The sequence below is a fragment of the Canis lupus genome, chromosome 10, assembly GCF_003254725.2.
Source record: "Canis lupus dingo isolate Sandy chromosome 10, ASM325472v2, whole genome shotgun sequence".
In the NCBI taxonomy this organism is placed as follows: Eukaryota; Metazoa; Chordata; class Mammalia; order Carnivora; family Canidae; genus Canis; species Canis lupus.
In genome coordinates, this window is record NC_064252.1 from 61695902 (window position 1) to 62183488 (window position 487587).

At 39.6% G+C, this 487587-nt stretch overlaps 6 protein-coding genes, 7 long non-coding RNA genes and 3 pseudogenes across 40 annotated transcripts; 11 read left to right on the top strand and 5 right to left on the bottom strand.

Annotated features, from left to right (window-relative positions):
- Positions 1-18917: 18917 nt before the first annotated feature.
- Positions 18918-20531, bottom strand: LOC125755963 (uncharacterized). The gene is made up of 2 exons (XR_007413640.1): positions 19957-20531; positions 18918-19253 (listed from the first exon to the last, which is right to left on the bottom strand). It is a non-coding gene; the product is annotated as an uncharacterized LOC125755963 (long non-coding RNA).
- LOC112672963 (uncharacterized) lies at positions 20309-24567 on the top strand. Its single transcript, XR_003144628.3, has 3 exons — positions 20309-20534; positions 23658-23785; positions 24382-24567. It is a non-coding gene; the product is annotated as an uncharacterized LOC112672963 (long non-coding RNA).
- Positions 24568-47957: 23390 nt separating this feature from the next.
- LOC112675624 (uncharacterized) lies at positions 47958-61284 on the top strand. The gene is made up of 3 exons (XR_003145959.3): positions 47958-49364; positions 54436-54585; positions 61121-61284. It is a non-coding gene; the product is annotated as an uncharacterized LOC112675624 (long non-coding RNA).
- A 45489-nt stretch (positions 61285-106773) lies between these two features.
- On the top strand, positions 106774-107417 carry LOC112675629 (claudin-6-like; annotated as a pseudogene).
- Positions 107418-132043: 24626 nt separating this feature from the next.
- Positions 132044-163945, top strand: PAPOLG (poly(A) polymerase gamma). 2 transcript variants are annotated; one of them, XM_049115563.1, is made up of 23 exons: positions 132044-132341; positions 135300-135461; positions 137138-137204; positions 140830-140911; positions 141113-141222; positions 142132-142185; positions 143971-144082; positions 146211-146300; positions 148710-148848; positions 149670-149742; positions 150704-150824; positions 151069-151153; positions 151541-151594; positions 153698-153817; positions 154242-154351; positions 156289-156410; positions 156630-156805; positions 157175-157263; positions 157341-157555; positions 158077-158157; positions 158326-158379; positions 159905-159999; positions 160170-163945. In XM_049115563.1, exons 1-23 carry the CDS (start codon positions 132325-132327, stop codon positions 160396-160398), a joined length of 2457 nt encoding a protein of 818 aa, XP_048971520.1. In that variant the 5' UTR covers positions 132044-132324; the 3' UTR covers positions 160399-163945. The 2 variants fall into 2 exon arrangements, with proteins under 2 accessions (XP_048971520.1, XP_025324175.1); XM_025468390.3 differs by having other exon boundaries at positions 132082-132341; positions 158077-158142.
- A 5948-nt stretch (positions 163946-169893) lies between these two features.
- LOC112672974 (uncharacterized) lies at positions 169894-179094 on the top strand. Its single transcript, XR_003144632.3, has 4 exons — positions 169894-170063; positions 174253-174430; positions 177134-177398; positions 178882-179094. It is a non-coding gene; the product is annotated as an uncharacterized LOC112672974 (long non-coding RNA).
- A 56863-nt stretch (positions 179095-235957) lies between these two features.
- LOC118350066 (uncharacterized) lies at positions 235958-240077 on the bottom strand. The gene is made up of 2 exons (XR_004803198.2): positions 236794-240077; positions 235958-236200 (listed from the first exon to the last, which is right to left on the bottom strand). It is a non-coding gene; the product is annotated as an uncharacterized LOC118350066 (long non-coding RNA).
- A 3607-nt stretch (positions 240078-243684) lies between these two features.
- Positions 243685-286356, top strand: REL (REL proto-oncogene, NF-kB subunit). Of its 7 annotated transcripts, XM_049115899.1 has the most exons (13): positions 244279-244697; positions 253463-253510; positions 253659-253801; positions 254296-254444; positions 259221-259312; positions 271622-271762; positions 273069-273173; positions 273743-273955; positions 274516-274584; positions 274702-274773; positions 276131-276382; positions 284824-284859; positions 286213-286356. In XM_049115899.1, the coding sequence occupies exons 1-13, from the start codon at positions 244676-244678 to the stop codon at positions 286308-286310; spliced, it is 1440 nt and encodes a 479-aa protein (XP_048971856.1). In that variant the 5' UTR covers positions 244279-244675; the 3' UTR covers positions 286311-286356. The 7 variants fall into 7 exon arrangements, with proteins under 7 accessions (XP_025324200.1, XP_025324225.1, XP_048971855.1 ...); XM_049115898.1 differs by lacking the exons at positions 284824-284859; positions 286213-286356 and having other exon boundaries at positions 244278-244697; positions 274705-274773; positions 276131-284538; XM_049115897.1 differs by lacking the exons at positions 284824-284859; positions 286213-286356 and having other exon boundaries at positions 276131-284538.
- Positions 286357-287452: 1096 nt separating this feature from the next.
- Positions 287453-358286, bottom strand: PUS10 (pseudouridine synthase 10). 13 transcript variants are annotated; one of them, XM_025468486.3, is made up of 20 exons: positions 357697-358074; positions 357359-357594; positions 356894-357183; positions 353199-353339; positions 350027-350290; positions 349203-349289; positions 317728-317762; positions 313276-313387; positions 311122-311183; positions 310794-310839; positions 308588-308652; positions 307170-307255; positions 305961-306086; positions 300032-300088; positions 299086-299162; positions 298937-298992; positions 297775-297892; positions 293797-293939; positions 291105-291204; positions 287453-288965 (listed from the first exon to the last, which is right to left on the bottom strand). In XM_025468486.3, the coding sequence occupies exons 4-20, from the start codon at positions 353322-353324 to the stop codon at positions 288927-288929; spliced, it is 1599 nt and encodes a 532-aa protein (XP_025324271.1). In that variant the 5' UTR covers positions 353325-353339; positions 356894-357183; positions 357359-357594; positions 357697-358074; the 3' UTR covers positions 287453-288926. The 13 variants fall into 13 exon arrangements, 12 of the variants coding, with proteins under 12 accessions (XP_025324271.1, XP_025324268.1, XP_025324279.1 ...); XM_025468483.3 differs by having other exon boundaries at positions 356894-357220; XM_025468494.3 differs by lacking the exons at positions 356894-357183; positions 357697-358074 and adding an exon at positions 358151-358286.
- LOC112674658 (annexin A2-like) lies at positions 333567-345832 on the top strand (annotated as a pseudogene).
- On the top strand, positions 358271-392055 carry PEX13 (peroxisomal biogenesis factor 13). Of its 3 annotated transcripts, XR_007413806.1 has the most exons (6): positions 358271-358408; positions 368053-368155; positions 378469-379163; positions 379676-379801; positions 382098-391772; positions 391848-392055. XR_007413806.1 is itself a non-coding variant. In XM_025468534.3 (4 exons), exons 1-4 carry the CDS (start codon positions 358317-358319, stop codon positions 382394-382396), a joined length of 1212 nt encoding a protein of 403 aa, XP_025324319.1. In that variant the 5' UTR covers positions 358274-358316; the 3' UTR covers positions 382397-392055. The 3 variants fall into 3 exon arrangements, 1 of the variants encoding a protein (XP_025324319.1); XR_007413805.1 differs by lacking the exon at positions 368053-368155 and having other exon boundaries at positions 358274-358408; XM_025468534.3 differs by lacking the exon at positions 368053-368155 and having other exon boundaries at positions 358274-358408; positions 382098-392055.
- LOC125756007 (uncharacterized) lies at positions 378933-381703 on the bottom strand. Its single transcript, XR_007413807.1, has 2 exons — positions 381409-381703; positions 378933-379955 (listed from the first exon to the last, which is right to left on the bottom strand). It is a non-coding gene; the product is annotated as an uncharacterized LOC125756007 (long non-coding RNA).
- A 3251-nt stretch (positions 392056-395306) lies between the features above and the next one.
- Positions 395307-449659, top strand: SANBR (SANT and BTB domain regulator of CSR). Of its 4 annotated transcripts, none has more exons than XM_025468555.3 (21): positions 395307-395444; positions 398807-398965; positions 403377-403563; positions 404375-404468; positions 406404-406642; positions 410400-410458; positions 412662-412822; positions 415501-415587; positions 415698-415808; positions 417935-418058; positions 422073-422225; positions 428657-428802; positions 429795-429894; positions 431123-431155; positions 432023-432122; positions 442052-442143; positions 443780-443808; positions 443887-443960; positions 444630-444718; positions 446608-446699; positions 447806-449659. In XM_025468555.3, the coding sequence occupies exons 2-21, from the start codon at positions 398816-398818 to the stop codon at positions 447840-447842; spliced, it is 2157 nt and encodes a 718-aa protein (XP_025324340.1). In that variant the 5' UTR covers positions 395307-395444; positions 398807-398815; the 3' UTR covers positions 447843-449659. The 4 variants fall into 4 exon arrangements, with proteins under 4 accessions (XP_025324340.1, XP_048971861.1, XP_025324349.1 ...); XM_025468564.3 differs by lacking the exon at positions 395307-395444 and adding an exon at positions 402644-402701 and having other exon boundaries at positions 398829-398965; XM_049115905.1 differs by lacking the exons at positions 395307-395444; positions 404375-404468 and adding an exon at positions 402644-402701 and having other exon boundaries at positions 398829-398965.
- On the bottom strand, positions 448255-484306 carry LOC125756008 (uncharacterized). Its single transcript, XR_007413809.1, has 2 exons — positions 483637-484306; positions 448255-450244 (listed from the first exon to the last, which is right to left on the bottom strand). It is a non-coding gene; the product is annotated as an uncharacterized LOC125756008 (long non-coding RNA).
- Positions 454327-486698, top strand: C10H2orf74 (chromosome 10 C2orf74 homolog). Of its 4 annotated transcripts, none has more exons than XM_025468617.3 (5): positions 484343-484506; positions 484602-484795; positions 485050-485163; positions 485260-485437; positions 485708-486152. In XM_025468617.3, the coding sequence occupies exons 2-5, from the start codon at positions 484701-484703 to the stop codon at positions 485750-485752; spliced, it is 432 nt and encodes a 143-aa protein (XP_025324402.1). In that variant the 5' UTR covers positions 484343-484506; positions 484602-484700; the 3' UTR covers positions 485753-486152. The 4 variants fall into 4 exon arrangements, with proteins under 4 accessions (XP_025324394.3, XP_025324402.1, XP_025324393.3 ...); XM_025468608.3 differs by lacking the exon at positions 485708-486152 and adding an exon at positions 486206-486698 and having other exon boundaries at positions 484345-484506; positions 484580-484795; XM_025468599.3 differs by lacking the exon at positions 485708-486152 and adding an exon at positions 486206-486698 and having other exon boundaries at positions 484346-484506.
- Positions 471061-471160, top strand: LOC112675818 (U6 spliceosomal RNA; annotated as a pseudogene).
- Positions 486699-487587: the final 889 nt, after the last annotated feature.

The window sequence follows — 487587 nt, forward strand, 5'->3', positions numbered from 1 at the left end:
ATATAAAGAAATTTGTTCTCATCAGGCCATGTGGTTTCACTGACTAAAAATACATAGTTCAGATTTTCAATTAATGGTAAATTTCTTCATTCTATGAATGGCAAGAAACACATCTGGTATAAAACTTCTCTCCAAACTGACATGAAAATTCCCTGACTCACCTGCTCATCACTTGTGATGATCAAGAAATTGTCCATCTTTCAGAGAGATGTGACCACAGAGGATGGCAAACTTTCTGTTCTCTTGCATTCATATTCCAGGGGATAAGAGATAGACCTTAGAGACTTTCTAGAAAGGTTCGAGTTCAGCTCCATCATTATACCGTGGCTTCCCTTTTGAGAAGGGAGACTTAAAACAGCCACAATTTGATGCCCTTTTAGGGGTGCCATGATTGTCTTTTGCTTATGTGCCTTTGGGTAAAGGAACTCATCTTCATTAGGGGGAAGACAAAAGTGACACTTTCTTTGTAGGCATATCTCACCCAGCCTCAAACCCAGTCATAGACTCTGTAACCTACGGAGATGTTGGTGATAAGAGAGGATGCAATTAAAACAAAAAAATTGGATGCAATTCACGATGTCGCTCACACACATTGTAGTTGAAGACAGCTCCAACTTGGCCCTGTCTGTTTTGGGTCGACTGTATTTTCTGTGCATCTAACTTCACAGAAGTGGAACCCTCTGGTTGGGGTTCTCCTCCCTCTGGCCTTTAAGCTAAATTCAATTCCTGCTTCCATCTTCCTTTCACAACTACTCTTTCCCCTGTGTATTCATCATTGGACTCCTCTTCACCGTATCTTTTGCCACCATCTAAAGGAAAATAGGAACATGAGAGGTTGTGCTCTGAAAGGACTCAGGCCAGGAAACAAAACATCTCTTAGACTTGATGTTGAAAAGCTGTTGTCGCCGGGGACTCTCCCAGGCCCCTCCCAATAGAACAAGTGCAGATGCCTCTGGTGAGACCTGTGAGACATGGATTCTGATCTGGAAGTCAAAATCACCCAGAAGGTTATAAAGAGAGCCCACGTTAAACAAAAGGAGCCTTATTTTTGATGGACATGTGTAGAAAGCTTGGGTTTACGCCTTATTCCAGGAAGCTGGCACTCACTTTCTTGCCTGCCTCATCAAGTCTGGCCCTAGGGTTACTCACCAACCTGTCTCTGTCCCTCAACATTCTAGGAACATATACCATGTCGTTTCCATCATTAAATATTTGTATTATAGGTCAAATGCTAAACAGAATCGGTGTGCTACTCCCCAGAGTATATTTGTTTAGTAGTTGTAGTATTTGTTCCCTAGAAGAAATTTCAGGGCTTAATTAGAGCAGATAAAGAAGTGTGAACAGTGGTTAATGTGACCATCCAACAGTCAAGATTTCATTAAAGGAGCTTCATACAAATGCAGCTTTGTTGCCTGCTGCAGAGTACAGGAGTCTATAATTCAGACTACTACCTAGCATTAGTAAGTGTAGGATGCAGAGGTGGTTAAGCAACCGATATTACCTTTACTCCCTTCCTTTTTTGCCAGGGCTTATGATATTCATTCATTCAACAAATAGGTACTGAGTACCTGCTATGTGCTAGGCACCGGTTAGCACTAAGCATTAGCACTGAAAAGACAGACAAATCCCTGCTGTCCTGGAGGGATATATGCTATTGACCGTGAAAGCTAGTTATTACATGTAAGAGAAAAGAGGAAGAGGTAAATTTTAGAAAGGAAATCCCTCACTGTCTTTCCGTTTAAAAACTGGCCTTCTGAGACCATGCCCAGGCTTTGGGAGTCCAGTGGTCATTCATTCTATGCAAATGACTCAAACCTCACTCATCTTTTTGAAATACTCTTTTCTATACTGGTCAATTGAAGGCCAGGATTTAAGAGCTTTTGGTTTCTTATTTTTCTGGCTGTCTCATCCTGTCTTTTAAAGTATGACAGAAAAGGATTAATAGCCAGGAGAACAGAGGGCCTGACAACTCAATTCTGTCACCAAGAGTACTTATTAAGCTGCCACCTGTACATAGCCCTGTGCTAGATGCTCTTGCTAATAACACGTGTGTGTGTCCCTTCTCCCTGCAGGACCTTGGCACACACCAAACTTAACAGGAAACTGCAGCTCAAAGGCCCATGGTGAGTGTGGGGTCAGGGCCTTGGATGAAGCTTCAATGTGTGAAAAAGAGGCAGATACGGGTCTAAGGTTAATTACATCCCAGGGAGCTTGGACTCAGGGACAGTGTAGGGAGGAACCACATGAAGGTTAACGACACTATGATATATTGAAAAAGTCTACGTTGTATCAATAAAGAGATAGATGGTTTGTTTTTTTTAACAATGACAAAATTGACCGTCACCACTCCTTGGGTACACAGAGATACAGCAGTGGAAAGGGGTAGAAGCCATATACATGCATATACCCATGAATATGTGCACACCCCAAGCACTTTGCCGAGCAGACTCATTCCACTGTCTTTGGGTTTTCAAATGGCCGTGGCATCAGCTAAAATCGGGAGAACTTAACTTTTGATTGTTGGGTGAAACCCATTTGAAGATGCCAAAATGCTGCAGCCCAGCATGGAGAGGGTTTAGGATTTTCTGTCAGGGGGATTTTAAAGCAAGATCATAGTTTCTGCATCAGAACTGAAGAAGGCATGGCAAGAAGTCAACAGGGCAAGTTTGAAAACTGCGTCTACCTCAGTACGTCCCAGGCGTGGAATGCATGCTCTGTGAATACTTGGGAAGACTTCAAATCCAAGAAAAATGGGCAAGGCTGCCCTCCCATCGCCCAAGGGCAGGATGAGAGTGGTCGTGGGAAACTGACTATTGTTTTCAGTCTCAACTTTCTTTTCTCTAAAATGTGGCTATTTTCTTAAGTTTGAGGATTACATGAGACAATAGCTATGAAAATATTTTTCAATTATTAACAGGAGCATGGGTGAAAACAACAATCTTTATTCATAGGTTAGCTATCTGTTTAAATGTTTCAACTTTAAAAAAATAAAAAATAAAAAAAAATAAATGTTTTAACTTCCTGAGGGTAAGGAGCGGAATGCTTTAAAAGGAGATGCCCTCAGTTTGGGTACATAATGTTTAAAATGCAAGTGACTCAGCTCTGCAGGTTGTTTACATGGAGTTTAAGGAGGACAAAAGCAGAAGAGTTTTGGGGGTCACCCTTCATGCTGGTCTGCCTAGGCCTGCGGGCCGTCCCCAGATGCAGGACTTCCCGAGCTAAAACCTGGATGAGCTTGTTCACTGTCTTTCTGATCAACCATCTTCATTCCATGACCTCTGATTTTAAGTCCTCTCATTTCTAACAAAATTCTAATAAACCTATGAAAGTCAGGGCAAGCTCCTTTAAGTGACTGGCAGCAGAGCTATCCCTGTGGTTCTGGGTGAGATTTTAGGGGTGCCACGAGAGCAGAGGGGAAAATATTCTATCGCATTCCATTTATCCTCCCAGCCTCCTGTTATCCATCTTTGAAAAGAGCTGTGAGTTAAACAATGCACACCCAACACTGCCCACCTGAAATCAGTCACCGTGTGACTCCCAGGCTTCTCCAACCACAAATATGCAAGAATAATGTTTCCAGAGTGTCAGTGGATAACATAAGTTCTACTGAGCTCAAACTTGGAAGGCAAGTAATCAAGGTGTTTACCTGATGAATGAAGAGGGGGGAGAAGGCAGTATCATTTCAAATATATCTAACATTTTCCCATTAAGCCACGAAACTTGCAGGTATTAATCATCAAAATAAATGTGCCCTGCCCTTAGGTGCGTGCAGCCTTGCATGAGAGAAAGCGCCAGTACAGAGCTTCGTTTCATCAAATTACTGAAGATGAAATGAATTTCGAAACAATATCCCAGGTGAATTAGACATTTAGCTACTTAACAAGAGGCTTTGCTAGGACCCTCGTTTATTATTTTGAGACGTTAAGTCAGTTCCTGCCAATAATTCAGTACCGTCCTGTTCACATCTCCATTATTTCACGGGCAGGAGATTCCAGGGCTAATGGCCAGACCCTATTGTATCTTGAGTTTGGCACTGGGAATGGTTCTGAGAGCTTCCCACTGAGCCAAGAGTCAAGTTAGAGATCTCCTGTGCAGAAAAGGGGTGGGCATTCCATTATTCTGCAATATAGCAGAGTAAAATAAGTAGGATTTCATGTAAGCTGTGTTTCTCTTTTAGATTAGGTTAAATGGCCAAGATGCTAAAAGCTTCCTATCGTCCAGAAATCGAGTGCCTCTGTCTGCTGATTCTGACCATGCTGGCTGTAAGTCATATTCTGAAAAGCTTTTGATAAGTGTCTTAAGTGTAGGGAGACATCTCATGTGTCTTGCTAAGAACGGGCACATTTTCATATCGAAAAGGTACTGCTGCTCCTTCTATAAGTGTCTTTCTTCCTTCAGGGGTATTTTCAAGGCAAGGCTGAGAGTTTTAAACCAAACTGTAATTTTGAGTTTCAAATGTTAGTCCTCAGTTTGGGGAGGAAGAATGTTTAGAGAACAAGTCAGAATATCAATATTTCAAAGTGTGCCCCCTAGAAAGATACCTAAGTTTAGGAAAGAAGTTCTTGAAACAGAGTTCGTTTCCCAGTTATAAAAAAAAAAAAAAAAAAAAAAAGGCACAACGTGGAAGAGGATAAAGTGGTATTAGTCTACCGACCACCAGATTTCCCTCCACCCATCTCTGGTCTGACCTTGCCCACTGTGGTCTGCCCTTCTCTCTCATCAAGGCCAGAAGGAGGGTTCCTCCAGCAACAGAAAATCCTCTTCCACCCACCGGTTGATGCTTAAAATTCTACTATTAGGACTTAATCCCTTTAGTTTCAGCTTTGATCCCAGTTAAAATGCAAATACCTCTGGGTGGGGTGACACTTTTAAACTGTTATCAGCCCTTCCCAGTCCACTGAGAAGGAAGGAGCCAGGCAAATTTCAGTAGGGTTGTGAGGAGAGGTCTGGAGGCCAGAGAACTCTGGAGGAAATGAAGTGTGAGCACAGAAGGAGGGCTCCCAGGGGCAGAAAACAAGCCGCCTCTCCCAGCTGCCGAATCAGGACAGGATCTGAAAACAGGACAGCATGGATTTATGGAGAAATCCCTCCACCAAAGGATCTGAGAAAAGCATTTGCTGAACAATGGGACAAGCTACCGTTCTACTAAAAGATCATTTAAATGTTGGGGCCCATTCTATGATAAAACGTAATGGCTAATCCTCAGGGTTCAGCCTTTCTGTTCTAACTTTAACTAAGAGAAGAAGTTTAGCCTTGTTAAAGCTATTATCTGTTCCTAAACTGCATAGTATATAAAATGTAAATGTGATCACACCACTCTTAAATTATTATAACAATACGCCATTCTGTTTTCTTCCCCTTGACATTTACAAAATTCATTTGGAAGAGTGGGATCTACCTCACAGAGATTAGTGATAAATCATGTATTTTTAATGAATATCAATAGGAGAAACCCCATGACATAGCCCACCATCTAATTTGATTAAACTGTGCTTAAGGCAACACTACCTCTCTGGCTAGGGAATAGCTCCATAATGACTTTGTGAGCATTATTGCAGGCTGTTTTAATGATTTAATGAACTGCCTCTATATTTAGTTCAATAGCCTTAAAATGATTAGTGTTTAAGAAAAATTAGCTCACTTTGATTTGATTCTATTTGATGGTAAGTTTAAATAACCTAACCCTTCAAAACACAGTGGAAAAAAAAAATCCTAGAATCACAGCCAGCTAACTGCTAGAAAACATTATGCCCATCATTAATAACCGTTCATTTATGTTTAGCTACAGTATCCAGGCTGACATGCTCATCCGAGGAGCTGGGCTGTAGGAACAGGGCTAATGCTGCATTTCATCTTCCCTTTCTACCGTGGGGCAGGGGCGGGGGAGGGGCGGAGATGGGCAAAGCATGAAAGAGTCTTCAATTTCATACGTTGGGCTATAAGGAATTTTCTGTAGTTCAGATCCAAAGTGGGTATCTGTCTACACTTGGGAGAAGTTCCAGGTTTCTAAAGGAGGAGGAGGGGAAAATTGGTGTGAGGTTTTGAGCCAACCCCTCCTGCTGTGATGTGGGCAGCCAGCATGGTTAGGCTTGAGCAGTGTGGTCAGGAGCTCCCTGGGACACCCTGATGGGAGTCAGGGAAGCTTTCTGCAAAGAGGACTGAGGCAGATGGCACTTTTTAACAAGGGTAAGTGATCTGAGAGTTGGTGTGACACACCAGGGACCAGAGCCAGCTCCTTATTCCGAGGTAAAGAGGGTCACAGCACACAAACAGATGTCTGTTCTATAACATCCCCATGGGTCACTACCGCATGTCCACACCCCAAAACAGAAAGTAATTGCAGTATTGGGGAACCAGCTACTGCACTTTGTCTGAAAACATCCAGGCCAATTGTCCTCCAATTGTGCAGGACAGTGTTAAATCATCTTAGAGGAAAGTCGGAGATTACAAAGTCCACTCAGCTTTGAACTTTAGAATAATAAGAGGGAATATTTACTGAGCACTCGCCAAATCGCAGGCACTGTTTCCTCTTCACATCAACTCCAAGAGGTAAATAGTGTGATTCTCCTCACTTTCTGCAAAGAAGCCAAAGCGGAGCTATTAAGCGGCTTGCCTGTGGCCACACAGCGAAGGTGTGGAGGGGAGGGGGAGGCGTGGGGCACACTTGAACCCAGGGCTGGTTGGCTTCAAGTCCACTGTTCTTGGACCCACTCTGCCCATTACCTTTCACTCCCCCCTCTGGGCCACGTGATGGGCTGACAGTATTCGGAATTAGAAACAGGGACAGATTTAAAGAAAATGAATGTCAGAGGAGGGTTGGTGAATATCCAGTGATTCACTAAATGAGGCCGCTCACCCCAGCCTTCATTACTCAGAGCTGTCACTGTGCGTTCCTGGGCCTTAGGGGCAAGAATGCAATCCACTAACCGTCACCACTCCTTGTCCTTAGGAACGGAGGAGAAATATTTCTCAATGAACCATTGTCATCTTGATGACAAAGCCCTGTATTTCTTGGCACATGTTATATATTCCCAAGACGCTTCTCCTCTTTCCCTCTCTGTCTCTGTAAATGTCTCCCCTTCACCTACTGCTCCAACCTGCCCCTTCCCACATGCAGATATGTGCATGCATGTGCACACAACTTGCACACACACGCATGTGCACACATGCTCGGGCACAAGTTTCAGTCCCATTTGAAAGCCACTTACTGAGCCTCTAGGGTAGATGCCATAACACAGGAATGGTGAAACAGGGCTTCGGCCCATGGCTCTGGACTTGAGGGAATACACAGCCTCCTGAGCAGAAACTATTTCAAATAATGATGCCCAACATCCCATGGTCAGAACCTCTTCCTTGGCATAATCGCAGACAACCCAATGCTTTTTCAGAGTCCTCTTTGCAAAAGTGTCTGTTTTCCTTCTCCCTTCTGGTATGACCCTCCCTAGGTCTCAGAGCCACCTCTTTTCTTTCCCACCCTTACTCCAGACCTCAATCTTCCTCCCCATCACTTCACCAAAAAACCTACCGTATAATTCGTGACTCATTTTCTCAAGGCCTACTGTTCTGACATACTCCTTCTGGACTTACATGGAAATAACTGAGAATAACTTGTATCTTCTGCACCAGCGGGGGCTCTGAGCATCTATCTTACTCTGTTGAAGAGTATCAGGCCACTGGTGTAGGACATTGCTTGATGGTGGAGTGGCGGATTCTTCTATGTAGCAGAAAATGTAAATGAATGAAGTAAGCCATATGGGAATTGGCAAACTGGAGATACACACTCCATCCGAAGTGGGCAGCACCACTCAGCAATAGCCCAAGCAGGGATACCAGTGTGGCCAGAGCACCCAAATTTTCAAAAAAAATACAAATGATGATTTTTTAAATTGAAACATTCTAATTTTTTTAAGTTAGCTCATTTTTTTTTAAAAGAATGAATACTATATAGGCCAAACAAGACACACCTGCAGTCCAAATACAGCCCACAGCTGCTAGTTTTCAACCTAGGACCCAAAGTAACACAGCGGCATCGACAGACCAGCTATGTAAGGACCAACATATGCAGGAATTTTAGCACAGTGGCCACAGCTCAGCGTGGAAAGATGCTCTCCCTGGATGTTCACCAACCATTCTCCGGACACTAAAATAAGCATATAGCATCAGACGAGACTAACATGTGCCTCTTGGGGTAAACCAAAGACTCTAGATGTTGCTGCTAATAACTTTTCCTGTAACCCACCCAAATCTCTAACTCTTGATGGAAGAAAGAAAAAAAAAAAAAGCTCCCGGCTGTGCATTTGCAATATCCAATCGGAATTTAAAATTACTTGACCTACATTTAGATCTTCTGACTCTGGTTTTGAGTACTGTGTTCTTGAAACAGCTCTGTGGAGTTGAAGATTCTAACCTTGCTTGTTATTTGCCTCCCCCACCCCCACCCCCATCTCTGAGAGCTTCCTATAATCACAAATCCAGTTATTTTAATAGAAAATAGCAAGTTTCACGCAGAAAACATATCTCAAAATTTGGGAAGTATTATAGGAAAGCGGAAGCCATGATTTTCATAGGTTGGGGAATCCCATTAATTTCCCACTTGAAATTCCATCCTTTCCTGGCGAGCGGAAAACTTACCCTGAAAACTAGGATAAAGGGATAGATCAGTGGGTTTGGACTCAAAAGGGAAAATCTCAACAGGTTTCCTGTATGTGCAAAGCCACTTGAAATTGAGTATGTGTCAACACAGATTTAATTAACTCCCAGCCAGGACATATTGGAAATGATCCCAGAAAGTTGGGACAAAAGAGAAGGTGTTAATTTCTCAGCAGGAGAAAAAGTGCCTTTTAACTGCATTGGATTATGGCTCAGGACTGGGTGAATTTTCAGATGATCCATTTCAGGTGGGCTGAAAACAGGTGGCAATAAAAATCAACAAGTCGGTCCCTGCCAATGAGTCTGGAAGACAGGACAGAGTCCAGCGATCAACACCTCAAACATTATTCAATTATCCCATGTACAAGTAGTCCCAGAATCCCTGATTTCAGAAGGGACGGCAGTGAGGTATCCTCATGAACTTAAAATCAGGCTTCTCTGCAAGAGTTAAAATTGTTAAAACAATTTTTTTAAGTCGCACATATTGGGTATGATTACTCATTTGTGGGAGAAAGCCACGAGACTGAGAAGTTTGGGACTCTCAAACCCCAACTGATAACTGATATGGATTAAATGTTTGTAAGCCCTTCCTTCCTGCCAAATTCAGATATTGCAGCCCTAACTCCCCAATGTGATGGTGTTTAGGAGGTGAGGTCTTTGGGAGGTAGTTAGTAGATGAGGTCCTGAGAGGGGAGCCCCCATGTGGGATTAATGTCCTTATAAGAAGAGAAAGAAACCCAGGGTTCTCTCCCTCTCTACCACGTGAGGGTACCTTGATTTTGAACTCCCAGGCTCAAGAGCTACAAGAAATAAATTTCTGTTAAGCCACCCAGCCTATGATATTTTGTTGTAGCAGCCCGAGTTGACTGAGACACTTGAGGAAGCAGAACTGAATACAATTGTGATTTAATAAGCAGACACAAAATCAATGACACTGTACCTAGTTCGGAGAAAGTCTGGAACATAGAGAAATCTTTAGAGTGGGAAATGGACTCTGTTTATTCATTGTTGTTCAGGTGGGAGAGGCATTAAGTCCAGGGAATGTGGACTTTCTGTTCTCTGGAAAAGTGGACTCTGTTGTGGGGCAGAGGTGACTCATGAAACCACATAGTGGGCATGACTGGATATTCCCCAGAACAGTCCACTTCTCCACACCATCATTCCAGGCTTACCAAACAGCCTTTTCAAGACAAATATCTGGCCTCCCAAGCACAGATGCCAGGAAAGGGCAAGGCAGGGATCTTGAATATTTCAGTGATCAAAAAACACTTCTTTATTTTAAATTATTAAGAAGACATCTGGCTGCTATACATCAGTCTCCTATGAGCTTTTTTGATGTGAATTTTCCTCCCCAAGTCCAGTCAGCTCCCAATAATAACACAGCAAAGAGCCAGGCCTAAGACAACAGTACATTTGCCAACAAATTATCTTTTGGTTAGATAGAACTCTGACTCCCTCTATGCCCCCTTTTGTATCTAAAATGTTTTCCACATGCCTAGCCTGACTCTAGGTGCCCAGAGGTTATAAAGCATTGTCCTTGACTTCTAGAACATGCCAATCTACTTGAAAAAATTAAATTGGACACACAAAACAATTAGAGAACAATATACAATAGTAGGTGATTGAGTGTCTGTATGGCTCATCAGATACCATTAAAGTTAAAAGAAGAGCACAACCCTTGAGGATTAGTGTTGTGATACTAGTAATAATAATATGTTTGATTTTATCACACTTCATCATCAATCAAGCAGTTACACATATTTTATCTAATTTAATCCTCTGGCTGACTAGTTGAAGCAAATGCTATCTCCTCTCAGTAAAGATGAAAAACCTGAAGCCCAGAGAGCCCGTTTCTTGGTTGAAGTCTTAGGTCTAGTTAGAAGTCAGGCCAGGCCTCAAATCCAGATCTTCTGCTCCCAAGGTCAGGGCTCTTTCTGCAATACCCGGGTGAGAACAGAAAAGGAAATGAGGCGAATCCTGAGGAGCTTTAGTTGGGGGTGAAAAAGACACAAGCTGGTTTTGACATTCAGGGATGGCTTCCCAAAGGAGACAAGATTTGTGGGGAGAACCTATAGGATGGACAGGAGTAAGACAGAGGGAATGGGAGGTCTTTACAAATTTTTTTTTTTTTTTTTTATGATAGTCACAGAGAGAGAGAGAGGCAGAGACACAGGCAGAGGGAGAAGCAGGCTCCATGCACCGGGAGCCTGATGTGGGATTCGATCCCGGGTCTCCAGGATCACGCCCTGGGCCAAAGGCAGGCGCCAAGCCGCTGCGCCACCCAGGGATCCCGGGAATGGGAGGTCTTAAGCACAAGGTCAGACCTTCCTCCTGAGATGACCTGAAGTGTTCCTGAATCCTTTCCTTGCAAGTCAACACAGAAACAACCGCCTGTGCCTTCAGTAGATCCAGGTTTTTGGAGTGTGAAATTTGAAATACTGAAGAAAAACAGTACAAATTATAAATACAAAAATACCCTAGGCCCTCTGAGATAGGCCTTTAAAATCTTTAGCATCACATAAACCCACCCCTGGTCAGTCATTGACATTCACAAGGCCCCAGACTCTTTTCAGGGACCATCTGCTGATCTGTCTCCAAAGCTGTGAGAGGCTCCTATCCTCCCTAGGATCTGACTTATAGAAAAGGCCTATATTAGTTAGGATTTGGTTCAGCTGCCAGTAGTGACGACAACAACAACAACAACAACAACAACGCCACCAAACCAGTGGCATAAATGAAAGAAGAGGTTATTTCTCCCCATATAAATGTAGATAGCTTGGGTTTTACGTGGCAACTTAATGATCATCTAGGACCCAAGCTTCTTCTATCTCATTGCTCCGCCATCCTTAACACATGGCTTCTACCTCATGGCCCAAGATGGCTTCTTGGGTCCAGCAATCATCTATAACCAACATAAAGGATCAACTGCTGGAGGACATGCCTATTTTTCTCCTTGAGGATAGTGCCTAGCAGTTGCACAAAGCTCTTATGTTTGCATCTTATTGGTTAGGACTTAGTCACATGGCCACACCAAGAACAATGGTCTTTATTCGGAGAACCACTGCAAACAGCTAAATGTGAAGGGTTCAACTACTAAGGAAAGAGGGGAGATGTATATTAAGAATCAACTAGCTGCCGAACTCAAGTTCCTCTGAGGAAGACTATGGAGCTCCCAGTGAGGCCATTAAAAATAGACGTGATAGTTATTACTCCACCGCTTGGAAGCAAGATCACACCCAGGAAAGAAACAGCCCATTTCATGCAACCTGCTTCAGGCCCTAATGGAAGCCACTGGGGAGGAATGCTGAACGTGTGCAGCTTTCACAACCATTAGTATCCTCAGGTCCTAGCTCCGGTTTCTCAAGCAAACCTGGGGTCAACTTGCAGCTCCACCAATTACCAGATGTATGATGCTAAAGTTACTTATTTATGTTTGCAAACGATGGAAACTCAACTCACCTTAGCTTTAATTAGAAAAGGAATTTACTGCCCTACCTCAACCCAGAAGTTTAAGATGTCGACTAGCTTCCAGAATGACTGCATGCAATCACACGGCTGTCTCAGTCTTTGACTCTGCTTCCCGCCAGAGTTGGCATCAATCCCAGGCAGAGTCTCATCAGGAGCAGCAAGTTCACCAGCAGGGCTTATAGTCTCCCTATTTAGCACCTCCCCCGCAAGATGGAGAGCTCTTTATCTGATTATCCTGACCAAAGACCTAGAGTTAACTCTGATTGGTCCAACATAGGTGATTTGCACATGTCTGAGCCAGTCACAGTGTCTCTAACTGGCCAGGAAGCTGGCTGGGGTTGGCATCACCTGAATCACAAGAGCTGAGAGTGAGGGAGGAATGGTTTCCCAAAGGAAACTGGGAGCACTATTAGCAGAAAAGCGGGAAATTATGCTGGTCAGGAAGAAGCAACAGAAGCTCGGTTTTTTTCATCTCTTAGTATAATACTAACTACATCCGATAATTATGAGGATTAAATGAGATAACATGTATAAATGCATTTAGTATAATGCCAGGCATAGCAGGAGCCTAATAGATATATTTGATCTACTCTAAGGAATTAGAGTCAGGAGCCAGGGCAGAAACTGCAGAGCAGAGAGCCAGCAAAGTTGGGGATGGCTGGGGACAGATGGAACTGTGTGGCAGGGCAGAGGAGAGAAGGCCCAGGATAAGAGTGTGAGTGTTCCCCAGGAGAGCACCAGCAGCCAGAAGCAGGCCAAGAAGCTCCTGCAGATCAGGGATCAGATCTGGAGCTGTGACAACTGTGGTAGAAGGGGCAAGGACCAGATACTGCCCTGGAAGGAATCAGAAGCCACTCAGAAGGGTTTGACTGAAGAGTCTAATGAAGGGCCTCTTTAGGGAGGTGTAATCAGAGTTAAGTGAACCTTAAAAAGCGTGAAGGCCCCAGCTGGCTGCAAGAGAGGGCAGGGGTTTCCATCCCTCCCCTCAATGGGTCAGGAGAGGAATTGCTGAAAGCCAGTGAGAACAGAGGCCCTGCATAAGGAGAGGCCCCTCTGGCTGGAGCGGACCTCGCAGAGGGATCCAACTCCTGCCAGAACCAGCCCTCTTGCCTCTGCCTTTCTGACTGCCTGCCAGTGACTCCTCTTGGCCAACCCAGAGCATGAAAGAACCAGGGTGACCAGTCTGCCAAGGCCGCCTTCCCAGGTCACAGAGGAAGGCAAAGATCTGGAGAAAAGGATTAAATATCTAGCCCTGGGTAGGGAATGGGGAGGGGGGAGTGAAATAGTGAAGGGGATTAAGAGTATACTTATTTTGATGCGCACTGAATAATATATGGAACTGTTGAATCACTATATTGTACACCTGAAACAAATGTAACACTGAATGTTAACTACACCTGAATTTTTTTAAAGTTTATTTTATATGTAATATATAGAATTGCTAACATTGGATCAGAAAATGCGTGTGTGTTGATAAGCCATAACAGATAAATACATTTCAATCTACAGTAAAATGTATTTTGTCGTCAAACTAGACAGTGCTTCGGATGTCATATTTAAAATGTATGTTTACAAAGTGTGTTTTTTTCCGTTATCAATTTAAATGAAACTAATGCTAACTTGGTTAAAAAAAAAAAAAAAAAAAAAGAGTATCCGAGCCCAGCCACATCAATGGCTCCTAGAAGGGACCTTAATCCCTGGAATCTTCAGCCCTTGACACAAAGCTGCAGGGAAAGGAGTGATGCTGACTTTTCCTCCTACTCATGATGTCCCAGCAGTGGAAGAATGACATGAACTCCAGAAAGTCAAGAAGGCATGGGGGCCCAGGAAATCTGGGCAACCTAATTTCTCCTGGGCAGAAAACTGGCCCTGCCTATCCTAGCATGGCAAGCTGACCTTACCAAGACCTTCACCTCACGGCCTCCTCCCCAAGGCCTGAGCCAATGAGATGGTGATCAGCAGCAGAGGTGGGGGCAGTCTTGATCTACAGAGAGCTAGGGTGCATCCATGCCTTACTCCTGGAGAGAGCCTCTGAAGACCTGCAAGTCCGTGGAGCCATGACCTCTCCCAACTATCTCCAGTCTCCTATGCCCGGGCCACACGACTGGGCTTCTGTGTCCACTCCTGGTGTGTCTTCTAGCTCCTGGCATACTTGGGACACTGACCTAAACTCTGGCCTGTTTGGTCTGACACTCTGAAGGCTGTCTTCTCAGCGTGGTCCTGGTCCATTGTACAATGGTGCTGACTAAATATTTTTTGAGAGGGTCTATAGCATAGGGATTCAGAGTACAAACCCTGAAGCCAGGGGCTGCAGCACTTACTGTGTGCCTTTGCGTAAGTTACTTGACCTCTCTTTTCCCTGTTTTCTTATCCATAAAATAGGGACAATAATAGGACCTACTTCATAAAGTTGTTGTGATAATTAAATTAATTAATAGATATAAAGTGCTTAGAACATGTTTGACATAGTCAGGAGCTGATGACTTTTACTAGTATTACTACATTTCGTTTCTTTTTTTTTTTTTTAAGATTTTATGTATTTATTCATGAGAGGCACAGGGAGAGGCAGAGACATAGGCAGAGGGAGAAGCATGCTCCCTGCAGGGAGCCTGATGCAGGACTCGATCCCAGGACCCCAGGATCATGACCTGAGCCAAAGGCAGACCCTCAACCACTGAGCCACCCAGGTTCCCTGTATTACTACATTTTGAATGAATGAAAGTTGAGCTTGTTGGGGCAGAAACAAGGGCTAAATTCAGAAAGCCCGTCTTGAATTATTAAGCTCCTCCTCCATGGGTGAAAAAGATGACCAATATATCTTCTCAATTATATTCTACTTGGGTTTGAGGGTATCTCCCTGGGAGGTTCCTCCCTCGATGATGCAAAGCCATGCTCCACGTGCTTTTGTGATTATGCTCATTAACAGGATGAGAAGTGAAGTTATTTTTGGTGTGTCTGGGGAGAAATCAGAAAGTCCATAAGAACTAAATTAATCTTTCAAAAGTATCTATTGGTGATCAGTGTGTGTTTACATAGACTCTTTGAGCGTGATGAAGGCGCAGTATGTGCTGCACGCTCTGCTGAAACCAGCTTTCTGGAAGCTGAGGAATGTGTAGAGAAGTTGTCGCAATAGCTCTTTTAAGCCCATAAGCAATGCCCTCCCTGTCCTTCTTTCCAGGCTCTGCCCTCACTCCTGATGGTGCCACATGGATGGCTCCGCCCTAGATGGCAGTCAGGAAAGCCAACGATGGGAGAAATGGAGTCCCTTACCATGACTTCATATATAAAGCAAAGAATAAGACCAATCCCCTCTCCTTCAGATCATGGTGAAATTTGGTAATTAAACCTAATTCATGTAAAGAACTCAACCTCTAGGGCCCCCCCATCTCTTTTTTACTTTAAAAGATAAAGCAACAAAGATTCGTGTATGCAAAGTTGTGAGTATGCTTTCCCGGTTCCCCTCTTGTCACTTCCTGTTCCCATGTTCAGGCCTCCTTGCCATCAGCTAGCAGAGTGGGGGTTCTCCACATCAAGTTCTGGGGGTCTTTCCACCACCTCCATGTCTGTAGGTCTCTGACACCAGAGCTGAAGCCCAGAGCCCCTCCTCATATTTGTCTAACCAATGAGAGGATAAGGGCTGAGTCCTAGAGGTGTCGGATCTGGAAGGAATCTCACACACCACGTAGAACCATCACTTCAACTTACTTGATAAGGAAGCTGCGGTCCAGGGTGGAGACAGGACTTCTGTCTACACAATGGCTGTTTTAGATCCAAGAATGCAATTTATACCTCAAGAACTTTTGTCTATGTTTGCATACATTCATTCCTCAACTGGGATATTCAATGAATACTTTTGTGTATCTACCATGTGGCGAGCGGTAGGTAAGTAAGATAGAGCCCTGCCCTCAGAGCTTTTATTCTCTCCGGTCACATAGGCAATAGGTGGACCATTTCCACAAAGATTTACAGCCCAGAGCTCTGTCCCCTGAATCTCACAGCTGGTATTTGGACAACAAAGTTGACTCTCCTCGTCTATATAAGATGGTACATCTGCAGTTGCGATACACATCACCTACAGTCATTCTGACAAGAATGACAATAGCACCACCACTCACTTTAATCTGTCTGATCTGTGATGACAAAAACAAAAACGAAAATTACACACCTAAACACCATGTGATCTGTCCCCAGAAAGGTTGTGTGAGTAAAGAAAGAGCATGGCTATAGGAATCAGAAACTGGATTTAAAACTCCGATCTATCATTAATATGTCATGCTGTGGAGCACCTGGGTGGCTCAGTCGGTTAAGCATCTCCCTTCTGCTCAGGTCATGGTCCCAGGGCCCAGGGATCGAACCCTGCATCGGGCTCCCTGCTTCTCCCTCCCTCTCCACCACTTGCTCTCTCATGCGCAATCTCTCTCTCTCTCTCTCTCTCTCTCTCTCAAATAAATATATAAAATCCTTTCAAAAACTATGTTGTGGCTGCATAAGGCTGTGTAGGTAACTTTGCCCTTCTAGCCTCAACCATTCATAAAAAATTTCCTCATCTATAAAAAGGAAGCGATGCTGTTGCTTCATAGGGTTCTGTAGGATTAAATGAGATAATGGATGCAATGCCCTCAACACGGTGCCTGGCACACCAGAGAGCTCAAAATACATCCACAGCTTTTCTTTTCCTGCCAGTCAGTCCCTTTTTCATAGTTGGAACCGGCAGTTCCATGACTGGTGCCTTTGAAGTAATCATGGCAGTTAGAAGACTTCGTAAAATGAGGCACCTAAGGGCAGGATCTGACCACAAAGAAAAACTCAGACCACTTTTCCTTTTGTTTCTTGGAGGGTTTTTTTGGTTTTCGTTTTTTTCTTAGAAGCTTTCTTTGCACACCTACCAATAAGTGTGAGAGTCTGCCCTCTAGTGGTTGTGGCCCTCGGTGCCAGTTTCGCTAACGACCCTTCAGCCCACCGGACTTGGCCCATCCGATTAACCTTCAGCGATGCCTCTTGGCCTGGTCACAACAGATTTTTATCTCAACAGAAAAATTAAACAGGAACAGCTGTGACTAAAGTTAATCAGATTGATTCTGTAACATAGAGATTAATCCTGACTGCACAATCAAATCACACACTCTCCCAAAGATACAAAATCAATGCCTGGGCCCCATCCCAAACCAGCTGAATCTGAACCTTTTGGGAGAGGGTCCGAGCAGAGAGTTTTTTTAAGGCTCCCCAGGTGATTCTGACGAGTAGCCAGGATTCAGAATCAGAACTTTCAAAACCCTATTAGAACTTGACAAATGACAGCGAAGACTATCCCCCCGACGGCAGCCCTCCCAATAGCTCTCCACCCTGTCCTTGCTGAAACTGGTTTTGGTCTCTTCCTGGGGAATTGCTTTCAGACCACATGGCATATATTTTGGAATGATCTCAGTACTGGCAAATTTTTGTCTTTTGACAGTGGATTTGAGTTTGAATAAAAATCCTAAAGTGATTCTAAAATCAAGCCAGCTGAATATGCAGGGCCATTTTGCAAGATAAGCTGGGTAAGACCATTTTTGGTCAAAACAACATATGGCCGAGGGGATGGATTTATCTCATGCACCTCAAAACCGACACAGCGGCAATCCTAAGAGAGGGCCCCAACATTTTGATTAGTAACAGCTGTATTGGGACCTGGGTGCTGCTCCCCAAGTTCCACCTTCAGTGTTGGTCTGGACACATGAGGTCTAGTGGAATTGTTATAAATCTGCCTTCTTCCGTCAAGGGCGTTCAGAACCAAAAGGGGGAAAACTGGTAGGAGGGTCAGAACAGGACAGCCCCTGCGTTTTATGGAACTCTGATCACCATCCAACACCATCAGAATCAGGTTTGCCACATCTGAGGGGGACCCCACTTCAGGCTGGCAAGGCAGTGGCCTGCACAGAGGAACTACGGAGGGTCTCTCTTCAGCAGCACCAGGACTTGGCTTCTCAGGAACCTCGGCGGCTAAGGCAGATGGCTAAATACCGCATCGTGATTTTTTTTTTTAAGATTTTATTTATTGATTCATGAGTGACACAGAGAGAGGCAGAGACACAGGCAGAGGGAGAAGCAGGCTCCATGCAGGGAGCCCGATGTGGGACTCGATCCCGGGACCCTGGGATCTTGACCTGAGCCGAAGACAGGCGCTCAGCCACTGAGCCACTCAGGTGCCCCCACATCGTGATTTTTGTGGCCCTCTAAGGCCTCATAATGAAATCCTCTAACATCATATCAGATAAATCCTAACTGGTGAGAACACAGGACACCGATAAGCCCTTGTCATCTATCGTAGATCAATTGGACTTCATTTCCAGCTCTAATATTTTGCAGTTATTTCCTTGCCCAGGTAAGACTATTCCTGTCTCATTACCTCCCCGATCTGATGTCAACATTAACCATTGGGTCCTCTTGCCGTAGTCTCGTGTCTCTAAGAAGGTGTTGCCCAATGTGTATTCCAAGGAATGCTGGTTTTATGGTATCCAGTCATTTATTCCACAGTGATTTATGGAGCACCTCATGTGTTCCAGGCAAGGGTACATCTAGGTTTTGTGGGACCCGAAGCTGTTAACAATCATGGAAGTCCCTTCTAACAGAAAGAATGCAAAATTATGAATCCAAAAGTAGGTTCCAGGCCTTGGAAGGGTCTTAAGCTCCATTACTTCATCGGGCTTTTGTGAATGGTTCCAGGCTGTGGGGTTATAAGGATGAATAAAACAGACAGAGACCTGCTCACATGAAGCTGATATTCCAAAAAGGTAGAAATAAGGCTGAAGATTAATTGAATATAGAGGAGGAAAAAAATCCATGACTTTATGTTTGGGAACTAAGGAGCTAAACAAAATTAAATAGATTTCTTCACTGAAGAGTCTCTCAGGGCCACTAAAAGGCTGATGTGCCCTGTGACCCTCCAAGAGGGGGACTGTGCTTGCATCATTCCCCGGCATCATTTATCAGAGAACCGTTCTCTTGTGAGGCATCCCTGGAGACTCAATTCTGTGGAACCCACTTTGGAGAAATCCTGCTCTGTAATGTACTGGAAGCTCAGCACGTGACATCTTCTGTCTGTCATTGGCCATGAAACTGGGTCCCCTTCTTGTTTGGGGAAAGTTTTGGTTCCTGCACTAATGAAATAATTTAAATCATTCCTCATTATTGTGGTTTTCAAACTCCCCCTCTACCGTTTTAGGCATTTGGAACCCTCCTCAGCTTCCAATATTTCAGACTATAAATCTCAAAATACGTGTTTCAAAACTTTTCCAATCAGGCCTTGGATTTTACACAGCATGGGTTCCACTTAAGGTAACATGAATTCACCTTATGAGGGATTCTCAAATTTAGAAATGCAAAATACCAGGATGCCTCGTGGCTTTAAAATCATCTGTTATCCTGAAGAATCACAGAAGAGTCAGCATTTGGGGTCATAAATCTGCCTTCGCACCTCCCTCCAACCCCTCCACCAGGGCGAGAAGGCTCTTGTGTGAGGCCTTGCTTTCCAGTGGTAAGAATTATATTTGTCTCGGGTGCTGGTTCCAGAGACATCTGTGATGGCAGCCCATCCAGCTCTGTTCTCAGGGAGCTAACTTTAGCAGCAGATTCTGCATCTGCTGGCGGAGTTTGACACAGCATATGTTTTCCAAAGCAGCCCTTCCCAATAGCTGACTCCCTTCTCATGTGAGGACATTTAATATATCCTGAGAACTAATCAGCTCCCCCCTCTTCCCAAACGTTTAAGCTATTTTTAATTTCATCCAATTTAACAAGCAGTCATGTCTGGAGCCCATCTTTTGATTTCAAAATAAATAAAAAAGAATGTCTATGACTCACAATAGATTTCACCTCTGGGCAGGCCAGCAAATTTATCCACACCTTGCTCCAAATAAAGTCCTTCTCTCACAGGCTTCCTGACATTCTTGTTAACCCTTTAACCTCTTGAGGGGATTTAATACAAGCGAACCACCATTGTGGTGGTTTAAAAACATGTCTACAATTTTTTCAGTGCTTCTCTCTTCAAAAGGTGGAGCTTGACACCCTTCTCCTTGTGTGTGGTCTGGATTCAGTGACACACTTCTAACAAAGGGAAGTGTGTGACTTCCAAGGTGGGGTGATAAAAGGCCCTGTGGCCTTCCTCTTGGATCACTCGCTCTGAGAAAAGCCAGCTGCCATTATGACGTCATTCAGGCGGCGGACCTATGGAAGATTCTCAGGTTGAGGAACTCAGACCTCCTACCAATAGCTAACCAGGTTGCCCCCAGCCTTGTGAGGGAGCATCTTGGAAGTGGATCCTCCTGCCCATCAAGGCTTCAGAAGACTGCAGCCTCAGCCAACTTCTTGGCTTGCACCACATGAGAGCCTCTGAGGCAGAGTCACCCAACTAAGCTACTCCCAAGTTTGTGACCTACTGAGTGAGATACGTATTATTGTTTTAAGCCATTAAGATCTGGGGTAATTTGTTACACGGCAATGAGTAACTAATACATCTGTCTTATGGGTTTTTATATGATGTCCCAACTGCACTCCCTGAGGTTGTTGTCTGTTTATCTGCAACAGTGGACTGGATTGGTCAGGAGCATAATTACCTATGTAATGGGTGGGACGTCATGGCCTTTTCCCTGTGAGTAAAATTAAGTTCTACTAATATACTAGAGCCAGCTTCCATTGGCCCCAAGGCCCACTTTCAAGATTCCCAACCCCCCTGGGAGGATGGAGGAGAGCCCACAGCACTCCCAATTTAATTAATCCTGTCTGCTTCCCACATGCCATATAGCTGCCACTGCATATCTCCGAGGCCCATCTTCACGCTCCTCCAGACCACCGCCCAAGCCACCATCATCATCCACCTCTTGGATACTGACTGAATCACACTCCCCGGGGTCCTGGTATTGTCACTATATGCTGGGCTATCAAACAGCTGTCCTCTCCTCCATTAGCATCTTAAGAGAGGCATCCCAAAGCAGAGTCAGAGCTGCTTGAACTTCACACACAGCCATCCTTCTGCAGGGAGACTGCCACCACTAGGGTGCTGCGCGCAGGTAACAGCCAGGGTTCCAGTGAAGGACCCCCCTCCCCAAACAACCCTGTTGTTGAATTTGGCTAATTACTCTTAACACTTGTTTTTCAGAGTAAATTCTCCTCCAGGCCCAGTAGGCCCCTCCTTGTATTTTTTTTCTCTAAGACTTTGTTTTTTTAGAGAAGTTTTAGGTTCATAGCAAAATTGAGGGAAAGTACAGAGATTTCCCACCTACCCCCCCCACCACACACATCACATGCAAGGCCTCCCCTCATTACCAACACCTCCCACCAGAATGGTACATTTGTTACAACTGATGAACCTACACTGACACATCATTATCACCCCCAAGACCAAAGTTTACTTTAGGACCGTTCTTAGGGCCGCATATTTTATTGGTTTGGGCAAATGTATAATGACATATCTATCATTATAATATCATATAGAGTACTTTTGCTGCCCTAAACATCCTGTGTGCATCTCCTTTTCATCCCATGCCCCACCCCACTCCTGGCAACCACTGATTTTTTACTGTCTTCATAGTTTTTCCAGAATGTTACATAGAATCATATACATGTAGCCTTTTCAGTGTAGCTTCTTTCCTGTAGTAACATGCATTTAAGTTTCTTCTATGTCTTTTCCTGGCTTGATAGCTCTATTTCACTATGGTGCTAAATAATATTTCGCGGTCTGGATGTACCACAGTGTGTTTATCCATTCATCTACTGAAGGACATCATAGTTGATTCTAGGTTTTGGTAATTACGAATAAAGCTGCTATCAACATCCATGTGCAGGTTTTTGTGTGGAAGTAAGTTTTCAACTCCTTTGGGTAAATACCAAGGAGCATGATTGCTAGATCATATGGTAAGAGTATGTTTAGTTTGTAGGAAATGCCAAACTGTCTTCCAAAGTGGCTGTACTACTGTTTTGTATTCCCACCAGCAGCGTATGAGAATTCCTGTTGCCCCAAGTACCCGCCAGCAATTGGTGTTATCAGTGTTCCAGATTCTGGCCATTCTGATGGATGCATAGTGATATCTCATTGTTTTAATTTGCACTTCCTTGATGACATGTGATGTGGAGCATCTTTCTATACGCTTATTTGCTATCTGTATATTTTGTTGGTGAGGTGTCTGTCAAGGTCTTTGGCTCAATTTTTAGTTGAGTTGTTTTCCTCCTGTTGAGTTTTATTTTTTTATTTTTTTAAAGACTTTATTGGGATCCCTGGGTGGCGCAGCGGTTTGGCGCCTGCCTTTGGCCCAGGGCGCGATCCTGGAGACCCGGGATCAAATCCCACGTCGGGCTCCCGGTGCATGGAGCCTGCTTCTCCCTCTGCCTGTGTCTCTGCCTCTCTCTCTCTCTCTGTGTGACTATCAAATAAAAATTAAAAAAAAAAAAAATTAAAAAAAAAAAAAAAGACTTTATTTATTTATTCATGAGAGAGAGAGAGAGACAGAGAGAGAGAGAGAGAGAGGCAGAGAGACACAGACAGAGGGAGAAGCAGGCTCCATACGGGAGCCCGATGTGGGACTTGATCCTGGGTCTCCAGGACCAGGCCCTGGACCGAAGGTGGCGCTAAACCGCTGGGCCACCTGGGCTGCCCTCCTGTTGAGTTTTAAGAGTTCTTTGTATATTTTAGATACCAGCCCTTACATCTTCCTTGCATCTTTAGTAGCCACCATCAGCTGCAAGCACAAATAAGTCCATCAAACCTTCTTACACAAATATAAATCCTAGTCATTTTTCTTATTTATTTTCCTAAAAAGCTCTTTGGCGCACATAATAGTAAAATAACATGTGAGGAAGCTCTCAGTTTTTTAATCTTCATAGCCCTATTAAAAAACAACAACAGTACTTTTAAGACAAGTACATATATGTATATGTTGGTAGGAGAAGAGAGGTTGCTTAGCAGTGATTGGCGTCCTGATGGTTTCTTTCTGGAAAAAATGATGGCTATGTTTATAAATCACCAAAACCTCAGTTTGTTTTAAATTCCCCCAAAAAACATTGTGCGGCACACTAGTTCCGCAGGGTGTTGGGGGTGAGGTGGGATTCTGTGGTCATCTTTGGGAACTGCTAGGGTTAAGGTGCTTCTCTACAACTGGACTTCCTTGAGCCTTTTGTATGTTAATTTTCATCATGTGGCACTAAAATAGGGGTTTATATTAATTAGGTATGCTATGTTTCCCAAAGTCATTCCACCACAGAGCATCTCAGGAAACTAGTATTTAACACACTTTGTAAAATGCTGGGTGAGACCCAGCCCCAAAGAAAACGGAATGTGGCAAAATCAAGCATTTTTTAATGTGTCAAAAGCTCAGCCAGGTCACCCAAGCTTTGATTTGCTCCTAATAAGTCCTAAGAATGTGAGGGGAAGATTGTTGATTAAAGACATAGATCTGAGGTCCAAAGACTATTTAAACCAAAATAACGGACAGAAGGAATACAAGGACAGAAAGAATACGAAGGTGCTCCACAGATATTTGTTGGTAAGTGAAATCCAAATTCCCTCTCAGTCATTAAGCTACAACTACAGTCTCCCACCTCAAGCCCTAAATTGGAAGCCGGGGACGCCAAGGCAGAGAACTATCATCTTCAAGGCCTAGATCCCATCCTTCCCTTTCAAAACACCTCCATAAAGAAGGTAAGAGATGGGGGCAGGGGGAGAGAAAAAAACTTTATTCTTTCAACATTGACCCATTTTGTTCAGGTCTAACAACTCAAAAGCAGCAGAGTCATTGAAACATGGATTGTAAAACTATAACACTCCTCAATTACTTCTTGTTGGCCAGACAAGCAAACCTATTATTTGACAATGCATCATGCTCCAAGATAGTAAACTTTATCATACAGAGGTCATGAGAAAAAGACCACAGGTACAGTTTGCTAACCTCCACTAGATAATTTTTCACAGTTATCATCCAAGCACTGTAAAAGCACAAAAGATATGTTATCTTCGGGCTCAGTTTATTATAACGTGTGGGTGAAACTCCCTATAAAACCACTTACTAGGTAACTGTTGCACGTTCTCCTGCACAGAAAGTCAAATCAGTAAAACATCTTTTTGACAGTGTCTTTTTAAGTGTCAGGAATAAAAGGACGTGCTCTTAAAGGAGAGGTAGCACACTATTTATCATCCCGCCTCACTTTCCCACACGTACACACACAGATCCCCATCGCCTCTCTGCATGCCAGAGACACTCAAAGGAATCCTTCTCAGTACTCTCGTTTCTTTTACAGCTGAGTATTTCACGGCGGAATTGTTCGTGGATAAAGCTGCAAGTAACATTAACTCGAGATACTATAGGTGCCAGCATTTCAAGTACTAGTCATGGTATTTTTTCTCCTGGAGTCATAATATTGAGTAAGACCCAGCAAATGCAAAATAAAAGGATGATGGATTCCCTCAGTAAATGCTCTCAAGAGTCTCAGATTTAAAATCAGAGCCTAAGAGAGGTCGTCTAACTATCATTTGAAACTGGGATTCTTTTCTTAAGATGCTATCTCTCTCCACGGTAACATCTTCATGGTCCCCAGGGTCCCTTGAGCAGGGTGGGGCAGGTCTTGGATGATTAAACCCCAGGAAACTCTGGGTTCACAATCCTATCCCCGCAAGGGAAGACAAGTTCAACAATGTGAGATGGAGGATTCCTCCCAGAATGCAGTTCTCCTTAGAATTCGCTTCTTCCAAGAGTCCAAGTCTAGGAGCCTCATTATCCATTCAAGGCAAGGAAGCAGCTTCGTAGATTGGTATGCACAAGAGCAGTAATTTTCAAAGGAAACCATCAGTAATTTGGGGGGCTAGTTATATCTCCCCACAAAAATCTGCTGAATAAATATTGAGGAGCTTATGCGTTCCCAATACAAAATAGGGGCTGTGGGAGAACCAAAAGAAATAGAACATGCAGTTCCTAAGCTTGAAAAATTTATAGTTTTGTCAAAGAGATAAGACTTTTACACAGAGGACAAAGAACAATTAGCAAAATGCTAAATTGAACGTCCTCCAGTTAAAATGTTTCTTCATTACCAAAATATGCTTGGGCACCAATGAAGGGGTGTGTATAGAGTTCCTTTACCTGCAGCTGAGCTCAAAAATCAACTCAACGAACCCGAAATACAGCCATGAACACTTAATGGCTAAGCAAAGCCTCATTTCCAAATCCTTTTCCCATAACCAGCCATGTTGAAAGGTCGTTGAGATTTTTCTAGCAAGTTCCCCAGGTATTCAATATTCTGTCATTCAATAAATATTTATGGTGTACTCTCTGTGGGCTGGGTACGTGGGATACAGGAATAAAAGACCCCCAGTCCATGCCCTCCCAGGCCACAGAGATAGACATAGGGTCCATTTCAGGCCTAGGTTAATCATACATCAGCACACCTAGGCCAGACCAAGCTAATTACAGAAAATTTCTCAAAATAAAATGATATCTGAGTTGAGGTACAAAGGTTAGTTAGTGGGGGTTTGCTAGGTGGAAAAGAGTGAAGGAAAACGTGCAGCATGTACAAGAGCCAAGAAGCTTGGGAAAAATTGGGAAGTCAGAGAGCTACAAGTCATTTGGTTTGATTGGTGAACAAGAGGTAGGAAGAATTCAGAGGAAAACAAAGATCATTTTAGCTAAGACATCTGGGGAGGCTTCACGGAGGAGGTGAGGTTTGGAGCCGAGCCTTGGAAAATGGATAGAATTTCAGATAGATGAACGGAGAAGATGGAGGGTGTGTACCAGTATTCCTGTTTCCTGTGCTCTGCCTGGCATGAATAGGTGCTCAGAACATATTATTAGATGCCATAAAGGTAAACCAAGTTATGGAGGCAGAACAGTGAGCTCAAGGTGTGCTTGGAAGAGTGAGTGGTCTGTCTGGTTTGTTGGGAGCCTAAAAAGACAGTGGAGGTATAAGAGATAAGGCAGCAAAGGTAAACCGAGACCAGATTATAGAAGTCTCATCTCTCAATTAATGACTGTGGGGAAAGGCTCTAAGCAATGGAGAAGCACTGAATTTTGAGGACAGTGACCAGACCAAAAGTGGGACGGAAATCACTTAGTAGGATGGAGAAAGTGGGCACCAACGTCCAGAGACCAGTTAGGACACTAAGGATGCAATCTGGAGTGAAAAAATAAGGTGCCCAGTGAGGCGAGGGCAGGAGGGAGGAAGAAACATGAGGTTAACAAGTTGGAGATAGAAAGAACGGCATTGAGGAGAGGAGTGACCAGGCTCCATATTCCGAATATGTAGCACTGCACGCAAAACCCTGCCAAACGCAGTGGCTTTTTTTTTTTTTTAAGATTTTATTTATTTATTCATGAGAGACAGAGAGAGAGAGAGAAAGAGAGAAGCAGAGACACAGGCTGAGGGAGAAGCAGGCTCCATGCAGGGAGCCCCATGTGGGACTCGATCCTGGAACTCCAGGATCACGTCCTGAGCCAAAGGCAGATGCCCAATCGCTGAGCCACCCAGGCGTCCCAAACATAGTGGTTTAAAACAACAACCTTAAAAAAATAAAAAAATAAAACAACAACCTTTAGAGCACCTGGGGGGCTCAGTCGGTTAAGCATCTGCCTTCAGCTCAGGTCATATCCCAGGGTCCTGGGATTGAGTCCCACATCCAGCTCCCTGCCCTGCAGGGAGTCTGCTTCTCCCTCTCTCTGCCCCTTCCCCAGCTTGGGCATGCTCTCTCTCTGTCAAACAAATAAATAAAATCTTTGAAAGATAATAATAATAAAACAACCACCTTTATTCTGCTTATAAATTATGCAATTTGGGCAAGGCTTGGTAGGGAAGGTTTGTCTGTGCTCCAAGAAGGGTCAACAGGGGCAGCTGCCTGAGGGCTGGAGGACACTCTTCCCAGGTGGCCCTCTCAGGTGCCTAGCACCTGAGGGAGCTGGCAGTTGCTGGGAGCTCAGCCGGGGTGGAGGGGTGGTCTCCTCCGTGTGACTGGGCTTCCTCACAGCCGGGCGGTTCATTCTGAGACAGAGGCAGGCGGGGCTGTATGTCTCCTGTGACCTGGCCTCAGAGGCCACACAATCTCACTCCTCCCATTCTCTGTTGGTTGAAGACAAACACAAAGGCCCACCCGGTTCAAGGGGAGGGGGCATAGACTTCACCTCCTAATAAGAGAATGACAAGGTTTTGGAAGCAGAAATGGAGCAGGAAAGGTTGCTGTGGCCTGCAGTGGGTTGAATGGTGTCAGTCCACAATTCACATCTACCCAGAACCTCAGAACGTGACCTTATTTAGAAATAGAGCCCTTGCAAAGGTAATTAAGTTGAGGTCATAGTGAATTAGGGTAGGCCCTAAATCCAACGACTGCTGTCCTTATGCAAAGAGATGATCCGCAGACACGGAAGAGACGGGGACAGGGGAGAAGGCCACACGAGGACAGACACAGAGACCAGGGTTATGCTGGCCCGCGCCAAGGACTTCCAGGAGCCTCCAGAAGCTGGAAGAGAAGCGGGAGCACACTCTGGAGGGAGCACGGCCCTGCCAACACCTTGATTTCCGACTGCCGGCCTCCAGGACTGTGAGAGACCACATCTCTGCAGCGGGTGGGGATATGTTAGGGCAGCGTGCTGGGAAACTAATAGGTGGCCCTTTTCGGAGCATACCACCTGCCATACTCGGTGGCTTGAAGGTTGGAGCTAGAGTCCTGAAATGTCACGTTAGGAGGCAAAACCAACCTAGGAGAGTAGGTTCCAATCTCAGGATTCGCTCAGGGGGTGGGGGTGGGGGGTTCTCAGGTGCAGCAAATGCCAGGATGGTGCTTGTTGGATGCGGGGCTGCTGCTCCTGGGACTGGGCTGAAACCAGAGGCACGGTTTGCGAATCCTGGCCTTCGGCAGGAAGCTCGGCACTAAGTCAAACGTCCTCTGCATTACCCACTTCCTCCTGGGACTGAATCAGGTGACCGCACATGTTTGTACGCTTTAATTATTTATAGTGCACAGTCTAAAGTGCTGTTCAACCAGCCTAATGAGTCAGGGTGATTGAATCAAAGGGGAAGGGGATTTGAGCCCCACATGGAGAGTTTCTAATAGACTTCTCTCGAGTTTACAGCTGAAGGGAAGAACGGTTCCCTCTGCCTTCTAATAGACTAACAAACCTCTCTAAATCTTCTTCCAAGACCCCAGAGGTACCCGCCAGTTGCTCTTTCATTCGAGAGCCAAAATGAGCACAATAAGTTTTGTGGCTGGCACAGATGAAATTAGGAATTTGTTAGTGAAATGTTCTATACGCTGATTTTCCTGACAACCCTCTCATGGTCGTAGATAGCAGTCCCTGATCAACCGGATGCCAATTAAAAGAGAGCAGCCGTTTCCCTCATCCAAATATTTCCACTTTACTCAAAATGGATTCCAAACAGTCCTGGGGTTCTCGGGGATGCTTTAAATCCTTTTTCCTAGCTAGATGGCACTTTAGGTTTTCTGTTGGAGACTCTCACCATGGCAGAGCTCAAAAAGAAATTATATCTTGGTTTGGTTGGCCTCCCTGCCCACCCCCCTCCACACCTCTTGGTAGGGCATTTATTAATTTAGATTTCCTGGGAACTCGGGTCCCTCCTGGCTGGGGCTGGTAATAAAATCTATTAAAGATAATGAATTTTTTTTTCCTAAACTTTTTGGGCTGATCATTTTCCTGAAAGGTGCAGAGGGACAGAATTTTCTTTGCAAGGCACTAAGCCGAGACCATGGTGGATGAGGCCTTGGAGGACTCTGGGGACGAGGAGAAGATGGAGAGAGGAACAGAAGGTGCTCCCTGGGGAGGAAGGTGGTGGGGGGCGGGGGAGGAGGGAGAGAAAATGGTGACGGGGAAAGGAAAGACGTGAAGATCGCTTGCTGCCTCAAGACCATGGAAGATGCTCCAAGTGCTCCATAGGTTTTGAGGGTTAGGTAAGCCGGAGGGCTACACACAGTCGAGGCCTTGGGGGACAGAGACGGGCATCTGTGAACTCCAAAAAAGGCAGGGCCGGACCAGATCACCAGGCAGCCTGGAAAGACTTGCCGCAGAACCCAAAAAAAAACCTCCCATTCTCGTCTTCATCCTCCCAAGGGACGGCAACAGTCTTGTAAGAACTTGGGGTATGGGGGGTGGGTTTCGACAATTTCCTATACCAGTCTCTAAATGAAGACTAATTTTTTTTTTTTTGATGGGGCGAATGGTTTGCTGGGTATAGGTGTAATGGAAATTTAGGTCCAAATTTTTCCACATTATAGAGAATAATGAAATTAATAACTCGGTTAACATGGTATTTACCATGAATTCTCTCAAGTAGTATATGCACATTTGCTTATTTAAACCTCACAAGTTCTCTGTGAGGTCAGTACTATTATGAGATGAGAGAGCTAAGGTGTAGACGGGTCACAAACTTTGCCCAAGGTCACTCAGAGCCAGGCAGTTCAACACCAGAGCCCACTTTTTTTGTTCTTTTAAAGATTTTATTTATTTATTCATGAGAGACACAGAGAGAGAGGTAGAGACAGTAGAGGGAGAAGCAAGCTCCCTGTGGGGAGCCCGATGCGGGACTAGATCCCGGGACCCCCGGATCACGCCCTGAGCCACAGGCAGACGCTCAGCCGCTGAGCCACCCAGGCGTCCCTAGAGCCCACCCTTTTGACACTTACTTTCTACCACACCATTGTCTGGACAGTTGTCACACACATCAGAAGGCATAACGTACTGAGCACGAGAGAGCTATGAGATTCTTCATCGGAGGCCTCTGCATGTTTGGAGCAGAGGCTGCAGGATCACATTTAAAGCCCCAAGGGCTTTAACAGCATGAGTCCCACTGGGGGAAACTGAGGCAATAGGGATGCCTTGCTCAAGGTCACGCAGCTACTCTGTGGCAGAGCTGGGTTAGAATCAGAGCCTCCGAACTCCCGGCCTGAGGCAAGGAGGACTCATGTGCCAGCAAGGACTCCACTCCCAGAACTGATCGGTGCTGCCATCAACCCAGAAGCGTGTGTGGAAACAACCAGGTGTGCTGCCCCGGAGGGAGGAGGAGCCCAAGAGAAAGAGCGGATGCCAGAGGCCCACAGAGGAGACACTGGGGGAGGGAAAGAGAGAAAGAGAGAGAGCAAGAGAGAGCATCTTTGCTTTACCTTCACCTCCTGTGAACACAGACCCCAGATCCCAGGTCAGCTGTTGGCAGCACAGAGGGAAAGAAGGTGTTGATGGACCAACCCTCCAAGGGCTGGAAAGTTTATCTGAACAAATGGTAAAGGAACTGGAGCCGCAAAGAGAGCCGAGCTGTAGAAGGGCTTCTTATTTGTGTTAACAAAACAATCAAACCTTTCCTTAGATCCCTTTATGGCACAATAAGAAGGCTTTGGGGGATCCCAGCATACCTGTCACCGAGCATTTGCATTTCACACCGCAGAAAGCCTTTAGATTAACGACCTCCCTATCTGCAAGATTTTCTTGTCTTAATAGCCGAGTTATGTGTAATACCAATCCCGCCAAGATTAAAGAGCAAAGAATTTCTGGTACGAATTTTTGCTAATGACCGACTGAGACATAAAATCTTGCCGCAATAAATTAACACACGTCTCCTAATATGGACCTCCTGATTTACTGGAGGCAAAATTGCTCCGGAACCACACACCTGGGTGTTGTGGGGACCCCCCTTCGAAATGCTGGGCTTTATATTTATGCTCAGCTGCAGTGAACCCTGAGGACAGCCATCTGGCGCCGCAAGTGCCAACAGCCCTGAAGTGGGGAGCGGCCCGCGAGTGAGGGGCTCCGGGCAGGGCCAGGGACACCTCCTCGGGCTCATCGTTGCCACCCAGGCCCCCCCCCATGCCCCTTGCCTGCCTTCTGTGCCCTCAACAGTCTTTTTTTTTTTTTTTTCATTAATAGTGGGGTTTATTTCACCGGTGGGCTTGAAACTCTCGCCTTAGGCAAGCACACCAGGGTAATGGTACCGGGAGTAGACAATTTCCTACACTGTCAAACACGGGAGAGTTCCTCTTGCACTTTCCTCAACACCGGTCAACAGGCAGCCCTGGACAGGGTCCCCGGCTGGTATCCCTGCCTGGGAAAGCGGCCCGTGTCGAGGGCAGCAGGGGCACCCTCAGGCCCCTGAGCACAGGGCTCTGCGCCCACACCCACCTGGTTCAAATCCCACATCTGCCCCCCATTGCTCATCAAGGCCTCGAGCAGTTGGCCTGCCTACGCCTCACCTCCCCACCTGTACCGCAGGGACAGACGAGCCCCCCCCACCCCCCATCGCCGGCAGACAGCAAGGCACTTGGGCCAGGCTGAGGCTGGGCCCCGGCTTCCTTCTGATCTCCAGCCCGGGGCCCATGCACAGAAGGGAACCCCCCTTTTCCTTCTCTGTTCGCACCACCCAAGGAGGGTGCTAACAGCTCCGATGGGTGAGCCCCACCACCGGCCCCGCGGTAGGTCGCACCCGTAGCAGGTGTCTCCGCTGCTCCACCGTCTCTAAGTCCCCAGGTCGGCTGCTTTGGGCTCTGCAGACTCCGGTGTTGCAGTTTTGCTGCTTTTGCCAGGCGGAATCATTCCATCTCTTGTGATGCTGATGGCATTGGGTAAACGGAAGGCTGTCTGGGGCTTTGCGATCCTGAGCTTACCCAGTTCAACCCACAGCACAGGACGGTGGCGACCCGGACAGGGGGTTCAGAGGCTGGGCCCCCCAGTGTGGTTAACTCAAAGCCCAAGTCTTTACACCAGGACTTATCTGAGTGGTTCCCATGATGACGAGGGTGTCTGCTCCCCTCCCTGCCCCTTTCCCCTGCTCCAGTCCGGTTAAGCAGGGCATCCCTTCAGAATCAGAACAACCTGACCCCCCCCCACCTCCCCTCTCCCTCAGTTTTGGCCACTGAAGGAATGTCGGAGTTTGCCGTGGTGGAGCACTTAGCAGCTTGAGGTCTGGGAGAGAAAACGTCGTCTCGTGTACTGGGGTGACCGATACTCTTAAGGCTTCCACAATGGCACTTCACTGGTCCATCCACGGGAACCTCTGGCAGGTGAGAGGGACCAGGTCAGTGAAGAGCTGGGTGCCCCTGTCAGTGGCCTTTTCATCTGCAGCATCTCTGATGTCTGCCCATTAAGAGTGAGTGTGGAGGTTAAAGGTGGGCACCCCTGTCTTGGCTACGGAAAGTTCAGTTGAACATTTTCCATGTCTCCCCATCGCCTGCACTCCCGTATGCACCTGCATAGCCCCAGAAACCACACACCATCCTGACCACCCTCTGCTAGGAGCTCACTTCCTGAAGACCTCCTCTTAGGGTCCTGGGCATTGCCGGTGGTCTTTCACCTGGATGGTTCCTCAGGACTAAACTGGTACAACTTAGATAATGAGCTCACTGGGCCCCAGCAGAAAGAACTGGAATGCTGTCTCCACTCAAACCCTGCCACTTTCCCCATCCTTGACTGCCCTGCTCAACCTGGCGCTTTACCCAAGGGGATGGCCCAGTGACATGGTTCCTAGAGATCTTCAGTGTGCTGTTCAGAGGTTTGTAGTTGCGATCACCAGAACATCACATGCGTTGTGTTTACCACATTCCTGTGTTAAGAACCCAAGTGACTTTAAGGTCTACAATAAGAATGCTTTTTCTAGTAGTTTCCGTCATCTCATTGAGGTAGGTGGACTGCTAAGACTCCCCCTGAGGTCCCTGCCCCCTGGTGTACATGCCCCATAGTAACATCCTTCCCTTGAACGTAGGCCAGGCCCAGGAATAGGATGGTACTTCACATGACACAAGGGATTTTGCAGATGTAATTAAGGTCCTTAAGCAGTTGACGGATTTTGAGTTAATCAAGAGGGATATTATCTTGGATGGACCAGATCTGATTCACTGGGCCCGGAAAAGAGACAAGAAGCAGCAAGAGACACTCCCCTTTGACCTGGCAGAGAAGCAACCAAATGGCCATGTTGTGAACTGCCTGTGGAGTGGCTCACGTCGTTCACACATGAGAGCAACCCCTGCCAAGACCCAGCAAGAAAACGGGTTCAATCCTACAGCTGGGAGCTCACTCTGGGGCTTCTTCATATCACATCAGTTTTAAGGTCGGGCTTAATATAGGCCTATTTCTGTTTAGCTTGTTCATCTTTAGTCTTTTTCCCCGAATACTTCTGACGCATCTCTCCATTTTTTTGGCTTGGAGCTCTCTGCCTTTTATGCTCCCGAGTCTTGGCTCACTATCCTGCTTTGAAGCAATTCCTAAATATTCTCAGTCCACAGAAATCCTCAGTATCCCACGCTCCTGCGACCTGCTAGGTTGGGTTTGATAGCACAGCATCTGCATCTCAGCACAGCCTTGTTTTCCTCTCTCGTTTTCATCTTAACAGCACTCCAAGAAGCACCATTACAGACTTTGCAGATTTGGAGGTGGCAAACTTTCACTTGGCGATGTCCAGAGGCTGGTGTGCCTCGGAGCTCCACACGGGGTACAACTGGCAGAAAGGGTAACCGGTATTCTCAATTAAAGTGAAGTATTTGAATGAATGACACCAAATATAATTACAGCAAAAGTTCTTTGATGAACCAGTGGAAACCACACAAATGAGGTTTTGCCGTATTTGATTTAGATTGCAGAAAGCTTCTTTCTCTATTCTATGACTGGCATAAGAACATGGCTAACAGTTTTTAAATGAATGAATCTATGAATGAATGAATGAATGAATGAATGAAGCACAGTGTTCCAGCAGCAATAGAATTAAGAGCCTGTAAGAATGGTACCTAATTAAACATCAATGTTTAGAGTTTCTTGACTAAATGGCATGTCACCCCTTTAAATACAAATGTCAGTGATATTACTCTCTGTGCTTCTGTGCTTGATTGCTTTAATAAAAAAGGTTATATTTAAAAATCCCATTTAAGGGGCACCTGAGTGGCTCAGTGGTTGAGTGTCTGCCGTAGGCTCAGGTCGTGATCCCGAGGTCCTGGGATGGAGTCCTGCATCGGGCTCTGCACGGAGCCTGCTTCTCCCTCTGCCTCTCTCTGTGTCTCTCATGAATAAATAAATAAAATCTTCTAAAAAATAGAAATAAATAAAAATCCCATTTAATTGAGGGGGAGGATACACTGGCCTCTGCATATGCCAGTCCAAAGATCATAACTAAGCCCTGGAGGTAACAGACACGGCCACCACGAGGGCAAAGCACCATAGGAAAAATTATGAGCCGCCTAGATATCGTCCCTGCAAAATTTCAACCCACGGAGTAATAATGAGCAACTGGAAATTTCTTTATAAATTGTTTATAATCCTCGAAAAATCAGAAATAATCCATCAGTGCAGGATGAGTTAAATTATGGTACCTCTGAATGGAATAGTATGCAGCCATTAAAAATATAAGGAGCTATATGAAAGGATTTCAGGACATACTGTAAATAAAAGCAGGCTGGAAAATAGCATTTAAAACACAAGTATATGGGGGAAAAAACCTAGCAAATATGCTATCCATGGCCATCTTTGGGGGGTGGAGTTTATAGGTAGGGTGTCCATATTCCCTGCTGTGCCTGGAATAGAAGAACACACCTGCTCACTCCCATTCAATTTACCATATAAACAGTGTTCTTGTTTATATGATAAATTATATGGCCACCATATGGTCACCTATGTGGTAGTTTTACTTTAAACTCTTGTATCTTTGCATTTTAGCAAGTTCTTACCATCAAGAAAATAGTTGTTTTAATGGGGGGGGATGGTGAGGGGAAGGCATTTTGTAATGTTCACGTCTCAGTTATTTAAGTTGATTATCTGCAAGTTAATCCAAAGTATACATTTTGGCTAATTCAGTGATGCCTCCTAAAGAGCAGGCAGTACAGTAGGCCCAGGGATCCACCACTGACACACTAGTTCTTCAGGCTGCGGAGCTCAGGGTCCCCGAGCACCTTCCAAGTACCTGTTAAGCACTTGACATGTGTTATCTCCTTTAACAAGGATAGCACGACCCTGTGAGATAAGCACAATCCTTATTCCCCCTTTATAAGTGAGGAAGTATCAGAGAGGTTGTGCTCGAGGTTGCACAACCGGAACTTAGAGCGGTCTGTTCTGGTGCCATGTCCCTAACTCCCAGCTGGAGTGGATGACCTGGGCAGATAGCAGGCAATACTGGGTAAATACGATGCCATGTGGAAAGTCCTATGATAAAATCACGCCAAGTGCTATGAGAACATGAGGCTGGACAGATAACCCAGCCCAGCAGGGGGGAATGGGGTTTCTTAAAGGTGGAGAGTGGGAATAGAGGAACATTCCAGGCAGAGGCAATAGAGTGAGCGCTTGGTATTGGTGGGCTCATTTTTTGTTTTGTTTCGTTTTAAGATTTTTATTTTTCTATTCATACACAGAGAGGCGGGGGGGAGAGACATAGGCAGAGGGAGAAGCAGGCTCCCCACGAGGAGCCTGATGCAGGACTCGATCCTGGGACCCCGAGATCACAACCTGAGCCAAAAGCAAATGGCTTTTTGGGGGGTGTTGGAGAAGGAAGCAGAAAAGTACCAATACCCCAGTATTGGTGGTCTCTTGGGGGAGTGGCAGGTAATGTGAGGTTGGTGACCTGCAATGTACAAAGGGGAAGGGGAGGAGGGACCAGGCTGGTCCCCGGAGGTGGTAGGGTGTTGGGGGGACTGGCGTGCCCACTAAGGAGCTTCAGCAGTGCCCAGGAGACAATGGGTGCGTGTGAAGCAAGGGGGCCGAGGTCTTTTGCAGATGGCCCTGGAGGGCGTGTGAAATGGGGGCCAGTGGGGGTAAGGTGGTTGGCGCTGGGGGATGGGCAAGCCCCAACCACAGCAGGGGAGGATTCCCCACGAGGCTACTGAAGTTTAAGCTCAGGGCCCACCCCCAGCAGAGGCCCCTTCCAAGGCCTCTTTTGAATTTTGCGTTTATAATTTTGCCATCTTTGTCTTATGAAGCCCCCTCTCAAAACTGTTGAGGCTTCTGGCACCCCCCAAACCTGGATCTGCCCCCCGTGAATAGTAATTATTTTCTTATGCCAGCTTCCAATTCCTAGGGCTTTAACAAAATGCATCTTCTTTAAATTCCTCTTTTGAGTTTAGTTTCCCTTCCTCTTTTTTAAAAAAGAAATACCTTGTTTTTCTTAATATCCTAATCTATTCTTATCTCCTTGTTTTCATTTTGCCACCTAGTTATATTTGTTACTGTCAAACTTCTGCTGTATTTCATAGCATTCCTCTCTCTCTGCTGCACCTCATAATATTTTAAAGTGTAAACAACAACAGAGTCTGGTGAACTGCAAATAGAAGAAGGCTGTGCAGACCTCTTCCCTCACACACCGGGGCCTTCTGCTGGCGGAGAGTCCCGCAAGGCCCCCCTCTCTCCCTGCAGCCCAGCCTCTGACCAGCGTATCCTCACCCTTTGCCCCTGTCTCCAACTCTCTGCTAATTTGCCTTCCCCCCAGCTCTTTTCTCTTAGCCTCCGACAGGCCCGAAGTCACTGCCCCACGTCCTGTCTTTCCTCAAAAATCAAGTTTTGTGTTCTTTTCACCCATTATGCACCTCAAGCAGATCGGGTGATTATTACAGGGTGCCCCCAACAAGGTGACTTTTTGGGGGTGTTGGAGAAGGAAGCAGAAAAGTATAATCCGTATGCGATATGCAATATGCATTTGACTGCAAGCCCACCTGTCAATCTCACCCCCAGATTCTGCGGCTCAAGCCTGCCCTGGATGCTCATCCTCAGTGTTGAAGCACACACGTTTTATCATCATCTGTTTCCTTCCCACTGTCTCCAGATCCATATCTTCTGAACCTCCTGGTGGCACCCTGACTTCAGTATTTAGCACCAATGTGCCCAAAAATGCTATATCAATTAGATGTCTCCACTGGCAGCTTCGTTAATACGGTCACCTTACCCATAGTTCAGAATATAAACCCCTTGGGGGAAGTGGTTTGTCTTCTTTGCTGTCTAGTGTTGGAGCTAAGCCAGTATTTGTTGTATAAAGGAAAATCCCCGAAGTGACAGTACAACCTCCAGATGCGCCTTTCGACGTCCGTGCTCACACAGGTCGGCCCACCTCCTGGACGGTCCACTCATCTCCCTCATTGCTGGCTTGGGGTTGTGCCGTCCTGTGCCTACCACTCCCCACTCTCACCAGCCGAGAGGGCAGGGCAGAGAGAAGAGACATGCACAAAATTGCCTCAGTAACAAGCTCTAGGCCATTGAGCCTCCCAGCAGGGTCAAAGGCGATTCCATTTCTGAGTGCCTTTTTCACTTGTTCAAGTCAAAGCAGCCAAACAAATGACCACAGGTCCACACCCGCGGTGTCAGGTCAGTCGATAGCAATTAAGGGTCCTGCTTAGAAACTTGGCTGGTTGGTCCACAGTGCCGGCCTCATTCTTGCTTGGGCTACCGAGGACCTGCGTCAGCCAATGTGACATGATGCCACATTGGTTATAGTTAGAAAGATGTGTGAGCAGAAAGGTCATAAGTGGTAAACGGGGAAAGCCCGCTGCTGGGCCTTCAAGGACCCGCATGGCCTGCATGGCCTTCGTGAATATATCACTGCCCAGTGTCAGACTCTCAACTGTGCAGTATTTGAAAATGGGCTTGATCAACAAACCCACAGAGGATCAGACTTTCCACGGTAAACTCCAGCAACAAACCCACAGAGGATCAGACTTTCCACGGTAAACTCCAGCTAACGAAACTCACAGGAGACTGAAATATAAGTCTGAATACCGGCTTATTCTTTTCACATGGATTGTCTCTTTCCAAAAGCCCGAAAGTTCCAGTCCCCCTACCCAAGTTCTACCCTTTCCCTGTGTCAGGCTGAATTAATTTTTAAAAGATTTTTATTTATTTATTCATGAGATTCAGAGAGAGAGAGAGAGAGAGAGAGACAGGCAGAGGGAGAAGCAGGCCTCCTGCAAGGAGCCCAATGTGGGACTCGATCCCAGATGCCGGGATTGCACCCTGAGTGGAAGGCAGACCTTAACCGCTCAGCCACCCAGGTGTCCCTTGTCATGCTGAATTAATAATGTGAGGTTTGTTTGGGACGATAGAAGCAGATTTGGGTCAAATGGTAACTTTATGTTTAACTTCTTGAGGAACTACCTGCCTGTTTTCCACAGTAGCTGTGCCATTTTAGATTTCCACCAACTGGGGGTGAGAGTTCTGATTTTTCCACATCTTCACCAACACTCGTTATTATCTGACTTTCTGATTATAGCCATCCTGCTGGGTACGCAGCAGGATCTCACGGCCTTGTTTTGCATTTCTCTAATGTTGAATGCCTTTTCATGTGCTTATTAGTCATTTCTACATCTTCTTTGGGGAAATGTCTATTTAGATAATTTTTTTAAGTGAGCTATTTGTGCTTTTACTGTTGAGTTATAAGAGTTCTTTATATGTTCTGGATAAAATCCACTTATCAGATATACATTCTTTTTTTTATAGGTGTTAATGGAACTGTCTAAAATTATTAAGGTATTCAGTCTCCTTCCCCTTGCACCATATATCCTTGGTTCTAAAACTTCAGTTTTTTTCTACTTCAATATTTCTGGCATTGAAATAATTTTGTGAAAAAAAATATGTGTATGTATGTCTTTCTCCACCCCACCTAAAAGCTAGAATTAAATCAATGGTGTATCTCAATCACCAATGACTTGTTAAAGGGTATCTCAAAGTCACCCACAGTCGCCTGTAGGTAATTAAAGTTTTGGGCAGAAGGGAGAAGAACAAATGCATAAAAATGCACACAACAAGGGACGAGGTGGGAAATGTAAATGAATCTATATTTGTCCTCACCTTAGATTTTTAAAGCTGAGCAGGATTTTCAAGATGATCTAATCTAGTGGTTCTCAAAGTGAACTCCACAGACCCACAACTTTTTCAGGGGCACCTGAGATGTCAAAGATTAGTTCATAATAATACAAAGACACAATTTGTCTCTCACCATGATGACACTTAACACAAATGATACCAAACTGGCAGTGGAGAAAACTGCTGATGCCTTAGCATGAATCGAATGGACTAATGATCATTGTATTCTTCACTGCTACATGGTACAAATTAAAAAGAAAAAAGCCAGAGTTGCTTAAGAAGGTCCTTGATGAAGCAGTAAAAATTATTAATTTTGTTAAATCTCAACACTTGAATTAAGAAGCAATGGGATGAAACGGGAAATGCATAAAGGAATCGGTGGCATTCCCAGCACAGTGATCCTGAGCAACGCACTTGTGTGATTGTTGAGTGGTAAGCTGAACCAGACGATTTTACCGTGCAACATCACTTTTATTTGAAAGAATAACTGGCAAGTCATGATTCTTCAGACGTGGATAGGAGACAGACATCTCAAAAATAACTAAATGAGCTTCTTAAGTTGTAGGAAACAATTGACAGCATTTGTTGCCAATGACAAAATTCAAGCTCTCAAATACAAGTTTGAAATTTGGAAAACCTGTACCCACTGCAGTGTGCTTGATGGCTTCTTAATATTTAAAAACTCTTCCAGGAGTGCCTGGGTGGCTCAGTCGGTTAAGTGTCTGCTCTTAATTTCAGCTCATGTCATGATCTCAGCGTTGTGAGATCAAGCCCTATATGGGGCTCCATGCCCAGCATGGAGCTTGTTTAAGATTCTCTCCCTGTCCCTCTCCACTTCTCTAAAAAAAAAAATCCTTTTTTAAAAATTAAAGACCCTTCTGATAGATTGGTGGTGATATTAACAAATGTGATTTTTTTTATATTCTATATTTTGTATCATATATTTGGTATTGTGTAATGGGATGTGTCAATAATTGGAAGATCTGCCTAACTCTATAAACCAATATTTTCCAAATGACAAACACATGATGTTGTAAAATCCTGCATGAGTAAATAATCCATTCAAAATATAAGATAGAGGGATCCCTGGGTGGCGCAGCGGTTTAGCGCCTGCCTTTGGCCCAGGGCGCGATCCTGGAGACCCGGGATTGAATCCCACGTCGGGCTCCCGGTGCATGGAGCCTGCTTCTCCCTCTGCCTGTGTCTCTGCCTCTCTCTCTCTCTCTGTGACTATCATAAATAAATTAAAAAATATATATATAAGATAGATTGATGGGTTTTAATGGAACAGAGCCTGAAAAGTTCATTGATATTGCTTTATAATCCACATTTATTAGAATTCTCCTCCCTTTCCCAATTACATGTCTCTATAAAGCTGGATTTTCTTTTTAAAAAAATTTTTAAGTAATTTTTTTTTAAGATTTTATTTATCTATTTGAGAGAAAGAGAGTAAGCATGAAAGAGAGAGCATAAGCAGGGGGGAGGGGCAGAGGGAGAAACAGACTCCCCACCTAGCAGAGAGCACAATTTGGGGCTTGATGTGGGGCTCAATCCAATGACCCTGGGATCATGACCTGAGCCGAAGGCAGACACTTAACGGACTGAGCCACGCACGTGCCCCTGGATTTTCTTTACACAGTGCAGCAAAACAATGTATCACAACAGACTGAATGCAGAAGGAGATAAAAGAATCTGGATGTCCTCTACCAAACCAGACATTGAAACAATGCCACCTGTCTCAATATTTTTGGGTTTTGAAAATATAGTCACTTTTAAAAATATATTATTTATATTAACATGCAATGTGTTTATTACTGTATTTTTACTAAATTAATAAGTAAATATTTGGGCAGCCCGAGTGGCTCAGCGGTTTAGCGCCGCCTTCAGCACAGGCCTGATCCTGGAGACCCGGGATCGAGTCCCACGTCGGGCTCCCTGCATGGAGCCTGCTTCTCCCTCTGCCTGTGTCTCTGCCTCTCTCTCTCTCTGTGTGTCTCTCATGAATAAATAAATAAAATCTTTAAATAAAAAAAATAAGTAAATATTTTAAATGTAGCCTTTTTAAAGTCTAATATGATAAATAACTATGAAATATCATAAATAAAAGCTCTTTGGAGTCTTCAACAATTTTTTAAAATCTTGAGAAAAAAAGTTTTCGAACCTCTGATCTAACCCCGACATTTGCCAACCGTATTCCAGAAGTTAATAAATCTTCTTTAGAAAAAAAGATAATGGCCAAAATAAATTGACAACTTCTGCATTTAAAAATATATGTATAGGGGCACCTGGGTGGCTCAGTCTGTTAAGCTTTCAATTCTTGATTTCAGCTCACGATTTCAGGGGTTGTGAGATCAAGTCGCTTGTCAGGCTCAGCGCTCAGTGAGATGTCTGCTGGAGATTTTCTCTCTCCTCCTTCTGCCCCTCCTCACCCTCATTTTCTTGAGCTCACTCGCTCACTCTCTCTCTCTCAAATAAATAAATAAATAAATAAATAAATAAATAAATGATTTTTTAAAAAATACATGTATATATGAGTATGCTTATCTGGATGAGCACCGAGTGATGTATGAAACTGCTGAATCACTATACGGTAGTCCTGAAACTAATGTAACACTGCCTGTTAACTACACTGGAATTAAACCTTTTTAAAGAGAAAAAAATATAGAGCACATTTTTAGAAAAAAATACATGTCTATATAATATATGTAAAATATATGATACATACATAAAAGCATTTCTTTATTGCAGGACTCACAAGAATCATGTTATATTCTAAGGGACGTGGTGATGCTCTCGAGGGAGGGGATGTATGCAGATTTCCCCAAATACGCTTGACCTCCAATTCTCCATTCATGGAAATAACATTTTGAAGCACCAGTGTTCCTTAGACCACATTTTGAGAAATGTTGATCTAGTACTCTCATTTTCATATTTCAGAGAAAGTGACTTGCCACACATCACACTACTAATTGACGATACTGAGATTAGGACTCAGGTGCTCAGACTCCTAATCCAGCATCCTTTCATTCACTCTAACCGGGAGGCCTCCCTGGGCCTCATCTTCACTGCGAGGGATTACAGCACCAACTTCAGTTTATTTGCACCAACTAGTGCTTCTAATCTGTTGCCTTGGAGAGATAATCCTACAAAATGTAGCAGAATGTAGATTCCAAAACCTGCAGAGATTACTTTTTATGGGAGGGGGATTATCTCTGTAATCCAATTAACTCAGCAAGCCAAGGAAAAAAACACAGGCTTTAGATTAGCACTGGGGGAGGAGGAGTTGGGAAAGAAGTTAATTCATATTAACAGGTTCACGAAACTTTGAAGTGCTTTCCTAAATCCTAATCGTGAATCTGCAAGGTGAACCAGTACCTTCTGGAAAAAATAGTTCAGCCATGAATCAAATAGTATTAATGTTTAGAATGCATCCTTATGAACGTCCCAGTTTCCTTTGAGAGCTGAGTACGCTTCTCCCTGACCCAAGTGACCAACCTCGTAACTTCCTACATTTATTTCCCTTTTCATCTTGGCTGCCAGGAAGCTTTAAGTCGGGTAACGTACGGATCCAGATACCAAATCAACATTATGATCCCACAGGTAGTTCCCAAATGCCTGGAGATGGGAGATTATTTCTGTCATCTGGGATGAACTAAATAATCTTTCACCCCCCAGTGGGCCATTCTTGCCATCTGTTGAGCCAAAAAGAAATTGTGGGGCACTACCAAACTCCCTGAACAATCTTCCCGGGGCCCCAAGCAACTTCCTATCTAACCTTAGGGTGGTCGCCGCTGAGAATCTAAGTGGTCATCAGGTGGCTATACTGCCTTCCGTTTCAGTATCTCCTATGCTAATAGGACCAATAATTATGCAGAGGGCAATAATATTAAACTGCTTTTATCCCCTGAAGGAAATGCTTATGTGCTCAGGATAGCCTGCATTTTCTGAGTATATTCCAAAATCTCTGAAGATTTTATTCATGCAAGGTAAGTTTGACCTTCAACGAAACTCAAATCTATAATTTAAAGTGGCCTCTTTGACTCAAAATCCTCTCCATTTCAATGCCAAATGGATCACCAGCTACTCTCCAAGTAATATTCGCTCCAAAGGAAGGTTCCTGCTACTGATCAACGCACATTTTTGCATTTCTACTCACAGACTTAAGTTCTGCTCTCCAATATGTGACTGTAGCTTAATTGACGGCGGGATGCAAAAAGAGATTCGCAGGCGTCCGACTACTGTCGACTCATTGACTTCCCTCAGAGAATTCTTTCACTTGTCTTTTAAATTTTCCTTTCTTGTCAAAATTGCAGGTGCAGATAAATGCTGGAATCTTATTTCAATCAGAAAGTGCCAAGAACAAGAAAAGATGGAGAATTTTGATTGTCGTTGAGGACAGAGCCTCAAACAGCTGGAGGCCTTCCATTCTCTTTTAGCTTCCATCCATCTAAGAAAAAAAAAAATGCACTAAGGATTTCACTCAATTTGTGTGGAAAGATGAGGAAATTCACGCCGAAATGAAGCACCGCACTCCCCAAATAGCATTAACCTAGAACAGCACTACTGGGGGAACAAGAGACCTTGAACGTGGTGGGTCCAACCTTGGGCGAAAGGTTAGAGGGACGCCCCCGGCGGCTTCCGCCTGGCACTCGGCTGGCGAGGCCCTTGCTTTCCTCTCAGGGAGCATTAGAGCAGCTCCGGGATTTTCACCTCAGTCAGATTTTCTTTCTCAAGACGAAACAAATGTGTGTTTCAAACAATTTCTGAGTAAACCTGGAAATGATTATGAGAAAGAAGGAAAAAGAAAAACCAATTCTGACTGACTTTGCTGTCATTCGGAGCTTCTCCTCTGAGGCGGGTCAAAATGGTCGGCCTCAGGGTCCGCCCAGTGCCAGCTCAGAACTGGGCCGCAGGCAGGCCACGGGGCTCTGACAGACCTGACGGGCCGTCCCCCCACGAGTCTGCTTCGGGTCCTCAGAGTCAGGGACTGTGTTTGTGTCCCCAGCCTCCAGCCCAGCTCCTGGCATGAAAGGCCGCCCCTCTGTGAACGGTTGTTACTGCCTGAGAAACACCACGATCTGCCCCCCCGGGGCCCAATCTCAATTCTTCTGCTTTGGGTCCCCATCTTTTCCTCACTCTGAGCCTTTTCATTTTCCCTCGGCTCTTCAACGACTCAGACCTGCACCGTCCAATGTGGGAGCCACTGCCACACGTGGCCGCTGAGCACTTTGAAATGTGGCCCATTCAACCTGCTATGTGCTGTGCTGCGTGTGTGAGATGCACACTGGGTTTCTTTCTCTCTCTCTCTTCTTTTAAAGACTTTTATTTATTCATGAGAAACACAGAGAGAAGCAGAGACACAGGCAGAGGGAGCAGCAGGCCCCTTGCTGGGAGCCCAGTGCAAGACTTGATCCCAGGAGACCCGGGGATCATGCCCTGAGCCAAAGGCACATGCTCAACCGCTGAGCCACCCAGGTCCCCTGCACACTCAGTCATTTTTATATTGATGACACGTTGAAATGATCATGTTTGGGTATGTTGGGTTAAACAAGTTACCAAAGTTGATGTCACCTGTGTCTTTTTCTTTTTCAATGTAGTGTCTAGAAAAGTTAAAAATTAATCTGCGTGACTCCTGCTTCTATTTGACAGCACTGATTCAGACCTTACGTGGCTCCCCTTCAGACCCAGCTAGAGTCTCCCACGACCCGCCCTGATCCACATGGTGTCAGGCCAGCCAGACCTGCGTGCCCACCGACGGTTCCAGAAAGCCCCAGAAGCAAGCCCCAGCAGGTCAGTCCCGCTTCTCCATCTGCTGGGCTCGGGCGCTGGGGCAGCGGGGCCCACAACAGCGTGCTCTGCTGCCCCCTGCTGACAGGTCCCGTTCCTGCAGCCTCACGGGCCACCCAGAGCCCGGCCCGCCGCCCCCGCTGCGGGCAAGGGCAGGCATCCGCCCTGGCCCTCCTGGGCCTCCCGCTTCCCCATCCTTAGCATTCTATTTTCAAGAGGAGGAATAAGCAGGAAAAAGGAGACTGCCCCTTCTAAAAGGAGAATGCATTTTTTTCCCAAAGGAAAGCAAGTCTTTTTTTTTTAAAGATTCTTTATTTATTTATTCATGAGAGACACAGAGGCAGAGAGAGAAGCAGGCTCCATGCGGGGAGCCCGATGTGGGACTCGATCCAGGGACCCCAGGATCACGCCCTGGGCTGAAGGCAGGTGCTAAACCGCTGAGCCACCCAGGGATCCCCTAAAAGGAGAATGCATTCTGCAGAAAGCAGTTGCTTTTTAAGATCACAATGTACATCTTTCAAAAATTAGGGATGTAGCTCGTCGTGGTCCTCACACTTCACTCTTGCCCAATATCACCTGGAGCCTTTTCCCACGTGCACATTGCCAGGCCTCTCCGCTGGAAATCCTGGGTCAGTCGGTTGGCGTTGGAAGCCCAGGAATCTGTTTTTCACCAGCACCCCAGGTGCTTCTTGTTCCCCTAGAAGTGTGAGAACCATGGCTATTGAGCAGAGCTGCTCAAACTTGAAGGTGCTCACTGACCACCTGGGACCTTATTAAATACAAATCCTGATCCAGTAAGCCTGGGCTGGGGCCCTGGAATCCACACTTGCAGCAGGCCCCCCGGTGATGCTGCTGCCGCTGGCCCATGGCCATGCTTTGAGGAGTGAGTTTGTAGCTACGCAGGCTGCGTGCCCCCAGGTGGATCCTTAATAGCACACCTGTTCTGTTTAGAATCACTACAAGCTCTGCTACAGCCTACCACTCCCACTGAGGCTTCTCTGAAAAGCAAACTCAAATGGTTCTTTCTTTTGTCTGGAAAAGCAAGGATGCCCCCTTTTGACGGCTCAAAATATTTCCTGTCAAATGCCAGGAGAGGAACAGTAAGTATATTTCCTTCCAAAACATTTTAAAAATTACTATTAGTTAGAAAGGATTCCTTTCCCTAATGGACTAGCTATTAAGCCCCATGTACTGAAACCATATAGGGATGCTGGCCATTTAAGATGACCCTATAGGGGGGATGCCCTTATGGCGGACTGTCCTCTCTGGACAATCATCCCCCAGGGTGAGCCACACCGGGGCATCTGGGGCTTTCGAAATGAGCAGTTGCCTTTGAGGACCATCCACAGCCTACCATCTTTAAATTCAGTTTCTGCCTATATTTCTTAACCTTTTTCTCCTCGGAATCTGGCAGGCTTGCTGAGTGCGGTTAGATCTGGCGCTCCTCCTGGTCAGGCTGTTACCCCTCCCAGCCATTCCCAGTGATTCTGGAAGGTTTGCAGGGGTGGCAGTGGGCAGTGGATGGGGAGTGACTTTATTGTACCAGCTTTGGTTACACTGCGTTTTAGAAACTTATTCTTCCTGATGGTGAACTTTGGATTTACCCAATGTTATGTCTTAATTGCCCAAGGCATCGTGACACTGCATCATAAACTGCGCAATTTCTGCAATTTCCAGACATTAATGAAATTGCATTTATTTAAGGCAGAAGCCCTTTTGGAGGGGGAACCTTACATGATCAAAACATAACATACACACATCAGGAGATGGAAATTATCTGACCATTCTGTTCCTGGCTTAACTTTCAAGCCTTGGAATATGAGCCTACTAGCATCTATCCACATAGTTTACAGATTGGTGGTAGTCGAGGGGGTCTGTTTTGTTTTGTTTTGTTTCAAGGCCAAGAAAATAATCTATCTTAACATTTAATCCCTTCCCATCCCCACTCCCACATTTTCAAAAGACTCCTTCCATAGTTACCAACATAGCTCCCATTAAAGTCAAATTTCCTTAGACGAGGAAGTCACTGAATGCCTAATTACACATGCAATGCTGGAAAAAAAATATTAAGATTGCATTTCCATTGCCAGCTTTCTTTTCCCATTACACAACAGAAGATTTATCCTTTCATCTAGTGCGTGAGCATTGCTCTTGCAAGCTTGTGGTTCCATATAACATATATTAGTATATCATTCACTATTAGCGCCAACCTTGACAATCCAGAAGTTATGCCTCTCTCAATGTTATATATAGTCTTTCTTCTGAGCTAGAAACAAACCAAACCAAAAATAATCACCCAAATCCCACATCCTGGCTGTCACTTACCCAGACAGAGTGACATTGCAACACCCCAGGGCCCCACAGATCTCCTGTGAGCTGTGTGGAGTCCTGCCATGGGCTGCACCCACACAAGTATCAAATGCCATTCGCTGGCAGGAAGCCCATTTAAACCTTTATCCAGTGGCATGTTCCGGGGCTTTTTTCTGGACAGGTTGCTTCTGCCTGTGGAACTCAGCGATCAGTCATTGTCCAGGAACCACTGTTGGGTCTACTGAGAGTGACCCAGCGGAACGTGTACCACACGCTTATGCACATTCACCTGTGCAAACTTCCCAGCGCTTAGACCCCCGAACAGCCGTATGGTTTGATCAGAAGCAAAGCCCCAATACCCATACTCTCAGACTCCCAGGTCAGAAAGTAGCTAGAGAAAAACTGCAACCTTTAATTGGGCCGCTGCCGGAGGAGCCTCAGGTGTGTGGGTGTCACCTAGTTTTTGCAGATGTCAGTAGAGACGGGATTTGATAGATAGATAGATAACTTGGCCCTCAGCCCTGGGGAGCTACTGCTTCAGCGCCTAGATCTCCTACCGCTTCACCTTGCTAGCGGGTTCCCAGGAAATGCAGCTGACAGCTCCACGGAGGAGCAGTTTGCTGAGTGGCACGCCGGGCGTCATCATGTCACATAGAGCCTCAGCAGCTCACCTAGGGAGCCATCCAGTTCCCGGGCTCCTTGTCCCGTGCCCCCAGAGAGTCTGCCAAGATAAACCACGTCCTAAAAATCCAGTGCCCTCTAGACCCTGGCCTGTGGGACTGGGCCTGGATGCTGAGGCCTTGGGATTCTCTGCTTCTGGTAGCTGCTCTCAGGAGTGCTCCCAACGGTAACTTCCCAGGCTCCTCATGTGAATCTTTTATTTGTGAGAGTGGGAGTAAGAGGTGAAGTTCCCAGAAAAGTCTTCCTGGGGTTCAAAGGATAAGAAGAAATGTTTTGTCGATTGGTGGCACCGACCAACAATGCCCCCCTTAGAGCCTTGGGACATGTCTCAGAGTTGAAATCCTTAAGTCTCTGGGTTCTTTTCAAGCTCAGGGCTTGTGCCTCTCTGGAGTGAAGGTCATGATCTCTGCCCAGAAGGCCAGCTCCCACCTTGGTGCCCACAAGCACACCCAATCAACAGCACTGATTTTGTGTGTGCATGTGTATGTGTGTGCGTGCACAGATCCCCCAATATATAAATTCTCCCACCACCCCAGTCTCTATCACGGTGGTTCTCAAACTATTTGGTCCCAGGACCCCTTTATACTCTTAAAAACTATTGAGGACCCCCAAAAGCCTTTGTTTATTTGGCCTATATTTAGGTGGGCTGTCGATATTTACCATATTACACACATTCCAGTACATACCAGAAAAGACATCATCACGTGTCACGTAGCCTTTGGAAAACACCACTGTGTATTCACGAGAGATTGAGAGTGACGATGGCAGGTAAGATCTTAAGATTTTTGTGAAAATAGTTTTGACCTCCCAGGCCTCCTGTGTCTCAGAAACCCCCAATTGTCTATGGATCACACTTAGACCATCACTGACCTAACAAATGACTATATTTATTATCTTGTCTGGCATCAGGTTTACCCCTCTATTCATTTGTTTACTTGGTCTCCTCCACCTGAATGTAAGTTCCGTGAGAGCAACAATTGGGTCTTTTTCACGCTACCAGCCACAGTTTCTATGACAATGCCTGGGATATAATGTGTGTACAAAACAATCCTGGCTATTCCTCAGGCACTGATAATGATCTCAAAACAAGAGCGTGGCAGAAATTTCTCCTTCCCGCGGCTGGTCTCACTGATTGAACTCAACCAGGGTCCAAGCCATTCAGTGCTGACTAGGGTTGACTAGAATCGATCATTACTTAATCTCAACCCCAGTGTGAAACCAAGAAGAGAATTACTAGAGCCAGAAGATGAACTCACTAAGATCTATTTTTTTAGAAGCTTTTTAAAAAGCCAATTTTATAGGATATTTCCTGGCTGGCATATCCTTCCTACCCTACATACATTCCTCCCTCCAGAATGTCCCTCTGTCCCCTGCCCCCCGCAGATCTACAATACAGGCAGGTCACCCTGCCTCTGTCTTGTCTCCTTCTTGTCAACCAACATTGTACAATGTTGATTTTTTTTTTTTAATTCAGGAAGGACATGTACTTTCATCACTGTGCTCCATGAATCAGCACATGTGAGTTTTGCTCCATACACTCAGGATGCAAGAAATGCCACATTGATTTTCTAGCCACTCTCCTTCCTGTCTGGTGGGATATTCTGCACCACGTGTTTCTGTCACTTGTTCCCCCAAGGCAAGCCCACCAGTGGTCATCGCCGAGAAGAGCCGTGTCTCCAGGGGTGCAGGGACACTAGGAAGCAGGTGACTTTCTAAAGGGATAGAACTGACAGTGGATGGAACTGCCAGAGAAGGCTGGTTTGACCACAGTAGAATGAGAATGAGGTCAAAAGGGAGGTAGAAACCGGTTTGTGTTGGCCTCCTAGGCCCTGGTAAAGAGGGGTCTTCATCCAAGGTGTGATGGACACGACTGGATGGTTGTAAGTAGGGCGTGACATCGCTGACTTGCTCTTTATAGAGAACATTCTCACTGCTATGCAGAAAATAGGCTGTAGGTGTTGAAGGAAAGCAAGAATGATGACAGAAACACCAGGAAGATAGAAGGCTGTTGCAGGGGTCCAAATGAGATATGAGGTGACTCGGACCAGCAGGTGATACGGGTATAAGGGAAATGGAATAATCAGTGATGATTCCTAGATGTTCAACCTGAGTAAAATCTAGACAAATACATTGAGATGGAGAAGATGAAGGTAGGAGCAGGTTTGAGGGATAAAATCAAGTTCCATGTTGAAGAAGTCCAATTTGACGTGTCTATTGGACTTTCAATTGGAAATGTCAGATAGATGGACTTATGCAAGTATGGAGCTCCAGGGTGTTGCAGAGATTGGAGCTGAGGATATATATTTGGAAGATGTTGGCACATAGATGGTATTTAAACTCACAGGACTGCATGTCACCCAAGAGAATATAAATAGACAAGAGGAGAGAAGGGGTAGAGGACAGAGCCCTAGGACACTGCAACATTTTGAGGTGAGAAAGAGGAGAAACCAGAAAAGAGGACTGAGAGCAGCATAAACAGGAGGGTATGCAGCAAAAAGAGGCAATTAATTTGATCCATCCTGTTGAGAATTCAGGTAAGAAAAGATTGAGAACTGACCACTGGGTAGGCAAGATTTCGATCTGGTAAGTACAATTTCAGCAACATGATGGGGATAAAAGTCTGATGGGAATGGGTTGAGAGTATGGAGATTTCTAGGCTGAATGGAGGACCGAAGAGCTGGATTTACTTCTGTTCCCTCTTGGATTCCCACTAAAAATGGCAATAGGGGGTTTAAATGCATAAACCTATGTAACAGAGAATAAGAGAGGTGATGAGAGCATATGAGAGATGTTAATAACATTTTGAAATCTGGAGGGCAGATGGATGAGTGGTAACTGACCTAGAGGCCTGAAGAAAATGGAAAGTTAGGTACCTATAGTCTGGAAGTACAAGAAATGGTCTAATTCACACTGAAAAAAAACTCAGGAAGGCTCACCAGGTACTTATAAAGGTGGCGGTGCTAGAGGGGACTGTAAGCAGGAATGAGTGAAAGCTTCCATGAGAAGAAAAAGTCTCCTACACTCTCTTCCCACCCCACACAGCAAATGACTGCTCCTCCACCACTCAATCAAAAGACTAGAAACCCAGAGAGAATGAACTACAGGGACTCTGGACAGGGAGAACCAAAGCAAACATGAGAGTGAAATAAAGGTTGTTTCCAATGTGCCAAGTCTTAATTGCATTCTGTCTTAGAGAAAATTGGAGAGTGTATGACATTAAAACAAGAGGGTAAACCAAGAAAGAGGGACCCGAGAGTCAGGAGACCCAACATAGGAAGTGGTAAGAGGGAAAGCCCAGGAGAACAGCAAAGGGACTTCCAGGATGATGTCCATACAGCAGGCCTGGAGAGCAGAAAGTCCAGATTGGAGAATGAGGGTGGAGGACTCCAAGAAGAATGTCTCCAAGAAAAAGAAACAAAAAGAAACCTATATGAGCTGCTTTATACTTCTAGGGGAGAGGGTGGGAATAAATTGTAATAAACATAGGAAAAAATAAGCAAAAGACAAAATAAGGAAGTAACTCCAAAGAAAGTGTACCAGAAAGAAAGTACAATCATAGTATATGAAAAGGCTCAGTTAGGACTATGTATTAGTCATAATAACAGTGAATATTGATTTAACCAAAACTGTCATAGACATATTGAAAGGATGATAGGAAGAGAAAGAAGGTAAAAAGACTAATTCTTCGTCTCCCACAATAGGTAGTCAATATATAATACATAAAACTGAAAAATCAGAATATCTATATCCAGATATCTGGATTTCCTCCATATCGTGGCACACTTGTTCCTGCTGTTCCTGTGGTAATTCCCTGGCATCCCTCCACTTCCTGCCCTTCTATTAGGTCACCTTGAAGTTAGGCTAATGGTCTCTGCCATCTCACAGGTATGCCTGCCTCAGTTCCTCTGATGTGAGATTCATATGTCTCCAGACCTACTCCACTTTCACTAGATATAGGAAAACATAGTTCCTTTTGCTCATGATTATTTTTCTTCCCCTTTCTTAGTTCCCACCCTGCCTTATATCCACTCCTCTCTCCATGGGCCACCCCAAGGCCTAGTAGAAACTTTTTCCCTCTGACTGATCCGCTAAGTTTTTCCCTATCATGCCTGCCATACCACAGTTATATCCTATATCCTGGATATCCTATCCATATCAATTTTCTGTTGACTGCATTTCTATGGATCAGATTCAAATGGTGAGTAGGTACAGAGGATAAAGTTTATAGGGGAAGGATATGGCTGCCATCCTCTTCACAGGAAGCAATTGGCAGTAGCATAGAACGAATCCATCTGCAATAGTATGCAGTCAGAGGGAGAGCCTTGTCCCGTGTGTGTCTCTTACATACAATAGAGTCATTATTTGGGAGCCTGTCTTGCTTGGGAGGATCGCAAATGAAGGGCAATAGCTGGCTCCGGTTATGTACTTAACTGCCTCAAATTCATAAGGAGGAATGAATTGCTAATATGTCATGAGAATGGGAGGGATTCTATAATCCTATTCCCAAACCCAAGATCTCCTCTGGCTCCAAATTTTTCAAATTTGCTTTAAAGTAATTTTTCTATTTTCTATAATAACCACAATTTTTTGGTAAAGATTATTTTTTGCAAAGATTATTCATTGTATCTCAAAATCCACTCTTTCCTTTTTAATATTACCCTTAATTTTTACCTGGATGCATGGCCATCAGAAAAAACTATATTTCCAGACCCCCTTGCAGTGAGGTGTGGCCGTATGTCTAAATTCTAGGCACAATAGGGTGTGATTTCTGGTCATGCCCTTAAATATAAGAGATGTGCCATCCCTTCCCCCTTCCCAGCTCCCTCCCTGATGTTTGGAATGACAAATAAACAGGAGAGAAGGAGTCAAGGCCCCTGGATGATCCTATGGAGTAGAGACACTAAAACTACCCTGTACCACCTTCACAAGACAGAAATAAACTATCTTGTTCAACCCACTGATATTTCGGGACTCTGTTACACACCCGAAAGTGTATCCCAACAGCCTCATTCTTCTCTTTCTTTAGCTATGTGTGTATCAGACATGTACAAAATACCTAATTAATCCTTTGATCTTCCCATCCTTCATTCCATTCTTAAACCCACCATTGATAAGATTGTCACCACAGTGATTTCTCCCTTAATAATGGAAATTTTAAAATTATATCTAAGATAAAGATGAGTCTTTTTTCTGAATGTCTAGTGTCTACAAATGCTTTGGCTAGATCCTAGTCCCAAGCTTCAGATGATAAATGACTGTCTTTAGGTAAGTTAAATAGCAAGTGTAGGAGTAATTGAACAATAATCTTTGAATAGTAATCTTTAAACAGAACTAGTTGTGTTTAGTTCTGAGCATTCTAATAGAAATGATTTCCTTTTTAAGATGCCATCTTGCTCCTTCCCCATTTATATTGTTATTGCTAAACCACCCAATTTTAATTATCATTTAATTATCTTTATCTACAGTTGAGTGCCCCCCTTCTGTTGGAAAGCCTATTTTATATAAACCAAACCATGGGTAATTACCTATCAAAAGCAGATTTATCTAAATTCCCACTGAAACTACATGAGACAGTTCCTTTAAGTTAGGAAATCATTCAAAAGTAGATCCAGGAAAGGACAGCATTGCATTTGAATTTATAGAATACCAATAACACTATAGTCACTATAGGGAATCAGTTCTTATCTATACTGCCTGCTGTGGGGATATGGAATCTCAGTTCTAGATTCAACTTCTAGGATGCATATTGTGACAAATACTTTAAGTGGGTTCACTCATCATTTTTTTTCCAACCCACATTTTCATGTCCTCTTTGACTATGGAGGTTGGGAACAACAACAACAACAAAAAATGTAAACCTCATGTTCTAGTCCCATCTTAACCCCTTTCAGTAAGAAAACACCATGTGACATAGTTCTGGTCAATGAGACATATGTAGAAACATATTTAAAAACACAAATTATCAGTTTTCCTACTCTTGGGTATGTACCCATGAGAATTGAAAGCAGGGACTCAAATAGATACTTGTACACCCATGTTCATAGCATTATTCACAATAGCCAATAGGTGGAAACAATCCAAGTATCCATCAACAGATGAGTAGATCAACAAAATTTGGTGTATATCTATACACACCCAATGGAATATTATTCAACTGTAAAAAGGAATACTCGGACACATGTTACCACAGGGATGAATCTTGGAAATTTTATACTAAGAAAAATTAGCCAGAAACAGAAGGACAAATATTGTACGATTCCTCTTTTATGAGGTACCTAGAATAGGCAAATGCATAAGGACAGAAGTAAAATAGAGATGACTAGGGGTTGAAGGCAAGAGGGGTGGGGGTTGTTGTTTAATGGGGACAGAGTTTACATTGGGAATGATTAACAAGTTGTGGAGGTGGATCATGGTTGTGATTGTACAACATTGTGAATGTACTTAATGCCACTGAACTGTACACTTTAAAAATGGTTAAAGTGTTGAATTTTAGGTTTATATATTTTACCACAATAAAAATATGAATTAAAAATCTTTGTACCTATTTTTAATTAACAAATCATACATCTGGACCTCTCAATTCTGCATTTTTTAAAGATTTCAATATACCAAAAAAAAATTGAATATACTACTGAGTAAATGAAATGTTAATTCCTACTCAAGGTGCCTATAAGGCAGCTCATTTTTACCCAAGGGTAACGAGATAAAACCAACAATAAACAAAGACAGAAGATTGTGGCTCCCTAATATTCTGTTTTGCTTCTCTACTTTGAAGATTTGAAGGACAGATGGGGTTTGAGAGGAAAACGGAAGAAAGATGTACAACCTGCCCCTTCGTAATGAAGAAAAAGGAGTCTCTTCATGAGGCAGGACATGCCCATGGCAGATGATCAGGAAGGAGGGATATTCTTCACAGGAGTTTAAGGTAATTCTCCATTTGGGGTATCTTGCCACAACATTTTCTGCCCAGTATGGAAGCTTGTCAGTGAGGAGGGGTGCTAATCTCAAGACCAAGCATTTTCCTGGCCTCTCTACCCAAAGAGGCCTCTCCCCTCATCTCCTTTGGGTTCTGACACATGGTTCATACTTGGTAATTATATTAAGCTAACATTTGTTGAGTGCCTATTTTGCCAGGCACTACAGAAGCATTGTATGTGTATTAATCATTTAAATCTTACATAGTCCCTGCGAGATACATATGTGCTATTATTTCCATTTCACAGATGAGGAAATTAGAGAAAAGAAAATTTAGACCATCTGTCTAAGGTCACACGGATCACAAATGGCAGAGCCAGGATTGGAATCTAGGAGGTTTGCCCCTGGTCCCTCCTACTTAACCACTATTCTATGCTGCTTCTTAAATCCTATAGATAATTGTTTTCTGGGTAGCATATCAGTCCCCAAACTGTGCTTTAACTTTAAAATATTTTTAGCTAGTAGTGTCTCTGCTATCATCATGGTTTGTTTACAGAGGAACAAAAATAATGTATGTCTGTGTATGCGATTATACAAATCAAATAACTTCCTATTCATAATTATATTAATTAGGGTAACATTAGCAGCTGTTCTGGATACAACCCCAAAGTCTCATTTGCCTAACACAATGGAAGTCTAATTCTTACTAAAAAGTACAAAATAGCTGTTCCTAATCAGATGGTCCCTCTCACAAACTGGCTTCCAGTATTATGGTTCCACCATCTTGGAAACTCATGGCATCTAAGGTCAGTCATGCTCTTCAGCATGAAGCAGGAAAGAAAAGAACACAGAAGCTCATCTGTTACAGATTGTTATTTGCCAGGCCTGGAAGTGACACATATTACATGGGTTCATAGGCCATTGGCTAAAACACAGTCACAGTGGCCACATCTAACCACAAAGGAGACTGGGAAATAGCACCCAGCTGTGTGCCTGTGAAAACGTGAAAATGAGTTTTGGGTGAACACATAGAAATCTCTGCCATAACAGCTTTCCTACCCAATAATGCATGTGCATAGTCAATGTTTTCACAGCCCTTCTGAGCCACAGATTTGAGTCTTTGCAAAGAATCCTGAAGAGATAGGATGGACTACCAATAAATTTTCCCCAATCCTCTTCTCAACTACATCTATTATTGCTACCCTTATTATTTTTTTAGCCTTACAGATTAAAAACCAGTAAGTGATGTAGGTCGATTTGAAGCTTTCACTGATTGCTCCCTTAGAGAGGTATCAGCTAAGGTCTGACAATATGACCAAAGATTCCCCAACTATTAATGCTTTTGTAAAGCTTATATTTTAACATCGTTATGGCAAACACTATGTTCCAACAGATCATAATCTCAAGGAGCAGGAAATAGGGCTCTGATTTTAGCACCTTTTCTGTTTAATTTATACTTTAATAGTCTGATATAATTCTAGGTTGACTTAATTCATGCTTACATGTCATACCTGATATAAAAAAAGGGTGGTGGTGGTAATGGGGTCCTTCTATCAAAACTAGGAATGATCCCAAAACACTATCATATTAATATATATATTCCCTTAATATAACTATTAAAGTAATAGTTAAGCTGTAAGATAACTTATGGCATGGGCTTTTTTTTTAAGATTTATTTATGTATTTGAGAGAGTGTGCATGCATGAGTGGGAAGAGGGGCATAGGGAGAGAACCCCCAAGCAGATTACCTGCTAAGCATGGAACCCGATGTGGGGCTTGATTTCGTGACCCATGAGACCATGACCTGAGCCAAAACCAAGAGTCAGATGCTTAACCAGCTGAGCCACCCAGGCACCCCAAGGCATGTCTTTTAAGACACATTGGTAGCATTTGATGATTTTTAAAGAAAAACCCCATTCCTTAAAAATTTAGCATGATATATTCATAAATTGAGTTGGTGGTTGCCATTAACACCTCTTGCAACTGTGCCAAAAATTTGTATGTATTTAAATAAGGACAAACAGGTAATGTTAAAAAATGAAAAGAGTAAAAGCTATATTCAGGCAATATGGTTATGAGTGACTTTTTTTCTCCTTTCAAAATTTTCTCCAATATTTTTACATCATACCAATGATTTTCTCACAATTGATTGCAAAAAATGAAGAAAAGGACATTCCTTCCCTGTTTTTATTTTTTATTTAGTTATTTTTTTAAAAGATTTTACTATTTTACAGAGGGAGAGAAAGAGTTCATTTTATAGAGGGTGAGAAAGAGTCCAAGCAGGGGGAGTGGCAGGTAGAAGCAAAGTGAGAAGCAGGTTCCCCGCTGAGCAGGGCTCGTTCTGGGGTCCTGGGATCATGACCTGAGCCAAAGGCAGGTGCTTAACCGACTGAGCCACCCAGGCGCCCCCTCTTTCCTGTTTTTAATACACCTGTAACAAGCCTTCTGTTCTTTTGGTGAGAAAGAGTTATCACATCTATCTCGTTTGGCAGAGTGAGTAGTTCTCAAGTGATGTGCAGGATTTTAAAAAATTATAGTTCTCTGATAAGGACTGAGGGAAATTAATTTTTTAAAGGGTGAGGAAAGAACTCTTTCCTAAAGGATACACACGTACTGGTCAGTCTTTTCTGAACGCTGAGAATGACTGAAGCCTGCTACCCTGACCAGCATGTTCATTATTAAGAAGCAGGGAGGTGAAGGTATTCTTTGACTTAGAGAATATTTTATTGGCAGAGGCTCCGAAAAGATCCTTTCTTTAAATATTCACTGTGATCAGCGTTCCCTATCACCTCAGGGATTTACTGAGAACTCCAAGAAAGTCTGCTTTGCATCCTTACGCAAAGGTTAGCCATTTCAGGGGGCTGGTGTATGTGATTTGTTTTCTTATGGACAACATAATTCTGTCCCTGAAAAAATTGCTTTTTTTCTTCAAGGTCTTTTTCAAACTGTCTGAATGTCTTTGAGATCCTTAAGCTCATTGCTGAGTATCAAAAAGTGCTACTAAAACCAAGCCCACAATTTTCCAAGTTCATTAAAACTCCTGTCCTTGTGGCCCTATTAGGTCCTGGGACTTCCTGGCCTCACCTACTTGGATGTAACTTAAGATCCAAGAAGACTCCGGTATTTGAAGCTTCCCCATGAGGCAAATTTAGGCACTCAAGGATCTCTCCTTCATTTTATTCTGATAATTTGGCCTGAGACTTATGCAGAGAATTATTATAGCTCTCTATATCCTGTGTTCATAACCTAGCATCTATTTCCAACCTAACCCTTTACATATATGAAAGTTATCCACTAGTAGAAGATACTACTTAGGATGCAGAACTGTGTCTTGGCTATAGAAAACATCATGAAAGAAAGAAAGAAGAAAGAAAGAAAGAAAGAAAGAAAGAAAGAAAGAAAGAAAGAAAGAAAGAAAGAAAAGAAGAAGAAGAAGAAAGGAAGGGAAGGAAGGAAGGAAGGAAGGAAGGAAGGAAGGAAGGAAGGAAGGAAGGAAGGAAGGAAGGAAGGAAGGAAGGAAGGAAACATCATGCATAAGAAAAAATAGGAATCTAGATCTGATAATGGATCAAGAAAATGCCCTTCCTTCTTGTTTTCCGACAATTTTCCGTGGGTCCCTTGGGTTTCTTCTCCACCCAGGGCAGTTTTTATTCCAAATTACCTGCTCCAGTGGACAGTATTAGAAGACAGAGGTAGTGTCTGCCTCCAGGACAGAGGGCAGATTTGTTTGCTATCCAGGTAATAAAGAATGTTTCTCTTCAGGGCAAAGTCTAGGCAGGTCTGCAAGAAACCCCCTTGTAAAATTGGGCTCATGGTGCAAACCCAATGTATGTGCAGCATTCCCTTGGGCCACCTCCACATTGTCCCTGTGCAGTCAGGGGGGTTAAGGGGCATGGGTAAGAGTGTGAAGATCCTAGTGCCTACTGTACTGTGAGTAACGCAGTCTGGGATCCAGGAAGTTCATGCCTTTCCCAACATGCAGGAAATTGGCAAACTAACTTGTTAGCTTGAATGTAGGGTAAAATCTCAAACTCGTCACCATTTTTTACTTTTCTAACAATAGGTAGCCCACCATCAGGATAAGGACTCTCCTTAACCAGAGTAGAAGAGAATCTTGATTTCACAGGCAGAACAAATAGGTGTATATGATGGTTGAGTATTAATGTGTGCCTTCCACTCATGTGCACTTATCTCCTACACTTACCAGAGGACCTAATTAATATCAGTTTCGCACAGACTCATCAACTGTGTTCCCAGGATGTCTTTAACAAACGTAATGCCACTATAAACACCAATGATGTGGACTGGCTACACACTTAGTTTTGAAAGGAGCTTTCCCAGGAGGAAGCTGGTCTTGTTTGCACCAAGTAGATCAGAGTTCCTCCAGGAAAAATCAGCACTTCAGAGAATGAAAGCTGAGATGCTGGTATATCCTGCTAAATCAAATAACCTTCAACTAGGAAACAATAAAATACCTAAGTGCCGCATGCGGATATCTGAGTTATAAGGTGAACATTAATACCATGCCAGCCAGACCAAAGATAATCCTATAATTTTTTTTAAAATGAAATACTTTCCATTTAAAGTATTTAATCGTTTTCTAATGATGAAAGAACTAAGAAAGAAACACAGTAGAATCCAGCCATCTCCAAAAGTCATAGCTTTATGGTACTGAAAAACTTGTGTTAGAAACTTTGATCTACAAGGAACACCTAAGATGTAGATATAGTTAATATTTGGCTGTTAATGATCATCCAAGGATAGCTGAGGAGAGAAATTTGTTTCCAGTATCTGTGCCTTGTATCTCAGGCTAATAGAACCCTAGGGATGTAGATTGTAATATATCGGATACATAGAAGACATTGTTCTCATTTAATCCTATGTATAGTATGTTTCTGCTAAAAAGCAGGTTTAGCAACTTCTAGTTTGGACTTTACCCTTGCTTTCTACTAAAAGGATGGAACCTTACAGTCTACTACTCCTCATCAGTGATATCATTTGCTGCCAGTGAGAGGTTCTTTAACATCCAATTTGTTTTGGAAGAGGAGGGTCCAGTATTTTAATAAACATAACTTTTTAAATGGACATTGAATCCAACCCAAGTTTCTAAAACTTTTTAAACTTTAGAAGCTTTTTCTTTCCTTTCCTTTTCAGAAATATCCCCAAGAGATCAAAACCAATCATAGTAATAAAAGTGCAAATTACAATCATACTACCATGCTGAAACACATTTTTCTTACCTATAATATTTGCAAAGACAAACATTTGAAGAGACACTGTTACAAGAATATGAGAAAATAGGCACGACTACAGTCGTAGTTAGGAGTCAAATTGCTATGTCCATAGAGAGCAATATATATATCAGAGTTTTATTTTATAAGATTTTTTACTTATTCATTTGAGAGAGAGAGAGAGAGAACATACAAGCAGAGGGGAGAGGCAGAGGGAGAGGGAGAAGCAGACTTCCCATTGAGCACCCAGGCAGACTCTGGGCTCAATCCCAAGACCCTGAGATCATGACCTGAGCTGAAGGCAGATGCTTAACCATCTAAGCTACTCAGGCACCCTAACATATTGGAATTTTATTTATTTTTTTAAAGTTTTTTCTTAAGATTTTATTTATTTATTCATGAGAGATACACACAGAAAGAGAGGCAGAGACATAGGCAGAGGGAGAAGCAGAGATAGAAGGGAGTTCCCCCGATGTGGGACTCCATCCCAGGATTCCAGGATCATGCCCTGAGTTGAAGGCAGACGCTTAACCGCTGAGCCACCCAGGTGTCCCTATATTGGAATTTTAAACACAGAAACCCATCAGCCCAGAAATTGAACTTCTAGGAGCTTAGCATACAGGCACACTTGCACACAGGCAAAAGGACATCTGTATAAGATTATTTATTGCTTCATTGTTTGAAGTAGCAAAAATTGGAACCCAAACAGAATGCAAGACTGTACTACTGCTGAAAAAAATGGCATCAATCTAATTATATGACAGGGCCTCTAAAAAAAGTACAAAGGAGTATACATAGTGTGGTAGCATTTGTGTAGAAATTTTAAAAAATGGTGCCCATACTATGTATACTTTGTAATGTGTTGAGTCCATTGGCCTGGACCACATTTCCCAAAATTCCTTTCTCTGTATGTTTCCAGGAAGGGTGGGCCTCAAGAGACATTTTTGCAGGAGGTCTGGAAAGCAGAAGTCAAGCAGCAGCATTTTGATTCTTATGCTTACAAGGTAGAAGCAGGCACTTTTGAAGTTCACACACAGCATTGTTTATCTGCGGGCACCTTTGGTGAGGCCAGCCCGCAAATGCTTCACCTTCCCCTGGGTTCTCCTTCAGTTTCTCCCACCCTGTGCTTGGTTAGCTCTGTGAAGGGTGCTGGCTTCTTCAGCAGGATACCCCTACCAAGTCAGGGCAGAGAGAATTGACAGAGGCTCTAATCCATCCTCATGGATTCCAGCCTGTGCTCCTGGGTTCTGACTTGCTCCCCTCCTGTTTTTTCTCCCTCTTCCCTCTCCAACTGCCTGTCCTGTCGACTTCAAGCTCCAGCCTCACAGTCTTACATGGACGGTTTAGCTGCCTTCTGCAAGTATATCAGATAAAATCCCTACGACAAGTCTGTATATAACATCTGGACACACAAGAAATGGGGGATAGTAATCGAACCCAGAGAAGGGCAGAAGCAGGGTGACTCAGAGGGGAAAGAAAGGAACATCACTTGTGCTTCTGATTGTTACACCATGTGAATCTTGTACCTGTTTTAAAAATAAACATTTGAAATGTTTGAAAATTCCTTAAATTATCTTTCTCATATTTGCATGTGGGGGTACAGAAATACTTACCATTTGTTTCTATTCCTTTAAATAGAGTCAGATTTGCTTTCTATATTTATAAAAGGTTTTGCATGTCACAAGGGACTGAAAAGGGGAAAGGGAACTAATATGGTTTCCCTTTCTAGAATCAGCCCTAAGTGAAAGAGAACAATGCTAGGACATTGGGCCTCATGTGCTCTTTGTCTCTTGCTCTAATATCCTCCATCAAAGGATGCCATTTGTGGGGACACCTAAGACTTCTAGTATTGGAAAGCACTTAAAGTGCCCTAAGATAACTAGTCCCTCTTAAAACTTATATGTAATCAGTTTAGATAAGGTAATCAATCAGTTATGTAACCAGCATCAAATAGACTCTACAAAAGGTCGATCACTTCTGAATGGTTTGTTCAGTACACGTCGGACCAACCATACTGCCTCAGGTCACAGTTCTTGGAGGGATCTTTTACTCAGGACTTTGGAAATAGTAGAATCTATCTAAAGAAACAATATAACATGTAATAAAGATGTTAATCATAATAACTGCATCACTTTATAGTTTTTAAAGTGTTTCTACACACATTGACTCATTTCTCAATTATATAAGAATAGCAAATAATAATTACCACATATCAGGCATTATGCAAAAACCTCAGCATACTCTGGTGAATCCTGAGGGTACCATCATTAACTTCATTTTACAAACAAATACACTAAAGCTTAAAAACATTGAAACTTACCCAATGTACCCAGGTAAGTCTTGCAATTAACATTTGAACACAGACCCACCCGACTCTAGAGCCCATGCTCTCCACTAGTTCACTAGTGGTGTTGGTCTCTGTAGCCCCATGACGGAGCTAGGTTGAGTTATTAGTATCTCTGTTTTACAAAAAAACTAAGGATCCAGAGGGTATGTGATTGATCAAGGCCACATAGAGAAGACAAAGTGGAAATCAAAATAAGAAGGCCTGATTCCATATATTTACTTAACCCCAGCTGATTATATGTGTACATGAATGCATTCTTGTTTGACCGTGTATTCCTTACAGAAGATTAGCAAATTCTTCTGATTGTGGATGACTAGAAGAATAATCTGTTAGCTATAGTAATCCTGGATAACGTTTTGTTTGTTTTTGTTTTGTTGTGTTTTGTTTTTTTGTCTATTTCTTGGACATTTCAGTGGGTCTCTGAGTTGGCACAGAAGTTCTCAGACTTTTGCAATTTCCTGGAATCTAATTATTATAACCGTCCTCTGCTCCTACTGCTGCTTCTTTTCTTTTTTTAAATTTTTTAAAATTTCAACTTAGTTAACATATACTGTATTATCAGTTTCAGGGGTAGAATTTAGTGATTAATTAGTTGCATCTAACACCCAGTGCTCGTTTCATCACGTGCCCTCCTTCATGCCCATCACCCAGTTGCCCCATCGCCCACCCACCTCCCCTCCAGGAACCCTCAGTTTGTTTCCTAGGGTTAAGCGTCTCTTACCTACAGCTGTTTCTACAGACAAATCCTCATAGCAGTTTCCTCTCCCCTTTTCTGTACCTGTAGACCTTATCACCTTTGGCAAGACTTGCTTTCTTTAAAGTGTCCCTTCTTTGTGCTACTTCCACATTCATATTAGCCTTTAAGATGTATCTCAAGCTTCTGAATTTCAGACAGTAATTCCCAGATTTGTTCATGAGTAGAACACCTAAAAATCCTATTATTAAAGAAGTGAACTAGGAAATCAAAATGGCAAGCCAGGAATTCAAGAGTGAAGAGCAACTTTTTTTTTTTTTAAGATTTTATTTATTTATCTGTGAGAGATACAAAGAGAGAGAGGCAGAGACACAGGCAGAGGGAGAAGCAGGCTCCTGCAGGGAGCCTGCTGTGGGACTCGACCCCAGGTTGAAGAGCAACTTCTAAGCAAATAAGCAGGAGTAGGGATATAGGTGAATACCCCAGGCAGGACCTGTCATTTTTGTTTTTAAAACATTTTTGAAATATTTGAAACTAATAATAAAGCACACAGAATAACATACTAAACACCCAGGTACTTACCCCCTGCCCCCAAATTTTCCAAAACTAGTGAAAGTATCAATTAATAGATTCAAGAACAGTCCAAATAGAATAAACATACATTTTTAAAAAATAAAATTTAAAGTTCACACTTCACCATATCAGAGTAACATTGTTAAAATCTGAAGAAAAGGAAAGAAAGAAATATTCCTAGCACAAAGCAATTAGAAAGAAAAGAAACACTTTCAAAATTGCAATGATAAAAAAATTTAAAAAAAAACAAAAATGTATTAAAAAATACAATAAACAAATGAATAAATAAATAAATATGAAGTTGCAATAATAATACTGATGGACAACCTCTCAACAGAAACAAGAGAAACCAGAGAGCATTAGAAAGATATCTTTCTAAGTGCTGATAGAATATATCTGCCAACCCAGACATCTTCACCCAAGAAAAATATTCTTCAAGAACAAAAAGCCATATAAACACCTTTTACAGAAAAACAAGGAATGGAGAAATTAGTCACCAGCATACCTGCACTTAAAAAAGGAAAATAAGCCCTGACAGCTGCACAAACATGCAGGAAGGAATGTAATTCACTAGAAAGGGTCAGCGTATGGGTAAATGTATATGAAAATTAGCTATTATCAAACAACACTGCATGTGGTCTGGAATATAGAGAGAATTCAAATGCATGACAGCAACAGCACAGGAGGGGGAGCTAAAAGAAATTTAAGTGTTTTAATTAAAATAAGTGTGTTAATACATATTTTAAGGAATATCAGACAGTAGATTATTAGAAATTATTGAACACATATTTATAATAAATTAATGAAAGTCATCAAGACAAGATGAAAATTATATGGCTCTAATATAATTATTTTATAATAAAAATTACTTAAAACATGAGTAAATATGCTATTTCTCATGTTTAACTTAAAATAATGCAGGGCAAAGATGTAGTTAAAATAATGGAGTTTTTAGAGCAAGGAGTAAAATAAAAGGCATGATTTTCTTTCAGTAAAGAGGTGCATATATAGGTACTCTAGTGCTCACCTTTTGGAAATGTTTTGTAAATTACGAATAAAATTCAGAAAAATTCTGTATACATTCTGTGGAACTCAGTGTACTTCATGGAAAAGAAAAGCACCTTTGAGAAACTGAAACAACATAGGATGATGACACTGACCCGGGCCGTTGCGATGTAAAGAAGTACGCCTTTTATTACTTTTGAGGAGTGGAGAAAGAGCAATTATGAAAGAGGAGGTGAGAAAGAAACACACGGGAGTTGCTAGAGGGAAAATATGCCTAGAAGTTGAAGTTTTAGACAAACTACTTCCTAAGCAGTTGAATCGGCTTAGGTTTGATAGTAGTGCCTCCACGTTATTCTGATTTTTCACTGGCATCAGACTTTTGTTTTATCTTTCCCTGATTATTAAAAATGTTGAGTATCTTTTCATATGTGTATAGGCCATTTAAGTTTCTTATGTGAATCTGATCTTCTTTTGGAAGCTTTTTGTCTTTTGGTTTTTTTAACAAAATATATTTACACATTCTGGATACTCATGCTTTGTCACTTGCATGCATTGCAGCTAATTTCTGCCAGTCCATAGGCAGATTTCCTGAACTTTTGGATGTCTTGGTTTCTTTATATGAAAAAAAATGAGCATAATAATACCTTCTCCAAAAGGTGTCAAGCCACTGAATCCTCAAAACAACTCTGTGGGGTAGGTTTCATAATTAGGCCTATTTTTCAGATGAGAAGAGTTTTCTAGATTACGCCAAACTGTTTGTTGGTTGTACCGATGTTTAGTCTATCTTTAGAATATATGTGTCCTTTTGCTCCACTTGAAATGTCAGATTTTAAAAATTTTGGCCATATGGTATATGTGAAATAGGATCTTGTTTTTTATTTTGCATTTCCCTGGTAACTAACGAGGTTGAACGTCTTTTCATACATGTGTTCTCTATTCTTGGTTCCTCTTCTCTAAAATGCCTGTACATGTCTTTTGCTCATCTTTATTGGGTTATTTGTCTCTTTCTGGTTAGTTTAAAAGTTTTCTTTATATATTCTGGATACTTGTGACTGGTAGCTTCTCCTAGTTTGTGACTCCTTTTTTTATTCTCTCTATGCTGACGCTTGAAGAAAACAAGTTCTTAATTTGAATATAATGTACATTGTTTACCTTTTCCTTTTTGGTTATGCTTTTCTTTAGTTTATTGCTTTCCTTTCATTAAATCTTTCCTTTTTTAAAACATTTTATTTATTTATTCATAAGAGATGCACAGAGAGAGGTAGAGACATAGGCAAAGGGAAAAGCGGGCTTCCTGAGGGGAGCCTGATGCAGGACTCGATCCCAGAGCCAAAGGCAGATGCTCAACCACTGAGCCACCCAGGCGTCTCTCATTAAACCTTTCTATGTCATTCTGTTGTAGGTGTATCTCTTGCAAGTATCATAATCAAATCTGATACCTTATCTTTCCATATATGAATTGACTGTTTACCTTTAATATCATTGATATATTTAGACTCATTTTTACTGTCTTACTTTTTTAAAAATTTACTTCTTGCAATCCTTTTTACCAGCTTTTCTCCTCTCCTTCCCTGTCTTTTGTTGGATTGATGAATTTGCATATATTCACTATAATTTTAGAATCTACAGTTTGCTTATCTACCCATTTGCCTAGGCTATCTTAAATATTCAGAATATATTCTTTTTTTTAAAAAAAAGATTTTATTTATTTATTTGAGAGAGAGAGAGAGAGTGTGTGTGTGTGTATGTGGAAAACAAGTGGAGGGAGGGGCAGAAGGAGAAGGAGAGGGAGAAGCAGACTCCCCATTGACCAGGGACCCCAACTGGGGCTCGATTTCAGGACCTTGAGATCATGACCTGAGGCAAAGGCAGATGTTTAACTGACTAAGCCACCCAGGCACCACACCACATATTCTTAATCATAAATTTTTTAATACACTCTAAAATTATTCCATATTTGTATGCTTTAGCAGTATACAAAACAAAATTGCCAAAATATTGATTATTGCTAAAACTGGGTGATGGGTAAACTGTCTTAAAGGATTTAGTATATTTAACTACCCATTGAATACACACACACACAGATACACACACAAATAATACTATTAAGGAAGAGTTTTAGTTTTTATCTTTTTTATAAAAACATGCAAAAATTGTTTTAGGGGGGATTTTTTAGTCACAAAAATGCATGTCCAGAAACATTTGATTTGTTCCTGTGGTTTCCTGTGGTCACTGTTTTTTGGTTGTTGTTTTTATGTGCCATGCTTTTCCTCTGGATTCAGATTTCTTCTTGATGGAGAAGAATCTTAATAGTCTCTTCAATAAGAATATTCTCCCTTTTTAAAGACATAGTTTAACTGGGTATAAAACTCTAGATTGGTGGTTACTTTTTTCTCAACATAATATTTGAGAAATATTACTCTTTTGTCTTCACCATAGATAAGAAACCAGCTGTCTTTTTAATTGTAATTCTTTTGTGGATAATATGTCTTTTTCCTCTGGCTACTTTCAAGATTTTCTCTTTCTCTAATGATGCCATGTCACCATAATGTTCCTGCTATGTGGATTTATTTCCATCTATAATGTGTATTTTTTAAAAGATTTTACTTATTTGAGAGAGAAAGAGCATGAGGAGAGGAGCAGAGGAGGAGGGAGAGAGAACCCCAGCAGACCCCTTGCTGAGCACAGAAATCTATGTAGGGCTTGATCTCACAATCCTGAGATCTTGACCTGAGCTGAAACCAAGAGTCAGAAACTCAACTGGCTGAGCCACCCAGGCACTCCTATACTGCATATTTCATTTTTCTTCTGGAACTCCTATTAGAAATGCCTTAAACCCTCCAGAATGTGTCCTTCATACCTGTAACTTGTTGCTTATATTTTATTTGGGTGCTGGGTGAACCTCCTCAGCATTCTTCCAACTTACTAATTCTCCAATTCTTTCTGAATAAGCATTTTTCCCAGCTATTGACTTCTCTTTCAAGAACTGTTTTTATTTCTGCCTATTTTTGTTTCTTTTATAAATATTATCCCTTAACTTACACATTTAATTTGAAGAGGTGACATTAGTTGAGAAAGTTGAAACCATGTGAATTGACACATGTAGAACATTCTAGGCAGAAAGAATAGCTTTGGGAACTGGACATTTATCCCCAGAACTGTCTGATCCTTAACCAGCATTTATTTTCAATTTGAGCTATCAGAGAAGCTGATTGTAACTCAGCATGTTGATTGAATTTAGAGTCTTTTGCTGTGAAACTTTTGAGTGATTGACTGGGTTTGGGCATCATTTGGTACATACTCCGACATGCATGAGCTCCACTTCTGGTAGGTCAATTCAGCCATCGTATATCCAGACTTAAACATGGCCATGAACTGACTGAGCAACAGAATGCATGGTTTTATTTGGAGTAAATAACAAAATGCAAGATTTGTTTCTATATTAATCATGTGCTTTATGGAAATCAATACAGTAATTCTCTAAATATACAACAAAATGGTTAAATGTCACCACTTGGCACCATCTTGATTATATATAAAAATGAGAACTTGAGTACTACAATCATGCAGCAATACTCACAAAAGTGTCATATAGATGATCCAGTTACTCCAAACTATGCTTAAACTAATATTTTTTAGAATATGATTTAATTTGCAATGACAAAAATTTAACCATGGTTAGAACTTGAATATCCCCAGTTGTAAAACTCTTGCTTTCAGTCCCTGCAGATGGGGGAGATATTTTGGGTGGGGGTGGTAGGAGACAGCCCTGATGTTCTTTTCCTCGTGCCACATTACCTTTAATAATACAGTTATATGCCTCTTTTCTTCCTCTTGCCTTCCTCCTTCTAGCCAAGGACCATTCTTACAGCTGTCTGTTTGGAACCTGAGTCTAGTATTGCATTTTCTGACTAGAAGACTAACACGTTCACATCCCTTGCATTATCTAATGCAGTGAGCTTTACCATCATCCTGTTAGATTGTCATTTCTCTAGGGTTCAGGGTACTGATGCACAAGCAGGTGAGGCAATGTCCTTGACACAACCACACAGTGTGTCTACACATAGCACAGCACAGTGGTCCCACTGGCTGGGTACATGCCCTCTGCCAACTATGGAATCACACTGAACATTTTCCTGCTATAAACTTCATAGTGTTGTCTTTGTGTAGCATTTGTCTTCCTCATTTCTCACAGTGCTTCTTCTAAAGTAAAAAATATTTAGATCAAAAAAGGCTGACTACCCTGAGCTTTAAATTTTTAACTCTCTTCTGAAATTCCTTGACAAAGTGTAAGCAATGTTAAGTTTTTCATATTCTCCCTCTGCAGAAGAAGAACTATCATACTTTGGGGCTTGGCTAGTTTTGGTAAGTCTTTTTGAATGAAATAATTCAGATACAGAACTTATTGTCATGAAAAGAGAAAGCTCTCCGATTTCTCCTCAGGAGGAAGTTAGTGCCTTGAATGTAATGTTCACTTTCTTCTGCGAGTGGAAATGTTTTTCAACAAAGAACCTGCTGTTTCCATCAATATCCTGTTTCAATTCATTACCAAAAGCCATATAGAAAGAATGTTGAGTGCCAAGGGAATCTAGGGTCTGATGAACCATTATATCAAGTCAGCTGTGATAAAATCAAATTCACATTTAAAAATATTTCTTCTATTTGCTTAGACATAAAGTAGAGGTATAAATAAGTTCGACAAAACTAACGTTTAAAATAAATACAACCAAAAAAAAACAAAAAAAAATAAAAAATAAAAAATAAAATAAAATAAAATAAAATAAATACAACCTGCAAAGGTAAGATGAAAGATGTCATTAGTGAACCTCTCATGGCTTTTGAGGTTTCCACACGGCCTGAAGGGCTGGTAAGATGTGGTTCCTGCTACCTCCTCCAAATACAAATTGTGCCTTATGCCAACTTGTTAATTTTGTTCTACTTGTTCCAGCCTTCTGTTAGCAACTAAAGCAGGTCAAGCTCTTTCCTATCACAGAGCCTGCCTAGTTAATCCTTCTGCCTCTTCTAATCCTAATGATCTTCTCAAAGAAGTCTTCCTTGACCACTCTATCCAAAGTAGGTTAGACACCTTAACCCCTGTCACAGCTCCCTGTGTATTTCTTGCATAGCGCTAATTAGAGGCTTCAAGTTTCTTATTTCTTGGTTATTGATGGTCTTTTCCCTACACTAGAATGCAAGCCCCATGAGGGTAGGAATCTAATTTGTCTTAGGCTTCATCCCCAAACCTTATGTGCCTGGTACAGAAGTCTACTAGCCAATGGTATCTTCCTGATACAGCCACCTCAGATTTAGAAAAATAATCAATGTTACTCAAACAATAAAAGCATAGATACCTATCTGAACTTCATGCAGAGTAACATGGAACTTAGAATATTCTGAAAGCCACAAACCCTACCTAGCCTTTGGGTTTGAAACGCTAAATTCATTTTTGTTAATTCTGAATAATGACCACTAGAGGGAGACATAGGCAAATACTATGCTCTTAAATTCCAAGATTTTTTTTGTTTGTTTCCAATTAGGATTTTTGAAGTCCTGCAGGCCAATTGTCTTCCTACCTTCCCTGAAAGATGTCCATCTAACTTGTAAAACAAACTGAAAATATATTATGTATATTTTGCAACCCTGTGGGACAGACTATTCTACAGCTGGGCACCACTCATTTAAAAAGTCCTCTTGTCCTGGCATCAGGGTGACTCTGGTTGAACGTCTGCCTTTGGCTCAGGTCATGATCCTGGGGTCCTGGGATTGAGTCCCACATGGGGCTTCCTGCAGGGAGCCTACTTCTCCCTCTGCCTATGTCTCTACCTCTGTATGTGTGTGTGTGTCTCACAAATAAATAAATAAATAAATAAATCTATCTTAACAACAACAAAAAAAGTCCTCTTGTTAAAGATGGCCAGGTAGTAGGAGGACCTTAGGTTTACCTAAGGCCTCGAACACAGCTAGATAAGAGTTAAATCATTCTGAATACCCAAGATACTGACCTGAGAACTCATAGAACAGACTGCACAACTAGAGAGAGAGAAGGGACCACCTTGAGTAAGGTAGGAAGTGTAGAGACATGGTTTGAGGGAGAAGCAGACTATGGATGCTGGGGAGTGGAGGGGAGAGGAGGGAGCCCTGGTCACAGAGACAGGTGAGAGGCTGAGGAATGTGCAGGGATCAGCACAGGAATACTTCCTCAGAGCCAATGGTATCTGTGAAAATGAGAAGGGCTTTCATTGGCTTTTGAAACCAGTGGGATTCAAAGACTGGAGTTTTGAGGGTCCACAGGCTTGGCTGGGATAGAGACCTGAGGGCTCTGCTTACTCTTGGAGAGAAGGCAGGTGAACGATTACAGGGCAGACTGTGTGCAATCTGAGGATTCCCTGGGGCACATGGGGAGACTGTTCATACTTTTGGGAGCACATCTGTGAGAGGTGGCATTGCCTCTCTGTAGACAAAAGAACTGGTGGGTACATTTCCCACCACCCCACTCCCCCCACCAGCATAGGTGCAGAGACATCTGCTGAGGGCAGCTCACTGGGACCTGGCTGTTCAGCCTGCATTGCTCCAAATCTCACACCCCTGCACTCTGGCACGACTGCCCTTCTGGGTCAAACCTGCATCAGTCCCAACTCTGCGAAACCCTTTCCCAGAGGACCAGTGCAGGTCCCTGACACACTAGGTCGTCCCTGAAGTTTGGAATGATAACAGGCAGCAGACCTGGGTTGGGTAGAGCCCAAGTGCACTTTGCTGCTATAGGCAGGCAGCCAACCCCGAGACAGACACTGAAAAACACCTGTGACACCTGAGAGGAAATTACTTGCTACTCGGAAAGAGAATCCCCAAGAGCAGCAAGCACTGACTCCCTTCTCTGGGGAAAAAAGGACTGGTCAGGCATCAGTTCCCTCTGCTGCCCCTCAGCATAAACAACTTCATTAAGCAGTATGGGCAAAGCACTGACTGCCTAACCTGCTTACACAAAGACCCGCTCCCCATGCTCTGCTGTTTCTGCTTTTCTCAGACAGATGTGCCTAAGGACCAGGGCAGTGGGCCCCTTCCCAAGAAGACCAGCACAAATCCCTTCACAGAGCATGTCTACTGACCATAGAGTTCTGCAAAGCTCCAATTCTAGTGGAAATATCATCAGGTCTCCTTTAACAAGCAGACCAGAGCACACCTAATTAAAACTCTCCAGTCTGTCCAATGACCAAGCGCTGCCCACTGAAGGCAAGGAGGACCTCTGCAGGTGACTGGCCTGAGGGACTGAGCAGCCAAAACACAGCAGCAGGGAGCATGCAGTACACACGAAGGACCCAGCCCTGAACACTATGTGATCTCTTCTTCATAAAGCCATTACTCTCAGGAGCAGGAAACATAATGGACTCTTCTAACATACAGAAGAAGACAGAGACTTAGACAAAATACCAAGATGGAGGAATTCATCACAAATGAAAGAACAAGGTCACAGCCAGAAATTTAACTGAATCAAAAATAAGTAACATGCCTGATCCAGAATTTAAAGCAACAATCATAATGATACTATCTGGGATTGAGAAGAGCATGGAAGATATCAGCGATGTGCTTACCACAAATATAAAAGACTTAAAAAGAATCCATTGGAAACAAAATATACAATAACCAAAATGTGAAACCAACTGGATGTAATGACCACAAGGATGAAAGAAGTAGAGGAATGAATAAGTGATATAGAAGATAAAATAATGGAAAATGATGAAGCTGAGCAAAGGAGAGAATTATGGAACATGAGATTAGATTTAGGGAACTCAGTGACTCCATCAAACTTAATAACATTCATATCATAAGAGTCCCAGAAGAGAGAGAGAGGGGAGCACAGGGTTGTTTGAGGAAATTATAGATGATACATTCCCTGATCTGGAGAAGGAAACAGACATCTGGATCCAAGAGGCACAGAAAACTCCCATCAAAATCAACAAAAGCAGGCCAACAGCCAAAATGTAGTGATAAGAAAAAATTCTAAAAGCAGCAAGACAACAGAAGTCCTTAACTTACAAGGGAAGACCTATTAGGCTAGCTGCAGATTTCTCAACAGAAACTTGGCAAGCCAGAAGGGAGTGGCAGGATATATCCAACATGCAGAATGGGAAAAATCTGCAGCCAAGGACACTCTATCCAGCAAGGCTATCATTCAGAATGGAAGGACAGATAAAGAGTTTCCCAGACAAACAAGCTAAAGGAGTTTATGACCACTAAATCAGCCCTGCAAGAAATAGTAAAGGGGCCTCCTTGAGCAAAAGGAAAGACCAAAAGCAACAAAGACTAGAAAGGCACAGAGAAAACCTCCAGAAACAACAACAAAACAAGAAATGCAAGGGCACTAAATATGCATCTATTGATAATTACTCTGAATGTGAATGAACTAAATGCTGCAATCAAAAGACATACGGTGTCAGAATGGATTAAAAAAAAACAGGACCCATCCCTATGCTGTCTACAAGAGACTCAGGTTAGACCTAAAGGCACCTGCAGACTGAAAGGGAGGGGCGGAGAAACGGTTATCATGCACATGGACATTAAAAGAAAGCCAGAGTAGCCATCCTCAGATCAGACTAACTAGATTTTAAACCAAAGAAAGTAACAAGAGATGAGGAAGGGCACTGCGTCATAACAAAAGGGTCTGTCCAACAAGAAGATGTAACAATTGTAAATATTTATGCCCCAACCTGGGAGCACCAGATATATAAAGCAACTAATAACAAACACAAAGGAACTCATCGATCATGAGACGATAAGAAGAGGGGACTTGAACACCCCACCCACAGCAATGGACAGACCACCTAGGCAGAAAATCAACAGGAAACAATGGCTTTGAATGACACACTGGACCAGATGGGCTTCACAGATATATTCAGAACATTCCATCCCGAAGCAGCAGAATACACATTCTTTTCCAGTGCACATGGGACCTTCTCCAGAATAGTCACAAATCAGGTCTCGACAAGTACAAAAAGATTGAGATCATACCATGCATATTTTCTGACCACAGAGGTATGAAACTGACGTCAACCAAGGGGGAAAAACAGCACAAATACATGGAGGTCAAACAACATGCTACTGAACAATGAATGGGTCAATCAGAACAGGAAAAACTACATGGGAGCAAATGAAAATGAAAACACGACGGTCCAAAACCTTTGGGATGCAGCACAAGCAGTCAAAAGAGGAAAGTATGTAGCAATACAGGCCTGCCTCCAGAAGCTAGAGAAATCTCAAATAAACAACCTAACCTTACACCTGAAGGAGCTAACCTTACACCTAAAGAAGCCTAATGCCAGCAGAAGAAGGGAAATAATAAGGTGAGAACAGAAATAAATGCTATAGAAATTGGGACGCCTGGGTGGCTCAGCAGTTGAGCGTCTGCCTTCAGCTTAGGGTGTGCTCCCAGAGTTCTGGGATCGAGTCCCACATCGCGCTCCTTGCATGGAGCCTGCGTCTCTGCCTCTCTCTCTCTGTCTCTCTGTCTCTCTCTCTGTCTTTCTCTCTCTCATGAATAAATAAATAAAATCTTTTTTTAATGATACAGAAATAACTAATAACCATAGGACAGATCAGTGAAATTGTCCTTTGAAAAAAATTAATACAATTGAAAAACCCATAGCCAGGCTAATCAAAGAGAAAAGAGAAAGGACCCAAAGGAATAAAATCAGAAATGAAAGGGGTGCCTAGATACCCCAACTCTTGATTTGGGCTCAGATCATGACCTCAGGGTCCCAAGATCAGGTCCCACGTTGGACTCCACACTTAGTGTGGAGTCCGCTTGAGGATTCCATCTCTCCTCCCTCTCCCCTACCCCACTCTCTTGTGTGCTCTCTCTCTGTAAATAAACAGATAAATCCTTTTTAAAAAAACACAAGTGAGAAAAGAGAAATAACCAGCACCACAGAAATACAAGCAATTATAAGAGAATATTATGAAACACAATATGCCAACAAATTGGACATTCTGGAAGAAATGGATAAATTCCTAGAAACATTTAAACTATCAAAACTGGGGATCCCTGGGTGGCGCAGCGGTTTGGCGCCTGCCTTTGGCCCAGGGCAGGATCCTGGAGACCCGGGATCCAATCCCACCTCGGGCTCCCGGTGCATGGAGCCTGCTTCTCCCTCTGCCTATGTCTCTGCCTCTCTCTCCCTCTCTGTGACTATCATAAATAAATTTTAAAAAATTAAAAGTTTTAAAAAAAATAAAAAATAAACTATCAAAACTGAACCGGGAAGAAATCAAAGTGTGAACAGACCAATAACCAGCAAAGAAATGGAATCAATAATCAAAAATCTCCCAACAAACAAAGTCCAGAGTCAGATTGCTTCACAGAAGAAATATTTCAAGAAGAATTAATACCTATTCTTCTCACACTAGTCCAAGAAATAGAAATGGAAGGAAAACCTCAAACCCATTCTGTGACCACCATTACCTTCATTCCAAACCCGACAAAGACCCCACTAAAAAGAACTACAGGCCAGTATCTCTGATGAACATGCAAAACTCCTCAAGAAAATACTAGCAAATTGAATCCAACAGTATGTTAAAAGAATCATTCACCACCATCAAGTGGGACTTAATCCCAGCTGCAAAGGTGGTTCAATATTTACAAATCAACCAACCTGATACACCACATTAATAAAAGAAAGGATAAGCACCGTATGATCCTCTCCATAGACGAAGAAAGAGCATTTGACAAAGTTCAACATCCATTCATGATAAAAAAAAAAAACTCAACAAAGTAGGGAAGGATGAACATATCTCAACATCCTAAAGGCCATGGAGGAAAGACCCACAGCTAATATCATCCTCAATGGGGAAAAGCTGAGAGCTTTTCCTCTACTGTCAGGAACAAGTCGTGTACTCTCACCATTACTATTTAACATAGTACTGGAAGCCTTAACCTCAGGAATCAAACAACAAAAGGAATAAAAGGCATCCAAATCAGCAAGAAAGAAATCAAACATTTACTCTGCAGATGACATGATGGTCTATGTATTAAACCCAAAAAGACTCTGCCAAAAAAATTCCTAGAACTGATACACGAATTCTGTAAAGTCACAGGATACAAAATCTTTGTGCAGAAATCTGTTGCATTGCTATACACCAATAATGAAGTAGTAGAGAAATGAAGGAATTTATTCTATTAACAACTGCACCAAAAACAATTAGATACCTACAGATAAACCTAACCAAAGGAATAAAAGCTCTGTACTCTGAAAACAAAAACTGTGAAAGAAAATATAGATGACACAAAGAAATGGAGAAACCATTCGAAGAACATGGATTCGAAGAACAAACATTGTTATAATGTCTATACTACCCAAAACAATCTACACATTTAATGCAATCTCATCAAAATATTACCAGCATTTTTCATGGAGCTAGAACAAGCAATCCTATGGAAAGCAATCAATTTGTATGGAACCACAAATGACCCCGAATACCCAAAGCAACCTTGAAAAGGATAAGCACACCTGGAGGCATCACGATTTGATGCCAGATCTCAAGTTATATTACAGAGCCTTAGTGATCAAGATGATGTGGTGCTGGCACAGAAACAGACACAGATCCATGGAACAGAACAGAAAACCCAGAAATGGACCCACAAGGATATGGTCAACTAATCTTTAACAAAGCAGGAAAGAATATGCAATGGAAAAAAGGCATTCTCTTCAACAAATGGTGGTGGGAAAACTGGACTACTCTCTTCATCCCAGGGTCCTGGGATCAAGCCCCTTGGGCTCCCTGCTCACCAGGGAGCCTGCTTCTCCCTCTCCCTCTGCTGTTCTCCCTGCTTGCACCCTCTTGCTGTCTCTGTTAGATATATAAAATCTTCTTAAAAATTATATTCAACATCACTCATCATCAGGGAAATACAAAACAAAACTACAATGAGATATCATCTCACGCTTATCAGAATGGCTAAAATTAACATGAAACAACAGATGTTGGTGAGGATGTGGAGAAAGGGGAACCCTCTTACACTGCTGGTAGGAATGCAGACTGGGGCAGCCACTCTGGAAAACAGTGTGGATGTCCTCAAAGAGTTGAAAATAGAATTACCCTGTGATTGCACTTCTAGGTATTCACCCAAAGAACACAAAAATACAGATTTTTGGATACATACAGGTGCATGGATACATGCACCCCAGTGTTTATAGCAGCATTATCTACAATAGCCAAACTATGGAAAGAGCCCAAGTGTCCACTGACTGATGAATGAATAAAGAAGATGTGTTATAAATACAATAGTGCATTACTCAGCCATAAAAATGAATGAAATTTTGCTATTTGCAGTGATGTGGATGGAGCTAGAGAATATTCTGCTAAGTAAAATCAGTCAAAGACAAATGCCATATGATTTCATCCATACGTGGAATTTAAGAAACAAAACAGATGAACATGGGGTGGGGGGCAAAGAAAGAGGCAAACCAGAAAACAGACTCTTTTTTTTTTTTTTTTAAAGATTTTATTGATTTACTCATGAGAGACACACAGAGAGAGGCAGAGACACAAGCAGGCTCCATGCAGGGAGCCCCATGCGGGACTGGATCCAGGGTTTCCAGGATCACACCCTGGGCTGAAGGTGGCGCTAAACTGCTGAGCCACCTGGGCTGCCCAGAAAACAGACTTAACTTAGTGAACAAACCAAGGGTTCCTGGAAGGGAGGGGGGGTTGGGTTATGTGGGTGATGGGTATTAAGGAGGGCACTTGCTGTGATGAGCACTGGGTGTTGAATATAAGTAATGAACCACTAAATTCTACAGCTGAAATTAATATTATACTCCATGTTAACTAACTAGAATTTAAGTTAAAACTTGAAAAAAATAATTTAAAAATTTTTTAAAAAGTCCCCCTGTCAGTCTATCTGTAACTTCCCTCCTTGCCCTCCTCCTTTCCTGAATCGTGAAGAAACTGATACTACCTTGGGCCCTGTTCTGGGCCTCATTGCCTAGAATGTTGTTTGGAGCTTTGCGGATGGCCAATGCCAGCATGCCTCACACCTTTCTCATCCTTGGCCAAGATGAAAACTCCTGCATTTTCTCTCCTTTGACCCCCTGGCCCTCTGCTCTCTCCCCCAAGCTCTATAGTTCACCCTGTTCCACAGTGAATGCACTCCCCAACGTTGTCAGCTCCCCACCACTCCATGCAGCCCCTTCAGCCTCCTGCCCTGAGAGCTTGCTCTCCTGGAAGTGATTACCTTGCATGTGCCTCTAGTGAGGGGGCTCATTCTCCCAAGGCCCCAGTACCACATGCGAACTGGCATTCCCCTCTGCTGCTAGTGTCACTCTCAACGCACCCCTTTTCCTGTGTGTGCCATCCTGCTTCTCCACCGTCACGGATATAGAAGACTCTAGGTTCTCATTTCCATCCAATACCATCCCTGCTCCATGTGGTTTTAGCAACCAAGTAGACCACCAGTCCAGTCCTAATCCCTTCCTTGTGCTCAACCCACACCTCACATCACACCTCAAATTTACACTAGGAATTGTCTCACCAGTTCCCTCTGTACCCCTTTCACATACTTGTCCTTCAGTCTCATTAAGATGTCCAGGGCACCTTGCCCACATAGCTCAGGCTTGTCACCTCTCTTCTTAGCCAGCCCACACACCCCACTATTATTTTTCCACCTTTCTATCCTTATTCATTTATGTTTCTTCCCCCAACCTTTCCTCTGGCCAGAAGTGCAACTGAATAAATCCAACTATTCTTTTCTGTTCCCACACTAATCATTGCTAGTAAAGATATCAATAGCAAGTATTTACTGCCAACAACTGTAGGAGGTAGTACCATTATTATCCACATATTACAAATGAGAAAAATAAAGCCCAGAGGGTATAAGTAAATTGTCCTAGATCACATAGCTAGTAAGCCAGACAGTCTGCTTTAATCAAATACCTTTGAAATATACAAAGTAAAAATTGATAGAACTACAGGGAGAAATTGACAAGTTAATCATCAAAGTGGGAAATTTCAATTCACCTCTCCAGATCATTGGCAGGTCAGGCATTCAAAAACCTTAGCAAAGAGGGGCACCTGGCTGACCCAGTCAGTAGAGCATGCAACTCTTGATCTCAGGGTGTGAGTGCAAGCCTCATGTTGGGCCTAGAGCGAAACACAACAAAACAACCAACGACTTTAGTAAAGAAATACATAATGAGAATTAGGAAGTTTGATTTAGTGGCCATGTGTGGAACTCTGTCTCTAGAAATTAGACAGCACATATGGTATATTTTCAAAAATTGACAAGAAGCTAGACCAGTGAGTCTTAATATTTTTTTTTTAATCTCAGGACCACTTTAAACTCTTTTCTTCTTTTTGAAGTTTGGTAATCTATATTAAAAGACTTAAAAATGGAGCGGGGAGCCAAGGTGGAGGCATAGTAGGAGGACTTTAGGCTCCTGTTGTCCCTCCGACACAACTAGATGGCTGTCCAATCATTCTAAATACCCCAGAAATCAACCTGAGGAGTGACAGTACAAACTGCACAACTAAGGGGAGAGAAGAAGCCCTGTGGAGGAAAATGTGGAGATGTGGGTTGGGGAAGAACTGGACTGCAGGTGCTACAGAGGGGCAGGGGCCCCGGTCACAGAGAAAGGCAAGAGAGGAGAGTTCAGGAATACACACAAGGAGAACACTGCCCCAAAGCCATTGCCTGGTAAAATGAGAGGGGCCGATTTTCATGAGTTCTTGGCACAGCAGGGCTTAAAGACAAGTTTTAAAAGCCAGGAGACTTGGCTGGGCTAGAGGCCTGAAGGCAGTGCCCCACTCCTGGAGGGAAGGTGAGCAAACAACCCAGAGGCAAATGGTATGGAAATGGTGATCCAAAAAATGCCTGGGCTGAGGGCATCACAATGCCAGATCTCAGGTTGTACTACAAAGCTGTGATCATCAAGACAGTGTGGTACTGGCACAAAAACAGACACATAGATCAATGGAACAGAATAGAGAACCCAGAAGTGGACCCTCAACTCTATGGTCAACTAATATTTGACAAAGCAGGAAAGACTATCCACTGGAAAAAAGACAGTATCTTCAATAAATGGTGCTGGGAAAATTGGACATCCACATGCAGAAGAATGAAACTAGACCATTCTCTTACACCAGACACAAAGATAAACTCAAAATGGATGAAAGATCTAAATGTGAGACAAGATTCCATCAAAATCCTAGAGGTCAACACAGGCAACACCCTTTTTGAACTTGGCCACAGCAACTCCTTGCAAGATACATCAATGAAGGCAAGAGAAACAAAAGCAAAAATGAATTATTGGGACTTCATCAAGATAAAAAGCTTCTGCACAGCAAAAGAAACAGTCAACAAAACTAAAAGACAACCTACAGAATGGGAGAAGATATTTGCAAATGACCTATCAGATAAAGGGCTAGTATCCAAGATCTATAAAGAACTTATGAAACTCAACAGCAAAGAAACAAACCATCCAATCATGAAATGGGCAAAAGACATGAACAGAAATTTGACAGAGGAAGACATAGTCACGGCCAACAAGCACATGAGAAAATGCCCTGCATCACTGGCCATCAGGGAAATACAAATCAAAACCACAATGAGATACCACCTCACACAAATGAGAATGGTGAAAACTAACAAGACAGGGAACAAATGCTGGAGAGGATGTTGAGAAAGGGGAACCCTCTTGCACTGTTGGTGGGAATGTGAACTGGTGCAGCCACTCTGGAAAACTGTGTGGAGGTTCCTCAAAGAGTTAAAAATAGATCTGCCCTATGACCCAGCAATCGCCCTGCTGGGGATTGACCCCAAAGATACAGATGCAGTGAAACACCGGGACACCTGCACCCCGATGTTTATAGCAGCAATGTCCGCAATAGCCAAACTGTGGAAGGAGCCTCGGTGTCCATTGAAAGATGAATGGATAAAGAAGATGTGGTATATGTATACAATGGAATATTACTCAGCCACTAGGAACAACAAATGCCCACCATTTGCTTCGACGTGGAGCAACCTGGAGGATATTGAGCTGAATGAAATAAGTCAATTGGAAAAGGACAAACATATGGTCTCATTCATTTGGGGAATATAAAAATTAGTGAAAGGGAATAAAGGGAAAGGAGAGAAAATGAGTGAAAATATCAGTGAGGGTGACAAAACATGAGAGACACCTAATTCTGGGAAATGAACAAGGGGTAGTGGAAAGGGAGGTGGGCGGGGGGTTGGAGTGACTGGGTGAAGGGCACTGAGGGGGGCACTTGAGTGCCCCCCTCATCTTTCATTTGTGATGAATTCCTCCATCTTGGTATTTTGTCTAAGTCTCTGTCTAAGCACTTTGTCTAAGTGCTTCCCAGGATGAGCACTGGGTGTTATGCTAGATGTTGGCAAATTGAACTCTGATTAAAAAAAAAAAAATTTTTTTTTAAATGCCAGGGATGCACAGGGGGCTGCTTATTCCCTATACTTGGAGTGCTTCCCTGAGAGGCAGCAGGCACAGAGATGTCTCTCAGGGACAAAACAGCTGGCTCTTGCCATTTCCCTCCCCCACCCCTCAGCGTGGACACAGAGCCACCTGAGGTAAACAGCAAAGGCTGATGCTGGCTGCCAGCCTGCTTACACTAGGTCCTACATTCCTGTGATCTACGGCTACAGCCTTTTGAGGTTAGGTTTGCCTCAGTCTCAGTGTGGCGGTCCCACCCAAGAAGACCGGCAGAAACTGCGACCCATACCATGTCTCCCAACCAGAGTGCTACAGGGCCTCAGTTCTGAGAGAAGGAGTATCAGGTCTCCATTAACAAGCAGGCCAGAGCACACCTGATTAAAATTCTCCAGTCTGTCCAATGACCAAGCACTGCCCACTGCAAGCAAGGAGAGTCTCTGCAGATGACAGGCCTAAGGGACTGAGCAGCCAAAACACAGCAGCAGAGTGCATGCAGCACACACAAGAGATACACCTGAAGTGCGAGGCCTTGACACTATATGAAATCTTTTTCATAAAGCCACAAAGCTCTTCTTCATAAAGCTCCTCTCAGGAGCAGGAAACATAATGGACTCTTTTAACATACAGAAGAAGACAGAGACTTAGACAAAATACCAAGAAGAAGGAATTCATCACATATGAAAGAACAAGGTCACAGCCAGAGATTTAAGTGAATCAAAAATAAGTAATTGGCCTGATCCAGGATTTAAAGCAACAATCATAATGATACTATCTGGGATTGAAAAGAACATGGAAGATATCAGCCATGTGCTTATCACAAATATAAATAACTTAAAAAAGAATCAGTTGGAAACAAAATATACAATAACCAAAATCTGAAACCAACTGGATGTAATGACCACAAGGATGAAAGAAGTAGAGGAATGAATAAGTGATATAGAAGATAAAATAATGGAAAATAATGAAGCTGAACAAAGGAGAGATTATGGAACATGAGATTAGATTTAGGGAACTCAGTGACTCCATCAAACTTAATAACATTCATATCATAGGAGTCCCAGAAAAGAGAGAAAGAGGAGCACAGGGTTGTTTGAGGAAATTATAGATGATACATTCCCTGATCTGGACAAGGAAACAGACATCCGGATCCAAGAGACACAGAAAACTCCCAACAAAATCAACAAAAGCAGACCAACAGCCAAAACATACTGTAAAACAATTAGCAAAATATAGTGATAAGAAAAAATTCTAAAAGCAGCAAGACAACAGAAGTCCTTAACTTACAAGGGAAGACCTATTAGGCTAGCTGCAGATTTCTCAACAGAAACTTGGCAAGCCAGAAGGGAGTGGCAGGATATATCCAACATGCAGAATGGGAAAAATCTGCAGCCAAGGACACTCTATCCAGCAAGGCTATCATTCAGAATGGAAGGACAGATAAAGAGTTTCCCAGACAAACAAGCTAAAGGAGTTTATGACCACTAAATCAGCCCTGCAAGAAATAGTAAAGGGGCCTCCTTGAGCAAAAGGAAAGACCAAAAGCAACAAAGACTAGAAAGGCACAGAGAAAACCTCCAGAAACAACAACAAAACAAGAAATGCAAGGGCACTAAATATGCATCTATTGATAATTACTCTGAATGTGAATGAACTAAATGCTGCAATCAAAAGACATACGGTGTCAGAATGGATTAAAAAAAAACAGGACCCATCCCTATGCTGTCTACAAGAGACTCAGGTTAGACCTAAAGGCACCTGCAGACTGAAAGGGAGGGGCGGAGAAACGGTTATCATGCACATGGACATTAAAAGAAAGCCAGAGTAGCCATCCTCAGATCAGACTAACTAGATTTTAAACCAAAGAAAGTAACAAGAGATGAGGAAGGGCACTGCGTCATAACAAAAGGGTCTGTCCAACAAGAAGATGTAACAATTGTAAATATTTATGCCCCAACCTGGGAGCACCAGATATATAAAGCAACTAATAACAAACACAAAGGAACTCATCGATCATGAGACGATAAGAAGAGGGGACTTGAACACCCCACCCACAGCAATGGACAGACCACCTAGGCAGAAAATCAACAGGAAACAATGGCTTTGAATGACACACTGGACCAGATGGGCTTCACAGATATATTCAGAACATTCCATCCCGAAGCAGCAGAATACACATTCTTTTCCAGTGCACATGGGACCTTCTCCAGAATAGTCACAAATCAGGTCTCGACAAGTACAAAAAGATTGAGATCATACCATGCATATTTTCTGACCACAGAGGTATGAAACTGACGTCAACCAAGGGGGAAAAACAGCACAAATACATGGAGGTCAAACAACATGCTACTGAACAATGAATGGGTCAATCAGAACAGGAAAAACTACATGGGAGCAAATGAAAATGAAAACACGACGGTCCAAAACCTTTGGGATGCAGCACAAGCAGTCAAAAGAGGAAAGTATGTAGCAATACAGGCCTGCCTCCAGAAGCTAGAGAAATCTCAAATAAACAACCTAACCTTACACCTGAAGGAGCTAACCTTACACCTAAAGAAGCCTAATGCCAGCAGAAGAAGGGAAATAATAAGGTGAGAACAGAAATAAATGCTATAGAAATTGGGACGCCTGGGTGGCTCAGCAGTTGAGCGTCTGCCTTCAGCTTAGGGTGTGCTCCCAGAGTTCTGGGATCGAGTCCCACATCGCGCTCCTTGCATGGAGCCTGCGTCTCTGCCTCTCTCTCTCTGTCTCTCTGTCTCTCTCTCTCTGTCTTTCTCTCTCTCATGAATAAATAAATAAAATCTTTTTTTAATGATACAGAAATAACTAATAACCATAGGACAGATCAGTGAAATTGTCCTTTGAAAAAAATTAATACAATTGAAAAACCCATAGCCAGGCTAATCAAAGAGAAAAGAGAAAGGACCCAAAGGAATAAAATCACAAGTGAACGGGGTGCCTAGGTACCCCAACTCTTGATTTGGGCTCAGGTTATGACCTCAGGGTCTTAGAATCAAGTCCCACGTTGGACTCCACACTCAGTAGGGAGTCTGCTTGAGGATTCATCTCTCTTCTCCCCTCCCCCACTCTCTTGTGTGCTCTCTCTCTCTTAAATAAATAGATAAATCCTTTTTAAAAAAAATCACAAGTGAGTGAAGAGAAATGAGCAGCACCACAGAAATACAAGCAATTATAAGAGAATATTATGAAACACTATATGCCAACAAATTGGACATTCTGGAAGAAATGGATAAATTCCTAGAAACATTAATACTGTGAAAGCTGAACAATATATTGAAACTTTGAACAGACCAATAACTAGCAAAGAAATTGAATCAAGAATCAAAAATCTCCCAACAAATAAAAGTCCAGGGTCAGATGGCTTCATAGAAGAATTCTACCAAACATTTAAAGAAGAGTTAATATCTATTCTTCTCATACTAGTCCAAAAAATAGAAATGGAAGGAAAACTTCAAGCCCATTCTGTGAGGCCACCATTACCATCATTTCAAACCAAACAAAGACCCCACTAAAAAGAAGAACTACAGGCCAATATCCCTGATGAACATGGATGCAAAACTCTCAAGAAAATTCTAGCAAATTGAATCCAACAGTATATTAAAAGAATCATTCACCACCAAGTGGGATTTAACCTGGGCTGCAGGGGTGGTTCGATATTTGCAAATCAACCAACCTGATTTACCACATTAATAAAGGAAGGATAAGAATCATATGATGCTTTCTATAGATGCAGAAAAAGCATTTGACAAAATATAGCATCCATTCTTGAGAAAAATCCTCAACAAAGTAGGGAAGGATGAACATACCTCAACATCCTAAAGGCCATGGAGAAAAGACCCACAGCTAATATCATCCTCAATGGGGAAAAGCTGAGAGCTTTTCCTCTACTGTCAGGAACAAGACAGGAAAGTCGTGTACTCTCACCATTACTATTTAACATAGTACTGGAAGCCTTAACCTCAGGAATCAGACAACAAAAAGGAATAAAAGGCATCCAAATCAGCAAGAAAGAAATCAAACATTTACTCTGCAGATGGCATGATGGTCTATGTATTAAACCCAAAAAGACTCTGCCAAAAAATTCCTAGAACTGATACACGAATTCTGTAAAGTCACAAGATACAAAATCTTTGTGCACAAATCTGTTGCATTGCTATACACCAATAATGAAGTAGTAGAGAAATGAAGGAATTTATTCTATTAACAACTGCACCAAAAACAATTAGATACCTACAGATAAACCTAACCAAAGGAATAAAAGCTCTGTACTCTGAAAACAAAAACTGTGAAAGAAAATATAGATGACACAAAGAAATGGAGAAACCATTTGAAGAACATGGATTCGAAGAACAAACATTGTTAAAATGTCTATACTACCCAAAACAATCTACACATTTAATGCAATCTCATCAAAATATTACCAGCATTTTTCATGGAGCTAGAACAAGCAATCCTATGGAAAGCAATCAATTTGTATGGAACCACAAATGACCCCGAATACCCAAAGCAACCTTGAAAAGGATAAGCACATCTGGAGGCATCACGATTTGATGCCAGATCTCAAGTTATATTACAGAGCCTTAGTGATCAAGATGGTGTGGTGCTGGCACAGAAACAGACACAGATCCATGGAACAGAACAGAAAACCCAGAAATGGACCCACAAGGATATGGTCAACTAATCTTTAACAAAGCAGGAAAGAATATGCAATGGAAAAAAGGCATTCTCTTCAACAAATGGTGGTGGGAAAACTGGACAGTTATATGCAGAAGAATGAAACTGGACTACTCTCTTCAACCACGTACAAAGGTAATATCCAAATGGACAAAAGTAAAAAAAAAAAAATGGACGAAAGTCCTAAATGTGGGACAGGAAACCATCAAAATCCTAGAGGAGAACACAGGCAGCAACTTCTTGCTAGGCATGTCTCCTGAGGCAAGGGAAACAAAGGCAAAACTGAACCATTGGGACTTTCAGGATAAAGATCTTCTGCACAGCAAAGGAGACAAGCAACAAAACTAAAAGGCTTCCTACGGAATGGGCGAAGATACTTGCAAATGATATATCTGACAAAGGGTTAGTATCTGAAATCTCTAAAGAACTTCTCAAACTCAACACCCACAAAACAAATAATCCAGTTAAAAAATGGGCAGAGGACGTGAATAGACATTTTTCCAAAGAAGATATACAGATGGCCAACAGACACATGAATAGATGCTCAACGGAAATTTAAATAAAACTTTAAAAAAGGAAGAAATACAGACTAAAAAATCTATATTCCCAAAGTTAATTCTATTTTTTGAGATAGATATATCATTTCTATATAGATATATATTTAGAAATATAGAATAAATATAAAATATAGTATATATTTAAGTTTTTATTTGACACACAGTTAGCTAACATGGAGTGCAATATTAGTTTCAGGCATACAATTTGGTGATTCAACGATTCCATACATCACCTGATGCTCATCACAAGTGCACTCCTTATTCCCCATCACCTATTTCACCCATTCCCCCCTCCCACGTCCCCTCTGGTAACCATCTCTAGAGTTAAGAGTGTTTCTTGGTTTGTGTGTGTGTCTCTCGCTCTCTTTTTTTCCCCTTTGCTTATTTGTTTTGTTTCTTAAATTCCACATATGAGTGAAATCACATATTTGTCTTTCTCTGACTGATTTCTCTTAGCATAGTACTTTCTAAGCTCCATCCACATCATTGCAAATGGCAAGATTTCATTGTTTTGTTTTTTTTTAAAGATTTTATTTATTTATTCAGGAGAGACATGGAGAGGGAGAGGCACAGACACAGGCAGAGGGAGAAGCAGGCTCCATGCAGGGAGCCTGACATGGGATTCGATCCCAGGTCTCCAGGATCACACCCTGGGCTGAAAGCGGCACTGAACCGCTGAGCTACTGCTGCCCAATTTCATTCTTTTTATGACTAATTTAACTTATTTATATATATATATAAATTTTTATATTTATATTTATATAGTTTTATATATACTTACATATATATGTATATATGCACACCACATCTTCTTTATCCATTCATCAGTAGATGGACACTTGGGCTGTTTCCATAATTTGGCTATTATATATATTGCTGCTATAAATACACACATCCCTTTGAATTAGTTTTTTTTTTTTTCTGTGAGGACCCCTTTATACTCTTAAAAGTTACTGAGAATTTCAAAGGGCTTTTGTTTATGGAGGCTTTCTTTCTTTCAAATAACAATGTAACTCATTATATGGTAACATAAGTCACATTTTTATGAAAAATTGTTTTTTTAATTAGTGAGAATGGTATTGTTTTACATTTTGGTTAATCTCTTGAATGTCTGGCTTAATAGAGCACAATTCCCATTGTAGCTTCAGCATTCCGTCAGCTGTGCTAGGTTGTTTCGGCTGATGATAAAGGAGAGAGTCGATCCTCACACACAAGGAAGAAAAAAGCAGCCTTGGGGGCCCAGCCAGGCCTGGGTGTTGCTGGGGGCTGACCTGGCACTCGCAGTTGGCCTCTGTGGGCTCCTGCTGAGCATAATCAATCTCACAGAACATCTACATCAGACAGGACCATTCTATGACCATCATGGGCCAAGACTAAAACAAGACCATGAACTTGTCCAGGCCCAAGACATGACCACACACACCCTGCTCTGACTCCTCTGCTGATTACAACTGTAGCATCACTCTAGCTTGACCTTCCATGTTCGTCTCCCATGGCTGCTGATATAAAGTGCCACAAACTCGGTGGCTTAAGCAACAGAAATTTATTCTCTCACAGTTCTAGAGACAGAAGTGAGAAATCAAGGTATGTGCAGGGCCATAGTCCCTCTGAAGCCTAAAGAGGAGAAGTCTCCCTTATCTCTTCCAGCTCCTGGTGACTCTAGGAGTTTCCTGGCCTGTGGTCGTGTCAGTCCAGTGTCTGCCTTTGTCTTCCCATGGCCTTCTCCTCTGTGTCTGTCTCAAATCACCCTCTGCCTCTCACTATAAGGATACTTGTGGTCTCATCTGAAAATCTTTAACTTAATTACATCTGTAAAGATCTTTAAAAAAAATAAGCTAATGTTCACAGATTCTGGCGTAAGGATATGGACACACCTTTTGAGGGGTCACCATTCAACCCACTATATTGTCCAGAAGACTTATTAAGAATTATTCCCAATTCCAGGGACAACTGGGTGGTTTAGTCAATTAAGCATCTGACTCTTGATTTCAGCTCAGGTCATGATCTCAGGGTCATGATATTGAACCCCACATCGGGTTCCACCTCAAGCAGGGAGTCTGCTTGAGGTTCTCTCTCTCCTTCTCCTTCTGCCCCTGTGTTATCTCCTTTGCTCCCTTTGTACTCTCTCACTCTCACTCTCCCTTTCTAAAATAAATAAATCTTTTAAAAAAAGGAATTATTCCCACTTCCTGACAGCATCCAATCCACAATAAAGCTCTACTTGTTTGCTTGCTTGTTCATTCATTCATTCTTTCTTTTCTTTCTTTTTATATTTTTTATTTAAATGTAATGTAGTTAACATTTACTGTATTATTAGTTTTAGGGGTAGAATTTAGTGATTCATCAGTTGCATACCACACCTAGTGCTCATTACACAAGTGCCCTCCTTAATGCTCATCACCCAATTACCCCATCCTTCCACCTCCCCTCCAGCAACCCTGTTTGTTTTCTAGACTTCAGTGTTTCCTGTGGTTTGTCTCCCTCTATGCTCTGATCTTATTTGATTTTCCTCTTCTTTCTTAAACCCTCCCCCAAAATCACTAAGACAAACCCAAATCCCATATCTTTTCTAAAACCATCTTCTCAAAATGCCAGACAGCTCCCTAGAGTATATGTTCTTCTTCCCTGCAATGAATAATAAACCCGATTTGTTCAGTTACTGCTCTGTTCTTTGTGGTATTTTGCTGGAAGGTGTTGACACATGGATATGCAGCTAGAAAACGGAAGTGTATTTTAACAGCCTTTTCAAATCATAGTGGATGTTCTTCTCTGATACTACACCAAAATTCAACAAGTGGTGATTTCTTAGAGGTTGGTCAAATGTAGATCTGAAACCATCTCAGTTAACTTTGCACACTCCATTACATTAAAATCCATCAGTCTATCTTGTGCTTTGAGTCAGTCTTTTGGTTCATACATTTGAACATCATTTATTGATCATTTGGAAAATAATGATTCACTGAGTTATGCAGCTCTTCCAAATGTTGACACATTTATTATAAAATATAATTTTATTTTATTTTAAATATTTTAAATTTGAGAGATAACATGAGTAGGAGGCAGGGGCAGAGGGAGAGGGAGAAACAGACTTCCTGCTGAGCAGGGAGCCTGACTCAGGGCCCCATTCCTGGACCTCCAAGATCATGACCTGAGCCAAAGGCAGATGCTTAACCAACTGAGCCACCCAGGCACCCCTACAATATATATATTTTTAATCACACTTATTAAAATCATCACCATCTCATCAGAAAATGCTTTATGTATTAGGAAGCTATCAAACTTACAGTAGTAGATACAAGATTTCCTAACTTTTAATTTTCTCTTGAAAGTTCAAATGTTATCACTGGCAACAATTACTATCAGTTGTTTTCCTCAAAAGAGCAGGCTTCCTACAACTATTTTCTTTTTTTTTTTTTATTTTTTATTTATTTATGATAGTCACAGAGAGAGAGAGAGAGGCAGAGACACAGGCAGAGGGAGAAGCAGGCTCCATGCACCGGGAGCCCGATGTGGGATTCGATCCCGGGTCTCCAGGATCGCGCCCTGGGCCAAAGGCAGGCGCCAAACCACTGCGCCACCCAGGGATCCCCTTACAACTATTTTCAAGAAAGCATTTGCCAAATACCCAATTCTAAATGACCAAAGTTGTTTTGTCAGTTGTTCTCTCCAGTGGGGGGAGAGGGTGCTTTGGGGGTAAAATGTATGAGGGAATAAAAAAGCTGATTCTGCTGCCAATTCAATCACACAAGTGCTTTTCCATAGGACAGCTATCATACTTTGGAATGCAGCAAAAATATGTTATGTGTACTTTCCATTTTGTCAAACAGAATAATAAAAAGATGTATGTTTAAGGTTCAAGACTTATTAAAACTATAATTTTTTACTGTTTCATCAAGAAAACTTTGAAGTAAATTTTTTTCCCTGCAAGTTTGTGGTAGTGAAAAGTATCTAATATCACTGCCTTGATTCCTGGTAGGACACCAGCACTTATACCAACCACCAAGGCAGATAGCAATGTGATAATAATAATAATAATAATAATAATAATAATAATAATAATAACATCCTAGTATTATTATGAAAATAGTTTTGACTTCTTAGATTTCCTAAAAGGGTCGTGGGTATCCTCATGGATCTGCAGACTACACTTTGAGAACTGCTGAACTAGGGTATAAAGCAAGTCTCAAAAATTGGAGAGAATTAAGACTCAATTACAAAAAAAAAAAAAAAGAGAGAGATAAATGTCCTTCTTAAATTTGGAAATTTTAGAACTTTTTTTAGCAATCCATTGGTCAAAGAAATAATAACAGAAATTTTTTAAATACTTAGAGTTGAATGATAATAAAAATATATGACAGGCACCTAGTTGGCTCAGTCAGTAGAGTACGCAACTTCTCATCTCTGAGTCAAGGGTCCAAGCACCTACATAGGGGGTAGAGTTACTTAAATATATAATTTTTGTGGGTGGCATTTGGCAGGCTCAGTTGGAAAAGCATGCAACTCTTGACCTGGGATGGGGGTCATGAGTTTGAGCCCCACATGGGGTGTAGAGATTACTTAAATAGATTTTTAAAAACTTAAAAAAATTTAAACATGACAAAAAATGATACTTAAGGAAAGTTTATAGACTTAAATGCTTATATTGGGAAATAAGAAAGACTAATAATTAATGATCTAAATAACTCAAGTTAACAAGCTGAAAATAGCAATAGAATGGTCCCAGAAAGCATATAAAGGTGATCATAAGGATAAGAAAAGAAATTAAAGTATGATGGGAAGAGTCTATAAACCCAAAAGTTGATGCTTTGAAAAGATATAAACTTGCAACAAAATAAAAAGCAGAATGGGGGGGGTGGGTAGAGCAAAGAATCTGTAAACTGACAAAGCATTTCAATTTTTTTAAAAATTTTCATTCTTTTGGACAATATATTTCTGGATATCTGAATCTTGAAGAGCTCTCTGTACTCCCATGTTAACTGCAGTACGAGTCATAATAGCCAAAATATGGAAACAACCTGTATATCCATTGACAGATGCATGGATAAAGAAAATGTGGTGTATACACATAGTGGAATCTAATTCACCCTTTAAAAAAAAAGGAGGGCAGCCCCAGTGGCCCAGTGGTTTGGCGCTGCCTTCAGCCCGGGGTGTGATCCTGGGGTCCTGGGATCCAGTCCCATGTCGGGCTCCCTGCGTGGAGCCTGCTTCTCCCTCTGCCTGTGTCTCTGCCTCTGTCTCTCTCTCTCTCTCTCTCTCTCTTTGTGTCTGTCACGAATAAATAAATAAAATCTTTAAAAAAAAAAAAAAAAAGGAAATCCTGCCATATGGAAAAACATGGATGAACCTGCAGAAGATTATGCTCAGTGAAATAAGCCAGTTACAGAAATAGTCAAACATAGGGGCACCTGGGTGGCTCAGTTGGTTAAGCATCCTGCTCTTGATCTCAGCTCAAGTCTTGATCTCAGGGTCATGAGTTCAAGCTCTGCATTGGGCTCCACACTGGGCATGGAGCCTACTTAAAAACATAATAAAATAAAATAAAATAAAATAGTCAAACTTAGAAAAGCAAATAGTCAAAAGGTGGCTGCCAGGGGCTGGGAGGAGGGCAAAATGGGGAGTTGGTGTTCAAAGGTATGAAGTGTCAGTTATACAAGATGAATAAATTCTATAGATCTGTTATATAATATAGAGCCTACACTTAAATACTGTATTGTGTACTTCAAAAAATTGTGAAATGGGTAGATCTCATACTGTTCTTACCACAAGAAAAGAGGAAAAGCACAAGGAAACTTTTGGAGGTGATGAATATGTTTATTACCTTGATTATGATGATGGTTTCATAAGTATATATGCATGTGTTCAAACTCATCAAATTGTATACATTAAATTTGTGTGGTTTTTTTGTATATGAATTATACCTCAGTAAAGCTGTTAATTAAAAAATAATAATAAAGAATGAAATAAGCTATCACTATAGACCCTGTCGGCATCAAAAGGATAATAAGGGAGTACACACACACACACACACACACAAAACACAACCCTACACACCTAACTGTGACAACTTAGATGAAATAAACAAATTCCTGAAAAACTCAAATTATCACAACTCACCCTCTATAAATTGTTTGAATAACCCCATAACTATTAAGGAAATTGAACTCATAATTTTAAAACTCCCAAAAAAGAAATCTCCAGATCCAGATGGTTTCACTGGAGAAGTCTACCAAACAATTAAAGAGTTAATATTGACTCTACACAAACTCTTCCAAGAAAATAGGAACATTTCCTAAGTTATTTTATGAAGTGTTACCCTGATACCAAAACCAGATAAAAATAACGCAAAAAAGAAAACTGCAGACCAGTATCTTTCATGAATGTATGTGCAAAAATCCTCAACAAAATATTAACAAATCCAACCTAACAATGTATAAAAAAATTATACACCATAACCAAGTGGGATTTATTGCAGGTATGCAAATCTGGCTCAACAGTTTTTAAAAGTCATTGTAACCCACCATATCTACAAGCTAAACAATAAAAATTATATAATCAGATCGATCAATGTAGAAAAATTCATTTGACAGAATTTGATTACCATTTGTGATAAAAATAAGAATACAGGGGAATTTCCTCAACTTTATAAAGAACATCTATAAGAAATCTATGGATAACATTAATTCTTTATGGTAAAAGAATGAATGCTTTCCCCCTAAAATCAGGAACAAGGGAAGACGTCCTTTCTTACCACTTTTATTAAGCACAGTGCTACAAGTTTACAAGTAATGATTTGTCTTATGTTGGTGTATCTTGGAAGTGATTAAATACTCAGTGTTAATGTCAAACATTCATAGGCTGTCTGATACACAGGAGCTGCAGGTGGTGGGTTAAGGTAGCCAAGGACAAAGAACCCCCACAAAGCCTATCTTCTCCCATCATTTAGTGGTTCCAAAAGAATGTGCCAGAACTACAGCATGCACATGTAGCACTGAAAATCCAGAGGCTCCAAGAGGCCCAAGGAAGTGTCCAAACAAGTTAAGAGAGGGCTTCTGTGACTTCCTGCCCCAGGAGGTTAATGCAGCCATGATAGTTGTCAAATATCCAGTACTTCAAAGGCAAGTATTATTATCTCCCAGATTTACTATTTTCTTAATGATATAATGTATATTTCAAAGTTGAAATATTCTAGATACCTCAAATCAATTTTTTAAAAGATTATTTGAGAGAGAGAGAGAGAGAGCATTCACACAAGAAAGAGCATGAGTGGGGTGCAGGCAGAGGAAGAGGGAGAAGCAGGCTCCCCACTGAGCAGGAAGCCCAGGGCAACTTGATCCCAGGACTCTGGGATCATGACCTGAGCCAAAGGCAGATGCTTACCTGACTGAGCCATCCAGATGCCCCTAGACACCTCAGATCATTTTTTAAACCAAGTTAAATTCAAATCAGATTCACATATTAATAAATAACCCCCTTGGCTCTTGCAAGCTAGATAGTTCTGCCCAGAATGTACTGCTGAAGAGATGTAGCAGGTCACCTGGTCCTTCCTTAACATCTCTGTGCCTCAGTTTCCTCACCTGTAAAGGGGTGATCATAATAACTCCTATCTTGTAGAGACCTGGAAGGGATGAAAAGAGTTCATTCAGGTGAAGCACTTAGAACAGTGCTTGCACATATTAGGCCTCCAGATGTACTTCCAGCCTCCTGCCCACACTTGGAAGTGGGATGGTTCTTTCTGAAGGGTTTGGGAGATACTGGTTTGTGTCAATCCCATTCTGCATCCAGAAATGATTAGCCAACACTGGTTGCTTATCACTATTAACTAAAGGCTGATGAGATGAGAGATCATTAGACGAGCGAACCAGAGATCACCCACTGCCTGCCTGCAGCTGCATTCATCTGTGTTTTATTTGGTGTGATTTCCATCACCTGTCTGGCCTCCTGAAACACGTGAGTTTGTGATGTCTGATATTTTGCTAATTTTCTACACTACAGAATTCCCTACCATTTCACCCCAACAGTCATGGTGGAATGACAGAGGGAGCAATGCTCTCAGAGGAAAAGGAATAAAGGAAAGATTTTAGCATTTGCCATCACTTTATGCCAAGTCACTTATTTAAAGGTTTCATATGTGAAACCTCAAGACTAAGTGTAGGAGGGGTTGGGAGTGATTCTGGCGATTTTCAAGGGTGCTTTGTGTTATCTGCTGGGCCGGGTGTCTTGTTTGCCCTCCTGGTCCTCCCTCCACTCTCCTTACATGCTCTGTGCCCAAGACCTGCCCTCTGGCTTCCAGTTGGGTTCAACTAAAGGTGGGAGGCCCTGGGAGGAGATGGAAGGGCAGGAGAGCCAAGTTGGAGTGTTTATTTCCCCCTGTGGTCACTTCAGTGGTCTCTGCTCCTGTCAGGCGACCTTGTCCATACAGCTTTCTCTGTCTCTGGGTACCTGTAACGACTCCCTCCCAAGGCCTGGGAGTTGAAACAGAACCTGCCGGTACAAGTCCTGGGTACTGTACAGCCCCTTGAGGCTTTCCTGCACACAGCTGACACCCTGGTGAGTAGTCTCTGTGAAAGAGAAATGTATATGCTGGTTTCTGCTCTGTTCCTGACACACGACTCCAAACACCCTTGTAAATAGGAGTGCTAGGAAAACCTTTTGTTGGTATACTTAGTTTTGGCCCTTAGTTCCTAACCCAGAGCTCCTAAGACCTTTGTAATTTCCTGAGGGACAGGAGAGTCTAAGACAGAGCTCCTATAGCTCTTGGAATTTCCTGGGTGGTAGGAATGTCTTTTGTTCTAATGGGGCAACTTTCGATGGGCTTCTGGATGGGAGCTGATCACTAGAAAGACCCAGCCATGACTGGAACTTTCAACTCTTCTCTCCTCCATTGTCAGGAGGAGATAATCAATGATGATTATGTTATGAAGCCTCCATAAAAATCCCCAAAGTATGGGATTCAGAGTGCTTCTGGGTTGGTCAACATATTCATGGCCCAAGAGGGTGGCATAGAACAACTCATGGGAACAGAAGCTCCTGCACTGTGTACTTCTTAATCTGGCTGTTCATTTGTATCCTTTAAAATATTCTTTGGGAGACAGAACATGAAAGACTCCTAACTCTGGGAAACGAACTAGGGGTGGTGGAAGGGAAGGTGGGCGGGGGGTGGGGGTGACTGGGTGGCGGGCACTGAGGTGGGCACTTGATGGGATGAGCACTGGGTGTTATTCTGTATGTTGACAAATTGAACACCAATAAAAAATAAATTTATTTTAAAAAAATAATAAAATAAAATATCCTTTGTAAATAATCAGCAATAGTAAGTAAACTGTTTTCCTGGGTTCTGTGAGCTGCCCTAGCAGATGATTGAACCCAAGGAGGGGGTTGTGGGAACCTCCAGTCTGTAACCAAGTTGGACAGAAGTTGTAGGTAACCTGGGGACCTGTTACCTGTGAATGGCGTCTGATGTGGGGACACTCTTGTGGGGCTGATCCCTTAAACTGTGGGTACTGTGCTAATTCTGGTTAATGTCAGAATTGGATTGAACTGAGTACACCCAGCTGGTATTGGAGAATTGGTCAGTGTGGGGAAAATTTACACCTGGTGTCAGAAATGTATTGTGAGAGTATGAGGGGCCTGGGTGGCTCTGTCGGATGGGCATCTGCCTTCAGCTCAGTTTGGAATCCTGGGATCGAGCCCCATGTAGGGCTCCCTGCTCAGCAGAGAGTCTGCTTCTCCTCTTCCCTCATGCTCATGCTTGCTCTTGCTCTCTGTCTCTCTCTCAAATAAATAAATAAAATCTTTTTAAAAAAAGAAATGTATGTGAGAGTAAAGAAAATACAGTAAATCAAAGACAAGGCCTTAGTAAATTCTCTTCAAATATCTTCCTTTGACAGTGCCATCTATTTCTTAGCACTATACTAGTGATATATGTATATATATCTTCACCTTATGCATCATTGAACCTAACCCCCGGGTAAAGTATGATTCCTTGTGCCAAGGGCCAGGATCAGTAAGGACGGTAGGTTCAAACCTCAGCCTGAAAACCTTTCAAATGTATAGAAAATACAACTTTTTCTCCTTTTCTGTAACTCAACTTCTATTTCAACCCCAATCCTCCAAGGATGCAAAAACATAAGCTAAATCAGTTCAGGGTTCCCACTGACAATAAAAATACAATTAATAAGTGTAAGAATAGAACTACACACTAGGAATTTGGGAGCCAAGAAGAGGGACACCTAACACAGTCTCAAAGGAGGAACAAAGGAGTGCCAGGGAACTTCCTGGAGAATGGAGTGTCTGCAATAAGACAAAATGATGAACAGAGTTAGCCAAGCAAAGAAAGAAAATGGCATTCTAGGCATAGAGCAAAGGCACAGAGGCAGGGAACTACAAGTAATTCAGTGTTGTTGGAGGATAAGGTCAAGGCAAGGAGAGGTGACATATAAAACAGTGACCAGATCTCAAGGGCCATGTTCCATCAGGTTAAGGAACTTGAACTTTATTATAGGTCAATTATTATTGGTCCCCCAAGGTGAGGTGTGTACACCTAGGGTGCACACAAGACCATTCACTGGAATACAGGAAGAAAATATTAAAACTTCTGTCTTCTGCTTTCATGTTTTATTTGTTTCATAACATACATAATATATTAGTGCCATAGGACAAGTTATATAATAAATAAATACTATGCATATACTGAAGTTTGGGTTCAGTCTCAGAATTCACATAGAATCTGGCAATTGACTTTGGCTTTAATCCACTGCCTCACTTTAATATATCTAGTAACACTGAACCTCTGTGTAATCAAGGATCCTGTAAAAGCAGAGATAACTATCCTACCTAACAGGTGTAACAGCCACAATTATATAAACAAGGTATGTGATTTGGTTTCACTCTTAGTATTAGATATGTTTGTTTTCCAAAATGAGTGAGCTTTCTAGTTGTAACATTGAATAAATTTTCCTTATGTGTTTTTTAAGTAGAAAGTCAACCTTAGATGAAATATATATTAATACATATGTATTATTGCAAGAGTAAAATACTACAATAATCAATGATGACTTGTAAAAGCTAACAATTTTGCATATAAAATCAATTTGAAACTTTCCAATTGTTAAATAGGAAAATAGATTGGACTTAATATGAAGATTTAGAAAGAGTGGAGTAGATGGATCACTTTCAAAGAAACATTTTTTTGAGCCAATATGTTTATAAAACTTTAAAGAATAATGTAGAATAAAAGGGATTCTCTTATAATTCTGTTATTTGTAGAAGCATTTGGTGTTACTAGCCTGCATTCATAATACAAAATAACTTGTAAGAACCGTGTTGAAGTTTTCGTTACTTACTTTCATTTTAGCCATGAGACTTTGGAAAACAGAATACTTATTTGGCAACCTTACACCTGTCAAAAGGCTAAAATAAAAAAAGATAAGAAATAACAAGAGTTGATGAGGAGGATGTGGAGAAAAAGGAATGATTATGCACTGCAAGTGCGAATGTAAATTGATGCCACCACTGCAGAAAACAGTATGGAGGTTCCTTAAAAATTCAAAATTGAAATATAGATTTTATATATATATATATACACACACATATATAATGGATTATTATTATTATTAAGCTATGAACAAGGATGAGATTGTGTCACTGTGACAACATGGATGGACCTAGAGGGTATTATGCTAAGTGAAGTAAGTCAGACTGAGAAAGACAAATGCCATATGATCTTACTCATATGTGGAATTTTCAAAACAAAACAAATGAATAGACAAGTAAAAAGTAGAATCAAACCTGTAACACAGAGAGCAACTGATAGTTGCTAGAAGGGATGGGGTAGGAGGTGGGAGGATGGGTGAAATGGATGAAGGGAAGTGGGAAATTATAGGCTTTTAGTTATGGAATGAATAGGTCATGGGAATAAAAAGTACAACATAGGGAATATAGTCAGTGTATTGTGGTAGTGTTGTTGTAATAGATGTAGCTACGCAGTGAACACAGCATAACATACAGAAGTTGAATCAGTATGTTGTACACCTGAAACTAATGTAACATTGTGTATCAACTACACTCAAAAAAATGTTTTAAAGAATACTTATTTGGGTGTTCTTTACATCATATGAAAGCATAATCTCAACTTTGCTACTTCAAAATTTAACTCCTGTATCAAGTACAACATCCATTATACCCTATCTTGAATTCAGCTATAATAAGGAATATAAATAGCATTTTTTAAAAAAGGAAACTTTTAGCCCTCAATAGTACAAAAAGACTGAGATCATACCATGCATATTTTTAGGTCACAACGCTACGAAACTTGAAGTCAAACAAAAAATTTGGAAAGACCACAAATACATTGAAGTTAAAGAACATTCTACTAAAGAAAGAATGGGTGAACTAGGAAATTAAAGAAGAAACAAAAAAGTACATGGAAGCAAATGAAAATGAAAACATGACAGTTCAAAACCTCTGGGTTGCAGCAAGTTGGTCATAAGAGGGAAGTATATAGCAATACAGGCCTACCTCAAGAAGTAAGAAAAGTATCAAACACACAACCTAACCTTACACCTGAAAGTGCTAGAAAAGAAACAGCAAATAAAGGATAAGGCCAGCAGAAGAAGGGAAATAATAAATTAGAGCAGAAATAAATGATACAGAAACAAATAGTAGAACATGTAAATGAAACTAAGACCTGGTTCTTTGAAAGAATCAATAAAATTGATAAACTCCTAGTCAGACTTATCAGAAAGAAAATAGAAAGGGCCCAAATAAATAAAATCACAAATGAAAGAGGAGAGATCACAACCAACACCACAGAGATACAAATAATTATAAGAGAATATTATGGAAAATTATATGCCAACAAACTGGGCAATCTGGAAGAAATGGATAAATTCCTAGAAACATATAAACTACCAAAACTGAAGCAGGAAGAAAAAGATAATTTGAACAGGCCCATAACCAACAAAAAAATTGAATCAATAATCAAAAATCACCAAACAAAAGTCCGGGGCCAGATGGTTTCCCAGGGGAATTCTACCAAACATTTAAAGAAGAATTAATACCTATTCTTCTCAAACTATTCCAAAAAATAGAAATGGAAGGAAAACTTCCAAACTCATTCTGTGAGGCCGCCATTACCATCATTCCAAAACCAGACAAGACCCCACTAGAAAATGGAACTACGGACCAATATCCCTGGTTAACACGAACGCAAAAATTTTCAAGAAAATACTAGCAAATCGAATCCAGCAGTACATTAAAAGAATCATTCACCACCATCAAGTGGGATTTAACCTGGGCTGCAGGGGTGGTTTGATATTTGCAAATCAACCAACCTGATTTACCACATTAATAAAAGAAAGGATAAGAATCGTATGATGCTTTCTATAGATGCAGAAAAAGCATTTGACAAAATATAGCATCCATTCTTGAGAAAAATCCTCAACAAAGTAGGGATAGATGAACATACCTCAACATCCTAAAGGCCATGGAGGAAAGACCCACAGCCAATATCATCCTCAATGGGGAAAAGCTGAGAGCTTTTCCTCTACTGTCAGGAACAAGACAGGAAAGTCGTCTACTCTCACCATTACTATTTAACATAGTACTGGAAGCCTTAACCTCAGGAATCAGACAACAAAAAGGAATAAAAGGCATCCAAATCAGCAAGAAAGAAATCAAACATTTACTCTTTGCAGATGACATGATGTTCCATATAGAAAACACAAAAGATTAAAAAAAAAAAAAAAACCTGATCCACAAATTCTGTAAAGTTGCAGGATACAAAATCATTGTGCAGAAATCTGTTGCATTGCTATATGCCAATAATTCACCAGCAGAAAGAGAAATCAAGGAATTGGTTCCATTGGCAATTCACCAAAAACAATAAGATACCCACAGATAAACCTAACCAAAAAGGTAAAAGGTGTGTACTATGAAAACTATAAACGATTGATGAAAGAAATTATAGATGACACAAAGAAATGGAAAAACCTTCCATGCTCATGGAATCGACGAACAAACATTGTTAAAATATCTATACTACCCAAAGCAAACTACACATTTAATGCAATCCCTATCCAAATACCACCAGCATTTTTCACGGAGCTAGAACAAGCAATCCTATAATTTGTATGGAACCACAAATGACCCAAGTACCCAAAGCAACCTTGAAAAGGACAAGCACATCTGGAGGCATCACAATTAGACGCCAGACCTCAAGTTATATTACAGAGCGTTAGTGATCAAGATGGTGTGGTGCTGGCACAGAAACAGACACACATAGATCCATGGAACAAAACAGAAAACCCAGAAATGGACCCACAACTATAGGGTCAATTAATTTTCAGCAAAGCAAGAAAGAGTATCCAATAGAAAAAAAAGACATTCTCTTCAACAAATGGTGTTGGGAAACTGGACAGCGCCATGCACGGAATGAAATTGGACCCCTCTCTTACACCATGTACAAAGGTAATTTCAAAATGGATGAAAGACCTAAATGTGAGACAGGAAACCGTCAAAATCCTAGAGGAGAACACAGGCAGCAACCTCTTTGACCTCAGCTGTCGCAACTTCTTACTAGACACGTAGCCAGAGGCAAGGGAAAAAAAACAAAACTGAACTATTGGGACTTCATCAAGATAAAAAACTTCTGCACAGCAAAGGAAACAATCAACATAACTAAAAGGCAGCCTACAGAATGGAAGAAGATATTTGCAAATGACGTATCTCATAAAGGATTAGTATCCAAAATCTGTAATGAACTTATCAAACTCAGTACCCAAAAAAGAAGTAATCCAGTTTTTAAAAGGGCAGAAGATGGGACACCTGGGTGGCTCAGTGGTTGAGCATCTGCCTTTGGCTCTGGGAGTGATCCCAGCCCAGGGATGAAGTCCTGCATCAAGCTCCCTGCGAGGAGCCTATTTCTCCCTCTGCCTTTGTCTCTGCCTCTCTCTCTGTCTTTCATGAATGAAAAAAATAAAATCTTAAAAAAAAATAAATAAAAAGGGCAGAAGACGTGAATAGACATTTTTCCAAAGACATCCAGATGGCTAACAGAGGCATGAAAAGATGCTCAGCATCACACATCATCAGGAAAATACAAATCAAAACTACAATGAAATACCACCTCATACCTGTCAGAATGGCTAAAATTAACAGAACAAACAAGTGCTGACAAGGATAAGGAGCCAGGTAAACCCTCTTGCACTATTGGTTGGAATGGAATGTAAACTGGTGCAGCCACTCTGGAAAACAGTATGGAAGTTCCTCAAAAAGTTAAAAAATAGAACTACCCTACAATCCAGCAATTGCATTGCTAGGTATTTACCCAAAAGATACAAAAATACTAATTCGAAGGGGTACATGCACCCCAGTGTTTATAGCAGCACTATCAATAGCCAAACTATGGAAAGAGCCCAGATGTCCATTGACTGATGAATGGATAAAGAAGATATGGTGTGTGTGTGTGTGTGTGTGTGTGTGTGTGTGTGTGTGTGTATGGAAATATTAGTCATCAAAAAAAGATGAAATCTTGCCATTTGCAAGGACATGGATGAAGTAGAGTGTATTATGCTAAGTAAAATAAGTCAGAAAAAGACAAATACCATATGATTTCACTCATTTGTGGAATTTAAGAAACAAAAGATATAAACATATGGGAAGGTGGAAAAAAGAGAGAGGGAAACAAACCATAGGAAACTCTTAATGATAGAACAACCTGAGGGTTGATGGAGGGAGGTAGGCAAGAAATGGGCTAAGTGGATGATGGGTATTAAGGAGGGCACCCTTTGTGATGAGCACTGGGTGTTGTATGAAAGTGATGAATAACTAAATTCTAACCCCTGAAAACAATATTATACTACATGTTAACTAATGAGAACTTAAGTAGAAATTTGAAAACAAAAATAAATAATAAATAAACAAGGAAACTTTTAGAGAAAAATGAAGTAGCCAAAACATATTATGATTTCACTGATAAAACTTCTACCACTTTCCCTAGGTGAAGTAAAAAGAAAAAATCTTTTGAGATTTCCCAACCTATAAATCCTAGGTATAAAGTTTCTTCAAAAACACAAGGTCTTGGAAAATATTTTCCAGAATTTAATTTGCTGAGCACAAAAAGGGTAGTGCTTTTTTAAAAATGTGTTCCTTTGGTGTTGTTTATGTAGACATTTGGGCATGTGGAGAAAACATGGCATCTTTAAGTTTGACAGCTCTGTGGAATAATGACTAAATCAACTCTCCTTCTACTCTCCTTGGTGGCTGAGGTGATTTTGGATCTCCCTAAAACTAATAGCACAGTGAATTTGACTGATGAAACACTAATAGAATGGAAATTCTTTTAGGGGTCATGCAATTGTCACTGCATGAAACAAATAAGGTAAAGAATGATTAAGGAATCACAAACATTCAATATTTTATTCACTTTCTTTAGCTGTATGTTCAATAAGGTAATTATAGTAAAGCATCATATAACAGGATTATTAGCTGAGCATTAAACAATGGTGGGCCCCTCTCATCATTTTTCAGCTAAAAGGAAGCTATTAAACATATAAGAGATTCAGATGCTCTCTTTTATTTATTATAAAAGATGCTCAGATAAGATGGAATAGTAGTTACTACATGTTTTTAAACCATTTGAATAAAAGAGAGTTTTAATACACTCCACGGAAAACAATAGCAACAAAGCAGGTCTTAGCAGCAGGTTGATAGTTGCTTGCAGAAAAGCAACTGGAATCAGCAATTTGCTGGAACCTGATGAAGAAGTAACCAAATTGATATGCCTTATGGGTTTAGGTACAGCCTTTCCTGCATAATATCAGCTCCAGAGATACTCCTATCATTATTCTAGGTAAGATACTGAAATTGGCATACATGCAATGACAACTGAAACACAGATGGGTATTCAAATACTATTTGGTTACTGCCAAAGCCAGTTCCATTCCTTCTTTGCTCCAGAGTTCAGAAATTCTTTTTCTTTCTGCTCCAGAGTTCAAAATTCTTAGCGCCCACCTTCAGCCCAGGGCATGATTCTGGAGTCCCGGGATCAAGTCCCACATTGGGCTCCCTGCATGGAGCCTGCTTTTCCTTCTGTCTGTGTCTCTGCCTCTCTCTGTGTGTCTCTCATGAATAAATAAAATCTTAAAAAAAAAAAAAACTCTTTTTCCATGTGGCTGTGTGAAATAGTGAGTGAATGCTAAAACACTAGGAGCAATAAATAAAAGGAAGGGCAGGAATCTTGAGTCTTTTTCTGAAAATATTCAGAAAACATCCTCTTTAAGCTCTGCACAAAGCTGCAGATTGTGAGATTACTTCAGTGAAGTGGCATCATCACAAGTGCTCAGATCTTCAATCCAGGGGTAGACAATTCATGTTTACAGTCAGCCACTATTGGAGGCAAAGAAAACAAAGATTAATAACATCAATACCAGTAGACTTTGATAAGTTATGAATGTATATTGGATTACTTAGAGAAACCATTAAGAAAACTGCAAAGCCATATACCTAAAAACTCTATAAATAAAGAAGAAATTCTTAAAAGTATCTAAGAAAGGAGAAACAGAGGAATGAGAAATAAAGAAAACAAGCTGAAATGACAAAAAGTCAAAACACATCAATAGTTACCTTAAAAAAATGGTGTAAGCATACCAATTAAAGAGATCAGAGTGGATTAAAAAATAATCACCTGATAATGTGCTTGCTGTCCAAAAGAAACTCTTTTCAAATACAATGACATCAATAAATTGAAAGTAAAACGATGGAAGAAGGATACAAACTTTAATCAAAAAAATATGGGGCACCTGGGTGGCTTAGTCAGTTAAATGTCCAATTCTTGATCTCAGATCAGGTCTTGGTCTTAGGGTCATGAGTTTAAAAAAAAAAAACCTGAGTGGCTCTATTAATATCAGATAAATTAGTAGACATTAGAGCAAATAAATTTGCTAGAGACAAAAGGGACTTTACATAATGATAAAAGGTAAAATGATAAGTGTTAATCCACCAGGAACACATTACAATCTTAAATGTGAATCCACGAAGCAAATGAAGCTTATAATATACATAACCCACAAAACACATGAAGCAGACACTGATTGAGCTGAAAGGAGAAATAGGCAGACACACAATTATAGTTGGGGAACTCAACACTCCATTCTTAATGATTAGTAGAACTTCTTCTGCAGAAAATCAGTAAGGATATAGAAGGACTCAACAACACAATCAATCAACAGAATCTAACATACAACACCTAACAACACCAGGATACACTTTTTTTTTTGTCAAATACCTACAGAACACTCACCAAGACAAACCAGATCCCTGGCCATAAAACAAATCTCAACAAATGTAAGAGTTAAAATCATACAGAGCATGTTCTCAGACCATATGAAGTCAAACTAGAAATCAATACCAAGAAAATCTCTGAACATGCAGAATTTAAACAACACACTTCTAAAAAATATGTGGGTAAAATAGGAAGTCTCAAGCCAAAAGCACATAATTGAATGATAAATAAAATATAGCATATAAGGGATCCCTGGGTGGCTCAGCAGTTTAGGGCCTGCCCTCAGCCCGGGGCATGATCTTGGAGTCCCAGGATCTAGTCCCACATAAGGCTCCTTGCATGGAGCCTGCTTCTCCCTCTGTGTCTCTGCCTCTCTCCTCTCTCTCTCTCTGTCTATCATGAATAAATAAAATCTTAAAATATATATATATAACATATAAAAATTTGTGGAATTTAGCTAAAGCAGGACTGAGATCAGGAAATTTCATAACACTAAATGCTGTGTAGGAAAAAAAGAAAAGTCTTCAAATCTAATCAATAATCTAAATTCCTACATCAAGAAACTAGAAAGAGAAGAGGAAAAAAACCTGAAAGCATGCAGAAAAAGAAAATAATAAAGAGGATAAATCAACAAATTTGAAACAGAAAAAAAATAGAGAAAATTAATGAGCCAAAAAGCTGGAACTTTGAAAAAAACAATAAAGGTGATCAATCTTTAGCAAGATTAACAAAGTAAAAAGGAAGAAAAAAATGAATTACCAAAATTAAGAATGGGAATATCACTACAGATTCTGCGGTTACTAAACAAGTGATAAAGCAATACCACAATTTTATTTTTATAAAATTGACAACTCAGGGCAGCCCGGGTGGCTCATCGGTTTAGCGCCACCTTCAGCCCAGGGCCTGATCCTGGAGACCTGGGATCGAGTCCCACGTCCCGCTCCTTGCATGAAACCTGCTTCTCCCTCTGCCACACTCTCTCTCAATCTCTCTCTCTCTCTCTGTCTGTCTCTCATTAATAAATAAATCTTTAAAAAAAAACTGACAACTCAGAAAAAGGGATAAATTGCTTAAGCATCACAAACTACCAAAACTCAATCAAGAAAAAATAGACAACTTGAGTAGTCCTGTAGCCATTAAAGAAATTCAATTTGTAATTTAAAAGCTTCCCTTGCCATAAACACAAAAATCTTCAATTCCAGATGGTTCCATCAGGGAATTCAACAGAACATCCAAAGAATTAACACTAATTTGGGGCACCTGGGTGGCTCAGTTTGTTAAGTGTCTGCCTTCTGCTCAGGCCAAAATCTCAGGGTCCTGGAATCCAGCCCCACGTTGGGCTTCCCTCTCAGCAGAGAGTCTGCTTCTTCTCCCTGTGTGCCCCACCCCCACCCCGCATGTTCTCTTTCTCTCTCAAGTAAATAAATAAAATATTCCCAAAAAGAACACCAATTTTACATAATCTCTTCCAGAAAATAGAAGAGAAGGGAACATATTCCAACTTATTTATGAGGCTAGTTTGCCCTGATACCAAAACCAAAGACAGCACAAAAACAGAAAACTACAAACCAATATCCTACAATATCTCATTTAGATACAAAAATCCCCCACAAAATATTAACAAACCTAATCCAGCAACATATTTAAAAAATTGCATACCATAGCCAAGTGGGATTTATTCCAAGTATAGAAGGCTGGTTCAACATGCTTAAAAATAATCAGTGCAGGGGTGCCTGGGTGGCTCAGTAAGTTGTGCAACCAGCTCTTCGTTTTGGCTTGGATCATGATCTCAGGTTCATGATGTTGAGCCCCACATTGGGCTCCATGCTCGGTGGAGAGTCCACTTGGGATTCTCTTCCCCCTCTGCCCCTCCCCTCATCTCTCTCTGAAATGAATAAATCTTAAAAAAAAAAAATCAGGGTGTCTGGGTGGCTCAGTCTGTTAAGTGTCTGCCTTTGGCTCAGGTCATGATCGTTGGGTCCTGTGATCGAGCCCCACATCAGGCTCCCTGCTCAGTGGAGAGCCTGCTCCTCCCTCCCACTTGTGTTCTCTCTTGCTCTCTCTTGCTATCTCTCTCTCTCTCTCTCTCTCAAATAAATAAATAAAATATTTTTTAAAAAATCAACAATCTTGAAAAATAAGAATCAATTGAGAAGAATCATCTGAGAAGAATCACTCTGTTCAATATTAAGGTTTACTATTTAGCTAGTTATCTAGAGAGTGAGATACTGGTGGAATATTCTGTTCCATTAATCTATGGATCAATGGATACAATGGATCACAGATCAATTCTGTTCAATTCTGTGAGAACCCACACACTCGGTGGCTCCTATGAATCCCGGTGGACCTCTTCGCAGCTCCTGTCCACCCCCACTTTGCCATGGCTTCTGCTAGCCTGCAAATCCTGGGGATCATCCTGACGCTGCTTGGCTGGATGAATGCCTTGGTGTCCTGTGCCCTGCCCCTGTGGTAGGTGACCACCAGCATCGTGGTGGCCCAGGTGGTTTGGGAGGGGCTGTGGATGTCCTGCGTGGTACAGAACACAGGCCAGATGCAATGCAAGGTGTACAACTCCCTGCTGCGCTGCCCCAGGCCCTGCCCCAGGCTGCCCCCCCACCCCCCATGTGGTTTCCCTCCTCTTGGCCCTGCTCGGGCTGCTAGTCTACCTCGCAGGAGCCAAGTGCACCACCTGCGTGGAAGACAAGGACTCCAAGTCCCCTCTGGTGCTAGTCTCTGGGATCATCTTTGTCATCTCAGGGGTCCTGACCCTGATCCCCGTCTGCTGGACGGCCCACACCATCATCCAGGATTTCTACAACCCCCTCGTATTGGACGCCCAAAACTGGGAGCTGAGAGCCTTCTTCTACTTGGGCTGGGCAGCCTCTGGCCTTTATTGCTGGGGGGGGCTTCTGTGCTGCACCTGCCCCTCTGGGGGGTCCTCGAGCTCAAGCCCGACACTCAGCATCTGCTGCACATGCCACCTCTCAGGGTACCCCCGAGTACCCCACTAAGAATTATGTCTAATTCTCAGTCTAACCCCCTAAGCTGGAGAAATCATGATGGTGATTTAGACAGCTTTGGGCTTGTTTTTATCTTTTTTTTGCTTTTGGGGAGACGGTTTTTTTTTTTTATTCATTTGATAACCAAGAAACCCAAGTCTCTCATGAGCTCTGCTGTTGGTATTTCTGACCTTTGGATGAGGGAACCAAGGAGGTGATGCTTCAGAGTTTCTGGATATTTCTCCGCCCTGGACATCCCCATCGTGGAGACCAGCCTGGAGCTGTGGGCCAACATAAAGGCTGCCTGCTGTTCAGATGCTTTCAGCCTGTCCCTTACTGGTCAGGCCTCTGGAACCCCTGGGGGCTCGTGAGCATTTAGAAGAGCAGATGATAAGTCACCAGAGAACTGCCCATCTCCAAATCTTCTGACTTCTGACTCCACTATCTTGAACCCTGTCCCAGCTGTGCTGTAGACCCCTGGCCCTCTCATCTTCAGCCCCTGCACACTTCTGCCGTGCTTCCCCCACCACACACATGCACCAGTTTTTGCTAAATAAAGCTTGTCTTATTTTGTAAAAAAAAAAAGAGAGAGAGAGTACCCAAAAATAGACCCACACAAGAATGACCAACTGATTTTTGATGAAGTTATCAGAGCAATTCAATGGAGGAGGGATAGTCTTTTCAACAAATAATGCTGGAGAAATTGGACATCCATATGCAAAAAAAATCAATTAACCTACCAAAACTTCATAACTTCTACAAAATTTAAAACAAAATTGGACCCTGGACTTAAATGTAAAATATAAAAATATAAAACTTTTTTTAAAAAGGTTTTATTTATTTATTTGACTGAGAAAGAGAGAAAAAGAGCACAAGCAGGGGGAATGGCAGGCAGATGGAGAGGGAGAAGCAGGCTCTGCATTGAGGCGGGAGCCCAATGTGGGGCTCAGTCCCAGGACCCTGGGATTGTGACCCTAGCCAAAGGCAGACACTTAACTAACTGAGCCATCCAGATGCCCCTAAAAATGTAAAACATTTAGAAAAAAAAATAAAAGTTTTGGGGATCTTAGGCTAGAAAAACAGTTCTTAGACTTGACACCAAAATATGATCTATGAAAGGAAAAATTGATAAGTTGGTCATCATCAAAATAAAAAAAATTTGCTCTATAAAAGACTCTAGGAGAAAAAATAAATTAAAAAAATTTTAAAAGACTCTAGGGGGATGAAGAAATGAGCTATAGACTGGAGGAAAATGATTCCAAACCTTTAATCTAAGAAAGGACCAGTATCTGGAATATGTAAAGAATACTCAAGACTCAATAGTAAAAATATAAATAATACAATCAGAACACAAGACAGGTGGTGCCTGTGTGGCTCAGTCAGTTAAGCATCTGCCTTTGACTCAGGTCGAGATCCCAGGGTCCTGGGATCGAGTCCTGCGTCAGTCCTCCTCCCTCCCTTAGTGAGGAGTTTGCTTCTCCTTTTTCCTCTGCACCTCCTCCAACTTGTGCATGCTTGCTCTCTTGCTCTCTCTCTCTCAAATAAATACATAAAATCTTTAAAAGAAAATAAAAAGAATGTGAGACAGGAGTGACACATGAGAGAAGCAGGAGTCAAGAATGGCTCCCAAATTTTTAGCTTAGGTGAACAGGGGCTATCAGATAAGACTGAGAATCTGTTTTCGTATCTTAAAGTATATGCTAAATGTGATATCATACATTTAATGTGAAAGAGGATTGCATAGATCAGAACGTGGGCACAGGACATGAACAGACATTTCATCAAAGAAAATATTCAGAAGGCAAATAACTACATGAATAGATGTTCAACATCATTGACCATTAAAGAAACGCAAACTGAAACCACAATGACATGTCGCTACACACCTATTAGAATAACCAAAATAAAATACAGTGACAGCACTAAATGCTGGTGAGTATGTGGAAAAGATGGATCGCTCACACATTGCTGATGGGAATATAATGTGATAACAGTCACTCTAGAAAACATTTGGGAGTTTCTTATAAAATTAAACGTGCAACGACCATTCAACCCAGCAGCTGCCCTCCTGGAGAAATAAAGACTAATGTCCATACAAAAACCTGCACACAAATGTTATATAACACCTTTATTTATAATAGCCAAAACCTAGAAACAACCTAGATGTCTTTCAACAGGTAAACAAACTATGGCACCCTGGAAATCTACTAAGGAATAAGAAGGCATCAACTACAGGCACACACAACAACTTGAATGAATCTCCAGGGGTGTTGTGGGTTGTTAGAGCACCATGTCAGCAATTCATGCTGAAATGGTTTAAGAAAAAACTATATTTGCCCTATTCTTACAAGCCTGAAATTATTTTAAAAGAAAAAAAGAATAACTGACAGAATTTAAAATTTAAATGGACATGAGAAAGGCCAGAGTCAAGAAAGACTACGAGGTTTCTAGCTCAGGTGACGGGGGTTACCAGCTGAGACTGAAATGTAAGGCTTCATATCTTAGTTATAATATATGTTAAATAGCATTTCTTAAACGGAATGTAAAAGAGGATTGCACAGATTAAAGATTCTCTTTTACTATTGCATATTCATTTATTAAGGTTATCCTGACAAATTCCTGTATCCACAGCTAACTTCTAGGAATTGCCTGTGGTCAGATGGTTTGGTGCAAGAATAAGAACCTGAAATCCTAAGCCTCATTCCTGGCTCTAGTTTTACACAGTGCACTAAATTTCTTCAGTGCTCACCTTTTCACTTATGAAGTGGGACTAATAACTCTAGTCTGCAAAGTACTTTCCTCGGGGGAGAGTCATAATTTGAGCACAATTAACTGCTTCTAATTTTTCAAAGAGTAAAATTCTACCTAAATGGTGGAAACACAATATCCCAAACTAATTGTTTCTACACGTGATTTTTTTTAAAAGCCACCAATTCATTTTGTGGTAATTTTATGAAATGGAGATTAAATTGGAACTAACTCATGTAAAAATAATATCCTTTAATATTAGCCATAATAGCAGCTTGGTATTGTCTTAACAGGAGAGTGTGCAACATGAGGAGGGAGGGGGAAGAGGTAAAAAACAACAAAAAGTCTATTCCTACATAAGCCTCCAAAATTAATAATCATTGGTATCCACTCCTTCTGTAGGTTTTCTCAGAAAGCAGCAGAATTACAGGTAGTCCCAGCATGAAACTAATGAACTCAACACAAACAATATCATTAGACATGAGAAGAGATTCTGCTTTGGGGTATTAGTGTCAGACTCTCATACTGAAGACCAAATTTGGGACCATACCTTAATCTAAAGGGATTGGGTCTTACTAAGATGCTTTCATTTGCTCATTGTTAAGTCCCTCCCCCCAGCTCTTCAGGGTGTTTTCAGGTTGTTCTTTAGAAGACCAGGAAAGCTGAGAGAGAAAAAACAGCTCATGCATCCATCATCTCTCCTCTCAGAGAAGCAGTGATTTTTATAGGACTGTAAACAGTAGTTTTTAAGTGGTCTCACCTCCGATTTTAATGTGAGTCTTTAGTTTAAACAGAGTCATAAAATCATGAAATATGCCTACAGTAGCAGAAATAAAAGAAACCAGGTCTTAAAGCATGTCTGAATAAAATTCTAGTCACTATGCAGGCTTTGAGGGGCCGTAGGTCATAGAGTCATTAAGTTTCTTAAAATTGTTATTTGGGCACCTGAGTGGCTCAGTGGTTGAGCATCTGCCTTTGGCTCAGATCATGATCCCAGGGTTCTGGGATGGAGTCCTGCATCGGGCTCTGCAGGGAGCCTGCTTTTCCCTCTGCCTATGTCTCTGCCTGTCTCTGTGTCTCATGAATGAATAAATAAAATCTTTAAAAATAATAAATAAAAATTCTTATTTAAGTATACATACAGAGAAGTGTATAAATCCTAAGTGTACAGATTGATGAATAATAAAAAGTGACCATATCTATGTAATCAACAATCAGGTCAAGAAATAGTAATATATGAAAAACTAGTTCTCGGTACAAATAGGTCAGAACGGTGGTTAATGGTGGAAGTTGTCATCTGGGTGAAGGATATGCCTACTGAGGCATCTATATCTTGATCTGGGTGATAATTATCACAAGTATTTACTTATGTAAAAATTACCCTGTACATTTAAGATTTGTGCATTTTCTCTACTTAAGTTATAATTGAATAAAAAGTAAAAAAAAGTTGAAGGATTAGTTTTGCCTGTTCTTGAGCCATACGTAAACAGAATCCTACCGCATGAGTTTTTTTTATCTTGCTCAATGTTATGTTTGGGAAATCTACCCATGTGGTTGAATATAGTTGCAGTTCATCCCTTTTTGTCAATAGTGTTTAATTATATGAATATGCCACAGTTTATTTATCCATTCTACTTTTGGGTTGTATCCAGTTTGAGGCTAATATGAATACTATTTCTGTACATGTCTTCTGGTATGGTTTTGGACACATTGCTGCAGTCATATATTTAGGAGTAACATTTCTGGATCTTAGGGTGTGTGTATACTCAATTAGATATATTGCCAAAGAGTTTTCCAACCTGGTCATCCAATTTACATCCCCACCATTAATGTCTGAGAGTTCCCAGTAGCCCCACTTGTCAGTAGTTGATATTGTCAAGTTTTGTGATCTTAGTCATTCTTAGTCATTTCGTTGACTGCTTAGTGAGTTTGAGTACTTTTTCATGTATTAGTAGTCATTTTGTGAAATCCCTTCAAACACCCATTTTTAAAGTAGTCTGTATTTTGTCTCACTGATCTGAAAGGTTTTGTTGTTGTTGTTGTTGTTGTTGTTGTTTTAACGTTTTAAAGTAAACTCTACCCTCAACTTGGAGCTCAAACTCATGACCCTGAGATCAAGAGTCACATGCTCTACTGACTGAGCCAGTCAGGTACCCCTGCAAGAGTTCTTTATACATTCTGGATATAAATCCCCTGGCTTGCCTTTTTACCTTCTTAATGGTGTCTTTAGTGAACAGTTGTTATTAATATCAGTTTGGTCCAACTTATTGATCTTTTCTTTCATGGTTAGTGCACTTTTTGTGTCCTATTTAAGAAATCTTTTTCAGGAGAGAGTCTGAGATGGTGGAGGAGTAGGAGATCTTAGTTTTGTCTGCTCCCAGGAACTCAGCTAGATAGCTATCAAATCATTCTGAACACCTGTGAACTCAACCAGAGATCTAGGAAAAGAATTGCTGGAATTCTACAAATAGAAAAGCAATCACTTTCTGCAAGGTAGGAGGTGTAGAGAAGCAAATCCGAGGAGATATATGGGAAGATAAACCATGGGGGGAGGGAGCCGCTACTGAAAAGTAATAGAGCAGCAGAGCACAAAATCGGAACTTTTAGAAATCTACTCAGGTGAGGGACATCCCTGCCCGAGAGGCGCTCAGAGGTCCAAGTGAGGTGGAATCCTAAGTGGGACAGTGTGGTCTCAGGATCCCCAGGTTCACAGAAAGAACAGAGGTGCCTGAGAGCAGCAGAGTTCCCAGGCATTGGAGCAGGAAAGTTATCTGCAATCAGTGAGCCCAAGAGGAGCAGCGTGGGTGTGAGCTGCAGGAGAGCACAGGGTTTATAGACTGAAAATGAGGTCCCGTGCCTGAGATAGAAATGCTTGGTCACAGGCTAGGTGAGCTCAGAGTGCAAACAGAGACAAGGGAGACAGGAGTGATTGACTGCTTTGCCCTGAGGGTGCACTGAGGACTTGGGGGTGCAAAATTTTGGCTCCAGGGCTGGAGATTGAAAGGCCTCCATTTTCACTCTCATTCTCTAAAGTGTCTCAGAAAGCCTTCAGGGAACAAAAGCCACATAGGGCAATTCAAGGCAGATTACTTAGTTTGGTCCCCTGGCAAGGGTGGTGCAATTCTGCAGGGAGGGGGAAGTCACCTGAGAATCAGTGCAATGGTCCCCTCCCCCAGGAACACTGGCTAAGACCAAGTCTCCTGATCACAGAACTGTAAAATTCCAGCACTGGGGAAAATAGTATATAGAATTCATGAGGGTTTTTTTTTTTCTCATGATTCTTTAGTCTTTCCATTTTAATGTTTTTCTCTTTCCATTTCAATCAATTTCTTATCAACTCTTTTTTAAAGTCTTTTCAAAATTTTCATCTTTACAGTTACATTCTATCTTTTCATTGTATTTAAATTTATTTTTGTATATATATAAAGTTTTCCTTTCTTTACGATTTTGGGATGCAGTTTCTTCTAGTAAACAGACCAAAATACACAGACTCTAGTGTATTGCTCTGTTCTGTTCACTTGTATGATTATATTATTTTTTTTCCAATTTTGGGTCTCTTCTGATTTGTTTAGTGTATATTTCTCTGGGGTCATTGTTGCCATTTTCACATTTTGTTCTCTCATTCATCTATTCTTCTCTGGAGACAATGACTAGATGGAAAAACTGACCTCAAAAGAAGGATCTAGAGGCAGTACTGACTGCCAGGGTCATAACCAGTATGGATATAAGTAAGATGTTGGAACTAGAAGTCAGAATAACAATCCCAAAGATATTAGCTGGCCTTGAAAAAAAGCATAGAAGACACTAGAGAATCCCTTTCTGGAGAATTAAAGAACTAAAATCTAATCAAGTTGAAATCAAAAGGCTATTAATGAGATGCAATGAAAAATGGAGGCTCTAACTGCTAGGATAAATGAGGCAGAAGAGAAAATCAGTGATACAAAAGACCAAACAATGGAAAGAAAAAAGCTGAAAAAAAGAAAGATAAACAGCTACTGGATCATGAGGGGAGAATTTGAGAGATAAGTGATACCATAAAGTGAAACAATATTACAATAATTAGAATCTCAGAAGATGAGGAAAGGGGGGCAGAAGGTATATTGGAGCAAATTATAGCTGAAAACTTCCCTAATCTTGGGAAGGAAATAGGCATTCAAGTCCAGGAGCAATAGAGAACCCCCCTCCCCAAGATCAATAAAAATAGGTCAACACCTTCACACATAATAGTGAAACTTGAAAATCTCAGAGACAAAAATAAAATCCTAAAACCCACTCAGGACAAGAGGTCCATAACCTACAAGGGTATAAACATTAGACTGGCAGCAGATCTATCCACAGAGAACCAGCACGCCAGAAAAGACTGGCATGATATATTCAGTATACTAGATGAGAAAACACACAGCCAATGATATTTTATCCAGCAAGGCTGTCATTCAAAATAGGAGAGATAAAAAGCTAAAAAAATAGGAGAGATAAAAAGACAAAGAGAACTAAAAGAATCTTGGTCACTAAAACCAGCCCTGAAAGAAATATTAAAGGGGATCCTTTAAGCAAAGAAAGAGACCAAAAGTAACATAGACCAGAAAGGAATAGAGACAATATACAGAAACAGTGACTTTACAAGTAATACAATGACACTGAATTCATATCTTTCAATAGTTACTCTGAATGTAAAAGGGCTAAATGCCCCAATAAAAATACAAAGGATATAAGATTGGATAAAAAAAAGCAAGACCCATTGATATGCTGTCTGCAAGAGACTCATTTTAGACCCAAAGACACCTCCAGATTGAAAGTGAAGGAGTGGAGAACCATTTATCATGATAACGGACTCCAAAAAGAAAGCTGAGGTAGCAATTCTTATATCAGACAAAATTGATTTTGAAGCAAAGACTGTAATAAGAGGTGAAGATAACTACTATATCACAATTAAAGAGTCTATCCAACAAGAAGATCTAACAATTGTAAATATTTATGCCCCTAACACAGAAGCAGCTGATTATATAAACACATTAATAACAAAATTAAAGAAACACATTGATAATAATAAGTAATAGTAGGGGACTTTAACACCCCAGTCACAGCACTGGACAGATGATCTAAGCAGAAGATCAACAAGGAAATAAGGGCTTTGAATGAAACACTGGACAAATGGACTTCACAAATATACTCAGAGCATTCCACTCTAAAGCAACAGAACACACATTCTTCTCAAGTGCACATGGAACATTCTCCAGAATAGATCACATACTGGGTCACAAGTTAGGTCTCAACTAGTACCAAGAGATTGGGATCATTCCCTACATATTTTCAGACCACAGTGCTTTGAAACTGGAACTCAATCACACGAGGAAATTTGGAAGAAACTCAAATACTTGCAGGCTAAAGAGCATCCTACTAAAGAATGAAAGAGTCAAGCAGGAAATTAAAGAAAATTTTTAAAAATTCATGGAAACAGGACCGGGAGGGGCAAGATGGCAGAAGAGTAGGGTCTCCAAATCACCTGTCCCCACCAAATTACCTAGATAACCTTCAAATTATCCTGAAGATCTACGAATTCGGCCTGAGATTTAAAGAGAGAATAGGGATCCCTGGGTGGTGCAGCGGTTTGGCGCCTGCCTTTGGCCCAGGGCGCGATCCTGGAGACCCGGAATCGAATCCCACGTCGGGCTCCCGGTGCATGGAGCCTGCTTCTCCCTCTGCCTCTCTCTCTCTCTCTCTCTCTCTCTCTGTGACTATAATAAATAAATAAAAAAAATATAAAAAAATAAAAAAATAAAAAAAATAAAGAGAGAACAGTTGGAATGCTACAGTGAGAAGAGTTCTGGCTTCTATCAAGGTAGGAAGATGGGGAAAAAAGAAATAAAAAAACAAAAGGCATCCAAGGGGGGAGGGGCCCCGCGAGGAGCCGGGCTGAGGCCGGGGCGAGTGTCCCCAGGACAGGAGAGCCCTGCCCGGAGAAGCAGGAGCTGCACCAATCTTCCCGGGCAGGAAGGCGCTCGCAGGGAGTTGGAGCAGGACCCTAGGAGGGCGGGGATGCCCTCAGGCTCCCTGGGACAGTAACAGAGGAACTGCGCCCCGGGGAGAGTGCGCTGAGCTCCCTGAAGGGCTGCAGCGCATACGGCGGGACCCGGGAGCAGCTCGGAGAGGCTTGGGCGGGGGCTCCGTGGAGAGGGGGCTGCACCACCGGGAGCACGAATCCAACAGCGCAGGCCCAGGAGCACTGGGAGCCGGGACACAGGGAGCCGGGACACAGCCCAGGATCCGGCCTTCCCCAGGGACAGGCAGAGGCCGGGAGGGCCCAAGACCGCAAGGACGCTCCTGCCCCGAGCTGAGCAATCAGCGGCCCCGCCCTGGAGCCTCCAGGCCCTGCAGACGGAGAGCTCTGTAGTCACTGCGGGAGCTGACTCCAGGGCTCCAGAGCTGGCCGCCGCCACTGGGGTTGTTCCTCCTGGGGCCTCACGGGGTAAACAACCCCCACTGAGCCCTGCACCAGGCAGGGGGCAGAGCAGCTCCCCCAAGTGCTAACACCTGAAAATCAGCACAACAGGCCCCTCCCCCAGAAGACCAGTAGACGGACAAGTTCCAGGGGAAGTCAAGGGACTTAAAGTATACAGAATCAGAAGATACTCCCCCGTGTTTTTGTTTTGTTTTGTTTTGTTTTTTGCTTTTTGATTTGTTTGCTTCCCCCACCCCCTTTTTCCCCCTTTCTTTTTCTTTCTCTTTTTCTTCTCTTTTTTCTTCCTTTTCTCTTTTTTCTTTTTCTCTTTTCTTTCCTTCTTTCTCTCCTCTCTTTTTCTCCTTTTCCCAATACAACTGGTTTTTGGCCACTCTGCACTGAGCAAAATGACTAGAAGGAAAACGTCACCTCAAAAGAAAAAATCAGAAACAGTCCTCTCTCCCACAGAGTTACAAAATCTGGATTACAATCCAATGTCAGAAAGCCAATTCAGAAGCACTATTATACAGCTACTGGTGGCTCTAGAAAAAAGCATAAAGGACTCAAGAGACTTCATGACTGCAGAATTTAGATCCAATCAGGCAGAAATTAAAAATCAATTGAATGAGATGCAATCCAAACTAGAAGTCCTAACAACAAGGGTTAACGAGGTGGAAGAACGAGTGAGTGACATAGAAGACAAGTTGATGGCAAAGAGGGAAACTGAGGAAAAAAGAGACAAACAATTAAAAGACCATGAAGATAGATTAAGGGAAATAAACGACAGCCTGAGGAAGAAAAACCTACGTTTAATTGGGGTTCCCGAGGGCGCCGAAAGGGCCAGAGGGCCAGAATATGTATTTGAACAAATCATAGCTGAAAACTTTCCTAATCTGGGAATGGAAACAGGCATTCAGATCCAGGAAATAGAGAGATCCCCCCCTAAAATCTATAAAAACCGTTCAACACCTCGACATTTAATAGTTAAGCTTGCAAATTCCAAAGATAAAGAGAAGATCCTTAAAGCAGCAAGAGACAAGAAATCCCTGACTTTTAGGGGGAGGAGTATTAGGGTAACAGCAGACCTCTCCACAGAGATCTGGCAGGCCAGAAAGGGCTGGCAGGATATATTCAGGGTCCTAAATGAGAAGAACATGCAACCAAGAATACTTTATCCAGCAAGGCTCTCATTCAAAATGGAAGGAGAGATAAAGAGCTTCCAAGACAGGCAGGAACTGAAAGAATATGTGACCTCAAACCAGCTCTGCAAGAAATTTTAAGGGGGACTCTTAAAATTCCCCTTTAAGAAGAAGTTCAGTGGAACAATCCACAAAAACAAGGACTAAATAGATATCATGGTGACACTAAACTCATATCTCTCAATAGCAACTCTGAACGTGAACGAGCTTAATGACCCCATCAAAAGGCGCAGGGTTTCAGATTGGATAAAAAAGCAGGACCCATCTATTTGCTGTCTACAAGAGACTCATTTTAGACAGAAGGATGCCTACAGCCTGAAAATAAAAGGTTGGAGAACCATTTACCATTCGAATGGTCCTCAAAAGAAAGCAGGGGTAGCCATCCTTATATCAGATAAACCAAAATTTACCCCGAAGACTGTAGTGAGAGATGAAGAGGGACACTATATCATACTTAAAGGATCTATCCAACAAGAGGACTTAACAATCCTCAATATATATGCCCCGAATGTGGGAGCTGCCAAATATATCAGTCAATTAATAACCAAAGTGAAGAAATACTTAGATAATAATACACTTATACTCGGTGACTTCAATCTAGCTCTTTATATACTCGATAGGTCTTCTAAGCACAACATCTCCAAAGAAACGAGAGCTTTAAATGATACAATGGACCAGATGGATTTCACAGATATCTACAGAACTTTACATCCAAACTCAACTGAATACACATTTTTCTCAAGTGCACATGGAACTTTCTCCAGAATAGACCACATACTGAGTCACAAATCGGGTCTGAACCGATACCAAAAGATTGGGATCGTCCCCTGCATATTCTCAGGCCATAATGCCTTGAAATTAGAACTAAATCACAACAAGAAGTTTGGAAGGACCTCAAACACGTGGAGGTTAAGGACCATCCTGCTAAAAGATGAAAGGGTCAACCAGGAAATTAAGGAAGAATTAAAAAGATTCATGGAAACTAATGAGAATGAAGATACAACCATTCAAAATCTTTGGGATGCAGCAAAAGCAGTCCTAAGGGGGAAATACATCGCAATACAAGAATCCATTCAAAAACTGGAAAGAACTCAAATACAAAAGCTAACCTTACACATAAAGGAGCTAGAGAAAAAACAGCAAATAGATCCTACACCCAGCAGAAGAAGAGAGTTAATAAAGATTCGAGCAGAACTCAATGAAATCGAGACCAGAAGAACTGTGGAACAGATCAACAGAACCAGGAGTTGGTTCTTTGAAAGAATTAATAAGATAGATAAACCATTAGCCAGCTTTATTAAAAAGAAGAGAGAGAAGACTCAAATTAATAAAATCATGAATGAGAAAGGAGAGATCACTACCAACACCAAGGAAATACAAACGATTTTAAAAAACATATTATGAACAGCTATACGCCAATAAATTAGGCAATCTAGAGGAAATGGGCGCATTCCTGGAAAGCCACAAACTACCAAACCTGGAACAGGAAGAAATAGAAAACCTGAACAGGCCAATAACCAGGGAGGAAATTGAAGCAGTCATCAAAAACCTCCCAAGACACAAAAGTCCAGGGCCAGATGGCTTCCCAGGGGAATTCTATCAAACGTTTAAAGAAGAAACCATACCTATTCCACTAAAGCTGTTTCGAAAGATAGAAAGAGATGGAGTACTTCCCAATTCGTTCTATGAGGCCAGCATCACCTTAATTCCAAAACCAGACAAAGACCCCGCCAAAAAGGAGAATTACAGACCAATATCCCTGATGAACATGGATGCAAAAATTCTCAACAGGATACTAGCCAATAGGATCCAACAATATATTAAGAAAATTATTCACCATGACCAAGTAGGATTTATCCCCAGGACACAAGGCTGGTTCAACACTCATAAAACAATCAATGTGATTCATCATATCAGCAAGAGAAAAATCAAGAACCATATGATCCTCTCATTAGATGCAGAGAAAGCATTTGACAAAATACAGCATCCATTCCTGATCAAAACTCTTCAGAGTGTAGGGATAGAGGGAACATTCCTCAACATCTTAAAAGCCATCTACAAAAAGCCCACAGCAAATATCATTCTCAATGGGGAAGCACTGGGAGCCTTTCCCCTAAGATCAGGAACAAGACAGGGATGTCCACTCTCACCACTGCTATTCAACATAGTACTGGAAGTCCTAGCCTCAGCAATCAGACAACAGAAAGACATTAAAGGCATTCAAATTGGCAAAGAAGAAGTCAAACTCTCCCTCTTCGCCGATGACATGATACTTTACATAGAAAACCCAAAAGCTCCACCCCAAGATTGCTAGAACTCATACAGCAATTCGGTAGCGTGGCAGGATACAAAATCAATGCCCAGAAATCAGTGGCATTTCTATACACTAACAATGAGACTGAAGAAAGAGAAATTAAGGAGTCAATCCCATTTACAATTGTACCCAAAAGCATAAGATACCTAGGAATAAACTGAACCAAAGAGGTAAAGGATCTATACCCTAAAAACTATAGAACACTTCTGAAAGAAATTGAGGAAGACACAAGAGATGGAAAAATATTCCATGTTCATGGATTGGCAGAATTAATATTGTGAAAATGTCAATGTTACCCAGGGCAATTTACACGTTTAATGCAATCCCTACCTACCTAATCCCAATCCCATGCAATACCATGGACTTTCTTCAGAGAGTTAAAACAAATTACTTTAAGATTTGTGTGGAATCAGAAAAGACCCCGAATAGCCAGGGGAATTTTAAAAAAGAAAACCATATCTGGGGGCATCACAATGCCAGATTTCAGGTTGTACTACAAAGCTGTGGTCATCAAGACAGTGTGGTACTGGCACAAAAACAGACACATAGATCAATGGAACAGAAGAGAGAATTCAGAAGTGGACCTTGAACTTTATGGTCAACTAATATTTGATAAAGGAGGAAAGACTATCCATTGGAAGAAAGTCTCTTCAATAAATGGTGCTGGGAAAATTGGACATCCACATGCAGAAGAATGAAACTAGACCACTCTCTTTCACCATACACAAAGATAAACTCAAAATGGATGAAAGATCTCAATGTGAGACAAGATTCCATCAAAATCCTAAAGGAGAACACAGGCAACACCCTTTTTGAACTCAGCCACAGTAACTTCTTGTAAGATACATCCACGAAGGCAAAAGAAACAAAAGCAAAAATGAACTCTTGGGACTTCATCAAGATAAGAAGCTTTTGCACAGCAAAGGATACAGTCAACAAAACTAAAAGACAACCTACAGAATGGGAGAAGATATTTGCAAATGACCTATCAGATAAAGGGCTAGTTTCCAAGATCTATAAAGAACTTCTTAAACTCAACACCAAATAAACAAACAATCCAATCATGAAATGGGCAAAAGACATGAAGAGAAATCTCACAGAGGAAGACATAGACATGGCCAACACGCACATGAGAAAATGCTCTGCATCACTTGCCATCAGGGAAATACAAATCAAAACCACAATGAGATACCACCTCACACCAGTGAGAATGGGGAAAATTAACAAGGCAGGAAACCACAAATGTTGGAGAGGATGCGGAGAAAAGGGAACCCTCATACACTGTTGGTGGGAATGTGAACTGGTGCAGCCACTCTGGAAAACTGTGTGGAGGTTCCTCAAAGAGTTAAAAATAGACCTGCCCTACGACCCAGCAATTGCACTGTTGGGAATTTACCCCAAAGATACAGATGTAATGAAATGCCGGGACACCTGCACCCCGATGTTTATAGCAGCAATGTCCGCAATAGCCAAACTGTGGAAGGAGCCTCGGTGTCCATCGAAAGATGAATGGATAAAGATGTGGTCTATGTATACAATGGAATATTACTCAGCCATTAGAAACGACAAATACCCACCATTTGCTTCAACGTGGATGGAACTGGAGGGTATTATGCTGAGTGAAGTAAGTCAATCAGAGAAGGACAAACATTATATGTTCTCATTCATTTGGGGAATATAAATAATAGTGAAAGGGAATATAAGGAAAGGAAGAAGAAATGTGTGGGAAATATCAGAAAGGGAGACAGAACATAAAGACTCCTAACTTTGGGAAACGAACTAGGGGTGGTGGAAGGGGAGGAGTGTGGGGGGTGGGGGTGAATGCGTGACGGGCACTGAGGGGGACACTTGATGGGATGAGCACTGGGTGTTATTCTGTATGTTGGTAAATTGAACACCAATAAAAAAATTTATTAAATAAATAAATAAATAAGTAGAAAGAAACAAATTGAGCAGAAATTGTAATTTCAATGTAAAAATTAAAATATAATTGGGCAGCTTTCTATAGGAATATTAATCTCTAAATTTAGAATAAAAACCATCCTTGAAATAAAACTCAGACATCACTTAGGATCTTCCCATAGGAGTAGCTTATTGTACCAATTAGTTCATTGGATTAGGGAACAACTCAAATGTCAATAAATGCCTTGAGCACCATTACAAATAAAAGAAATTAAAATCTGCAAAAAAAAAATTCATGGAAACAAATGAAAATGAAAACACAACTGTTCAAAACCTTTGGGATGCAGCAAAGGCAGTCCTAAGAGGGAAGTATATAGCAATACAAGCCTTTCTCAAGAAAAAAGAAAGGTCTCACAACGTAACATTACACCTAAAGGAGCTTGAGGAAGAATAGCAAATAAAGACTAAACCCAGCAGGAGAAGAGAATTAATAAAGATTAGAGCAGAAATCAATTATATAGAAACCAAAAGAACAGTAGAACAGATCAACAAAACTAGGAGCTGGTTCTTTGAAAGAATTAATAAGATTGATAAACTCCTGGCGAAACCTATCAAAAAAGAAAAGGGAAAGGACACAAATAAATAAAATCATGAATGAAAGAGGAGAGATCACAACCAACACCAAAGAAATACAAGTAATTATAAGAACATATTATGAGCAACTATATACCAACAAATTAGGCAATCTGGAAGAAATGGATGCATTCCTAGAAACATATAAACTACCAAAACCGAAACAGGAAGAAATAGAAAACCTGAACAGACTCATAACCAGCAAGGAAATAGAAGCAATAATCAAAAATCTCTCAACAAACAAGAGTCCAGGGCCAAATGACTTCCCAGGAGAATTCTACCAAACGTTTAAAGAAGAATTAATACCTACTTGTCTGAAACTGTTTCAAAAAATAGAAATGGAAGGAAAACTTCTAAACTCTTTCTATAAGGCCAGCATTACCTTGATCCCAAGACCAGACAAAGACTCCACCAAAAAGGAGAAGTATCCCTGATAAACATGGATGCAAAAATTCACACTAAGATATTAGCCAATAGGATCTAGCTGTACATTAAAAAGATTACTCACCACAACCAAGTAGGATTTATTCCTGGGCTTTAAGGGTGGTTCAACATCCACAAATCAATCAACATGATATACTACATTAATAAAAGAAAGGACAAGAACCATATGATCCTCTCAATAGATGTAAAAAAAGCATATGACAAAGTATACTATCCTTTCTTAAATCTCTTCACAGTGTAGGGATAGAGGGAACATATTGCAAATCCATATACAAAAAGCCTACAGCAAATATCATTCTTAATGGAGAAAACTGAGAGCTTTTCCCCTAATGTCAGGAACATGACAGGATGTCCACTATCACCACTGCTGTTCAACATAGTTCCAGAAGTTCTAGTTCCAGCAATAAGACAACAACAAGAAATAAAAGACATCTGAATGAGCACAGATGAAGTCAAACTCTCACTCTTGGCAGATGACATGATACTCTATGTGGAAAATCCAAAAGACTCCACTCCAAAATTGTTAGAGCTCCTACAGGAACTCAGCAAAGTGACAGGATATAAAATCAGTGCACAGAAATCAGTTGCATTTCTGTACACTAACAATGAGACAGAAGAAAGAGAAATTAAGGAGTCAATCCCATTTACAATTGCACCCAAAACCATAAGATACCTAGGAATAAACCTAACCAAAGAGGTAAAGCATCTGTACTCTGAAAACTTTAGAACTCATGAAAGAAATTGAGGGAGACACAAACTGAAAAATGTTTCATGCTCATGGATCAGAGGAACAAATACTGTTAAAATGTCTATGCTGCCTAGAGCAATCTATACACTCAATGCAATCGCTATCAAAATACCATCAACTTTTTTCACAAAGCTGGAATAAATAATCCTAAAATTTGTATGGAACCAGAAAAGACCCCCAAATAGCCAAAGGAATCTTGGAAAAGAAAACCAAAGCTGGCAGTATCACAATTTCAGACTTCTGTTATATTACAAAGCTGTAGTGATCAACACAGTATGGTACTGGCACAAAAACAGACACGAAGCTCAATGGAACAGAATAGAGAACCCAGAAATGGACCCTCAACATTATGATCAACTAATCTTCAACAAAGCAGGAAAGAATATCTAATGGAAAAAAGACATTCTCTTCAACAAATGATGTTGGGAAAATTGGACAGCCACATGCAGAAGAATGAAACTGGACCATTTTCTTACACCGTATACAAAAATAGACCCAAAATGGATAAAAGATCTAAATCGGAGACAGAAATCCATTAAAATCCTAGAGGAGAACACAGGGAGCAACCTCTGCGACCTCAGCTGCAGCAACTTCTTACTAGACATGTCTCCAAAGGCAAAGGAAACAAAGACAAAAACCAAACTATTGGGACCTCATCAATATAAAACTTTTGCACGACAAAGGAAACAGTTGACTTGACCAAAAGATAACCTACAGAATGGGAGAAGATATTTGCAAGTGTCTTATCAGATAACAGGCTAGTATCCAAAATCTGAAAAGAACTTATCAAACTTAATACCCAAAGAATAAACAAACCAATCAAGAAATGGGCAGAAGTCATGAATAGGCCTCCAAAGAAGACATATAAATGGCCAACAGACACATGAGAAAATGCTCAACATCACTCAGCATCAGGGAAATACAAATCAAAACCACAATGAAAACCACAATGAGAGACTATCTCACACTTGTCAAAAAAGCTAAAATTAACAAGTCAGGAAACGACAGATGTTGGCAAGGATGCAGAGAAAGGGGAACCCTCTTACATTGTTGCTGGGTGTGCAAGTTGGTGCAGACACTCTGGAAAACAGTAATGGATGTTCCTCAAAAAGTTGAAAATAGAACTACCCTACACCCCAGCAATTGCACTACTAAATATTTACCCCAAAGATGCAAATGTAGTGATCTGAAGGGGCACCCGCACTCCAATGTTTATAGTGGCAGTGTCCACAATAGCCGAACCATGGAAAGAGCCCAGATGTCCATCAACAGATGAATGAATAAAGAAGATGTAGTACATATATATAATATATATACATATATATACAATGAAATGCTACCCAGCCATAAAAATTATGAAATCTTGCCATTTGCAGCAATGTAGATAGAACTAGAGGGTAGTATGCTAAACAAAATAAGTCCATCAGAGAAAGAATTATATGATCTCATGCTTATGTGGAATTAAGAAACAAAACAGAGGATCATAGGGGAAGTGAGGGAAAAAATAAAATGATGAAATCAGAGAGGGAGACAAACTAAGAGACTCTTAATTTGGAGGTTGCTGGAGGGGAGGAGTGGGGCAAGGGAGTAACTGGGTGATGGACATTAGGGGGACATTGGATGTAATATGCGTTGGGTGTTACACGACTGATGAATTACTGACCTCTACCTCTGAAACTAATGATACTCTATACATTAATTAATTGAATTTAAATTAAAAAATAATTTAAAAATAAAATCTTTTTAAAAGGAAACCAAAGAAGAATGATCACCACTATGCTAAAGCAAAGCTATCCTTGTCCCTTACTGCCAGGATTGACATATACTCCGTGGCACTGTGTATACAAATCTGCCTTACACTGTATTGGACCTGAGGGGCACTTCTTTGATATGAAGCCTCTTTGAGAGAGAATCATCAGGGCCTAGCTTGTTTGTGTACATGCCAGAAGCACACATTGAAGAAAACTTGCAGTGGAATGGAGTCTGCTGTCCTCAGTTCAGAAGACAAAATTAGGAGTTGGGAGCAGCAAGTACCGCAGCTAAAGAATTTGCTCCAAGATCTGAATTAATTTTCACCTTCCCAACAGATAAAGGCTAATTTGATTCTGTAGCTATGAAAAATGAGCATGGAAGCATCCTTTGTAAAATACTTTGGAAATGTCCCTGATTTATTTAAAATGCCAGACACGCGTGCAGCAACAAAATGCTATGACAAATCGTGACATAGACCCTAAAGAATTTTCACTGTCGCCTTTTCTGGAATCCAGAGCAGCAGCAGCAGCAGCAATTCCTGGTAGGACTGTCTTTTCCTGCACTGTAACCGACACTGGACGAGGAAACTATCTACCTGATGGATTCAGGAAATCAAAGTAATAAAACTGCCAGCAACAATGCAGCCAAGTGATTAAACGATGGCTGGTTGAAAATTTAAACACCCTTTTTACTCATTAATCTCCAACTGCTAAAGACAAACAAAAAGCAAAATTAACATGATTGTAAACTAAGCACTAGCGTCCTGCGGCTACCGTGTTAGCCTGCTGAGAAGGAATGGGCTGATCAAAGCTGGGGAGTCCGCAGAGAACCGTGGATAAGGGCTGCTTCGGGGGGCGCACAGCCAGATCCATTACCGCGCCCGGTTCAGGAACAGGTGAGTACCGTAATTGATCTTGCCTTCAATTTGGAGAGAAGCGGGAAACCTACCCTCTCTGTCCACCGAGCTTATATGTTAATCCCCTGAGCTCTGGGAAGAAGTTTTTAAATTGGCATAAAGACTTTTTCTGTGCCCTTCGGAACGTGTAGAGGAGAAAGAGTTGGGAGGGGCTGCTGAGGTCCCTAACTTCAGGCAGTTAAGCCGCCTCTCCGGAAAGCTGTTGATTGCCACCTTGCTTGGCATGACGCATCTAAGCTCACAGAGCAAAGGCTCCTCCAATGAAGCTAGAAGGGTTTTTGTTTTGTTTTGTTTTGTTGTTGTTGTTTGTTTTTATTTTATTTTTTGTTGCTGTTGTTTGTTTTTAACACAAGAAAATACTTGGAGACGCAGGGGTCCTCACCCGGCAAACATAAACCATGAAAATCCAGATACTTGGAATTGGAGTTGCTTTCTGGAGCAAACTCATCTAATTAATGGACTCATGAATTGCTTAAAGCATATCCAGAACTTCACATATTATTCTAGATACAGAAACATGAATAGGCACCCGCCTGGTCCTTTCTTTGCACCAAATTCATATTTAAAAAAAAAACTGATAAATTGTACAAACAAAATATCTGCATTGGCAATAGAAATTTCACATCAGAAACATTGAGGACTGACACTAAAACTCAGTGCTGAATGAATGGGGTAGCAAAACAAAGTCGAACCACAGAAAGCAATCTTTTCTTCTACAAGGAGGCAACAAATTGTGTGTGGAAGCAGAAGATGCTAGAAGGTGTCCTCTGACACCTCTAAGATGGTGCCTCTGTGATAGAAGGCTGAAAGCAAAGCAGTTTGAGAGGCCTGTTAGAAAGGGTAATGATTGGATTTCCCTCCCTCTGAGACACCTCAGTGATGGGCCGAGGCCCCAAGAGGGCACCAATTGGCCACTCAAGCATAAGACCTTTTTTTTTTTTTTTAAGATTTTATTTATTTATTCATGGGAGACACAGAGAAAGGCAGAGACAGAGGGGGAGGCAGACTCCTCACAGGGAGCCCAATGTGGGACTCGATCCCAGGACCGGGATCACACCCTGGGCCAAAGACAGATGCTCAACCACTGAGCCACCCAGGCGTCCCTCAAGCATAAGACCTTAAAGAATAAGGTCCTTTTTCTGGGAAACCTGCACACAGTGGTAGAGATGTGACTTCACTTGGACTACCTCCCCCATTCCACTCTTTTTCCCCCCACCCCATGCACAATTCTATAACAAAATATTACTACATTTCTGAAATGTCATTACTGCCAGCTTCTTTCCCTCTTTAATTTATCAGGATCTGGTGCCCTACTATTAAAAAAGTTGATTGGGACGTGTCTTAATGTGGTCTGCTATAACAAGACTATACACTGGGTGGCTTAAAATACAGAAATTTATTTCTCACAATTCTGGAAGCTGGAAAGTCCAAGGTCAAGGTGCTGGAAGATTTGGTATCTGTTCAAAACCAAATCCTGGTTTAGAGATGGATGTCTTCTCATTACATCATCATATGGCAGGGACCAAAGACAGAAGCAAGTACTCTTCTGCATCTTCTTATAAGGGCACTAATCTAATCATGAAGACTCTGCTCTCATGATCTAATTACCTCCTGAAGGCTCCATCTCCAGATACCATCACATTGGGAATTAGAGTGTCAATTTATGAACTGGGAGGGCAGGATGGGAGTGGAATCAAACATGCAGTCTGTAACAGGACCCGTATCAATTTCTGACACCTGCCAACTCCTATTTGTTTCAAATCAACTGAACAGAACTGGATATGAATTCATTGAGAGCATATTCAACCACATACTTTATTTTATTATTGTGTTGTTGTTGTTCAAAGTGGATAGGGAGTCCCTGCATGGTCACTGCCTATCAAGCAACAAAACTTAGGGTGAATTCCATATGGTCATTAAGCTTCAGTTATGGAACAGGCCTTAATGGGGGAGATTGCAAGCCAAGAGTCAGAAAAAGAAGATGGCAGAGTCTAAGATCTTCCAAACATCCCAGAAAGAGGGATGCTATGACTAGGTGCTGTGTGTGTTCCAGTGGAGGAACATGTACACCGAGATGATATCTTCTCAGAGTAAACTCGTGAGAAAGCAGCCTTATCAGAATGTGGACAAAGAAATTATTTAGAGCCAGGGTGACTGAGGTTAGGTGACAGCTGCCCAACACCTGGGATCTCAGGGGCCCTTAAAAAGTTTCATCCCCTTTTGCAAGGGGTAGAAAGCCCTCCTTGGAAGCTAGGTGTGGACCAGCTGCTCCTGCTGGTAGAAGGACAGACCCTGGTCCCTTCTTGCACATTACGTGGGCAACCTCAGCATCAGCCTCCAAGGTCATTTTGGGATGATTCTGCCTGCTAATGACCCATATGAACAATACTCTGCTATAACAATCTGCCAGATAAAGGCAATTCTTTTGAGTGGGACCCCTCGGTGGCTCAGCAGTTGACCTTCTGCCTTTGGCTCAGGGCATGATTCCAGTCCGGAGATTGAGTCCCACATCGGGCTTCCTGCAAGGAGCCTACTTCTCCCTCTGCCTATGTCTCTGCCTCTCTCTCTCTTTCATGAATAAATAAATAAAATCCTTTTAAAAAAGGAAATTCTTTTGAGTTAATAAAGTTGTTCAGAGATGAAAAGTTTCCAACGGAATAGTTACATAACATTCAGACACATCAGAATTTTAAGTTAGAGGGAGAAGGCAAAGTGGAGATTGTCTACCAATTGGGACAAAAAGATGAAGAGATGATGAGATGAAAAAAGACAAAGGAGAATAATATTAGAAATCAATTTCTTCAAAAAATATTAAATACTTATGTTAAGTTCCGAAGATGAGCTGGTGAGCAAGACAGATATGCCCTACTTGTTCTATATATGTTTAAAATGATAACTTTTAAAGATGGGTTTTTTGGGGGGCACCTGGGTAGCTCAGTCGGTTAAGCTGATCAGCTCAGGTTCCCAGGGTTCTTGGATTGATCCCAGGGTCCTTGGATTGAGCCCTACATCCAGCTCACTGCTCCGAGGGAAGCTGCTTCTTCCTCTGGCCCTCCCCCTGCTCATGCTCTGGAGACAGCATACCCATATGATACTCTCTCAAATAAATAAAATCTTTAAAAATAAAATAAAGATCCCCCCCCCCGAATTACTTGCATGGACATTTTAACATTCTCCCAAGTTGCAATTCTGTTTACCTGAACAAACAAACAAAAAAAGAGCTGATTGATGGATGGAACAGAAGCAGTTTTTAAAGAAAAAAAAAGGACTTAATCTAATCTTTTATAAAGTACTCAGAAATTTTTTTTAATGTTTATTATGTTCTAGACACATTCTAGGGAAAAGACTGTCATACAAAGGCCTATTTGGACAGAATTTTTAAACTTCAAAAATAAGAATTTTACAAGTGTTTAAGACTCATCAGGTAACAATGAAGCACCATCTACCAAACTTTGAAGGACATGTTTTCAAATATGCCAGAACAAGGAAAATGTACCTCCTTTCTGAATAAGCTATTTCAAGACTCATTCTAGACCAAGAGACAATCAGGAGGAAAAACTCAAACAGAGGGAGGTTGCAGCTGAAAAAGACAGGCAGTAAGCCCTGAGAACATTTCATCTGTAGGGGTGAGTCTTGATCATTGGTGTAAATACCGTTATACCCCAAGGAAAATGGACAAAACATATGAATCCATTGAGTGAGAAATATAAAGGGCTGGTGAAATACCACTTATCAAGGATATGTCAGTTAAAACTGCAAAGAAACAAAGAAACAACACTTTCCAACTTATCATATTGATTTAAAAAAATTTTAGGGGATCCCTGAGTGGCTCAGTGGTTTGGCGCCTGCCTTCGGCCTGGGGTGTGATCCTGGAGTCCTGGGATGGAGTCCCGGGATCAAGTCTCACATCTGGCTTCCTGAATGGAGCCTGCTTTTCCCTCTGCCTGTGTCTCTGCCTCTCTCTCTCTCTCTCTCTCTCTCCCATGTCTCTTATGAATAAATAAATGAAATCTTCAAAAAAAATTTAATACTAGCAGAGGAACCAGCTTGACAGAGAAACCCACTGGCCAAAGTTGGAACAATTTTAGCATTAAAAGTACCATGATTGTAATTGAAGCATGCTAACTATATTAGAAAAATGAGTCCATATGATACTCAAAAAAATAAGAGGAATGAAATAAGTGAGCAAATAAATGAGAACTTCTTTTAAAGTGGTCATTATATCAAGTTCTTAACTCTGAAAGGGAAAGGAATATTTTTCCTTTGCAGTAAGAATCGTATTGCAGAATAATCTAATAGTCTCAATGAAGAAAAGCTTTTCTTTCCAGAAAAATGCCAGCTATAAATGTAGACAGAATTGGAAAAAAAATCACAATTTGCAACGCCTAAGGAAATAATTGAACCAAGAATATCAACAGATGCTGAAACCATTAAGTGAAAGGTTGATAGACAGCTAGATATCCACCTAGTGCCAAAGTTATCACCCCACAGATTACTAATTAGTTCCAAGATGACTGCCAATATATAAACCCAGTGATCAATCTTAATAGCACCAGTGATGGGATAACCAGAGCTTCATAATGTGACTTACAGCCTGATGCCATTTTACCTAAATCTAATCAAACCTTTAGATCCATCTTCCAAGAGGTAGCTCTCGTTAATCCTCCCTGAATCCCCTGGCCCCACCTATATTTCAGTGATCTCTGTACCTGTTTGTCCTCCTCCACTAGACTGTGAACTCCGAAGGGGAGGAATTAAGCATCTCTAGTGCCTGACACACAGTAGGTGCTTTTAGTTCTACCACAGAAAAATATCACTTATATTTGACTGTTTCCTCACTAAACTCTAAACTTCATCAAGGTTAAAGAATACATCTGGTTTTATGCACCATTAAGCCACTGATGCCTAACACTGCTTGGTTTCCAACAAATATTTTTGAATGAATGAATAATTTTATAAGTAATCGCCTCTATTTCCTATGACTCTGAGTCACATTCCGAGGAAAAGTAGCTTCTCCTTTTCCTCGGAATGATTTAGCGTATTAAGCTATTTCTTGGATTTTTCCTCCTATTGCAAACTGCTAAGCGATTCTCCTTTCAACCCCCCACCCCAACTGCCCGAATGTCATAAACCAGGGGGAGGTAGAGATGCAGTGAACAGATTAGCCTCCACTTTGCAAGCCTGCTTTTCCCTGAGATAATTGTAAAGTCACACGTTCCTCGGTGTGACCCTCTGACGACCAAACCTCCTCCACGAGCGGATTGATTACGTATGATGATGACTAATTAAAAGATGTAGGATAACGGCAGAGTTCAACTAGTATTTGCAAGGCAAGGCAGCGATCTTTTTAAAAATACAGCCTTTCATCAGCGAAACTAGGAAAATATGTTCCAAATTATCTTCCAAGTGGTTTGCCCGCATCGACAGTCCCACGGACAAAGAAGGGGACAGAACTCTCCTTCCGAGCGGCTTTTGCAGCCAGGGGCCTGCGCCCCGCCCCCCTGTGGGCGGGGCCACCGAAGCCTCCCGGGACCCCACGGAGGAGGGGGCGGGGCCGGGGGCGGGGCCAGGCCTCCGGGGGCGGGGCCACGGCGGGCGAGGGGCAGGCTGGGAAGCGGCGCCATATTGGCGTCGGCCGCGCTGTATTGTCATAAATAGAGCCGGTTTTGTGGTGTTTTCATTACTCGGTTGGATGCCTCGGCCGTAGTAAGTGAGAAAGTGAGCGAGCAGCGAGCTACAAGCGACCCGGAGGGAAGTCGGCAGGAGGAGAAGGGAAGAGCAAGAACTTGACTCCAGAGGGAAAGATACTGGCCGGTGAGGGGGAGACGCAGGAAGCGATGAAAGAGATGTCTGCGTAAGTGGTGGTGGGGGGCGGCGGTTGGGGGAGAGGCGGAGAGGGGTGGGCTGGGGTGGTGGGCCCGGGACCCGGTGTCCGTTCCCTGCCCCTGGCGCCCTGGTCGGCAAGGGCACCTCCCCTGCACCCGGCGGCTCACCTGGACACCCCTGCACCCGGGCTCGGGGACTCCCGAGCCCCCCTCTCCCCCCGGCCTGTCCCGCCTCCGAGGGCTCCCCGCCCCCCCACACACCCCCAGACAAGGGAGCGGCGGCAGAGGCGCGAGTGTCCGTGGGGAGAAATTGTCGGTCACTCCTCTGCCCCCAGCACTGTCTGAGCCCGTCTCCTCTCCTGTCTGCATTGGCGCAAATACCATCCCCCTGCCTCCCTCCCCCTCCTCCCTCCCGACCGGCTGTCTCCTGGTCTTCAGGAGTGAATGACCTATCCCAACCCATGCTTTTTTTTTTTTTTTCTTTCTTTCTTTCTTTCTTCTTCTTCTTCTTTTTTTTTTTTAAATAAAGGCAATGATGTTTCCGCCCTCCCCCACCTACCCCACCGTATACATCCACCGTTCCGCATGTACCTCCTGCTCACACTTTGATAAGTCAGGAAGGGTGTCGGTGCTTGGCAAGATGTTGTTGTAGCTCCTAACGTTTTGGAAATAATTTTAAACAGGAAAACGCAGAGAATAAGCCAAAGCATCATGTGTGTACTCTCCATCCATCTCTCCCAAAGCATAGAAGAATTTCGTGTTTTTGTTTTTGTTTTGTTTTGTTTTGTTTTGGTGGAGGGGGGCGCACGCGTGTGTGCGTGTGTGTGTACACACATACATATCTTTATTTAAAAGAAATCATGCATTACAGATAATGTCTGAAGGATTCTCCTACCTCCTTGTTCTGTTCGCCCCCCTCCCCCAGACTTCCTCACAATCTTGAATTTGATGTTTAAGGCTGCGTGGTTTGTTTTTTTTTTTTAAATGCTATTACAACATCTGTAAGTGTCCATACATAATAACTGGCATTGTTTTACCTGTTTTTAAGCTTTGTGTGACTAGTGTCCTACTTGTAATTTTGCAACTTCTTTAGTGCAACATAGTATCTTTGAACTTTGTCCATATTAATATTTTCAAGTCCCATTAATTCATATTAACTCCTGTATTCCAGCGTAGGGAATACACCCTAGTTTAGTCCTTTTCCAGTCAGTGACTCTTTGAGGTTATTTCCTGAGTGTCTAATGTGACCCTGTGGTAGTGAACAGTCTTGTACATGTTTCCTTGTAGGGTGTTTAGTTATAAGTGAAATTGATGAGTTGAAGGGAATGTGGAATTCTTTTGCGTACTTTTTTTTTTCCCCCTCCTCCCTCTCCAGATGAGGGAGATTCAGAACCGTAGATTGGAATTTTAGTGCTAGTAGGGACCTTAATAGCCAATTTTTCAGCATATAGATAAGAAATGAGGACCCAAGATGACAGTGTCAGAACAGAGGTATTTGTTGAAGGGAGAATGGAGTGGTGGAAAGATCTTGGGTATTGGAGTTCAGATTCTGGCTCTTCCTATCTCTTGGATCTCGGGTCTTACCTGTAAAATGGCACTTACTCAGTATCTACCTCTTAGGGTTATTGTTGAAATTAATTGAATGATCATGTATGTTCAGCCTGTCCCATCCGTTTACCATATACATTTAAACACACTTAGACAATACCAAAATACCTCTCTAGCTCTCTTAGAGGTAAAAAGCTAAATCTTTAAAAAGAAGTTATTTGAAATAACTAATTGAAATTATGTTTGTTCCACAGAAAAATTAATACCAGAAAGAAATTAAAGTCGCTGGTATTGGTGTTTCTCTTTTGTTTCTTTGAATTATTTCAGATGATATATAGGCTATTTTATCTTTCATTTGATGCTCCCTATCTACCTAATGAAATCTTTAGCTAAAGAGCATGCCTTCCTATAAGAACTTAGTAGTGATAAATCAGTGTTTTGACCAATTAAAATTCAAAAACAATCACTACTGTATTTTTGTGTTATTGTTTACAAGGCTAATTTATTCATTTAAAAAACTGTTCTTTTATATTTTGAGATTACATTCTTACTGTTAATGGGCCTTAGAATCGAATGATGAAGATAGATGGGAGGGTTAGTTGGTTATTGTATATATTTATTTTTACTTTACTTTGTTAGCAGAATAAAGTTTTACCCACCCATATTGGTCCCAAAATTTCTTTTGAAATTATTGAAATCCAAACTGAGGAATTCAGTTGTACTTTATTCAAGACTATAATTTCCTGATAGCTAGGATAGCTTTTGGAGGTTGGGTTGTATTCTGTCTATAAAAGTGTAAAGAATTCGATAATTATTTAGTGTAAAAATGGTCTGATTACTAATCTAAATGAAGAGAACAATTAACTAGAGTCACAAAATTTAGGACCGTAAAATTCACATTTTTAACAAAGGATGTTACTGTCGGTTCCTCAAGGGCAAATCTAGTTGTGATTTCTTTTTAAAAGCCAGGATATCTCACAAGGACCTTTTAATGGGATGTTTTTGTTTCTTTCCTGAGGGGGGAAGAAACATTGTTCTTAGAGATTTCTTTCAAGTGGCTGACTGCTTTTCAAAGAATGAATATAGATGGTACTTGACTTAAGTTCACAGGGTGTAGTGGAGGTGGCCCTGGCCCAGCTCCCATTCAGGGTTTTTGCATTTGAGCTAAGTGGTGCTGGCACAGTTGTCCTGGTGCCAACACATGCTGCTTTTGGCTTGAAAAGACATCCTAACCAAGAAAGCTGGAGGCAGTATGAATAGCCGTTCATCAAAATAAACACAAAATACCCCATTTCCCCCTTAAAAATAAAGTGCCTGTCCAAACTGTTAGTACTAAGTAAACTTTTAAGGTAGTTAATAATAGTGAGTGGATTGAGAGATTCAGTGTATCACTATGATATTATACTTTAATTTTTTTCTTTTTCATTTTTCTTGAACAGAAACACCATGCTGGACAGCCAGCGTCAACAAAAGCATTATGGAATCACTTCTCCAATTAGTTTGGCATGTCCTAAAGAAATTGATCATATTTATACACAGAAATTAATTGATGCCATGAAACCATTTGGAGTGTTTGAAGATGAGGAAGAATTGAACCACAGGTATGCCATTTAAAATTGCAATATATTTTGCAGTATATTATTTAATCATTAATTCTGCAAATATATATCAAGTACCTATCATGACCCTGCGTAGGGATACAAAAATTACAAAATGAAGAGAAATTTTGGCCCTGCTAGAACTTACATTTTAGGTGGAACTTCGGGAAAGAGACTAACAATTAGCCAAATAAGTGAAATAAAGACAATGTTACAGATGAGAGATGCTGCTGAAAAAAATGAAGCTAGAAGTGGAGGTTGTCAGGAAGGCCTTATTGACATTTGAGGGAAAATTTGAAAGTGAGAGAGGGAACTATGTAGATATTTGAGGGAAGAACATTCTAGGCAGAAGGTTTGAGGTGGGAATGTATATTTAATAAGGAATACATAGTAAGGTAACCTGGTGTCCAAAGCAGAGTGAGTAGTAAGCAGGTGAATATAGGCTTATAGAATGTGAGGTGGGAAATTGCTTGGAGAGCTAGGTCACTTAGGACCTTCTAAGTCAATATAAGTTTTGGCCTTCCAAGTGAAATTGGAAGCCATAAGGTTTTCGAGCAGAAGATTGAGCTGGTTTACTGATGTTTTAACACAGTCACTTTGGTTGCTATATTGAGAATAGTCTAAAGAGGGATCTAGGGCACAAGTTAGGAAACTGGTTAAGAGGCTGTTCTGTAAGAACCCAGGGAGGAAAGGATGGTGGGTTAAACTAAGGGGGGTGATAGTGGAGGTGATAAGAAGTAGTAGAATTCTTGATACATTTTAAAAGGTAGGGTTGTTTAATGACTGGAATGTGTATGAGAGAGAGAGGTTAAGGATGATGCCAAGGTTTTGGATCTTAGCACCTCAAAACCCAGAAAAGGCTGAGGGAGAATCAAGTTTGGACATCTCAGGAATTCCATTTTTCACATGTTATTTTTGAGATGTCTAAACTCTACTTCTCTCTTTTGTTTTTTCCCCTTCAATGTGGATTTGGATATGCTATTGGTCGAAAGTTTGGTTTAATATCAAATTGCTGTTATTAAGTAATGTTTCATATAAATTAACCAATATTTAATTTACCCATTTTAATTATCCAACGATCTATGACTGTCAATGAGAGAATGCTAACCTCTATCACCATGTTGAATTGATTTTTATTCCATAGTAAGGCAAAGAAAGTTGACAGTTCATTTAGGCTCCATAGACTTATTGAAGGTAATTTTGATTTTTTATTAGGTTTTTTAAATTTTGAGAATAGCTCAAAGACCAAAATACTATCATCACATTTATCATTTCTTTGGAAGTCTTAGGGACTTAAGAGTGCCAAAGACACGTGCCATGTATCAACAGATGTGACAGCATTAGCTCAGGTATAAATGTGCTTTTACTCTGGCATCAACTTAAAGGTTCTGCTTATATGGGTTTTTTGTTGTTGTTGTTTTTGGTTTAAAAGATTTTATTTATTTATTCATGAGAGACACACAGAAGCAGAGACATCGGCAGAGGGAGAAGCAGGCTCCCTGCAGGGAGCCGGATGTGGGACTCGCTCCCGGGACTCCAGATCACACCCCGAACTGAAGGCAGACACACTCAACCACTGAGCCACCCAGGCGTCCCTGCCTATATGTTTAACTACTTTTTTTAATACTGTTTTGAGGTTTTCTCGGTTTTAATCTAAAGCATGTTATTTTTTATTATAGGCTTGTTGTTCTTGGCAAATTGAACAATTTAGTAAAAGAATGGATTTCTGATGTCAGTGAGAGTAAGGTAAGACTCTACATTGAATTCAGTTTCATTGTGTCCTGATCATTAGTACTGGTAATAACTTGGAGGAATTGAGAATAATCTGAAATAAGCTTTTTGAGATATTGGTGATGAATTGATCTAGACAGTTGAGTCCCTAAATAATGATAATGAAATAAATGAGAATTTACAGCAGCATCTAGCTACAATTCTACATAGATTTCCTGTTTGAATTACACATAGTGGACCAAAATTTAAATATCAAGGGATTTTACTTTAAAAGCCAGATTTCAGACATCTTGTGAAATATCAGATCAGGCAACGTTGGGCCTGCTTTCTTATTTTGAATGTAATTGAATTTTCTTTCATTTGAGAATCATCACTGAATATTATCTTATTGGCTGTACTAAACTGAAGTGGGGTATGTGTATCTGGATGATACTATTGGCCCCTTCACTGAGTGGCCCAAAGTATTGTATTTTAAGTTTTTGTTTGGTTTTTATAATTTTTATAGTTTTCCCATCTTTTCCTTAACAACGGTCAGTTGAAAGTTACTATCTCACAGCAGTCAGTGTGTCTCTTTGTAAACTCTTTCTGCTCCTTAATCTGCCTGGATTTAGAAATTAGATAAACACCTGTTAGAATTCTTTCTTTTGCAAGTTTTAGTATTTCTTTCTGTACCTAAGGTACATGTTTAATATTGGGTCTTTTAAACAATGGACTCAGAATAAAGTCATGAGGGACTCTGCTAAATCTGCAGTCATCGAGTTTAAATAAGTGGTTTTTATGTTGTTTACTTTTGCTGCCAAACAGCTATGTGACTCATTTCTGAGCTCTCAGTAGGGTTATCTGTAGTTGAGATTTTCAGATAAGTTGAATTCTGAGCTTAGTCATGCATAACAACAACAAAAAAAAATCATGTTTGTTTTTCTGCTACTTAGTGATCAGCTCTGTGAGAAAAAGACCTGTCTTGGTCACCTGCATAATCTCAGGACAGAGCTCAGGCATTAAATAAATGTTAAAAGAATCTGTTGTCCCTCTCTAATCAACCCATAATTGTTACAGGTGTGCAAACCAAATACTCAATTTGCTAGAATTATTTTAAAATCTTAGTAACAAGCTTTATGACTTAGTATATATGGTCTTTATGTCAACTATCTTGGTTGTGCCAGGGTCTTTGTTTCCATCTCTATTCTAGAATGCATTTGAGATAAATTGAATGTTGTTATTCATGAAAGAGGCTATATTAATTTGTTGAGAGATGTACTAATTTTCTTCACGGTTTCTTTGCATTTATTCTGTTTGAAGGACAAAAGGTGGTTTGTTTGGTTTGTTTTTATTAAATTGCTTTTTCTGCCATTTTACTCACGTCAGTACTTTAATCTGTGAAAAGCAATCACTGGCTTACATTTAATTTCTAGACATAAAAATTAAGGATTTGCCATAATTTGGCTTTATTTTTTTAAACAAAATGAATAAAATATCTAATTATAAAAAATTGTTTAATTGGCTTTGACATCTTCTGTGTGGATAAAGTGTCTTTTTTTTTCATTTTCTTCAATTATCCCTTTTATTTATGCATATTTTAGTTTGGAAAATATCAGAAGGATTTGAGTTAGATCAAAGATCATGTGATTGGGATCCCTGGGTGGCGCAGCGGTTTAGCACCTGCCTTTGGCCTGGGGCGCGATCCTGGAGACCCGGGATCGAATCCCAAGTCGGGCTCCCCGTGCATGGAGCCTGCTTCTCCCTCTGCCTGTGTCTCTGCCTCTCTCTCTCTCTCTATCATAAATAAATAAAAAATTTTAAAAAAAGATCATGTGATTATTCCACACAATTGGGATATTTAAGCTATAAACCATCTAGAACCCAAACATCATTTTAGTTAAATACTGTGATTTGTGATGAAAATATTTTACTTTGATTCATTGTATCACTTTCTCATAATCATTTAAGAATCTTGCTTTTCAAAGTAGGAAAGTAAACTCATAAAGTAGGAAGGTAAGCTAAAAGGTCCTATCTTTCATTTGGATTCATATTAATCAGTATATTTACTGACTTGTTTGTAGCTCTAAAATTATGTATGGTGGTCTTAAACATTAACACCCATTAAATAGAAGAAGTAATATAATATGCTGTTACACAGATAATTTCCAGTTGATCAAAGGATATTATTCTTTGAAACTTGCACTGGCCATTATAAAAAAAAATAAGAGAAATAGTGGACAAAGCTCTCATTTTCAAGGAATTTAAATATAGTTAAAGAGACGGGACATATATTCAGGGAAAAAAGATAAATAAATGTAGTATAAAAGAGGTTAAAGATAATAGCAGTGGAATACAGAGGGAAAAGACCTTGTTATGGAAGGGGGGATCATCGGAGAAGGCTTAATAAAAAAGGTGGAACTTGAACTTTGAAAAAATAGGTGATACCCAGAGAGCCATACTTATGGACAAGCATATGAGGTACCCAGAGAGCCATACTTATGGACAGGCATATGAGATACCCAGAGAGCCATACTTATGGACAGGCATATGAGGCAGGGAGAATGGCAAGTGCAGTGGAAAGGAGATTGGATTATGTAATGTGTTGGCAGTTGGAGCTTCAAAAGGGAAAATCAGGAGACAAGGCAAAAAAGATCCATAAGAGCATATTGTGGAGATTCCCAGGATCCAAGAATCCTTACCTCAGTAGTCAGAAAAGAATGCATTAGCAAGTTTTGAGTAAAAGAGTTATATAATAGAGTAAGAATATCAAGTGAATTTTGTACAACAAGAACTAGAAAAAAAAAATAGACTAAGGTCAAGAAGGTAGCTTAAGATTCTATTAAAGCCTAGAATTAAAGGGTATAGTAGTTGAATAGAAAGGAGGTGACATATGAAGGATATAAACTAAGAATTAGTAAGCCAAGAAGAATAATAACTGTAGGTATAGGCATTAAGGAAAATGAGGAACAGAAAGAGAGAAATCAGAAGGGATACCTGGTTTATCATAGGAAGAATATTTTGTTTCAGGCATGGGTAATGAAGTGGATCAGAATGTCTGAATGAAAATACCTGATGGGAAGTTAGAACTGGCTCCAGAGAAAGGCGGAGGAGTAGCCTTATACTTCTGGTACAGTCTAAAAAAAATCATTAAAGATGTTAGATTACCTCTTATAATAAAAAAGGTCATATCAAGAATGAACACTTTCTTGCAGAATGGATACAGTGCTAGAATCAAGAAATTAAGCATATTTGTTACAAAAACTAAAGGGAAAATGCAATGAGTTAAGTATATGATACTATAAAGAACTGAAAGTGCATTAGTTTGGTAGTTAAGAGTTCCTTAGTGACTTCAGAATGATGGAGCCAAAGATAGGCATTTGAAAGGGGACAAGCAGGATCAAGTGATAAAAAATGTTTCTCTTAAGAGAGAGATGTGTCCTTGTATAGTAGGCATGAATTTGTTTTGTCTTCCTCCTGAATACTTTTCAATACTTCAAACTGCAGCCCAAAGAGCTCTGAAGTACTTTCAGAAATCTCAATTTCCCAAAGTTGACAAAAATGGTATAAATCAGTAGTATTTGGGCAATTTTTATGCTGAATAATTTGAACAAATGAATGCCATTTGTTTAATTTGATTTCATTTAATTTAATTTAATTTTAGAATCTCCCACCTTCTGTTGTGGCTACTGTTGGTGGTAAAATTTTCACATTTGGCTCCTATCGGCTTGGAGTACACACCAAAGGTAACTGCTTTTCTGTGTTGTACAAGCTCTTATTTGTTAATTATAATTAGTAGAAGTACAGGAGAAAAAATACCCATATTATTATATCACTATTCAGAGCTAATCATTGTTAACATTTACCTACATGTTTGTATATACTTTAAGAAAAATATAATACATACTTAATGTACTCTTCTTAATTAGAAGTAATTTGATTTGCAGGAGCTGACATTGATGCACTTTGTGTAGCTCCAAGACATGTGGAGAGATCTGATTTTTTTCAGTCTTTTTTTGAAAAATTGAAACATCAAGATGGCATTAGAAACTTAAGAGTAAGTATCCTCTGGTATTTAATATTTTTAAATCATTAACAAAAGCTAGGGCTTATGATTATTGAAATATTTAAGAACTTGCTATATCTTATTAAAATAACAGATGGTTAAGAACATGGGCTTTATACAGACCTGAGTTTGAATCTAGAATCTACCACATATTAACTCTTAGATTTTTAGTTATCTATTATTGTCTTTGAGCCTGGTTTCCTCAAAGCCGTAAGGTGGAGATATAGTGATAATTTTTTATAAGGTTTTTCTGAGGATCAGTGATATAATTGACTATATTATCTGATAAGTGGTTGATGCATATCAAATGATGGCTGTTATTATACTGTCCTTAGTCCCAGAAATAGGATAGTGAACAAGACATAGTTTATGGGAGGGAGGGATTAGGGGAACTAAACAGACAGATAGCTTTAATACCGTCTGAAGTGCAAGGATAGGCTGAAGTTGAAAGTATCTGCATTATTTGGGTATCTGGGAATGGAGAAAGAGATTCAGAATTTGTTAGGTTGGAGGATTAAGGAAAGCTCAGAAATACATCCTTTCTACTAAATCCAAATTATATTTATTGTATATTTTAGATTAATCATGAGCTCTGATTATATTTTAATTTGCAATACTAGTGCTCTTTATAATCAGTTTTCAATTTAATCTCAACAAATAGTAGGTACCCAGATGGTAGTAGTTCTGCCTGTCAGTTTCTGATGAATATAAGTACTATCATGACATTTTCTGTATCTTAAATAACACAATCACAGAGTAGAAGTACTTACTTGGAATGTGAGACCAACAATATTTTCACCTTTTAGCAAAAGTATTCACATTATTGGCAGAAGGGCTAGAGAAAAGGATTATACCGTTAAAGGATTACTTTTGTGTCCTAATTATTGTCTTCTTTTGTAGGCTGTAGAAGATGCCTTTGTACCTGTTATAAAATTTGAATTTGATGGAATTGAAGTAAGTGTTAAATATTTTTCTGACTTTGCAACTGATATTTAATACATAAGGCTTTTTTCAGTTTTGTTTTTTTTTTTTTTTTTAATCAGACGGACAAAGACATATTTTAAAGAACCAAATTTTTTTTTTTTAATTCCTCACCTTTCTCCTATATCTATTGACTTCTCATTGTGGAAAATGGACCAGCTTCCATCCCTACCCCCATGATTTTTATATACACTCTTCATTCCTATAATCTAAAATAATTGTGTTATTATTATGTTGATTGGAGCAATATTCAGTGTTTATTTTATAAGTGATGTTCAAAACTGAGCACAAAGTGTACTAGATTATCGTTCTTTGTGGCATTTGGTTTCTTGGGAGTTGTTTTGCATTTGTCTGCTTGGTTTTTAAACTTAACACTAATTCAAAGTCAGTCTCTGTAGATTCAGCTGTCTGAATCTTCTCTAAATAGATTTAGATTTCTCAGGTGTTCTGTCATTATCATCTTAAAAAAACATCTGAGTCTTCTCACCTGTTCAATTCCATACTGCCGTACCGGTTGTTCTCCATGAATGATATACAGCTGGCATCCTGGCATCTTTCTTTATCATCCTGGGATTTCCTTTTGCTTCTCTCTAGAGTTCTCTTTTTTTATGACTTACTGTCATTTTAGTGGCCCTTATCCACTAGCTTCCTGAGAAAGAGAACATATTTTTGAGATCCTCCATGTTTAAAAATGTCTTTATTTTGTTCTCACACCAAACTACTAGTTTGGCTGAGTATAGAGTTCTAGGTAGGAAATAATAGATTTCAGAATTTTGAAGGCCTTACTTCATTGTCTTCTACTTTCCATGCTGTGTTGAAAAGTGTGTTGCCATTTTGATTGCTCATTCTTTGTGACCTGTTGTGTCTCTTTGGACAGTTAATATGATTTTTTTTTTCCTGGGCTTCATAGTTGTAAGATTCATGGTAATGTACGTTGATATATATCTTTCAATCAAATATGCTAGGCAGTCAGTAAGTAGTCCTCCTCTACTTTGGAAGTTCCTGTCCTTCCGTTCTTGGAAATTGTATTGAATTCTACTGGATTTCCTGCCTTGATTTTTTTTTTTCCTCCTGTATATTGGACTGCCACATCTTTATGTTCTGCTTTTTGAGGTTTTCTCATCTTCCAAGCTTCCTATTGTTTTCCATTTCTGCTGTCATATTTTTAATTTGTAAGAATAACTTTTTTATTTTCTAAGTGTTCCTTTCTATTTACATATGTATTTATTTATAGCCTCCTATCCTTTCCTGGATACAATATTTTTTATCTCTATTTTCTTAAATCGGCTGAGTCTGTTACCACTTATCCATCTGCTTCCATAGCTTTTGCTGTTGTCTCCTTTTATTCCCTTTGTCCTCATGGGTTATGCCTTTAAAAACAAAATTAAATAAAAAACAAAATAAAATTTTGCTGGTATCTTATTGGGGTTTCAAGAGGGAGTGAATGTAAATGTGTGTTGGATCTGCCATCATTATCTAGAAATTCTTTCATAAGAGTTTGATTTTTTTTTTAATGCTTGGCATATATGCTAAAATTAAAATGCTTTCCCTTGATTTGCAAATTTAATTACCCTCACAAAACTTTGTGGTGATTTTCCAATGTGAAATTGCCTACATAGGCTTTTTGAAGTTTTGGTAGAACTTCCCAAACTAATAATTAGAACTTTTGTACTTTTGAGGTTGGGGGAGTGGGGAGGGGGAGAATGGACCAGAAGGAGAAAAAGTAATATTTTTCTCTTTTTTTGCATCTTTCCAAAGATTGATCTAGTCTTTGCAAGATTGGCAATACAAACCATATCAGATAATTTAGATCTAAGAGACGACTCTCGACTGAGAAGCCTTGATATAAGGTGTATTCGCAGCCTAAATGGTAAGCTTCTAAAAAGAAATCTCAGATATCTGCTTGAAAACCATTAGACAAAGAGATCTTTTTTTGCAGAACTATTAATGGCCTTTTTAAGAGATTGAATTAACTCAGTTAAAAATGATGTAATTTTCTATATATAGGTAATCTAACCATATTTAGGCATTTTAAAAGATACATTTATTTGAAACGGTGTTTGTAGTAATGCGCAGACTTAATGGTCTCAGGACCCCTTTGCACTCTAAAAATTTACTGAGGACCCCAAAGATCTTCCATTTATGTGGGTTATATCTGTCAATATTGACTATATTAGAAGTAAAACCAGAAAATTTTAAGATACTCATTTCAAAATAATAAACCCATTCTGAGTGAATATAAATACTTTTTTGTGTGAGACTGGCTTTTTTTTTCATTTTTGCAAATCTCATTAATATTTGACTTAATAGAAGACAGCTAGATTCTCCTATCTGCTTTTTTAATGAATTTCTTAAAATGTTTTGATTGAAGCATAGGAAGAATCTGGCCTCTTAAAGATATGTAATTGGAAAAAGGTGGAGAATTTTAACCACCTTTTCAGAAAATTGTAGATCTTCTTTGATATGACACCAAAACTTGACCAGTGACAGTATCTGTTTTCTTTTCAAAAACTTTATTGAGGTATAATTACATGTCATAAAATTCTTCCTTTTTAGGTATACAATTCTGTAGTCTTTACTATATTCAGAGTTGTATGCCAGAATCCAAGTTTTAGAACATTTTCATCATCTTCAAAAGATCCCTCTTGCACATTTACAGTCATTCTCCTTTCCAACCCCCAGTCCTGAGCAACCACTATTCTACTTTCTGTCTATAAATTTGCCTTTTCTGGACATTTTATACAAATGGGATCATATAGTATATGGTATTTTGTGTCTGGCTTCTTTGACTTAGCATAGTGTTTGTGAGGTTTATCCATGTTTGTAGCATATATCCGTAGTTTGTTCCTTTTTATTGGTGAGTAAAATTGATTTTTTAAATATTAATTTGAATATTGAATCTAAAACCATATTAGTTAACTTTTTACATTACAATCTATTGGTCTGTCTTATTCTTTGAATGGATGTCTTACCCATACATGATTTTATACTATCATGCCTTGGTTATTTGAAAATTACTGGTTCGCAAAGTTATTTGGATCTTCAAAATATTAACATACATTTCATTATAAAATATCCAAAAAAATCACGTTCATTGAGATCACCACCAGTCTCATCAGAAAAGTCTTTAAATATTGAAAGGCTGTCAGCTCACAGTAGCAGCTTTAGTTGTCCAAAATGCTAATTTTTACTTGATCGCTCAAATTTTATTATTGGTAACAAGTTTTGTCATTTGTTTTCCCTGAAGTGTGGGACTCACTTTGTTCGTTTTTTAGGATTCTTCTAAGTAAAACTGGTGTTCCTTAAAAAGCAGGTAGTTCCGCTTTCCTTAAACTTGTTTAGACATTGCACAGGTTTCTTGGGTTTCTTCTCTGTTTTCTAACTGCATATGTATGGTGGTGAAGGTAATTGTTTACTAGTTTTGTTGCTACAGCTTTGGTACAAGCAGTTGTACCCACCACTGCTTTTGCACCAGTAGTGCAGATGTCAACACAGTAAAGAGGCAAAGCCTATTGTTGTAAAAATAGGTTTGATAAACTTTAGAAAGAAAAATAAGTTAATCTAATAATTCCTAATGGCCCACAGACTGCACTTTGAGAACCACTGGCTTATACATCTTTTGTTTAATCACTGCATTTTTGTTGTACTTTCCGAGTGCAATAGTAAATTACAGTATTTGTGAAATAAGGTTTATGTTAGAACAATAACAGTTTTATAAGTTTGGATATTTGATTCACAGTAAAGACAAATGGTGAAGACAGCTAAAGATACTCAGATCCATCTCTTATTTTAATATTGAATTACATTACCCATGCCCTTTTTGAATCTTTAAAAGTGAAGCGATTTCTTCTGTATGCGCTAAATTTCAAATACATAGAGAAAATAAACTCCCTCATTTTATTATCTTTGATAATTTTAGCATTTGAAATTAGAAGGGTGTCTCAATTCACTGGATTTTTTTGCATAATGAAAAAAATGAATGTTTTTATCTTTTTCAGGATGTAGAGTTACTGATGAAATTTTGCATTTAGTGCCAAATAAAGAAACTTTTAGACTCACTCTAAGAGCAGTCAAATTATGGGCAAAACGTAAGTATCCCACATCTTTTATGCTTGCGTTATAAAATTACAATTTTCAGTTGCTAATGATAGAAACACATAGGGAAACTCCTGAGCCTGTTGATACTGTTGGGGATTGAAGTCTAGTAGATTTTGGAGAATCCTGTTTCTTTTTCAGGTACAGTGGTTATGGTGCTCTGATGTGTGACTACCTCCTCCTTCCTTGATTGAAACTTTTAAAACTCCTGACTTCCTATCTTTGGTTTTAGGCAGGCGGTCAGAATTTCTGAGTTAGAACTGGAAGAATAAAACCCTAATTGTTGTTCTTATTCTCTGTGGGCAGGACCATCTTTTTCATCTTTGTCTCCCCATTACCAGCAGTGTGTAGTTTATAGTAGATATTTGGAAATTTATTAAATGAAGAGCCTACAGTGATAGTTTCAACTTAATGCTTTTTTTTTTTTTTTTTTTTAAGATTTTATTTATTTGAGAGAGAGTGTGCAGTGAGCAAACTGCCCACTGAACAGAGCTTGATGCAGGGCTTGATCCTAGGATCCTGAGATCATGACCTGAGCCGAAGGCAGATGCTTAACTAACTGAGCCACACAGGCACCCCTCAAGTTTTTTTTATTTTTAACCTAATAACACTTTTCTAATAAAGTCTGGAACTGATTTACATATATACATAGGATATGGTTCATAAAAGGCCCAATCCTAAGCTGACATAGTACATTTTCTATTATTTGTAGCTACAGTTAAGTAGTGCTGTACTTTTGGCACCAGGTTTTACATACTCTAAATTTGCACTCTCCAATAAAATTTTTGTGATGATGGAAATATCTCATATCTGTGCTATCCAAAAGTAACCATGTGGCCATTGAGCACTTGAAATGTACACCCGAGGAACTGAATTTTAAAATTAAATTGCAGTTTAAAGAGTATCTCAGAGAAGTAAGCATAGGTCCACACAAAAATCTGTACACAGATGGGGCACCTGGGTGGCTCAGTTAAGTATCTGACTCTTGGTTTTAGCATAGGTCATGATCTCTTGGTCATGGGATCAAGCCCTGCTTTGGGCTCCATGCTTAATGGGAGTCTGCTTCTCTCCCTTTCCCTGTGCTCTGTTCCCACACATTGTTTCTCTCTCTCTCTTAAGTAAATAAATCTTTTCTAAAAAAATTGTACAAACATATTCATAGCATTCTCCTAATAGTCAAGGAGACAACCACGTGTTTATAAACCGAAGAATGGATAAACAAAAGATAGTATATCCATTAATGTGGAATATTACTTGGCAATAAAAAGGACTGAGGTAAATTCCATTTATATGAAATAGCCAGAATAGGCAAATCTATAAAGATAGAAGAATAGGTCTAGGAGGATTGGGAACAAACAGGAGGGAGAGTGACTTTTAAAGGTTTCTCTTTGGGGTGATCAAAGTGTTCCAGAATCGATTATGGTAATGGTTACAACTGTGAATATACTAAAAGCCATTAATTTTTAACATTTTACATGGATGAATCTCATGCTATATGAATGATATCTCCATAAAGCAAGCTGTTACCACAAAAAAAAAAAAAAAAAAAGAAATGCTACATGTGATTTGTGGCTACCATATTGTAAGTACACATCTGAAAAGATCTTAAGCAAATAGGATTTGTCCTTGGGCTCAGTCATTTATCTTGTATAGTCAGGATATAGTAATTTGCAAGAAAGGATTATCACAATTTTTCTTTCCTTATAGATTAAGTTAAATTCAATGTCTTGTCAATTCTTAGATGTATATTTTACACATTTAACATATCTGAAATTGACATTTTGTATCTGTTTTGCTTGCTTGCTTAGTGGGACATAAAATAATGCTGCATTATGTAATTGAGGACATAATAGATTTGATGAAATACGGTAATGCTTTTTATAGATTGTTGTAAGAAACAATTGAAGAGAAATGAATAATATCAATGGTGTATTGTACTTTATGGAGAGGTATCCAAATTCTGCAAAATACTGAAGTTAGTCTAGCTTTACACTTGATTTTTAAAGTGCCCATAAATATGATTACTAATGAAATGTTTGCTCTTCCTACTTGGAGACCCTCCAGATCTCTTTCCTCCTTCCTTCCGTTTCTCAACCAAACTATTGAAAAAGGGGCAGTTCCAGTGTTATATCAGTAGAGTCCAGGTGGGCAGTCAGAACTGAGGCAGGGAACTGAGATGTCTGTCTGGGAGGGCAAAGTAGGGGAAGAAGATGCAGTTTATGGGTTACTAATAAAACTGTGGGCCTGGAAATAAGGTCTGCTTATTGATTGTATAATGTTATTTCCATAGGAGAAAGGATAACTAAGCAGTAATCTTAGGAACTAAGTTACCCTATTCCTTATAGTTGAATGTCATGGATAGTAGATCCTAACAATAATTAACAAATATGTTAATTTTCTAGGACGTGGAATTTATTCCAACATGCTAGGATTCCTTGGTGGTGTGTCCTGGGCAATGCTAGTTGCAAGAACTTGCCAATTATATCCAAATGCAGCAGCTTCTACTTTGGTTCATAAGTTCTTTTTAGTTTTTTCCAAGTGGTAAGTATTCAAATGCATACTTTCACTATTTACTGACTTCTGCCTATATGTAAATTTGTTTGGCAGTTTAAGAGATATGGATAGACTTTTTCTGTTGTCTTACATTTTTAAGTTAAAAGTTCAAAGACCTCAAATTTGAGACAATAAGACACCAGATGGTGCTTTCTTCTGTGGTTCGGGAGTTCTGTGAATGTTGCCTTTTGGTTTGAGAATGGTCACAATAGATTTGGCTCTGATTACTAGCTGTGTATAGGTTAATGTCTCATGTAAAATGGAGGTGATAATCATAGCTACTACATGGATTTATTAGGAGTATTTTCAGTAAACTTACCTCTTTGTTATTAAATTATCCATTAAACCCATGAAAATAGAAGGAAGGGAAAAGCTCAGATGGCTTTTTTTGTTTGTTTTTAAAAGATTTATCTATTTATTTTAGAGGGGCAGAGGGAGAGAGAATCTTAAGCAAGCTCCCTGCCCAGCACGGACCATGACATGGGGCTCGATCTTAGAACCCTGAGATCATGACCTGAGCCAAAATCAAAAGTCAGACACTTAACCAAGGCACCCAGGTGCCCCTAGAAAATTCAGAATTTAATTAGCTACAGTTTAATGGGCAAAACAGTTATTTGCCTTTCAGAAAACACATTTAAAATAAGCAACTTTTTCCTTTGTATACTTCCTTTCCTTGCCCTTTTGTTTTTTTCAATACCAAGTATCGATCTACCATGTTTGCCATATGAAAATTGAAACAGAGTCTGATGATATTAATATTTCATATGAAGTGAGGTCCTATGTGAGTTAATTTGCCTTACTCATGTTAGGGAATGGCCAAATCCTGTGCTCCTGAAGCAACCAGAAGAAAGCAATTTGAATTTGCCTGTTTGGGATCCTCGGGTATGTGACTTATTATTTAAATTAAACCTTTTAGGAAAAGGATGAGTCTATATTGCAACCTATTCTAATCTTATTCCTGCTCATCTTCCTTTTGTATAGCTATAGTTCTTTCTTTCTGTCTGCTGTATTTTTTGGTGCAGATGATTTGTATCTCAAATTCTGATCCAAATATTATGTCATTAAAAATCACCCATATAAAGTAGATGAGTGGGTGTATCAACCAAAATGTCATAATCCATTGTTTAAAACTTACAAGTAATTAGTTACTACTAATAAAGTGAAGTATATAAAAGATTTACCTTGCAGTGGTTTAAAGCAGACACATGGTTCTAAGATAGCATAACTCTTACCTTACATTTTATTTTTTTTTAATATTTTTTTTTCAATTTTTATTTATTTATGATAGTCACAGAGAGAGAGAGAGAGAGAGGCAGAGACACAGGCAGAGTGAGAAGCAGGCTCCATGCACCGGGAGCCCGATGTGGGATTCGATCCTGGGTCTCCAGGATCGCGCCCTGGGCCAAAGGCAGGCACCAAACCGCTGCGCCACCCAGGGATCCCTTACCTTACATTTTAATCAGTTTGTAGAGTAAGTGCTCATTCCTCTGAGTTACCCTAGGGGAACTTACCCCTCAATGAGTAAGTGCAGAAAGACCATTGAGAACCATTTGATTAATAATGCTTTTTGCAGCTATGATAACTGTATTTATTGGTTCTAAAAGACCATTTATGGGATACACCATCAGTTTAACAGCTTTTCAGAGGAAAAAGAGAGTTGCCTTTGAATATCAGACATACCTGACTTCAGAAATAAATGTAGTAGGGGAGGAAAATTGTACTTCTTAGAATTGAAGAAATGTAGTATTAAATTTATATTTCATTTCTTCAGACTTTTGGGGAAATGAAGTGAGGACAACTGAAATAGGAGAATAGATCAATTATTCTGCTTCTAATTTCACAGGTAAATCCATCAGATAGGTATCATCTCATGCCCATAATCACCCCTGCCTATCCACAGCAGAATTCTACGTATAATGTGTCCACCTCAACTCGAACAGTAATGGTAGAAGAATTCAAACAAGGTAAACCTGTTGGCCCTTTCCCTTCTCTATAATTCCCACAAGTTTTTGGTTTACAACAGTTTTATTCCAGTGCAGTTATGCCTGTTATTTCTGTTTGAAATTGATTTTTGTGTTCTGAGAAACAAATTTACCTTTTTTTAACTCAGGAGTTTGATAGGGTTAGAAGTTTTTGGGGTAGGGTGATATAAGAGCTGATAACAAAATAGCCAATTTTCAACATCAGTCTCTCTTGTTTTTAATTTAGGTCTCGCAGTCACAGATGAAATCCTTCAAGGAAAATCAGACTGGTCCAAACTACTTGAGCCACCAAATTTTTTTCAAAAGTATAGGTATTTGAAATTTTGCATTTGTGTGTGTGTGTGTGTGTGTGTGTAAAGAAGAATGTTAAGTTAATATACGATGGGTGACTGTTATCACTTAAATCTCAAGTGAGGTAGAGAATAGGTTAGCAGAAATCCTAAATGAAAGAATTTGTATATTCTAGTAGTATCTAACCCAATATTAGTGGTTTTTGTTTTTTAATGATTTTTAATTGTAGGGTCTAGAATTAATTTTGTGAAAATCAGAGCGTGTTCTAATTTTCATAAGCTGTGTGCCTACATTAGTTCTTTTGTTCACTGGGAGGAAGAAAGAAAAAGTAATGATGGAAAAGTAGAACCTAACAATGTTTCTGGCTTTTCTTTTTTCCCCTGATTGTTGCTAAAAATTCTTCATAGACATTATATTGTATTGACAGCCAGCGCATCAACAGAAGAAAATCATCTGGAGTGGTAAGACTGATATTCAAGTTCTGTACTTACTTTGAGGTGATAACATTTTTATGATGCTTTACTATTTACAAAACACTTTATCCTCAAAATTGTTAAATTGTTTTGGTGACTGTTGTACATGACCAGTGTTAAGAACTGCTGTCAAAATAATGTTTCAGATTTAGAAGTAACATAAAATAAGGATATATGTATATTCTTTGCCTTTTGCCGCTTCTTGGTCAGATTTAAGCAAAATTGTGAGGCACTTCAAATGATTCTGATAACTGGCCTCTTACTGAGTTTTCCATCCTTGCCATCATGTTTCCCCATCAAAACTAGAATGAAAAGACTTTTTTTTATATTTTAATTTAGGGGATTAGTGGCACGAAAGCTTCTGTCAACAGTTAAGAGAGAGGCATTTTTGGCCAAGGAGCAGTGCATTCTTTGAGTAAATCTAAATGTATTCCCTTTGCCTGTAGTATGTTGACGTCCCTAACTCTTATTAGGTAGAAACAATTAGGCACCAGACATGGTTATGCTTTTCTCAGATCTGACCTCTGGGAAAGAGAAACGCAATACTGTCTTATTTTTGCTTCAAAAGTTTAATGCTTATTTTATTGGTAAAGAGACACTGAAAAGAATCCTGCCACTAAAACAGAATATTTCATTTGTCAGGGCGCTTGGATGGCTTTGTCAGTTAAGCATCTAACTCTTGGTTTTGGCTTAGGTCATGATCTCAGAGTCCTGGGATCAAGCCCCTCGTTGGGCTCCACACTCAGCTGAGAGTCTGCTTATCCCTCTCCCTCTGCTCCTCCCCTATTCACACACATGTGTTCTCGCTCTCAATAAATAAAATCTTTGTAGAAAAAAAAGAATATTTCATTTCTCTAGAATGGGAATCAGAAAACCATGGTCTGGACAATATACAGTTTGCCACATGTTTTTATAAAGATTTATTGAGGGGGGCACCTGGCTGGCTCACTCCAGTGAGCATGCAGCTTTTGGTCTTGTCTTGGGGTTGTGAGTTCAAGCCCCACATTAGGTGTAGAGATTACTAACATAAATAAACTAAAAAAAATGAATTTTTTCTCAATTTCTTGAAATACAGCTATGCTCACTCATTTGTATATTGTCTAGCCTCTTTCCTTCTACATGGCAGAGTTGAATAGTTGCAACAGAAACTGGCCTACAAAGCATAAAATACCGTCTGGCCCTTGATAAGGAAAAGTTTGCCAACCTCTCATTTAGATAACACTGAGCAGTAATGTGGTGTTCTGTATATGTGCTGTTGAAGCACACATAACTATAATGTGTATGTTTTTTCAAGTGTTTGAGTAATGTAAAAGTATTCTTGTAGTTATTCTAATTAATGAAATCACTTTAAGTTAACATAGCTGACAGCTGTCACATTTCTTAGGTAGAAAACAAAGTTGTAGAAACCTCATGAAACTTTGTTTTAGTAGTATCTGATTTTACTGAATTTTTTTAAAATGCAGTATCTAGTAATCAGACCATGATTATTTTATGAATTAGGTGCTAGTTATTAGTGTTTTTTTTCCCCACATTATTTTAACATATCTTAGCCTTAGGGTATAGACATAAGATTTGAAAGTGAAAAAACACTTAGAACCAAATTAACCAGTTTTTGTTCATGCTCAAATCATGACTTTTATGGTCTTAACAGGCAGGGTAGGTAAGATTGAGAATTCACTAAATATAGAGCAGTTCTTTTAAAAGAGTGGAGGGGGAAACACGGAAATTGACAAAGTAACTTGTCATTTACTTAAATGGTCTTTTAAAAAGTCCTAATATATTGGACTAAATTTTTTATTTTTTGTTTTTTTAAAATATTTTATTTATTCATGAGAGACACAGAGACATAGGGAGAGGGAGAAGCAGGCTCCCTGAGGGGAGCCTGATGTGGGACTCGATCTCTCGATCCCAGGATGCTGGGATCACAACCAGAGCCAAAGGCAGATGTTCAACCACTGAGCCACCCAGGTGCCCCTGGACTAATTTTTTAAAGGAACAGGTAAAGCATCATAGCTAAAACGCTTTTTGGGTTACCTAGATGTAGTTTCCAAATTTAATATGGAAAAATTGTGTTCGCTGCTCTATTTTCAGGGTTGGATTAGTAGAATCTAAAATCCGTGTACTTGTTGGGAACTTGGAACGAAATGAATTTATTACTCTTGCCCATGTAAATCCCCAATCGTTCCCAGGAAATAAGGAACATCATAAAGAGTAAGTTAATTATTGTTTAATACTGTATTTCTTAAATAATGTTATTTGACAATATGCATTGTTTAAGATCAGTTATGAGATTGTCATTTAACAAGCATTGATGGGGGAGGATGATACACTATTTGAGCATAGTGTTCATGCATTAAAACTAGTACATGCTATGTTGGTAGCCCACAGGTCGCAGCAGAAACTCTTTCTCAAGATTTGGAGCATCTTTATATATTTAGTACATCGTTTTCAAAGCCATTTAATCCTCTATAACAACACAGGGATAGCTGATCAGTTCTCTTGTCAGTTTTAAGAATTTAGCCAAACCACTGCAATTTGTATTTATACTTCAATAGAGACCAAGTTTGAATTATCAAAGAACATCTGTAAACTTAAAAAAAAAAATTAATGGAAATTTAAAATTTTTATTTTATAGCAACAATTACGTATCAATGTGGTTCCTTGGAATAATTTTTCGGAGAGTAGAAAATGCAGAAAGTGTTAACATAGACTTGACCTATGATATACAATCATTTACTGATACAGGTAAGACTGTCATCATGGAGCTGTGGTTCCCAACCTTGGCTCTAACGTGGTATTATTTGCCATGGATCTGGCTGGCTGGCTGGCTGGCTATATTTTTCAGTTGCTTAAATGAATATATTACATCCATATTATGAAAACCTATCCTATTATTTAAAAAAATTAAAGGCGTGGTGAAACCATCTCTAAGACATTAAGTGGGGGAGAAATAGCAGTACAGTATGTATAGTGTGCCACCATTTCTGAAAAGAAGTAAAAAATATATATGCATGTTTGCTTATGAATACATAGAGTATCTCTGGAAGGATATATAGTCTTAAGAAGGTGGCAGGACTGGTTGCTTTTTAGGTCAAGGAGCAGGTGTGTCTAGGGGATGGGGCAAGGAGACTTCACTCAGTGCCCTTGAACTGTTTGAGTTTTGTACCAAGTGATGGTATCATCTATTTTAAAACAAAAAGGAGACTAAAACCATACAGGTGATTTTTATTTTCATTGTGCACAAAAAGGAGCACAATCATAAAGATGACTTTTACTTTTTTTCATGTACTAACAGTACAGCTTGCAGATTATATTTCTGAATCAGCAAAAGAATGTCTTTCACATCTAGCTCCTTAATGACACCTCTCTAGAATATCTTAATGTATCTGTTATAAGTTTGGAGTTATCTTAATCTGGAATGGTGTACATTCATACTATTAATATTTTTGGCTGGGCTTATCTGAGTTTTCTAAATTCTTCTAAACTAGTTTTCACATTTATGAAAATGCAGATTCCTGTACATCACGTCAGCACTACTGAATCCCACACTCTGGGAGTAGAGCCAGAGAATCTGCAAGTTGAACAAGCACTCCTGGTGATGCTTTTATAAGCAATCTGGAATGAAAACATAAATTTTTCCATTCTAATTTGGGCTCATTTTTCCAAAATCAGGAGGATGGAAAGCTCTTTATTACAGATTTGTAGAATCTTCTTCTTCAGATAGAGATACTGAGACCCCAGGAGAATAGATAATTTATCACATTTCACAGTAGTTACCGTGCAAGTCTTCAGTAAGCTTACAGTCTAATTTGGTATTCACAGTTGAACCATTAATAATGGTTATTTAAATAAATAATGTAAATTATTTACATAAAATAATGTGTGTGTTAATAAGACTTTCTTACAAGGTGTGAATAGGACTCTAGGGCTGTATGTATTTTAATCTCAGCATGTCATTTGGGGCTGTTGAGCCTTATTTAACCACCTGTATAATAAGGATGTACTTCTGGATAGATAGTTCCTGACAGTCTGACATTCTAGGATTAGTGTAGTAAAAGAAGCTTCATGGAGGAGAAGAGCTCGAATGCATCTTGGATATTTAGTATAAGGATTAGTTTAGACTTGGGCAAGTAATTATGAGAAGAGATTACCTTTTGGGAAAATAACAGAAAACAGGATTTGGAAAAAACTTTTCATGCATTTATTTTGTTAATGAGATTTAAGTATTGGAAAAATCTTAGAAGTTGGACATAAGAAAAACTAGTTGGTACTTTTTCTTTTCAAGATTTTAGTAGAGAGAGTATGCACACAGGGGTGGGGGGGTGGGGGTTGCTGAGCTTCCATGAGCAAGCACTGTAGCAGCAGGAAGGGCAGAGAAGAGAGAGAATATAAAAGCAGACTCCCAAGCCTGACAGGGGCTGGATTTCATTACTCTGAGATCATGACCTGAGCCAAAACCGAGAGTTGGACACTTAACTGACTGAGCCACCCAAGTACCCCTAATTGGAACTTAAATAAGATTATGACAAGATGAAAATGTTTGAGAAATAGTTGTTCAGTAAGCAGGATGGGTATGTGTGTTTGTGAGATTATGGGGAGATAGCAAATGTATGCATTTTAGAGAAAACAGACCTCTCTGTTCAGGAAGAAATTGACCATTTAACATATTAACATTGTTACAGTGTACAGACAGGCAAATAATATAAACATGCTAAAGGAAGGAATGAAAATTGAAGCAACTCATGTTAAAAAAAAACAGCTTCATCACTACCTTCCAGCAGAGATTCTTCAAAAGAAGAAAAAGGTAAGTTCCTCTCAGACACATGATCCTGGGACCGGTTTTGCATTCTTAATAGCTCCCAAACCTATTGAGCAAAAAGGAAAGAAAGGTACGATTCAGTCTAGAACTAAAATCTCCCTTTCATTAATCACAAAAGATACTTCATTTTATGTACTTCAGAATTGAAATCAGTAATTATTTTCATTTGCCTTTTGAAATCCTAACTGCTTTCCCCTCTTTCAGCAAAGTCTTTCTGATGTTAGTCGAAGTTCAAGTGGACCTCAATCCAAAAGATCATCTCTAGATAGCAATTGTTTGGATAGCTCCAGGGACACTGATAACGGAACACCTTTTAATTCCCCAGTGTCGATAAACAAACCTTCCAAGCCTGATCTTCCTCCTTCAGGAGAAACAGAAAGGTCTGTATTTCAGAATTTTCCTTTGTCTTCAGTTTGGGGATGATGTAAACTTTTCTATGCCTCAGCTAAATATCTTAATTGTTACAATATCTTATTTTACCAGTAGCTAGTCATTTTCTGGCTAGAAATACTTGACAATTTGTTGTGATCCTGTGGGATGGGGTTATGAAGATGTAGGCCTGAATCAGTACACAGAAGTGCACAGGTTTTCTCTTTTCTCACTTTTTACTCAGTCACCTGCCTTTCTTCCCATTTTCTCTTCCTCCAAAATGTTAAAGTAGGAGTGCTTGAAAGAAATAATCCTGAATGTTAAGACTGTTTTAAATAAGTAACACAAATTACTCAATGATAACTCAATACTTTCAATAGGAATAATGCTGAGCCTACTGCTGTCGTTGTGGAAAAGCCACTGAGTGTCCCACCAGCACAAGGACTATCTATCCCAGTCATCGGTGCAAGTAGGTATCTGTACTTTTGTTAAGAATGATTTTACTGTGTCTACATTCAATTACTAGAATTTTCCTTTCTTTTTCAGAAGTTGATTCTGCAGTAAAAGCTGTATCACCCCCAGCTGTGTGCACTATTCCTACTGTAGTAGGACGAAATGTCATTCCAAGAATTCCAACACCCCACAACCCTACCCAGGGACAACCACATCTTAATGGAATGGCAACTAAGAATGTTACACACAAGAGATCCCATTCCCCATCCATAGATGGGTCTTCTAAGAGGTTGAAAGACATAGAAAAGGTAAAGGTACAACCTTAGTGGTAATTCAGTAGTTTTTTGTTTTTTGTTTTAAGTTAAACTAGCACTAAAATTCAGAAGTCTCCATAGCTTAGTGCTCCCTTTAGGATTTGACTGTTTAAAAAGAATGTTTGCCCAAACTGTGAAGACATACTGGTTGCTCATCCTAAATTCAAATTTGTAATAGATCTGAAAACCTGAATGATTGGTCGAAGTTTCTCCTTGACTTTACATAGAAGTCATTATTAGTAACTAATCCCATTTATTGTGTTATAGTGTTGTTGTCCTCTGCCTCCAGTAGGTGGTGGTAAAACTACTGTTACCATCTGAATTGATTTAACCAAAAAGATCACTCCAATTGTAGAAGTTAAGGGTGTTAGCTGAATTTAGTCTACTTTAAATTCTTTTCCCTCACCAACATGTTTGCAGTAGTTTTGATGATAGCCTTATCACTAGTTTCTCAGTTTATATAAATTGTATGGTTTTTGTAATCACAGCAGTTCATCTTAATGTTTATGTTCTAGTTTATTCGACTTGAATCAACATTTAAGGACTCACGTGCTCCTGAAGACAGGAAAAGAAAAGCAGTGGTAAATATATTAATGGTGTGCCTCAACATATTTCTCTCAAAGAGCCATGTATCAGGAAAAGTACTGTATTCGAAAGTGGACCAGACTAGATAGGTCTGGGAAGTTTGGGTTATATTTTATTTTGTGTAGAAATAAGCATATATAGGAAAGAAAGTTTTCATTTGTATACAATTCTGTTTTTAGGATGCCATTGGAGAATGTATGCCTATTCCAACTATTGATACATCACGCAAAAAGGTAACAAAGTCTTAATTCATAGGTAATCTACAGGTACAGAAAGCTTAAGAGTCTTGCATTGGGTGAAACAAAAGGATAATGAGATTTTGTTCCTGTCCTCAAAGACCAACAGTGTTTATTTGGGGTTTGGGGTAGAAATAGCAAACAGTGTCTGGTCACAGATGTATGTACCTCAGAAGGGAGGAAAAGAGGAAATAATTTAAGACTTCACTGTTTATCCAGTTTAGGTTCAACCTTTGTTTATTTTTAAAGAAGTTTAGTGCTCATACTATAATTTCTTAGCAAGACTCATTAGTATATTTTTGTTGTGCACCACTGCTGTTAAGCTCAGTATGTATTAATATTTTGGAAGAATCAAATGTATCAATATACATAGTATAAGTACCTTTAAAACATGAGCTAAAGATCCCCCTAAATCTCAATTTAAGAATTTATTTCTCAAAGAATTACTGCTAAACTAATAATATGATATTAAGCATGGTAAGTTAATAAACAGGTGCTCAAAAATCAGCCTGTGTGTACCAGAGACAGCCCTTCTCTGAGAGTTTACAGTTTAGTTTAAGCTAAATACAGCTTATTTTTAAAAATAAGCAAAATGGCTTATTTTCACCCCGTTACCCTGCCAAATTCCTCACAATGTATTGGCCATTTTTCTAGTAGTTGTAGAATTCGTAAAATGTCTTTTAACATAAAGAATGTGTTACAAAAAATACGGGTGTATAATTATATTTGATAATGGAAGAAAAAGTTTGATATGGATATTAAGTATGAAAGTGTGAAATGACATGCCTGAGTGTGGCTCTAAAATATTTCAAGTATAAAGGGCAAGGATGTAAACCAAACAGATGTGGCAAAATTTTATTAATGTCCGAATCTTGGTTGTGGCATTGAAGCCTTCGTTGTTCTTTTATGTATGTCTGAAATCTTTCATGTTTTTTGAATGGCTGTGGGTAGGATATAGATTTAGCTAAGGTAACAAGGGAGGGGAATTAACTCTTGCATACTGTTGCCATCACACCGTTATCTATTTCAGAGGTGTCTTTCTCAATTTTGCCTCTCAAAATTGCCTTCATTATGTAATTCCTTTAGTATCCTCAGAAACCCTCATCTAGATGCCCCTGAATTTCACCATCACTAACTAGATAACCGGTCTTCCTCTATAACACACTCATTTTTCACCTAGCACCCCAAGAGTTTTCCTGCTTAGTGACTCCGCTCTTCCTACTTCTCTTTATCATTGACTTTCTGCGTTTCTCAATCTAGAAGTGGCGAGTAATTTAGCAGTCCTTTTTCTTATACATACTCCTCCCACTTGCACCCCTTCCTGTACCTCTGCCTTTCACCTCCGACTGAATAAAAAAATTCCCCAAAACAAAGAACTGACAGTGAACATTGGAAGAAAATATCCAACATATATGTGAGTGTTTAAGAACTTAAGGGACTTGGAGGAAAAAGTTTTGTGATTTACTAGTTGGGACTTGATAATATATATTTGCTTTTCCTTGTTTCTCTTCCTTTCTAATAGAGACTACCCAGTAAAGAGCTACCAGATTCATCATCTCCGGTTCCAGCAAATAACATCCGAGTCATCAAAAATTCCATTCGACTGACCCTTAATCGGTAAAAGCAGTGCCTCCTTACTTAAGTGAATATGCAATCATTTAGTGGCATAGATGCAGCCACTCTTTTTATAATAGAAGTGGCTGTCATACATAAAATAAGGTGAAAGTTTCAGTCATCGGACTAACGACCTTGAAGTGGTTTTTGAACTCTCACACTTTGACCTGCAGATGCCGTAGCATTCTCTCATTGATTGCTACATACACTTCTGTGAGGATCACCTGCTATCAAATTGTCATCTACAATATTATGGCTTTGCGTTGGAGGTTTTACTGCCTTAACTTTCGATGCTTGTTTCTCTGTTGTGGGAACCAGTTCTTGGCTCTTTGGACACGGATAAAACAAGTCCTGAACTTTTTTTTTTTTTTTTTTAAGTCTTATGTTATAATCATTGTATAGAACTGAAAAAGTTGAAAAAACAAAAAAAAATTGTCTTGTAATTTTCCAAACGTTAACACATTTACTTTAGCATTGAAGCCACTTTGTGAAACCTGAGAAAAATGAATGTGAGGTATCTTTTCTGCTTTCCTCATTTGTGTAGATGTACTTATTGTCTATTCTGTTGATTTAAATTATTTTTTTCCCAGAATGGCACATGGAATATTTAAATTTTTATTTTTTTGTGCCTTTCTGTCCAAATGTTGCATAGTTACCAGGGAGGATTAGTCCAGTGATTACATAAGAGTTGGGCACCATTAATTCTCTATATTTTGCCTCCCATGGAGGCCTTCGAAATGCATCTTTATTAAGAATCAAAATATAACCAAAATACTGAAAGTCAGTATATGAATGGTGAAATTGTTACATATCCTAGCTCATGCCATTCTTGTTAGTTGACTGGTATTTTTTACTAAGGAGCAACTCATTCCAGCACCAACAGTAAGATACCTTGAAGTATGGCAAACTTGTATTTTTGAGGTATAAAATTAACTTGGCATGGTAATTCTTGACCATTACTTACCCCACAACTTCAAACCGCTTCTTCATGGACTAGGCATGCAGAAATAAGCAGTGGATTTTACCGAAATCTAAAGGCATTTTGAATGATATTGTTACCAACCATTAATTGGCTCAGGACCTTTGTAATTTTTATTTATCTATATGAGTTGTCTTTTTTTACACTGCTTTTTTCAATGCATTTCTTAATATTTTTTAAGTTTCATGAACGCATGCTCAGTTTATTAAAATCCATAACCATGTAATTCTTGTAATATGTTGATTCAGTGTTTTGTAAATGAAGTCGTATGTATTTTCAGAGTATTTTTGTATGTACTGTAAGATACCATCTTTTCAAAGAGAAAACTTTAAAACCTTTACTGTCTCTCTTTAGTCTAATTTTTTAAATATGGATTATGCTTGAATTATTCTTAAAATGAAAATGTATAGATTGCACAACCAGGAATGCTAGTATTTATTACCTTGTTCAGCTTTCACTTGGCAATTTAGTAGGTTCTGGTAGGAAAAACACATACATTTGAATAATGCAGGGAAAATACTTGGTTGTATATTTTATAGGACTTGTGGGACCCATTTAACCCATGGAGTAATAATAGTCCGTATTCTCTCTTGCAAGCCCCTTACCACTGAGTTGAAATGCTTGGAATTCTGATTGTCAGCGGTATCCTTTGCCCACACCTGTTCCTTGATCTCTAGGTTGCTGAAATGGAAATGCTAGCATTTAACTCTTACGAAGGAAAACTGAGAAGTAGAGCAAGGAAAAAAGTAATGGTTTTTTCCATTATTCACTTTTTACATAGCAAAAGATAAGAATGAAATCCTATAAATCCAAGTTGTAGCTCATGTGGAAAGCTCTCCTTTTAGCTGACCCTTTCCTTTATCCAAGGATTCTAAGATTTGTTCTATAAATACTCTTTGAGCAAAAGTAGATGATTATGAAAGAACTAATTGTCACCTGACTTCAGACTTTGAAAAATTAAGATTTGAGTAAATTACATACATGTTTGCATTTCTGTGTTTAATATCTACCTATGTTCCCCTTCTGTTATCAGTCTTCACGATCTCTTTAAGAATTTTCATGTTTACCCACCTATTTAAACAGATTCTTGGAAGTGACTAGTGGAGTTTTTAATAAGAAAGCCACAGGCCTAACCCCATACACCAGGATAGTCATTTCTCTTCTTTTAAAGATTCATTCAGCATGGGGCTGAGACATAGCCAAATGGTTCAATGTTAGACACCCCAAGGATGGCATTCTTTAACCTGTTTGGTAGCTGGGGAGTTGATGAGATGCTTTTGAGATGATGGGTTTGATCAGAAGTGAAGTGTTTTGTATCCTAAACGGTAGGTAAAACATTCAGAACGTTTTGTGACCACAGTAGGAGAGCTCCATTGTACTAATGCGAAGTAAGTAAAAGGGGAAAGTATGGCCTTATATGTCATGTTCAGAGGCACTAGGTAAACGTGACTTTGAGTTTGAAACTATACCTAGAAATGTATTTTATAAAGTCAAATAATCTCCATTATGTAGACAGATGTTTATTTTCACAAGGGTATTACATTGTAATCTCAGTGTTCAGGACTGGCTCTGAAGAATAGTATATATCAAAGGAAAATACTTGTCAGCTGGCTTAAATCTTAGGGACTTAACTCATTTGAGAGGGTACATGGCTTAGACTTGTAAAATTGGGGCAGCAGAATAAATTTTACAAGACTATTACTGGTGCTTACAATGACTATCTTAAGACCATAACCTAGTAACATTTTTAAAATGCTTACTTGACTACAGTAGCAATAAAGTAAAGATGGACAGTGTCCACATGGGCTAACCTTATTCTCCGTTCCTCAGTTTTGAGGTAGGAATTCCTAAATTGGGGATCATGGGCCTTTGGGAATCCTTTGCAAATATATATATAAGAAATTTTTGTTTATATGCATTTTTCGGGGGGTGGGGAATTCATAAATTTCGTCAGCTTTTCAAAGTGGTTCATGACCCTTTGAAAGAAAAGGGTGATGGGGCATTGTTAGGAACCACACAGCTTTGCAAGATTAAATAATCCCAGACTCTCCAGAGGTTTTTCTGTGGTATATTTCTGAAAACATATTATGGCTCTTAACTAGTATAGTGGGCTTCGGGAACACCAAATTTCTCTGAGTTTCTTTATATATTGCAGATGAACCTTAATCAGTATTTTAAAAAATAATTACTATTGAATTTATAAACGTCTAAGTAAACGTCCGTTTACTTAGATTCATTAACAGGGTCAAACTTTTAACAAATTTCGACCTAAGATTGATCAGAGTAGAATAGCTTAGAATGAGAATTAGAAATGGAAAAAAAAAAAAAAATTAGAATCATTAAGGATCCTAATCCTTTGATTTCAGTAGCATTATTCTCTCTCGTTCCTTTCATGTTTGTGGTTTAGAGCAGAACAGACTGAACAGACCAATAAATAGAACTTTAGTTTTAAAAAACAATGTATGTGTGTTCAAAATAACTACCTAATAAATCTCCCAAAGCTTAGAATTTAGGTTATGATAATAGTGGTAAGTAGTGCAGGTGATGGAAGAAAACAGGTCTCAATAATGGTAACTATTTCCTTTGGATTTTTTAAAAGAATTGTACAAGATCAGATTCTTACCAAATTCTTTTTTTTTTTCTGGATTTTTCTGATAAACTTTTATATTTGAAGTTAGTTGAACAGACGTTTATCATCAGACTTGCTACAAATTTTAAGCTACTGCTGCATTTTAGCGAGGACTCCCATAATTCCCTTATAAAGTACTTAGGTCTTTGAGGTACATGGTGCTACATCACTCCACAGTATTCTGTAAAACGAACGCTGCAGCTGCTGTTCCTTTCTAGAGAGCTGTTGGTGTAGTTCATATTAATATTTCCTGCCTTTTATTTGGATTGTCTTATTTCTTAGTTGTACACACAAGCCTCACTTGTCTGGAATAAGTAATCAAATAAACTTGCTTTGCTAAATAGGTGTGGATGATTGACATTATTTGGGAGTAACTCAAGACATGTTAGTTTTCTCAAACTGAGAGCCGTTTGGTCACTTACCACCCAGACTCTAGCAGATAGTGGTATTCAGCATCTGCTTAATATGAAAGCAAGCCTCATACTCCATTTGTCTCACAAACATTAAACGTTAGCAAGCAGTAGCACATAGTAGCATCTATCTCAAGTACTAGGGGCAAAATCTTTCACTCTGGTCAACAAAATGCAACCAGAATTCTCTAATGGCTGGACAGAGGTGCATTTAGCAGTCAGGCCTTGGGAACTGTCTACAGAAGTACAAGCTACATAGTATTTCGTTCTTGTTAATTTAACAGAGACTTGTTTTTAGCCAATCCACATATCTTGAATACTAGTACTGAGTAAGATTATTAGCTAGCCATCCGTGGCACCAATGGAAACACATTTGGCATGAAGCTAATTAGCAAAGCCTCCTGGATTTATTGAGCTATGGATAACAGAAGAGCTTCTAGTAGTCACTTGAGACTAATACTGTCTTCTTGCTTGGACTGCTAGCCGACCATCCCTGGAGTGAATTTATAGAGCCTTTACACAGTTACCACTCTATGCTGAAATGTTTTTGTTTTATGGTGAAATGTTTTAAATTAACAGGTGCTTTACGGATCCCAATGCATTAAGGTATTGTGGCAAAATGGAAGTTACTGCTTTTAAAGCACATGTTCTAAAAACTATCAAAGTATATGATCCAGCCAAACTTTTACTTACTAGTCCTCAAAATGGCATACTTCCAAAACCTTGCTTGCCAGTCTGATTGCTGACCTTTGGGGCCCAATGGCTGTATAAAGCCTGATAACCTGGCCAAAGTAAATCACTCTACCTTCCGAACATGTTACTTCTACCTTTTAATGTTTCAATTATTCTAACTCATATAATGTTCAGTTGTTTCCCTTGAAGAGGCTGTAGGCTCTTTACCTAAGAATCTTGATGTAGTGGGTGCCCAGAAGATTCTCAAGAAAACACAAGCCCTGGTTGGTTGGTTGGTTGGTTGGTTGGTTGGTTTTTTAATTTGATTAAGAATATTTAGAAGAGAGACCTGATGAAGGATTTAAATCAGAGAGGCAAACAAAACAAAATCATTAAGACACATTTTACAAACCTTTGTAACTGTCATGCTTAGTAAGAAACACATTTTACATTGCAAATCAGCACCTGGATACATACATACCTGAATGTTTGTGTGTATATATAATTTATATATGTATGTACTCACATATATAATTAAATTTCACACACACAAAATGCTTTCCTTATTAAGTGTGATACAGGTTATTTTTAAGTGCTAGTGGTGATTTCGCTAAGGATTCATAACCTCTCCTGAGTCAACACCTACAGTTTGAAATACACTGCACTAGAAGTTCTCTCTCCAAAAGTTCATTTCAAACTTTATCGTCTTTCTTGATTCAGTCTATCTGTACTGGGTGCAAGCTGTTCTGGTAAAATAGTACTGAAAGAACAGCATAAAGCATATGGGAGAAGTAGATGAAGTACAGATACTCATTTCTCCCAAGGAAAAATCTTGCCAACAACAACTTTGTATCAATTGATAATAAAGAAAAAAATGAGAAGCCAAAAATCAGAGCAAGAGTTGGGCCATCTGGCTGGTATTTATTTTAGTATTGGTCAGTTGACCTCACCTGGCCTAGGAATGCCCTCAGTCCCTGGAGGGTGGCCTGGGATGAACTGAAGAAGGACAAACATACCTCACTTACCAAATGTCACTCAAGTAAGGTGCATAAGTTACTCGTTTAGAAACTTCTATGTTATGGTGCTGGGAGAGCTGGACAGCTATCTGCAAAAAAATGAAACTGAACCACTTTCTCAAACCATACCCAAAAATAAAATGAATTAAATAAGGCCTAAATGTGAGACCTGAAACCATAAATCTAGAAGAAAACATAGGCAGTAATCTCTTGGGCATCGGCCTTAGCAACTTGTTTCAGATAGGTCTCCCAGCAAGAGAAACAAAAAGCAAAAGTAAACTAATGGGACTACACCAAACTAAAAAGTTTTGACACAGCAAAGGAAACCATCAAAAAAAAAAAAAAAAAAAAAACACAAAAAGGCAACTTACGAAATGGGAGGAGGTATTTGCAAATGACATATCCGATAAGATGTTAATATCCGAAATATATAAAGAACTTGCACAACACCAAAAATAATAATTCAATTTAAAAAATGGGCAGAAGACCCAAATCAACATTTTTCCAAAGACATAGCCAACAGACACGTGGAAAGCTGCTCCACATCAGCAATCCGCAGGGAAGTGCACATTGAAACTTTACCATGAGATACCATCTCACGCCTGTCACACGGCTGAACTAAACAGACACAAGAAATAAGTGTTGACAAGGACATGGAGGGAAAGGAACCCTTGTGCGTGGAACTGTTCGTGGGAACGCAAACTGGTGCCGTCTCTGAAGAAAGAATGATTTGTTTGAAGATTCCTCAAACAATTAAAATACAACCACCATATGGTCCAGGAATTCGGCTCCTGGATATTCACCCCAAGAAAATGAAAACACTAGTTCAAAACAACATATGTGCCCCAATGTTCATTACAGCATTATTTACACTAAGCAACTCTGGAAGCGACCAAAGTATCCATTGACAGATGGATAAAGAAGATGTGGTCCATGTACACACACACACACGCACTGAAATATTACTGAGCCAGAAAAAAAAAATGAAATCTTGCCATTCATGACAACACGGATGGAATCTAGAGAGTGTTAGGTTAAAAGAAATAAGGCAGAGAGACAAATAATGATTTCACTTATATGTGGAATCTACCCCCCCTCAAAAAAAAGGGGCAGAAACAGGCTCATAAATACAGAGAACTGGTACTTGCCAGAGGGGAAGGGGTGGGAGTGGGCAAAAGTGGGTGATGGGGAGTGGGAGGTCCAGGCTTCCAGTTATGAAGTGAGTCACAGAGATCAAAAGTATAACATAAGGAATATGGTTAATGGTGTGGTTGTGACGTGTGGTGACAGACGGTAGCTCCACGTGCCACGCAGGGGACCTCACAGACTTGTCGGATGACTATGTTGTATACCTGAAACCAGTGTAACCTTCTGTGTCAAACTATACTTCAGCAAAAATAAATGAATACGGGGCGCCTATGGCTCAGCGGTTGAGTGTCTGCCTTGGGCTCAGGGGGTGACCCCCGGGTCCCAGGATGGAGGCCCACATTGGGCTCCCTGCGTGGAACCTGCTTCTCCCTCTGCCTGTCTGTCTGTCTCTCTCTCTCTGTGTCTCATGAATAAATAAATAAAATATTTAAAGAAAAAGAAAAAGAAATACATACTTCTTTGACAGAAAAAAAAAAATTCTATTTACACAGCTGTCACATAATATCCGAACATGGACCAGGAACTTGAGACTGCAAGAGAATTGGGGTAAAATAGTAAAAGTATTGCTATCTCCTGAGAAATTTTAGACCTTCATTATGAAAACGTTTACCATTTACTAAGCATTCAGGATATGCCTTTTAAAATATCGGGGCACTTAATCTTTGCAGTGATCCTATGAAATAGCACTCTTCATTATTTTACAAACGAGGAAATTGAGGCTTAGAGAGATTATGCGATCAGCTCCGAATTGCATAACTATTAATTGGCAGACTCAGGAAATATGACTCAAAGCCTAGTGTTCAACTGTGTCTCCCACTTATGAAAGAAGTTGGAGGTGTAAATCCAATCTCTGCCTCCTAGCACTCTTCCATGGAGTCTGGAACACTCATTCATTCATTCCTGATTTATTGGAGAGCGAGCGAGCCAGCACGGGGAGGGGCAGAGGGAGAGGGAGAGAAGTAGGCTCCCTGCTGAGCTCGGAGCCTGAGCTGGGGCTCGATCCTCCGACCTGAGATCCTGAGCTGAGCCGAAACAAAGAGTCAGATGCTCGCCTTATGGAGCCACCCAGGAGCCCCAAGTCTGGAACTCGGGATGTTTGCCTGGCCAGCAGCAACCCGGCCACCTGTGCCAACCTGCAGGGACACTGGCCTCCCGGCGACAGCCCTTGGCTAAGGCGAAGAAGCCCAGTTCTGGGCCCACTGGCCGCTTGCTTCTGGGTGGGGGACACCCAACCCCTCTCTCCCCTCTCTGCTCTCACCCGTCGGAGACACTTGCCCTTCAAACCTCACAGGGAAGCTGCAAACATCAAAGTATTCAGAGACCAGCAAGGTTCTACCAATGGGATGGACAGACAGACAGGTTGTCCCAGAATAACCTCTGTGCAGCATTCCTTAGGTTGGAGCAGGAGGAAAATGGAATTGGTAGAGCCCAGCGGGGGGGGGGAGGGCTCAATCCTGGGACCCCAGGATCATGACCTGGGCTGAAGGCAGACGCTTAACTGACTGAGCCACCCAGGCATCCCTCAAGTAAACTTTTCTAAATGACACGTTAATTTCAGGGAATTGAAAAAAAGCTAAATGAAAATGAAATATTCTAGAGTATATCACATGGCTTGGTTGCGACCCTTCACGTAGTCATGATGATGTAAGTAGAGAATATTGAACTCGCCCCAAACTGCATCTACAGTGGGTGGAGAGTGAAATCCTCATCTTCGGAGGCGGTAAGCAGAAAATATCTAAAACTGAAGTCTAGAATCGTGTAGGCACCTGATTTAGAAATAACAGGAGAAAAGTCTTAAGAATTTGAAATTTTTGAATTTTCTGCTCTGGGGAGCAGAAATCAGGAATGGGAGGAGGAGGAGGAGGAAGAGGAGGCTTTTTCTTTTGTGAAAGGAAGACTTAGGAGAACTTTTGGACTCTCCCTCCGGGATGCAGTAAGAGGACATCGTAGGCCTCGGAACAGACCGGACCTCAGCTGGGTCCCTCCTGCTTGGGGGACCTAAGACTTAAGTTCTGGGGAGTGACTTAAGTTCTTTGGGTTCCAGGTTGCTAACCTGTCAAGGGGGAGCATGAGCCCCTGGTTCATAGGCAAGGAGGGGTGGAGGCTGAGGGGCTCTGCGGTCAGGCTGCCTCGGCCCTGAGTGAGGGGAGAGAGAGCTCGTGAAAATTACTTGGTTTCTCTGCACCCGTCCTCTCTTCTGGAAAGTGGGGATCACGATAGAACCCGCCTCCCAGCGCCGCTAAATGGACTGGGAGACGCAGTGCAGAAGCCCCGGCTGTACCCAGCCCGGTGGGTGCGGCCCAGGCACTGGGTCTGCACCACAACCCATCCGGCCCCCACCTCCCAGGATGGGGTCCCGGGCACCTGGGCGGCCCAGGGCGTGACCCCGGGTCAGGGATCCAGGCCCCATCAGGGGCCTCGCCCTCTGCCTGTGTCTGCCTCTCTCTGTGTCTCTCAGGAATAAATAAAATCTTTTTTAAAAGAAAGAAAAAGAAAAAAGAACGGGTGTTCAACTTGGAGAGCGCGTGTAGGACTCCTTCAACTCTCCAAGCTTTCCCGCTTTCCCCGATCCACTTACAGATGAGCACAGGCCAGGCTGAAAGGAGGCCCCATCAGGGCCCCCCTGTCTGCGGGGTGCACCCCCCCAGGCCCCACCGGCCTGCCTCTGATGTCACATCAGACTGGATCCGTCAGACCGGCCACAGGGGGCCCGGAAGCCACCCCATCCCAGATGCCCCGGCCCCTCAGGACCCCCACCTCCCTGGGAGCCGGACAGGCCGGGCCAACCCAGATCCCAAGTCACTTCCTGCCAGGGCTTCTCAGCAATTCAAAGAACTTCGAAGTGCCGGTTCTTTCCAAACAGATTGGTTTCTTGAAACTCACGAGAAGTCAGAGACCAGAGAAGAGGGGATTTCTGAGAGCCACCCACTAGGATGGCAACTGGTACTCGGTAGTTTCAAATATTAAGCAAAGAAGAAACAATCGGCGTTGATGAGGCCGTATCTAATCTCCCTGAGCACAGGAAGTGCAGGCGAGCCAGCCCGATTTGTAGGAGGCCTTGAGGTTGCACAAAGCAGCCCTCCTCCGGCAGGGCCCACTCACTGCCTGCAGAGACAGGACGCTCTGCCTGCCTCCAGCTGAGCACACCAGAGGGAAAGCACCAGCAAATTCCCTGTGAGCTCTGAGCCAATCGGCTGCAACAGGGTCACCAGGTGAAGGGGATGGGGAAGCGGGATGGAGGGGAGAGGCGCTGACATGGGTCTGACCAGGCTAATCTGATGGGCCCAGCGGGAGACAGCAGCCAGGAGGCCCTTGGTGCCTCAGTGTTCACAGAGCCCCTACTAGTCCCTAGACATCGAACTAGGCATCCGGGCCGCGGACAAGGATTTTAAGCTGGTTCCCCCCACGGCCGGACCCTGCAGACCAGCAGGGTAGCTGGCCGCCCCCGGGAGCACAGGTGGTGTCAGGGAAGGATAACCTCCTGTTGTAGGACACCTGGGGCTTGGGCGGGCAGGCGGCCAGCTGGGGGAGGGGCGAGGGCGGAAAGAGATAAACCTCCCGTGCAAAGAAGAGGGTTCTGGATAGTAGGTGTTGCTGGAGGGGGGTGTGAAAGGCGCAGTAGGTGCATCTTCAGGAAAAGGTGTAAGCAGCTGGAAATGTAGGCAGGCTCCTCCTGGGGAGGGAGAGGGCGAGGCTGGGGGCTGGGGCCTGGTGGCTACCGTGGGCCAGGGGGGTAAGACGGGGAGGGATACGGGCCCGGAGCCCAGGAGGGAGGCCTTGTCTGGATGTCCAGATCTCACAGTGGGGCGGGGGCTGTCTTTAGAAATAGTTGTTAGGGGGCCGTGGGCCTCACGAGAGGGGTTCTCCTACTACAGAGGCAGGGAGGGGGCGGCTTATCTGATGGGTCAGCAGGGGAAGATACCAAGCTGGCCTGGCCCCTGGGGGTTCAAGCCCTGGATCTGCTTGGCCCCACGCTGAGAGGCTCCCCTGGGGCTGCAGCAGGTTGGTCTTTAGACTGAACCACTTGGAGCAAACCTAAACCCACAGCCTCCAATCAGCTTTATCCATAACAGGTAACAGTGAATGTCTTGATCTCCATCTCGTCTCCTACAGACTCACTCGGCTGGGAGAAAGTGTTATTTGCGGAAATCACTGCCAGACGCTCAAACAATATTTTTAAAAATATTTTATTTGAGAGACAGAGAAAGAGAGAATGAGCAGGAGGGGGAAGCTGACTCCCCACCGAGCAGGCTCCCCGATGCAGGCCTCCAACCCAAGATGCTGGGATCATGACCTGAGCTAGAGGCAGACACTGAGCTGACTGGGCCCCCCAGGTGCCCCCCAAACAATATTAATGTATGTTTTGTTTGCTGCACTTTCCCATGGCCTGTGTTCCAAGCAGGTGGTCAGGCCTGTAGGACTCCCTTTCCTGACATGTTTTTGCAGGGTGGAGAAGCCATCGCTGGTTGTCTGTGCTTGGTGTCCTGGGGAGGGCGCTGAGAGAGAGAAGAGAGAGAGAGGAGAGAGAAGACAGAGAGAGAGAGAGAGAGATTGAGAGAGAGAGAGAGAGAGAAAGAGGAGAGAGAGAGAAGACATTGGACCCTGGGGCTGAGAGGAGAGGAAATGTCAGGTCCCTGAGGGCTGGGGTCTGGATGCTGCTGTGTCTCAAGCCTCCAGAGAGGGCGACTGACCAGTGTCACTAGGAAGGCTGGACCCTGGGCCCAGGGGCACTCACTTTGCCAAAGATCCGTCTGTCCCAAGCAGCGAGGGTGCTGGACCTGGAGGGACCATGTGGCTGGACCAGGGAATATCTCAGCCACCATCAGCCCCAGCCAAAGAGCAGTGGCTTCGCCTAGAAGGGCCTCACAGGAGGAGCGAGCCCGGTGACCCACCCCCTGCGAGGAAGGGTGGACCTAACAGTTCTGAGACTCATTCCCTGCCAGCTCAGGAGGATGGGGCTCTGTGCAGATGGACGCGGAGTGAGACAGCCACGAAGGGGGCCTCCTTCACCTGGCAGGTGGGCCACTAAGATCCACCACCCAGCCAGTTGTCGTGGGGCCACGGCGGTGCTGGGAGCACTCAGGGTAGGGCTCCAGGAGCCAAGCCCGGACCACCTCAGACTCGGGGGTAAGTGAGGAAAGAGGGGCTGACAAGGTGCAGCTGGCAGGGGCCCAGCCGCCCGCAAGGAGGGCGACCAGCAGGAAGTATGCAGGTGTGGGCCAAGAAGGGGCTGGAAGGTGGCCCCGCCAGCTGGCCTTAGGGGGACCTCAGCAGAGAGGGCCACGGAGGCGGAAGCAAATGCAGGGGAGAAAGGTCATGTTCTCAAGAGTGGGGAGGATCAGGGGTCTAGGTCACGGGGACGAAGGAGATTCCTGAACCTGCCCTCTGGTGGAGGGGGAAGAAGCCAACGGAGCAACGGGAGAGACTCCAGAGCCGGATGGAGCAGACGGGGCGCTTGCCCAGGTTGGGAAGTAGCCCAGGCCACACGTAGGACGGTGGAAAGGAGGGGGCAGGTGGCCGTCGGCAGCTTCTGAGACAGTTGCCCAGTGACTGCTTGTGTCACCCCCTCCCCTCCCACGGGGGCTGGACTCGTTGACTCACTCCCAACAAACGGAAGCTGTGCAAGCGACGGCTGCCACTTGTGATGTCAGGTTATAAAAAGACTGCGGCCTCTGTCCTGGGCCCTCTAGTCTTGCTCTGCCCCAGATTGCTTCTCCCGGGGGGGGGAGCAGCTGCAGCCCTCTGTAGGGGCCCCGGGCGGGAGACCTCAGAGAGAGCATCCTCCCTCCGGGCAAACACTGAGGGGACTGCAGCTCCAGCCACCTGATTGCAATTTTACGAGAAGGCCTGAAGGAAAGGCGCCAACTAAACCACAGCCACAGCCGGTGTCCACAAACCATAAGACAACAAATGTTGCCTCGAGCCACAGAGCCTGGAGTGTGGCAGTAGATAACTAACAAGAAGCAGAAGGTTGGTATTCGGGGAAGACAGACATCTGGGGGAGCGTGCACCCAAAAGCCTGTTTTCTGTGCTGAGAACAAGCAGACACGAGGAACAGAGGTTTGCCGTGGCCTCTGGAAGACAACTCAGCTGGCCAAGGATGCAAGGGGTGGACCACCGCCCTTAAAGACCCAACTGAGATGGGCAACAGCAGAGTTGACGCTGCCGCCACATGCAGTTAAGGAAATGTTGTCCAGCTACCTCCGCGCCCTGAAATAGGAGGGACAGAGGTGGTCGAAATGACCAGGCCTGGGAGTCGATAAGATCAAGGAGTAGAAAGCCAAAGAGGCGAATTGGTTGAAGATGCTAGCAAGAGATGGGCTGCAGGGGGAGGAATCACATGGAGGTGGGGAGCGGGGGGGGGGGGGGGGGGGGGCCAAGAGGTGCTTGGAAGGTCATGATTAGCCAGGCAGAAAATGGGGCGCTGGGTGGCTCAGGTCATGATCCTGGGGTCCTGGGATGGAGTCCCACATTGGGCTCCCTGCAGGAAGCCTGCTTCTCCCTCTGCCTGTGTCTCCGCCTCTCTGTGTCTCTCATGAATAAATAAATAAAATCCTTTTTAAAAAGTGGCAGTCTCCATGAAGCCGATGAGCTGATAGGGTAAAGAGTTAGAAAAGCAAAAGGCCCCAGGCCTGGGTTCAGAGGGGAGCGGTTCTAGGTGACCAGATGACTCGGGGTGCGCCCATGGGTGCAGGTCTGTATGATGGAGTGCCCTCTGCCAACTGCCCCTGTCTGACTCAAGCCAATCTGGGTGGCCCCTGAATGCCATGCTTTCCCCACAAAGGACTTCTGTGGCTCTGCTCTTGCCCTATCGGCCAGGATTACCCTCCATCCCACCCCCATTTGTCCACCTCCCAACATAGCCCATTTATTTTACCCCGGCATGTTCCTTTTCAACTCTCAAGCTCCAGCTCATGTTCTGCTCCCTCAGTGAGGGCCTCACAAATCTCTCCAGCCTGAGCCAACCTCTCCCTACCCCCAGGCCAGTGTTGCGCCTGTTACCACCCTACGGGATTGACATAGGTTATCATTAGGTTGATGCGGTTTTCAGTTTTCTCCGCTGGAAGATACACCCTCGGAGGGCAGATAGTGCGAGCCAGGATCTTTAAGTAGCTGATGTTCCTAGCAGAGCGGCTGATTCACAGTCCACGCTCAGCTCCGAGCTGCGTAAAGTAACTAAACGAAAAGGGCGAAGACACTGAGCAGACAGTAAGTCTGCCTGAGGAACTCCGAGATCAGAAAGGCAGTGGCGGGAGGGGAGCTGGTCTCCTGAGCACTTTATCTGCCGTGCATCTGCCAACACTCCCGACAACCGTGCAGGGCAGACCTTCCATGGTTTGGGAGACGGAGGCTCAAAGGTTCAGACCCTTGTCTGTGACTTAGGTCTTCACTCCTCCCTAGGTTCTCAACGAGTTTCAAGACCAAGTTCTGCAACCATGCTGACGACCCCCACATTTCATCTCCAGCCCCACTCCCAGCTGCCTGTGCAGCATCTCTACTGGACTTCTGAATCCTTACCATAGTCAAAACCAAACTGATTCCTCCCATAATATGTCGCCCCCTGGTTGTCCTCATCCTGGTAAGTGGTGACTTCCCTCTACCAGTTAAGACTAAAAAGCTGACTCCTCTCTCCACGGACCCATACGCAGCCATGCACAGCCATCCTATGGCACCTGTCAGCTCCGCCACCAAGGGGTGTCTAAGTTCCGCCACCCACTCTCGCTTCCAGGCCCTGCCCGCGAGCCCCCAGCACCACCCACCTGGACCATTGCAAAGTTCCTTCCTCCCTCCCTGCATCCACACCTGCACCCCTCAGCCCCTTCTCAACACAGCGCCAGGGAGGATGTTCCAAACGTAATTACAACTGCTTCGCTCTCCTGCTTAGAGCCTCCGAGTAGGGCTCCCATTGGAGTGAGGGCGCAGATGTGCACGAGGGCCAGCGGGTCGGCATGACCTGACCTCCTGGCAGCCCCTTCTCTGATTGTTACAGTAGCTTTTTCAGAATTTAATTCACATATATCTGGGTTACTTAATATGGACAATTGTATGGATCACAGCACATTCACAGAGTTGTGCAGCCATCCGCTCAGTGAATTTTGGAGCGCTTTCCTCCTTTCAAAGAGAGGTCCTGCTTCCTGCAGCCATACTCCTGTCTCCCCTCTCCCTGGGCCTCAGCACCCTTTCTGTCTCCCTGGATTGGCCTACTGTGATATTTCCTACAGATCTGTCTGGGTTTTCTCTCCTGCTCCTGCCCCCCTCCCCCCAGATACCTCCTCCCTTTTCCTCCCCCCCCACCCCCACTTGAATACTCCCCGCTTGCTCCTTCCACAGGGCCTTTGCACGGCAGTTCCCCTCCCCCACCACTGCACAGCCACACCTTCCCCTCTAAAGGTCTCTGCTCAAGTGCTACCTCCTCAGGGAGGTCTTCCATGGCCTCTACACAGAACAGCCCTTCCACCATTCCCAAACCCCCACACTCAGTTTTTTTCCACTTCACTCAACATTATAGATAATATATATCATAATCATATATATCATATACTTGAAATGTATACTTTTAAATTATGTCCCCCTGACACCCATGGAACAGAAATTCCAGAGGCAGGGATGTTAGCACTTCTGTATGCTCGGTGCCTTGAGCAGTATGGGAAGCGTACTTTATAAATATTGTCAAATGAACAGCAGATCTAGGGTTTGAACACGAGTCTCCCAGACTTCAAAATCTATATCCTTAGACATTATCCACTGCACATCTTAGAGAATGGGAAGGAACTGAACGGGTGGCACAAGGCAGAAAGGTCTACCGCCCACGTCAGTGTGGAGGATGCTGAGGTACATGGCCCAGCTCTCCCGTCAGGATGCGGCCTGCGTTACCCCTGCTGCGGGGAATGTTGGCAGCTGGCCGCCCACAGCTGCATCTTCAAGGTTTGCCCTGGCATAAAGAGGCCGCCTCACCCAGGGCCACTTCCCCTTTCCACCACAGCCTGTGACCAAATGGTCAATGCAGGGGTTAGAGCCTTCCCTGAACTCTGTTTTTAAGCCATCCTATATGATCCCGTAATGCCACTCCTGGATATTTATCCAGAGCAAACTAAAACACTAATTTGAAATGATATATACACTCTTGTGTTTATTACCGCATTATTTATAGTAGCCAAGATATGGGAATAACCCAAGTATCCACCGAGAGATGAGCAACAGATAAAGATGTGAAATATATATATATAATAATATAAATATAAATAAATAATATAAATATATAAATATAAATAAAATATTTATTTGTATTATTTTATATATGTGTGTGTGTGTATATATATATATATATATATATATATATATATATGGCAAAACAGAATATGACTCAGCCATAAAAAAGAATGAGATCTTGCCATTTGTGACAACAAACTTTGTGACAAATGGATGGACCTAGAGGGTATTATGCTAAGGGTAATAAGTCAAAGACGAATACCGTATGATTTCACTCGTCTGTGAAATTTAAGAAGAGAAAAAAAGAGACAGACAAAAACCAGATTCTTAAATACAGAGGACTGGTGGTTGCCAGGGTAGGTGGGTGGGCGGATGGGTGAAATAAGGGGATTAAATAGTACACTTACCAGGTATCCAGATGGCTCAGTGGGTTAAGCCTCTGACTTGATTTTGGCTCAGGTCATGATCTCAGGATTGTGAGACTGAGCCCCTCAAGGAGCTCTGCACTGGGTGTGGAGCCCATCTAAGATTCTCTCTCTCCCCCTTCTCTGCCCTTACCCCCCACCCCTCAAAAAAGAGTACACTTATCATGATGAGCACTGAGCAATGTATAGAATTGTTGAACCATGAGAGTGTACAACTGAAATTCATATAATACTCTATGTTGAAAACTTTTTAGTTCAACTATTTGAGAGAAGGAATGGGGTGGGGGGGCGGAGGGGCAATGGGAGAGGGAGAAGCAGGCTCCCTCCCAGGACCCTGGGATCATGACCTGAGCTGAAGGCAGAGCCACCCAGGTGCCCCTAAAACCTTTTTTTAAGTGTGGCCTATACATAAATGGAATGTTATTCAGACAAAAAGGAATGAAATTTTGATACATACTACAACATGGATGAACCTTGAAAACCTTTTGTTAAGTGAAATAAACCAGACGCAAAAGGAAAAAATAATAAAAAAGGAAGGACCATCCTAGCTCAGAGCTCCTTGTGGTATTGGCTGAAGCCTTTGCCATGACCGCATCGAAGTTCAACTTTTCCCTGTGTCCATCCTGCTTCCTTCCCTCCCCCCACAGGTGTCGATCTTGAGAGCACTCCCCAGCAAGCCCTGTGCGCACCAGTCTCACGGAGTCTACTTCCTGTGATGCTCGGAACAAATCATCCAGTGGCTTTATAGAAAGACTGAAGGATCACTGGGAAATTGGACACAGAACAGATAAGCTGGGCCCCTGAAAATCACACCCACCCAGCCCCAGATGAACCAATCCTACCTATATCTGCACGAACCCGGCTGTCATCATATCCCTTTTACCAAAAGAACATGGAAAGGAAGAAAATGTGGTATGCACAGCCCATGATTCCTTCCACAGCCCTGGGGTGTCCCTCACGTGATAGACAGCCCCATCTTGGTTAAACAGACCTGAGCTTAGACTGTCTATGCTGTGACCTCACCCTGCTGAGCCAAGTGTACAATGACTCATAAGTCATCAGGCTCAATCAAAATTTCCTCTTGGCTACATACCCCGCCCCCACCCCAAGGCCAGTGGTTATCACCACCTCCCCCTTCTGGAGCCAGGCTGCTGAGTGGGAGAGAAGTGGGAAGGAGGAAACAAGTCAATTAAGAAATGACAACCCCAAGGGGGCAGCAATATCCCTGCCTCAAGTCTAGAGAGGAACAGGCGAACACTATTAAAATCCTACTCGCCTGTCAACCTTTTAGTTAAATAAGAAATTAGGGGGATACCTGGCTGGCTCAGTAGAGCACGCAGCCCTTGATTTCAGGATTATGAGTTCAAGCCCCACATTGGGTGTAGAGATCACATCTTTAAAAAAAATTTTTTAGGGATGCCTTGGTGGCTCAGCGGTTGGGTGTCTGCCTTTGGCTCAGGACATGATCCTGGAGTCCCCAGATCGAGTCCCACTTCAGGCTCCCCGCAGGGAGCCTGCTTCTCCCTCTGCCTGTGTTTCTGCCTCTGTGTGTGTGTCTCTCATGAATAAATAAGTAAAATCTTATCTTTAAAATAAATAAATAAATAAATAAATAAATAAATAAATAAATAAATAAAATCTTTTAAAAATTTAAATAAAAATCTAAAAGAAAAAAAATTAGGGGTGCCTGCCTGTAGGTAGAGCATGAAACTCTTGATCTTGGAGTCATGAATTCAAGCCCCACATTGGGCGGAGAGATTGCTTAAAAATAAAATGAATGAATAAATGAGAGGAAGAAAGAGAGAAAGGAAGAAAAGAAATAGAGAGAGAAAGGAAGAGCGAGATCAGAGGGTGGGACCCTCCCTAGTGTGAGAAGAGTTTGAGGGCAGTTATCAATCGCCCTAAATAACAGTAAAGATCAAGGCTCACATAGGAGAGATTGAGCACTAAGCTGTGTTCCCGAGCACTTGACATATATTCACTAGTTTCAAACTCATAACTCCACCAGGAGGGAAGTCATGAGCACCCCCATTCTGCACCTGAGGAGACCCAGGCACAAAAAGCTTGAGGAAGGCTATGGAACTGGCTAGGGCCTCACAGCTCCTGAGTGGGTTTAGCCAGTGTACCACACAGCTGGTGTGTGTCATTCAGGGCTGCAGGCAGTGCCTGGGCTTTGCGGGTCACGCTGTCCCGTAGCCCTCTCTCACAGTTGACCACATGCTCCTCAGGAGAAAGCGAACCTGGTGACAGAGGACACAGGTTAAGCCCCCCTTCTTCCCAGCTGGCGTCCAGGGCCCACTTGCATCTCCCCTCTGGCTTGATTCATGGTGTCTGCTCTCTCTTTGATGCATTCATTCTTTCCAGATTTTTTACTTTCTTTCCATTTGCTCACAAGGGAAAGCCTGCTGGGGCGGAAACATCACGCATGAGTTAAAGGAGAACAATGAGTGCTGGTGTGCTGAGGAAGCCATGAGTGTGGCGGCTGTATTGTGGTTCCGCGCTTCCTCCAAGCAAGATCTGATCTTACACGACGCCCAGCAGGGCTGATGGAGACATTCATCACTTCCTCCCTCAACAAAAGGTGCTAATAAAATAAACTTTTCCTCTCATGGGCCAGTTGACCCCTGTATTGATTAGAGCACGAGTTCTATGGACTCTGCTTATTGACTAGTCCTTTCAGAGTCTGTATGATTGTATGATTGTGTCCCAATACCTACAAGCCCCACCCCTCCCAACACACACACACACACACACACACACACACACACACACACACACGCAGAGCTGTGTTTTCCCTTGGGCATCCCTGAGTAGCCTTGCTTATTCCTTACTTACCTCCTTGACCAGAAACCAAGGTGATCCCCTGAGGTTCCTGATTTTGAAGCTGGAGACCACCCAGGTTTAGACCAATGTTGCTCAAGCTGTTTTCATTATCACTCCCTAAGGAGCCTTATCAGATGTGTTTTCCCCTAATCACCCTTCTCCTTGTGACATTATTATCTATCAGTATATCTCAGATATTACAATGATTTGTATCTCTAAGTCTTTCTCATATACCTCTCTCTGCACCCCCCCTCAAGAAACAATTTTCACCGCTTTGGGGGCAACACCCCCTATTGAGAACACATGAACTAGAATCAGCAACTGAGTTCCCCACCATGGCACTCTCTTCCTTTGGGAGGGGACAGCTGACATCCTGCCCAACACCGCATCTCTTGTTCATGGTTGTATATAAACTCCCATCTACCTACCTCTCAAAGTCATACCGTAAGCCCACAGTGATTTCTCTCCCAGGCAAAACCAAGAGAAAGGAGTGCCTGTGTTCACCAAAAGACCAGTACAAGAATATTTGTGGCAGCTTTATCCGTATTAGCCAAAAATTAGAAACAATCTAAGTGATCTTTGATAAAATAAATAATGATACATTCACACAATGGGATACTAGCAGCAATAAAGAGGAACTACCGCTACACCTAAAATGGATTAATTGCAAAAACATAACGTGAGTGAAAGGAAAACAGACACAAGAGAGCATATACTGTTTGATTCCGTGTCTATGAGGTTCAAGAAAGGCAAAACTAGCCCACAGTAATAGTCAGAATAGCAGGTACCACTAGGAAGACTCCAAGGGCAATTTCCTATCTTGATTGCTACACAGGTGTAAACAAGTTGAAATGTGAGTACTTAACATAAAAATTCTAGCTATACACTTAAGATATGTGTGCTTAACTCTATGTAAATTATATCTTAAAATTTTAGGGGATCCCAAGGTGGCTCAGCAGTTTGGTGCCTGCCTTAGACCCAGGGTGTGATCCTGGAGGCCCCGGGATTGAGTCCCACATAGGGCTCCCTGCATAGAGTCTGCTTCTCCTCTGTCTGGGTCTCTGCCTCTATCTCTCTGTGTGTGTCTCTCATGAATAAATAAACAAAATCTTAAAAAGAAAAAATTTAGACAGGTCCTTGAAAGCTCCTCGAGAAAAATTCAACTAAGGGTGCCTGATTACAATGTAGATTCCAGGTTCCCTTCCAGAAACCTAGCCTCTGGGGTGGGGGGTGGGGGGAGGGCTGAGAAACAGATCTTATCTAACCTCCCAGGTAATTCTGATGCAGATTGTCCCGGAAAAATGCTCTAAAATACATTGGTCAAGAGTTTCCACAGTAGATACTTACTGGCTCCATTAGCTCCTTGGTATATGCTCCCATTCTGTAAACCTAAAGAACTTGGAGTGAATATAACAAATGTAGCAAAATGTCCCCCTGAAAAGCTGTGAGGAGTACAACAGAGATAGACTCCAGTGTCCTATAAGCTTAAATTGAATCTATGTACAGACAAACTGACCCCTAGGAGTGAAGGCAGTGATGTTGAAAGCAAGGAAAAAAGGCAAAAATAGGGACACTTAGACTACACAATTTGGGGTTTTGTTGTTATTTTAGAAGGGGAGAGAGGGAGGGTGGGTACAGAGGGAGAGGGAGAGAGAGAATCCCAAGCAGGGACTAAATCTCATGATCCTGAGATGATGACCTGAGCAGAAATCAAGAGTCAGATGCTTAACGGGCTAAGCCACCCTGGAGCCTTGAGACTAAACATTTTTAAATTGCTGCAATTGAGTACACTGGTTCCAGCCCACCCTCCATCTCTATGTAGTGGAAGGCAAAGATACTAGCGCCTCCTATTGAGAGCTGTGTGACTTCGGGTAAATTACTTAATAATCCATCTTTGGTTCCTGCTCTGTAAAATGAGAATAATAGAATTTACTTCATGAGGTTGTTGTAAGGATTAAAAGAGAGAAAAAAAATTTAAGGATACTGTGCCATATGTAGGAGAGGAAAATAATCTTTCACCCTCTGTCCTCTTCAATTTTCTGCCTGGGGTCCTGTTAATTAGGCCAACAGAAGACAAAGTAAAGATAGAAAAAGAAACAAGTTTATTAACCAGTACATTGCATATGCAAGAGTACCTAGTGATGAGTAACTCATAGGGGTGGTTAGAACTTGAGCTTATTATAAAAAAAGAAAAAAAGCTTATTAACTCATAGGGGTGGTTAGAACTTGAGCTTATAAAAAAAGAAAAAAAAAGAACTTGAGCTTATATAGCATCTTCACAAAAAAGAAAAAAAGAAATTTTTAGAGAATGGACAGGAAAGAGAAGAGGACTGTGAGTTTCTAGGGCAGCAAACCATGGGAAGGCAAACATGTGAGGGAAACTATTGGAAAATAAAGACCAATCCTAAGGCGTGTGATTGAGGTCCCTCTCTGGGGGCCACCGCCAAGCTGATAAGAGGTCTACAGTTGTCTTCATTTTTTAAAACTGTATTTAAATTCAATTAATTAACATATAGTGTATTATTGGTTCCAGAGATAGAGGTGATTCATCCGTCTTATATAATACCCAGTGCTCATTACCTCATGCGTGCCCTCCTTAATGTTTACAGTTGTTTACAGTTATCTTCAGTGATTAACTTCTCTCCCTTTCAGGAAAGAGGTTGAGGGCAGCACATTTACAGATTTTTACCCTGCTTTTTGGCAAATGGAGGGCAGAAAACTTTTCTTGTATCTGTTTCTTCTCAAGTGCCTTCAGCTCAGACTAATTTTTGTGCCAAGGTGGCATATTTCGGCCATTTAGCTATATAGCAGGCAGAGGAAGCGTTCTCCCATCTTTCCTGAAATTATTAAGATTTTTTTTTTTTTTTTTTTGACAGAGAGAGAGCAAGCACAAGCAGGGGGAGAAGCAGACTCCCCGCTGAGCAGGGAGCCTGACCCAGGGCTCTGTCCCAGGACCCCAGGACTATGACCTGAGCCAATGGCAGACACTTAACTGAGTCACCCAGGTGCCCCCAATCTTTTCTGAAATTTAAGCTTCTTTTCAATTTTTTTTTTTTTTTTTTTTTTTTATTTATGATAGTCACAGAGAGAGAGAGAGAGAGAGGCAGAGACACAGGCAGAGACAGAAGCAGGCTCCATGCACCGGGAGCCCGACGTGGGATTCGATCCCGGGTCTCCGGGATCACGCCCTGGGCCAAAGGCAGGCGCCAAACCACTGCGCCACCCAGGGATCCCTAAGCTTCTTTTCATACTAGCTTCAGCCTCTCAGTCATACATCACATATTTACTGGGCATCTATTTTGCACCAAACAGTGTGCCAGGGGCTGGGGCCAAAGGAACGAACAAGACATGGACTCTCACAGTGGATGAAATGAGTAGAACCACCCGGGGGGACAAGTACTGGGGATACCGTGTGTAGTGCAGGCCTCCCCACCACCACTCCCCCACCCCGGTCTCTGAGAGCTAGGGAAGGCCTCTCAGAGATCCCCCAAGCTGAGTTTAGCAGGGTAAATAGAAGTTGCCAGAAAGATAAACAAACAAAAAAGGACAAGCAGACACCTGGAGTGAGGAGGAGACCTAGCTGTGTAAACTTTCTGGGTTCTCTTTCATGGGGTAACTAATTTGAAAGCCAGCATCCAGTGAGAGGTGGTGTGCCTGGCAACAGGTCAGATACTGTGAGAACCATGAGGATGACTAAGACAGATCACGTTCTCAGGAGGCCCATCATCTCAGTCAAGCCCTCCCCAAACCACTCAGGTGGTAGAAAGCAGTGGGTCCAAATCACACATAATTTCTATTTGTCTATGCTACTAACCAACAACTAGTCCTCAGAAGGGAGGAAGAGATCCTGAGTGCCTTGACCATTTGCTCACAGGATGTGGGGACAGACTCTGACCAGGAAGGAAATCAGCCCCAGCGCCAACCAGCCACTTCCAACCACCTCCATCACCCTCAGGTTACAGCATTTTAGGTGGGCCTGTTTTTTAAAAGTCAACTTCCAGGAAATATTCATGAAATCACGCTCCACCTCGGACGGGTCAGCAGCCATCTCTGGATCCAAAGGCCACCATATCACTTTGTCCTAGCTCCAACCTTTTCAAGAACACTTGGGGTGCTCTGTGAAGTTGAAAAACTTCTGGGGGGCTGGGAGAGGCCATTCATGCCCAGGGGCATGCTAGTGAAAGTTCCACATCGGCTCTCCAAGAGGAAAAATAAAGCCCTGATCTGTTGGCCAATTTTCTTAGTGTAAATATCCCTACTGTGACCAGTTTCAAGCTACCGATGTGAGGCCACTGAGCACAGGCTGAGAGAAACACGTATCAGCAGCCGGGAGCAGAGGAGCTTGCTCTGGCTTGCCTCCACGTCATGCTCCACCTTGACCCCGAGAGATGACTTACCAGAATATCTGCAAATGTTACCCCAGAGAACAACAGCTTTTCTTTCTTTCTTTCTTTTTTTTTTTAAGATTTTATCTATTTATGAGAGAGAGAGCGAGAGAGAGAGCGCGTGCACATGCATAGAAATGGAGGGGAGAGGGGGACAGAAAAGCAGACTCCCTGCTGAGCAAGGAGCCAGACACTGGGCTCGATCCCAGAACCCCCAGATCATGACCTGAGCCAAAGGCAGCTGTTTGTTTGTTTTTTAATTTTTAAGATTTATTTATTTATTTATTTATTTATTTATTTATTCATGAGAGACACAGAGACAGAGAGAGGGGGCAGAGACACAGGTAGAGGGAGGGCTCCCTCCCATGCAGGGAGCCCGACGTGGGACTTGATCCCAGGACTCCAGGATCACACCCTGGGCTGGAGGCAGGTGCTAAAATGCTGAGCCACCCAGGGATCCCAAAGGCAGGTGTTTAACTGCCTGAGCCACCCAGGAACCCCCAGCATATTTTTTGACTTTTTTTTTTTTTTTTTAAGTAAACTCTACCCCCAACATGGGGCTTGAACTCACAATCTCAAGATCAAGAGTTGCATGCTCCTCCGAGCCAGTCAGGTATCTCAATAAAAGCATATTCTTACAAGCCCCAAAGTAGGGTTTGAAACATCTTTGGGCACCACCATGAGCTGTACTCAGAGCCGGGCCCAGGCCTCAGGGACCAGCCCACCTTCTACATGTCCCATAGTTTCTCTGCCGGGTTACCTCCTACTCAGCCCTCCATTCTCAGCTTGAGTCACTTCCTCAAGGAAGTTTTTCCAACACCCCACCCGAACCTAGGTCAAATCCTCCTACCATGAGCTCTCAAAGCTCCACCTACCTCTCTTTCTTGGGCTTATTTGATTTCTATCTCTCTCCTAGACTAATCTCCCAACAGATGGAGGCTGGTCACCACTAATCCCTCCCTAGCACGTGACAGAAACTCAGCATGTATTTACAAATCAATGAAGACATGATGTAAAGAAGTGACTAAACCAAAAGAGCACTGACACTTGGCAGAGACAGAACCACCTTTCAGGGTTGCCCCGTGGCATTCTCTCTCCTTTACGGTCAGTCAGTTTCAAGTTATTGGGCTCTGGTGTCAATTCAGCCCTAGGGTCATCATCCAGTAGAGAAGATAATTTTCCAACTTTGATGAGAAGGCCCTGCAGCTATGGGCCACCACCAGCCTTACATGGCTGTGTTCAAAGTAAATCAAGATCTCTCCTCTAGCCAGATGCAACCAAAAATGCTCTTTGGTGATGAAAAAATGTGACCCCTTCTCAGAACACACAGCTTGGTGGGCAGCACTGAGACTGAATTTTGACCTGCAGTCTGGCATCTTGGTGCAGTACCAAGGTTGACTACGTAGCATTGATAGTAGCCCTGCTGGCTCGGCCTCCTCAGGAGCCAGCCTTGCCAAGATCTAGGGGTAGAGAGTTCCAGGCAGAATGGCAGTGCAGAGTCCTTGAGGCAGGAGTGAGCTCGGGCACTGAGAAAAAGGAGGCCAGAGTAACTGGGGTTTAATGAAGGCAGGAGGAGATGGTGGTGGAGGGAGATGGAAGGGAAGAAAGGAATCAGCAGAAAAGGTAGCAGGGGCCAGAAGGGGAAGAAGGGCTTTAAGGGAAGAGTTTATATTTTAAGCGGTTGTTGACTTAAATGGAAGTCATAAGATTGGATAGAACAAAGTTTTTCCTTCTTATTGTCATTATCTACTGACAGTGAATGGAGACTAGGCCCTGAGGGAATGTATCAAGGTCTTTCTCTCACTACATACAAGAGTCTGGGGACCAGGCCCCCTCCCAGGACATACAAGCCCTGAGCCAAATTATATTGTGACCCTTCCATCCTCCAGGTTACGCTCCAAGTAAAATCAGGCTACTGTAAGCATCACGGATGGCCTCAAACAGATAAGCATTTATTGTCACATGTACCTATCGCCTCATCTTTCTTTGGAGATTGTTCCTTTCCCTGCTCCAAACATGTGATTTGAACAGAGCCTGCTATGTTCTCACAGACTCTGCTCTTAGTCATAGTTCTGAGATGGAAACTTGGACCTACCTAAGCTAGTCAGTACTCTTCTCTGAGATTTTTAAAATATGGCTGGTGGGGGGCTGGGGGGGGGGGGGGCGTTGAGAAATTCCTTTCTAGCGCTTGTTTTTCTTTTGGGGGTGAGCACTTATAAAACTGTGCTTGGGTATAAGGGATACACTGGTAATTAAAAAAAGAAAAAAAGGGACACAGTCCCTGGCTCCCTAGTTTATAATCTGGTGGGACAGAGGACAGTCCCTCCTGCTAGACTCTAAAATTACAATGAGGACAGTTGCTATGAGAGAGAGGCTGGTGGTGCTTTGAGAACCTGTAACAGGGGAATTGGCCTGATGCAGCAGGTCGAGGATGGTCCCCTGAAGGAAGTAATGTTGAGGCATCAGGAATGGCAGGTTAGAAGACTAAGTGGCAGGGGAGAGCATGATGAGTATATGGAGAGAGAACAGTGTGAAAAGAGGAGAAGAGTGAAATGAAGTGGGGTCTGGTGCCCAATGAGGTGGAGGTGTAGAAGGAGTGCATTATATCTGTCAGGAATTGTGTTTGGTTCTAGTTAGACAGACCTGCAATAGGAGTGGCTTCAATAAGACAGAAATTTATCATTTCTCCCTCCTGATAAGTTATCAGGAAGAAGTAAGGATAAGTAAGATAAGTTATAGGAAGTAGGCATCTTTATCTCAGGCCCCTTTCACCATTTTCTCTGCCATTTGTAGTGCTGGTTTCCATCTTCAATTTCCTCATAGTCTCAAGATGACCACTGTAGCACCAGCTATCATATCCACATTCCAGGCAGAAAGAGGAGGAAGGCTTAAGGGCAAAAATGGCAAAACTTCCAGCTGAGTCCGCCTTTTGTAGAGGACTTTCCCAAGAAGCTCAACATCATTACTTCCGCATACATCCCATTGTCCCTCCCAGGCTGCAAGGGAAGCTGGAAAATATAGTCTTTTCAACTGGGTACATTGCCACTTCCAACAATATGGAAGAAAGAAGGGGAAAGTTTCAGATGCCTTTGAGATTCCCAAGGGTAGATGCTGGGGAGGCATTTGGGCACACTGGAAAGCTTGGAGAAAGGTCTGTGGTAGAGAATAAATTAGTGAATCCTCTAAGTAGAGATGATGGTTGAAGCTGTGGGCATGAATGAGATCTCTGAGTTAAGGAGTAAGAGCAACTTGGGCAGGGCCTTGCGGAACTCCAGCACTGGATGGCCAAGTCAGGGACTGAGGCTGCCAGGGAGACAGAGAAAGAGAGGGTTGGAACCTGGGAAGTGTGAGGCTGTGGCACCACCATCATGGGGAGGACCCCCATCAGAAGAGGAAAAGAAGAAAGTCTCCTTTGCAAAGACTTAGCTGGAGAAGGAGGATTGTAGGATGAGGAAGAGGGAGGAGGGAGACACGGATTCCCTGGATCTGTCATAGCTGATGCCCTTGCCCTTCCTGTGGCTGAGCTGCTGAACTTTCTTCCTGTTATCTGAGACTCCTAATAAATCCCCTCTTTCATCTAAGTCATTGGGAGTCTGTCCCCTTATAGTTTACTGCTATAGGCCAGTTGAGGCCAGAGGAGTGTGGAGAAGTCACACCATCCACTGTGTCATGTGAAAAGAGGAAACAGTAGCTGACTGTAGATGAGTCTCAGGCTTTTTCAGCACCTTCGCTGGACCCACTTTGGGATGAGTCCTAAATGTGAACGCTCAGGGTCAGACCGTGTATCCTCCTAATGCATGGCTCATAAAAGTCTCCATCTATTTGAATGAATAATTGTTTATGGGATGAGACCCACCACGGCATGATCATTGTTCCAGTATTCTTGAAACCATTGGCTGGGTCAGGGTTGGTTTCCTTTAGTCATTCACTTTCCCTCTCCTCCCCCCCTCACTCTCTCAATGACCTCAAGGTTGAAGTGCCACATCATACTTCTAGCCTCAGTGACAAGTAGACCCAATGGCAACAGAGAAACAAACAAGGATAAAGGCTGCTGCTAATGGTTGTGATTCTGATTACAATACATATTTAAAGCACAGGGACAGCCTATGTCCCAATGGGAAAAGAAAGTGTTAATTATATAAAATGACATTCCTGAATTTTCTTTAAGATTTTATTTATTGTTTGATAGTGAGCACATGGGAGGAGGAATAGAGGGAGAGGGACAAACAGACTCCATGCTGAGCCCAACTCAGGGCTTGATCCCATGATCCTGAGATTATGACCTGAGTTGAGATCAGGAGTCAGATGCTTAACTGACTGATCTACCCAGGTGCTCCAATATTCCTGAATTTTCAAGATAACGAATCACCTAATTATCTGTATAATAATTCAACAAGCAGAAGTTAACCAAACTCTCTGTCCATATGCCTGAGAGGACTAGCAAGATCAGATCTGGCCAAGTGGAAGAAGGAGCTTTGAATAGTAGGAAAAGGGCCAATAAAACTATTGTCCATTTTTTGGTGGGGTGATGGGTAATGGTTTGAGTAGAGGGCTCCAACAGATAAACCATATCTGATTTCCATGTGATTTTGAGTTCTCTAGGTACTGGTATAAACAAGGATCTGAAACACATACATCGCCTCTACTCAACTAACTAGGCAACTAAACCAATACATTTATATTCATATTGGCCATTACTGGCCATAAGTTTCTCCAAAGCTCCTTTTCCAATCCAATCCAGTTATACACACATGAACCCTAACTTTACCAGTGCTGGAGATAAACAAGGAAAATAACTCAGTCCTCATCCATTTCAACCCAAGGTTGGGGCTCAATCCCACAACTCTGAGATCACGACCTGAGCTGAAATCAAGAGCTGGATGCTCAACCAACTGAGCCACCAGGCATTCCAAGATGGCCATTTAACTCAAGCCAGTCTCAGCAACTGAAATCTTACCTATCCCTGTCTACTCTCTTGAGAAGGAACTAAGCAACAGGGATGAAACTGGAAAAGTGAGCATCTGATTCAGGAAGCATGGTATACAGTACTTTCCAAACTGAATTCTTTATTCTAGGAAGAATTAGTCATAAACAAATGCTGGGTTTCTCATTGGCTCAAAGTTGAATCTAACTAGTAGGTAATTATCCATGAGAAACTCTCTGGTCTTGAGAAGTCTTATCACCATGCACCACGCTTGGGTGAGCTGTTCACACACTTCACCACTTTGAAGTCTCTGCCTGCAAAGTTTACGGCATTAAACCCTGTTGGCTCCCCCCTGAGAGGGATATGAAGCTGTTTGTTCTAGTTCAGTCACTGAATTAGACAAAACTCAGCTATCTCTGAATAAGCCAACTTACTTCCTGAGTCAACTTGAGAAATGTTCACTTATGTCATTAGTATTGGGGAGGTAGTGGGGAGGCCTTCTAATGTACAACCTTCAAAAGCGCAAGTCATTCTCTAGAAAAAAATTAAGAATTTCATGATCCATACCAACTCTTACGCTAAAAAGATGCCTCTGATAGTATGACTAGGTAGTCCCTTATATAGCTGTTCCACTAGGGGCACAGGCTAGGATCCTATCCCAAAATGTTTCCCTCTGTCCCACCCTACCAGTTAGGGTACTCAAAATTTATTGCCCACCCTCTCCCCGCCTCCATCTAAAATGAAAACTCTCCCCAGAAGAGCAATACCTCTACCTTAATCTTACTTAATTTACAGAGGGAAGCACATGAGGGAGGGCAGGTTTTTCTTGGTTAAGATTTCCACATAGACATGCCACTAAATATCAGTGCCTCTACTCTTTTCTCTTGGGATCTCCAAACTATTGCTGCGAAGGAGTTTGGAAAATTCTCTCAAAGGCAGTATTGTGTCAGTGAAGGGCACACATGTACCGGGGTGTGCTACATACTGGCCAGATGACCCTGAGCAGGTAACTTTAAACTTTCAGTGCCTCGGTTCCCACATCTGTAAAAAGTGGATAGCAATAGGACCCACCTTATATACCTGAAGTGTTAGCTATGACATTGATATAAGTCTCTCTCCAGCCTCTTCTTCTCTGATTCAATAAGGACAAACTTCTTTTCAGTTCCCTAAATCTCTCTCCTTTCTGTCTCTAGGTCTTTTTCTCTCTTGAGATGAGTCTCCTAGAATGCTTTCTCTTTTATTGGGACAACCCCTCCTCTAACTTTATCCCTCCGGCTTTACCTAATGCAGTCAGGTTTTGCCTTAGATACTACTTTCTCCTGGAAACTGTTCCTGACCAGCCACCCCCCAGTCTGGGGTGTGCGGGGATGTCTGTGTAAATATTCCTACCACATCCTACATTTATCTTGTCCAGCACCCATCATACTGAATTGTAAATGCCAGATTAAACCACACTCTTCGAGGACAGGCGCTGCATCTTGTCCAAGGCCTGAGCAGAGTTTTGATAAATATTTGTCGAACGAAGGAAGGAACCAACATAGACGAATGTTAGAGGCTTACTAATACCAACTGATGGAAATTCCTATAGACATTTCAATGGAGAGGGTAGGAGAACGCAATGACCCAGAGAAGGGATCTTTGCCATCAAATACAGATTTCGTGCCCAGATGTTACGTACTTGCCTTTTTAAAGCTGATGGCATTTGATGCCAATGGCTCAAAAAATATTGTTTCATTTAATTCATCTGCACGTATGTAGGAGTAATATACTATCAGGATAACCATAACCAGAAGTTTCTTTTAGGTATTTCTTTTTTTATTTTAGCAGAGGACAAACAGGAAGAAAAAACAGGAATTGAATCCCCTAGCTTATAGTCATGTGTTTCTGCTGATCAGAGCCTTGGTTACAGTGAAGATTCGAATGACATTTAGATATGAAGCTAGTGACTTCAGAGCTCAGTCTCTGGTGAAGTAGGGTATTTCCATTTGGTAATCACTGCTCTAAAAACGGCAACAGTGTGTCGTCGCGAAGCTGATCAGAACTCCAGCTCAAAGGAATTTCCCTGGGAGCCCTACTTCAGCCCTCCTCTCTGTCCCCTGGAAGGGCTTGTCTGGTTTGGGTCCAGTTCTCAATGTGAGGTCATCACCATCATTATTGCATTTCAGGATGCTGTCCCAGGCACCAAGAAACTAAAGGGTAAGAGGTAGGCGCCGTGCCTGTCCCGGAAGGCAAGGGGACTGAAGGAAAGGCAGAGCCAGGGAAGCGAATAAGGCTTTGCCCAGGGAATAGGTGACTAGATGGACCGAGGAGTGCATGAGGGAACAGAAGACGGGGTCAAACCAAGACTCTTCCTTCTGACGAGTTGACAGTGAAGCAAAGGAAGCCAAGGAGGCAGGAGTGTGTGGGGTGGCAGGGCAGACCGGATGCACGTGCAGGGGAAGGGCGAGGAAGGCCATAGTCAATGGACTGGCATGCACCGGGAGACAGGACGATCCCAAGATCAAGACTGGGGAGGAAACTGGGTTGAGAGAACTTTTCTTCTTCCAAGACCTAGGGATCAAGACAGACTTTCAGAAGAAGAGAGAAGTATAGGGAATTCTTACTGGAGATGGGCAGTCCTGGGGCCAAATGCTTGCACTGTGACTTGGAAGAGCGAGAGGGCTCTTTACACTTTGGTCCCATCATCTGCAAAGTGGGGTTGGCGACACTGACCTTGTGGATGGAACACCTACACTGCGTCAGCTTGGGGCCTGCAGCTGTGGAAGAAATGATAGCAGCTGTGATTATCTTGTTACTAATCTCAGGAGAGCCAGAGGCTCGGCCATCTGCAGGAGGGAAGGTGGAAAGGGTGGTTTGGGGCCGCCATAGAAGGGAGCTGCCATGGGAAGGCGGCAGACACACAATCAGAAGGTGACCCAAAGGGAGGCCAGGAGGTATGAAGGACCAGCTGAGGCCAGAGGGCAGGAATCTGGGGCGTCCGTCACTACCTCTGGGACTTGAACTGTAGAGTCCAGCAGCTTGGGCGGGTGTGGACATCTCCATCAACACACTGCATTAACATTCACAGCGCTGGGGGTCTTTGCTCTGGGGAAGTGGCTCCTGTGCTCGGGATCTGCCCAACAAAGCACCATTCCAGCACCTGGGATTCTCTGCATGGCTAGGGCCTTTCGGAGCCCAGTGTCCCTGCCAGAGGAGGGCCTCTGTCTCACATCGTGTCCATTAAACCCACTGTCCTAACAGCCTTTGCACCTGTGTGGGTGAGGGGCAGGAGGGGGTAGGAGTGGTAGTCACTGAAGAGCCAGATTCCCGCCACACATAGTTTATGGGGAAGACCAAACTACAAAACAGTTTGGTCTACTATTTGCTGATGGTCCATTTTGACCCCCTGAGTTGTCAGTGATCTGCAGTAAAAGGTATATATCCTGGAACAGAATTTCTCACCATCAGGACCACTGACTTCTGGGGCCAGAGAATCTTTGTTGTGTTGCAGGATTATTTAGCAACGTCACTGGCCTCCACCCACTAGATGCCAGTAGCAGCCCTCCACATCCCGACCCATCTGTGACAACCAAACAAGTCTCCAGACACTGCCAAGTGGCGCTTGTGGGGAATTACCTGTGGCTGAGAGTCACCCCCACCCCCTCAGGTGGACAGGGAGGGACCATCCTTGAAGGAAGCCCTTCCAGTCTCTACATTTCATATCACTTTGGATGTGGCTGTGGTGGTCTCTCCCCTCCTTGGAGGCAGCTCCAAGGCCCTCCTGCCCCATCAGCACACCCCCTTGGTGCTGCACCCCCGGCTGGCAGGGCAGAGGGAGGCGATTACAAACAAGTAAATCCAGAAAGCAAGAGCTAGGGGAAGGCATTACAGCAGGAGCAGACTCAGAGGGGCCGAAATATATAGACTCTGGGAAGCCCATCTTTGAACATTAACACAAAATTGCAGGGTCCCTCTTGGGGGTCTGGAAAAGTCTGGTACTTCAGGGTGGAGCCCTCAACCTCAGGCTTCACTGGTCTCATCATGGACCCCCTTCTACACATGCAAACCTGAGCCTTTCCTCAATCTTCTCTTACCGGAACTTCTTCCAGAATACTAGGTCGGGTGACCCCCACATGACGTCCAGTGTGTTTTTCTCTCATAAACAGATACATAAGATTATCACTTTTGCTGCTTTTTTCCCACAAGTTATTTAAGGTGAAACCATCCTGCTTTTGCAAAAGAGGCACAGAATTGACCAGAGATTGTGTAAAAGAAACCATCTAGGTCTTAATTTCCTAGGCTGCATGGAAAATGAAATTGTTCTACTTATTAAAATAGTCTTTCTTCAAATTCTTGTGACTTACTAAAAATGACCATTAACATTTTCAGTTGGTTCCATTTTGGTTTTGGTCAGAGTTTCTTCTGAATTGAGTTTCACTGACACTTGGGTGACATTTATCCTTCACTTCCTTTTTTTTTTTTTTCTGATGCCTTCTGGGACTGGGGCTAAGGGATGTGCTCCTCTTGTTGGCACAACAGCTTCTCTCTCTGGGTAGGATTGACTGAGACCTAATGCTCCAATTATGACAATAAGTCATAATTTTTCTTTCCAAAGCATTCATTTACTCTTACTGTTAAGTGTAAGAACCTCTTGTGAGCACGACATAAACCAGACTAACTTGGGAATCCATCAGTAGATAAAGCCCTCTCCTCACCTCAAGGAGCTCTTACTGCCATTAATATGGTTGACCTTTGAATAATGTGGGGAGTAGGGGCACAATCGAAAATCTGCATATAACTTGGCTGCTCCAGAAATATAACTAATAGCTTACTGTTGACCAGCATCCTCACCGATAATATAAACACATATTTTGTATGTTGTATGCAGTATATACTCTATTCTTACATAAAATAAGCTAGAGGAAACAAAATGCCATTAAGAAAATCATAAGAGAAAACATGGTGCTGGTAAAACACACACACACACACACACACACCCACACACACACACAAGCAGACCTGCACTGTTCCAATCCGGATTTTTCAAGGGTCAACTGTAATCCGAGAAAGGTACTATGTTCCTATTACTATTCAAGCACTTTACAAACCTTAACTCACAAAATGCTGGGAAATACTGGATATACGGTACCAGGACAGATAACAGCTAATGGCATCTGAGGCCACGTTAGTTACGGCCGATGGAGACCTTCCCCGAAAGCTGCGAGGAAAAAGAGGTTTTGGAACTGAGCCTTTGAGATTATGCTTTCCACCGGCTGAGAGGCTTCCAGGCCATCAATCATGCACTTATTTCTTATCAACCCCGTATCTTCTCACACAGTATTTGTAAGAAATGCAGCCACAACAGAATTGCTATCCCAAGACTTACAAGTGCAAAGATCATGTAGGAGAGGACTCTGACTAGTTCTCAGAACTGAGGTAAATAAGTGTCCTGGCATCCTAGGTATGAGGAGTTTCATATCTTTAATTCCTGTGCCAAAAAAACAGATGTTGCGCTGGCTCTAAACACTAAGAAAATTGGCTGGATGCATCTTTACCCAAGGGCCTGGGGAACGGCAGCACAGATTGTTTTCCACAAATGCAGAAAGGTAGCCCCTACACGTGTTTCTCACACTTAAATCCCTAGCTTGTGATGGCATTTCTGTGGGGAGCTGAGAAGCTGTGATCCAAGAATGCACATTTCTGGTGCTTTAATTCTGACCAGATGGAAGGAGAGAGCTTAGAGCAATGCTTTTCAAACTCCAGGGTGATTCCAGGGACCTGGGATTCTAATTCAGTTGACTTGGGTTGGGGCCTGAGGTTCTGCATTTCTTGCAATCTTATGAGGCACCAGTGGCAGTTCTCAGACGTGAGCATACATCAGAACATGCAGATGGCTGGCCCCTTTCTGAGGTGGGGCCCAACATTTCTTTAAATGGTTTAAGATTTTGTTTATTTACTTGAGAGACAGAGAAAGAGAAAGCAAGAGAGAGAGAGAGAGAGAGAATGTGCACAAGCAAGGAGCAGACAGAGGGAGAGGTTGGGAGCCCAACACAGGACTCAACCCCAGGACCTGGGGATCAAGGCCTGAACTGAAGGCAGACGCTTAGCCAACTGAGCCACCCAGGCACCATTTGCATTTCTTAAATAAACAAGCAAACAAACCCTACTTTGTGCAGCTATGATTGACCTACAAAAAGCTATAGGTATTTAACATATATAACTTGAGTTTGAAGAGAAATATACATTTGTTGACCTATCACCACAATCTATGCCATAAACATATCCATCCTCTCCAGAAGTTTCCTCCTGCCCTCTTTATTATTATTAAATCTCGTGGTGCTAGGAGTTTGCATTTCGAACATGTTCCCAGTTGATACTCATGCTGCTGACACATATCCCCACAGCCACCACATTTAAGGACCACTGGTTTAGAACATCCCTCATGAGTGTCGGGTGGGCCTTCCCAGGCTTTGCAGGAAAGGGGGAGGAGGGGGGTAGACAACTCAAGATAAAACAACGAAGATGGACCTTCCGAGTAGGTATTTTGTGAGCTTAAAATGAAAAGGGCTCTACATGCTTTCAATAACGAAGATAAGGATAGCTGGCATTTGTTGACATTTTCTCTGTGCACCAAACAAAAGGTTTAACTCACATGTCACCCAGCATCTGGCCTGGGCAGCAGAGTCGGTGTCTGAGGTGTAGTGGAGTTGCTGGTGGCCCCGTGTGCGTGCCAAGAGGTAGCGGCGCATCTTCTGTGCCTTGCTGTGGTCTGCAGAGGTACCTACACGGCTAGGCCAGATCGGCCCTCAGGAAACACCTTTAGATCTGGACAAGCAGACGCTGGAGGCCTGAGTTCTGCTTCACCGGGCTTGCAGGAAACAGCCAAAAGAATTTTGGGGCAGGTGTTAATAATCATCCGTCTCAACCACAAAAGTACCTGAATATAGAACAGAGTTCATCAACCCTGGCGGACGTGAGAAGCACCTGATGCCCAGGACCCATCTGGGGAGACACATTTTTAAGAGCTCCCCAGCCAGGCTTGAGAACTTCTGGTATAGGTTTGATCTGGGGCTAGATGAGTGGGCAAAAGAGGGGAGCAAAGACCAAATTTATCAAACAAATCACCCATTCCCAGAGTGGATCACTCAAGGGCTTGCCAGGCTGGCCACATTGGTTTCACGCTCTTCTTTAGAGCAGGTCTCCAATTTTGGGGCAGATCCAAGTCACCTGGGGAGTTTGTTAGAGCAGATCGCTGGGCCCCAGCCTAGAGTGTCTAATTCAGCAAGTCTGCAGTGGGCACGAGAACGTGATATCTAACACGTTCTCAGGTGATGCTGATTCTACAGGTTTCAGAAGTGTAGCTGCTGTGCTATTAAGACCTTAACTACATAGAGGGGAAGGCCTGTATTTCAGATTATCTACTTCTTTCTCAGTTGTTTTTTTTTTTTTTTTAAACTGGAGGAAAAAAATGCAGATAGACAAAAATGAAAACATTGAAATCAACCATATTCCAATGATAAACCACAATGAGCAGCAACTTCTTTTCTTATGCCATAAATTGGAGTACAGATTTTCTCTGAGAAATGATAATGATCATATGAAGAACATTACATCTAAAAAAGATATTTATGCATTCAGTTCTCCTTATATCAAAATCTATAAAATAAAATTTGCGTTGGGCACCTCGCTGGCTCAGCTGGTGGAGTGTGGGACTCAATTTCAGGGTTGTATGTTTGAGCCCCACGCTGGGTGTAGAGATTGTTTTAAAATAACACGTTTCGTAGCACCTGGATGGCTCAGCCGGTTAAGTGTCTGCCTTCCGCTCAGGTCAAGGTCCCAGGATCCTGGGATTAAGCCCCACGTAGGGGCTCTCTGCTCAGGGGGGGAGCCTGCTTCTCCCTCTCCCTCTGCCTGCCACTCCCCCTGCTTGTACTCTCTTGTGCTGTCAAATAAATAAGTAAAATCTTTAAATAAATAATAAATAAAATTAATGAATAAATAAAATATTTTAAATAAATAAATACAAATAAAATCTTTTAAAAAATAAAATTGGCTTTGAGCTTAGAGCTTTAACAAAGTTTTTTTTTTTTAAGATTTTATTTATTCATTCATGAGAGACACAGAGAGAGAGAGGCAGAGACATAGGCAGAGGGAGAAGCAGGATCCCTATGGGGAGCTCCACGCAGGAACTCAATCCCAGATCCCAGGATCTTGCCCCAAGCCAAAGGCAGACGCTCAACCGCTGAGTCACCACGCATCCCAAGTTTATTTCTCTTGATAATGCATTGAATATTTTATGATTAAAAAAATAGTCTTAGAAAAGCCATAGCCTGCTCTTTAAATAAATGTTAAAGAGGCTACAGCCCTGTTAAAATGCTATTTACGGTTGAATTGCAGAGGTATTATTCTGGAAAAGCCTCTGAAAAAATGCTGAAAGTGTAGGATCTCTATGAAGCTGCAGTTTGCCCCATAAATGTTTCCTCTTATAAATTCAGAGTAATAATCAGGAGACACGAAAAGTTTTCATTGTTTATAGCCCTTTTTTGAGTAAAGTGGAGAACAGATTAAGAGTGGGGTGCACTTAGAATTTGCTTGTCCCCCGCTTTGTGGGGCGAGAGTTAGAAAAGCTGCCCAGACCTCCTGGCATGTGATGGTACAGCCTTTGGATGCGGCTGCATCACTTGTGGACCAAAAGAGTATATATTAAAAGGAAGACAGAAGAGGCTTAAAACAAGAACTAGGTCACTACAAAGAAAACACAAAAGCATAAACGAAAAGTCCAAATCTGCACAAAGGGCCCGGCAAATGAAAACAACTAAAATCTGCAGCAACCCTTCTGAATGCTGAGCTTGGAATTCAATTCAGGAACCCCTTAAGCAGGGGGGTGGCCCGTGGGCCCTGAAGGTTGTCTTCAGCCACTGCCCCAGGGGAGGAGCTTCACCCTCACCCTCAGGGGGTGTCCCGGGGGGGGGGCGGTCTTGCTGTTGGCCATCTGCACACAGGGTCCTCCAATTTTCTCACCCCCAGACAGCCAGGTAGTCCCCACGGGGCCCTGAGGCACATCCAGTCAGCACCCCCTGAGCACAGGGCCTTAAGTACCCCTCCTGGAGGGAAGGGAACCAGCAGCAGAGGAGGGCAGTTTCCTCAGCCCTGGATCTGCTCCTGAAAGTCCCCATGTCAGGGCTTCATTCACCGGGGTTTTTTTGCTTGCTTTTTATTTTGAGAAACAGAAAGATTGAGAACACGAGTGCTCATGAATGTGTGCATGGAAGCAGGTGGGGAGGAGCAGAGGGAGAGGGAGGAGAGAATCCCAAGCAGGCTCCACGCCCAGCGCAGAGCCCCATGCGGGGCTCAATCTCACCACCCCGAGATCATGACCTGAGCCGAAATCAAGAGTCCGATGTACAAGTGACTGAGTCCTCCAGGCACCCCTCACCCCAGTGATTTTTCATTGGTCTGAGATAGAAACCAGGCAACAGATTTGTTTTTTTGGTTTTTTAAGATTTTATTTATTTATTAGGAAGAGAGAGAAAGGGGTGGGGGTGAATGGGTGACGGGCACTGAGGGAGGCACTTGACAGGATGAGCACTGGGTGTTATTCTGTATGTTGGCAAATTGAACACCAATAAAAAAATAAATTTATTATTAAAAAAAAAGGAAGAGAGAGAAAAGGAGAGCAAGAGGGAGAAGCAGGCTCCCCGCTGAGCTGGGAGCCCAATGAGGGACTTCATCCCAGGGTCCCAAGATCATGACCTCAGCTAAAGGCAGACACTTAACTGACTTAGCCACCCAGGTGCCCCACCGTCTTGTTTTTTAATTGAAGTAAAATACAAAGACAAAAAAGTACACAAATCATAAACGGTCAGCTCAGTGAATTATCCAATGTATATGTATTTTTTTATTTGCGTAACCATCACTGAGCTACACACATGGACATGACCGGCAACCGGAAGCCCTTCTTGTGCCCTCTCTATATCTACCCATTTTGTCTTCTCTAAAGGTCCTGGCTTCTAACACCACAGAGACTCACGATTTTCCTGATTTTCATTATTTTATGATATCTCATATTTTGAGGGAAATCTTTTATGTCAGGTTCCTTTCACTGAATGCTGTATCTGTGAGATTCATCTATGTGGTTGTAGTTATCGCTGCAAACTTTGAATACCGTTCAGTACACCATTATGTGGCTACACCACCACTTGTTAATCCAGTCTACTACTGATGGGCATTTGAGCTGTCTGTGGCTCGAGCAATTGCAAATAATACTGCTGCAAACATTTTTTGTGCAGGTCTCTTGATGCACATGTGCATACATTTTTCTTGGGTATAAACCTAGGAGTGGAATTGCTGGATCACACAGAGATGTTGGTCCAACTCGAGCAGATACTTCTTTCCAAAGTGGTTGTACAAATTTACACTCCCATTAGCATGTTTGTAAATTTTAGTTGCTCCACATCCTAGTAGTAGGGCAGCATTTGTAAAAACTCCCTGGGGGGCTCTGCTGTGCCATCATATGTCAAATACTTTGGAAATGGCACAAGTTCTCACATATCGTCGGAGCTCTGGAGGAGAGGGGGATATAAGATGATATTTTCACAACCAGCCAAGAAACAGAAAGGACAGATGTTTTTATTACTATTTTGTTCATGAAAGGCACTAGGACTCAAAGTTCACTGACTTGCCGGAAGGAATCTAGTCATATAATGATAGTCGGACTAGAACCCAGGGCTCTTGATTTCTAGCCTTTTGTATGTTGTTCCAACACACAACACAACATTATTCATTAGATGTCCAACATATAGGGGTTTGGGCCAAAGCAGATGCCAAGGCAATTTCACTGGCGTCTCCTGACCCAGACTTTAAGAAAGAAAAGAAAGAAGTCTCCAGTCGTGATTGTGAAAAGCACACACACAGTCTTCCTTCAGGCAGGGATGTGAAACAGTAAACATGCCCCTTCGGTGCCTGGGAAGCTCCACTACTGGATGAGTGGTCGGTCCCCTTCGGAGCAATATGGCCTGAGCTTCCCTCTGACTCAGCTCTTCTCTATCCTTGCTGGGTGACCTTGGACAAGGGGCTCGATCTCTGAGTCTCAATTTCCTCATTGGAAAAATGAAAATGATAATATATGCATATTTTAAGGAATGAAAACTGTAAAATCTATATTTTACATATAGATTTTATTTTTTTTACATATAGATTTTATATGTAAAAATCTAATACGTGTAAGCATTCAGTACAATGTAGATATGCTTCACGTTGACCAGATAGAGCCGTTTACCCTGAATCTTCCCTTTTTCCCTCCTTCTTGGATCTTTCCCACTACTGTACAAAAACAGGAGTTATTTCTCCTGTTTTCAAAAATCTCTCTCAAGTCTACTTTCTCCCCCAGCTTGAGCCCCACTTCTCTCTTCCCTTTACAACGAATAGCCTTCAAAGCATTGTTCATACTCACTAATTCTGCTCCTTCATTTGTTCTTGAACCTTCCAACAAGACTCACCCCCACCACTCCACTGACACTGCTCTTTTCAAAGTCACCAATGACTTTCTTTGGAGGAGTCTCAGTCCTCATTTTCCTCACTCACTCTGTCAGCAGCAATGGGCACAGTGGATTGCTCCTTCCACCTGGATACATCCTCACCTGGCCTCACCAGGACTTCTGGGCACCATGTTCTCCCCCCTCTCCTCCTCCCTGGCTGGTGCTTCAGTCTTTTCTGCTTGGTTTTTCCCTTCTCCTCAGTCATAAACACTAGACTGTGCCAGGGCTCACGCCTTGGACTTCTTTTCCATCTGTCATCTTCTCAAAAATTTCATCATCTCTTGACTTTAAAAAAAAAAAAAGACTTTATTTATTTATTCACAAGAGACACACAGAGAGAGGCAGAGACACAGGCAGAGGGAGAAGCAGGCCCCATGTAGGAAGCTCGATGTAGGACTCTATCCTGAGACTCCAGGATCACGACCTGAGCCTAAGGCAGACGCTCAACCACTGAGCCACCCAGGCACCTCAATAGATAGTATTTAAGCCAAGAGATGGGACGCCTAGGTGGCTCAGCGGTTGAGCATCTGCCTTCGGCTCAGGGTGTGATCCTGGAGACCCAGGATCGAGTCCCGCATCAGGCTCCCTGCATGGAGCCTGCTTCTCCCTCTGCCTGTGTCTCTGCCTCTCTCTCTCTCTCTCTGTGTGTTTCAAGTACATACATACATAACACCTATTATTCATTGATGACTCCCCAAAATTTATTTCCAGCCCCAACCATTCTCCTGAATTCCAAACTCATAAATCCAACCAGCCCACTGGGCTCTCCATTTGGATGTCTAAAGGGATCTAGAATATAAATCCCCACCACTGAATTTCTGATCTTTACCCCAGCCCCGCACCCCATTAGTCTTCCTTCTCCATTCCCGGCAACTCCCTTTCCCTAGCTGCTCACGTAAAACACCTTGATGTTCTGTTTGACTTCTTTCTTTTCCTCATACCTCACAACCAATCCGTTTGCAAATCTTTTGATGCTATTTTCAAAAAATGTCCAGGATCTCACCACTCCTCAACATTTCGGTTACTACTTTGGTCTAAGATGCTTTCTTCTCCTCCTTGGATTATTGCAATGGCTTCCTAGCTGGCTTCGCCCTGTCCTTCATGGGTTACTCTCAGCACAGCACCCAGAATGATCCTGTTAAAATGCAAAGCAGGTCGTGTCACTGCTCAGCTTAAACTCTATGGTCGCCTCCCATTTTGTACAGCATAAATCAGCATGCTAACAGGAGCCCCCCAGGATCCTCCGCACACCCACACTCTTCTGGCCTCCCCTTCTCCTCCTTCTCGCGCTCATCCTGTTCCTGGTTCAGCCACACTTGGCCTGCTTGTTGATCCCTAAACTTGCCAGGCATGCTCCTGCCTCTGGGCTTTGTCATTTGAATCCTTCCAACAAGGTTCTGTCTGGGCAGAGAGTGCTTCTAACCTAGATATTTTCTCCTCGCCAACCCCTCTTCACGTCTTTCTTTTTTTTTTTTTTTTTTTTCACGTCTTTCTTTAAACATCACCTTCTCAGGGAGGCCTTCCCCAACCGCCCTACTTTACACCGTACCCTTCTTTATTTTCTCTCTAGCACCTCTCACCAGGAAACAGAACAAGCACACAATGTCATCGTTGTTGCTGTTATTGATCGTGTTTACTGACTGTGTTCCCCAGTAGGACATTACGGGGCACAAAGGCAGGAATTTTTGCCATTTTGGTTCACTCCAATTTCTCCAGCGGCTGCAGCGGTGCTGGCTTATAATACAAGCTCAGCAAATATTGGTTTAATGAAGGAATTAGTCCCTACTCGCCAATGGAAAACAAAAACAAATATCCTTGGTTAAAAGAGATCCTGGGGGAAATCCTCAAGAGTTCTTTGGCCTCTTAGAGAGAAACACAACTTATTCGAAGGGGGAAATGGTTTTGGTTTTCCCCTTTATTTCTGAAAGTTCTGTTTAACAAAAACTAGCCAGGCCCACCCCCAGGAACACCTTTCCAATCTTTAATATGCCCTTAACAAGGGCACAGAGAAGGACAGAGAAGGGTGAGGAGAGCAAAGGAAGACAAATGAAGGGACCAGGGCTCCAGGGAACACATGAGCCTCTTTCTTTCTTTCTTTCTTTCTTTCTTTCTTTCTTTCTTTCTTTCTTTCTTTCTTTCTTTCTTTCTTTCTTCTTTCTTTCTTTCTTTCTTTCTTTCTTTCTTTCTTTCTATTTCAGAGAGAGTACAAGTGGGCAGGAGAGTAGGGTGTGGAGTGGCAAAGGGAAACTGGGAAGCAGGCTCCCCAACGTGGGGCTCCATCCCAGGACCCTGGGATCATGACCTGAGCTGAAGGCAGACGCTTAACCCACCCAGGCGCCCCACCCTGGGTCTTTCTGCCTCAACTAGGTCCCGAAGCAGGTTTCCTGCCTGTGGCTCTGCTCCTGGTCCCTCACGGGTTCACCACTCTCCCAACCAAAGAATCCTTCTGGCTGGTTGCACCACTAATGGAGCTTATTCAGGTTATGCCACAGCCTCCCCACTCAAAATTCCCACCATGCGATGGCGTGTATTAAAAAAGAACAAAAAACTACTTATAGCCAGTGTAAACACCACTTCTCCCAGTAGAGGGGGTCGAGAGTGGAAGGGATATTGATTGTCCCAGTGCTTGATAAAGAGGAGGGACTTTGCCTTCCTGACCTGCACACCTCTAAGATAAAAGAATGGCCAAGGGCACCTGGATGGCACAGTCAGTTAAGTGTCCAACTCTTGGTTTTGATTCAAGAGGTGATCACAGGGTCATGAGATCAAGTCCTGCATCAGGCTCTGTGCTCTGCAGGGAGTCTGCTTGGGTTTCTCTCTCCCTCTCCCTTTACCCCCCCCCCCCCCAAATAAATAAATCTTAAAAAGAAAAAGAATGGCCAACGCCACCAGTTCTGTAGCAGGACCAGCTAGCAAAGGCAGATGTGCCAGCCACTCTCACCTGACACAATTCGAGAGGCACCAAAGACTGTGGCACTACTCACCTGCCATAGCATTTGCCCTGCTTGGATGAGTCCTGCTCTTCCTTTGTGCTGTGTTTCCAGGAGTTGCTTACCAAAGCCCCAGATGCCCTGTGGAGGGCGAGGAGTCCAATCCAAAACAGTCACTCACACTTACCAGTGCAAGAGTACAAATGGAGGCTTATAAAATACATGCTTAAATATTCAAAAGTTGGAATTCAAGCCAACAAAATGATGAACTCTGTTCCACTTCTCCCATCCTAACAACAACCTGGAAGACTGGACTCAAACTTAGAGTTCTCAGATTCTCTGGGCTTCTCTGCCACAACTGGTGGCAGCCCCTGGCTCCCAGCTACACCTACAGCTTCCCTTCTCTTCCCAACCTAGCTCCGCCCCACACTACAGGGGCCTCCTGCATATGCATGTGGACACCCTAGTGCACACTTCCAAGTCCTGTTCGCCTCCCCAGACAACCTCCCATTGGCCACCTTCGGCTTTGGGGTATGCACACTAGGGGCAGAGTCTTCCCTCCAGAGGACCCACATTTGGAAGGAGACCTGGGGCTCTTTGGGGCCTGAAGTTCCCAGAATGTCCTCTGGAAGAAGAGCCTGGGCTCTGGGATAGGGAGAAGGTGTGCCTCCTTGGCCCAAAGATTCCTCACCCCCTGGGGAAAGGCAGGGTGAGAGCACCCCTTTAAAGCACAGGGTTCAGCAAGGGGCCCCTCTTGCCTGGATCTAAGGGCTATGTTGTGCAGTTCTAGGGAGGGAAGGAGAGGACAGAGGAGCATGAGGGAGGGAGAGGGAGGAACACGTGCCCAGCATGAGATGCTGCCTCCAGAGGAGCACATGGTGAGGAGCCCCTGGGTGGCCACGAGGGCCAACCTGAAAGTGAGGAAAAGAAAGTGAGGAGAGGAGGAATGGGAAAGTTGGTGAATGGAAAGTGAAAAGGTACTGAAAGCAAACCTACTTTATAAGTAACCTTGGGTATATTTTATTTATATAAGTATGATGTATTTTTTTAACTGAACTATTCACCATAGTCTCTAGTTCATGGCACGTTATCGTCATCTTTACTCTATCATTGGGTGGTAAAGAACCAGTCTTGTTTTATGTATATATTCATTCCATTTCTTCTCTATTCCCCACTGGCAACAATTCTGATACATTAAAGAGTATTCTGTGGAGAGAGGGCCCTTCTGGTTCCTCTCTCTTCATCTCTGGGTGCAATAGCCTGTGTCTCATGCCTGAACCAGGAGATCATCCCTCTGCAGAGACCTGTTATGTCTCTGAGGTGATCATGTATCCTCCATGTCCAGTATGAGACCTCGACAGCCCCCCACTGGACCTCAGAAGAATAAAACCACAATGAAACTGCCACAAGACCCTGTTAACCCTAGAATGGACTCACAAAGATCACTCCACCTTGGATCCCAAAGGAGAAGTCAAAATCTCATTAGAAGTATTTTCTTTTCCTTTTTTCTTTTTTAAAGATTTTATTCATTTATTCATGAGAGACACAGAGAGAGGCAGAGATACAGGCAGAGGGAGAAGCAGGCTTCCTGTCGGGAGCCCGATGTAGGACTCAATCGCAGGACCCCAGGATCATGACCTGAGCTGAAAGCAGTCAACGCTGAGCCACCCAGGTGTCCCTCATTAGAAGTATTTTCATTTATAAATAAGTCCCTGCAGTTGTCTTGTTCTCATGTTGATTTGAAGCCTATTACATCCAATGTAATATATATTTTTTTTAAAGATTATTTATTTATTTATTTATTTATTTATTTATTTATTTATTTATTTTAGAGGGAGAGAGAAAGCACCAGGGGAGGGGCAGATGGAGAGAGAATACCAAGCAGACTCCCCGCTGAGCGTAGAGCCCAAACCAGGGCTCCATCTCACTAGACCCTGAGATCATGACCTGAGCCAAAATCATGAATGGAAAGCTTAAATGACTGAGCCACCCAGGTGCTCCCATCCAACGCAATTCATACCTTGTCTGCTAAAGATATTTAATAATTGGTACATTTATTGATAACAGCTAATGCTCCTTTATGGAGGTCTCTTCGTTAGTAATTATTGAGTAGATAGAGAAGGTGAGCCTGTGGCTTCCAAGTACCTGCTTTTGCTGAAGGTCTACAAGGAAGAAGAGCAACGTTTGATATTCAGTAGATAAACCAACCCTAACTGCAGGGACTTATTTATAAATGAAAATACTTCTAATGAGGGACACCTTACATTTTTGTGCAATCATTGTTGTGCTGTAGTCCTAAGACTCATTACAGTGTATTCTTGATATTTTTGAAATGCACTAAATTTTTTAATTCAATAATATGAGCCAGAGCATGTTGCAGCAAATCTATTGTTTGTAAAAAATAACAATAATAAAGAAAATAAAATGGAAAAAATTAAAATAGAATTTTAGCACCGATGTTAATTTTTCCCTTTAATAAGACATTTAAATCTTTTTTCCTTTAATACGCCATTTAAATCTTAATGTAAATGAAACATACCTTGATAGTAATATGTTTTTATTTATGGAATTTGATTTATACTATAGGAAAACAAACACATGAAGAAGGGAAACAAATGCTAAGTGATATATGAGATCCTTAGTAAAATTGCCAAACACTCACTCCCAAGTGTACTTACTTTTGTTTTCCAAATTATGTGGGCATATGATAAATGGTTTCGGAAACTAGAAGAGTGTAGAATAGCAGGGAGAAGCTTATCATTAAGAAGTCTCTGATGGTAATATTTCTGTTATGTCAAAGTTAGCAATAATTTAATTGAATAAGTAAGATACTATAAAAAGGGGTTAACTCTATGGTTATCAAAAACTGCCTGGGTGGCTCAGTCAGTTAAGTGACTGCCTTGGTATCAGGTCATGGTCCCAGGGTCCTGGGACTGAGCCCCGAGTTGGGCTCCCTGCTCAGAGGGGAATCTGCTTCTCCCTCTCCCTCTATCCCTCGCCCCACTCGTGTGCTCTAATAAATAAATAAAATATTTTTTAAAAACTGCATCTGAAGACAAGCTCTTAAAGAATATGGGCTCTGAGACTAGGGATAAGAGGTAGGGAGAAACCACAAACTGGTCCAGGGAGCACTCTCCCATCCTAAGAAGTAGAGGCTGATCTGTTAGCTTTGTAGGCCCCCTCATCATTAATCTAAAGCATAGATCTCTTGGGGGAACTAAGGGGTTGTCACAAAGGGAGGGTTAGGACCATTGGATCCTGGTCACTCTTATGAGATCAAGATTTAAAGACTTGGTCAACTGGGACTAAAATAACTAGGGATTGCCAAACTGGAGCTGTCTGTGAACTTGGAGCCAGAAGCCTTCAACTTCTAGTCCTGGCTTTGCAGGTAACTGTGTGACCTTCTATCCTTTATACCATGTCTCCTGTTCCAGCATTTTCCCACCCAAGGCTTCGGTTAGCTCACACTGCATCTTCGTGCTAATGAGGAAAAGGTGATCCGGGCAGACAACCAGAACCCTGTGGTGAAGGTGTCTGGCCCCGAGGATGGGGAACCAGCTATTTGCCCCACCACAACCTCCGCCAGCTCTGAAGGCTGTCATTCCCCATCAGTTTTCAAACAAGCTTCGGCCCTCTTGAAAGATTTGCCCCCTGGACAGCCTCCAAGGCCTACCCCAAAGCTTGGTTCCCCTTCTCATCCTTCAACCAGGCCACCACGGGGCTCAATCTGAGGCACAGTTTTTGTTCTCATTTTATAGGTCCTCTGGAAAGTCTGACCCTGCTGATTGCTCTCTCCTTAAAACGATCTTCCCCTGGCCCCGGTGGCACCGCACACCCCGGGTCCTCCTCCTCCTCTCTCTGGCTTCTCCTCTTGACTTCTCTGGCTGCGACTTCCTGCTTGAAACCACGTTTAAATGTGAGCCTTCCTCGAGTCTCATCCCGACCCTCCCCTCTTCCCATTCTAGACTCTCTCCTGGTGCCAGTGGCCTCAAAGACTATTTCCACAGCCAGGGCAAATTGTATTCCTTCATCCTCCCCCTCACCCCAGGAAGGAACCGTCTGGAGCATCTCTCCCGGCTGTCTCTCCACAGCATACCACTCTCCTCCGAAGGCCAAGTACTTGAGCTGACTGAGAAGGCTGGGGAAAGGCCGCACTAGCTCTGATGACAGCACGGCTGGGCCTGGCAACCTTCCCAGCAGACAGGAAGCCTGGAAACTGGGGTGGGGAGGTTCCATTCACGGTGAAGGTATGAGGAAGCCCAGGGATGGCTGCAGGTTTCCAGCTGCATTTTCTAGTTCAACTTTATCAGCAATAAAATTGGTCTGTTCACCCCTAGTGGTGGTCTGATCTCAGTTATTTCTGAACTTGGGTGAGGGGAGTTGGATTGGGTTCCTCCTCACTGCAAACCCCATGCCTGGCCCACAAGCCAGGAAAGCTTAAGGAACGGTCAGGAAGACAGGGCTTTGGAGCAATAAGCTACACCCAGAGAGAGGGATGCTTCAGGTGCGGCTGGGAAAGGAGGTGTCGGTACTTTGTAGGTACGGGGCTTCTAGGTCCTTGACTGCTTTAAGGCACAGCCCGGGGAGACTGCTGTCCCGGGGCTTCGGCAAACCCAGGCCTTGGCAACCCCAGTGTATACAGGCCCTGCAGGGTTTTACAACTTACAGATCTAAGCAGGTGCACTCAGCATGGGGATTAGATGAGTCTCTCCGTCACTTAAAACATGCAGAATGCCAGTGAAATAATTCTTTAGGCATTAGTGGTTGGGAAAATTTCTTGCTGCTCCTACCATTTCTTAGCTGGGAACAGCCTAAAGGAAGCTGTTTCACATGAAACTTCCTGTTAAGGGAGCTAAGTACCACGGGGGTGAGAGCTGTGGTTCTTGAACTCTAACATTCGTAAAACTCACCTAGCAAGTTTGTCTAAGTAACTTCCTGGGCTCCCACTCCCTGATTCAGTAGATCTGGGGTAAGGCCTTTGAATCAGCATTTCTAACAAGCTCCCGGGTGGTGCCAGTGCTGCTGAGGACCATTTGGGAACACTGGGTTAGAATGAACTAGTTGGGTGGCTCTAGCTTTAGGGCCCTTAAATCAACTTCCTCTTTATTATGTTGAACTGAACCCAGTTTTAGGGCCAAGGAGTGAACTGTGGTGGAATTAGCCTCCTTGTTCCTCATGGCTTACCTACGGACTCCTAGAATCACCCTCAAGCCCCATCACGTGGATCAAAACTCCTCTAGATTTGTTACCTAAGCTTGGCCACGGCTTGGATCAGAGATTGAAATGAGGGCCTTATTTGATGGCTGGCAGGCCATCTTTTGGGGCATTCATGAAAATATTAGTAAATCAAAGGCTCAGAAATAATAGTATAAACCCCGTGCCAGGAACATGCTGTCTCTAGGAATCAAGGAGGAGCTAGATTGGTTTAGAAACTAATGAAGAGGGACACCTGGGTGGCTCAGTGAGTAAGCATCTGCCTTTGGCTCAGGTCATGATCCCAGGGTCCCGGGATTGAGTCCCACATCAGGTTTCCCGCAGGGAGCCTGCTTCTCCCTCTGCCTCTCTCTCTCTCTCTCTCTCTCTCTCATGAATAAATAAATAGAATCTTACATTACAAAAAAAAAAAAAAAAAAAGAAAGAAAGAAAAAAGAAAAAAAGAAGGAAAGTAACTAACAAAATCCTTTCCTTAATCAAACTCTAGTAAGGCTCTTCTGAACTCTTTCCCCAACTGGGCCCTGACTTCTAGGTTTCCAGGTTCATCTCTACATTGTCCAATTTTAGCAAGAATCCTGCTGAGTGGGTTTAACCAGAACCGCACACCCCCCTTGACATCTGATCAGGTTCCTCATCCTCCACCACCCCCAGGTGATGTCGGGTCCCCCTGGCCTGCCTTCAGCAAGAATCCTAAGAGGTGGGATTAGCCAGATGCTCCCTTACCCCTGATGTTTCCTCTTAGTAATTTTCCATCCATTGACCACCCCTGTATACACACTCTTTGGCTATAAATTCCCACTTGCTCATGCCATATTCTGAGTGGAGCGTAATCTCTCTCCCCTTCTGCAAAACCCCACTGCACTTGTTCCTACCCCTGGATAAAGTCTGCCTCACCATTCATTCTCTAACAAGAGTTACAAATAATTTTTTCTTTACCAAAACTTTGATCTCAGAGTCAGAATGAGAGCAGTTGGAAAGAGAAAGATAAATCAAGGAGCCAGGATGATACTGGAGGGGGTGGTCAGCAGGGGAAGCCCGAGGTTCAGCCAGAGACACACCTTGGTTGTTTGCAGCCAATGTCTATTCTGAGCATCCAGCACTGGACGTTTCCACCACTGCCATGTAGAGAGAAGGATTTCCTTAAGAGACGGGTTTTGATTATGGCGGCCAGGCTAGTCCAATATGAAAGGTGAAATGAGCTATACTCGGACCGAACGGCTTTTAAGGAAGATGTTAGACACCTTTCTGTTTGTTTTAGTTATTACAAGGCCAGAAAGGTTGACCAGGATCCAAAAAACTCTGATAGAGGGAGGTGAAATTTCAGAGAAGAGACTGGAATAATCTAGACCCTGCCACCCCCAACCAGGAAGTACAATTCCAGGAAGATTTTGAGAAGTGTCCTCTTAAAAGGTCAGATAAGGAGTCAACAATAAGTTTAATTGGGGAATCACCCTCTAAAGACTGCGACAGTTCCAACAGGTAGTCATGCAACTGTGGCCAGATTTGAGGGGGTAGATCTGGGAAGATGAGCACAGAATGCTTCTGGCATTACCAGGGAGCTCTGAGGTGGCTCAATTATCACAGGAGGCGACGCAGGCCTGGCGCGTGCCGTGAGGGAACGTACCCAGGAGATTTCTAGAGGAGGGCTCTCAGGAAAGACACCGGAAGATGAAATGAACTGCATGCAAAGCAGGCAGGACAGTGGTAGATAGAGTCCAGGCCTAGGTCCGATACTGGTCCGGGGCAACACCAACTGCGCCATCCACGAAAGCACACCCACCCAAGAAGATAGATAAAGGAGGACAAGACCTGACACGCTCAAAACTTCATCACTTCATGTTGTTCACTGCGGTGGACCCCACAAAACAGAATCTAAGGAGCATATCAGGAAAACACAAGCCTTGGCTCAACAGCAAAGGGAAGGAAAGAGGAGAGCGCTCCTCCATACAGCAAAGATGGCAGACTTGAAAAAGAAGGAAATGATCAACTTAAGTGAAAATGTTAAAAACGAGGCTGAGTCTTCCTGAAAAGAGAAGTGGAAAGACGGAGGCAAGCAGATGATCAGAGACACGTCCCACTTTGAAGAAAAAGACAGGAACGGTCTCTGCTGCCTTTGGCACAGCTTTAATTCCCAAGGGCAAGGCAGTGGCCTGTGGCCTAGCACATGGCAGAGGGGTGGTCCGCCCCAGGCCCGAGGAAGAGCCTCAGAACCACCGCCACCGACAGAGACGTGCCGACACCCTCGACGGGCCGGGTATTGTTCAAGGTCCTGGGAATGCAGCTTGGACAGAGACCTCTGCCCTCGGGGAGCATATATTTAACAGCAGCTTTGGGTGAGAAATCCGCTGTGAATGGTTCTCCAGATTCAATGAGTGAGAGGACTGCTTTAGGAGGCAGGTGTTAGAGGCCTAAGACATTCCGGACAGGAAGCAACGGCTCCCAGGGGCTTCGAAAAGCGGATAAATATTCAAGGATTTTGCAAGGCCCAACTTTGGTAGTTTGAAATTTCCACGGTGGGAGTACTTACACCGAGGAAATTGGCACCTGCTATATATACATCAGGGTCCCTCCCCCCACTGGGAGCCAGCTTATCAGCACCCCATTGCGACGACTGCTCATAAGAAGAAATGTGGCTGTGTCCTTGGTTTGACGGAGACACAGGGGAAATAGAAATTAGGGGGTTTTAAATATACAGAATGGGGAAGAAAGGAGGCACTAGTAAATCCTGGAGCATCATTGAAAATTTCTAAATTTTTCCATCCCACCGTCCCATCCCAAGAGGGTGGGACAGTTTCAATTTCCAGACATCATAGGCTACATCTAGGCCACAATTACCCTCGGGATCAAAGACTTCTTCCAACACCAACAAGTTCACAGGTCAAGCACTATAGCAAACCGCCCCAGAGGCTCAGAGACATGCAGACAAGGCTGCTATCCACAAGATTTTTCTCTTTCCTGTTTTCTCCTCTTCCTTCCTCCCCTCAGATACTGCAAGGACTCCGCCACGGTTCTCAGCGGGTACCAGTACTATGTGTGTGTTCTGAGGTTCTGGGAACTTGATTTTGATTGAAGTAGATACTCATCTTGATTTTGGCCACCTCTTCCCCCTCCCTAAGAGGCTTGGTGGGAGGCAGAGTCTATCTCCTTTTATAGAAGCAGAGAATGCCATGTACTCACTTTCCCAGTTTCCCCTGTAGCCCTATGACAAAGGGGCAACCACGTGGCCGAGGCTCAGTCGGTGAGACACACTCAACCCAGGACTTTGAATCAGGAGGCAGTGATGTATAGACACGGGCCGGGCAGAGAAGTCCCCGTGGGGGGTGGGGGTGCACAGCTCAGCTGCGGGCGACGGTGTCCTCATGGGGGCAGTTGTTCAAGGTCACACTTTTCCCCCACTCTCCAGAGAACCATCGGTAAGTTCCTTCTCTGCTCAAATCAGGAGGTCAGTTTCTACAGCTCACAGCCTAGGACCAGGACTGTTACGACTGGTCTAAGCACCCCGGGGGGCAGCAGATCCGCTTCCCTGTTCTAAGTTTCTGGAGTGTGGGGCTGGCACTGGGGTCCTTGGCTATATCCTGTTGGCCCTGTGGACTCCCAAAGTGGAAAAGAGAAGAGGACTTTGGCCACCAACCACGGAGGGGACCCCTCTCTCCCCAGGCACCGAGTTCAGGGAGGCTGAACAAAACGAGTTGGTGTCAGAGATCGCTGTGCGCCACCGCGCCTGTGGTCCTTATTTCACAAGAGCGTGGAGATTCCATTTGGGAACTTTGATTCCCCCTTGGGCCTGTAATACTGTATTTCATAACTTTGAAATACCACTGAGAAAGGGGGAGAAACTGCTAATCAAACTTTCACACAACACTTGTCACTTAAGATGTTGATCTTATACTTACTTAACAAGCACTTTTCGACTTACTTAGAGATTCTTACCATATGTTGTTCTTGTGCATACATAACAAGGAAACTATGAGCAAAAAAAACTCCAAGTATTCTTAGAAGCTCTTTGTATTCAGAACCCAAATATTCTGAATCATGTTTGTTTACAGAGTTGGAGAAGAGATTTCATTGAATATCATTTTACTTTTCTCCTAAGGGTTCACACGAGTCTATAATATACTCTGCACACAGATATTTTTATAGAAGACCTCCGTTTCACACAGTGTTCCTCCTCCCCACATTTTTTTTTCAAGCTTTTTTGTTTTGAAATAATTTTGGACTCACAGTAACTTGCAAAAATAGCGCAGAGTTCCTGTGTATCCTTTACCCAGCTTCCCCTAATGTTTCGAATCGCTTTTTCAAAAATTGAGCTATTGTCCACATACCACAAACTTGACTCTTTTAAATTATACAGTTCAATGGCTCTTAATATACTCATAAAATTGTCCCCCATCACCACGACATATTCCAAAACATCTCCATCACCCCAAGAAGAAACCCTGTTACCCATTAACTGTCATCTACCAGCCATTGCGCCCATGCTCCCACCCCTGCAACCACAAATTCACCTTCTGTCTCTATGGCTGAGCCACTTTTTAAATCAGAGTGGCCTGTGTGATCTCAGATAGTGTCACCTTCTGTGTCATCAAGAGCACTGGTGATAGGGGCCTCTGGGTGGCTTAGTGGTTGAGCATCTGCCTTCAGTTCAGGGCGTGATCCCAGGGTCCTGGGGTTGAGTCCTGCATCGGGCTCCCCACAGAGAGCCTGCTTCGCCCTTTGCCTCCTGTGTCTCTGCCTCTTTCTCTTTGTCTCTCATGAGTAAATAAATAAAAAATCTTTAAAAAAAAAAAAAAGGAGCACTGATGATGGAGCATTTTATAAAAGTGCTCTGCTCTGTCCACTGGGTTCTCTTCCAAGCTGCCAATACCCATTCTGTCAGTTTTGATGAACACGGCAGGCAATGACACCGCTATCCTAACAGCTGCCTGGTGAATGAGATTGTCATTTGACTCCCAATTTTAGAGAGGTTAACATGTGAGAAAAAAAAAAAAAGTTCACTCTTAGTATTAATGAAACACTGTAATGGAAGAAGGTTAGTTGGGACATTTCCATTTTATTGGTGTTGCATCACCGTCACACATCATACTGTCATATGTTTATATTGTCATTTGATCCCATTGCATACCTTCTGGTAAACCAGTTGGATGAAACAGCTGAGCAAATATGAGATAGGAATGAGGATAGTGATCCTCTTTTCACCCTGGGGTGCAGTGGGCATTTAATTAAAGCGCTGCCCTGCTCCCATTTCAGAGCCTTCTTGGAGGAAGGGCTAAACTACCCCTCAATGTTTGAAGGAGGGACCTGAAGGAGCTCTGGATGGTAGGGTGCAGGGGTGGGCATTAGGAACAGGACAACAGGCTTCTAACCCTCACCTAACCCTCACCTCAGGGAAGCTCACCGCCACGACTGAACCACACAGTGAGCCCTCTCGCCATCTCTCCAGTCCTTCCCAGCAGCATGCTGGTTATTTCCTGATCGCCCATTCTCTACCCTTTCCTGTCCTGTTCTGTGCCTGGGCAGGCTGGCTGCTACAGATTGGATTCCCGATCGTTACAGTCCCGTAGCTTCCAGGGGTCTGGTGGATGGAAGGGAGTTCAGATGGTGATCACCTTCCCCACACAGCCTACCCTCACCCTGGGGCTGGTTTTGGCCCTGGCTCCTCTCCTCTGCCCCAATCCTGTTGGACAGGACTTCTGGCTTGGCTCGAGCTCTCCCTGAGTTCTGGTAAGTGCTCCCTTCCCTGATCCACACTAGAATTTCCCTGCATGGAGTTCCTGGATGCATCTACATCCTTTGTTGGTCCCCTTAACCTTGCCCACGCCTCTGTAAATAATCCCTTTGCTATATTCCCCTCAATTACCTCTTTGAGTACACCATGTGTTTCCTGCTGAAACACTCAGTCCTTGCCCCAGGAGGAGTGACTCACACCCAGCTTGGGTGCCTCTCCTCTTCTGTCTGTCTGGATCTGTGCCCCCTGCAGCAGGCACCCATTCTTTTCTCCCACATTACACAATTTTGTTGGGTGAGGCTTTGTGTCTGCAATAGCCTGGAGGTCTGTAGTTGGAGGCCAACAGGTTAAATTCAGTAGGAAGATATTAAAAAACCCAGTTTTGTCTACTAAGCAAAGCTGTATTCTATAATCCAGTTTAACCAATTAAAAAGCTGAGATTTTTAAAATAGTAATAATAAAAATTAATTTAAAAATTTAAAAGCTGGGATTTCTTGCTCTGGACTCAGAAGATAAGGGGTCCCCTTAAATCCCACAACCACTCTCAAATTTATTTATATCTCCAGTTTCAGCTCTATATAGAAAACTGTTGTGTTTAGCAAGCTTCTCAGAACAAATATTTTCATGTTGAACTCATGATCCTCCTCTTTCTACCCCAAACTTCTTCTAATGTTCTCTATTTCATTTCATCGTATCGCTTTCTACCTAGTTGCTGGAAACCTGAAAGTCAGTCTTCACACCTTCTTCTGCACTCTTAAATACACAAATTTTCAAATACTATAGATCCTGCCTATGACAGATCATTAGTCCACTCATTGTTTTTTCATCTGCTACAACCTTGGTATAAGCCACCATTAACTCTTGCATGGACCATAATAAGGGGTTTTTAAAAAGTCTTAAGGTATAAACACACTACAAGAGACAAAAATTAGCTCACCTTCTAGCATCTGAGACGTATCAGGAGGCCTCCAGGAAGTCCAAAATAGCTAAGAAACATTCATTCTAGACTAGAATGAATTCTAGCCCTTTTTCTAATAGTAAGTGACATATTTTTATTTTTACCTGGATTTTTTAATGTAACCTCTACACCCAATGTGGGGCTCGAACTTATGACCTCAAGATCAGGAGTTGCATGCTCCACTGACTGAGCCAGCCAGGCATCCCAAGTAACCTATTTTTAAACGAAAGCACCTAACCAGTATCTAAGGGCCCTAAAATAACAAAAAATGATTGTCCAATTCATACTGAATTAGAACTTCAGTATGCTAGGGACTAGCATCCCTATAAGAATAGGAGAAGAAACACAAGCACAAATACAGAGGGAAGGCAGCCACTGGAAGACAGAGGCAGGGATTGGAGTGATCCTCCCACAAGCCAAGGAGCACCTAGGGAAGCGGCAAAGAAGTATTCTCCCCCAGAGTGCTGGTAGGGAGCACGGCTCTGCGACACTGATTTCAGTTTCTAGCCTCTAGAACTGTGAGATAATAGATTTGTGTTGTTTTAAGCTACCGTTTGTGGTACTTTGTTACAGAAGCCACAGGAAACTAATAAACTAGCCTTTTTTTTTTTAAGATTTTATTTATTTATTTATTTATTCATGAGAGACACACACACACACAGAGAGAGAAAAGCAGAGACACAGGCAGAGGGAGAAACAGGCTCCATGCAGGGAGCCTGACGTGGGACTCGATCTTGGGTCTCCAGGATCACTACCTGGGCTGAAGGAGGGCGCTGAACCACTGAGCCACCCAGGCTGCCCTTAAACCAGCCTTCAGGAATATACTCCTCTAGAGCAGCAATGGCAAACTATGACCCATTGGCCAAACCCATCTCCCTGCCTGTTTTTATGTAGCTCATGAACAAAGAACTTTCTTTTTCTTCAGAGAAAAGCATCTGCAATCAATTTGAGGATAGAGAATATTAACTTTGAACCTCAGTTAAGTGAAATGTTATCTCCCAAAAAAGAATTCAATTCTTGTCATTAATAGAACTGTATTACAAGAAAAAAAATACATGTATGTATATAAGTGTGTGTGTATATATATATATATATATATATATATATATCCAATTACTATTCTATTTTTATTTTTTAAAGGAGTTATTTATTTATTTTTATTTATGGGGGGGCAGAGGACAAATGGAGAGGGAGAGAGACTCTCAAGCAGACTCCCCTAGGGTACACCTCAGCAACTTTCTGTCTATGGATCTATTCTGGACATTTTTTTTTTTACATTTTATTTATTTATTCATGAGAAACACACAGAGAGAGAGGCAGAGACACAGGCAGGGGGAGAAGCAGGCTTCCTGCGGGAAGCCTGATATGGGACTTGATCCCAGGATCCCAGGATCCCGACCTGAGCCAAAGGCAGACACTCAACTGCTGAGCCACCCAGACATCCCATATTCTAGACATTTTGGATTCATGTTCCATGTTACTTTTCTACACTGGCTTTGGTTGATCTTAATTTTTATTTCATCTTTCAATACTTTAAAACAAGAGTAAGAACTAATACCAGAAGCACAAGCCATAGGAGGCTTTGGCATCTCTGACACAAACCTTTCCTATCCTGAAATTTAGCCAACCACTCTGGCTCCACTGGCTACATGTCCCCTGTGGATTAATAACGTCCTGGACTTTCTCTTACAGAAATGTTCTGTGACTAACTGCCTTGAGGTCAGGAAACTGGAACCCAGTGGATACTGAGCCTCCCAGCTTGTGGTTCTTTGAGTAGTTGCGTAGACAAGACAGGAATCAGCCCAAATATCTGTCATTGTTTGCTGGTACAGTAGTCTGCTCCTCCCGTGGTTTTGGCTTCCATGGTTTCAAGCACCCATGGTCAACCTCGGTCTGAAAGCAGATAATCCTCCCTCTGACCTATTGGAAGGAAAAACAGTAGCCTAATGCTAAGTTACAATGCCTCAAGCTTTCCACATCAGTTCATCCCGTAGCATTTTGTCATCTCACGTCATCACAAGAAGAGGAAGGGTGAGTACACCACATAAGCTATTTTGAGAGAGAGAGAGAGAGAGAGAGAGAGAGACCACATTCACATAACTTTTATTACAGTATATTGTTACAATTGTTCTATCTCATTATCCATTATTGCTGTTAATCTCCTACTGTGCCTAACTTATAAATTATGCTCTATCATAGGTGTGTATGTACAGGAAATATAGTGTATATATGGTTCAGTATTACCCATGGTTTTAGGCATCCACTGGCAGTCATAGGACATATCCCCACAGATAACCACAGATAAGGGGGTCTGCTGTAGTATGACTCTCTGAAATAGGAATAAAAAGTGGTAAGAAGAAAATTACTTACACAAATTGTCCTTGAGAAATATGACATAATCTTTAAGCATTTTATTTAACTAAAATGGAGTTCTTTCAGAATTGAGATTTTATAAAGCATCTTACTTGGTCTCACCAATTATTTGCTTTTATTATTGGTAGCAGATCCTTTGACGGGAAACCAACACTTCACTTGGCTTGTCATGGTAATTAGCTCTAATGTCATTAATGGGCCTTTGGAGTTCTTTCCTTGCTTAATAAAGAGCCATCATATTTAAATCAACTCATCTATTGTTCTGGTTATCTGTGGTTGCATAACAAACCACCCCAAAGCTCCTTGGCTTAAAACAATAATCCCTGTATTATCTCTCAAGGTTTCTGTGGGTCAGGAATTCAGGAAGAGCTCCACTAGGTAGTTCTGTCTTAAGGTATCTTGTGAAGTTGCAGGAGCTGGAAGACTGGGCATTGGTAGAGTGTGGGATGCCCGGACATCTCTCTTTCACCATCTAGATCTCCATGTGGTCTGTCCGCATGGGTTAGCTTGTGCTTCTTCATGGGATGGTGACCTCAGGGTAGTAATGCTTTTTACACGTGGCTCATGGCTCTAATTTGGGGCCCAACAAGCCTAAGAGAATCTGCGCCACGTTTTTTGTTTGTTTGTTTTTGTGGGAGGCAGAGGGAGACAGAGAGAGATGAGAATCTTAAGCAGGGTGTGGAGCCCAATATGGGGCTCAATGTCACAACCCTGAGATCATGACCTGAACCAAAATCTACAGTTGTATGCTTAACTGATTGAACCACCCAGGCATCTCTGCACCAACTTTTATGACCTAGGCTGGAAATTCATGTAATGTCACTTCTTCCATAATTTATTGGTCAAACAGTCATTAAGGTTTGGCCCAGTTTCAAAGAAAGAGGCCACAGAATCCACCTCTTCATGGGAGAAGGGTCAAGGAATTTGCAGAAAAGTTTTCTTTTCAATTCCTTGTGTTTTCTTCCCACTTTCATGATCCCCTTAAAATGTTTACAAACTAAAGATTACAGCTTTAAATGTTTCACTTGGGTCTTACGTCTTCTTCAGACAGATTAATTTTTGTGCTAGGTTCAAATATTTCCGGCTGTTCTGTTCTACTCTGTTTACTTCCTGTTTAGTTGACTTTTATTTCCTGTACTCTTTGTCAAAGTTGTAAACTTCCATTTTGGCGTGGGCACTGTGTTCTATTTCTGAATCTGCCAGTGGTCTTAAGCAACAGTATGCATACAGTAACTACAAGCGTAATACAGGAAGTGAAAATTAAAGTACTGTCTTAACTTAATATTGATAGACTTAAATACCCACTTTAAAGAAACATATATTTTAGTGGAGACCATTTTCCAAGATCTCAGACCTCGAAGAGTTGGTTCACTTTCTCAGTAGTGAACTGCTCTTGGCCATTGGTTGGATCATTGAGGATCCAGTCCTAAAGATCTTATTCTATAGCTAGAATTCTCTTTTAGGGACAGTTCTATATTTCTTAAACCATTCTGTGCAGCAAACAGGCTGCAAACAGGAACCTCAACAGGAACCTCAACTCAACTGGCTTGAACCAAACAGGAGTATTTATGGTCTTCCATGTAACAAGGAGTCTGAGGTGAGATGATTCCAACTCAGTAGCTAACCATGTCACTGAAAACTCAGACTACTTCTAAATCTTTCTGCTCTAACATCTTCAGCACATTGCTTTTATTTTTAATTCATGGTCTTAAAATGGCTTCTCTAGTTTACTTGTCACATGCAGACAAAGCAAAGTCCAGTGAATTCCTGGGTATCTCTTTTCATTAATGAAAAAAATGTATTCCAGAATCTCCCCAGCAAACTTCCCCTCCTGTATCAGTCAGAATTGTATCATTTGCCAATTCCTAAACCACTCTTTGGCTCAAGATTATCATGACTGAGTTAAAAACAAAATTGGCATTTGTGGCAGAGATTATCATGACTGAGTTAAAAACAAAATTGGCATTTTTTTTGGCTTGATTAGCCAAACAAAATCAAGGCTCCATTAAAAAAGGGGCAAGAGGAGAAAGAATGATAGGCAGGGGGCCTTTTACTATTTGGATTTACAGTAATACAAAGGGAGACATTCCAGTCCCCTGGAGTTCTTAGATCATTGACTGGCACCACAATTAATATAGTTGCTCAAAGCAGAAACCTGCCAGGTCTATTTCCCTACCTCCCCAAATATCTTTTTTCCAAAGCCACTGCCTCAGATCAAGCACTTATCTTCTCTCCCTACCATTATTAAAACTATTTTTCTTAACAGTCACCTGTCTTTAATTTTATACTTCCCTTAATCCATCTTCCATATCATTGAGCTGCTGAGTTTTCTCTCATGGATTACCAAGGTATTCTCATTGGAGCTCAAGTGCTAAAAATGAAGTTAGATGCCACTTTCACTCTCTACTTCCTCCAACATGAGTTCATGTATATGGTGAGATTTGTTCTGTGGCTGCAGAAATATGAAAGTGTTCTGGTATAAGGAGGTTCAAGAGGCAGATGGGAAAGCCAGAACAGTAAAGGACGTGGGATGGCATCTGTCACAATCATCAGCCTGATGATGATTTAGAGTCACAGCAGAGGAGGGGTTTAGAGCCAAAAGATAACGGAACTGTATTCATGACAGATTCTGTGAGACTTTGGACATAGGCAGTTCTATCTGAGGCCTACGTGACGAACTGTGATACTATCTTGGACAGAAAGAGAGGTCTTCTGGGCTCAGCAAAGCAGGAGAAAAGACTCCACGCTCTATATTGTATTCTATCCCTCCTATTTCAGCTCTAATTATCTTATATTGGATTGGCAGGTCTGTGTCCCCACTAGCTGGAAGGTCTTTGATGCTCAGACATAATTTCTCCTCTGTATTCCAAGGGCCTAGCACAGGGTTTGGCAGATGGTAAGTACTTAATCATTGATTAATTCAATGTTTATTAAGTTTAATTTTCATTTATATAGATAGAACCCAACAAGAACCATTTAGCAAAATGATGAGACCTAAATCATATAACTTTTAAGGCAAATAATGTATTCAAAACATACCCAGTAGTCTTTTTAATTAATTAATTAATTAATTAATTAGAGACAGAGAGCATGAGAGAGAGAGTATGAGCAGAGGGGAGGGGCAGAGGGGGAAGCAGACTCCCGGCTGAGCAGGGACCCTGATATGGGACTTGATCCCAGGACTCCGGGATCATGACCTGAGTCAAAGGCAGATACTTAACTGACTGAGCCACCCAGGTGCCCTACCCAATAGTATTAAAGTATAATTTTATGATTTATAATATTATCTATCATTTTTAATAATAACTAATTACAGATAAATGTGTATATGTTTACTATAAAAATGGAAAAGTTCCATCCAATATCCAAAATTAGGTTTAAAACATTTTGAACTTCAATAGAGTTTTTGATAGTTGGCTGTAAATATTAGATGAAATATTTAGAATAATTAAATTACTAGATGAAAGTTATGCTTGTCTTCAATCTCAGTTGCTAGGTAACAAATATAAGACTTTCTTTTTCTTTTTTTTAAGATTTTATTTATTTATTCATGACAGAGAGAGAGGAAGAGACGTAGGCTTAGGGAGAAGTAGGCTCCCGATGTGAGACTTGATCCCCAGAACTGGGATCACACCCTGAGTCTAAGGCAGACGCTCAACCACTGAGCCACCCAGGCAACCCAATATAAGCCTTTCTTGTGCTGCAACTTAGAAAGTCCAACTTTCAGATCATAATCTATTTTCCTAACTTTCCCACTTCATGGTCACACAAAATCTGTCTTTTAACCTTATTAAGACCTTTAAACTTTGGAACAATCTCCAGTTTCCTAGGACATCCATTTTCTAGTCATCGTCCTTCCTTACACAGTTAGTATAAAAGGTATGTAGCAGATAAACAAACAAACAATATAACCAAACATACACACACATAAGACTATAACAATGCAGGAAAATATTAATAGTATAACATTGTTTTAAAAAGCCTACCAAATTTTATGTATGTATAGTATTCATGATGGTAGCTATATTAAATAAAGAAAAAAAGGGATCCCTGGGTGGCGCAGCGGTTTGGCGCCTGCCTTTGGCCCAGGGCGCGATCCTGGAGACCCGGGATCGAATCCCATATCAGGCTCCTGATGCATGGAGCCTGCTTCTCCCTCTGCCTGTGTCTCTGTGCCTCTCTCTCTCTCTGTGACTATCATAAGTAAATAAATAAAAATTAAAAAAAAAAAAGAAAGCCCTTTGCTTTATAAAAAAAAATAAATAAAATAAATAAAGAAATAAAGAAATAAAGAAAAAAAATATGTGAGGATATACTCCCAACCATTATTCTTGGATATTTTTTGCACAGGGTTGGGGGTGAGGTCAATTTAATTGAGTCTCATTTTCTGCTTTAATTTTTTTGCCATGATTGAGTAATAGCAGAGAAATACATCGAAGTTTGCATATAAAAAAGTTCTGGACGGGAACACATACACACTGTGCATTGGTGACATTTGTCTTAGTGAGGTAGAATTACAGGTCATTTTTCTTTTCTCCAATCTTTCTTTTAAGTGTTTCAGATGTACTCATGAATAAATAAATAAAATCTTTTAAAAAATAGAATGTTTTAGATGTATGTTTTCAATGCTGTAGTTTTTAAGAAATATTTATTTATTTATATATTTGCAAGAGATTGGGGAGGGAAGGGGCAGGGGGAGAGAGAGAGCAAGAATCTTAAGCAGACTCCCTGTTGAGTGAAGAGCTCCATGTGGGGCTCAAACTCACAATCCTGAGATCATGACCTGAGCTGAGACAGAGTCAGATGCTTAATGGACTGAGTCACCCAGGCACTCCTTGATGCTGTGATTTTAAAATAAAAACTTTTAGCAAAAATTAAGGACTTTGAATATTACTAAAGAATTTGTTAACTGATTGACTCAGCTTGCTTTTATGATAGTAATGCATGATTTTGGCATTTGTCATACTCTAATCACTATTATACCTCTCTGCAGGCATAATTATTTACGTACTTCTTTGCAGTCAAAGAGTTGAATCTTGTACCTTTATATACATATATATAAAGATATATATATAAAAGATTTATTTATTTATTCATGAGAGACAGAGACAGAGACAGAGAGAGAGAGGCAGAGACACAGGCAGAGGGAGAAGCAGGCTCCCCGCAGGGAACCCAATGTGGGACTCCATCTGGGGACCCCAGGATCACAACCTGACATGAAGGCAGGCACTCAACCCCCAGCCACCCAAGCGTCCCATCTCATGAATAAATAAATAAATCTTTTTATTTATTTATTTATTTAATTTTTAAATTTTTATTTATTTATGATAGTCACACAGAGAGAGAGAGAGGCAGAGACATAGGCAGAGGGAGAAGCAGGCTCCATGCACCGGGAGCCCAATGTGGGATTCGATCCTGGGTCTCCAGGATCGCGCCCTGGGCCAAAGGCAGGCGCCAAACTGCTGCGCCACCCAGGGATCCCCAATAAATCTTTTTTAAAAAAGATATTTACTGAGCATCTACAATACTCAGGGCACTGTACTAAACCTTAGAGAGAACAAATGATGAGTAAGACACTGTGCCTTTGGCATCCCTGGGTGGCTCAGCGGTTTAGTGCCTGCCTTTGGCCCGGGGACTCCTGGAGTCCTGGGATTGAGTCCCACATCGGGCTTCCTGCGTGGAGCCTGCTTCTCCCTCTGCCTGTGTCTCTGCCTCTCTCTCTCTGTGTCTCTCATAAATAAATAAAATGTTTTTTAAAAAAAAGACACCGTGCCTTTAATAAAACATGTTAAAGGACTTATTTTTACTTTTCCCATAGAGATGGTGATTTGAGAACTCTTAGGAAAGAATAAGAGTCTTAAAAGATATAAACCTACAGATGCTAAGCACTCTATATGTTAGTGTTTTTATTAGTGAGATTATGGCTGCAAGTTAGCTACACATATCTTTACGTTGTTTTATGTCTTAAATCACATTTGGAAATGAAATGTGGCAGGTGGGAAAAGACCAAACAAGAGTTTGGAAGTCTAGTTTCAAGTTTCAACTCACCAACTAACCAGCTTTCATGAATATGGGCAAAGTACTTAAATTTTCTGTGCCTCAATTTCTAAAAGATTCCTTCCAACCTTAAAATGTAATGGTCCTCTGTTGAGACATATCAGAAACGTAGGACTTCCATGATGGCTTTATTACCAGTTCTGAAAAATGTTAATTCTAAATCTGTGCAAGTAATTATATTGGATTTCATGTTTGTGAAACATCGGATATTACTACTGTTACAGAAACCAAGTTCATACACTGTGTCATACTTCCAGGCAGTGCTCTATGTGCAAAATTAGCATATATGACACCATCGGGCCTAAACAATACAAACATGGAGATTAAAGAGAGGTATTTTTTTAAAATGAGTGTTTTATGATTGCTTTTTAGCAATCATAACTACTTTAGTAGTTTTCACATACTAAAGATTTCATCTCTCTGGGTGTTCACAAGCCTTGTGTTTCAGTTCCTTAAATGAAAATAGGTGAGTGGGCAGGTTTCTCAGAGCTACAGTCCTTTTTTAGGGACTGTCCCTTGCCTGTAAAGTTTGCTTTAGAAATGGTGGTACATGGACTCCTGTTGGATCGGAAGGACTATAAGCAAAATTGGTGATGGCAGGATCTGGGTCTCCTGCCACACTCCAAGCTATTTATGATTTTTTTTAAAGTTAATCTTCCAATTTCCATTTTCCTGCCAGCAATTCCTACTGTATCAGTACTTCTAGGGCTTTTCTTTGCCTCCTGGTTATCCTTCATTCCCTATCACCAGTTGGTCACCAAGGCCTGTAGCTTCTCTTTGTAAAGTCTCTTGATTGTTTTCCTTCCTCTTTATCTTTCCTTCTTTTCCACAGTCAATATTGTGGTCTGTTCAGGCTCACACTTGTTTCACAGCAAATACCTCTTCCTGAAGGCTTTCATGCTACCAGTCTAATTTCCTGAAATACTTGCTTTATCACGGCACTGTTTGGTTTAAGAACTAACAATTTTCTGGGCACCTGACTGGCTCAGTTGGTGGAACATGTGACTCTTCATCTTGGGGTTGTAAGTTCAAGCCCCTGCTTGGTGTAGTTTACTTAAAAAAAAAAAAAAAAAAAAAAAAAAAAAAAGAACTGCTATTCTCTCCACTGTCTACAAGATAAACCTAAACCACTCCTCCCAGCATTTCTAATTGTTCTGTTACCAAATTTACTCTTATTTCTCTGTTTCTCAACATATATTCATATTAGTTAATGTTATGTTAGCTGCTATAACAGAGACTCAAATGGTTCAGAAAAGACAAATTCATGTCTTAATTTAAAGAGCAGACTAAACAAGTCTGCTCCATGCAGTCACACAGATTCCTTCCGTCTTATTTCTCAATCATAACCTCTATGGAGGACATTGTCCTCAATAATAAATATGAACACAGACTCAGGACATCTTTTTAACCCATGAAAAGGCGTAAAAAGCAGGCTATCTGAAAGTCTCTGACTAGGAATGGGCAAGCACATAGCACCTCTACTCAAGGGAAGTTGGGAGATACAGCACAGTTGAGCAATCACGTACCAAGCTACAGTTAATACAGAAAAAGAAGAGAAGTCAGCCAGCACTGTATGGCACACATCCTCTTGCTTCCATTGTCCCGGTCTCTCCAACACTCAGTTTTTCTCCCTTTCTCTCCTTCTCTTCTCTCCACTTATCCAAATAACATCTACCCTATTTAAGTATTATCTCCTGCTGAGTACTGCAGTCATATAAAAGAATGTTCCATTAGCAGAAAAACGTGGAAATGATTCTAGGGCTCTTCAAAACTGATTTGTACATCCTAATCCTTGACCTTTATGAGGTGTTTTCCCCCTGACTTTAGTCTTTTACACTTCTTAAATTCATGGAAGTGGATTTCAGAGATCTTAAATAATGTTCACTGAGTGCTAAGTAAACAGGGGAGGAGTAGAGATGGGAAGGGGGGAGTTGCCAACAGCACAGGTAAAACCACTCCTAATGGCTGAGTCCAACTACTGCAACTATCTGCCCTGACTTGAGAGTACTCTAACTGGGACTAGAGTGTAGTCTTAAAAAAAAAAAAAAAAAAAAAAAAATTTATTTTTAAGTAATCTCTACATCCAGTCTGGGGCTCAAACTCACAACTCTGAGATCAAGAGTCATGTGCTCCACCAACTGAACCAGCCAGATGCCCTGAGTGGAATCTTGATAAGGCTTTATTTCTTGTAAAATAACCTTGTTGCCTAAATTGATGTAAAATATCTACATAAACTGTGCAACAGAGAGAAAGTAACACAGACAAAAGGGGTATCAAAGAGAAGCAATTTGGCAATGTTCATCAGAATTATTTGACGGAGACATTGAATCTGATAAACAGGCTCATTCTGGTTATGAGAGGAGGGTAAAAATAATTGCTTCTATATGCTGAAGTATTTAGGGAGAAGTCTACTGGTGTTGGCAATCGATTTCATTAAAAAAATAAGATAGATAAGTGGTGGAAAGAGGGATAGAAAAATTGCTAGACAGCAAGTGTAGTGAAATATTAACGGTAGAATCTAGTGCGTGAGTGATGAGATGGTCCTTGCAAAATTCTTTCAACCCTGCTGCATGTTGAAAATTTTTATAAAAGAGGAAAAAACCCTGCTAACATTTTAAAAACACTTTCCCTGCGTCAGATACTTTATAGTGATGATGCCATTTCATCCTCAGGACAAGTCTGTGAGACAGGCACTGTATTGTTATTATCTTCATTTTATAGATGAGCAAACAGGCACAGAGAGGTTAAGTGACTTGTCCAATATCCCACCTTTACAACTTGGCCAAGCTAAGATTTAAATCTGGGTCTGTGTTGTTTGTTAAGCCAGGCCCCTTAGTTATGTTCCAGGGATAAGTCAACAGACTTTTTTCATAGCCTCCATAAAATATTATTCAAGATTCTCTCACTCACTTTGCCTGACTCCTTTCCCATAAAGCAGTCTTCCTACTTCCTCTCAAACAACTTGTACCTGCCATAGGCCATAGGCCTATGTTGATGAACTACATGTCTGCTCACAAGAAAAGCCTCTGATCAAATTCTGGAGCTGTGCTTGGTTTTCAACTGGAAAACAGATGTCATCCAGGTGGGGTATTGTGTTTCCATATTAATCGTTAAATCAAGCCTCTCTCAGTTGTGATGTTCACTTGGAAGTGTAGGATGCCATTTTATTTTGGCCCTGTTGTCTGTTTGAACTTCTTGGTAGGCTACCATTAACCTGGGGCTCCTCTGTCTCCTCTAAATACTTTCCCTAACCTCACCTAACACTATCCATTGCTTTTCTGGCCTTCTATTATCACTTGAGTTTTAAGATTTACTTCTGTGTTAAATAGTTATTATAGTAGCAAGAATATACTCAGCAGAATTATTACAATTTTCAACTATTAATGGCATTTTTACTTTTGTTGGTGTCATAAAGTGATAGCAATAAAGTATACTGCCAACAATATGATCACAATTTGTATGGCCTTAAAACATAAATGTACCAAATGAACAGCTCTAAATATAAGGTTCTTGGGGCACCTGGGTGGCTCAGTCAGTTGGGTGTCTGCCTTCAGCTCAGGTCATTCTCTCAGGGTCCTGGGATCCAGTCCTACATTGGGCTCCCTGCTCAGGGGGAGCCTGCTTCTCCCTCTCCCTCTGCTGTTCTTCCTGCTTGTGCTCTCTGGCTCTCTCTCTCTCAAATAAATAAATAAAATATTTTTAAAAATACTAAATATAAAGGTTCATATGGGGTAAATTGGTCCCTTGCCATATGTTGGCTTCTTCATTAGACCACTGTAGTTGAGTATCATGGCTCTAGTGAAGAGCAAAGCTTGTCAGAGTGAGTTTTGAGGGACAGAATTCTTAAGGTAGTCAATAAAAAAACATGGACTCCAGAGTCCTTCCCCTACCTACTGAATCAGAATTTCTAAGATGGGGCTAAGGAATTTGCATTCCAAATAATTCCTCAAGTGATTCTTATGACCATCAAAATTTAAGAACCACTATTTCAAACCACTTGGGATATTTTGGAAATCTATAACCAAATTGTTGGTTGTCAAAATGATTTAGGGGCACTGTGACCATTTACTGTGGAGGTGGTTAGAGGCTACGTGCCCTTCTAGGGAAGTCTGGCACAGCCAAGATTTGGCCCCCATCCTTATGATTTCCCAATGTCTCACAGATATTCACATGCATGTAGGTGAAAAATCTATTATAATATAAGTCTGGAACACAATTTCATTTTACATATAAGCACAATATATTTCTCACATGGTTTTCAGATACAGTGAATTCTCCTAGGAATGCAATTACTATGTTAATCCAAAGATTGTTTAATTGAAAACCTTTTTGAAAGTTGTAAAATCACAATTTTGACAGCTCATCAATATAAAACATCAGCATCAGGCTGCATGTGTGGTGCTTGCATTTGCTATGTATAGGCAGAAACATTTGAAAACCTCATTAAGTCTTTAAATGTAGTCAAACCAAGGAGTGTAAAGAAAAACTCAATTTTCAGGGTGCCTAGGTGGCTCAGTTGGTTAAACAATTAGCTCTCTCTCTCTTTTTTAAAGGTTTTATTTATTTATCCATGAGACACAGAGAGAGGCAGAGACATAGGCAGAGAAGAAGAGAAGCAGGAGAAGCAGGCTCCTCGCAGGGAGCCCGATATGGGACTTGATCCCTAGACCAGGAGTATGCCCTGAGCCAAAGGCATACGCTCAACCACTAGCCACTCAGGCATTCCAACAACTGGCTCTTTTTTTTTTTTTTTTTTTTTTAAATAAAGAATCTAGAAAACTACCTGTCACAGAGTAAACACCTGGAATTTTTTTTTTTAAATCTTTATTTATTTACGATAGTCACACAGAGAGAGAGGCAAAGACACAGGCAGAGGGAGAAGCAGGCTCCATGCACCGGAAGCCCGGTGTGGGATTTGATCCCAGGTCTCCAGGATCACGCCCTGGGCCAAAGGCAGGCGCCAAACCGCTGCGCCACCCAGAGATCCTGAACAACTAGCTCTTGATTTCAGTTCAGGTCATGATCTCAGCGTTGTTGGATGGAGCCTTGCATTGGACTCCACACTCAGCATGGAGTCTGCTTGTCCCTCTCCCTTTGTTCCTCTTCTTGCTCACTCTCTCAAATAAAGAAATAAAATCTTTGAAAAGAAAAAAACTCAGTTTTCTTTCTTTACTTTGATACTGCTATTAAACCCACAACTTCTGATATGAGATGTGGGATTTTTTTCACAAGCCAAATAATTCTGTGTTACGTCAGCTACGTGTCTCACAATGTAACTCAATTCTGACACTGAGAGAGCATCAGATTCCACAGATTTAAGGGCTCAGTCCCATAAGACTGTTCTGACTTCAGGTGATAAGTAGTAGGTCCCCCAGTTACCCATAACCTCTGTCTGACTTGGCTACATATCAGAAGTTCCCATGACCTCCTCCTTGGATTCAATTGTCTGCTAGAACAGCTCACAGAACCAAGGAAACATTTAGTTACATTTACCAGTTGATTATATAATAAAGGATGTGATAAAGGATACAGATGAATACCCAGATGAATAGATACACAGGGATAGAACTTCCATGCCCTCTCCAGGCAAGCTATTGTCCCAGAACCTCCATGTGTTTCCCAGCCTGGAAGCTCTCTGAACTCCATGATATTGGGATTTTATGGAGGCCTCATTACATAGGCATGATCAATTATCAACTCCATTTCCAGTCCCTTTTCCTTCTTTGGAGGGTGGGGCTGAATATTCCAAGCTTCTAATTGCAGCTAGTTCTGTTTGGTGACCATCCAGGAGCCAACCAGGAGCCCACAAGGAGTTGCCTCATTAGAACAAAAGACATTACTATTACCCAGGAAATTCCAAGGGATTTAGGAGCTCTGTGCCAGGAACTAGGGGCAGAGTTATATATACATATTTCCCATCATTTACATCAAACATATACATATTGAAGTATCTTTTTTATATATAAATGGCTTTTTATTTCTCCTCGATATTGCTGTTAGAGCATTGTTTTTATTTGTTTGAAGATACACATGTGAGGTAGATTATATCTATGTATTTCACTTCAGGATAGTAAAGGGGATGTTACAGATTTAACTTATAAAATAGTGGACACCAATCTGATAAGGTGAAGAATCATTGTCCTTGATACTAAAGAACATGTCAACACATAAAATCAGGAAGTTTTTGATTTTTTTAATGATGCAGCAATCAAGAAGTTACATCTCTCAAGAAAAAAATAAATCTGAGTAGTAAATGGATGTGTTCTAAGTCTATGATCCCAGAAGAATAAGAAGAGTGAGAGATAAAAAAATGAAATTGCTTTATAAGAAAAAAGATGTCTGTTATCAAACTGAAAAGATGTGTTTATAGCAAAGTTTTTTTTTTTTTAAGATTTTATTTATTTGAGAGAGAAACAGACAGAGATCCCTTTGTAGGGATTATGACCTGAGCTGCAGGCAGATGCTCAACTGACTGAGCAACCCAGGTGTCCCTATAGCAAAGTTTCATAATAAAATCAACTACTGTGGTTCCCAAAAGACTCAGAAGAGCTATCTAAATGCAAGGTGGATGATATACAACACATAAAGACAGACATGATGGGATGCTTAATAACCCAGCCAGGCTCAGGCTCAAGGAACAAAGGTATTGAGCTCTAATCAGGATACTTCATTCAGCAAACATTGAACATCTGCTATATATGCCAGCCACCAGGAGAGTCCCTGCTTTCAAGGACTTTGTATTTTAGTAAGGGAACCAGGCACATGACCAGATAACTGTACTTCATTATAAGCAGGTATGATAGATAATATGGTGGTTTTTATGTTGCACAGATGTGACAAAAGGCTGAAAGGATATGACCACCAGTTGACCTTCAAGCTGGGCAATCAGACTCCTTCCCTCTTCCCTGTCTTGGAATATAAGTTCTACTCACCATTTCCACAGTAGGAGCCATTTCAAGGATTCAGCCTTAAAAGAGTAATGAGCTGTTGAGATCATCTGGACTCTGTATGTGACTGAACCCCATTAAGGTCTCAGTATAAACTTTTAAGAATCTGGCAAGTGGCATGGGGATCTACCTGTCTTGCAGCTGCCCAAGACAAACCTTGTATATAAGTTCTCTTGCTTCTTAAACCTGCAACTTACCAAGCTGGAGTGGTCTGCCTTTCTTCCATCTCTCCTTGCCCTCTGTGTACAGGGGCCAGTTTTGAATTTTCGCTCGGGGAACTACTGAAGTTGCTAATCAAAGACAAAGAAGGAACGCCCTTCTTCCCTATCTGGCTGAGGGAATCTATAAACCCCTCCTGTATATTGAATCTTAAAAGGATTAGTAGGAATGAAACCGGTGAAGAAGTGTTAGGAGGTGGAGAGAAGGGAGATAGATGGTGAGCAGGGTCTCAAGGAAAGGCTATGCAGGTTGTATGGCCCTTGTGGGTCAATAATCACAAATCTATTCAGATACTCTTAAAACCTGACGTATAACATACATAAAGTGTGCAAGTGTTTATACACACCAGTGTAGCTCAGTTTTTAATATATGTAACCCATGTATACATATACAAAGCCAGGGGATCCTGGGTGGTTCCGTTGATGGAGCATCAGACTCCTGGTTTCAGCTCAGGTCATAATCTCAGGGTTGGGGTGGAGCTCTGACTTGGGCTCCGCACTCTGCATGGAGTCAGCTTGTTCCTCTCCCTCCCTTTGTGTGGGCATGAATGTATGGGTGGGTGCTCTCTAAAATAAGTAAATATATTTTTTGAAAAGCTATACAAAACCAGATTCTAGAGTGGTATTGAAAAACGAAGAAAGCCCAGTGTAAACTGAACTCAACTTTGATTTATAAAGAGGCGACTGGGCATTTTCAATGGAGAAGGGGGAAATGAGCAGTCAGGGATGTGGAAATTTATAAAAAATGGAAAGGGGCAAACACCTGCGTTTGTTATCCAGTATTTATTGAAGTTAGGCTCCTACCCTCCCATAAAGACTAGGAGACAGGTATCCTGTCTTTAAAGACTTTTATTTATTATTTATTTATTTGAAAGAGAGAGAGAGCACGAATGGGTTGGGAGCACAGGAGAAGGAGAAACCTACTCTCTGCTGAGCAGGGAGCCTGACATAGGGCTCTATCCCAGGACTCCGAGATCACGACCTGGGCCAAAGGCAGATGCTCAACCGACTAAGCCACCCAGGTGCCCCCAGGCATTCTGTCTTCAAGTGTTGGCTGGAACAAACAGTGAATTCTTTCCACAGTGTTGTGCTTTCCCAAGCAGCAACCTAAGGAAGGCTGAAGAAGTCATCATCCTGGACTTGAGTGGTTAGAAATTCTCCTAGAGTTTGATCAAGCCTCTTAGTATAAGGGTGGGAAAAGGGATCCCTGGGTGGCGCAGTGTTTTGGCACCTGCCTTTGGCCCAGGGCGCGATCCTGGAGACCCGGAATCGAGTCCCACATCGGGCTCCCGGTGCATGGAGCCTGCTTCTCCCTCTGCCTGTGTCTCTGCCTCTCTCTCTCTCTCTCTCTCTGTGACTATCATAAATAAATAAAAAAAATTAAAAAAAAAAGGGTGGGAAAAATAATTTGTGCTAAGAGATTGAAGTTGTTATAGGCCAAGACTGAGGATTTGTCAAAAAGAGGACTCAGAAAAGCCTGACAAGAGTTTGGTCAAGGAAAGAGTTTTTAGCACCCTTCACTCATATCAAGATATAAAACATTTCTAGCAACTCGGAAGGCTCCCTTGGGTCACTTCCTACTAATCCTTTTAAGATTCAATGTATAGGAGGGGTTTATAGATTCCCTCAGCCAGATAGGGAAGAAGGGCGTTCCTTCTTTGTCCTTGGTTAGCAACTTCAGTAGTTCCCCGAGTGAAAATTCAAAACTGGCCCCTGTACATTCCAAAGATACCCAACATTCTGCCCTCCATCACAAAAATTAGTTTTATCTTTTTTGAACTTGATACACAGACATACCTTGTTTTTCTTCACTTTATTGTACTTTCCAGATATTGTTTTTTGTTTTTTGTTTTTCAAATCAAAGGTTTGTGGCAACCCGGCATCAACAAGTCTATTGGCACTATTTTTCTAACAGTATTTGCTCACTTCATGTCTGTGTGTCACATTTTGGTAATTCTCACAATATTTCAAACTTTTTATTATTATCACGTTATGGTAATCTGTGATTTTTGAAAGTAAGCTTTATGACCAGTGTGGGGCTTGAATTCATGACCTCAAGATCAAGAGTCTCACACTCTATCAACTGAGCCAGCCAGGCACACTGCTTGCATGCCTCTCACTTCAAATCAAAAGGTAGAAATCATTAAGCTTATGAAGAAAGCATGTCAAAAGCCAAGTTTTAGTGGTCTGGATGGAAGATCAAATCAACCACAACATTCCCTTAAGCCAAACCTAATTCAGAGCAAGAGATTAGGGAAGTCTTTTCAATTCTTTGAAGGATGAGAGAGGTGAGGAAGTTACAGAAGAAAAGTTTGAAGCTAGTAAAGGTTAGTTCATGAAGTTGAAGGAAAGAACCAATCTCCACAATATAAAAATGCAAAGTGAAGCAGCAAGTGCTGATGTAGAAGCTGCAGCAAGTTTTCCAGAAGATCTATATAAGATCATTAATGACAGTTGCAACACTAAAGAATGGATTGTCAAAGTAGACAAAACAACCTTTTACTGGAAGGAGGTAAGAGTTGAAAAGCCAGAAAGAAGTCAATGTCTGGCTTCAAAGGACAGGCTGACTCTCTTAGGGGTTAATGCAGCTGGTGACTTTAGGTTGAAGCCAACCCTCATTTACCACTCCAAAAAATCCTAGGGCTTTTAAGAATTATGCTAAATATACTCTGTGCTCTATAAAAGGAACAAGGCCCAAATGACAGCATATCTGTTTCAAATACAATTTATTGACTATTTGGCCCACTATTAAGACTTACTCCTCAGGAAAAAGGTTTCTTCCAAAAATATTACTGTTCATCGACAATGCACCTGGTTACTCAAGCATGCTGATGGAGTGCACAATGACATTCATGTAGTTTTCATGTCCGCTAATACGACATCCATTCTACAGCCAACAGATCAAGGAGTCATTTTGACTTTAAAGTCTTATTATTTAAGAAACACACTTCATGATTTGGTTAGTGTTTTTGTAATATTTCACTCAACACTTGTTTTCTAGACCAAATACAGGGTTGGTATGAAGCAAAAAAAAATCTAATGGTTAAATTTCCCATTTCTGTTATTTCTTGAATCCTTTTTTTCAGTTATTTATTTAAGGAGATTAAAAAATCATTGCACTTTGGTAAAATCGTAAGTATATCTTATAAATGTAAAGTTGCAGATGCCAAATTAACATACAGAAATTTATTGTGTTTGTATATACTAATAACTAGGAGAAAAAGAAATTAATCCCATTTACTACTGCATCAAAAGAAATAAAATACCTAGGAATACATTTAACCGAGGAGGTGAAAGATCTGTATTCTGAAAATAAGACATTGTTAAAGAAATTAAAGATGACATAAATAGAAACATAGACCACGTTCATTAATCAGAAGAAGTAATATTGTTTAAATGTCTGTAACTACTCAAAGCAATCTATAGATTCAATATAATCCCTATCAAAATACCAGTAGTATTTTTCACAGAATTAGAATAAATAATTCTAAAACTTGTATGGATCTGCAGAAGACCCGAAATAGCCAAAGCAATATTGAGAAATAAGAATAAAGCTGGAAATATCACAATCCCAGATTTCAAACTACATTACAAAGCCATAGTAAGCAAGATAGATGGTACTGGCACAAAAACAGATCAATGGAACTGTTTTCTGATCTCAAAGGAGATCCTAGGGGTGAAAAAAAAACCCTCTTTATTTATAGGGTCAAAGGAGATCCTAGGGGTGAAAAAAAAAACCCCTCTATATTTATAGGGTCAATTGATCTATGACAAAGGAGGGAAAAATATACAATGAATTTATAGGGTCAGGTGCAATTATAGGGTCAATTAATCTATGACAATGAAGGCAAGAATATACAATGAAGGAAAGACAGTCTCTTCAATAAATGGTTTGATAAAACTGGACAGCTACTTGAAAAAAAATGAAACTGAACCACATTCTTATACCATACAAACTCAAAGTGGATTAAAGACCTAAAGGTAAGACTTAAAATGAATCATAAATCTTCTAAAAGAAAACGTCTCTTGGGACACTGGCCTCAGCAATATTTTTCAGGATGTCTCCTCAGGTAAAAGAAACAAGCAAAAATAAACAATTGGGGCCACATCAAACTAAAATGCCTTTGCACAGCAAAGGAAACCATCAACAAAATGAAAAGGCAATCTATAGAATGGAAGAAAATATTTGCAAATGATATATCTGATAAGGGGTTAATAGCCAAAACATAAAAGGAACTCATACAACCAAAAAAAAAAAAAAAATCTGATTAAATAATGAGCGCAGGATCTGAACAGGTATTTTTCCAAAGCAGACATGCAGACGGCCAGTAGACACATGAAAAGATGCTCAACATCACTAATCATCAGGGAAATGCAAATCAAAACCACAATATTACCTCACACATGTCAGAATAGCTAGTCCCCCCTCCCCCCCCCCCAAAAAAAACCCAAAAAACAACTAACCAAGAAATAAGTGTTGGCAAGGATGCAGAGGGAAAGGAATGCTCAGGCACTATTAGTGGAAATGTAAACTGGTACATCCACTATGGAAAACAGTATGAAAGTTTCTCAAAAAATTTAGAAATATCATATGATCTAGTAATTCCTCTTCTGGGTATTTATCTGAAGATAACAAAACACTAATTTGAAAAGATACATGCATCTCTATATTTCCTGCAGCACTATGTACAATAGCCAAGATATGGAAGCAACTTAAGTGCCCAACAGTAGAGGAATGGACACAAGATGTAGTATAGACAATGGTGTATTACTGAGTCATTAAAAAAAAAAATGAAATCTTGCCATTTGCAACATGGATGCATAGAAAGAGTATTATGCTAAGCAAAATAAGTCAGAAAAAGACAAACCCCATGATTTCACTTATACGTGTCTAAAAAGCAAGGCAAATGAACAAACAAAAGCAGAGACATATTGTAAATACAGAGACCAAACTTATGGTTGCCCGAGGGGAGGGGACTGTGGGGATGGGCCAAATAGGGAATGGGGATTAAGAGTTACAAACTTCCAGTTATAAAATAAATAAGCCATGAGGATGAGTACAGCATAGGGAATACAGTTAGAAATACTGTGATAACTTGGTATGGTGGCAGATGGTAATTATACTTACAGCGAGCATTTTGTAACATATATAATTGTTGAATCACTATGTCGTACACCTGAAACTACTATGACATTGTGTGTCAATTATACTTCAATTTACATTTTTTTAAATAAAAAGATTTAAAAAATACATTTTGTAAGGCAACTGCTGCCACAGATAGTGATTCCCTTGATGGATATGGGCAAAGTAAATTGAAAAGCTTCTAGAAAGGATGAATCTCTAGATGCCATTAAGAATATTCATGATACATGGGGAGAGCTCAAAATATCAACATTAACATGAGTTTGGAAGAAGTTTATTCCAATCCTCATGGAAGAGTTTGAGAGGTTCAAGACATCAACGTAGGAAGGAACTGCAGATGTGGTGAAAATAGCAGAACTGGATGTGAAGCCTGAAGATGTAACTAAATGTTGCAGTCTCATGGTAGAACTCTAACGGATGAGGAGTTGCTTTTTAAGGATGAGCAAAGAAAGTAGTTTCTCGAGATGGATTCTACTCCTGATGAAGATGCCATGAAGACTGCTGAAGAACAACAAAAGATTAAGAATATAAAATAAACTTAGTTGATAAATCGGTGTCAGGGTTTGAGAAGACGGACTCCCAATTTTCAAAGTTCTACTGTGGGTAAAATGCTCTCAAACACCACTGCACGTTACAGAGAAATCATTCATGAAAGGAAGAGCCCATCAATGTGGCAAACTTCATTATTGTCTTATTTTTAGAAATTACCAGAGCCACCCCAACCTTCAACAACCACCCCTCTGATTAATCAGCAGCTCGTAACATCAAAGTACGATCCTCCACCAGCAAAAAGATTTCAACTTACTGAAAGTTCTGATGGTAGTATTCTTAGCAACAAAGCATTTTTAAAGTAAGGTATATACACTGGGTTTTAAAAAAAAAAATTATTGGAGTTCAATTTGCCAACATATAGCCTAACACCCAGTGCTCATCCTGTCAAGTGCCCCCCTCAGTGCCTGTCACCCAGTCACCCCAACCCCCACCCACCTTACATTGTTTTTTTAAAGATATAATGGTATTGCATATTTAATAAACTACAGAATAACACAAACATAACTTTGATGTACACTGGGAAACTGAAAAATTTGACTCACTTTATTGCAGTATTTGCTTTATTGTGGTTGTCTGGAACCAAATCCATAGTATCTCCAAGGCACACTTATGAATGGAGTCATATGGTATGTACTCTTTTGTGTGTAGTTTTTCATTTATAAGATTCATCCGTGTTGTTCTGTGGCAATAATACATTCCTTTTTATAACTGGAGAGAAATCCATGGTATGAATATAACAGTTTATGTATTCTGTTGTTGATGAACATTTGTTTTCATATTGCCGTGTAGAATAAAGATGCCTTCAATATTCTCACCCACGTTTTGATAAATAAAGTACTTATTTCTGTTAGGTATATATCTAAGAGTGGTACTTTTGGAACATACGATACTTATTATTTTAGGATTAGTAGATACTACCAATTTTCCAAAGTTATTTTACCAATTTATATTCCCACAAAAAATTTAAGGGAATTCCGTTTGTTTCACATTCTCACAAACACTTGGTATCGTCCTTTTAATTTTAGCCATTCTGATGAAGGTGTAGCAATATTTTATTATGATTTTTGTACACATTTCCCTTTTGACTGAGCACCGTTTTATACGCTTATTAGTCATTTGGTGATCCTCTTTTGTAAAGTGCCTTTTGGAGTTTTTTCCTTACTTAAAAAGTTGAGTTATCTTTTTCTTACTGATTTTTAGAGTGAATGAGTAGATCAGCTGGGTCCTGGGGGAGGCAGATACCAATATGAAATGATCAATGCAAGGGATATATTCAGGGTAATACCTATGAAATATAATGGGGAGAGAGAGAAGGAATAGGCAGGAAGAGTCTTCAGATACAGTTCTGACACCTGTGAAAAGGGAAATGGAAAGAGAACTGGGTAGGAATAGAATCAGACTGGCATGCATGTCTAAGAAATTCTCAGCCAGCCCAATAAGGAGTTCTGACAGGACTCCCCATAGAGAAGTCCTGTACTGGCTAGAAATAGCGAGCCTTTGTCCCACAACTGTGTTCATAATTGGATAGGTGCTTCCAAGAAAACGTGGCCTTCACTTGCAAGCTGAGGTAGAGCCTCTCTAGAAGGGAGCTCTGAGCAAAGTAACTTCACAGATGCCACAGAATTCTTTACCACATGTATTGTTGCCAAGTATCTTCTCCCAGTACATGGTCTGCCTTTTTATTCTTAGTGGTGTCTGTTAGTTAATTTTAATTAAGTCCAATTTATCTATCTTTTTGCCAGTTATTGCTTATTGTATGATGTTCAAAGTCCTTACCTTAAGGTCATGAAGGTATTCTATGTTTTCTTCTCAAAGTTTTATTATTTTGCTGTTCACATTTAGGTCTATGATCCATTTTAAGTAATATTTTGGGTATGGTGTAAGGTTGGCATCAGCTTTTATTATTTTCCAGATGACAGATTTGTCCCAGCACGAGTAAATGAAAAGGCCTCCTTTCCCCCCACATACCACAGTGGAGACTGTTATAAACAACAGACTGTACATGTATGGCTCTAGTTTCTAGATTTTCTAATCCAGACCATTATTCTATTTGTCTAAACTTGTACCAGTATCATACTGTCTTAATTTCTGTAGTTTTTTTTTAAAGATTTTATTTATTTATTCATGATAGACAGAGAAAGAGAGAGAGAAAGAGAGAGAGAGAGAGAGAGAGAGACAGAGACAGGCAGAGGGAGAAGCAGAAGCAGGCTCCATGCCCGGAGCCCGACACGGCACTTGATCCCGGGACTCCAGGATCACACCCTGGGCCAAAGGCAGGTGCTGAACTGCTGAGCCACCCAGGGATCCCCAATTTCCGTAGTTTTATAATAAATTTTGACATCTGGTAATGTACACTCTTCAGTTTTATTCTTCACTATTGGCTTGGCTAGTCCAGGACCTTGGAAATTTTATATAAATTTGAGAACCACCTTGTCCATTCCAACAACAGTATGCTGGGGTTTCAACTGGGTTTCATTGAGCCAATAGATTAATTTGGGGAAAACTGTCACTTAAACAATATTAAGTCTTTCAATCATTGTTCATGTTTCACTCCATGTTCTGCCTAGAAGGGAAAGTAAGAGTAAAGGCAGATGGGTAAGAAAACAGCGTGGCTTACGGAGCACGAGAAGCTACGGAGAAAGAAGTTCAATGGGGTGTTAAAGTGCAAGGCATGGAATACTGAAGGTTAGGCTGAAGAAAGAGGTCTGATGTGCATTCACAGAAGACTCAAGCAACAATGGATTTGAATAGGTTTGAACGGCTTTCAAAAGGAACGAAAGTGTAAGTGGGCAAAATAGGAGACCATTTCAGGAGTTTAGGTGAGATATGATGAAGATATCAAAATGGACAATGGCAATGAAGAAGAAATGGATTCATATTTTTTTATTGGTAAAATCTGCAGGACTTGGTGACTGGATGTTATGCGTTAAGTGGGAGAAGCTGAGAGTCAAAGACAGCTCCTAACTTCCTAACCTGTTGGTTAGACAGGAATGGTACAAGGAATATGGGGCTCCCAATAGAGGAGCATCTGGCACAGAGTAGCTATTTGTCAAACTAAACACTAACAACAACTGGGGCCCTTAAGGAAAAACAACATGTGCTATTCTTTTCTATAAACCTCAACAACTAGCGGCTTATCATCTCTACAGTGATAAACTCTTTAAGTCCACCCTGGTCAAAAATCACTACTTACCTTTGTGGGTTTTAGTCCATCCATCACCTCATCTAACCTTTCTTTTTTTAAAAATTAAACGTATCCCGTACAACTAAAATATTTTCACATTTTTCAGATGTGGACTCAAATCTTTCAAAAGGAGGTTCAGCTTACTTTAAAAAACAGTGAGAGGGACAGCCCGGGTGGCTCAGCGGTTTAGTGTCACCTACAGCCCAGGGCGTGATCCTGGAGACCCAGGAGCAAGTCCCACGTCGGGCTCCCTGCATGGAGCCTGTTTCTCCCTCCCTCTGCCTCTCTCTCTCTCTCTCTCTGGGTCTCTCATGAATAAATAAAATCTTAAAAAGACAAACAAAACACAACAGTGAGGGAGTTGCTTGAGTGGCTCAGTTGGTTACGCATCTGACTCTTGGTTTTGGCTCAAGTCATGGTCCCAGGTTGGTGAGACTGAGCTCCAAGTCAGGTTCAGAGCTCAGCAGAGAGTCTGCTTCTCTTACTCTCTCTCCCTCGCCCCTGGCTTGTGCTTCCTCTCTTTCTAAAATAAATACATACATAAATAAATAAATCTTTAAAAAAGAAAATAAAATAAAGGGGCGCCTGGGTGGCTCAGCTGGTTGGGCTTCTGACTCGTAGTTTTGGCTAAGGTCGTGATCTCCGGGTGGAGTCACGTGATCAAGCGTGGAGTCTGCTTGGGGTTCTCTCTCTACTTCCCCTCTGCTTGCCCTGCCCCTGGCCTCGCTGGCACTCATGTATGTATACTCTCCCTCAATAAATAAATAAAATCTTAAAAATAAATAGTGAAAGGGTTTAAAAAAAAAAAAAAACCTTAAAGAGGTGAGATAGGGGCACCTGAGTGGTTCAGTGGGTTAAGCATCTGCCTTTGGCTCAGGTCATGATCCCACGGTCCTGGGATGGAGCCCAGTATTGGGCTCCCAGCTCAGTGGGGAGGCTGCTTCTCCCTCTCCCTCTGCCCCTCCCCGCGTTCATGCTCTCTTGGCCACTCTCTCCTTCTCTCTCTCAAATAAATAAAATAAGGTGAAATAATAATGCCAATAGCTTAGTTATGTGACAAAAATAGCCCTGGAAGTAAATACAAATATGCTGTTCTATTAGTGAGATTTAAATAAGTCCGAGTCTTTGACAAACAGAAGATAAAACTTAATTGGTTCAAAATTCTGTAGTTTCACTAAATCTCTTTAGATACAACTTGTGATTTTATAGATTGGAGTGGTTTTAGAACAGGTCTGCAGTCTGCAGCTAGGATGGATGGTTTGCTCCAGCACTCTGAACAAACGTTATCCCCTATTAAGTTCAAGAGCTACCTAAGACCAATCAGTTTCTGGAGGTGAAATATAAACAAATGCACACGAAATATTTTCTGTTCCTATTTGTCGTTCACCTTCCTCGTGGATTTTTTTTTTTTTTAAGATTCTATTTATTTATTCATGAGAGACACAGAGAGAGAGGCAGAGACACAGGCAGAGGGAGAAGCAGGCTCAGTGCAGGGAGCCCGACGCAGGACTCAATCCCGGGACCAAGGGCCCAAGCCCTGAGCCAAAGGCAGATGCTCAACCACTGAGCCACCCAGGCTTCCCTTCCTCGTGGATTCTTAAGTATCTCTGCTCGGTTCTCCCTTACGGCTTTGATATTGGGGGTTGAATGGGTCTAAAACATTAAATTAAAAAGGTATATCAAAAATTTTCCCTGGCACCGAAAAAGACAAGAAACTTCATCTTCTTTTCTTTCTTAGAAAAATCGAAATTGTAAACGACTTCTTTCTTTGGGATGTGTGCACACCTTTTAAAAAGCTACATAAGGGGTGCCTGGGTGGCTCGATTGGTTGAGTGACTTGCCTTCCTTCCTGATTTCAGGGTCCTGCTCAGAGGGGAGCTTGCCCCTCCCTCTCCCTTTGCCCCTGCTCGCGCTCTCGCTCCCTCACTCTCAAATAAATAAAATCTTAGGGGAGGGGAAGCTAAATAAGTCTCTTAACAATTTTGAATCCGCACCCCCCCACCCACAACCATGGTCTTTCATAGAGGGTCTTGAAGTTCCCTTCTTTGAAATGCAAGTATCAAGGAGGAGGGCACCACACCACCCAGTCTTCATAGGAATTTAAACCTCAGCTTTTGGCTTCCAGATGTAACTTCGTATTATTTTTTCTTTTGGATAAAGACAGCAGGTGCCGTCGTGGATTTTATCTGCCTGGCTCCCTAAACAAATGAGACTTGTTTCGTTTTGGTTTTTTATAATCTCGTCAGTGCATCACTGGCATGTTTCCATGCTCATTCGATAACACGGTCTCAGTGTTTTCCACGTTTCGTGGAGGGTTTTTATATTAGGAGGTTTTTGTTTGTTTTTTTATAATTTCCCCGAACTGGGTCCTCCAGTTTCTGCATTTGTACAGCCGGCTGGCGATCCGCATTCCCTCTCCACAGTTGTTCTGGGCAGCAAGGCAGAGTGGAGAGAACATGGATTTAAACTGTGCTTTTCTTTTCTTTTCTTTTTTTTTTTTTGCTAGAATTTCACTTCTCTGAAATATTACCTTTTTTTTTTTTTTCCTCTGACGGATTACTTAACTTCTCTGAACCCCTATTACATCATCTACAAAATCGGAATAACACGTCTAAACATGAGGTAGCTGGACACACAGGAGGTGTAACGAAGTTATCACGGATAACTCAGCACACTCGACTTTCGTCCCCCTGCCGACCCCTTTCCCCGTGGGAGTCTATCCCCGTCCCCACCCCCTTCCCCGTGGGAATCTATCCCCCTCCCCCTTCCCCGTGGGAATCTATCGCCCTCCCCCTCCCCTTTCCCCGTGGGAGTCTATCCCCCTCCCCCCTTCCCCGTGGGAGTCTATCCCCTCCCCACCCCCTTCCCCGTGGGAGTCTATCCCCCTCCCCCCTTCCCCGTGGGAGTCTATCCCCTCCCCACCCCCTTCCCCGTGGGAGTCTATCCCCCTCCCCCCTTCCCCGTGGGAGTCTATCCCCTCCCCACCCCCTTCCCCGTGGGAGTCTATCCCCCTCCCCCCTTCCCCGTGGGAGTCTATCCCCTCCCCACCCCCTTCCCCGTGGGAGTCTATCCCCTCCCCACCCCCTTCCCCGTGGGAGTCTATCCCCTCCCCACCCCCTTCCCCGTGGGAGTCTATCCCCCTCCCCCCTTCCCCGTGGGAGTCTATCCCCTCCCCACCCCCTTCCCCGTGGGAGTCTATCCCCTCCCCACCCCCTTCCCCGTGGGAGTCTATCCCCCTCCCCCCTTCCCCGTGGGAGTCTATCCCCTCCCCACCCCCTTCCCCGTGGGAGTCTATCCCCTCCCCACCCCCTTCCCCGTGGGAGTCTATCCCCCTCCCCCCTTCCCCGTGGGAGTCTATCCCCTCCCCACCCCCTTCCCCGTGGGAGTCTATCCCCTCCCCACCCCCTTCCCCGTGGGAGTCTATCCCCCTCCCCCCTTCCCCGTGGGAGTCTATCCCCTCCCCACCCCCTTCCCCGTGGGAGTCTATCCCCTTCCCCGTGGGAGTCTATCCGTCAGATCCCGGACGGCGTCTCCTTCACCAAGCACAGCGCGTACGAGGCACCCAACTCGCAGGGCGGCTCTTCCAGAGCCTCAAGAGCTGCCGCAGGTGAAGCAGACAGAACCTCCGCCGGCGGAGGCAGAATGGGGGCGGGGGGCGATCCGGCGGCGGGGGTCCCCAAATGCAAATCTGCGCATCACAGAAGAACAGAGGCGACGCCGCGGCTTCCGCACTTCCCCGCCAGGGCTCACCGGGACGTCCGCGCGGCGCGGGGGCGGAGATTTGCATGTACGAAATTGGGAAGAGGGGGAACCACCCATTGAAAACCCCGGCCCGCCGCCCCCCCCCCCCCCGCCTCGCGCCCGCTCTCCTCCCTCCCCGCGCCCCCCCGCGCCGCCGCCCCGGGAGAGCCGCCCCCCCCGCCGCCCGGCCCGCCCCCCCGCTCCCAGCGGCCGGCCCCCCGGCACGTCAGCGCACCCTCCCACCCGCTCCTGAACTTTAAGCCACGCGCCTCCGAACCACCTGGAGGAGGGGGATTTCTCCGCAGCCGGCGGCTTTCGCACGCTCGGGACCGTCACCGCCCGGCTCCCGGCGTCCCCCGCGCTCCCGAAGCTCCCGCCTCCCCCCGCGGCCCCGACCCAGTCGCGGAGCCCCCCGGGCCGCAGGGGGCGTGGCGGGGCGCGCGGAGGGGGCGGGGCGTGCGCGCGGCGGGCGGGCGGGGGGCCCGGGGGGGCCTACGTCAGTCGCGGGAAATTCCCCTCCCGCCGGGCGGCCTCAGCCTCCGGGCCGCGGCGGGCGCTCGGCTGTCGCGGCGCTCCGCCCCCTGCGCCTGGCTCCCGCACGCCGGACGGGCGCAGCCGGCGATCCCGGACGCGAGCGCTCAGGGGGTGGGAGGGTGTGAGCCGCAAAGCCCCGAGGAGGGCGGGAAGGAGGAGGAGGCCCCGGGGGTGGTCAGGGGCACCGGGGGGCCCGCCGGCAGAGTCCCTCGGCCGCCGGACCGACGCGGGCTGCTCGTGCGGCCTCGGGTCTGGACGCTTGGAGCGGGCGGCGCGGCGAGCGGAGCCATGGCCTCGGGTGAGTGTCCGCGGCGCGGGTCCGAGCTTTCGGGGCGGCGGGGGGCGCGGGGGTCTCGGGGCGCGCGGGCGCCCCTGCCCTTGGGTCGCCTCGGCCCGCGCGTCGTCGGCCTCGGGAGGGCGGCCCGGCTTGCGTGCGAGATGCGAGTCCCGGGCGGTGACCCGAGGCCGTTAGGATGCGTCCCGGCGCCCTGATGGTTTAGGGTCAGAGCAGTTACCGGGAACCTCACGCCGGGAGGACCGAGAGGTCACGTATTGCAAAATGGGTTTTTATTTGAATTGCTCAGGCTTTAGGTCTTAGAACAGGAGTGAAGACCTCAGGAGGGAGTGCTCTGCCTTTTCTTCTATTTCTTCTTTTCTTTTCTTTTTCCTTTTCTTTTCTTTTCTTTTTTCTTCTTCTTTCTTTTCTTTCTTTTCAATTTCATCAAGTGCCAGCCGGTGATCGCTGATGTGCTGACAGTGGCACCGAGTGGCACCGAGAGGCTCGGTTAGGAGCCCCCCCCCGGGGGTGCCCTACCTGGTCCTAAAGGTTGTTTCAACCGAGTGGATGATTTCCACTTTAAAGCGGGTACTTTCTGGTTTACGGAGACGTTATCTTTTTTTTTTTTTTTTTTAATTTCTTCGTTGGAAGGCAGGGGAGTGTCCGGGCTTTCAGATAGGAGTTAGCAATGAAAACTTTGCATCACTCAGGTAACAATTTATTTTCCGTTTATAGATAGATGCGTAGATCTCTTGCTTTGGGGGCAGGGGGAGTGGACGACGAGTTTACCCAGAAAAAAAAAAGTTGGGAGGGCAGAGGAGGGAGCCTCCTGTTATTGTTATTGTTATTATTATTATTATTATATGATATGCAGCCGGGGTTTAGATCTGCCTGTAACCTAGAGGGAAGTAAATCCAGCGGGCTCTGCTCGAGGTGGCCTTGGAGAGGATTCTGGCAAGGTTCATGGGGCGGTTTCGAGGCAGGGAGGCCTTACAATAGAGCTCAGCGCTGGGCCAGGAGGCTGAAGGGGGGGGGCTTGTTTATGCTTCCTCCGCGCCCTCCCAAGACCCTGGCTTAGTGACCCTCGGAGGCTGGTGTCTGGAGAAGAGGAAGTAGAAAGCTTTTTTTTTTTTTTTTTTAAAAGAAGATTGAGCAGAACAATGCCATTAGCTGCTGCTGCAGGCCGAAAAGGAAATTGGGGTGGTTCACATGACATTTGATTTCGGTTTGTCTGTGGTTTTTATGTGAGAATACAAGTTTAAAATATTTCAACTTTCTCTTTACCCACTTCAGTGACCCCAAACTTTCAGATAATTTTGTCAATTTATCATTTAAAAGCACGTTGAGATGAAGAGGGTGAAGAGGGCAAAGATGATCTGAGATATTTGGCTGATTTATTGGTTGACAGAGATTTTTTTTGTATGAGAGTCAGAGAGAACGGTGAGCATTATAAGTAAAAAAAAAAAGAAAAGAAAAGTCTGACTGCTGGCAAGTTAACCAAACTTCGTTAATATGTGGCACGAGTGTAATACCTGTGATTCTTTTAAAAGAACCATTTACATAGAGGGTAAGGTAAGACCCCCCCCACCCGCCCCCGCCCCCGCCCCCATCATTCAGCGATGTGATACAATTTAAATTTGTTGAATGGCACTGTATTTTGTGCTATTGTGAGGACTGATTTCCTAAATTGAAGGGGAAAGAATTTAAAGGAATGAAAAGTCGTAGGATCATTATCTTTTTTTTTTTCTTTCCTTTTCTGGAGTTGCATTAGAATGGGAGTATTTAATATGACAAGTTATTTAAATTGTAATTCAGTTGTATGAAAACTGCCAAAGAAATTTTAAAAAAGGAGTCTGGGTGTATTGTTTTTAATCACTTGTAAAGGCCTTAGAGAAAAAGACTCATCAGTAAATTATAAATTCTTTTCCTGTTTTGAAACAGTAGTTAAACCGAAAGAGTAATAGGAAAAAAACTTTGCTTAATTAGTTATCGTTGCCTAGCTTAGATTACTTGTAGTAAGGTAGTATTAAAACCTCAAAAAATATTTTTATTGATTACCAGGCACTTAAGACCATTTCTTCTTTTCTTACCGGATGTCATATGTAAATAGGTATGTGTAGCTGAATATGTTATCTGTAGAATGTAAAAGTTAACAGATCAGAGGCTCATTAGCAAAATTATTTAAGTATCATGAGTAACTGGAAATTTAATATATATGTGTGTATATATCATATGTATGTAAGTATGATTCTAAATTTTGTTTAGGTAAATTATCAAATTAATTATTTAGGGTTTCACAGACCGGGGTCTATTAAGCTCTCTTTACTGCCTTTTTTTTTTTTTTTTAACACTTTGATTTCTGTCTTTTGACACAATTAATTAGAACAGGTATTGTTAACAAAAATGTTCCCTGTCTCATGTAGGGAATGGGTAGGCAGTCATTACTCTATTATATTTATAATTCTGTATTGTTTAATGTAAGTAAAATTAGCTATTTTATGTCTGAATTAAAGCTCGTCCTTGTGCCAGTACAAAGTGCAAAGTGTTCTTAGGCACACATAGTTCTGTTTACTAATCAGTAGTACTGTCTTTGGTAAAATATGTTTTAAAATTTAGATAGTTGATATTTATTCACAATTTTCTTTAGTATAGATCTGCTTTGTCATATAATAGGAAGTACATGAAGAAATTGTTTTTGTAAACCACACTACTTCCAACTCTGTGGTGTGAATTTCAAGAGAACTTAAGTATTTCTCTTGAGTAAGAGGAAAAAAATCAGTGTAGGTGTGATGGAGCTTAATTAACGATAGAATTGGAAGCAGGAATTGACAACTAAAGCAAATGACTGTTTTCAAGTAGAGACGACACACTATAAACATGAGGGCTTTTTCTGAAATGCCGCACTTGAAAATGTAGGAGACAACAGCTACCTGTATAAAAGAATTAAAGTGATATATGATGGGGTGAAGGGAATGAGTGAGTGAAATGGCTAGGGAGGAATCGTGATGAATCATTATTGGGATCATCTGGGGTGTGTGTAGTGTCTTTCCCAAATACACTATTAGAGGCTCAGAAGAATTTCCTTGTGTTCCGGCCTTGTCTCCTCCGTGTTCTCTGCATATGATTGGGTCTGTAGGCACGTGACCCAAATACTTGCATGGGGGACATACTTACTCTAAAAAAATTTCTTTAATTCATTTTTAAATAGGCATCCTGTAATCTAGCAGTCTTAATCAGAACAGATGAGTTGATACTGTCATTTATTTTTAAGTTGGTTAAATACCTGAGTAATCTGGGACAGATTTTAAAATTATTTCTCTACTTTTTCATCCTGGAAGTTGAAATTTTTTTCAAGATTCCTTCTCCCCCCACCACAACGGAATGTCTAGCAGAATCTTCTGTTTTTTCTTTTTTTTTTTAATTTTTTATTTATTTATGATAGTCACAGAGAGAGAGAGAGAGAGAGAGAGGCAGAGACTCAGGCAGAGGGAGAAGCAGGCTCCATGCACTGGGAGCCCGACGTGGGATTCGATCCGGGGTCTCCAGGATCGCGCCCTGGGCCAAAGGCAGGCGCCAAACCGCTGCGCCACCCAGGGATCCCTAGCAGAATCTTCTGTTGTCAGACTCTTACATCTTTTATTTACCTTACGCTGTGTATATCAAATATTCATCTGAAAATTCCCTAACTTGAATTCTTAAGACTTGAGAGTCAGCCTCAGATATTGGAATAAATGTGGACTTTAGCCCATAACAAACCTGGTTTTATTCTAGTTCTGCCACTCTGTGATTTAAAAATGCGAATAGCTACCACAGCATCTTGTTTTGAGGAACAACAGAGACAATTCATGCCCGTTAATGTTAGTTTTCTTATGTAGTGGAGCTGTTTGGAGCCTCAGACCCCTAGGAAACAGGAGCTACTAGAGATAGTTGGCACTCGTTATTGTTTGGGTATCTAGACATTCTAGAATTCTGTGAAACCTTAAAAACTTATAATAGACTAGAACAGATGCTAGACCAAAAAAAAAAAAAACAGTCTTTCAAGAATATATGTGAATGTCCATTTACTTTTAAACAATTTGAAATGGTTTTCTGTATTTTTTAACTAGTGGAAAAGAATTTGACAGTGATGTTTGGAGACTGTATCTTTTCTTCTTTGTCCACTTAAATGATAGTAAACATTCTGAAAAGAAGGTAAATAAAAAATTTCTTAGTAGATAGGCTATATGTCCTTCTGCCTATTTGATATAACTTTTCCTTCATTTGACTTCTTTTGCACCTTCTGTGTTAGTCTTTTTTCTATCATGTGGTAATAGGCTTAAATTTTCATCGCCCCTTTTAATTAAATGCTATTCTATGTGAGAAAAGGTAACTATAAATTTAATAATTAGGAAGAAATGGAAAAAGTGTGTTTAAGGTAAAGAAGCTTATCACCATGATTCAGTTGGGTTCCTAGGTTTGAGGAACGACAAATAGATCTTATTTTTTCCCCAAAGTGAGTGAAGGTGATACTTAGAAAAGTGTATATTGTTAGCTCTGTTTGCTCCTTTTGCTCTCAGTGTATTCTCCGGTACTTCTGAGAGAGAGATGGATTCTGCAGTGAGTTATTCTCAACTGTGGTTGACACTTTAGTGTATTATCATTTGCTTGCCGTATTGTAAGAAATGTTACTAATGATAATTAAAATAGTAATTTTGCAAACAATTTACCTTTAAAATAGACCAGTGTGATTGAAGGCTATTCCTATCTTCCTGCCTTTTTCCCTTGCTTGTATTTGGCTAAGCTTTTTAGAGTGGGAGAGAAAGAAGAGTTAAAGTCATCAGAATTAAAAAAAAAAAAAAAATCAGATTTTCTCTGGCTGGTTTGTCACCCAGGCCATACTTGTAATGAATTTTTGGATTGGTTTCTCTGGATATGTGCATTGTTTCTGCTTCTTTGTGTTTTAGGGCGATGGTTCTTAGTCAGGAGTGTGTTAGAATTGCTTGGAAGGCTTTTTCAGAAATATGTCGGGGCTTTAAATATTTCTGTATCTATTCAGCAGATCACAGGTGGGATCAGGGCATGTATGTTTTTTGAAAAAGCTTCCAGAGTGATTCTGGTATATACTCTCACTATGAACTCTGTTCCAGAAATTTCATTGGATCTAAATACTCATTATCTTCTTAAACTAAGTTGTATTTATTTTCGGTTATTTGCTGTAATCAGTTCTTGTGACTTTACCTCCAGCCGTTTTTATGCTTTTTTAAAAAAAAAAAATTTGATCCATTGGGATCCCAGCTATCATATTTGCTAATGTCATTCATAATTTCTTTTTCTTATAACTTCATAATTTTGAACTTTATCATCTATAAAAAGGTATAGTAATTCCTGTTCTGTTTTTTTGAAGATTAAAGTTGAGAGGATGTAAAAGTACTTTAAAGCAATGTTATAATTACTGTAATTAACTTTTTACTGAACAATTAATACTGGTTCCCAGCACTAGCCATAAGGTCTTAATTAATGTGTTTATTTCTGACAATTGAGGCTCCATTTTAAAATTTTATTTCAGTGTAATTTTTTAATCTTAAAAACTCAAATAGCTTTTTTTTTTTATTTAAGTGCAAATAAAAACAAATATATCTTGCAAACATTTTGGCTGTATTTGAAATGTTATTATGATCTGTATTAGCATTTTACAATATTGTTAAAAATATATGGGTCAATCCCAGCTTTGCATGGTATTGGTTAAAGAAAAAAGCACCGTAATCAACTTGCTTAGAACCACTTTGAAGAAATTTCAGTACTTTTCAAAACTGTAGAGATTTGAGATAATCTTAGTTAAGAGTACATACTTTCTCTACACTTCCCTGATTTACATTTTACGTTCCTCCACTCTGTACAAGACAAGTGTTCAGCACTCTTATCTTCGGGAAGATTGGCACTTTAAAACACAGTGCTGAGAGAGGAAGTAACTGGTACATTGTACTGATGCAGGATATAAATGATTTATAGCTGGGAAGTATTTTTAAATCATAAATACAGATAAATTAGACTATAAGTAGGGATGAAGATTGGAAAAGTGTAAAGCACTTTTTTTTCTATAGTAGTGGGCCCTAGTAAGGAAAATCAGGATTGATCATTAATACAATACTTTAATGCTTGTATAACTTACATAAACAAAAAGATTTTTAGATTTTCAGTTATTTACCCCCAAGACATTTACAGATATTTACTGCAAGGCACTGATAAATCCTAATTCCTGCCTTCAAAGTAGTTTGAAAAGAAAACAAATAGCTTTTTTAAAGAAGAAATGAAACAGTGAGTCTTCCCTAAATTATAGTGATTTGGAATAATTGACATAAACAAAATACTATGATAATTTAGAGGAGGGGGAGAGTATTTCCATTTGGGGGAATGTGAAACATTACAAGAAAATATCACTTGGTTGATAATGAGACTTTTTACCAGTAAAGAGCTGTACAATAGGAAGAATAGATTTCAAAGGTTTTTAAGTACTAGGTGCTATATAGTAACTAATATTTGTCATTTTTATAACTTTACATCTTTAAAAATTGTTTTATCTTTCAGCAACTGCTTTTCTGTTCTCTTATCTATAGACCTTTTTCACAAACACTTTGTAGTTTAAGGAGGGATTGTGTAGCCAATGAAATATTTGAAAAATCACTATGAGTCTGTACTTTTATTCACTCTTCCCCCCAAAGTTAGCCACTTACCCTTAATGATGTAATTCTCTATCAACTTCCCACGAAGACTTTAAATAAGTAATGGGCAGGGATTTATTTGACCTTTAGTTCAACCACATAAATTATTTATTACTTTAAAAATGCTGTTGAGTGTTTCGAACTATTGAGAAGAAAATTTCTTTTAAATACGCCTGCAACGATATATAAGGATGTGAAATATTCGAATTCACACTGAAATGTGAATTTGAGTTATTCAAAATATACAAGGATATAAATATGTTATATCGAAACACTCGTGCGCCTTACATATTTCGGTAAAATTGAATTAAGTATTGTGAACGTCATAAGGTGAAAGTCAGTTTTCCCTGACTCTCTGTCTTTTGTATAAACAAATAGGTAGTAAAATCAAACAGAAGGAGTCTGAACCAAACAGAATAAAATTAAAGGTAGCAGTAACTTGACTCAGTAACCCAAAGTAGGAACTGTGGAGCCTCAGTGATTCTTTACTTGCTCCTAACCCTAATGTTCAGTCTGTCACCAGGAACTGCCAATTTTATTTAAATAATCCTTCATTCCTGTTATCACACTATATGTCGGACATGCCCTCATCATTGCCCACAGGACTGTATGTAACAGCCTCTAAACCCATCATCATACTTCCTCCTTTCTTTTCCATCTGTCCACTGCCACTAGAATTCTTATTCTAAAATGTCAGTCTAATTGTATGATTCCCCTACGTGAAACCATTCATTGACTCTTAGTCACTCATGGAATGAAATCCAGATCCCTAATGTACTCTGTACAGATTTGTAGATATGTACTCTGGCTTTGGGTTCTAAGGGAGAAGTGTACTCCACTCGCACTGTGGCTTCATTGGTCATTTAAACTCTCCCTCTTCTGTGCTGCCACATCTTTGGACGCACTGTTCCCTTTCCTTAGAATTCCCTCTTCTCTTCTGCATCTTTTTGCTTCATTGACTCTTTTTCCTTTGATACAGGCATGCCTGACTCTTTTGCTCTATCATTTATGCACAATTTTGTTAGCATAAACAAAATTTTGTTCTGTTGGACTCTTCTGTATTCTAATAATTTATGTTGTGTGCCTGTAACATTCTTGCAAGTACCAGTTGTTGTTAAACCTTCGTGGTATCGCTTTAAATTTTCAAGAAAGCATCTGAAATAATAAGACAACATTTACTGAGTTCCTAATAGGCATGATACTTGATAAGAACTGAACACACACTACCTCGAATCCTCACAACAGCCCCTATGTAGTAGGTGCTGTTATTATTATTCCCATTTTTTCGAATAGGAGACTTAGAAGGTAACATTTCCAGGCTCCTCATTATTAAGATATGGCTAAGTAGGACTCAAAAGTCCCCTTCCTCACACGGTACCAATAAGACCCATTGTGTTAGACTTTCTAAAGATTTGCTTGCATTCTAAGACAGGATAAGTCTTTAGTCAAAGAAATGGATTATCTAATTGTGGGAATTTAGAAATCACTAAAGCAATGGAGGGAAGGAAATGGTGGTTGTTTTTTTTTTTTAATGGGAGACATCTTCACACCCCTTAAAGACAGGTTGCCAAGTACGCTACTTGAAAGCACCCTTGAATGTCTTCACTGAACTCGTGATTTCAACAGTATGGATAATAAGGGGTAAAGATGCATGTACTTTAGACCACTTCATTGACATATAAATAATATATAATAAATTGCACATGTTTAAAGTTTGCAATTTTATAACTTTTGACATATGAATGCAACCTTAAAATAAATCATCATCACAATCAAGATAATTAACATATCCACCATCCCCTGAGTTTCCCCATCCATTCCACACCCCTGTTCTTAGGCAATCAGTGATCTGCTTTTTTTGATTATAGATTAGTTTACGTATTCTAGAGTTTTATATAAATGGAATCCTTACGAGATGTGCTCTTTTTGGTCTAGCTTCTTTCAATCAGCATAACTTTTTTTAAATTGGAGTATAGGGACACCTGGGTGGCTCAGCGGTTGGGCATCTGCCTTCAGCTCAGGGTGTGATCCTGGAATGCCTGGATCAAGTCCTATATCAGGCTCCCTACATGGAGCCCACTTCTCCCTCTTTTTATTTTTTTATTTTTTTTCCGCTTCTCCCTCTGCCTGTGTCTCTGCCTCTCTGTCTCTGTCTCTCATGAATAAATAAATAAAAATTTTTTTAAAAAAGATTAAAAATAAATTGGAGTATAGTTGACACAATGTTACATTAATTTCAGGTGTATAACATATAGGATTCATCCATGTTGTATAGATCAGTTCATTCTAAAGTTGCATATTTGGAATTACATTTGCCATTAGAAAGTAAATAATTTCTTTTCCTCTGTTGTGTCTTCTGCTTTAGTAAAGATTTAGATGGAACTGATTGAAAATTCTGTTGAGCTTAAAATGAAGACTTCTGAAACTTGTTTTGATGTACTATTTATCAATCCTTTAAGATTCCAGTGGAGATACAAAAAAAATATCCTTCTGCAAGGATTTAAATGCATTTTCATTTTCAATTAGCAGTCTTTTAGTCCACTATTAAAAGTTTAATGTAAAATCAAGTAGATCAACTCACTTTTGGAGTAGGATATTGTACTTCTTAAGACTATCTTCTTGACCCTTCTGGGGGAATCTTGAGGGAAATCCTTTTACTTGGTCTGATGTAAGAAGTGGGTATCTCAGAACTTCACACTGGCATTAGCTATGGATATTAAATGATAAAGTGCTAACCAATAAATATGATTTGAGTGATTTGTGTTAACACTGTACAGGAGCTCAATATGAATGGGAGAAGAAGTGCCTTTACCACTCAATCTTGGGTAATTACATTTCAACCTTATTACTTAATATTGGGAGGGAAAATTTTTTAGTCTGCTATTTTGCAAAAAAAGAAACAAAAAACAAAAATGGTTACATCCATTATTACTGCTATCCTAATCTCTTCCTCACCCTTTCTTAAATTTTCAGGTGGGTATAACCCATGTATAGAGATAATTGAACAGCCCAGGCAGAGGGGCATGCGTTTTAGATACAAGTGTGAAGGGCGATCAGCAGGGAGCATTCCAGGGGAGCACAGCACAGACAACAACCGAACATACCCATCTATCCAGGTAATAGACCGTTCTCCTGTTTGTATGTAACTCTTGCTTAATATTTTATCTATAGCAATTACACTAAAGGTTCAGTTTCTTCAGTGTGCTGTCATTTCCACTTAAATATATACTGGCTTAAATATATACTGTCAAGGGATATTTATGGTATGACAGTGAATATAAGAGCATGGCATTCAGTGGCCCAACATCCAAGTATTTTCTCATGCTCCATGATAATATTTTGGTATAACATTTTAAAAGGAAAATAAGCAGAATCAAATGATATATGATCACTTGAAATTAGTGCAGAAAATAATATGCCAAAGAACTGTGAAGTAAATTCTTCCCTTCTGGTATTCTCTGGAAAATTTCATCCAAACTGCATTTGCTAGTCAGTTGGACTTTATTTATCTAGTGCTAACCACGTGATATAAATTGAACCCCATTTGGTAGGTCAGTTCTTAAAATGAGATCAAGTTATGGATCATATATTTAATTTCCCCCTTTTTCAGATTATGAACTATTACGGAAAGGGAAAAGTGAGAATTACATTAGTAACAAAGAACGACCCATATAAACCTCATCCTCATGATTTAGTAGGAAAAGACTGCAGAGATGGCTACTATGAAGCAGAATTTGGACAAGAACGCAGACCCTTGTTGTAAGTACATAGTCACAGGCATCTTGAGGAATAAGATAAGCAGAGGATGCTCCATTTCCTTTCATGTACATCTGATAAAGTAATTTCTCATTCTTCTATTTACTGTTTTGTACATCTAAATTTGCTTACCATTCGCAGTAGAACTACCCTTTTATTCTTTATTAGTAGACACAGCCCATGGTGGTAGCAGGAATACTTATTTATTGCTACTAAAGGTAAACATAAACTTACTTTATGCTGTGATTTTTTTCTTAGTTTGAACAATCTCTGAAAAGTTTTCTTTCATATATTTTTACTGTGTCCTTTCATTAATAGTTAAAAATTACCAGATATGAGAAAACCAACTGGAAAACTGGAATTATTATTTAGAAAAAGACAGGTTATAAAGGTTACATAAGATGGTAGTTCTAAGATAAGAAAAATGATATAACACTTTGGTGTTGGTGAGGGTGCCAGAAGATGGGTCCATTCATCATGTTGGTGATAGTATAAATTAAATCCTTCTGGTAGGCGCTTTAAAAACTACATAGGAAAAGCCGGAAAAGTATGAATGTCTGTTGAACCAGCAATTCTACTTCTAGGAAATTATCTTCAGGAAACAATTAAGCATGTTCAGATATTCTGCTATAGTCATGTTCGTTGCAGCTCTGTTTATAATGGCAAAAAGTTAGAAGTGTTCAGGATAATAAACAAGGGATCAGTTAGATAAACTGGCACATCCGTGCAGTGTAGCCTTAAAAATAACATTGCAAATATCGCTTTGTGTAAAAAGATAATCACACTATGTTGATAAATAGGTTTTAAAACAATATGTGATAAAAAAAATCTTAAAAAAATAGGTGTATACCTATGCTTGGTAGTATATACACTAAGGTATTAATAGTAGTTGTCTTTTCGTGGTTAAGACTGTGGGGTTTTATGTTTTTTTTTAACTTGTGTTTATTCTATGATTCAGTTTTTATAATGAACATGTATTGCCTTTGGAAAAAACTGAACCTAATTACAACAAGGAAAATGTTAGTAGCCTTCTTATATATTAATAGTAACTATCTAGAAAATATACTTTAAAAATATTTTTCTTGCAATAGCAACACAAAACATAGATACCTAATAATACACATATGGCAAGAAATATTTCCTATTCATATCATTTGACCTCCCAACACCATTTTACATCGTAGACCATTCCTTTCTTGGAACCTTCTTATTTCTTGATTTATGTGAGAACAGACTCTTGTGTTTCATTTCCTACTTTTCTAGCTATTCTTTCTCAATCTTAGTTACAGATAATTAAGTTCTTAATTATGTCCAATAATGCCCTTTATGGTTGTCCTGATTCTCTGCCCAGTCCAGGATCCTGTTAAGGATCACACACTGTATTTACTTGTTATGTTTTTTTAGTTGTCATGATTAATAAAGTCTCCTTTAATTTAGAAGAGTTTTGCAGCCTTTTTTGGTCTTTCATGACCATTAACTTTTTTTTTTTTTTTGGTGACCATTAGCATTTTTGAAGAGTCTGGGCTACCTGCTTGAAGATTATTGTTCAATGTGGATTAGTCTGAATGGTTGCTCATTTATATTGATGTTGCTCTGAGTAACATGAGTAGTATTTTCATGTTAACATGAAACATTTTGGTTGAGAAGGCTACAGAGGTGGTATAATGTTATTCTTAAGATATCCCTCAGGAGACATGGGATATTAGTGTTTTCCATTGGTGGTATTAATTGACATTCTCTTGTAAAAAAAAAAAAAAAAAAAACTTTTCCTTTTCCTTTTCCCCGCTAAAAAATAAATACCACTGCAGACCCATGGAATCTTATATTCAGTGTACTGTAGTCCATTACTGGCATTATTATTTTGATGTTCAGATTGACCAATGCAAGCTCCTTCAGCCTGTTTCCTGTATCTTTTTGACATGTTTCCATCTTTCTTCGAGTACTTCTTTACTTTCTGACACAGCAAGATGTTCAAGACTTACTTGTACTTTTCTTGCTCCAGCTTTGAAATCCGTTTTTTTCTGAGGAGCCCTGGTTCCTTTCAGTGGAGAATGGTATTTGGTCTGATTGTCTTTTTAACATATTCTCTTAAATACATCAACAGCACCTCAAATAGAATATGCCCCAAATCCTGATTTTACCGTGATCATACTTCTTTCTTCTCAATGGGTCTTCCACTGTGCCTTATCTCAGTCATTGCTATAAAAGCTCCCAGACATGGGTATCATCCTTGATACTCCCCATGCAGGCACGCACATTGAATGCATTAACAGGTACCTCCTAAATAGTTCTTTTTTTTTTTAATTTTTTTAAATTTTTATTTATTTATTTATGATAGTCACAGAGAGAGAGAGAGAGAGAGAGAGGCAGAGACATAGGCAGAGGGAGAAGCAGGCTCCATGCACCGGGAGCCTGATGTGGGATTCGATCCCGGGTCTCCAGGATCGCGCCCTGGGCCAAAGGCAGGCGCCAAACCGCTGCGCCACCCAGGGATCCCCCCTCCTAAATAGTTCTTGAATCTCTGCACTTCTCTCGGTGATCTCTGTCATCACCACGCTACCTGTAGTGGATATGTAGGCTGCCAGGATAGCCTCCTGACTGATCTTGCATCAACTCTTTTTGTACCTCTTCCCTCCAGATCTGCTCTCTACTTTATCCAAGATCTAATTTATTTATTAAAATAATAAATTTAAACATTTATTCAGAGTGATCTTTTCAAATACAAATCTGATTGTCATATTCCAATTTAAAACATTTCAATGGCTTTATGTGGCTCTTGGAATAAGGGCAGTATTCCTTATTGGCCTATAAAGTCCTCAGGGTCTGCTTGTATTTCTAGCCTTCTGCTATCCTGTGCGCCCCTTGAAAACTCTGCTGCAGTCACAGAGACCTTCCTTTAGTTCCCTGTGCTCACAGCACTCTTTTGTAAAAGCCTTTGCTTGTTCTGTTCCTTCTGCCCGAAATCTCTTTCCTCTCTTCTTCCCCTAGTTCATTTCTGTTTATATTAAGTACCACTTCGCACAGTAAGCCTCTCTGTCCTTCCCGAATGGATCAGCTCTCTCCCATCACAGGCTCCCATGACATAATGTATATATCTCCTTTATAAAACTTGTCATGGTTTCAGTTTAGCATTTTTTGCCTGTGATTATTTAATAGTGATCAATTTGCCTCACTAGACCAGAGGTCAGTAAACCTTCTCTGTAAAGAGCCAGATAGTAAATATTGTAGGCTTTGCAGGCCATGTGGTCTCTGTTGCATCTGCTTAATTCTGTTGTAGCACAAAAGCATGCACAGACAATATATAAACATATCAGCCTGTGTTCCAAAAAATTTTTATTTAAAAAAATAGGTGGTGGGCCGGGTATGGTCCGTGGGTGATAGTTTGTGAACCCCTGTGTAAGCTCCACAAGGGGAGGGATCGTATGTCTCTGTTACTTTCTAGAGTTTTTGGTACAGAGTAGGAATTCCAAAACTTGTTCAATAACTGTGAATGAATGAATGAATGAATGAATGATTGATTCAGAGAATCTTTATGATCCTTGGTTTCCTCATGGCAGAGTTTCAAAAATCCTTACCACTTCTCATATTCTGTGAATAGCAGTCAAATACCATTTTTCAGATGAAACAAAATTAAGTAGTATATAAATATATTAAACAATTCTTTAAAATTTTTTGTCAAAGAAAAGGTGAGAGCCAAGCTATGAACCCTTCAAAGAAGCAGAGTACTTTTGAGGAAGAGGATTATGGTTTCAGGGTTTTGAGAAAGGATTATGAATTCAAGATCTATTTTTTAATTATTGGAGACAGAGGAAGGAAATGTCAAAGATGTTTTAAGTGATAACAAAATCACAAATGTGGTGAAGGTGAAGAGCGTAGACAGAAGGCACCATGAGCATGGAGAGGAGCAAACAAGGCAGGCAGCCTCCTGGAGCAAAGGGCCATGTGAAGCTTGAACAGATAGTAATGTTATTATAACCAAGTTTTGCTTCCTTATTCACACCCACCTAACTTTAATGATGTCATGGTTTTTCCATGTGGGAACAAGTATGACTGGTGGTGGTAGGGGAGTTCCCCCCACCATCATCTGTGCTACTAATATGCAAATTAGTGATATTTGTAGCTATTGAGAAGTTTTCCATAAATGACATTTTGAAACTTTTGTTTAATATTATTGTTCATATTAAATATTTTTCTAATTTGAAAGAAAACATTTCAGTGCTTTCTTATGAATGATTATTATAACTTCATGTACTATCACTAAAACACTCCTTTGCTACTGGTAATGAAGTCAGGGCTCAGAAATCAAATGTCTGTGGAATGAATCAGGTATGGGAGGACTAGCAGGCCCCGTAGCGAATTGGAGATCCCAGCATAAATGCGATTATGGGTGCTCGGCTCCAACGAGGTGTTCCTGTGGAAGGCTATTGTTGCCAGCCTGTTAGAACGTTCAGGAGAAACCGGAATTCTAGATGTTTATGTCCAGTTACTGGATTCTTAAATGTTAGTAGTGTGTGCATGTTTGTTTGTTTGTTTTTTAATACAGGCAACATTTATGGGCTCAGAAAAATATACCTGTGGTCGTCTTTTTACTCTTTTTTGTTTGGGAAGTCAGTTTTAGCTTTTGGTATCACCTTCCTGTTACTTTTCATCTATTTTGGTGTATTTGACATAGGTATAGGATGTACATTTGACTTTGGCAGTATTCTTTGCTAAAACTTCATTTATATGTCTTTGTGTTTAACTGTAATGCAATTTGAAAGTTCTGTTTTTTCCTTCTAGTTTTCAAAATTTGGGTATTCGTTGTGTAAAGAAAAAAGAAGTAAAAGAAGCTATTATTTCAAGAATAAGAGCAGGAATCAATCCTTTCAATGGTAAGTATGTTTGATAGAATTATTTCTATTACTTGAATATTGACCTATCTGTGCAAGTGAATTGTTTGTGTCTTGAACCTGTGCTTTAAAAGCTATATTAAGTTTTGTTGATGGATACCTGTATCTGAGGAATGAAGATTTAAAATCTTTCATAGCATTGGGGAAAAAATTATCTGACAGACAAGGCTTTCTGGTATCTGTGGAGAGTGCTGTTGTTTTCTATAAGAAAACCTTGTCACAAATGTTCTGATTTCTTTTAGAATGTAGCCTTCCATTTGCCACTCCAGCAGACAGTATACATTACCTTTTCTGAACGTTGAACTGGCACTGTGGTTATTTAAATCAAGGGCATACTCAACAGTGAAATTAAAATTAATCCCAGTGTGGAAGAAGATGTATAGAAATAGTAGAAGTGATACAGAATATTTTCATAGTGTATTTGTGTATAAGGCTAGCTATTTACTAGTTAGTGGGTTTTGTCAGGGATTGTGCAATCTGGTGTTGCGCCTAGCAACTGTAAACACCTCTGTTGTTTGAATAGATGGATGACTGCACCAAGCTGAATGCAGGCATCCTACACTACAGTAGTCTCCACTGTAAAGTCTTCTGCAGCTACTTAAATAGGCATAATTAGGAACTAAATGACTAACATTTTCGAAGAATAGATTTCTCTGTCATATTTAAGACATCCTTATATTGTTGGTTTGTGTTTTTCCTGGATGTATAAAAATAATTTAAGGGAGGGGCGCCTGGGTGGCTCAGTCAGGGAAGCATCTTGCCTTCGGCTCAGGTCATTATCCTGGGGTCCTGGGATTGAGCCCCATGTCAGCTCCCTGCTCATCAGGGAGCTTGGTTCTCCTCCTCCCTCTCCCTCTGCTGCTTCCCCTGTTTGTGCACCCTCTCCCTCTCTCTCTCTTTCTGTCAAATAAATCTTTTTTTTTTTTTAATAAGGGATAGGAAGATAATTTGAGGAATATGTTCATAGCCAAATGCTGTGTTTTTATGAACTGTAAGGTCTGCATCTCTTCTCCCTAGGTCTTTATTTTTTTATAATATTTAGTGTAATGCTCTAAACAAACGTCCCCTTCCCCTTCAGTCTTCCTTATCAGAGCAGATGACTGTTTTTTGGTGTATGTTTCTCCAGAATTTTCTTTATACATGTATAGCTGTCTCCCTGGTTTAGGAATTTATCTCATAGTTTTTATGGTGCAGATTACTGTAGTATAGGATGCCAGCATTTAGCTTGGTGTAGTCACTCATCTATTCAAACAATACAGAGTGCTTACAGTTGCCATCCCCAGCAAAATCCACTACACAGTAAATACACAGCTTATACACATATGCATATATTATTTTGATAAAAAGAATCATGGGTATATTACTGCTGCATCTTTCTCTCCACTTAGGAAAAGATCTTAAACATCTTGCTATGTTAGTACTTATAAATAGTCTATTTTACTTTTTAACAGAGTACTGTATTTTTGGATAGACCATAATTTATTTATCTAGCCATCTGTTAATGAACATTTAGGTTATTTTCATTTTGTTAAAAAAAAACCTCCATTGAACATATATACACTGAGTTCTTGTGTGATTATTTCCTTAGGATATATTTTTCTTTTTTTTTTTTTTTTTGAGTTTTTTTTTTTTTTTTTTAAGTACTTTCTATACCCAGCATGGGGCTCGAACTCACAACACTGAGATCAAGTCACATGCTCTTCTGAGCCAGTCAGATGCCCCTAGGATAAATTTAAAAGTGGAAAATTTCTGGGTCAAGAATATGCTCATTTTCATTGCTGAAGTAAAAACTCAATCTTATAGAGTCCATCTAAGTCTAGATGCAGTATAAAACAGGGATAATGTAGTATAAAAAAGTAGATTATATAGGTTACTGTTTATTAAGAAATTTTTGTATGTCAAGGAGTAAATGTTAAGTGCTTTATGTATGCTATTTAAACCTCAAAATTTTAAAAAAAATTTAACCTGGTGGGGAGTGGGTAGTCCAGTCGTCCAGACATCTGCCTTCGGCTCAGGTCCTGGGATCGAGTGCTATGTTGGGCTCCCTGCTCAGCGAGGAGCCTGCTTCTCCCTCTACCCCTGCTCTTGCTCTCTCCCACTATTGTTCTCTCTCTCAAATAAATTTTAAAAATTTAAAAAAATATATATTTTATTTATTTATTTATTTATGATAGTCACACACACAGAGAGAGAGAGAGAGAGAGAGAGAGAGAGGCAGAGACATAGGCAGAGGGAGAAGCAGGCTCCATGCCGGGAGCCCGACGTGGGATTCGATCCCGGGTCTCTAGAATCGTGCCCTGGGCTAAAGGCAGGTGCTAAACTGCTGCACCACCCAGGGATCCCAAATAAAATATATTTTTAAAAAAGTTTTAAGTAATCATTCTTGCCCCTCAATATGGAGCTTGAACTCACAATCCTGAGATGAAGAGTTGCACGCTCTTCTGACTGAGCCAGTCAGGTGCCCCTTATCTCATTTAATTTTTATAATAACCTATGAGGTAGGGACTATTATTATGTCCATTTTGAAAATAAATTAAGGCATGGAAAAGTTAAGTAATTTTCTCAAGGTCAGAGAGCTGTTAAGTGGGGGTGCTGGGATTTAAACACAGGTAGCCTGGCTACCAGGCTCATGATTTTATCTGTCCTGAGGTGCCTAGGTGGATTTAGATTTGGGGAAGGGAGCAATCCTGGCAGTTGAGCCTTCACAGTATTTGTGGTTTGATGGTGGTTTAGTTTTTTGTAACATCCTTTTCTTCCCCACAGCCCTTTTTGCTCTCACTAATATAAGGATTTATCTCACAATTTGAGTTGTAGGAATCCACCCACCCCCACTCCTGTTAGAGTAATCTTTTTAGAATAGCACTTTTAGCATATCATTCAGATTAAGAAGTTGGAATGACTCCTTTAAAAGTTTAAAAACTAAATGGTCCTAAATTAAAAGTCTTTCACATGTAACTCCCAACGTATTTTTCCTGCCTTCTCTTCCACTGGTCCTCTTCACCCTTCACTCTTGTTCACCCTACCCTCACTGTCTCAGTCCATTGTCTTCCATTTTCCATAGGAATGTAAGCTTACATCATTCGTAGCTTGTAGCCTGGACTACTGTTGTTAGCACCTAAACTTGGGGTCCTGCCTCTATTCTTTATCATCTTTTAAGCACTTTATATGCTGCATGCAAAAATAGCCTGCTAAAACCAGTAGGAATTACTTCAGAATGCTGCTTATCATCCTTCAGTGGCTCTAAATAATTTTCAGCAGTGGTTCTCAATTTGAATATACATAAGAAATCCTTCTTACTTAAAAAAGGTACATTTCAGTTCACATTCCAACCAGTTTGCTGGGTCTGGCAAGGGATCTGGGACTGTGTTGGTTTTTTGTTTTTTTAAAGATTGATTGATTGATTTTTTTAAAGATTTTGTTTTTTTATTCATAGAGACAGAGAGAGAGAGAGGCAGAGACACAGGTAGAGGGAGAAGCAGGCTCCATACAGGAAGCCTGACCGTGGGACTCAATCCCAGGTCTCCAGAATCACACCCCAGGCTGTAGGCGGTGCTAAACCGCTGTGCCACCGGGGCTGCCCTAAAGATTTATTTATTTGAGGGAGAGAGAGCACATGCATGCATGCACTCATGAGCCAGAGGGGGAACAGCAGAGGGAGAGGGAGAAGCAGGCTCCCCACTGAGCAGGGAGCTCAACACTGGACTCCCATCTCAGCACCCCGGGGCCATGACCTAATACCAACAGACTCTTAATCGACTGAGCCACCTAGGCGCCCCTGGGATTGTGATTTAAGAAACCTCTAGCTCTGTGTTTCTTGACTTATTTCACTGTGACTCACAGAAGAAACAGATCTTATTCTTCTACTCAATACATACATAAGCATACATACATACGTATAAACATTAATCTTACTACATGCAATAATATATTATATTCCATACCTTGCACTCCATTTCTTCCTTCCTTTCTCTGTCTTCTTTTTTTTTTTTTTTTTAAGAACTTGCTTATTGAACCCATGAAATTAGTTTTATGGCTGACCAGTAAGTCCCAGACTCTTACCACATGAAATATGTTCTCTATGCTATTCCATTCCTTTCCATTCCATTTGTTTCTTTCTCTTTTTAAGGAAAATGTTTATCCACATGCACCTCTGTTTATAGCAGCATTATTTACAATAGCCAAGATATGGAGGCAGCCCAAGTGTCCATCAGCTGATGAGTAGATAAGAAAGATGTGGTATATATATATATAATAAAATATTATTCAGCCATAAAATGAATGAAATCTTGCCATTTGCAATGACATGGATGTAGCCAGAGAGTATTAGTAAGTGAAATAAGTCAGTCAGAGAAACACAACACGATTTTACTCAGATGTGGAATGTAGAAAACAAATGAGCAAAGGGAAAGAAAGACAAACTAAGAAACAGACTCCTAACTCTAGAGAACCAAGATGGTTACCAGAAGGGATGTGGGTAGGGGGATGGGTGAAATAGATGATAGGGAATAAGGTGTGCACTTGTGATGAGCACTGGGGTGGTATATAAAAGTGTTGAATCACTATATTGTACACCTGGAACTAATATAGCACTGTATAGTAACTAACTAGAATAAAATTTTTTTTAAAAATGCTTATCCAACCACCAAATTAATTTTATGACCAGTGTGGGTCCCAAACTACAACTTGAAAATCTCTACCCCAGATGATTCTGATGCAGCTTTGAGCAACTCTGATCTACTTGGTAGATTCAACTTCTCAATCATGGTACTCAAAGCCCTTCATGATCCAGTCCTTGCTTTCCATCCCAGCTTCACCTCTAGCTTGTATGCTCTGCCTCAACTTCCTGTCCCTCCTTCCCCTAATACTGAGTGCACACATATGTGCTTTGTTTTTGCCATCTGAACTGTTTTGCCGTGTTAGAAGAGCCACATTCTTTTCTTTCTTGCTACTTTGCCTTTATATACGCAACTCTCTATCATGGAGTAGTATGATCTACCTGGTGAATTTTTCCTGCTCAGCCTTCAAATTTAAGGGTCACATCTTTTTTTTTTAATGTTTTTTTTTCTTTAATCTTTATTTATTTTAATCTACGATAGTCACACACAGAGAGAGAGGCAGAGACACAGGCAGAGGGAGAAGCAGGCTCCATGCACCGGGAGCCCGACGTGGGATTCGATCCCGGGGCTCCAGGATCGCGCCCTGGGCCAAAGGCAGGCGCCAAACCGCTGCGCCACCCAGGGATCCCAAGGGTCACATCTTTGAAGCTTTCTGTGACCTTTCCAGATAGAGTAAAGTATCCTGTTTTCCCAAAATGTTGTACATTTTTTTAAAGATTTTATTTATTCATGATAGAGAGAGAGAGAGAGAGAGAGAGAGAGGCAGAGACATAGAGGGAGAAGCAGGCTCCCCGCAGGGAGCCTGATGGGGGACCTGATCCTTGAACTCCGGAATCCCACCCTGAGCCAAAGACAGAGGCTCACCTGCTGAGCCACCCAGGCGTCCGTGTTGTACATATTTCTAATACGATTTGCTATAGTTTGTTTGCATGTTACTCCTGCACTGAGTCCTGAGGCTCTGAAGAACTGGCTTCGTTGTATCTCTAACACATAGCCTGCCTAGTGTCTAGCACATGGTAGAGGCTTAATTAAAATCTAGAAAGGGTAAATGAACAAAGGAATAAGTGAACATGCTTTGTTTATACTTGTCTATCAAAAATGTTCAAGTTGTTTTCCTTACCTGAAGTACCGTGAAAGCCTTTTCAGCTCTCTTGAGCCCAAGGTGATATCCTCCTAATTATCCATTCATTCAGCAATTAGTCATGAAAAGCTTTATGACATCTGTTGGATCATTTAATTCTTAGTGGTTGTCTCCTGAGATGAATTTCATGCTCATTGTGGACAGGATCTATGATGGAACTGGGTTATATTTAACTTTGGTACCTAAACAGTATATTTATATTACTGTTAAAATAAATATCTTCACAACCAAGTACCTTAAGGTAAAACCTGCATACCTTCTGTGTCGTAGGTTACACATCTTAGCTACTTATACATTCATTTCTTCAACAGGTTTTTACCTCATTCAATCTTTATAGTCCTATGTTGTTCTAGGTGCTTGGGATAGGTTAGTGAACAAAACAGAAACGTCTGCCTTCAAGAAACTTACATTTCTGTGAAGAAAGACCAACAGTTAACAAAATTATTAGATAAGTGTATTATGTAATTTATTAGACAATGAAAAGTGCAGAGGAGGAAAAATCCACAGTGTAAAGAGTCAGGAATTTGTAGTTAGTTGTTAGGGAGAACAGGTTATAAATGTAAATAGATAGTTAGAGTAGGCCTCATTCTGTATTCTGATGTAGTTTTCATAGTAGAAATAATGATGATTATATACTTTTATTTTCCTCGAATATTGAAATGAAACTTAAAAAGTATATTTCTAATACTAAGCAAAGCAAAATCTAACCCCCCTGAAAAAACTCAAAACACTAAAAACTAATTTAAATAACCTGAATTCAGAGGTAGAATTATTCATTCTTTGGTTGTTTATTTTATTTTTGAGATCTACAAGTTAAAATTCTACCACTTAGAAATTTGTCAGAGCTGCATTGATCTTTTTTCATAGCTGTATCCCTTCACATTGGAAAATTCTGTCTGTAAGAGGCCAGCTGACTTTGTTTTTGTGATATATATTTATAGTATATAGAAACAGAGTTTCTAAGTTCTCCTGGGTCTAAAAACAACAATAACAACAACAACAGAATTGGAAAGGTTTAGCAGAGGGATCCCTGGGTGGCGCAGCAGTTTAGCGCCTGCCTTTGGCCCAGGGCGCGATCCTGGAGACCTGGGATCGAATCCCATGTCGGGCTCCCGGTGCATGGAGCCTGCTTCTCCCTCTGCCTATGTCTCTGCCTCCCTCTCTCTCTCTCTCTCTCTCTCTCTCTCTCTGTGTGACTATCATAAAAAAATAAAAATAAAAAAAAAAAAAAAGGAAAGGTTTAGCAGAATAGTATCTACAAATTCTGGTCCATGGACTGATGCTATTTCATTGTGAGTCTTTTCTAGAAATCAGGTGTATCATGTAAAATACAAAGACTACTAAAAACTATTTTTACGGGGATCCCTGGGTGGCTCAGCGGTTTAGCGCCTGCCTCTGGCCCAGGGCATGATCTTGGAGTCCCGGGATCAAGTCCCACATTAGGCTTTCTGCATGGAGCCTGCTTCTCCCTCTGCCTGTGTCTCTGCCTCTCTCTCTGTGTCTCTCATAAATAAATAAATAAAATCTTAAAAAAAAAAAAAACTATTTTTACTTTGTGTGGGATTATTTGTGTAGTACGTCAACCAGTATGTTATTATAAGGCCATTTCTTATCTTTCTTGCTATTAGTGCTTTAAAACAGGAACTACCTCTTGCAAATAGGGATATATAGCAATCAAGTAGTATTAAACTTGAGGCTTCATGTAAAAATATTTTTCAAATTATCTTAAGATGTGGTAAAATCTAAAGGAGTAAGGAATTTAAAGAAGGGCTTCAGTATCAAGTTTTAATAGTGTCTACTTACCTGGAATAAAAGAATAACAGACTTTATTAGAGGACTTTTACTACAAAAGCTGAAAAAATTTTCAGTTATTTATCATTTTCTAGCTATGTATTTAATAACATTTCAGGAATTCTAATATTCACTGATTAAGATCTATCGGATTTTGACAAAGAATTTGTACTTCAGTTTTATTAGGTATTTTATTATTTTTCAATATACAGAGGACATTGAGTTGTTACATACACTATTTTACAGTTGAGTTTGGGGAATTATTTTATATTGGTAGTCTGAAAATGAAGACTGTTTTATTTTTTTTAAGCTTTTTAAGGAATACGTTTTATTTATATTTTTTTAATAAATTTTAAAATTTATTTATGATAGTCCTAGAGAGAGAGAGAGAGGCAGAGACATAGGCAGAGGGAGAAGCAGGCTCCATGCACCGGGAGCCCGACGTGGGATTTGATCCCGGGTCTTCAGGATCGTGCCCTGGGCCAAAGGCAGGCGCCAAACTGCTGCGCCACCCAGGGATCCCAAGAATACATTTTAAAAAGACAAGTGATCTTGGAATGCCTGGGTGACTCTCCAGTGGGTTAAGCATTGGACTCTTGATTTTGGCTCAGCTCATGATTTCATGATTGCGAGATCAAGCTCTGTGTGGTGCTTCTCGCTCGGTGTGAAGCCTGCTTAAGATTCTCTCTTTCCCTCACCCTAGGCCCCTGTCCTTCAAAAAATAAAAATAAAATCTGGTTTAATACAAGAAAATAAGGGGACACCTGGGTGGCTCAGCGGTTGAGCATCTGCCTTTGGCTGAGGGTGTGATCCCAGGATCCTGGAATCGATACCCACATCAGGCTCCCTGCATAGAGCCTGCTTCTTCCTCAGCCTATGCCTCTGCCTCTTCCTCTCCGTGTCTCTCATGAATAAATGGATAAAATCTTTAAAAAATATATACAAGAAAATAAGAATCTTTCCTCACAACTTAAATCTTAAAAAGCAAGAAGAAGGGTGCCTGGCTGGCTCAGTTGGTGGAGCATGTGATTCTTCAACTTGGGGTTGTGAGTTTGAGCCCCACATTGAGTGTAGAGATTACTACAATATATTTTTTTTTATTAGTAAGAAGGAAAAAAAGGCTCTTAAGTACTTTATTATCCTTTCTTCACTTCACTCACTTTGGTTGTTCAAGCCGTATTCAATTATCCTAGGCAGAACTTGAGGCACTTCTCTTATACCTTCTATACTCCTGAACATACTCCCATTATAACACATTTTATATTACATAATTTTAGTTTACCTATTTCTCATTGTGTCTCTGCCCTTCTCCCTGTGTGTCTCATGAATAAATAAATAAAATCTTTCAAAAAAATAAAATTATTAGTCCTTATATTGTATATTTTTGTCCTGTTGTTTACTTGTGTTTCAGTAATATTTAACTGTATTAGAATTTTGGAAATGTCACACCTCTCGACCTAATAGATGTTATAATTGACGTTAAAAATTTGAATCCCTGCTACCAAGAGAGATACATCGTGGTAATATATTTTTGATAAAAATGAAATTTTTGTACATATTGCTCTTAGAACTAGGGAACAATATTTATTTCTAAAGATAAAGAGCAATCATTACCTTGTTTCCTTTTGATCAAGTATAAAGAAATTTTAAACTAGTTTAAGAGGAATTTAAGAGAATTTGATTATTCTCATACTTTAGATTTTGCTTCTTTTTTTTTTTTTAAACTATACTTATTTATTCAGGAGAGACAGAGAGAGACAGAGAGAGAGAGAGGCAGAGACATAGGCAGAAGGAGAAGCAGGCTCCATGCAGGGAGCCCGATGCGGGACTCGATCCTGAGACTCCAGGATCAGGCCTTGGGCCGAAGGCAGGTGCTCAACAGCTGAGCCACCACCCCGGCGTCACAGATTTTGCATATTTTAAAAGCTGAATAGCACTTTTCACATTGCAGAATAAAATACTGCATTTTGTATTATAGAATGATATGTATTTATTTAAAAAGCCTACAGCAGGCATTATCCTAAATGAAGGAAACATCAGAAGCAGTCACTTTGAAATTAGGAATGAGGAAAGAGGAAATTACTACTTTTGTTCAATGCAGATTATAGCCAATGTAGTGCGACCTGATTGAAAATGCAGAAATAAAACTGTAATTATTGGAAGCTATTATTTATGGTGAAGACTCAAAAGGACATACAAATAGATTATTAAAATAATAACTTTAAAAGGGTGAATGGATGTAAAATTAATATACAAATGTCAGTTGCATTTCTGTATATCAACAAATAATTAAAGGAAATATTGTCAGAAAATATGAAGTACATGGCAAAAATTTAAGAAACGATGATCAAGATTTCTTTAGGGAAAATTGTAAGACTTTATTATGAGATGATAGAGAACACCTAAACTGAGGAGCTATATGTCATGTTCACTAATATCAATATTATAAAGATGGCATTTTTTCCCCTAAATTGATACACAGACTCAATGCAAGTCCAAACTCTTGAGATATTTTTTTATTAAATATGATAAAATTATTTTGAGCAGGAGGAGGAGGATACTTTATTAGAAGAGAAACAGAAGTGAGAAACTGACCTTATCAATATTAAGGTTTATTATGAAGAATTATTAAGGCAGTGTAGTATTGGAATGACAATAGACAGATTGGCCAGTGGAGTAGAATTGTGAGCCCATAAAGAGACAAGAAAATATGAGACTTAAGTCGGATTTTTCTACCTCTGTTATACACAAAAATCAACTGAAGATGGATTAAAGATTTTAGTGTAAATCAACATTTGTTAAGACTCTTAGCAAAAAGTATTAGTAAACAGATTTTAGTCCTTGGCATATAGAAAGACACAAAACAACGTTTTATAAACCGTTGATAAATTTGATATTCTTAATTTGAGTTTATTGTATTTTTCAGTTGTAGAATTTGGTTCCTTTCCTAATAGTTTCAAGTTCTCTACTAAACTCAGTCTTGTCTTTTAACTCCTTGAATGTATTAAGTGTATTTTAATCATGTGTCTGCAGACTTCATTATTTGAACCCTTCGTGGTCTATTACTCTTTTTGGTGGAAGTGGGTCAAAGGGAGAGGGAGGGAGAGAATTTTAAGCAGGCTTTATGCCCAGCACAGAACATGACGCAGAACTCAATCTCACAACCCTGAGATCATGACCTGGGCTGAAAATCGAGAATCAGATGCTTAACGACTGACCCACCCAGGCACCCCTGGTCTATTTCTGTAGGCTGTTGTTTTTCTTTTCTTTAAAAAAGAGAAAGAAAAATCCCTCTATTTTGTCTCCTCATTTGCCTGGTTATTTAAAATAGAATACCAGTCATCGTATATGAAAAATTATACAGATTTTAGGCCAGGATATTGTTATCTACCTTAAAGGTTTTCTTGTGGTAGGTAGTTAGTTAGCAGTCTCAGATTGCCTCCAATCAGTGAGTGATTTAGATTATTTGAAACTGGACTTCATCTCTGTGAGACCTGGTATCTTCCCAGTTCATTCTTAACTCCTAAGGTATAGCTCCTTCAGGGCCCCAACCAAAGTATTGGGCATTTATCAGATCTTCCATCCTGGGTAGAATCTGAACTCTTGTTTTCCACTATAGGCTATTGAGAGTTTATCTCAACTTCTCATTTTCCTAGCTACCTCTTACAAAATTGGCAGGCTCTATCTGGAAAAAAAAAAAAAAAAAAAACAGGCTTCTTATTCTGAACTTGCCTTTCTGGGTTTCTGTGACACTGTGATTTATAATAAATATATAATTGTCTTCACCCTCATTCCTGGCAAAGAGCTCCTAAAATCCTTGCTAAGTGATAACAGCAAAAAAATTCAAAGGAGTGTCATTTGTTATTTGTAATAACCCCTTTGCAGTCACACCTGTTATGTCATATTGTGTTATTAGACGAATACCTGCATCACAGGTGTATTATTTTGACCTTCTAGTTGTACGGATAAGTTCTTTAGAATCTATATGCATTTTTATTAACCACAATTGAATTCTAAAATCATACTTCCTCCTAACATGATGCAACACACTAACCTTCTTCCCAAATTGGCGGAGTCCTATATTTGTCTTTGGTTGATGCTCATTCCTCTTCAGGATGAGTCACACTTTGTCTTTGACATTCTGTAACCTTCCAAGAGAACTTCCAAGCTCATTCTGGTTGCTGGCCAAATTTAGTTCTTTATATAGTGGCAGAAGTGCAGACCCTGTTCCCCTCTGGCTATCAGCTGGGGCTTAGGCTTTGAGCATCTGCCTTCCACTCAGGCTTCTCCCTCTCTCTCTCTGCCCTCCCTTCCCCCGCTTGTATTATCTCTTTCTGTGAAATAAATAAAATTAAAAAAAAAATCAGTTCCTCATCTATAAAATATGGATGATAATAATTCTCATACAGATTTATACTCTCCCTATTCTCTGTTGTGTATAACCTGCAACCCTTTTTGTAAAAATTTGGTTGGTTATTAATATCATTTTGGCATTCTGCTCTAAATTTCAGATGACTTAGGATAGTTACTTCCTGACCATGCACATAACTTAATGAATCCTGTGACTACATGATGATCCTGATAAAAGGCATTCTTGCGATTTTATACTCTTCTATTTTGTTAGTACAGATTGGATGCTACTTAGGGTTATTGGAAATGTTGGGCAGGGAGGAGGACCTAGCAGGGTTTTAGTTCTATGTGACTATTTTACATTCTTTAAAAAAAAAAAAATGTACTATTTAGTCCCTGAACAACAGCTGCTGGATATTGAAGATTGCGACCTCAACGTGGTGAGATTATGTTTTCAAGTTTTCCTCCCTGATGAACATGGTAATTTGACAACGGCTCTACCTCCTGTTGTCTCTAACCCGATTTATGACAACCGTAAGTACTTTATTTTATTGTATTTGTATTGTATTGTATTTATATGTTTTTTAGTTTAATTTTTTAAAGTATTTTGGCAATTAGAGAAAGTTTGTTCATTATAAGAACAATTCAAGCATTACTGAAATAACAAGAAGACTAGATCTTCTCTGATCTCCTCCTCCAAAGATAATCTATATCCTCAGGTACATATTTCACCAGTTTCTTCATATATAAAAACACATTATCACTATCCTTGATACAATATACTTTTAGCAACTTAAATCATCACAGATCCTTTGGAAAAAAATTTTTTCTCTTAGCAATGGATCTTGAGCCTTTTCCCTTTGAGGTACCTTGTTCCCTTCAGTAGCTGCATATTTCCTTATATGGCTGTATCATCATCTTATTAAACCAAACAAGGTATTTGGTTTGTTTCCTTCTTGATTTTTTCTCTAATAAATTGTATTTCAGTAAATATCCTGTATATGCATATTTTGTGCATATGTGTCTCTAGCATAATTTTACAGTAGTATGAATGTTGGCAAATCCTGGATCAAAGGATAGGGATATTTATAGTTTTAAAAGATTATGAAATTGCCCTGAAAGTTTTTGTGCACACGTGTACATATTTGCTCTTATATATGCATCCATTCCTGGTATATGATGGCCTATTTTGCATCTAGAAGCACATAGGCCTATAATGGTAGATCAGGGTATCCTTCTCACGGAGAATTTTGAATTGCCAGGGAGAGTTACTGAAATTATATTCCTAATAAAAGGGAGCGTGAAATCACCTTGTTATAGGGTTATAGTCATGATTTAAGAGATTAATCTGGTGACAGTGTATGGATGGATTGAAAGGATGAGAATTTAGGAACAAGGAAATTTAACTAGTGGACCTATTATTGCTGAGAAATGAAGTCACAAGGCTATAGACCAGGGTGGGCTTGTCGTCAGAAAGGAAAAGGACAGGTGTGAATGATTAATGTACTTAATGTCCTTAATTTCTTTATACACTAAAGCTTTTATCTGTCCTATAAATTGTTTCCCTAGAATTCTCACCATCAAAAAAGAATAAAAATGGGACCCCTGGGTGGCTCAGCAGTTTAGCGCCTGCCTTCGGCCAAGGGCATGATCCTGGAGTCCCAGGATCAAATTCCACATCGGGCTCCCTGCATGGAGCCTGCTCCTCCCTCTGCCTATGTCTCTGCCTCTCTCTCTCTCTCTCTGTGTCTCATGAATAAATAAATAGAATCTTTTTTTTAAAAAAAGAATAAAAAATATTACTAAGACAGAAACTCATTAAAAAATCCTTTTTATTTAGGTGCTCCTAATACTGCAGAATTAAGGATTTGTCGTGTAAACAAGAACTGTGGAAGTGTCCGAGGTGGTGATGAAATATTTCTACTATGTGATAAAGTTCAGAAAGGTATTTATTTATTTGTTTCATTGAATTTAGAATATGCAGATCTTCTTTGGCTTACAGTGGGGCTATACCATGATAAATTCACTGTAAATTGAAAATAATCTTAAATTGAAAATGCAGTTAATACACGTAACCTACCAAACGTCGTAGTTCAGCTTAGTGTACCTCAAACATGCCCAGAAAACACATTAGCCTATAGTTGGGCAAAATGACCTAACACAAAGCCTACTTATAATAAAGTATTGACTATCTCATGTAATTTATTGAAAACTGTACTGAAAGTGAAAATCAGAACAGTTGTGAGTATATCAGTGGTTTACCGTCCTGATCATGTAGCTGACGTGGCTTGCTGCCACTGCCCAGCATCTTCCGAATGTCATGCTGCCTATCACTAATCCAGGAAAAGATCAAAATCTGAAGTACGGTTTCTACTGACTGCATATCACTTTCACACCATCATAAAGTCAAAAAATTGTCAAGTTGAACCATCATCAGCTGGGAGCCATCTGTATTTTAGATTAATAGATGGATTTTGTTTTCCATTGCTGTTCCTTTGCTTTTATATTCATTAGATGACATAGAAGTTCGGTTCGTGTTGAATGATTGGGAAGCAAAAGGTATATTTTCGCAAGCTGATGTACACCGTCAAGTAGCCATTGTTTTTAAGACTCCACCATATTGCAGAGCTATAACAGAACCAGTGACAGTAAAAATGCAGTTGCGGAGACCTTCTGACCAGGAAGTTAGTGAATCAATGGATTTTAGATATCTGCCAGATGAAAAAGGTATGAGTTCTTGGTGGTAAGGTTTTATGTATTTCTTAAAGTTCTCCTAATACCATTTTCTTGTAAGATACGTTTGCATACTGTTAGGTTTATTTATAGTTCACGTTTTATTTCCAGAAAATTTTTCGGTGATTTTTTTTTTTTAACCTATTGATATTTATGCTCTTTGTATTCCTGTCTTTGGAAAGGAATCTAGAATAATTTCAGAGTATCTGAACTGTTTACCAAAATTTATTTTATATTTGAGGTTCTATTTTTGTCCTTATTGTGCCCTTTTTATAGATGGAAAGCTTGCCATTCAGAATGGTCTCCATTTTGGTTTCGTCCTTACCTGCCCTTATTGCGTTAGTTGACATTGTTAACTTATAGGTGTTATGAGAAAACAAGATGAGTATTAGACCCTTTACTACCTACTTGGGACACATTCTGCAACACTTAATAAATCCAAAGCATATACATTTGTTTAAAGCACTTTATGGGAATAAAACACCTGTTTTTTAAAGGAGAAGCCACATAAACCTATGATGATCTACATGTTTTCCTCGTTTCTTTTTAACCAGATACTTATGGCAATAAAGCAAAGAAACAAAAAACAACTCTACTTTTCCAGAAACTGTGGCAAGATTGTGGTAAGAGTATTTGATTTGTATTTAAATAGATTTTGGGTTTTTTGCTTTATTCAATTTTCCAAATTTTAGCTGATGTTTTTTTAAATTGCATTTAATAATGGAAAAACTTTATCACAGCAGTTAATTTTCCTGAAAGACCTAGACCTGGTACCCTAGTATCAACTGGAGAAGGAAGATTCATCAAAAAAGGTATTTTATCCCCCATAGAGAGTATTCCTTAACGGTCAAAAGACCAGTGCTTTGCACAGTATATTGGATTCTATTCTTAGGAAAGGAAAACTGCTTCTTTGCTATTTTCTAGGCTCACAAATTTTTTTGTGCTTTGAATATTAAATGAATTGATCTCAGCTTCTTAAGTTCCTTTTGGGAACTATGATTATGTTTTGGGGATTTATTGTTTGAGAAATTACATTTGTTCATATGGTGGTAATTTTACCTAATTACCATGTGTCATGGAATAAATGGTTTGGATCTAGCCAGTCGCCCATCTTTAAAAATAAAGTTTTGCTGGAACACAACAACCATGCTCATTTGATTACATGTTTTGTCTCTGGTTGCTTTTTTTCACATTATAATGGCAGAATTGTGTAGTTCCAATAGAGGCTGTATGGCCCACGGAGCATAAAATATTTGGCCCTGTACAGGGAAAAAAAAAGTTGCAGACCTCTGGTTTAGATAATTGAACCAGGGTTATTTAACTGGAAGTCTTTTCTTCCCCTTACATTCTTAAATCTGTGCTTTTTTCCTGGTTTAGTATGTATAGCAGTCCTATACTATACATACAGAATCCTTAATTTTTTTTCTGTCTGGAAATTTTGTAGTACCTTAGAATTACATCTTTTTTTTTTTTCTTTTTAGAGAGGTGGGAGAGGGAAAGAGGGAAAGGCAGAGGGAGAGAGAGTTCTTAAACAGGCTCCGTGCCCAGTGGAGAACTCGACACTAGGCTCCATCTCAACTCTGAGATCATGACCTGAGCTGAAGAGTCAGATGCTTATCTTAACAAGTTATGTGTATTTTTCAATCATCCCTAATGAACCTTTCCTCCGTCTCTCCATTTTCTCCTAAGAGTAGTGAATATGAAATGATTTTGGCTATTTAGATTTCCATTAACTGAAATTCTGATTTTTTTTTTTTTTTAAGTAATCTCTGTGCCCAATGCGGGCTCAAACTCACAACGTTGTGATCAAGAGTTGTGTGCTCCACCAACTGAGCCAGCCAGGCACCCCTGAAATTCTGATTTATTTTTCACTTTCCAAAAATACCTTTATAAGGCCTCAGAAGCTAAATTTTCATGCTTAACTGGAATGAAGCTATCTATTTCAAAATAACTTACCAAAATTATTTTATAGGTATTTGTAAAACACTAAGTGTTACAGAATTCAGCTTTGGACTCATGTAATAATTTTAGTGCTATTTAACATTTTTCTCTAAAATGTTACATCAGTTTGCTTGAAAATTTTCTTAGTGTGGTTATGCAATTTTAATTTAGAGATAGTGTTTTTTATACTTTTGTTTCACTTTGTAAAAAACATTTTCCTCCCCACAGAATCAAACTTTTCTCATGGTGCAGTTTTGACAGAAATGCCCAGGACTTCAGGCATTTCAAGTCAAGCAGATTCCTACTATTCCTCGTCTGTGTCCATGTCAAATGCACTGTCACATCATTCTTCACCCATACCTTCAATGGTGTCTCAGGCTTCTTCAAGCTGGTCATCAGGGGCCCACCCCACCTCACGTGCAGTCAATACGAATCCATTGAGTGGTTTTTCAACAGGGACACTCTCCTCTAATCCACAAGGTATCTCACCATATCTGGAAATACCTCTTGAGAGTGATTTGAATGCCTCTAATGCTTGTATTTATAACAATGCGAATGACATAGGCAGAATGGAAGCGCCGTCCATGTCATCAGCTGATTTATATGGTATTTCTGATGGTAACATGCTGCCGAATTGCCCTATGACTATGATAACACCTAGTAATGACAGCATGAGGGAGACTGATAATCCGAGACTTGTGAGCATGAATCTCGAAAACCCCTCATGTAATTCAGTGTTAGACCCAAGAGACTTGAGACAGCTCCATCAGATGTCCTCTCCCAGTATGCCAGCAGGTGCCAGTTCCAGTACTACTGCTTTTGTTCCTCAGCCAGAGGCATTTGAGGGATCTGATTTCAACTGTACAGATAACAGTATGATAAATGAGTCAGGACCATCAAACGGTACTAATCCCAACAGTCACAGTTTTGTTCATAGTCAGTATTCTGGTATTGGCACTATGCAGAATGAGCAATTGAGCGACTCCTTTGCATTTGAATTTTTTCAAGGTAACTTGTAAAACTTAAATGGTAGTTTGGGACCAAGCTGGAAAGTATCATGAAAGGAAAATACTGAAATAGAAATTTAAAAGGACTTTACTGTTTCTTCTTTTTGAAACATGTGACCCGATACTGTGTGTGGTGGGACTTCTGCTTTACAGTCCTACCCCATCTTCTCAGTACAGAATGAAGAGAATATCAAGACACCTCAGTTCTTCCAAATACACTTTTTTTATACTTCTTTTGTATTGTATTAATGTATTCTTAGTTAAATGAATTAACTGATATTTGCTTTTAAGCAAATTTAAGGTAAAACCTATAATGGCTATGCCATTAGAAAAATGATTTTCTTATTATTTTTGAGACTCATAGGCCAAGGTGACCCCTAAGGGGTTTTCTGAGGTTTCTTGGAGTTTCTTAAATTTGCATGTAAGTCAACAATCTTTAAAATTAAAAATCTAACTCGGGTTGAGGCCTGGGTGCCTAGTGGGTTAAGTGACTGCCTTGGGCTCAGGTCATGATCCTGGGACCCTGGGATGGAGTTCCAAGTAGGGCTACCTGCTCTGCAGAGAGTCTGCTTCTCCCTCCCTCTCTCCCAAATGTGCACTGTTTCTCAAATAAGTAAAATCTTTTAAACAAAAAATCTAACTTGAACAGAAGAGAGTTGAAGTGAGCTCAACTCACTCAACTCAAGGTAGGGAAAGTTCTCTACATTTCAGACCAATTAAATCCTTACCTTTAAAATTGCTTGTGATTTTTAGCTTTACACCCATGTCTTTAAGGTGAAGAGGTTTCCTTAGACCTCTCATCTTTCTTGTGTTCCCTCACTCACTGTGATCACATCTAATTTCATGCTCTCTGTTCCTAAATTTTATCCTTACCTTAGACCTATCCTCTGACCTCCAGGCTTGGAGCTTACCCATGTATGCAAAATTGCTTATTTGACATCTCTACTTAGGAACCTAATTAGTGAGCTCTGACTCAACACATCCAAAACTGAGTTCATCATCTTCCCTCCCAATTTGGTTCCCCTTCAGGCTGCCCCAACTTAGTAAATAGCAGTGCTATGCTTATATAGTTGCTCAGGTTCAAAACCATGGAGTCATCCTTGATCTTTTCTTTCTCTCCCAAATCCAATCCATCAGCAAATCTGGTAGGCCATGCCTTCAAAATATATCCAAAGCTCCCCACCTCTTTTGACCTCTACTGCTAACTTCCTGTTCTAAGCCAGTGTCCTATCACCTCTTGCCTGGATTGAAGCTCTAGCCTCCAGAGATGCTGTCACTTCTTGTGCCCTACCGTCTCTTCTCGCCAAAGTAGCCAGAATGATTATTTGTAAAACAAGTCAAATTGTATCATTAACCTGCTCAACAAAATCCTGAAAATTGGCAGGCTCTTACTCCTCCTATTTCATCTCTTACCATTTTCTTCTCCTCATTCATCTCCAGGCACTCTGCCCTCATAGTCTCTCTTCAGAAACACCAAGTACGCTCATGCCTCAGACTGTCTTTGTACTTGTCCTCTTTGCCTTGATTATTCTTCTCTCAGATAGATACGTGCAGAGCTCACTTCTTAGGATCTTTCAGATTCACTCAACTTTTACTGATCAAGGCCTTCCTCGAGCCTATACACAGCACTCCATGTCCCCTTCTATATATTGGTCCATAGCACTTACCAGGATCTGACTTTTACTAAGCATTTATTTGTTTTGGGTTTTTTTCCCCCTATACTGTAATATAAGCTCCACAGGGATAAAAAAGTTTTTGTGTTTTGTTTGTTGAATCTCCAGTTTGTAGAACGGGGTCTGCCTCATATTAAGCACTCAGTAAATATTTATTGAATGTTCAAAGTACTACTAATAGAACTTTGTTTTTTGAAAGAAAGAAAGAAAGAAAGAAAGAAAGAAAGAAAGAAAGAAAGAAAGAAAGAAAGAGAAAGAGAGAGAGAGAGAGAGAGAGAGAGAAAGAAAGAAAGAAAGAAAGAAAGAAAGAAAGAAAGAAAGAAAGAAAAAGAAAGAACAGCTTTAATTATTAGATGTCCATTATTTTTACAATTCTGTTTAACGTGACATTGGGTTTATGTCAGAATCATGCATCTTCAGGTCAGGGGTTAATAATGGTAATCCAAACTGTTAGAAAGCAAAGTAATCCCAGGGGCAAAATGATGGCAGTAATCTTAGTTGTGATGGAATTGTCATGATGTTAAGTAACAAACTTATTAAAGACTTAGTCTCTTTTACAATTAGAACGTACCATGAATGTTGGGCATGTTCTGAGCTAGAAACAACATGTCATTTCACTTACACAGTGTCCAACCAAACAAACTAGTAAGTTTACTGGAACAATTAAAATGGGAGATATATTATATGACTGTCATGTAAATAAAAGTTCTGAGTGGAATGAAGGAGGAAGGGAAGGAAATGGGAAGGAGAATAAGATAAGACTTGGGGTTAGGATAGTTTAGGAAGCAGGAGAAAAAGATTAAAGACACCTAAGTACCATTAATATTTCTTAGAAATTATGATTTCAAAATGAAACCTTTACTATATAATTTTAAAAGCCATAAGCATAAGAAGAACTTACCAGGGAGGAAGTAAAACTTAGGAAGCCTCATTTCTTTTCTGTTCAAAATATGAACCCAGGATAGCTCCAGATAGCAGTTGATAGGTAGTGAGCTTTTTTAAAAAATACAGAATTCTATAGTTTTGTATTCATTATCACTGACCAGCTTAACACAGACTATTAAACACTTGTCTTGCAAGGTTATAGATTTGTGCAACGCCCCCCCCCCCCTTGTAAGCTGAGTGAAGGTACTACTACATCTGTGTTGAGAGTATTTCCAATGGATTTTTCTTTTTTTCAGGTGCTATTTACTGATCATAGAATTTATTTTATAATATAAAAATAACCTGGCAATCTGTTTCTCTTCTATCTCTAAGTGTATTTATGTTTTCATACTTAGTTTCCAAGGAAAAAGTGCCCTCTGCCTTTCTAAACTCTACTTGCATCCTGGACCCTGTTCTTTCCGTCTTGTTTTTGTATCTTCACATCACTATTTAGTGGTGGTTTTCTTTGTATAACTGTGGTAAATATCTTCTCTAGCCTTAAAGGAAACAAAAATCTTAACTACTACCTTCGTCCACCTTCCTTCACATCTAGACTTGGGAAATGCTTTCAGCTTCGATTTCCTCAGGTCCCAGTCATTCTTTGGCTTATTAATCTTTCACCTCCTACTGTTTTTTTTCTTTTTTCTTTCTTTTTTTTGAGAGTGAGAGAGCGAGCATGCGTGTACTCAGGAGGGGAAGGGCAGAGAGGGGGGAGAGAATGTTAAGCAGGCTGCATGCCCAGCGCAGAGCCCAACCCAGGGTTCATCTCACGAATCCAAAATAATGACCTGAGCCAAAATCAAGAGTCAACAGACAGTTAACTGACGGAGCCACCCAGGCACGCCCTCGTACTGCTTTCTTATGATATTCTGGGAAAAATGACCAGAGACGCTCTCCTTGTCAAATCTGGTGTCCTTTTATCAGTCCTCATTCTGCGTGACCCATCCATAACCTTCTTTCCTATTGGCTACTCCCTTCTTGGATACTCCTCCGAGGTTTCTGTGGTAGGTAAGATTCCTCTCTGAGGTTGACTTTTTTCCAGAATCTCAACCTCAGCCCTCATTTGGTGCTATTTTTCCCCTGGGTGACCTCATCAGTGCCCACAGTTTCAGCTTTCTCTCACGCTACCCAAATGCCTTTATAAACTGCCTCGCCCACCCCTTTTGCATTTTCTACTTTCAGTAATGGCATTACCATTTACCCTGCCACCCAAGATATTTAATAGGAACCTCAAAATCCTGTTTTATTCCTTTTCTCCCTCATAGTCATACTTAGTTATAAGTCTTTTAAATTCTGCCTCATGGAATCCCTGGGTGGCGCAGCGGTTTGGCGCCTGCCTTTGGCCCAGGGCGCGATCCCGGAGACCCGGGATCGAATCCCACATCGGGCTCCCAGTGCATGGAGCCTGCTTCTCCCTCTGCCTGTGTCTCTGCCTCTCTCTCTCTCTCTGTGACTATCATAAATAAAATAAAATAAAAAAAAAAAATAAAAATAAATTCTGCCTCATAAAAATGTCTTGCATTTGTCCCTCCTTTATTCCTAATGCTTCCTTACTATAGGCCTTCATTCCTTTTCTCAAACAGAATCTTCTCTTCTGGTTAAAAATACCACATTCTCCTTGAACCACATTATATATTTAACAAGCTTGGTAATCTTGGCATCGCTGCTTTTCCTGCCAGTTTAAGTACCTTTCCCTTTAAAAAATCATATCTTTGTCCACATTTTTATAATCACTCCTATGTCCGTGAATAGCTACCATTTAGCTACCAATAGCTACCATTTAGCACCATGATGCCATGGACTGTGCTAAGTGATGAAGTCCAAAAGATGAATAAGACAAACCTTAAATGACTATAATTCAGTAAGAGGAGTTCTGCATTGAGGACGCATTCAAAGTGTACCTCAGCTAGGGAAGCAGAACTGCACTTCACAGAGGAGAAGCCCAGTCTTAAAGAAGACGTGTTATAGTCGCGGAGGAACAGAGGCAGAGTAGATACCATGGTGAAGTCATGGATGCCTGGTAACCTGAGAGATTTTTCAAAGAATGCCAACTATGTAATGTGTTTGTTTTTTTTTTTCAGTTGAGACCATATATTTAATAGCGGTGAACATCTGTCAGGCCCATAGCATGTGCCAGGCTCAAGGCCCATAGCAGGTCAAGGCTTTATAAAAGCATCGTTTCTTCTAAACCTCACACAGCCCTTTGGAATAGGTACAGTTTATCCTCTCCTCATGGATGAGGAACCAAAGGCAAACAGAGGAACTCGCTGAGGTCCTCCAGCCATGCAAGAGTCCAGTGTAACCTCAGTCAGCATCCTGGAGCCCCTACTCGTAGTGACTGTGCTGTCCTGCCCTCTCTTCTGCTTCACATCCCCTTTGGCCTTTGCTCTGAAGTGTTTTAATCCATTCATATTGCATGAAATACATCAGTGTGCATTTTACTTTTTTGTTGGGTGTTCAAGTTGCTCCCAGTTGTTACACTGTTAAAATGCTGCTTTCGTGAACATCTCTGTATTTAGAGCATTTCCTGCATTCTGGAATGTTCCTTTAAAGGAGAGTTCTACTAAATTTTCCTCCGTTTTCAAACCAGTCTTGACTCTTCTATCATTTCAAGCCACATAGTTGTAAGTAGCTAAATGTGAACATTTAGCTGCCTCCTGTAATATTAACTGTATTAGGTAGAAATTTTACAGTTATTAGGATTGTTTCACATCTCTGACCTTGCTCCTTTTTCTCTGCTGTATGTGGCAGGTTTAATCTTCTCCCTGTGTGCATTTCCTCATCACCTGATCCTTGCACAGACACTCCCGTATTAATGTAATCAGTCACACAGCACATTTTTTGAATGTCCGGTGTGCAAAGGACCATATTAGGCACTGAGAATGACAGAGGTGAATGAAACAAAACCCTTGCTCTCACTGATGTTGGTCTTTTTCTTTTAAGGGATAATATATACAGTAAAGTACAGAAAGTGAACCAGTTTTAAGTGTACAGCTTGATGAATTTTTACAAATGCAAACAGTCATTTCCAGTACCCCAGAAGTTTCCTTCATGCCCTTACCAATCTACCTACACGTCAAAAACCACTATTCTGATTTCTGTCATTAGAACCTACTATCATAATGATCTTTTAAATAGGTAACTGGATTTCTCTAATAGCTAGATTGTCAGTTTTTAACCTAATGTTTCAGGAAAAAAAGTTAGACTGTCCATGTTAAGAGAGACTTGGAATTGTGATCCCGGCTGCCCAGTAGCACCAAATAATTTGTTATATCATACATTAATATGTAGGAGGATTAAAGAAATTGTCATGTGATGTTAAATAGCATGGAGAAATGGAAAGAAGTTTTTTTTTTTTTTTGTCAAAACATCTGGGTTTGCTCGGCCACATACTCATTACATAGTGTCTAATAAATCGTGCCTTCTGTGGGCCTCTCTTCTGATACATAATGCAGATAATACCCTGCTTACCTACCTCACAAGATATGTTGTATTAAATAAGGCATAAGAAACTGTAAATAGTATAGTGCTAGTCAAATATTAATAAACATCTATGTGTATTCTGTGGCCCTGATTAATCTCTTAAACCAAACACTCCTAATACATGGCAGAGAGAAATCACTGTGGATTAGATTCTTTAGTAAGAACTCTGGGATAGGTTTCTCTTCAGAGTAGCTATCTGTTTTGCCCAGATCTGGAGGCCTATCTTTTGGCCTTTACTCCTTTCAGAACCAGTTTCCATTATATAGCAAAAATAAGGTCATTTAATGACTTCTAGCTCTGAAGTTCCTAGGCCCCTTAATTTCTTTGCCAAAGTTGATTATGAATTGGGAGTTATAGGACTGTCTTCCTAAAAGGGAACCTCATCATAGCTAATGAAGTTGCCACTGAAAGATTTCTGATCTGTTTTGTTTTCAGGGATTGACTATGAAAGGGGCAAAATTAGGATGCTTTTTGTATCACATAAAATAAAAAAACATCATGCTATTTAACATTATAAGCCCAGGATTGGGCAACTAATCAGAGATATATGTATGGTTTGTTTATATCCAATTTTATGCCTTTGGCTAAGACTCAAATTAATATTTTAACCAATATATCTTAGAGTTTAAAGCACAAACTTAAAATTGATAGGTAAGACTGAATCTCAAAAATAATTGTCATTTTTTCCATGCATACAAAAGTATAGATCAGAAAATCCTCATCATGTCCCTACTACCATCACTATTAAACAAAATACAGATAAAACTTTTAAACAATTATTTCTTCTATTTTCCAAATGTCTATGGCTTTAGGAAAAAATACCACCTGCTAATAATTATCTATTTAAAGAGGGTAAAATTTATCATTTGTCACCTATCACTTGTTCCCACAACTTCAGTTTACTATTGGACTTTCAAAAATTTAAATAATTTTAAAATTTTAATTAAACACCTATGTGTGAATAGTAATACACAATAATTAGTAAATAATGTTGGTGCTTCAATAAATTGAGTTTTCAGTGATATCAGCCTAGTAAATATAAGTTTTTGATAAAAGTAAACATCTTGCCTATTTTTCTTCTTTGTTATCTAATCAAAACAGTATAGCTTTGTCTAAAATATAGTAAGAAATAGGTAAGATGGAGATTTTGTGGCTCTATGTATGAAAGTCTCTCAAGAGATTTCACTGGGGTCATGGTTCAGACCAGATGAACTCTTTAGAGATGACTTATGTTCTTAAAGAATGTACTGAAAAATGACTGTTACCTGAATTCAGAACCTTACAGAATGGCACTATCCTATTTTTTACTGTGCTGTGTATTTTTATATGCTTCTTAGTGACTATAATAAATTTAGAGGCATTGAAAAAAGTTTTTTTTAAAGTTCTCAGTTATTTAATGCCAAATGAGTTTAAAAGATGCAATCATTTGTAAAGTGTTAAAATCCTGTTTGTTGTACATAATATTTTATTACCTTTGTAATATCTTTGTATACAGTGATTTTTTTTGTGATAATATAATAAATGGAAAAAACCTCTAAAATTCTTAAAATTTTGTTGTGATTTGACTTTTATTTTTTATTTTTTATTTTTTTGACTTTTAAAGTATCAGTGAGATTTTGTTATTTATAGCATCCTCCTTTGGAAAGACAGTTTGGTTTCTTAGAAACATTAGGTATTTTTATGGAAAGCTATAGCTGAATGAATATACCTGCATATGTAACTGTCTTTTGAAGTGATAACTTTTGTAGAGTACTAAAATGCATTTTTAAAAGATTTTCATTTCCTGCCTTCCTGACTTATTTCCTGCCTCTCTTTCCCTTCCTGTATAATTCAGGACAAAAGTCATTCACTTATTCTGAGCAAGGTACAGGTAGGTACTGCCACAGGGGCATAAGGGGGTGGCCCAGGGTGGGACTACAGGGTGAAGCCTGAGGAGGACATTTGAGGGTAGTAGGGAGGGGACTCTCAGGATCTGAACTAAGGATGCAGCAGTAGGAGACGGGTTATTTATGAGGGGGACTGATCGATCAAGTAAATATATTAAGGCTAATGGGAGCCAGACATCTGTCAGAGAAGAGTATTACAAGTAAGAAAAGGGAGAAGACTAGAATAAGTTTGGGATTGGAAGTACTGGTATACAACTCCCAATCTTCAATATATGTAGAATTGTAGAATAAGAAACATATTGTGTGTGTGTGTGTGTGCGCCTGCATGTATGCATTTGCATTTGTTAGTAACAAATTATAACCTATTGAATAAAATAGGAAGCCAGGAATCCACAAAAAGGGCAAGTTCTACCTTTCAGTGGAATGCTAACCAATGCATGTAAAAGGAATGGTGGAATTGGAAAATCAGTTTTTGACAAGTCTTCAGTAAATGCTAAAACCACTGGATGAAAGGCTGATGATCTCCTTATAAGATACTTCTCAAGGGGAAAAAGAGTAACTATAAATATAGAGGAGCTTGGCAGACACTGCCTTCATTAATTGATAAAATCTAGTAATCATTAAAAAAAAAAAAAAAGTCCAGAATATAAGAAACATTGCAGAGGATCATAGGGGGGCAGGGAGGGAAAGCTGAATGGGAAGGCATCAGAGAGGGAGAGAAACCATGAGAGACTCTTAACACTAGCAAACAAACTGAGAATTCTTGGAGGGGAAGGTGGGGAGGTGGGGTAATTGAGTGATGGGCATTAAGAAGGGCACATGATGTGATGAGCACTGGGTGTTATATGCAATTGACGAATTACTGAACACTACATCTGAGACAAATGACGTATTATATATTGGCTAATTGAATTTCAATTAAAATCCAGTCATCAGAAACTGTGCAAATCAAAATTGTATGGCACCTGATAAGATGCAAAAAAGGTAATACCTATACCTCTTATGTGGTATCCTCGTGCTAGAAAGGTACAACCTGAACCTAATAATAAGGAAACATCAGGCAAACCCAAACTGAAGAGCGATCTACAAAATAACTGACCTGAAATCTTCAAAAATGTTAAAGTACTCAAAGTCAAGGAAAGACAAACTTTGAGATTGATGGAGACTAAAGAGACGTAACGGTTATGTGCTAATTGTGATCCCTTGCCTATGAAAGTCACTGTTAAGACAACTGGTGAGACTTGAGTGGGGTCTGGATACACAGTTGTAAGATCTGTGTTAACTTCCTGGGTGGATAGTTCTATTGTGACAAGTTAGAAGAGTATTCTTCTTTGTAGAAATTATGCACTCAAGTGTTCGAGGTAATGGAGCATCACTGGCTCAGTGGTTCGGAGGAGAAAAGGTTCTTTGTACTTTTCTTGTAACTTTCCTGTAAGTTGAAAATTATTTCAAAATGAAAAAAGTTAAATGAATAGCATAAAAGCAGTATTTTTTCCATAATAAAGTACCTTTTTTTTAAGAAAAAAGTGAGTTGTTTTTTTTTAAAGACTCACTACCCTGAGGTCAAGACCTTAGCTGAAATCAAAGTCAGACAGTGAACTGACTGAGCCGCTCAGGCACCAAAAGGGTACTACCATTTTTAAAAATCAAAAAAGCTTGCATCAAAATTCACATTTATTTGGGCTTAAAAATCAAGAATAAAGCTTCAAAAAAAGAGATCAGCCTAAGTAAGATATTTCTCTCTTTGGAAATGGAAATTTAACTTCTGAGTTTATTTCATATAACTTCTTAATATAACCAGTTATCTTACTTAGGAAATTCTCCACCCCCCCCCCCCCCCAGCTTTTTTTGGTTTGTTTTTGTTTTTTACTTTTCCAGGTATTCAGAGTTGAGTTGATGTTTTTCCTAAGCTAAATCACAGAATATATTTGGGACAAAGAAATACTAAGAAGTTAAAAAGGGTCCTTTTCTCCAAGTGCTATTGACGACTAAATAAGAATTTTGATAAAAAAAAAATAAAGCTATGAATGGGGCACTTGTTATGATGAGCACTGCGTGTTCTATATGTAAGTGACGAATCACTAAATTCTAGTCCTGCAACCACTGTTACACTCTATGTTAACTAACTAGAATTTAAATAAAAATTTGAAAAGAAAAATTTAAAAATAAAGCCATGAGATCACAAAACTAATTTTAAAATAATTTATATATATATATATAATTTTATATAGGCAAAAGTGAAACTATAGTACTTTTATTAATGTTCCCAGTTCTGCGTAAAACAAAGACCTACATTGATTTTTAACAACCTGTGTCTCATAATATATGAACATATGGAATAAGTAAAGTATATACAGCTAATGTTTACTGTTTGCTTGAAATTTTGTATAATGTCAGGAATAGAAATTTAAGAAATAGAAATCTTCTGTTAAGGAAGTTCTTAATTTTTCCATTTTGCAGATTCCACTAAATTCAAAGCTGAGCCAAAAACAAACATGCAAAAGACTATCTCCCAAATTATTTAAATCCTTTTTGTAGCAAAACTTCCCCAGAAATAAAGAAATCTTCACACAGAAGTTCTTACCTTTTTATCAGAAGTTTATTTCTATTATCCCTTTCTCATTTTCTGGCATTGAAAATAGTGAAACTATTATTTGCTAGTATTCATATATGAAACTTCTTCATGTCAATTAAATAATTTTACTGATTTCTAAAATGAATAATACATCTTGGTATCTATGAAGCATGTTTAATGAAGAGATGGGACAACAATCATCCAATACTGTTCAAGTCACATGTGTTCTAAAATAAGCTCAGATAGTTGAATCAGGGTGATAGAAATTACACTTAAATCTGAAATTTTAAATTGTTGAAACGTTTCTTTTAATGACCCATCCATTTTCTTTAGGTTTGGCTTATTTCATGTTTTTCCTCTTCATAGTACCAACTGATGATGAACTTATTAACAAATGGTAATTATATAAGGTCATATGAAGTATACTTGGGCTATATTTTGGCAAGCTCCTTGATTTGGTATATAAATTCCAAAAGTCATTTCTCATGGTTAGTGCATTTAAGTGACATTCTCTGGTGCCTCCTTCACACAGTGGGTGCTCATTCACAAAGTTTATTAAGAAAGGACCCTAGAGACCAGGAAACTTCAGTTTTAACCCCTGATATGGAAGTAACTAACAATTTTAGATAAATCATTTAACTTTCATTCTTTGGTTTTCATATTTATAAAATGGAAATGATAATATCCTATCCACTTGATGAAGATGTTTGAAATTGGATAATATATTGAAGCACTCGAATAACAGCAGATTGTTTAGCAATCTTAATTTTTCAAAATCTTATCCCTGGGTTTGAAGTTACTGAAGGCACTTGTGTCTCCTTATTTAAAAGATGTATGCCTCAATTCCTACGGTTTCACTTTCCCTCCCCAGGAAACGTATTGATATCTTTAAGTTGTCAAAACAGTAACTTGAAGTCATTAAGATTTGTAACAGATTATATCAAAAAGTACTTCTGTTGGTAATAGCTTGCTTAAAGCTTACTGGGAAAAACATTAATGATGTTAGATTTGCATTGGTACCTTAGAATATTATAGGATACTGTGCTGTATAAATCTAGATAGAACTTCTATCAAGATCATTTTAAAAATTTAGAACATGATTTTGAAGGTGGTATGTCTTATGGAGGCAAATTCTGCCAAAAGAAATTATAGCTTCTCAGATTATTAGAGAATGTATCCTGTTTGTGTACTTCTCTAGATGAAAGAATTAAGAGAATGTTTTCATTATTCATAGTTTGGCATGTGGAGGAGAGGGAACAAGAAAAATCATAAGACATCCTTAGAACATTTAACACAAAATATACACATACATAGATCCTGAGATGTTACAACAAATTTTAAAATACGTAGATCAACATGATCCAAATGGTTTCCAAGACACTGTAATGCTGAGTAAAGAGCCATTATACAGTGTATGCTGAATGGAGGTCCACATCATGCCACGAAAACCCTACTCTGTGTTTCCAATTTTGAATGCTAGTCATCCAGAGCAGGGGGCCAGTCAACATCTACAGACTAAAAGGAAGAAAACAAGATATGAAAACATTACTGTTCTAGTAAGCATTTGCTGTAATACTGCATACACTTAATAGTTTTAATATAAGGCAACAGAAGAAAGTGCATTTGAAAAAAAGTCATCGAATACCACAATTCAACACTCTAAAATACATACTAGGCCTTGAGATTCTTGAGCCCAAGGTTTGTTTCTGAATTCACGGAGTATTTGGTCACTCAGCTGGTTATCAATTGTACCTTTTGACCAATAAGAGAGACTAGAGTGCATCTAAATTTTGTAAATATTACTTATGAGTAAAGTAACAAGCAAATTTGGGAAGCAACACCAACTTTCCCTCAACTCTTAGCAACTTTCATTCATTTTCATTTTCCCATCTTACATTGAACTAACACTCAAGTAGTCTATACACTTATGTATGGTGTTATTTGTAACTTAGCAACCAAATGAAAAGTAAATGAGTATGAAAGATCACCTGGAACTAGAAAAGGATAAATGACCATTGTGTATCATTTCAGAATTTTTGTTTCTTTTAAAATCAAGTTTATCTATCTCTACTCATCTGGTTTGGCTCTTCTAGAGAAAAACCTTGATTTAAGTCATAATGAGATTACAGTAGTAGGCTACCTTTTTTTCTCCACATAAACAATCACGTCCTAGGCTTTAGAAGTAGTTTACCCTAGAATGCCTAATTTGAGAAGTTCCAAAAAGTCCACTGCACCCATGTCTTGTTCTGGGTTTTTTTGAGACTTAAATTTTAAAACCCAAAATGATTTACCAAAAGTGATTTTTAAAATTAATCTATGAGTCACTACCAGAATCAGGAAAGTTTTATTAGGAAAGCCCAAATAACTATTTTGTGTGTGTGTGTGTGTGTGTGTGTGTGTATCGTTTAGAAACCCAAGAAGATATTTTGGTTCTGTTTCAGAACATAGCCACATACTGAACACCTATATATAAGCTAACGGGTTGCTTCTCATGCCTAAAATCTAAATATTTCAGATCACAGTCTTGTATGTGTTGAGAGCAGGGGAAGTTTATTTTTTTATTTTTTTATTTTTTCGGAGAGCAGGGGAAGTTTAAAACATTCTACAGGTGATTCCAATGGACAAGCAGGAATAAGGAACATTGGCCTGTGACTGACATTCCCAAGTTGTGCTAAGAATTAAGGTCAAGGAAGTTGAATGCAGTTGAGATTTTCTTTAACACTAGGTATTCTTTCTCAAAATAACAGTCTCTCTGCAAGGCTCCTTGCAACCTTGAAGGTGCTAGCAATGGCTGTACTGCAGGGGCTGTGTAAAATCTAATCTGAAAACACTCAAGAGAATTGCTGATAATGCTCCAGTGATCATGTGATTACCGTAGCTGTTTTCGTATGAGGCAACTATACCTAATTCTTTTTATAATTGATACTAACCTGAAGTGCAAAATGCTAGTCTCCTAATTTTTTTTTTCTTGGTGGGGAGGCATGGGAGAGGAGCCCCATTCCTCCTCAGGTATTCATCAGGGAGCACACACAACTTGTGACTCAATACCTATCGATGCTCGAATGGGAAAAAAAATATTTATGGAGAATTGCCTGAAGGACCTATTCAATCCACTCTTCTAAATACTTAAGAATTTAACCTTGTTTCAATTCAGACTGTAAGAGCAGAGAATTTGTACCACATCATAGGGGTCCCTTATTGAACTGTTTTTATTAATAACCATTGGCTCATCCCATTTTCTATCCCTGTCCTGAATGTATGTTTTTGAGTAGTCTGCCTTAAATTTTTTATAAGACAAAATAGGTATGAGAATGAACTCTGTAGAGTCCAAAGGACATATGAAGGGCTCTTAAGTTTCATTTCCTTGCTCCGTTTAAGGGTTTAAGATCTCATGCCACATGTAAATTAGCTATAGATTTGCAAGGATCACAAAGAGATCTTGTATTTTTTAAGAAGATAAAGATTGCAAAGATAGTCCCTCCCCCAATACAATGCTACTGTGAGATTTTGACCATTTTCAAATACCTATTAAGGTGAGTAGAGATAGATACCTATTTGGCTTAATGCCGCCCCCCCCACCCCCCGCATGCCCAAAAGTATAACCTTGGCTGAATTCAATGTTCAAGCGGGCACTTCCACGATGAAATGGTTTACCTCAACATCCAGCTCAAGAATGTCTGCCGTCACATTCATTAGAGAGCCAATGTTCGGCTTGGTTCTCCCAAAGTCTCCATGTACAAACTCTTTAATGTAGCTGGGGTTTGTTTAAGGAAACAATGGAGATAGCTATGCAGCACTAACTTTGGTGAGATTTGATAGGTACAAGGGAAATGACAGACAAGCAGAAATGTTACAAAGGAGAGGTTATTTCTGAGCTGTGACCTGTGATGTGTGTCTTAAAAAATAAGCTTTGGCAAACTGGTTCCTATCAGCCTTGCAGCCAACAGCAGGACTTGGCACCTGTGTTTACATCAAACTTAACAAAGAGTCATGACTTTCTTTTTCTTTAGCTCATCTTCAAGTGCCAAGGTTTGGATAAGAATTTTCTTAAAGATTTAACAAAAATTTTTTTTAACTAGAATTGAAATTAAAAAATTGAAATAAAAAAAGATTTTTGAAAAGTAATCTCTACACCCAACATGGAGCTTGAACCCACAACCCTGAGATCAAGAGTCCCATGCTCCACTGCCTGAGCCAACCAGGCGACTTTGCATATGGATTTTTAAAATTAACTGTAGTTCAATACTAAACAAAACAAAACAAAACAAAAAAACCTTAGCTACCTTTTCTTTGCCACAAATTCCATTTTGTCATCTTTTTGGTCTCATTTTTTCAATAATGTAAGCTGTCATCTGCCAGAAGATAGATTTCCACAGGGTCACACATGGAGTGACCTCAATGACAGTTTCCTAGTAATGTGACCCAGTGGCACAATAGCAGTAGGATGGGAGGGACAATGAGGATATTTATTTAGTCACTGATAAAGGCCCTTCAGGAGAATTCTCAAAGGACCGAAGTTTCAGCTGTTTGCAACTTTTGCATGGTTAGCAAGAGAATTCAGTCTTTTTTTTTAAGGGGACGATTTCATGTTTCCCTCATAGATCTTCAAATTTTGAAGTCAATGGCTAATCCTACAATTAATTATTAAGATTACATTAACATTTCTTACACAGGACTCTACTACAGCCTTGAAAATATTTATCCAAGATATAATTTTGCTAGCATTCAGTAAAAACTCATTCAGCATTACGTTATGTTCTACAAGCTGGCACTTGGTATAAAAATTTAATTTGAGTAGGAAAAACAAGTTTATTTTCAGATGATAAAAAACACCATAAATATTATGTCCTCCTCATTTTCTGAAAGTATACTCTGCTTTCACCAAATGTTTTAACTCAAGCTTAAGAGATATAATTATCTAGTGACTGCCTTCTTTGCTAAACTCATAATTACTCAACAATTGTCATTCTTTTTCTTTCAAGAATGCTACTTTTGAGTAGCAGTGATGAGGGGAGTTGACCAAAAAGTCCAGAACAACCAGCTAAAAGGGCCAGCATGATTCTTATTCATAGCCAGAAGGATGAGGTGTAAGTCAAATGAACTGGTTCAGCATTATGAGCAATATATGTTGAAACCTCACATACTTCTGTGTATAACCACATGGTATCTAACGCTTACCAGAGAGTTTTCCTTGGCTATGCCAGTAAGAGACATACACAGTTGGCCCTAATAATGTTTTAATAAGATTGAAAATATATTAGTTTCTTCAAAAACCCACTACATTTCACCTTGGCACACTAAGATGAAAGCTGGAATTAGGTTAAAAAAAAATCTATGATTTCTTTGAAATTCCATCCACAGTCCATCTACAGTAGGCAAATGTGCTCCAAACAAAGCTACAAAGGTCTGTCTACTGCAGTCCAAACAAATCATCCCTCGATCTGCACCAAAAATTTAAGAGATTATTTTAAGAGTAAATAACATCTACCTATTTCAGCCTAGCAAATCCTGGTCACTTCTGGGATAGGGTGGGGTGGGGTGGCATGGGGATGGGGAGGAAGAAGGGAGAAGAGGTTGATGGAGGAGAGACAGCTGATTACAGCAACATGGTAAGAATGCTACTTGGTGACTAAAATGACATTTTTTGCAATATGCCCATAAGCACATCACTAGTATTATACTAGTGAAGTATTTTATCACTTCATCCTATTGGATCACTAAATAATATAAAACCAAGAAACAAATATTGGGAGCACCTTTGAAAAGTAAACTAGAGCTAAGACTCTGGCAACTGCCTGATGTGTTTTAACCAACAACTCAGCTTGGATACAAAACCACACGAAGCACGGCATGATATGAACAAGCGATCATTTCTGGACTATTCTCTTGTTTTGGGCCAGCCACCAAATAAAGTGAAGATCAGTATGTAAAGTAGGGCCACTCCCATCTATCAGCGTTTGGTGATCTGGGGCAAATGCTCAAAATGCTGAAAGGACCCAAATGTGTTAATGAAAATGTGACTTGCAAAATGTATAAAGACACAAATCAATAAATGAATCAATCAAAACTGTTCCCTGAGTACTTACTATGCAGTCAGCATTGTGTGAGACGCTGTGACTATTCTAAAGTTCATGCTCTACTGGCTGCCTCATGGTTTAAGATGTCATTTTGAAAGATACAAATTAAATGGGAACCCCCTTTTCTTCCCCCCCAAAAAGGACTCTTCTCCAACCTAATCCTTACCCTAATCATTCCTAGATCAAGTTGCACCTATTTTTTAGGGCAGCGGGAACTCCTCCGACAGGGTTCTGGTTAAAGTACTGCTATGCAGAAGGTGAAAGGATACGTCCCGGCTTGAGTCTTCAGATAGAGGTGGAAATGATGTTCATCCACATAGCGTGTCTCCATGGAGTGAATGATGCGAGTTCTCACAGCCAGGGGCCTCCGGTGAAGGACCCGCAGAGGTGTTTTCTGGTCGATCTTTAAGTCCTAGAGGAGGATGGGTTACACAACCTTGGAGTCAGCTCTGCTGCCCAGGGAAGCCTTCTCAGCACCTCCTCTGTCATCCATGGCCTACCACAGATGTTTTCTTTGGAGGGCCTCATCTCTCACTGTCAGGGTAGATACCAATACTAAAAGAAATTGCATTCCCTATGGTTCAGGCTCTGTGGAACTTCTCATAACCTAGGCCCTAGTTACTCATTTCCTGGGCCCAGTATGCCACTTACAAAAGGCTTTGAAGCAAATGATCCCCAAGATCTCTTTTGCTCTAAAAACTTAATTAATTAAATTGATTAGGACCCTGGAATTCTAGTTTGTCCTTTAACAGTGGTCCTCTAGAAGACCTGTTCTTTGTTCTCCCCATAACCTAACAGATGACCTAACAACAGGGTGAAAAGTTGAGGTGAGAAATGGCTGTTTGTAGGTGAGACCTCAGCATCCCTGGTATGTATGGGCAGTGTGCATGTTTTAAGGACAACCATACACCCACTTACAAGGTTATTTTTTTGTTGTTTATGAAAAGATGTATCTGGAAAATTAACGGTTACATCACTATAATAATTACAAAGAAGTGTGTACAATAAACCAGGAACTCTCAGTATTGATAAGCCCATTTCAAGTTACTTGAGAATAATAATACTGCGTGCCTTTTTTTACAATTCAGATTTTGTTAGGGGCACAGGCTTGTTTTTCTTATAATTAGAGATTTCCTTTCGTCACATGATATAAATTAAGAAATAGAGATTGATATTGTAAAAGGTCAACTGGTTCCAAGTCTTAAAAATAGAGATTGGGCATAAGGAGAAATGGAGATTAGTAAGAACTTTGAACCTTCTGCCATTTCTTGTTGGAACAACTCCTTCCTCATTTACATGATTTGGGAGTGCCTGCAGCCATGTGAAGAAAAGAAGGATTTCAGTCTGGTCTCCCCTATATCAAGTTCTCCACTAAGAAAGGACGAGCAAGTTCTGACAAAGACTATACTTGAAATGGTGTGACTGTTTTGATCATAGCAGTGAGTCAACGGCCCCTCCTAACTCATGGGTTTTATGATCCTTTCATTCTTTGATTTTAGAAGCACTTTGTTCTGCTGAGATAGGCTGTCTCCATAAGGTTTGACATTTCTCCGGCCAAAAAAGACAAAAAAAAGGACAAGGCTGAGCTGTTAAGGAATCTGTACAGATACGGCCTCTGCTATAAAGTACAGAAATAGCTGGCTTTAAATGAAGGACTAAGGAGTGCTCTTCTCCTTGTTCCCTTTCTGGCTACTCACTCCCAGTACTGTGAACCGTGAACTAGTCAATGGAAGTACTACTTGAGCCAGCAGACCCACCACCGGGCTTCCAACATAACACTCAATCCGCACACACTCCTGTGCGTGTTTTGTTTTCAGTAGACAAAAGGAAACCATAACTCTAACAGTGCACTCTGCTGGCCCCATTCTGCTGAATTTTCAGGAACACATACACATATACACAAAAGATTTTTTTTTCCTTAGAAGTAGGTTGCCCTTAGAAGAGACATAATAAATTTGAAGTGGCTCTTTCTCAAAATGGGACAGTAACTCAGTTTTTGTATTTTTGATGACAGTAGGAATATTAGAAAATACTGTTAACCCCAACACAAAAAAATATGAGAAGTCAGCTAGTCCCATCAGTCTATCTGGGCTGTGAACCATTAAAAGAGACCCTTTCACTGCTTACTCTGTACCTACAAAAATCATCTTTCAGCATTATTTCTGAATTAGCTCTGAGTTAGGCTACCTCCAAATGATGAATCTTTTTTTTTTTTTAAGCAGGCTCCACACCCATGTGGGGGTTCAAACTCATGACTCCAAGATCAAGAGTCACACGCTCTACTGACTGAGCCATCTAAGGCGCCCCTGAATCTGTTTTTAAAATGAGTTAATTTTCTTCCCAGCATTCTAGAATGACTTGTACTATGATGGAACAGAGGTTTAGATATTTGTTTCGCAATTTTAAAGGTATCTATCTAAAGCTGATCTATCATCCTAGAGGTCCCAGGTAATGGACCAAAAGCCAATAGCTTTTGATATAGAATCACAGAACGTGAGAACTGGAGGCCCTCAGGGGGTGATCTGATCACCCCCCTGGTTAGAGATGGATTTGTCTAAGGGGGTGAATGACTCATATGTTTTCACCAAAACACTCATACTATAAACACTATTCTGCATTTCACTTTCTTTCTCATAATGTCATGGGTGTTTCTGTAAGTCATAGATGTAGACCCAGCTCCATCCTTTTTTTCCAACAATTTTAGGCATATATACACACAACAACATAAATGAAATGGGGGCACATGCTGTTTAATTTTTTTAATAGCTTTATAATATTCCAGCTGGTTCTGCCATTTTCCTTTTTGAAGGAAACTCACTTCGTTTTTAGTTGTGTTGTTGATTTTGCCACTTTGAATACAGTAAACATCCTTGTGCACATATTCTTATGCACTGGAGTTTTATTTCTTCAGGACAGACTGCCACTAATAAAAGTGCTGGGTAGGAGACCAGTATATTTTCAATTTTTACAGTCATCACTACATTGTTTTCCAAAAACGTTAAACACTTTACATTTCTACTGACAAAGTATCCGACCAGCATTCTCCTCCATGCCAACCAGTGGGAGGGCTAAAGTGATGTCTTGTTCCTTCAATCCAGAAGTGGAACATCTTTTCAAATGATTCTTGGCCATTTGGAGGTGCTCATTTTCAGCTGCTTGTTCATATCCTTTGTCTATTTTTCTGTATTGGGGGTTTGTATTTTTAATAAGGATAAACCCTATTTATGGTATATTTTGCCATATAGTTTGTTTTCTACATAGACATATATATGTGCACACACTTGTGTGTGTGTGTTTAAATCACAATATATCACCCTCTATATACTCTTCATAGCTTGTTTTCTTCCCCCTTAGCATCCCTTAGAAACATTTTCCTTTGTCAATTAATAGTCATCTACTACATAATTTCTAACAGCTGGTAGCAATTGCCCATCATACAGATAAACCATAAGATTAAGCTGTTCCCCTCTAGTAGGTCATCTAGATTATTACAAAATATTGCTCATTTAAACAATGTTGTGATAACTTCACACATCTCTGTGCCCATTTATGCTCATTCCTTGCATTTCAGAGTAAATTACCTTTACAGGAAGAGGTGGGGACAGGTGGGGAAGAAATATGCAAATGAATGGGCAGATCCTTGACAGTGATATGCTCCTGTAAAGGAAAATTTAGCAGGTGCCAAAGTATTTGTGCTGTGCATATATTATCCTTCTTATATATTATATAATATATATATTATTATATATATATATTATCCTTCTAATAACATGTTTTATTTATGCACTTAATCTTAGCATCAATTCTATTAGACCAATTCTATTTTCCTTTTTACATACGGCCAAATGAAATAATAGCATTACTAAGGTTTTCTAGGTACCAGAGACCGCTTTAAGTGCTTCATATGACTAAACTCATTTCATCCTTCTAACTAATTTTATAGATGAAAATACTGAAGCATACAGAGGCTAAGCAACTTGTCCAAAGTCACACAACTATGAAATGGGGATCCAGGATTTGCGTCCAAGTGATCTGTGCCTAGAGGCAGGCTCTTCGTCACTAGCAGTGCTGCCTCTCAGGCTCGATGAATTGCGCAGCCATTCAACCAGTAAATGGCAAAGCCAGGATTTGAAAGCAGGTCTTATTCCCCAAAGCCCATGCTGTATGACTTGCTTGTAATAAAGTAAAAGAGAAAGGACTCTTTTATGGAAATTTAAAAATAAAATAAAAAGAGAGAACTTAACTACCTTTATGTCATTTAGGAATTCAATGTCTTTCTTCTGTATGGCTTTATTTGTCCATATTAAGGCACTATAGGACTTGGTCTTTTCTTCTTCACCTTCTTTCATATGTCCTATTGCCTCTCTAAACAAAAACAATAAAAGAAAAAAAAAACAATAAAAGAAAGTTTGTCTAAATGCATAGGATACACACGTCTTACCCCAAATTTCCCTTTCTTTAAAAATAGCTTTATTGAGATAAAATTTACATACAATTCCTGTTCTAACTGTACAATCCAGTGATTTTTAGTGTGTTTACAGAGCTGTGTAGCTATCACCATGATCTAATTTTAAAATACTTCATCACCCTAAAAAAGGAAATTCCATACCTATTTGTAGTCACTTCCCATTCCCCGTTTCCCCCAGCCTTTGGCAACCACTAAATGATTTTCTCTGTATTTCCCTACTCTGAATATTTCATATAAAATAGAATAATAAATATGTGGTGTGTGGTGTCTGGCTTCTTTTACTTCATAATGTTTTCAAGGGTCATCCATGTTGGATTATGTATCAGTACTTTATTCCTTTTTATTACCGAGTAATATTCTACTCTACGGAGATACCGTATTTTATCCATGGCTATTTGAGTTGTTTCTACTTTTTTGCTACTATGAATAATTCTACTTTGAACATTCATATAGAAGTCTTTGTGTGCATGTACATTTTCATTTCTCTTGGGTGTATAGCTAGAAGTGGAACTGCTGGGTCATAATGGTAACTCTATGTTTAAACCTTTTGAGAAACTGTCAAACTGTCTTTCAAAGTGGCCACACTTACAATCCCACAGCAATATACAAGGGTTCCAATTTCTCTACATCTTTGTCAACATTTTTTTTTTCTTTTTGATTATAGCTATCCTAGTGAGGGCAAAGTGAGCTATCAATGAGGTTTTGATTTGCCCTTCCCCAATGGCAAATGATATTGAGCATCTCATGTATTCATTCATTAACTGTGTATCCTCTTTGGAGAAATGTCCACTTAATCATCTCCCTCATTTTTAATTGGGTTGTTTTCTTATTATTGAGTTGTAAGAGTTTTTTGTATATTCTGGATACAATTCCGTCAACAGATATATGATCTGCAACCAAAACTTCCCTTTTGAGATCATCTCCAGTGGGTCTACCCTTACCTTGTGACAAGCTGCAAGTCACGGACTTGGATTTTGTTAGATGAATTATTAATTTTCTGTAGTAGCAGAAAAAGAAAAACAATTAGCAACTCTAGTTCAGTTATAGAGTTGCAGAAACATGACGATTTCCATGTCATGAAGTGGTTTACCTGCTGAAGTTCCTTAATTTCTTGTGAAGTGAAATGTACTCTATGAGGATTCACCAGCTCAATTGCAAAGGGCCTTCCTGGCAGCACACACCCCGTCATGAAACAGAAACGTGTTGATGGAGTTAACATTTGGGCTAATGCAAGAGGGTTAGGAGGTGTGAAAAAACGAGTTGAGCTCTAGAGGACTGAAAGTTTAGTGACATGACTACATCTGGGGGAGGGAAGAATGTGTGAAAGAATCAAGCGGCTTTTTGGGGGCTGCTAAACTCCAGTACTGGCAATATGTGAAAATGATTGCTTTCCCAAAGGTCCATGAACAAGCCTGTGTTAATTACAAAATAAAATCCAAACAACCGCTAATTGATTTGGTTACACTAAGGTAACGTTATCACATATAGCAACGCCCAGGTATACCAACCAAGCTGAACTCCATCCTCCTAAGCCTAATCCACTAGTGAAATGGAAAAGCTGTGATTCCATAACAGAAAGGGACTATTAATCTCAAGCTCAGGATTAACTCTCATCATCTTTTTTTGTAATGCAACAATGTAAAATGAGAGAAATGAAGGCTAAGAGAGCAGAATCACTTTTTAAATGAAGATGTGCATTTTTGAAAACTGTACTGGTACTGCTGAAATGTTATCAAATGGAACAATTAATAAGCAAACTTTTGGAAAAACTCAGGCATTGCCTTATTAATGCATATAAAAGTCCCTTAGAACCTACAAGTATACAGTAAGGATGGCCTCTTAAGAAATGAATCCTGTTAAAATATAATCATATAATTTATAAAGGTAGCTCCACAATCCACAAAGCTTCCTCACCGGGAGAAGCCGTGGGCTCTGCCCACTTTGGTTTTAACTAAGCAACTACAGCGAACCTGCTGTCTGAGAACGATGACAGTCTGAAATTTAGTTCTAGTCAAGTGATGCTGTTGCAATCTTACCATTTCCTAATGTTCTCACATCTACATCTTCTCTTCCAGAGGAGGAAAAATTAAAACCTTTGCAAAGCAGATAAAGAAAAATAATCAGTAACATAATAATCCTAAGACTTTCATTCCCATCCTTTAGTAGAAACCCCATTTGTCAGAACCCCTGGGTGGCTTAGTGGCTGAGTGTCTGCCTTTGGCTTAGTCGTGATCCCAGGGTCCTGGGATTGAGTCCTGCATTGGGCTGCCCACAAGGAACCTGCTTCTCCCTCTGTCTGTTTCTCTGCCTCTGTGTGTCTCTCATGAATAAATAAATAAAATCTTTAAAAAAAAATTTGTCTTGAACAATCTACAGGAGAATTCCAAGGGATAGTCATCCCACCTCTAATCTCAATCTCTAATAAAAATAGCAATGATAATAAGAAACACCATTTAATGAGCACTTATTTTATGCTCTGAGCTAAAATTTTGCATACATTATTTCATTTAATTCTTATTATAATCTTAAGATATAGGTATTAAATAAAAGAACACCAAGCTTCCAAAGGGATAAGTACTTTTCCCAAGATCACATGATTAAATAGCAGAGCTGTTCCTTATGTCAAAGCCAGACCTTAGCTATCACCTGATGCCATCATCTCATCTCAAAGTCAAAAGGAGAGAGTACTGTTTGGAGGAAAGCTCCACTACAACCCTGGCCACAAGCTTATAGTGAAAAATCTATCATTTTATCTTTTTTTCCTTAAAACAAAACAAAGGAAAATCATTTATTTGTGAATTAAACTCTATGAAAAGGAGTGAAAAAAGGGTTTTAAAGGAAATTCTTTATATTAAACAAACTTAAGGTGCGACTACAACAAAACCAGTGTTCATTCTAAGATAGATGGATCATCCTAGACTAAAACGCTGCAAATGTTAGAATGGGAAATGGTATATAAAAAAGGAGAGGGGTTACACCACAGTGTTCTCTTTTTCTTTTTTTAAAGATTTTATTTATTTATTCATGAGAGAGACAGAGACAGAGAGAGAGAGAGAGAGAGAGAGGCAGAGACACAGGCAGAGGGAGAAGAGGGCTCCCTGCAGGGAGCCTGATGTGGGACTTGATGTAGGACCCCAGGATCACGCCCTGAGACAAAGGCAGAAGCTCAACCCCGAGCCACCCAGGTATCCATCCTGACAGTGTTCTCTAGATACAAAACTGATGATTTCACCAGCATTGCCATAGCAAACATTACCACAAGCAGGCATTATTATAAATGCTTCATACACATTAACACTATGAGGTAGGCACTATCATTATACTTGTAAGTAAAGGAGACAGACAGGATAGGTAACTGGCCTAAGATCGTATCACTGGTAGGTGGTGAGGCCAGAATTTGAACCAGACAGTCTCACTCTAGAGTCTCTTAACCACCACAAAGACAGGCAGAAGAGTTTAGACTTGTGCCCACAGGGAAAGCAAGACCAGTTTTCTTAGAGCAGGGATTAGAAAAGGCTGGGATGTTTGGAGAACTCTGGTCAGTCATTAGAGTTTGGCAAGGTGTAAGATCTCTGAACACATATATTGGGGGCTAGAACTCAGATTCACATCCTGTTTTATTCATTCAGGAACAAATATCTACAGTGGGTATGTGCAAGGCATTCTGCTAGATCCTGGGGAGACAAACAAGATGGACACAGCCCTTATCTTCATAGGGCTTACTATCTGTGGAAGGGTAAGGAATGTAATATAGTGGGTAGGTGAGGACAGGAAGCATACAGGAACATTCCCGTACTAAGAGCTCAGCTGCAGCATGAGCAATGAGGTTTATAATTTATTCCTCAATGGTCCAGCCACTTTGGAAGGCACAAGATGACGAAGAACAAGATAGCTGTGAGGGACAAATGGGAAAGGTGGAAGGAGAGTGAACATTATTTTGATAGCCATTTTTTTTCCCCAAGGGAAGAGTCTATATGTAAAGGTCCCAGGTAGATTTTAGAAAAACAAAGGTTAACAGGCTTGAAAAGTTCTATGAAATGACACTGAAGATTAGCTCTCTTTTCTAATAAGATATTTAGCTGTGAAGAAAGTAGGATTTCATTCTTCTTTCACCTCTAAGAAATCCCTTTTGTAAACCAAGGTCAACACTTTAGAGAAACAACCTCTGAGCTGTTGTTTACCATGTACTGCCAGGGTCAAGTGGGCTCCTCTCTGCCCACAGGACCCAAAGCTATGGGTCTCACAGAAAGGAGCAGCCCAGAGCTGGTTAGGTAAGGACTAGATACCCAGGGTAGGCCTAGAATTTGGGCTGCTGCATTAACACTTGAGAACTGGCCAGGCAAGCAGCCATGAAAGCCATAGGGTCAGGCTCTTCTCAAGGTAGAGAATCTAGGCCAGGCAAAGAGTAGGATTCTATGAAATATTAAGTCCCAAAGAACCCTCTATTCCATGTTTACACTCTGTTGTTAAGCTGTTAATAAAATCCATAGTAACATCAGTTAGCTTCTAGTCAGAGTCGACAGACTCAAGAGCAGCACTAACTAGGGGTGGATAGCTAAATGCAGAGTTCAGAATGGCATCTGGGAAGCTGAAAGATACTGACTGCCTGGGGCTGCAATCTGTCTTAAACCTGCCCACCTCCATCTCCAAACCAGCCATAATGTTAGGGAACCAAGGGATCCAGAGTGACTGAGCCATAACCTGTGAGTGGTAGGGGTGAAGGGAATGAACAGGACACAAAGAGGTAAGTCTACCAATGACAGCTAAATTAGATCAGAAATCTCCAGTTCATAAATTAGCCCAGAAAACTTCCATAAATCCTAGCTCATTTGTAAGAAAGAGTTGCAGAAAGCTGGGCTCTTGATATGTCCAGAGAAACATTAAATCCAGACAAAGGAAGAAGAGACATTTATTCTATCTCTTAGAAAAATATTTCAAATATGGACACTACATTCAGAAATCTTCTGGCGGGGAGTAACTAACATTTTATTCCTGTGAAATTACGAATATTAGCTGACGACAAAATTAAAAGGAGTATTAGGAAATATATGTTTAGGGAACCCTGGGTGGCGCAGCAGTTTAGCACCTGCCTTTGGCCCAGGGCGCGATCCTGGAGACCCGGGATCGAATCCCACGTCGGGCTCCCGGTGCATGGAGCCTGCTTCTCCCTCTGCCTATGTCTCTGCCTCTCTCTCTCTCTCTCTCTCTGTGACTATCATAAATAAATAAAAAATTTAAAAAATTAAAAAAAGAAAAGGAAATATATGTTTAAAATTTGGCTTTCTTTCTTTTTTTTTTTTTTTTAACGATTTTATTTTTAAGTAATTTCTACACCAAAGTGGGGCTGGAACTCACAACCCTGAGACTAAGAGTTGCATATTCTATGGACTAAGCCACCCAAGTGTCTAGGTTGAGATTTCTAAATTCACATTATGCCTTGTCTTATCTCCCTAATCCTGAGCAAAAGGCTCAAAGGGATAGATATTTCAAAAATATCTAAAAATACAAGTGCAAGAATCAGGAACTATCAGCAGTTCAGCTGGTCTGTAGCAGCCATCATACCCAGGACAGACAGATGATGGGATTGACAAATGAGCAGAGGCCAGAGGACAAAGGACTCAGAAGATCAAGTTCAGTAGTTTGGACTTTTATCCTGTATGTAGTCACTGGCAAGTTTTCAGCAGGGAAATAACATGACAGATATTCATTCAATAAGTGTAATAATAAATGGGTTAGGGGAAAATTTCTTTGACACATTTACTGTGAGAGTGTGTCTAAGTTTATTACTCACTAACTAGGGGATTAGCTAGTGGATAATATGATGTACCCATTTAAAAGTGACTGAGAAACAAATTTGTATTTCCCATTTGTATCTTAAGGAATCTTTATTTTTTAATTTGTATTTTTAAAAAACTTTACTTGACATAGAGAAGGCATGGGGGAGGGGGAGAGGGAATCTGAAGCCGACTCAGCACTGAGAACAGAGCCCAACACAGGACCCGATCCCACAGCCATGAGGCTATGACCTGAGACAAAAACAAGAGTCGAACGTTCAACCATCTGAGCCACTCAGGTGCTTCACGGGGAAGGAATCTTTATATAAGTAGCTAGAGTACTTCATATAATACTGCTTATATTCAAAGCTGTAAACCATTAGAGGTAAAACAATCAGAACCATCTTCCCAGAGCTGTCAAACATGAACCACAGAAATAACAAGTAATATATCTGAGATACGTAGGTTTAGCAAATTGATGCTACCGATCAGCCATTTCAAACAACAGGTTTTTATCCCCTAACAAGGAGCCAGTTAGCACAGAGGCTCAGCGGTCTGCTTTTTCTCAAGCAGCTCTTAATAAATTTAAGACACAATTACAGATGCTAAATACACAGTTTGCTTCATTTTCAGTTTGGGTATAATTTTTTCCCCCTCAAATGGAAAATGAAACCATGCTAACTTCATGAAAGATTTCAAGGGGGAAAAATACAGCTGGTTAGGAGCCTCCCAACAGCCCTATTGATAACGGGGGCTTCCTTGGGACCCAAATAATCAAAACTGAAATTTTCTTGAGTCATCTTATAGAAAGAGAGTAAGGGGGACCTAAAAAAGAGTTTGGAAGAGACTTTTTGGGCTAAAGTTTGATTTTCACATCTTCATAATTTGGATAATGCTTATGAGATAACCAGTATGTAAATATTAAATAGGTAAAAGCTCATGCCAATATCCTAGAGTCTTGACTGCTTAGATTTTGGAAAATGTTAGGTTGCTAGGTTAATTTCTTCTTTATTCAGTAAACAATACTTTTTAAAAAATTTTTAAAAAATTTATTTATGATAGTCATACAGAGAGAGAGAGAGAGAGAGAGAGAGAGGCAGAGACATAGGCAGAGGGAGAAGAAGCAGGCTCCATGCACCGGGAGCCTGACGTGGGATTTGATCCCGGGTCCCCAGGATCGCGCCCTGGGCCAAAGGCAGGCGCCAAACTGCTGCGCCACCCAGGGATCCCTTCAGCAAACAATTCTTAAAGACCCTTAAAAAGAGGGTCCATGAACCCAATAGGCAACAACAAATTATAAGAAGGATGTAGTTTAAAGCGCTTCTCTTTCCTCTTGACAAGCCAGAGAGCTGGAAGGAACAACAACCATATCTCTTCTCAATCATCTGCTTGCCATTCCTAAAGCAGGCTTGTGTTAAGGTGTTTCAGAGAGAAGGGTAGATATCTAGTTGGTTCCTCAAAAAAGGTGTTCTAATTAGGCTAGGAGACCCACTTCCAAGTAAATCTTTATTTACTGCCTACAGTTTTTCCTGATGTACAACATGACTTTCTGCAACTCAAATCTTAGCCTCTTTCTTCTAGTCTAATCCTAGGTGAAATCACATCTATGTATGCTGCCTGTGACCTGACAACCCTATTGAGACAAAGAAAATAAACCTGACAGTATCTGACTCATCCCACAAACCTGGGCTCATTAATACCTGGAAAATTAAAATACAACATACTATCATTAAATCTTTGTAAAATGATAGATGTTGATCTATTTTCTCTAATCTTGAACTTTATCCCAGGACAGTTGAGCAGTTAAGATGGAAGCTCCACATCTGCCAATGATTATTTTTGAACAAGCACTACATGTGGAAGGTGTGTTTTAATTTCCTCATATTCCCCCAAAAGAGGCCAAGTCTCAGGTGTCCCAAGGTCAGAGCTCAAGTACCCTCACTTAAAATAGTTGCAATGGTTTTGAATTTGCTCAGGAAAGAATAGTCATCTTGAGAAAGGAAAGAAAAACTTGGCTCAAATCCAGCCTAAGTCAGAGGTGCTAGGACACGGTGAGCCCTGTTCATGGGAAGCTGCCAAGCAAGGAGACCAGATGTGGTGATTTACAAAATTTAGAAATCCTTCCTGCCACCCCCAAGAAATCTATTCATGAATTATAATGTGTTTAAAATATGAATATTATAACACTTACTCTCTGCTTTGAATACTGCCAAAAGATGATCTGAAATTAATTCTTCCACTGAAGATTCCAGCTTCCTTTCTCCATCAATTATCCAAGGAGTCTGTGGTAGATTCCTGGAATATTTATTGTATCTCCCTGCCAAAGAAACATAAGGTAGCCTGGATGGAACGGTACAATTAACACAATAAGATAAAACAACTATTTATTGAGTGCCAATATCCTAGGTGCCATGATATAAAACAATGCTTAGCCTTCAACTAACTTACAATCTAATTTGGGAAGCCAGCACATACACATATAAATACTTAAAAGATTTAAGATAACAGTAGAAGAGATGGCTAAAGATATGATATGAATCATCAAATGGGCTCTAAAGGAATGCTCAATAAATTTATTAATCTGATTGGCTGACTGAACAAGTTATAATATAGAACACACCAAGGATCATTACAAAAAAAAAAAAAAAACAAACAAACAAAACAAAACAAAACAAAAAAAACAGCAACTACTGCTTTCACACCTGATTAATAATACTTTTAATGTAATACTCATTGGTGATAAAACATCCGAAGAGTTCAAATACAGGACATTTTGAAGTTTTTGTAATTAAAAAAACACCACAACCCTAACAATATGACTCACTGCTTTATGAATAAAGCTGCACTAATGGCAGGTAGCTTTTATTACCATGGGCCAAGGTATTATAGTTGAAACTAGAGAGCAATTTCATTTCAGTTATTACTGTGAAATAGATGTAGCTTTCAAAACAAAAACTATTTGCTAGATTACCTCTTGGGAAGGTCAATGTAACCTTTTTTTTTTTTTTAAGGCAGAAGCTCAGTCTTCAGTCATTTTGCAGATAATATAATTATTTTTTCAAGTTTGCTTTCATGCTCTCTATGGCTACATTTCTCCTGATCAGTTTCGGGTCTCTGCATCTACCCATATTTCTATGGGTATTGGCCATCTCTGGTGGAAACTGTTAAAACCCGAGAAGCATCATTTCCCTTTGGCATGGCATTTTAAAGAACAGAACTTAAGTGGGCCTTAAGAACACCTAAAGACCTAAAATAAGCTTGGCTATCAGTCCTAGTCCTCAATTTAACTAGTCAGAACCTAATAATGAAAATAAGAAGGAAACAGAGGAGAAGTCACTTGAGTTTTTCAGAAAGGAGAGTAAGTTGACAGTGTAAGTATATTCTAGACTAAATGTTTTACCAGCCACAAAAACAGCACCATGAGCACACTCAATTTCAAGAACAGTGCATACAGCCTTTGGTGAGTTTGGAGGACAAGGAAACTGCCTGCAAAACAAAATAAATTTTACAGCTACTATTTTCCAGACATGATATCGAACCACATAACTAGGATGAATCAGCATTGTCTGAGATGCACAGAGCCCAAGTCTCTCGTGGACCAAGCCACTCCCTACCTTTAAGTTTCGGAATCATAAGCATCCTTCCAGCCTCACATACATTTTAATACATGAGAGTGGCACTAAGTAAATCAGGGCTCTGCTACCACCTTTCACTGAGGAGGCCTCATGTTCCCAGATGATCATTTCCAACAGCCTTGAGATTTGAGAAAAATACCTTGTATTTATGAAGTGGATTAGCCATTTAGCTATCTGTGAACACTTGGTGCCAGCTTACAAAGCCCTTAATCATTTGATTAACTACTCACAGGAGTAAGTCCCACCTAGGGGGATAGTCTCCACCATTTTTCTCTCTCTCTCTTTCTCATTCCAACTATGACCTCAGGGCCAGAAAAAGTGGAATGTGGCAGACTCTGACCTTTTAGCTAAGAAACTTCCATCCAACTGAAGACAGACAGGAAAGAGCAATGTATAGCTTAATTTTCTGGCTACCGTCTGGGAACTTCCAAAGCCATGGGCTGGAGTCTACCTATAAATGACTAGATATGGAGTTACTCCAAATGCTCGGCTTGAAAATGTCATTGTTTCCCAAGATGTCTTAGCAAAGAAATCACTTAGAAACCCAGAAACTATTGCTTGTAGAGACTAGCTAACTTTACTTTCTAAAATTTAATAGAAGTATTTCCATTTTCTGAGACTTGCTTTTAGTCAGTAAGATAAATAAAACCTTCTTCATAACTTCATTGTTTGAAATTTATTCAAGGATATTCTGGAAGGATAACTATGATAATATTTTATTAAATAAAATGAACACAATGAGAATTAAAATATAAGGTTTATTGTATTTCAGCATATTTTAACAAGTGAAGAACTCATGAGTCTTTTTCTCCCTCTTCTGGAGATGGATAATACTCAAAATGCAGGATGAGGGATGTATTGGGACCAGCTCTGGGCTGGAGAGTCAGGAACTCTGGCTCTAAGTCCACTCTACTACCCAGTTGATATCTTAGGCAAGTCAACTCCCTTAATATCCTCTCTTTGGATTTGATTTATAAATTCAAATACCAGTTCAACAAACATTTATTGAACACTACTATGTGCCAGGTACCGTGCCAGGGAGTGGGGATATAACAATGACTAAGACACAATTGTCACCCCTGAAATGCATCCAGTTTTGTTTTAGAGATAATCCAGATTATCTCTAACATTCCTTTTGTTCAAAAATTCCATGATACTTCCATGTTTCTATACTTCTACTTACTTGCGGAAATCCTCTTCTTTTATCTTATTCAACGCTTTCATAACTGCCATTCTAGTGAACACTGACTATATAAGGTAAAAATGATAAGAAAAGACATTTTATCACCCAGACAAGAAAACATCAGAGGTGAAACACAGAACATGGTTGGAGAAATTACATCATTTTAAACCATACTTACAGGAGACAAATACTTAATAGCTTCAAGAAAATAAAACATAAGCATTCATACTGTCAATTCTCCCCACAACTCCTTCCAATTTAGTCTATGTCCATAATACCAGGTAGATCTAGAAGAACAATTTAGCAGCAGGTTTCCAGGCTATGAAGTAAATAGAGCCAACCAGCCTGCCCTGGCATCTAGCGACTCATTATTACTCACCAGCCACAGAAAAATTAAACAAATTCATCTACAACAAATGACCCACACTGGACTTTTTAAGATAGAAAAGCCAAACCACATGGTAGATATACTAGAAGAAATTAGTGCATATATACATAGCTTACTATGATAAATCACAATTGTCTCTTCTGTTTTGAGAAATTACACTTGGCTATAAAGAGGCACAATGTAGGCACTTCAAGAGTTTATCAACAAATCAATGATTTCCTAAACCCCAAAATATAGAGTTAAAACTGAAAAATTAGTGCCTATTTGTTAAGATATGAAATCTTAAGCCTGAAAGAATCTCAAAAGGTCATTTAACTTGCTTCCAGCAACAAACACCTACACTACTGGCCAAATGATGTGGTGTCTCATGCTTTGACAAAAATTTCCTTATTCTATTATTTGGTGCTGATACTTGTGCATTTCCTCAAAGATAACAAAAACTGAAATAAGATCTTCAATATAAATATGGCTATAGGTCATTTAGACAGAGCCTTTCAATGGCATGGTAAAGCAATAAGCTGTAGTTGTGCTCAAGATGTTGAGCCCTCTAATTCACAAAGGCAGAGGAGCAGGGCCTGGACAGCAAGAACTCCCAGCCTATTGCTTCCAACTTAGAGCAACTTCATTTGTTACCCTCAGGGCACCAAACGAACACGGTAATGTTCTAGGTGTACCATGATGTGAGAAAGGTGGGAAGCAGCGCTTTAGGCGTTATCTGTATTTGTAATTATTTCTGCACAGGGCATTTGACAAATGTTACAGACTCTTCTCACCCACTCCCCCACCTCCTGCCCCATTCCCAGTTCCAAAAGGCTCAGCAATTAGTCAAAGCAAGAGTAAAGACCAACAGATGTATCTTTGGCAATGAACTTCTATATTTTTTAACAACCAAAAGGATATTAGTAAAACTAAGAATGCCTGAGTCTCTGCATAAAACCAGCTAAGTATCTGTGGCATGAAAGCTTCCCATGATCATTGCCATGCCATTCTATCTTGGCATAGTAGAAACTAGAAGTACATGCTAACTAATTTGTTCATTAACATGCTCAAGACCAGCTCACATCAAATAAAGGAAAGTCAGAATAAAATGACCTTTTGCAAATGTAGCCTGAAATTGGCCATATTAATTCAGACTGTCTTAAGTAAAATAATTTATTTTGGATTATATTTCTTAAATACTAATTCCTAGAAAATGAATATTAGACAAAATTTGGAATGCTAACAATTTTTTTAAAGATTTATTTATTTACTTACTTACTTACTTATTTATTTATTTATTTATTTATTTATTTATGATAGACACAGAGAGAGAGACAGAGAGAGGCAGAGACACAGGCAGAGAGAGAAGCAGGCTCCATGCCAGGAGCCCGAAGTGGGACTCGATCCCGGGACTCCAGGATTGCGCCCTGGGCCAAAGGCAGGTGCCAAACCACTGAGCCACCCAGGGATCCCCGGAATGCTAACAATTAATATGGATTTTCCACAATGATGTAATTTTGAGATTAAAACCTAAAAGTCAAATTTCCCCCAAATGGGTAACAGTAACATCATTGAAACACTGCTTCTAAATTTAACACCAGGGAAACAAGCCAGACAGTGACACAAATATGAGATAGTTTGTGTTATGACTTCCTAGCTAGAGGCAAAGGTGTTTAGAGTTGAAAAAAATAAAAAAATAAATGTAGCAAATAGAAATATTTAAAGAACGATTCTTAGTATAATACACTGCCAGCATTTCTAATGGATATTATTTTGTTGTTAATTTGAATATTCAGCTCAGACAAAACTCAATAAAGAATAAAAAGAAGGAATCCTTACCTGTTTGTTTTTTGCTGGCTTGAAGCACTCTGGGCATATCGCACGTCTAAGTAAAATTCAAGTTAATAAAAAAAAGTCAATCAATTTATTTTGGGGTGAATGTAATTCAAATATATTTCATATATATATGAAACTCAAGATATCAGGAGTAGACAAAATGAATCCCTACTAGCTGTGCTGGTATGCCTACACCCTTATATTAGCACATTTTAAACCTTAGACATGACAAATTCTGATATGCTCACTACAAAGAGGAATACTATTTCATGAAAACCAGAAAGCATTAACATTGTTATACAATTGACATTGTTGTTTAGTAGCAACTTACAGGAAGTGGCAATCCTCAACTGTTTCTGGGTGAGCAAAGACCACACTTACTTCAAACAAGCTCTAAAAATTATAAAGAGAGTTTAAAAATGAGCAAAAGGAAACCAACATCTAACCACTTATGAATGGAAATAGAAATTGACTCTCAAAGACTGGCTCAGAAAGAGTGACAAGGAAAACTGGAAATACTACTGTTCTCAAATCAGCTTGTTCACAGGACAGGGGGAAGGAAATAGTTTTGTTTTTTGTTTTTTTACTTCTATAGCTCAATCACTAGTGATTCTACCAAAAAAAATTTTTCTAACAAATTTAAAATAAATTTGTAATGATTTATGTGCATGTATATGAATTTGATGTGAAGATGAAAGAGAATTCAGGGAACTGGAAAGAGATAACCGAAAGAAAAATTATTCCTGTTAATACTATGATTAGAATTATTAGCAAAGCAAAAGCATTTTATACACATGCTTAAAATTAAAATCTCTGTGGGAGCCTTTATTTTTATTTTTATTTTTTTATGATGCTTTAAGAACTCAAACTTCCTAGTGGCTTTGAGTTTCAAAAGAGAGTTCTTAATTTTCTATTACAAAAATGATACATACAAATTATAAAATAATCAAACAGAATGGAGTTTTAATCCCACACCACTGAGGTAGAATGTAGTAACAGTTTGGTGTATTTCTTTCTGGCATTTTTATGAATATAAACATAAACATATATACTTCTTAGGATATTAAACATACTTTTGGAAAATTGCTTTACTTAGTGAAGATTATGTTGTGGACATCTTTTCATCTTTTCAACTCTAGGGACTGTTGGACATTTAAGTTGTAAACTTTTCTGTTATTAAAAAATTCTACAATGAACATCCTTGCATACAAAAAAAAGCACAATTTCATACTCTATATATATTAATCTCCATAGAGAACAAAATTCCACATTGAGAAAAACAATAAATGCCATACCATGTAACAATTTTATCTTTTATTATTTCTGTATATACTGATTGCATTAGATTGTCAACAAGCATATTAGCTACTCTAGAATCACAATACTGAATACCTAAATTTCTTTTTGCTCTCTAATTTACAAAGTAAAATTAAAGACACTGCTTTTACTCAAGAAAACTTCACTCACTGTGAATCTATTAGACCACTGTTGCATCTTTTGTTTTCTATTTTCTGTTCTCACTGGTTTGACATGTAAAATTACTTGTACTTCAAAACTGAAGTTTGAGGTAAAAATATTTTGCATCAATGACTTCTCTAATTTCCAAAGTACTTTCATTACCTCATTTCCCCTCCATATATGTGTGAAGTGGTTTTATTCTCTATTCTGTCAGTATTCAGTTTAAAAGACAGAATTTATTCTTACTAACAGAGGGAAACAGAGCTATATAATTTTGAATGGTGAAAAATTTTTTTAAATTATTTATCTTTGAAAGATGGGTTTGTGATTTTACTTGAATAGAGGTGTGTCTGATAGTCATGGAATTTCCTTCAAGCACAGTGATGAAGCAATGAGGCTATACTATTAAAATCTAATTTAAGATGAGCTGGGAATATATCCTGTTTCCACATGCCTAAAATTCAGTCCATTCTGGAGACTGAGGCAAGGTCCATTCTGGAACAGGGGAGATGGTTAAGTGGTCTAGTTTCAAAGGCAGTCTTTACCTAAAATTAAATAGAGGGACTTGAGATACCAACAAGGTGGGAGAAATTGAACCCATGTTCACTGTAGTTGATTGATTATATTTGAAAACAAGATTAGCCACAGATAACCAAATTTAAATAGTCTAGAGTTGACTCTATACTTATTCATAGTTACTTATATATTGCTTTTTATCAGTATATGTCTCTCTCCAATTAAACTATAAACATATTAAAGGCTCAGATTTAATTCTAATCTTTTAAAGTCAGTTAGGGTACACAACATTTGTTACACTCATAAGTGTCTTAGATCACAAAGGAGTCTTAAAAAAATAAAATCTTTCTCAATTTAAGACGGCTGGAAATTAATATTTTAAAAGCTTAAAAATTCTCCATTGAGTTATTTAAAGAGAAGATTTTTTTTTGGCTAATCAATACTCTGCCATATAATGAAGTAAAACTGGTAAAACCAGAGATTGAAATTGACGATGTTAATGACCCAATACCTTTCCATCAATGGGAACACCCAGTTCCTCTGAAAACAGGGGGTGAGTTATCCATTTGTAGGCTTCTTTTAGCTGCACTATATCATTTCTTCCCAGCGACAGACTCTGCTTTCTGAATAACATAAAAATTAATTCACTGACATGAAAAATTTCACTTTTTCTAATAAAGGCAAGAATTTATGCAATTATTTTAAAATATTAATTGATTGCCTACTATGTCCCAGGCACTATTTTACACATTAGATAGAAAGCAGAGAACAAGCAGACAAAAATTCCTCAGCTCATGGACCTTATAATCTAGTAGAATCTAAAAACAGCTTTTTAATATGGTATATAAAACAGTTTTCAAACTCCAAAGACAAAAGTATACTAAGGAGTATTTCTGAGCCACCACTGCCAGATTCCAGGATTTACACATCAGAAGCCAGTAAGGTAGAACAGAAGGGATTGTTTATCACTCAGAAACAACACTGTGTATTACAATAATCTCATCCAGACTAAAAAGGTTTGTATCTACTTTCTTCCTGATAATGTGGCTTACTTTTGGGAAGTCAATGTAAAAGCTATACTTAACTGTCCAAGAAGAAACATTAAATCCTAAAGTATCAATGTGCTAAAACGCTTATCAATTTAACATAAGAAAAATGTCTGAATAAAATTCTGACATTCCTCCCAAATCTATTCATGAACCAACAAATAGGTTTGGGAGAGTCTCAGTTATGATCTCTAGGTTTTAGTTTGTAACCTAAAATTGTTATAGAAAGGAACTGAAGAGGGTGCCTAACTGGCTTAGTTGGTAGAGCATGTGACTCTTGATCACAGGGTCATGAGTTGAAGCCCCACATTGGGCATGGAGCCTACCAAAAATAAATATTTAAAAAGGAAGTAATTGAAGTAAAAAGAAAGAAAAACATGCATGGTATGATATTACTAAAACTGCTTTGCTATGCTGAGAATACTATGATATCACTAATGAATTAACAAGTCCACATCATTCAAATAATTAAAATGACAAATCGGTCTTATGGCTATATATAGGTCTGCTTTTAACAAAAGAGATGGTAGGACCAACTTGTGAATCATTTTTTCTATGTCCAATTTCACAGAAATGACTACTTGTATCAAATATTCATTGTAATTTAATTCTTGAAGACAAAATGTCACTACTAACTGCAGGTAGAAAACAAAAAGTAAGTTAGCTAATGGCTAAATTTAATTGATCTAAAAAATATATAAAGTCGACTTTCCTCTAAGAACACAAATTAACAAATAGTTGATGTACATATTCTATATCCAGCTAAGAGTATATAACTGGTTACACAGAATGCTTTCATATGCTTTGGTATTGTAGTTTATGATGAAATACCCAGATAAACCCTATATCTGACAAATAATCAAATTACTCTCTACATTCAAGAACTTATTGAAACACTGTTTGAGCTTCTTAAACTGTTCTTAATTCTCTATCAGAAACATTTTAAGCATTTTATTTTTTTAAAGATTGTATTTATTCATGACAGAGAGAGAGAGAGAGAGAGGCAGAGACACAGGCAGAGGGAGAAGCAGGCACCATGCAGGGAGCCTGATGTGGGACTCGATCCGGATCTCTAAGGATTACACCCCAGGCTGAAGGTGGCGCTAAACCGCTGGGCCACTGGGGCTGACCCATTTTAAGTATTTTAAAAGACTATCTTGATATTGTATCAAGAGTTCAGTGATATTTGCATAAAATAGCATCACAGTTGAAAAGTAATTAATGTATGAGAACACATTTTAAAGGATAAAAAGTTGAAATAGAAAACACAAGGATAGAAAACTATTTAAACATTCTTTAGACTCTAGAGAGTGAAAGGGTTGCAGCAAAAACCAATCCTAAATATGGGTTAAGGGATCCCTGGGTGGCTCAACTGTTTAGCGCCACCTTTGGCCCAGCGTGTGATCCTGGAGTCCCAGGATCAGGTCCCACACTGGGCTCCTGCATGGAGCCTGCTTCTCCCTCTGGCTGTGTCTCTGCCTCTCTCTCTGTGTCTCTCATGAATAAATAAATAAAATCTTTAAAAAAATGCTAAATATGGGTTAAAACATTATTCATGTATTTAAGAAAACTGGTATTTTAAATCCTTCATAGTCTTTGAAATATATTTAGACACCTTAGTCCAGTTTAAAAAACAAAACAAAACTATAGGTATTTTTTCCTTCCAGAGAAAAGGGCTAGTAGAAAGAGGTTAATAGACATCTTGGAAACCTTAACCTTCTAAACAAGACAAAAATTTAACACTTAAAATGCCAGATTTTCTTCCCTTTTTTTTTTTTTTAAGATTTATTTATTTATTTATTTATTCATGAGAAACACAGAGAGAGACACAGGCAGAGGGAGAAGCAGGCTCTCTCCGCAGAGAGCCTGATGTGGGGCTTGGTCTGGGGATCCGGGATCACGCCCTGAGCCCAAGGCAGACACTCAACCACTGAGCCACCAGGCATCCCAAAATGCCAGATTTTCAATCCTGTAAATTCAATGTGCCTTACTAACTTTTCTAATATAATTTCGGGAGTTTTCACAGAGGTCCTTAGCATATCCCTGATGGTCCTAGAGGAGTTAGTAGTCACTGAGGTAAATTCAGTCCCAATTGAGTAGTCAGTAACTACATTTCCCTCTCTCCCCTGTCAGGTAACTACTGATGAGGATACCAACTGCAATCACTTTTGCTATAGATACAACATGACAACCATTCCAGAGGAAAGATAAACCAAAATATCCGAGCACAATTAATTTTTCTAAATTCTTTGAATCTAAATTCTTTGAATTTCTAAATTCTTTGAATTCCTTAATGGCAATTCCTCTACAATATATTTTTTAAATTTTATTTATTCATGAGACACACAAAGAGAGAAGCAGAGACACAGGCAGAGGGAGAAGCAGGCTCCTTGGGGGAGCCTGATGTGGGACTCGATCCCAGGACCCCAGGATCATGGTCTGGGTCAAAGGCAGATGCTCAACCACTGAGCCACCCAGGTGTGTCCTTCTCTACAATATTTTGAATGTAGAATGAACTACAGATACTGAGGGAAAAGATTAGTACTTGCTATTTTTTCTGTGCCAGTATCTCTATATCAAACAGGATCTTTTGGAAGAGCTAAACTTAGTTTGAAATTCTTCAATAAAGAATACAGCAGCAACTCACAACCAATGTCGATGAGAACTGGAAACATGCCTTGGCTATGCTAAGAAATTTCTCAAACATAGGATCAAATTTTTTTATGCCAGAATCACAAGCATTTGAGACTAATTTAACATAACCTAACTAAACCCCAAAACCTTGGATAGATATGCTGCTATTACCATTTCAGAAAAGCAGATGTGAAATCGAAAATAAACAAAAAAGCCAAATCAATTACTTTTTAAAACCAAACAAGATTATAATACAGAAATCTATACTTCTCTCTGTGCTTTTCTCTCCAGAGTACACAGGAATCTTCCAGTAGTCACATGGCCCCTTTTTTATATTGGTATAGAATATTTAGTTTCAAAATCCAAAAAGGTCTGGAAAATTAAAGATTTTTTTCTTAACTCAGTTGGCAACCTAACACTGACTTGAACATGTGAGGCTGTTTGGATACTTTGTGTAACAGGCTTAGTGTGAATATTCATGTTTCACTGCAGAAATATTAACGTGTTTGATTATGGAGTACCACCTCAAACCATGGAGGGAAGGGGTATGTTAAATATGGTATTTCATACCAGATACATTTCTAAAATCTAAAAAAATTCTCAATTCTAAAACACATTTGGTCCCCAAGAGTTTCAGATAAAGGACTGTGGACTGTCTATACCCAGATAAACTCACTGTTGTTCTGCTGTAAGTAGGATTTTACTTTATCTTTCATAGTGTAGTTTTATAATTTAATTTCTTTTTTAAAATTTTTTTTTTAATTTTTATTTATTTATGATAGTCACAGAGAGAGAAAGAGAGAGAGGCAGAGACATAGGCAGAGGGAGAAGCAGGCTCCATGCACCGGAAGCCCGATGTGGGATTCGATCCCGGGTCTCCAGGATCGCGCCCTGGGCCAAAGGCAGGCGCCAAACCGCTGCGCCACCCAGGGATCCCTATAATTTAATTTCTAAGACTAGTATAAAATTTATTCTTTTATAATAGGTTGCCAAGTTACATTATATAAGCACCTAATGTATAAATATAAAATATGTACTTACATTCATTTAAATCTACAAAACAATGAATCCACTTTAATAGAATATCAATAATATGCCATTCAAATAAACTGATTAAACAAGGTTGACACCTAAATTCATAAAATAATTTTTTTTTCTGTTAATCTCTCTAGGAGCTAGTGAACTTCCTTTTAAAAGAGATAGTAGTAGTAAAAGTACTTGAAGATTCAGGTAGCTTTTATTTAAATGATCAATTTAAATTACTTACCTACCTAATTACTTACCCCATTTCCTGTTTTACCAGCAACGATGTAGCATGCTGTAAGCAATTTAGTCACACCCGGAAAAAGAGAAAAGGAGGAAAATGTTCATTGAAATGAAGTTCCAGTATCATTACTAAAGTACTTAAAAATTTGTTAATCAAACTCTCCTCTTTAGGGGAGGAGTTAATGTTCAGAAATGTGGCAATGATCTCATTGTCATTTAAAATCAGAAATGAGATAAGATGCCACTTTTCAGTGCTGGGTTGCTTGTGGCCTAGGAACTCAACAGGGGTATCTTCCTCCTCCCTACAGATTTCTATCTCATTAATGAGGTATAAGTGTTTCACACAGGTAACTTACTTTTTTCTTAAAATATCTTCCTATTTCACAGACGAAGGCCAAAAGTGACCTAGGATATACTATGTCCCCCAAACAGAATTGAAGTCCTCAGTTTTGTGTTTTAATAGGGCTACCACATTTTTAACTCTATCTAATTAATGATATCCACATGTAAGTGTTTAGAAGTAAAATGTAACAATATCTGTAACTCACTTCAGAATATAACAAAAAGATGAGTGGATGGATAAACTGATGACAAGATCTATAATAAAGGAAATATAGAAAAATAGTAATGACTATAGAATCTAGGTGGGTGTATGGGTGTTCACTGTACAATTCTTTCAACCTTCCTGTATACTGAAAAATTCTCAATATAAAATGTTAGAGAAAATGTTCTGGGAAGAATTAATCAAAAACTGAAAAAAGTTGCTAAAATGGAGACAGTAACACTCACCATCACAGTTATAAGGGTTAAATTCATATAAAATGCTTTACATAGTAAAGTATGTGACACGAAGATTTCTGTTTGCCAATAGGCTCCCAAAGCTGTCACTTTACAGAGAGCTAATGACATGTCCTACCTCAGTATATAGCATTTTGTGAACATGACAGGAGCATACATGTGTAAGTTGATAAAATACCGTATGTAGTCTCTGCATCACCTCTCACAAATGTGGCCATTCATTATTGCTCACATCTACCTCAAGATATGCCCCCCAACACACACACATACATGTTGTGGTTCATATGTAGAATCCTGTCCTTTTTTTTTTAACTTCAAATGACCAGTAGGGCACTAGACACTTAAAGACTTGCAATCATTTGGAATTCTTAAGTGTATTACGTTGTTCAGACATGAGCCAAGCAGAATAAATTAATGACTGGTCAAATAAGAACTAGAACTGTTCCCAATGCTAAACATCTCATCAGTACCTTCTGATTCAGTAGTTTGTTTACTTTGTAGCTCAACCTAATGCCACTGATAGTACTAAAAGACTCCATCCTTCTTTCCTTCCATTTACTCAAGCCCTCTTTAAAAAGGATATGGGCATGGTATAATAATACACAAATTATTAGGAGTCAGGAGATCTGGTTTTTAGGCTTTACTAAATTTCTGGCACTCAGTTTTTTTTTTAAGATTTTATTTATTCATGAGAGACAGAGAGAGAGAGAGAGAGGCAGAGACACAGGCAGAGGGAGAAGCAGGCTCCATGCAGGGAGCCTGACGTGGGATTCGATCCCAGGACCCCAGGATCATGCCCTGGGCCGAAGGCAGGCACTAAACCGCTGAGCCACCCAGGGATCCCCAGCACTCAGTTTTCTTATTGGGTAAAATGAAAGAGTTTGACTAAGATGAATGTAACTTAAACTATTCTGGATGGCTAAAGGTCACCATTAGTAGGAATTACTATACTGTTGGTTTTTTTTTTTTTTTTTTTTTAAGATTTTATTTATTCATGAGAGACCCAGAGAGAGAGACGGAGGCAGAGACACAGGCAGAGGGAGAAGCAGGGATCCCCAGTATAACTGTTTTAGAATAGAGGCTATTAAGACTTATAGGACGTTAAGATTAAAGAAAAAAAATGTGAAGAATGATCTCCCCAAACTGAAACCTTATAGTCAATATTACCCCACCTTCCTCCAGCCTCCATACTTTAAGAGATCAATAAATATCTGTTTTCTTATCCATAAAGGGATATTAATATTCTCCTTGAAGGGAGATTGTGGGGATTTAACAAACTTGTATATGTAAGGAATCAAGTAAGATTCCTGGCATGTACCTAACAAATAGTTACCTATTACTGTCATTTTTAAAATTAAAACCTTAACTGCAATAAAATTACCATCCCTTAAAAGATTTACAAGACTTGGGATGCCTGGGTGGCTCAGCGGTTGAGCATCTGCCTTTGGTTCAGGTTGTGATCCCAGGTCCTGGGATTGAGTCCCACATGAGGCTCCCCACAGGGAGTCTGCTTCTCCCTCTGCCTATGTTTCTGCCTCTCTCTGTGTCTCTCATGAATAAATAAATAAAATCTTAAAAAAAAATTTACAAGACTTGAAATTTACAATCCTCTCCCTCACTTCCCAAACTGCTCTGCTATAAGAAGTCCCAAAATCCTCATGGGTATGTAAGCTACAGAGAGCTATCTGTCCTTTCTTTAAGAGGGTGAAGATTCTTCTGTCCTTTTTTAAGTGACCTTTCTCTCTCCTTTTTTGAGGCAAATTCTGTTTTCTACAGTCACTTTCAGGTGATGCCATCAAATCTGCAAAGTGTCCTGCCATCCTCTGATTATAAAGTAGGGCAGAACTGGAGGTTGCCAAGGGAAACCAGATTACCATGTGTAACATATAAAATTAAATCAAATGTCTTCAGTACCTGAGATTTGCTAAAGGGTTTTTCCTTCTTAATCCTCCGCAGGCTTTCTGCTCAAGCATGCCAGCAGGTTGGACAGAACTAATCACACAGCAGGGGCTAGGAGGCTGAATCCCAAAGAAGTCAGTGTTGCTCAATTATTCAATTTTTACTACGTGCTAATAATGTCCTGGACCTGCTTCTGCTGAGGAAGAAAAGTACATTTCTCTCTTTCAGGTCCTAAGATAATTTTAATAAATGTTCTATTCCTTAGTCAGTGGGAAAAAAATCATTCTCTAGAGTAAGCAATTTAATTCTTCTTCCCCAACAGAACCAAATGGCATTAAAGTTATCAAGTTTAATCAAATTTGGTACCAAAGGCAGCATGTCACCTCCTGAAAATTCAGGAACCACACAACTTAATCCTGGACTCTGCTGTAACTTTGCTGGAGGATTCTAGGCAAGTACTAGATAGAGCAGTTGAATAACCTGCTTGCTAAAGTGCTGTGTACTCTTGTATATCATGCATGCACACGCACACACAAACACACACACACACACACACACACACACACAACCATGGAAAATCTATGCCTGGGAATGGCTTTAGAGCATAGAGTTCTGAGATGGGGGTTCATCAAGCACCAAACAATGAGAGTGTGTAACAGTAGTACCAGAAATTGAGGCTGATTTAAGCAGAGGTGGCAGGAAGAAAGGATAGAGAGACAGAGGCATTAAAAATGGCATGTTGGGGGGCTACAATTCAGTAAAAGCTGGTGCCTAGGGTATTTATAACGTGTGCATAAATGTGAGTAGATGTTCAACAACTAGAGATGAAACTGGAAAGGTCAGCAAGTTTTAAGTGCCAAGCTAAGGCATGACTCCAAAGAATGAAACCATAACAAAAGAAGTGCCACATTTACGCACATGCAAAGTCCCACGGCTGGACAAAGAATGGACAACATTCGATCTTTTTTTGACATTTGATCTTCTGTAATTCATCAAGTCACAATATATGCATCATCTGCATACTATCATTTTTCCTTATGCGTTGGCTCAGGAAAAAAAAATAGCTCTTATACCAAATTACTTCATTATTTTATATATATATATACATATATATATATATATATATATACACACACACACATATGTGTATATATATATATAATCCTATATATATGATAATATATAGTGTAGGAATGCAGAGGAGTACAAAGCTGTGAGAGATAACTGAGACAGACTGCCAGGACTTGGTGACCAGCAGTGATACCAAGGTTTCTAAATTACCACTAATGCCCTTTTTAAAACTCTAAAAATCTTTCAAACCCTACACATCTCCTGGACTCATTTATAAATAACAGAGATAGTATAGATTTGTACCAACAAGAAAATGACAATAGTTGTGTGATCAACTAGAGGTATTACTCCTTATTCTCTCTTTTCCCAACAACTACACATACACATACATACATTTAGTTATTCTACTGGCACACAAATAGGCAACTGGGAATTATGCTAAACAACAAGGTCAGTAACAACAGTACCTCTCCCTTCTTCTTCCCGCCCAGGATGCCTCCCTAACCTTTCCTTCTTTCCCTCCCTGTCCCCCAGCCTGCTACAACCATGAGCATCTGCCTCACCAAAGCCCGCTCCTCACTTTGTGTCAGGGTTGTTTGGTGGCAGGCATGGTGGCAGAAAGAGGTAGGTAAGAGAGGAGGGAAGAGAATGCACTCCTATAACCTTTGCTGGTCTCTACCACCTAGCTGAGGTAAAGACTCCTTGCTCATGTCTCCTACCCCTACCACCTGGCTGCCTCAACCTCACTCTTCTTTTTTTTTTTTTAATATTTTTCTTTATTTATTTATGATAGTCACACAGAGAGAGAGAGAGGCAGAGACACAGGCAGAGGGAGAAGCAGGCTCCATGCACCGGGAGCCTGATGTGGGATTCGATCCCGGGTCTCCAGGATCGCGCCCTGGGCCAAAGGCAGGCGCCAAACCGCTATGCCACCCAGGGATCCCAACCTCACTCTTCTTTTCCCGGGTCACTGATGTCTGATGTAATGACTAACAGACTGAGTCTGGGTATCTCTTCTGATGAATGAAACTTATCAGCTATGTTTGAAAACCCACCCATATCCTCTACATTATCTTTCCCTATAGGGTTCAGGGGGGAAAAATGGAGTGAGACATAAATCCTTCTCACTCCAGCTTTTCCTACTACTGCTGGTAATACAATCCTTGGGATAGCATTAAAAAGATTGAACTTTTTATTTTTGACATGGCAAGAGGGGAAGACTAAGAACAAATCAGCAAAGACAGAATGAATCTGTGGGCCAAATTAGGTTGTACAGCTCTAATGACCTAGTTCCCAGGGGAATTCTCTATCTAAGTTGTGAGTTTTAAGAAAGAAAATTTCTCTTGTATTTTCCAATATTCTAGGTGCTGATGTGTGCCTAGCTCTGAAGGATTCAATTGGAAATAATCACAAAAGGAAATTCAGTGGGGGTGGGAAGGTGGGGTAGGAATGGAGGTAGGAAGCGGGATCAGAAAAGACAGAACAGCTTCCATGAATGAAAGGCTCTGGGATAGGGGCACCTGGGTGACTCTGGTTGAACATCTGCCTTTGGCTCAGGGCGTGATCCCAGGGTCCTGGGATCGAGTTCTGCATCAGGCTTCCCACAGGAGGTCTGTTTCTCTCTCTGCCTATTTCTATGCCTCTCTCTTTCTGTGTCTCTCATGAATAAATGTTTTAAAAAAAGGCTCTGGGATAGACATGAAGAGAGGTATCACTCATGTAAAATCTAAAAAAACAAAAAACACACACTCAAATGAATAAAGAAACAAAAGGCAGAATCAGACCTATAAATGCAGAGAACAAACTGATGGTTGCCAGAGGGAAGGAGGGTGAGGGATGGGTAAAATAGGTGGAGGGGAGTGGGAGACACAGCCTTCCAGTTATGTAATGAATAAATCACAGGAAAAAAGGGTACAGTATAAGGAATATAGTCTTATATCATGGTCATATATAATATCATTATGTCATAAGAGAGATGTATCAGAGCAGATGGGAGCTACACTTGCGATGAACATAGCATAATGTATAAACTCATCAAAACACTACATTGTACACCTAAAACTAATGTAACATTATGTGTCAAATATACTCAAATTTAAAAGTTTAATAATAAAGATATGGTTCAGTCTTGTCCTTTAGTGTCATATGCTAATGAGAAGGTGACTTGGCAACTGAATTTCAGGTAACTCTGGAGTTAACAGTGAAACAAAGACATCTCAACAAATATCTGTTAGCCACTGGGTGTGGCTGAGGATGCAAATACTCTTCCTCCTAGAATTTGATTTTAGAGAACTAGCATTCTCACTGACATACAGGTTAACGTAAAGTAACTTTGCAGATTCAAGAGACTTCAGTGTATCAAAAGCTCAATGTCAAGTCAAATACAATTTTGCTTCCAAATTACTAACCAGAAAAACATTTTTTAATAAATGTTAACTTTTAGAATACCAAAGAGACAAATTAATTGTTAATTGCTGAGATCTATTAATTGTTGAAAAAGGTCTCTTCAATAAATAACTCAAGAATTCTATGAAGATAACTATTTAAAAATTATTCCGAGTTATCACAGGAAAACTACAAGGCTGAAATCATTCTGTGTGTTGAACCTGATTTGCTACTAGGTATATTCCTAGGGATAAAAAATTTATAAAAATTTAAAAAAATTAAATTTAGGTATTACTTTTTAAATATGCAAAAGTAATTTGTTATTATAAAATAAAGACTTGTGACTTCAAGGTGGTGGACTAAAGCCCTTTCTGTCTGTACCTCCTTTGAAAAATCATCTCAAAATCAGATGGAGAATGAGAAACAGAAAAAATAGTTCCATCTACAATGAAACAACAACAAAAAAATTACTTATCACCCCAACTCTGCATATATGAAAGACAAAAAGGGACTGCAGGAGTGGAAAGTGGCAGAGCCCAGGAAGCTGATCCTTAAGGGAAATACTTGCCTCTGCAAACTCAGCAAAACCGAGGATTGGAGGAGCCAGACAACACAGGGTGAAACTGGTAACAGAGGGAATGGCTAATGGCTTGTGGAAGGAATGGACAGACCCCCCAGTCCTCTCCCTGACACCAATCAGGAGGAGATTTCTACTCTGGAAACCAAACTAGAGGTTTCTACACTCAGAAGCCCCAGGCAAGATGACAGACAGAGGAAAGCCCTGCAAAGGAAAACAGGAGGGTTCAGTGAGAGTTTCTAGTCTGCCTAGAGACCTGCAGCTCCCTTTCCTACCTGCACTGGGCAAACAGGCAGCCAAACTTATAACTCTTTGGACAGAAGATTAGAAGATTCATCTTTGGATAAACTGGATGGTTTCTGAGGGGAAAACTTTCAGAAATTACATAGGTCTCTCCATGTAAAAAGTCAGTTTACCACCTGTTCTCCTCCAATAAAACCCAGTCAACAAGCCCCACTATCCTGCTCGGCATAGACATAACTCTCAATCACTTTCTAAATGCCCCATGCTTAACAATGAATAGACAAAGATCGCTAAGCATTTAGTAAAAATCTCTAATGTGAAAGGAAGAAAACAAAACAATAAACACAAAAGTAGAAAGAATAATACATGAACTCCCATGCACTCTTTGAGCAGCTTCAAGTTACCATTAGGCCAATCTTGTTTATTCTTTTTTTTTTAAGATTGTATTTATTTATTCATGAGAATACACAGAGAGGAGAGAGAGAGAGGCAGAGACACAGGCAGAGGGAGAAGCAGGCTCCACGCAGGGAGCCTGACGTGGGACTTGATCCCGCGTCTCCAGGATCAGGCCCTGGGCTGATGGCAGCACTACTGGGGCTGCCCTAATCTTGTTTATTCTATCTCCATTACCTTTTTTGGTTTTTTATTTGTTTGTTTGAGAGAGATGGGCTCAAGTTTTTTTTGTTTGTTTGTTTTGTTTTTTTAAAGAAAATCCAACCCCATGAATTCCTTCCAATGTAAACATTTTTTTGAGATTTGATTTTTATTTATTCATGAGAGACAGAGAGAGAGAGAGAAGCAGAAACACAGGCAGAGGGAGAAACAGGACTCAATTCCAGGACCCCGGGATCATGACCTGAGCCAAAGGCAGTTGGACGTTCAACCACTGAGCCACCCAGTTGCCCCAATGGAAACATTTTTAAAAGTGATATGCTTTACTACCAATTCGACTTATAATTGAAATATTTTAGATGTCAATTCAAAAATATGTGAGGGCGTACATATTTTCTCAAAATTCTTTTGGAGGAGAAGGATATAGAAGCAAACAAGTTCGAAAATCACTTACTGCATCTTAGTATAAGCAAACACCAACAGAAATCAAAAAAGGTACTAGAACCACATAGTTGGAGAAGGTTTGGGGTTTTCCCCCTCATTTTCTTTTATTCTTTTAAAATAACATGATAGAAAGTACAGAATACACTGTCATTTATTTTGGAACATAATTTTCTCTGTTTCTTTCTCCACTGTATATTATCTCAACCTCAAAGGTTTTCTGTTTGTTCAGCAAAGATAAAAAGTGGGAGGGCCCCTGGGGGATAGAAGAGAAGGTAGGACCTCCTTCCTCCTATTCACCATTTCTTCCTTTTACTCTGACCTTTGTGTACATATAAACTGCCACTGTTACTGCTGGGGAGACCTGCACAGCGTGGACAAGACACGCTGAATATGGTTCAGAGTAACCACAGCCAGTGGCAGGTAATTGTGCATGCCCATGTGTGTTAGGCATCTCTTAGTAAACAAAGCAGATATAAACTCTTACCCTTGTAAAACTAATAGCCAAGAATGAGGAAACGAACAAAACAAGTAAATTAAGTCACATACTATCTTAATGAAATAAATGCAGTGTAAAGTGATAAATGGAGTGGGGAAAAGTGAAAGAGGAATGGGGAATGGAAGAAGGGATTTGCAACTTCAAAGAGTGTAGCCAGGGAAAGCCTCACCAAAAAGGACACTGTTGAAGAAAGAAATGAAGGCAGTGAGGGAATACGCTATGAGTATATCTGAAGAAGAGACATTTTAGGCAGATGGAACAGCAAACAAAAGCTCTGAGGCAGTTGTGTCTGGTGTGTCCCATGAATAAACAGCGAGGAGACCAATGTTCAGCCAACAGTGGAAGAAGAGAGAAACAAGTGATGAAATCAAAGAACTGAGGTACAGTACTAGGGAAGGGCCAGTATAAGCTCTTGGAGGCAATTAAAGGAATTTGATTTTACTCTGAGGTTGATGGAGAGAATGAAGGAAGGACTTAAACTGACTTACTTTTTAAAGTGATAAGGGACAAGCATGGAAGCAGAGACAGCTCCTAGGAGGCTACTGTAAAAATCCAGGTAATTGCTTGACCTGCCTACACACACTTCAGGATAAAGGGAATGATTTTCAAAAGTACAGCAAGCAGGATTAAGTTTTTTTCTAGTCTGGGATCTCACTGCCTTCAAACTAACTTTTGTTCAACAGTCCATTTCCTGAAAACGTAACCTGAGGTTTTACCAGGCTATAACCCTGTTCCTGGTTCTAATCTTAGCCAGAAACTCTTTGCTTCACACTGTGCTGGATACCCTTCCCAGAAGGAGCTTCTGGTGCACAGGTGGCAGGTAGGAGGTACTGGGCCCAGGGAATTGGACCCTGCAACAGCTCCATGGGTACTGTTAAAGGCAGAAGCTTCTGAACAGTCCTTAGAGACAAGAAGATCAAATAGTCCAGCTCAGTGGAATTGGAGAAGGGAGTGCACTGAGCACAGATGGCTGGTATGCATAGACTGCAGGCCCCCCAAAACATACCAGGCATAGGAGTTATAGTGGCCAAAACTCTGGACCATGAAGCCTCAATCTAGGGATACTTCTGGATTCTTACTTTGAGCACAACATGGGTTTCAAAAAATCCAGCACAACCACCAGTTGGTCTATGAGAACAACTTCCCTGAGGGAGTCTCCCACCCTTCCTGCTGGGGCTGGGAAACCCTATTCTTTTCATCCAGGCTTCCTATCTGAAGCCTGCCAGCTCACAAGTCTAAATCACTTCTGTAGGGGGATCCCTGGGTGGCTCAGCGGTTTGGCGCCTGCCTTTGGCCCAGGGCGTGATCCTGCAGTCCTGGGATCCAGTCCCGCGTCAGGCTCCCGGCATGGAGCCTGCTTCTCCCTCTGCCCATGTCTCTGCCTCTTTCTCTCTGTGTCTATCATGAATAAATAAATAAATATATCTTCAATAAATAGATAGATAGATAGATCAATCAATCAATCACTTCTGGAAACTTGGCCTGTGGACAAAATCAGCCACAAAGAAGACCCAAAACACCAATGAAGCCAGTTCTTTCATCTAAGTTGGGGTTCTGCTCATAAGCACACAAGGATACACAACAAATATGTAAAGACAAAAATGTATGTGTACATACAGATGCAGATATATATACCTGTACATAATTTTCTATTCAAAGATTTCAAGTATTACAGAAGAGTACATACATCCTCAAAAAATTAAATTCTTGGGCAGTCCAGGTTGCTCAGCGGTTTAGCGCTGCCTTCAGCCCAGGGCGTGATCCTAGAGACCCAGGATCGAGTCCCATGTCAGGCTTCCTGCATGGAGACTACTTCTCCCTCTGCCTGTGTCTCTGCCTCTCTCTCTCTCTTTCTCATGAATAAATAAATAAATATAAAATCTTTATAAAAAAATTAAATTCTTAAATCTAGATCAGTGGTTCTCAAACAGTTTAGTTTCAGTACTCTTTAGTGTCTTAAAATTTTTTGAGGACCAAAATAGCTTTTTTTATGCTGGTTATATCTATTAATAATTATAATATTAGCAATTAAAAATATTAGCAATTAAAACAATGAATTTTTAAAATATTTAATTCATTTGAAATTAATAACAAAAGTAATAAATCCATTACATGTTAACATAAACATGAAAAAATACTATATTTTTCAGAAAAAACAATTTAATGAGAATTGTGGCATTATGATACATTTTTGCAATTCTCTTTAACATGTCTTAATAAAAGATAGTTTTATTTTCATATCTGCTTCTATATTCAATTTGCTGCAACAGTACATAGCATATAGCCTCTGGAAAACTCTACTGCATACTACTGAGAGAATGAGAATGAAGAGGCAATTATATATTATTATGAAAATATCTTTGACCTCATAGATCCCTTGTAAGGACCCTGGAGGTCCCTAGACCAAGCTTGGAGAACTACTTATCTGAATGTAATGGACAATTAAGGAAAATACAAATAATTAAAATTTGACTCCAGAAGGAGGAATAAAATCAAATAACTTTCAACTGAAGAAGTAATAAAGATCTACCTTTGTACCCTCTCAAATGGTTTTACAAGTAAAGTCTACCAAAACTTCAAGAAACAAACAAACAAAAAATATTCTTTTGTTGTTAAAATTTCCAAGCACAAAAGACAGAAAGACTGACAGTTTGGGGTGCCTGGGTGCCTCAGTCACTTGGGCAGCAACTCTTGATTTCAGCTCAGGTCATGATCTCAGGGTCATAAGAAAAAGGCCAATAATACTGGTAAATCTCTAGCAGGCCTGATCACAGGGGGGAAAAGACACAAATGACCATCATCAGGGAATAAGATACCACAATAAAGAAATATTATGAAACACTCTATGTCAATAAACCTGACAACTTAGATGAAACAAATTCCTTAAAAGATATGAATTGTGAATGACACAAGAAACAGTAGGAAACCTGAAAAGAGCAGTATCAACTGAAGAAACTAAATTTATAATAAAAAGATTATCATGTTGTAAAATATCTTAAGTCTACAATAAAATTATTACAACTATAAAAAAATTAGGCAAAACTGCGGATCACAAGGTTATAAAAATCAACTGTATTTCTACAGACCAGCAATGAAAAATTGAAAAATGCAATAAAAATAGAATTCCACTTCTAAGAGAACCCAAAATGATGAAATTCTTAGGGATAAACTTTTGTTTTTGTTTTTTATTTTTATTTTTTAAAGATCTTATTTATTTACTCACGAGAGACACAGAAAGAGAGGCAGAGACATAGGCAGAGGGAGAAGCAGGCTCCATGCCGGGAGCCTGATGTGGGACTCCTTCCCAGGACCCCAGGATCACGCCCTGAGCTGATCCTCAACCACTGAGCCACCCAGGCATCCCAGGGATAAACTTTTAAAACATGTGTGAAATCTGTACACTGAAAACTATAAACCAGTGCTGAAAGAAATTAAAGGTCAAAATAAATGAAGAAATGTACCACATTCATGCATTGGAAAATACAATATTGTCAAGATGTCAATATTGTCAAGATTTCTTTTTTTTTTTTAAGATTTAATTTATGTACTTGACAGATAGAGAGGAGCCAGGGAGCACAAGCAGGGGGAATAGCAGAGGGAGAAGGAGAAGCAGGCTGCCTGCTGAGTAGGGAGCCCCATGTGGGCTCGATCCCAGATCCCCGGGATCATGACCTGAGCTGAAGGCAGATGCTTAACTGACTGAGCCACTTAGGTGCCTTCAAGATGTCAATTCTTATCAAGTTTATCTAAAAATTCAATGCAATTCCGGTCAAAATTTAAGCAAATTAAAAAAAAAAATTGACAATTCTAAAATCTGTATGTAAATGCAAAAGACCTAGCATTACCAAAGCAAATTTTAAAGAGAATATACTCAAAGATTTATGCTATTTTCAAGATACACTATAATGATGTAGTAATCAAGATAGTATACTACTGATACATGGATGTACCAATATATCAGTGGTATTGAACAGGGAGTAAAGAAATACATATGTAAATAAACACATATGCTTATTTTCTACAAAGGTAGCAAAGAAATCACAGAGAAAGAAAGGTTTTTGGAACACCTGGGTGGCTCAGTGGTTGAGCGTGTCTGCCTTTGGGTCAGAGGGTGATCCCAGAGTCCCAGGACCAAGTCCCACATCGGGCTCCCTGCATGGAGCCTGCTTCTCCCTCTGCCTGTCTCCTCTGCCTCTCTCTCTCTGTGTTGCTCATGAATAAATATATTTTTTTTTTTTAAAAAAAAGGGTTTTTTTCATCAGAGGGTACTGAAAAAAAAAAGAGAGAGAAAGAAAAACACCAACTTTTACCTCACAGTACATTAAAAAAATTAACTCAGGGGGCACCTGGGTGGCTCAGTCAGTTGAGCATCTGCCTTCAGCTCAGGTCATGATCCCAGGTTCCTGGGATCAAAAACCCTGCAGGTTCCTGCAAGTTCCCTGATCAGTGAGGAGTCTGCTTCTCCTTCTCCCTCTGCCTCTTCCCCTGGTCCATCCCCCACTCATGTTTTCTCTCTGTCTCTTAAGTAAATCAATAAAATCTTTTTAAAAATTAACTGAGGTATAAAAGACAGCTATAAACATAAAAGCTTTAAGGAAGAAAACTTTTAGAATAAAACATCATAGAAAATCTTTGCAAACTTGCAGTATACAAGATTTGTTAGCTAGGACATGAACAGCATGAACCATAAGAATAAAAAGCTGATGAATTGTATTTTAACAAAAGTAGAAACTTCTCCTCTTTGACAAATATCATTAAGAAAACTAAAGAACAAGCCACAACATGGGAGATAATATTTGTAATACATATATACATTAAAAAAAACATTAAAAAACATAAAAAATACATATATACATAATAAGGATTTTGATCTAGAATATATTAAGAACTATTACAACTCAATGAAAAGAAGACAACCCAATTTTTTTAAATGGGCAAAAGATTTGACAAAGTCAAATGTGAGAATGTGAGAAGAAACTTCACATTGAAGAATGAATGGCAATTAACTACATGAAAAGATGCTCAACATTAATAGTCATTAGAAAAATAGATACACAATCTCTACACACCCACTAGATTGGCTCAAATGTAAGAAAGTGACAATATCAGGGGTTGCCAAGGATGTGAAGCAACTACAATGCTCACATAACTACAGCAGGAATATAAACGTAAACTGGTAAATCCACTTAGGAAAACTGAATGGCAGTATCTCATTAGATTAAATATATACCTGCCATATGACTTCGCTATTACACTCTATAATATTTATCCAGAAAAAATGAAAACATATATCCACACAAAGAATTATACTTAAAAGTTTGTACAGGGGATCCCTGGTGGCTCAGCGGTTTAGCGCCTGCCTTTGGCCCAGGGTGCCATCCCGGAGTCTCGGGATTGAGTCCCGCGTCGGGCTCCGGGCATGGAGCCTGCTTCTCCCTCTGCCTGTGTCTCTACCTCTCTCTCCTCTCTCTATGACTATCATGAATAAATAATAAAAAATCTATTAAAAATAAATAAATAAATAAATAAAAGTTTGTACAGAGCAGCTTTGTTCGTAATAGCCAAAAACTGTAACGCAGGACTGTGTAGGAGTGCTAGATATGGTTGATTAATACTATTAATACAGTTAATATCATTAGGCCTAATTGGTTTGAGGTGGAAAAAGCAACACTCTTTTTAATATCATTTTGAGTTAGAACAGATTGCTATAAATAATGTGGTGATAGCTCCTAGGCAGTGTTAATATTTGAGTGGCTTTGTTGTTTTCTATTAATGGGTAGAAACAGATTAGTTTCCACCTGCTGCAACTATGACACTTGAATAAAGTAGGGCTGACATGGGTGTAGGGCCCTTAATGGCTGAGGAAAGTCATGGGTGAAGGCCAAATTGGGCAAATTTGCCAGTTATAGCTTCAGAAAATCCAATTAATAGGTGATTAACATAGTTAAGGTTGAGTTTAAAAATTTGTTGAACATCTCATGACTTTACGTTGAATAGCAATCATGCTATTGATATAATAGATTCAACATCTCCAATGCAGTTATATAGAATAGTTTGGAGGACAGTAGTGTTTGTATTTGTTCAGGTGTATTATTAATTAGTAGAAGTGACATAATTCCTACTCCTTTTCATCCGATGAAATGTTGGAAGAGGTTGCTGGCAGTGACTAAGATTAGATTAGTAATAAGGAATGTTAAGTATTTGAAAAATTGGTTAATATTGGGCTCTGAATGTATATTTCATATAGAGAACTCTATACTTGACCATGTAACAAAATGTGCTACTAGTAGAAATTCTATTGAGAAATGATCTAGTTTTTTTTTTTTTTTTTGAAGATTTCATTTATTTATTTGGATAGAGAGCACACAGGAGAGAGCACAAGGATGGGTGTAGGGGAGGGAGAAGGACAAGCAGACTCCCCATTAACCAGGGAGCTCAATGTGGGGCTCAATCCCAGAACTCCAGGACTATGACCCAAGGTGAGAGAAGATGCTTAACCAATTGAGCCACCCAGGTGCACCGAGAAATAATCTAGTTTAAAGTTAAGCAATAGTTTTAAGGTTTGATTATTTGGTGTCAGTGTGAAATAATTTTTTCTTGGCCTGAGTAAATGACTATTGTGGGATAAAGGCATAGATGATAATTTTTACACAGTATGGATATAGATGCTTTTATACATCTTAGATTTTTATGATTGGTAAAGTTAACATAGTGCACTTAGTATAAGATGTCGATAGATTTATTACCTTTATTTGGAGTTGCACCAATTTTTTGGTTCCTGAGACCAATGGATTATTACTTCTATCTGTTAAAAATCTGAAAACAGGGCACCTGGGTGGCTCAGTGGGTTAAGCATCTGACTTTGGCTCAGGTCATGATCTCAGGGTACTGGGATCGAGCCTGAATTGGGAATCCCTGCTCAGTGGGGAGTCTGCTTCTCTCTCTCCCTTTACCCCTCCCCCCATTTATGTGCTCACTCACTCTTGCTTCTCTCAAATAAGATCTTTAAAATAGAAAAAAAAGTTTGAAAAGCCATATTTTTTATACATGGAGGCATGAATTAATTCTTACATACTTTCTCAGTAAATAAGTTTTGAATTTCTACTATTAGATTCACAATCTAATGTTTTTATTAAACTATATTTACAATAGATGGACATCAAAATAATTTGTGAGTTAAGTGATAAAAGTAGGAAGGGTAGTAAATGTAGGGCTATGAGAGCCTTTTCTCATATGAATGATGGTTAAAATTTTTGAAGTGGCACTTATATTTGCCTCATGATGTTATGGCTAATATAGGGTAGGAATAACAATGTTAATTCCTTAGCATAATGGTAATGTTGGATCATGAAAATGATGATGTAACTACAAATAGTTCTCCAATTAGGCTAATTGTTGGGGGTAAGGCCAAATTGGTAAGGCTCACTAGAAGTCATCATGCTGCTATTAGTAGAAGGAGAAGTCTGTAATCCCCGAGCTAGAATTATAGTTCAGCTGGGAATTTGTTCATAGTTTAAATTTGCTAGGCAAAACAGTGCTGATAATGTAAAGCTGTGGGCAATTATTAGAGATGTAGCTCCTATATAACTTCATGGTATTTAGATAAGAATGGCTACGATTACTAGTGCTATGTGGCTGACAGAGGAATATGCAATGAGTAATTTTAAGTCTGTTTTCCATAGACAGATGGAGCTGGTTATAATTATTCCTCATAAGGATAATGTAAGAAAAGGATATGCATGTAATTTATTAGGGGGTTTAGTGTTGTAGCTTGTAATGTTCTGTAGCTGCCTAGTTCGAGTTGTATGGCTACACAAACTTTGGATCCAACAGCGAGGGGTTTCAAACATGCTTTTGGTAATCAGAGGTGTAGGCCATAGAGAAGTATTTCTACTATAAATGCTATTAGGCATGTTAGTCTTAAGAAAATATTATGTCAAGAACTAGCTTCAGTCCAGTATTGAATTATTAGAAAGTTCAGTGAACCTATAAGATTTTGGATAAAGATTAGGACAATGAGAAGTGGGACTGATCCTACTAGCATATAAAATGAAGTCCTGCATTTAATCATTCTGTTTGGTTTCCTTAGAGGGTAATAATGATTAAGGTTGGAACTAATGTTGCTACAAATAAAATATAAAAGATTAATTCTGTAGCAGTAAAAGTTGTCATTAAGAATATCTGTGGCATAAATAGTATTGTAATATATAGTTTTTAAGGAAGGTTAGTGATTCTTTCATCTAGTGATAGATGAAACTGACTGGTTATGGGTATTAGTGGAAGAAGTCATGTCATTAATGTTAATAAGGGCACTGACAGGGAGTCAGAAAATACGAGTGAAAAGTTAAGGCTGTTGTCATTAAGTTGATTTAGGAGGAATGAGCTAATAAAGCTGATTAGTAGGCTGTAAATCATAGTGTTAATTCAGATTATATTATTTAAATGTATTCCTTATGACTCAGCAATTCTATGTCTGCACGTGTAGAATACGGCTACAAGAATGCTTATGGTTTTACTGTTGGAAATAGCCAAAAACCAGAAATGAACTTAATATCCATTTATAACAGCATGAATAAATTGCAGTATTTTCATGCAGCTGAATACTGTATAGCAATGAAAATGAACAAATTATAGCTCCACATAGCAATAAAGATGAATCTCTCAAAAATGATATCAAATGAAAGAGGCCAGGCACAAAAGATTTATCATGTTATGATTCCATTATTATATAAAGTTCAAAATCAGGCCCATTTAAACTCTAGTTTTACGAGCAAAGACAATACTTACGTGAGAGGAGAAGACCAGAGTTAACCACTGATGAATATAAAAATAAAAACTTATTAAAAAGAAAAGAATATTTCTACTCTAGGATAGCTTTTTTTTTTTTTTTTGGTAAGATTTTATTTATTTATCTGACAGAGAGAGTGAGCAGAAGCAGGCAGAGCAGCAGGCAGAGGGAGAGGGAGAAACAGGCTCCCCTCTGAGCAAGAGCCTGATGTGGGGCTTGATTCCAGGACCCTGGGATCACGACCTGAGCTGAAGGTAGACACTTAACCGACTGAGCCACTCAGGCACCCCTCTAAGGTAGATTTCAACTTCGAGGACTCATCATATAATCTGTGTTTACTATAAGCTCACTACTTAAACTATGAGAAATGAAAGACCAAACAAATGGGAATAAGACTTTACCTAAGATATCCAACATGTTAACCAATCGACAAACTATATCACAAGTTCAGGAAAAAAAGTCTATGTGCTAACAGAATATCATTTATCCAAACAAACACGCACTCTTATTCAGTACTCTATACCTGTAGTGAGTGATTAAAAGCTCTTCAGAAGATACTTGTAGTACATTTCAATCCTATTTGCAAAATAACTCAGGTTAATTACATCATGAATAAGAATGCTATCCAACAGAAGTGTCCTGAATACATGTCTGCATATTTAAAAATCTTTTGAAATACCAATTTACCACTCATGCCTGGTTACTGATTTACTTAATAGGGCTTGAGTCCACATGCCCACTTCCTTGATAAGGTGAGGATTTCTGAGATGCTTTCAGAAATGGGATGCAGGTCTCACTAAAATCACTATCTCATGGTTTCTAACGTGAATTTATGGTGATAATACCAAATGAATATCATATAATCATTACACATCATAACATTCTAGTTTCAAAGAAAACAAATCCTAGATGTGAACTGAATTCTGAAAAGAAACCATATTATGACTCTTAATAGAAGCATAAAAGAGCTACCTGTCTTGGCACCTTTGCATCTATTTCATTTTTTCATTTCCTTTTACATGCTTCATGACTACATTTAAATAAAATCCATTTTATTTTTTCCCCACCCAAGTTAGTTCCCCTGACATTATGTCTGCCCAAATACTCACAGTAACATTTTAACAATCACTTCAGAGACAGGCAGATCTCTGAAAAAACCATCAAGAGTTTCAATCATAGCAATACATCAACAGTTACATGAATAGCTTTTAAACTATGATATAATGAAAACAATATATGACTCTTTAATTTGCCATGTATATATTATATGTTTGTTTTAAAATTAAAAAAATTGACTTCTTCCTTCTGCTAGTGACTGCTCTGTAGAGACTGCCATACATCCAGCTGATCTCTAATAATTGTTAAACCAAAATATACAAGCAATAAAAAGGAAGTAGCACTGAGAAATGACACCCCAATGTCCAACTAAAGTCTTTTACATGAGTTTTATAAATAATCAGAGTATCCAAATTTGTTGAAAAATGTTTATAGCATTAAAAAATTGGATAACTATGCATGATAAAAATGACAAAGATTTCATTCATATGTGGAATTTAAGAAACAAAACAAAAAAGCAAAGGAAAAGAGAAAGAGAGATAGGTAAGTCAAGAAACAGACTCTGAACTCTAGAGAACAAATTGATGGAGGTGGATGGGGGAATGGGTAAAATAGACAATGGGGAATAAGGAGTGCACTTGTGATGAGCACTAGGTTTATGTATGGAATTGTTGAATCCCTGTATTTCACTTGAAACTAATACAACATTGTATGTTAACCATACTGGAACTAAAAAGAAAAAAAAATCAAGATTTTATTTATTTATTTGAAAGAGACAGAAAGAGAGCACAAGTGGGAGGGGACAGAGAGAGAGAGAGAGAGAGAAGCAGATCCCTCCTCCAACGCCATGAGCAATGAACCTGACCATGTGGGGCTTGATCCCAGGATTCCGGGATCATGACCTGAGTTGAAGGCAGACGCTTAACTGACTGAGCCACCCAGGTGCCCCTGGAATTAAAATTTTAAAATAATAATAATGGCAAGGAGAAAGACAGTTTTCTTAGAAAAAAATTTCTCAGATAAACATTTCCAAGTGGGCCTTGGATGGTATCTACTCTAGAAAAAGGATTCTATTAGTATTGATTCTGTGTTAATATCAGTGAAGAAAAACAGAGCAGATTTTATTTAAAAGGGAAGATTTGTAAAGATAACTTCCAATATTTTAAGCAACACAACCTATTTTTTTTTAAGATTTTATTTATTTATTCATGAGAGACCCAGAGAGAGAGGCAGAGACTTAGGCAGAGGGAGAAGCAGGCTTCCTGCGGGGAACCCAATGTGGGACTTGATCCCAAGACCCCAGGATCACGACCTGAGCTGAAGGCAGATGCTCAACCACTGAGTCACCCAGGCACCCAAAAAAACCGATTTAAAAAAAAAAAAAAAAGCAGGAACTGGGCAGCCCGGGTGGCTCAGTGGTTTGGCGCCTGCCTTCGGCCCAGGGCGTGATTCTGGAGACCCGGGATCGAGCCCCACGTCAGGTTCCCTGAACAGAGCCTGCTTCTCCCTCTGCCTGTGTTTCTGCCTCTCTCACTCTCTGTGTCTCTCATGAATAAATAAATAAAATATTTTTTAAAAAAGCAGGAACAGCTGTAGCACTACCATTAATCAACACTTTTTAACTGACCTACTCTAAAACTACTTCATTCATCTTTCTTTTATCTAAAAGGGAAAAAAAGAAAAGAAAAAAAAATAAAAGGGAAGAAAAGTAAGTACTGGCACTATTTTTTAAGAAAGAGGTTTCAGACAAGTCAATAATGAAGTTGGATGAGTCTGACTTCAGGGTGGCACCTTCCACCAGCCCCTCCTCTTGAACATTTGGACATATCTGTGACTTGGTTGAAAACCTTACTGTCACTCCCCTCCCCAATTATTAAGGGACTATAACATCATAACCCAGTACCTCACACCCAGGTGTACCAATCTTCCCAAGATCAAAGGAAAATCCTCACAAAAATTACTGGAAATTCCTCTATTTTAAGATATCTAGTGTAATAAAATATTTGATGCAAAACCTATTCTGCATCTACTCCAGTCATCTGATAAAAAAATCTGAGTATGAGTGTGGTAGGAAAGTCTTTAAAAATGTAATTTTAGGGACTCTTTTATTTTAAAGATTTTATTTATTTATATGAAAGAGAGAGCACAAGCAGGGAGAGGGGTAGGAGGGGAGGGAGAAGTAGACTCACTGCTGAGGGGTAGGGGGAAACTCTATCCTAGGACCCTGAGATCATGACCTGAACCCAAGACAGACGCTTAACTGACTGAGCCACCCAGACACTCCTATAATTTTATTTTTAAAGCCATATTTTTAGAGAATCACCAAATCAACTGGTGATTTATCCTCATTCTTGTTATAATATAAGTTCTGGTTCCACAAGATCAAAACCTAGGCTAAGTCTCTCCTGTAAATACAGCAACACAATAACTCACTTCTGAAATCTTATCAAATCACAACATAGTTAGTAGGATATAGCAATAAACAACAGCATAAACTTTAGAGTTGGACCGGCGAATTTTTAAATCCTAGGTCTGTTATTTATTAGCAATGTGACCCTGAGTTGCAATTTCATCCTGTATAATAGGGATAATAATAACACCAACTTCAAGGGGTTAGGATGATTAAATTATAAATATTACATATATAAAAATATATTTCAAATTATATAAAAATAATAATTTAGTAGGTTTGAATTACTAAGCCTAAAATATGGTGGTGATATCAGAAAGAAAAGAATAGTTGACATTACTTCTCTATGTAATAAGAGAAACCCAAATCTGAAATAGGCAGAGCCTAAATTAGAACTTCCCTTTTTCTGAAACTTAGTTTACTAGGCCACAAAGTCCTAAAATTAATGAGAAAAAAGTTTGATAAGGAACTCAATAGTTGGTAAGTAGCAATGTGATAATATATTGTATCTGATGGGGAAACTGAGTTTTAAAGAAAAATGATTTCCTTTATCTTCTATTCCTTATTTTATTTCTTATATCTTATATTTCTTATCATAAATTTTAAAGATGCAAAAGCGTAACAATTCACAAGGATGAGACTATCCAAATTAAAACAATAAACTTCAAAATTTTAAGGCTGCCTCGTGTTCTTACTGCACCCTGCTACCTCTCAACCATCCACCTGGGTTGATAAGTCACAGCAACCTATACTTAGCTAGGTCAAGCCAAGAAAAAAACAAAGCTAGGAAGTAAATATATGCATATTCATGTATTTAAACATATGTTTGAATATCCACCAACTGTTCCTAAATTCAATATTATGCTACTGTGGTAGGCTTTATTATTTTTTTTTAATTTTAGATTTTTATTTATTCATAAGGGACAGAGAGAGAGAGAGAGAGGTAGAGACACAGGCAGAGGGAGAAGCAGGCTCCACGCAGGGAGCCTGATGCAGGACTTGATCCCAGGACCCCGGGATCACAACCTGACCTAAAGGCAGACGCTCAACCACTGAGCCACCCAGGTGCCCTTGTGGTGGGCTTTATAATCAGTCTTATTCATAGTCCTGCTTCACCATGGCATCTCATTCCCAAGAACAGGTTCCATTCCTCTTTGTTGCATGCTGCAGTAACCTCAGGATTAGGTTTTTGTTTTATATGTTGGGCTCTCCTGTGCCTGCTTCCCTAATAATGGGTTATTAGGCTTCTTCAATACCTGCTGTGACTCCTTGACAGCTGGACAACTGATTCGCCCATCCTAACCAGGACTGGGGTTCTGTATAAAGTTTGATGAATTGCATGTTACTCTTCTTTTCTCTCTTGGAACACAGGTGCCAGCTATGTACTGAGTAATATAATAGAATCCTGAACATACTACCATGTCTAGTCTCATGTTCCTCCTGATGCAGCATCTTTGACTGGATTCATCATTCTGGTGATCCTTTGATCCTTGTTTATGTTGAGTGTATGGCTTAATAAATGTAATAGTTAAGAAAAGGCAATGCCCATAGAGCCAAGGCAATCGGGTAAATAAAAACACGTGAGAATATAAGGTGAAAAGATGGTATGGTCTAAAAACAAAAAAGAGCACAAATCAAGGAGGCACATCCAAATTCCAATATGCCACATTACATGAGCTTTGATTTTTCTCTTCTAAAAAGAAGGATGAGTGTTATGATGAGTGAAATAGTCCCAATCTGAGGCTGAAAAAGAAAATCATCTAAGCATATCTTCTTTCTAAACCACAGATATAGAGGATTCATTGAATGGTCAGAAATTAAAAGGGGATCACCTTAAACTCAAAGTTAAGAACTCCTGGATTCTTCATCAGAGATTCTGAATGGATTTACACTGAGGCTGGGGCATACTCAGAGCTCTGACAAATCACAGCCATATACATTATCATCATTTTTCAATGAGTACCATAAAAAGCTGGGAGCCCTGTTCTAGATCACCAAGGTCTCCTGCAGATCTATAATTCTATGACTCTAATGATGCAGACCTTTATACACTGGTGTTGTGCTCACAGGGACATGCTTTGAGAGTTACTTTTTTATAAGGAAGATAGGTTTAAGTTGTTTCATGTCCTCTAAAACGTTTTTAAAATTGCAGCCAGTATATCCAAAACATAGCAAGGTTACAATCCCCCCACCCCATTCATGGAGAGTCCACTGAAAGATACTTAACAGCCAGAGACAGTGATCTCTATAATTTTGCCTGTTTTTCAGTGTCTCATTCAGCAACCTTACAAAAATATGTTCTGCGTGATTTAGTGGACCACACAGGAACTGAAGTAAGGTCTACACAACAAACCTAATGAAAACTAGGGCTACAAATTCTGAACACTTCTTAGTAATCTCAGAAAAAGTTTGTTGGCCAAAGTGAACCCTGAGGTGCTTTTAAAAGATAGGTGAGAAAGAACAAAAAGTGATTTAGGCAAGGTGCTTATACAAAATAAGAATCTGAGATGTCACTGAAAATGAACAAAAAGCTGAAAATACACATGCTAAATCAAAGTCTAGGTAACGAATGAGCCTGCATACACAATATGAACTTGGAAGTGTAGTCTCTGTACTTGAAGTCAAAGTGATTTCAACAAATCCAGTCTTTTAAATACCCATTTGTCAGAATTTTTTTTTGATGATTTAATTTATTTATTCATGAGAGACAGAGACAGAGAGAGAGTGAGAGGCACAGACATAGGAAGAGGGAGAAGCAGGCCCCATGCAGGAAGCTCAGCATGGGACTTGATCCCAGGACTCCGGGATCACGCCCTGAGCCAAAGGCAGATGCTCAACCGCTGAGCCACCCAGGCGTCCCCCTTTTGTCAGAATTCAAGAAAAACATTTGTAAATATAAACTGTTACCACAGAAATGGTACTGCTTTTATTTCTGGTTAGATTTCCAGGGCTACGTATAATTTATAGTACTTAGTGTAAAGCAGGAAGATACAATTATAAAAATGAAAGGGAAAAAGTTTTGATTTGACAAATAAAACTCCAACTATATCAAGTTGCATGTCAAGAAGTAGGTGTTTCACAAAACCAAAGTAACATTTAAGAGACACTATATCCATTTAAAGTCAATAAAGTGAGAAAACTGTTTCCACACACTACCAAAAAGTCAAACTGATAGTGCAATATTGCCCTCTACTGGACCATACTAGTAAAGATAAACCTAAAATAACAGTAGGACTAACAGTTTACTTTTATTGGGCTTTAACAGAATGTTTTTTTCCCATAAATGTTAGTTTAGCCTAATATTAGCATAAGTCTGGGTCATTCATTCTATAATAATTTTAGTGTGAAAAAAATAATAATTTTAGTGTGGCATTAATGTGGTATAGTTTAGAAGACTCAATTACGAATATAAGGTAACAAAGAATAACAAATAAAATAAATATTTTTCTTAAAACTATATAGTATCTTGGAGTTGAAAAAGCTGAACAAAGTCTCTAGTCTAATCAACTATATAGTGTATACATTCCTTCTACATATCTCTGCCAAATAGTCACCCAGCCTTGGCTTAAATATTCTGGTAATAGACAACACCATCCCTGAAAACAGTCTATCCTGTTCTGCATAGTTCCATAAAGCTGAAAATTACTTCCTCACCTAATTCCATCTCTGCAGCAGAAAACCCCTTAAATATTTAAGAAGAGCAAATTCATGGGGCACCTGGGTGGCTCAGACCATTAATCATCTGCCTTCAGCTCAGGTCATGATCTCTGGGATTGAGGTCCTGAGATTAAGCCCCACATCAGGCTCTGAGCTCAGCAGAGAGTCTGCTTCTCCCTCTGCCTCTCCCTTCACTTGTGCGCTCTCTCTCTCTCTCTCTCTTTTTTAAATAAATAAAACCTTAACACACACATTTATTATCTTACGGTGCTTTAGGTCAGAAGACCACCACGGGTCTCCCTGGGCTAACACCGAGGTGTCAACAGGGCTGCATTCCTTTCTGGAGAATCTAGGCTAGGAGAATACATTTCTTTGCCTTTCCTAGCTTCCATAGGCCACCCATATCCCTTAGTTCCTTTCCACTGTCTTCAAAACGAGCAACATTGCATCTGACCATTCTTTCATAATCACATCTTCCTCTGACCCTGACCTCAGCCAAGAAAGGTGCTTCTAAGGCCTCATATAATTGGGTTGAGCCCAGCAATCCGCTTTCAACACCTTTCTCCAAGTGAGTTTCAGATCTGCAGAGTACACTTGGAGAAACACTGTCCAGTTTGAAATCAGTTACTAAGCAGTTCCTTTCGGGTATGGCCAGCCAGGTCAACCCACCCAATTGTCTTTACATTCTGCTCATGTATCCTGCCACGTTCGGGAAGTTAACATAAGAAAGAAACCTGCTCAAAGGACTAGCTGAATTCCAGTCACATTGGTGCTACCATATTTCCCTGCTCTACCAGTCCTGCTAATCTTTAAAAGGAAGAAATGATGCAGACAGAACTTGTTCTTTTTTTTTTAAGATTTATTTATTCATGAGAGACCCAGAGACAGAGACAGAGACAGAGAGAGAGAGAGAGAGAGAGAGAGAGGCAGAGACACAAGCAGAGGGAGAAGCAGGCTCCATGCAGGGAGCCTGATGTGGGACTCCATCCCAGGTCTCCAGGATCACGCCCTGGGCTGAAGGCTGCACTAAACCGCTGAGCCACCCAGGGATCCCCATAACTTGTTCTTAATGAGTCTGCTCAGTGTGTTGACCAAGTGCTCCTTATCCTCAATATCTTGCCAAGGTTTTAGAGTCAAGCTCACCAGCTGGTAGTTAACAAAACCACCTGTAGAAAATGGAACTGCCTTCTGTCTCCAGTTTCCGCTACCTTTTAAAGCTCTCAAAGATCATGAACAACTGCAAGTTCTTTCTGAATCCATCCTGGAATGTCATTTATCTAGTCCCAAATACCTGAATCCATTTAGAGAAGCTTCACCACGTGGAACTTTCAGTCTCCCTCACCAATCAATGATCATTCTACCCATTCAGGTTGAAGATCATTCTCCTTGACAAAAAGGATAGAAGCAGAGATCCCTGGATGGCTCAGGGGTTGAGTGTCTGCCTTCCACCCAGGGCATGATCCTGGAGTTTCAAGATTGAGTCCCAGATAGGGTTCCCTGCATGGAGCCTGTTTCTCTCTCTGCCTGTGTCTCTGTCTCTGCCTGTGTCTCGGTCTCTGCCTCTGTCTCTCTCTCATGAATAAATAAAATCTTAAAAAAAAAAAAAAAAAGGATAGAAGCCAAAGTAAGACTTCAGAAGTTTCATTTTCCCTGTATTATCCATCAGTAGTACCAATTCCAAATACATCCCCTTTTTTGTTTCTTGCTGTAATCATAACTTAAAGCACCCCCAACTCTTCCTTAGCAATTCTTACAAGGCTCTACTCATTCAAGATTTGATTTTCCAGTTGCTATTACAGAACTAAGCCTCCTTCTTACATTTGCATTGCTCTGACTTTATTTTTTCTGTATCTTTTTTGGAAACTGATTTCAATTTGGCAAAAAAAAAATTACAATCGGAGCTGGATGATACACATACACAGGGACTCACTAGGCTAGTCTTACTACTTTTTATATTTTCCAAAATAAAAAGTCAAGTAAATACATATAAATACAAATGTTTATATAAACACAGAGAGAGATGCCTCAATTTCTTCTTCATAGGGATGTATTTTTATCCTTAAACTTTCTTCTGTTGGTTGGGATAATTTGGGTTTGTTTATTTTAAAGATTTTATTTATTTTTGAGAGAGCACAAGCAGGTGAGGGGCAGAGGGAGAAGCAGACCTGTTCAGCAGGGACCTCAACATGGGGCTTGATCCCAGGACCTTGGGATCATGACCTGAGCCAAAGGCAGATGCTTAACCACCTGAGCCACCCAGGCAACACAGGGATAATTTGGCTTTAATTAAAGTCTGAATTACACTTTTTCTGAACCTCACAAACCTTTTAATTTACCTTCCAGCCCAGATTCCTCTGCCATTTTTCTCTAACTGCCTTTTCTTTGCATCGTTTGACACCTATCAAAGTAAAGGCTAAAGGCTCCAAAACTGGGGGCACTTGTAGCTCTTGGCGCCCAGCCCAGCTTCTTTCAAAATGTTTTACTGTTCATGAAATTCTCTGCAAGCTCAGCTTGGAGGGTGATCATTCCATGCCCCCAAATGCATACAGGTGGATGAAAGCATACACCAATTTTGATGCTGAGCATGATGCTCTGGCACTGAAAAGGCCATCAGGACCAAAGATGTGGATGAGGTCACCATTGTCAACATTTTGAGCACCCACAGCAATGAAGAGAGACAGGATACTGCCTTTACTTACCAAAGAAGGATCAAAAAGGAACTTGCATCAGCCCTGAAGTCAGCCTTGTCCAGCCACCTGAGGACTGTGATTTGGGGCCTATTGAAAACACCTGCTCACTATGATGCTTCAGAGTTGAAAACCTCCATGAAAGGGCTGGGGACTGATGAGGACTCACTCTTTGAGATCATGTGCTCAAGGACCAACCAAAATCTTCAGGAAATTAACAGAGTCCTCAAGGAAATGTACAAGACTTATCTGTAGGACATGATTTCTAACACATCTAGTGACTTCCACAAGCTGATGGTTGCCCTTGCTAATGGTAGAAGAGCAGAGGATGACTCTGGCATTGATTATGAACTGACTGACCAAGACTCCTGGGATCTCTATAATACTGGAGCGAAGAGGAAAGGAACTGATGTGCCCAAGTGGATCAGCATCACAACTGTGCCGAGTGTGTGTCACCTCCAGAAAGTAGTTGAAAGGTACAAGAGCTACAGCCCTTATGACACATTGAAGAGTATCAAGAAGGAGGTCAAAGGAGCCCTGGAAAATGCTTTCCTCAACCAGTTCCAGTACATTCAGAACAAGGTGCTCTATTTTGCTGACTGACTATATGACTCCAAGAAAGATAAGGGGACTCTCGATAAAATCCTAAATCATGATCTATCATGATCTTCTGCAGTGAAGTGGCCTTGTTGAAATTCAGGTCTGAATTCAGAGAAAGTACAGAAAGTCCCCATACGACTACATCCAGCAAGACATGAGGGCGACTGCGAGAAAGCACTGCTGTCCCTGTGTGGTGGGAATGATTGAGGCCTATGAAGGCATGAGCATCCAGGAATGGTGTTCCTTGTTTCCAGCTAACAGTTCTAGAAAATATCTTGTAACTAACAGACCCCTTGTACCTATTCCTGTAAGGATGACATTAGCATTGCCCCACCCCATCCTTATTTTGGTTGCCTAAGCAATGCCTGCCTCTCATGTCTAGTCTCTCCTTTTAGCCAAAGAAATGAACATACCAAAGAATTGGAAGTGGATGTGAAACACTTTGTCTCTTGTATATTGTGTCATAAACAGATGAATAGGGATCCCTGGGTGGCTCAGCGGTTTGGCGCCTGCATTCGGCCCAGGGCGTGATCCTGGGGACCCGGGATGGAGTCCCACATCGGGCTGCCTGCCTGGAGCCTGCTTCTCCCTCTGCCTGTGTCTCTGCCTCTCTCTCTCTCTCTGTGCATCTGTCATGAATAAATAAATAAAATCTTTAAAAAAAATAAAATAAAATAAACATGAATAAACGGAATTTTTACTCTAAAAAAAGTGTAGGATATATTCTAATTATGCCTGTTTCTCTCTTCCTATTAGGAACATAAATTTTAAAAAGTTATCAGATTATTATTAGATGAGATTATTTCTGCCATTATCCTTTAGGACAGCAGTTCTCAAAGTGTGCTCCTTTATTATAGAAGTACCAATATCACCCATGAGCTTGTTAGACATACAAATTCATGGGTCCCACCGACCTACTGTACCAGAATCTCTAAGGAAGGGGCCTGGGAAACTCTCCAAATGAATCCTATGCATATTAGAGTGTGAGAACCATTATTTTAGAAGACACTATTCCAATTCAAAAGCTGTCAATGTCCTTTTAACCAATGCGATTTCCATCAAGTGCCTAGATAATGGGAGTCCCTCATACTACTGTAAACACTAAACTTTATGATTATCTTATATCTGCAACTCATCACCTTTTCCCTTGGCTAAAGGTCATACAACACATTACCATTTCTGTATCTATCCCATTTTTCTCTTTTTTATTCTCTTCTAGATGGTGTTCAGCATCCTTTCACTCACAGGATCTCAGATCTCAGTGCAGGTATATAATTTCTTGCCATATCATACTATTCTCTCTCTCCTTTTATCAAATCTGACTCTAATTAAAAAGACATCCTTCCACTGTTACATTCAAGTGGGGAGCCGAAATCAAGAAAGTCATCAAGATGGTCATGATAAATCTCTATTTTTTTTTAAGATTTTATTTATTTATTCATGAGACACACACACACACACACACACACACTCACACAGAGAGAGAGAGAGAGAGAGAGAGAGAGAGAGAGAGGCACAGAGACACAGACAGAGGAGAAGCAGGCTCCATGCAGAAAGCCCGATGAGGGACTCGATCCCGGGACTCCAGGATCACGCCCTGGACTGAAGGCAGGCGCCAAACCGCTGAGCCACCCAGGGATCCCCGATAAATCTCTATTTTATCATTCAAATTTTGTATACTGTTATAAAGACTTTGGAGCCTCTAAGTATTACACCTACCTAGATTGCATAATGTTGTCTTTTCTGAGTCTCCATTTATTCTGCTATGTCTTACTTGATGTCTAACAGGGATATATCAGTTAATCTGCTTGTTTGTCTCCTCTCTAGCAGTATTCAATCTAAAATTGTCCTAACCAGATCAGACAGTTCCTAGGAAAATACACACAGATGCATTGTACAAAATATAATAATGAAAAAAAATCACAAAGTGAGCCATAAACACAATTTGCTAAAGAAATCTGGGTTCCAGGGGCACCTGGGTGGCTCAGTGGTTGAGTGTCTGCCTTCAGCTCAGGTCATGATCCCGGGGTCCTGGGATCAAGTTCCACATCGGGCTTCCTGCAGGGAGCCTGCTTCTCCCTCTGCCTATGTCTCTGCCTCTCTGTGTCTGTCATGAATAAATAAATAAAATCTTTAAAAAAAAATATATATATATATAAAGTCTAAAAGGAAGAGTTTGGTGGTAAGATATATAACCACACTTAGAAAATATGCTTATTTCTATTTTTGTTACTCAAACACTGCAACTTTTAATGAGTCACAGCTTTCAGAAGTCTGTTTCTTGCTACCAAAATTGGATCCTGAAAATGACCTATTCATGAGAAATGCTTTGATGACTGACTAGGAAATGACTTCATGTGTTTATAAACCTCTGTACATCATCATCATCCCCTTTATTTGTTCAGTCATCTTGTTATTGACAGAGGTACTACTTAAAATTTTTCTACTCTTTTTCACTTCCCAGCTCTTCACTTTCATTCATCCAGCTTCATCAGGTCTTAAGTCAATCTTCAGCTTTTTGGAGGCTAAAAAACCTATTATTTGCTCCAACATATTTTGCTCACCCAAAGAAAGTGATGGTATGAGATATAATGTTCTTTTTTTTTTTTTTAAGATTTATTTATTTATGATAGACAGAGAGAGAGAGAGAGAGAGAGGCAGAGACACAGGAGGAGAGAGAAGCAGGCTCCATGCCAGGAGCCCGACACGGGATTCAATCCCGGGACTCCGGGATCGCGCCCTGGGCCAAAGGCAGGCGCTAAACCACTGAGCCACCCAGGGATCGCCGGTATGAGATATAATGTTCTGATAAGTCTTCAGATTCTTAGGGAAAAGACACCTTACATATATAAATGGATATATTTAGAACTCATTGTTGTAATTTGAAATTAGAAAGGTCATTTTCCCTGTAAGATAATTTTACATTTTCATGTCATTTTCGACGCACAAGAATGTCATAGTAATGACTACTTTTATTTTTATCACTTAACAAAGGAAAAAAGTTAAAATAAACATGAGGCTACTTCTCTCCCTTTTCCTGTTGACTAAAAGAGGTACCCCCTTTCTATATTTTACTCCAGAAAATAAGTAGGTTCGGCATTACTGAAATAACCCTACCCCCAGACCATTATAACATGCATGTATCCACCCCAAAACATCTCTGAAGTTCTCCTCAAATCTCTTTCTCTAACCAACATGCCTCATCCAGATCTAAAGCTTAATGAATATATACTATAGAATGAGGACCTAAAAGAAAAAAAAAAAAAAAAGACAATCCTTTCAATGGCATAAGGAACACTGTTTTCTTTACTAAGTCTTCAAAAAGTGACTTAAACCAGTCACTTTACATGGTGAAAACAAGAGAAATTCTCTGAAATCTCTACCTTTCAATTCCTTTAGAAGACTCCTGGCCTTTGGGTTGTTTTTCATGCTCAAAGGCACTATGCTTTTATTTAACTTCTACAGAAGACTGACCATGTGATATTGTCAGTCCTGCTGATATAATATTAAAAACTAAAACTAAAACAAAAACACACAGACAAAAAAACCCACCAGTCCTATGATAAACTAACTTAATAATTCCTTTTCTCATCCATTCATTCAACATTATTAAGCAGCTATAATGCCATGCTTTCAATCATCAATCATTCAATAAGTACACAAAAAATGAAAAATATAATATGATAAGGAGTATTTTTACATCTCCATTTTTCTAAGATATTTCTAGTATGCATTTCACATATAGTTTCATGCATTTAAATGGTCTTACCTCTCTTACAGATAGCTGTGGTGGGAAGGAGACTGAAAATACCAAGTTGGTAAACTCAAACCCAGAGGCCTCAACTTTTTGGCACACCTAAAAAAGTATTACATAAAAGCATTTTTTAATTACATAAGACAGTATTATATAAATTCTCAGGAATTGCTGAAAATTTTACACTAATCTTCATAACATGAGTTTTTGGTCCAGGAGATCCACTACACTTTTAAACTTTCACCTTTGAGAATTCTCATAAACATCCCAAAATCAAATATTTGCTAACTATGATCCAGAAGACTGTTATCACGAGATGCCAACACAGCCAAGACTCACTTGCAGAACAATCTGTTGAATGTCAAAAGTTTTCTATTAGATCACCTCATAATTTAAAAAATATTTTTAACAAAATAAAGCCAAATTTAGCATTCCTGTCAGCTAGAAACAAAAGGCAATCCCACATTCAATCATGTACCTTCCACAAGACTGTAACACTTGTCTTTTCAAGACACTAAGTATGACCAAGAGCTTTTCTCTAACTCCTTAGCTATGTTAAACAGCAGAGGGAAAAACCATTATATTGTTCTTCAGTTGAGTAGCGCTCATGACTGAAATACATGGACACCTACTACATTAATTTTCAGTTTTCTTGTTAATAAAGAAGCAATTTGAGAATAGTAGGCCTGTTGTTTTTTTTTGAATTAAGAAATGTTTTAATGATGCATTGGTGTAAAGCATGTTGAAATGAATAGTATTGTTACTTTAGATTCAAGACTTCTAAGCTTTAAGACTAAAAATTTTACATAATTGCACATATAATGAAAAAGATTATTTACCTTTTTAATGAATTCTTTTTCACAAAATTCTTGAAGAATTCCTAGACATACATTGCACACATTTAAATTTGAATTCTTGGAAGCAATGTGACCATCTTCAATATTGGAGACCTTTGCCTCTCCATTCTGACTCAGATTATCAATCCTATCAATCCCATCTTCTAGTTCTTGTAGTCGAATTTTCTTGGGAGGTGGGTTTGGAACTTCCAAAATTAATTCATCTTTTTCAGTTTCCAGAAATTTCTGTAGTTCATTGAGCAACTCCTGGAAAGTTAATTTGAAAAAAGTAATAACCCTTTGACAATGCCCTAAAGGTTAAGATGAAAACAGAAGTGAAATTATGATATAGTGCAGATTTATACAATGTTGATTTTTAGCAATTTTGGAGCAATTGATAAATTTTATTAGCCAGCACTGGCTTTCTGGGTAATTCAAAAGAGAATTACCTAACTCCTACATGTGTGAATATTTTTCCAAAAGAGTTTTATATCTTAGTGAAGCTAAAGTCCTGAAAGTGAGGCAGAAGGTGCCATTAACAAATCTGTTACATGCATTACTCTATTTACTCTGCTTGAGTTTATTGCACTTTGCAGATATTGCATCTTTAGAAATGACAGGTTTGTGTATCAAACAAGTATCAAACAAGTATCAAACAAGTCTATCATCACCATTTTTCCAACAGCATTTCTGTCTCTGTGTCACATTTTAGTAATTCTTGCAATATTTCAAATGTTTTCATTATTATACTTGTGATAGTGATCTGTGATCAAGGATCATGACTTGCTGAAAGCTCAGATAATGGCATTTTTTAGCAATAAGTTATTTTTTAATTAAGTATGTACATTTTTTAAACATAATTCTATTACACAATAGACTATAGTATATTATAAACATAAGTTTCATATGCACTGGGAAACCAAAAAATTAGTTTGACTCACTTCATTGTGATAATCACTTTATTATAGTGGTCTGGAACCAAACCCACAATATCTCTGAAGTATGCCTGTAATTTGGTTTGTGAAGGTCATTCACTTGCTAATTTTAGTAAACAAACAAAACAAAACAAAAACAATCAAAAAAACCTCCTTCAAAAAAAAAAAAAAAAACCTCCTTCAATTCTATTTATTAACAAATAGAAATACAAACTGAATTTCCACCCTTGCTAGGTTGCTTAATAATTTCACAATCACAAAACATTGTACATTTATTCAACATGAAATCTGAAAAATTAGAGATTATACATCTATTAAGTAAATGTAATTTCAAGACAAGTTACTAAACAAAGGTAAACAGATGTCAGTAATGCTGAAATTTGGCACCATTAATTTCCAAAACCATTTATATGCATTAATTGGAAGAAGCCCTTTGCTACATTCTGGTTTGCCCCATTTCTGTTACCGTTTGTACTAAAATGTTAAAAGTTGAATTCTTTTGAAACCATTCTCATATTTCAGAGATTCTACCCATCTAAATACTCAGAGAACTTATTCTCTGTTTTATCTAAATTATACAGATTTTATTATTCAGTTGTTGAATAGATATCCTTCTGGAATTTACTCAGATTACAATTTACTGACTCTAAAGAAAAAAATCTTTCACTCGAACAAATTTAATTCATTTTATTAGGATAGTAGCTCTATTTCATCTTTAACAGAAATACTAATATATACATACACATATAGGTATATTTGACCCACACAAATATATTTATTACCTAAGTTCTATAATGGCAGTATAACATAGTACATGTATATGTATGTGTACATACAGTTATAGGACTACAAAAGATGAAAATTTAAGTACATTTACAAGAAAAAAATTGTCTTCAAATATTTTCATGTTTATTTACATAAAATGATACAAATAAATGCTGGTAACACTAAGTCTCTTTATATAATATTTAAAATCTTAAAACATATTTTAAATATTAAAACAAATGCATAGAATAATATAATGTGTCTGCAAAATGTCTAAGGAGAGTTATACAAAACCAGTCTTATTACTTCATAGTCATAATGTGTATAAATGAATATACACATATATATTAATCGTCATAGCATATGTACCGTTTTCAAAGTGTTTTCACATACTTTATTAGATATTGTCCCTTAAAATCTTGTGAGGTGGATGTTATCATCATTCCCATTTAGAGAGGAGAAAACTGAAGCTGGAACTGGGATTCAAATCCATGTCTTCTAGCTCCAAATTCTAGGCTTTGGATTCAGACAGTTCATATCCTAGCTTGCTCACTTAATAGCTGTGTAACTTTGGGCAGGTTGTTTAACCTCTCTGTGCCTCAGTTTCTTCATCTGAAAATAGAGACAATCATAGTATGTACTTACCTAATAGGTTATTATTAGGATTAGATGAGAGCTTGACATATAATGTTATATGAACACTAGATATTATTTCCAAAATAATAGAAACTAATACATAGGGAAAATGATGGTTATTGCTAACTCCTGAGCAATTTTTAAAAATTGTAAGAAACTGAGTGTACGTGTGTGTGCACATACTATTTATATAGGTATATATATTTACTTATATATAATTACTGCTTCTAAAAAGAATGTCACTATAGGAATATGTTATATATTTTTTGTGAAAGTATTCTGTTAAATAGTCAAAGCTCTCTGTATATTGCCATAAATGTCAAAGAACCCTCTATATTATTTTTGCTATTATTAATAACAGTAAATAATGATTATGATAAGCATTTACTTTTGGAGGGTTGCAAATACCTATTTGTAAGTACAAATGGTAATAATACAGAAAAGAAAAAGAAAAAAGGCAGCCAAATCCACAATGCTTCCACTTAATAAAAGATCTCAGGACTGTCCTCCTCTTCCTGTCACATCTTATTAACAACTGGCTAGAAGTACTATTTTGTGATTATCTGTGTACTCTTTAGGAGAGGTATATACAAACATTAAATACACTCGGGATTTACACCACAAAGATCCCACTACATTAAATGTTAGATATAATCACTTAAGAAGGAGCTTACAGTTTTACGGTACTAAAAGGAAATTCCAAATTTACCATTATCAGTAATTATTTTATTATAGTTTTTAAAAGTTTAATGATGAGTTATGGATAGATACTTGCCCTCAAATGTACAGGTATTCATTTTAGAATACAGAAACTTTCTTTAGAAACAAAATGAAAATACCTTGTAGGGAAGTTTGTAAGGTGCATGAAAATCCACACCACAGAATCTGAAAATACATCTTGGACAGGTACCAGTACTGAGCAACAACTGGGCCACATGCTTGTTTTCCTCAGTCAGTGGAAACATACTGAATAATAATAACTAGAAAGAAAAAAAAGTAAAAGTAATGAACATCTTTTGTGTTTTACTTTCACAAATATGTCACTTTTATGGATTAAAAACTAATTTTATTTGAAAACATTATTTCGTACCCTCCAATAATATCCCTTTCGCTATATCTATATTGAAACATAAACTTGAAAGACATTTACTAGATGGGTCAGGTAAAAGTTTCTAATTATCAAGGAATTCAGTTCACCATTCTGGATTATGATAAAGTATATCAATATAACTAAAATCAATTAAAATAATCAAGAATGATTATCTCTGAGAATAATAAAAACAAAGAATACAGAGTGAAGGTTTGTTATTTTGCACCATTCAGTGTTGAGAACACAATTGAGTAGTAAATTCAATAAACTTTTCCTATTAGAAATTAAAAATGAGTTTGCTAGGAAAAAATAATCAGTCCATCTATATTTTTTAATGGTCTCAATGATACTTAAACAGGCAAGTATTCACTTATTTAATTTTTTTTTAAGATTTCACTTATTCATTTGACAGAGAGAGAGCACAAGCAAAGGGACTGATAAGGAGATGGAGAGGGAGAGACAGACTCCCTGCTTAGAAGGGAACCCGATATGGGGCTCAATCCCAGGACCCAGGGATTATAACCTGACTGAAGGCAGCTGCTTAACCAACTGAGCCCCCCAGGCCCCCCCAATAGTCAAGTATTTAAAACAAATTGATCAGTAGAAATAAAATCATCTATTATACTTTGATGAGATAACTAAATGACAACCAACTATTAGCAAAATGAGAAAAATCTGCTCCTTTCATGCACAAGTAAAACCTCCCCCCACCAAAAACCCCCACAAATTACATGCAAAATAATTTAGAGTAATTATCATCTAAAACAAGTTGTTAGTTTTTGCAATTTGAATAAACATCCTTAGAAACAAAAACTAGAGAAGAGGGTAAAATCCAATATAACTCTCTTGTTGCCAGGAAGGAGGTATACTAAAATCAAATTACCTAATCATTCTGTTTTACAAAAATAGGTCTGATTAATGAATCAGCTCACATTACTTTAAAATGAGGAGCTAGCAATATTTTATAAAATAATAATTGTGGTATGGTATAACTATGGTCATACAGATAAAAAACAGTGGCGCTTTTTAATTTGTGCAGTTTCATAATTCGAACAAACTTGCTTAAAATTTGTGGGACGGTGAAGCTCTTACCAACCTCTTACAGTGAAGATGTAGTTTGTCTTTTCCAACCCTTTAAAATCCACTACTTTAAGTTTCTAAATATTTGTGGCCACTTATCAGGAGTCTATCCTTGACCCAAAATAATGAGGAAGGCAGGTATATACTTCTACAGAACCCTTCACCATAAAAATCAGTTTAGCAGCCAGGACTACAAAAAACAGGTTGCCTCTGACCGAGTTCCAATTCAGGTAAACATAGAGTGGGAGCTAGCAGACAGGAAGAGAAGAACATCTGACTTTGCCTGGATAGGCCAGTGAGAACTTTGAGACACCAGGATTAAGCTTTGATTTAGGGCTGCCTACTTAAAGTTGGGCTCAAGGGCATTCTCACAAAAGGACACAAAGTTTGTGGAGAACATCTTGTACAGAGTAGCTGTATGTGGTCATCATTATATGCAAGTGATTTGGATTCCTTCTGCCAGGCCATTTAATCTGCTAGTTTTTTGTTTTGTTTTTTTTATTCATAAAAGACACAGAGGGGGATCCCTGGGTGGCGCAGCGGTTTGGCGCCTGCCTTTGGCCCAGGGCGCGATCCTGGAGACCCGGGATCGAGTCCCACATCGGGCTCCCGGTGCATGGAGCCTGCTTCTCCCTCTGCCTGTGTCTCTGCCTCTCTCTCTCTCACTGTGTGCCTATCATAAATAAATTTAAAAAAATGTTTTAAAAAAAAAAAAAAAAAAAGACACAGAGAGAGAGGCAGAGACACAGGCAGAGGGAGAAGCAGGCGAGGGAGCCCTATGTGGGACTCGATCCCGGGTCTCCTAGATCAGGCCCTGGGCCAAAGGCAGACGCTCAACCGCTGAGCCACCCAGGCTGCCCCTAATCTGCTGGTTTGATTGGAACTCAGTGAGGGACTGATTATCAGCATTTAAAGTACATCCTTGACTACAATCCCCTCCGGGAGAAACTATTTCTGTCTCACTCTTTATTTTTTTTTCTCCATCTTTCCATGACTTAAGACCAAAGATATCATTTAATCCAGAATTAATCTGTAACTCAGAAAGAGAAACAAACCTTCCTCCCTGATAAATAAGTGCATGAGTAAGTTTTTACAAAGAACACTTTGAGGGGCAGCCTTGGAGGCTCAGCGGTTTAGCGCCTGCCTTCAGCCCAGGCCATGATCCTGGAGTCCTGGGATCGAGTCCCACGTCCGGCTCCCTGCATGGAGCCTGCTTCTCCCTCTGCCTGTTTCTCTGCCTCTCTCTCTGTGTGTCTCTAATGAATAAATAAAAATCTTTAAGAAAATAAATAAAAATAAAAAGAACACTTTGTCTCAAAGATTTCCCTGGGGGGCTGAAGATAAATACTATTATTGAAATGGATGCTTCCTAACGATAACACGGTTCCATTTGGGACAATATGGATGGACGGAACAGGTTGTTACACTATGTGAAGTAAGTCAAATTGAGAAAGACAAATACCATGTGATGTCACCCCTAAGTGGAATCCAAAAAACAAAACACACACACAAATGAATAAGCAAACAAAACGGATCTCTATAAATACAAAGCACAAACTGATGGTTGCCAAAGGGAAGAGGAGTGAGGAACACAGGCTTCCAAAGGTGGAGTAAGTCATCAGGATAAAAGGCAATGATTTGTGATAGGTTGCAGGGCGGTGTCGGAAGTTGGCTACACTTGGCGTGAGCACAGGATTTCCTACAGAGAGATTGAATCACTATGTTTTACACCTGAAACTCGTGTAACATTGTGGGTCAACTATACTTAAATTTAAAAACAAAAAATTCAATTGGGGAGGGAAAAAAAAAGGATACTTTCTTTCCTTTGGTTCAAAGACTGTTTATTTCTCCGAGAGGTATACTCTTGGTATGAAGGCTATCACTGCAAAGGCAATAAATGACACATTACAACCTCTTGGCTCTGAGATGTTCCCAACACTGCGGAGAATTCGGAAACCTCTTGGCCTGAGTAATCGTAAGAGGAATGAATGAATGAATGAATGAATGAATGAATGAATGAATGAATGAATGACACAAGACTAAACCCAGTCTTCGGTGTGCATGTGTCGGTGATGGGTCTTCCGAACCCTCCCGCTCTTTTTCACTTTGCAGCAATCTAGCGACTTCTCAAACAAGTTGACAGTAAAAGCAAGAAATGCGGGATCCCCAGGTGGCTCAGAGGTTCAGCGCCTGCCTCGGGCTCAGGGCGTGACCCTGGACGACCCGGGATCGAGTCCACGTCGGGCTCCCTGCATGGAGCCTGCTTCTCCCTCTGCCTGTGTCTCTGCCTCTCTCTGTGTGTCTCCCATGAATAAAAAATATTTTTTTAAAAAATCTAAAAGGAGGAAATGCGCTCTGCCTTACACTCGGTGGTTTCCTCTTGATGCGCGGCCTTGCAAGAATTCCTTAGGTCCTCAGAAATCAGCCGTCCCCTACGAGGTGTCCCAGCTTTGAAAGCAAAGCCCTAAGAGCTCTAAGGTGGGTCACTGCCGGCTGCCTTCGTTCCGGTTTTGTTCGTTTTGTTTTGTTTTTGCTTCTCCTCTACGTGCTTCTTTACATAAACCATGGGAACTCAGTCATTGCAACAGGACCTCCTCCCACCTGCCAGGATCCTGAACCGGGGTCTGAGTCAGTTCTCCACGGGCCAGCGATACCTGGAGGAGACGGCGGACTTTCTTTTCACCTCTTGGACTTAAACAGAAGCCATTCATTACAGATGGGGAAGGAGCAGGGCGTGTGAAAACACACACACACACACACACACACACACACACAATATGGCCAAACTGGGTCTCGCACCCCGGGATCTTCCAACGCTCATTTCCATACCGAAGCGTGTGTGTGGTTCGTCTCCCGGCGGCGGCGGAGGACGTGCACTTTTCGAAGGAGACGCTCACAACTTCATCGCGCTACCGTCGCTCTCCGCTGCAAAATTCACTCTAGACGCGTGGAAATGCATCCAGAGCCTAACCTCCAGTCTCTCCTCCGGCCAGGCGAGCCCTTCCCCGGCTGCGGTCGGGTCCGAGGAACTTCCCGCTCGCCCCTTCCTGCTAACGAGGCCGCTCCTGGAGGAAGGACGCCACCCGGTCCATCCACACCTCTGCAGCGCCCCGTCCGAGCCCGCGCCCCCCGGCCCCCGCCCCGCCCCCCAGACCTTCCTGCCTCACCTTCTCTCGCGACGCGGGAGCCTGGGCTTTAACCCCTTCCGGTCCCCCAGAGGGAACGGGGGAAGACTAAAGACAACGCACCTACTGCGTGACGCAATTCTGTTCCCCGAGGAAACGAGAGCTTTGGAACGAAAGTACCAGGCCCTCTCGCAAAGGGCTGAGCGAGTGAACTCTCGCCTCTTCTTGTTTGTGGGGAAACCAGAAAAGCTGCCTGGCCCGCCGCCACAACCCCTTGCCCCCACTGCCAACCCCGCGGGCGGTAGAAGTGCGGGGGACAGAACTCGCAGCGTCCCAGAGAAGCCTCCATAGGACTCCGATGTCTAGGGCGTTGTAGCCGCTGCCAGAAATATCGATGAGCGCCTACCTTCAGGTTTACAATGGACATAATTGCAAATTAAAAGAGAGAGAGTCCCACCCCCCACCCCCCCACCCCCGGTGGATTAGCAGCAGCGACCTGGCCTCAGGTGCCCTCTGGCAGAGTAGCGCAGGCGGCGCGCTGGCGGCCGGGGTGGGCGGGGGTGGAGAACTCGGTGCTCTGCCCGTTGTGCCTGGCGAGGTGCTGCTGTCCCCGGGCCTGGGGAGTCCCAGCGCGGACCGGGAGGCGAGCGGTGGCGGAGGAGATGGCTTCCCAGCCGCCTCCTCCCCCGAAACCCTGGGAGACCCGGCGAATTCCTGGGGTCGGGCCGGGCCCGGGCCCCGGCCCCTCTTTCCAGTGAGTGTGGGATTCTTCTGGCCGCGGGGCTGGCGGGGCGGAGCGGCGGTTTGGCAGGAGACGGTTGAGGCCGTTGTGGGGCGGAGGTGTCCCCTCCCCCCGCGCCGGGCCCGGGCGCCGAGGGGTCTAAGCTAGAGACCACTCCGGGGCCGCACGGCTCTCTCGGACTGGACGGCTCTCGGTAGGGACGCTCTTCAGGGGGACCCTCCCTGGGTCCCGGCGCCTGCAGGAAAGCGGGAGGCTTTCCTGCCTCCGTTTCCTGGGAGCGGAACACGGCGACAGAACCGCTCGGCCCTTAGAAAAAAACGTTCGACTTTTGGTCTTTGGCAGGTGTGAGTGGCTGAGATTGGCCCAGCCCCAGGTCGCCCCGGAGGGAGCAAAGTCTCCGCCCGGCTTTTACGGCGCCTCTCGGGCAGCTGGTGGAGGCCCCGAAGGTCGCTGTGAACCCAGGTCTATGCACTTTATGTTGTTTTTCTGCATAACTGAGCGACGTTTTGGGTAAAGACCTGGAGAAGCAACTTTCAAGCGGGAGTCCTAAATCCGAGGCCTATATGTAGATGGCCTTTGTGGGTCACTTTTCCAAGGCCTGTGTGTTGTTGTTTATTTATTTATTTGTTTGTTTCTCATCGGTGTCTTTTTTTTTTAAGATTTTATTTATTTATTCATGACAGACACAGAGAGAGAGAGAGGCAGAGACACAGGCAGAGGGAGAACCCCCCCACACACCCCCCACCCCCATATACTGGGTGTATTCCTGCTGTGTTGTAAGATCTTGTAATCCTTGTTGAAATGTTGAGATACTTGAACACATTAGCAGCTTAATCTAATAATGGTAGATTCATCACGAGTAATAAGCTTTGATTGTACTGTTAAGTTGGAGGGCGACGCATTCTGCTATGTTATGAATGATTTGACTTTTTTAAATTAATTAATTTTAAGGTTTTATTTATTTATTTACTTTTATTCATGAGAGACACACACAGAGGGAGCCCGACGTGGGTGGGACTCGATCCCCGGACTCCAGGATCACGCCCTGGGCCCCAAGGCAGGCGCTAAACCGCTGGGCCACCCAGGGATTCCCCCCCCCCCCCCCCCATTGGACTTTTTTTAAAGCCTTGAACAGCAATTTGGGAAGACAGGTTTTATACTTGGCATCTTGTTAAAAGTCCTGTTTATGTAAAATTAACCTTTTTTTCCCCCCATTTTTCTTCGTTGAGAATTTTAAACACATAGAAATCTGGTAGAGTGTTAAGACAAGGAATACTTGCGGACTCAGGCTAGCTTTAAGAACATTTTTCCAGATCTGCCTCAGATTTTTTTTTTTTTTCAGATTAAAAAAATAATAATAAAACTTAGAGAAAGTGTTAAGCCTCCCATTCTTCTTTCCTGCTATAACTACTGTCCCTATTTGGTGGTTTGTGTGCCCAATTATGTTTTTATAGTTTAGCAGTTTTTGTGTTTTATGTGTGTGTGTGTATCTGTGTGTATAGTGTTTAGTGTGTTTTTAGACTTTATGTTCAAACTATCATTTTGCAAATTTTTTCCATTAAATACTGATTTTGAGGTTTCTCTTGTTCATACTTACATCTGTAGTTCATTTTAATCGCCAAAGGATATTCTATTAAAACAAACTTATTCTGTTGTAGGTGTTAAAGTATTAGCTACATATTAAAAACCGCTAGTGATTTTTTTAAAAGATTATTTACTTATTTGTGAGAGAGAGAGAGAGAGAACATGAGCAGGGGCAAGGGGCAGAGGGAGAGGGAAAAGCAGACTCCCTCAGAGCAGGGAGCCCAATGCCAACTGATCCCAGGACAGTGAGATCACGACCTGAGCCTAAGGCAGACACCCACTGAGCCACCCAGGTGCCTCTGCAGTGACCATTCTTGTGCCTTTCTTCTTGTCCTCATTTCCAAGGTGTTTCCTAATTGTTATTGGAAGTGGAATTGCTTGGTGGAGGGTATGCTTAGCTTCAAGTACTAACTATTGCCAAGTTGCTCCCCAAAGTGGTTTTATACCAGTGTTTACATTTTCACTAGCAAAGTATTGTGTCTCTACATTCTTTCTAACACTTGATGTTATTTTTTAGTTCTTTATTTGCCAACCTAATAGATAAGAAAAGATATTTCATTTTTAATTTGTACTCTCTGGTTAGTAATAAGATTGAGCATCTTTTTTTTTATGAGCATCTTTTTGAATATTAGCCATTTGAGTTTTTTCTGTTGATATTTCTTGCCCACTTTTTTTATTGGCTCCAAATTTGCCTATCAACTTGTTAAAAGTCCTTTATTCATACTTACTCTATTTTTGTATGTTTTCAATATCTTTCAGTCTGTGACTTGTCTTCTTGCTGTATTTGTATTCATGTTCACTTTTGTTGTATAGATACTTTTAATTTAAATATAACCAAAATTTTCATATTTATTGTTTGTGTTTTTACTGTCTTGGTTAAGAAACCCTTTCTGCCTCAGATCAAGAAAATTTTTTTCAAAAAAAATTTTTTTTCTCTATTTTTTAAAAATACTCTGCATTTCACATTCATATCTTTAATCTCCCTGGAACTGACTCTGTTGTATAAAATCAGTTGCAAAGTAGAGAATATAGGTTTTTTTTTTCCCCCATGGGGATAAATACCCCAGTATCATTAATTTATACCATACTAGTTTATAATGCCATCTGCATCATATTAAGCTTTCATAAATGTGTGGGTTCTGTTTGGGAAGCTTTCTGATATGTTCTATTGGTCTTTCTATTCTTATGCTAGCACCACTTTTTTTTTTTTTTAAGATTGTATTTTTTCATTTTAGAGAGAGAACAAGCAGGAGGAGGGAAAGAGAGAATCTCAAGCAAACTACCCACTGAGGGACCCCTGCTAATGACCCTGAGATTACTATCTGAACCAAAATCAAAAGTCAGACTCTTAACTGAGCCACCCAGGCACCCCCACACTGTCTTAGTTAATAAGTTTGATACCTGGTATGTGAACAACCTCCATACATTGCTGTTCTTCAAAATTGCCTTTGTTACATTTACCCTTTATAAAAAGACTTACTGAGATTTTTATTGGAACTTTTTGAGAATTTGAATCTTTTTTGCCTTAAATAATGTAACTATCTCAAGGAAGTATTTTTCCATCTTTTATATCCAGCATAATTCAGACTTAAGTTGTTCTGGTGGTTTAGTTGAAATTCTCTTGTGTTCCATGTTGGACAGTTGTATCATTTACAAATAAGCTAGCATAGATAACCATCATCCTTGTATTGCTTCTGACTTTCATTGGAATGCTTCTCAAGTCTCACTATTAAGATATGATGTTTGCTTTTTTTTGTTTTTTGGGGGGTTTTTTTATAAAAAGATGTATTTATTTATTTGAGAGAGAGAAAGAGAATGCACAGGAGAGGGAGAAGCAGACTCCTCGAGCAGAAAACCTAACATGATACTGGGCTCCAATCCCAGGACTCTGACCTGAGCTGAAGCCAGATGCTTAATGGACTGCCCACCCAGGCACCCCTTATGCTTTTTGGTTTTTAATAGATTTCCTTTCGAACTTCTATCTCCTTACCTTGCTCAGATTTTTATTATGAAGGAGTATTACATTTTATGAATGACTTTTATCCATTTATTGAGATAATCATATGTATTTTTTAAATTCGAAAATGTGGTTTATTTGTATCAGTTAACTTTCTTATGTTGAACCATCCATAAGTTTCTGGATGAACTGCTTAATTGTGATTATTTTCTAAAATACAATGTTCAATTCTGTTTTTACATTTTAAGCTCTTTATATATATATCTAGGTGAAATTAGTCTTTAAATTTCTTTCTTTGTACTGTACTTCTTTGGCTTTATATCCAGGATGTATAGCTATGGAAATTTTTCTGTTACGTCTAATTTTTATTCCTTTATAGATAGACTATTTTTTTCTTAGTAGCTTTTAAGATTTTGCCTGATACCTTGGTCCCCTACAACTTTATTATGCTCTATTCAGGTGTGAATATGCAGACATGTATATTTTTTCTTCCTGCTCAGTAGCTATAGTGTTCATGCTCAGCACCCATAAGGTTCACTCTAAGGATTCAATCTTTAATTCAGGAAAATTTTCACTAATTATATCTTTATTGTTTAAGCACTGTTCTTTCCCATCTCTTCTTCAGGAGTCCTGTTAAACATTGTATCAGGAATATTTTCTGCTATAAGTAACTATATGATTTTCAACACTTTGGACTATAAAGACATTTCTTGTTTAGTTAAGGGGTAAGTCTAGAGAGTCTAGAGATCTGCTAACTCAGCATTGTCATTAAGAGACCTACATTTTTTTTGGCTTCCTTTTAGTTTTCTGTAAGCTTTCTGAGAGTTTGATCCATTTCTGTCTTATTCTTACTTCTTTGAAAGTAATCTCGTTTTTCCTCTGGTGGCTTTAAAGATTTTTCTCTTTGTTTTTGATTTTCAGTGATTGTACTCTGTTGGACTTCAATGCGAATTATTTTGTTTGTGTTATTTTGAGTGGGATTCATAGCAATACTTGAATCTGATTTGATGTCTTTCATTCATTTCAGAAAAATCTCAGCCATTATCTCTTCAAATACTGCTTCTGCCCATCATCGTTTCATCCCTTTGACTCCAACTGCATTTGAACTGTGTATTTCACTGTACAGCCCATACCTTAAAGTCTTTCTGCATGTAGTCTTTTATTACTCATGCTTCATTCTGGGTATTTTCTTCTGAATTCTCTTCAGGTTTAGTGATGTTCTTCTTTCAGAGTGTCTAACCTAGTATTGAACCAATCATTAAATTCATAATTTTAGTTATTTTAATTTTTTAGTTTTAGAAATCCATTTGGTCCCACTTAATAGTTTCTATTGTCTACTGAAAAATCTCAATCTTGTCTTTTTTCCTTGACTATTTTAGTCATAGTTTAAAGTCTCTGCCTAATAACTCCGTTATCTGGATCCCTACGGATCTCTCTGTATTATCTGATGTTCTTTTTTGTTTTTTTTTTGTTTTTTTTTTTTTGCATACAGGCTAGTGTTCATATAAGCCAAATTATTTTTTAGTGAGAGCTGGACATCGTATAGGCAATTTGAGGCCTAGAATGCTGTCTTCTTCCTGAGAGTTTTGCCTTTGACAGGCATCTTGTATCACTAGCAATCTAAGGTCTTTAATCCAGTCAAGAATTGAGCCAATTCAAAGCTGTGGTTTTAGTTCCTACAAGGGCTAGCCTATTTCATGTATACAATTTTACCTTTACTAGTATAAGGTCCTAATCTGAAGTGTGGGGTTTTACCTTGGCTGTCCTCCTTAGGAGTTCTGAACTCTAGTTTTTGTCTCTTTAGCACAAGGAGTCTTTTGAAAGCTCTGTACAGCTTCTTGTCCTGTCAGCCATCTCTTCCAGAATGGACCCTTGTCCCTTGAGATTTTTTTTCATATTTACATGTTTTTATTGCATTTCAGTTTTTATTTCATAGACATTATTGCTTCATTGAGCTCATTTACTATTTTAAACATATTGGGAATCTTTGTTAAACTGTTATATAAAATTTGTTTTTCCTTGAATGATTTTGCATTCTTTTTTAAATTTACATTCCATCAATTAACATATAGTGTGTTATTAGTTTCAGAAGTATTAGTATTAGTTTCAGTATTATATAACACCCAGTGCTTATTACATCATGTGTCCACCTTAATGCCTGTCACCCCAGTTAACTCCATCCCCTCTAGCAACCCTGTTTCCTATGATTAAGTCTCTTACGGTTTGTCTCCCTCTCTGATTTCATCTTCCTTTATTTTTCCCTTCCTTCTTCTATGCTTCTCTGTTTTGTTTCTTAAATTCCACATATGAGTGAAATCATGTGAAAATTGCCTTTCTCTGATTGACTTATTTCGCTTTGGATAATACCCTCTAGTTCCATTCACGTTGTTGCAAATGGCAAGATTTCATTCTTTTTGATGGCTGAGTAATATTCCTGTGTGTGTGTGTGTGTGTGTGCGTGTGTGTGTTATACATCTTCTTTATTCATCTGTCAATGGACATCTGGGCACTTTCCATAGTTTGGCTATTGTGGACATTGCTGCTATAAACACTGGGGTGCACATGCCCCTTCGGATCACTACATTTGTATCTTAGGGGTAAATCCCTAGTAGTACAATTGCTGGGTGGTAAGGTAGCTCTATTTTTAACTTTTTGTGGAACCTTCATTCTGTTTTCCAGAATGGCTGCACCAGCTTGCATTCCTTCCAGCAGTGTAAGAGGGTTCCCCATTTCACTACATCTTCACCAACATTTATTGTTTCCTGACTTGTTAATTTTAGCCATTCTGAGTGGTGTGAGCTGATTGTAGTTTTGATTTGTATTTCTCTGATACCGAGTGATGTTGAGCATTTCTTCATGTGTCTGTTAGCCATTTGTGTGTCTTCTTTGAAGAAATGTCTATTCATGTCTTCTGTCCATTTCTTGACTGGATTATTTGTTCCTTGTGTGTTGAGTTCAGTAAGTTCTTTATAGATTTTTATTCTAACCCTTTATCTCATAAAACATTTGTAAATATCTTCTCTTCTTCTGTAGATTGTCTTTTGGTTTTGTTGATTGTTTCCTTTGCTGTGAAAAAGCTTTTTTATCTTGAAGTCCCAATAGTTCATTTTGCCTTTGTTCCCATGCCTTTGGAGATGTGTCTAGCAAGAAGCTAGAGCTTCTCTAGCAAGGTCATAGAGCTTGCTGCCTGTGTTCTCCTCTCGGATTTTGATGGATTCCTGTCTCACATTTAGGCCTTTCATTCATTTTGAGTTTATTTTTGTGTGTAGTGTAAGAAAATGCACTGTGGCTGTCCAATTTTCCCAACACCATTTGTTGAAGAGACTGCCTTTTGTCCACTGGATATTGTTTCCTGCTTTGTTGAAGATCAGTTGACCGTAGAATTGAGAGTCCATTTTCTGGATTCTCTATTCTGTTCCATTGATCTGTGTGTCTCTTTTTGTGTCAGTACCATACTGTCTTGATGATTACAGCTTTGTAATAGAGCTTAAAGTCCTGAATTGTGATGCCACAATTGGTTTTCTTTTTCAGCTTTCCCTTGGCCATTTGGGATCTTTTCTGGTTCCATACAAATTTTAGAATTATTTGTTCCAGCTTTGTGAAAAATGTGGGTGGTATTTGGTAGGAATTGCATTGAATGTATAGACTGCTCTAAGCATAAACATGTTAACAATATTTTTTCTTCCAATCCGTGAGCATGGAACATTTTTTCCATTTCTTTGTGTCTTCCTCAATTTCTTTCATGAGTGTTCTATAGTTTTCAGAGTACAGATCCTTTACCTCTTTGGTTAGGTTTATTCCTAGGTATCTTACGGTTTTTGGTATAATTATAAATGGGATCAATTCCTTCATTTCTCTTTCTTCTGTCTCATTGTTATAACTATATAGAAATGCAACTGATTTCTGTGCATTGATTTTATATCCTACCACTTTGCCGAGTTCCTATATGAGCTCTAGCAATTTTGGAGTGGAGTCTTTTGGATTTTCCACATAGAGTATCATGTCATCTGCAAAGAGTGAGAGTTTGGCTTCTTCTTTGCCAATTCAGATGCCTTGTATTTCTTTTTGTTGTCTGATCGATGAGGCTAGGACTTCTGATATGGCGTTGAGTAATGGTGGTGAGAATGAACATCCCTGTCATGTTCCTAACCATAGGGAAAAAGCTCTCCATTTTTCCCCCATTGAGAATAATCTCTATGGGCTTTTCATACATGGCTTTTATGATACTGAGGTAGGTTTCCTCTATTCCTACACTGTGGAGAGTTTTAATCAAGAAAGGATGCTCTACGTTGTCAAATGCTTTTTCTGCCTCTATTGAGAGGATCATATGGTTCTTGTCCTTTCTTTTATTAATGTAGTGTATCACATTGATTGTTTTGTGGATGTTGAACCACCCTTAAACCCCAGGAATAAATCCCACTTGGTTTTGGTGAGTAATCTTTTTAATATATAGCTGCATTCTATTGGCTAGTATCCTGGTAAGAATTTTTGCGTCCATGTTTATCAGGGATACTGGTCTGTAATTCTCCTTTTTGGTGGATTCTTTGTCTGATTTTTGGGATCAGGGTAGTAATGCTGGCCTCATAGAAAGAGTTGATAAGTTTTCCTTCCATTTTTGTTTTTTGAAACAGCTTCAGAAGAACAGGTATTGATTCTTTATTTTTTTTTAATATTTTATTTATTTATGACAGATACAGAGAGAGAGAGAGAGAGGCAGAGACACAGGCAGAGGGAGAAGCAGGCTCCATGCACCGGGAGCCCGATGTGGGATTCGATCCCGGGTCTCCAGGATCACGCCCTGGGCCAAAGGCAGGCGCCAAACCGCTGCGCCACCCAGGGATCCCTGATTCTTTAAATGTTTGGTAGAATTCCCCTGAGAAGCCATCTGACCCTGGACTCTTGTTTATTGGGAGATTTTATTTTTTTAAGATTTTATTTACTTATTTGAGAGACAGAGACAGCATGAACAGAGGGAGGAGAAGAGGCAGAGAGAAGCAGGTTCCCCACTGAACAGGGAGTCTGATGCAGGACTTGATCCCAAGACCCTTACTTAACCACTGAGCCACCCAGGTACCCTTGGGAGATTTTTGATTACTGCTACAGTTTCCTTGCTGGTTATGGAAGGTTTGTCTGGTCTGTTCCAGTTTTCTATCTCTTCCTGTTTCAGTTTTGGTAATTTATATATTTCTAGGAATGCATCTATTTCTTCCTGATTGTCTAATTTCTTGGTATATAGTTGCTCATAAGATGTTCTAATAATTGTTTATATTTCTTTGATGTTGGTCGTGATGTCTCCTTTTTCATTCATGATTTTATTTGGGTCTTTTTTCTTTTTGATAAGTGTTGATCGTATTAATTCTTTCAAAGAACCAGCTCCTAGTTTCATTGATTGCTTCCCTTGTTTTTTTTTTTTTTTTTATTTCCGTATCATGGATTTCTGCTCTGATCCTTGTTAATTCTCTTCTGTTGCATAGGCTTGATTTGCTGTTCTTTCTCCAGTTGCTTTAGGTGTAAGGTTAGGTTGTGTATTTGAGACTTCTCTTGTTTCTTGAGAAAGGCTTATATTGCTATTTACTTCCCTCTTAGGGCTGCCTTTTGCTGCATCCCAAAGGTTTTGAACAATTGTGTTTTAATTTTCCTTTGTTTCTGTGAATTTTTAAAATTCTTCTTTAACTTCCTGGTTGACCTATTCATTCTTTAATAGGATGCTCTTTAACCTCCAAGTTTTTGAGTTCTTCCAAATTTCCTCTTCTGACTCAGTTCAAGTTTTAAAGCACTGTGGTTTGGGGCAGCCCCGGTGGCGCAGCAGTTTAGCATCGCCTGCAGTCCGGGATGTGATCCTGGAGACCCCGGATCAAGTCCCACATCGGGCTCCCTGAGTGGAGCCTGCTTCTCCCTCTGCCTGTGTTTCTGCCTCTCTCTCTCTCTGTGTCTCTCATGAATAAATGAATAAAATCTTTAAAAATAAATAAGTAAAGCACTGTGGTTTGAAATATGTTGGGAATAATTCCAGTCTTTTGATATCCATTGAGATCTGATTTGTGACCCAGTATGTGATCTATTCTGGACCATGTTCTATGTGCATTCAAGAAGAATGTGTATTCTGTTGCTTTAGGTTGGATGCTCTGAAGATATCTGTGAAGTCTATCTGATCCAGTGTGTTGTTCAAAGCCTATATTTCTTGGTTAATCTTCTGCTTAGATGATCTGTCCATTGCTGTGAGTGAGGTGTTTCAAGATCTCTACTGTTATTGTATAATTATCGATGTGTTTTTTAAATTTTGTTATTTACTTACTCATGAGAGACATAGAGAGGCAGAGACAGAAGAAGCAGGCTCCATGCAAGGAGCCTGATATGGGACTCAATCCCAGGACTCCAGGATCACGCCTTGAGCAGAAGGCAGATGCTTAACCACTGAGCCAGGCAGGCATCCCATCTTTTTTTTTTTTTTTTAAAGATTTTTACCTATTTATTCATGAGAGACACAGAGAGGCAGAGACACAGGCAGAGGGAGAAGCAGGCTCCATGCAGGGATCCTGACCCAGGACTCCATCCCGGGTCTCCAGGATCACACCCTGGGGTGAAGGGGGCACTAAACCCAGGCTGCCCCTTTTTTTTTTTTTTTTTTAATATTTTATTTATTTATTCATGAGAGATACAGAGAGAGAGGCAGAGACATAGGCAGAAGGAGAAGCAGGCTCCTTGCAGGGAGCCCAGTGTAAGACTCAATCCCCAGATCCGGGATCATGATCTGAGCTGAAGGCAGATGCTCAACTACTGAGCTACCCAGGCGTCCCCACCCCCTCATTTTCAATCTGGAGGTGTCTTTGGGTCTAAAATGAGTCTTTTGCAGACAGCATATCGATGGGTCTTGCTTTTTTAATCCAATCTGATATCCTTTGTCTTTTGATAGGAGCATTTAGGCCATTTACATTCAGAGTAACTATTGAAAGATAGGAATTTAGTGCCATTGTATTACTTGTAAAGTCACTGTTTCTATATATTATGTCTGTTCCTTTCTGGTTTATGTTATTTTGGGGCTCTCTTTGCTTAAAGGATCCCCTTTAATATTTCTTGCAGGGCTGGTTTAGTGATCACAAATTCTTTTAGTTTCTGTTTGTTCTGGAAGCTTTTTATCTCTCCCGTTTTGAATGACAGCCTTGCTGGATAAAGTATTCTTGGCTGCATATTTTTCTCACTTAGCACCCTAGGTATATCATGCTAGTCCTTTCTGGTCTCCCAGGTCTCTGTGGATAAGCCTGCTGCAAGTCTTATGTTTCTACCTTTGTAGGTTAAGGACCTCTTGTCCTGAGATGCTTTCAGGATTTTCTCTTTGTCTTTGAAATTTGCAAGCTTCAGTATTATATGTCAAGGTGTTGACCTGTTTTTATTGATTTTGAGGGGGGTTCAGTGCCTCCTATAATTTGCTCAAATATACCTTCTGCCCTTCTTTCTTCTTCTTCTGGGACACCAATTATTCTAATACTATTTTGCTTTGTGGTATCCTTGACCTCTCAAATCCTCCCCTCATGATCCAATAGTTGTTTATCTCTTTTTCATTTTCTTTATTCTCCATCATTTTATCTTCTATATCACTGGTTCTTTCTTCTGCCTCATTTATCCTAGCAGTTAAGCCTCTGTTTTATTGCATCTCATTAATAGCCTTTTGATTTCAACTTGATTAGATTTTAATTCTTTAATTCTCCAGAAAGGGATTCTCTAGTGTCTTCTATGCTGTTTTCAAGCCCAGCTAGTATCTCTATAATCATTATTCTGAATTCTAGCTCCAACTTATATCCATATTGATTAAGTCTCTGGAAGTTAGTACTGCCTCTTACTTTTTTTCCCCTGGGGTGAGTTTTTCCATCTTGTCATTTTGTCCAGAGAAGAATAGATGAATGAGGGAACAAAGTACAAAAGTATCAACCACGACCCCAGCAAAATATACACTAAACAAATCAGAAGAGATCAGAACCAAAAAAGAAAAAAAAAGTGGGGGGGAGAGAATATAATGAAACAGGTGGACAGAGCAGAATAATATACTAGGTCTTGGATGTATTTTGGTCTGTTAGAAGAAACTACATCCCAAAATCATATAGAAAGAAAAACTTATATGGATACAACAATAAAATTGAATACAACGAAAGGAAGCCACAAATGAAGGATATATATGTAAATAAAATATAAATGTAAAAATAAAAATTAAAAAAATTTTTTTAAAGATTTGATAACATAGGAAACTAGTTGAAAAGGAAAAAAAGAGGGGCACCTGGGTGGCCCAGTGGTGAGGTCGTGATCTCGGAGTCCTGGTCAAGTCCCACATTGGGCTCCCTACAAGGAGTCTGGCTTCTCCCTCTGTCTATGTCTCTACCTCTCTCTGTGTCTCTCTGATGAATAAATAAATAAAACCTTAAAAAAAAAAAAAAGGGGAAAGAAAAAAATATTTAAATCAAAAGACTAAAGAATCATGGGGAAAAACCCCCAAATTCTATATAGTGGGGTTTTGCAATTCTGTGTGATTGGTAAACTTGTTATTAGCCGAATGCTCTTGCTGGTCTTCTGGAGCAGGGGCCTGTTTGCTGATTCTCAGGTGTCTCTGCCCCAGCGGTATTGCACCCTCTTGCCAGGTGGCAAGGCTCTGTGTAAGCAGCTTCAGATTGCTCTGTGTGGCTTTTTTTCCCTGAAAGGTTTCCCTCTTGCTTTAGAAGATGAAAATGGCTGTGCCCTGATCTCTGGCCCAGAATTGAAAATATGTACCCTCTGCTCTTCAGTGAGCCTTCACAGAAAGCAGTCAATCACTCTTGTCTCCCTGGTTTCCATCTGCACTCTGCTCACCTAGTCTGTGACTGAGCATGTTTATCTCAGGCATGCAATCCCATTTGAAGTCTCTAAACTTTACAGACTCTTGCTGAACACAGGTGCGCCATTCCTTCCAGGACGAAGAGGGGAGTATCCCCCCAGTTCTGGCTCTTGCTGGGCCCCTGCTGGGAGAGCAGTCACCTGCAGTGCCACAGTTTACAATTTATGGCAGCCTTTTTCTGAAAGCCCTCTCCTGGACTCACTGCAGCTGGCTTCCCTGCTCTCAGCTTGGGAACTCTGCCGCACTCAGGCATCCCTCTTCTTTCTGTAACCAGAGATCCTGAGACTGCACTGTCCCACCTAGGATTCCACTCCACTTTCAGGCAGGGATGTCCCCCCAACTAGAGCAGATATTTTTTTTTTTTTTTTTGCAGGGGGAGGTTAAACCAGGTTTATTAGGAAATAACAAAATCCAGAGAATCAAGAGAGAACAATTCAGTGAAACAAGAAACAATTCAGAAGTAGAACCAGAGTAGAAATTTTGTTGACAATAAAATTAATGGTAAAAAAAAAAATTATTAAAAAAAATCGATGTTAATAAAAATGCTTATTAACCCTTTGGGAGAAAAATGAAGCTGGATCCCAAACTCACACAAATGAGTAAATTAACCATCCAAACAACTAATCTATAAAATTTCTAGAGTTATACTGTCTAAAATGACAGCCAGAGCAAATTTCTAAAAGTTCCAGTTTTATGCTCTGCTGCTATATCACTCTCTGGTAGTTGACTGAGGCTCCCTCACCCTGTGGGGTTTTTTTTCCCCCCAATATATAGCCTTGGATTCACTTCTCTGCACCTCTTACCTTGCAAAAAGTGTTCACTTTTCTATTTATAGGATTATAGCAATTCTTAGATCCGTTTGAGTTTGCAAGAATTCAGAATGATTTGATAGCTATCTAGCTGAATTCTAGGGACCAAATGAAACTAGGGTTCCCTATTCCTCCACCATCTTCCCAAGAAGCTGAATTTTCATTCTAATTTTTGTGTTTGTTAGTTTGGTTTCTTAGTGTTTTTGTTTCTTCTTGTGTGTCTTCTTGATATGTTTGTTTTGAACAGGCATTTTTGAGTTCTGTTTCCTCTTCTTTCCCTTCTACATTTACTTTTGTCTAGTAGGATTCCTGTTGCCTCTGTCTGCTTCTTCAGCATCCACCCTGTCATATAAGAATCAAGTATAGGGATCCCTGGGTGGCGCAGTGGTTTAGCGCCTGCCTTTGGCCCAGGGCGCGATCCTGGAGACCCGGGATCGAGTCCCACATCGGGCTCCCTGCATGGAGCCTGCTTCTCCCTCTGCCTATGTCTCTGCCTCTCTCTCTGTGTGTGAGTGTCATGAATAAATAAATAAAATCTTAAAAAAAAAAAGAATCAAGTATAAAAATAGTAGTTTAGATTAAGGATATCAAAGATTAAGTCAGTGAGGGGCACCTGGGTGGCTCAGTGGTTGAGCGTCTGCCTTTGACTCAGGGCATGATCCTAGGGTCCTGGGATCAAGTCCAGCATCAGACTCCCCCCAGAGAGCTTGCTTCTCCCTCTACCTATGACTCTGCCCCTCTCTCTCAGTGTCTCTCATGAATAAATAAAATCTTTAAAAAAAAAAAAAAAAAAAGATTAAGCCAGTAAGTTGCTTACTTGTTTCATTTCCTGTGCTTGAGACCTTAATCAGAGTCCTACCTTTCTTAGTTCTGCAACTTTCTAAAAATCTTAAAATATTGTCTTAAAATAATCTCAAACTTTATAATCTCTTTTTAGAAGCTAAGGTAGTACATTCCAACCCATTGCTTCAAGCAATGAAATAGTTTCATTTGAGTGGAGCACTATTCATTCTTGTTATTTCCTAGAAACCTGAGTCTTGGCTGTCACTGCCTGATTTCACTCAGAATTGAGTAGGCCCATAGCTTTGTCCCGTAATCATTTTGCATTTCTGTTTAGTTTCTATTCCATAAATCTAGATATGCCTATTTGTTCACTTTGTTTTATCTATTATTGCTCCTACTTTAGAACAGCTCTAAAGAAAATACAGTTAGTCAGCTGATCCTTTTTAAAGTTTAACTCCACTTTTTGTGATGTGATACAATATGAAGTAAACATAACCCGTGAATTATTCTTTTTTTTTTTAATTTTTATTTATTTATGATAGTCACACAGAGAGAAAGAGAGAGAGGCAGAGACACAGGCAGAGGGAGAAGCAGGCTCCACGCACCAGGAGCCCGATGTGGGATTCGATCCCGGGTCTCCAGGATCGCGCCCTGGGCCAAAGGCAGGCGCCAAACCGCTGCGCCACCCAGGGATCCCTCCGTGAATTATTCTTGCCAAAAATGTTAACTAAACCTTTAGATGCAATGATTAATTTAACTGAAAATCTAGAGAATACAGATATAATTAAAGAGCATTTTAGGGGGTGCCTGGGTGGTTCAGTCAGTTAGGTGTCCAACTCTTGATTTCGACTCAGGTCATGATCTCAGGGTTGTGAGATTGAGTTCCATCTTGGGCTCCATGCTCAGCAGGAAACTGCTTGAGATTCTTTCCCTCTGCTCCTCTCTGCACACATGCTATCTCACTGAAAAACAACATTTTAGGGAAACACAGATCCAGAATGTAAGACATTTTAAAACAAAACTGGCTGGACTCTTCAAAAAGTCAAAGGCATTTAAAAGAAACAATAATTCTAATTTAAAAGAGATGAGGAAAAAACCAAATGCAGTGTATAAACCTTAATTGAATTTTTCTTAAAAAAAAACCCACAACAACCTGAAAAAGAGGTTTGACTCTTACAACTCAATGATAAAAGGCAAATAACCCAAATTTTCAAATGGGCAAAATATCTGAATAGACATTTCTCCAGAGAAGATCTAAAACTGGCCAATAAGCCCATGAAAAGATACTCAATATCATTAGCTGTCAGGGAAATGCAAAACAAAACCACAGTGAGATACCACTTCATACCCACTAGGATGGCTAAAATGAAAAAGATAAATATTAACAAGTGCTGACAAAGGTGTGGAAAAATTGGAACCCTCATGCACTGTTGGTAGGAATATAAAATGATACAGTTGCTTTTTGGTTCATAAACATGGCAAAAGATCTGAGTCATCTCTCAGCGGAGGTTAAACAAAGCAACACTCTGGCTTCTTGTTTTCAGCTTTATTCTATAAACAGGTGTCCTTTTCACAGTTCAGTGGATGCCACATTTTTCACTTTTAATGGATGCCACATTTTCACATCCCATGTTTTGTTGGTGATTTTGCTGTTTTAAAATGGCACCTAAGAATAGTACTGAAGTGCATTGTTTTCCCCAGGAGCAGTGATTATGTATTTGCTAATTCAATGTTCACAGCAACTTTATAGAATATAACTATCGAAAATAACAAGAATTGACTATACATGAGATAACCAGGATAGACAAACCTATAGAGACAGTAATTAGATTAGTTGTTGCCTGGGATTGGGAATAGAACAGGGAATGAGTAGTAATTGCTAATGAATTTGGGATTTCTTTCTGGCATGCTGAAAATGTTCTGGAATTACATAGGTTGATTCTCTGTGAATATACCAAAAAAACACTTAATTTTATACTTAATAGCTGAGTTCATGGTATATGAATTTTATCTTAAAGCTATTTAAAGACTTTTGAGGATAATGGATAGATGTTGAATATCAATTGGATAATAATATGGAATTGTTAATTTTTAGAGATGGGAAAATAATGTGGTTTTGTATGAAATACAAGTTACTTTCAATGGTTCAAGAATTTTTTAAAAACTAGAGAGAAAACGTGACAAAACAATAGCAGTTGTTGAATCTAGATAGAAGGAATGTGGGTATTGTACCTTCGACTTTTTTATCTAAGTTTTTCGAAATGAAAAGTTAGGTCGGAAGACTTTTGGCACATTCAGCACTGAATATACACATCTTCTGTTACTCTAAGTCATAGGCCTGTTTAGTTCTTATTTTGCTGGTTGTAACCAAAAGACAAACCATATGTGGACACTGTACTTGTCTATATGTCAGAAATAGCATTCAAACCAGAGAAGAGGGATCCCTGGGTGGCGCAGCGGTTTAGCGCCTGCCTTTGGCCCAGGGCGCAATCCTGGAGATCCAGGATTGAATCCCACGTCGGGCTCCCGGTGCGTGGAGCCTGCTTCTCCCTCTGCCTGTGTCTCTGCCTCTCTCTCTCTCACTGTGTGCCTATCATAAATAAATAAAAATTAAAAAAAAAAAAAAAACAGAGAAGAGTAAGAGGGAAACTTTCATTTTTTTCTTATTAAGTATTTACATTTAATTCCTTATAATTTTTAAACTAACATATTCATCAAAATTTATAAAATAGTAGAGGAAATATAAAGAAAATCTGTGTTAATAGTCTGGGTGATATATGTATTTTAAATATTCACTAAAGAGAGACTTAAGCATAGTGTTTGTATCAGTACCTATAATATGCTATGTAATGTACTAGGTGATGAAAAGTTACCCAATCCCAAGGATAACTCCTGTACCTATGAGGAGCTTTCCTTGTAGAAGAGGCAGACATGTATAGGAATGTAAGATGCTATTATATAATGATGGACAAAGAATTGTGAGAAGGACTTCTGATGGCAGAAGAAGTAATTTAGAAAAAAAAAATCCTGAGGACAAATAGAAAAGCTAAGAAGAATATAAGAACATCTTGAATGCATTATAGAGCAAATAAGAAGATAACGATTTATGGAGCCCAGATCCAGAAAAAGATGGGAATCCACAAAGGTGAGAGTGGATTCCCATAAAGCTGCTGGTGAGGGACGCCTGGGTGGCTCAGAGGTTGAGCTCAGGTCGTGATCCCGGGGCCCTGGGATTGAGTCCCCCATTGGGCACCCCACAGGGAGCCTGCTTCTCCCTCTGCCTATGTCTCTGCCTCTCCCTGTGTCTCTCATGAATAAATAAATAAATCCTTAGAAGAAGAAGGAGAAGAACTACTACTACTACTACTGGTGATTCCAAAAGAAGCAGTTTAGATGCTGAAAAGCTAGTTGAAGAACACTTTTGACAGACTCTTGGAGCATGGTTAGAGTCTAGTGGTCTTCCAAGAGAAAGTGCTGAAAAATTACCCATATCTTGTATTATGACCCTGAAAAGATACATCTAGGTATGAGGGTATAAAGGAACCAGACAGCCCTTACAGGAACATAAGCCCAGCTTTAAATCATCTTAGTTCCTGTGATTAGATTAAGGATATCATAGATTGATAACAGCCTGTCTGAAGTAGAGGATAGTTAAGAAACCAGTGTCCAGAAGGAAATATATTTGGAGGAAGAGAATATCATTCAGAGTCTCAAATTATTGCTTCAATTCTTCATGTATGTCTGATGCATGAGCAAAACCAAATAACAGGACCCAGAAGGACATTAGATAACAATAGCAACTAAGTAAAACAACAGATTCATAGGCTTCAGAAAATGGAGTTACCAAAGGGACTTTTAAGTTGAAGGAAGTAGAAGAAAACATAAGGAATTTTGGCAGATATTTGGAAACTATTAAAAGGAAAAGGAATATATAGAACTAAAAATTACAATAACCAAAATTAAGAACTCATTGGGTTTAACCACAGATTAGACATTGCTACAGAGAGAATCAGTGACTTAGAGCATGTTCTGTAACTACTAAGAGTATGGACTGGCTGTGGTTTTTCAGACAATGAAATAGCAGTCTATAAGATAATGAAACTGTGGCCAGGACGTAAAGCAACGTTGACAGTGAGACACTATTTAGTTTAATTGGCATTAAGAATTCACTGAATTACATTATAGTACAAGATACTTATTTTGTGGTAGATTGACTCTTGAATAGCAGTGACTGAAGGATAGGAAGAAAATATCCAACATATTTTTGCACAAGGAGACAAAAGTACGGAAAAGACAGAAGGGAAGGGGAAGAAATTTAGGGGATGAAGCAAGGTATAATTTACAAATAGGGACGATGAATAGTCCTGTAATTATTAAAGCAGTGCTATCTCAGGGCACCTGGGTGGCTCAGTCGGTTAAACATCTGCCTTCAGCTCAGATCATGATCCCAGGGTGTTGGGATTGAGTCCTGGGTCAGGCTTCTTGCTCACCAGGGAGTCAGCTTCTTCCTCTCCCTGCTGCTCCTCCTGCCTGTGCTGGCTGTCTCTCTCTCTCCATCAAATAAATAAATAAATAAATAAATAAATAAATAAAATCATAAGAAAGAAAGAAAGAAAGAAAGAAAGAAAGAAGTGCTTCTCAAAATATTTGTACTTATAGCCAGTACTTTTATAAAATACAGTTAAAATATAACAATTCAGATTACTTAAACAATCTCATTTGTACTTCGCTCATTATAGATCAGTACATATGATTCATAAATTAGCCCTGTCCACAGACAATATTTTAAGTGGCATGATACTAAAGAAATTGAATTCATAATTAAAATCATAATCATGATAGTTGCTGAGAAATCATTTGATAAAATTCAGTGTTCATTCATGAAAAAAAAAACTCTTAGCAAATAGAAATAGAAAAGGAACTACTAAATTTACAACAATCCTGCAGCAAACTTAATAATCAATGGTGAACATTGAGAACTTTCCCTTTAAAATCAGGAACAAGACAAGAATCCCTGTTATCACTTCTATTCAGGATATCAAGCTGTAAGAATTGAGAAAGAAGAAATAAACCTACCATTATTCACATAAAATCTGATTGCAAATCCTTAAGATTTTTGAAAATCCAGAAGAATCAAAAGCAAGATTGCTGGATACAAGGACTATATTCAAGAAATCTATAATTTATACATAACAGTATCAAAGTGAAATTCTAGAAGACACCATTTACAATAGCATCAAAAAATACCAAATATATGTGAATAAATTTAGAGAAAACCTGCCACATGGAAACTATAAAACATTATGGAGACTCAATAAAGTTATTTTTAAAAACCATTATTGAGGAAAATCTTTTAGAGAGCTAATAAATGTTAGTTGAAAGTCTATTATAAAAATGTGACTTAAATTAATCTACAGATTCAGTGTAATCCCAGACGATCTCAGTAGGGTTTTTTGGGGGGAGAGGGTGTAGAACTTCAAGCTCTCATTCTAAAATGTATATGGAAATTCAAAGGGTCAAATAGCTAAAACACTCTTGAAGAACATTGTAGGAGGACTTGTTTTATTTGATGCTAAGACCTCCTATAAAACTGTAGTAATTGGGCAGCCCTGGTGGCACAGCGGTTTAGTGCTGCCTGCAGCCCTGGGTGTGATCCTGGAGACCTGGGATCGAGTCCTACGTCGGGCTTCCTGCATGGAGCCTGCTTCTCTCTCTGCCTGTGTCTCTGCCTCTCTCTCTCTCTCTCTCTGCATAAATAAATAAATCTTTTTTAAAAAAAGTAATTAAGATAGTACCATTTAGGTGCAAGCAAAGACAGATACATAGTTGTAACTAACTCTGACAAAATAGATTGAAGATCTGCTAATAATGCCAGCATAACTAAACAAGAATATAGCAGAATTTAGTCAGCTATTTTACTTGTCCATTTTGTTTAAAGACTGAGATTCTGTAAGCATGTGGGTATTAGACTATTACTTATTCTTATATCTTCAACAAATCTGTCATGAACACTAGATATGTAAAAAGTATTTTATAGTTACTTTGAATTGAATTTATTATGTGCTTTATTTGGTTTTAGATCTGCTGATTTGGGCCCTACTTTATTGACAAGACCTGGACAACCAACACTTACCAGAGTGCCCCCACCTATTCTTCCAAGGCCATCACAGCAGACAGGAAGCAGCAATGTGAATACTTTCAGGCCTGCTTACAGTTCATTTTCTTCAGGATATGGTGCCTATGGAAATTCGTTTTATGGAAATTATAGCCCTTATAGTTATGGATATAATGGGTTGGGCTATAACCGCCTCCGGGTAGATGATCTGCCACCCAGTAGATTTGTTCAGCAAGCTGAAGAAAGCAGCAGAGGTGCATTTCAGTCCATTGAAAGTATTGTGCATGCATTTGCCTCCGTCAGTATGATGATGGATGCTACCTTTTCAGCTGTCTATAACAGTTTCAGGGCTGTATTGGATGTAGCAAATCACTTTTCCCGATTAAAAATCCATTTCACAAAGGTTTTTTCAGCTTTTGCATTAGTCAGGACTATAAGGTATCTTTATAGACGGTTACAGTGGATGATAGGTTTAAGAAGAGGCTCTGAGAATGAGGACCTATGGGCAGAAAGTGAAGGAACTGTGGCTTGCCTTGGTGCTGAGGACAGAGCAGCTAACTCAGCAAAATCTTGGCCAATATTCTTGTTCTTTGCTGTTATCCTTGGTGGTCCTTACCTCATCTGGAAACTGCTGTCTACCCATAATGATGAAGTAACAGGTAAGAGTAAAAGAATGCATTCAAAAACCACATAACAATCTCAAATTTCAAGAATAGATTTATTAAATTAGCATTCTTCATAGTCCTTTGTATTTAATATTTTGATCCAGCTATATTTTCAGTTAAGAACTTGAAAACTGGAAAATGAGTATGTAGCAAAAATAAGTTTATGGATTTATTTATTGTTTGTTAACAAAACGGCACACATTGCCTGACTACTGTTTACAATATACTGAACTTAATACTGTAGAGGATACAAAGATACATAGGACATAATTCCCTTATCTTTCTAAAACTTACTGACCGGGAAGTGGATAAGAATATACAGGTAATTGTAATTTTGAGCTTAAAGAAAAAGAAAGTTCATAATCAATCGATATCGTAGTGAACATATTGTTGGATTTTATGCAGTGTTATAGAATTTACTTTGGGGGGTACTTTTCTCTTGGGAAGTAGATTTATGGAGTTTACAAATCATAGTCATAACTCTTATTTCTTAATTTGGTTTGTAGACAATACCAACTGGGCAAGTGGTGAGGATGACCACGTAGTTGCTAGAGCAGAATATGATTTTGCTGCTGTATCTGAAGAAGAAATTTCTTTCCGTGCTGGTGATATGCTAAACTTAGCTCTCAAAGGTAACAAAACATGAATAAATTGGAATTATCCATGAATTTTTTGAATTTGTAAATGTAGTATTAAAAACTGCAATAAAGGATCTTGTTCATTGTTAGTTAACTCAGAAGTAGTCGCTAGAATTTCTCTTTTCGTGTCAGTTTAGAACTTCCAAACCTGAGGGTGTGGAGGAGAAATGCCCAACAGAGTTGTTACAGTAATATTTCACTGAGATAGGGAAAGATTTTGTTTATATCATCTCTTCTAAACTCAAAACTTGAATTCCAAGCCCTGTTAACCCCTACACAAAAACATGAGGAGGAAAAAAAAACAAAAGACAAAAAACCATGAGGTAAGCACTATGTGTAATAAATCTAACAACCCAAAGAAATTATCCAGTGTCATGTAAGTATCCCTGTCAGTCTTTGCTTGGACTGGTATTGCTTTCTTTTTTATTTGAATGGTGTTTACTTCAGAAACACCAACATGAACATTTTAGGAATTACTGTCATGAATTTTTAAAGAATCTCAGCAAGAAATTTATACATATCTCAGGCTTATTTTTGGACTAGGACACTAATAGTTTTTAATGGCTCCAGGCAAAATAGCTTTTTTCCTTAGCTTTCCCCAGTAATGATGATCAAAATTTTTAATGAATTGGCGATGGGGAGGTTGTGTGTTTGTGGGGATTCAGGTTTGCTAGGAAAAATAACATTTTGTTGGTAAAGATACTAATGACAGTAACAGCTGTCCTTTATAGTACAAGGCACTATAGTTTAGATCCTGCTTTTAACCCTTACAAAAATGATATGAAGTGGGTACTATTATTGTACTGTCTCTGTTTTATTTACAAAAATCTAAGACTCAGAATGACTAAATTGTCCGAGATCACAAAGCTAAGATGTGATGGAGCAGGACTATGAACCTAGGTTTATCTGACTTCAGAACCTATACTTGTAAGGGCCTGGGCTGTTTCCTATGTGATCTTTTAATGGAAACTTGAACCTTTAATTAGTGTAATCATTTTTTATATGGGGAAAAATACCTTCAGTGTGCAAATTGTTTATTATATAAATAATTGAAAAATTTGGGTCAAATTTGCTAAATCTCTGCTTCATCCCTCATACATAAAACCTAGGTTTCTAAATATTATATTTTTCTTCTAGTGAAAATAGCAGTTAACTATTTTGAATTTTAAAAGAATAATTCCATTTTAAGATTTATTGTTAGAATTAGGACTCATAAGAATAATTAGTTTTAATGTAAAGTATAAAAAAGATCAAGTCTGGTTTCTTTCAATTACATATAATATTTCAGGAAAATTTTATATCTAAAATTATTCTTCCACTAATGATGCCTCTTAACACTTTAGCTTTGCTTCTTTTCTCCATTGCTCACGTAACGTACATCTGAGCATTTAGAACGAAAACAGTCACAAATATGGTTCATTTTGCGTTTTTTTTCTCTATAGTAGAGTATTAACACAATGTTATATTGTACCTGACTTATACTGCTGAACTAAAATGAGAGACAGCTTTTTACAGATACTCTGTATCTTTAAAATACCAAAATACAAAATTGAATATATTAAGTAAATCTTTCCTACTTCAAGCTTAAAGTATTGCCTTACCTTTTTTGTCATATGTCTAGAGATAACTGAGGTCTTTGTTTTTCCTCATCTTGAATTAAAATCCACAGCATTCACTATCTTCGGAATTGTTTGTTCATCACAGGGGCACTTGGCTGGCTCAATTGTTTAAGTGTTGGACTCTTGATAATCAGCTCAGGTCTTGATCTCAGGATTCGTGAATTCAGGTCATGCCAACATGGAGCCTACTTTAAAAAAAAAAAAGGTTCATCACAATCACATAGAATGAATTTTATATTTTGGCCAAAAGTATATAAAGAATCTGGCTGAATAAAGGTATATATTTTCTATACTTGCTTCTAAGTTCTATTGAAAAGAAATGAGAAATTCATTTCTTAAATTTCAATTTAAAATATGAAAGACACTGATGTTAGTTTTAGCTTTTGGGAGAATGAATCTCCTTACTCTATGACTGGTCCAACTGATATAAACTTCATGTTCTTCAAAGTTGAAAATATATTTAGTAAGTATAAAGTAAAAAGTATAAATTATAAGAAGCGACCCTAGAACTGTTAAGTCTACTCATCATTTGATTTTAAATGTATATACCATTTGTTTATATATTTTAGTGTGTAAATATAACACAGATTTTACATAATATTTTATTATCGATATTGTGTTGGACTCCAAAGTGTGTGTTATAATTACAAGGCTGTCTTTTCTTCCATCAGAACAGCAACCCAAAGTGCGTGGTTGGCTTCTGGCTAGTCTTGATGGTCAAACAACAGGACTTATACCTGCTAATTATGTAAAAATTCTTGGTAAAAGAAGAGGTAGAAAAACAGTGGAATCCAGCAAAATTTCCAAGCAGCAACAATCTTTTACCAACACAACACTAATTAAAGGAGCCACGGCTGCTGATTCTTTGGATGAACAGGAAGCTGCCTTTGAATCTGTGTTTGTTGAAACTAATAAGGTTCCAGTTGCACCTGATTCCACTGGAAAAGGTGGAGATAAACAAGATCTTTGATATCTTTCATGTTTGCCTGCAATCAAACTAGACTTTTTAAAAATTACTTCTTACAAAGAAATTAATCTACAATCTGATGAGCACATTTGTTAATGGCTATTCCAGGTGTTTTGCTGCTAGAAATTATTAAAGTTGTACACTAGTATGTTGGTCTAGTGACCTGGTTACATTTTACAAGTTATTGGACTATGAGGATATTTGTTTCACCTAAATTTTAAGATTATGGAGACTGCTGTCATTTTCATCTTCTTTAAAATCCTATGTTTATGGAAAGTAAAACTGATGAACTATAGAATACACTGTTTGCTACAGTAGGGGTCTTTAATGCTTTTTAAAGTTAGAGCTTAATTGATTTGGAATCCTCAGAAATCGAGCGATAACATAAATATGAGAACAGGCAAAAAGCTCCTTTTTTTTTTTTACAACTTTAAACTGAATAATAAAAATTTTATGATCTGTGTTATATCCAGTCTTGGGTTTGCTTTAGGCAGTAATATGTCTTTACCTACCAACAATTGATACATTTTATTGTATTTTTAAAAACTTACCTTGCAAAGGTCACTAGAAGTATTCTGAAGGAGATGATTCTAGAGTGATATTTAACCCTTAAAGGTTTTCCTGCTAGTAAAAAGGCTGAAATTTATCTTTCTTACAGATTATTTCCATTTCTTCTGAGGATCATAGAACTTTTTATCCCCTTACAATATGCCTAGATTTCATCCTACATAAATCAGAATATATGCAAGATTCGTTTTCTTTTTCTCTAGCCAAGACTCAAATCCTTTGAGTTTGCACATAACAGAATAATCAGTTCTAGCAGTAATGATTTAAGTCTTTTCATGGATTCTCTGCTTTTCCCTAGTATAATTACTTTTTAAATTCCATATTCAAGGTGTTCTTTAAACACTGAAAATGTGTCACATTGCATACACATTTCTTTTAGGTTTAGTTTTTACCACTGAGACTATATATAAAATGTTGAATTGTCATTTAGTGTATGATAATACTATATGACTTGTTTTGTGTTTAATAATGACTTTAAATGCAGTTAAATTTCAGTACACTGAATATTTCCCCCACAAAATTGGAAAATCCATATACTTGCTGTGATCATACTACAAAATAATACTGTCAGGGATACAGGTGTACAAGAATACATTTACAGATATTATTTAAAGCCTGGAACTATTTGATACAGATTTTGATTGAGTATTTTCATCTTCTTATAGACTTTATGTTCATCAAATTAGTAATTCTAAAACAGTTTACACAAAAACATGTAAGGACCAAATTCTATACTCAGCATAGAATTTTAGTAAAGGCTTTTGGGAACCTGTCTTTTGAAATGACAGTATAAGTAACATAATTTTTTAAAATTTTTTATTCATTTATTCATGAGAGACACAGAGAGGGAGAGAGAGGCAGAGACACAGGCAGAAGGTGAAACAGGCTCCATGCAGGGAGCCCGACATGGGATTCGATCCTGGGACTCCAGGATCACGCCCCGGGCCAAAGGCAGGCACCAAACCGCTGAGCCACCCAGGGATCCCCCAAGTAACATAATTTAAATTGGTCATAATTGACCCCGTGCTGAAAAAAAAAATAAGTAAAATTTATCTTAGGACTGTTTTTTAACACCCACATATTATTTACTCTTCAAGTTGAGATAAAGTTTCTTGTATATTATTTTACATTTGTATTCTACAATTAGAGGTTCTGCTTTTTAGTTGTTAATTTATGAAAATTTTGTCCTTGAAATAATTTTCGATAAAACAGATTATTAAATTTGGATTGAGACATCAAAATTGCTAGAAGTGAAGTGGGGATGAAACGTTGAGTCAGCACTATTTAGGTTAGAAAAGGCAAGTCTCTAGGACAGAATTTGTGACTACGATTAAAGGTACATAAGACGAGTATAGCACAGAATGAATGACAAAAACAGTTTCACTTTTCTTAGGGTGTTTGTTTTTTGGCTAAGTATACTAAATTGTGATATCTGTTATCGACAGGTAACTTTAACAGGTAACTTTGGTAACTTTGTTGTCTAAAAATTCCTTTTCTACTTGAACTCTGGGAAAGGAATTTAGAATAAGCAGAGAAGTTTTGTAGCCTTTTTTATCTTTACAGTTTTAGTATAATTTATTAGATGAGATGTAATGTTCACAGCTCTAATATTGTTATTTTCAGGAACTTATTTAAGTACTACTTTACAAAAATTACTGACTGAAGCCAAAACATTTTCAATTAAATGGAAGAGTAAATCACAAGTCACAGTAAGAAAACAGATTTCATGTAAATTATTTTTTTCTGATTGTATTTTATCAGTTTAGAACGGAAAAGGTAAGAGGACTAAACATTTTCATATTTTAACATTTTATTTTGGGTACTTGATTTAGTCTGTCATTATGTCATAATTATATATTTACTTGAATACAGATGTCCTTTATTTTATTCTTTCTTTAATGGAAAATAGAACAGAAGTTGTTCTTCAGTTAAAATTTCATTCTTAATAGATTGTGAAGTTACTTTTACTGGACAAATAAAAATATATTAAGCTTGGTTGACATTTTTTGAAGATAAACTTAACTCTTTTTGCAAGATTGCAATTAATATAAAAAGTATCTTTTTCTTCATATCGTGTGTATTAACTACCAATTTTTCTATTTCTTTGTGATTTAAAGAAAAATAACATTTACATTTATGTAAAAATTACCTAGAAGGTTATAAATAAAAACAAGACCAAAAAAAAAAAAAAAAAAAAAAAACCAAGACCACAAGTTCAAGTTTTGGGAAACCTAGATGTTAGTCTGGATACCACTATGAACTTACTATAAGATTTAACTACATTAATTTTTAGTTTCCTCAGTGACAACAATGGAGATAGCTGCTACATCTGCCTCATGTGAGAGTGCTCTTAAAAAATGAAAAGCAAAATCAAAAGTATGATGTTACAGCAAGTATAAGTTTTCTAAATCTTTCTGTGTATATCAAAACTTCTTAAATCCTGTAAAAATGTTACAAAGGATTTATATCTTGTCTAGAATTTCAGAATTGCATATACTAAATTATTATTATTTTTTTAATTTTTATTTATTTATGATAGTCACACACAGAGAGAGAGAGAGAGAGGCAGAGACATAGGCAGAAGGAGAAGCAGGCTCCATGCACCGGGAGCCCGACGTGGGATTTGATCCCGGGTCTCCAGGATCGCGCCCTGGGCCAAAGGCAGGCACCAAACCGCTGCGCCACCCAGGGATCCCGCATATACTAAATTAAAAATCAAAATTCACTTGTACTTATAACTTTGCCCAAAATGTAATTTAAAATTATTTTGCTGAGAGAATGGCCTGAGAAAAAAACACATTGGAATATTTATTCAACACAAGAAATTTTGTCTTTTCAGCATTGCCTTGAAATGTTCTTTCATATTAGTTTTTATTTAGCTTATCTTATTTGGGAGAATGAACTATTTCTTTTAAACTCAGCAAATGCATAAATCCTGTAGAATAGTTACATATTATGCCCTGTGAATAGTTTTTCACATTTAAAGAAATCATGTTTCACCTAAGTCTTTTTTTTTTTTAATAATAAATTTATTTTGTATTGGTGTTCAATGTAACCTAAGTCTTAATGGTGTTTCTACTCATGTAAGGTGTTTTAGTTTATAAGGATCTAAGTTGTTCAGAATGAGTCAGTCCTTGATCATATTTTTTATGAAGCCAATATCAATGGTCTAGAAAAGCTACACTTTTGTTCTGTTTTATTTCACATTAATAGTTTTTATTTCTCTCCTGCCTGCAATTCCATACTCCTTATTCCCTACTATATTTAATATTTATCCTTCCAGGTCTTTTCCCAAAATTTAGATATGTTTCCTTGAAAAACTATATATATTATATGTTTTCTATGTAAATGATACTGTGGTATAAATCTCATTTTGCTTGTAACTTCCACAAAATATTAGGTTTTAAGACCTATTCCTGTTACCTTATATAACATGCTTCTGACTGGTGCATATTCTATTGCATTTGCATACCATAGCTGATCTTTTCCTCTAATCATAAATACTTAAGTTGTTCCCAGCTGTTCTGCCTTCTCCAAACTTGTACATGTCTTCCTATGAACCTGCCCTGTAATTTCTGTGGGATATATGTCCCAGAGTAGAATGGCTCAGGTTTGGAGTATATGCATATTTAATGTCAGGTAAGTGATGCTTAAATTTTTCTCAAGAGTGGTTGTACTACTTCACACTTGGACCAGCAAGACATGAGGGATTCATTTTATCTGCATCTTCAGCAGCATTTGACATTTTCTGATTTTTGTTAATCTGATATGTGTGAAGCTGTGTTTTGTCTTAATCTGCGTTGTCTGATTATTGAGGCTATGTATATGCTTTTTAGTCATCCTGGTTTTCCATTCTGTGGAAAATACTATACTTATAAGTTGCCCTTTTTTTGTTAGGTTTTTCCCTTTCTTGCTGATCATGTAGTACAAGAAATTTTTTTAATATTCTTGACCTGATATTCTCTTGTCAGGCTCAGACATTGCAAATAACTTAGTCTTGTCATTTGTTAATTCTTGTCTTTGGTGTCCTTCATGGAATAGAAATCTTTAATTTTCCCAGTTGTGCTTTTTAGGGGTTGTTCTTCTATCAGATTTATAGTTTCACCATTTACATTTAGGTCTTTAATAGGAATTTATTTTGGGAATTTATAGTATATATTTATAGTATTTATAGTATGTGGCATGAAGCCAGCTTTTTCTCCAGCTAGTCATTAAGGGAGAAAGGTTAACAAAACCTCTTCTCTCTATGTATGGAAAAATGATCTTGGTTTTACATTCTCCTTACTACAATTTCCTTGGAAGTCTATTGAGTCAAGATAAAGATGGAATGCTAGCTGCTTACTCAGCAGCATTTTTCTCTTGTACAGGCTTTGAGACTTCGCTGAGTAAGGTAGGGCTGGTAACTGAGCTTGTTCCTCATTGCAGAGACCTAGAACCTACTGTCAAGGATTTTTACAAGATAGTGGTTCCTGTGGCACATGAGGCTTACCAAGGAGAATGCCTTCCTCTACATGATATGTTTACAGTGGTATATGCTTCTGTCAAGCTAAGTGACCTTGATACCAAGTTATATCCTTTTGGGTCCTGTGACTGTCTGCTGGGCATATAGAGTAGGATTGTAGTCCAGTTCTCTAACCATCTACCTAATAATACATATTTCCCCCATTTCATTATATACCAATTTCCTGTAAACATGAAATTTTGAGGCTCTGCTCTGTTCTATTGATATATGTCAGTTCCTTTCCTAGTCCAACACTGTCCTGATTAAGGTTACTTTGTAATATGTCCTAATATCTAACAGGTGAATCTGTTTTGGCCTACTTTTTAAATTTTCATTTTGTCCTAGTTTGTGAAAATTACCTTAGCTGTTTGTGGATTTTTATTCTTTCAAGTTACAGTTTCAGTTTATCAAGTTTGCTTTTTTAGAAAGGCTGTTGACATTTTTATTGGAATTACATTGAATTTATAAGTTAATTTAGAGAGAATTGACCTAAGGTCAAATCATCCCATTTATTAACATAATTTCTCCATTTAGGACATTATGTGTATGTGTGTTTGTTGGCTTTCTGTTTGTCTCTGTTGTTTTGGTTAGTTCCAAGGGACTTTATAAATTTTGTTACCTTTGAAAATGGTGTCCTCTTATTTCTGGCACAGGAAATACATTGAACTTAGTGTGCTGATCTTGTGTTTCCAGTTTTGATGAATGCTTATTTTAATATTGATTCTCCTGGATTGTCTATGTAAATTCAAATAATGACAGTCTTATTTCTTCCTTTTCAATCCTTGTACTTCTCATTCTCTGTTTTGACTAGGTTGCCAGTCTGTATTGGACAGTGGCTGTGGTAGCAGGCATTTTTATTTTTTTCTACCTGAAGAGTCTAAAGTTGCTCTGTCAAATGTGATATTTGCTGTGAGTTTTATGCTAGTTAATCTTTCATTAAAAGTCTCCCCCCCTTTTTTTATTTAAGATTTTATTTATTTATTCATGAGAGACAGAGAAAGAGAGGCAGAGACACAGGCAGAGGGGAAGCAGGCCCTATGCAGGGAGCCTGACTTGGGACTCGATCCCAGGTCTCTAGGATCTGGCCCTGGGCTGAAGGCAGTGCTAAACGGCTGAGCCACCAGGGCTGCCCTAAGAGTTCCCTGTTAGTGCTAATTTAAATCTACATTTGTTTAGATTGTCTTTTGATTTTTCACCTTCAGTAATAGTAATGTGATGAAGAACGTTGATTTTTCTGATATCAAACCATTTTTGCACTCCTGCTTGATACTGGGGGGGGTTTTGTATGAAATAATTTGTTTTATCAAAAATATAAAGGAGTATGAAAGATGATTAATATTAAAGTGAGGTACTAGCATGCAGAAGCCTACCTGTATTAGAAGGCAGTATTGCTAGTGTTTGATGAGGTATCCCAGGAGATGATAAACTGAAAAGAGGCACTGGATCATAGTCGGGCTCCAGTTTCTCTGAGAATTTATGAGAACCTTTTCTGGAGAAGTCACTGGGCAAAGTCCTGGGCAAATCCTGGGAAACCTAGGCTTATCCACAGTTAGTGTATTTTAAAAAGTGTCTGTTATGAAAACAATATCTGCCTGTAACACAATCTGGGCTGCTTAGGCTTTCCTGCTTTTAAGTTCCCTGCTTTCTTCTTTTTCTTGTTTCCTGCTTTTAAGTATCCTTCAGTGCTCAAAAGTAGGTCAAAGCAGAATACTTGTGTGTTCTCAAATGAACAGAGGACAGGGCTTGAAGGAAAACAAGGATTTCTGCACATGATTTAGCTAAGCAAGTACAGCTAATAATCTAGGCCAGGTTCACTCAGGCTCTATTAGATTAAAAATATACTGTAAAGAAGGCATCACTCTATATGTTTTCTTGAGTCATTGTGCACAAGTCTGAACTGGTGGTTTTCTTTGTTTTGAGGTTTCCACTTTGCTAGATAGTCTTTTTATCCCCTGTTGTGAATCTTTTATCTTTCATGATTAATATTTTCCTCAGGTTTCTGCTGAACTTTAGTTGCCTGATTATGTTTAAGAATGAGAGACTAGGAGGGGCGCCTGGGTAGTTGAGCGTCTGCCTTTGGCTTGGGTCTTGATCTCAGGGTCCTGGGATTCAGCCACCCCACATCGGGTTCCCTGCTCAGTGGAGCGTCTGCTTCTCCCTCTGCCCCTCCCCCTGCTTGTGCTCACTCTCTCTCAAATAAATAAAATCTTTTTTAAAAATGATTTATTTATTTATTCATGAGAGACACAGAGAGAGAGGCAGATATATAGGCAGAGGGAGAAGCAGACTCCCTGGAGGGAGCCCTATGCAGGACTCAATCCCAGGACTCCGGGATCACCCCCTGAGCTGAAGGCAGGTGCTCAACCACTGAGCCACCCATGAGTCCCAATAAATTAAATCTTAAAAAAAAAAAAAAAAAGAATGAGAGATTAGGGGCACCTGGCTGGCTCAGTCAGTAGAGCAAGCATGTGACTCTTGATCTCAGGATCATGAGTTCAAGCCCCACATTGGGCATAGAGCTTACTTAAAAAAAGAGAGAGAGAGAGAGAGAATGCATCTGAAGACCTTGCACAGGCAGGTGGAGCTTGTTGTCTGTGAGCTTTATGTTCAAGCTAGTTTGGAGGCCATGGCATAGGATTTGTTACTATTTCCGTGAATTCAATTATCCATCCAGTGTAAGAGTAACCTACCCAACTTACAGAATGTTCAGGAAAAATCGGACAGCATGTTCACTGTAGGTAAGTGATCTAGTGAGAGTGAAGAGGGTAGAAAACTACATGTGCACAAATCTTCCAAACTCCCTAATCAACCTCTGAGAAGCAGGAAGTGAGAGAAGGTAAGTGGGGAAAAAAAGAAGCACTGTCATTCTGGAGAAATACTTCCATGTGGAAACATGGAGTAGGGAATTCTGTTAGATTGAACAGTGTGTTAGGTTGAACTTTTTAAAGTACTCTCTACACCCAGAGATCAAGAGTAGTCTGCTCTACCAACTGAGCCAGCCAGATGCCCCTGAACTTATATTTTAAATTCATCTTTATATTTGATTGTTTTTTGTTTTTTATTTGTCTCTTTACTGCTTCTAAGTGGAGTGAGTATATTTAAAATCTCCCATTTGATGGGAGGCCTGGGTGGCTCAGAGGTTGAGTGTCTGCCTTCAGCCCAGGGCGTAATCCTGGGGTCTCAGGATCGAGTCCCACATTGGGGTCCTTGCATGGAGCCTGCTTCTCCCTCTGTCTGTGTCTCTGCTCTCTGTGTGTCTCTCGTGAATAAATAAAAAAATCTTTTAAAAAAATCTCCATTTGATAACTTCTCATGTTTTTTAAAAAGTTTTTTTTAACATTTTATTTACTCATTAGTGAGAGAGGCAGGCTCCTCACAGGGAGCCCGACTGGGACTCGATCCCGGGACTCGATCCCAGGACTCCAGGATCAGCCCTGGGCCCAAGGCAGACGCTCAATCGCTGAGCCACCCAGGTATCCCGTTTCTCATGGTTTTATCAGTTTTTATTTCATAAATCTCTGCCACCTTATTACAAGTTTTGTATTTACCATGCTTTGGGGTTCTGTTTTGTTTTTCATAGATAATTTTTTTTCCAGGTTTTTTCTTTTTGCTGCAAAAAGCTTTATTGTGTCCATTTGGTCCGTAGCTTGGGAGAGGGCTGCCTCCTGGCTGCAGGGAGAGGCCCCGGCACCTGGTGGGGGAAGGGGGGCCGCGGGGGCCCTTCAGAGGCCCCTGGGCTTCCGAGGCTCCCCTTCCCCAGGGACCCTTGCCGCCCCGCGGGGGGAGTCGGCCGGTCGCCCACCTTGTGGTCCCCCTGTCATCGTGCCTCGCCAGCAAGGCAGGCGGGGCCTGGTAGGCAGAGCCCAGGGCGGGTGCTCCGGAAGGTTCCCTTCGTCGGCGCGGCCGGGAGGAGGGCACGGAGATGCATGGTCAGGAGGCGCTCGGCTCCCTCGTGCTCCTGCTCAGGCTACACGCGAGGGGGGGCCTCGGCCTCGGAGCTCAAGGTCACAGCGGACCCCAGGGGCCGGGCCGGGCGCCCGCAGGCGCTTGGACGGCGGCCTCCGCCTCGGAGGACTGGCTCCGAGGCTCCTGGGAGCTCAGGGTTCATCAGTAACAAAGAGCTAAGCCCCAAATAGGATTTTGGCTGGACCCGGAGGCAGAGGGTGGCTATTGGCTCCGAAGGTTGCCCTGGAGAAAAGGTCGGAAGGCGGTTGGCGGCCTGGAGAAGGGGAGCCCCGGGTCTGTTCGGTCCACACACTGCTGACCCAAGAGACAGACCTGCGACCGTAGAGCACGCTGCCTCTTCTTCAGGTTTGAAAGCTATACATTCTATTTTTATGCTTGGTTTGGTTACTTCTAACTCCTAATTTTATTTTCCTCTACCAGTGTTGAAAGTTACCAATATTGGAGGCCTACAACAACACAAGATTGTTGGCCAACTGTCATCCTCCCTGCTTTCTCCTGCAACCGTTTATCCCTGTTGGCTCTTCCCTCGCCAATGTTGGTATCACTTGAAGTTTTTATTTTAGATTGTTATGGTTAATTTTTTGTATTTAATATTTGCCTAGTTGAATAAATAACTTGTTTGAAGTTACTACTTTTCCTTACTTCATATATATGTTTTATTCATTTACTTATACTTTTAACTATAAAACTACTAAAATTGCATGGTTTTAAAAAATCAAATTGTGATTTAAAGAAGGGGGGGGATAAATTAATCCCCTCCAGACTCCTGATCCCAGAAGTGATCACATTAAACTTTTTTGCTGCTCTATTTTTACTTTCTTTTTAAAAAATTTATTTGAGAGAGAGTGAGCACAAGTGGGGGGAGGAGCAGAGAGAGGAGAATCAGACTCCCTGCTCAGCAGGGAGCAGGACATGGAGCTTGATCCCAGCATTCTGAGATCATGACCTTAGCTGAAGGCAGATGCTTAACTGACCCAGCCACTCAGGCACCCGTTTTTACCTTCTTTATAAATAATGTGCTCATCCTGCTATTTATTACCAATTTTAGAAGTTGTCTTACCTGTCTCCTTCCTACCCCCTGTGAAGAATTTGACTGCCTTACACGACTGTCCCACAATTCCTTTGCAGTCATTTCAGACTTAGAAATGGAAGTACTGTGTCAGGAATGGCAAAGCAGCTATGCCAGTTCTGGAGCACCCACTTTTATTGTAATTTGAGAAAGAAACTTTGTGTTTAAGCCACTGTATTTAGGGTTTGTGTTAAAGCAACTGAGTCTGTACTAAAACTAATAGGATAGATGAGCTTATGAACATAAAAGGGTTAGACTTGGTGAGGAGGGGAAGTAGATGGAAGTCTTAGGTAAAATTACCCATTCTGCATAAAAGGCCTCAGAAGGAACATCTGTACAAGGCTAAAGATTCTTCCTTGGGCAAAGGTCACTGAACCTAATGAATTGGGTATTTGACCTTGAACTTAAACTTTCTCTGACCTTGGAATAAAATAATTGGGGGCATCTGGGTAGTTCAGTGGTTGAGCATCTGCCTTTGGCTCAGGTCGTGATCCCCGATCCTAGGATTGTGTCTTATATCAGGTTCCCCACAGGGAACCTGCTTCTCCCTCTGCCTATGTCTCTGCCTCTCTCTCTCTCTCTCTCTCTGTGTGTGTCTCATGAATAAATAAATAAAATCTTAAAAAAAAAAAAAAAGATTGAAGGGACGCCCGAGTAGCTCAGTGGTTGAGTGTCTGCCTTCAGCCCAGGGCGTGATCCTGGAGTCCCGGGATCAAGTCCCACATCAGGCTTCCTGCATGAAGCCTGCTTCTCCGTCTGCCTATGTCTCTGCCTCTCTCTCTCTCTCTCTCTGTCTCTCATGAATAAATACATTTTAAAAAAATGATTGAAGAAGTCCATCTTTCAAGGATTCTTTCTTGCTCTGTCATTCTGTAAAGGCCCTCTAGAAAAGATGCGAGTGATGAGAAAAAGCTTCAAACATTAAGTACCTGAATTGATCCCTCAGAGATGGCATAACAGTATGTGGATCAACAGCAAGAGGAAATGTTATGAATGGGGTCCAGTAGTAGAGTTCTATTCTCTAGCTCTGCTTGCAAACTGGTTTTTAACTGATTTCATTTCTTTTTATTGAACCTTGCTAAAAGCAAGGAGTGTCAGCCAGCACAAATTTGCATTCTGACCTTTTCTAAGCTTTCCTCAGAGCTATAGGCTTGATAATCTGCCTTCCAAGTTAACATAAATAACACTTCCCAATATATTTGTAAAAGGTCACCAGCCTTCAGTCCTGCAATATGCTAATACCTGCCGATGTCGTGCATACCTTAGATCTTTGTTATTGTAGCACACCAACTTTCAGGGACCAAGTTTTTTTTTCCCCTTTTAGGGACTACACTAAGCTTCTGTAATAGACCAAAAAATACAAGAGCTGAAGAAAGATAAACACTTTTTTCCACATGTAACAGTCTAAAGGTAGACAAGCAATCTAGGAGCTGTTAGGCAGCTTCACTTCACAAGGTAATTCAGGGCCAAGGTTCCTTCTACCTTCTTGCTCTGCAATCTCATGAGTCCTTATAATCCTCATGGTTTAAACTGGCTCACCACCATCACAACTGAGTTCAAGCCTAGGAGAAAGAAAAGTAGAAGGCAAATAGCTTCTCTTTAAGTAATTACCTAAATGCAGAACTTGCCTAACTTCAATGTCTCTGTGGAACAAAAACAGTAAAAGATTTGTAGAAAGTCAGAGGTGATATAATTAGAAAAACTCATGACATACAGTTAGTCACTTAATCATCAGATCTTATTATACTAATTATTTGAGAAGCAAGCACGGGTGGGGGGGGGGAAGAGAGGGAGAGAATCTCAAGCAGATTCCCCACAGAGCAGAGAGCCTACCAGGGGGCTGACCCCAGGACCCTGAGATCAGTACCCCAGCAGAAATCAAGAGTCAGATGCTCAACCCACTGAGCACCTCAAACACCCTGTCCTTTTTTTTTTTTAAGATTTTTTTTTTTAAGAGAAGGGGAGAGAGCAGGAGAAGGAGCAGAGGGAGAGGGAAGGAGAATCTCCGGCAGACTCTGCTGAGCGAGGAGCCTCAGGAGGGGCTTGATCTCAAGACTCTGAGATTACAACCCAAGAGAAACCAAGAGTCACAGCCTGAGTCACCCAGATGTCCCTTTTACTGGCCTTTCTGATTCTAACATGGAGTTTTCTCAGACACATTGCAAGTGGAAATTAAAAGTAATTGCCACGTAGTATTTACCCTACAAGACTGAACCGTGTGTATCTTCCTGGGTTCCCAGTAATAGTATTCGCCCCAGCAACACACGTGCGCAACATATTAATGTTAATGAAAACTGAATTTGTAACCCAGAGCCATTTATATTTTTAAAGAGATGCCTCCTGATAAGGCCCATGCCTCACCCAGGTACTTTTGGTGTCCCTCAGGTGATAACCTTCCCATGCCACCTAACCTACACGGGTGATGTGCTCAAGTGACCTGCACCGCCAACTGTTTCATTCATTCTTTATACTAGTTCTTTTCTCTCCCGTGTTTCCATTTCTTCTGGATTCAGAGTTGGTCACCTAGGACCCGGCCCGGAGGATGCGGTTGCTAAGAGACAAGACGCCGGGAGGGTGGGGACGCTGCACTGCGACAAGCCCGGGAGGGAGAGCGAGAGGGGGAAGGGGAAGGCAAAGGCGAGGCGCGGCGGCCGCCAGCCTCCCGCGGCCGCTCGTCGGGCCACCCGCCCCAGCCCCCGCGGGAGCTCGTTGCTCATTGGCTCCGCCGCTGCGGCGCTGGCTTGTGATTGGCGGGACGGCGGCCGGCGCTGGCCTGTGATTGGCGGGGCGGCGGCCGGCGCTTCCCTGCGCGCGGGAGGGGCGGCGCGTGCGGGCTCAGCGGCCGGGCTCGCGGGCCCCGTAGCGGGAGGCTTCATGGCGCGAGCGCGGGCGGTGCCGGCCGCTGCAGGTGACGGAGGCGCAGCGAGGGCCACCGCGGCCCCGGGCAGGTGAGCGAGACGCCGAGGGGCCTCGGGAGCCGGCGGGGGGCGGGGGCGGGGGCGGGGCGGGGCGGGGGCGCGGCCGGGGGCGGCACCGCTGGCCGTCAGCGGCTTCCCGCCGCGGCCTCCTTCCCCGCCGGCCCGGCCCGGCCCGGGGACCAGCCGGAGCCCGCACGCCCCCGCACGCCCCGCGAGCAGCCCCCGCCCCGCCCCGCCCCGCCGCGCCCCGCCCCGCCCCGCCCCGCCGCCCGCGCACCTGCCGAGGGAGCCCCGGCCGCGCCCGGCCTCCGCCCGCACCTTCCCTCCGCCGCGCCCGCTGCCCGGCGCCTTTGTCCGCGCCCCGGGGCGGGGGAACCTGAGGACGCGCCCCGCGGGGAGCCTCTGCGCCGGGGTGGCCGGGCTTGGAGCGGTCGTCCCGGGTGTCACTTGTGGCTTTATTTTCTCCTTCCCGGTGGAAGCCAACTGCCTCGGCCCGGGTCTGTGGTCGGGGAGCCGGGGCACGAGGCTTCTCCCCCCGGAGCGGGATGACCCCGGTCCTCTCCCCTGTGCTGTGCTGCTGTGCTGGAGGCCTCCGACCTGCCGCCCCGCCGCCGCGCCGGCCCCTTCGTTCCGCACCTTTCCTCATACGAAGCAAAAAAGTCTCTGTCTACAAAAGCCTTTTCCTCTTTTTTTTTTTTTCAAGAGGAAAAGTCACCTGTCAGTCGTGGACCTCTCTTTGGTCTTAATTAAACTGGTTTTACTAATGCATTTAAGTAAACCAAGGTTGTGGGAGTGGGGGAGTAGGACAGGAGGGGTTTTGTTTTGTTTTTTGGGGTTTTTTTTTAAGGCAGGAGTTTCTTAAAAAGCTAGTGCATTAATTAGAATTTTTATATCTGGTAAATAACATGTATCACCTTAACGTTGAAAATAGTTTATCAGTAATAGGACTAAGATTTAGTAGTAGTGTCATTTGAGCTTCCAATTTTTTTCTTAAGTGCCGCAGCTTTTGAGAAGTCTGTACTTTCTTTTTTTTTTTTTTCCCGGAATGGAGTGCACTGTGACAAGCTATTCCAAGGGAATTTATAAGAATGCCACGTATATTATAAATGAGTATCACATTTGAAATATACATAAAAATGTTTAAGTATTTGATATGGACAATATTTTGATTAGCTAATAGGTGCCAACACACTGCAGGCTACAATAAATATTTATGATTTAAATAAATTTTTAAAAGATTTTATTCACTTGAGAGAGTGAGTGAGATAGCATGAGCAGGGGTGGTAGGTGGGGAGGTAGACCGAGGGGAGAGAGGAGCATCAGCCACTCAGGTGCCCCCAACAATAAATATTTTAGAAATTTTAAATGAATCTTTTTGGAAGTGAAGGAAAAAACAGCACCCAAGTCCTCGCCCTGAATTCTGTATTAGACTATTTTCTACTGAGGTCCAAACAAATTATAAGATACCCTATGTCCTCTAACATACATCTCAAATTGTGTAATATGAAAAGTTATGATGTGCTGGGCATCCAGGTGGAGAATAAAGCTCTGTCTGTAAAATCTGTTTTCAACTGGGTTCAAGGAAGTGTTTCAGAATTACTAAACTACATTTTGTTAAACTAAAATTATTAAATTGACCCTTGAAAATGCAGGGATTAAAAGGTAGTGACCCCACCTAGAGTAAAAAATACTTGTATAACTTTTGACTCTCCAAAAACTTAAGTACTAATAGTTTACTGTTTACCACAAACCGTACTGATAACGTCTATTAACACATATTTTGTATATGTATCAGATACTGTATTCTTACAAGCCAGAGAGAAGAAAATATTATTAAGAAAATCATAAGGAAGAGCAAATACATTTACAGTATTGTGGTGTGGCCAAAAAAGTCTGGGTATAAGCGGACCTGCACAGTTCAAACCTGTGTTGTTCAGGGGCCAGCTGTACTCAGTAACAACTATTATGTGTTCTTTACTCCCCCATGGCTCCCCTCTGCTTTGGCTCTCAGCAAATGATGTTAAAGTTATCTGTTTGACTGCTAGTATCCCTCACCAGACCATGAATTCCTTGAGGACTGGGACCATGCCGTATTTATTTTTGTATCTCCAATTCTGGGCCAATAATTGGACTCACTAAATGTTTATTGAACTACATTGATTTGGGAAGCCATCTAGAGCCTTTTTTTTTTTTTTTAAGATTTTGTTTATTTGAGAGAGATAAAGAGAGCATAGGGGGTGGGTGTGCAAAAGGAGTGGGAGAGGGCAGTGCCGTGGTTCAGTGGTTTAGTGCCGCCTTTGGCCCAGGGCGTGATCCTGGAGACCCGGGATCAACTCCCACGTTGGGCTCCCTGCATGGAGCCTGCTTCTCCCTCTGCCTGTGTCTCTCTCTCTCTCTCTCTCTCTCTCTCTCATGAATAAATAAAATCTTAAAAAAAAAAAAAAGAGGGAGAAGCAAACTCCTCGATGAGCAGGGAGCCCTGCGCAGGGCTCAATCTTAGGACCCCAGGATCATGACCTGAGCCAAAGGCAGATGCTTAACTGTCTGAGCCACCCAGAAACCCCTTATTTATATACTTTAGAAAGATAGAATGCATGCGGGGTGGGATTGGCCCAAATGGAAAGGGAGAAAAGCAGACTACCCCCTGAGATCATGAGCTGAAATTAAGAGTCAGACCCAACTGACTGAGCCACTCAAGCACCCCTAGATCCTTTTTTTCTTGGTGATTCCATGGCCTGAACATCTTGGACACCCTTGGTAGCTGGATATGTTATTCAAGGGCTCCTGAATTGAACTAGAGGATGTGGTGGGTCGGGAGCCAGGTGACAATGCAAGGGAAGCCTCCACCATGCAGGAGTGAGTGCACGTGTGTGTGCACGTGCGCACGCACACATGCATGTGTAGGTGCTTTGGCTTTTTATATTTGAGTGGCAGGGTGTGTTTGGATGTGTTGTAAGGATGAAATCTTACCAGATCAATTGTCATGTTTTTTCTGAAGACAAGAAGAACACTTCAGTAAAACTTACTTCAAACGTACAGAAATAATAATTATAATTGGTGATAGAATGTCCCACCATTTATAATAATCACGTGGCACAATAACAATGATTATGCTTATCCTACAATGTTAGATTAACTTGTTTTTTTTCACATCACATTTATTATACTTTTTTTCATGTTTCCATCCTATGTATCTATCCATCCACCAATCCATAATATTCAAATGATATGATATTTGAAGAAATTTGAGCTGTATATTCTGTTCATTTTAGGTCAGTTTTATTTTTCCTTTAGAGGTAGCATAAATTCTTAGGAATAAATTATAAATGATTTATAATCATCAGGAAAAACTTGGATTTCAGGTATAAATATGTCTGTTTGTCTATTTCTAGTTCCAAAAGATGAGTCGTGGATATTCAGAGAACAACAATTTCTTGAACAATAACAACCAAATGGTGTTGGACATGATTCTTTATCCATTAATTGGGATCCATCAGACCATCAACTGGGAAACTGTGGCAAGGCTTGTACCTGGATTAACACCCAAAGAGGTAAATAACCATCCCCCAGATTTCTCCTGGAAAAATCTGAAAATGATCAATTTAAAGAAACAGCTATTTATATGGAAATGGAAAATAAGTTATGAATAAAATAGCTAGCAGTGGATTGTTTCATTGTCCCAATAAAAAATTCAGTAGAGTTTTATTGTCAATAATTGTGGATCCTGCAGAAAGTGATATGATAAGACAATTTGGAGCCAAGAGTGCTCATCATGTAAGATTTGGGCATCTCATCCTTACATAGTTATGGAAAATAAACGAACAAGATCAGGAAAACTTAAGATTCCCCAAATAATTGTTAGGCAGATTAAAATAGTTCAGTAGATAAGATGATAAGTCTCAGTAGCAGGAGTTCAATGTTATGTATCATTGTGCCTCACCTCAGAAGAATATCATATAATTGTTTTGAATTAAAATCAGGAAATTGAAATACAAAAAATAAACAGCTACTAAGAAAGGAAAAAAATTTTGAGTTTTACATATTCATATGCATAAATACTGAATGTGCATATATGGTATGTTTTGTCTAGATACAAACTGCATAAATTATATATTAACCCACCTAGTATGTTTAAATTCAATTGTTTATGTAACAACTGAAAATTCACTAATATGTAATTTTAATTAACAGAACTGATACTGTAAAATTATGGGTAGATGAAATTTTTATTAATCAAATTATATGTTATTAAATCCCTAATGCTATACTTCTCAAACTTGAATAATGGACAGACCTTTTTATTTTTATTTTTATTTTAAAATTTTATTTATTTATTTATTTATGATAGTCACAGAGAGAGAGAGAGACAGAGACACAGGCAGAGGGAGAAGCAGGCTCCATGCACCGGGAGCCCAATGTGGGATTTGATCCCGGGTCTCCGGGATCGCGCCCTGGGCCAAAGGCAGGCGCCAAACCGCTGCGCCACCCAGGAATCCCCTGGACAGACCTTTTTAAAGGAAAAAACTTGAAAACTCCCAGTGTTGACTTAAATTATTTTTATTATAATGTAAATTAAATGTGCACTAACAATACTAGGTATAAACACACCCATACACCCTTAAACCAAATTTACAAATTACAGACACAAATGAAAACTAAAACTAACAAAATTCAAACTAAAAATGTTTACCTAATGCTGTAAGTAATAGTGTTTTGCTGAAATTAAATTGGTGATTATAAAGGAAATATTGTATGGTCTATTATGGCACAAAAATTTTTGTATTCAGCCTGTATTGCCACGTGCCTTTCATAGACTTCGTTCTTTTTCCACTTTTCTCTCTTTAACCTACTAGGAGGCCTTATCATGATGTTACTTGCCTTCCCTTGACACCAATGCCTCTCTCCTCTACTGGTCCCTTCCCTATCTTTCTCTTTTTATTTTTTTTTTATTTTTTTTTTTTTTAAAAGGAGTCCCTCCTTTTTTTTTTTTAATTTTTATTTATTTATGATAGTTACAGAGAGAGAGAGAGGCAGAGACACAGGCAGAGAGAGAAGCAGGCTCCATGCACCGGGAGCCCGACGTGGGATTCGATCCCGGGTCTCCAGGATCGCGCCCCGGGCCAAAGGCAGGCGCCAAACCGCTGCGCCACCCAGGGATCCCTCTTTCTCTTTTTAAAAATTAGCCTTAGACAATTAAAATATTTCCTGGTACAATTTAATTGTAAACAGAAAAGCGGATAGGCACTGAAATACTCTGTCATCCTGATGAATCAGGTGATTTTTATTTTATGTTCAAAATCAAAACTTAAAATCTAAAAGTTCTTACAGGGAATTCTTTGATTTCTGGTAATTCATCTATAAAACCTAGTTTGAGAAACACTGACCTCAGAATTTTTGCTGTTAACAGGAACTAAAATGAGTGAATCACCTCAGAGTTCTCTAGAAGTAGAAATAACATTATTGATTTTCCCCAGTAGATTTTAAGCATGTTCACCCTTACCCTGGTCCATCATATACACTCAATAAATACTTGTGGAATTAGTGAATGAACCAGTTCCACCATCTTCTTTTGCAGCTGAGAAAACCAATACCCACAAAAAATTACTTGTCCTTGGTTATGTTATATATAGGCTTTGTGAATTGATAAGGGAACTTATTTTTTTAGTATATATTATCACTCCCTAATTTATGCTTTTTCAAACCTTTTGGTTAAGTTTTGAAACTTGTTAGGTTTTAAAATGGGGCAAACCCATGAATTCAACTACTGTTCTAACTTTTTATCATGAATAACTTCAAGCATATAGAAAGTTGAAAGAATAGTAGTACACCCCTGTATTCTTATATAGACGCCGTATCTGCTTGATCTATGTAATTTTCTGTGATACTTAAAAGTGTCAGATACTGTGACACTTCACCCCATAGACTACAGCATACATCTCCTTAAATTAAGGACGTTATTTCATAACCACAATACCATGGTTAAACCTAAGAAATTAACAATAACTATCATATCATCTAATATTCACTGTGTATTCGGATTTACCCAATTATTATTTTTTTTAACTAAAATACAACTAAATGTGAATAAGACTATATGTAAGTAGTGTTAAATTTTAAATAGTTTTTTAAACATTTTTTTATTTGAGAGAGAGAAAAGGCATGTGCATGTGCACACAGGAGGAGGCAGAGGGAAAGAATTCAAGCTGGGGCGCCTGGGTGGCTCAGTGGGTTAAGCATCTGCCTTCAGCTCAGGTCATGATCCCAGGGTCCTGGGTTGGAGCCCCACATCAGGCTCCCTGCTCAGCGGAGAGTCTTTCTTCTTCTCCCTCTGCACCTTCCTCCTGCTCATGCTCTCTCTCTATCCTGCTTGCTTTCTCTCACAAATAAATAGAATCTTTTTTTAAAAAAAGAAAGACTCTCAAGCAGACTCCCTGCTGAGAGTGAAGCCACTGAGATCTTGACTTGAGCTGAAATCAAGAGTCAGATGCTTAACCAACTGAGCCACCCAGGCATCCCTAAATTGTTTTTTATTACTAAACAAAACATGTCCTTAATGAACACACACACAAAGGAAATAAGTGAAAAATCAGAATAATATCTAAAGTAAGTTGTTAGCACCTTGTATATATCCTTCCAGATACTTTTCTATACATATAAGAATTCTTAAGATGGACATACAACAAATGTACTGTTTTGCTGCTTGCTTTTTCACATAGCATACTATAAACATCTTTGTGTATCAATTAATAGACTTTTGCAAGCTATGAGCTATTTCATGATTTATTAAAACCAGCCCCTTTTGTTGAATGTAGGCTATTATTTCCAACTTTTGGCTACTACAAATAACACTTGTAAAATATCTTATTGTTCTTTCCTTAGAGGATAATACATTTTTAAGACTTTTCTTACATATTGTCCACTAAAAGGGCCATCAGTGTTATATTCCAGTCACCTTAGCTGAGTCTTGATCCCTGTACTTTTTATGTCATGTATTATTTATGTATGTGTGTCTTTTCAAAATTCTTATTTATATATATTTTTAATAAGTGTTATTTCAGTTTTAATTTAATTTACTTAATTTACCTTAACTCCTAAAGAGGTTGAACATTTCCCAGAAAGAAGCAGGCTCCTCACTGAGATATAATGTATGAATCATTACATTTTTCTAATAACGTTATAACATTGGTTTTTCATGATTTGCCCAGACATTCATCACCACTTTTTTTCAGGTGGGAACCAGTCGTGGGGCTTGATTCTAAGAACCTGGGATCATGACCTGAACTAAAGGTAGATGCTCAACTGCTGAGCCACTCAGGTGCCCCTAAAGTCTTCATTATTTAAATAAAGAAAATCTAGTGTCACAAAATAGATTATTTTTGGTTTCTAATGAAGGTTGATATTTGGTCTGATTCCTGGTGGAAACTCAGTTAATGTAAAAATAAAAGCCAAGTGTTTAGCTAGATTATTACAATTGTAACTGATAATAAATACAAACCATGGGGGAATATGGTTGTAAAGGTGCTTTTCATTTTCCTATCACAGCATAAACATATTGTGCCATTGGGTTAAAGCGTATTTTAAAAAGTTCTATGGGCTCCTGGGTGGCAGCATCTAACTCTTGGTTTTGGCTCATATCATGATCTCAGGGTTGTGAGATCTGGCTTTGCAGGCCTGCTTAAGATTCTCTCTCTTTTCCCCTCCCTCTGCTCCTCATCTCCTCCACCCTCTGCACATATGCATCCATGCTCTCTCTCAAAAAGAAAGTTTACTCTGAATTTTAAAGAAGAAAAAAGTCAGAAGCTTTTGTATATTGAAGTGTGGCTAATTTTCTAGGAATTACCCAGCAGATTAGAATTCGCTTGTAAAAAATGATTATAGAAAAATATCAAATAGAAGGCAAGAAAATAATCTTATTTTTTAACTAAGAGGAACCTGCATTTCCTTCCTTTTATGTCATTACAGTGTGCAAAAAGGTTTGATGAACTGAAGAGCAGTGGAAGTTCGCCTGTTGATAACCAGTATAGTCCTCTAATGGCTGCTGGAGAGAGTCCTGTGGAAACTTTAGCCACATATATCAAATCCTCCCTTCTTGACATGCAGGGAGACTTTCAGGAGACTCCAGTTGGTCAAGATGCAATTTCCAAAACAGGTCAGGTTTGAAAACAAAATGCAATACTTGTCCTTATGATAATTTTACAAAATATGCATTTCAATCAACCTTTTTTTCTTTATTTAAATGCTAATGTAAGCATTACTAGAAAATCTATTAGGATTTGTCTCTTTCTGAATTTTAGAAATGTGTCCTTGCTATATTTGAAAAATGTTGTAATGTTAATATGCAGGTCAAAACACGATCACTATAAAAAGCTTTTTACTATATCAAAATTTACTACTACAATCTGTTAGCCTAGTTATGTCATAAATTTCAAAAAGATTTGACCTATACTTTCTACTTAATTTTTTTTCCTAGAAAATATTGCTTTCTTCTTGTGTTATCTACACTTTTATTGTAGTTAGCAGAGGCTTCAAATGACACAGTGGCAGGATAGAAAAGATGTGTTTTCTGCAGTTACATTGGAAATAATAACTGATTTTAGAAATTCTGAGTGTAGTGAATGATTTGAATCTCAGCAGCAGTAGTCAGAATACTGGTATAAAAATTTGCTTCAGGAACAGAGAACTATACTGTTGGCTTTTGAACATTTGACCCCTGTCCATTCACACCATATCATTTCTTAAATCTTCAGTGTAATGTTAGCAATGTGTGATCCTTTTTTTGTACTGTTTCTTACATATACCTTTAGAAATATTAAGGGAAATGCCACCTAACAAAGTACCATTTAACTAGCCTTGGAAACCATGCATTTACAGTATAACCATTCAGTAAGTAAAAACCCATTCTCAGCTAGACATGCTAACCTCCCCCTTTGTTTTTGTATGTGTTTGTTTCTGTATTTAAGGAAGACATAGTATAGCTTCCACAAGGAATTGTTCTTCAGAAAGTGAAAATTGTACTACTCGTAATGGTGGAGAAAAGACTGAAGAATCTGAAGGGTAGGAGGCTGGTTCTTTGCTAGATAAGATTTAATATGAATATCAACCTTAAATTATAAAATATATGATTGGTGATTGTATATATCAGTTACCATAATTTAGGAGTTTCACAATACACAATTGTTGAAATTGTTAGGATCAGAATAGTTTATATGTTGAACTATGCCAGTGCTTGATAGGTAAACATATGGCTTATTCACATTATAATTAAATTGGACTACAGTTTTCCATTTTAAAAATTCATTTTCATATTTGTAAATATTAGGAGTAACCTCTACGAATAAGTAAGTTTGAAAAACAAATTTTAAAACCTAAAGAAAAATATCTGCCATTTGTTCTCCAATTTTATTAAACTAGATGTATATTTTAGAGCCATTGAAATATAATTCTCATTATAGAAACACTTAAAAATTAGAATACACCTTTCAGTATATTGCAAGTTTTGATTGTTTTATATTTTACATACAATATGTTAGACATATTTCAAGTATTCACCTTGATGAGTTTTAACAAATGAGTTTACCATACATGTAACCATCACTCAAATGAAGATACAGAGTATTTTCATATCTGAAAGTTCCTTTCTGTATTTTCAGATCCAATAGGTTTTTTTGTAACAGTTTTATTCATATATAATTCACATATCATAAAATTTACCCTTTTGAAAAAGTTCTGGAGATGGATGGTAGTGATGATCATATAACAATGCAAATGTACTTAATGCCATTAAACTGTACACGTAAAAGGGCTGATATGACAGATTTTATGTTACGTGCATTTTACAACAATAAGAAGAATTACTCTTTTGAAGTATATCGTTCAATGATTTTTAATTTGTTCACATAGATTTTTAATGGATAGTTTTGTTTGTATAGCACAAAAATTTATCAGGTATTTTTTTTACTGGAATTATCTAGTATTTCATATTGTGGACCCAAAAGCCACAGAACCATTATGCTTCATTATAACAGCCATTACCTATTTATATTTTGACTGTAATTTCTTTGGAAGAACAATTTATGAAGTTATTTAAATTCCTTTGACTTTGACAAGAATATTAGCTTATAATCCTTTTTCTGGTAGTCCAATTTTGTTTCAAATGTATTTTTTTTGTACTAGAAAGTTATGGAATTCCATTGAACACATTAAATTCTTATTGTAGGAGAGTGTGTCTCTATTCTGTTTTGTAATGATGTGAAGGTAGTTGTGGATCACACTAATATTTCTTTTTTTGAGGTGGTATAATTTTCAAGGGAAAGTAAATGCAAGGAGTATATAATTTTTGAAGCAGTCTTTCAGATGCATTATCTGAACTTACTCTTAAATTGTTTTTTAAATATGTTAATATGCACATTGTAGTCTTGAGCCCTTTTTACTATATTTACTAATTTATATTTGATGAATGCTTAGAAACAAACTCTCTTGCTGTTAAAAATAACTAAGTAGCCATGCTAGTGTTTTGATTCTTTAATGAATAATTTTAACTGTTATTCCTAATTATTAGTAATAAAATTTTAGTCTTTAGTCTTTACTCATCATACCCATAACCATGTAAAAGTGCCATTTTATGTTCTTCACAAGAATTAGAATGTGTTATTTAATTTTTTTGTGAATTGGTATTTTTTTTAAATTTTATTATTATTGAAAAATAAACTTTAAGCCATGTAAATTAGAGTCCTATAGTAAAATATTTTTGTTACGCTCTTAAGTTATTGGGCTTAATAAGCTTAATAGCTTAAATAAAATTAGTCAAAACCTAAGATATAGATCAGATTAGCAAGACAATGAAAAATTCTGGATGTCAAACCCTATAAAATTGATGTATGGTCAAAACTTCCAAAAATCTTGTTCTCGTGCTTCCAATAAATGTCAGTATTCTTGGCTCCTCTTCTAAAACTCTAATAATTTCATTTCTGTGTAACATTTTTTATGAAGGCCAAACATGGTGATCCATGTATGCGATGAAGCAAAAAATTTGAAAGAAGATTTTATTTGCCCACGAGATCTTTTGATATCAGAAATGAAGTACTTTGCTGAATATTTATCTATGGATGCCCAGCGCTGGGAAGAGGTGGACATTTCAGTTCATTGTGACGTTCACATTTTCAACTGGTTGATAAAATATGTTAAAAGGAACACTAAGGAGAATAAAGATTGTGAGATGCCCACTTTAGGTAAAAGACAATCTATTGCTTATTTTGTAGTGAAATTTATGTGTCACCTGTTAGTTGCTTCAGGCCAAACATGCAATGTGGAAAATTATTTGGACATTAGTATCTGTGCTGAGATTAGTTACCACCTTTTAGGAAACTGATACCTTATCCTTTTTTAGTAGATTGTAGTGAATGTATGACAAGTGGACAGGTCTCTAGATCAGCAGTTCTCACTGTATAGTACATGGACCTCTGGAATCCTGGAGATATTTTACAGGATTCACAAGGTCAAGACGGTTTGCATTATAATACTAAAGTGTTATTGTCTTTTTCTCTGTGTTGACACTTGTTCAGATGGTACAGAAGTAATGGAAGATAAAACTGTGGGAGCTTTAGCACACATCAGGGCAGGGCACCAAACTGTACTAGTAGTCACCCTATTCCTCAATACCATATGCTCATAGATTAAAAGGAAAAAAAAAACTAGAAGAAAAAATTCACTCTCACTTTAAGAATGTCCTTAAGAAAACAGTAAAAATTATTAATTTTATTAACTCTTGACCCCTGAGTATGCATCTTTTTCATGTTCTGTGTGATGACATGGGAAATGCACTTCTGCTGCACAGTGAAGCATGATGGTTGTCTGGAGGAAAAGCACATGTGCAGTTGTTTGTGTTGCAAGCTAAACAGGCTGCTTTTTAAAAAGAGAAAGCCATTTTTACTTGAAAGAATGATAGGCAAATTATGGTTTTTCAGACTTAGGCATTTGGCAGATATTTTCTTGAAAATGAATTAAGAGACTGGTCTACTAAAGGGAAACAACTGACCATATCTATTGTCAATAACAAAATTCAAGGTTTCACGTGAGAGTTAGAGTTAGGAAACCTTGTACCTGCTTCCACATGCTTGACAGCTTCTCCATATTTGAAGACTTTTCTGATGAGACTAGTGGTAATACTAAAATGTGACTTTTTAAATATATGTTTTACAATGAAATGTTTCAACATTTAGAAGGTCCACATAACTCAGCGAATCAATATTTTTCAAATGATCAGTGCATGTTGTTAAAATCATGTATGGGTTAAAGATCCATTCAAAGTGCAAGATAAATCCTTTGACTTTAGGATAACAGAACAGGAAAAGTTTGTTTGACTTCAGATCCTGTTACAACTAACCTTTAGATATTTTTTTTTTAATTTTCATTTATTTATGATAGTCACAGAGAGAGAGAGAGAGAGGCAGAGACACAGGCAGAGGGAGAAGCAGGCTCCATGCACCGGGAGCCTGATGTGGGATTCCATCCCGGGTCTCCAGGATCACGCCCTGGGCCAAAGGCAGGCGCCAAACCGCTGCGCCACCCAGGGATCCCTACAACTAACCTTTAAAAGAAACTACCAATCATTAAGTTGGGAGTAACATAAGAGAAGACTACCCACACATTGAATGTAGAAACAGATATAGTATCTAGCTGCCTTCTCTTAAGTCAGGCATTGAAGAAATTTGCAAGAAATATCAGTGTTACTCTTCTTGTTAACTTGTATTTTGGAAAATATAACTTTTCACAAAATATGTTACTATGTAATGAGTTTATTATTCTTTTAAAAAGAATTGAGAAGTATTTGAAATTTTTCCCTGTTTTTATGGTCAGTACTGATAAAATAACCTATCTAAACAAAAAAGCGTCTTAAGATTAAAAGTTTTAAGAACCAGCATTCTAGATGAAAGGATGGTAATTTCTTAGTAATCTTTAGTTGGGTATAGACTTGTATAGGAAATCACAACTGTGATTTAATAAAGTCTTCTGGTACACTAGAAAGCAGCACCAAAATATTTTTTAATTTTTTATTAGTAAATAAATCTATAGGGACAGTATAAAAATCTCCTGAAGAAATATATATTTCATTACATTGTAGTGGACCAATTTAATGGAAAAAAGTTTCTAGTCGTTCTTAAATAAAATTACAAGATTGCTAAATAAAAATTTTCAGCCAGAGGCTGGAGATTCCAGATCACCCAGAAATGATATGTATATGTGAAATAAATCAAATTATGTAAAGAGAAATAAATATTGTTTGATCCAGCATATTTATGCATGTAGTAAAGATAAAAGAAGTGGAGCAAAACCAATCATTCTGTAATCTTTGACCTTATATCAATGGCTACAAACATAAATTTTTTTTAAAAAAATTTTTTTGAGAGATACACAGAGAGAGGCAGAGATATAGGCAGAGGGAGAAGTAGGGAGCCTATGAAGGACTCGATCCCAGGACCCCGGGATGATGCCCTGAGCCAAAGGCAGATGCTTAACCACTGAGCCACCCAGGTGCCCCAAACATAAATTTTTATAAAAGCAATCTTTGGGGGCACCTGGGTGGCTCAGTCAGTTTAGCTTCCAACTCCTTATTTCAGCTCAGGTCATGATCTTGGGGTTGTGAGATTGAATTCCCACATTAGGCTCCACACTCAGGAGTCTGCTTGAGAGTCACTCTCCATGTCCCTTTGCCCCTCCCTCGACTTGTGTGTGTGTGCACGTGTGCACGTTCTCTCTAAATAAATAAGATCTTTTTAAAAACAAATAAATAAATAAATAAAAACAATCTTTATTCTAACCAGGAAAACCACCAAAATGCTTAATTAAATCTCTAATAATGCAGATGATGAGTCTTAGCTGGAATGGGCTATATTACACTTCCCTGAGGGATTTTTCACTAGTTCCCTCCTCCCTTCACCATTGCTATTTAACCTAGAAATACTACTACTTTTTTTTTTTTTTTTTTTTAGAATTTTACTTAAGGCAATTGTTAAGGGGAAGGTCTGGTAATTTGTTTTTTTTAATATTTTTGTTTATTTATTTATTTATGATAGTCACACAGAGAGAGAGAGAGGCAGAGACATAGGCAGAGGGAGAAGCAGGCTCCATGCACCGGGAGCCCGACGTGGGATTCGATCCCGGGTCTCCAGGATCGCGCCCTGGGCCAAAGGCAGGCGCTAAACCGCTGCGCCACCCAGGGATCCCGAAATACTACTTAAATAAAGATTAGGATTACTTATTTTAATCAATGTCTGCATAGTCCTTTATTTAGAAGAATTGTCTTAGTACTATAATGCTAAAAATCACAGCTTTTTTTTTTTCTTAAACATATCTCACAGGAGATGACTTAGGTTTACCAAAATAATAGTGTCAGTTGGCATTTCCCCTTCCCTGGTTAGGCCTCTCAAGGCTCACTTCAGCCTGCCTTTAGGAAGTAACTTTAGTACTTCAACCATAGTAAATTTTATCTTTCAGAATTTTTAAATTAAATATTTGTTCATAACAAGCATTTTACTACTTTTGAAATAATTTCACTACTAACAAGTGCTTTCATTAATCATTTAAAGGAGTTTCTCACTATGATTTTTTTTTATGTAATGAATTATAGTCTCACTTTTAATTATATTTTTTTTGTGATTTAGGTAAGGAGAAAAGTTTGCATGTGTCCTATCTTTTACTGGAGTCTTTTACTTGATATAAATCTAATACCAGCGCAGATTTACTATGTGCTTTTCCTATACCTGTATCTAAAAACTGGAGTCTTTTACTTGGTATAAAACTATACTCTGTACCTTGTATTTTAACACTACATTGTCTTTCTTTCATGTATCTAAGATATATGATGTAGTATGGTTATAATAAATTGCTCTTATAATGTAACATCCTCCTTTAAGGTGAGAAGGAGCCTGTTCTGAGGAGGTTGAAGTACAAATCAAAAGGAGAATTTAATTTTTTTCTTTTTTTTAGAGCCAGGAAATGTCATTTCAATTCTTATTTCTTCAGAGTTTTTGAAAATGGATTCATTGGTAAGTATTAACAAAATATCCAGGCTCTTTTTTGGGGTGCCTGGGTGGCACAGTCAGTTAAACATTACTCTCAATTTTGGCTCAGGTCATGATCTCAGGGTTGTGAGATTGAGCCCTGCGCTGGGCTCTACTCTGGGTATGGAGACTAATTAAGATTCATTCTCTCTCTCTTTTTCTCTCTTCCCCTCTCTCCCTCCTCCTTCCCCCCCACCTCTCTCCCCCTCCTCTCTCTGTAAAAAAAAAAAAAAAAAAAAATCCAAGCTTTCTTATTCACCTGTGCTTAATTTAACATACAACTTGATTTTTTCTTCAAGTGTCTAGAAATTTTTAAGACATCTTACTAAAATAGTTGTTAATTCAAAAGTGTGATTCTGTAACTGAACTAAAAGGAATTTCCTCCTTAGTTACAGATAGAGACTACATCAGGTAGAGTTGTCACACAAAGGAAAACTATTTGCAACAAATAAGGAATAACTTCCAAAATCAACTTCCATTACTTCCCAAGCAGGGGTGAGCAGTTCCTTTTATTTAGGGTTTAGGATAAATATCCATAAAGAGGAGCTCTGTCATTGCAAGTAAAGATGGGTCATAAGATACAGGCGACCTATGCTATTTTAGTGAAGCTTGTGCTCTTCTTAGGGTAGAGACTTCAATATGATAATAAAGCAGAGGTAACTGAAGAGGGGAAGGGGTTATGAGCATCAACTGTGTGGTATCTTGGTATCTCTGTTAAGGAATGCATGGCCGACCTTACTTTGGAAACAGCAGAGCATTTACCACCAATTTGTTGTCTCTTACATGGTCAGGCTATTTCCAGGCTGATGGAAACTGTTTTTACATTCCCTTGGTTCCCTTAAAATCCTTAACTACTGAGGTCTTTGTATTTCTTTGTAACTCTGGCACCTCCTAGGAGGTTCTGCAAGAAGTGTGCTTGGGCAAGTAGGACACAGATACAGAAAATAGCGTGGGCCCTAAAATGACTTCTCCTATGTTAGGAAAGTTTTGTCTCATCTTTCTTATTCTAGGGACTCCTAATTCTTTCTGCTTACAATCCCATTAGAATTAACTGCTCTTAAAAAAAAAAATCAACTGCTCTTTTTCTGTGGAAAAGGGGTTAGACTATTATGTACCATTAGTATATCATGCCTATAAAGTAAATTTATCTTGCAAGGAATAACTATTAAATTAGATGAAACTAAGCAGAATTAGCTTTGATGCGAGAGAGGTTTTGCTCTAAAATCAAATTAAATGAAAATTAATGGAATATATTTTCTAAGTAATTTCTTTAGGCAAGTTTTACTTATTTGTGTCTTTCATTTATAATTCGGTGAATTAAAAACAAATATCTAATTATTACTATAATCGTGTATTTGTAAACCAGATGCTAACATCTGTTGCTTAATAGTAATTGGTAAATGTAAAAACGCAATATGTATATGCACATATCAGGCTCTACATTAGATTTATTTGTTCCTTTTATTTAATTATTCACATGTTTATATATGTTTATGTTAAAGCAGAGTACTTCTTTGCTATATTAACAGATGTGAAATTTGTTTAATTGGGGTTTTACTAGTTCTCCATATTCTTCCTTAGTTGCTCCCCATTTAGTTGTTGGCATTAATTCAGGGAAGGGTTACAGAAAAAAGCAGAGATGAAAAGGGTCCTTAACCTTTGAGTGTTGAAGTCTAAGCCCTACAGCATATTTTTTATGCCATAAACAAAATATTTTGAAAATACGTGAATAGCCAGCACCACTTTCCCTCAAAACCCAAGTCTACCTTAAAAAGTAAGTAAATATACCTCAGGTTGGAGAAGGGAAGAAAATCAGAAAGCAAGCACAACACAACTGAGAAAACCCTAAAGTGACTAAAATTATATCTCAGCCACTCAGAGGTAGAGGCTTCATATTGCCACTGGGTCTAGTGATTGGAAGCCACATACCTTGTATACTTGAGTTTGTTGACTGAGATTTATATCTGCCGCAATTATGAAAGATTGTACTATTGTTTAAAGTATGCTAAGAAAACTGAAGATTATTTTCCTAGCTCTGTATGTGTTTGTACAAATATGGCCTGTTGGCTCACTTTGGAATAGTATAGATTAACCAAGAAGGTTATTGACATGACATGACATCATGACATGACATGATCTTTCATTGCTACTCTTTTCAACATTCATTTTCTATCATGTGTTTTTTTAGGTTGAACAATGTATTCAGTATTGCCACAAAAATATGAATGCCATAGTAGCTACCCCATGCAACATGAACTGTATTAATGCAAATCTTCTTACACGTATAGCTGATCTTTTCACACACAATGAAGTTGATGATTTAAAGGACAAGAAAGATAAATTTCGAAGGTAATTTTCTTAATTTAATTTTAACCAAGTGTCCCTATTAGAGGGAATATATTTGAATTTCATTTTAGTGATATATTCTATTTTTAGAATATTTTTAGAAATATTTCTATTTTACTGCAAGTAAAATAAAATGTATCCAGAGCAAATGGCTCTAGATAAAAATTAGTGCTTAAATTATTTTGTATAATGTATATATTGAGTGTATTGTGTTATTGAAGTATGTTAAAAATAATTAAGATAGGCCTTATTATAAAGAGAAAGAATAGTAGGAGATGAGGTCAGCAGTGGTCATATCATTTAGGTACTGTTTAAGTCTTGGCAAAGAGGTAATATTTCACTGTATATATACATGTACTGTATCTTTTTTTATCCATTAATCTATCAGTGCACACCTGGGTTGCTTCCATATCTGGGCTATTGTAAATAATGAATACACATAGGGATACATATATGTTTTCAGATGGAATATTACTTAACCATAAAAGGATGACATTTGTGACAACATGGATGGACCTGGAGGGCATTATACTAAGTGAAAATTTTACCTAGTTTAAACCTAGTGTGGGGTTGAGCAATTAAGTGGATTATAGTGCCATCAATAGAGGAGATATTGGGGTGATGGGGGCATCAAGAGATGGGTTCAGTTCTTAAGATTATTTGATATATTTAATATGCTTTAGGGACATCCAGGTAGGATAGCAGAGATAGGTGGATATATAAGTCTGAAACTTAGGTCAGAAGTCAGAGCTTAAAATAGAAATACAAGAGTAGATAGATTTGAAATCATGAACGGGGTGAGATTTCTTTGCAAGACATTCTTCACTAAATTACAGTGGCAACTTTACTGTAAATTAGGTGACTGTATATGGGAGATGTGTTTTCAAATTAATGTAGGTTTTTTATTTTTTTAAAGATTTTATTTATTCATGAGAGAGACAGAGAGAGAGGGGCAGAGACATAGGCAGAGGGAGAAGCAGGCTCTCTGCAGGAGCCAGATGTGGGACTTGATCCCAGGATCATGCCCTGAGTCAAAGGCAGACACTCAACCACTGAGTCACCCAGGCATCCCATAATGTGGGGTTTTGTTTTGTTTTGTTTTTGAGCAAATACCCAGTAATGGAATTACTGGTTCATATGGTGGTTCTATTTTCAATCTTTTGAGGGACCTCTGTTTTCCAGAGTGGCTGCACCAATTTACATTCCCAACAACAATGCACAAGGGTTCCTTTTTCTCCGCATCCTTACTTTTACTTATTTCTTGTCTTTTATTCTAACCATTCTGACACTTGTAAGGTGATATCTCATTTTGGTTTTGATTTGCATTTCCCTGATGATTAGTGATGTTGAGCATCTTTTGGCTGTTGACCATCTGTATGTCTTCTTTGGAAATTTGTCTATTCAAGTCCTCTGCTCATTTTTTATTTTATTTTTTTATTTTTTATTTTTTATTTTTTAAAACTTTTTATTTATTTATGATAGTCACAGAGAGAGAGAGAGAGAGGCAGAGACACAGGCAGAGGGAGGAGCAGGCTCCATGCACCGGGAGCCCGATGTGGGATTCGATCCCGGGTCTCCAGGATCGCGCCCTGGGCCAAAGACAGGCGCTAAACCGCTGCGCCACCTAGGGATCCCCTGCTCATTTTTTAATTGAGTTGAGGTTTTTGGTATTGAATTATATAAGTTCCTTATATATTTTGGATATTTAACCCCTTATTAGATATATCATTTGCAAATATCTTCTCCCACTCAATAGGTTGACTTTTTGTTTTGTTAATGGTTTCCTTGCTTTGCAAAAGCTTTATATTTTGATGTAGTCCCAATAGTTTATTTTTGCTTTTGTTTCCCTTGCTTAAGGAGCTATCTATAAAAAAGTTACAAAGAAATTATACTGCCTGTGTTTTCTTCTATGAGTTTTATGGTATCAGGTCTCACATTTAGGTTTTTAATCGATGTGAAGGTTTTTTGTGTATGGTGTGAGAAAGTGATCCAGTTTTAATTTTTGCATGTAACTGTCTAGTATTGATTTCTTTGTTTATACTTATATCAGTAGCACACTATCTTAATGACAGTGGCTTTATAGTATTTTTTTAGTATGTAGTAATTTGAATTCTGAGAGCTTAATACATAAAATGGGATTAATATCCTAAATCCAGATCTGGCCTCAGGATATACAGTTGGAATTAATGGCATGAGACTTAAAGTTTAGTCACATTGTGCATAATAATAAAATTTTTATTAACATATATTGAATGCTTAATGCTATATCTAGCACTCTTTAAAAACACTATTTAACCCTCATAAAACCTTGTGAGTTTGGAATTATAAACCCCATTTTATAGATGAGAAAACAAGGTTCAGAGAGGTTAAGTAGTTGCCAGAGATCATATATCAAATTGTTGGTAGATCCAGGATTGTTAAGCTTTCAAGTTCTTCAATATTGAATATTCCAAACAAATATTCTTATAAAAATACATTCTTGATTAAGCACTTATCATTAGGTTTATTTACTTAAAACACTTATAAATATATCATAAATTCCCTAAGAGAGTCTTCCCAAGGATTTATTAATTTTATTTTCTACATATGCAGGTAACTGAGTATTTATTTTCATCACTATCAAGTAACTTTAGTAATATAAACAATAGAAAATTAATTTCTTGGTCATTTGTTGTTAATAGTAAACTTTTTTGTAAGAAGATCGAGAGACTTTTTGATCCTGAATACTTGAACCCAGATTCTCGGAATAATGCAGCAACATTATACAGGTACAGTAATGTGTTTTTCTTTGGTATTCTATACAATATAGCTGAATTCTTTAATTTTACTCCCTTTAAACTTTTCTTCTTGGGTGTTTTTGTATCTTCTTGTGTTATAGATGCTGTTTGTGTAAAAAACTTTTAACAAAGGAAACAGAAAGAAGAATTCCTTGCATTCCTGGAAAAATCAATGTGGATCAACATGGAAATATTATCTACATTCACATAAGGTGCAGTGAAAATAAAATACAGCTTTTAAATGTGAATTACCAGTGTTTTTCTAAAACTTTAACTAGTTTTATAAGGAATAGAATAACATTTTTTTCAGAATGTGATTCAGCTTTGACTTAGATACTTTCAAAAAAAAATTTATATAAAAGCTGTATTTTGTTTACTGAGTAAATTTCATGATATTTTTAAACTTTAAAATAGTAAAAGTGAGTGTGCATTAATCTTGAAAGATATTCTGGCCAGTGCCATAAAAATGATTTCGTTTCATTATCTGATTTTATTTATACAAACATACTGAATTTAACAGAACCAGATTTACTTTCAGGTAAATTTTGGTGAATGAGGAAATTGTCTTTAAAATTGAATATTCCAAAAAAAAAATAAAATAAAATAAAATAAAATAAAATTGAATACTCCATAATCTATTTATTCTTCATACGTTGTCAGTATTCCATTAAGATATAGTTCTATTTTATTCTGCTTTAAATTCAAAACCAGTTGCCATTCTCATTTGGGGGAAAGAGTATCATAAATTGGTATAATATCTTAGAAAACCAAAAATTCTGAAATGTATATATTCTCTAAAAATATCATCCTGCTAGGAATTTATCCAAAGAGATAATGCTAGATTTGTGAAAGCTCTCAAGAAGAATATTTATTGCTATATTGTTTAAATAGGAAAAAAGGGGAAACATCCAAATGATAAAGTGAACTAAAATAAAATATATCCATGCAGTAGTGTGTGTGTGTATATATATATTTTTTGAAGTGTGTATACATATATATATTTTAATATATGTCTATACATGTCTAGCCAATTTTTAATGTGCAGCCTTTGAGAATAATGTTGTAAGAGTATATATTCTTATGTAGCAAGTTGTTAGCGATGAATTAAGTGGAAAAAAAAGGTCATAAAACTAAAACATCACTAAAATGTAAACTGCAGTGTTACTTTTAAGTGATAATATTATGGATGCTTTAATTTTGTTCTTTTTCTGTTAAAAATGTACAGCACTTTTGTTAAAGGAAAAAAATAGTATAAATGTTAAGTTTCTTATTTTAAACATTAAAACAAAGATAAACACATTTGACTCTAGCACAGTCATGCTTAGGTTTTTTTTTTTTTAAATATTTTTTAAGCTTTTTTTTTTAGTAATCTCTACACCCAACATGGGGCTCAAACTCAAGACCACAGGATCAAGAGTCACATGCTCCTCTGACTGAGCCAGCCAGATGCCCCCCAACAGTCATGTTTAAAATGTTTCATTTTTCTCTTCATACAATATTCATTAGTTATAAACCTGGGATTTTATACTTTTTTGCTTTGAGACTTGATCTCACCTTTTGGAAAGCACTTCCATTCTGACAGCAATAATTATTAACTATGTGAAAAAAATTGATATTGACTTCAGCATCCATTTTTCTTGTTTTATTTAAAGTATTTTCCTGTAAGTCATTTGTTGATGACATTTTTTCAGTTGTCTTTAATTAAAACATGTGCCTGTGCAATTTGTAATAGCATCATGACATTTTGCTATGTTAAGGACAAAGATAGCAAAAGTTCAAAATTATTAAGGGACTTGGGAAAAATAGGAACTTGAGTTACACATAGACATTGCAAGTAGGGTTTTAAGCCTTAGCTATTTTTTTTAAGTTTATATTAACTTAAAAAATGTGTGTTACCAAGACCTGATTATATATTATTGTGTTACTCAATTACTTGAGAATGCTTTTTGAAAATAATACAAAGAAATGTTTAGAATCACCAATGATTTTGTAACTTATTTTATAGTATGCACAATCAGAATAAAGTATTGTAAGCCTAAGTCCCAACTATTAACCTGCTCAAACCATATTTAATATAGCTTAGCAAAATAATTTATCTAGTTTAGCAAAATAATTTAGCATTTAATATTTCATATATTTTTCTATTGTCCACAGAAAAAAAGGAATAAACAAACTCCCAAGTGAAATTTTTTCTACTGCTCAGTATAGTCCATCCCACAGCTATCATTTGGGAGATGTTTCTATAAATAACCCACAAATTTAAAAACATTTGCTTAAAATAATTTGTTTATGTTACTTGCTTGTGAAATAATATAATAATTGAGGCTCTTTTCCCCAGGGATAAGACTTGGGATGTTCATGAGTATTTGAATAGTCTTTTTGAAGAATTAAAATCTTGGAGAGATGTTTATTGGCGCTTGTGGGGTACAGTCAACTGGCTTACTTGTTCAAGATGTTATCAGGTGAGGGTTTTTTTTTTCTTTTTCTTTTATTTATTTATTTTTTAAAAGATTTTATTTATTCACGAGAGACAAGAGAGGCAGAGACACAGGCAGAAGAAGTAGTCTCCCCATGGAGAGCCCGATGCAGGACTCACTCCAAGGACCCCAGGACTGTGCCCCAAGCCAAAGGCAGACGCCCAACTACTGAGCCACCCAGGTGCTCCTCTTTCTTTTTAATATCTTGCTCTCAGGCAATCATAGCAGGCCTTTTTTTTTCCCTTAAGATTTTATTTTTAAGGGGCTCCTGGGTGACTCAGTCAGTTAAATATCTGCCTTCAACTCAGGTCATGATCCCAGGGTCCTGGGAACAAGCCCCACATCAGGCTCCCTGCTCAGTGGGGAGCCTACTTTTCCCTCTTCTGTTCCTCCTGCTTGTGCTCTCTCTCTCTCTCTCTCAAATAAATAAAATCTTTTTAAGTAATCTCTACATCCAATGTGGGACTCAAACTCCCAAGATCAAGTGTTACATTCTCTACTAACTGAGACAGCCAGATGCCCTGTGTAGCAGGCTTTTTAAATATATGCTGCTTAGGGGATCCCTGGGTGGCGCAGCGGTTTGGCGCCTGCCCAGGGCGCAATCCTGGAGACCCGGGATCGAATCCCGCATTGGGCTCCCGGTGCATGGAGCCTGCTTCTCCCTCTGCCTGTGTCTCTGCCTCTCTCTCTCTCACTGTGTGCCTATCATAAATAAATTTTTAAAAAATTAAAAAAAATATATATGCTGCTTAATTAGTATGTTTGAGTATATTTGGACAGTATCTGACATCTTTTTAACAAAACTAGTGCCAAGAACAATGATACTATTAAACATTGCTTGCATCTGACTTTGTCTCTCTTCATCTTCCTTTTGTCATAGCTGAAATAATCATACCTTGTTTATTTTTTAGAAAACCAACAGATTTTAAGTGACCAAATCTGTTTTTTCAGTGAGGAGAAAAAAAACAAAATCCTTACTGCCTTCAGTTATTTCAAGCTAAACTATTTCTCTCTTAGCCCATTAATTTCTTTAGAAATTCAGAAGCGCTTTGTAGATACAGTACTATTGGTATGTTCTGTTCTTACTGTAGCAGTTGTGTTCCCAAAAAAAGGTTAAAAGATTTTGTTCATTTTTTCATAAGTGAAGTCTTTAATAAAAGCACAAGAAAGCTTGCTATTTGAAGGTACCTATAATAAATCCTTTTAGAGAATAAATAGATCTTTGTAGGTCACAGTTATTCCTAATCAGTCTTAGGTATAAATCCAGAGTGTTCTACATAAAATTTTTTATGAATCCCTAATGTCTCCCTGCGCCCAGGAATTTTCATCTCTCACTTGATTAACATTTCAGTAGGTGGAAGGAAGAGCAGCTTATCAAAACCATCAGAGTGAGTTTTTTTCAAACTATTTAAGTTTCCACAAATGGACTACCAATCCCCCAAATTTTTTAAATTGGATTTGTTGAGGTAAATATCCGAATAGTAAAATTTATCCTTATACAATAAAATCCATCCTTTTTATGAGATTTGACAGATGCATATGGTCATATAAATACCACCACAGTCAAAGCATAAGCCACTTCCCTCAGCTTAGAAATTCCTCTGGGCACCTTCTCAGTCCCTTCTTCTACACCAGCCTCTGGCAACACTGATCTATTTACTGTCCCTATAGTTTTGGCTTTTCCAGAATGTCGTATAAAAAGAATCATACTATATTTAGCTATTTGAATCTGGCTTCTTTTACATAGCAAATGGATTTGAAATTTATCCACATTGTTTTATGTGTCAGTTTATTCCTTTTTAGTGCTAGATAGTCTATTGTATAAATGTATCACAGAATGTTTATTCACTCACTGGCAAGGGACTTTATAGTATTTCTAGTTTAGGGCCATTACGAAAAAAGCAACTATAAACATTTCTATACAGCTTTTCATGTGAAGATAGGTTCTCATTTCTCTTAAGTTATTACCTAGAAGTAGGATTGCTGGATTGTGTGATAAATGTAAGCTTAACATTTATCTCTCCTAACATTTTCCCAAAGTTCTGGAGTCACTTTGCGTTCTTGCCAGTTATATATGAGAGTTCTAGTTGCTCCACATCCTCACTAGCACTGTTCATAGTTAGGTTAGGTTTCTGTGTTGTTGTTTTTTTGTTTTTTTTTTAGCCTTATTAGGTATGTAGTAGTCCTCCCCACAATAGAGTATCACTAATCATCAAGGATATTAAGCTTCTAAAATCTGATATGTTTAGCATGTCAGAACAGAATATGGAGGGATTTTTTTCACTTCTTTATAGCAAATGGAATTTTGATTTACTATATTTATTATAGAGAGTTTATAAACTCATAAAATAGTTCATATCCAAATATTTGGTGTATGAGTGTGCACCTTATAGCTCTTATCTCAAAAAAATTTTTAAAGATTTATTTTAGAGAGACAGAGACTGTGGGGGTGAGGAGCAGAGGAAGAGAGAAAATTCCCAAGCAGACTCCCTGCTGAATGCAAAGCCTGACATGAGGCCCAGGGCTTAATCTAAGGATCTTAAGATTATGACCTGAGCCAAAGTCAAGAGTTGGCTGCTTAACCAACTGAGCCACCGAGGCTCTCCCAGACTCAAAAATTTTTAATCAAAAACTTTGAAAATCATAATTGGAACTAACAACTAAGAATTCTGAATTATAGACTATCTTTTACTGCTTTTATGTTCAAAACCAGTGCTTAAAATTGTTAATTTTGGGGACACCTTGGTGGCTCAGTGGTTGAGCATCTGTCTTTGGCTCAGGGTGTGATCCTGCAGTCCTGGGATCGAGTCCCACATCGGGCTCTCTGCATGGAACCTGCTTCTCCCTCTGCCTCTGTCTCTGCCTCTCTCTCTCTGTCTCCCATGAATAAATAAATAAAATCTTTTTTAAAAATTTGTTAATTTCGTTTTTTTCTTTATTTTACCATTTATAAACATATCTGAAAACTATTTTATTGTTATAACTTGATAAATTTTTTCACCAATGACTCAAAGTGATTACATAGTTTTCATTAGCATTGGTTCTAAATATTTACCTCTAAAAATATGTCAAAGAGGGGCACCTGGATGGCTCAGTGGTTGAGCATCTGCCTTCAGCTCAGGTCATGATCCCAGGTTACTGGAATTAAGTCCCACATTGGGCTCCCTACAGGGAGCCTGCTTCTCCCTCTGCTAGGTCTCTGCCTCTCTCTGTGTGTCTCTCATTAATAAATACATAAATAAATCTTTAAAAGGAATATGTCAAAGAATAATCAAATGAGGCAAATTTTATTTTATTTCTTCATTGGAAAAATCTTTGATTAGCTGTTTATAAAATCAGATATACATCAAGATCAATTTAATGCATCTGAAATTTTAGTAAAGTGTTTTGTTTTTGCTTTTTTCATAGCCTTATTGAGGTATAATCACCTGCCATAAAATTCATTCATTGTAGGGTACCTGGATGGCTCAGTGGTTGAGCATCTGACTTTGGCTCAGGTTTTAATCCCAGGGTTCTGGGATTGAGTCCCACATCAGAGGGAGAAGCAGGCTCCATGCAAGAAGCCCAATGTGGGACTCGATCCAGGGACTCCAGGATTATGCCCTGTGCCAAAAGCCAGCACTTAACCGCTGAGCCACTGAGGCATCCCAATAAATAAAATCTTTTAAAAAAATTCATTCATTTAAGTGTACAATTCACTGATTTTTAGTAAGTTTACAGAGTTGTTCATCCATCACCACCATCCAATTTTAGTACATTTCCATCATTCCGAAAAGGTCCCTTGTGTCCATTTGCTGTAATTCTCCAATCTATCTACAGCTCCAGGCAACCACTAATCTACTTTGTTTCTCTAGAGATTTGCCTTTTCTGTACCTGTTATTTAAATGGAACATACATTATGTAGTCCAGAGTAAAGTTTTTTGAGATGTATAATTTTATTGTAGAAATAATAATTGATTTTATATATTTCTTCTAATTTTATATATTTCTTCTATTCAGGCTTTTCTCTGTATAGAATTTTCACATTGTCAATATCACTCAGAAACAGTGGTTTATCCTACTACAACAAGTTCACTAAATACTATTGGCACTGGTATTTATCCCTGCTGTAACCAGAAGGTTCTTCGGTTTGATCCCACTCAACTTACAAAGGTGAATTTTGGTTTTTGTTGTTTGTTTGTTTTAAAGATTTATTTTTTTAAGTAATCTCTACAACCAACATGGGGCTCAAACTTACAACTTCAAGATCGAGAGTCTCATGCTCCACCAAAGAGCAATGAGCCAACCAGGTGCCCCTCCAAAGGTAGATTTTGGATGTTGCCCTTTTGTAGTTACAGTGCCCACTAACACTATTTATTTAAATCTTTTCCCCTTTCATTGTTTTTAAAGCATAAAGGTGACACATTCATGTAGAAAAGACTTTAAACAATACAAAAATATAGTTAAAAGTAGAAGTCCCTCTCTACACTACTTCCTTGTTCTGCATCTCTTTTTATAGGTAACCACAGTTAACGATTTCCTTTCAGACTTTGTTTTATACATTGCAGGCACAAAATTTTTTATATTGGAAATAGGATAATACTGTTCATATTATTCTGTAACTTGCCCTTTTCAATCAGCAATATACCTAAGTTATCTTTCTGTCATTTCTTTTATTGTTTTGTAATATCCTAAGCCATGCATATATCACAGTTTATTTAACCATCCTCCTATCAGTGAACATTTAGGTTGTTTCCAGATTGATGTTATTACAGTGTTGTAATGAGCATCCTTGCACATATATCTTGGTACAATATGTGAGTATTGCTGTAGGTTAAAGTTCTTGATCACTAACACTTTTGAAAATGTTATGTAATTAAACTTGCCAGTGATGGAAAAGAACCTAAAGCCCTTCTTCCTCTTCATCTATGCAACAGTTCTTTATAAAGCACCACAGTTGTGTCACACACTGTGCAAGGCAGAGAATAATGTAATTTCTGTAAAATTAGTTTCTTCCTTCATGGAGCTTATAGTTCATGCAGTAGTATCAAAAGGAAAGAAAAAAATGTTTGAAGAAGTATGCAGGGCCATAAATGTCAGTAATAGGCTGGTCTGACCTGGGCATTGAAGTCAAGGAGTTGGTATTCGGTTGAAATCTGAAGGGTGGATAGGAGTATGTAAGAGAAAGAGCACTTCGGTCTGAATACCAAGGCCAAAAGGTACATGGTGAGAGAGACTAAATGAAACTTCCTGTTATAGAAAACACACATATTTTAAGAAAAGGCTGGCAAGGTAAATAGGTGTTAGACCATGTAAGGGCCGGACCTGGTAGGCCATGTTTTCTCTTTATTTTGGGTTTTGAAGATCAGTTGCAGTGTGGAGAGTGGCTTGGGAATATTAAGTGTAGTCAGGTATGAGAGAAGTTACCAAGTAGTGTTAGAGAGAGATGATATGATAGCTTGGCTTAGGGTTGTAGAGATTAATTCAGTATTTAGGAGATAATATGGCTTGATTGTTTTATCACAGAGGAAGGAGTCAAGGATAACTCAGTTTCTTGCTTGTGCTACTAGATACTGGTAGTGTTATTGAGAAGGGAACAAGAAGGGAATTGGGTTTGGAGAGAATCTCATGCGTTCTGTTTTGGACATTTTGAGATTGAGATGTTTTAGGAGGCAGCCAGGCAAAGAATGTTAGATATATGGGTTTTGGGGCTCAGAGAATGGGCTACCTGGAGGTGATAATTTTCAGTCTTCTTGCAAATAAGTAAGAACTGAAACCAGCAGGGATATGTGAGCATAAGAAGAACAGAGAGTCTACAGCGGAGCCTAGAGAAACTCCCGGAATTTAATGGCTGGATAGCAAAGCATGAGCCTACAAAAGACAATGATCAGGAGTAGCAGAAATAATAGGAGGAAAACCAAGGATGTTGTCATGAAAATCAAAGGAGTAGTGTTTGAAGCAAGAGAAAGTGGTCCATGGGGCCAAATGCTGCGAAGAGGTCAGATAAAATAATCAAAGAAATTTGTCCTTTGACTTTGACAATTTGGAATTCATGTGCAAAGATCTGTTTTGATGGGAGTGCTAGATCAATAATTACATTATAGGTATTTGTTTATTGTTTCTGCTTTGTTTTGTTTTAATAGGAGAGGTCTTTTTAAAAGTGAGTGGGAAGGATCCAATTGAGAAAGGGTTGATGGTATAGAATTGTGAGGATGCAGAGTAGGATGGGATCATAAGCACATGCGGCAGTATTAATTTAGACAAGAGGAAGGGGAGTTCCTCTATTGTAACAGTAAAGAAAAAGTAGAATGGTTGAGGATATTTGTAAAATTGTGTTTTTGTCATTTGGATGATAAGATTTTCCAATCTAATGCATTTTTTCTTCTCTATAAAGTAGGAGGTAAAACCATCTGCTAAGAATGAAGGGAAAGAGGGATGGTTCTAAGGTTTGAAGGAAGTATCGAAGGTTTGAAATAGTCTTTTTGGAAAATGTGAGTGAATTTTCCAGAGAAAGGTTATAGCTTATTAAGCAATTTGAGAGCCCATTGGAGATTGGTAATCATAAATTTACAGTGAAATCCAACATGCCGTTTATGTCATTCTCTCCTGTAACACTAAGCTATTTGAATGCAAACATGGAGGAAATGGGTCATTGAGCTCATCCAGTTTGGGGTTTTGCCAGATGGGTATGATGAGATTTAGGGCCAAGGAATTTGGGTTATTAGCATGATTGTTATTGAAATGGTGGATCATGGGATTAATGCTGGAAGGTAGTTTGTTATATTTTCAATCAATTACCAACTTCTGTTAGTCAGAAATTTTATTGGTGAGCTAATAGGTTACCTAGATATAATGTTTGTTTTTTTTGTTTTTTTGGTTTTTTTCCTACATAATGTTTGTATTTAACATTAGGGGGACGCCTGGGTGGTTCAGCTGTTGGGCGTCTGCCTTCAGCTCAGGGCATGATCCTGGGGTCCTGGGACTGAGTCCTGCATCCGGCTCCTTGTGGGGAGCCTGCTTCTCCCTCTGCCTGTGTCTCTGCTTCTCTCTATGTGTCTCAAATGAATAAATAAATAAAATCTTTAAAAAAACACACACACACATTAGGTAGATGCTTTGCATACAAAGCTCTTTAAATCGGGTATAACACTTTAAGCAAAATGGCATTAGCTTTGATAGGCCTAAAATGTTTAATTAATGGTTATGTTATGTTTTGCAATAACATGATTTTTAATCGTTGCATTTCTTTGTGGTTATGATATTTCTATTTTAACTATCACATTCACATTTTTTTAAACGATACTTCCAAAAGTTGTAACTCTTTGTCTTGCTATTGTCTGTTTTCTGGTTAAATTAACCCCTTATATTTCATTCACTGTGAGATGGTTGAGGAATAAAAAGTAATTAAACTGTATGATAAATCTTATATCTGACCTCATAGATATTGATTGACGTGATTTCGTAGGCTAAGTGAAATCTAAATAGAAATCTAAAATTATATGGTGGTTTATATTTCTAGTAATGGCAGACTGAGTAATTCAGACCAATCCTCCCATCAAAGGCAACTAAAAAAGATGGATGAAATATAAAGATTATATTAAAAGCCTCAAAGAGCTAATCAGATAATGAGGAATTAGTGTTAAGGTACAGGAAATGATAGAAAACCTAAGGGAGCCAGCGCTCAGGGCCATTTGTATTTGCTCCTGAGAACAAATATCAGTGTGAAAAAAAGTAGCTAAGAGGCTGGGCTGATCTTTAGGTGCCCTATCAGAATTTTGAGTAATAGTCAGGGTCCAAGATCTGGAAAAATGGAGTTAGTAATGAATAACATTTCCACTCTTACACTTTCAGTTGGGATCTAACTCAGATCATGATCCTGGAATCAAGCCTGGCATCGGGCTCCCTGCTTAACAAGGAGTCTGTTTCTCCCTCCCTTGGAATTATTGACAGAAACTATAAAATAAATACAATTACTAGTTTAAGTTGATAGAAGCCAAGTTTGGAAAGTTTTGGTAGAAAATCATAAACTATAAAAAATGACAAGGGGGGGGTCCCTGGGTGGCTCAGTGGTTTGGCGCCTGCCTTTGGCCCAGGGCACGATCCTGGAGTCCCAGGATCGAGTCCCACGTGGGGCTCCCGGCATGGAGCCTGCTTCTCCCTCCTCCTGTGTCTCTGCCTCTCTCTCTCTCTCTATGTCTATCATGAATAAATACATAAATAAATTTTTTAAAAAAGAAAAATGACAAGGGGTTCCTGAGTGGCTCATTTGGTTAGGCAGCTGACTCTTGATTTGGACTCAGGTCATGATCTCAGGATCATGGGATTGAGCCCTGTGTCAGGCTCCCTGCTCAGCAGGGAGTCTGTTCCCTTGACCAGTCTGTTCTCTCTGTCACATTCTGCCCCTCCCTCCCTCAAATACATGAATAAATTTTAAAAAAATAACAAAGAGGTTTAAATAAAAACAAATAGGGCACCTGGGTGGGTCAGTCAGTTAAGTGTCTGCCTTGGGCTCAGGTCATGATCCCAGGGACTTGGGATTGAGTCCCTAGCTGGAGGCAGCCTTCTTCTCCCTTCCCCCTGCCCCTCCCTGATGCTTGTACTCTTTCTCTCTCAAATAAATAAATCTTTTTATAAGAAAAAGATAACACCCTGAAGAAAGAGATTTTATTTATTTATTTTTAAGTAATCTACACCTAGCATGGGGCTCAAACTCATGAACCCAAAATCAAGAGTTGCATGTTCTTTTTTTTTTTTTTTTTTTTTTTAAGATTTTATTTATTTCTTCATGAGAGACACACAGAGAGAAAGGGGCAGAGACACAGGCAGAGGGAGAAGCAGGCTCCATGCAGGAAGCCTGACCCGGGACTTGATCCCGGGTCCCCAGGATCATGCCCTGGGCCGAAGGCAGCACTAAACTGCTGAACCACCTGGGGTGCCCAAGAGTTGCATGTTCTACCAACTTATCCAGCCAGATGCCCTAAGGAAGAAATTTTTATTTATTTGTTTAAGATTTTATTTGTTCATGAGAGACACAGAGAGAGAGGCAGAGACACAGGCAGAGGGAGGAGGCTCCCTGTGAGGAGCCTGACTCTGGACTTGATCCTAGGATCCCAGGATCATGACCTGAGCCAAAGGCAGACCCTCAACTACTGAGCTACCCAGGTGCCCCAGAAAGAGATTTTTAAACTACATTAAACAAACTTAAACAGAGGAGACAAACGCATAGCTAGGACCATTATTAGCAACACATAGCCATAAAAGGTTCGTATTAAGATTTTTTTTGGCTCTTACAAATCAATAAGAAAATAATAGGAACTTAACACAAGAAGACATTTAGCTGTCTCATAAATAAGAAAAGGAGCTTAACCTCATTTGTAATTGGGGAAATACAAATTAAAAGCACAATGAGATTCTACTACACATTCACCAGAATGACGAAGATTAAAATATCTTAGTGGGTATGTAGAGTAGCAAGTCTCACACACTGCTGATAGTAATATAATTTGGTACACATGAGCACTTTTGCACCAGGAAAAGTAAAAGAATGTTCACAGCAATATTATTTGTAATAGCTGCAAAATGAAAACAACCCACACATCAACTATAAAATAGATATATGAATTGTAAATATTCATACAGTGGAATAATATACATTAAAACAAATATTACTTTTACATGCAGTAATTGATAGAGTCATAAAAACATAATGTTAAATGAAACAAGTGAGGCAAAACTAAAGTTTAGAGATATATCCTTAAGTGGTAAAAGGATAAAAGCAAGGAACGAGTACTGTAAAAATCAGGATAAAGATTATCTTTTGGGAGAAGGGAGGGAGTTAACAATCAGGAATGGGCCCATAGAAATTCCTAAAGTGGTGGCAATATTCTGTTTCTTAAGGTGGATGGTAGTAATATGAATATTCTTGGCTGTTTGGTAAGGTATGCATTTATATTTCATGGTCTTTCCTGTATCAGTACTGTTGACCCTTGAACAGTATGGGTTTGAACTGCGTGGATCTATGATAAATATATTTCTTCCTTCCATAAGAGAATATGATTTTCTTAATACTATTAATACTATTTTTCTTCCTTAGCTTACTTTATTCTAAGAATACAGTGTATAATAGTATAGCACAAAATATAGGTTAATCAGCTGTTTATCAGTAAGGTTTTTAGTCAACAGTTAGGCTATTAGTACTTAAGTTTTAGGGGAGTCAAAATTTATGCGGATTTTGTGGTATCTGGGTGGCTCAGTCGGTTAACCGTCCGACTCTTGATTTTGGCTCAGGTCACAGTCTCGGGGCCTGAGATTGGACTCCATGCTTGAGATTTTGTCTCTCCCTCTCCTGTCCCTCCCCAGCTCGTGCACATGTACTCTTTCTCTAAAATAAATACATAAAATAAATAAAATCTATGTAGGGAATCAGCACCCCTAATCCCCATGTTATTCAAGAATCAACTGTATTATTTTTTTTCTTGAGAAAAAGTTGTAAAATGGTTGATATGATGTTATGGCTGGGAAAAGAACAAAAACATACAGTCCTCTTTAAAAGAATATTTCTATAACAAATCTACCTCTCTAACTCAGTGTCTCTTACGTGACAGGGTTGTAAAGTGAAGGAACACGCTGTTGCTCTTCATGATCAAGGTGAAGGTAGAGATTTGCTGTCCTGTCCAACTGCTAGAATTCTGGACGATCTGCACAAACATAAAGATGTCATTGTTGTACCTTATACTAAAGATACAGTTAGGTGAGATGGGTGTGGTTGGGCAGTGCTGGGAAATGCTGTGCTGCAGCTTTATTCGGTGCTTTCCATTTCAGAATCCTCCGAACTCTAGTGCTTCCCCAAATCAATAATGTCAGTTTCCAGATATTCTATCATTTCAGAAAGCTTGCTGAAATTATATGTTAGTTTACATTAAGAACAAGCAGGTGTTTATTTGATAGGAAAAATACTTCAAAATATTGAGGGTCCAAGGGGAAGAAAAACTAATAAAAAAAAGGTCTCTGGTGATTGAAAGGTTGGGACGTACAATTCCATTTTTGAGAGTTTTTTCTTTTCCCAAGTTACTTAAGCCCTTCCTAAATGCTTGATTAATACAACTAGAAAAAAACCCAGTGGTTGAGGTAGGTCATCTTTGCGTAAATTTGAATTACTTGAATTTAATAATTTCTGAAGTCACTTCTGTCATTTTTCAATTGCAGTAGGCTGTCAGGTCAGGGGCTGGGAGACCCTTTCACGAAGGCTGTTTTCACAGAAGTTCCAGTCATAGCAGCCCATTTCACCACCTGGCAAGTGTCACGCTTGGAGTGCAGTGATGCTCCTCTATATGGAGTGTCTTCTGCTAGGGAAGTCATTAGATGAATTAAGAAATGTAAATGTTGGGATCCCTGGGTGGCGCAGCGGTTTGGCGCCTGCCTTTGGCCCAGGGCGCGATCCTGGAGACCCCAGATCGAATCCCACATCGGGCTCCCATCCCACATCGGGCTCCCGGTGCATGGAGCCTGCTTCTCCCTCTGCCTGTGTCTCTGCCTCTCTCTCTCTCTCTCTCTGTCTCTGTGACTATCATAAATAAATAAAAATTAAAAAAAAATGTAAATGTTGAGGTAGCATACCTTATATTCAAGAACTGTTTCTCTAAAGAGCGATTTATAAAATATTTGCAATAAAAAAGATATCATTTGCATTTAACTTCTTAATGAAATTGAACACTTCTCCGTAAAATGTCTTTTTCTTTCAAGTGATTCTGGGGTTGTTTCCTGTGATGAAAAGGGTCTAGATTGTGATGTTTTACTGGAGCCAAATACACCATGGGGCCCCAAAAGTGGGGAGCTCAACGCTGTGAGTAACTTGTTTCACTTATTCTTTCTTGATAAAAAACAATTGATGGATTTAATCTTTGACAGAAACATAATTGGTTTAAACTGAAATTGAAAATTTCACTTAATAAGCACTTATTGACTACTTGATCATAACAAGGTATTATTCTGAGTTAGTAGGACTCTAAGGGCAATAGGACATATTCCTTGCCCTCAACTAATAACTTAAGTAATCAGCTTAAATTTGGGGAAAAAATATAACATGGTCTTCAGAGGTTTTATTATGGACAAGTAGTGATTTGAGGGTTGAAGACAGTATGAATGAGATATTTTGTCCACTCTTAATTCTATAAACATTTTTTGGTATGAAATTTGTTTTTTAATTATAATCAGGAATGCACTTAGTTTTTGCAAGTTTTGAAAACAAATATTTTTCAAATGGTTGGATAGCTTTGATTCCCCTGATTCTTATTACTGACAACCAGGGAATTTCTGCTTGCCTGTGAACTTCCTAACTTTTTATTGGGTGAGGTAGCAGTTACTTGACAAAGTGACATATTCCATGTAAAATGCGTTGTAAAAGCCAAATGGTTACAAATATTCAGTCATTAACTTTCATTTGTGAATTATATACAAAATTATAGATTAGATTTTTTGACTATTCATATATAATCCGGTTCCTTAGTTTATAATAAAATGTGAACATTAAAAAATGATTGAATGGGCACTTGGGTGGCCTAGTTGGTTAAGTATCTGACTCTTGGTTTTAGCTCAGGTCATGATCTTGGAGTCATGAGATTGAGCCCTGTGTCACATTCCACACAGACTCTGCCTAAGATTCTCTCTCCCTCTCCCTCTGTTCCTCCTGCTCATGCATGTGTGAGCATTCACTCTCTCTCAAATAAATAAATAAATCTTATAAAAAAGTGTTTGAAATAGTTAAAAAAATAAGTTATCTCTGCATGTGATATACTCATCCTTTGGAAATGATACTGGGGAGTGTTGATTTTCTTTTTTTCTTTTTTTTTCTTTTTTTTTTTTTTGGTAAACATATGCATCTTTCTCTAGGCAGCAAATATAAAAAATTTGTAACACATCATTTTCAGCCTGAGTTTTAAGTTATGTTTTAACCTGGAAGGGAGCTATCCTTGCAGCTTTTTTCAGCTCTTCTACAGTCTCTACATGAAAATAAGGAGTTCCAATCTGGGTGGATGCAGACTTATTAATCTCTTTATTCCTTTTTCTTATAGTTTTTGTCACTGAAAAACTGGACTCTGCAACTGGTAAGTAAGGAACTATATTCCACTTTCATGGATCTCTTTCAGAATTAAAGTTTAGTTTAATAGAATCTTATCAGTATCTTATTTTACAGATTTTAGTTCATTGCAATTATCCTTTTCAGCTTCTACAATTTTGCACTTCCTGAAAATGCCATTGTTTAAAACAGATACTCCATTGTCTGGTTGCATACTCCCTAAGTCTCCCTAATGACTTAAAAGTTGTTTTTAAGACCCATTAGGACATAGAACAAAGCAACAAATCTATTAAGTTCCAGGTATTTGGTTGTTTGGTTGATTGGTTGCTTTTTGTTTGTTTGTTTCTTTACCTATTTGCCATTACTCTGTCATCTGCCACCAATTTTTTGCAAGAATCAACTGGAATTTGGATCAGTGATAACAGAAAGCAGGGTGGGTGGGTAGATTCAGGAAGCTGATACAGATAGGGTTGAGTAATCCAGGGCAACATTTATCCAGGAAATGTGTACCTGTGCTTGCTTATGAGACTACATTAATATTGGCAATTATTGTATTTTTATTTAATCTTAATATCAAGGGACATACATTCAGTTGAGTGATAGAGGTGCAGTTTGACAAATGCTGAGGACCTATTATGTGCCCATGACTCTGCTAGAATATGTGAAGGAAATAATTTTAAAATGTTTAATGTAATATGATCCTATCCTAAATGTAGAAATTCTTAAGTTAAAAAAAAAAAAAGAAATTCTTATGTTGTACTAGGCATTGATTATCCTCAGATCTTGTTTGGCTCATTCATCCAAAATAAATTTAGATAAATGTGTTTGAGAGAGTCCATTAGAGAGATGTGTTAGTACTACATTTTTAAAAGGATTTTTTTTTGTTTTAATTCAGAAACAACAATCCTTGTTTTCAGAAGAAGAAGAATATACCACTGGGTCTGAAGTCACTGAAGATGAAGTTGGAGATGAAGAAGAAATATCCAAGAAACAAAGTACTGGTTGATTTCTAAGATAAAATCAAGTTTCGCTTTTATGAAGGGGTAGCATTCTGAAGGCTTTAATGCAAGGAGTGAGAAGTTAGCTTTGTAAGTCTACATGGTAGGCTACAACATGGAAAAAAAAAAATAAAGGGGGCGCTCCATCAAGTTTCCCTAACCGTGGCACTAACACAGAATAATCACAAAGTTATTTAAAAAGTGCAGTATACTGAGATATAATCCTCCACATTTTCATTTCAGGTGTAACCTCATGGGTTTCCCAAAATATATGACTTACATCAATCAGTGTGTGCCTGAGATTATTTGAAGTGACACTCAAATGAAGCATTATACAATAGTAATGAGTATGATTTTTTTTAAATGAGAACTACAATTACAGAATGAACTTGGATCAAAATTTTTGAGCTCTTTTTTGAGAGAAATAGCAAGGACAATTGGTTCAAAGAACATTTTAAGACTTAGTATTCATAGGCATTTGAAAAAGGATTTTAAAGAGGACTGCAAGTTAGATACAAAATTGATGTCCTACAGGGCAGTAAACCGATCACCTTTGAGGTTATCTTTTCTTCTAAACAGAAATCATTTGCATTTCTATTAGACACAGAAATCTGCAAGTTAACATAAAACTTCACAGCGTCTGAGCTTTCAATCAACAATAGATAGGAAAGTCAGACACAATGACATTTTCTTTGAGAAATAATTCTTACATGGGCCTTTTTTTTTTTTTTTTAAAGATTTTATGTATTTATTTGACACAGAGAACTATAGAGCACACGTAGAGGGAGAGGAAGAAGCAGGCTCCCAGATGTGCAGGGAGCCCAATGCAGGGCTGATCCCAGGACCCTGGGATCATGACCTGAGCCAAAGGATGCTCAACCGACTGAGCCAATTTTTTTTTTTTTTTTATGATAGTCACACAGAGAGAGAGAGAGGCAGAGACATAGGCAGAGGAGCCTGCTCCATGCACCGGGAGCCCGACGTGGGATTCGATCCCGGGTCTCCAGGATCGCGCCCTGGGTCAAAGGCAGGCGCCAAACCACTGTGCCACCCAGGGATCCCCCCGCATGGACCTTTTAAACTGTCCTCCAATATGACACTAAAAGGACATGCAACTTTCCCTTTGTCTTTTTTCCAAGTTTTTCATAATTTTCCTTCATGTGTTGAATCCTCTTATTAAAAAAGTTTTTTGTTTTTTGGTTTTTTTTTTTTTTATATTTTATTTATTTATTCATGAGAGAGAGAGAGGCAGAGACACAGGCAGAGGGAGAAGCAGGCTCCATTCAGGGAGTCCGACATGGGACTCGATCCCAGGTCTCCAGGATCTCATGCCAGGCTGAAGGCAGCACTAAACTGCTGGGCCACTGGGGCTGCCCTAAAAAACAGTTCTTTATCAATTATTTTAAAATTATATTTAGTCAAGGAGAAAATGCTGTTGTGTTTTATGTGAGGTTTTTTTCCCACAGTTGATTGAAGTAGAATTTATATGTAATAAAATTCACCAAAAAATAAAATAAAATAAAATTCACCAATTTTTAAGTGTACATATTGATGAGTTTTGGCATATTGTTGGGTAACCACCAAAATCAAGATCTAGAACATCACTCCAAAAAATTATCTCTTACCTCTTACACTCAGTTCCCTTTCCCCAATCTCACCCCCAGGCAACTATTAATCTGCAGTGATTTACCTTTACTCAGGTCTCCTGTACATGAAATCATTGGTGTTTTGTGTATGGCTTCTTTCACTTAGTGTGATGTTTCGGAGATTCATTTATATTGTTGGGTGTGTCAGTAGTTTGTTCCTTTTTATTGCACAGTAGGATTTCATTGTGTGAATATACCATAGTTTGTTTATCCATTCACCATTTCATGAATATTTAGGTTGTTCCAGTTCTTGGCTTTTATGAATAATGCTGCCATGAACATTTGCATGCAAGTGGACATAGGTTTTTATTTTTCTTGGGTAGATACCTAGGAGTGGAATTGCTGGGTCATATGGTAAGTGTATGTTTAACTTTATAGGAAACTGCCATAATGTTTTGCAAAGTGACTGTACCATTTTGCATCTCACCAGCAATGTTTGAGAGTTCCAGTTGCTACATGTTTCTACCAGTACTTGATATTACTACTTTTTTTTAACTTTAGTCATTCTTGAGCATATATTTCTAGGCATCTTCTCATGTGCTAACTGGCCATTTATATATTTTTTAATGAAATGTTTGTTTAAATGATCTTTTGCCTATTTTTTAGTTGGATTATTTGCCTTACTATTGAATTATAAGCATTCTTTATATATTTTTTGGATACAAGTCCATATATTTTGCAAATATTTGCCTCTAGTTTATGACTTGCCTTTTAATTTTATTAATGATGTCTTTTGAAGACCCAAAGTTTTTAATTTCATGAACTCTAATGTTTTAGTTTTGCTTTTATGTTTCATGCTTTAATAACAGATTTTTGCTTATCCCAAAGTCACAAAGATTTTCTGCTGTTTTCTTCTAGAAATTGTATGATTTTAGCTTTTGTATTTAAATCTGTGATTCCTTCCAGGTTAATTTTTGTATATGGTATGAGTTTAGGGTCAGTCTTCCTTTTGTTTTCCTATAGGCATAGCCAGTTTTTCCAGAACCATTTGTTGAAAAGAATGGTCTTTCCCATTGGATTATCTTTATTTAAAAATCAACTGATCATTTACATGTGGATCTATTTTTAAACTCTGTCCTCTTCCATTGATTCATACGTCTATTTTACATCAGTATATCAATACCACACTGTCTTAATTTTTGTAGTTTTTAGTGATTCTTAAGACATGGTGATATTAAAAAAAAAAAAAGACATGGTGATATATGTCCTTCAAAATTGTTCTTTTATTTTAGATTATTTTGGTATTTCTAAGTGCTTTGCATTTCCTATACATTTTAGAGTAAAGGTCACTGTTTCTAAAAAAATACTGTTGGAATTTTTATTGAGCTTGTGTTGAATTCATATATCAATTTGGAAATAATGACTTTTTTTTTTTTTTTACAATGGCAAGTCTTCCAATCCATGAATATGGAATATCTCTCCATTTATTTAATTCTTTAATGTCTCCTAACAATGTTTTATTGTTTCAATATGCAGATATTAAGCATCTTTTGTTGAATTTATTCCTAAGTGCTTTTTTTATGCTGTTATAAATGGAAGTGGGTTTTTTTTAAATTGTTAGTTTTTCAGTTGGAAAATTTTCATTTGTTCCAGTTGACCTTGTTTCCTGTGTCCTTGCTAATTTCACTTAATTTTTCTTTGCTTATTAGATTCCTTTCCATATGTATGCCTTATATTTCTTTGTCTTGCCTTTTTGCACTTGGTAGGACCTCATGTTGAACAGAAGTGATGAACACAGACATCCTTAACTTGTTCCTGCCTTAGGGGGAAAGCATTCAGTCTTTAACCATTAAGTATATAATGTTTAGTGGTTGGTTTCTGGGTTTCTGATAAATGCCCTTTCTCAGGTTGAGAAAGCTCTTTCCTTTTTAATTTGCTGAAGTATTATAATAAATAGGTGTTGAATTTTGTCAAATACTTTTTCTCCATCTACTGAGATGATGAATTTAGGTTTTCTCCATATATCAGCACAATGAATTACATTGATTTTTCAAGTGTTATACCAATCTTCTAGGGTAAACTCCACTTGGTTGTGAGGTATTTGTCTTTTTATATGTTAATATCTTTGACTTGCTGTTATTTTGTTAAGGATTTTTTGTGTTTATAAGTAATATTAGTTGCTTATTTTTAGTTTTTTGTGATGTTTTCAAGTGTGGTTACCATGATGATACTGATCTTATAAAATGAGTTGGATAGTGCTCCCCTCACTTCTCTTTTCTGAAATAACTTGTGTACTATTTGTATTGTTCCCCTCTTAAATATATGTTAAAATTCAGCAGTAAAGTCATCTGGGTCTGGAGTTTTCTTTATGGGAAGGTTTTAAATTGTGAATTTAGTATCTGTAATATTGCATTATTCAAGTCTTCTATTTCTTCTTGAATCTGTTTGATAACTTATGTCTTTCAAGGAGTTTCTCCATTTTATCCAGGTTGAATTTATTGGCGTAAAGTTGCTTATGGTGTTTTCTTATCCTTTTCTGTCTGAAGGATCTGTAGTGATGTCCTTCTTTCATTGTTGATATTGGTTATTTGTGTTTTCTTGATCAGTTTAGCTAACACTTTATTTTATTGATCTTTTCAAGGAACCAGCTTTTGTTTTATTGATTTTCTCTATAGTTTGTCTGTTTTTTTTGTTTTTTTAAGATTTATTTATTTATTCATTCATTCAGAGAGAGTGAAGAGAGAGAGGCAGAGACACAGGCAGAGGGAGAAGTAGGCTCCATGCAGGAAGCCCGATGTGGGACTCGATCCTGGGTTTCCAGGATCACAAACCCAGGCTGCAGGCGGCGCTAAACCGCTGCGCTACCGGGGCTGCCCCAGTTTGTCTGTTTTTATAATTCATTGATTTTCATTCTTGTATTTAGTATTTCCTTCCTTGTAGTTATTTTGGACTTAATTTCCTTTTTTTCTTTTTTAGCTTCTTAAGGTAGAACCTTAAATCATTGGGTTTTTTTACTTTTCCTCTTTTCTAATATAAACATTTGAAGTTATAAGATTTGCTCTCAGCACTACTTTAACTATTTCCCACAGACTTTGCCGTCTTGTTTTCATTTATATTCAATACAGAATATTTTCTGATTCCCCTTAAGATTTTTTGTTTGACCAATGTGTTATGTAGTTGTATGTTGTTTAATTTCCAGATATTTTCAGACTGCCCAGATACTTTTAAATTAATAATATAATATAATATTCCATGTGATTTCATCTCTTACATTTTTTTTAAGATTGATTGATTGATTTGAAAGAGAGCGAGAGAGGGCATGAACAGGAGACAGGCCAGAGGGAGAGGGAGAAGCAGACTCCTCACTGAGCACAGAGTCCAATGTGGGGTTCAATACCAAGACCCTGGGATCGTGACCTGAGCCAAAGACAGGCGCTTAACTGACAGAACCACCCAGGCACTCTCATCCCTTACATTTTATTGACACATGTTCCACATGTGCATGAAAAGAATATGAATTCTGCCATTATTGTTGGAGTGGTCTATAAAGGTCAAGACAGGTTGTTTGGTTGTCTTTTATAAAGGTCAAGACAGGTTGTTTGGTTGTCTATTACAAATCTTCTATAATGATGCTCATTTTCTGACTGCTCATTTCTGACTTCTTGTTCCATTGATTAGTAAAAGAGGATATTGAAATCAATATGTAAATTACATATTTTTCTTTTTCAGTCCACTAGTTTTTACTTTGTGTACAATTATAGCTTTGTGATTAGGCATACATTTATAGTGAATTGACTCTTTTATCATTATGATGTATTCCTCTTTGTCTACAGTAAAACTGCTTGTCTTGAAGTCTGTTTTGTTTGGTATTAATATAATCACTCTAGATTTTTTTAGTGTTTGAATGGCATATCTTTTTGCTATCATTTTATTTTTAAACTCTTTGTGTTTTCTTTTTTTTAAGATTTCATTCATTTGTTTATTTATGAGAGACACAGGCAGAGGGAGAAGCAGGCTCCATGCAGGGACCCCGATGTGGGACTCGATCCCAGGACTCCAGGATCACACCCTGGGCTGAAGGCAGGCACTAAACTGCTGAGCCACCCAGGGATCCCCATCTCTTTGTGTTTTCTAACTTAAAGTATATATCTTGTAGGTAGCATGTTGTTGGAAATTGCTTTTTTTTTCCAGTTTGATTATCTTCACCTTTTGACTAGAGCACTTATTCTATTTATATTTAATGTATTTAGAGTTGTCATGTGATGTTATTTTCTTTTATTCTGAAGAACTTTCATTATTTCTTATAGTGCAAGTATACTAGCAATAAATCCTTTCGTTTTTATTTATCTGAAAAGTCTTAATTTCACTTTTTTAAAAGATTTTTTTTTTAATTTTTATTTATTTATGATAGTCACAGAGAGAGAGAGAGAGAGAGAGGCAGAGACATAGGCAGAGGGAGAAGCAGGCTCCATGCACCGGGAGCCCGACGTGGGATTCGATCCCGGGTCTCCAGGATCGCGCCCTGGGCCAAAGGCAGGCGCCAAACCGCTGCGCCACCCAGGGATCCCTAAAAGATTTTTTTCTTAAGTAATATCTATACCCAATGTAGGGCCAGAACCCACAACCCCAAGATCAAGAGTTGTATGCTCTACCACCTGAGTCAGCCAGGCACCCCTCACTTTTGTTTTTTAAGTATAGTTTTCTTCAATATAGAATAATTGTTTAACAGTTATTTTTTTTAAACTGTCACTCCAATGTCTTCTGGCCTCTGTTGTTTTCTGATGAAAAGTCATTCATTGATATAATTGTTCTCCCATGTGTAATGTGCTCTTTCTTTTTATCTTGCTGGTTTTAAGGTTTTATTTTTTACTTTTAGAAGTCTATCGTATATGTAGTGTGCTTTCCTTTGTGCTATCTTCCTTGATATTTGTTGAGCTTCTTGGATTTGCAAATTAATATTTTAAACAAAATTTGGGGAACTTAGAATCATTATTCCTTTAAGTATTTTTTCTGTCCCATTCTCTCATTTATCTTCCAGAACTCCCATACATGTACGTTAGGCCTTTTGATATTGTCCCATAGGTTTCTGAAGTTTCGTTTCTTTTTCTTCACTCTTCTCTTTATTTTTTGGATTGGATAATTTAAATGCTTAACTCCATATTTCACTGATATCTTCTACCATTTCAGACTTTTTCTTGAGACCATCTACTAAATATTTCCTATGTGTTTATTCAATAGCACCATTTTCCCTTTGAACATATTTATAATAGTTGCTTTGAAATCATTGTCTGCTAAATCTAGTATATAAGCTCTCTCAGAATCAGTTTCTATTGACTATTTCTTTTCTGAGTGATTCATACTTTTCAGTTTCTTCATCTTGTAACTTTTGGTAGGTTATCTGTGCAATTCTGAAATCTATTTTGTTCTGAGGATTGTTGAGTTTTTTGTCCTAGTAGGAAGTCTACCTGCCTGACCCAAATTGCAAAATCTGTCTCCCTTGTGGTATGTAGTGAATGATGTGTGCCTCTGCACAAGTGTTTCTTGGCTGCTAACTGCAACTGTTTTTTGTTTTTGTTTTGTTTTGTTTTGTTTTGTTTTTAAGATTTTATTTATTTATTCATGAGAGATACAGAGACAAAGAGGCAGAGGGAGAGGGAGAAACAAAGAGGGAGAGGGGCAGAGGGAGAAACAGAGGCAGAGGGAGAAACAGAGGCAGAGGGAGAAACAAAGAGGGAGAGGGAGAAACAGGCTTCCTGCGGGGAACCCAATGCAGGACTTCATCTCAGGACCCTGGGATCATGACCTGAGCCAAAGGCAGACGATCAAACCACTGAGCCACCCAGGTGCCCCCAAACTGCTACTGTTTTAGCCTGACCCCCAGGGTCATACCAGCCTGTTTTTGTTTTTTTTTTTTTTGTCCTAGTAGGAAGTCTACCTGCCTGACCCAAATTGCAAAATCTGTCTCCCTTGTGGAGTAGTCAGGCAGGATTTTGGATAGATTTTATATTCAGATTTGGGAACTTACCTGCTTAGTGGTTTCCTTGCTTTGTGGGTTGCCCTTTGAATTCTAGTTGTTTTTCCAGTAAGGCTCCTGAAGTTGGAAGCTTGAGCTCTATGCAGTTTGGGAAAGCATTTAGTCAAAGGCACAAGAAATTCTCACCTCTCATCAAGAGCAATTCTGTCTTGCAGTTCCATCCTAGTGTCTGCTTGCCTGTTTAGCTAGATTTCCTTGGGACTCCCATAACACTTTGATGATTTAATACTTATTTGGGCAGAGTTTATAGTCATGTTTTAGATCTCTTTTGTGTTACAAAAGACGTTCTTTTGTGACTTTCTTCCAAAATTTCCCCTTTAAATTTCCAGCTTCTCTTGCTTTGAATTCTATCATCTTTTCCCTGGAGCTCATAAGGCTGTAATTTTCCTCCCTTGGCTAGAGGTATTGGGAAATGCCCTCAGGCAGAAAGCTATAAACTCACAGTTCTCACCTTATGCATATTTTAAGTTTGTAAATTAATTCCAGTATAGTTAACATACAGTGTTATATTAGTTTCAGGTTTACAATATAATGACTGAGCAAATTCTATATGGTACTCAGTGCTCATCACTGTAAGTGTACTCTTTAACCCCTGTGCCCTGTTTCACCCTTCATCTACTTCCCCACCTTATGCACTTTTAAATATAAACACTCACCTTTCTACCTTCCTTTGATTATTTGCCAGTACCTAGAGATGATAGTTTATAATATTTTTGTTCTGTTTCTATCATTGGCTACTTTGGAAGGAATTGGTCTTCACAATCCATTATCAGATCTTACCCTATCATGTCTATTAGCAATTTTATAACACTTGTTTTTTTCCCATTTTAACTACAAACACATGTCAGGGACTCAGGCTTGCCAGCAGGCACGTAAATCTCTCTAGATTGTTAATACTATTTTGTTTTTATTTTATTATTTTAGAAAGACCATGAGTGGGGGAGGGGGACAGAGGGAGAAACTTTTTTTTTCTTTTTTTTTTAATTTTTATTTATTTATGATAGTCACACAGAGAGAGAGAGAGAGAGAGAGAGGCAGAGACACAGGCAGAGGGAGAATCAGGCTCCATGCACCAGGAGCCTGACGTGGGATTCGATCCCGGGTCTCCAGGGTCACGCCCTGGGCCAAAGGCAGGTGCTAAACCGCTGCGCCACCCAGGGATCCCGGGAGAGAGAAACTTAAGCAGGCTCCCCACTCGGCTGACTCAGGGCTGGATCTCACGAACCTGAAATCATGACCCGAGCCAAAATCAAGAACCAGATGCTTAACTGAGCCCCCACAGGCATCCCTGTTTTGTTTTTCTTTCAGAATCTTCAGGGTTATCTTCCTTGTAGCACATTTCACGGGTTTTCCATTTGTGGTAGTAATACAAAGTTTTAAATGATAGAGCAAGGGCAGCCCAGGTGGCTCAGCAGTTTAGCGCTGCCTTCAGCCCAGGGCCTGATCCTAGAGACCCTGGATCGAGTCCCACTCAGGCTTCCTGCATGGAGCCTGCTTCTGCCTCTGCCTGTTTCTCTGCTTCTCTCTCTCTCTCTCTCTCTCTCTCTCTCTGTTTCTCATGAGTAAATAAATAAATAAAATCTTTAAATGATAGAGCAAAAACTAAACAGGTGGTCTATAAATTATTGATGTTTGGAAACCGGTGATCTGATATACAATCCTTACCTTCAAACATTGACTTTAGAGAAATGCCTCTTTCCCCTCCTTCTTTGCTATTCCTCTCCTCCTACACTGTCAGCCAGAATAAATTCAGACTATTGATTGTAGGAATGCACTAGTCCAGAATACAATTTGTCCCAAATCTACTTCCTCCCAAGATCATTTCTGTCCTACTTCCATTTTTATCCTCATGGCCCCTGCTCCTCCCCAAGCAAAAGACATTTTAGAGATTTTTTGTGTGTGTGAGTTCTCCACTCCTTCCACTCTCAAAACTGTGTTTTTCTGAGTTAGTTTTATATATATATATATATAAATTTGGAATTAGGTGATGTCTCCACTATCAAATTAGATTCAGAGAAATATGTATATAGTTTTTCCCAACATTTTCAACATTTAGTTTCATTTGGACTTTGAATTTATTGCTCTAATTTTTCCCCCAAAAGTTTTCACCAAGTAGAAAGAAAAATAATTAAAATGAACCCCTGTAAAAGTATATTCAGTTTGACTTCTCCATAGATTTACTTTTTATTTAGAAATAATTTGTTAGTTTTAAGAAACAATGGTTTTTTAAAAATTGTTTTATTGTTTATAAGTAACAAGTGCATTGAAAAAGTATGTGAGATATAACACTGACTTTCTGTTGTCAGGGAAAAAGGAAAAGCCAAAGAAGTTCACAAAACAACCAAAAAAGCAGATGTCTTCACCCTGTGGTCAGAAGAAAGAGAAGGCATCAGAGAAGGTAGCTCTAAATTACCCATTACTGTTCTAAAGTTCATATTGGGAACTAAGCAGGCAAATACAGCCAAGAAAAATCTGAAAAAGAGTAAAAATAAACCAGAGTGGAATGCTAGCAGTATAAAAATGAACAAAGAAGTTCCATATAAACTGAGATTAAAGATCTCTAAGATAAAAAAAAAAAGATCTCTAAGATATATTGATAGATGAGAGAAAGAAAGTCCTAAACAGTATGTATATTGCCATACTCTACCATTTGCATAGCAACTGGTAGGGGAATCTATGTCTTTCCTTATGAGTGCATAAATTATCTCCAAAAAACTGCAAAGGAAGTTGATAAAGATTCATTAGCTCTAAAGAAGGGAACTGAATAGGGAACAGAGACTTTTTTTTAAAGATTTTATTCATTAGAGAGAGCAGTGGGAAGGGGGTTCAGACAGAGAGGGAGAAGCAGACTCTCCACTGAGCAAGCAGGGAGCCTGATGTGGGGCTTGATCTCTGGACCCGGCGATCATAACCTGAGCCAAAGACAGATGCTTAACCATCTGAGCCCCCCCAGGAGCCCTGGGGACAGAGACTTTTTACTATATGTGTTATTTGTAGCTTTTGAAATTGGGTTTGTTTTTTTTAAGATTTGTTTTTATTTATTTATTTATTTGAGAGAGAGAGCACGCAAACACACAAGTAGGGGGAGGGGAGCAGACTCCCTGCTGCGCAGGGAGCCCAACATAAGGCTCAATCCCAGGAATCCAAGATCATGACCTGAGCCTAAGGCAGACACCTAACCGACTGAGCCACCCAGGGACCCCATTTGTAACTTTTGAATTTTGAATGAATATTACTTATTCAAATATAAGATAGACTTTGAAATGAGATAAGTAGACTTCATAATTTTATTTTTTTATTTTTTAAAGATTTTATTTATTTATTCATGAGACACACACACACACACACACACACAGAGAGGCAGAGACACAGGCAGAGGGAGAAGCGCTCCATGCAGGGAGCCCGATGTGGGACTCGATCCTGGGTCTCCAGGATCAGGCCCTGGGCTGAAGGCGGCGCTAAACTGCTGAGCCACCCTGGCTGCCTGACTTCATAATTTTAAAATAAATTATATTTAATGACCTTTTAAAATGATTCTTATTTCCCCTACCTTTGAAGGAAGAGGTAAAAAGCCCTAGTAGGAATAAGAGCACAGTAATAACCACATTTGACAAAAAGAGGAACCACGGATTCCAAAAATGTGTGAAAGGCTGAGTTGAGACCAGTTATACACAATTATATTGGATAGGTTCTATTTTCATCTGCATGTGAAGTACTGTAAACACATGAATGGGTGAATTCTAGAAGATTGCATAAGCTGGGGCTTCCAGGTCAGACAAATATAGCTGGGTTCAAATTCTAGGTCTGTATCTCTTTGGACAAGTTTCTTAATTTCTCTGAACCTGTTTCATTATAGAGGTAAATATGGCAGCTGTCTCATGTGGTTGTTACAAGGCTTAAATGAAATAATACTTGTAATGCTTTTGGTACAGTGTCTTGAACTCTGTAAATGTAAACTGCTGTTTATTACTAACTGTAACACTAATCAGTAAATGTGTTCTAATTGGACCTTGATGTTGTCTACTCTTTTTTAGTCAACTTCTAGAGATGTGTCTCCTTTCATGTGAGTATTGCTCTTTAATCCAGTCAGATACCCACTCTTAAAGTATCAATGCTGATTTTTGTTTAATTTTTCTAATAGTGTGAGTATGCAGAAGAATAAATGGGATGCCACAAGATCCTTAAGATTCAACCAGGATGCACAAAGGGAAGATGGTACGTTTTAATGTGTACATAACATACAAATTAGGTATAAATGACAATGATGGGAATGTTTCATTTTATGAAGTATGATGAATAGCTTAAAAAGCTTGCTTATTCCAACTAGAATAAGGCCTAGAATTCACGCATTCCCTTTGGAATCTACCAGAGTGTGTGTGTGTTTGTGTAGGGGAGCAGAGGGAGAAGGAGAGAGAGAATCCCAGACAGGCTCCCTGCTGAGTGCAGAGCCTGATGCGAGGCTTGATTTCATGACCCTAAAACCATGACCTGCACTGAAATCAAGAGGCAGACACACTCAATCAACTGAACAACCCAGGTGCCCCTCATCCAGAGTTTCATTAGTAGACAATCCTAGCAGATAATGTACTATTTTATGCACCTGTGGTTTGAAAATGTCAGACTGACTTTTGCCCACTATTTGCACTCTAAAGATGACTGCATATCATGTTTTAGGTTGGGTTACAGTAACCTTAAAAGCAGCATTATCTTATGTATGAGCCATTGGCCACTTGCTGCCTGAAGTTCTTCAAAGATAAGTGTATATGTCTAAAATAGTATCTAGTGGTATTTTCATAAATTCTTGATAATTGAAGTGTTCGTTAAGAAATAAAAGTTATATATACATCCTTATAAAAAGTTAGTTTTATTATTTTTTACCTCCAGATCAGCGGCGGATGTCTGAAATTACAGGGCACCTAATAAAGATGAGACTGGGTGATCTGGATCGAGTAAAGTCAAAGGAAGCAAAAGAAGTAAGAATTACGTGGTAGTGTACTGTGCTTGCTTAGATATACCTTCCTACTTTACTTTCATCATGAGGAGTATAAAGATGTTTTAGGCAAAATCCAAAAAAACAAATTTAAATATATTTGTATATTCTGTCCCAGTTAGCCAGTTCTCTCACATAAATGTTCTCCGTGTTATTATCCATGGTCCATAGGTCCTCTCTAATACACATAATAAAGTAGTTTTTACTAAAAGTGTAATATCACACCAAGAGTAGATTAACCATGCATTGCTGACCAAATGCTGACTACTCAGAAGGTGACGTTTTGGAAGCTGCTGATTTCACTCAACTCTGTAGGCAGTGCTTAGATGTTATTTCTAAAATAAGATATCTTAATAAAAATGACAAGAAATACCTATGTTCTTATTAAAATTATTTATTAATCATAATACTATATATATTAACGTTAGTATGGTATTATGTATTTACAGTTACTCTTGCCCTTATTCTTTTATTTAAAAACTTACTTCCCCCCCAAAAAAAAACTTACTTCCCTATAAAACTTCTAAAATCTTTCTTTTTTTTTTTTTATTATAAATCCTTTTTTTTTTTTTAAGATTTTATTTATTTACTCATGAGAGACAGAGACAATGGCAGAGGGAGAAGCAGGCCCCATGCAGGGAGCCTGATGTGGATTCCAGGATCACACCCTGGGCTGAAGGCAGGTGCTAAACCTCTGAGCCACCCAGGGATCCCCTAATTGTAATTCCAATATAGTTAACATACAATGTTAAAACTTCTAAAATCTTTGTGAGCTTAGGCAAATATTTCTTAGCTGTGACACCAAAAGTATGATGTCTAAAAGAAATAGTTGACAAATTGGACGTCATCAAAATGTGAATGGTCTTTTTGAAAGACACTATTAAGAAAATTAAAAGATAAGCTATAATCTATGAGATAATAAAGGATTTGTATCCAGAATATATAAAGAACTCTCAAAACATTCCAATACAAGTTAATGGGCAAAAAATTAATCAGATGCTTTATGAAAGAAGGGATACAGATAGCAAATAAGCCCACAAAAAGGAAGGTGCAACATGATTAGTCATTAGGGAAATGTAAATTAAAACCTCAATGAGATACCACTGTATACCAACTAGAATGTCAAAAAAAAAAAAAAAAAAAAAATGCTGGCCGGGATAGATGGAGAGCAACTGGAACTCTCACATAAAGCTAGTAAAGATACAAAAAGGAATGGCCACTTTGGAAATCACTTTTGACAGTTTCTTATGAAATTAAACATTTACTCACCACAGAGTTCAGTTCATGCATGTTTATAGTGGTTTTATTCAGAGTTGTCAAAAACTAGAAACAACCCAAATGTTCTTTACCTGGCAAATGAATAAACAAACTGTGGTACATATAAAAAGGAAAGAACTACTAATATAGCAGCAACATAAATGAAGCTCCTATATATTAAGCTAAGTGAGAGAAGCCAGATTGAAAAGGCTTCAGACTGTATGATTCTAATTAAATAGTGTTTTGGAAAATACAAAACTATAGGGACTTATAACAGATAAGGAGTTGCCAGGAGCTTATCATGGCAAATTGAGTTGACTTATGAGAGGCACAAGGAGATTTCTGTGAGGTGATGGAACTGTTGTATGTCTCCATTGTAATGATGGTTATATTACTGTATGCATTTGTCAAACTTCAAACGTGTGAATGTGTGACTAAAAAGTGTGAATCTTACTGGATGTAAAATTATTCACATAAATTTTAATTCAAAGAGCCTGAATTTTAAAAATCAAAATAATATTACTTCTAAGCTAAAAAATAATGCCATCTTAGTAAAGCAGAGCTTCTATTGATTACACAAAAATAACAACTTCATTTTGCCCCTTTACTCTGCAGTTTGCAGGAGGTATTTATTCCAGACTTGAAGCGCAAATCAAGGCCTCAGTGCCAGTCACTGCACGGCAGAGCAGCTCAGAAAAAAATACAAGGTAAATCAGCATAAATAAATTCAGAATGTCACTGGCTTTGAAGTGATTTCTTTTTTTCAAGATTTATGTATTTATTTTTAGAGAGCGAGCATGTACAAGCAGGGTGGGGGCTGCTGAGGGAGGGAGCAAGAGAGAATCTCCCACAGACTTCTCATTGAGCAGGGAGCCCCAAGTGGATCTCGATCCCAGGACCCTGAGATCACAAGATTACGACCTGAGCTGAAACCAAGAGTCAGCTGCTTAAGCAACTGAGCTACCCAGGCTCCCTGTGATTTTGTTTTTTTTAGGGAAAAATCATGTGAACACTAGTAGTACAAAATTGGGAGTTTGTTTTGTTTCAAGGATTAGATCATCAGGATACTAATCAGGACCAGATTTTAACTTAAACTAAGGCTTAAAAAGGTCGTAAACACAAAATTATAGTATTTTTAAGTTTTCTGTTTATTGAATCAGCCCTGTTTAAGCTAGCGGCAGATAGGAATGTAAGCTCTATTGGACCTGTGAATTCGTAGAATTTTATACTGTTTATAGGTAATATATATTTAAAACATTTAAGTCTTCCCTATTCTTTATCTTATTTCTCTTAATAAAATTAACTTACTGGATTGTCTGTCATTTTACATCACAAGTTTTCTTTTAAAGATTAACAGTTATTGAGATTGGATCATTAATACTACATAGCCAAATGCCTTATCAGCAATTGTGAAATCCAGAAAGCTCAGAAATCCAACAAGACTTTTTTATAAATTTGTGGCAACTCAAACCCAAACTAAGCTACTGCAATGCTATTTATAGTTTTTATTTATCTCACTGAATATAAATGTTCGTTTGTTAAACTGAAAAAAAAGCATTAATGTGTGTGATTATACGGTACTGCTCCAATCCATGATATATGATATATGTACCATGTTATCTCCCCTACCCCCAAAAAATCTGAATTCCAAAATATGTCTCACTCCAAGAGTTTTTAAAAATGGATCATGGGGCTACATGAAGTTTCATTAAACTTTGATACTGTCAAAGCAAAGGTGTAACCTAAAGCAGCAGCCAATTCCTACTGTTTAAGAAGCACCTCTGACCTTTCTTTTCTATTTAAAAAAATCTAGGTCTAAAAGCCGTTTTGGTCCAGGGCGTCCTGCATAAAGCACCTTATCTATAACTAAAAAGAGAGAAGACACACCTCTGGATATCTGAAGTTGCTCACTTCTTGAAGATCTTCAGAACAATGACTTCTAAATGTTTCAAGTTCTTTATTATTCTTGCAAATCGCATAAATGATAATGCTGAGGGAAATGTATAGTTAGATCTTCTGAAATCTAATTGTAAATATGAAACTTCTTAAATCTGATTTTCCTTTAACGTGTTGCTAGGCTATGTAGAAAATTAGTACTTACAAATCTGCATAGTTAAGACTCCTCTTATTTGTTACCCTTTATTTATTTGAAAGAGAAGAGGCCTACACTCTCAAGTAGCTAAGACTTTTTAAGACCTTAAATACTTAAGGGAACACAGCTGTGCATGTGCACTGATTATAGTATGTCTTTTGGGCTGTAAATCTTGGGATAGCATTGGAAACTGTAACTTGTGTGACGAAACTCCCATCGATGCTGATTTTAAGTTTGCATGAATATTAAGGAGTGACAGATCTCAAGACTGCGTTAAATAAAGTTTCAAGGTGTGAGGTATTTCCTGTGTTGGGCAGGAGGGTTAATTTTTTCAGCATTATTCCATAGAAAGCACAATGTTAATCCAACTTGTTTTTCTTTCGATTTATCTATCGGTTATCTGAGCAGAAATTACTGATTACGTCTTCTTCTGTGACACTAGTGCCATTCTGAATTTGTTAACATAATTGTTATAGTTTTAGGATAGTAAAGCATTTTGGTTGTATGAAACACCCACTGTGCAGTTCTCAGGGCTCTAAAACTTAACCATATTTCTAAAGCCATTCAAATAGCCCCTCAAACAGTTATAGTTACTTATTACTTTAGCAATGTCTAGAAGGAAACATTCCCAAATACATATGATGGGTGAAAAATGGCATACATTCAGTAGAAATCAAACTAAATTCTATTTTATAGATCATGTTTTAATTTTTCTAACCAAGCGGAAAGAGTGCTCAGGGAAAATCTGTTCCAAACCATAAGTATATAAAAAAATTATGTGTTTGGAAATTACTTGTACGTAGGCTTCTGAAAACCTTTAAGATGCACTGTTTCTATTTTCAGTCTTCATTTGTCTTATAATTGGAATTTCTTCAAATTATTTAGGAAATGGACTTTGATAATGTGTAACAGAATGGCAGTTTCTACTGAAACATTGAAGTGTTAAACTCAACACACAGAAATCATTTTGAGTTGTTTTAGTTGATAAATGAAGCTTTAAAAAAAGATAAATGAAGTTTGATGTTATTTAATGTTATGTGTATGGCTTTTCCAAATTTTTTGAACTTCTGTTTGCAAATTTTGTTCCAGTTTAGATATTTTTCAATTGTTTGATATTTTTAAAATAGATTATAAAATTTTTATTTTCAAAAGAAAATGTTTTATAGTACATGATCTGTAAGTTCTGTTAAATACCAGAATCCTGTTTCTTTTACTGTATTCTCTGGCTAAAAGGATTTAGGCTTGTACATGTTGTAGAGTGTGGTAATGGTCACAACTAGAAGAGGACGTATGCTCCTTAGATTTTTAACTGATGATAAAAAGACAAATTGCTTCTCCCCTAGGAGGACTGTACCAGTGAATTGATTTTTACAAACCAGAATTTCTCAGAATTTGATTTTCTTCAGAATATGCTTTTTATTTTGTTAATGTCTGTAATATATAGCACAGGTACCAAAAACATTTTAAGCAAACTCTTAATAGTATTTCCTTTGCCAAATACTTTGGAAAGGTTTTTACCTTACATTAATTCTGAATTCACATTTCTTTAATTGAAATAAAATGTTAATGACAAAAGTTGTTTGAAAAATTCCTTGATCTGAATCATTCCATCCTCTCAGAAAAAGTCTAGGTGAGCTTTAGAACACAGGTTTTCTTTTCTTCTTTTTTTCTTAAGTATCTTTTTTCTTCTTTTTTTTTTTTCTTCAGATTTTATTTATTTGAGAGAGACATACAGTGACAGCAATAGCAAGAGAAAGCACCAGTGGGGATGAGAGGGAGAAGCAGGCCTCCTCCTGAGCAGGAGCCCGTCACAGGGCTGGATCCCAGGACCCCGGGATCATGACCTGAGCCACAGGCAGATGCTTAAGCCACTGAGTCACTCAGGTGCCCCAAGCACATGCTTTCGTGAAAAAAATGAGCTCCATTACGAGGTATACTTTATAAATTTTAAGACATTTTTTATTTTTTTTTAAGATTTATTTATTCATGAGAAACAGAGAGAGAGGCAGAGACACAGGCAGAGGGAGAAGCAGACTCCATGCAGGAAACCCAATGTGGAACTCGATCCCTGTACTCCAGGATCATGACCTGAGCTGGATGCAGACACTTAACCGCTGAGCCACACAGGCCTCCCTTAAAACTGTTTTAAATGAGGTTATCCTAAAAAAAAAAAAAAAATTAATGAGGTTATCCTGATAAAGATTCAGCCAAATACTTCAGGGATAAAATATTGCAGAAAAGATCATCTGGTAGCAGGAGCTTATTCCATACTATTGCATCATGGTGTGTAATTTTACCTCTTCAGAACATTCAGCCAGATACCGTGAGATGCACTAATTGCTTTGGAAGCTGAGACAAAGCCCTGTTCAACTAATCTGCTAAGGGCAAATTTTAATATAAAAACAAAAAATTACCTTTTACATCTAATACCTGGGATTAATTCTTCAGCTATCCTTCAGCTATTCATTGAGCAACAGTTATGAATCTCATGTTTTTGTGCCTCCTAGGTACTAGGGTACCTAGGCAATTCACTTTAAATAGGCTAGCTCTCCCACTCTCATTTAAAGCTAATCTGGGGATCCCTGGGTGGCGCAGCGGTTTGGCGCCTGCCTTTGGCCCAGGGCGTGATCCTGGAGACCCGGGATCGAATCCCACATCGGGCTCCCGGTGCATGGAGCCTGCTTCTCCCTCTGCCTGTGTCTCTGCGCCTCTCTCTCTCTCTCTGTGACTATCATAAATAAATAAAAATTTAAAAAAAAAATCTAATCTGTTGGGACACCTGGGTGGCTCAGCAGTTGAGTGTCTGCCTTCAGCTCAGGGTGTGATCCTGGATTCCCAGGATTGGGTCCCACATTGGGCTCCCTGCAGGGAGCTTGCTTCTCCCTCTGCCTATGTCTCTGCCCCTCTCTCTCTCTCTGTGTCTCTCATGAATAAATAAATAAAATCTTTAAAAAATATATAAAAAAAATAAACCTAATCTATTGGGGAAGATGATGTGATCATATTCCCACCCTTATGGGATTGTTAGAGGATTAAATGACTTAATAGATCTGAAACAATTAGGAAAGTACTTTCTGGCTAATAGTAAGCCTTCCATAAAGGTTAACTATTATTATTGTTGCATTGCTATTTTAGTATTTGGACATAGCCTCAAATTCTTTAGGATGAGAGTTTTATATCCCTCTTATAATTTGAATTGCTAAGAATGATGTGTGTGAGTGTGAGGGTGTATTTAGTGCAAGAAAGAAAAGAGGCACCTAATACTTTCGTGGTTGTTATGACATCAAGTGTTACTTAAATATATTAAAGTTCTTGGCATTATTTAGACAAAGTTAACAGCATTTGAGGGAAGAGGTAGGTAGGAAAACTACTTCCTGATATTGGTAGTGACCTGTACTGTTTTCAGAGGTTGACTGAAGGAGAGAAAGTATGAGCTGCAGATGGTCTTAGAGCAGTCCTCCTTCCAAGATCTATCTTTTCTTGAGAAAATATAGCTAGTTTGGCTAACAAGGCCATTTCTTATCAAACTGTATAGAGGAATAGTTTCTATTTGTTGAATATATATTAAGGATGGTGCTAGCTCTCGTTTATGTCTTTTAGCCTTTAGCCTCACAGGTAAACACCCAAATCAGGTATTATTCCATTTTATAGGTGGGGAAGAAAGTTCAGAGAGATGAAGTAACCCCACAGACTGGAATCTGGGCCTGTCAGCACATTACGACACCCTCTTGAAACAGTAATTACCTTGGATTGCCTAAAACACTCCTGGAATGCCTCCTGCCTCACTGGCAACTCCTTCAGGCTGAAAACAGCTCACTGCCTATAGTTCCATTCATATTTATCCAACTGCCTACTTGCATTTGTATTTGGAATACCAGTTGGTGTCTCCAACTTAACATATCAAAACGGGACTTGTGACATATATCCTCAACACCATTTCCCAACTCCCTGCTTGTTCAAGCCCAATCTTGTTCAATAAATGGCACTACCACCCACCCCAGTGCACAAACCAGATATTCAGCAATTATTCCTTAATTCTCCCTCCTTCACTCCCTACATCCAATTTGACAGGAAGTCACATACATACCCTATGTCCGTTTGCTTCTCTCCATCTCCATTATCAAGTCATTAACATATTTTACGTGAAGTGCCACAGTAGCCCCCTAAGTAATTCTCTGGCTTCCATTCTAACCTGTTATTCACAAAGCAACTATAGTGATTTTGAAATGTGGATTAGATTGCATCATTCCCTGCCCAACACTCCAGCAGTACACCCGATCAAGCCTAGATTAAAATACAACCTCCATCGCTCAGGTTTACAAAGTCTTACATGGCCTAGCCCCTAGGTGCCTCCCGACCTCTTTTAACCTCCTGCTTGCTACATTCCTGTCACATTGTCTACCTGTCCTCCAAAAAATAAGCTCATTCTCACCTTTCAGTGCCTTCATGTTTGCTGTTCCGACTATCTAGAAGGCTCTTATATTTGAGGTGTTGGGTTACATGTCATTTCCTCACGGGAGACATTGTGCCCAATCTAAAGTAGTTACTGAAGTCACTCTCATCACATCATCATAGCTTATTTCTGAACATATCTGACATTATTACTTGATATTTTGGTGATTTTTTGTTTATTTGCAATTTGTCTGCCATGCCAGGAAATGGAATTAAATGCATCCAAATTGGAAGTAAAACTTCATCTATTCACAAAAGAAATTACCTTGTATGTAGAAAATCCTAAGAAATCCACTAAAAAAACCCAATAGAACATACGATTGAATTCAGCCAGATTTTAGGATATAAAATCAATATACAAAAATAGATTCATTTCTATACCCTGGCAGTGAAAAACCTGAAAAATAAATTAAAAAAACAATTCCCTTTCCAGTAGCAAAAAAAGGAATAAATTTGTAAATTTTTTTAATTTTAAAGGAAAAATATATGCTGTAAACTATAAAATATCATTGAAAGAAATTAAGAGCTAAATAAATGTAAAGACATCTATGTCCATGGATCAGAAGACTTAATATTGTTAAGATGTTAATAATTGATCTACAGATTTACCACAATTCCTATCAGGATCTCAGTTGGCTTTTTTGTAGAAGTTGATAGGCTAATTTCTTTCCATTCATTTCCACTTTCCATTCATGTGGAAACTCAAGAGACCCAGAACAGCCAAAACAATTTTGAAAAAGAACCAAAAGATCCACATTTTATGTTATTAAACCTTACTACAAAGCTATGGTAATCAAGACATTGTAATACCATCATAAGGAGAGACAGAACAACAGAACAAAATTGAGAGTCAAGAAATAAACTCACGTGTCTGTGGCAAATTAATTTCAACAGCAGTGCCAAGACCATTCAATTGGGAAGGAATAGTCTTTTCTACAAATGATGCTGGGACAAGTGGATAGCCTCATGTAAAAGAATCAAGTTGGATCCTTACCTCCTACCAAGTACAAAAAGTTGACTCAAAATGGATCAAAAATCTAGATGTAAGAACCAAAACTATAAAACTTGTAAGAAAACACACAAGCAAATCTTCATAACCTTGGATTTGGCAATGGATACTTAGATAAGACACTAAAAGCACAAACAACAAAAGAAAAAATAGACAAATTGCATTTACTCAAAATTAAAAACATTTGTGCTTGAATGGATACAATCAAGAAAGTAAAAAGCCCATAGAATGGGAGAAAATATTTATGAATCATATGTCTGATAAGGGACTTATATCCAGAATATACAAAGAACATTTACAACTCAACATTAAAAAGACAACCAGTTTTTAAAATGATAAAAGATTTGAATAGACGTTTCTCCAAAGAAGATAAACAAATAGTCAATAGCACTTGAAAAGATGCTCAACATCATTAACCCTCAGGGCATTGCAAATCAAATCAAAACCACAATGGGATTCCACTTGACACTCAGTAGAATGGCTATACCCAAAAAGGAGCCAAGTAACATGTTGCAGAAAATGTGGTGAAATTGGTATGCTCATAGACTGCTGATGAGAATTCAAAATGGTGTAGCCACTTTGGAAAACAGTCTGGCAGTTCCTCAAAAAACCAAAACAAAAACCTCAAAATGAACAAAACCAAAAAACACAGTATGATTTATCCTTCAACTTATCCTAATTAGGTATATCATTTTCTACGTAATCTCTTCTTGTGCGTCTGCATATAGCCATGCACAGGACAATCTATTTTTTGCTTTTTCTACAGATGGAAAAACTGAGACCCAGAGATGGCAACTTGTCTAAGGGCAACAGAAAAGAATGATCTGAACAGGGTGCTCTTGATGACAGTATTGCTGTGTTAAATGAGGTAATATATACAGGTAAAGCACGCAGAATGAGGCCTAACATATAGTAAGTGCTTGAAAGATGCCAGGCATTATTATTAGGTCACATGAAGGACTTTTATTTATTTATTTTTTAAGATTTTATTTATTCATGAGAGACGCAGAGGCAGAGCCATAGAGGGAGAAGCAGGCTCCCCACAGGGAGCCTAACGCAAGACTCGATCCCAGGACCCTGGGATCATGACCTGAGCCAAAGGTAGATGCTCAACCACTGAGCCACCCAGGTGCCCCATGACTTTTAGAAATAAGCACATTGTACTTGCTTTTTTGACCTTGGTTCATGTTTTTCCCCAACCTAGATTGCTCTTTTGTGTTTTGCTTCCCACGGGAACTTTTCCCTTGTTTCAAGTCCCTGCTCAGAATTCACCTCCTCCGTGACCCTGCCAAACTCTCTTTTCTGAATTGTATTGCACTCCCAACATTGCCACAGTTTAGCAGTCAGATGTTCTCACTGCCTTTTTTTGTTGGTCTTGACTCCACAACCAACTCTTATGCTCTGTTAATAAGTTATTTTTTATATGTATACATATATACATATATCTACATGTATATATATATATATATATATATAAAATATTTGAAACAAACGTGGCAGTGTTCACGTTTTTTAACTTTTTCCCACCAGTATAAACAATTTCTGTTTTATTTGTTCCCTTTGATGTAGGTGCCCAGTGTCTCAAGCACCGTTCTTACATTTTAAAATGCCAGAGTAAGCATGGATCCTCATTTTTTTCTTATGATTCTAATCAACATATTGCTGTAGGATGAGCCCAAACAACCTCAGTATTATAAATTTCCATCTATTCTTTTTTAAAATTTATTTTATTTTATTTAAGATTTTATTTATTTAAAAAAAAGATTTTATTTATTTATCCATGAGAGACACAGAGAGAGAGGCAGAGACACAGGCAGAGGGAGAAGTAGGCTCCCTGCAGGGAGCCCAATGTGGGACTCCATCCTGGGTCTCCAGGATCAGGCCCTGGGCTGAAGGCAGCGCTAAACCGCTGGGCCACCCGGCTGCCCTATTCTTTTTTTTTTTTAATTCCAGTATTGTTGTTAATATATAATCTTGTTTTTGTTGTGTTTTGTATTTTAGCCGTTCTGACAGGTATGAGGTAATATCTCATTGTGGTTTTGATTTGCACTTCCCTGATGGTGAGTGATGTTGAACATTGTTTCATGTGTCTCTTGGCCATGTGTATGTCTCCTTTGGGGAAATGTCTGTTCATGTCTTTTGCCCATTTTCAAAAGAATTAATTTTTTTTGGTGTTGAGTTGTATATGTTCTTTATATATTTTGGATACTATGCCTCTGTCAGATATATCATTTCCAAATATCTTCTTCCATTCAGTAGGTTGTCTTTGTGTTTCATTGATTGTTTACTTTGCTATGCAGAAGCTTTTTGTTTTGATATCGTCCCAGTAGTTTGTTTTTGCTTTTGTTTCCCTTGCCTCAGGAGATCTGTCTGGAAAGATGTTATAAGAGCCCATGGCAGAGAAATTACTACCTGTGCTCTTTTCTAGGATTTTTATGGTTTTGGTTCTCACAATTAGATCCTTACTCCACTTTGAGTTAATTTTTGTGTGTGGTGTAAGAAAGTGCTCCAGTTTCATTCTGTTGCATATAGCTGTCCAGTTTTCCCAACACCATTTGTTGAAGAGACTGGCTTTTTCCCCATCGTATATTCTTGCCTCCTTTGTCAAAGTTTAATTGGCCATATGATTGTGAGTTTATTTTTGGGCTTTCTATTCTGTTCCATTGATCTATGGTCTGTTGTTGTACCAGTACCATACTGTTTTGATTACTACAGCTTTGTAATATAACTTGAAGTCTGAAATTATGATACCTCCAGATTTGTGTGGTTTTTTTTTTTTCTTTTTTCAAGATTGCTTTGGCTATTTGAGGTCTCTGTGGTTCCATACAAACTTTAGGATTGTTTGTTCCACCTCTAAGAAAAATGCTGTTGGTACTTTGATAAAGATTGCCTTAATTCTATAGATTGCTTTAGGTACTACAGACATTTTAACAATATTTGTTTTTCCAATGCATGAGTATGGAATATCTGTGTTATCTTCAACTTCTTTCATCAATATAACTATAAAACTATAAACTTCCTTTATAGTTTTCTGAGTACAGGTCTTTCACCTCTTTGTTAAGTTTATTCTTAGATATTTTATTATTTTTGGTGCAATTGTAAATGGGACTGTTTTCTTAATTCCACTTTCTGCTATGTCATTATTAGTGTATAGAAATGCAATGAATTTCTCTATGTTGATTTTGTATCCTGGGACTTTTTGGTGCAATTGTAAATGGGACTGTTTTCTTAATTCCACTTTCTGCTATGTCATTATTAGTGTATAGAAATGCAATGAATTTCTCTATGTTGATTTTGTATCCTGGGACCTTCCTGAATTCATGTATAAGTTCTAGTAGTTTTTTGTTAGAGTCTTTAGTGTTTTCTATGTATAGTATCCTGTCATCTGCAAATAGTAAAGTTTTACTTCTTCCTTACCAATTTGGATGCCTTTAATTTATTTTTTTGTTGTTTGATTGCTGTGGTGAGGACTTCCAATACTGCATTGAATAAGTGGTGAGAGTAGACATCCTTGTCTTTTTCCTGACCTTAGGGGAAAGCCCTTAGTTGTCTCCCTCCCATTGAGTATGATGTTAGCTATGGGTTTCTCATATAAGGCTTTTATTATGTTGAGGTATATTCCCTCTAAACCTAGTTTGTTGAGGAACTTCATCATGAACGGATGTTGTACTTTGTCAAATCCTTTTTCTGCATCTATCAAAATGATCAAATGGTTTTTATCCTTCCTCTTATTGATCTGATGTATCGCAATGATTGATTTGCAATCGGGGAATTCCAGGTGATCGTGATGAATGATTTTTTTTAATGTATTGTTGGATTCGGCTTGCTAATATTTTGTTGAGGGTTTTTGCATCTATATTCACCAGAGATATTACCCTATAGTTCTCTTTATCTTTAGAGTCTTTATCTGGTTTTGGTATCAGAGTAATGCTGGTCTAATAAAATAAAATTGGAAAATTTCCTTCCTTTTCTATTTTTTGGAATAGTTTGAGAAGAATAAATATTAACTCTTCTTTAAATGTTTGGTAGAGGGATGCCTGGGTGGCTCAGGAGTTGAGCGCCTGCCTTCGGCCCAGGGCATGATCCTAGACCAAATCCCACAGCAGGCTCCCTGCATGGAGCCTGCTTCTCTGCCTATGTCTCTGCCTCTCTCTGTGTGTCTCTCATGAATAAATAAATAAAATCTTTTTTAAAAAATAAAAAAAGGGCAGCCTCAGTGGCACAGCAGTTTAGCCGCCTGCAGCCCAGGGTGTGATCCTGGAGACCCAGGATCAAGTCCCACCTTGGGCTCCCTGCATGGAGCCTGCTTCTCCCTCTGCCTGTGTCTCTGCCTCCCTCTCTCTCTCTGTCTCTGTGAATGAATGAATAAAATCTTTAAAATAAATAAATAAAAATTTTTTTAAAAAAGTGTTTGGTAGAATTCACTTGTGAAGCCATCTGGTCTTGGACTTTAGTTTGTTAGGAGTTGTTTTTTTTTTTTTTTTTTAAGATTTTATTTATTCATTTGAGACAGAGAGAGAGCATGAGTGGGGGGAGAGGCAGAGGGAAAGGAAGAAGCAGACTTCCCGCTGAGTGGGGAGCCCATCATGGGGCCCAGTCCCAGGACCTGGAGATCATGACCTGCACTGAAGGCAGATGCTTAACCATCTGAGCCACCTAGGTATCCCTATTAGGAGGTTTTCAGTCGCTGATTCAATTTCATTGCTGGTAATCATTTTATTCAAATTTGTTTCTTCCTGTTTTCAGTTTTGGTAGGTTCTATGTTTGTAGGTTGTCCAATTTGTTGGCATATTATTTTTTATAATATTCTCTTGTAATCCTTTCTTTTTCCATGGTGTAGGTTATTTCCCCTTTCATCTCTGATTTTGTTTGAGTCCTCTGTACTTTCTCTCTCTCTCTTCTTATGAGTCTGGCTAGAGTTTATCAGTTTTGTTGGTTTTTTTTAAAGATTTATTAGTTTATTCATGAGAGACACACACACACAGAGGCAGAGACACAGGCAGAGGGTGAAGCAGGCTCCTCACAGGCTGCCCAATGCGGGACTCCATCCCGGATCCAGGCATCACTCCCTGAGCTAAAAGCAGAGGCTCAACCACTGAGCCACACAGATGTCCCAATTTTGTTGATCTTTTTAAAGATCCAGCTCCTGGTTTCTGTTCTAATCTTTATTATTATCTTCCTTCTGCTGGTTTGGGGTTTTGTTCATTCTTCTTTTTCTAGCTTTAGGTGTAAGGTTGGGTTGTTTACTTAAGATTTTTCTTGCTTTTGAGGTAGGCCTGTATTGCTATCAACTTTCCCTCTTAGAATTGCATTTGCTGCATCCCAAAAATTTTGGACTATTGTGTCATAATCGTCTTCGTCTTCTACTTGTTCTTCTTCTTCTTCTTCTCCTCCTTCTCCTCTCCTTCTCCTTCTCCTTCTCCTGCCTCTTCTTCTTAGATTTTATTTATTTATTTAAGAGAGAGAGAATGAGCAGGAAGGATGGGCAGTGGGATAAGGAGAATGAGCAGGGAGCCTGATGTGGGGCTTGATTCCAGGACCCTGGGATCATGGCCTGAGCCAAATGCAGATGCTTAACCAACTAAGCCACCCAGGTGCCCCTGGACTATTGTGTTTTCATTTTCATTTCTCTCCATGTAATTTTTGATATAGTTTTTTTATTTCTTAGTTGAGCCATTCATTGTTTAGTTGCTGTTATCTAACCTCCATGTATTTTTGCTCTTTCCAGAAATTTTTTCTTGTGGTTGATTTCTAGTTTCATGGTGTGGTAGCCAGAAAAGAGGCATGGTATGACTTTGATCTTTTTGAATTTGTTGAGATGTGTTTTGTAGCCTAATATGTGGTCTCTTCTGGAGAATGTTCCATATGAACTTGAAAAGAATGTGTATTATGCTGTTTTAGGATGGAATGTTCTAGCTATACCTGTTAAGTCCATCTAGTCCAGTTCAAAGCCACTGTTTCCTTACTGACCTCATTTGGATGATCTATTAATTGAGTTAAGTGGAGTGTTAAATTCCCCTACTATTATTGTATTACTGCCAATTAGTTCATTTATGTTGTTATTAACTGTTTTATTATTTGGGTACTCCTATGTTGGATGCATAAATATTTACAATGATTATATCTTCTTGTTTGATTGTCCTGTTTATTATTATATAGTGTCCTTCTTTGTCCCTTGTTACAGTCTATTTTAAAGTGTATTTTGTCCAGTGTAAGTATTGCTACCCTGGCTTTCTTTTGTATGCATCCATTTGCATGATAGATGTTTCTTCATCCCCTCACTCTCAATCTGCGTGTGTATTTAGGTCTGAAATAAGTCTCTTGTAGGCAGCATACAAATGGGTGTGCTAGTTTGTTTTTTTTTTTTTTTTATCTATTCTGTCACCTTATGTCTTTTAATTGGAGCATTTAGTCCATTTTCATTCATAATAATTATTAATAGGTATGTATTTGCCCTTTTGTTACTTGTTTTGTGGTTGTTTTTTTGTTTGTTTGTTTGTTTGTTTGTTTTTTTCTCTGATCCTTCTTCTCCTGCTCTCTTCTCTCACAGTTCACTGGCTCTCTTTAGTGATATACTTGGATTCTTTTCTCTTTATTTTTGGCATATCTATGACTGGTTTTTGATGTGTGACTACCATTAGGTTTGTGCATAACATCTTCTGGATATAGCAGTCTATATTAAGTGGATGGTTGCTTAAGTTTGAACTCATTCTTTACTCCTCTCCACCCCACGTTTTATGTACATGATGTCATACTTTACATCCTTTTATTTTGTAAGTTCCTTGACTGATTTTTATAGACATATTTTTATTGCTTCTGTGCTTCCTACTTTTCTCATCCCACTTATGGTTTTTCCTTTCCACTCCAACAGTCCCTTTTAATACTTCTTGCAGGGCTGGTTTAGTGGTCATGAACTCCTTTAGCTTTGGTGTGCCTGTGAAACTCTATCTCCTTCTATTCTGAATGATGGCCTTGCTGGATAGAGTTCTTGTGACTTCAGATTTTTTTTTTCCTTTCAGCATTTTGAATATATCATGGCACTTCCTTTTGGCTTGCAAAGTTTCTATGGAAAATCCCACTGATAGCCTTATGAATTTCCCATGTATGCAATTGTCTTTTTTTTTTTTTCTTTAAAAACTCTCTTTCTATCACTACTTTTACCATTTTAATAACAATATGGCTTGGTGTGGACCTCCTTGGGTTGATTTTGTTGAGGAATCTCTGTGCTTCCTGGATGTGGATATCTGTTTCCTTCCGCAGATTAGCAAAGTTTTCAGCTATTATTTCTTCAAAGAAATGTTGTGTCCTCTTTTCTCTTTTTCTTCTGAGATCCTTATAATGTGAATGTTATTACACTTGATGGAGTGACTAAGTTCCTCGAGTCTATTCTCATTTTGCAAATTTTTTCCCTCACCTGCTCAGCTTGATTACTTTCCATTATCCTGCCCTCCAGGTCACTTACTTGCTTTTCTGCTTCCACTAGCCTACTATTTACTCCATTTTCATTTATTGTAAATAGCTCTGCCTCCCACATACACCAGGCATTTTTCAAACTACTGCTCCTATGCTATATCTCTATGGGCTGCTTCTTGTGCTGTCTCTTTAAGGGTGGGAACTTGGCTTCCTCTGTTCTGTCATTGCTGAGCACACTGATATTTTAAATTCCAGGTTTATGCCCTACTGGTTGTAAGAACTCAAGAAACTTGGCCCCTCTAGTTTTCAAAGCCAAATGTTGTGGGCATTTGTCTTCCCCAGGTGAAGGTCTGTTTCTCTCCCTTCTTCATGCCCAGGGCACTTTCCTTCCCTCCTGTGACTCATTTAGGTCCCCCCACATCTCCACCCTCACCACCTTCTTGGTGTGGCCTCTTCTCTACCTTTAGTTGTAGAATTTGTTCTGCCAGACTTTGGGTTGCTTTCTGGGTTATTTACACTTATGTGAGTGTTATCCGGTTGTACCCATTAATGAAGTGAGCTTAGGGTCCTCCTACTCTGCCATCTTCCCATCTATTAATTTTTTCAATATTTTATTTATTCATTCATGAAAGACATAGAGAGAGAGGCAGAGACTCAGGCAGAGGGAGGAGGTGGCTCCATGAAGAAAGCCTGATGTGGGACTTGATCCTGGGACTCCAGGATCACACCCTGAGCCAAAGGCAGATGCTTGACCGTTGAGCCATGCAGGTGTCCCCCTATCTATTAATTTTGAATGGCAGGTATAGCTGTTGGTTGTTTTAGACTCTATGCTGGTCTGTGGTTAGTATATTTTCCCAAATAAAAAAAGCCAACCAAAAGGTATTGATCATGAAAATTATGAGAATTTAAAAGTTAAGAGAGGGGCACCTGGGTGGCACAGTTAATTGGATGTCTAACTCTTTGTTTCAGCTTGGTTCAGGTCATGGTCTCAGGGTCCTGAGAGTGAGCCCCGCATCAGATTCCACGCTCAGCATGGAGTCTGCTTGAGAGTCTCTCTCCCTCACTCTCTGCCCCTACCACTTGTTCACTCTTGCTCTCTCTCTAGTAAATAAAAAAATCCTTAAAAACAAACAAACAAAAAAAAAAAACAAGTAAATAAATAAAATAAAAATTAAGAGAAAACTTGAACAAGAGATGTAGGCAACTGTCAAAATTATTTTACATCAGGAACAAACAGGAGTTCTTGGTGGGATCTCCAAAGTGCATTTATTTATATATTCTAAAGTGTATTCATTCTTCTAACCATAAGTAGGCATATAGTCATGGAAGAAGTAGACTTTTTTCCCAATAAGTAATAAGTAGTGGAACTGAATATTTGTTAAATGACATCTAGCTTTGTCTGTTGGATCAATGTTAAAGACTTTCTAACAGTGGTTCTGGAGCAGGTAGGCCTAGAGTCACCATAGAGACTGTCAGATGGTTTGAAAACCGTACTATATGACACGATATCTATCTATCTATCTATCTATCTATCTATCTATCTATCTATCTAACTTTATTTATTTTTTTAATATTTCATATTTATCTCTATACCCAATGTGGGGCTCAAACTCACAACCCCAAAATCAAGAGTCTCATGTTCCACTCACTGAGCCAGCCAGGAGCCCTAAGGTGAAAATGACTAACACTGTAAATCTCAGCCACAAATGTGTTTGGAAGCATTAAAAAAAAATCAGGAAAGTATAGATTCTGACACCAGAGCACTGCCATAAGGTGGCACTAAAAGTACAAGGAAACCATAGCTTAAATTAAATTGCACATTAAACTTTATACTTTGCCTCCTTACCAAGTGTTCATGTGTATATTGTTTGTAGAAGGAAACAGAATATTGGAAAAATAACTAACAAGGGAAATTATAGGTAAAGTACATAAGGAATCCTAGAAGGCAAATGAGAAAAAGGAAGAAAAACAGAAAAAGAACAAGGAATATTACTTTTCAGATAAAGCTTAAAGTTGATGCCCTTCTTCAGTGCCAAAATTGCCTAATCTCATAGGTATGCTCTTGTATATTTATTCTGCAGGTTCTACAAGCATTTAGAAGTCTACAATAATTCTAAAAAATTGAGAGGGGGAAAATGTTTAAGTAATATGAACAAGATCTTAATTCTTGGTGTTGAGTAAAGTTTAGAAAGTTTGGTCAAGGGGATCCCTGGGTGGCTTAGTGGTTTGGCGCCTGCCTTTGGCCCAGGACGCGATCCTGGAGTCCCAGGATCGAGTTCCACATCGGGCTCCCCGGTGCATGGAGCCTGCTTCTCCCTCTGCCTGTGTCCCTGACTCTCTCTCTCTCTCTCTCTCTCTCTCTGTCTATCATGAATAAATAAATAAATAAATATTTTTTTTAAAAAAAGAAAGCTTGGTCAAGTTGACAACATGCATACTCTTCAACTCATGTGTGCACAAGGATAATGATCAAAAGTTTTAATAGCAAAAAGAAAGTTTTTTTTTTTTAATTTTTTTAATTTATTTATGATAGGCACACAGTGAGAGAGAGAGGCAGAGACACAGGCAGAGGGAGAAGCAGGCTCCATGCACCGGGAGCTCGACGTGGGATTCGATCCTGGGTCTCCAGGATCGCGCCCTGGGCCAAAGGCAGGCACTAAACCGCTGCACCACCCAGGGATCCCGCAAAAAGAAAGTTTTAATTGCAGCATTATTTTAAAAGAAAAACTGAAAATAACCTTAGTGTCCACTAACATTTCTAAACTTTTCTCCACAGTTGCTATGCCAGCGTACATTCCTACCAGCAGTATAGGAGAGTTCTTGTTCCATTTCCTCACCAAGCATTAAGACTATATCAGTCAGGATAACTAAATCGTGCCACAGTAACCAACAACCACAGAATCTCAGTGGCTTAATTCAAATCTTATTTCTTGCTCATGCTACAAGTACAGTGTGGGTCAGTAGGGAAGCTCTATTCCTTAGAGTCACTCAGGGATATGGGTGGCAGGGCCTCCAACCTGACACAAGCTTCTAGGAGGCAGGGGGAACTAAAGGGCTTACACTCTGGCTGCTGAAGTTTCTGCACAGAAGTGACACACATCAATTCTGCTCACATTTAATTGGCCAAAATAAGCCATCTGTGACCACACCTAACTTCAAAGATCTCCCACTTCTACATTAGGGTCTGAATATTTGTGAATTGTTACCACAATACTGAGAGACTAGTTTTTACAAGCCCAGTGAGAATATGAAATGTTGTCTTGTTATTTTTATTTTTATGCCCCTATTATTACTGAGATTGAGCATACATTCACATTTTTATGGCCATTTTTGTTTCCTTTTTTGAAGATTGCCTGTTATATACTTTGCCCATTTTTCTTTTTTTCCCTCTCTCTCTTCTTTTCTGAGAGACAATGCAAGTGGGATGGGGCAGAGAGAGAGGGAGAGAGAGAATCTCAAGCAGGCTTCACACTCAGCGCAGAGCCCAACACGGGGCTTGATCTCATGACCCTGAGATCATGACCTGAGCCAACATCAAGAGTCTGATGCTTAACCTACTGACCCACCCAGGTGCCACATCCTTTGCCCATTTTTCTATTGAGTTTTTAAAAATTGATGTTGTAGGATTTCTTTATATTCTGAAGGATACAATCCTTTATGCTTATATGCATTATAAGTATCTTATTCCAGACTGTGGCATTTCCATAGAGCTCATAGAGAGCTTCTTCATTCTTTTTAACAATTGTGTCACATCTCATTGAATAGATGTACCATAATTTATTTAACCAGCCCTCTGTTGATACACATTTGGGTAGTTTCCAACCTCGTGTTACAAATAATATGCAGTGAATAGCTATAATGCATGCATCACTTTGCTCACATGCAAGTACATCTGCAGGATAACTTTCTCAAAGTAGAGTCCCTGGGTCAAAAGTTTAATACTTTGCTGTTGTCAAATTATTCTTCAAATGTACATCTAACAGTTTCATCAGTAATGTGTTAAAATACCTGTTTTCATTATAGCCTCACAGAGTATTGTCAAACATTTGAATTTTTGACAATCTAATAGGTGAAAAATGGTATCACAGTATAATTTTAGCTCAGATTTCTTTTCTTTTAGAGGAGTTGAACATCTTTCATATATCTTATTTATTTTGCAGTGACTGCCCACATTTTTTGCCCATTTTTTCATTGTATTGCTAGGGTCTTCTTATCAATTTCAGAGTTCTTTATGTAGTAAGGATAGTAGCTTTTTGCCCAATATGAATTACAAATAATTTACCTATTTATCATTTGTATTTTCACTTGGTATATGGTGTCTTTTGGCCATCAGAGAGTTTTGTGTTAAGCTACTCAAATTTACCAGTCTAATCTTTCATGATTTTAAATTTTGAGTCATATTTAGAAAGACTTTATATATTTAAAGCTATAAAAAATGCTCGTGTGTTTTCTCCTAGAACTTGCATGATTTTATTTTGCCCATCTAAGACTTAATCCATTTAAAAGTTATCATGGTATAATTTATGAAGTATAGATCTAACTTCGGTTTTCTTTTCAAATGACTACCCAGTTACCCATGGTATCAATAACCACAAGTATTGAGGGGCGCCTACATGGCTCAGTCGGTTAAGCATCTGATTCCTGATCTCAGCTCAGGTCCTGATCTCAGGGTCATGAGTTCAAGCCCAACTTTGGACTCCATGCAGGGTATGAATCTACTTTAAAAAAAATAATAATAAGCACGTGTACTAATAGACATCTTTCCTCCACTAATTTGAGATACTATGTTTATCATTTACTAATTTCTAGTTTAAGGTAATGCTAACTGCAAACCCAAAAATTGTTCAAACACAGAAGTTTACCTTTCATTTGAATAAAATCCAAATAGATGTTTCTTGTTGATAGGTAGCTTCCTTTATTGGTAATTTCAAGACCCACATTCTTATCATCTTCTGGTTCTACCCTCTTCAAAACATGGCTTCTAAGTAGCCAATGCTTATCTATTGCAAGTCCAGAGAAGTGAAAAAGCAGAGGTTTACATGTGAGATATTCTTTTTTGTTGTTGTTAGTTTTATTTATTTTTTAATTTTTTTAAAAGATTTTATTTATTTATTCATGAAAGACCCAGAGACAGGCAGAGACATAGGCAGAGGGAGAAGCAGGCTCCTTGTGGGGAGCCAGATGTGGGATTTGATTCCAGGACCCCAGGGTCACAACCTGAGCCAAAGGCAGATGCTCTACCACTGAACCATCCAGGTACCCTACATGTGAGATATTCTTATGGGACAGGCCTGGTTGTAGAGCACATGACATTTGCTCACATTGAATTGCTTTCACCTCAATCACATGGCCACACCTATTCCTCCATTCGTGGATCCTTTTCATTTCTAATTAATATTCCCTATTGCCTTCTCTCTTTCTTAATAAATTTTGTCAGAGGTTAATATATTTTATTAGGTTTTTCAAAAAAAAACAGCTTAAAAAAAATCTCACTGATGATGAGATTTAAAATTATAATTGATTCCCTCCTACCCTCCCAACCCATAGAATTCCAAGCTAGTGAAAGGTTTGGTGAAGACTTAAGTCTTGGGAATACATATTTGCCATCAACTTGCTCTGCTGCCCTCAGAATTGGATTTGGACATATAATAATATCATAAGTAAGGAGCCTTAGCTTGTAATGCAAAAATGGATAACATTCAGAAAAGGACATGTGAATAATATATATACTCTTTGAAGTATTATAGAATCAACAATGAAGCTCATTTTTATAATGAACTTGATATTATAAAAATGTGATTTGGTTCCTGAGCTATTTTTGTATTTTTCTCTCAAATTATTAAAAAAATAAATTGACTGAAAAAGAATTAGAAGAGTCTTCCACAGTCTTAGCTAGAAATGGGCTACAAGTTTTTCTCAAGGTATAGTGCACAGTTGTTCAGAGTAAAGCAGAGAGTGCTTAGCAGACTCTCACTTTGATGCATTTTGTTCATATCTTTAATACTCCTTAAATATATATCAAGAAAAGGACAACTGAAGAGTAGAAATTTATTTTTTTTGAAGAGTAGAAATTTAATTGCATATTTTTGTATCAGTGAAATATATTTAAAGATTAAGCAGTGACTGCAGGCAGATCTCTGTATGTGCTATGTATATATTGACAGTCTTATCATGTGTTTCACATTTAATGGTATTCTGCTTTTGGAATTTTAGCATATGAGTTTGATACCTCACCCTGGTTCTGAGTTGTCTTATATTAATAATTTCATTTTGGGGCACCTGGGAGGCTCAGTCAGTTAAGCATCCAACCCTTGATTTCAGCTCAAGTCATGATCTTAGGGTCATGAGATGGAACCCCACATCAGGCTCTGCACTGGGAGTGGTGTCTGCTTAGGATTCTCTCTCCCTCTCCATCTGCCTCTCTCTCTCTCTCTTTCTCTCTCAAAAACAAACCTCTTGTGTTTTTTTATAATAAAAAACAAAAGTGATGCCAAAGAAACAAAAACGATATATCATTGTGAAATTCACACTGCCATAGATAAAGAGAAGATCCTAGAAACCTCCACAAAAGAAAAAGAATCAGGTTAAATTTTAAATTCAAAATATAGGGATGGGGGCATCTGGGTCGATCAGTGGTTGTGTCTGCCTTTGGCTCAGGTTGTCATCCCAGGGTCCTGGGATCAAGTTCCGCATCATGCTCCCGGCAAGGAGCCTGCTTCTCTCCCTGCCTATGTCTCTGCCTCTCTCTGTGTCTCTCAAGAATAAATAAATAAATAAATAAAATCTCTAAAAAAACGGGGGGGGGGAGGAAAGAGAAGAAAGAAAGAAGAAAGAAAGAAAGAAAGAAAGAAAGAAAGAAAGAAAGAAAGAAAGAAAGAAGAAAAGAAGGAAAGAGAGAAAGAAAGAAAAGAAAGGAAAGAAAGAAAGAAAGAAAGAAAGAAAGAAAGAAAGAAAGAAAGAAAGAAAGAAATGGCATGAACCTGGCATTCTATAATTGTTAAACTTCAAGTGTGACAGCAGAGTGTAATCAGTCCGTGACTCATAGTTTACCTCCCACACATACTTTCTCAGGAAGTTGTGGATATAATAGACTCATAAAGGAAAAGGAAAGTGTGGTTACCCAAAACACAAGGGCCCCAGAGGATAGACATGAAGGAGATCTTTCAATTATGCACTGGAACGAGGGATAAGAAAGTACAATCACAGAAAAGTATTTGGAGCTTCAGTGAACAATGTTTACGTAATCATAATAATGTAAACATTGGAGTTTTTGTTTTCAATGTTTAGAGTCAATGTACGTGGGAAGTACATTTTCATCTTGTCACTGTTTCCCATTCCCTTCAAACTAGACCGTGGTCTCTACTGGACCACATGGTTGATGATCAGATGGAGGTGTGCATACATCTCAGTGAATGCTGAGCTTGGGAAGCAGGCCAATGACCAGACAAATGAATTATATGTCAGGGAAGCCAGCACTGAGATTTATGTGAATCAAAGGGGTGAGTGGACTGAGTGGAGGTTTTAACTTATTGTAATTAGGTCCAGAAAAATCAAATACCTGAATACCTGAATGTTGTGAAGCAAGTTCATAAAATTATAATATATAGTGTATATTCTTTTAACTTTCCTGTATACTTGAAAATAGAGATATTTAAAGAAATATTTAAAGATTATTCAACTCTATTAAGAAGCATAATAGCAGATAATTTTGGTTGCTTACCCAGCAGCCATTCCCTAACTTCTTTGCTAATTTTGTTTAGGTATTAAGTAGTCCAACGTTTTTAAGGAAAGCTGGCCCTTCACTAGTCCTAGAAGATGAGTTTTGTAGAGTCTAAACTAATGGTGATTTATCTTCCTTACCAGTGGTTTATTTAAGAATGGGCACACGATTATGGATAATGAGAAGTGAGAAAATATCTGTTGTAGAGGTTCTGGGAAATTTTTCTCTGATGTTTGAAAACAGGCATGGAGGTGCCTGGCCGGCTGAGTCAGTAGAGCATGTGACTCTTGATCTCAGGGTCATGAGTTCAAGCCCCGCTGAGAGTTTACTTAACAAGTAAACAAATGAATAAAATAAAAATAGGCATGAATAAGAGATATACTCTTCTTTTCCTTGAAGCTATCGGATACTTTAATCTCAGAACATTATGCTTGGAGCTGCTGAAACCATATTGCAATTGTGAGGAGAACCAAGAGAGAAGGACAAAGCTGCTACAGTGAGAAATGAGAGAGGGAAACAAACTAATGAAAGTCTTGGGCTGGTGGGGTGCGTTGGTGGCTCAGTCCATTAAGCATCTTGCCTTCTGCTCAGTTCATGATCTCCATAGTTATTTTCATCTTTGTAATTAATAAATATTTTATGTGGAAATACTTTGAAACTATAAAAATATCTCATTCTCATCTGATTTTTATCTACTGGTATTAGAATCCATTGATGATTCTTTCTTGAATTAATTATTACCATGATAATTGCCAAATGGGTTTTTTCTTCCTAATTCTGTTCTACTGTAAGAAAAAGCTGTCTCTTCTCCCTGTACTTTATTCACTTGTTCATATCATAAATTCTATTTAATTAAATGGGTTATAATGTGTAACTATTATTATGATATTATAATTATCTCAGATTTGGCCAATGGGAACCCCTTCAACCAGATCCTATGTCTTCTTGACAGGGCCTCATTGTTTTCTGTTTTGTTTTGTTTGTTTTTGAGGACTTCCATACTTCCTGGCACAGGATGTTCTAAGCTTAACTTGTATTTACCCTGTTCCCCTCTGGAATTAGCTATTTATTCAAGGAACATTGGTTCCTTTTAATGAAGAAAGGTATTTAAAAACCAATATCATAGTCTAGATGTGTTCATTTGTACCTTGATGTTTCTGCTTCCAGGCTCACTCTGTAGACAGAGCTAGGAAGTGTAAGTATGTATCTTAACTTCTTTTTTTTTTTTTTTTTTTTTTTAAAGATTTTATTTATTTATTCATGATAGTTACACAGAGAGAGACAGAGAGGCAGAGACACAGGCAGAGGGAGAAGCAGGCTCCATGCAGGGAGCCCGACGTGGGATTCGATCCCAGGCCTCCAGGATCGCGCCCCGGGCCAAAGGCAGGCGCCAAACCGCTGCGCCACCCAGGGATCCCGTATCTTAACTTCTATATCTGTATCACTATCTACCTATATTGTAAACTATTAATTCATATTGGTAATTCCAAATCCAATTTAATACTGCAAGATTCATTCTAATTTTCTCCTTTTTTGTTTTTATATCTCCCTTCCCAGTCAGTGATAAATCTGGCTACCATCTCCTTTTTTGTTTTTATATCTTCCTTCCCAGTCAGTGATAAATCTGGCTACCATGAAACATATTTACTTATTTCTTAATTCCCTGTATGAGCCAATCCCCTGACCCCACTAGGTGGCCCCTGCCACCCTTACCAATGCTGTCCTTGGTTGCCATGACCTGCTGCCTGCCCTGTTCTGATATCATCTTTACATGGATCACCATTACATACTTACTTGTGAAATCAATTGATTCTGAAAATAGTAACAAGGGATGCTTTTTTTTTTTTTTTTTTTTTTTTTCTGTTTTTACGAGAGAGAGTGTGTGAGGGAAGCGGGGCTGGGAGGCAGAGGGAGAAAGAAGGGAAATCTTAAACACATGGAGCCTGACACAGGGCTCCATCTCACAACCCTGAGATCATATTCTGAGCCAAAATCAGTGTCAGACACTTAACCGACTGAGCCACCCAGGTTCTCTCCTATTTAACTTTTTAATATATGAATAATATTTTTAAAAAAAAATTATCCAGTGTAGGAACATAATTTGCTTTAAAATAGATTTAAAATATTTTTAAAGTATTTATTTATTTATTCATGAGAGATACACAGACAGAGACATAGGCAGAGGGAGAAGCAGGCTCCATGCAGGGAACCTGATGCAGGACTTGATCCTGGGACTCCAGGATCACGCCCTACGCTGAAGGCAGGCGCTAAACCAGCCAGGCGTCCTGATTTAAAATATTTTGAACATGCAATAGAAGTAACAAAAACATCATGCCATACAAAAACAAAAGAACCCAGATACACAAGAGGTCTTTCCATATTGTGCTTGTTCTGGCAGTGCCTACGTGAAAACTGGAATTATACAGAAATTAGCATGACCCTGTGCAAGGTTGACTCACATTAGGATGCATTCCATATTTTTTGTTATGTATGTTTTACCACAATTTTACTTATTTTTTAAGATTTTATTTTTAAGTAATTTCTGTGTGACTTGAACTCATAACCCCATGACCAACAGCTACATGCTCTATTGACTGAGGCAGCCAGGTGTCTTTCAACAAAATAGATTTTTTTTAAAGATTTTATTTATTTATCCATTCATGAGAGACACACACACAGAGGCCAAGACATAGACAGAGGGAGAAGCAGGCTCCCCGCCAGGATTCTGATGTGGGACTCGATCCCAGGACCTCGGGATCATGACCTGAGCAGAAGGCAGATGCACAACCACTGAGCCACCCAGGCATCCCAACAAAATAGATTTTAAAAAATACTGAAAGTATAGAATTCTAAAGATCTGGAAAGGATCTTAAAGAGTCTGTTTGTTTTTTCAGCTGGTGAAATTGAGACATAGGGAGGCTAAAGTCAACCAATTAGTTGGTTGCAAAGTTAGGATATACTCAAATTCCCAAACTTCCAAATGAGTCAGTGTCTTTCTTTTTTCTTTTTTTTTTTTTAAGATTTTATTTTTTGATTCCTGAGAGACCCGCAGAGAAAGGCAGAGATATAGGCAGAGGGAGAAGCAGGCTTCCTGTGGGGAGCCCAATGCGGGACTCAATCCCAGGACCCTGGGATCATGACCTGAGCCAAAGGCAGATGCTCAACCACTGAGCCACCCAGGTGCCCTAGATCAGTGTCTTTCTAAGCCAGTCTCTTCTTTCTTGACAAACTAGGGTGCCCTACCAGAAAGGTGCTCTGTTAAAGATCAAATTTGTATTTTTCCTTTCTTTCACAGCACAGGCTAGGATAGAGATTGACTGAGGGAAGCCTTATTTATTTATTTTTTTAAAGATTTTAAAATTATTATTAATATTTTTCAAGATTTTACTTATTTATTCAGGAGAGACCGAGAGAGAGGCAGAGACATAGGCAGGGAGAAGCAGGCTCCCTGCAGGGACTGTGTGATCCTGGGATCACACCCTGAGCCAAAGGCAGACACTCAACCAACTGAGCCAGCCAGGTGCCCCAGGAAGCCTTATTTAGAAGGACATGGATTCTGCTCATCCTGGAAGGAAGACATAGCCAAACTTTTTCTGTCTTGATATAAACAAACCGAACAAAAAACTGCCTCATTTTTTGGAAACTAGTTCTCATTGGAGAAAAATTAAGAAATGAGATTCTGGAATCCAGATACACTATTATCCTGACCCAGCCCTCCAAGGCTGTGTGTGATCTGCTGTGGTTGATTGCTGTAAGTGGGTCCCTGGGAGGCCAACTGTGGAACATCCTTGACAAGCTTAGCTTGTCATCCCTCAAAGGGCTTACCTCCCTGCAGGGATATAGATAAGCAAAGGCATCATCAGTAAGCAGTGGACAAACATTGTCCTTTGGGTTGAGTGGGAACAGTCTCCAAAATCGACAATGTGAGATAATGAGAAACTATTGCATTAGCCAGTGATCAGACTCCAAATAAGAAGACAACAGAACCTGCTATAGACTGAATAGGTTATCTGTTGGGGTATCTGGGCAATGTTGGGGTGGGTATCTGGGCAATGTTGGGGTATCTGGCCAATGTTGGGGTATCTGGGCAATGTATGGGTGGAATTTTCCACAGTGGGAAATAATGGGCTTTCTGCTAAAAGGGCTTGTGAGTAATTAAGCAATTGTTTGGAAAAAATAAATGTATTATGAGTATTTGAGTTTGTGGACTGGGTGATACTAATTTTATTGAAAATATTTGTTTATTTCTTCATCAGGATTTATCAAGTATATATCGTGTGCCAGATACTGTGCTAAGAGCTGGTGATAGTAACTATGCTCCTAGTGAGTTTAGGGAGGTATGGATAAGATGCATCACAGAGTAAACTGTTCTGCTAGGGGAAGCAGAGGGTCCAAAAGGAATTCAGAGAAGAAACCACTAATCTACACTTTGGGTAGTGGAAAGAGAGGCCAGGAGAAGGCTCTCCAAAGAAAATAACATGTTAGCCTGAAAGTTGAGGTAGGAGCTCTTCCCACAACTGGGATGACACTGTTCCAGGAAGGAGAGACAGCATACATAAAACACTGAAGGATGCAGCTCTCTCTGGAAAAGATAAGTGCAAGTTTAATGTGCTTGGAATAGAGTGGAGGTAGCAGAAAAAGGTGTGGGTTGAGGCTCTGGAGAGCTAGGTCTTGATCCTAAAGGGAATGGTGAGCCACTGAAGGATGTTAAATGGGGCAGAGCCATGATGAAAGTTTCTAGAATCTTTTCTCTGGTTACTGTGTAAAGAATGGATTGAAGAATAACATGATTTGCAGGGAGACCATTAGGACACTGTTGGAATAAATGAGAATGATGGAGAAAAGTAGATTTGAGTTAGGAGATGCTACCTTGCAGGACATGATTGACAAGATTTGGGGGATGAGGAAGGAGAAAGAAAAAGCATGATGCATATTGGTTCTGATAAAGTTGTCATAACATCATTGTGTATATGTGTGGAGAAAAATGCTCAAGGCATCTTTTGCTATCCAAACTCAAGATCCAGAAACTCAAGTAAATTTTGTAATCGTTTCTTTGCTATCCAAATTCCTGCTATTGACTAGTTGAGATCTAGGAACAAATCAATTTAGATAACAAGGTATTTGGGGTTTTTTTTATTTCCTACTTAAATGGAGGATCTGAAATTCAGGATTCAGCTAGTAGGAGTATTTGTAGAGTATTTGTTTTTCAGTTTTGTTTTTAAAGAAAGCCTTTTATGTTCTTCCTTGCTATTGATTTAGTATTTTAGATAAAAAGTCTACATCATGAAAGAGGAAGTTTATGTTTTATTTTATTTTTTTTTTGGAAGTTTATATTTTAATCAGTTGGTGTTTAGGAGAGAGCTCCTGAGATATAAGGTATTGAATGTATTCCTATGGCAAGATTACAGTTTTAAACATAAGTAGCTCTATTTTTCAGTATTCTATTTTTTACGTTGTAGATGTGTTAATAACTAAGGAAATATAATTGCTGTCAAGTGACCAGTTTTGACAAAAATCTATTGTTTTTACAAAAACCAATACGATTTTTTTTTAGATTTTATTTATTTATGAGAAACACAGAGAGAGAGGCAGAGAGAGAAGCAGGCTCCTTATGGTGAGACTGATGCAGCGCTTGCTTGATCCCAGGACCCCAGGATCATTACCTGAGCCAAAGGCTCAACCACTGAGCCACCCAGGTGCCCCCATTACGATTTTTTAAATATTCAAAACCACTCTAAGACTTCAGTGAAGAAACCAAAGCAAATTTGGTTTTAGCAAAGCACTTTTAGGAGAGTTTTTAAATAAATTTTCATCCATATTTACTTCTGGTATAACAAGATTTTTATCATTCTTTTATTTTTTTTTAAGACCTCATTTATCTATTCATGAGAGACACAGAGAGGCAGACGGCAGAGAGAGAAGCAGGTTTCCACAGGGAGCCCAATACAGGACTCGACCTGAGCCAAATGCAGACACTCAACCACTAAGCCACCAGGTGCCCTTTACCATTCTTTGACATATGTGACTGCCATACTTTTTCTCAAATTGATATAAAGAATGTGAAAACAGTGGCTAAATGGCAGTGATGATTCTCTGGTATTCCAGGATAGTTTTTCAGACTCAGAGGTGACAATATATATCAAACATTAATGACTTTTTGAGATTTGTGAGGTATTTCAAGATGTTAAAGCCAAATGAAAATGGTCATAATATTTTTACAAGGTTGGATAATAGGAAAAAATTTCATTTTAGGGCAGCCCGGGTGGCTCAGCAGTTTAGCGCCACCTTCGGCCCAAAGCCTGATCCTGGAGACCCAGGATCCAGTCCCAAGTCGGGCTCCCTGCATGGAGCCTGCTTCTCCCTCTGCCCCAACCCCCTCTCTCTGTCTCTTATGAATAAATAAATTTTTAAAATCTTTAAAATTTTTTTCATTTTAATTTTTTTTCTAGGTAAGAACACCTTGAATCACCTTAACTACTATTCCTTTCTGTAAAGCAAAAACATTTGGTGGTCTGTGTAGTTTATAAATGTAGATTTCAGATAAGCTTAGGCTTGCATACATTTGTCTTCTGCTTTTTAACATTTTGTAACCACTCACTTCTCACAGCCCACACCCCTCTCAGCTGATGCCCTATTTCATTCCATTTTCCTATCAAAAAAAGGTAGACTATTTCATCTCCTTCCACCATGTCTATGATTTACCTACACCTGCAGCCACCCTCTCCTTTTCATCTTGTACCAAAGTTGACTGGTCAGCCACTCTGCCTCTGCTCTGGATGGCTTTGTCTCTCACTTTCCTAAGAACTTCACTCCTTCTCCTGCATCAGCTCTAACAGATCACTCCTGAGGGAGTTCAGAACATGCTACCCCAACCAATGCCACCTTGACATTTTATTTTGAGCTGAAGGCACTTGAAAAACAGCAGATGCAGGAAAGGCTCTCTGACCAAGCTTTATCTACTTAAAAACAGGACATAAAACTTCCATGAGAAAGATACCCTCCCTGTAACAGAGAAGAAAGCAGCCTTATCACCAGAGACTGGGAATCCATGTTGACACACATCTCTACCAACTTACGAAAGTGACTCTCCTTCCACTAGTTTTGCTGCCTCTCCCCCCATTAACTCCTAGTCACTTTCCTACAATTTTCTGCTTGTTGCCCAAACTCCTTGTCATTTCTTCCCAAATGTATTCTTAAGAGCTTTCTGGTCTGGTCGCTTCTTTTGGCCTTCATTCTCTTGTGAAGAATTTTCACATGAACATGTGAAAATAAAACTTGCATGCATTTCTCCTGCTAATCTGTTTTACATCAGTTTAATTCTTGGACCCAGCTGGAGATGCTAAAGAGTAAAGAAGTTTTCCTCCCTTACACTCCCATCCATAAGCATGCGTAATCTCATACTTTATAACATCTCTCTCTTGACCCTACATTTATCCTTCAGCTACTCTCCTATTTCCGTATCCTCTGTCACAGCCAAGCTTGAAAGGACAGCTCCTTAGTAGTAGTCTTCAAAGTCTATTGCTTACTACACCCTAGAATTTTGTAAAGTTATGTACTTTCTTGGCACATTTTAAGTTAACATTAAAAATTTTTATGTTGTTTAAATAGTTGCAAAAGCTGTAATTTCCAGAATATTGTAAATATTTGTGTTTTAACAGTCCCATCAATCTTTAATCTTTTATTTAAAATAAATCTAAATAGAATTTGATACTCATCATCCACTAAGTCTTCTACAAATTTTACATCATTCCTTTTCTACTTTAACTCCTAGTTCTAAATCATTTCCCTCACAAAAATTTATCCTAATATAATATATTTTATGCTTCAAAGTCTTTTATTCATTTACCCTATCATACATCTCTGAAAAAGAAAAGTACTTGAAATTAAAATTTTTCCTATGACCAGAAGTCTCTAAAAGTTAATGACTTGTGGATTTATTATAATATTAATATACAACTGATAAAAATCACATTAAAGTAAAATTTTATTGGAAATGCTATCTTAATGAAATGAATGGACTTTTTTCAATTGGCTTTAATTCTTGAGGATAACTCATTGCTCAGAATGACGGGGCTCAGCATCAATAATATCCTGGTTTTTCATTTATATGTGATAAGAAACTTCTTCACATAACTAAGTAGACAGAAGTAGAAGAGATTTTGTTATAGCAATATTAGTCATTTCTTTGGGCTCTGAATGCCAAAACTGACATTGTGTGACCTATCATCACATTATCATCTGCAGACTGACAACTAGGTTCTCCTTCAATCTGGTTGAAAGCAAAGAATAAGAAAACATCAGGATTTCAAAAATAGTTTCTTAGAGTTACTGCTCTCTCAGTTCCACACCAATGTTTTGACCTGCCCTGCTGCTCATCCTCACTGGACATTTTGACACCCTGGGACAATGCGCCATCGTTAGAGGAGGAGGAAGAGAGCAATGCCTTTCTTTTGTAAAAAGGGAGAAAGGTGACGTGAAAGCTGCAGTGGGAAAGCTGTGTTGCCCACAACACAGGCATGCTCTCAGGAAGAGCATTTTTAGGAAAGTCTTTAGCCTAGTTTGAAGGCCACTGAGATACACCTGCTGCTTCTCCTGATTCTTGTTCACTCTTAAAATCCACCCTAATCGCACCTCTGTCTGCAACTCCATTGAAAATACTTTTACATCAGCAGCGAACACTTTCGACTCATTGTGGAGAGTCTGTGGGCACACAGGTTCCTGAGTCTGCACAACCCATCTCCAGTTAGGAAGGGGCTGTTGGGAGCATGCGCACACCCATTTTCCCTTAGGAATCAAATGCACTTGAGCGCACAGGTGTTCGGATTCAGGTGAGACTCTTTCCAGGATGCGCTGGGGGGGTCCTGGCTCCTGTGGACATGGTCACAGAATGTTTGTGGATCCCTCTTTGGCAGATTCCAAATTTGTGGACAAAAGGTTAGTAGACTTGTTTTTGTGACCGGAGTTTAACGTCTTTTCTTTCTTTTTTTCTTGAATCATTTTTTTATGAATGTAAATATATTAAATATTCATTGTAAAACATATCTAACAGCAACCCAGTAGAAAAATAGACTCTCAATCTAAAATTGTCAGGGGGCTAATAATTAAGCAAAAGCATTTGTTTGGGATCAAAGAATTGCAAATTTCAGTGTACACAGATTTTGCAGCTTCACAAATATTGTCCCCCCCAGGGAGCAAAATTAAGGAATTTTAATGTTTTTATTATTTTTCAGGGATGTATAGTTGACACAAAATGTTACATTAGTTTTCAGGTGTACAGCAAGCATAGTGGTCTGACAAGTCTATAGGTTATGCTATGCTCACCACAAATAGAGCTACCGTCTGTCACCAAAAGTCAGGGGTTTTTAAAGACAAAAAGGGAATGCTTGTATAGGTTGTTTACAAAGAATTTTGATTGGTGTTGGTGGCAGAAAACTATTCTTGACTAAATGTAATTAGTTGCTAAGGCTATCACTAAGCCAAGGTCTATCACTGTAGCAAGTTGCAGGTGTTGGTGCCTAGTCCTAGAAGTACTTGTGATTTGGCCCAGTTAAAAAAATTCATGGGTCCACCCTCTCAGATGTGCCCATGATCCACTCTTTTTTTTAAAAAAATTTAAAAATTTAAATAAAATGTTTTTTAAAAGTAAGATATCTGGGGCCCTAAAACAGTGAAACAAAGTGGATAAGATTTAAAAGATAGAACCAAAAATAAAAAATAAAAAAAATAAAAGAGGGATCCCTGGGTGGCGCAGCGGTTTAGCACCTGCCTTTGGCCCAGGGTGCGATCCTGGAGACCTGGGATCGAATCCCATGTCAGGCTCCCGGTGCATGGAGCCTGCTTCTCCCTCTGCGCCTCTCTCTCTCTCTCTCTCTCTGTGATGTGACTATCATAAATAAATAAATAAATAAATAAATAAATAAATAAATAAATAAATAAATAAGCAAGCCAGAAGCCAATAAACTTTTGAAAATAAAAGTGAAGATTAATATTTGTCAGAGTTTAATTAATATATTTATATATAAATATGACCATCAATGCCATTTATAAAACAGTAAGATGTTCAACAATAAGTAAACAATTGTAATGCTTCTATAAACTGGAAAAGTGTATAGGTATTTTAAAAAAAATCATCTTTTCAAAAATTATTGAAAGACATTGGGGAAATGTTAACATTTTGAGGAAACACATGTATTTTTATGACTTTAAAAAACTTAGAATCATAGGGTGCCTCGGTGGCTCAGTCAGTTAAGTGTCTGAATCTTGGTTTTGGCTCAGGTCATGATCTCAGGATCAGGGCATGGGAGGTGCTCCACGTTCAGTGGGGAGTCTGCTTGAGATTCTCTTCCTCCCTCTATCACGGCCCCTCCTCCCCTTGCTCACTCTCTCAAAATAATAAATCTTTGGGGCAGCCCAAGTGGCTCAGCGGTTTAGAGCCACCTTCAGCCCGGGGCATGATCCTGGAGACCTGGGATCGAGTCCCACGTTGGGCTCCCTGCATGGGGCCTGCTTCTCCCTCTGCCTGTGTCTCTCCCTCTGTGTGTGTGTGTGTGTGTCTCTCATGAATAAATAAATAAAATATTTTAAAAATAATAATATTTTTTAAAAATTAGAATCACTATATATATACTTTGTTAAATTTACCATGATTATAAACACTATGAAACCAGTTTCCCCACATCTTTCTATATAGAGCATATCGCCAGATATTTCATTGTTTGCCAATCTGATGAGTAAAAAAAAATATCTCAGTGTAGTTCCAATTTGCTTTCTCTCATTATAACTGACCCTAGACATCTTTTTTTTTTTTTTAAGATTTTATTTATTTACTCATGAGAGACAGGCAGAGGGAGAAGCAGACTACCTGCAGTGTGCCTGATGTGGGGACTCAATCCTAGGATCCCAGGATCACACCATGAGCCAAAGGCAGAGGACACTCAACCACTGAGCCACCCAGGCATCCCTCTAGGCACCTTTTTGTACATATAAGGCCTATTTGTTTTTCTATAGATTCTTTGTTTCCCAGTCCTTTGCCTTGTGAAAGGTGAAATAAAAGAATCAGTTATGTCAAGGGGTTTATAAATGGAGCCAGGGGGCTATTAAGGAGTGTGTTGAGTCAGGAATCCTGGATTGCAGGACACATGAGCCCCACTCAAACCAGTTAAGCCAAAAAGGAAAGGCATCAGTTCACACAACTTACAGCTTCCAGGCCACAGTGAAAAAAAATCAAGACTTCTGGCATGGTTAGATCAAGCAGAGTCATTTGTAATTTGTCTCTCTCTGTATCGCTCAACCCTGCTCTCTTCTTTGCTGGTAGGCTCTGCACCTGTCTTGACTTGGAGATTAACTGAGCTGATTAGATCACATGTTGACTCCTGCACTGTGCACTGTTCTGATGGGCAGGCCTGGGTCCTGTGTGCTCCCCTGGTTTTCACATTCAGGCAGCTGTGATGTGTAGGTCCCCTGAATGTCCTTGCTGTGATCCTGTAATTCAGGGATCATGCTTTTGTTGGAGGAGATCACCAGATTGCATGGGTCAAGGCCTTGGGGAGGTCGCTGGGGACTCGCACACACCATGTACCCAGCTGGAACACAGGGTGCTGCAGATTCGGCCTCCGGCAAGGCCTACACTTTGGCTACTCCCCACAAGGAGCCTGAAGGCGGGAGTGGGGGATAGGGCAGACCGCTGGCCCTAGAAGGAGTGGATATCTGACCCCAACATGGCAGATGCGAGGAGCACTAGAGGAGTCCTCCTTGCTCCAAAGACTCTGAAAGCCTGCTCTGTCTTGCTTTTACATCCTGTTAAGATACCAATATGGAGAAACTTTTAGTGTCTATTGGGCATTATTGGTTTGAAGGATTAGAAAGCAGGTTTTGATAAGAGGAGGGACATTTTTAGGGTTCTGGGAGCTGGAGGATGAGGAATAAATGGGGCAGGAGGTAGGACATACAAAGAGTGTGAAAGACCCTGCCACTCCCCAGCTGGCCTGCAGCTGGAGCTGCACAAGGCACAAGTTTGGGATGCAGGCAGGTGACATGGTGTTATCACTGAGCTGAAGTGACAGCTGCGAGAAAGCAAGAAGGAGCCCAGTGGCTGGTGATGGAATCATGGAAGAGCTAGTCCAGGGTGGGGAGGTGGGGAAGGTAAAGGGCTGAGGTCGGCGTTGGGTATTCACAGGGGAAACAAACTGAGCAAGAGAGTGGAGATAGAAACAGGATTTCCATGTGCTGGTTTTCTTTTTCCAGAGCTTTTTACCAGGCCCCTTTACAGGTGGCTTCCCTTTCCTCTGTTCCACAAGTCAGTTTTTAAAATTGTGATAAATATATATAATACAAAATTTACTTTTTTTTTTTTTTGCCATTTCTAAGTATGCATTTCAGTGGCTTAAGGACATTTATGTTGCTGTGCAGTCACCGCCACCATCTGTCTCCAGAACTTTCTCATCATCCCAAGTTTAAACTATATCCATTAAACAATAGCCCACCATGTCCCCCCTCAGCCCAGAGCCTGATAATCATGGTTCTATTTTCTGTGTCTCTGAATTTGACTATTGCAGGTACTTGATAGAAGTGGAATCATACAATATGTTTCCTTCACTTAGCATCATGCCTTCAAGCTTCATCTGTGTGTAACATGTATCAGAATTTCATTCCTTTTTAAAGCTGAATAATATATTCCAACTTGGGTTGTTTCTACCTTTGGGCTGTTGTGAATAGTGCTTCTGTGGACATGGGTGCACAAATATCTGTTCTAGTCCCTCCTTCACTTACCTTTTGTAGATGCCCAGAAGTGGAACTGCTGAGTCATTTGGAACTCTGTATTTAGTTATTTGAGGAACTGCCATACTGCTTCCCACAGGGGCTGCACCATTTTTACATTCTCACCAACCATACACAAGGGTTCCAATTCCTCCACATTCTGACTAGCACTTGTTTTCTTTTCTTTTTAATAATAGCTTTATTAATGGCTATGAAGTGGTTATCCCATTGTGGTTTTGACTTGCTCCTTAATGATTAGTGATGTTGAGCATCTTTTTATGTGTTTACTGTCCATTTGCATATCTTCTTTGGAGAAATGTCTGTGCAAGTCTTTTGCCCATTTTTGAATTGGGTTGTTTTTTATTGTTGAGTTTTAAGAGTTCCTTATTTATTCTGGATATTAATCCATTATCAGACAAATGATTTGAAAATACTTTTTCACCATTGAGTATGATGTTAGCTGCGGGTTTCTATATATTGCCTTTATTATATTGGGGTAGTTTCCTTCTATTCCTAGTTTCATGTTTTTCATCATGAAAAGGATGTTAAATGATGCCAAATGCCTTTCCTGAATCAGTTGAGATGATCATATGTTTTTCTCCTGTTCATTCTCTTAATGTGGTGTATTACATAGATTTTTGTATGTTGAATCATCCTTGCATTTGTGGAATAAACTCCACTTTGTCGTGGTGTTTAATCCTTTTAATATGCTGCTAAATTCCGTTTGCTAGTACTTTGTTGAGGATTTTTGCCTTAGTCTTCATAAGGGATATCAGTCTTTTAGTTTAGTTTAGTTTTTTTTTTTTTTTTTTTTTGGTAGTGTCTTTGGCTTTGGTATCAGGGTAATGCTGGCCTCATAGAATGAGTTACAAAGTGTTTCCCTTTTTTCAGTTGTTTGGATAATTTGAAAAAGATTGGTTAGTTCTTTAGATGTTTGATAACATTCCTTTGTGAAAACATCTGGTCCAGGGATTTTCTTTGTTGGGAGGTTTTGATTATTGATTCAGTCTCCTTATAGTTCTATGCAGATTTCCTGTATCTTCATGATTCTGTCTTAACAGGTTTTGTGTTTCTAGAAAGTTTTCCATTTCATCTGAGTTATTCAGTTTGTCAGCATTTAATTGTTCATAGTACTCTCTTAGAATATTTTTTATTTCAGTAGAATTGGTTGTAATTTCCCACCATCATATAATTTTGAGCACACACCTATGTGCCAGGTGTACTTTGTTAGGCTCTGGAACCCATCTTTGAATATCATGGTATCACAGACTTACAGTGCAGCAGTGCATTTAAAATGTGATTTAGGGAGCAAAGTCGGATAACCTTCCACTTTTCAGAACTATGTTAACTATAAATAAATTTAAGACATTGATTCCCAAGTCATATTCAGGGAAGGAACGCCCTTATGATAGTCTTATGAGCCCTTACTTGTTGCTAAAGGTCTCTGGCCTCAGACTGTGTCTGGTAAATAGTCTTGGAGACAGGACCCACTAGCAGCGGTGCACTGCAGTCCAGCACTACTCATGGAACCACACGTACTCAAACTCAGTATGGGGATAAGGCCCCTTTTCCATTTCTATTCAGTATAATATCCATGCAGTAGATGACACAAGATACACTAGTCTTAAGGATACAGTTTTCGGGGTTTTTTACATACATCTAGATCTGTGTAGCCAACAGTAGATCTAAAATATTCCCATCTCTCAGAAAAATCCTTTATGTGTACATGAGACATGGGAAGTTTTGGGTCCTAAAAGTCTTAGTCTAGCAGCAGTATAGAGTAAGGAGAATGAGATGGATTCTGAGTCTTCATCTGGGAGCCTTGAGGAGGCATCTGTAAATTCTGCTCACTCTTCCAGGAGTGGCTCAGATGTTGACATGTTCGTAAAAATCAGGCATGGCCTGAGACCTCCAACAAGCTCTTACTTGTGCTTACATACATGCCACACACAGACCCATCCATTCAACATTTATGGGATTCATAGGTCCTGACCTGGTGGAGTATCCAAAGGTATAACACCACAGTCCTTGCCCTTCTGAAAGAGAGCCAGTTTGGCTGCAGCCCAGAGACCCCCAGAGCTCATTTTCTCATTTTTAAGATGTGGTTTGCAGCAGCTACCATTTTCTATTGTACCTTCCTTTGCTTCTCAGAAAACCCTAGCTCCTCCCTCCCCCTTCCTGTCATGGGCATCACTCACTGACCTGAAAGTTAGGTTGGAAGTGGGGTCATCTTGACTCTGCTCATCTTGCTCTGCTCCTGCTTCCTCAGCCACGGCTCCTAGAGTTACCAGTTTGCTTATTTGTCCAGGAAGTGGGTCCAGTGATATAGTATTAGAAGGAAATGGGCTCTTTAGTTTGGAGAGCATCCATTAGGAGGTAAGTTGATTACTATTGAGAGGGATTTCATAAGAAGGAAGTGGGAATGGGATGCCTGGGTGGCTCAGTGGTTTAGCACCTGCCTTAGGCCCAGGTTGTGATCCTGGAGTCCTGGGATCGAGTCCCACATCGAGCTCCCTGAGTGGAGCCTACTTCTCCCTCTGCCTGTGTCTCTGCCTGTGTGTGTGTGTGTGTGTGTGTGTGTCTCATGAATAAATAAATATTTTTTTAAAAAAGGAAGTGGGACTAGTTGTTCATTGTCTGTGAAAGAAGCAGTAAGAGAAACAGGCTCGGGTTAAGAAAGGAAACCTGGTGTTTGGAAAGCAGGAAGAAAATCCTCATCTGAAGAGTGGCCAGGATGGTGCCACATGGCCTTCACCCCAGCCCTCTGATAGGAGAGGACAGCGAGATGGCAACCCAGAGGAGAGTTTTTTAGTTCTCCTAACTCCAGGCAACAGATAGGGTTGGGCTGACACTCTGGTCTTTCTAACTAAACCGTTCTATGATTCTATGATGTCACTGAAGAGAGAAGAATGGGGAGCTGGGCTTGGCTCCAGCTGCTCCAATTCCTTTCCTCTGGATTCTGATAGTTTTTGGGGTGAGGGGAGATGAGCTGAGTGATCACACGTGTCCCAGCTCAGTCTCCCCTCTAACCACCTCAGACCCCACCACATTTATGGAGAGAAATTAGCCAGTGTGAGTCAACTTCATCGAAACAAGCACAGCATTTTCTATGAAGCTGATCAAAAAAAACAACAACGAAAAATAGCCTTTTATTCTTCTGTTTCTAGAAAACTTAAAGAACAAGAAAACTACATTCAAACTAAGCTGGAAAAGAATATTTGTACAACCTGTGATTGTGAGAGTGGACAAGTCTTCTAGCTAAGCCTATGAGCTTTGAAACCACAGCAATCACTTTCTTCATCCTCCTTCTAATTTGCTTCGTTTGCATCTTCCTTTTATTGGTGGTTTTTTTATATAAATGGTATAAATCCATGCTGATAAATTGGGATCAGATTTCAAGTCACACTAGCAAATGTATCTAGAAATAATATAAATCAATTTAAAATAGAGCAAATAATGCTATACCTATTTACTTTTTCCACTTCAGAATTTTAGAAGTTCTAATTTCCTGTTTAAAAGTGAAGTTCCCAAAAAAAAATTTTAAAAAAAAGTGAAGTTCCCTACCAAGTAAATCACAACCATTCTCTTCTGAATTTTCTACTTATTTGTTTTCAGTTCCCAAAGCAAAGTTGAAGAGACAGAAAAAGTTCCTTGTATAGATGGTAATGGAGGTGAAAAATGTGTAGCTGCTGCTAATGTGGAGACAAACAATACAGGAGACCAAGAAAAGTAAGTCTGTATCATAGAATGTGATAGAAAGCCATTTTGGGGTGTGATAATGGTGGCTAACATGCATGAATTTTTAAAATCCTGCTGATTATCTAGGACTCTCGTAACACAAATCATAGACTTGAATGCACCCACAAGGCCTGGCATTCTTGTCCAGAGACGGAGTAAAGACGTGGAGGACACACCTTTAGAAAACAAAGAGGAGATGGAGGACAAGGAAGACAAAATGAAAGAGAAGCAAGAGCCTAAGAATGTTAAAGGGAATGGCGAAGAGGTAATGGGCTTTTCTCCTCCCAAGGTCCAGTTCAGAATTCCTTTCATTAAAAAGGTAGTAAATAATTTGGCTAGGTGCAATGAGCTAGTCTTGCTTGAAACTTAAGTTTGTTTCTAGAAGGAGCACAATGTCTGCAATCATCGAAACCATTCTTCTTAGTTCATGTTATTAAACTAGTCATGTATTCCATCCAAATCTAGATACTTGCTCATTCTTCACTCTTACATTTGTGGTGGTCTTAATGATTCCCCTTCATTTTGTTTTTCTCAGAATCCTAGGATTTTAGAGCTGGCGGAGTCCTTGGAGATCATCTAGGGATCCAGGTTTCTCATGTTACAAATGAGAAAATGGGATGAATTGTGCAAGGTCATTCCTCCACCGTGGCCAAGATCAGGATCAGACCCCATGTCCCTGTTCTGGTTCCAGGCTCCTTGTACAATAGCACACAAAGATTGCCCGGACCTTCTTGAGCTCCCTGTCGGGACCCTATGATAGGAACAGTTCACATCTTCCCTCAACACAAGGCCCATGCCCAGAGGCAGAACGATGGTTCAGGGGGCTCTTTTATAACCATAGAAATATGAAAATGAGATCATGATGGATTATCACTGCTTTCCTGTGTCATTTAGAAACACATCGTCTGTTTCTCACAATGTTTCTATATTTAATTTAGAATATAAACGAAATTAAAAATATAATGTTTTTTAAAGCGGAACTTGTTGCCTTCATAAATTGATCATTTATACTGTTTGTTCCATTCTCTTGCAGGATGACGATATCCAAAAACCACCCATACCTCTCACTAAAACTCATTCAGTTGTTGAAAACCAGAAAAGACCTTTAAAAGGAGTGACATTTTCTAGGGAAGTAATTGTTGTGGACCTTGGAAAGGAATACCCCCCGGCACCTCGAAGCTATACTCGAGAACATAAAGAGAGAAAATGAGCTCAAAAAAAAAAAAAAAAAAGCTGAGAGTGAAAGAAATATAAGCTTAGACTAACAATGAAATGACTGGGGTTACAAGATCATGTTGAAACAGCAAAATATGGGGAATTAAGCAAATACAAATAGTATTTTACCTTTGTGCAGAAAGAAGTGGGCTACATGCAAAATTCTGTGAGTAAAATACCCAGAGTTTGAATATAGTTTTTTTTGAAAACTCAAATCTGAGTTCAAAAAATTGATTGTATTAAGTGTCCTTAAAACAGTGTCTACTCAAACACTGTTCTAACATGTGAATAAAGTTATTTGTGTTTGTGCAGATGTCTGTTAGGTAAATCATATTTAAGGGGAACTTTGGAGATAGTACCTGTTCTTGATGCTCTCATCACAGGTATTCATGACCAAATGACATTACTGCTATTGTCATAGAAACTTCCAATAACAAGGACTAAGATCTCCTACTACATAATCCCTATTGAGCTCAGTCCTCAAACCCTAATAGTACTGACAGCTGCTTTTAGTACTGTTTACTTACAGAAAACAACCTACCACCATCAGTAAAACATCCTGGTACTTTAGGCAAGTCCTACGTTTATACTATTTTTGATTTCAGTAGTTTAAAATTTGCTGTCCCTATGTGGCATGTGACAGGACAAGCCATTAAAGCATCATCCAAACCACTGCAGTAAACGTGTGAAAAGTACAAGGGGCTACGAGAGAGATAAAAAGCAGAAGACATAACACTCGATTCAGGATCTAGCACATGGTCATACATATGACACACACTCGATAAATGTTGAGTGAGAGAATAAGTGGGTGATACAATTAAAAGGTGTGACTAATTCTAAAAGAAGAGTATTGACACCCTTTGGTGTTGGGAGAAGTCCTTGAGTCTGGGCTTTTGTGTGAAGAGCAGGGACTTAACGAATGGAAGCATTGGATAATATAAGCCGAAGGAAGAGTGTTTGTCAGATGGGAGAAGCCAAAGCAAAGGATTTCTCTTTCTGTTGCTTGTTAGTGTGTAGACTTCTGTGCATTGATTTTATATCCTGCAACGTTGCCGAATTCCTGTATCAGTTCTAGCAATTTTTTGGTGGAGTCTTTCAAGTTTTCTACACAGATATCCTATCTTCTGTGAAGAGTGAAAGTTTGACTTCTTTGCTGATTTGGATGCCTTTTATTTCTTCTTCTTGTCTGATTGCTGAGGC

Excerpts from the sequence above, each read along its gene's own strand:
- PAPOLG (XM_049115563.1), top strand. Across the intron at positions 142,186-143,970 it reads TTGAATTTGATGGAATTGAA|ATTGATCTAGTCTTTGCAAG; the intron begins GTAAGTGTTAAA and ends ATCTTTCCAAAG. Across the intron at positions 160,000-160,169 it reads ATTCGACTGACCCTTAATCG|ATGCCGTAGCATTCTCTCAT; the intron begins GTAAAAGCAGTG and ends TTTGACCTGCAG.
- REL (XM_049115897.1), top strand. The coding sequence starts at position 244,676 with ATGAAAACTTTGCATCACTCAG. Across the intron at positions 254,445-259,220 it reads CAAGAACGCAGACCCTTGTT|TTTTCAAAATTTGGGTATTC; the intron begins GTAAGTACATAG and ends TTTTCCTTCTAG. Across the intron at positions 259,313-271,621 it reads AGGAATCAATCCTTTCAATG|TCCCTGAACAACAGCTGCTG; the intron begins GTAAGTATGTTT and ends TGTACTATTTAG.
- PUS10 (XM_025468519.3), bottom strand. The coding sequence starts at position 353,324 with ATGTTTCCACTGACTGAGGAAAACAAGCATGTGGCCCAGTTGTTGCTC. Across the intron at positions 307,256-308,587 it reads AAAGAAGAGGATTTCCGCAA|GCAGTTTCCTTGTCCTCCAA; the intron begins GTAAGTAGAAGT and ends TTTGTTTTGCAG. Across the intron at positions 297,893-298,936 it reads GACTTGCAGCTTGTCACAAG|AGAGGCAATAGGACATATGA; the intron begins GTAAGGGTAGAC and ends GTTTTTGTTTAG.
- PEX13 (XM_025468534.3), top strand. The coding sequence starts at position 358,317 with ATGGCTTCCCAGCCGCCTCCTCCCCCGAAACCCTGGGAGACCCGGCGA. Across the intron at positions 358,409-378,468 it reads GGCCCCGGCCCCTCTTTCCA|ATCTGCTGATTTGGGCCCTA; the intron begins GTGAGTGTGGGA and ends ATTTGGTTTTAG. Across the intron at positions 379,164-379,675 it reads CCATAATGATGAAGTAACAG|ACAATACCAACTGGGCAAGT; the intron begins GTAAGAGTAAAA and ends TTTGGTTTGTAG.
- SANBR (XM_025468555.3), top strand. The coding sequence starts at position 398,816 with ATGAGTCGTGGATATTCAGAGAACAACAATTTCTTGAACAATAACAAC. Across the intron at positions 415,809-417,934 it reads ATTATCTACATTCACATAAG|GGATAAGACTTGGGATGTTC; the intron begins GTGCAGTGAAAA and ends TCTTTTCCCCAG. Across the intron at positions 432,123-442,051 it reads AGAAATATCCAAGAAACAAA|GGAAAAAGGAAAAGCCAAAG; the intron begins GTACTGGTTGAT and ends TTCTGTTGTCAG.
- C10H2orf74 (XM_025468608.3), top strand. The coding sequence starts at position 484,701 with ATGAGCTTTGAAACCACAGCAATCACTTTCTTCATCCTCCTTCTAATT. Across the intron at positions 484,796-485,049 it reads GTGGTTTTTTTATATAAATG|TTCCCAAAGCAAAGTTGAAG; the intron begins GTATAAATCCAT and ends ATTTGTTTTCAG. Across the intron at positions 485,438-486,205 it reads TTAAAGGGAATGGCGAAGAG|GATGACGATATCCAAAAACC; the intron begins GTAATGGGCTTT and ends ATTCTCTTGCAG.